At 38.7% G+C, this 476626-nt stretch overlaps 5 protein-coding genes and 1 long non-coding RNA gene across 26 annotated transcripts; 4 read left to right on the top strand and 2 right to left on the bottom strand.

The window, feature by feature from the left end:
- Nucleotides 1-18362: 18362 nt before the first annotated feature.
- On the top strand, nucleotides 18363-175282 carry JAKMIP1 (janus kinase and microtubule interacting protein 1). 6 transcript variants are annotated; one of them, XM_032685014.1, is made up of 24 exons: nucleotides 18363-18465; nucleotides 73710-73898; nucleotides 86418-86558; nucleotides 89897-90171; nucleotides 101898-102392; nucleotides 114597-114806; nucleotides 115503-115622; nucleotides 117860-118006; nucleotides 118600-118740; nucleotides 121867-121926; nucleotides 129651-129779; nucleotides 131012-131140; nucleotides 134807-134890; nucleotides 138620-138682; nucleotides 139815-139913; nucleotides 142928-143029; nucleotides 145965-146018; nucleotides 147025-147090; nucleotides 149535-149603; nucleotides 152928-153005; nucleotides 154581-154784; nucleotides 170148-170213; nucleotides 172774-172818; nucleotides 175250-175282. In XM_032685014.1, exons 4-24 carry the CDS (start codon nucleotides 90043-90045, stop codon nucleotides 175280-175282), a joined length of 2523 nt encoding a protein of 840 aa, XP_032540905.1. In that variant the 5' UTR covers nucleotides 18363-18465; nucleotides 73710-73898; nucleotides 86418-86558; nucleotides 89897-90042. The 6 variants fall into 6 exon arrangements, with proteins under 6 accessions (XP_032540905.1, XP_032540903.1, XP_032540904.1 ...); XM_032685013.1 differs by lacking the exon at nucleotides 86418-86558 and adding an exon at nucleotides 19171-19315 and having other exon boundaries at nucleotides 18369-18465; XM_032685012.1 differs by lacking the exon at nucleotides 86418-86558.
- On the bottom strand, nucleotides 145295-167664 carry LOC116785463. 5 transcript variants are annotated; one of them, XR_004356551.1, is made up of 5 exons: nucleotides 167226-167664; nucleotides 159532-159640; nucleotides 153763-154003; nucleotides 148086-148248; nucleotides 145295-147477 (listed from the first exon to the last, which is right to left on the bottom strand). It is a non-coding gene; the product is annotated as an uncharacterized LOC116785463 (long non-coding RNA). The 5 variants fall into 5 exon arrangements; XR_004356549.1 differs by having other exon boundaries at nucleotides 159498-159640; nucleotides 167226-167661; XR_004356550.1 differs by having other exon boundaries at nucleotides 153861-154003; nucleotides 159498-159640; nucleotides 167226-167659.
- A 17-nt stretch (nucleotides 175283-175299) lies between the features above and the next one.
- Nucleotides 175300-262984, top strand: C4H4orf50 (chromosome 4 C4orf50 homolog). 4 transcript variants are annotated; one of them, XM_032685011.1, is made up of 18 exons: nucleotides 175300-177369; nucleotides 178928-179071; nucleotides 180264-180415; nucleotides 183020-183158; nucleotides 184413-185120; nucleotides 189128-189242; nucleotides 189899-190023; nucleotides 190342-192546; nucleotides 193312-193413; nucleotides 195223-195369; nucleotides 198855-199031; nucleotides 201242-201298; nucleotides 201704-201886; nucleotides 210531-210785; nucleotides 211885-212296; nucleotides 228260-228364; nucleotides 229092-229216; nucleotides 259661-262984. In XM_032685011.1, exons 4-15 carry the CDS (start codon nucleotides 183021-183023, stop codon nucleotides 212044-212046), a joined length of 4374 nt encoding a protein of 1457 aa, XP_032540902.1. In that variant the 5' UTR covers nucleotides 175300-177369; nucleotides 178928-179071; nucleotides 180264-180415; nucleotide 183020; the 3' UTR covers nucleotides 212047-212296; nucleotides 228260-228364; nucleotides 229092-229216; nucleotides 259661-262984. The 4 variants fall into 4 exon arrangements, with proteins under 4 accessions (XP_032540902.1, XP_032540901.1, XP_032540899.1 ...); XM_032685010.1 differs by lacking the exon at nucleotides 178928-179071; XM_032685008.1 differs by lacking the exons at nucleotides 175300-177369; nucleotides 178928-179071 and adding an exon at nucleotides 177917-178023.
- Nucleotides 262985-267634: 4650 nt separating this feature from the next.
- Nucleotides 267635-317842, top strand: CRMP1 (collapsin response mediator protein 1). Of its 3 annotated transcripts, XM_032685096.1 has the most exons (15): nucleotides 270883-271237; nucleotides 271949-272026; nucleotides 284765-284853; nucleotides 290159-290343; nucleotides 291481-291645; nucleotides 296593-296654; nucleotides 298298-298378; nucleotides 301355-301423; nucleotides 303508-303628; nucleotides 304686-304842; nucleotides 309136-309277; nucleotides 310878-311048; nucleotides 312286-312465; nucleotides 314936-315101; nucleotides 316823-317842. In XM_032685096.1, the coding sequence occupies exons 1-15, from the start codon at nucleotides 271199-271201 to the stop codon at nucleotides 316912-316914; spliced, it is 1797 nt and encodes a 598-aa protein (XP_032540987.1). In that variant the 5' UTR covers nucleotides 270883-271198; the 3' UTR covers nucleotides 316915-317842. The 3 variants fall into 3 exon arrangements, with proteins under 3 accessions (XP_032540986.1, XP_032540988.1, XP_032540987.1); XM_032685095.1 differs by lacking the exons at nucleotides 270883-271237; nucleotides 271949-272026 and adding an exon at nucleotides 267635-268446; XM_032685097.1 differs by lacking the exon at nucleotides 271949-272026 and having other exon boundaries at nucleotides 270840-271237.
- Nucleotides 317843-322351: 4509 nt separating this feature from the next.
- EVC (EvC ciliary complex subunit 1) lies at nucleotides 322352-372799 on the bottom strand. The gene is made up of 21 exons (XM_032685431.1): nucleotides 372611-372799; nucleotides 369528-369638; nucleotides 366986-367069; nucleotides 366239-366471; nucleotides 365199-365283; nucleotides 362882-362980; nucleotides 361549-361686; nucleotides 359440-359598; nucleotides 358643-358859; nucleotides 354827-354975; nucleotides 351965-352063; nucleotides 342395-342607; nucleotides 335911-336020; nucleotides 335095-335305; nucleotides 332377-332583; nucleotides 331449-331593; nucleotides 328023-328131; nucleotides 325997-326123; nucleotides 325648-325741; nucleotides 324349-324460; nucleotides 322352-323335 (listed from the first exon to the last, which is right to left on the bottom strand). The coding sequence occupies exons 1-21, from the start codon at nucleotides 372779-372781 to the stop codon at nucleotides 323092-323094; spliced, it is 3117 nt and encodes a 1038-aa protein (XP_032541322.1). The 5' UTR covers nucleotides 372782-372799; the 3' UTR covers nucleotides 322352-323091.
- A 26-nt stretch (nucleotides 372800-372825) lies between these two features.
- EVC2 (EvC ciliary complex subunit 2) lies at nucleotides 372826-446589 on the top strand. 7 transcript variants are annotated; one of them, XM_032685426.1, is made up of 22 exons: nucleotides 372826-373092; nucleotides 376296-376350; nucleotides 383447-383604; nucleotides 384136-384201; nucleotides 388956-389142; nucleotides 391164-391273; nucleotides 392014-392076; nucleotides 395573-395707; nucleotides 397191-397342; nucleotides 407137-407461; nucleotides 409692-409931; nucleotides 411485-411660; nucleotides 418090-418249; nucleotides 419516-419976; nucleotides 422879-423083; nucleotides 424603-424722; nucleotides 432713-432940; nucleotides 435102-435310; nucleotides 436712-436799; nucleotides 443329-443522; nucleotides 444271-444372; nucleotides 444858-446589. In XM_032685426.1, the coding sequence occupies exons 1-22, from the start codon at nucleotides 372895-372897 to the stop codon at nucleotides 445129-445131; spliced, it is 3906 nt and encodes a 1301-aa protein (XP_032541317.1). In that variant the 5' UTR covers nucleotides 372826-372894; the 3' UTR covers nucleotides 445132-446589. The 7 variants fall into 7 exon arrangements, with proteins under 7 accessions (XP_032541317.1, XP_032541318.1, XP_032541315.1 ...); XM_032685424.1 differs by having other exon boundaries at nucleotides 372830-373092; nucleotides 424600-424722; XM_032685425.1 differs by having other exon boundaries at nucleotides 372830-373092; nucleotides 419519-419976; nucleotides 424600-424722; nucleotides 444858-446588.
- The last annotated feature ends 30037 nt before the right edge of the window (nucleotides 446590-476626 follow it).

The raw sequence follows: 476626 nt of genomic DNA on the forward strand, positions 1-476626 counted from the left end.
CAGTTGATGGCGCCCTAAAAGCTCCTCCTCTTCTCCCAGCGAGCACAGAGACTCTCCGATGGAAATGCAGCAGGTCCGGGCTGGAGACAAAAGACAGCTCGCAGGCAAGTTGAGGCCAGCAGTCAGGGCTGACCAGGATGGGAAGCCAGAAAGACAGGCTTCCAGGCCTTCTCTCCAAATGCACCGAACACAGACCCTGTCTCCATCCCCGAAAAAGAACCCAGCCCGTCTGCCTCTCTCCCCTCTGAGCAGAGCCAGCCACCCCCTCCCAAAGCTCGTCCCCTCTCCCCCCAGCCCCTGATGGGCCATCAGCGAGGAATGCGGCCTGGGTAGCTAGTTCTTTTGTAAGGCTAATTAACTCCCTTCCCCCTTTCCATTCAAACTTTCCTACAGTGGGGGGGGCAGGGGAAAGAAAAATTCTCCTGAATTTCTAACCTATAACACTTTCCTAAAATGGAAGATAGAAAGACAACAGGTAAGAAAGGTATCTGTGCTTCATTGTTTCAGAACACAGTTTCTAGCCATTTTTTGGTTAAAAATTTCCTTTATGATTAGGACAATATTCGCTAACTGCTTGCCAATTTAATTACCCCAGAAGAACGCAAGCTGTTGAGTTGGTGAGGCAATTCATAGCCGATTCACTACAGACTACACCTTGGGTCCAGTTATGAAAGCACGAAAAAAGAAGTCACCTTGATGGACATATGCTATTTGAGCTCATAGTTCTGAAGAACAGGACTTTAAAACAGCAATCAGCCTGAGAAAAGATTTCTGATACTTTATACAGACATGTTTGACATATGAAATCTTTTAAATGATCCCAAGATTATTTTCTCCTTGTTCTGAACAGCCCAGCTTGAACTCACAGGAAGGCTCTTAGAAGACTTAAAAGTTATTAAAAGCTTTTGTAATCTTAAACATGATTATTAATAATAAAAGAGAAGATTTATCACAGAAAAATTACTTAGTTTCATTCAGTACAAATAAAACGGAAAGATCACAAGAAAAATGTCTGAATTTTCAGACTCTCTAAAAGAATTTCTAAGGAACTCGAGAGCCACAACTTTTGTTTCCAACTCAAAATGTTGATTTCTAAAACTGAATAAAAGTGCAAAGTTCTTAGCTTGAGAAGCTAGATGACAGTACAGGAAAATGATTAATATTTTTATTGTTGACTCCTAATTAAAATTCCTTTACAGTAGTACAAATTTAAATAGTTGGTAAATGCAAAAACCGCAGTATTAGTTCTTTGTTTCTATTAAAAGTGTTACATCAGTAATAAGGTAACACCTTCAGAGCATCAGCAAATTCTGGATAATGGTAGCAGATTTAGAGGAAAAGGGACTTCAGTTTTTCATCCATTAATGACTTAAATGTATAAACACAGAATCATCAAAATCAACATGAAAACAGAAGCTGTAAGACTAGCAATAGCAAAAATCTGAGGATCAGAACAGCAGAAACTGATCTGTCAGTTAAATAAATCAATACAGCCTTACTTTTGCCATTAAATTTATCTGTGACTGTCTATGCCAAAGCTGAGGTTGACATAACTGCAGGATGTTCTGCAACATGAAATGAAAACAGCATTGCACACCCATGGTTTGCCAGCTAGCCATTGGTAAGACATCCATACAGCCCTGTTTGTGCAGCATTCATCTATGAGGACTGAGGAAGAAACATTCCTTGCATTTTCATGTGAAGCACAGCATCAGCAGAATAATTCTGCATCCACAGGGTGTTCTCTATACCTGCTGCTGTGGGACAGAGGAATTACTTTACTGTAATTCCTAGGAAATTAATGTATTTAATTGTTCTTGAAAAATGTCTTCCCTGGAATAATATTTACTAGAGGATGTCCCTCAGTCCTCTGAAAGCTCTTTCTAAAATTGCCTCAGAGGCTAAACACAAATTTTTTTTTTTTTTTTGTGGTTTTATATTCTCAAGGCCAGGCATTCATGCATGAATGTTCCTGTTCTGGCACAGGATTTCAGAGTTTCAAATTGCCACTGAAGATATAGAAAGAACTATTGCCTTTTGAATTAGTGTGCTTCACTGGGTCTGTACTACTGATCTCTTTAATCCACACCCCTTAATGTTATTATCCATCTTCTAATCCTTTCCTTTTTGTTTTTTTCTGCTCAAAATGAAGTGCTATGTTCAGTCAACCTATTTCCAACATACTGAGATAAAGCACCAAATACATCTTCACACTTAGAAATTCCTCTCTATAGTGAAAAAGATGCATAATTATACATTCTGTTTTGTAAGCGTTAATTTGCCTTTTACATAGTTTTTATATGTACATCCAAAAGCATTCTAATCATACTTTCCAGATAGATTCAGCATTGGAATAGGAAGTTATGCAGCAGGTTTGATAGCCCACATTCCAAAGCTGTAAAAAACACCTGCAAAAACACTTATCCACTTAGGAAGCCTGGAATCTAGAAATGACATGCATTACCATTTTAATTCTCTTTTTTTTAAGGATGACAATTTTTAAAATCCTTCCTTTAATTATTTCTTTTTAAAATTTCTGCTCACACAGTTACAATTTTCTGGCTTTGAAGAGATAAAGACCAGCACTGAAGATGTGATGTGTCCAGCAGTGATGGAGAAGAGTTGGTATTGTAATGCCAGGGGTTCTTTTAACACTGAAAAGAAATACATCTGTATGTTTTAAAGGAATCATGTCAGTTTACCTAGACATATTTGTAAAAACACCAGCATTAAAAAAAATTATGGTAATAATAAGCAAAGCTTAAAACCAGAAGTGTTACAAAAAAGTAAAATCTTGCACTTGGGGAGGAATAACCTCACTAATCAGTACAGGCTGGGGGGCAGCTGGCTGAAAAGCAGCTTTGCAGCATAAAGCCTGGGGACTGTGGTGGGCAACAAGACTGTAAATGGCCACACAGATGGGACCAGAGAATCTCTCAAATGAGGAGAGGCTGAGAGAGCTAGAGCTATTTAGTCTGGAGAAGAGAAGGGGATCTTACCAGTGCTTATAAATATCTAATGAAAAGATGTAAAGAACCCAGACTCTTCACAGTGGTGTTCAAGAGGCAATGGGCACAAACTGAAACACCAGAGGATTGTCCTGGAAGCCTCTCAACTATTTTAAGTTACTGAATTTAGCGAGTGCTAAATTGATTCTTCTGAAAGGAATGGGGTCTAAATGTTAGCACCTTGATGTACGTGGGTAGATGTGATATACAGGATAGATATCACGTATGTGATTGCATGAAATATACTGCCAAGTTAGATTTCTTAACCTACATAAGGTAGAAAAAAATCACTTAAATGTTATCAGAGAAGTTCAGTAAGGTGCTGCTTTCTTAAAAGTGCTCTTTTGTTATGAAGACATCTTAAAAAAAAACAAACACAAACTCAAAACCTACATGACCATTTATGTGTCCAGCAAATAGGTCATTGTTTCATTCCCCTGCTTAGATGAAGACAATAGAGAATGATGAAGGCTGGAAGTATTTAGTAAATCTGGAAGCTAATATCCACTAAATAACAAGTAATTCAGACCCATTATCTACTGAGAGGGGAAAATTGCCACCAAGGGTTACAGAGAAACTACTTTTAAAACTTTAGGCCAATCCTGATTCCACAGATAAGAGGGATTTTTTATGTGATGGGGTTCTGTAAATGCATTTAATACAGGTGCATATGCTCAGTAAGTCCATTTCACAGATGTGCATACGCAGAACCCCTTTGTCATCTTACTTTCCAGCCTCCAATATGCTCACAGGATGAAAGAAGACAAGCTGTGTTTAACTTCAAGCCCACATAGCTCTGTTATAAAGGAACTTTGATTCTAGAGATAGACCATTCATCCCTTGTTTTCTCTTTGGAGTTCCTCATGTCAATATTTAAAGGAAGTTACCTGAGAATTTCAGTCTGAGCAGCTTTTTTCTGTAGTAATGTCTCTTTCTTCATAATGAGAGGCCCAGGGTTGTCTTCTTATCTACCAAGATTTGGATGTAACACCTCTAAACTGAAAACAAACATGCTCTAAGGTTGGAATCAGCTAAGAATAGGAAATGGGTCATCAGAAGACAAAGATCTTGACTGAAATTCTTCCTCATGGGTGCAGGAAACCTTGACAGTTACCTGAATGTGTGGTGCAGGTTTAGAGCTGAGGCACAGGAACAGAGAAAAATGTGAGTGAAAAATGAATTTACCACAATAAAGGAGAGCAGCCAGGAAATCCATATTCCCTTAAGGTGGGACAGAGGACTGAGTTCAGTAAGCCACAACTGCATCTCATCCTTTAAAAGGCTCGGGGTTTTGTGAGAGAGACTGATATCAGAACAGAATTGATGCCTTGACTCAGGCTTTGTATTTACCATTTTCTATAGCTGTTTCTCTATCTGCAAGAGCTACTTAACTGCCCTTCTGAAGGATCTTAAGAATTGTTAAATAAGGCAAAGATTTAGAGAAAGTTACTATCGCTTATTAGGCAAAGTGATATATTCGGAGAAAAGGCCATCCAAGCTTGTGGACACACAAACACTCCAGGTACTATGAAACATTACAAAATTTGTGAGACATTAAACACTAGCAAAAACCCATCTTAAAAATTCATCTAATGTTCTTCGTGAAGCACTTACTTGTACTTACATCTGTCCCCATTTAAATTGTTCATACTCAGAATATAGAATTTAACATTAAAGGCTACTTTTTGTACCTCTTTCCCCCCTCCAAAAAAAAAAGCCACCAAAACCCCCCAAACCAAACAGCTATATAGAACAGTGATTCCTTCACAAAAAATTAATAAGACAAAAACTCCAAAGACAAAAGAAATTAGGATGCAAGTAAAAGCAAAACTACAGCATATATAACCTAAAAGGTCAGGAGGAGGTTTAAAAGCATGATTGTGGTCTCTCCTAATATCAGTCCTCTTACCTTTATATTCCTAATTTCTTCTGTCTTAGGTCTATGCACATTTAAACAAATGCTCACAGAACCTCATCAAGGTACTATCAGCTATCTGGCTTTTAACATGAGCCATCTGTTCCTCTCCACTGATAAATGCAGTTACAATGCACTTGCATCAGTCTCAAGTACAGCAAGAGATACACCTCTGACATACACTTCCTAGAAATACTGCTCCTGAAGAACAAACAAATCGTATAATTCTGGCTTCCATAGGAAGGAACACTCACACATTTTCAGCATGTGACAGACTCTGCTGTTCCCTGTTTGCATTTCCCTGGGTTCCCCAATATATTAATCAGAAGATACCATTATATTCTGTATTGAATTCAGATGTACTTTTTATTGAAGGAGATTACCTTGTTTTCTGAATGGAAATAGAATTTATCAACACATTTTAAAGAAAATATAACGTTTCACACAGCTCACTACTGAGGATTGCCTTCAGTCAGTCTCCTGCTCACTTTGTAAACTGCAAAGGAAACTATTGAAAAGAATCAGTATATGATTACAAAAACACAGGACTGGAAGAGATTCAAACTCATTTCTCTAATGCTTCTCTTCCTATACTAATGCAGGATCCATTTCTTTGCTGGAATTGATCCAGGAAAGATTAAATAAAATGACTCCTCACATTCAAAGACAATCTGCTACAATGATTCATTCGACTGGATTGCAAAAAAAATATCCCGAACAATAAAACCCCAAGCAACCCAAGACAGAATGTAATACAGTATGTTACATTTTATGCAGCCAATCTGTGATCTAGGATAGGTCAAAAACAGGATGGATCAAGAAGCCAAAGAAGGATGAAGAATAACTGGCCATGTAGCAGTACATTGAGGATTACTGTAGATTAAAAAATGATAAATCAAGAATGTCATTCTATTTCAGATAAAGGCAAGTGCCATCATGGCATGTAAAGCATACAGGAGGTAATCCCTTTCACTACTCAGGATTGTAAGGCCACAGCTGCCACACTTCAAAACCCAGGTCCATACTTTGGAAAGAGGAAAATCACATGGATAAAGTCTGGCGGAGACCAGTGAGTGCTCAAAAACCTAGCTGGAATTTAGGAAAAAGGTGGGAAAAGTAGTCTTTCAGCCTTGGCAAAGAAGATACTTCAAAATACGCAAAATCTTGTGCAAAGACAATGCTTTTAGTGCTCAAGGGGGATAGAACAGGTAGTAATAACTTGCAGCGTGAGAGATTTAAAGTGGATCCTAAAATTTTACAAAACCACTGTAGCAGGCCATCTGTGCAACCCTCATCAGAGGATTATTTTTAAGAGGAGGCAATACAAACTTCTATAAGGAATGTCCAACTATTAGGAATAGTGCTCCAGAGAACAAGATAGTTCAGAGAATCTATCAACATTTCACACAGCTTTGAGATTTTTGTCAACATTCATTTATTCTTCAGATGTAACTAGTTTCTCAGCTTACCACACTTTGTGAACCACTCTTCTTCCAAAGAAGGTTTTAGAAGCCTCAGAACATTTATATGTGTTCAATGTTGCAATACATCACTTTTTAAATATATGATATTTATTTTTGAATGTATGATATGATTCAAATATATGATATTTAAGAACATTCCCTTATTACTTCCTACCTCTGTTAATCTCACTAAATTGACGTAAAAAGGTCAAAGTTAGCAAATTAGAAGCCACTAATACATTTGTCTTTTTTTTTTTTGCTTTTGTTGACATGCATATGTGAATCATTGTATTAATTAAGCTTCATGCAATAGAGATCTGCTCTTTACACGTGATCAAGGTGTCATCTGGTTTTTAAGATAAAACTTTCAATAGCAGAGTAGGAAGAAGAAACAAATCTTCAAGAAAACCTTGGGGTACAGGTTAAAAAAAAAAGGACCAATTTAATTCTTAAGTTAGACTCCCTTTAGTTATCTCATCCTGAACTTCGTTAGTGGAGTGAGAGGGGGCAGGGAAGAGTGTAGCTTTTTTTTTTCTTTTTTCATGTTTTGTGTTGTGGTTTAAGCCCAGCTGGCAACCAAGCCCCACTCCTGCTCACTCACTGCCCCACCAGCAGGACTGGGAAGAGAATCAGAATGGTAAAAGCTGGAAAACTCGTGGGTTGAGATAAAGACAGTTTAATAGAAAAATCAAAAGCCACACACACAAGCAAAGCAAAACAAGGAATTAATTCACTGCTTCCCGTGGGCAGGCAGGTGTTCAGCCATCCCCAGGACAGCAGGGCCCCATCACACATAACAGTGACTTGGGAAGACAAACACCATCACTCCCAATGGCCCTCCTTCTTCCCCCCACTTCATCTACTGAGTATGATGTCATATGGTCTGGAATATCCCTTTGGTCTGTTGGGGTCAGCTGTCCTGGCTGTGTCTCCTCCCAACTTCCCATGCACCCCCAACTTCCTTGCCAGAGTGGCAGTATGGAAAACAGAAAAGGTCTTGGCTCTCTGTAAGCTCTGCTCAGCAATAACAGAAACATCTCTGTATTATCAACACTGTGTTCAGCACAAATCCAAAACATAGGCCCATACCAGCCACTGTGACGGAAATTAGCTCCACCCCAGCCAAAACCAGCACATCTGTCAAGCCAAAGAAGATAATTTCATTAAAACGCAATTTGAGATTCACAAAATTTTTTTGGCCATAAATTTTTAACTCATCTAATCTTTCCTTTGGGCCATTCTCAAAGTCTTTAGAATATGATAAGATTTTTTGTGGTTAGGGCCCAAGCCACTTGAAACGATTCATAAAAGAACACAGTCTAATAGGGAAAGTTACCTAAATAATTCAATACTGTTATACCCTTTGATAGGTACACGAGGACCAGAAAATTCCTTTGGAGGTTTAGTTTCATTTTCACTTTAGGCAAGAGAACATTTCTCTTCTGAAGCAGAGAAATACTTTGCATTACACTGCCTCAAGTCTGGCACCATAAAGCGTTTTACACACATTGTACCTGACACATTCCATTTGAGTGGGTCTTCTGTAGGGGGTAGGCAGGCTAAATTGCAAATACAGTTGTACTGATTGTACTGACACCTTAAATAAATAAAAAAATAAGCTAGGAAAATAATACAGAAATTCTGAGCACCTTCAGGGTGCTTTACCAGGTTAAATGAATTTCATACTTTGAGCTGTGGGGTATCAACAAACAGTGTTCTATTTGCTTCTTTGTTCTCTGCAACCTCCTTAGATGAGCTTTGGGAAATTGAGAAGACTGCACAGAGAGAGAATGATTTGCACACAGTATCTGCAGCATAAATTTCAGCAGCCCCCTGTTTTTGAAGTAAAGCATGAAATGTGACCAAAGGAAGAGCTACAGAGCAAGAAGTCCATGTTACAAAATACCGTGGTTAGAGCCAGCCCTCGAGAGCATGCATGGAGACTGATTCTCCTGAAGCAGCACAGCCATTAGCCCACTGGGCTGTGAATTAACCAGCTCATACACAGTGAGAGTTTAGGAACCTCAGCAGTTTGGTCACCAACATTGCTGACTACTCTTTCCTCCATGTTCTTTGTATTATCTCATAGCCTAATTTACTGAAACCTTCCACTTGATCTGCTTGACTCTACTTCTTCATTACTATGGCTAAATAACAACAGACTGAGCCTTTTTCAAATTTTTGTATGTATAATAACATCTTATAAGAGTACTCACAACAAAATTTTCACAGTGTTGCTCTTTATCTGGACTTGTAATTACACAGTTTAATTAAATTTTGTTTGACATGCATCCATGTTTTTTTTCTTAGTCTTTATTTGCAACCTATAGTAATGACAGTGGCAATCTCCACCAGCATATATTGCAGTTCGATGAGAGGATTGGTGTAGGTCCCTTCCAACTGAACTGTTCTATTCTCAAAGATAATTTTCTGAAGTCATCTAAAGAAAAATTGGGGGGGAATGACTTACAAAGCTCACTAAAACTTGTCTGAGGCCTTAAGAAAATACAAAAGCACTCTATGTTATTGGGACAGAAGTCTATGTTTACACAACCTTCATTACTCAAGTTGTTACTGAACTCTGAGCAGTGTACTTTAAGACAATAATGGCTTTTATACCTTTCCTAAGGACAAACATTGTAAAGACAGAGATAATGCCATTAACCCTGACTAAACTTTCTGCTTCTTGTAGCCTTTTTATTGAGTGTAGTTGAAATTGCCTTTAAAGTGGTATAAGGAGACCAAAACTATACGGACAATTAATAATTTTTTTGTTCTTACCATTAGATTAATTACACCTGATACAATTAATTTTTAAACTTGAGAAATGTTTTTATTTTCCTATATTGTATATTTACCTGTCACTTAACAGAGATTAAATATACTTTTATTAAGTACGAAAGCATCTAAATTCTGCACCACCAGAAGTCTACAGACAGCTAGGTAAAACTTCAGTTATTTTACTTCTGAGTATTTAAAAGAATATACAGGAATATAGGAGGAATGTCAGTATATTTGCTGACTAAGCTAGTGCATCACAGGGTTGAATAATGAAAGGGCCCATTTCACCTTCCACAAGGTATACTCACTGATTCCAATATCTTCTCCTTTAGTTAGCAACTGGTCCTAACCAGTTTCTACCTCTCAAGAAAAGACCACATTCAGGATTCGAAGTCCTACGCTGTCTTTGAAGAGAGCTGCTTCCAAGTGAGAAATAGCAGACCTTACTGATCTCCTATGCTCAGTCATACTCTAGTTTCCAAAGATAAACAAATACTTGGATCCTCTTCTCTTTCAATAGGGAAAACGGGAAGGAATTTATCAGATTATCTGTTCGTTCCCTATCACCCTTTCTTTCTTCACAAAGATGAACTTCACGAGAAAACAACTTTTTTTCACTCAACAAGAAAGACACAGCCAGGGGAATTCCTCAGTATTCCCCCCAAACAAAGACCTTGCAGTTATCTGCGTAACAGCAGTAAAATATTTCTTGATTTTGTATGCTGGTTGAAGATTTACATCACTGTGCATAACAGAAGCTGTGACATTTCTTAAAGAGCATTTCCAACTAACTGCTATCCTTTGAAACGATGCATAACCTTGTATTATGTCCTGAAGCTTCAGTTTTGAACACACAGATACAAGAAAAGTCATCATCATCATCATCATCATGGCTGGGCTTTGCAAACGAAGATTTGGGAAGGGCTCTACCCACGTTTGTTACAAGCGCGCTGGTGGCTAAAGAGGCCAGTACGAGATAGGCACGTCCAGTTGCAAAAGGCACAGCAGAAAGACTCCTTAGGTGGTATATTCTGCAAGGCACGATTCTTTCTGTGTTGTCTTTTCTCCTCAAGAGTGATTCTGCGTGCGTTCTCAAAAGCATCCACAGCGTTATAGATGGTGTGTCTCCAGGCCTCCTGATTGGAGGCCAGAGTAGACCAGTTATGGTGGTCAATACGGCCAAGGCTGAGATGTTGCTTCAGGGAGTACTTGTATCTTCTCTTCGGGGCTCCTCTCTTGCGGCAGCTGGTGGCAAGTTCACCATAAAGCAAGATCTTAAGGAGGTGGTGATCTTTCATCCTTGAGACGTGCCCTGCCCAACGCAACTGTGTTCTCATCAACATGGCCTCAATACTTGTGATTGCTGCTCGTTCTAGTACAGATGTATGGTCACATAATCTGACCAGTGGATGTTTAGGATTGTACGGAGACAGTGTTGATGGAAGCGTTCTAGGAGACGCAGGTGGTGGCAGTAGATGACCCATGATTCAGATCCATATAAGAGAGTAGACAATACAAGGGCTTTGTAAACACTGATCTTTGTACTTTTCTTCAAGTGTTTATTATGCCAAACTCTTTTATAAAGCCTTCCGAAGGCACTATATGCCTTTGCTAACCTGTTGTCTATCTCTCCGTCAATCTTACCATCCGAGGAGATGAGGCTACCTAGGTAATTAAACTGCTGGACTGATTTGAGCTCTGATTCACCAGTGGTGATATGGGGATGATGGAAGACTTCCTGAGTTGCAGGTTGATAGAGAACTTCTGTCTTCTTCAAGCTGACTTCCAGCCCAAAGAGCTCAGCAGCGTCTGCAAAGCAGGATGTTAAACACTGCAGAGCTGCTTCTGTGTGAGTGACAAGGGCGGCATCATCAGCATAAAGCAGCTCCCAGACAAGATGATTTAAGGTCTTAGTGTGGGCCTTCAGTCGCCTTAGGTTGAATAGGCTTCCATCAGTACGGTATCGAATGTAGATACCGTCCTGATCATCGAGGTCTGTTGTGGCCCTTTGGAGCTTCATGCTGAAAAAGATTGTGAATAGAGTTGGTGCAAGAACACAACCTTGTTTCACACCATTGGATATTAGAAAGGGCTCAGAAAGTGCATTGCCATATCTGACTTGGCCGTGCTGATTCTCATGGAGTGAGATGATCATTTTAAGGAACTTGAGGGGACAACCTAAATGTTCCAAAATCTGCCATAGACCTTTTCTGCTCACAGTATCAAAAGCCTTGGTGAGGTCAACAAAGGTTACATAGAGACCTTTGTTCTGTTCCCTGCATTTCTCTTGCAGTTGTCTGAGAACAAATGCCATGTCTGTAGTGCTCCTTTTGGCTCTGAAACCACATTGGCTCTCAGGTAGAATTCCTTCTGCTATAGTGGGTATTAGTCTGTTCAAGAATATTCTTGCCAGGATTTTGCCAGCAATGGAGAGCAGAGTAATACCATGGTAATTTAAACAATCTGATTTAATTCCTTTCTTCTTATTCAAAGTGATGATGACTACATCACGAAGATCTGATGGTAGTTCGCCTAGTTCCCAACAGGGCACCACAAACTCGTGAAATTTAGCATTGAGTGCATGGTCCCCATGTTTCCAGACTTTGGGTGGAATTCCATCAACCCCAGCTGCCTTGCCAATTTTCACCTGCCGTATGGCCTTAAGGGTTTCTCCTAAAGTGGGGGCAATATCCAATTCATTCTTCACTAGTTGTTGTGAGATGGACTGAATAGATGGAATAGAAATACAAGAAAAGTACATCTATTTCTAAATACATAAAAAAATAACTACATATTACGTACTTATCTATTTTGGTGGGATCTGTGCACTAAATATGTGTAACTACTAATAGAATTCTTGGGGAACTACATATTAACTACCAACATAATTGTTGGAGAACTGCCTAATTACTACTTCTATACTTGTCGGGGCAAACGTGCTAGCTACATCTTAGCTACATCTAAATGAACTACTGTTAATATAGGGACTGTCTGTCATGCCACAGGTTGAAGCTATGTCAGGGCCTCAGTGAAGGTTGTCAGGCCCTAAGTAAAGGTTGTCAGGCCCTAAGTGAAGGTTGTCAGGCCCTAGGTGAAGGTTGTCAGGGCCTCGGTGAAGGTTGTCAGGGCCTCAGTGAAGGTTTTCAGGGTGTTTCTTCTCCAGGCAGCAGCTCATGTGCTCCAAGGGTTCCAGCAGCCGCTGCAGGAAGTCCCTCCTGGTCCACCCTGACAGGCCCTCCTCTCAAGACCATGCTCTTCTTCCTCTTCCTTGTTTGCATCGCCCTTGTCACCTTCTTCTTCATTTCCTTCACATATGCCCAGATTTCCTTCACCTCTTTGTATCTCTTCCGTGCCCACCTCGGCTCAGCCACTGCCAGTGGGCAAACAGAGCCCTGACAGCTGCCAAGTGCAGCCCCAGTGGCAGGGAATGGGCCCCCGTGTGCAGCAATAAAGAACGACTTTGCTTCAGAAGGGGCCTCCTGTGACAATGACCCGCGCGGTTTTTCCTTTCTGAGCAATTTTGACGCAGATTGTGGCCGACTTCCCCTGGGCGACACCTCCATGCGAGGAGACCCACTGCCCTCATTCTGGTTGGGTCCCCCTTGCAGAACGCCCCCCGCCCCCCATTCTGTCAGGGCCCCTGGGGAGATGGGAGAGTCCCAGAGGAGATGTGTCAGCTGTGTGGCCGTGCCCCCTGTCCCTTCAGTCTCTGTGTTCCGGCAGGTGCACATAAACTGTATGTAACTATTCATTCTGAATTCATTGTTTCCCTTTCCAACAATGGCCTTTGGCAGATACTGAGAGAAGTGTCCAGAAAAGAGGCCAACATGGTTGTTCTTTCAGGAATCCTACCCCAACCTTTAGCCACACACAAGCTCCAAACCAGTTATCCATGCCTTTGTATGGAGCAATCCTGCAAGTGTGTAGCAGAGCCCAGGTGGCCAGTGAGGTGGCACCAGATCCCTGGGGAGCGTAGAGAATGTCTAATGTAATGTAACTGTATGTAATCTTCAGTCTGATTAAATTCTGATATTAATTGAAAGCTCAGTAAAGTATATTTTTATTTCTTTTTTCCTTTGCACATAAAGTTTCTGTAACAGGAATGATACGACTCAGAGTTGACATACTTAGATAATATTATCAATATATACAATATACAATATTGTAAGAGGTTGTCTTTGGAAAGTTAAGGTGATAATTAAACAACTCATCCTTAAATAGAAAGAATCATGAAGACAAGAAAAGTTTCACCACAATTTCATGGTTTTAACAACCTTGTTTAGCAGCTTTGTTCCAACAAAGCTCTGAATAGCTCAGTGCAGCATATACTAAAGCAAGTGTGAGTGAGCCACAGGCACACATCCTCAGAGAATTCCTTCTAAGAAGTATAATGGCTGTTATTTTTACCCTTTTAATCCCTAGCCTCTCCTTATTACAGCTAATCATCTCAACATGTGCATTAAAGAGGGCTATGCAGGTAGCATGAGAAATCAATTGCCATCCAAAGCCCTGGTGCTTACTTCTATAGCAGCATCTTTGACCAAACATGGGTTAATATATTGCGAATCTTCAGTTTTCCCCTTCGTTTCAGCATGAGTCAAATTGTTTATTCCCTTATTCCACAGCATAGTCATTAAATTCATCTATTTATATTGTCATTTTTAATTTGATATGTGACTGCACAGCAAGGCAGCTTTTAACCAAGTCAGCTGTACATAAAGCCTATAACAAATCCTAATTTCAGGGTGTATATTCCCAGAAGACTCTTCACCCTCTATTAAGGAATAAGTGACTTCTCTAAAATAGGTGCAAGAAAACATGAAAAGTGCATACATATCTGCTCAGACACATGCTCACACACAAAAGAAAGGAATATTGTACAGTCTACCCAATGCAATACAGAAATGTAATTTAGGATTTTTAAAACTACATATTTCAACTCTTAATTGCAGTCTGATTCCTTTGCTGCTATTGATATCCCTGCATGGTAATTATTCCCTATTAGAAGCATATGTTTGTAACACATGCTATTTCTGGATATTCTACCAACACGCACCTAAGGCAGAACTCATCGATAGGGTGAGAGAGGGGGGGAGAACATCTCTGAGGACATACACTACAACTTGTCTTATTGTTATTTCTACCATCTGGATAAGTTTTGATTGTGACAAAATATGTGTTGTAGAAAGAATCTGTAGGATGCACACAGGGCTGTCAGCAGGTGTAGGCAGGTTTTGCCCTTGGCCAAACTGAACAGTATTCCCCACCAGTTACAGTCCCACCTTATGAGCTGTGGACACCAGCACCAGTTCCCCTTTTGGTTCAGCAGATGCACATTGTGAGTTTTGAAATTCAGAAGTGTGGTAGGTGATTTTTTTTGTGTGCGTTGATGCCACTGTCAATTTTGTACCTGACTGCACAGCAAGACAGATTCTCCTGTGGTATGTAAGAGGCACCTCTGCTCCAGGGCCAAGGTAGCCTTGCCAGAGATTCAACCACGGCACAGAGAGGGAGCTCAGGCATTCCATATACAGGCACTTAGCAGCCGGCTCTCTGAATAAAACACATCTCAACTACAGAAATTTGTTTCAGCTCTTTCCAACAATCTTTAATCTGAATAAATAGTGTTTCCTTTAAAATTTATATGACTATGAAAACATTACTGTTCTAAATGAAAATCCACTGCAAGTTTCACAATGCTGCAATAACTTAGAAGAATAAGCCTCATTCCATTTCAATGACTGAATCTCCCAGGCTTTCTGAAAGAGATGTCTTGAATCCAACTTTTCCAGAAAAATTATTCCCGTAAAAGATCAAACCCAAATCCTTTAAAGTGCATAATTACAGCCAGTCCACTTAAAGTTGCCCCTAAAAGTAATTTTTCCTTGCTTGCCATGACCAGTGTTAACATTAATAATAACCAGTGCTGAGCAGTAAGAAGTTTTAAATATTGCCATATATTGTACATAATTGTACTGTTGTTATGCACTGTTATATAGCTGCCTGCAGATGGCTGCATTTCAATGAGAAGAAACCATAGTGTGCAAAAGAAAATAAATCTGTTCTTCCATGTGTATTTCTGATTTCTAAACAATAATATTAATAATAACAACAACAAAAATAATAAAGAATAATCAATGCACTGCTTTTACATTTACAGCAGCAGATAGTCTGGTCCCCTGTGTGTAAATCAGTTTCAAAAGTGCTCTAGGTTTTTTTTTTCATAATATAATGTAAAAGCTTAAAGCATTGCAATTATTCAGAGCTGAAGCTTTAAAAACTTTTCACACTTTGAATTTTAGCTGAGCAAGACCACCTCTCTTTACAAGAGATTTTTATTATGATTAAAAGGCAAATGTAGAGCAAGGATTTCAATATTCTTCTGCTATTCTGCAGGCTTAAATCTCTGTACAATGAGCATATCAATATTAAAAATGAATTAACTTTTCAATTATGGCCTGTCCTTGAAATTTTATTTTGCTTCCTACTTAATATAGTTACTGCAGTATGAGTACAATAAAGTCAAAGTGCCTCTGATTCTAAATTGCATAGTCATGAAGTTACCAAAAGGTTTTAAATGCATTTTTTAAGTGTTACTTCAAAGACTCAGTTTTATTCCTCCTAACTAAATGAAGAATTTGCACTGATTTTAGGGAATTCAAAACAGAGCTGAATATTTTCTTGTTGATATCTCACATAGCACTTTTCAGATTCAATATTTCAATCTTCTTTGCTGATCCCTAAAAGCAGAGTTAGAAAGCTGGTAACACACTAGCCAAACAACCAGTAATAATAAATCAGCCAACAGCTGGGCAAAATACTTCTCCTCCTTTACCGACATCTTCTGTATTTCACAACTGCGCACTCCATGTGTGTTGTTCAGAAGCTTCCTACATCAGCAGGGACACCACAGTTACCAGGATATATCAGGATTAATTTCTGGCTGACCCACAGAATTCCTGTGTGAACTTGGGCAGGACCCAGTAATTTTCTTCCAGTAATGTAAAACACTGCTGGAAATAAACAAGAAAACCAAAACCAGGCTGGATTATAAATCTTTTCTTTCACTTAATACTTGAGTCTCTTGGATATTCCATGTCCCCTAAGGGCATTTAGTTCTATCCACTGCATCTGTGCAGTGCAGACAGTGCAATGGGTCCCTCAGTTTCTAGACATTAGTGGATATCAAATCCCACACTCTCAAAAGGATGCTCTAGGGTTCTTGAAGTGATGGTTGCTCTCCAGCTGAAGGGAATAGTGGCTATAGAACCATGTCTGACAAGAAGCTAATAATTTTTGACTGTGCAGATAAGAGGATCAGCTAACCTGACTTTTAAATGATGCCAAATTTATGTTAACTCAAAAAAAAAAGCTCAAACACTTCTATTAATGAAAAATACTGAGAAACAAAGTACTAGCTAAGTTATGAAATTCACCTTCTTATTTATTTTCCAGTACTTTCAAGTAAAAATTATTTAATAAGAAAATAATTTTCGTGTAGCAACCCTATGAACCAGCTCCTTATAAGTGAATTCTATACAGAACATCCTACCTTTCTTCAGAACACAACACTGCATCCTTGCACAAGACATAACACTAATACAAATCCATGCATGTATTATTTAAGAGCTCCAATTTCCTCTCTCCCTGACCAGGCCAGAACTTAGACCCCAAATTCCTATTCCCAGTCCTATAAAGAACTGTTAGATAGCAGCTAAAGCATAACAAGCTGCTCATTATGGTTTCATTAATCCAGACTTGGAACACAGCCACCAATAAATGTGTTGGCATTTTTAAAGAGCATAAATTTCAAACATTTATACCTGAAATTGTGTTGGAAAATGGAACAAATTAACTATATGAAGTAATTAATACCAACTGGAATATTCAATTCTTATTGATTTTAAAATCAAAAGCAGCATTTTCTCTAGACAGGAGGAGCTTTTAGGGCTTTTCTGGCTACAAGAATTCCTTTAGTTTCTTTAGTTTCTGTTTGAAATGCCTCCCTTTGGAAAGACATTTGTTTAAATGTTGCTCTACACGGTCCAGCAATGCATGTTCCCTTTTAGTCTCAAAAGGTGTTTCTAACTGTTTAATTCCCTTTACTGTTAAAATGTCTGTTCCACTCAGATTTGGATTTAAAGCATTCAGTGTGGACATCAATAGTGTTAGTTTTATCTGCATGACTCAAGTGTTCCCTTTTAAAATTTCTATCCCTGTAAGGCTGCCCAGAGCTGTCTCTCTGATGAACCCCATAAACCCATTTCTTCTGGCATGTTTTGAGACTGATCCTTGGTTCTTGTGTTTGTGGTTCCTCTTTCAAATTTATTTTTCTGTAGCCATCTTGTCTTACTAAACTAAGTACAAACCTAACTCCCCAGCAACAATAACAACAAAACTAAAAACCAAATAGAATGGTAAACCTGGTTATTTTCTCCTTGATTCTGGGCCTATTTACTCAAATACTGCATAAGCTATCAACATAACACTGAGACAATTATCAAGACTGTTCCCACTCCCTGAGGTCTTGCTATTTGGTTAACAGAAATACACTTCTGCTGCATTCACTGGGTCAGTCACTGAATCTGGATCAACTGAAATATGGTCATGAACAGCGTTTTAGTAAAGGTGCTTTCACAGTCGATGTATGTCGGTGCAGAGGAGTCAGTCTAGTTTAAAGCCCACAGCAAAGTCTGGGCCCGGGAGCCTCAAGCTGCTATTCTGTTCCATCCTGACAAAACAACGAGGTTTTAGATGGCATTAGGGTTTACAGGCGTCTGGCACGGATAGTGAGTGCGAACGAGTTAACCTGGCAATTCCGTGTCTGATTCTTCTGTGCGACGGTTGGGCGCAATACAAAAAATTAAACGGGTACATCCTCCTCATCGCTCCATGCCGGACGTGCCCCGCCACCTGCGGAAGTGAGGAGGCGAGTGAGGGGACACCTGAGGTAGCCCCGCGCACACCGCCTGGTTTGCGGGGCAAGGTTCCCGGAGCAGGAGCCCCCGGGGAAGCCGCCGGTGCCGCGTTCCCGAGCATCCCGGGCGGCCGGCGCTCCCCGGCGCGGCGGCGGCGGCGGCGGGGCGGGGCTGCGGGAGGGCCCGGTCGCCACCGCCCCGAGGGCGGGCCGCCGGTGACAGCTGGGGAGGGACCCGGCGCCGGCAGCGAGGTGCGGCTGCCGGGCGGTGCTTCGCCGCCGCTCCGCTGCTCCGTCCGCATCGCCACAGCGGGTCCCTCCCGGGGAAGGAGCGGGCGAGGGCTTGACCGGGCCCTGTCGCCCTCGTCGGCCGCGGCGTGGGTGAGTGGCGGCGGCGGGAGGCACGAGTGGGGGATGCGGAGGCGACGCGGGGAAGGGCTGGGGGGGATGAAGGAAGGACGGACGGACGGACGGATGGACGGATGGACGGATGGATAGATGGATGGATAGATAGATGGATGGAGGATGCTGTCGCGCTCGGAGACTTTGGTCGTGCGAGGTGCCTGAGGGGAAAAAAAGTGCATCCTGGGGCGGGGCGAGCCCGTGTCTCTCTCCGCTCGCCCGTCCGTGCAGGTGACTCGACGGGCGAGGAAGCCCTGGGAATGACGGCCGGTCCTTGGCGGGGCTGGGCGCTGCCTGTGCCCAGGCGAGGCGAGGCGGCTCCTGCCCCGCCGGCCCCCGCCCTCCCGCAGCTCCCCCGCAGCCATCAGCGGGCCGGGGCGCGGCCGCGGAGGAGCTGCCTGTGCTCCCCCATCCCCGCCGGGCCCCGCGGACGGTCCCGCAGCTGCCGGTACCTGCGGCAGGTCGGGATGGCTGTGCGGAGCATCCCGGCCCCGCCGCGGCTCTGCCGCCCGCCCCCGTCCCGGGCTGTACCGGCGGTGCCGGGGGGTCCCCCGGGCAGGCTCCGGAGCGTTACACATGCTCCTGCAAGCCGAGCCCTGCGGGCAGGGGTCTTCTAGGAGCAGACCCGAGGCCTGCCCTGGAGAACTGGCAGGATGAGGCCTTTATTTTTTTTTTTTTTTGCAGGGTGCTGGCTGGCTGATATTTATATAATATCTCTGCTTAAATGTGACCTCGTCCCTAATTGGAGGCTTCCTTTCCGTTTTCTATGGCAACACTAGGGAACAGATCACTCTGGGGAGGCTGGGTGAGAGGAGTATCTGCAGACACTGTAATTTTTCTCACTTGGTTCCCCATCAAGACTGGTTTGTTCTAGTGAATGGGTGAGATTTTGAGAAAAGTTCTTTCCCTCAGCCCTTAAAGCAGTTGCTAGGCCTGCAAATCAGTGAAGATTTGCAGGAACACTAAATTAGAGAGGATGAAGTGGACACGGGTTTAACTAACAAGCAAGAATTATTTTTGTTAGGTATTTACAGATTATCAGTCCTTATTTACTGGTCTGACTGATGACTTCCATGCACCACACTGCCTAATCAAACAATCCCAAGAAATTATGCTAATTTTAACTGATGGTATTTATTTATTTTAAAATGGGTACGATTATTAGAAGGAAGTCTAGAAAATTTTGTAGAGTGGAAGAAAATGAGTCCCACTTCATTCCAAGATTTGTTTTGCTCCATGAGATGCTTGCCCTCTGCTTAGGACCCATCATGTGTATGCAGTGATGTCTCTTCTTACATGGTTGGTCTCACTGACAGTAAGCTTGATGTGCATATGTATTTATGCAGAAATTGGATTCTGTAATGCTTATTAGGGTCTACTGTGTTTCATCTCTGTGAGATGCCAGCTTCTGTTTCAGGTTTTCTATGGCAAGGGGGGGAATATGCTTTGTGTTGGTTTTCCAAAGCCTGATGAAAATAAATGTTTTGTGATTACAAGACACTAATTTGTGATGCATTTAGGCAGGAAGATTTTTATAAAGACTTTTAAATTCTGCTTATTATCTTTTGAGATGCCGTTTTTGTTCTGCACTGAAAATACACATGCCTTACTGCTAATAATACTAAAATGAGTTATTATGATACAGTAGCTGTGATACTCTGTACAGCTTAGAACATTTGTTTTCAATTTCTGCTCTGTTTGTATTTCTTGGTGCATTGGGATGACTTTGTTTCTTGCTCCTACGGTAGTGTGGGGTCTTTTGAGGTTTGGGATTTTGTTTCTGGATGGGTGCAGGTGGTTAAGTTGTCAATACAAAGTGAATAGATACTTTGAAGGTTTAAGTGGAAGGGCCAAGAATCCTGGATCTTCTAGAAGAGGTGATTCTTCTTATGGGTGGAGAGGCCACTGTTTGGAGAGGTGCTCTGCAAGTTCAAGGAGGCCAGCCCTAGAACTCCTTCAATGAGACACTGGGGCCTAAGTCTGCTACAGGCTGAGATAAAAGTACTGTAAGAGGCCATTGGTGTAGAGATTTCCCTAACATATTTAAGCTCTCCTGCATTCATATAAAAGTTTTTTATTTCCATTTGCTTTTTGGAAATGCTCTGGGCAATGCTTGCTCTCCACTTAAATGTACGTTCCTTTAGTGTCTTAGATTGTTGTTATGGGAATGCAAGAATTGGAAATATCCTCAAAAGAGGCCATGTGTTGAACCCGAGATATAAATGAGGCTTGACTTGGGAAGAGATGCACTCTGGTAAAATGTTAATCTCAGTACACAGTGATGGAATAGAGGTTCCTTGGGATTTTTCTCTTACACATCCATCTCATTCAAGCTCACTTTTTGTTTTCCACAGTTAGTACATTTGTGTCCCCAGCACCATCTTTGTTACAGTTTATCCCTGTCAATTGCTGCTTTTAAATATTATTTGTTAGTATGTAAATGTTTATAGTTATCTTCATGTATATTTTTTTTTCTTGTGGAATATTTCAGTTAAATTATGATAGAAAATAGATGCAGGAGTAGCAAGTATATGAAGGAAAGAATTGGGCCTGGGCCATATTTCTGGACAGTGTAAGGCCAGATGGCACTGGCATAAATACATGTAAGGGAACAGAAAATACTGAAGAATGTGAGGTTGGATTGCCCCTTTGCATAGAAGCAAAGTTTGTTGTATGCTGCCTCCATCTAAGAGGAGATGTGGACAGTTACCACTGATTACTGCATCTCTATTTATCTAGTAATTTATTAATTTTGAACCAAAGTTTCTTTACCATCAAGCAAAGAAAACGTCAAACCCTTCCTCATGTCCTTGTCTGAAATTCTGATACTTTTTTTCCTCTCAACTTTCATTAACTCTGTTCTACTTCATTTTGAAGGGACAATATTCAATCTTAATTGCAGCTTTGTGTACTGTTATGCACAAACGCATTCCATCTCTTTTGTTTTTCATTAAAAAAATTCCCTATTTAAAACAGTTGCTGTTTTATGGTACTTATTGCAATGTTACTCAGCATTAGAAAGGAAAATTGGTTTCATGGCTATTGTTTCATAGTTTATTCACAGGTCACAATAAAATGTCATGAGTTCATGATCTAAAAAAGTGGGAGTTTTCCATCTTGAGAAGTCTTCCTCCTGTATACAAATTTTGTAACTTACTTCTGTTTAAGTTTTGCTAAGATTTTTTAAAATATGAAACATCAGCCCTAACTTCAGTAATAGGGAAAATGTCTACAGTAGTTCAATAAAAATGGTATAGATTTATTGTCAATGGGACCAAATGGAAACACAGTAGTAGTTTAATTTTTTATTCAGTCTTTCTCAGTGATACTTCCATCCTTTGTACACTATTATAAATCATAGAACTTTTTTTTTAGCACAGGGAATGCTTTTGTAGGTGTTTCTTAGAGATTGATAAAACTTGGTTGGTTACTTCCTTACTTGCCATATTTCATCTCTTTGTTCATCTAATAAGAACGGGAGCTGAAGAGAAACTTCTACTGTGTGCTGTGTGACGTCTTCCTCTTTTTCTTTCAACAAAACACCAGCCTCATAGATGTGGAATTTAATTCCACAGCTACCTTTGGATTTGATGCATTCTTTCTTTACCATATAGAGTCTGAAACACATGCATAAATGCAAAGGAAGAGCCAAATGTATTTGGGAAGCTCGCACCTGCAGCTGTTAAGGGGTGGTTATGGTGCTTGATATAGTGAGAAATACAATGTGAATTTTGTTGTTTTATTTTTGTTGTTTTGTTAGGCACAGAAACTTGTAGCCACTGTGTATTGTTTTCACAATGGGAAAGTATATGTCAATGAAGACAAAGATATAGAGCGGTAATTTCTAATTTATCTCTCTGCATTTTCTTGGTTTTAAGAGAGAGGTGCCTAATACACATTGTATAAAAACATACTGTCTTATTAACATGGTGAATAACTTGATAAACTGAAACCAGTTTCTAGAGGCGAAAGTCTGAAAGTGAAGCAAAAATCACTTAAATGGTGAAATGTTTAGAAATAGTGAATGGACTTTTTTATACTGGTTATATCATCCTCAAAAAAGCACAGTCAGCATTGTTTTGCTTTGCTTTTGCTTTACTTTGTTTTTAGTGAAAGATGCCTGAAAGGCCCTTTGTTTTGTTCTGATAAGAGAATTTTGATGTAAACATTAGTTAATTTGTTTCCTGCAGATGTTTTTAAAAACCTATATATTTAGTCTGCGAGCTGGCATTCTGTAATCAGTGTAAAATTAAGAGAGGTACTATTTACGTTACCAGCCCAATACGTATTTGTTCATGTGTTGCTTACTTGTTCCCTACTAAATGCTGAATGTAACCACAACTTTAGAGGATCAAGGTGTCTCTCATAACTCTTTGAGGTTTCTGCTCTTTTTTCTTCTCACTTTTAGTACATCTTAACAACATGTTGCCCTCTTTTTAGCACCCTACCTTGACAGGAAGGAAAATCAGAAAGCATGTTTTTCATATTTCTTACTGCCATTTCAACTTAACTTTTGTCTTCTTGGATAACTGACAGTTGCCCTCCATTTCAGTTGTCCTTGACGAGACATTAGTATTGAATGCTTTTAGTTGCTCTTATGAGAGCTGGTACCTTTCCATTCAGTACGGAAGTGTCGGTAGAGCCACCCGACCGTATTTCGCAGTTTCACTTTTGATTTGGCACTGACGCTCAGCATGTGCTGCAGATGAAATGCATGGCTTCCTGGGTGGAACCTCAATGAACGGTGTCCCTTTGGCTGAAGTCAACGTGGTTGCCAGCCTTCATTATGGGCACTGTCTGCATATCTGATTGCTTTGACCTTGCTGTGCAGGTGAGGAAGTGATTTTTTTATTTTCCCCCGTGAGTATAATGGTCTCAAGTTTAATCCTAACATTATCCATTTATTTTAAGGTGAAGTGGGCCAAGTGGTATGTTGGTGTAATTGAAACTGAGATGCTATTATTGTGGTTATTACTATTTATATGGTGAGAAAAAGAGTGAGCCACTGCGGAGCAATCTTCCATGGGTTCTTTCAAAATTACCTTAATTCTCTTCTTCAACAATCAGAGCAAGGAGTATCTTATCTATCTAAAATAGACCATTTTAATAAGACTTTTCAAAACGTCATTGATTATGAGCCTGAGATTTTATCTTCTTTTTCTGTTTTCTATCTACATCAGTATCCAGCTATTTATTTACTGCACTGTAATGCTTCTGTTTATGCAAAAAAGTGTCCAATATTTTGCATTTCTTCTCACTAGCTTGCAATTGAACTGCCACCCAAAGGTATAAGCCTTATGCTCTTGTGAACTACTGAGTCTCTGAACAAGCTTGTTCAGAGCCACGTTTGTACTTGTGGCAATGGAATGCACGTGTATCCTGAGTCTAATCAGGACACGTTTCTAGGGTGGAGGTTTTACTTTGTGAGACAGTGGTTCTCATTCTGTCTGAGTCCCTAAGCCATAAATACTTCTATAATTTTGAAGTAACTCCTTCATGTAGTTCTTTCTGCACTATCTGGCTGTAAACACTCTGTTGTCCCTACCAGGATGGAGGCAGTGTGTTGTGTTCCTTATCTAAATTGCTTAGAAAGCAAAGATGAAACCCTAAGAACCTTTTTTCCCTATCGAGGTGTAAAGCACCACTTTCACAATGTTTTCACAATGTTTTGACCTTATGTTGATCTACTTGAGTCACATCTTGGCATTTCCTGTAGAACAGATCGTGTCTCAATCATTCATTGCTAAGCTTGTTAGGTATAGACTGTATTATAATTATACTCTGCTAATTTAGTGTAGCAGACCTTCGTTTCTTAAAAAAGAATGTGGTAATTTTTCCTCTTATATAATTTTCTGGACTCCCTATTTTTTAAGCCAAAAAGAAAGATCTGCAAGCACATTTTATGCCACTTTCTTATATTGACGTTCTTCGAGATTCACTTATTTTAAGAAAGAGCAAGGTGATGCTCTATCTGCACTATGGTAAAAGAAAATAATTCGGCAGACCAGTGGGGATGATGGACTTAATTCTCACAAAGGCAGACTTCAGCTTCTCCGTGCAGCATAATCCTTCTCAAGATAATCATCCTATTAGTTTTTCCATGAGGCTTTGGCCACTACCACGTAGAACGGGGAGGGAGGATGAGATGCTGTGCCCTAACACTTAGTGTCTGTTCTGGTAATTCTGAGTATTTTAGTAAAGTGGCAAACTCTTACTAAAAACTTTAATTACATTTGCCTGGCTTCCTACGGAAATGAGACAAATGCTTCTGCTGTCTCTCAGTCTCCTATGACTAATTTTTGCATTTGATGGCCAATTTCAAACTGCATTTGTAAGAAGGGTTGAAGTCTCAAAGATAAATCTGCTGCTCCAGAACTCAAGATGTATATACTTGACTGGGAAGGTTAGAAGAGCATTTTTGTATTTTTAATCAAGTTTCACTGATAAATGGCATGAATTTGAATTTTTTGCTATGAGTTACCTTGAAAAATGAGTATTTTTGGACCATTTTTTTTTGTTCCTGACATCTCATTATGTCCCCTTATTAATGTTTTCTACTTTGATTTGGTGGTGGGGTTTTTTTGTTTGCTTTATTGGTTTGATTGTTGGTGTGTCTTTGTTTATTTTTAATGGATTGCCATCATATGTTAAAATTTCTTAGGACTTTTTAGATTCTACATTCTGCCAGCTGGGAGGTCAGTGTTATTACTGCCTCTTTCAGTAAAACCCCAAAGCTTCCCTGCATTCAGCTAATTGTACCAACCCTGCCTTTGTGTTAGTAATATATACTCTGTGTATATATTATTTTTTGCAGATTTTTTTTGACCACTATGTAAGGAAGCCCGAAATATTTTGAGTTTTCTTTTCTACTTTTTTCTCCATCTTTTCACTGTAGCCTTTCCTAGATGACTTGTAGTCTAGAAAGTAGATGCCTATTTCTGCATCACAGAGGGGAACCATGATCACAGCCACGCTTAGATATATCTGAGCTAGATTTAGTCTATCTATTTAACAAGCTATTAGGAATCTAGGTATTGAGTAACAAAGCTGTGGCTTTTAAGAATAAAAACTAAATGCGGAGAATTTTGTGTCCATTCACAACTGTGCAGTCAGAAAACACTCCAAGGATTACCATACAGTTAAATGTGTGTGCAGACTGTGGATCTGACGCACCGGGTGAAATAGAAGATTCCTGCATGCTGGCACTATAACATAATTGCATAATGATGACAGACTATGCTTTGCAAGGGGATGTATTGGAGATGTGTCTGATTTAAACAGCGTTTAAGCTCTAATCAGAGTACTTAGTGTACTTAATGTATATATTGTCCAGGAATTGACAGAGGCTAATCCTTGAAGCAGCACAAAAGCAACACAGGATTTTAATTATTTGCTGTTTTCTCACACAAAGCAGAGGAATATCTAAAACCTTTAGAGGGATGTGTTCTCATATCACTTGAGGTAATAAACACTGTGCATTTCTTACAGATTTAGATCTGTAAATCTAAAATCCTGTTGGATATCAGTGAAGCAGAACCTTAAATATCATGATCGTCAAGAATGATAATTCTCATTTGCAGAAAAAATGCCCAAAGTTTACTGCACATTTGCTCTCTCATATCCAGTTTTTCTAGATTTTGTGCATCTGATGCAAAAATGCATTGCTGTTTCAGCTGCCACAATCAGCTGTAACTGGCATGTGGAGTAAGGGAGCTGGAAAAAATCCATGGTCCTGCACTGGAATGCAGTAATTGCCAGCTCCTCACTGGGAGGTGGGACCAAATGTGTGAATCTGTCACAGCATGAAGATCTGTGGAATAACTCTCCAATTCTAGTTATTTCAGATACTCTGAAATAATTTTTATTGGTTTACCATATATTGGGAGAGGGAAGAATTAAAATGGATGTAGTATTCTGAATTGTCTGTAAGAGAATAACTATTATGGTTGGTTTTCATGTGAAAATAAGTCTGAAGAAGCTGTTTGGAAAGTAGGTAAGTCAAGAATTCTGAGAAAGATGCAGAAGGAGATGAGCGAGTTAAAAAGAGTGTGCTGCAGAGAAAATAAGAAAGAGTGGGCGTCTATGTAGGCAGCTTTGTTGATGTCAAAATGCTACATGTTCTTATTTTGTTGTGCTTTTTCATGATGGAGGAGTGGATGTTCTGCACATGTCATTCTGTTTTCTGATTTTTTTTTTAATGTGGAAGGAATCATTAAGTATGAGATACATTCTTTAGCAATGAAACTGCACAATGTGAAACTCTGATTTTAGTGGGGTTTGAATTAAACAAATTATTTTTTCTTTTTCCTGTTTTATGTTGCCTGAGATACACCCCACCCCATAGGCGATAAAACTGTTTTCATGGCTTCTCTCTTGCAAAGGCTTTAGCTTTTTTAAGCAGAAAAGTAAGAACCCTCTTGGTAATGACTGGTTTGATTCTAATCTCAGTTACAGTCTGTATAACATGTATCCATCATCCATACATCCATCAACTTTATTGCATGTGTTCTGAATTTACACTGGATGTAAATAACAACTGGTCAAGGCAGAGGGGTTCACGGTAGTAGTTGCACTCATTGTGACCGTGACCTCTGTGCATGGGAAGGGTTGCTACAGTTTTGGTGCTTTAATTACATATATATCACTCTTTAATCTGCAGTAACGTTTAAACATTGGATTTTTTCCCCAGCTTTTAGCATGGCCCATGCTGCAAGTGTTTCTGACTGATAAAACCTGCCCTGAAAAATGGGACTGTAAGTTGGTACTTGTATATATTTTAAGGATTTTAGTAGATAAATGTGATTTTGGGGCCACAGACCAAAATTTTAGTAATTGATGAAGTGCTCAGACCTTTTTCTATAGTATTCTATATATATGTTACTATAAAACTAACACAGTACTTTTATGAATTAAAATATGAATAAATTCAATCAAGTTGTCATGTAGTTCTGAGACTCATTAAACCTACCTGTGAATATCTGTGTCACAAAGCTTTATATCATCCATACTGTGTTGTTAGGACTTCGTTGGTTGTGCTTAGTTTGGCTGTCAGTTCAAGACCTAAGCCCTTCACATTTGAACTGCCCTAGAACTTCTCCCTTAGCATTTTTCAGTAAGCTTCAGTGTTTCTGGGGAGCATTAGTCTTCATTCACTGATATGTTTGGCTTTAACTACGTGTGCTCTCTGAGTCTTTTCTATTTGGTGGCAGATGTCAGGCCTGGATGAAGTTTTCCAGAGGGTGGACTGACCATGTAGAAGGCACTAGAGATGCACAAGCAATTCTCTGTTTGTTTCTGAACCTTGGAGTTGTCGACTGGTGTGATTTTGCCAGTATTGATAATTGTGGTAGATTCTTGATAGACTGACCCTTTGGGTGCAGGACAGGTGGTATAGACTTATTACATCCCAGTCCCAAGCAGATTTTGGATGACAAGGAACAATTGTGCCTTTGAAGCAGGGGAATTCTTAGAGTGTGTGCATGCAATATTTCCCTCTCAGATGTTGTGCATTGGGTGCTGAGGTCTTATCTGTTTTTGGCAAATAGGATTTAACTTTCTCTAAGTAACAGATTGTCTTTCTTAATGTTTTGAGAACCTTCTTGTTAATTTTTGCTCTAGCTTGTGAAACTGTGCTTAGCTTCAAGGTCTTTGGTGAAACACTGCATGCCACATGCATTTAGTGGGCTGAAGACATTGTATACAAACACCATTGGAACGTGATCATGGACATTACTGTCCTCATTTTAACTTACTATGTAAATGCCACGTATGCTGCTCCAGAGGAAAAAAACACCTCACTTTTTATCTTTGTAAAAGCCACTGTTATGGAGATGATAAACATTTAATCTTAAAGTAAATTTGAGGAGGTGAGACTCAGCCTGATTGTGTCCTGAATCTGGTGAAGCAAACTGCAGGCCTGTTCTCCATATGAGCTTTAGCAAGATCTCAACTTAGAGACCTGTGATACACTGGAGTTACCTTGTCTTGTGACTCTTCCCAGGTAACACATAAAATTGATTGACTGATCAATCAAAAGATCAAGAGCAGAGAGGTGGCTTGTGACATGTGCTGAAATTCCTGAACAAGGCTTCTGTGACTATTAATAATTCCAGCTCTATGAAAACTGTCCAGTCATTCCAGATTTGTTTCCTCTCTTTTTAAGGTAATGTTTTCAGTATGCTCAACTGAGATGTTATAGCTCATTGACAGCAAAACTGGTTTCCCTTTGCAACCTGGTCGTGCACACCCACTCACAATCCTCTGGCTGCAGATCACCTGGTTTGTTCCTGCTTTCCTCTCCTTGCCCACTTCTGTCCCTTTGAATTACAGCCAGTACACAAGACCACATGCTCTCTAGCTTGACATCTCTTTACAGAGACTTCATCCAGTCCATTAAGGACTATTTATTTCTTCAGATATTTTTAAAGCCTTTCCCAGCACCATCTTCTCTGCTGTATTGAAGCTTATAGATCACATTGGAGCAGCAGGTTTTGTGATGCACTGGTTAGCCAATATTCTGCAATGTATTATCTAGAGTTGTTTGACTTAGGTGAGGAGGATGTCAGAGAAATGGTGCCAGCCGTGTGGCTGAAGACTTAAAGGCTGTTTAAATACACATAAACAAATAAATAGCTGAGTCCAAGAGGAATGTGGGAAATGAGTTGCCGGAAATCCTGGCTTGTAGAGCTGTAGAGTGGCACTGAACACTGTCAGCCCTTGGTTCTGTCATCTGGGCTTCAAACTCTACTGGGCAATACCTATGCAAATGTGAAAATGAAGCTTTATCCTATAATCATGGCAAGCAGAGGTTCAAACCCAGCTCTGGATCCCAGGTATCTTTTCTGCATGTTTGTTAGTTCTGCTTATAAACAGCTTTGAATAAGCTTACAATATTGGTCTCAATGGGACTGTCAGGTTAAAATAATGTTTTGTTTTTAGCAATTTACGGTTTTGAGTAAATCAGTTAAATATCAAAGCTTCATTACTTAAGCAATTCAATTAAATTTTGCATTTCTTTCTCTGGTTCTGTAATATTGGAGTAGACTGCTGTGGTGTTTGTGCTGAAAATCACGTAAACAATTTTTTTTTTAATACAAGGAAGAAAAAAGAGCATTTCTGATAACATTGGGGGGCACAGGGGCCTTAACCTGCAGAATATGGCCAGACTTGTATATTTGTGTGGTATGCCTTGGGTATACCTGTAGTGATGCTGCACAATGCAGTTCAGAATTGATGTCTACAGCACTGCAACTAGCAAAGAGACAATCCACCAACTGGATCAGAATTTGACTCTACTTCCATTCCTGAGTATTTGTGTGGGGAATAATAGTCTCTGTGCAGAGATTTATTTCTTCTTTTAATGCCAGGGGAATTTGATTTGCTGCTTCTGTGTTTGGAGTACTGCTATGGAAGTATGTCAAGGAGACAAAACTATCATCCTGTTCCTGATAAGGTAGAAAGCAGTGTGCTCAAACTGGTGGTTGTTTAGCTATCCTTCTGCTTATCCACATGGCAGGAAAGGAATAAATTCTTTGTCGTCCTTCTACATGAGATACTGAGCCAGCAGGAAAATGGCATGTTCATAGTGTTGATCTGTAAGTGGGGAGCTCAGCTTTGCATTTCTAACATGGCTAAAACTCATTCTATTTCTGATAAGTAGAATTTATATTCTGATATTCATGTCTCCGTACAATAATCTCCATATTATTGTATACTTAGTTGATACACCTCCTCTCTTTTCTTCATAGCATGATTTCTCACTTACTGAAGTTTTCTTCCTTCTTTAGTCATGAAGCACATTAGTCTCCTGTGTAACTGAATTTAATCTTTTTCTGATGTCTGTTTCATTCTATGTTTCCTTTTACATAATTGCTTCTTTTCTTCCATTGAGATTATCTACCTTTGTAGGAGAGACTATACATTTCAGTCTGCACAGATCATCTGTATGTACATTTGTGTAATGCACTTTTAATGAATATTCATAATGTCTTTATATTATGCATTTTTAATAATACATGTTAGTAATTAGATTCAAATTTACCCTTATAATGCCAAAGAAACATATTTTATAATGACATTACTGGTGCTAAGCATGGAATTTCTGAACTCAAAATCAGCTTTTGCTTGAAGATCATGTCATGTTGGATTACTTTAAATTTACAGAGCATTTACAGTGTTTCGTTTAGTGACTTTTTCCTGAATTGCCCTTGCACTAAGAAAAGTGACCTTTTTCTTTCTTTAAATAGCAAGTTACTTTTTTCTAATTTCTGATTTTTGCTTTTAGTCAGCTTACTACTAGCTTACTACTTTCTTTTTCCTCTTGAGTGAGTGGTAACCACCCTTCTAAATTTTAAATATGTTTTAAATTTTTATTCAGAGTTTGAGGCTCAGTCAACATGCTGAGTCATTGTTAATGCCAGGTTTTCCAATAATTGTATTGGTTGCTTCTTGGACATATAGATTAGCTTTCTTGAGCTTGAGATAGAATACTAAAGTCAGTCTTTATCAAAGCCGCATTACAGAAATTGTCTTTTAGACTTTCCTTCTCAATCTTTCATCCTTTGTGCAGTATCTGATCTACACAAGCCTTAAGTGAAACGTGCTTGTGAGATGGGTTCAGTGCCTGGCCCCTTTTGTGCAGTTCATCCGAATGACCAGGTCATTGGAGGAGGATTCATGGCTCCCTCTCTCCCAGACTGAGCTGCAGTAAAATTAATGTGTTTCATGTGAACAACAGCCAATACGAAATTTTCTGATAGAACAGAGTACATTATTTGTTGTTGGTTTTTTTCCTGTAATCAAATTTTGATAAAATATTTAAGTAAACTGTTTATTTCTGAGGCCCTCATTGTTTCCTTTGTGAAGAGCCAAATTAGTAAAAGAACTTTCCACTGGACTTTAGCTTTAGCTTTGGCAGGGAAATAATTAGCATTTGAAGCCAAAATACTGTGTTTATGGTCTATATTGGCCTTGTTTGGTTTTGGGAATGCCATGTCTACGTGCCTGGTATAGTTGCTGTCCTCTGAATCTTGAAATCTGTGGACCAGATATAATAACAGAGAAAGACATCCTAGTGCCCAGAGAAAGACATCCTAGTGCCCCAGAGAAAATGTGATGATCAGAAACTACATCTCTTTGAAATACATTTTTAATGCTTTCCTGTATATACAGTAATCAATAGACATCATGTGGAGAAAGCAACTATTGACATTGAAATTCAAACTATCTTAATACATATATCATTTTTGCATTATATCATTTGTTGACATGAACTTCAAGCTAACAACCTTCTAAACACAACCAAATCTAGAAACAGCAGGTACTGAAACGTGATGCAGTGACAAATTTTAATGATTATTTCTTAATTATTTCTTCTGTTTGTAGTTGGGCCTTCTTGTTTCCTACATTGCTGTTTTGCATTTCATGCTGTGCTTGATTTCAAACAGTACTATGATTGTATTTGCAAGGTGTTTACAGTAGATGAATTGGGTCAAAAACCATGTTCTGAACAGCTTCATCCTTTTCCCTGCTCCTTTGCCATCTAATGTGTTGCTTTTTGCACACACCTTTTGTCACTAACAGCTGGTCCTTTCAGCACGAAGGAGTGAACTAAACTGCTCTTAGCATTTCATTAATGCCACTTTGGATCAGTGGGCAGATGTTGCCGAGTGACTGGCACTCGCCCCGGCCCCCGCTGATCCCCACGTTCCATATGTGCCTGCGAGGCAGGTGGCTGGATGCAGGACTCTCAGCTGGGGAAGCTGGACTCACAGCTGGGGAAACCTGACTCTCAGTGGATGCTCTCTAAAAAAGATGAAGATGTTTCTAAGATGGATGAGCATTCTTGTCGGAAGGTTTTCAAGGCAAAAAGAGGCCACTGTGGTAATAACTCACTTAACATATGATTTGAGTCCTGAAGCATCTTTCAGTAATTTCTGCCTGTGTTCATTGACTTGTAAATGTAGGCATCTGCTCTCTCTGTGAATGCTCTAGTGTCAAAAAATTTAACAATTTCTTTACTTATCTAATTCCATTGACTAGTTATTCCCCTGCCTCAGGAATCTCTTCTTAGTAACACTGACTATGGATGTGTAGCAAATACAATGCAAATAAAGATAAAGCTTCTGTGTTATAAATATGAGCTAAATTAGGCAGAAGTTTATTTTTAGGTTACTGATTATATTGGTGATCACCGTGTTTAACAAGAGTGTTCTTTGTGCTGTGCAGCAATTTTTACAATGAAATTGTACTCTCATCATTGAGTTGACGTGAAAGAGCAGGGAACTTGCTGGCAGGCATATCTGGGTTAGGCTGCAGTAACTCATTAGAAGCTCCTAAAGTAGGATTACATAAATGGGACCCTATCTTCTCAGGTTAAATATAGTTCTGTAGTTTAATCTAATATGTGACTGCCATAAAGACGAGGTTGACTGGCAGTAGTAGCCTGATTTATCCACCTTTTCAGTGCTATGCTTAAAAACAAGACAATAAAAACATAAATAAAATTCACAGGTGAGTCTTTAATGGACTTCACTGTGAATTTATTGCTGTTATTTAGGTTGTCTTGTTTTAAATAAAACATTAATTAGCTAGTCAGGTTGGAATAAACTTGAAATACATACATCACACTTTTCAGTAATCTATTTTTTCTTTAATCAAGTTACAAAAAGAATTTCTTACTTTTACTGGTTTAGGCTATAGTCTTGAAGGGTACTTCAGCAAAAGTACAGATTGAGTTAGTTATAAAAATCTACAAAATGAAATGTATAATTTTGTATTATATCACAATTCCAAAGAAGTAAAGGAAATGTATTCGATATATAGGCCTCTTTTTTTGAACTGCTAGATCTACATTAAAATTATGAACTGAGCCATTAACTCCTAGAAGCAGTGTTCCTTAGTAGGGTGTTGAGTATTATTGTATTTTAAATTATTGCTCTATACTTGTATAATTATTTATAAGCACCATTTTCTAGAGACATTATTCATCACTCCCACTTTCCAATCAAGAGGTTGAAAAAACCCCCAGGCAAAACAAAACAAAATCCAAAATGCTCTTTTCCTAACATGAGAGTTCAAGTAAGTTTTAAATATCTTTATTCTCTTGACCTGCAGTCAAAAAATGAATTTTTTTTCATATAGTTGGCAGGATGCATATTTGTGTGTGTTTATTTATATGGGCCTGTATATATTACTGGTTATACATTGTAGTCACATGGATTGAAAAGATTCTTGCTAGTGCTTTGATTTAACCTTTTGGTCTTAAAAAGCCTGTTGTTGGCACTGTGATGTTCGTTCTGACAGCATAAGTGTGAATTAGCTGCTGGGTGAGCTGTTGGGGCTCTGAGCAACCTGGTCTAGTGGAAGGTGTCCCTGCCTGTGGCAGGGGGGTTGGAACTGGATGACCTTTAAGGTCCCTTCCAATCCAAACCAGTCTGTGATTCTGAGCAGCACCACATTTCATGGTGCTGAACTCTTCAACTTCTGCCTGTTACACCATGAGCTGCATTTCTTAGTGTAGCATTGCATTTTATCTGTGAACATGTGGGGGCACGCCAGAGGTAAGGTTATGTTCTGTTCCAAATAGGAAGCCACTGCCATGTCTGCGGGAGGTGCACCTGCACATCTAGAACTGAGCACGGTCTGGCATGAGTGAAAGCCTTAGCTGAAGACGTGAAGAGCATAATTCATATTCATAATGGCTGTTGAATTTTTTTTTTCGCAGATAAACTTGTACAAATGTGATAAGGTCATGCCATGTCCACCAAGTGCAGTCTAGTTACAAGTTCAAGTTATAGTAGTAAACTTATTTTTTGAAAAAACAAATCTGTGAATAGCTGGGAATCTCAGTCTTACTTTTAATTCACTGCTGCAGCAAATTTCCTGGATTTACTATGTTGTTGCATTCTAAACAGAGGCTTTACATTAGCAAGTTAATGAGGACAGCAAACAGTTGTTTTCACACTCTTCATTTTAATAATGAAAAAGAAATTATTTATTGGTCTTAAGTTTTAATTTTAAAGACTAGGAGCTGTAGAAGTTGTACTTGGTATGTGTGGAATAAACCAAATTCTCACAGGAGGATTTCCTTTAGAAATACCTCACTGTTGTTACGACAGTCTTCTAAAGACAGAAATAAATTTACTTCATGCATTATAAATGTAAAAAGCAAGGGCTTTTGTAAGTAATGCAGTTACAAACCAGTGGTAAGACTGCTTCTTGTTAGCTTACACATTGCTTGTAAGTTTGTCAATATTGCAGTTTATTACTCTCTTCACCACATCATATGAGACAAATTTTTGACTGATAAATGTTTTTGGGGTACCTCTGGGTTTTTCCGGTGAAGGGAGCTGATATATCTTAGAACAATAGTAAGAAAAAATGAGAATTTAGTACTTGAGATCAAGAGCACCTTGATATAAGGTATTTTCAGTAGAGCTTTTCTAAATATAGGATCCAATATCAGTGCTGGGGAAAATGTGGGGTATTTTAAAACTTGTAGGGGAAAAATATACTTGGTTATTGCAACAAATTCTGTTTCCATTGACTCTAAACTTCTTTCAGCTGTAAGGCAAAAAACCCCCCACAAAAGCAACAGCAAAAAAAACCCAAACAAAAAAACCTCCCCGTAACCCCCCAAAAACACAAACAACAACAAAAAAAAAACCCTGAAAAATTGAAAGGTTTTATTATAAAATATTTTTTTACAAACACTTTTTAATTAAAATTGATTTCCTTATTTTTCCTCTTTTTTTTTTTTTTATTATTTTGCCAGGCACAGAGCAGCATTTGGGAAGGACTTCTAGTTAACCAGTAAATTTTAAACAATCTTGGCTTTTTGTTTGCTTCCCAGAAAAAAACTTCTTAGATTGCATCTGAAAATACAGCTAATACTTCCTTAGCTTCCTCTCGCATTTTAGTTCTTTGGAATAAGGACTACCCTGTACTATTAATTCTATCTTTGTTGTCAAGGCAATAAATGTGATAATGCATCCAGTATGTTCTAGCATGTGTTAAAAGTATTGTGGACAGGCGACATATGCTTTAACAAGATGTGACTTTGCTGGTTTGAGTCTGTCTCTCCTTGAGCTTTTTATCTGCACCAGCTTAAGTTGCGTTTTTTCATCTGGACGAGACTCTTACAGTATTTTAACAGCTGTGTTTTTGATCCCTAGATGAAGACAGCAACTTTGTGTGACAAGCAGTCCCGTTTTCTGCTAGGTTCTCCTTGCGTTTCTGGAATTTCAAGCAATAATGATTGTTAATGTTATAAATAAATTACTTTGTCCAGATTAACTTTGAAATTGATTGTTTTTCAACTCGCACAGTAACTAATCTCTCCTTAGAGGGTCTATGTTTAGTACTTTGATAGATGCTCTAGAAATAAGTACTGTAATAACAAAATTATTGTCAGACAAATTTTAATTTTGGAGTATGCAAATGAACACAAATTGCCCTCTACTGTCTGTAAGGAATTCAGCATCTTTCTTACTATCAAGATGTTTTGCAGGTGTTACTATAAAAATAGCTTCTATCAGAAGTCAGTTTACTTAATCTACATTTTAAATTACTTGGAGTACAATATTTGCCTGAAATGTGACCCATGCCTTATAATTAGGATTGTACGTTCACAAGTTTCATATTTAAGTTAGAAAATGTGGAGAGAAGCTGTAAGAGAGTGGTTTGTAAGGTCAGCAGTGACAGGGCAGCTGTAATTCTGTCTGGAATTTCCCAAGCAGAAGAATGTGCAGATGCGCTGCGTTAAATTGCCATTGCCTGCCCTAGGTGGTTACTAAATGCATCAGATTTACTGTTTTCATGGGCAGTAACTTCTATTTCTTAGAAGTCTTGGCTTGCTCACTATGCTTCACATATGTATAGAGCTTTGGTCCAGATTTTTTTTATATTATTGGCAAATACGCAAATTCTTTCTAAGCAGGAAAACTAAAAATGTTCAGGTAAAATCCAGGTCACTACTGCCTTGCATCGTGTTTTATGCCTCTAGTTTTAAATGGTCCTTGCTGTGAGAAAGACCTCCTCTAATGCTTTGTGGTGACTGTTTCATATCTGTGTCTTGCTCTTGCTGGTGATACCACAACTAGAATTTCACTGAATTGGAGCACTTATGAACAGCATTTTATTAGTGTGAAGCAAATTTTATTTATCTATTTAGTTATGAATCCCTCTCTCAAGATCATTCAATAACACCTGTATATATCTAATTTTTTTGCTAAGAAGACTGCTCATGGTGTTGCTCCATATTATTTTCTGATGTCAGATTATGTGATAGTTGTAAATATAGTGGGTCAGTGGGCACGCACGGATTCTGGCTTTGTGGATTTGTTTTCCCCTCACCTAAAACCAAGCAGGATACTCTTTGTTAAAATTCCTAGATCACAGTGATTTTATTGAGCCAGAGAGAAAGAAAAGAAAAGCAATATTATAGTATGGACATAATCCTATGGTTTATCTAAAAGCATGAGTGACAAAAAGAGCAGCAACTGAAATGTATAATGGGCTTAGCATTGTCCATGTTACCTTTGTAGCATGCTGTCATTGCTCTGCAGCTTCCAACACATTTTTACAGAACTACCCCATGGTGTTTGCACCAATGCAGTGTGTTTCTCCATTGTCATCCTGAATTCCTTCTTCCCTCTGCTACCGTTCTTTTTTTAATGATACTTTTCAAAAAAGCAACCATCCTTTCTCTTCTGTATTACTTTTACGTTTTGAATTTCCACACCTCTGAGCCAGAAGTTAGGAGACGTGCTGTTATTTATGCATGCTCTGTTCTCAGCTGACTCTGGGTTGGCACCTGTGCTGGCATTGGAGGCAGGACACTGTGCTGGATGGGGCTGAACCCATCCAAACCAGCGTGGTGGTTCTTAGCAGCACAAGATTCTTTGGTCTTCGTGTAGTGCTTAGGAGGGGCCATCTACAAGTCTTGGATATAGTACACACATTGATGGCTGATTTTAGTGGACTCATACGAATATGTGGAGTCACAGGAATAAATGAGATAAATTAAGGTGCAATTATAAGGTGGAAAGGGAGACCACAGGCCATGCTATAAAAATAACAATAATAATAAACTTAAAAAAAAATTGAGTGGGGAAGGACCTATGTCTTGGAAAAGCACAAAGAAAAGGCAGTTTTAAAACTCTTCTGTAACTCTTCATAACCAAACAATTTCTTCTTCCTCTGGAGTAATAAAACTTTGCTCATAACCTATGCTCAGTATCTCACAGGCTCAACTGCTGGCTTCCATTCTCTGCCCTGTGCTATCAAGTTGCAGCTTCCCATTTGCTTCCTGTTCCCAGAGAAGGAAACCATCTCATAGTAATGTCTTGATTAGGATCTTTTTTAGTTTATCTTTTCAGAAGGGTATCAAATAAAACGAGTTTAATTTTTTAAAGATCTCTTCTGAGACACAACTTGTCTTTTTCTGATCATTTTTACTTAGCACTAGCATCTGCCCATTTCTGTCCTTATTATATCATATCAAGTCATATCATTGCTTTTTCAAATGTGTTTTCAGTTTTCTTTTATTATATTCTATAAAGGACTTGCAGGTATTGGAAAATCCAACAGTACGTGCAGAATATTTTTCAGTGCCCAAATAAATTAGATTGTTCCTCTCTCCTTAATCCCTCCTCTCTTTAAAAACTCTGTAGTGTTTCTAATAAAGCGTTCAAAGTCTGATAACAGTGGAAATTCTTGGAACTCTCTGTACCACTTTAGATTTAAAAATCCTTTTTCCAAATGCATCCATTTGCTGCAAATATAAAGGGATGAGGATACAGATGTTAGCAATGTTTTGGAACAGGGAGTAAATTAAATAGTCTTAATTTCTTTCTCCAAACAAAAATGATTATTAGAAAATGCTGCCTTTTAGGCAGGAACTCTATGTAAAATCAAAATAACATCAATGTCAGTCCTTGGGTCTGTTTGCAACAAGCTGTAAAGTACAATTCATTGCATTTCTCATAATTTTTTACAGCTATGTCTAATTTTATACTTTCAGCTAGATCACTATGAGTGTTTACAAATAGCTGGAAAAAATGATCCATGTGTTTTTAAATTTAAAAAAACTCTTGTGGACTCTAGGATATAAAATCTAGTTAGATGTTTAGTAGGCAGAAGTGAATGAAAAAGCTGGAAGTGGGCTACTGATACAGTTTAGGTCTTAATTTCATAAGTTTTGGAAGTCAACACTGCAATTGAATGAGGTTTTCCAACTCTCTTGCCATACCCAACTTCTTTTTATTTTGCCAATCTCTCCTTTGTGCTGGCTCCAGCATTTTTTAGATTATGAGATGAATTGGCTCAGAGAGAACGATAAATGTTAAAGATATGGAGAATGGAAAATGCCTCACTTTTAGCTTGAATTGGTTCTCTCTTTTGGCTTACCACAGCTGTGCTGGCTCAAGTTAGGGATAAAAGTATTTCTCCTTAAGGTTTACATTGGCTTAAAGTGTCCATGAAACTATGGCCTTAATTGCAGCATGTAGCATGAGGAGTGTCCGTGTGCATCCTTCTAGGGATTGCCTCTGATAGTGCTAACCAGAAACTTCTCCCAGGATGATATTTTCTTCAGATACATGCCTAAGCACTCCTCTTTTGTATCCTTTTTTGTGCTGTTCCTAATGACAGGTATGTCCAAGAGCAATAGGGACACGAGTGACCTAATCACTGGTGCTCCACATCTGCCCTTGCTAAGTTTAATCGTTTTCACTGCATCTGTGCTGAATTCTGTGACAACTGTTTGCTTCTGTAAAGTCAAGATCAGTGGTAGGGTGCTGGGCCTGACTGTCTGTGTGCAGCAACAACACCAGGCCATTCTTACACAACCTGGAAGGAGGTTGGAGCCAGGTGGGGTTGGTCTCTTCTCCCAGGCAGCTCTCAGTAAGACAAGAGGGCATGGTCTTAAGCTCTACCAGGGAGATTTAGGTTAGATATTAGGAAGAAATTCTTTACAGAGAGGGTAATCAGGTATGGGCTGCCCAGGGAAGTGGTGGATTCTCCGTCCCTGGAGGTTTTTAAGGTGAGACTGGATGTGGCACTTAGTGCCATGGTCTAGTAACTATGGTGGTAGTGGATCAAAGATTGGACTTGATGATCTCAAAGGTCCTTTCCAACCCGGCTGATTCTATGATTCTGTGATTCTATGAACCACCAGTAGGTGCTGGTCTAGTGAGGAGGTAGGGAAAGCATGCAACAAAGACATTGAGTTATGCAGATGTAAAGGTGAAATTCTTGACGTGTCCGCATAGTAACTTTCACTTCCGAAGAGTCTGAGTTTGTGTGTCCGTAGCTCGGGTGTTAGATTTTTCCAAGTCATAATAGAGACTTTATTGCTAAACCAATCACTGTTCACCAGCCTTAAAATTAATCTGTGTTCCCAAATGGGACCAAGTCAGTAGGTGCTTCTTGCTGAAGTAAGATGGCAAATTGGTTGCCTTAAGAAATGCAATTACTGGATTTTTTCTCATAAATACCATCAGAGGAAGAGGTAATAGAGTCCTTTTCTGTCTCTGTAGGAGTCTTTTGTTCAAATCAGAACTAAACCTCATAAAAAATATTACCGGATGCCAGTTTTCTATTGAAACTAGGTCACTTTGTATAAAATAATTAAAGATTTATTGGTCCTTAGGGAAGGACCTAGATCTCTAGACTAATGTTTGAGGCCCTCAGTGGAGAAAAATGAATCGGTGATTTGCTGGGCAAGCATCGCAATCATTACAATTGTGTGAAGGGTAGTTACAACATGGTCTTTCAATTGCATATAAAGATAAAAAAATTGATACCTGCTTTATTTTTCAAGAAAAGGCCATGGAGAATTGAACTACAAAAGAGGATTTAGAGCTGTATTAAGTGGAGATACCTGCCTTAGGAAATCTTAGTCACAGAAATACAGCTTATTGCCTGTTTTCTGCTGAGGATTGTATAGGGAGGAAAAAGTGAACTTTCCCATTTATTCTCCAGGCAGAGGAATGACCAGAGGCTGCATATTCTGTATGTTTTCTGGTGCTGCAATTGCCAAAACCCTCTGCGGATCTACCCTGAAATCATTAATTTCAAATTATACAAGACAATCACCATTATCACATGGTGCACCTTCCAGCAGTTCAGTGTGCTACCACCTCAAATATTAACAATAACCTTGAAATTAGAAGCCATGTCTATTTTTCTTCCTTCTCAGTAGCAACTCTGGACAGTGTTGGAAACCTTTACTATTTATCTCTGAAATTTGCTTAAATGACAGTAAATTGAATGCTGGGAGTACTGATGACCTAAGATGTTTGTTCACTTTTGGCTGATCTGAATTCTCTGGGCAATTGGTGTTGTCCAGAAAAATTGAATTTGTTACCTGGTGTGCAACAAGCCATTAATCACACACTTGAGAGAGACATTGATTATTTATTTCATAGTTGCACAAGCCTGGGTGCTCGGAGGTATTCCACAAATCAAGCACCCCAACTATCAAAAGTTTTTACTGTTTATACATTTTAGAAAGGCATTAATGTTCACTGGCTACAGGATACATAGTTCTGCTATTAGTTAGTATTCTGTCTTCTACTGGTTAACAATTCTCTTGAGTCTCATGCTAATTAGTCCACATGTTCAGTCTTTCTCTTCTTTTGGGTTGGTGGGTTTCTTGAATCAGTGGTCCATGAGTCAGTGGGCCTCCAACTCCCCCTGTCAGAATTACCTTTTACCTAGTTGGAGCCAATTCAGCACTGTTGCTGAGTTGTCTTTATTAGTTTCTTCCTTATCTTGTGAGTTCTGCCAAATGTCCTTGTGGCCTGTAAATTCTGCATTCTTTATGTCCACTATCAGTGGTACATCTTTCTTCCCAGGCTTTGTTAACCTCCCCCTAGGTCTGAGAGCATTGAAACATGTTGAGCCCTAAACCTTAACAATGCAATTCTACCGACAAGTAATTTTTCTTTCTAACACCTGGAGATCGCTTACAGCTTGCTGGTTGGCTGCTCTCTGTTTCATGGATTAAATCTCCTTTCTTGTTGTTCAGGCTTGAAACTATACAAAATGTATGAAGTATACAAAGATCAAACATCAAAGAAGATGCTTTCTTAAGAAAATTTTTACGTATTCCACATTTTGCAACATTGGAATAGCAGAGCCACAATTAAAACAAAACATCATGAGTCATATCAAGGAATGGTAAAAAGTTTAATGGCAGATTCTTTATCAAGTGCTCCTCATTCATTCATTAATTTATTTGAAGTGTTTCATGATAACCATATTTAAAAAGGCAGTCTGCTAAGTGACAGCAGTTGTTGGTGGTTCTCAACTACAGCAGAACCCCAGCAAGTAAAACAAAGCAGTGTGACACTGACTATTAAAAAGAGAGGACTTATGCTATCACAGATTGTAAAGTTTTCTTATTGCTCTGAACAGTGAACCAATTAATGGGGTTTTTTGGTACCTATGTACATCAGTATCAAATATTTTCTCTGTGCGCATGAAATAATTTATTTTAGGATTGTTTTGGAAGGCTTTATTTTCCCCTCTAGTTGGGAACATCTCACTTTTTTACCCACAAAGCTCGTTGCCCCAGTTGAGTAAATAATTTGAATTAGCTTCCTGAAATGCAGAAAAACAGTAAATGAAATGCCTTCCAGGTGACAGTAAAATACATTCTCTGAGCATATAAATGTAGCATTTTCTGGTATTCTAACACTCCTTTCCTTTGCAGACCTATACTCTCTTCAGTTTTATCTTGCTGTATCATTTAATGACTGTTAGAATAATACTTCTCCTTTCTCCTCCTTAATATGTCTTTCTGTAGGCAGATAGTGTGCAGAGCAGTGGTAGGCAGAAGCAATGCTGTGATGCAGTTCTCTCTTAGTCTGGTGCAGGCAACCAAGTATCTCTGGAGTCCATAAGAAAGCAGGGCAGGACTTGCAAGTTAATGCATGTAGCTGGGAATGCCATACAGTCAGGACATCTCGACGAAACTAGCACATCTATTTATGCAAGGCTTTCCTGATACTTTGTGTTGTCAGGAAGGCAAAAACTGTTCTGTTGATGTCAATGTACCAAGCAAAGCAGACTTTCTGCAGAATGATAAATGACAGGTTTTTAGTATTTATTGACACAGCTGCATTAATGCTGTTGCTGAAGGAATGAAAATAATTATTTTTAATTTTTTAAAATGAAATCACATTATCAAGTAGCAGGACTTCATTTAAACAGGAAAGATTATATCATGTTACTTCTTATACTACTTATTCATTCATTTGGCACATTGTTATTTTGATTTTAAACATTTGCCGAAGGGTAAGTTCTTGGTTGTTAGTCATGAGTATATACACGTCTTTGTCCCGTACTGATACATTTTACTCTTGATCTACACCTATGCGGGAGAGAGTATCTTCTGATCTGATGACATTCTGACAGAGTAGTAAGGTCTCAGGCTTTACAAACAGATACATAGATTAGCATGTTTTAAAAACTGCTAAAGAGCTCTGTCCTCTGGTACACTCATGAATACTATACGTTGGTGAACATTGATGAATACTATAATTTACAAGGAAGAAACAAATGAGGATGTTTTTTGTTCTGTACTTGAGTTTGAAGGACAGTTTGTGCAAGTATACAAATTCTGTGGCAATGAAACATTTTAGCTTAGTAGTGTAGCCCTTCTATTTCATAACATAAAAATTTCATAGTGATTTTAGAAGTTGGTTTTATAAGGCAAATAAAATATTTTCTTCATTATTTTTTCAAGATAATAAATAAATATACATTTGGATTTGTTAAGCCATTTTATATAAGAGGTATTGCTTTTAAATTGAAAGAGGGTAAATTCAGACTAGATATAATTAAGTATTTTTTTTACAATGAGGGTGGAAACACTGGTACTGGATGCCAAGAGAGGCAGTAGATGCCCCATCCCTGGAAACATTCAAGGCTGAATTGGATGGGGCTTTGAGCCACTTGGTCTAGTTGAAGATGGCCCTGCTCATTGCTGGAGGATTGGACTAAATTATGTTTAAAGATCTCTTCCAACCCAAACTGTTTTCTGTGATGCACAGTGTTCCTCCCTCGTGTATACTCCATTCCGTACCCAACAGCAGCTGGCAAAAACCAAAATGAAAGAAGGAAAACAGTATTTTGTTCATCTGACTGCATTATCTCCTCCTAATGTTTTTAAGTTTCCTAATTATCTGCCCAATGCCTTTACATCTGTTACATATTTTCACATCTCTTCAGTTTGTGAAGAAATAAACTACCTCCTGAGATAAAACTTGAGTCAGATATTCCATTTAATTCTTAAATGGACTGTGTTGTAGATGCCCTTGCATAATGCCCTTGGGTCTAGTAGTAGCTGCTCGTTTCTCTGGAGTTGTATAACAGGAAAGTTTGTCCCAGATAGCAAATGATTCCAGGCATATTTACTTCTACCAGGGTTGCACTGGATTTGTTTTCTTCAAAACACTATTTTTTTAAAAATAACTTTGATATTCTTGAAAAGCATAGTGCAGCTTTACAGCGTGGTTCTGGTGTGCCTCAGACTGAGTCAAAAAGTTTCAATCCAAAGTGGTTCCGTGTTCATGTCAGTCACTGAGTGCTCTGAGATGCAGCAGGGTTTCAGTTTCAGTTCATGGTGCTTACCAAGAATGAAACACGGGCTGTTCCATAAATGAATGAAATGCAATTCGCTCTTCTGCCAGAAAGTGCTCCTTTCTTGTTTTAAAGATAATTCAAAGGAAAGCACTATTTCCAAATATTTTTTCCTCCAAATATATGTGTATCCTAATAGTTCAGATAACTTCACAGTCTGATCATCTGACTGTAATCACAGTTTTGCTGACAGATTTCTAAGCTTCTTAGTCACCTTGCAGATGAACAACGAGATCTAAAATTTATATTTTCTAGAAATGCGGAAGGGTTGATCTCTCTTAAATAGTGCTTCAGATGAAATGAGGTTTGACTATGTTTAAAAACAGCAAAATCCATCTACTCTGAATTTCCTCTGCAAATTTTTAGAGTTCCACAATTACACTTATTTTGTTCTTTACAGGGCAACAAACTATGGTAGAAGTCAATAGCAAAGTTCTTAACGTTCTTGATGGAGCCAGGAAGTTAATAAAATTATTGGAGTCATGATCTGTATACTGTCCAAAGGCAGCAGCATAGCCAGAATAGAAAATAGTGTCTTCAATAGTCTCTTCCTTTTATCTGGATTATATGTATCTGTAAGAAAATTTCAAATTAAAAAGAGAAGCATTGTGAATCAAGTGTTTGGTTTCTAAATATCCTTTACTATAGGAATTCAGTTACTTATTGTAATTACCAATACGATTTTCTGTGGTAAAGGACTGTTTTTACTTCCCAATAGGAATTATTTTTCTTTTTAAAAGATGCATTTGATAAGAAGAAAATCACTTTACATAAATGCTGTATTGTAATTCTGCTTTTATAACCTATTACCATTTAAGTGTTTCATTTTTTACAGTCAGGGAGTACTTACTTTTTTACTTCTCCTGCACTTTAAAAACATTAGCATGGATTATGTTCTACTGGAATGCTAATGAAGGCTTTTTTGGGGAGGAGGGTTGTGGGGTGTGGCAGTAGTCCATTCTGCATCTCAACTGCATACTGCTGTTCAAGAACAAATTGCTATAAAAGTGTGTGGTGTTTTTGTAGTACTAAGGTATTGGCAGGATTTTACACTTGTCATCTCAGTCGACTTTTGAGAGGGTTAGGAAAGGTTGGAGGGACATGACGTTGGTAATGCCAAGGTCGGTAAAGTGCATCTTTTATCCTGACACACTGGCAGTACCAGACTAGAGAACTGCTCATGACTCGCCTTCTCTGAGAGAATTGCTCTTTCCAGTACATGTAATAGTCTTAATTTGTTTGGACAGAGGGTGTCTGATGATAACCCAGGGTGCTTCTCAGGATTTCATCAGATTAATTCACAGTTACGGGAAGCTCAAAGAGCCTTCCCGCTTGTCCTGTCATACGCGAACTGTTCGACTACGCGGGCAAATTGAAAGAAAACTTGGCAAGAGCGAAGATGGGACAACACCGCTGACAATAATTAACTCTGCCGTAAATAATCATCAATAATGTAAAAGTTCTGACCAACTGTATGATTTACTTGCTGTTGTAAGGAAAGCCCACTGATCTACGAGCCTTTGTAAACTTTCATTTTTTTCTTTAGGTGCTCTTGGTTTTTTTTAACCTCCGTTAGCTTATAACTTAAGTGTGCAGTACCAGGACAGGTTTGTAGCCCTTCAGGGTTTTTTTCAGAGCTGAGAATTCTCTCCAGATCTTCACAGATTTTAAAGAAGATTTAGAAAAGCCTTTGTACTCATTAACATTTAGATATATTTTCTGGAGTTTTCCCAGCAAGACCTAATATAATGAGAAATAGTATCTTTATAAGTTCGGAAAAGAACAAATAAGAAGATGGTATACTGAGTCAAGCAGAATAAAGTTGCCAGAAGTAACTAGAAACCCAGTAACTTATTTAGGGGGACAGGATTTTTTTATTTATCTGTGATTACCAACATAGGTGATTTACATGTAGAAAACAATAATAAAATAAATTCTCATTAACAGTAGCCTTGACTCTATGTACTGCCTTAACTCTTAGACAAAATATTCTATATATTTGATAGAATCCCCTTTTGTATCTTGCTTTAAGCCAAAATGGGTAATGTTGCAAACACAAGTGTATTATATGCCATCAGGATCAGTAATGCAAAAACTCAATTGAAAATTTGCTTTTTGTGCATAGTGGAGCTTCTGAAGAATTGTGATACAAATGCATGTAGTATGTACACTGCAGGAGATGGTCTGAAAATTGTTGCTTGATTTTTATGGTGCTACTATAAAATAAAAAAACCCAGCATGTCAGGGGGCAGCCTGCCAGTGGAAAAGCAGTCTGAAAATTATCTCGTTAACCAAATTCATCAGCACCTGTTCTGGCACTTTTTGAGCAATTCTGAAAGCAAAGAATTAACCTGATTGGTTGGTTATTGTGGTTTCTTTGCCTCCAGGCTACCCATCTTCCCAGTTAGGAAAATCCTTATGTTCACCACAGCTGTCTGTCTTCCCACCCCCCCCAGCAAATCAACAAAAAATGCCCTCCCCCCTTTGTTTGTTTCTAACAGAAGTCCTGTTAGAAATCCAAGAAACCAGGTACATCTTGAATTGCAGAAATGCTGGTTGCTCAGTTGGTAAGATCTTTGGCAATAATAATCAATAAATAATTTCTCAAGGTGTGGGTGAATCTCCTGAAGAGTTTTGCCAGTTTAAAACATTGATGCATTGTTTTTTGTTATTTCTGTAGAAGAAGTCCATTCTATATAATGTTTTCTACATCGAGGGAATTTTTTTATTTTTATATGTGCACACAGTAATGCTCATTTTTTTACAAAGAGAATAGTTGGTGTTTTGGTGAGGTTTTTTGCTTCTGTTCTCTCTTTTCAGGGCTGGCAGCTGGTTGGGAGAGCAGGAGGTAAAATGTGTCCTGTATAATGGGATATAGATCAAATAGATTTGAGGAAAAAGGTTTCAGGTTTTGTTACTAGCCTCTAATGAAAAGAAATGTTATAATGTATTCTTAAATGCTGCAACTTTAAAATTCCTATAGGTACTTAATATTTGGGGTTGGAATACACATATGTGTTTCAGTGTAATTCACAGATTTATGGGCTTTTGATGTGAAAGGATAGGATTATGATTTATATCTGCACTGTATGAAGGGCAAGTGATCAAAGTATCAGCTATGTTGTTCTCTAGAGTACTTGTGACCTGATTATCCTTCAGTCATGCAATTCCAGTGCTCTAAATTGAACATCCTACATGAGGAAAACACCTGCACAGGAACTGCAGATAGCAATTTGAACTCTTGAAAATGGGGCAGTGTGTGTATTCCTCTTTTTTAGGGGATGATTTATCTGACTGAAACTCCTTTGAAGATGGAAGATTTTGATGCCTTGCCTTGCTACTTAGAAATGTTACGACTATTTTATATCCTATCTATAGCCTTGTAGGGAATATTGCAGGCTCCTCACTCTTTCTGCAGCCAGCTGAATTGTTTGCAACTAAAGCACAGAGATTGGCCATACTTTTAAATTTTGCTGGATGAAAGCTTCATATACTGCTGCGGATCTGTATGAAACCAATAACTTAAATATATTGTGGGGTATGTATGCTGGTGCATTAAGTTTCCTGGATACCACCAGTAGCTGCAAATACTATCTATGAGTTTGTTGGCTCTCACAGGATTACCTAGGGGGACCTTCTCCTTTCTCTCCTTTCTAAAACGTAGATACCTTCACTCCCTTACCCTCTCTCTCTTTTGTGCTTTCCTCCTTGTTTTTAGCTGTTTCACCAGCCCCATATTTTCTTCCAAGCACCACTGCACATTCAGGAGTGGTTTACATAGTGAAAGGTACAAGTCCTGTAAATCAATGTATCCAAAACTTAAATGGCAACTTAGTGGAGACGCTGCATTTCTATTGTGCTTTCTGGTCTATTTAATGTTAATGCAAGTTGTCCATGAATAACAACAGATTGGGACTTTTATTTTAAAAAAGTGCAATACTGCAAGCACAAGTATTACCAAGGATGCTATTGAAGATGCAGCTAGACTGTTTTATGAAAGAATAATATGATCTAATGAAATGCCAGCAGGTGTGGAGTTGAAAATACAAGTAATTGTTTTTTCATTGGTATCCTATAATCCTGCTCTGTAAAGAAAATGAAATCTTTATCATTAATTGTTAAAAATTAGAGAGGATGGAATGAGATGTGCTCTCAGTTTAGGATTGTTTTTCTATGAAAATGGTTTGAGAGCTAAAAGTATTGTGTATTTTTGAGAGGGAGTTATACTACTTCATCCCAATGTATTCCTTAGGATTTTCCTTTGATCCCAAAGATAGAATGTATAGTCATTGAGTGAGTTTATTCATAGCGTTAAAAAACAGAAATAAAGTATGTTGATACCTTTAGACAAAGAAACCTCAGCATACAATGTCTGAGAAAGATTCTAAGTAGGTTTACACTCTTCCATTGTGTTTGCTGTAAAGTCCTAATGGGATATTAAGAGAAGAAAGTTGAGGCAACTAAGAAATTCATGCCTTACCTCAAGGAAAAGTAAGGCTTTTATAACAAGATTAGTAACAGTTGTTGATGATGAGATTTAAGGGGATTGTCCCAGTTTGTTCTTTCACAGACTGTGTAATCTCAGGCAGGTTTTAAATTCTTTTTTCCTCAGATCCCAACTCAGAGGATTCCTTAGAGAAAATATAACCAATTTCTTCTTCTTCTTCCTCTTTTGTTTGGTTAATTTGGTTGGTTTTGTTGTTTTGTTTTGTTTGTTTTCATTTGTTCAACCTTTCATGTTATATGCACATACATACCTATATATTTAAAAACCAAACACTAAACTTCTCTTCAGAGCTTTTCTTTCTAAATTTCTCTTCTAGGGGACAGCTTAAGCTGTTAGGGCTCAGGATTTCAATAGAAACAGAGAGACAGAAGCTATGAGACAGTAATTTTCTTCAGGATTCCTTTTATTTCATTTTAAAGAGAAAAATCCCAACCAAGTTACTGTTAACCAAGCTTCCTAAATGCTTAAGTTTATTCCTTCCTGTTGTAAAGTGTATGTACACACACAATTGCATGTTGAGGTGTTAGATATATGAAGCTATGGCTATTATACAAAGTAAATACGTATAAAGTAGGACATGTAGACCTATAGAATTATAGAATAGAATTGTCAAGGTTGGAAAAAACCTTTGAGATCAAGTGCAACGATTTCTGCTAGTAGTTACTGCTTTAAAGGAGTTGTATGGTATAATTTTACAGTTGGAATTGAGCTATTCAGTAGACAATGGAGGTCTGTAGAACTCTGAATATCTTTCATGAAGCATTGCTGATATGCATAGAGCTTTACTGAAATAATGGAATGGATGTGTCATTCATATAATTTCCACATCTAGTTTGTTGTTTCCTCTTTAAAACAAACATTTATAGATTTTTTTTCAGCCCTGTGTCACTGTAATATTAGTATTAAGAATATAATAGTAATATCATATCTAATATGAATATCAGCTATTTGGTGCTGTAATAGTGTTGTGTGTGCTGTGTCTTGTGACTTTGAGTGTGTGTGTGGGTATGTGATGAATATTTGTTTCGTGTACTTGCTACTGCAACCAAATGAAAGAATAAAATCTTCACCAATCAGTCGTTCTTCCAGACTGAAGTGTGTTGGTTGCCAGTGGAAATGGGGAAGAAAGTGTAAATTTCAGTGATTTGTAAAGCAGAATTGCTAGTAATAGTTTAACAAGTATAAGTAAACACATTTTTATGTGTCCTTTTGAGGATGATGCTTGCTGTAAGGTAGCATAAAAATGATCTATTTGGATTTTTGGATGAAAGGTGATGCGATTGATGGTAATTTTGCTGATTATAATTATTGAGGTATTGGATTCTTACTCATCCGTTTTCATTTTTCCCCCATCTGCTCTGAGTTTTAAACCTTTCTGAATTTTTCAAAAAATTGAATAGCCATGATAAATGTCATGGAGTAAGAAAAATCATGCCATGCCTTAGCTAAGAATTTTCTTAAGCCTTCACTAAAAAGTAGATCCAGTGATGTTGAGGAAAAGCCCTCAAGGTATAAATCAAAAAACACAGTGTATCAAACAGGACTTGTTATTCTTACAGCTTTAAGAAACCTGCTGTATAAATTACTGTCAGATTGCTTTTTCTTTTCTCTTTCGTGTTTTTTTTTCTGTGCATTTCAACACGACAACTTGACATGATAATATAGAGTAAAGATTGTAACCAGTCTTTAGGTAGTCATTTCATCCCTCCTCTTCCCAGAGGGTGCTTTAATGTTCCATTATTAGTTTAAGCTAGAGATCGGCTCATTCTCTATTCTTATCCAATGAAAAAACTGTATAAAGAGTTTGCAAAGAAACAGAAAGAAACTAACAGCATAGCCTTTTTAAGCAGTACTCACTTCTAAAAGGAAATCATTAAAACTTGATAGAACTCGTATTTGGATGAGGTGTTCTAAAATAAGACTCATAATATGGTCCTGTGCTAATCTCTATCATTCAATAGCATTTAAATCTAATTAATCAGATTTATGGAAAATAAGACAGAAATTAAGGTTATGTTGTTGGGTTTTTGTTTTGTTTTATTTTTCCTTTAGTAAGACACTGAATGTTTGCAGCTGAAACACTGGATTACTGGAAGCCTGCTCTTACAGGACTGGCTGCAATGCACAGACCCTTAGTCTAATATTTGATCTCAAATAATGACCAGAACCACGTTTCAGAGAAAGAATAAGAAACCTGAAGTACAGTTCTCATTGTAATCTTGAGCTGACCCATTTTTATATGTTTTTGTAACAGTTAAAGAGAAGTTATACTCCATTTCATCTAACACAACATGTAGGGTCCTGAGTATGAGTAAGCTGAGTCTGGGGTAAGAGTAAAGGCAGGACAAGAACCTGAGATATTCCCACTTACTCTTCCATCCTCCAGCTGTTGCAGCTTAGTGATTTTCTGTGTTGCATGTGATTTCTTTGTATTAGCAAACTGACTGGATTGTTTTTCCTCAGAAATTCATCCATTCTCTCTCTTGACCTATATACATTTCTAGAGCAGCAGATCCTTTCAATATTTTCATTGCTTTTGCTGCCTGTTCCTTGAAAAGCCACCTTCCTTGTTTGTTTTTTCCCTAAGTCTGCACCCTACTATATTTTTATTTTAGAAGAGAATGGCCAGTTGATTCTTAACCATATTATATGAATATCCTCTTCCAAACTGTTTCTCTTCTAAACTGAAGAACTCTACACAAATTTTCCTTCCATGGGAGCTCTTCCATACTTTTTGTCTCGTTTTCCCTCATTTGCTTTGTTCTTATGTTTATCCCAAGACATCTGCTGTTGGATTTGTACCCAGTTAGTGTCAGAAAAAGCATGCTAAACTAGATGATCTCGGTCTGAGCCAGTATAGTTACTCTTAAGTTCTTCATCAGCAAGTGCTGTTGTTTACTATTGCATATTGCACAAACTATACAGATGATGAATCTGTGAGTAATTTAGAAAAATACATTCAGAAGAAAAAGAAGTCTGGTCCTCCCACCTACAGTAAAGTGTACCAAGATTAAATCTAACAAGAGTACTTCACATGTTCACTAAATGCTCAGTTTGGGCCAGCAGTTGATCAGACTGGTACGCAGATATAAGAACAGATTTTGCTCCATTTTTTTTTTCAGATATAATATCCTGACTTGAATTCATTTGACTCATCTGTTATGATGGAGAAGTTCTAGGGGGGGTCTTACTTGTGTGATGACCCTCTGTGAATGTTGGTAATTTCTTTCTAACCTTTCTGTTTACCTGTAAATGAAAGTAATGCAGTAAGATTTCTGGCAGGTATGTACAGACAACAAAGATTTACATGCTGGTTATATCTGAAAAAAACTATGGAAGACTACCTTTGTATTCTAGTTTTTATTCCTGTTGCATACCTTTCCAGCTTATGACTTCGTAGTGAAGATGTAATGTTTTGTGTCGCCAGGGCTGGTAGATGGAAGGGAATCGCTTAAACTCTCTGTACTTTGTGTCCTGAAGCACTTTAAAACCTTCTTTTTTTGTTATTTGGTATGTTGTTTTTTGGGGGGGGTTGTTTTTTGATAGGTGTTGAAGGTCTATAATGCCTTTTTTTTTCATTTATTAATATTACTGTGGAAGTTGTGAGAAAATTTCTTTAAGTTCACAGCCTTTAGGCTTTAATGTGTGACCTATGATTTTTAGGATATCTTAATGGACATTTCTTTCTTCCAATTAATTTTCATCTTATAGTTTGAAAACTGTAATTTAACTTACAGCTTCAGGTGAGAAAGCTGCCTGAAGAGAGATTATAGTTATGAAAAAACAGTGCTGTGCACCATTCATTAAAATCCATTGCGTATTTAAAAAAACAATTCTATATAATCTAAATATTTAGTATGAAAATTCAGCTGCGTGATTTGACTGTCATACTTACTGTTTTGACAGCACTATTCTTTATATGCTTGTGATTTGTTGACAACTGAATAACAGCATGCATGTGATAGATCTTACTTCTTTGAGGCATTTCTAGTCATTACCTATGTTTCAAATGATATGTCTGGAATTTCATTCAACATTCCAGATTATTTAGGAGTCTGAAACTCTGTTCTTCCTTGTTTTAGAAGTGTAGTGGCAAGAGGGAGAAAATAAAGGAATTGACAGGTTGTTGGATGCCTTGTACCACAGTTGCTAACAATGTGTGACTATCTTGCAGATTGAGGAATATGATGCAGATTCCAACTGTGAGCATTTTATTTTTTTATGTATATATTCTATTAACCTTTTCTGTCAGGGCAAAATGGTTTTGATTGCTGTAGTCTTTGGTAGGCTTCTACCATTCCCTCCACATAAGAAAGAAGTAGAGCTTGATTGCTTTTCTATTTATTTTTGTCTCTGCAGTTTAGAGATTAATGAAGACCAAAATGCTGCCGACATAGGATTTGTCCAACTACTCCATATCTAAGTTATTGTAATATCCAAATGCAGACACTTTATTGACCAAAATCTTAGCTCTGAGCAGTGAGGAAGGATTAATGTCAGTAGTAAGTACTCAAATTTCTTTTGCATGTGATAGATTCTTGTTGAACAGAAGATCAGGAGCTTAACTTGTATAATGTTTCTTGTAAATGGGGAGATAGCTTTAAAGACGAATTAATTACCTGGTTCTTTTCAGTTGGGTGTCTATTCCCAAGTGGTCTCAAATCCCCCTCTCTCCCTCATGTATATTAATAGAGAAACATGTTCTTTGATTAACAGTTGTACGATATGGGCTTCCTTAACCAAGATCAATTTATCCATGCAGAATTGGAGTGTGGTCATAACACAGAGCAGTACAAATAAAAGATGATAAAGAAATCATGTGGTGACCTGACTGATACATCATAGTCAAACTGTGTCATTAAAGTGTGCAAAAGCTGTTTGGAGTTCAGTATTCTGTATTTTCTTCTAATATCAGTAAAAATACTGATATATAGGAAGCGAAGAAAGTGCAAAGCTGATGTTATTCATGTACAAAGCAGATAAGGTACAAAATCAGATCTTAAATAGCATCTGTATTTAGTTTGCGGTTTTTATCATGATAAAATACATGATCTATGAACAGTTACCAACCATCAAGTCCTTAATACACTTTTCAAAATGCATTTTATAAAGGCAGATCTGTCAAACAAATGTGCTGTATCTCAACGTGTCGTGTCAGTCCTGGGCGCTGAAGGATGTGGTTTTGGAAAGTCTTAGTATTGTCAACTCTTTCGTAGTGAACAGGAGTTTGTATTCTGTGTTTTTCTGTATCAAAGCTGCTGTAATCACACTGTAGAAGTTTGCAGTTAGTTGAACAAACACAATATTTATGTATTCTGTTCAACCAATGGATGTTTGCCATTTCCGGAGCAATGCCAGTTAAATTAAAACTCTCAGTGTGTGTCTCTTTTTTCGTTTTTTTCTTTTCAGAAGTTATGGTGCTGAGAAGCTTGAATAATTATAGAGGAGTCAGTAGAATACTGATCAATTATTTATTTTACTAATGAACTGGTGCTTAAGGAGGAGATTGTCTGTATTGTCCTTGAGCACATAGAGAAAAATCACTGCTGGTGCCTGTGCAAATAGGCCCCCCATTGTTTAAGATTTGAGGTGATAAGGCAGATGCTTTTTGAGTTAAAATGCATATTGAGGTGGAATAAATTTGTAACAGTTGATTCAGTTGGGTGTTTATCTTGTCCTCATTGCACTGTGTCCATGTGTTAGTATGCTCAAATATTAAATGTTCGTGAGCTGTATTGTATATGCTAATCTGCAAGGGTTTAGAGCAACATCTATCAGGGTGCTACACTGGAACAGAGGAACATGTTTTTCTTTTTCTTATTCATTTGTATTTGATTTTTCCTGCTCAGATGGAGGATGTGGCAACTAATCCTGCCCCATCTGGCCAAAGACCTTTGACAAAGTGGTGTTCTTTCAGCATAAAGCTGTAGAAAATTTATAACATTTGATTTTGTTAAAATGTTTATGTGTGTTTTAGAAGCATGTGAAAACAGTGATAGTTGTATGTTTATACACACACTACTAGTTGTTTTCTCATCTCCCCTATCCTTCTTTGACTAAATTAGTGAATTAAAATGGAAATATATATAATGATGAAAAAAAGTATATGAAAAGTATCATGATGAAAAAAAGTCAGTGAAATGATTTTTGTTTGGTCTGTGCATGTTAGTTTGGGCTAAGTTGTAGTAACTGCAGGTCCAGTGTCTAGCAGTTAATAAGGAAAACAGGAAGGGAAAATATAGTCTGTGTTAATTGTCTTGGAGGATACATTGTAGAAGGTCAGGGATAGCAGATTGTTAAAGGAAAGAGTGGATTCTGCAAGTTTCAAGAAAAATAATGCTTAGTGGAAGAAACTTTTCTCAGAACAGCCTCAGTTGTCAACATGGGTCATTTTCAGTGCACCATGAGCAACACAGAATATGTTGTGCAGAATGTTCTATACTAGTGAGAAATGAGTTGGAATAGCTGTCAGGGGAGGAGGGGCAGTTGCAGGATGCATCCTTGAAGGTTTCAAGGCAGACTGAATAAAGCCCTGAGCAATCTCGTCAGACCTCAGAGCTGCCTACTGAGCAGGAGGTTGAAATAGAGAACCCGTGAGGTCCTGACAAATCATGCTATCCTGTCACCTGGAAAACCATGAATTCTCTCCAACAATACTGCACACTGTTAACTATCACTGCTATTCAAGCATGGGAACATTGGTAATACAAAAAAAAACCAAACCAAACTTTTGATTTTAACCATTAAGCTGGTTCTGTAATAGCAAACTTGAGACTCTTTCTTCCTACCCAGACTCTCATACTGAAGTAATCAGTTGACTAAGACCTGGATCTTCAGATGGAGACTACAGGGGAATATATGAATCCATTATTTATCCCAGGAGCGTTCTTCTTGATCTGCTCACTGCAGCTGTTTTGGCCTGGCAGGACTGGTGGCATCCAAACCAAAATACTAAAATGAATTAACAGCTCTGACATAATGTTTCCTGCATTGTTAAATTCAGTGGAAAACCTGTATTTTTTGTGCACATTTCTGTGAAGAGCAATGGCTTAAAAAAAAAAAAATGTGTTTGTTACAAAGTCAGTGTTTGTCAACATGTTGGCTTCATTTAGTAGCTTCCTGCTACAGATATTCAACACCAATCTCTTGACACCAGCTATGAGCTTGGACTCGATTACCTGTCACATTGGGAGGCTCGGTCTTGCCAGAGCCTTCCTGGAAAACAAAAATGCTTGCAATAGTCCTTGCACCTGTTGGTGTCTGTATAAGAGCAAGGTGTGTACTGCCAGGAAAAACTAGAATTAAACATCTAAAGGGGAAAAAAAAGGTAAACATCCCCACCTACCCAACTGGTTCCTTAAAAATGTGCCAGAATATGTGAGCACATCTATTGTTGTGTGTTTTGTATGTCATGTACAGCTGTTTTCAGAAGGTATTAAGTTAACAAATCTTGGCATTCTTAGAATCATAGAATCGACCGGGTTGGAAAGATGTTGGAGTCATCAAGTCCAACCCTTGATCCAACACTACTGTGGTTACTAGACTGTGGCACTAGTGCCACATCCAGTCTCATTGTAAAAACCTCCAGGGATGGTGAATCCACCACTTCCCTGGGCAGCCCATTCAAATGTCTGATTGCTCCTCTCTGTAAAAATTTTTTCCTAATATCCACCTAAACCTCCCCTGGCAGAGCTTAAGACCATGCCCTCTTGTGCTACTGCTGGTACCTGGGAGAAGAGGACCAATGCCCACCTGGCTACAACCTCTTTTCAGGTCATTATAGGGACTGAGGAGGTCTCCCCCTGAGGCCTCCTCTTCTCCAGCTACACAACCCCAGCTCCCTCAGCCTCTCCTCACAGGACTTGTGCTCAAGTCCCTTCATCAGCCTCCTGCTCTTCTCTTGTTTTGGCCCATGCTGTTGCATCCTGATTGGCAGCTCATCAAAATACAAATAAGTAGTTCTCAATTGTTCTGGAGTCCTGTCATTTATATGTTAATAAAATTTTAAAAAGCATATGCAAGGATAGGAAAACATTGTAGATTTTCTGCCTCATTTGACAATCACTTCAGGGGGGTAAATTTAAATTCTGACTTAAAATTTAGTTCTGTATATCTGAGATACATAATGACATTTTCTTTGTAGTTCTTGATGAATATAGAGTTTTAATTAGAAACTATTAAAGCAGTTAATGGAAAATTAAGGATTTTTACTTGCTTGGGCTGTTTTGTTTTTGAGACATCTTAACACTTTGAATTCAATGAATACTTTTTAGGTTGATTGTTTTAGAGAACCAAGATTTTATTTCATGTGTAGACTTTCAAGCTTAGGTGATTAAAGACATTCAGTTATGAACTAAATGAATGGAGACAATGTGTGGTTAGATTGCAATTTGGTACCCTGGCAAATTTCTGCCCCTAAAAAGAGAGAAGCCCCCGCTCTACAGTGCTGTGTTTAAAGCATGTACAAAAAATACTGCAAGTATGGTGATAAAGCAAGTGCAGTGAACATTAGATGATGGCCCTTTCAAGATGCCTTGAGAGTCCTCTAAACTATCAAATTATCTTAGCCTGGCATTTAAGTGACCCTTAAATTAGTGCAAGACATTTGAGAAGTACTCTTACAGAACTGACATGCCATGCAGAAAGAAATTTATATATCCATACTCCTTACCCCCCCCCCCCCAAAAAAAATCTGTAAAGGAATTAAAAAGATTTGGAAATACTTGGTTCATTGTTCTTAACAGTAGGATGGATAGATAAAGCATCACGATATATTTGTTCAACCTATTCTTAACTGCCTGCCTGAAGGAGATGTCTCCTCAGAAAGATTTGATATGTCTTTCTAGTTTGTCTCTCTCTCTCAATAGCCAGTTTTATTGGTTCCCTTCTCTCCCTTGCAGTATCTATCCTAAGTCTTAAGTCCTTTATCATCTGCTTCCCAGTTAAGCCAGTGAGGATTTTATTCTTTTTTCTGTTAGTAACAACCTTTCACAGACACAAAGATTTTACCACTTCTCTGTCTTCTTTTATTCAAGGTTAACAATCCCAATTATTTTCAGCCATTCCTTTTAGGATATTTCTTGTGGCTTTTATCTAGATGTCTTAAATAGCCTATTTCTGCACAAAATTGGATGCAATACTTTAGAATGAAGGTGATGATGGGAATCATCTCACATGGGAGGCTTATTCTTGAATATACGAGCTGTGCTTTTCCTGTTTGCAGATGTGGTATGCTTTAGACACTAGTTTGTCTGCTTTTTGAGACCCATGTATGTTATTAATTTCCTAAAAGCATTTATGGGTATGTGCTTGTATTGGGTTTCTGTGGCCAAGTCTTGGTAGCAGCGGGGATACAAGGGTGGCTTTTGTGAGAAGCTGCCAAATGCTTCCCCCATGTCTGACAGAGCCAATGCCAACTGGCTCCTGGATAGACCACTGCTGGCCAAGGCTGAGCCAGACAGAAATTATAGTAACGCCTCTGTGATAACATATTTAAGAAGGAAAAAAGTTATTGCACAGATGTAATTGCAGCCAGGGAAGAGTGGAGTGAGAATATGTAAGAGGAACAACCCTGCAGACACCAAGGTCAGTGCAGAAGGAGGGGCAGGAGGTGCTCCAGGTGCTGGGGCTGAGGTTCCCCTGCAGGCTGTGGTGCAGAACACAGTGGAGCAGGCTGTCCCCCTGCAGCCCAGGGATGCAGAGATCTACTTGCAGCCCGTGGAGGAGCCCATGCCGGAGCAGGTTTTTCCCGGGTAGGACTTGTGACCCTCTGGGGGACTCATGCTGGAGGAGCTTGTGCCTGAAGGACTGCACCCCATGGAATAGTGACTCATGTTGGAGCAGTTTGTGGAAAACTGTTGCCAGTGGGAGAGACTTCATGCTGGAGCAGGGGAAGGATTCCTCTCCCTGAACAGCGGCAGAAACGTGTGATGAACTGACCGTAATCCCCATTCTCTGTCTCCCTGCACTGCTGAGTGGGAGGAGGTAGAGCCCCGGAAGGAGGGAGGGGTGGAGGGAAGGTGTTTTTAAGATTTATTTTACTTTCATTATCCTGCTCTGATTTTGCTAGTAATACATTCAGTTAATATTTCCAAGCCGAGTTTGTTTTGCTCGTGACAGTATTCAGTGAGTGATCTCTCACAGTCCTTAACTCATGAACATTTCATTATATTTTTTCTCCCCTGTACACTTGTAGAGAGGAGTGATAGAGTGGCTTTCATGGGCATCTGGCATCCAGCCAGGGTCAATCCATTACAGTGTTACTTGGGACCCTCTAGATCGTCTGGGAAAGATGTGATAACATAAAAATGCCTTCTTGGATTTCCTGTCTTAAACTTTTCTAGGCATAATTCTAGACTAGTTTTTCAAGCTCATCCTTTTTTATATTGAAAATTTTTTCAGATAAAAAGTGTTTATTACCCATGGAACATAATATATAGATATGATCATAGAATCATTTCAGTTGAAAAAGACCTTGAAGGTCATTGAGTCCAACTGTTAACCCAGCACTGCTGTTAAACCCTGTCCCTAAGCACTACCTGTGCACATCTTTTAGATACCTCCAGGGATAATGACTCCACCACTTCTCTGGGCAGCGTTTTCCAATGCTTTACAATCCCTTCCATGAAGAAATTTTTCCTCATGTCTAATCTAAACCTCCCCTGGTGAAACTTGAGACCATTTCCTTTTGCCCTGTCACTTGTTACCTGGGAGAAGAGACCGACCCCCACCTGTCTACAACCTCCTTTTGAGGAGTTGTAGAGAGTGATAAGGTCTCCCCTGAGCCTCCTTTTCTCCAGGCTGAACAGCTCCAGCTCCTGCAGCTGCTTCACAGACTTGTCCTCCAGACCCTTCTCCAGTTCCATTGTCTTTCTCTGAACATGCTCCAACACCTCAGTGTTCTTCCTGAATTGAGGGCCCCAGAACTGGCCAGAGCACTTGAGGTGTGGCCTCACCAGTGCTGAATACAGGGGGACAATCACTGCCCTGGTCCAGCTGGCCACACTATTTCTGATAGAAGCCTGGATGCCACTGGCCTTTCTGGCCACCTGGGCACATACTGACTCATGTTCAGCCACTGTTGACCAGCACTCCCAGGTCCTTTTTTGCCACACTTCCCCCAGCCTGTAGCACTGTAGGCAGGACCCAGCACTTGGCCTTGTTGAACTTCAAAAAATTGGCCTCAGCCGATAATCCAGCCTGTCCAGATCCCTCTGCAGAGCCTTCCTGCCCTCCTGCAGATCAACACTCCCACTCAACTTGGTGTCATCTGCGAACTGACTGAGGGTGCACCTTGTCCAGGTCATCACTAAATATATTTAACAGGACTGGCCCCAGTACTGAGCCCTGGGGAACACCGCTGGTGACCCGCTGCTAGCTGGAGCACTGGGCCCAAATATCCATTCCAGTGCACCCATCCAAGACATGAGCAGCCAGTGTCTCCAGGAGAGTGCTGTGGGAGGCAGTGTCAAAGGCTTTACTAAAGTCTAGAGTAACTGATGCATGGTTGTATTTCAACTTTCTTTAAAGGGAATTCCAATTTGGTATCTTATGCCCTACTGTCTGTTAGCTAAGAAACGTGAAAGCTGATGTTAAGACTAATGAAAAACCCGTCTAAGTGCCTTTACTGGATGCATTTGTTGGTTTACAGCTATCTGAATGCTCTGAGAAATGCTACTGTTCTCTATGGTGCTGTGAGTAATGGTGGTGATTTCTGAGTTAGTGGAAGGGCACTGGGGGGTGCTCACAGAGCTGGGTGGCTGCCTTGGGCACAGGGCTGAGGCTCAGAGGGATATTTGCCCAGGAGATTGTGCCCTGCAGTTGACGTTCACCGAGAGGCGCTAATGATCCAACAAAGCCAGCAAGCTGCTGTGCTTAATACAGTTATCATCTGTGCTGTAGATTGAACTTTAATTAAATTTCTTAATTAGGCCAAAATCCAATAAATCTACAAATAGTAATTAGCAGGAGCCAGCTGTTTATAACTTGTTATCTTGCTTTTGTGGTTTAGACAAGATCTGACTTGAATAAAAGTTATTCTATCTTCTCATGTTTGTTGTAAAAAAAAAATTACTTGCCCATATTGTTTTAATTCTGGCCTCATTTTGGAGACCACCAATTATTAAAAAAATATTTTAAAAAGACTATAAATACAGTATGTTATGTAAATATATTTTTGTGCTATATTAGAATATTATGTATCAACTTTTAACCTGGATTTCTATTGATCAATGCGTTCATATTATGGATTCATTAAGTGTCATTTTCTATCTTAGAAATCTATGATGCTGCTTGTGAATGATAACCTCAGTTCTAAATGGTCAATCATCAATTTTCTCAACGTTAATAGTTTTTATTGGGATTATGTAAATAGTACTTAGAATTTTTTTATGTAAATCTTTTCCTTAACAAGAATAACTGTGGAGATATTCTTCAGGTAGTAACACATTCCCAAAGAGTGGTTTAAGGGGTTTTCCTTTTATTCCATACCTCCAGCCTATGGAATTAGAGCAGATTGCACTAAAATTTCCACAATTACTAAGTTTCTTGGAGCTTAGAATAACAAGCAGTGTATGCATAGGAGAATAGTAAATCATTTTCCTCCCTCTGCAAACATGCTGATGAATTGCTTGTGTCTGTACTAAGTCATATTTTAAAAACATTGAAACCAAAAGGGAACAGATAATTTATCCTATTGCAGTACAGCAGCCAGAGGATAAAGTGATGATTTCCTTTCTGTAACCCTCTGTGTGAAATAGTAATCAAAAATATCAACTATCTTATAGGTAAATTTTATTTTTTCCCCAAATGTTACTACTTGGCTTGGTATTTAAAGATTGATAATAATTACATGACTAAGTCCCACATATTGTGTCCAATTAACCTTATATAAATTATTTTAAAAATTTTTAAAAACAATTTCTCCTTTTTGTTAAGTATTCAGTGGTATTAATTAGCTTTGAACACATCAAATTTGAAATACAATGACATTTCATCCTTAGCCATATTTCGGTATAAAGTTTAATTGAATTTTGTTTGTTTTACAGCAGCTGCTATGCTTTCAGCAAACAAATTGTCTTTGTTGAAGAGCACTGTGAGGAATCCCATAAGGATTTAAAAGAGCTTCTAGGGTGAATGCTGGCTGTATGATAGAATAAATTTACTGCAGGTTTACTTAAAGTGATACATGTGGAAATGAAGAATTGTGATGTCTGTTAGATTTTAAATTATGATGGATACATGCAACCTAGTGAACAGCTTCTTTAAAAGCCTTTGTGCTGTACTGAACAAAAAACAGCAAACCCAACACCCTGGTTGGCGCAGAGAGTGGTAATTAGGACACTACCACATAAATGGTAATGTCCAGAGCATTAGTCCTGTATAGGCCTACCTTTTAACAGAGGAAATCAGTCCAAGAAATGCAAGTTCAAAGTATACATCTATTCATTTTGACTCCTTAAAGACTTCTAAATGACATGTTATTAAAATGATACGTTTTCCTGTTTAAGAGAGAAAATGCATGAGAATTGTCATGTTGGTAAAAAACCCCATTTTGGATGTGTATATGTATATTTTATATATATATATATATAAATATATAAATTATTGCTGTGTAGATAAGGACTAAGTATAAGCCAGCTTTTATATGCCTTCAATATATTTTATCAGCAACATGTGCGCTTCTGCTGATGGTTGCACTTTCCTTGACTTTACTGTTCCATTATGCCTAATAAATATGGATACTTTGATATAGTAGCATGCATATGTTAGTTCTCTTTTTCTAGCATATCTTTGCTGACTCAAGCAGCAGTCTATTTCATCTGAAACTTTATTTACTGGGAGGTGTTTATATAAATACACAGTAAAAAAGGGGTGGTATAAAACCAAGTGATTTATCAGATCTGGGAAAAACAAAGGGAAAAATCCCCAACAAACAAATCTGAAACCAGGCAAAGAATTTTTCAGAATGTTTCTGTTCAGCATTCAAGTTATAGACAGTAATGCTGCATAAAGTTTTTTGGGCAGCTTGGTCTAGCTGAAGGTCTCTGCCCATGCAGGGGGGGTTAGACCTACATCATCTTTCAGGTCCCTTCCAACCAAAGTGTTCTATGGCAGTTTTATGTTTTTCATGAAAGATGGTGTAATAAAGAAAGTGAAAAATAAATTAATTCTTTTAACTCTGTCAAGAAAACAGATCTGGTCATAGATAGTATTGCAGATAATTTTATTTGAGGTAAACCATCTTAACTGATTTCCAAATAAAAAATATTTGGTCCAATGTTTTTGGTATTGCAAAGAATTTGACTTGATATTTCTGAACATAATGTTAGAATATTAATTTCAAAATTAGCTTGTTATAGAGCAAACAAGTTTAAAGCAAATTTACACTTCTCTCAGAACTGGGCTTGCTCTTTCCCCCCCCCCCCCCAAATTTTTAGGGCAACAGAACACTTTAAAAAAAATCAAAAAAAGGTGTGCATATGAGAGAATGAACCAGCAAAAGAAAGGGGATTGTTCACTCTGCACAGACATGGAAATGACAGAACAACATTGAGCTGCAGTTAAGGATGCTGAGCTTGAACTTTGTGAGCTGGGAAAGTAAAATAAGATGAGCTGTTAGTATAGAGAGGCCAACAAGGATTTTAAGCTCAACACGTCATGATAATGAGAACTGCAAGGAACTCCTTTGTGGAAGTGTTAGAAGCAGATTTGTGTCTGTACCTGGTCCCCATACTTGTGTTCTTGAAAGGTGGATGTTTTGCACATTTGTATGAACAGATCTCTGAAATGCTGAAGAGACTGTAACAGACACAGAAAACCCACCCTACCAGGGTATGTCTCATGCACAGTGCCCTTCAGGCTGGCTCCTCCCCATGTCACTGCTATGGAATGGGATTTTGCACATTCCAGCTCAAGTTCCTCCTGACTTTAGTGAACACCAGTTTAACGCTTTGGTGGGGTCATTGCTTCTGATGCTGAGACCAGAGTATTAGGTCCAAGAAATGAACTTTCTCTCCAAAATCTGCAAGCATTTCTGGCTACATCATTTAATTACAGCATTCTGCTTTGGTGTATAGCATATGTGTTATTGTGTGTATGTAAATTTATATATATATAGGATAAAAACGTTTTAGGAGAGGAAGAAAAAAGGATTTCAGACTCAGGCTTTTGTAAGTGTTTCTACTTTTAATTTACTTAGTGGAACAAGATTAGTTTGTCTCTAATGTATCTTGAGAAGACTATGGCAGCCATATTTTTAGGACACACAGATTTTCACAACTGGTATTTTCATCTCCTGCTAGGGAGGCTAGAAGCAAAACTTCATGATATAATAGTGAAGGCAAAGCTCTGTTAAATATAACTCAGTGGATTCCTACATTTCTGTTCATTACTGACTAAAATCCTTCCAACACAATATTTTTTCAATATTGATTGTAGATGTTTGCTCCTCAGGAAAGGTCAGTGACTCTTTGTACTGGCAAGGCAATGTCTGGAGGCAGTGACACTTGCCTAGCTTTTGTTAAATCCAGCTGATGTCAGTGGAAGAGTTAGACAGGGTCTTGGGCGTGCAGCCTTTAATCGGGTCTAAAACACAAGAAACCAGCTTATACTGAGCTAAGAAGACCTATTCTGACTTTAATAGGTGTAAATCAGCCAGAACATCTCTAGAAGAAAAGATATGTAGTACTCATGGCATATAGAGAATATTAATGTGATAAGGATGATAGAAAGAAATGATAAGGTGTTTGTCTCCAATGGGAAAAGAGAGACAGTTCCTTCTCTTTAGAATGTGAAGATGGGAGGAGATGGGGCAGAGTGAGAATGTAATATTGTATATTAAAAGAAACATATATTGAGTTGGCAGTTTTATGCTTTCCTTTATACATGTGAGGTGTGGCTTTGGTGCTGCTATTGAATTGAAGAACTAAATATACTGAAGAACCAAAAATGTCAAAGGCCTTTGCTCTTTCTGTGCATAGGAGTAACTGAAAGACGGCTTGCAGCGTTCAGTCTTAGGGACTGAAAAATCTATAGTAGATAAGTTGCACTTCTCAACATATATTGATTGCCTATTTTAAGAAATACCACTGTTTCTTTGCTTCTCTGGTTACTCAAATACCTTTTAACTGGTAGTTACATTTTCCCTAATAGTTTAAAATTATATATGTTGTGAAGTGTGCCATTATCAGACTCATGGTAAAGATATCTGAAGAATTCAGTTTGGTAAATAACTGGACTGGAATTAACAGAGAACTGGAATTCAGCAGCCATCATTCTTACACATTACTGCATCTCTACAGCACTCCCTTATAATGCTCTTGGTGAAGTGGTTGGAGAGGGATGTAATTTTATCACTGGGTAATTGTTCCATAACAGCAAGTACCTGAAGAGCATTTGTGTTGATTTTTTTTCTCCCATAACCCATTACTATGATTTTAATTGGAAGCAGGTCTTTGTTCATGTAAAACTAGCGTGAAGTCCTTTACTGAAAGATAGTGGTGTCTTTGTATCAAACAGTGCCTGTTTCAAGCTGTTACGCTTGTCATTGTTTAATTGAACTTCCTTACATTTCTAGGAGAAGGAAACTTTTACCGTCTCCTCCTGTGAATCCCTTTAACATGCTGTCTCTGAACCAAAAAATATCCCTTTTATGAGTAGGTGGAATAATAGGCTAGCTGGATTCTGATACTTATTAAATGTTAAGTCTGTGTCAAAATCTGCAACAGAGCACTGAGAAGCACAGAATTTACAGACGTACAAGCTTGTGTCATTTTTATTATCATAATGAAGTCTTCATTGTGCACACGGCAACTCCGTGCTTCGTAACTGCCATGTAACTCTGAAAAAATGCAGATATTTGTAACTTTGCTGTTAGAACTGAAGCATTTACTAAGAACAGGCTACCAACCTAACATCAGTGAGGGTGCTCCGTTTGTACCTTCACAGAGCTAACTGATGCCTTTGGGTATGGAAGCGTGGTTTTCTGCTGAGGCAGGGTTAACAACTGAGCTGCAGTTACACCAAGCACATACGACTCGGCTGCCCCAAGTCCCTTTCACAATTTGCTGCTGAGTCATTGGGTGACCTTGTGTAAACCTCTTCCCTTGGCATGCTCTGACTGCAAAGGAGCGCTAGCAATGACCTGCGTAGTTATTCTTGGATGAGGAGTTCTGTGAAACTGCAGGTTGGAAGTAAATTGTTTTGTGTCATGCTTTATTTACCTTATGGTAGGCATTGTGTGTCAGTAATAAAAAGGAGAATAGGGGTATATGTAAGGGACAGAGAGGAGAGATCTGTGACAGAAGATTGATAACTGGTCTGTAGACAGGGTGTGGAATGACATTATCTTTGGCTTTCTTGACTTTAGGGTATATGCTGGTTAACCCTCCAACACTGATTCAAAATTAAGAGGACTGTATTTTAGAAGGCCAAAAGAGTATTAAGAAAAGCCAGTGATGAAATTTAAAAATCAAATAAAATAACTTAATATTACTTTTAATTTTACTAGATATGACTTTTTGTCTGCATACATGTCTGTGCTTGGGAATGCACATCTTATAGAGACAGAGATAGCAGCATTATGGTGGACTGTCTCTGTAACTGGTCTTTGACATCTTCTCTACCCCCTCTTTATGGATCCTGTTCAGAGAGAATATATTTTAGCTTCACAGATATTTTATCTATTTCAGGATCTGTCTTATAAAGGGAAGGACTGCTATAGAGCTTCAAGAAAAGTTTTGTGGCAAGTTTGTCAAAACCTCTGAAAAATAAAACACATACCAGGAACTATTAGTGTTGTGATGTAGAGTAAATTTCTTACAAGTACATTAGGGAATTAAAAGCAAACACTATTACTTGTAGCAATGGTCACATTTGGCAATTTTCAAACTCATACCAAATGCTGATGTGAAACTTTGTTGCTTTTTAATTAATCATGTAAAAGTTAAGTTAAATAAATACATTCTAGCCTTTGCGTAAAGGATTTTCAGAGTTAAGATATAAGAAACAGACGAGGTTGTTTAGACTTTAGGAATCCAGTTGTTTCTTTAGAGGGCCACTGTATGTAGTTGCTTTTGCTCATATAAATGTAAAATGAATGTCATACATATTTATATACTACATGAATTACTGAAGCAAAACAACAAATAAGCAAGCCATATGTGAGAGAAGCTAAAACGCCTGAATAGGCCAATAAATCTCGCACTAGGCTCTGTGGAGGACCATTGAAAAAGTAGGAGTTCTTTGGGAAGCTGAAACCTTTACTTTTCCATTGTGTAAAGGACTTTAGGCATACAAATGCCTGTAATTGCCTTATCAGTGACAGAAGTATGAAGAATCCTTGTTCAGACTTCAAAACTGAAATATCTCTAATATCTAAAATAGTGAGGAAGAGAGTCTGTGAGTAAGTTTGTATTCCTTTCGAGGGCCACTCCAATTGGTGATCTTACATCAGCAATCTCAGTCACTTTGATAAGGCAGCCCTGCACACTGTGTGTGGGAGTAGGGAAGAAAAATGGTCTTGTAAACCTTCGTTGCTCCAGCCTGTATCTATGAGTAAGCTGTATAAGAGAGGGACAAAATAACTTTGACTGCTGGGTAAGTCCAGGGCACAAAAAGTAGTACTCAGCAACTTGAAACTGGTCTGGAAGCCAAGCCCTGCCAATATAGAGCAGTGGCCTTCCCTTCGTTCTTGTCCCATTCAAATGGGGACCCTGCAGAGTCTGTGTGAGCTGAACTCCCTACTGGTGTAGCACCAGGAAGACAGAACAAGGGGCATCAAACCAAGGAATGAGAGTTGTGTAGGACTGTTTTTGAAGCCTGTGCATGGCTGGAAATTCTCCCAACATCTGTTCATCAGACAGAAGAGACTGTAGAGAGGGTGTTGAAGAGCATTAATTTGTTCTTACAGGTTCTTAAAACTCTCGTGTTTAAGACTGTATAAAGAGAAGAATATTCCAGCAAGTTTCTTAATGCATTCAACACTGGTCCTACTGAAGCACTAGACCCCCCAGTTTTATACCTTGCTGAGATGATGTAGTATGGATGATTCTAGAAACTTTGATGCTCCCATTTCTCTTAGATTTATGTAAGTCCTGTTACTGTTATACACAGTCCATTACTGTTATACACATAAAAGGATAGTCTATTTTTGTAAGGTCTGAGCAGCCTAAGACCTCTTACCTGCATGGAACCTATTTAGGAGTTTATTTGGTGTGAGAGAAGGGATCTCAGACAGAAAAGCCTCCGGGAAGTAAGTTGGCTTCTTTGATAGACTTGGGAACAAAAAGAAGCCGCAAACTTTGTCGCCAGTGGTGTCACCAGTCTCAACCTTCAGCAAGGGAATCTGTGTTGGGGAAAATATATTTATGTTGAGTGATCTGTTTTTTGTTTTTTAAATGTATAAGAAGACTGGTTCTTAGTGTGAGTGAGGCTGTGTGGTCTCTGGCCATGCTCACTGAAAACTCGTCGCATCTGTTTTTTAAAAACTTTAATGTACTTGATATTTAATGAATACAGAATGTAATTCATAACTTTATTAGTTAATTATAGTAGTCTTAAAGGACATAATTTCACATGGATAGCTCTCCCTCACCCAATTACTGCTTCATCCCAGTCATCTTAATTATTGAGAAAGTTTTTGTATAACTTTATTACACATAAGCACTATGTAACACGGAGTATTTAGATTTGCCTAGTTTTGCACACAAACTCCTCCACTTTGCAAACCACAGTTGTCATGTAAAATATATTAAATACTGTGATTAAATTATTTTCCAAATGTGTTTTATGGTGTTAAGTCCACTGTACAAGTAAGTAACACTCAAAGTCTTCTGAAACACACACTCAAGAATTCCTATTGCTTCCTACTTCAGAAAAAAAGAGAAAGAGTAGGAAGATTTGTCTTTGCATTGACAATCCAATTAAAACAGCAAGGTGGCAGGAATGATATCAATTCCTATGAAAGCACTGTTTCATGATGCACTGCCTGCCAGTCATTTGTAGCCCTCCATCTGGGAATTGTGGCATAATAATCTACAGTAAGGCAAAAAGAACAGCTGAGAAACAAATTTGAATTGTTGACCTATTTTTGGTAATCCACCATTGCTGACAGAAGTTTAAATGATCCCAAAGGGTGACTTGTTATGGGGATGCCAAAACAGAAAGCTGTAATATAGAGGAGGAAAGGGAATGATTACTTTTATATCTGTCATTGTTTCCAGTATCCAAATACTAATTCTGTGTTTTGTCCACCAAAGAGTTATTTTGCAATAAAAAGAAGAGATCAGGAAAGTTTCTGTCTGGATTCCTGGTAGTCATCAAAAGAATATTTGTAGGCAAGAACTTGCTGCTTATCCTGTCTTTGATTTCTGCTACATCAGCTTCAAAGTTGATACTGAAAATAAGAAGTGAGAAAAAGTTTCTGAAGTCAATTTGCCCTCTCTAAGTTTGTTCACTATGTAAAGGATGGAGATGGTGATTATGCATTTTGCAAGGTGTATGTTGCTGAGAATATGTAGAGTGGTCTGTAAAGGTCACACCACAGTATTTGCCTTTTTGACACAAGTCTTTGTGTTGAAAGGAGTTGACTCTGTAGCATGATCTGTGCGATTTCTACCTCGGGCCATGATATATTCACACTGAAGCCTCCATTTAGATTTTCTTTGCTTTCAGGGGATCCCTTTAGGTTTGTCAGGTTTTTTTCTCCCCAGTCTGCTTTTGGTGCAACCACTGCACAAGACAGCACTTTCTGGTTGTAATACTGTGTGTTAGGCAGAGATCAAATGGGTAAAGGAAAGAGCAAGTCGTGTATGTTGGGCACAAGTGTTTGTTGCTGACATGTTAAATCTCATTCATAAAGGGCTGTATCTGTGCTACAGTTATTTATGTGTCAATAAATTCTTTGCTCTACTGGGAATCCCAGGGAATCTGGTACTGAAGCAAAAATCACAGTCTTCATTCAAAATCAAAGACTGGAGGGAGCAATGGGAAGTCGGAGCCTTCTTGCATGTAATTTGTATGCTTGAAAAATAGATCTCTTACTGCGAAGTTATAAATCAAATTAATATTATGGATATAAAGCTTTGGAGTGGAAAACAAGGGACCATAGTAAAATGTAATGGTTTTTTTTGAAAGAAGTATGCTTTTTTAATCCTTGAACATTTGGTAGTAAGAAGGAACCCCTTCCCTCCCTTCTCTGTTGATTAGAATAACTTCTGATAAAAAGACAGTGGTAATGCACACAGTCCTGTTACAAAACATTTGCCAAGTGAAATTCCTCGCAACTACTGCAGAGAATTCAGAGATATGTTCAGCACTGTTTTCCCAAAGAAATTGCCTTTTATTTGGGTCAGTTTATCACTGTCTACCTTGTTTTATGCTTAGTCATTTTAAAACCAAAAAGCCTTGTTTCCAAAAGGTCTCCAAAATGTGGATCAGCTGTGCAAGGATATAGGGAGGACTTCCAAAATATTCAGGGAAACTGCTTTGCTATTACTACATGCTAAGGATGGGTTTGCTGTTTATCTTATTTTTCCTGCTCTGAAGATTATGGTTAAACCCAGCCTCTTCCTATTTGTGGCGTGGAGGACAGGAAGAAGGGTTAGCACCTCTCTTCTGCAGAAAAAGGTGTTGTTTTGAGATCTCCACCCCTTATAGTCCATAGAAGATTCTGCATATGTGGACTGTATGCAACATTACCCCAATTGTCAGAGTAATTGTCCTCAGCTGTTCTACTATCCAAGAAGAAATCTTGGATAATCTAAAATATCTGTCCACCTTAGTAGTTATTTTTTAAACCTTCTGCAAGTAATACACTCAGTGTTTAAGAGTTAAAATGGTCTAAGATGTCCCATGTGAACAGATATGACTAAAATCTCTGAGCATCTGAGTGCTTTGCCTGTTCTGGGAATCCCAAGGAAGGGCTGGAGGCTGGCATCAGTGTTTACTCTCTTACCTTTAAACTTATGTTGCTCTCAAGATACGATGCTACCTGACACGATGGAGTAACGTGTGAGAAACAGAATTTTCACCAAAGAATCTGTGTATTACAGTTTGTGATTAAAGAACCTGAACAAACAACCTTAAATCCTTTCCAGTCTTTCCTAACTATTTGGGAAGTGTTGACAAATGTTGCGAGCCATGGCCATGTAAACAGAAAAAACCCTTTCATTTTTATAACCCTGAACTTTTGTCTAGAGAACTATTATATAATAAAGAACATAAGTGGATCAACTTTCTTTACTTAGCATGCACTGCCATAAGTACAGGATACGAACATGTTGGTGACTTTATTGCGTTGAGTAAAATTAGTAATCTATCAAATATAGCTCATCTCTCAAATTATTTCTATAATAGTATTAGTTTTTTGAGGAGCTTTTGGTGTGCATGGTGTATTTTGAGTTTGAATGAATTTCAGCAGCTATAGTTTATGCTCTGTTTGTTTGTAGATTAACAGATCCATGTCCACAGTAACAGCTTCCCCTCTTTATCCTTTTCCTCCACTGTTAGAAATAGGTTTAGCTTAGCACTTGCTAGAAGTGAGAAACTAAGTATCCAATTATTTTAAGTTATTTTTGTATTAAGATATTTTTTAAGAAGCTATAGGAAGATTACTGAAAGATTATTGGGTTGTAAATTTCCAGTGGTTGCAGGTAATTCGTTGTGAATAGCACTCTAACAACTTGTAGTGACTGGCATAATTAAATGTTTCAAATTTGCTGTAGTTTTTGCAAGACTTATTGCCAATTAGTCTTTTTTAATCTCACTGGTATGCTATGCTATTGAAACATCCACTTTCAAAACTAAGTACTGTCACATCAATATATTTTTTAATATGCTATTATTACTGTAACTTATGCAGATTCTAGATCTGTGTTTCATGCTTCCCTCAAAACTTTTGTAAACACTGTTCTTTTTATATAGTGAGGCCAATAATATTATTAAGATGTTTTTTATTTCCAAATTTACTAAAGAATTTAAATGCAACTATTAATCTTAACAATGAGCTTTCTAGAATCTAATAAGTTCCCCTTTAGAAGAATTGATATTGCAGAATGAATACATCTGCTAAAAGATAAGTGCATTTTTCAAGGTCGACAAATTGTCTGGATAACTTTGGAATTTGGAGTTGTGGTTTTCTATCTTTTTTTTCTTTTGAGACTTGTGGGTATGGGTCTGTTTTGTTGTCATCTTATTGGCCTGACTGCTGTCTTTACTTGTCTTTGACAAGAAAATTCTTGCTTTCTCTTAGGAGTTTCTACATTACATGTTAATGTGGGAAAACCTTCTCTTTCCCTTTTGTTCAAATGTATTCAGATTGCTAACTGAAAGCCAGAAGAAAGCAAAAAAATGTTATTTTATGTGGAAAAACAATATTGGAATATTAAAGAACAGGGCAACTCAAAAAGAATGATGAAGATAGGATGAAGTGAGACATATCTGACGTAATTAAAAAATAGAGGTTCTTGGCCTCCGTCTCTGCCTGAGGAGGTTTGTTACTATATAAATAAATTGAATTCCTCTTTCCAATGTTCTGTGCTACTTAAATATGCTGACTAAGCTGTTTCAGCACTTTGATCTTCTGCCATGATCTGGCCCCAGCTGTACTTTCATCCTCTTCAAAAGTATTCTCTCACAGCTATGAATTTGGCCCTAAGGAAATGAGTATGTAGATTTCCTTTCTTTCTCCATTAAATATTATCTAGATAGCTGTCTTTGTTGAACAAATAAGCTGGTAAATAATTCCCCAAGGATTTATTTTTTAATCCACTAACAACAGAATCTACTTGGTAACCTTAAACAAAGCTCTAGAGATAAGTGCAATATTTCCCAGCAAAGGAAATTGTTTAGAAGTTATGTTTTTGGGACTGATGTCATTGGACGGAATCCTGAGGTATTTTATGTGAAGTGCAGCTATTTGTGAAGACTTGAAAAGTGAACATGGTAGTGGACACATCCATCATGTTTCATTGCAGTTCAGACAGGGTATTCTGTGTGGCTTCCAGCTCTCTTGCCCAAAAGGCAGGGAGTTTGACCTGTGCTGTATCCTATCTGCCAGCCCTCTGCTTTGGAGACCCTGTATGGCTATGCCTGCTTAAGAAATTGCTGAAATCTGTTTGCCTTGTTCAGATAACATAACTCATTCACCTGTCCTCAATCTTTAACATAAAGGGTATACCATGAGAAGATTTGTTACTGAGGAGACTTTACTTTCTTTTGTGAACTCCACAGCTTAAATAAAAATGCTATTAAAGGTGTTTAGAGACTCTAGGAAAACTGAAGTAGATGATACTCATTAAGGAACTTGACTTTCTTTAAGCTTTTAGCATGCTATTTTCCATAAAGATATCTCCATAATGATAATTTTATTTCTGTAAATAGATTTTTCTGTGCATAGGAAATATGAATCCAAACTAACATGTAGTTAACATCAGCAAAAAATTGAATGCTTCTGTTGTTTCCTCCTGTGATAAAAATATGTTGAAATATTATAAAGAAATGCGAGGTAAGACAATATTAAGGCTTTGTACCTCTCTTTCAATTGTTTGTTTTCAGAGAGGAAATTGTGATCGTTGTCTTTGCTGTACAGGAGAATAGAATTCAGGTTTTTGGAAATTCAGTCTTTACCTCTTTTCAAAGGACACATGATAACTTCCTTATGTTGATATATTTTTAGTACAAGATTTATGGCAATGGCCAGTTTGTATGTGACAATTTATAGATGGCCACCATGGTAGTTTAGGCCTGTAGTCCAAAACCCAGTAGCTTGTGTTGAAACGGAATACAAACTTAGTGTTAGCTAGCCTGAGTTAACAGTCTGGATTGACCTGGTCTAATTGCCAAGTAGTTTATCAGCTTCCATTATGCTTTCATTGAGAACCATCTAGCAAAGGCCACCATTGCACATGTGTTTTAAAGGAAATAAGATGTCACACTTGTAATTTCTGCAATATCTTATTCTGCTTCATTTTGTTATCCTGTGTAAATATTTTTCCGTTGTATTGCTACCGTCAAAGCTGTCAATCAAATCTGATTTGTATTAAATCTCTTCTTTTTGGTTTAACAGATGATGTCACCAATATTGCTCAGGAATCCCTCCTTGCTGATGAAGAGGAGAATGTGCCAACAGGAGTAGGAGTTGCAGTTTGGAAAGAACAAACATATCTAGTGACTCAGCTACTGGTGCTGCTCAGTCTTCACCTCTTTATGTTAAAATTGAACACAATTGCCTCAGAAGCCTGTGGAAAAGAGAAAGGTACTGTGCATTGCCGGCATATTGGGCAGGTAGGAAGAGAACAAATCTGCAATACAGATAAAATGTTATCAATTTATTAGAGACAATATAATTCGAAGTTTCGAGTTTGAAGTTCTTGTTTGTACTGAGAAAGACTTTAAACCCAACCAGATTTTGTAGGCAGTAAAATAAACTGAATCTATATGAAGCTTTTGTCTTTGCTTGAGGTGCTTTTGTTCTCTTTGCATAGAGGCTTCTTGGATTCACTGAATAGATTTCTTGATATTATGAACATTTCCTTATTTGTGATTTTTTTTAAATAAATTTTGTAAGTAATTTCCTCACCAGCACCACTACCCATGGCATCTAAAGGGTGCAGTACAGAAGGGTGCTTGGTGCAGTACAGAAGGGTGCTTAGTGTCTTGTGTTTGTTATATGCTTGCTAACTTGGCCACTGTTTTACTTCAACTATCTCTGTCACCATTATAGAGAAAAAAGGCTTTAATTACTTTGGTCTCAGTCAGATGCTAAGCTCCTTTGAAAGACTTTCCCAACTTCCTGTTGACTTATGTGTGTTTATAATATGCATATGTCTGGGTATTCAGCAGGCAGCTATATATGCCATGCATAAAACCCATCACAATATTTTGTTTGCTTCGAGGATCATCTACTATATGGGGAAAATGATCCAATTCCTCCTATTAGAGAAGTATGGTAAGGACGACAGCTTTAATGCAGTGACTAACTTGGGGGGTTTTCATCTTATGGTTGTCCTGCAGTGGAACTGCAGTGATGATAGAGTTATTAGAATTAGAAATATTAGGAAATAAGCAACCCATACTCTCTGTAACTGTTATTTCTGCAGCAAAATGCTGCAGTGAGTCCCTAGAAATGATATTTTTATCTAGAAAGGTATTGAGAATATAGCTGAAGTTTGCCAGAAAATTGTAATGCAAAAAGAATGAGAAACTTCAGTCATAGATGTATCTAAAAAATGATCTCCATATCTAAGTAATAATATCAGAAAGTAGATGATGCTGGTTTTGAAAAGAATTAAAATGCTGAGCTCTAAACCCAGCTGATGAATATTATAACTTGCCTTTCTGCGAAGGTGAATGCATTTTGATTTTTAAATTTCAAAGGAATACCATTTAAAAGTTATTTTCCTCCTGTTGGACTTTAGACTGTTTATTCCTATACACCCAAACAGTTGAACATAAATTAAAAAAAATGATTTAGACATATTTTATTTAGCTGACTCTGCTTGATGAAAATGAAAAATTCCAAACATAGAGAATCTTCGACAGGTAATGTATTTTGTAAAATGATTTTTTCTTGTGCAAATTACCTATAAGGAGGCTTCCTAGTACTTGGAACTAGCTTATGTGGGTTTTCATTCTCTGGATTGCTTATGCATATTTGCCTAATGCTACAGAAAAAAACCCCTACATATCTGGCTCCTGTTTGTCTTATTTGATTAGTCATATTTCTTGCATGTCAATGTCTTTTTATTTGGTTAGACTATTTCTGATCTCTCCAACCTGTCTCCTCAGAATGGTGGTGTTCTCCCAAGCATTCTTGCAGGAATGGTGCTGCTACATCATGCAGCTGTGTGCTGGCACTTTGCTTTAGAGAATGACTGGCTGCTTCTGTGAAAATTTAGCATTGCTGTAGCATGCCTGGTCCTTAAATAGGGCCAGGCACATTTTTTTAAATGGCCCTTTCTTTCTTTTGCTGACTGATCACGAAATCTACCAAAAATTGGTATTTTTCCCCTTTCTTTGAATTGATAGACATTAAAATGAGATAAACTTTAGTATTATTCTCATGTTTCCATTTTTTTCTTAACATCCTTTGAACAATCCATCTCTGCTGACTAATCCTCTGTACAAATATTACTTATATTCACTGCCACATTATTACAGATCCATTATTCTCCAAACACAGAAAACAAGTACTATAATATGTTTGTGTCTGAAAAGTTTTTCTCACTTGCAAATATAAGAAGGTAATACATTTGGGTAGCTGATAGCTGTACAGCTGCTGGCAGAATTCCCACACAGGTTTTGCCGTTAGATAAGCCTGTGGCTGGTAATGGTCGTGTTGAGATAAGATAGGTATCATTTCACTTAGTCATCTAAAACTAATCCTCTATGTGTTGAGTGTTTCCAAGAGGTCTTAAAAAGAAAAGTAAGCAAACTTTTCTGACAACTTGGTATGGTCTCTCAAATATATAAAACTTGCATCCAGTATTAAGCATAACGGATCTTCAGTCTTTTATGAAGCTCCTTGTATATTCATAAATGAGTATGAATGGAAAAAGAAGGTATGAACCATGAGAAACCTACAGCCTCTGTGGTGTGCATTCAGTAAATAGTAGTGAGAGGCCACAAAGTTGACAGTTCTGACAATTCCTTAGGATATACCATTTTTGGTATATTTTTCTCGATAAATAGGCTCTCTCACGGTTATGGTGATCTTTCTAGCTTTTTTATTTGCTCTGCAGTTAATTTTTAACATCAATAGTTTTGAATGTGTTATGAATATTAAATACCTTTGATAATGTGATTTGGTTACAGCAATGTATGTGTGTGTGTGGGGAAAGGTCTGTTTTATGCATAGCATTGTGTAAATGTTGATTTCCAGGAGAATAATTTTGTAGGATACTAAATTACCTGCAACTTACCCTTTCTGAAGGAAACCCATCATGTGCACATATGCTCATACTGTATTTATACTTACATATGTTCAGTATGAGGATCTTTGTATTACAAGTAGTCTTATGCAAAACTGTATTTTAAAATGTGCCATTATGTGTTGCCATATCATAATGAGCTTGGACAATAATAATCAATTTCATGTTCAGTAACTCAGTGCTGCAGTTCTGCAATCAAGTAGTCTAGGGTGGCATAATGTGTTATTTTGAGGAAACTTCTTTCTATCAGACTTTTGTTTAATCTTTCTTTACCTTGTGTGATCTTTTTGCATACCTTATATTTTACTTAAAATCTGGAGTCAGTGTACCTGAAAAATATTACATGCTAAAACAGCTCCATTTCCCAACTGAGTTCACTTTTTATTTAGTATGGACTATGATATGTGTTTGTGTCAGAAAATAAACTTTAACACAAACCTGAAAGTCTACCTAAAGTTTGTTTGAAAAGTAGTAGAATCACATTTATTAATATTTGCTTTTGAAAAATGTATTAGTAGCTTTTGTGTGTGTTGGTTATAGCAGGATACAGAAATGAGGTCAGCAAAATATGGAGAAGAATGAATGTCTCAAAGGACCATACGTGTGAGTTTAGAAACTGAGTTGAATGAAACAGAGCATCAGCTTAGCAATGCTAGTCAGCAAATACAACCCACCACAAGGAAGATAAAAACCTGTTCCAGTGAATACACTCTTTTGGGTCTGAATGGGGTGGAGTAGCATGAATATACTTCATGACTGTAGAATTGACCAACTGAGTTCTGATTTGTGCTGATAAATTGCTTGCTCATCAGGGATATTAAAGTGAAGATACAGTATTAGTGTAGGATACTAGATGGTAGCATTTTTCAGATATTCTCCTAGGTTCTGTCTTACTTTCTGAGAGTATTTTGGTATTGAAAAATAAGTTTTGTCAGCTGCAAAGTCTGAAACCTATTTCACTGATTGAATCTTTTTAATCCTCTTTACCTGAATTATTTTTAGACGTTGAGACTCTGGTTAGAGATTGTATCCAAATGAAAGAAAGATACATTAAGCATTTAATAGAAAAAACACCACACTATTAAAACTAGAAGTTTTACTGGATATTGAAATTTATCACATGTTTATCATTAGGACAACCAAGGGACCAAGCCCAGCCAGTACGGGTTCATGAAAGGCAGGTCCTGCTTGACCAACCTGATCTCTTAAGACAGGGTGACCACTTAATGGATGAGAGTAAGGCTGTGGATGTCTCTACCTGGACTTCAGTAAAGTATTGGACACCGTTTCCCACAGCATTCTCCTGGAGAAACTGTCTGCTCATGGTTTGGACAGGTGCACTATTTGCTGGGCAAAAAACTGTCAAATGTCCAGGCCCAGAGAGTGGTGGTGAATGGCCAGCTGGTGTCCCACAGGGCTCAGTACTGAGGGGTTGATATCCTGTTTAGTATCTGTATCAATGACCTGGATGTGGAGACCCTCTGTCAGTTCACAGATGTGTGGGAGTGTTGATCTACTGGAGGGCAGGAATGCTCTGCATAGGGATCTGGACAGGCTGGATTGATGGGCCAAGAGCAAGTTTTTGAGGTTCAACAAGGCAAAGTACTGGGACCTGCCCTTTGGTCACAACATCTCTGTGCAGCATTACAAGCCTAGGGGTGAGAGGCTGGAAAGAGACCCAGTGGAAAAGGACCTGGGAGTGCTGGTCAACAGTGGCTTAACATGAACCAGCAGAGTGCCCACGTGGCCAAGAAGGCCAGTGGCATCCTGGCTTGTATCAGAAGTAGTGTGGTCAGGAGGACCAGGGCAGTGATTGTCCCCCTGTACTCAGCACTGAGGAGGCTGCACCTTGAGTACTGCATTCAGCTTTGAACCCCTCACTGCAAGAAAGGCATTGAGGTGCTGGAGCGAGTCCAGGGAAGGCCAACAAAGCTTCAGAAGGGTCTGGAGCACAAGTTTTATGTGGAGTGGCTGAGGGAGCTGGGGGCGTTTCGATTGGAGATCAGAGTGAGGAACTCTCCACAACTACCTGAAAGCAGATTGTAGTGAGGTGGGAGTTTGTCTCTTCTTCCAGATAACAAGTGACAGGACCAGAGAAAATGGCCTCAAGTTGCACTAGGGGAGTTATAAATTGGATATTAGGAAATATTTCTTCGTTGAAAGGGTTCAGGCATTGAAACAGGCTGCTCAGGGAAGTGGTGGAATCACCATTCCTGGGAATGTTCAAGAAAAATGTGGATGTGGCACTTGGGGACATGGCTTAGTGGTGATCATGGCAATGTTGGGTTAATGGTTGGACTTAAAAGTCCTGTTTGACTTTAGCAATTTATTATATGATTACAGTGCCCTGCCTTGGGACCAGTAGTGGTTTATGCTCCAGGATGAATCCTCTCTATTTACATCTTAGAAAAGGGGGATAAGAGGAGCTGACAACTAAGGTTTGTTAAAGAGTGTGGCAGACTAGTGAGTCTGAGAGGGATTCCTATGTAGACACAATGATGGGGTTTGGTCCTTCCTCTGAAGTCAGGACCATCAGGGATGTAAATATGTGTATAGTCCTGAAGATGACCAAGATGGAAAGTGTTGAGGAGTGGAGGGGATAAGAGATGATTAAATTATTTGCATAGTAAAAAAGTTTAGATTTGTTTAGTTGGCAACTCCTGAACAGAGTGCTGTGCAGGCTTGATAAGCACCTTTGCACAACAAGCCTGTGCACTACTTGCTCTGAAAAACCAGAGTCAAAGTTTGGGGGGGGGGGGAATCTGGTTGCCTTATGTGAAATTTAACTTTATATTAAGTAATGCAAAGGGGAACCAGGTGAGGGAATATACGATGATGTAAATGACAAGTCTCTGATCTGTGGCAAAGGCATTTCTATTGCTTCATTGAGGAGCTTGCATTTCTGTATTGAGGAAATACTGTATTGCCTTCTGGTTGTTTCGGACAAGAGGTGGAAAGAGATGCAAAAGGATTAAAGTACTTTAGTATGCTTCAGAGAGTTAACCTGGTATTGTTTTGCCTTTGGGATCAGTTGCGCTTTATTCCATCTGTTCAACTGCAGTGGTTTAATATTTCTGTGCTTTTCGGGAAACTGTGGGAAGCTGACTTCCCATCTTTCTCAGGTAAAACAACTTGTGTTAAACTGCTTGCAATAATGCAGTTGTAACAATTTCCTGCACAAGCATAATTTTATATTTCCCCTGCCTTACATTTAATGATGTAAGAAGATTATGAATGTTTGGGGTTTTTTTCAAGTTAATAAAATCAATGGGAGGGTGGAGCAGGGAAAAGGATTGTGGAAAGTATTTTCCAAGTATGCTGGATGTTATTACAACCCAAGAAAAAAAAAAAGAGATTTTGTAGTAGGAGAGGGAGAGTACTTGGGCATTTCAATTAACTTGCAGCAACCAATGCAAGATTTAAAAGTGCACAGTGAAAGGAAACACATAACCTAGCTATTTACTAGTAAAGACCTGCATATCTCAAAGGAAACATATAGTAGTTTCTTATCCTTAATTCCTTGCAAAATTTGGAAGTGTTAGTGAAGATTTTTGTAACTTGATGTTTCTAGATTTCTACTGCTAAAAAAATAATAAGTAGTATATGTTTGTAGAATAACCATTTGAATTGATATTCTTGGGGAGGGAAATGAACATGTTTACACTTAAGAGCTCTGAGTTTTCACATTGTTCTTTGAAACAGGCATAATTTCAATATTTCCCCTTTCTGGTACAAGGGCAGAGTATGCGGGTAACAACTAAGTCTTGATTTACATGTAACTTTAAACTTTCATCTCACCCTTACATTTTTCTTCTTCCTTTTCTGTTATACACTCCTTTTTCTTTCCTTTCTTCTATATTTGAGAACTGGTGGTTGTGGGGAAAGAGCAGACAAAGAGAGGATTGGACTCTCACTTAAGTTAGTGATAAAAAGTGGGCTGTGTCACTGACAAGATTAGTTCTCTTTCTTCCTGTATTAGAGCCTTCTTAAGCAGACTCCATTCTGGTAGTCATTCCCCAGTGTATATGCCATCCACCACCCACCCCACCTCTTCTTTTTTTTTTTCCCCTGCTTTGGAAACAAATAGTTAAAATTTTGGTAGTATAGCTTTGTTATGTAAGAGGAGAAAAACTGTGGTGTTAGTGCCATACCTTAAAGCAGAATCTTATTCACAGTTTCATCTAAAGTTTAGGGAGATGGTGTGTGATGTAGAAAGAATAGTTCTTTTGGCAATACCTATTTCCATATTTTTCCACTGAGTCTTCATTCAGACTAAGTGTGCCTGTAAAATCACTGCCAGCACCCTAACTTTTGCCTCTTCCCTCTGCCACCTCTTTTAGGGGATGAAGTGGGAAGAGGAACAGAACTAAACACTAAGCTCAATTCATAGCAGAAATTACACGAATATGAGCATATTTTTACACAATTGGGTGCAAAGTTAGGATTGCTACTGTGTCCAATTTACATGATAATGCAACTTGAATAAAGATTTTTTTCCATGGTCAGAGATGATTTACAGAACCATTTAGACCTTGCAGAGAACAGCCACCTTTGCAGCCACCATGGGAAGAAGGAGGTTGTGTTCATAAGCAACGAAGCATAAACATCTTTCATTTGAGCACTGGGACTTCTGTAAGCTTTAGGTGACATGTCTTGGCCTCACCTTGTGTAAAACACTGTACCATCTTTATGGTCTGCCCTCTGAAGCAGTATAATGAAATGAAATCTTGATTTCTTAATGAAGGAAAAGATATTATATAGGTGAAGAGAGATAAGTATGTTTTCTTGAGGCTGAACAATAAGTTACCTTTTAATTCCCCTAAATGTCCAAAACAACCTGACTATGACAGCATTCAGCAATTTAGGATACACTGCTAGCAGTACTGTGCCCTCATAAATTGCATAATCCCCTTAAGTTGCATGAGCAACTTGCATTCTAGAGAGCTCCAAGTTGCATGTGCAAGTTACTTCTGTTCTGTCCAACACTCTTTCAAATTCAGGAAGCTTTATTTCTGTATATATATGCAGGTATATATATATATATATATTTGTGTGTGGATTAATTTAATTTCTTTACTTCAGAATACTTTTGGACAGTCTAATCTGGCAGCAGGCAGTCTCACAGTCTATAGTGGTGTGTCACAGAGTAATTCTAGGGGTTTATATTTATATCTAGTTGCCTGTTTCTCTCTTTTTAAGCTGAACTATAACTGAAGGTGTCATTGTTTTTTAACATTCTGAGGGACGCTATCCCTAAAATTATGATGTGATACATGTATCTGGATAAATGTATTTTCTGCAAGTCTTCATGTCCACCACATTCAACTCTAAGCATCTTCAGAAAGCACATTCCTACTTCTAGTGGCCAGTTTGCCAACACTTTTGCCAACAAGTCTGGAATGGTTTGAATCAAATTTGCTGGCAGTTATCAGAAGGGTATTTTATTGGTAGTCTTCTCACGGTGGTGAAGCATTTTCTGTTTGTGAACATGGGAAGATTGTTACACAAAGGAAGCCTTTAGATCACAGTTTCTCTTCTGTGCTTTTCTTATGCTTTGTCATGCTTGTCTCTGTCCTGTTTAACCAGGGAGAGAAACGAAAGTTTGTCTCCAGGCTCTTGCTGTGTTAATATCTAGCTGTGCTTTTTACTGCCTGTTGTTTTAAGCTGCTGCACTCCTCCCTTTCAGAATTTAGAGTTGAGAGAGCAAAGAGGCTACTGTCTGGCTGAAATACGGAGTTTAAATATTTTATTCCAGGTGATGCAGTTCTATCAGCCAGAATGAATTAAACTCTTCACTGCAATGAACATTCGCTCAAATTACAGCCCTCAAAATACCAGTGTTAGCTGGCTGATTATCAGAGCACTGTTGTGAGAAAGTTAACAGATCTGAGGGATTTGCAGCTTTGTGGAACACTAAATTTGGTGATTCCTGGCAAAAGCAGTTGCAAACTCTTTCTAGTTCTCATAAGCTTAATTTCTCATAACCAAAATCCGTCAAGCCTTAGCCCATGTGTTGCCCATAAACTAGTGATAATTATTGTTATCATCCAGCTAGATTTGAAACTAGATTTAAATGTGGGGTGTCTTACTTTAAGAACATTGAAGTTGAGCAGAAGTCCTTGATACAGTAATCAAACATAAGGTTGAGGTCCTAAATTCCTGAACACAGGTAGATACTTTTTGGGGATTCTGTGACTCTTCAAAATTTAAGCAACAGTTCAGGAATTAAGGAACTTGGCTTTAAAAGTGGAGCACAATGGGAACTTTGGAAAAAATAAAGCATGTTGTTTTACCAGTCTTCCTGTATTACTGGAATAGGCTGGTATCTTCATTTTGGCTAAGAGTTCTGATTTTAATGAGATGTGTCGAAGTTGAGCCGCCCCTTGGTAGGTGAAGAAGTTTTGTCATTAACCTGCTCAGCATTATAACTTCCTTTATGGTGCTGACTGATGTGTTCATGCTGCTCTGCACACAGCTGTGTGATTCTTCTGCGCTGGAGCAATAAGGTGGGAATGTGAGCTGTCTGGCAGAGTGTGAGGTAGCTTGCGGGTTTAATGAAGGTAGAGAATAGCACATAATAATTATTGAAGTCAGAGATAGTGCAATGAAATCATGCCACCTCTATTTGCCTTATCGCTCAGCTGGTAACTAATACATCCAGATACACCTTTTCTCATCCTTTCGCCTACCTGACCTCTTAAGTCTATCCTATTGATTTACAAAATAATAAATATTCAAGATGGAATAAAGTGTTAGACAACCCCAGGTTTTCTGTCATTGAATTTCACCTCTCTCTTATCAAATTGGGAATCTGAACCTCTCCCCACAAGCCTGTCAGTTGTCTTGCACATTTTCTACACAGCTGTCCTCCCTGAATTTTTCATTTTTCTAGTTTTAGGTTTCAACTATTCTCGCCCTTTACAATAAAAATAATAATAATGATAATAATGGGTTTAAAAAAACATCCAAAGAAAGCTTCCTGCAAAAATCAGGTGAATAGCTAAACAAAAGTGGTCCAGTATAATTCAAAATCCTAAATCTGGCATAATGGTTAATCTGTGGGTTGTCAGTGACAGTCAATAAAGATATTAGAATCTGTCTCTCTAGTTGCCGTTTATCTAGGTCTAACTTAGAAATGCTAAAACTCCACATTTTTGTTCTTGAATATTATGCTTTAAATGGAGTGCTGCTCCTCAGTGAAAGCCCAGGGATCTCCCTGCATCACATCCAGGGCACAATCAGAAGAGCTGGAGGCTGGGCACACATTGTGCTGGACAGCAGGCGTCTTGTCAGGTGTCCTGCCTGTACTCGAAAGAAAAGAATTGGCACAGAGATCAGAGAAACAGCTCTGCCCACAGCTGCCTCTCTGCAGTTGCAGTGAACCCAGCACCCTAAAGCTCTCTTGCCACGTAACAGAGCTGAGTTTTGAAGGTTGTGGAGGGAAGGCATTGTTTTATCATTTTTATTTACATTTGAACTTCACCTTTTTGTGCTAGTGTCTTTTTAATTTTATATATGTCACAGGACTGCTGTTCATAGCATTTTGTCTTTTAATATGGTTAGTGGAGCGATTTTAATGATTTAATGAATCCTCAAAACAGTTCTGTAAGTGAAATTGGGTAAATATTAATAAAGAATATATATTCATTGAAGATAATGAATACTTTTATTTACTTTAAAGTCAGGGCATCAAGCTCATAAATTTCTGAGAAGTGATCCAGGTTAAGTTTTCAGTAACTACTAGTGTATTGAAGTGTTGTGTAGTGCAGAATGGAGGTGCAGGATTCCTTGCCTTCCTCCTGCCTTGTCCTCTTCAGCTTAGACATTCCCTTTTACTTGTGAAAATTCCTTGTAAATGAAGAACTAGATTTGTTTGGTTTTTTTTTTTTGTAGGATGCTTATGTCTTCCACTAGAATGAAGCCATTAATGTACTGGATGCTATCCAGTGTTATGCAGTAGTACCAATCAAAAACAATAATTCAGTGTTATGTGGTTGTTAGTAGTAGGTACAAATATAGTTGAGTGTGTGCATAGGGTCTAAATGAGTTTGATATCAGCAGGATTGCATTACTGTGAGCTCTTTTGGGAAAAAAACAATGCAAAAATGCTTAGAGTTTCTTAGTGATTGCTTTCCATAGAGTATGGCCCTATAGGTGTATTGTTATTGATGCAAAAATGACTCAGGACTGTAGGCTGTGAATCTGCAAAAAGGAATGGGGAGCTGTCAGATAACAATAAAGATGTTTTTGGTTTTATCTGCCAAAAAATCACAAGTGATACTTACAGAAGTGTTTCACAGTAAGGAAACTCTGTATTTCCCTAAGTGGGATAGGATTTAAAATAACCTTCAAAGGTTCTACTGTTACAGAAATAGATCTATCTCTGTAGGTAGCTAACAAATGGGTATTTAAAATGTGACTAATCTACAATATACTTAGAAAATTATTCTTATAATTTGTATTCACATTTTTTTGGTTGGGAAGAGTATTATTTTACAATCCTGTAGAGGTGCTTTTGCTTTTATCAATTCAGTCATGTTTTATTACATAGAACTGAGAATTGAAGCAGTAAATGTAGGTCATCTGAACCTTGTGAGAAATGTGCCTTGGGCATCAGCAGCTCTGAACGTTGTCTTTCCTATACAGTCACTGCTTGATTATCACTGTTTTTTGAAACTATAGTATCAGTGAAACTGGCAGTTACTTCTGAAGTTAACATTGTACCTGTGTCCACTGCATTTACTATTGTCGGGTTCTAGGATTATAAAATCTGTTTTAAATTTCTTGAATATTCAGAGTTGTGCTATACTAAGAATGTACTTAAATGTCATATTCACAAAGTAAGAGTTATAGGTAGCCTATAGTATGCTCTGCAGTATTATAAGAGAAAGGTTGAAGTAAAATGGAAAACCCACTATTTATGAGGAAGTGAAATGTCTAGATGAAGAAGCTTTTTATTTCTCTCCAGTACCTGAGTTATGGCTTGGTGTTTCAGCTGAGATGACTCATTCACAACTTCACCTTCCAAAAATTATGTTGCAGCTGAATAATGTTGTTCAGATCTGAATTAAGACTGGAATGCTGAATTTTGGTTGACATAATATAGTAAATTTTTCTTCTTATCATATTATCTTATCCCTATTTATTACTTGATTTTATAGGTGTACTTTTCCTGTTGATTACTGTTTGTTACTGAAAAACTCACTCTCTACAGATATAACCCTTCCTTTATTTTTGTGTATTCAGTACAGAATCATGCTTAAAGACTTGCATTTCTTTAAATGGAATTATGTTTCACTAGAAAATATTAGGCTCTCTCTTTTCTTCTCTGATTTTTCATGCTACACTTCCACATTTCTGCAGTAATTAATTTTTCTTTTTTTTTTTTTGCTATTAGGTTTTATTGATATTTGACATCTAGAAGGACCATAGCACTTCATTACTTAGTTTGAGGGTTTTTTTGATAAAACCAGGGAAGAGATTGAAGTAATGATAAAAAAATCCTTTAAATCTCTTAAGCAAATAGAAGAGAAATTGGAAGTTAGGAATGGAACATTGTTCAGATGATTAGTTTTCTAGGTACATTAAGAATTTGGATTTCCCCAAACATCCAGCAAAAATCATGTTAAATATTTTGATCTTTTAGACACCAATCCCCCAAACTATTGAACAGTTGATTCGAATCCATTCGAGTTTATTTCTTTTGTTGTTAATGTTTTTCTTTAATTACCAATGCTCCTATACCTATCAAGTAAAATGAGAAACTTGATACATTCCAGAGACCACTGTCAATATGACTTGTGATTGAGAATCCATTACTCTTCCTATCCTTTTTTTTTAGTCAGATATAAAATACATTCAAATGATCCTAAGGTTTGCAAGAAGTGTGTAGAACTCACAGTGCAGGAAGTGGCTATTTTTGTTCACAAGTGATTGTGGGACTGGATCATAGTGGCGTCATGAGTCTGCCTCTCAATTGACATATGGTGAGTTAATAAATAGGTTGTTGGTTGCAGCTTCTACGTCAGTAAAATAAAATTTTGTCAGAGTAGAATATTTTTCCTTCTATTTTTCTCCCTGTGTTTACAAGCTGCCTGGTAGGGTTTTTTTTATCCTAACCTTTATCCAAACATTAAGTGTGGGCACTCAACTAGCAGGGAATGTATGCACTCAGTGGTTCTAACCCTTTCATTTGGGAATGGAGATCCACCCTCTTCTGCTGTAGCCCTGGTGTGTCTGGGGTATGTGCCTCTCTGTGTATATAGAGAGGCTTCGCGTTGCCGTAGTTCCTACTTTTGAAATAGGTAGGGCTGGAAGATGTATCTAGGGAAGATTAAAAAGGGAGAAACTTTTCTATGCCCACCAATGCAACTTGATGGTGATGGTGGTGGGAGTTTCTTGTTTGTTTTTTTTTTATTATTTGGGGGTTTTTGTTTGTTTATTTTGTTGGTGTTTTGTTTTTCGTGGGTGTTTTTTGTTCCTTCTTTTTGTTTTGTTTTGTAGTTTTGGGGGCTTGTTATGCTTAGTTAGGTTTGGAGGTGAAGGGTTTGATCTCCTCCCGCCCTTTCATGCCATAAGAGAAGCGGGTGATTTTCTTCAGGTTCTGTGTCTATGTTTTTATTTTACTTGAAAGATACAATTTTCAACTGTTGTGAGTTATAGGAAAAACACTGAGAACAATGCTTTGAGAATTTTTTAAATTCTAAAGAGTACTTCAAAGTGTAGTGCTGAAATGTTTATTTTTAAGGCTAATTTAAATGTTAAATGTAATTTGAACTGCTTTAAATAATGCGTATTATATTTAGACCTGCACATTTTCAAAAGCAGACAACGGTATGATCCTGGTACCTGATTGTAAGACATTATTTATTAAGGGCTCTGAGTGATGATGACTCTGATAGAATATAAACTCTGCAGACATTGAGAGTTATGCCTGACCAGGACTTCAGTGACAGGCCATCTTCTCCTGTACATAATTATAAGTTTAAATGTTCATATTGAATTACTTAGTATATTCATAATATGCTTGAGAACATGGTATGGTCAGGAGAGGTTGTTATTACTGAGCAAAATATATATATGTGGCAATTTCAAAATGCTCCACATTTGAAATCTCTTTTTCTGTTCTCTGGATGTTGTGTATATCCACACAGAGCAGTTACTTCACTTTCCTCATTTTACTGATGGAGAAGCAAACACTTAAATGTATTTTCCAAACTGTAATTGGAAAGGGGATTGGGGGGATCTGATGAGGTTAAAAATCATGCAACCAGGTCAGTGAGGTATGGTTTTGGTTTCCTTAACTAAATTAATAATCTACTGAATTAAATAATATATAATTTGACTACATCAGGAATTTTGTGTAAAGATTTCAGGATTAATTCCTTAACAGAATCTGAATACCCCAGATAGCCTTTGAGATAAGGAACAAGTCATTTCCCTTTGCACCATTGTAAATACTGTGGAATTATTATAGGTTGGATTTGCATATCTATGTTATTTTAGATTTTCTTTACAAATAGTCCAGGGAAATAACACAAACAACTGATTTTTAATCTAATTTTTTCATACAGTTAAGGATTTTGGATGAAATATGCTGGTTTAATAGTACTTAGCTTTAGCCTTTACCATCATAGAAACTCCATAGATTAGTAGCATGAAATTTCTTTATTAAGAACAACATTTCCTCACATTTCTTCTACTCACTGAAGAGTTCCTTGTTTTAAGTTAGTGTAAGAATATTGCTGATTTATTTTTCTTGAATAAACTATTATGTGTAAAATCACAATAGCACCGGTGTTTATTTGTTTAGTAAGGTAGGTCTGATACATAAATAAAGTTAAAATGCATTTCTGTTTCCTGTTTTTTCATAAATTATTAAAAATGCTAAATATAAAGAATATAAGGAACAGATTAAATTTTATTGAATAGGACAAACTGATAGATTATTATATTTCAAAGGAAATACATCTGATATTACAGAGCACAACTACTTCACTCAAATTACTTTAGCAAATAATTGGTAAAATTGGTCTTTTTTCAGTAGCTTTCTAGGAAGGAAAGAACTTGACGGGAATATTGTAAAACAGATTGAGACTTTTTGTCCTGAGTTCTATTCACTTTTCATATGATTTGACTTGTCATTTTGGGCAAGATATTTAACTCACCACCTGTTTGCCAGTCCTTGAATAGGAGAATAAAACTTAATGTGTTTTTTTTGTCTGTACACAACCCTTTAGAAAGCATGTGCTAAGGAATGCATGGGATTTTCATTCTAATACAATTTCTGAAATAACTTCCAGGCAGAAGTAGATTGGAAAGAGCAACTTATTATTTGAAGGCAATTTGATAACAATTTTTTTTGAAATATAATACTCCAGGAATGTCGTTCAGTATTAAAGTAGGAAGCCTTCTGCTTTGTCGACAATTTAATGATGAAATTATGTGGATATTTAGAATGAGCAGAGGACGTGGGTTTGGAAACTAATTCAGCATTGATAGCATTTATTCCTCAGTTTGTTCTTGTAGAGCACCAGGTTATTCTTAGATGAGAGCAGAGAGGAAAAAAAGTCACAGATTAAGCTTCTATAACTACTTATGAAGCAAACTAATCATGGGATTTCCTAATTATTGGAATTAGGGTTCTTTGTCTGCTATTGATATTCTCCTTGAATATTACATAAAGCTGATTTAAATAATTGAATACTTTTTAAGCTTAGAGCATGCTGGGAAATTAAAATGAAGTTAAATACTTTTGGATCTTGATTATAGCTTTTCAAACAGTATCAGCCCTGAACATAAGCAGTTTACATATATGATATTTTAAGAAATATTTCTAAAATTATTTTCCCAATTTGTGATACCTTTTTCATAGATGCTGATGCTGTGAGACTTGCATAATACAGTTATGCATTATAACTGATACAAAAGGGTGAGAAATGCTCTCTTCTTACTACTGGAAACAAACTATTCCCACTGAAACACTAACCTCAGTTAACTTATGGGTTTTTATGTGCCTCTTGGGAGTCCTGAGCGTGGTTCTAGTCAGACGTTGAATAAGATATGATTTTTGTTTATATACTGTATTTATCATAAATGTAAAGAATTTTATTTCTGTGGACATTAGAATACAGTGAATTGGGTTTAGAGACAGTGAAAGATTGTGTAACTTCTTATCTGTTTCTTTCAAACTCTAGTGCACTATGCGGTATAGTATATAATACAAGGAAGTTCAGCGTGCTTTAAAACCTGAATATTAAGTCTGATGTTTAATTCTGCTCAGTGCTGTAGCCTAATTCTGTTCCCACTACTTTATTTCTTCCAGGACATGAGAGACTGCTCCCGTGATGGCAGAGGTTTGTGGGAAAGATTTTGTTGAACACTACACGACTCTTAAATGCTAAAAGCAGAAGGCACTAGCTGGTAGCTCAGTGTGGAGCAAAAATTTTATTTTAAACTTCAAAAATAATTATGTCAAAGAAAAGTCGTGCCAAGGGAGAGAAGCCCGAGATGGAGATTGAAGCCCTGCAAGCTGCTAATGAGGAGCTACGAACTAAATTAACCAACATCCAGATAGAATTTCAACAAGAAAAAAGCAAGGTATTTGTCTATCTATATTTTCTGATCATTCTTCTTAACAGTAGCACTGTTAGAAACCAGCAGAGTTTCATACTAAATAAAATGCATTAACCTTGAAAGAAAAACTTGACAAAGTAGTGAAATCAGAAGAATCACTGATAAACTGAAATTGGTGCCAACTCTTCTAAATGGCATGCAAAAGGAAGTAAATATCCCCAAACATCCAGTCACTGAAATTTGCAGTCACAATATAAATGGCACTAGCTTACTATGACTTAAAGGTAAGGGAGTTTTGTCATTTATCTTAGCACTGAAAAACTGTATGTTGTAAAAAGAAAAATCTTTTGTCTTCAAAATCAAACATCAGCACCTTATTCAAAATGCATCACTATGGAAATTATTTGTGTAGGAGTCCTGATTTGCTTTGCTGAGGTTATGATGCATCTGATTGCTAATGAAACAGATCCATCAATATTTATCTGTCCAGCACATGTTCAACAGGTATTTTGGTAATCAAGAGAACACCTAGAAGAAATTATTAATTCATGAAGTACATATATATTTATAAAGATTAGTATTTACTTTTATATATCTCTGTAGACAGTTGAAAATATGGACAAGGCAGTAAGCTTATTTCTATTCTATTAGTTTTTTAGTCTCAATGAGTGCATTTGACTTTGCACAAGACAGTTCTGGAGATTAATCCATGTGCAAATGGATTTATCTGTGTTTGTTTGGTGATACTGTAGTTGCAAGTGTCCAAAGACTTACCAGTGGAAAAAGTATGCACTGAAAATGTGTCCACTTCATATAACATAGCTTTGTTCTAGCCTTGCTTTTTTTATATGTGTAAAATGTGAAACATTTGAATAACAATATTTCTGTATGTTCCAGTTTCTTTAATAGCCTTATGTGTTACTCAATTTTGAATGGTCTTATTTTTCATATTTTAATTTACAAAGCAAACCAAAAAATGTCTGAAAATGCAATCTTCAGAATTTATTTCTTTCAGAGGAAAAAGAAATAATAAAGCTTTAATTTTTGTTTGATGCAATAGTATATATCAGCCAACTAAATCTGTGTTGCCTTGGAAATTTTTCTTCTTTCCAGGCTAAAGCAAAAAGTTATATCTCTTATGCATCAGGAGTACTGATGAGTGAACAGAAATGACAGGGGTTTTTCTATTGGCTTCCTCATCCGACTTGTCCTGCTCTTTTTTGATATAATGAGAATAAATTTTAAAATAAGTGGCACAAACTACTTGTGCTTCTTAAAATCACGCACCATGGAATTTACTAGTGGCTGTTACCCTCTATAGTTTTCTGGGTGACAAATCGTGTTATTTCACTGTCATTTTTAGCATCTCATTGTTACTATTTGGAGACTTGTTAGCTGATGGTAGATTACATTCACATTAGTAAATTCTTCTTTTTAGTTCTTTTTTCTTATTTCCTATTTTGTTCTGTATGACTTTTGATATACAGATGTGAATTTTATTATAATTTTTTAAATTGTATTAAAAAGAGCACATGATTATAAAGTTATCTTATACCTTGAACAGAAGAATGAATTAATTTTGAGTCCTTAAAGTACTTGGATTCTAAAAAAATCCACAAAAATATTACATGAATGCTAGGAAGAGTTTAGCCCTGATACACTTCCAGATTTGATGCTTTACCTGTAACAGCATCACGTTTAACTTTGATTCAACTAAGAATGAGGTGTAATTACAAAACCATAACAGCTGCAGGAATGTTTTCTATAACTAGTCTGTTTACTTACCTGTATTCAATGCAGTAAGATTTGCTTCAGTTTGGTTACTTGTTCATCTTTCTGCAGCTTGAGAATGTCATATTTTCTAGTATATTGAGGTTGTTATCAGAGATACATCTGTGTATTGTGCACACACATCTGCAGAGAAATGAGAGAGCTCACATATGTAATCTGTAGGTGGATATGAAAGAGGAAATTACAACTAGTAATTGCATTGCAGTCTGCAGTAGATTCCGTGATATGTTGGAGTGCATTTCTGGGAGGATGCAAGCGAGGATGGAGATCTTCAACCTCTTTCCCACATCTTTGCTGTGGTGCTTGCTCTAAATCATTTAAGTAGATTTGAACCATGCAGTTTATTTCCCAACCTACTCTCAGTCTGTGCAGCATTTATACAGGATGCCATGACTGACAAGATGAGTAAATCAAAGCCATTAGGGATTTTTCTGGTTTAGACTGTAGTTTAAAAATGAGGAACAAAACCAACAGAAATTATGTCTTGGTATCAGAAAAGTAAAAACACTGTACTTAGAGAATTCTAAATAAATTAGATAGCTTTACTGGCACAGGAGTAAGAGAGAAGTATTGAAGCTGCTAAACAGGCAGCACTGAGGCCCATGGGACATAAACTGTGTCAGGAAAGGTAACAAACTCTTTTGGGGCAAATTAATTTAATTTATTTTTCCTAAACTATTTTGTCCCTCATGCATATGCCTATATTAATGTTTTATCTGAGAAGGAACATTCTAATTGATGAGAGATGTCACAAATGGAAATTAGTCTTACCATACTTCTGCCTGCAAAATACTGCTTTCTCTGAAATAAAATTTTACACCAGAGACATCCAAAACTTCGTGCATATTTTCCAAATTCATTTTGTTTCACTGTTTGTTGATCCATTTATAAAAATTTCTTCTCTAAAGTTGTTTTCCTGCATGCTTATGCAATACCTGATCCAAAACTGATAGGTTTGCAGGTCTTTGAAAGCGCATCATCGTAGGTCTTGCTTGGTGATGTTTTGGGCATCAGACATATGAGTAGCTGGGTTCATTTATGAATGGGTGAAGAAAAAGCTGTGGCCCTGCTTTAGTTCCTATGTACTTCCTCTTGTTTTGGGAACACTTGTTTGATAGCTTTGGGCAGCCTGTTGACAGATAGCATGTCCTCCTGGACTGTAGGTTTGCTGCCATCTATGGAGACGCTGGAGAAGGAAATGCATGAACTGAACAGGGGTTCACATACTGCCCTTGCTTGGCTACTGAAAAAACTTGGTTGAAAGACAACCAAAATTTGGGTATTGAGTAACCAAGAGAGTTGACCAAAGCACAAAAATTATGCTTATTTCAACATAAGTGGAGGCAGGACTTGCTCTGACTGAATCTTAAAGTCTGGTACAGTGAGCACAAGGAGCTGCAGTGAGTGAGCATGGTCTTGGCAGTCAGCTCAGTGGTTTTTTTAAATGCTTGTACCAAGATACATGAATATTTGGGAAAAAGTATTACAAAGTACCTATTCCTACCGAGATAGTTAGCATAAATTAGAAGGTAGTTTTCTGATACTCCAAGTAATACTCTGTTCTTGACAGCAAGGTGTTGTAGTGTTTGCTGTCACTATTACTCCATCTTCACTCAGTTTAGTTATTGTTTTTAAATATCCATTTGCTGCTTGTGACTGTACCTTTATACTTGAGATCACAACATCTGGAAATTAGGATAAATGAGATATTTCAACTCAGTTGCCACTATATCACCTCACAATTGCCTAGATTGTTTTCATAAACCTCATGCTTTTCCCAGATTTCTTTGGGGGTTTTGAGCTTTGATGTTGGATGTTGAATCTGTTGTAGGTAGAAAAAAAATCTGTTTTCAATGTGGGAAATTTAAAAAAAAAAAGAGAGCATGCCATACAATCAAGACAGTTTTATTTACTGGGGATTACAAAAGTAATATGGAAAAGAGTTACGGGCAGTAAGGATGGAAAAACTCTAAATACAGCTGTTGATTTGAGTATCCAGACATTCTGAACATATGTATGTATAAATTGTTATTTCCATAAGCTATGTATGGATTAAGAAAGGAGCCAGTTAACTTGCTGAACTATAAGCACTGTACTGAATAGCAAGGAGAAACTATGGTATTATGTTTGGGAGTGAAATATGGCAACCTTCTTGGAGCAGGGAAATGGGTGAAGTGTTGGTGAATCAAGTCACTACTGAGTGGGATTCAGAGGAGGTGCATCCCTTTGGGTAGGTTGTTTCCTGACAGCGGTTGAAGGGCATTTGAATTCAGCTGTTCTCTACACTTGATATATAAATGTAAATTCTGAATACTTTAAAAAAAATCACTAAAACAGGAGAATTTTGGACATCTGAAAAACATTGGACAGTAAGTAACAAAGTTATTAGGAATAGATGTAGCAGCATTACTTCAACCAGAATTTGAAATAATTAAATGAGTGAATATGCTAGCCATGATAGTGCAATTTCTAACCCAGGTAAAACAGATAGTCAAGAGAAGTCAGACATTACTAAACAGATGTTAAGCAATGATTATCACTAGTTCAGCTGGAATTTTGTTAGAAGAAGTTGACAGAAAACACAGTGGAAGAGATCCTAAAAGATTTTGATGGTGCAATTCTACTCACAACTGTAGTAGAACCTTTAAAATTAATGTATCTTATCAGATTATGAGTGTTCTGGTTTTAGTTGAGATAGATTTAATTTTCTTCATGGTAGCTTGTATGGAGCTATGTTTTGGATTTGTGCTGAACAGTGCTGATGACACAGTAATGTTTTAGTTATTGCTGAGCAGAGCTTACACAGAGGGCTTTTCTGCTTCTCACCCCTCTCCACCAGAGAGGAAGCTGGGGATGGTGTTTTCATTTGCATCACTGGTCTTTTTTGGGCTTTATTTTCCTCTCTATTTTTTTCTCTTACAATGTTTTTATTATATTTTGTATCTAGTATTAGTTTTTTCTCTCTAATTCTTTAACTGTTCTTACCTCAAACCACTTTCGTCCTTCCAAATCTCCCTCACCCCACCAGAGTGGGGCAGAGCAAGAGAGCAGCTGTGTGCTGCTCAGTTGCTGTTGGGGTTAAACCACATAACTGAACGGTGAGTACAAATTCATTAAAACAATGTCTGATATGGTGGAGTCGTGTCTGACTGGGCATTGCCTAGACCATCTTGCTCTGGTTGACCCTGCTTTGACCAGGGCTGTACTAGATGACCTCTGGAGATTCTCTGCAACCTCAGCTGTTCTATGACTCTATATTCCTAAATCCAGGCACAAGCTATCTAAGTACAGTTCAATTAATTTTTAAAAAGCTAGTTTAGATGCATGAATATTTTTAAATGGAAGACCAGTAAACATGTACCTTTTTTTCCTTTCCCTTGAAGCTTGCAAGTATTTGAAAGGTAAATCTCTTTAGTGTAATTTAAATAGCAGAGGGTCCTAAGACATCATGGATGATTTTTCCTCCTAGCATGTCATTTTCATTGTGCTGGATAATCTGTGTATTTCTTCTTGAAATCCATGAGGAACAAACCAGTGGGATTGAAGATAGGTAGGCAAATAGAGAACTTTGTCAGGAAACACAAACAAACCCAAACTCAACCAATCAGAAAACTTCAAGATTTTGTTCTCAGTTGTTGAAGAAGCTAAGAATCTAGGCTGAACTCTGCAAATCATGACAAATGTCTTGTATCTTGGGTTGTTATTACAAATATGTTGCTGTCCCCCCTCAATATTTGTCTGTTGTGTTGATAAAAATGGGACTGGTGTTATATCTACCTTTTTCATAGTTAAATCTTTTGTTACTCACATCACAGAAGTCTTACCTAAGTGACTAATTTTAATGGCATGATCCAGTGCAGGCTTAAATTGTAATAAAAAGGCTGTTAGCTGAACACTAGATTACACTAGAAGTGTGCTTGAACAGGAGTTTACACGTTTTAGAAAAGGCAGAGCATGCAGGCTTTTGTTCTTTTTGAAAGAAAGTTGCTCTTGCATATGTTTTTTTAAAATAAACAGTAGCATCTTTGCGTGTCGGCCTCACCCCTAATAACTTGCCTTTGTGACGGTTGGCAATAAATTGCCTACCATAATGTGAGTTCACAGAATCACAGAACTGTCAGTGTTAAAAGAAACTTCTGGAGATCATCCAGTCCATCCTCCTGCCAAAGCAGGGTCACCTAGAGCAGGTTACACAGGAACATGTCCAGGTGGGTTTTGAATGTCTTCAGAGAGGGAGACTCCACAGCCTCCCTTGGGAACCTGTTTCAGAGCTCTGCCACCCTCAATGTAAATAAAGAAGTTCTTCCTCATATTGAGGCAGTACATCTTGTGTTTTAGTTTATGGCCACTCATCCTAGTTTATGTTCCTCATCCTATCACTGAATATCACTGAAAAGAGTCTGTCACCATCCTCTTAACAGCCGTCTTTGACATATTTGTATGTATTGATGAGATCCCCTCTCTTCTCTAGACTAAACAGGCCCAGCTCCCATGGTCTCTCCTCATAAAAGAGATGCTCCAGTCCTTCAGCCATCTTTGTGGCTCCTTGCTGGGCCCTCTCCAGTCACTCCTTGTTTTTCTTGAACTGTGGAGGCCAGAACTGAGCACAATACTCAGATGTGGCCTCATGACAGCCACCTCCCTCGATCTGCTGGCCACACTCGTCCTTATGCACTCTGGGATACCATTGATCCTCCAGGCCACTAGGGTGCACTGCCAGCTCATAGTCACCTTGTCATCCACCCAGACTCCCAAGTCCTTCTTTCAGAGCTGCTCTCCAGTGAGTCAGACCCCAACCTGTAGCAGTACTTGGGGTTATTCCTCCTCAGGTGCAGGACCCTACACTCGCCCTTGTTGAACCTCATTAGATTTCTCTCCACCGAACTCTCCAACCTGTCAAGGTCCATCTGAATGGCAGCACAGCCTTCAGGTGTATCAACCGCCCCCCACAGTTTTGTATCATCAGCAAACTTACTGAGGGTACATTCTATCACTTTGTCCAGGTCATTGACAAGTAAGTTCAATAAGATTCAACCCATCCTCCTTATCCCTGGAGAATGAACTGACTACAGGCCTCCAATTGGATTCTAATCTGCTGATTATGACCCTCTGAGCTCTGCAATTCAGTGAGTTCTTGGTCCACCTCACTGTCCTTTCATCTAACCCACATTTCCTGAGCTTACCCAGAAGGATGTTATGAAAGACAGTGTCACAAGCCTTGCTGAAGTCAAGGTAGACAACATTCACTACTCTCCCCTGGTCGACCCACCCTGCCAGACCATCACAGAGGGCTATCACATTGGTCAAGCATGATCTTCCCTTGGTGAATCCATGCTACCACTACTTCCAATGACCTTCTTTTCTTTTACACACAAGTTTGCAGTTCCTGCCAAAAAGCGGTGTGGAGAGTGTTCCTCATGTGATTGACTATTGTGCCACAAATAAAAAAAAATTGCATTTAAATCCATGAGAAAAAAAATGAGGTAATCTTATCCATTTTTATTGAGGAAATGGTTCAGTAGCACTCAGAAACACATATGATTTAATAGAGTATTGCCTTTTAGAAATGCATAATTTTAAAATTATGCCATTGACTCCAGTCTTATAGCTGAACTGTTATTTTTCTGTCTCAAGTTCACAAAGCACCTTGTCATAGAAAACAATACCACATGCAAATATCCTATGAAAATATAATCATATTGTTTTAAAGAAAATCCTGCTTTCAGGCACTTTTCAGACATAAGAAAGAAGAAGCAATGATGTTTAACACTATTTTTTGAAGAAGTTAGCTACTGCTATGGCAACAGCATTGTATCAATGTGCACTAATTATTAAAGACTTAATTTAGAAAGGTAGAAAATAGCTGGTTTATTGGTGCCATGATATCCTACCTAACTTTGTTTCCTTACTGACTTAATTTCTTGGGTAGAATACTTTTCTTCATTAAAAAAAAAAATGCCGGAAATTAAAAAAAAGAGAAATTGCTTTAAAGTTTAAGTTCATTTTGAAACTGAAACTTAGGCATATGGGAAAATGCCACACTACTATTTTCATTCAGTCAGCTGCTCTAGAAGCCAGACGTACAGAACTGCATAGTGTGCAGGAGAGAGGGATGGAGGAAAACGGTAAGGACAGCTTATGGCTTTCAGGGAGGATTTAACAGACAGATTTAACTTTCCATCTTCTCTGATAAGAAGCAGTAACAAGAAAAGACTTTTTAAAGACCTTCAGAATAAGGATGCATCTTTTTTTTCTGGGTCGTGAGGTGTGATAAGCATTTAAGATGCTGAGTAAAAATCTAAGATTTTTAGAAGGATTCCAATTCTTGTTTAAATTGCTCTTGCTGAAACTTTTAGGTAAAATTAGTAGTGATATATGATAATACTCTCTTACTCTGAATGGTTTATTATGTGTTCTCACAGACAGCAATAATGCATATAGATATTGCCTTCATTCAGTGAATGACAAGAAAAATGGAGCAAATATGTCATTTTGTGTAACTCAGTGCTCCTCCAAATTTTCAAAATACATTTCTCATATATTAAAAATGCTTTTAAGAAGTTACACCCATGAATGTGTTGTATTGAAAACTGCCTTTCAGTTGCATGCTTTATGTACAGTATGACTAATTTAAAGTTACTGTAGTTCTGGAGGTATATTAAACATGTTTATATATGCCATTTCCCCATGTTGTCATTAGTAGGTTTCATGGCTGTTTCATTTCAATTTTCTTTGCTCATCAGTAAGGCAATATGTAAATAATGAGTGTTGTTTCATTTGCAAATTTATTTATAAGCTCATCCACTTCTGATGGTAAATAGGTGAGTAAGTGACTTAGCTTTGTTATAGCATCATGGAATAGTTTGGCTTGGAAGGGACCTTTAAAGATCATCTATTCTAACCTCCTTGCCAGGGATTCTCCTATGGAACTGGGTACCCTAATGCAAGCACTGAAAATCAGTGCTATCCACTGTAGGCTTGGAACCAGAAGAAATAACACATGGATACATTGTGTAGATAATTTCCAATAGCCAGATGCCAGACTTACCATTTTGGGACACCACCCCCCCCACACCTCTATCTCTCTTAATAAAGATATGTTATCAGAATCATCTTGTTACATAGAGTAACAATATCTGTACAATAAAATCTGCTCTGACAATATCTGTTTCAGAGCTGTTACCTTTTCCACAGATGTAATTATAGTGTTCTTCCAGCTCGTGTTTAGTCCACGCTGCATCTAGGCTACTTTCATAAAAATGTAGATACCTTTCCTTCTGCTCCTGCTCCAGTCTATTTCCTTTTTTTGGTTTATATATAAATATATGTATGTGTATGTGTGTATTTATGTATATTTTTTTTTAATCAAGGGTAAGTTTGAGTTGGTTAATTCTCAAAGTTACTGTTCAAAATAACACCTTCTGCACAGGGAAAGTCTGCTGTCTCTGCTGTCTGAAGACTTCAGGTCAAGTTGTGGTGGGTTGATCCTGGCTGGGCACCAGACACCTACCAAAGCTGCTCTATGCCTGCTCTCCTCATCTGGGCAGGGGAGAGAAAATAGAATGAAAGGCTCATGGGTTGAGATAAGGACAGTGAGAGATTACTAACTAGGCAAAAGAAACTTGACTTGGAGAAGATTAATTTCATTTATTTCCAAAAAATAACAGAGTAAGGTAGTGAGAGCTGAAACTAAATATAAATCTAAATCATCTTCCCCCCACCCCTTCCTTCTTTCTGGGCTCAGCTTTAGTCACAAACTCTTTACCTTCTCCCAGCCAGTAGTGCAGGGGGACAAGGAATGGAGGCTGTGGTCATTTGTCGCACAATGTCTGCCACTCCTTCCTCCTCAGGTGAGGACTGCTCGCACTCTTTCCCTGCTCCAGCATGGAGTCCCTCTCATGGGAGACAGTCCTCCATGAACTTCTCCTAGGTGAGTCCTTCCCAGGGGCTGTAGTTCTTCACGAACTGTTCCAGCATGGTCCCTCCCATAGGGAGGGGAGTGATCTCATGGGACACAAGTCCTGCCAACAAACCTGCTCTAGTGTGGGCTCCTCTCTCCGTGGGTCCCCAGGTCCTGCCAGGAGCCTGCTCCAGCATGGGCTTTCCATGAGGTCTCAGCCTGCTCCCTATCCTCCAGGGGATTGCAGGTTGATCTCTGTGGGCATCCACAGGCTTCAGGGACACAGCTGACTCACCATGATCTGCACCGTGGGCTACTGGGGAATCTTGGCTCCGATGCCTGGAGCACCTCCTCCCCCTCCTTTGGCCTGACCTCTGTGTCTGCAGAGCTGTGCCTCTCACATATTCTCTCTTCTCTCTCCAGCTGCAGTTACACAGGTTTTTTTTCCTCTTAACTGTGTTATTCTAGAGGTCCTGCCACTGTTGCTGATTGGCTTGGCCTTGGCCAGCAGGTCCATCTTGGAGCCAGATGGTGTTGGCTCTCTCAAAATGGGAGAAAGGTCTGGCAACTCCTCACAGAGGCCACCTCTGCAGCCCTGTAGCCTACCAAAACCTTACCACATAAATCCAATACGTTAGTTCAGACTCTGGAAATTCTGCAGTCGGTGTTGTGCGTTTGAAGAGTAACATGTTGAACTCATTTTATGGTCACTCTTACTCTAAGTAGTAATCTTGGATTCACTGAATATGTTTTATCTGAGATTTTTGAGTTAAAATGTCCCATTTTTCCTAAAGCAAGCCCACAAAAGTACCTGTTTAGCTCTCTATAGAAAACGCAGGTTTCTGGCCGTTTGGTTTTTAATAAACCCTTTGCTTTTGTTTTAGCTGTGTAATCCAGAACCATGCAAAATATTATTTGTTTTAATTAAACTTTCACAGTAAATGATCATCTGAATATTAATAGAAATCTGCCATGCTTTCTGCAATATCTGAGGAAAGTTGCAATTTTCCTTAGTTTAATGTAAATTAAATGAATGACATGACTACAGATCCCACCTTTGTGTAGCATAGGTACAAGCAGATGTGACATTGACTGACATCCTGCTGCTCAGTAGCTTCTTTTTCCCTGAATCACTATTTGGTATGTATGTTTGTATTGCTACTCAAGGTTAAAACACAAGTCTTTGAAACCTCTACCTCTGACTTTGCTTTTGAGAAATACACCTATGGAACCCACGTTTCGGCAGTCACTGTGACAGGGATGGTACTATGCCTGATGAAATACATTATAGCCTTTCTGGTATACTGCAATAGACCAGCGAGCTTCTTTTATTTAGTTTTTTTTCTTCTAATTTAATATCCCACTTGGAAGGAGTATTGCTTTCCAGGCAGCCTTCTGAGCATCATTTTATAATGAGGTTTCATCACAGTGGGTATTATTATATGAGGCTTTAAGATTTTTCTCCTACTCCCTCCCCAGCCCTTAGAGTCACTGGCCTATATTTTTTGAAATATCTGGGGACATGAGTAGTCTCAGTTTTGGAGTGAGGTTTGAGGTCCATTGAATAGACTTGATTTTTCAGAAGACCAATTCTTTTTGCTTATCTAATAATTGACTTTCCCATTAAAAAAGCTAAGAAATTAAGAAATACAAAATAAAAGTATTTCCAGCATAAACACAAACTCTTTTCTCCGTGTTTCATCCATTTTCCATTTACTTACAGAGTGCAATAGAGGGGTTATGGGTGAGAGTAGTCTGAGGTGGTTGATGCAGGAAATAAGAAGATAACTAGATTGTATGTTGCTCAGTTTTGTTTTATTCCTAAAACTGTGAGAACTCATTGCCAATTGCACATACCCCTAGCATATTCCTGAACATGCACATGGCCTTTTCCCAGTCCTGGTTCTCTAGCTATTTATGGGATAGAGAGGTGTAAGATGTGCAGTCTTTGTTTTTGAATATTGAGGATAGGTTTTTAATAACCTTTCAGAAAAAGCTTCCTTGGTGACTTTTAAAAGAGTGGTAGTGCTAGTTAATAAGTATTTTTTTGTTGTTCCAGGTGGGAAAACTGAGAGAAAAAATCCAAGAGGTTAAACAAGAAAGGGAGCAGGAGCAGCACAAGCACACTGCTTATGTTTCTGAGCTGAAAGCCAAGCTCCACGAGGAGAAAATGAAAGAACTTCAGAGTGTCAGAGAGCTACTGATCCGGCAGCACGAGCAGGAGGTGGCAAGAATGGTGAAAATCAAAGATGGTGAAATTCAGCGTTTGCAGTCAACAGTCAATGTCCTGCGGGACGGGGCGGCTGACAAAGTGAAGACGGCGCTGCTGAGCGAAGCAAAGGAGGAGGCTCGCAAGGCGTTCGACGGTGAACGAATGAAGTTGCAACAAGAGATCTTGGAGCTGAAATCTGGCAAAAAGCAGCTTGAAGAAGCTTTGAACAACATTATGCAGGCGGATAAAATGAAGGCTGCGGACCTGCGCACGGCTTATCAGTCCCACCAGGATGAGATCCATAGAATAAAGCGGGAATGTGAGAGAGAGATCCGCAGGCTGGTAAGTTCATGAAGGAATGCTGTTTATTTCAGTTTATAGCAGGTATATTGCTGTATGTGCCCATAAATACCAAAGCAGTCTTTGGCAGTAACATCTTTTATCAGTGCTGATTGCTACAATGGACCACCATTTCCACTTCTTTTTCCTCCTTACAGCAGAGATGAACCTTGGCTCTGTGGCTTACCCAACCCAGTCCAAAGCTTTATGTCCCACCAAATGGAAATGAGCCAACCAATTCTTTCCAGGATGAATTTTCTCAACAGATTAAAGAGATAGACTTTCCCTTTCCTACTTGCTCAACTGTACTCCCAGTGACCCTAACAAGTCAGGCATTGCTCATTTGACAATGCAAGAACACCTCTGTGAGATGGCAAAACTAACTCCTCATAGAGCTTTTATATTTAAATTGGAGGAACTAATTGCGCCAAAACAAGGCAGTGTCTTTACTTCTTCTGCATCTTTATCCAGGTCATTCAATTTTAATAATTGTTGCCCTTTTTTAAGTTTCAAATTTTCTGTGTTTTTTCTGTAGCAGCAGAAAAGTTAGGCCTAGGACAGCAGGCTTTTTTTCGCGCTTCATAAACCCTAGGACTTCAGCACAGATGGCAGACTATGCTGTTTGTATAACATGGAAAACCAGGCAACATTTCCTGACAGTGGGTGCCCCAAATATTTCAAATTATTCAGCTTTGTACAATGTAAAGAATCTAAGATGTGCTGTACACAGTAGTGCATTTAGGGATGTCCTAATCAAATGATACTTCTGTTTGGTACCGTGATATTTTCCATATGTATGTGTATATCTAATCATTAATCTGCACAAACTAGCAGTACAATAGCTATGCAAATAAAATCTAAAATTATAATAAGCATAATATTTATCTTATGTCAAGAAATACAGATTTTAAATAGAATGAAACATAAGTTTCCCTAAGAAAATGTCTTGTCTGTTTGCATTTGCACAGATATGACCTCTTATTTCTTGTATTCCTTAGGAAAAATTATGGTGAGGGCAAGATACAAACATGTAATATCAGTTTAATGGTGGTGATTTTCTGTCTGAGACAATGAAAGCTTTTAATGCAATTAATATTTATGCTTTAAATGAAGTAGATGTTGATCAAGTCTCAGGGGTATTATTTCCTTCATTAATTAAAGACCACTGCAAAGACTGACAATGTGCAGTTTCTGCAAACATAGTTTCTTTCATATTTTCTTCTGTATTATAATGTAGAATTTTAAAATCATGACTATGGAGTACAGGCAATTTTAAAAAGTGTTAATGAGGAGAGAAAGTTGGTACATTCTGGTATGTGTTTTTCTGAAGAAAATTTTCTAAATGAATTTAACCTTCTCAAAGAGGGCACATAGGGGTGCACCCCAAATTCTATCATGCCAAGTTGCCCCAGTAAACACACCTTTGCCATGCCTTTGAGTGCTATTTTAAAGGAAACACCTAATTCTTCTTCTTCAAGAGTAGAAGCTTTCAGACTTTGCAGTGTAAGGGTGATGAAGAAGGGCACTCTGTTTTCTGTGTGGAATGAAAAAATCCTGTCAAGTCATTCAGAATTTTAATTGGAGCCTTGCAGGGCCTCTGTTTTTCAGTACATCTAAAAAGGTGAATATGTTGGAGTAGTGTGTAGAATACTGTGGTTTCCTATTCCCAGCACCAGAGGAAGCCTGACATTGGTCCCATGGGCTTTCATGGGAAATATTCGTATTTTCCTTCAGGAGTCTGGTGCTGCCTTGCAGCGCCTCAACTCCTTTCATATAATGAATTTCAATTTTTGCATTAAATTGTATGATTTTTTTTTTTTTTTGAGGAGTGTTTCTTCTAGGAATTCATAGCAATTTAGGCAGTTGTTATTGCATAGGGCAGTCTTTAAATCTAGGGCGAGGTAAAAAAACTGCAGGATTCCTGGATGCTACTCAGTTCCTTTGAGAGAGCAAGTGGGATTATAGAATCTGATCATCAGGATATTTCCCTCTCTGCTTTCCCTTCCATTTTAATTAGTTCGAGGGATGCTTGCCTTCAATTTCAATTTAACCCTGTCAGGTCTGGATTTGGGTTTCTCAGTTGGTTCCTACCCTAGCGGGATGAAATGGCAAGGATGTGACAGTCAGTGTTATTAATATTAGCACAGTTCTGTAACTGAGCTTCAATTAATGTGCTCTTTGGTATGTCTGTAGTGTTTTATGGCACTATTAAGAAACCAGCATCTTTGGGATTAACAGCCTAAATGGGCTGGTCATACTGTAATTCAAATTCAAATAGAGTAATTCAGGATGCAATCTGATTGTCTTGTCAGACTTGGCTGCTTTATTTTGCATTTCAGATCACAAGTTACTCTTGCAAATATATTTCTTATAGATAAAGCAGCTGGAAAAAAAAAAATCAGTGTTTTTGCCATTAATTGTAATACCCATAACTAATTTGAATAAAATCTTGCAATTCTTGGCTGTTATCAAAAAATAAGTATTGATAAAGGAAAATAACAAAATCCATTGTCTGTGTATGTATGGATACAATTGTATTGAGCACATGAACGGGTATACTGTTATTGTACAAATGTCAGTATTTTAAAAATATGATTAATCAATTATGAGATTGTCTTCATAGTTTTGAATTGAGCAATGAAAAATACCCAATAAACCTCAATAGACACAAGACTGAACGGGGAATAATAGGGGAAAGGAAAATAGCTATTTATCAAAAAATAATAACCACTTTTTCTCTGTGCAGTATGAAACTATATTGGAATTTGTCAGTTCCTGCAGCTGGCAATATAGCAGTGATATAAATGGTTTCATTAATTTAAGAAATTCTAATTGATGTGGATTTTATTCCCCCACCCCTCAAGAAAATATATTCTCATTGTATATATGCATAAACACAATGTGTTGTCAGCTAAGAAGCCAGAAATATAAATAGCTAGCAACAAACTGGAGAAACAAATGAAATAGATGTCTTAAAAATAAAGAGAGATCTTGGGAAGTCAGATAAGAAAGCAAGAACAGATATTACTTTATTTTTTCAGCCCATATTTTGAGTTTGAACAGTTGTATTTTTCTATAGAATGAAAACTATGTTGATACAGATTCAGATACTTATAAATAGAATTAACATTAAAAAACAGCAAATGAAAGTAAAGGAAAAAAATCAGAAATAGCAAACCGAAAAATAATCTGCATGAAGGAAAAATGTTAAAGCCTGTTTTTATGGATCAGGTTTTTTTTAAAAAAAAGGTATACAAAATCATAGTTGAATTTTTTGTTCATGTAGTTTCAATATCAACAGACTCAAAGTATACATCCCGCTGAGGGCTACATATGCAAGCATGTACATACCTAAATAACACTATGTCAACAGCCTTCTGTTTTAATGACATCCTTGTAACAGGTATGTCTGCTTTCCTTCTGAGGTCTGGACTAAGGTAAGTTTAATATAGACCTGATTAATGTCACAAGAAGTTGAGTTTATTGAGTTGTGTTTATAAAGTAGGTTTAAGAGCAGAGCTGTACTACAAAGACATTTAATGTTTTAATTTAAATTTAGAAAAGTATGCAAAATAACAGTTTATTTCAGCCAGTTTTTCCTAGGCCTTGATTAAGCTTGTCATTTAACTGACTTACTTGGTTTTGAAGTCAGGAGTAAAGTTAGTTTTCAGGGGTAAGTAAAGTCTCTTTCTTTTGCCTGACATCGTTGAAATAGCATGTTCACATTGTTGGAAACGGACCAACCTTACTCTGTTATCAGCACAGCTGGGAAGGAAGGCGTGGCTATGAACTGTATCATATTAGTTAGAGGTTACATTTATTCTGGGGCTACTGGCACACTATTTTTAAGAAGGCCCTTACTTTTCAAGGCATGTTTTCCTAGGTACTGGTTTTGCAGAGATAAGAATAATGGACACTTTACAGTGCTTGCCTTGGAAAATACATGCAAAAGCCCAGTCACTGAATTATGGTATCACTGACCTACTTATTTATAGTATTTCCTGAATAAGAAAGAAACTGAATGTTTATTTTGTGAACACTGCTAATATAAACATAATATTTAAACTTTGGAATAGTTAGATGACACTTGCATCCTGCATTTTGTGGTGTATGGTTTTAATAAATATTATTTCTTCTATTAGAAATGTCTTTAACATCAAGCTATTCAACAGCTCAATACCACTGTGCACTGTTAAAATCTTTGCACATACAGTCTTCCTAAATATTCTTAAACATCTTGTGTTGAAATTAATTGAAAGACTTACTTCAATGTAAAATAGTCCCAGTTTTCTTAACCACAAAATCATTATAAAAGATTCCACTGATCTTATTACATGCACAATAAGGTCCTTGTTTAAGAGAGCACACAGTACACCAGATGAATTAAATTTACATATTTCAATTGTATTTTCAAATAGCCTCATAAAACTTGTCTGAAGGGTAATGTGACAGTACTGCAAATTCATAGTTGCAAGGCAAAAAATCCTTTTGCTGCTCATAGAATCAAAGTAAAAGAAATTGTTTTCACTAGTGATTTTCAGAAGTTCCTGCTCAGCCATGATTTATGGAGACAGATGCACTATTTAAGCATCCTTAGTCTCCTTAGTCCAAATTATCTTGCTGCATAAATTAAAAACTCCTTCCAATGTGAAATCCTTCTTCTGTTTGGTGTTTGCCAAATAGATATATATAATGCAGTACATGGAAAAATATAATTCAAACTAATAGATTAAGCAGTTTTTAAAGATAGAAATCAATGCAGTTTGACCGACAATTCAAGGGAAAAACCCCCTTATGGAATAAGCTTATGTACTATTTATATTGATATTTTAAAATATTATAATTTCAGTTTTGTGTATGTATAACCCTTGATCTCATGATTTAAATGAAAGCTTCTGAAAGACTGAGGGTAACATCTTTTCAGAATTAAGGATTAGGCTATTCCCATTCAGGACAAAACAAAATTTCAAGTCATGTCTTTCACAAATCCTATTTTCTAACCTTGCACAGCTCTTAATGTGTTTGTTTGTAAGCCTCTAGTATATTATGTAGCATTGACATTCCATATGTGAACTGTAGCATCATACAATCATGGAAAAATTTAGCTGGTGAGCGTCCTCTCAAGGTCAGCTGGTCCAATGTTCTGCTCAAAGCAGTGCTGCCTTGAAAGTTGGATCAGGTTTATCTGGGCCTCCTCCAGTTCAATTTGAAAATCTCCCAAGATGGAATTAGACAGTCTCTGTGACAGCCTGCCCCAATGCCCAGTCACTGTGAAATTTCTTTCTTCCTCTTTCTGTAACTTTGATTGTCGCTCCAATCCTTTCGCTGTGCATCTTGGAGAAATGTCTGCTTTGTTCATCCCTGTGTCCCCCTTGAGAGAGCTGAAGGGGTATCTTCTATTGTAATGCATCCTGCCTTCTTCCCTTGGCTGGCTGAGCAAGCCTGGCACCTTCACCCATTCCTTGAATGCTGTGTGCTGCAGCCCCATAATGGTCTTACTGGCCTTCCTCCAGTTATATGGCACTTATGCCAGCTTGTCAATACATTTTTTTGTGCTGGTGAGCCCAAAAGTGGTGTGGTTTCACAAGTGCTTAATAAAAGGCTAAATTGCTTCTCTGTTCTTCTGGCTACACTCCTCCTGGTTTGGCACAGTATAAAGTTAACTTCAATCATTGCAAGCTCTCACCACTGACCCATATCCAACTTGCCCTACAGGACACCAAAGTCTCTCCTTTTTTCTTTCTTCTTCTTTATTCCCATTGCAGAGCTGGCAACTTCAATTGGCATCCAACCTTTTCTGTTGCAGGCAGTTGAACTCTCCCAGAGACAGGACATTGTATCTGTCTTAGGTTTTTTGGATCATTTCTCTGACGTGTCTAAGTCCCTCTAATGTTATTCCTGTCTTCTAGTGTAGTAACAGCTCTCCCAAATTTGGTATCATCCACAAATTTGAGGAAGATGCATTCCACTTCTTCATCTGGGCAATTGCTGAAGCTGTTGAAATGTGTTATTCCCTTTGGTTTTCAAAGGATAAAATTTAGAATAATAAAAAAAAAAAAAAAAAACAAAAACTTCTACGTTGTAAGAGATGCAGCAACTCTTTTTCAGTAAAACCTGAAAAATAGTAGAAGCAGAAGTTTAACACTCTACCAAAAATCAAAATTATATACTTTGCAGTGGTGGCAACAATTTTCTAACAACATTCACATTCTCCCACATTCCCATTACTAGGATTTTGCCATTTTAAGGCAGTGAAATTTGTATCTTTATGTTACATACAGCTCTGGGGGCAATGCAGAGACCTTTTGTCTCCAAAAATTCTGGAGCAGAAGGACAGTTGGCTGTTGTCAGGGCACTGCCTGACCCTTCGCTGGCCTGAGGAGAAGGGTGGAGCCTGGCTTTACTCACTTCACTTGTGCAGTGGCACGTACATAGGAGTTCTGATTCCTAACCAAAGCCTCAAATTTGGGAAGCTGAGCTTTGAATCATCCAGTGCAGTTGTGCCTGGTTGGGTAGAGCCTGCTGTAGCCTCCTGCTTCTTCTCAGCCACTTAAACCCGCATGTATTTCACACACAGCTGCTGATACCAAATAGTAGCTGCTTCCCTGGATTTTGCCATCTGTTTGAGATGCATGTTTCAGCTGCATTCCAAGGCTGAGCTAATCTCCTTCAAGGACCCTTCCATCACCTTCAGCACTGTAGGACTGCAAATAATACTTGGCTTTCTGTCCTCTGAAGATTTATGCTTGTCCTCTCAGGAGCTAACAGGACAGCATTCCAGCCAGACCTTGTTTTAGCCTGAACCAAGCAGATATAATGAAACCTTTTTTTACAGTGCAGGCTCAGCATTTTATGTTTGTTCTTAGTATTTTCTAAAAAGTCTATTATGGTAAGTAGGTCACAAATTTGACTTTTATATCTCTGTGAAAAACATGGAACAGTATTAAAAATCCACAAAAGTTGCCTATGGTGTGGCACCTGGACAAAAATATTCTAAAGTTTGTATTACTTAGTTCTGCTACATTTTTCATGTTTTCGACTACTTGTTCATTATAGCTCTGTTAATGAACACTTGGGATAGGTTACAGGAGAAATCCAGTTATAGAGGTTGTAACTGGATACAGTAATGACTTTTGAGAAAGATGTGAGAAACCTGCTATCAGTAAGTTCTGGAATTTTCTGCCCATGTGGCATATCTTGTATAAATTATCAAAACTTTTAATATATGCCTTGCCTATAAAATGTAAACACTTTAAAAAAAGATTATGGAAAAAGCTAGGGGAAGAAAATATTGACTGTTGGTTTAGAAAAATTACACATTAAATTAAGTCATATGTACCTGTGTGTATGAGCCTCAATACTCCACTGAATGGCTGTCATGTTTTGTCCCTTTTCCCCCTAAGATTCCTAAATAAGCAGCAAACATTTATTTAACTAGCTGACCCTGTCTGGTGTAGAGAATGTTATGCATAACACTGGAATATTACAATTCCTCCCTCCAGGTGGACTTTCAGCTTGGGATATTTTTGTTAGATCTTAGTGTCCCTTTATAAATGTAAAAGGTTTGAATTCCATTTAGTTTAATCTTTACCTGCTTTTTTGAGTAGCATGTCCTTTTTGTTCTTCCTAGTAACCAACAATTTCTCTAGTAACCAGCAATACCTCTTCTGTCAAAATAGCCGTATTTTCAGTGTCAGGCATTTAGTATGAAGATTAATTAGACTTCTGGAGAAGAGCACTGTAGAATTTTTTTCTGCAGTTGGCCAGGAGATAAATTCGACAAGGATGGTTAAAGAGGAAAGTCTTACACTTGGCAATGCAGCAGCTGGCTTTTTCCACTTTGGAAACTGAGTATGTCACTGCCTTGATAGATGTGGCTTTTAATTCCCTGGGAATTTCTCTTTCAACTTTGCGCAAGGCTAAAGTTCCCCCAAAGGTCTCTGACTTTCATTCACTGTAGGTATTGAAGTGTGGAATAATTGGCAGAGGATACTTTTTCCAACAATTGGCTTGGTTTTCTTTCATGTTTGATAAATATTATTAAAAGACTCATTTCTGCTCATTTCTCTCAGCTGTTAGGAGGCAGTTAGATACCTGTTCTTAGGAACCGGGGTAATTTTGACACAGGCTATAAATGCTAGCTCTTCTTGGCATAATGTGTGTAGTGTCTGTGTTCAGCACCTAACATATGATAGCACAAAACCCTTTAAGAATTGATGCTTTAGAAAGCTCTGATTTTAACCAAGAGCTCCAGAGTTACTTATGCTACTCAAGGTGATTTCTCAGTAATTTCCCTCTGCGTGTGGTTGTGAATGATCTTATTTTCTTTAAAATAGTCTTTCAGAGGATATTTCTGCTACTTTTCTTCTCAAGGCATGTAATTGAAAACATGTTCTAACCTCATGTTGCTCCACTGTCTTCCTGTCACAGACTTTTTGTATTGAATTGTACCGTGCATAAAAAAAAAAATCACAATTCTAAAGTCGTTTAAAATCTATACAAAACAGAATGTAAAAGAGTTCATGTGACCTTGTTGTACTTTGTAGCTGCAAACAGTGGGCAAATTTATTTTAAACTGAGAACAAATTTGAAAACAAAGAAGGCAGTTGGAAGGAATTTCTGGAATAATATATTTGATTTAACACAATACCTGTGAGTCCAGTGCATGGATTGGGATCTCATTGTGCTAAATATGTTGGAAGAAAAGATGGTATCTTAGTGAGAGGTCTCAAACAAGTTGTAGTACAAGCAGGATCACACAAAAGCAGTGGTAGGAGATTAGTGCAGTCAAGTTCCAGTTGCCACATGTCGTTCCTTCAAGTAGGAACAGTGCCATAGAGGGAAACATGAAAATGCTTCCTAGTTTGATCAACTGAAGTGTTTCTGTGCCTGAAAGCTTTCTTTCCAACTCTGTCACTTAGTCTAATAAAAAATATTACTTCTATTTTAGACCATGTAGATTCTTAGACAATCTTGACTATGATAGTGTTGCTTCCATAACATGTGCTTGATCAAAATAGCAAGCAGTAGGAAACCTTTACTAATACATTTGGATTTTCATTTGCCTGATGGAAGATACTCTTCTCCCCACTAAAACAGAGGCATGTAATACGTGGTATAATATACATACCTAATGCATACCTAATTATATTAGGCTGTTTTCCTTTATATTGCCACCTTTTTTTTTTTCTTTCATGTAACAAAATACGGCTCCGGTGGTTCTCTAGTGGGACAGAACTGACACGGAGACTTTGAGCTTTTACAACTATTAGAATATATAAGACTAGGCTAAACTAAAGTCTTTTAAAGTGGTTGACCTTTCTTCTATGGCAGCTTTTGTTCAGTTTAAACCTAAACCATCTTTTTCCTAGACATATACCTCCTCTTTCATTACCTTCTGGGCCCTTGACCTGCTATCTCTCCGACGTGGAACTGAGGGATGTTGCATTGCTGTAAAATATTTCTCTTCCTTTTTTCTGCACTCTGGAGCAATTTGTATTCTCTGTTGAGAAAGCAGGCAGGGAGGATGAACAGGTTTGCTCTGTACTGTGCAAGTCTGTAAAAGTAGTAAGTTCTTTTGGTCAGGAATTGGGGTAAATTTAAGAAAATCGAGACATTAACTAGGTTGATGTAGTTACACCGGATAAATAAAGGATGTACCCGTTCCCTTGAAGACAGGAGAATTGTATTGATCCCAAGGCTTCTGAAACAGAACTTAGAGGTGTTCTTGATGCAGTTCTATTCGTCTTTATCATTCGCGGTAAGTTGAGTTGCTTAGAAATTCTTTGTTCTGGTAGTTTGTGCTTATAAAAAAGTGCTGTTGCAATGTTCTGTGTATTTGTGTGTGTGTGCACATACAAATGTTTACAGGAGTAAGAGGTTCTCTAGTGGTTACCTGCAACTTAAAATAGAATAGATTTGTAGTCATTAGAATTATATTGCAATTTTTAATTATTTTCAGTGTCTCAAAGATTTTTCTATTTGATTGGAACATGGGGTGTTTGAGTTTTTTTTTCTGAAAGTTTCCCCACTTGTGGATTTTATGGTGGGAGAAAGACTAGTAAGAAGAGCAGAGGAGAATTCTCTCTTCCCTAACCTCCACCCAGAGCCATGCTCTTTCCTGGCATTTCTCTCTTTATCTGTGTGAGCTTGTGTGACCAATGGAAGTGTGCAAGGAGGGTGACACGGGCGTGACTGCACTGGTCACACCTGTTTCAAACGATCAGTTCAGCAAGTAGCAGACACATTGAGATTGTGCTTTCTTTTTTCTTCCAACTTAAACCATATGTCATTGCATTTACCATTTCAGTTGCGGAATTTTGTAGAGTATGAAATATGCTGCTAATTGGGTAACTGAAATTACAGCTGCATATGTAAACTTGGGTCTTCTTATGAAATGTGTGCCTTGCATGGACAAATTCCTGTGTCAGTTATATGGATGTTCAGTGCAAACACCTGTGTAACTGAAAGCGAAACTCTCCACAGTATTTAGTTACATGACATTTTTCCTCCCAATGGCTCCCTGATAGATCAGTGTGCATGACAGATAGCATTCAGTAAATGAAGCAGCTGCTTAATTTTTGTCATTGTTCACTGCACAGTCCCTCTGAAGCCCTACATGTTGCAAATTCTTCCATCAATAAAAACTGCATTCTTTTCCTGCAAGTCCTTTTTGACAGTCTGGTGAGACTTGAAAGTCTCACAAATGTGAATTCGCATACTGGGAAGTATTGTTTTTATTTGCTGTGTGAGGAGCTGGGACCCAGCAACTTTTCCACATCAGGAAAGAAATCTCCATCAGAACCAATCTTCATCAGTTCCCGTTAGAACTTAAAAGTAGTCTAGACCAGATTACTCACTTCAAATCCGACCTTTTTATCTTTGATCATGGTTCAACCAGGCCATCTCCTGCCACTCAGATTCCTTACACAAATGCATTTCACGTGCTTTGTAGACTGTGAAAGGATTAAGGAAAGAATCCTGAAGAAGCAAATTGCATCCAATCATGTAATCTCATTGTGTTAATCCTGTGCATCACTTAGACTGAACTATAAATTACTTCCAACACTTCCTTTTTTTTTTTTATCTTCTTTTTTCTTTTGAGATAACTTGAAATAAAGGACTACTATGGATGTAGGACTATAATAAACAAGTGTATGATTTAACAAGTTCATGATTTCATTTTATTTTTTCAAATAAGGTTATAATAGTCTTATTTTCAAAATTCTATGGGTTTCTGTTGGCCAAGAAAACAGTTTTGTAAACTGAAGGTGATACAACACAGTTCCAACAAATATATTGTAAATGGTTAACATTCTTTTTAAGAAATCTGTTTCTATAGTAACTGCTGCAGATTGTCACTTCCTCTAGGATTTGGAATAGTACCAAAGTGAATTTAACACTGATGCTGTGAGGGACAAATCCTATGAGAGCTGCAGTAGATCACTGCGAGCAGTGTGCTTTATTTGGTATGGAGATGTATGAACACACAGTTCAGTAACCATAGAGGGTGTTTAAGAACTATTTCTTCCTACCCTTTATTCCAATGCTCTGTGTGCTTTTACTTTTTCCCTTCTGCACAAAGACTAGTCCTCGTTTGATCTTATAACAAGGGCACATAAAATACATAGGTATGCTTAAGATTTTCAGTTTTAATATTGTGTGTGTATACACTACTAATTTTTAATACCTGTGAAGGGATTTACCACATGTGATTTTCACTAATAAAGAGAGAGTCAATATGGGGCAAATGTTTATGGCTCAAGCTTTGAAACACAGCCCGGGTAAGTTTTAAAAGGTGTGTTCGTGTGTTATCTTGTACTAACCCTTTTCCTTCTGAAACATAGTGAAGGAAGATTTTTCTTCTTACAGAAGTATGTATCTTCTTACAGAAGTATGTATCCTCAGATGAAGTGGATGTTTTCAGTGCTTATGTATTCTGTTTCACTGTATCTTTGCATCTGATTTTGTTTCTCTTGAGTTGAAACCTTACCAAGCAAACTCATGATCAAATGAAAGCTGAAACTTGTTTAAGGAGAGAGGAAAAGGCTTTAGAAGAGATATATTTTCTTTTTTTGGCAACCACAGTTTGGGTGCTGATACAATTCTCACAGAAACAGAACTTTGTTTTTGCGAGTTTGTGGGTATGCAATTGGTGAGCAGTTGGGGATGTTACAGAAACTTCCTTCTTGCATTATTTCTTTCCAGATGGATGAGATAAAAGGCAAAGACAGGGTGATTCTAGCTCTGGAGAAAGACCTTGGTGTCCAGGCAGGCCATACACAGAAACTACTCCTTCAGAAAGAAGCTTTGGATGAACAACTTGTCCAAGTGAAGGAGGCAGAACGATACCATAGTAGCCCTAAGAGAGAACTTCCTGCAGGAGTAGGGGATATCACTGAACTCATGGGAAGTCCGGTAAGAAAATTGTTTTTTCTTCAAATGTTTGACACAGGATAATTGCTGCCTGGGTGTTCACGTTGGGTTTGTGGTTACTTTTAAAATACTGCAAGGACCAAGTAATGGTAAATGGCCCTACACTGCACTGTGCTGTTTCACTGATAATTTAGAAACTCCTTGGACCTCTTAAATTGCAAAAAATGTTGAAAAATATGTGGATATAAAACTTTTAGAATTTACATTGTGATCTCCAGCTGTGAACCCCAGTATTTCCTTACCTTTTCATTACTTTAGGAATATTTTAACCATTGGCAAATGGGTACTCCTCAAAACTTGACCCATGTGATTTTAATCTGTGTCCTATACACTAGAATTGTTTTAGCTGAGAGTAAGGAATCTGGTGAGAAGTAACCTGTTATACATGAAATATTATTTATCTACTGTTTGGTTTTGGTGGTTTTTTTGTTTGTTTTGTTTTTTTTTTTAGTTGTTAGACCTTTACATACATTTCACAAGCAGACAGTGTTCGTGTAGGTTTTTCACAGGATGTTATTGTTTAGTGTTTCAGTTAATTAAAGTAGGTTTTCCAGATATTGATGTACGAGTGTATTTTAAATTTACACAATCTACTTGCTAAACCATGATATTAAATTAAGGATAGTAAAATATTTTTTTAAAGATAATTTTATATGTCTCTATGTTTTTGATGTAAAGGAGCAGCATTTGGATGAACGAGATGTGCGGAGATTTCAGTTAAAAATCGCTGAACTGAATGCTGTAATAAGGAAGCTGGAAGACAGAAATACTCTCTTAGCAGATGAAAGAAATGAACTGGTAAATTAATTAGTAATAACACAGATGGTGACTGGGAGGGCATCTGTATAGCAAAAGATTTAATGTTGGAAAGTCAGTATTATAAATTATTTACAAATTAGTCCTGTTGGTTTCAATCAGTTATATCTAAATATAAGAGATTTCTACAGAAATTCATCTTGTGATCATAGAAGACATGGATGGAATCTTTCTTGTTCCTCAAAAATAAAAATGTACAAATTTATTTTAAGGTCATTGTAATCAAATTGACTGGTATCTTACCTGTGGCACTGCGTAAGGATGTTGTAAAACATGCATAATCTATGCACTTAAATTACTATATTAATATTTTTGAAATTTGACATTGTTTTTATGACAAGCTTATATGAACTAGGAGTTAAAAAAGCTTTCTTGTGTTAGTGATGAAATATCTGCCATTACTCAAGGGAAATCTCTTAAGTAGGTGAAATTATCCTAGGAGAGGGATAGTAACTTACAAAAGAAAGGATATGACATGAATTTTAAGAATGAATTTTATTAGCTTGCTACTTAATTGCTTGTACTGAGGTTAATTGTAAAACTCCCATTGACTGCAATGGGAGGTGAGTTTCAAAACAGGAATTTTTACGCATGTCCTATAATGCCCTAATTCTAGTGGTGGTAGAAAAGATTTTTCATTCTAAACAGATGGAGCCTATGTATCTGATTGTAAAATAATTCTATTATGTATGGTGAGGGCTGAAGTGGTGCCATATGTCAGTCCTATAGATGAGTGAAACATTGACATCTTCCTCCTTGCTTTGTCAGACTTAGCTCTTCATGTTGAGATGAGAAGGCTTTGCTTTACAATAAAGGGACTTGATTTAGTTATGACATCTCAATGATTATCAGAAAATCTAATTCTTGAAATTTTCTTGTCCAACATCTTACCTGAATCTATATTAATAAAGGTTGAACAATTGAACAATGCTAGGCTATATTTGAATGAATTTAGAACCTAATTGTCTTTTTCATTAAACTTTTCATCTTTAAATAGTTTTATAGTCTAAACAGCCCATTCACAGGCCAAACATTGATTCCTGCTTAACGATTTAAGTTTCTTGGCATAAGAAGAACATGTATTTTAGCCTGGGTATACTTTACTGTTTTTCCTACTTAGCCTTGGTGTTTGTTGTTTTGGGTTTTTTCCCCTCAGTTTTCCTGAGGGGAAACATCCATGCTTTTCTCTGCTCTGTACTCTCAAGAACATCTTGCCTTTTTTTCAAGATAATTCAATCTCCTAATCCTTTCTGTGAACATAAGTAATTCAAAACATCCCTGAAGAAATATGAACCCTTCAGATAGTGTCCCTCCAGATAGACGGCATGTATGACTCAGTCAAGTGCTCTTCTTGATTCTTGATTTAGAGATGTAAGAAATATATTTTGGAAGAGATATGGAGTAGGTTTTACCATATTGTGAGACAATATTACTTAAAATAATATCCGTAGTATCAGTAAGGCCATGTGATTAAGCACTGTGAAAAATAATTGTCTTTTGAGAATGAAATAGACAAGCAAGTACTCAGTGAAATTATCTCAGGAAAAAGACTATCTTTTTCTCATTTCCAGTTAAAACTCAGTAAATTCAAAAATCTTTTGATTGGGAAAAAATAGATTTTTTTTTTCCAAACAAAGCAGCTCATTAAATAGAGTGAAATATTGAATACTCACAAATACAAGAAAGAGCAGCAATTTGCTTTGTGTAATTGTCTAACATCGTAAAACCACAGGAACAAAATTGAGCAGCTTGAAAATGTCAGCAGAATGCTGAGATTGAATCTGTGCCCTCTGGCTGACTTTCTCATTGCTCTAATTACACATTAGGTGAAGGGTTTTTTAAAGCAGAGGAGGAAGAGTATCCTTCTACTGAGGGACAGTTGGTGAGAACAACTTGCTTAGAGACCTAGTTGGTCACAAGAAGCTTATATACATTGAGATTAGTTTGTAAAGAAATCACTGTTACGGATCATCATGAGTGTCTGCCAAGAGAAAAATTCAGTGACCAGATCTAGTGTTTTGGTAGACTGTAAAAAAAGGCCATGCCTTATTAGTTTGGACTCCTGTAGTTCCTAGTTCAGCAGTAGTCCGTATCAGATGCCACTTAGCAAAAGAGCTAAACTTTCTGAATGAAGAAAGGCAAGTGAAAACACAGCTATTTCTTCTTTCCTGCAATGGTAAACTAAAGCTCAGCTAACTTTGTTCCTTTGCCATGTGCAGCTGAAACGTTCTCGGGAGACAGAAAGTCAGCTGAAGCCTTTGGTAGAAAAAAATAAGAGGATGAGCAAAAAAAATGATGATATGTTGCAAAGTATCCAGAGAATGGAAGAAAAAATAAAAAATCTATCAAGGGAAAATGTAGAACTGGTAAGTGATTGTCTCTGATGTCATGTTATAAGAACACATTGCACACATCTCCTTTGAGGTGGAAGTGCCTGTGAGGTTTTTATTCCAACTCAAACAGATCAGTCTCCATAGTGGGATAGTGCAACTGTCAAATACAGACAATGCAGCTGAATATTCATATTCTAAATTCAGAGTGGCATGTGCTTTGTGTTGTATAAATTCACAGTGATTAAGGAAAAGGGTCACAGATAGATAAAATATTTTGCAGACTATAAAAAGTTATGACTAAAAAACAGCTTTAATAAATACTACTTTTATGATTAGAAGTCAGAACTGAATTTGAGTGCATGTACTATGCTAGATCATTGAGTTCACTTCTCTGCTAATTTTTCTGTGTACTTTGATTCTGTTTTAAAATATCTTATGTGAGAGATTAACACTAAGGCATACAGAATGTGTATTTTTTTTGGTTGAAAGAGGCCTTGTGTTGTAATGGAGTATGCACTGATTAATCCAAAGAATTCTTGATTGCTACATCACACCTGAGAATTTTTCTCTAGTTACAGCAAGACACTTTAAAATATTCTTTTATTTGTTTGGGTTTTTTTTTGTAGAAAGAGAAGTTATCTGCACAACCAGCACTGAAGAGGCACACATCTTTGAATGATCTCAGCAGCACACGAGAGGAACAAGAAATTGAATTCCTTAGACTGCAAGTCAAAGAACAACAGCATGTTATTGATGATCTCACAGTGGTAATGTTCATGACTGGTATACACATGTGCATGCACACACATCTATAGGCAAGCTAAAGATGTGAGAGGAATGTCTTAAGTCCAGTTGTAGTAGTAATACAGAAATAGTTTTTTGGTGTCAAAGGGTTCTTGTTATTTCTCAGGTAGTGAATGAATTTCTTTGGAATGTGTATGAATTTTTGTATTATAAAGTATTTACCTATTATGACCTGCTCATGAAGAAAGTGCATCATCATTTCATTATTTACTTGCCAAATTGGGTGCCAACAACTGAAAAACTTGAGGAAAGGACACTTTCCAAAACTTAATGACTAAAATGTCTTGGATGTAAATCCTGATGCAAACCCAAGCACTAGAACTTCTCCTAAAAGAAAGGAGCATGAATGATGGCAATAATTTCCCCTGGCTAAGCATCTCTAACTGAGCTGGCCACACTGGCTGTCCTTATAACAAATGGGGAGAAATATGCACTGTTCATCAAACCAAAGGTAGCAGCACAATCTAGCATTAGAGTTGCACAGCTGCTACCTTCTGACTCTGAAGGTTTCTTAAGGTGATGCTCATAGATGTTTGCACTATTTAATCAGGAATGTTTCAAGTTGTGTTAGAGGTGTCTAGTGCTATTAAGTGCAATTTATGATATCCCTTTCTGGTGCTGGCAGAAATTCTATATCATCTCTGAGAGACCTTTGCCCTTCTGGAGCAGCATCTGGAACTCAGGCAGACTCAGACATCTCAAATGGCACTACTAACAGTTACAAAATGATAAAGAGAATTTAAGAGCATTCTATCTAAATAGAAAATGAAACAATTGGATGCAGCTTTGAAGATAAAAATAGAGAATCCAAAAAGATAAAAGAACAAGATGTGTTATTGCTGTATCTGGAACATTGTCTCTATTCCTGGCAGTTCCCTGAGATTTTGACCCAGGATTTTTCTCTGAAATCAGTGCCGAAGGTTGGTGTCTGAGTTCATTCTGCAGTGGCACAGTGTTCCAAGCAGTAGGATGTTACTCAGACGCTCTGATGTAGGGTCTAGTTCACAAATCAATGCTGCTTTACCTTCCAAATACAACTGTACAGGCAGGGACTGTGATATGATATTAAATGTGCAGTATATGGCAGATATAACCTCTCTTATATTTCAGTGTAAAGTGGGTATGAAAGGACTCTCTTTTTACTGTCTCAGATAGTGATGTGAGGAAATATAATGTATCCTGACTGGTCAAATAGTATTAACTTGTGTTTAGTGTAAAAGTAAAATAAATAAATATTTTAAACTATGGTTTCATTTTTGCTGTTTTTCCTATTCCAGTTGCAGAAATAAGTAAAATTATTAACTAAGGTACTGCTTTCGTTGGCAGTACGAGCTAATTGAGGTTTTACCTTCTGTGTGAATGCAGTGGAATTCTGCATTTCATTATGCTTCTGAGCTATCATTTCTGGCCCAAACTACACCTCTACAGAATACAGATGTATCATAGTTATCAAGAATGACTCAAATGTCCCATACCTGATTAATATAAAAATCATCAGCTTAACTCCAGCTGAGACCAATATGATACAGAGAAATAAGAACATTAGTCTTAGGCAATAGGGTTGTCTGAACTGATTAACAGTGTCCTCTGTTGGATACTTTTGATGCTGTTGAAACCATGCCAACTTGAGTTCTCCCACAATAGTGGTGTTCTGGTTAATTCTTAAAAGGAAAACTATCAAGGGAAACTTAGATGACTGCAAAATATGCCGGTGGCTTTTAATTGGCATTATTATTGTTCTGGTAGCTTGATGTATTATTGAGATAGTAAATGAATCAGTCTTCTTACAAACAAGATTAGAAACAGGAAGGACTGGAGTTTTGGAAGTGTTTGTTCATTCTGCACTGAAGTGAGATGCGAGGAAAATCCATCTGTTTGGACACCTACTTGGGAGGCAGGAGACCCTAGTTAACGTGCCTTAACTAGGTACCTGAGGAGACAGGATTTTTGTTCAACAGTATAAAATTCAGCTGTCTGATTTTGACTTTAGCTTAAATTATTATATTATTCTACAGCATGAAATATCTGCACCAGTCTACCTTAGTAGTCATTATTTTTCCTATTTTTCAAACCACATGTATTCAAGATGCTATATAAGTTGCTGTGCTTTTCTCAATTATTATTTTTTTTCCAAAACTTAATTCCTGGAACAATGTGCTGATAATTAATTGTATTGCGTTTTCCACTGGGAGCTTCCTATTTGTCCAGTTTCTGAACTGAATGTGAAGCAAATAACTGAATAGAAAAATACCATGTAGGGAACAATAACTGCTAGCGAAGCACTTGGAACTGCAATCAGTCTTTTAAAAAGAGAGGTGTTGCAAACAAAGATGCAGAGCTAAGGAAAGAATCAGGAAAAAACCAAGAAGACAGAGCACCTGCCTCCTGTGTTGTTGGGGTTTTTTTCTTACTCCTTTGCATTTTTTTTTACCTTCTCTTCTTCCTCTTCTCCTTTGGAATTCAAGGCAGTATTCTTGGATTTAGATATGTCTTGCATTTCCAGTCACAACCTCCTCGTGTTATGGTATAGTTAACTGTGAACTTGCACCGAAGTCTCACCAGAAAAAAGACACTGACTAAGTTGACAGACTGAGAATGTCTTTGGATTTGAGACTTTTGCCCTACAAGGATAACTCACATATAACACTGCTTATGTATGCTCGTACATCAGAGTATGCCTGATACAATGACTTGTAATTTCTAAGACTGGACTAATTTTTGGCTACAGACCTACTTCTTCAGGATGATTGAACACTGGAGTGAGACTGTGAATTCTGTTTCCATAGTGAGCTTCTTGGTAAAAGAGTCAAAGGAACTTACAGAAATCTGTGCCCAGTATTTAATAAAGCCTTTTCTTGCCAACTTCCCATCAAATGCTTGAAGGATATGGCTGAAGGTTTGTTTGCTACAGGGATAAAGCTGCAGTACAGGGTGGTGTTCTATCAACACAGAGTTATTCAAAAGGATAAAGACATTGTGTTAGCTTTACCATAGGCTTTAAGAAAATGTTAATGACATTTCTTTGTGTTAGACATATCTAAGTATAGTTTTAAAACGAACCCATACCAAAATGTTCTCTTTCCTTCTAGGAAAGAGAACGGTTATTGCGGTCTAAAAAACAGAGGAGGAAAAGTCTGAAGCCTCCAAAGGTGAGCAAACCTTCGGTTATTAATGCATTTCTGTTGTTGTGAACAACACCTGTTTCAAATACTGCCTGAATTTAAAGCTCTACTTAATGGGAAAAAACCCATATAATTCTTCTGTTTTCTATGGTGAGTGCTTAATTTTTTTAGGATAATTCAGGAGCTGCAAGTTTTGTACTGCACACAAGTGATGTTGTTTTGGGGTTTGTTTTAAACAAACAGTAAAATTACCCTTTTAGCCACCGACCTGAATATTCAAGTGGCTTAAGGCCTAAATGACCCAATGACTTGAAACAACAAACATTTCAAAGGACAAATGCTCAGTCCTTTTACAAGAGCATACACCCTTTAAACTACCAACATAGTGCTTAATCACAGTTGAAAACTTTGACTCATGCTAGAGATGTTAATGAACTCCTATTTTTGTGTGTGATATATAAATAGTAAGAGGATTCCAACGACTCTACTCTAGAATACAAAGTACAAGAGAAAAATTTAGATTGTAGAAACAAGAAAGTTTTGCTTTGGAATGTACCTTCAATGTTTATTGTAACACGTGCTTAAAGTAATTAATTTGCTGAATAATTTTTTTGTGAAGTTGAACATTAGCAACCTGGAGCATGTGATGGGAGGGAAATGGGGTAAGAGGGAAAAAATGGAAGTGAAGAGTGGAGATATCATTATCATTTATATTGTAGCTTAAGATACATTTCATAAATGGGTGCCTGTTGTCAGTGTGTTCTGCATAGTCTATTCCTGGTGACCTCCAGGTGGTGCTTTTTTATTGCTCTGCGTTCTCTTAATGCCTGTACTCTGAAAAATGCATTCTTTGGGATTCTCTGTTTCACTGGTAGTGTCTTGAAATTTTTCTTCTAATAATGGTGTGTCTTTCAGATGGTAAAAAAGAAAAATTCAAAAGTAACCACAGATCTTACCAAATATATTTGCAGCAACCATAAACCATTCTTTCTTGGTGTAGTATAACTGGAAGTTTGTGTCTTGAGATCAATTTTTTAAAAAGTATGTTAAATCATATATATATGTATGTAACTTATACTGTACTTTTTATAGTCCTCTCCAATAATTAGCTTTTATCTGACTTCAAGTTAAATGTGTAGGATATTTTGCTAAATTGTGAAGTTCCTAATTAAATGAACTAGTTAATTTAATTTTTAGGCATTGATAACTGGTGGTGCTTATTTCTATAGGCTGAAAACTTCAATAAATATGCATTTATATCTTAAAAATCTATGTTAATAGAACTTCAACTGGTGTAGACTCTGTACCCTTTCCTTTTACTTTTTTTGTCTTGAGCAACCTGATGCTTTTGTTGTGTCTTCTTTTCCTTATTGAACAAAACAAGAGTTGAACAACATGAGGATTGGAGAGAATGTGCATGATACCATTAAAAAAATTGTAGCAGTGCTGTTCTTTGTGTGCTAAGAGTACTATAACTGGAAGAATTCTGCAGAGTTTACTGCAGAATGAGCAGCAAAGTTAGTAGGGGTGTGCTTCTTATTTAGGATATGATAGATACTTCAGAAAGAATGAATTAATCAGTACCACAGTCTTCCTACAGTTTTTTCTTTAAGCGATCTCTGTAGAATGAGCTCATCTCTTACTCAGATGAGCTGTTGAGATTGTACCATCATCTTGTCCATTATTGTAGCCTCTTTCAAGAATCCAGATGAAAATGGTAGAATTCATTTAACCAAGCATTGCAAATGTTTGTTATATGTCATTAACGGACATGAGATACAGACATCTCACTCTGGGCAAAATGTTAGCATTAAATGGTTGGAATGTAGATATGTAAACAGGCCGTGTGAGTTTTGTCCTAAAATTGCCTGTTTCTCTCCATGGATTATAAAAGCAGTCTAAGATGAGTTGGTCTATATATAGACAAGTGTATTTCTCTCTATGGTCTGTGTAATATCTTTATACCATAAGATAATATAACCTGTATAGAATAGTAGTGAAATTATGGATGTATCTGTCCCAGCCAAACACTCGGAATAAGAAATTACTGATCTAAATCTTTGGCTTTGCTTTTCTAAGGATTGTTAAATGCAAAATTAGCATTAACACAGTGAATTACCAAGTTGGGCTGTGGAGTTGTATCTATTTCCAGACATGTCCTACTTCCCTTGGCAAATTGAAAGATGAAATAACTCATGAGAATAAGATTTCATGAAAGTGGTCAGATAAGTTCAAACTGGAAGGTATAGAAAGATTCATTTTTTGTTCTAATAACCAGGAACTTGGCACACAGGGTGAAGATTTGCACTCATCTACTGTTGCAGCTTCTCCTAAACAGATACTTCTACACTCCAGCTTCTTTCATTTCTGAGGGACTCTGACTGCACAGTGCCTGTGGTTGTTCCTAATATGAGTATTTTCCTGACAGTGATTCCTGTTATCTGGAACAGGATCCATGGCATGTCTTTCTCCATTCTTGAGACAGCTTGCGTTGAATGATCTACCAGGCCAGTCCAGTAGCCTTTACAGCCCTGAACATCAGTTCAGCTGAAAAGTTTTTGAAAATTTTAATTTTATGCTTTTGTTTTGTTTTTTGCTCTTGTAATTAGATGTTTGTGTTATTTCTGGAGCTTTGTAGGTGCACTAGGTTACTGTTGCTAGTGTAGCTTTGACTGAGCACTCTTTTAATTCCCAATGGGGCATAGGAGCCCATGCAACAATGCTGGCAACTGGCTCTGGTTCCCTGAGGAAAGGAGCAGCCAGGTGGGATGGGCTTTATAACCTCTGTGCTTGCAAGGTGTTTAGAGGACTAATGTAGCAACTCTGTATAGTCAGATACTGAAGGACAGTTTTTTCTGAGGTGAAGCAGTCTAAACTGGTGGAGTTTATTTGGATTTTTTTATATTAATGGACCATTGGGCTTGCTAGGAAAAAAATTGTGATTCACCAGGTGAATCTTTTGCTGTTTAAAGCACGATTTTTTTCAAGGAGCTTCTTTTTTCCCCTTTTTTTGTGCTGAAATAACTAAGAAACTTCAGAAACAGTATTTTTTTATGTTTTGTTTATTTTTGACATGTAGAATGGAGTTACAGTGATTTCATGACTGATGGAGTCATGCGTTTAAAATAAGACGTATTTACCCAGCTTGTTTGGAAAGTGCAGGACTCTATGGATTTATGTCTTTGTTTAAACTTTAATAAATAAACTGTATTCGTGGTAGTGGAAAGCCTGCACACTGGTGTAATGGGGTTCATATTTCTTGTTTTATATTTTTCTTTTTTTCTCTGCCTCTGTGCTTTGGTGTGCCTGTATTTTTCTGGCTGCCAAGAAATGACATATAAGCATGAAGGTAAGAAGTTACTGAGTAACAAATCTGATTGCATTACAAGGAAATATATCTCAGATAATTTTTACCATGTTCAGTTAAGTACTTGAAAATGAGATATTTAAATGTAAAATGAAACTACTTTAGCAACAGAGAAATCAGATTATATTGAAATTTGCATATAATGCAGTCTATGTGTCACTGTTGATTTATAGCATTGTAAACTTTGATGTTTACTGAGCACCATACTACAGTAGAAGCATTAATACTTGAGTTATAAAAACCTAATGCATAATTTTACTTTAAAATTATGTGAAAACATTGATATAAATCTACATGAAAAATACTTGCTATTAAATGCATGGCAGTAGTCAGTGGAAATTAGAATTCAAATCAGAATTTTTCAGTAATTTACGTGACTATTTTCTCAGTTAAGAACTTATGATTTAGAAATAACAAATGTATAGAACAAATCAATATAAAAGAATCTCTAAGTCGTTGAGAAACTTTTAAGAAAAGTTTGAATGAAACCTGAATTTACTTAGTTTATAGTTACAAAAATCCAAGTATAGTGCGTTTCTATATACTTTTCAAAGATTATTGTGATTAAGCTTTTGAGCCATGTGTGAAATTTCCCTTGGAGTTGGTGTATTTATTGATGCCTTAATATTTATTACAGTGTTTATCAACAACTGTATGACTCAGACGTCTTTTTTTCCCATTTTTTCTCTCTCTGCAGCTGTTCCCTTGCCAGTTAATTTGGCAAGGTTTTGCTTAATTTCTGGTTTTGCTGTAAATCAGTTCTTGTAACAAGTTACTTCAGATACTAGATGATCAACAATAAACACTGCTCTTTTGTAATTATGTTAAGAAGCAATTCATACATGTGCAAGAAATACTCAATGGCTAAATACCTTATCTCTAATGCCATGGAAAGTGTCTGCTCCACAAAGTGATAAATGTATAGAATCTCTAAAAAGGAAGGAGTCATTAAAAATAAATAAAGTGATTTACTTGTAACTCCAAATATTATAGGCAGTCTGTATAGCATTTAACACGTTTTGACTTTTAACTCTCCTTTGAGTGTTGGGGTTTTTTAGTGTGATGGGAAATACTAATTTTCTTTCATAATTCCCTCACATCTAATAATGAAGTGATTTATTTATTTATATATGCAAACTATTTCCCCCTCCTTTTGCTACTAGTGAAATGTTTAAAACCAGGTAAGTTTCTGTTGTCACAGCAATGTCATTGCTTTCAGCATCTTCTCAAACCTGTATACCTTTATATAAAATCAAAGCCACTGCTGTTTTGCTATTTTATTTTCACTCCTTGGAACAGCATGTGTAGGTGTGTGCCTGCAGGATGAAAGGAAGACATATACTTAACCTGAGTTACCTAAGTGACTATAGCAGAGGTATAGCAAAAAAACCCCACAGGTATGGTAGGTCTAATTGTCAGTTTTAACTAAGCTGCTCCTGACCATCATGGTACTGGGTTCTCTGTGCCATATATATGACAATAAATTGGAGTTTTGCCATTTTTGAGGCTAAACACCCTTGAAGCAGAAGGCATGAGCAGGGTCAGCTGTTCTGTTGTCCAAGTTGTTTGTCCTTGGCTGGGCTCCTCCAAAGCACATGATGGTTCTGAGCTCCATCCACAGGCAAGCAGATGTAGGCGGAAGAGCAGGATATAGAAGAATCAGCGTAACAGTCTGTATGAAGCTTTGTTCTGGGTTTGCTTTCAGTATCTTTGAGTAAAGCGTATCTACATTGCAAAGTGAGGATGTGGTTTTCATTGAAGTCTCTGGGGTTTTGTTTACCTTCCGCCATCTTCTTTACCTTCATAAAATCTAGCTTCATCTTTATGGAACTGTATGTGCGGATCAGTTTGGAGTCAAAAAAGTGAGTTGAGCTTGCAACTTGTATTGTAAATTTGTCTTCCTTACAACTTGAAGATAGCACCATTTCTTTAGCCCTATTTTCAACTTTCAATATTTATTTGTAGTGTTACTCTTAGATGGTTGAGGGCTGCAACCAGTGCTCAGTGCAGGAGAAATTCTGGATGGGCCATCTCCCAGGGACTAATTGCACCTCTGTTTTTGTGGTAAACCTTTGTACTTAGGAAAGAGGAGTCTGAAATGTTTGTAATTCAAGTGTGAGAGAACACATTAACTTTCTGGATAAGTCTTTATATTTTTAGAATACAGCTTAAACCTATTCCCTGTGTCCTTTGTTTTGTTAAGTAGGACAGAAAGGTAAACTGATGAATGCTGGAGGAAAGGATTGAATTATCCCAGGGAACTGTTTGTCTTAAGCATCTTAGACATAGCCTGTTGAAAGGATCACAGTGCTTCCTAAACAACTGAGAAAAGGATAATGTGTCTTTGCAACACTGTAGCACTATAACTACAATCCTTTTCTTTTCTTCTGAATACACAAAGTAGTGGTCTAGTAGCTCGCAAAAGGAAAGCTGTTTCTAAAGGTTGTTCGGAAGCTCTTTGCCTTTTGTGCCGCATCATTTTTATATGCGTGCATACGGATAAGCATAGTCTGTTTAGAAAAGATGTGGCTTTTGGGGTTTTTGTGCGGTTTTTTTGAGTGCATAACGTCTTTTCAAGAGGAGATTTTATTAGAACTGGTTCATTTAAGTGCGTGGTCTGAACGAAATTTTTAAACACTGATAGAAGGGCTCATCTTAAGTGAAGCAATTAAGTGATTCAGGACAGGGGGTTGGAGCTGTCCGTGGCAGTTGGAGTGGAATAAGCTGTACTGTGAAACTATTATGGGGTTGTTCAGCTAATGAGGCTGTGACCTGGTGGACCATGGTGACCAGGGCTGCAGACTGTAAATAGAGCACATGGTGTCATGCATGCAGGCACAAAGTCACACCTATAAGCTTGATTTTATGGTACTACTTATCAGTATAGAGTATTTTGGCTGTTGATGAGATCTGTGCTGAGCTAAAAGAATACAGCAAGCATTACAGGGCTTTGTGAAGACGGTATTTATGTAGACATACTGGAAAAGTCTCTAAAGTTAGGTAAGTCTAGAAGATGGCAGGCAAGAGTAAATATTTGGAATTTATCATGACATGCAGCATTATAGATAAAAACTTTCAGAACCTTGAATTAAATTTATAGCTCAGAATTCCACTCAGTGAATTTGGCTTTGCTGAAGTGTAGGATTCATGATGTTTGGAAAAACAACTGATAACATTTTTTCACCCTTTAGGCATTTTTAATGAACAAAGTATTATCTTTTTACATACAACTCGTATGTTTTTTAAAAAAACAAATAACAAACTGGAACATCAAGAGCATCAAGAGCATCTGACTCAGCATCAAGCAGTGGCAAAAAATATAGAGATGGATAGACAGATCTTTCTTCATCTTCTTACAGCCACCTCTCTCCACTAGCCTCCTGTCTAGGATGCTTCATAACCTGGCTCCGTTTTTCCAGCAACACTCTTTTAAAAAATTTTCTTAATTTTCTTGCTTCTCTGAAATTTTGTTAGATCATTAGAATTCTTGTGTGGTGTAAAAAGTTGTACTTTCTAATAACATTTAATGTTTCCTATTTTGGAAGGAAAAATACTTGAAAAACTGTTTTTTTCTAGTTAAATGTATAAGTAAATTTTTTTTTGACCAGTGGCATTTCCATGGAACTTTTCTGCTTTCTGAACATATGTTAGGAAATTGACAGAAAGGGAAACTCCTAAAATAGTGACGTTTGATATAAAATATCACATTTTCACAATTAATATTGTACTATTCACTTCCACTGGCTACCCATTTTCTCTAATTTTCTGTAAGCATGCATGTAATTGATAACAATGTGTAAAATTCGTAAAATCTCCAGTGAAATGCTGTTTTTCCCCAGGCATGTCTTTTTGATTAGTTTTAATACTGGAGCAAACTCTCTGAAAGAATTGAGAATGATGGTATTGAAAAAATAAATGGTAAGCAGTAGTTTATACTTTTAAGTAGGGGTTTGCAAAACAGATACTATAAATTAATCTATCTTCTCTTTTTACCATTAGTATGAACAATTAAATTTGTTCCACATTGGTCTGGTCCCCAGAATATTTTTTTCCTTTTGGTTACGTCTTATATGTTACATCGTACTGGCTTACTTTCTTCTGAATAGATATTGCATTCCTCTACTGTGAATCTTGTAAGACCTGTTTTGATAACTAGCTTTTATGGCTTTCCTAAAGCATTATTCTGTTGGCAATTACCCAGTACTACGTGCAGTTCAGTTCTTGGAGGTTCTTACAAAAATTATGTTGAAAAAGTAGCTTGTTCAGTCGGAGAACGAGAGTTTACAATGGAGTTTTTTTCCTCCTAAATACTAAAAAAGAAGACCTTGAGTCATTGGGATTTTCCAGCTGTTTTGCTAGTAACTGAAAAAAACTAATTTTTCAGAGGCATGTTGTGGAGACATTTTTTGGATTTGATGAAGAATCTGTTGATTCGGAAACATCGTCTGTAACTTCATACAACACAGATAAAACAGACAGGACACCAGCAACACCAGAAGAAGATTTGGAAGATGTAAGTAGTACTAATTTGTTCTTAAGTTCTATAAAAACTCGACACTGAACTATAAATGTAAACTTTTTTACAGTTGTTCCACAGGAACTGTGAAAGATTTGGCAGAGAAATCCTTTGGTTTTTTTCAAGTCCAGTAACATATACACTTCGCAATAGAATTAATAAGATAATATTCTGCCTGACAGATTTGGCAGATATTGTGCTGAGAAATAAAATTGTTTTTCTCAAACTCTTTGTTATTAGTCAAAAGAAAATGAATAGGCAAACTGCTTTGCCAAAAGTCAGTAGTTCTTAGACAATAGTTTGCTTTTCAACCTTATAATTTATTTGACTGTTTTGATACAACCAGGAGTTTCTTTCTTTGCTCATAATACTCAGAGAGGCTTTTGCAATTCATGAAGACTTAAATGATCATAGGTAGTAAATACCCACTGTCATGTTTTATCTCAGCTCTGTGATATACAGTGCTGCTGGCCTACTTTAGAAGATTGTGGGCATGAGGACAAAGCATGAATTAGATACTCTTTTTCATCTTTCTTTCTTGTTCACTAACTTATAAACCTAACTCATGTGCCTAATGCTCCTCAGTCAAAAGAAGCTTCCTTTTTTTCTAGGTTTAATATTTAATAATATTGTCATCTCTTTTCCTTGGAACTCAAGTTTCTGGAGCAAAAATTAATTAAAGGGAAGGACATTTCTTGTCCTCAGCATTATAGGAAAGGCCTTGTAAGTGTTCAAGTCAGTCGCTCAAAATTCAAAGGAGATCAAGATTTTAAAAACACTTCACATTAAAAAAATAAATTTAAGGAAACGTGGCTTTTGAAATGTAACTTCTCTGTTAGTGTGCTTTACCCTGGCATTGTAGAGAAAAAGTGTAAGGAGGGAGGGATGGACTGCATGAGTTCCTTCTGAAGCTCCCGTGGCTCTGGAGTTGCTGAAGAGAGTGGTGAATAAAAGTGTTTTCTCTCATCTTTCCCCAGACAGTTTTTTCCCATTTTTATACATTGCTGCCTTATATGTAACATACAGTGTCCTGAAATTGTGTGTAAAGACAGTTACTCATCATCCTTCCTTCTTTTCCTTTCCGCGTTTTTCAGGATTTCAAACCTTTATTAAACTGAGACTCAGTATGAGTTATGTTGCTTGTTATGTTTGTGAGTCTATCTGTCTGTACAGACAAAACCATTATATATATTTATACAAAGCCACTTTTTTTCCCCCTGTTCATTAAGAGCACACCTAAAGAAGAAGCTGAACTAAGGTTCTGCCAGCTAACAAGAGAGTATCAGGCTTTGCAACGAGCATATGCATTGCTTCAAGAGCAAGTCGGTGGAACCCTGGATGCAGAGAGAGAAGCAAGGGTAATTTTTTAACTGAATTTCCTTTAACTCTGAAATAATCGAAAAAGCTGAAACAACTTGTAACAACAGGAGGTATTTTTTCAGATCACTGAAATGCAAAGCACAATGTTTTTGAGGACTAGAGGCAAGGCAAAAATTTAGATTAATCTGGTGTAATCAGAATAAAGATGTCTTATTTTATTCTTGCATGGATAATCTATTACAGATTTTGGTAGTAAGACAGTATTATTGAGAGTGATATCCTGGTTGAACCCGCACTTTGGATAGTGACATGATGGATTTTAAATGAATTGCAGGATAGGTTGTTATAAGTACTTAGGTGCTTTCATCAAATATTAAAAATATGACCAAAATCTGAAAAAAATAGTTTTTATTAAATTGGTTTTTTGAATATATGAAATCATAATTTGTTTTTTAAAATCTTAGATTGAGAGTATTCTTTCACCAGAAAGTACCTAGCTAACTATGCCTACTATTGGATCAGCACGTGTGTGTGTTTACTCTCTCTGAAATAAATGTTTTTACTTTCACACTAATCTCTGTACTATAGGCATTATAGGTGTGAGAGAGTATTTGCCCTTCTGCCACCACTGTGTTTTACCATTTAGTGGTGCAGAGATGAGGTCAGCAGAAGTCATGCTAGCATTTTCCATTCTTTTTTTTCCAAACTGGAGATGAGCAAAATAACTTCATAATGAGCTGGTGAGCTTTAACTCAGTCCCCAGATCTATTCAGTGAACAGAAGTGGCATCAAACAAAGAACTGAGTTAACTAGCAGCAAAACTTCTACTTTATTTCAACTCCTTGCAGATAGCAGCATGTCTAGAATTGTGACATGTTTACAAGTCACCCTCTGCTTGAATAACTATTGTGATCAATGACCAAAGAACATATAAAATCCAAATGGGCAATAAATAGCTATAGAGCTGGAAACTTCAGCATCTTCACCTGATGTCCTTCATTCTGCATGAAGTACAGCATTAAATTGTAGATTAGTGACTACTGAGAGAGTTGACTGATGTCATTGCAAGACCACTCTTACAGAGTGATGCTCAGTTATCTTTGAAGGGTCATGGCAATTGTGTGAGGTTCTCGAGGACTGTAAGAAAGCAAATGTCACTCTTGTCTTCAAGAAAGGCAACAGGCGACAAGTGGACAGTGAGGTGGACTGAATATTGGCTGAAATAGCTTAGAGGGTTGTGGTCAGTGGCAGAAAGTTCATCTGGAGGTGTTTCACCTCCAAGTTTGCAGATGATACAAAATTGAAAGGAGATGGTTGTGCTGCCATTCAGAGGAACCATTTAACTGGCTGAAGAAATGTGTGAAGAGGAATCCCATTAAATTCAACCAAGGGAAGGAAAACTGTGGGGAAGAATAACTCCATGTGCCAGCACAGACTTGGGGCTGGCTTGCTGGGAAACAGTTTTGCACAAAATGAAGTGGGGGCTTCTGGTGCACACCAAGTTGAACATGAGCTGTCAGTGTGCCCTTGCAGCAGTGAGAGCCAGCAACCTCCTGGGCTGTGTGAGGAAGAAAGTCCCCAGCAGACCAATGGAGGTGACCCTTCCTCTCTACTCATGATTGAGTGATGTCTGGAGTGCTGGATCACAAAGATGATTAAGGTCTTGGAGAACCTGATACACAAGACTGAAAGGGCTGGGACTATTCAGTCTGGGTAAAAGAAAGCTCAGGAGTAAATGCCTGAGGGAGGGAGTAAAGAAGATGGAACCAATATCCTCTCTCAGCTTTGAGCACAGAGATTGACCAGGTGATTGAACCTCAGTGAGAGTGTAATTCTAAAAAATGTTTAAGCATTAAAAACCACTAACCTCCTTCCCCCTACAACTTCCTCGAACCCCCAAAATGAGAAATGTATTAAATACTATGAATTATTACATGTTACTGCCTTGCCACATGTGGCCTACACTGTACTGTGCCACTGCAACATGTTGCTAATAATGCAGAAAGGCATTTTAATGTGGTTTAAAAGTTACTGGTGGGAAAGAACTCAATTTAATGCTAGGAGCTGCCACTAGCTTAATTGTTCCACTCCTTAAAACAATTAATAAAATATTCACAAAATTCTGTATTAATAGTTATTAGGCATACATATGCACTGTATGATCCACATCCTTTTCTCTTGCAAACATATTAAAATCCACTTAGTGAATATTTTCATGTGTAGAAACAATATGCTTGTGGGAACAGAATTTCTATATGTTAATAAGCAAAGCTTTCAAGGTAAAATTACAGAAGAATGTAGACTACTTGACATTATCTGGAGTCGTTTACAGCTAAAAATGTTAGCCTATTACCCTCAGAGCCTGAATTTAGAAGATTCAGGGTTTACCTTAAAATGTGTCAGCTTTTTTGTGTTTGTTTTTTTTTTTTCAAGGTTCTTTGTAGTGGCTCTAAAGTTCTTTCCTTTTTTTATTTCCCCTGTGAAATATAGTTTTTATAATAGTAGAATTATAGCTTTATTTGTTACAGTTCTCAGCATCTTACAAATGCCTAGTCACTTATGACACTGTCTTTTTAAGTAGGGCTCTTAGCCAAGGAAAGCAATAAGGACTTTGGAGATCACTTCTCAAGATAAAATAGGGATGGAGGGCGTAATTCCATTTACTATTAAAGTACAGTTTCAGGGGCAGTCATGTATTTGACACTTAGGAGAGGCCATTATGTATTTCCTTTGCCTTCATGGGGTTTTTTTAAATTTTATTTTGTAGGCATTTGCAAATTGTCCCTTTTGTAGACTTGGAAATTATTGTTATTTCTTTTTATTGGTGTTTTGGTCTTTTTTGTCATGTCCTTGCAAATCCGTCTTTTGACAAAGATGAGTGAGTCAGAAAGAGCTTTTTGTGTGATTTACTTTGTAGGGCCCAATGTTCTGGTGGGATGAACGTTTCCTATTATTTTTAGATGAGGCTTAAGGTGAACAACAAGGACCCAAAGATGCAAAGACACAGAAGGAAATCCCTGTGGGAATTTTTTAACTGTTTGGGTGAAAAACTACCTGAAATAGGGTGGGAAAAGTACTTACAGTAGCTCAAAGAGCCTCAGTGACTGAGAGTCTCTGGAAACAGGTTGTTTTATATCTGTTTTGTTTAGTACCTTTTATGATTCAGTTCCTTATAAGGCGTCACTGGACTCAGCGAGTAATACCTACTGTAGTGTAATAGTTAATGTAATAATTAAGTAGAACAAGGAGAACTGACCAGTGTATGCTATGTATGGGATATATAAATTATTTGGCATCAATATATTTTATTTACCTAAAGGCGTTTTTCAGTTCTTAATACAGATCTCTTACTCCCTTGTCCCTTTTTTCCCCAATGCCTTGAATTACTAAAGCTTATGAATAGCTTCTTAGAGCTTTTTCATTTCCCAAGTTTTTGTTTCCCCCCTGGGAAGAGCTTTGTCACTGAATGTGTGATGATATCTTTCTAATCTAGGAAGGAAAAATCCTGTTAATCTGACAGTTTTAAATATTTTGTAACATAAACACAAAAGCAATTATTTTAATGAAAAGCATTAAAAGCTGACTGGACAGCCCTTAAAGCAGTATAAAGTATCTTTACTTTGATTCTGTGTGTAATTAAATCTGCCTGTCTGCCTGCATGTGCCTGGACACACACGCATTTTTTGATTTTTTTCCCTCCCCAGACTCGCGAACAACTGCAAGCTGATCTTCTCAGGTGTCAGGCAAAAATTGAGGACCTGGAGAAAGCTCTAATCGAGAAAGGACAGGTAAAAGGCTCTCTTAATGTCCTCTACCACATCATTTTCTCTGCTGCCTGCAGTGGTGCCCTTGCCATCTTCATTGCTTACTGGTGTGTTAGTGTGAATGATGCGGCTTAATTGCGACTGCAGCAATAGATTGCTTAAGTAAAGGGAAGTATTTTACAGCCTAAGCAAACGTCATTATGGATTAATTTTCTAACACATAATGCACTAAAGCGCAGTATCAAAAAAAACATGTCTACATGGATTGTAAATTCTGTTCCCATTGTCATTTGACGGAGGCCTTTCTCCTGTTTTCCGTTTTGTTAATATTTGTTATAAAATCCAATAAAATAAATGCTCTATATTTGTACTGGAGAATATTTTTGATGAGTAGCATGGAAAAATTAAAAAAACCCAAACTTGTAGACATGCTAGAGAAATGTACCACTGAGTGTCTCAGGTTACTGGAAGCCACTCATGGTGTTACTCTCCTGGGTTTAAATTAGTGGAGAACCCAATTGCTTTCAAATTCCCTAACTATCAACAAAGTAAAAGCAAGCCTTATGCTTCAGTATATATAATGTAGGTAAATACTTGACAAAGATGTGACTACTGATGCATATTTAATAATGTCTAGGGTCTTCAGAAAGTCTGATTAAGAGTTATGAGCATGCATTTGCGAATCGTTCAGTTGCATAACTGCTTAGAGTTCACTGAAGAAGTTGGGGAGATTTATTTTATGCTTTGTTGTTTGAAATAAGAATTTAAAAATTGCAGGTTGCTAACGATAACAAGATATAGCTATCTATAGATACATTTGTTCAATCCTGTAGTATTGAACAAAAACAATCTACAAATAATGCTAAGTGAATAATGTCACTATTTTTATGGTTTATTCTTTGTAAGAAAAATTTTCTGTAAGATTCTGTATAAATGCAAAGGTTTGGGGACCATATTCAAATTAAGGGCAAAAGTAATTTATGCTAGCTTCCACACCAATTGCAATTTTCTTAGTGTATTCCATGTAAATACAATATTACTACAAGTAGGGAATATGTTGTCAATCTAAAACCAATGGCTCACTGAGCTTCTGGAAGAATAAATGAGACGGAAAACTTCTTGAGGATCTGCTGCTGACATTTTGGTGTGTTGACAAGAAAGGTGTTGTGGGCCAATTGCTGTGTAGTCAAAAATGTTAACAAAATAGTTGATTATTCCAGTGTATAATGTAAGTACTGTGTATGTAAGTAAGATAAATGAACTCGGATACACGTGTAAGAAATTACTTCTGTGATTTTTTTCTTCAAGAGTGTTATGTCAGAAAGGTATACCTGGAAATTAGAATTTAATTACTTATCACTTTAAGATTCAGAACCACATTTTCAACCCTGTATCTCTCAGTAATCCTGAGAAGGTGAACAGGGATGTGACAGGGAGCAGCATGGTGGTGTCTTTAGTGGTTTGTACGCTGAGCATTAGCTTTACACAGAGGGGTTCACAGTGTCTTCCTGGGAGCTCTAGCACCTGCTTGGTTCTCCTGACCTGTTAGTATTTACATTCAACAAAATAAATGGTTGTGATGATAAACTGAATTCCTTGTGCACTATGTGATTTTTTTAAATTTATTTTGTTATTACCTTGTCATTTAGATGGTCATGGTAGGGATGATGATTTAATAATAATTGTGAAGTGTTCATTTGGGAAGCCAATCCCTAAAGTGCTTTTGTAAAGGAAACAATGAATCAGAAGTTCCAAATGTATTATCCCAGAAAATTTTAGTCTTACTTTACCCCTTTAGGAAACAGAAGCAGAAAAGACCTTCACAATTTTCCTGAAGTAAAATTTGGAGCAGGAGATTAGAATCTTATTGTTAAAAAATTATATGAAGCTTGGTTTATAAAACAATTTATGTGTAATTTCAAAGTAGCTGTCAAAAGCCCTTGTTAATTCCTCTTCTGCTCGATCTGTCAGTATTCCCTCTGAAGTAAAACAAAACTAATAATCCATTTCTGCACAATACATTGATGTGCATGCATAAGAAAATTTATATTAAGTGAAAAACATTCTTATGAAATATTAATAGTGGTAAATAATAAATCTAAAACGATTGGAGTATGTAATGTGCCAGATGGATGAATGCTCAACTCTCTGTGATCTGGTGTGTAAATAGAATTCCTCCAGAGTTTAGGTTTTTTCAGAAAGTCGAGTTGGACTTCATCAAGAAAGAAACAAAAGTTAATTTTCAATAGGCCAAATTAATCTGTTTTTTCTACTTGTGCGAACTGGTGTTGAACCTGCAGGTCTGGTGCAACTGTTGAACCTGCCTTTTACCATATCCATGCTTTGAGATATCCACCCTAAGCCTGTGCGTGCAACTCTTTGTTCAACATTTGACCTTAGTAAAATGCCAGTTAAATGTTAAAGTAGACATTGGATTTTATTCTCAACAGTTTTTTTTTATTGGCTTCAAAAATTCTTGACAAATGTAATATCTTTTTGGTTCCCATTTTAGCATGTTATTCTTATAGCACCACAACCCTGAAGAGCTTGTTTATCCCATGAAAATTAAAAAGCACTTATGCATTCTTGCTTATGAGTGGAAAAAGGAGAAAAAATGGTAGAATATGAAACTGTAGCAGACAATAAGTAGAAAAACTAACTTTAAACTTTTTAAAAAAAAACTAATTGGAGTAAATATCATATCATAATGTTTCAGATTTTTTAGTTGACATTTCAAGGCTATTTCATGGGCTGGGATATCCAGATTTCATTGATTTCTTGTGCAACATCAATGTGCAAATACCTTGCTGACAAAGAAGGTATCATCCTTAATATTTAAGTAAATGCATTTAGATTTTAAATAAATTGTCCCTTGAACCTGGAAGATAATTCAATCTAGAGTTACTATGGCATTTTAAGTGTTGGATATTGTTTTATTAAACATCTTAGAGCAGCATGAGAAAGGTTATGTAAATAGTTTTCTCTACAGGCAAAAAAAAGCTAGTTTGGCTGTTATAATCCATTAAATCTGAATGTCCAGATGTGGATGGCAGTGAGGTTTTGTAGCTTGAGTTTTTAAAGGGATATTTGATGAGGCCTTTTAAAGCCACCGGAAAACCTAAAAGGAAAGATCAGCTTTGGAACAATGGATCAATTCGAAACATAGTTTTTTAAATGGAGTACAGAATATCTTATATCACTTCCCTTCCTCCACAGCTTTGAATTCCTTGTCACAAACACTATGTATTAGCCAGATTCTCACATATTTGGCAGAGGGTAATTATCTGTATATTGCTGAAACTTATTTTCAGTCATTTGGGGTAATTAATGTTTTTCTTCCCTTTCTCCCTTAGTATTTGCATTTTACCACTCAAAATGGGATGATTTTGCAAGAAAGTTCCCAAACCTTTGCAATGGAAATAGTTTAGAGTTCAGCTGAGTAAATAAATGTTTTTAAAATGACATAAAATATTATATAACTGTGGTCTTCCACAATTGCTACATGTAAAGATTGTAATTATATGTTTATTAGGAAAAAACAGACTCTGCAACAGCAAACAGAAGGAACTTTTATTTTCACTGTAGTATAAAATGCTATATATCCTTGAAATATTTACGATAGCTTTATTTTTCAGTGTGTGACCATTTTACTGGAATCTACAATGATGTCTGAAGTCTTGTAATTGTTGTGGTCATTAATTTGTCTTGTTTAACAAAATATACATATATATTTAATCCTCTTCTTCCTCATAGGATTCAAAATGGGTAGAAGAAAAGCAGCTGTTAATTAGAACAAATCAGGAGTTGCTAGAGAAGGTATGTGGGAATATTTTCACCATTTCTGCCCTTTATCATAAAAGACATTGAATGCACTGAGTACTGGAACATCAACATGAAAATGCTTACTTTATTTCTAGGCAGAAACAGAAATTTAAATGAAAGTCTTTGATTAAAGTACGAATATACCTTTGTACTCTTCAGGAATTGAAGTTGCTCTTTATGGTGGCCAGCAGTAGATCCCAAGCTGGCTGATGTTTCTTATGTCCAGCAAAACACACAGTTACACAAAGATTATTATTGTCCTGATCATTAACAAAATTGCCTGTTCCCTTCAACCTTCCACTTTTTACAGGTTTTCTACACATTAAGTAATACTGATTGGTTTAAGACACTGTATTTACAGTCTGAGGTACTCAGAGCTGAGCATCTACATTGTTCTTCATTGATAATAGTGGGAAAGTTAGCTACTACTCAGGAAATCAAAGATTAATTTTATTAGTTAGTAACTTAATATTAATGCAAAAATAACTAAAGGAAAAATCATGTCTAAAAGTAGCTAGAGCCAAGCCAGATTTAATTTATTCAGACACTTACATGGGCATTATAAATGTTGCAGTGCATTATTGCAGATGTTACACTTCTGTTTAGTTTCATACAAAGAAAGGATCGCCCAGTTAAACTAGACAGTAGACCAAAGCTCTTAGTCAACATAATTAATATTCAGTTTTGAAGTTCTGTTTTGTCATTGTTAGTGCCCCAAAGCACAATGCTGGAAAATTAAAAAGTGGACATTAAACCCCCTCCGTTATTGTCTTTCATGTACTATAAATAATAGATGTCTAGTTGGGCAAATACAATGAGAACAGTCTACCCAAATGTTAATGTAATTCAGATTCATTTGCTTGATTTTAAAAGAAAACTTGTATTGCTTAACTTATTCAGATATAGTATTCATATCAATTTTCATGCTACTTCCAGATTACTATTCTAAGAGAACATTGACCATTTGCTGCTGGCAGTTCTCAAAAGTACTTTCTGAAGTGGTGTTCCTTCTTTAGCTGCAAGACATGGCCCAATGTGTAATGAGAAACTGAAATAATTAGGTTTTGTCTAAACTTAGTGCAGTATCTTTTCTACAGGGTGTTACCGTGTTGTGTTTGTCTCACAGATTTACAGAATGGAACAAGAAGAGCATCAGCTGAAGAATGAAATGCAAGATGCAAAAGACCAGAATGAGCTGTTAGAATTCAGAGTGCTAGAGCTTGAAGTAAGAGATTCTCTCTGTTGCAAACTCTCAAATGGAGCAGAAATTATGTTTGAACCCAAGCTGAAATTCCTGTAAAGATTACTGGTGTCTGGTGCATGTTTAAGGGAAGTCACTTAGGTATCTATTTTTTAAATATTGTATCTTGGGATAATGAGATTTGATGCCACTGCCTTAATGTGTTTTGGAGAGAATGCTCACTAATGTTTATAAAGATGTAATATAGCTAATATAAATTGCATATAGTTTGGTTTTCATCTAATAAAATATTTTGTTTTGCAATATTTTGCCTTTTTTATTTGTTTCATTTCCATAACTGCTCCTTTCCTGCATGTAAAATCACTTGGTATGTATACTATAGCCTTGTTTGGCATTGATTACATTAACACACCTTCTCACATCTTGCATGCAGTGATCTGACTAAAGATCTGACACATTCATCACATCAATGTATAATTGCTTTAAATTACACTGATTTGATTGACCGCATTCATACAAAATAAATTTATTTTAAAAATAATACATTTTGATAGATGCTTTGAAAGAATTTCTCTTACCTGAAATCCATTTTCTGATGGTTTAAACTGGTCATGGACTGGAAATAATTGGCCAATGAAAAATGAAAACAAAAAACCCTCTGACAAAGTCAAAGTAAAGTAGTGAAGCACAAGTGTATGTCAGACTAATATGTTGCCCATAGCAAATAAATTCTATACTTTGCATAAATGAAATAAAAATTACAAAATTATTTGTTAATAACAATTTGAACATGTAGGCTGTGATTACAATAGAAAACAATGGTTCTCATCACCTGATAAATTGGGCTCATGTTGAATTTAGTAACACTAAACTAGTGTGTGTGATGCACAGTTGTCACGCAGTTGTGTTGCCTGATGACACATCGTTCAAAGATCATCAGCATTCTTAACACCACTTAGAATAAACTCTCCAAGAAACCTGTCATTGTCACTCCTCCATAATTTTTATCACCCAGCACGTTTCACCAAAAATCTCGGCATGTGTAGCTTCTCTGATAAAGATGGAAATGTCTTCCTGTTATGCGGACGCTCTTTTTGCCTTTGACATTTCTTAATCTTTTTCTCATCCTTTTTCAACCGTATGTTTTGATGTCGTAGCCCATTATATTCAAAGTTATGAATTTAGGTTATTAGAATTTCAGTAGGTGTTCAGAAAAATAAATATGCTTTCTAATACATATCTTTATATTTTATTAAAAGAACTGTAAAGTAAAATACAGAACAATTTAGTATTTGAATTGGCAGTTACGTTAGAAACTGCTTCCTAAAATGTCAGTGTTCTTAGAAGTAAAACCGCTGGAAAAAATTCTTAGGAAAAGAACAAATGTTCTTCAGTACATCCTTCATTAGTGTATTTTTCACATGGAAGAATCACATCAGAAAAAGCTCAGTGTGTCATGTTGAATTTTGTCATGTGCCAAAGCTTTAAAAACTTGTTTTACAGAATAACAATGGAGGTATTTTTGTATGATTACAAGAAAAGATGTTTTTCCTTAGTAGTCAAGCATGTAGACACAAATGTGACTGACAATGCAATACTTTAGGAAAACCATCAATGCTTCTGATAATCAGGACAATATTTTTTAGAGCAGGACAATATTTTTTAAATTATTTCAGATGAAAATTAGAAAACACAGTCATTTGTTTAAAATTTAATGCAAACAAATTTAGGTGAGTTTAATGCAGTTGCAACTGATTAATTTTTAACAACATAGAAAATGATAACAATTTGGACAAGAATTAAGCTTTTGGTTTTGGGTTATGACAGTTAAGTCATTTAAGCCCATTTCAGAATTAGGCTGTTAATGTAAATATTATTTAAAATAAAGCCTGTGAGGGGGAAAAATGTATAGACTATGGAAATTTTCCTCTCTACATTGTAGTTTCAAATTAGGTTTAATCTAGTTCATGAACAAGATTTACCATGCTTTGTAACTCGCTTAAGTGAATGGATGCAGCTCGCCTGCCGTATCAATTAAAGTACCTCATTTTGTAGTTTAGAGAATGGAGCAACACATAGTCATAAAAACTAAAATATTTGCAGTAGTGCTCTCTTTCAGGAAATGAAACTGTTGATGCCAAAGCCTCCTCTTGTAACATGGAGATAAAATCTGGTGTTCCTTGCTTATGTTCCCATGGCCAGAGAGAATTTCAGAGTAAGACTCAGTGCCTTGGTTGCCCAGAGCCTTCAATCCAGTCATTTTCACAAGCACATTAAAATTTAATTTAAGTAAAATTGCTTGTTTATTGCTTTACTCTATTTCTGCCTTTGAAGAAATAATAGGCTGATATTTTGAAGAAATGCATAAAACTCAAGTAGATGGACTGGATAAGTTTTAGAAATACTATAGTTTTAGATAAATGAGAATTTATGATTTTTGGTTTGGGCACAAAGAACATCGTAACTGTAGAACAGTGCTGCCTTTCAACGTTTTCTAACATCCTGGGTTGTACAATAAATATGAATTGAGATTTTAAACGCTCTAATAGGAAGGCTGACTGTAGAATAAACAGGGAGCTGCTGATACACAGTTTTAGTTTTAGTGAGAAAATCTTCGGTGATAATGCTATTCCATGATGGAATTTAAATTTTTTTTCTGCAGTTTCTTCTTTCAAATTGTTTTTTTGTTCCACAAAAGAAAGCGATAGTTAAATAAGATTATAATAATCATAAAAACCTGCAGAGTATTTTAGAGCTTCTGTCAATTAGGGCCACTGTTGCAAGGGTTCCTGCAGCTGAGGAGTGTCTGGTAACTTTGCAGAAACTAAGTGTGCATGGAGTCAGTTGGCAGCTAACACCATTTTTGTGTTTAGCTAAAGCCAAAATTGTTCAAATATGGTAAAAATATGAGGAAATATCATATATTTGGAATGTGAACAGGAATCTGCCTTTTTAATGTGCAAGTATGTTTTGTAAAGGTGGGGAATAAATGTTTACAGATAATCACACATGTTGTTTTTAAATAAATCTTTCCTCAGGAGAGAGAGCGAAGGTCGCCAGCATTTAATCTTCATATAACCACCTTCCCTGAAAACAATGGAAGTGCACTTCAACTGTTCTGTCATCAGGAAGGAATAAAGGTATATGCAGAGCATTAGAAACAGTTGGATGGCTAGGAACTTTTTTGGAATGACCAACCTAATATCCAAACAAATTGTTTGGCATTTGCCAGAGAAGAAAACATGAAAAAATAAATTTAGTAAGAAAAGATATTGTTAACGCGGGAAAGGATTTCATAAGAATCTGTTCGGGTAGTCAATCAGGAGTTCCTCAGTGCAAATGAAGGCTGATCCATCAAAATAATTTACATTCTAGGGAAGAACGTGGAAGTTGATGTGATTCATTGTCAGACTTGCTACATTACATTGTTCTTGATATTTAACGTTTTCATCTAAGTTCAGAAATACAACATTCAGCTATTATTTTATACCCAATTTAGTGAAGCATTTTGTTTGTTGAATGAATATGCTTAAGTTATTTGCCTAGGCCAGGACCTTGAAGCATGAGCTGCCTGATTCAAACTCAGATAGGTGGAACTCTATCATTTTAGATCAAGCACAACACAAACATCAGGCTCTCCCTTAGATTTTGCTAAGAGGAAGCAAGAATTACTTATTTCACTTCTGTTCCCCCATGAACAGGCTAGCTGTGACACTTGATTTGCATGCTGCTTCAGCTAAGATTGAATTCAGACTTATGCCGTCAGTAATGTTGCACAACAGGCCAGGGTAACTTTTCTACAGGTAACTAAAGCATAATCTTAGTGCCATAGTGATTTATGCAAATATTTTTAATTGTGTTTACAAGTCCTCTTATAAGAGGCTTACTCCTATTCAGTGCCTTAATGAGCACAGTACGATCTCTAGAGGAAATGAACTGAAACTGTAGGCTGCGTATTTTTAGGAAGCTCAGTAGTCTAAAAGAAAAAAGTTAAAACCTCATTCTTACCTACAGGTTTGGTTGGATACTCATCTCCCTAACCACATCAAGAGTCATCAGTTAGTGTATTACCTTTCAAATAGAACCTCCATGGGATGCCAGACCTGCTTTTAGCTTATCCATCATTCTAACTCACATGTTGGCTGTAAACGGGAACAGTGTACCAGGATCTAGAATTCCTATTTTACCCCATTGTCTACTGTGACAGTCATTAACAGCAATGTTCTTTTCAGGCTGACCTTCAGTTTACTTACCTGTAAGGAGAGGTAGTCACCTAACATGAGCATACTGACACTACTGACCTTTTATCTGCTTTTAGTGGTTTTCAAAGTTGTCAGCCATGAGTAGCACGGTAGATTCCAAAATGATGCAAAATCTGATTTGGTTTCTAATTCATCCTTTATGCTTCATATGGAAATAAATTAATTAGAATGATTATTTCTGGCTCAATAGATGCAAAACTTCATATGTCTTAGTGAATTCAATTTCTCACTAGCATTAGTATTTGGCTAAAGAAGTTTCCATTCAACATTGTCATCGCTGATCATAATCAATACTTTGTTTTTAACATCGTTCCAAACACAAGTGTATTAAGATGTGCACCACTCTAGAGTTAGTGATGTGCAGTGTTAAATAACTAGGATAACATTTGAGAACACCAGTGAAGTGTTTGAGAAGAGATGAAAGAGAGGGAGAGAACTTCTCAGGATCGAACAACTTGAACACAACGCTTTACTGGACTAATTTGTATGTTCTTTCCCACATCTGTGTCTGGTCTTCAGGAAATCTTTCATTTCTTTTTGAGCCTTCCTCACTGGAGTCTGTTGATTATAGAATCATGAGCTAATATATTCTGATGTAGCTATGTAATTTGCAAGCACAGCTGGTTTAGCTTTAAAAAGTGTTAAAGATTGATTATCCTGACTACCAACATAATGCAGTTGCCCAAAGCATAAATGCAAAGCAGCATGTTATGTACTGGAAGCAATGAAATAAGTGAGCCAAGATCCTTGTGAAATACTGGCCTCTTCTAAGCAGTGCTAAATATGAGTAGAAGTTGAGGGTTTAACTAGGCTGATTTGCTTTATGTATGTGTATGAAGCATTTTGGGCTCACACGAACTGATGTTTTCCCATGTTGTCAAACCCTCCTACTTTTTAATAACATAGCTGCATACAACCTGTCAACGGAAATGATCCCTGGTTCACGTGAACTTGTGGCCCATACTTGGAATAGTGCAGGAGAATGTGATTAGGGCAGGTTAGACAGTTCCGTGACCCTTTCCAACAATTTTTTAAAGTAGAAAATAGAGTTTTGGGATCTCGGAATGGACCCTGGCACAGTGCAAAATAAAAACATCATGTGAATTTATTCCTTTCTCTCTCTTTTTTTTTTTTTTTGATCAGAGCAGTGTTTCTCTTTATTTCAGTGGCTGGGCCTTAATAAGGAGTGGTTGTTCAGTTCTTTTTGTGGATCTGAGAGCTGACTGGCAGAGAAACATAGCTTTCTACTCACAAAGGTTATGACCTGATGGTGTTTGGAGGAGCATGTTCAGCTCTCTGCACACATTCCCTTCTGGCACTGTAAGGCTGATTTGAAACTACATACTTTTTTTAACAAAGCAAGCAGCAAATCACCCAGTGAACCTTCTTAGCGATTGTTTTGTTCATGCTCTCTGTCCTTTTAACTTCTGTAGGTTGATGTGGTTGATGCTCCACTCCAAACAAACAAAAAAAATATGTTTTTTAAACCTTTTGTCTTTAAACACTCTTCTAAGCCTGTTTATCAGTTTTGATCATTCCTCTACATACATTAGCAGGATGATAAATGTGAGTGGTGCAGGAACATTCTGCCCTCATGCACAGACATTCAGGTTGCTTGCTGTAATCAAAAGTGACATTTTGTTTTGTCTTTGAAAGTATCAATAACACTTTTGTAATTGTGATACAAAACTAATGTTTCGCTTATTTGTAGTCTTTTTGCATGCAGAAGTGAATAAACAGTGCATAAAGTGTAACATATAAAATCTATTTCTCACCTACTTTAAAAAAAATAAGTGTTGAACATCTTTTTCAGGATGTGAACATATCTGAACTTATGAAGAAATTAGATATTCTTGGAGATAATGGGGTAACAAATTTTTAATTTTAAATATACCTTCAGTTTTATGGTTAATCTAATGCATTTTTTTCTCCATAGCAGATAATAACATCCAAGAAAATACAGAGGGTGATTTTCATATGCCTATATGTATTTGTATGAAGAATATGAATGGTTGAGTACTGCTTTTACAAACTTGAAATCTTTCAGTTAAACTGAAACCAGTGAAAAGTGTATTTTTTTTAAGCTAGGATTTGGTCTTGACTGAATGATGTAGAAAAAGGCACTGAAGTAGGCAGAGGGAAAAGATAATACCCAGACTAGATATAAAAGGAAATAAAAACAAATTTAAAACAGAAATGAAAGCCAGACCAAGTTGTTTGTGATTTTTTTTCTTTTGAGTAGTAATAGTAGCACCTACTACTGTGAAGGCTGTTTTCTACCAGGAGTGGATTTTCTGGGAGAAAGGCAAGGCAAGGATAACTGTCTCCCTTCCTTCTTCTACAGTGCCAAATATAGAATAAAATCTTGGTCATGCAGTTATGGCACAAACATCCAGCAAGCTGGGTCCAGTTTATAGCTAGCTTTAACAGATTGAGGTCTTTACAATGCTAGTTTTAAGTTCTAGATTTACATATTATGTTGAAAATTCTATGGAGGTTTCTATGGTACTTGATCTTTGCATTGTTTTCGTTAATGGGAAGTCTAGCTCTGAAAGTGCACAAAGGGGAGATTCACTTGCTGTAGGGCCATAGTCCAATTAACAAGCCTAAGGGAAAAAAAATTCAAAATCGCTCACAGAAACCACTTAATTTTCATCAAATAATAAATTGTTGCAAAAGTGTTGGGGAGGTGATGTACTGAAATTGAGTGGAAACTAAGCTCTCCTGGTTTAACTTTTAATACTTTCAATAGTGGGATACTTTTTTGGTCATGTCTAAATGTTATAAATTATTTGGTTTTTGAAGTATAGTTATTTCTTGTGTTAAAGGATGAATTTTTGACCCAATTTTAAATGCATCTTTTTGTATTTTAGAATTTGAGAAATGAAGAGCAGGTTGCAATAATCCAAGCTGGGACTGTGCTTTCCCTCTGTGAAAAGGTAGAATTCTGTAAATGTTTTTCTCTGCTGTAAATTGAACATGCCTTCTACGATATCACATGCCAGGGAAGCATGATTTTTCTGTTTGGGTCATCTGGATTTGTGCATGTATTCATCCTTACGTGAATGTTGGGACTGTGATGTCTTGAGGTAAAATCAATCTTACAGAAAACCCCCAGTTTAAAAATAAAGCCCTGTTTTAGAGATATTCCCCATGAAGTACTAAAAAACCACTTAACACAAGAGGTTTCATTCTCAGAAGTGCTGATGTCCTCAGTGCTCTGGGAACAGGTTGCTGTGACATCCTTGGTGAGGCGCCCGTGGTCCATCTCAGGCTCATTTCTGTGGATGACTGAAAAAGCTCAGAGTAGTCAGTGGTCCTTTCCTCTGTAAAGTAGTGGACATAGAGAAAAAGCAGTTTGTGCAAGGTAAGTGTTCAGTCAGGTCACTCATTTCTGCATGACTAATTCTTTTCTTCTCAGTTACAGAGGGAATATAATCTGTTTATGAATAGGGGTGATATTTAGAACTAAGCAAGACTTGCATATTTCTCTAAAGAAACCTCTGTCCATCCTTTTCATGTGTTTCTGTTAAATCTTTCCTAGATACATTCTTGAAATTCAGAATCAGAGCTTTGAAATTAAAATTCGAGCATTTTGCAATAATTACTTTATTTGGTATAATTTTGATAATCTACTTATCTAAATATCTTGAAGTAGATTATATACATTAGGTAATTTAAAAATCATTAGTTTGATTGAGTGATTGCTATAAGCAAAGTAAAAATGAGGAAAAGTGCTAAAATCCATATATTTTTCATTGTGGTATTAAAAGGAAAGGGGATGATTTTAGCCCTTTAAATCCAAAAATGAAATGGGAAGAACCTCAGTGTAACAGGTTAAGATAGAGACTCCTAAATGTCTCCCTTGGTTCCAGAAAGGCTTACAGACGTAGGAAGGTCAGAACCAACATTTAGTTTTGCATATCATTCATACCTTCAAAAAAATGAGACCTCTAATTTTTGCAAATAGCCCTTCACTTGATTGAGGGTTGCTGTGAGAGATGCCCATTTCTATTAATTTCAAGGGTTCAGAATGCTCACAGTCTTGCTGAATATCAGAGGTGAGGCTTCCCTTAGGAATATCTTCAGCTTGTCACCTTCAAAATGAAGAAAACAAAGATGGTGAAAATAGAATCTCTGGGGAATATAAGGTTCCTGTTAATTTTTTTTTTCCTGTAGAAAGTTAAGTAGGTAAAACAAATTTCCCTTTTTCATTCACCGGTTTCTTAAAAAGTGGAAGATCCAAAATGATGAAATCCAAATTGACTTTACATTTTGTGTATTTGTAAACTTATGTTTGAAATTTTGTATCTAAATCTTTGGGGGAAAAACCTGGTGTGTCATTAATTCCTTTGAGTCTGAGCCCTGATGAATTCACCAAAACTCTAAATTAAAAAAGGTGATGTGCAATGCTTACTAAAAGAATTAAAGCAAATATGAGTAGTCCAATGTTAGTAAGCAAGGCATTTGAGGAAAGTGATAATTATCAATGGCAAAGTTACATCTGGTTTTAATGGGAGCTGGTGCTACAAAAGGAAGCATTAGTCTAAACTGTGTTCTCTGTAAGCTAGTCATTGATCCTTATTGTAGACCAGTAGGGAAATGAAATAAAACAATTAATTCAGAACTGGGCTTGCCCATCCATTCCAATAAACTTAAATGTGAAATATTAATATAATCCCAATGATGGTTAGTGATTAAGCAAGAAACTTGTATCCATGCATTTAGCTATTACAATATGTGATTTTTTTCTTTAGAAAGCAAAGAATGGCATTCTTCTTCATTCTTATTGTTTTTTTGGTCATCAGAATGGTGAGGGATTCACTGTAGCAATTACAAGAACTTCCATCTGTCTGTCTGTCTGCTTGTTTTGCTTTTCCCTCTACATTACTGATATTTTAGAAGTGAGCCTCTTCCCATGAATAGTGCAGCAAACTGTGCAAAATCAAGGATTGACTTTTCCACCTTGTCTTTTGTTTAAATTGCCCTCTGAAAAAATGAAGGAGTGGATGCCTGAAGTCAAATGATGGTTTTGCAAATCAGACCAACAAGCATTGTACTTGTTGGTATATCACGTAAGAAATGGATTGATTTTGCATTTTGACTCAAGTCTGTTTTGTATCTTGAACTTTACAGGGGAAAAAAAAAATTGATTTACCGTAGGAAAGCAACCTCCACTTGCTAGTCCTTAGTACGTCCTTGCAGTCTTCCATTCTGCCTATGTTCTCACAACCTGTTTATTCATGTGGAACTTTGAAGTGAATAGATAGCATGTGCCTGAAAGTGTTGGCAACAAGCTTGAAAACTGGTACCAACTTTTGCAAAAACTCTATTTTTGTTTCATTTTCTGTTTTTTCCCCTTCACACTGCTATGTTCTTGTAGTGGTTGAAACAGATAGAGGGGACAGAAGCTGCACTGACACAGAAGATGTTAGACCTGGAGAATGAAAAGGTAAGGAACAGTAGCTAAAAGTATAATTCATTTAGGTAAAACTCATTTCGAGGGAATGTGTATAAACTTCATCCCAGATTGATTTGATGCCTTTCTCTGCTTAACAGAGATTGCTTCATGGTAAAATAGGCAAGAGGTTTCTAGAACAATCTATTGCTTGTATTCTTTGGGGTGAGAGGGAAATGTCAAATCTATATAGAACAAAAATAGCATATTATGTACAAATTAGGGCACAAATGCATAATAACAGAGCATATTGACCAAACAGTACGAAATTGTCTGTGCTTTCTCTGTGTATTAATTTGCCTGGCAACAGCATTGTCTTTTGAATCTTGAGGTCATGTTGCTAGAATTGTCAAGGGTATTTCTTTGCTCTCTGGTACTCAGCTTCTGGACAAGTTGTCAAGACCTCTTACTCCAGATGACCTTTCTTGTCCCATGGTCTTCATGCCTAGAGACAGAATGTTTTCTCAAAAGCAATTCTGTCTTGCAGAACAAACTGACCTTATTTTTCCATATGTTGAACAAAGAATTTTAGAAGGTGTTAATTTTTATTGGTTTACCATGCATGCTGTGCTTCGCATCTTCAAATGGTTTTCCAAACACTGATTAATCCTCACCACACCTTTTACTGGTAGATAAATAATTAGCATTACATTCATCCTAAAGAATGGGACAATGAGACAGGGAGATTAAGTGATTTGCCCATGGCCACTGAAGAAGTGTGTCTTTGAGCCACAAACAAAAAGGAAGTGCTCTGTTGAGTGTAGCCTTTCATGTTGATTGTAGTGTAATGTAGATATGATCCTTCCCAAGTTTAGTATTTCTTTATTTTGTAACTCTTGTTATGGAAAAATGCAAAAGTTTTGGGAAGGGAAAGTGCCCTCAAATACTAAGCTCTTTTGTAAAAAGAATTGGGAAAACCATAATTTCTATATAACTTGGTTTATTATCTTCCCACTTACTACCTGTGATGTTTTCAACTCTTACTTTGGGTAACCCTTGCATCTATTTGTTTAGCACAGCAATCTGAGAATCTGCATCACTAATGATTGCCTCAATCATGAAATGAATTGAGAAATAACATTCTAACATGATGCTTTCAGAAGGACTGAGCACTTGTTTAGTCATCTTTGGAACCCATGTTAAGGATTTGAGGTCCTATTCTTGTTTCCTTCCCTCTTACTTTTTGTGGGCAGCTTTTACCATACCTTTTTGAGGAGTAACATGATCAGGGCAGCTGCGTTGCTTTTCTGGGATCTGGTGGTGAGCTCAACTGAGCTGATCTGACCCTCTCTATAGTCTCAGGCAAGTCAGTCTAGTTCTGGTGTCAGACACCTGTAAGCATGTCAGGACCAAGCCTGTCCTTTACTATGCAGTTCATGGTGGTGTTGTGTCTTGTACAACAGCCACCAGCTGTTGCTGTAATCCATCCCCATCAGATAATGATACCACTTGGGTAGTCAAGGTGGGATTCAGTTGTGTAAGCATGGCGTCTAATGCCACATTATATTCTTCAGAGTTCTGGAGATGTCCACAAGGGGCTGACAAATATGTCCTATGGGACTTGGTGGAGATCCCTGCCCTTCTGGACCAGTAGCTGAAGCAACATATTCTAAAATGGGTATCATAGCTATAGATGCCCATCTGTGTGTAATCAAATTCCAGCCCCAACATCAAGGCCTGACTTAGACTTTGGCTTTTTCTTCAGTATTTATTAATAGGTAATTAAAAGAACTACAAGTTTACAAAACAAATTAAGAATAAATATTATGCTTCTTTTACAGGGAACAAATAGCACCTTATTCCTCTGAGTCCTTTAATATTGGTCTTATATGTTTCTACTGTCACCAATTCTGGGTTGCTCTTAACATGTGGGAGGTCATCTGTAGTCACTTTATGCTCTGAGCCCCTCCAAAGCATTAATTTGGTGATTAGAATGGATTTATTTTAAAGTAGATGTTTGGACTGAGGATTCATCATCATGGTTCATGCTTAGGCAAACTCTGTGTCAGTGCTATGCTGGCAGCTGACAGCAAAGTTATCAGAAGTCCACATATATGTCTAAAGGCAAAATTTGGCCAAATAAGTGACTTTGGGGCTATCCCATATCCAATAAAACTAACTGGACCAGCAATGTTTGATTTTTTTGATACTTTTAGTAAAGGCTGCAGTTAATCATCTGAAGAACCCTATGTATTTAATTTGGCATTTATTCTATATGTTGAGGAAATTAAAAAAAATTGTTGAATAGAAAAAAGAATGATGGAAAATATTGAATTCAGTCAAAGGGCTTCTCTGCTTTCTGGTCTACTGCTAATTTTTTTGAGCGTGAAAACCTACCTCAAAAGAAACGCTAATAAAATTGAATAACTGTTTTATGTTCTACTTACTATCACCCAACCTGGTCTAGGGGAAGGTGTCCCTGCCCATGGTGCGAGGGCTGGAACGAGAGGGTCTTTGAGGTCCCTTCCAACCCAAACCATCCTATGGTTCCATGATCCAAAACACTCTAAAGGCTTGACTATTCAGACAACCATTTGAATGTCCACACCTTGCTTGCAACATCATGCTTTTGGATACTGAGTTCCACTGAAATCCCAGTCTTTGGAATTTATATTTTTATATATATGAAATAACTATGGAAGTTGAGTAGCTTGATTTTTAAAAACAAAAGTAAAAAATTCCTGTAAATCCTAGGCATCTTGAAAACTTCTCAGCTCTTCAGCTAGTCACTCAACCTCTCTGGGCATCACTTTACCCATTTCAAATTGGCTTAAAGACCGAGTTGTTACTTCTGCTTCAGTAGCACAGCACAGAATGGTGCTGCAGAACCCAGCTGCAGACTTGCATGTTCATGTTTCCTCCCTAGAAAAACAGGCTAGACAACAGAAATTAGGGTTTACCCCATGATTTCCTTAAGGATATGCATGGGACATTTTCAGAAAAGCCATGAAGTGCCCTCACTTGTGTTTCTCTTTTCTCTCCCTTGTCCTGCCCTGTGCAAGTTATGGCTATTGACCACATGCATGCACATCCCCATTCACCTCTTGCTGCTCTGTGCACTTCTGTCAGGTCCAGGCAGGTTTGTACGCTGGTGTAGAGGTCAATAATTTCTAGGTACAACTTGTTAATATAATACACGTATTTGAAGTGCTAATATTGTTAATTTGATATTCCAGTTATCCTTAGGATGAATGTGGTCATTTACTGTAGGTTTTCATTTGCTTTCAAATGGAAAGCTTGTGTAAAAATGATGGCATTTATGATTCTTCATGAATTAGGATAAAGAACAAACACTCCCTTGTTTTTATTATTGCTCAGGACCTGTTCAGTAAACAGAAGGGTTATTTAGAGGAAGAACTCGACTACAGGAAGCAAGCTCTGGACCAGGCTTACATGGTAGGAAAAGAACAGTCATTAAATTTTTCTGTTTGAACAGATTTGCTAAAATGCAGGGGTTTTGTTTTTGTTTCTTTTAATTATAAATAGGGTTCTTTTTTTCTTTATATCTCTTTTTCTACCAGACTAGAAATCACCTATTACTTAAATGAAAACTTAGGAAACGGGTTATAGTACTTACAAGTGTAATGTTTTTGCATTGCATTTTTTATTCTATGATATATAAACATCTTGTTAGTACATCTCAAATGAGAAGAGCTTGTTTATGTATGCAAAAAACTGTGACTAGTAGAATACACCAGAAATTACTTTTCTAATATTTCTTTTCCTGAAGCATTTGTAAGTATTACTGCTGCTAACCGATCCTAAATCAAGAATGCCTGTTCTTCCTATGGGATTCCTTTCTGCGTGGTCCCATCCAACCTTACCCTTCCTAGTTTTCAAAAGGGAAGCTGCAACCTTGCCTTTTCTCAGGCTGAGCAACAATTAGGAATTATCTAGGAACTGATAAAACTGCATACCCAACTTTGTCAATAGTGAGACTTCAGCAAATCAAAATACAATGTTCTGAAGCATTATTTATACATTGTAAATGTTTCTTATGGGGAAAATCTTTTCAGAAAAGAAGCAAGGTCTCAGAGCAGATAACAGAGATAAAAGCAAGCAGGCTCTATTTCTAGCACTGTGACCTTGGGCAAGCCATTTAACCTCTCTGTGCAGCTGTTTATGCATCACTAATATGGATGGAATTACCTACCTCACAAAGGTGTCATGAGGGCTAAAGGGATGTGGTCAGATGCTCTTGATCCAAATATTCTCAGTCTGAATGCTGGTTTTTAATACGATCATACTAACTCCAGTAATCAGGGAAACACTGCCATGATTCCCTTCTTTCCTCTTGGGAATACAGTTCTCCATGTGAATGTGAAGTTTTCCTGTATTTTCTGCTTTGCAAAGTACTGCAGTTTTGGCCAGTGCATGAGAATCATGTTAGGAATCTGGCAAACAGCAAGAGATGGATGAGGGATTATTATATACAAGTATACGAGTGTTCCTCTCTCCGTTGCTTATGGCAGCTTGAAACTAAGCCACTGACGTAGACCTGGGGCCATAAATGTCAGGATAGTAGGGCCAGAGAGAAAGAGAGAGAGTAAGATTTCTATTCACAGTTTTTCATGTGGTCTTTTTATTTTGTAGGATGGCTTAACAATTCAGTTGCAGTTGAAGGAAATCTGTTAGTTTGCATTGAATTTGTTATGTTCAGCATCAGGATTTGGAGTTTTATCAGGTGTTGAGTGCAGATCTATCATCTCAATCTTTCTTAAACAGAAGAATCAATTGTTTACTAGAATGGAAACCATCGCTTGGGTGTAAATCAGTGCCAGGAGGCTGCGTGCACTCTGTGTGGAATGCTCCTCACTGCTCACGACTGCCGCTTTCTGTCCACCTGTCTGTGTCTGTCCTTCCCTATTGCCTAAAGCTTTGCTTGCTGGCCTTCTCCTCTAGTTGTTGGTGGGTCGTTTGCTTGCTGGATTCAAATGTCAGCCTGTCTGTGTGTGATTTGGGTTGCATTAGAAAATCCAGGAGCTGGAAGCCACGCTGTATAATGCCCTGCAGCAGGATCCAGGAAGGCGGGCGAGCGAGTCTCTGACAGAAGCCCAGAGGGAGGATTTGCGAGCTGCAGTGGAGAAGGTGCGGCGGCAGATCCTGAGGCAGAGCCGTGAGTTTGACAGCCAGATCTTGCACGAGCGAATGGAGATGCTGCAGCAGGCACAGCAGGTAATCCCGGTTCTCTCTCCCCCCTGTCGTTGGTGTTATCTCTCTGGTTGCCGCCACTGCCCATAAACAGCATCGCTTCACCCTCACCTCGTGGAGTTCTGTTTAGTCTATTCTCTGTACAGCTCCCGTGCCAAGGAGCGATGTGGTGTTAGGACCTGGTTGCGCTGGGCATGGTGCACACACAAAACAAGTCACTGTCTCACCACGAGGTCCTGTTGCACAGCCTGTTTCATGTGTGTACAACCACACAGTCTTCCACAGGGCTCTGAGGGGAGCGTGTTGCAAGTTTAAGGCCCAAATTAGAAAAAGCCAGAATGGAGGGTTGCAAGGGTATAACGCTATGAAAAAAGGAAAGGCAGAAGCAGCAGTTACAGCAATCCAAGTTTTTTTTTCCCCTTGTCAATTATTTTAGCTATTTGTGAAATTTTTTAAATAAATAAAAAAGAGAAAGTCATAGGAAGCCTTTTAAGAGGTCATTTACAAGTTTTTGCACCTTTATATTAGTTTAGAAAAGCCTTGTCTGCCCAAACTACTTCATTAAGGATAAGTATTGACAACTTCAATTTGGCAAGGTCCTGGCCTATGGAAGTGTGGTAATTACTTACTGTTGGTAGAATTGGTAGTTTTTCTGTACAAATATTCTCAGGCAGAAGAGATCTGCGTGTCTCAGGTGTTAATTACTACAGCAGAAATAATTGTTCACGAGGATTTTTGTTCCTCACTATAGTAACCTCTGGAAGTTGCATGTGGATGTCTTAAATTTTGAGGACTGCTCTCCAGTTGCGCTGCTACTTTTTGTGCAAATCTGGAATCATATATTGTAAATGCTAAAATGTGCTATGCAGATGTGTCCAGAACATCATTGCTATTTCAGGTGCTGGGGTAAGAACTGCTTTTAGTTTAGTTCAAGCCCCTCTCTGTTCAGGTTGGCTTTGTAGATGAATATAGATGAAAGTGATGTAACGTGATCCAGCACTGTTGTGATCATCTCCTGTCATCCTGTAATGATGAGAAGTGCTTATGGTGTCAGTGTTAGATCTGAGCTCTAACTTCCTAGAAGTTTCCTTTCTCTTACTCCTTGATGAATGTGTAACACTGAGACCAAGAGATGAACTTATTTAATAGGTAAATTAAACTGTTTTCAGTTATCAGTGATGGTGTACAGAAAGCTGGAGAAGGTAGGTACCAGGTGGCACTAGAAGTGTCAGAGAGTAAACATGTTGAATTTGGTAAATGAGAATGGAGCCAGAAGTTATTAGTTTAATGTTATTAGTGTAGCTGAAAATTAGTGAGACTAGAGGGTTTTGGCAGTCTCTTAGGCAGTCTAATTTCCTAGCCAGACTGCTGGTGTTTTATTCAGAACAATAATGCAGTGCTTTCCGGTTGGGTAAACATTATTTGCAAATGACATTTAATGGGTATGAATGACATTGTGTCTTGAGTATGCCTCCACATCTAAATAATATACAGTTTCAGATTTTAACATCAGACTGGATACAGTTTGGTCTTTGCTTTCACTAGGCATGTAGTTTGACACTGTTTGAAGGACTACTATTGGCTGGGGCCTTTTTGTGGCCCGCTGCTGGATGTACTTTTGGGGAACCTGGGCAGAGCTTCCAAGTTGAGCTCATATAATATTGGCAAATAGAAAGGAAAAAGTAGGATTAAATTTGTAGAGTGAAACAGTTGTTCCTGAGAACTCAAAATCCATGCTATGTGCATATCTGGGGTGTAACTTGGACTCAGTTCCAATTTGTTCCATGGCCTGCTCACTGTCAATCAGAGCATTTAGTATGCACATCTGGAGCACATCTTCTGTTTGAGTCCAGTTCATGTATTCATAGATGGCTTCACAACATAAAGGTAAGTATCATGAGCATAGAAGAAAACAAAAATGCTGGCATAAGCATGGATGTTTATGTACCTGCCTTCAGATCTATTTTATAGTGTGCCATTGGAGTTTCATGTTGTGCCCATCTCATTAGAAGTGCTAATGTTACAGCCCTGCAAGGCACATTGAACTGAATTCTGCTACTTACTAAGGAGCTAAGTATTTCAGTAATCTATTTTTAACACACACACATACCCATGGCCACACACACATCCCCTATTAAACAGGAAAAAGAAAGGCAGAGGTGCTAGTTAATTTACCTGGATTATGGGAGGGCTAATTCTCACAGCATTACTTTCATCTACACTAGCAAATGACAGAAGCTGCATGTATTTCACAAATGAAACCATACTTGTGCTGGCAGAATCCTCATGAATGGATGAAACTACATTGCTGATGCTTTGTTAAATGAATCCACTCCTTTCCTCATGTATTTATGGCCATGAGAAGTTTTCCTGACATTGTGACATCAGCAAACACCCATCACACTTTATACTTCAAAACTATAACCTAGATCTGGTCGTGTTTTACACTCTGCAGTGGCTTTACATACCATACATCTTGCTCTGCAGAAGATGAGGCTACAGAGAATGATAGGACAGCATGAGGGACTGCTAAGCTTAATACAGAATCTTCTTGTTGTAAATACTCTCAAACTTTCCCTGAAACAGAAATCATGTATTAAAGACTCCAAATTCTCTGAAACTTTGGAAGTTCGATCACTTCCAGAAGGCCTTTTTCTTTGCTTCCATTACCTTCTGGTCTGTCTGATAGAAGGGCTCCAAAGGAACAACTGTTTATCCTGGTAGGCTGACAAAAACCTTCTCTGAGTCAGAGTTTCTGTGTCAGACATGGAGTGGGGGTTCAAGAAATTCTGATGATGGAGAAGGAGGAATTTCCACCTTCTGCTTGTAAATGATCCTTGACTGTACTTGCAGGGTGCAGAAATGGTAAGGCACGTGCTGAATGCTGCAGGTTGGTCTGCAGGGTTTATTAATAATTAATTGCTTCATGCAGGGACTTTGAGGATTTAGCGTGTGAGATGCTGGTTTTACAGAGCTGGTAAATGTACTTCCTGGGGAATGTACTATCTGAAAGGGGCAGGGAAGTGCATAAGAAAGTGGGTGAACAGTTGCCCAAGTACGAGCCTGTGCTGCTTTATAGGAGCTTCTTTGTCCACATGGAAAGCCTGAGTTCTTACCCACTTGGTATTGACTTTGTTCCAGTGAAATAAATATATTTTAGGATATAAGGCTCTGTATTGCATTGGTAGGTCTGTTTACCTTGGGTGTGTGTATGGCCCCACATTATTATCGTTCATTAGTATATAAATGGAACCATTTATTATTTATTTTCCTGGATTAAGGAAACCAGGCCTCTGTGGAGCCAAATTAGACAGACTGTGTGATTAGATCTGCTTGCTAAGGCACAAAACGCTTTTATTAAACCCAGAGTGCAGCTTGCAGGTCTGAGGGACAGATCCTCAGCTGAAGCATATTGGCAGTACTCCCTAAGTCAGAGAAGGTGTTTTGTTTTACACCATCCTCTCTATTTGGAGGAGGTAATATATGTTAATTAAAAATCTGTCGTGAGCAGCTTGTGATATTTGCTTCTAGCAATAGGGTATGTGCAGTTCAACCACTATTCCTGTGTATATTGCCATCTAAAATGTCTCACTGTTCTACATTGTTATAAGCTTTTATAAATCAATGTCTGGTTTATTTTTAGCAGGACTTCATTTAAAAGCAACACTTGGAAAATATGAAGGTCATTATTAGCAGGTTCTGCTAAGAAGGGTAATTTTTTATGTATATATACGATGCTAAGTAATTTCTAGAGGGAGAGAAAAAATCCATCTCTGAGAGAAGATATTTCAAAGGGAGCAATACAACATGTTTCTGAAGCAGTGATATCAACTTCCTAATGAAGCAAACTCAAATATAAAAAACAAACAAACAAACAAACAAACAAACAAACTACCCCAAAAAACCCAGCACAAAAAATCCACACAACGTAATGGTTAGTACACCTTAAAATTATATTGCAATTATCTTATCTGCTGAAACTAGTAAATATTTAAAGGTCAAATTATGCTTTACGTAAACCAAATAAAGTAAAAACCTAAATATATTCCTGTTAGTTTTACTGTAGCTGCTTCTGGAGTATGAAACTGTCAAAAGTCATCAGAATCAGGCTTTAAATTAGGATAGATTAATTCAAATTGCACTGTTGGCAGTACTCAAACATGAAGAAAATTTATAAGAGAAATATAATTTATTCTGATTTCATCTGAAGTTATCTTAAACCCAGAGAGAAGCTAGAAAATCCTTGAAGAACAGCAGACTGACACACACTCAGTTCCAAAAATGGTTGCTGCCAGTCAGAAAGGATATGAGAGATAGATTTTATTAATATAATCCAGTAATTTCCCACAGTAGTCTTATCTTTGTATAAAATTGTAAGAAAAAAAAGAGAAAAGATATATTAGTTCATTGTGTCATCAGAAAGTGTGAAACTTTTTCTCTCTGAGTTGCACTGTAGTACTGTACTAAGATGAGGGTGTTTTATTCTAACTTGAGTTAGGATGTTCTTGGGTGAAACTCACTTTTACAAACTAAAAGAAACAATTGCTTCAGTTCCAGACAGATTTTGGACTGATGAAGTCAACCAAATTCCAACTTTAAATGTGTGGAATATAGCTGTAAATATTTTAGCTATGTTTTCTTTAAACTACATCATTTACTCCCATGACCAGATTATTCATCAGTAGTAAAAGCAGAAACTACCACTTTATTTGCATGTTTTACTAGAAGAAGGCATACCTTTAGGAGATAGCAGGTTTAAATCAGAACTGACCTCTCTGTGTCACTGCCATAGAGAAGGATTCACTGCTGATGTGATGCCTCGGGCACTGCTTTTCATGGACACCAAGGAAAAGTCAGAAGTAGCAGTGTCTTTTTTCATCCTGAAATGTCAAAATATAGCTTGAAATTGAGAAACAACAAACTAATTTTCTTCATTAAGTTTCTTAGTTAATTTTTTTCTGACCTGAAGAGTGAAGTTCTGACTGCTTAAAAATCAAACAAAACTGTAGCCCATGGCATTTCTCCATGAATTCTTCTGTTGTCTCATACGTAGGACAACTTTTTCAAACTGAGAGAGTAGTTTGTTTATATATCCATAGGGTTGGATGTCACCATATCTATAAAATCATATTGGCTCAGCCATTTAGAATACATATTTGGTGTTGTTTGTTTGTTTGTTTGTTTTTTAAATCTTCATTTAAAAAAGAATTATTAATAAGGTAATTGCCAGAGATAAGTAGGAACCTGAGATTTGCCACTTGATATACTACAGATATTCAGGCAAAGCTTGGATAAATCCAGCAGTTGTTCTGCTCCCCTTTGCTGTGTAATTTGTTATGGTTGATAGACCATCTATTTTTTACCCAAGGAGAGTTATTAAGGTTTAATGTTTGACTGGGAAGGCACTTGAGGGAGGCAGAAAGCGAGGGAGGATGCTCTGCTCAGTGTACCTCATTAATAGGCATGAGGAGGAGTTGTCTTAAATTTGTCCTGTTTGGCACAATGCTTTGTGACAGAGAGAACAAATTAAAGACAACCACTTCTCTGGCAGGTTGCCTTGATCAAAAACCCACAGCTGTGTCACACAGTTTAGAAAGCAGGTATGTAAGCTTACTTACATAATAATAATTGGGGAGTCTCAGATAATTTTACCTCCAAATCTACATAGATTCAATGGTTTAATGTTTTTATTTTAAATCTGAAGTGTTAAAGTTCTAGAAGTTAATTCCCAGCTATTTGTGTGCAACCATATGTGAAGAGGACCACGTAGGGCAACCACTGATTTTTATTTCTTTTTTTTTTGCAGTTACTAGTGCTTGCTTAGTATTAATGGTCTGTGCTTTGTTGTTCAAAATTTAGTAGATTAGTGTTGATAATGCATTTTTTATATTCATGAATTGCTCTTAAAGGCATCTGATATCACAGCTGTATAACTGTCATCAATATTCATCGAGCCCATCATGACTGGGCTAATCATAGTCGACCTGTGGTATTGATTTGTCATGCAGGAGTGAACACTGAGTCTTTCAGGGCATCATTGCTGCTATAATGACAATGTCACAATGAACTGTAATTTCTCACAGATCTGCATGGCAGATGAGAGTGAACTTTAATAGTTTCTCTATGTGTATCTTACAGTGTTACCTTGTGCATGTTTTCTGTATATCTTCAACCGTATCTGCTTTGCTAACTGCCTTAGTGATGCTACTTGTCTGAATAAATGATGATAGCAGAACTGGTGTGGTACCTACAAAATATATCTGAAAGGTCTGCTCCCTTTGTCCTAAACAAAGTGTGATTGAGGGTTTTTTGTTTTTTTTTCCTGTCTGATAATCTGCCTAGGCTGTCAAGGAATCAGTTTTAAGATGTTGAATGTGTTTTGTCTTCTGAGTTCACATAGACTTAGCATAGCTATTCTGTGTAGATATAAGCCTAGTATGGCTTAAATTATTGTTTTTCCCCAATGAAAACAATAGGACTGCTGATATTCCTCTTTTAGATATCAATGTATGTTGTAACATAAATTAAAAGACTCTCAGTGTTAAAAAAAAGAACTGAGTTTACTAGTAAATGTTACATACATAGAGTCATTTTGGTATCAGATTAGGTCTAAATGTATTTATAAAATTCAGTAATTTACTATCAAGATCAATGTGACTGAATACATATGCTGAGAAATGCAGTGCATGGGTGCAGCTGCTAAAAGGTTCATTCTCCTCAGGAAGGCAAATAAAGAAGCTACAAATGCATAATAAAGATTAACAAGAACAATTCTTCTACGTCAGTAACTATTAATTGGATTATTATGGTTGAGACTACGGAACATAGAAAAGAATAAAATTTTTACCTGCTGTGTAAAGGAAATCTTGGTGAGGATCAGAGAGGTACAGTACATCCAAAATGATCTCTTATTATTGTATTCAACTGGCTAAAATTTACTATTAGGTTTTCATTCATAAAGTAAAGCAAGATGGCAACAAACATAACTTAAGATAATTCTGTTGCAGTGGGCTTTTTTGTTTCCTTATGACCACTATGCAAAATCACATTTTAGGTATATAGAACTAAAGGGAACATTTGGATTCCCGAATCCAAACCCATTACAGTAGCAGATTCAACAACTTAAGTAAACTCATGTGACAATTTCCTATGCAAATTGAATTGTTAAAATGGTACAGGCTTTTAAACATCTGTTAAAATACATTAGATTTAAAAATGACCAAGAAATATTTTCATTAAGGAGTTTTATCCATCACTTTAGTGATTTGAATAATAGCTAAAGGCGAGTCAGTTTATATCCATCTTTGTTTAAATTCATACATGTAACATAGTTATGCTGTTCACATTATTAAAGATCTTACATACCTGTGTCTTAATAGTGATGAGAACCTGCTTAAAATAATGATATAATGAAAAATTACTGATTCTTCCCCTTGTCAAATTGATAAAATATTTCCCATGCTAAATTTTGCCGCAGAATGAGATATCTTCTTGATCATAAGATGGCTTCAGAGAGTCAAAACCTGGTTTGTGTCAGATACAGTCCACCAATGGTGCCTATGCTGTGAACGTACATTAACCTGAACCTTTGCAACATTTCAGAGCCGAGTCTCTAAGCAGCTTAGCAAATCCTTCTTGGTCTGCTTTGTGCTAAAATTATCAAATTGTTTTCTTGGATTTGCTGGTGAATGTAAATCCAATAAGAGCGTGTCACAGGAACTGCTAAGGCAATTTCTAACCCCCCTGTTTAGTACATTCCTGTGTTTTCACAAGTACAGTAGCACGGCAAAGAGCATATTTTGCAGGTAGGTAAATTGATCTTGATGTTGCTGTCTGTAAAACATTTGTACAGATGGGCTCTTTACTTACACACTTATCTGGGAAACAAGAACATCAGTTCTGCAGTTTGACACCTATGTGAAGGATCATGTGGTCATTGCTGTCACACAAATTTCTTTCCTGATAGATTTTTCCCCATTTGACAAAGCTCCTTGAGGATTTGAAGCCATCCAAGATGTTGGTTCAGGACTGTGAATGGCTGGCTAGTGCTGTGGATGATCTGGAGAGGACAAAAGGCTTGGGTGAAGAAGTCCACTTCATCTAGCCTGCATCACTGTCCAGTAAATGGAAAACAGAAATTCCTAGAGTCTGTATTTGCTACTAAAAAAATGATCTGAGCTGGCAGATCAGATAAAAAAAAATCCAGAATGTGCACAAGGCACCATATAATTGTAGAGTGACACAGTCCCTTTCTCATCCGAATTTGTGGTAGCATGAAAGACAAGCTTAACCAAATGAGGAAATGTGCACATTTTGGTTGCCTGGTGGAGGAAATCTGGACCTAGCATTTTTAAGTAGTGAGGCACTTCAGTACACCTCAGATTAATTTTCTTCCTTCGTAATGCTGAAGTTCCTCCCATGTCCGACTCTCAAAATGATGACAAGTCATTGCTGGGCTGATATATTGCCTCCAGCATAAAAATGATAGCCCTGAGACTGCAACCCAGGACTCACTGAGCTCAGCAGAAGGAATTCCATTAATTCCAGTGCACTATATTAATGGCAATGGTACTTAATGTAGATGGATTGCTATTATAACATAAGCTGGGCACACATACTTCATGTATTTTATGTGGGAATGCCATTAACCTTTTTTTTTTCAATAGAGTAATATTTTCATTTTGGCTAAACAGCAAGCTGAGTGTTCTAAGCCTGCGTTATTGGAATATCTCTGTTAGTGAAAGTAGATTAATATTTCCAAGCACACATCCACCATCATGCTGCTTACATTTCACCTAAACTTTGATTCCTCAGATCTCCCAGACATGTGGCTTGCAACCTTGAGGTTGCAGTATAGCCACAGGAGGCAAACCATGCAAAAATGATTGAAATTTCCCTTTTGAAATCAGTACTTGTCTGATTCTCCACTGGCAATATATTAATATGATTTCATTGAACTCTTTGCCTTCAATTCAGTTTTAAATACTGAATTTTTCCTTTTTATTTGCACCTTGTACAAGGGAGTAATGAAAATAATGAATCTGCATCTAAGGTTATCTAGCCTTTTGCTGAGTTTGGATGCATTTGGAAAACAAAAATTTATAGGGTAATTTTCCAGCTATGGGGAAAATGGACCTGTAGGTGAAGAGACACCTGAATTGGTCCCACCAAGGCCAGTTCAGGTACCATACTTCATGCAAACTTAAAGATTCACACTCTTTAGGAAGGTCAGAACAGCTGGGAGTAGGAATTTTTAGTCCCATCTTGGTGTGTCAGCCCTCTGCTACTTGAGAAAAGAAGAGCTGACTTGTCTTAATTTCCCTGACGGTACTGGAAGGCACCTGCCATCCAAGTTTACCAAAGAGAATTGCTTAAGTGAATAATTGCACTTCAAGAAGTGTATCCTGTTTCCCAGAAAGATGAACTTTCCATCATGAGCTGAAAGGAAATGGAGGGTTATGAGCATTTAGGAGGAATCTTCTGCACATTAGGAATCTTTTGCTGAGAAAAATGTCTAATTTCTCGTTTTTGGGGCAGTTTGACTGCCCTTTGTGTTTGGGTTCTCTCCAAGAATTAGAGATTGGAGAGAACTGCAGTCAGAGAATGTATAATTTATACAGCTGTGGCTGACTGATGGTAAACTTCCCTTTTATGACTCTGTTCAGTAATGTCATTTGTAGTGCCACATTAGGGGCAGTCTTTGCCTGCCTTTGCCTTACAGACTTCCAAAGGAAAAGTGTGCTTTAGCTGCCTGAATTTTCTGGATGTGCTCTCTCTCTTACCTAACTATTACCATTTTTAGGCTGTCCTTCAGGGTTATAGCTCTGCCACCTGCCTTTGTATAGGTGCATATGTAACTACTACTGAGAAAAATTTTATAACGGAACTTAAAAGTCTGTTCAAATTGCAATTAAGTAATAAGTAAGGCATCTTTAGCATCTTTGTTCTGTGGCTGTCTGGCAATGCAAGTGGATCTCTGAGCTGAGCCCCTCTCCTGGCAGAGCTGGAGCTGCTGCTGTTCAGCATAGCCTGGCCAGCAGAGCCATCTGCTGATAGCTCTGCACAGGGAACGGCCCTCAGCCACTGCTGTGCTCTGGCTGCTTGTGAGCACTTGCTCGGAAGTGCCAGCAAACTTCATTACCAGTAGAAGAATGATTTATTTATCTAGTAGGTGCTTGCCATACTGAAATGGATGCTTGTCCCACCCTCTTTTGAAACTCGGGGAAGCTCCATGTGAGTGAGGGTAGTTAAAGGGAGTATTTGCAAATGTAACATCCATCATCCAGAAGTTTTGTGATGAGATTTCATTTGCCATTGTAATAAAATCAATGACAAATTAGTGTTCATTATTTTGGCAGGTTGGTTCTGAATGCGGGTGAGGTGGGCAGTGTTAAGAAACTGTCCCTTTTGTTTGCACTCCTCTCTCTTCCATGGTTGCATTCCCATTACTCTGCTTTTGCCTGACTGTGGCTCTTTGTCTACCTACAGTAATTCCATTGTATGGCCCCATGATTTGACAAAACAGGGTTATTCTCATAAATCCTCTCAGTCCCAAAAAGGTGCACTTGTGTGACCGAGAGGCAGCTATTAACTGTAGGAACATGGGAATTGCTAGAACCCAGCAAAGCACCAGTCCATCAGACCTAATCCTTGCCTTGTCTGTGGCCACTATTCATATCTTCTATTCCTTTCTTTTTAAAAAAGAAAATAAACAGAAGAGCAACCTGTGGCTTTTTTTTTCAACTGAGACTTATCAAAGTTTTGAGAGCAAGATAGAGTCAATTTTGTTGCTTCCTAATATTTTCTTTGTGCTGTTGAAAAGGTACTGGATTTACACTGCAAGGTTCCTGCGAGCCTAGAGCTGAATGCATTTTTAGTATCGCAATTGTTATAACTCTATATGACACAGAAGGAAAAGCTCGACTTACTGATCATTAATTTATACCCTGAAGCATGAAAGCAGTTAGAATTTCTTGATAACAATGAAATACTTATACGTGATTTGTTGTCACAGCCATGCTTTTGCAAACATAAACAAATCAGAATTCTCTGAAAGCATCTAATCAAGTGTTGAAAATCTGAGAGTCCACAGCTTCTTGATTTGAAATTCTTGCAAATAAAAGGAACAGTAGATAAAGATGTAAAGACTGTTTATTGGACAGAGCCTCAAGCAGTTTTACCTTTGGTCTTAATTAGTATCTGTAACTTTTGTGTAATTTCCTTCTTGGTAGTTTAATATAACCTTTGACTGACAAACATCTCTTGCTACCTCTAGAAGATACTTCTTTTTTTACAGCTCTGATTGCTGCATATATTTTAAATGTACTTTTTAAAGTCATGTTTTGGAAATCATTATCTTCGTGATCAAGATAATGCTGTAAATGTAGAAAGATACAATAAGGGGAAATTGTTATTTTTGTGTGTTAAATACTCTGCAGGTGTAAATATGTTTTTTTTTTTTCCGGCCAATAAATTGCATAAACTTTCATATATTTTTAAGGCCATCTCTGCAGTTAAATGGAAATAAATGAGTTAAATCAGACTTTTCAGGATATATAAATAGCTGAACCAGGCTGGTTATCTTCCAGTGCTGTTCCTGAGCGATCAGAGGATACTGATGGGAATAGCTATGCCCACTTCATCCTCCTGGATAATCCTCCAGGGGGAAGCAAGTAAATAACTAGGAGCAAACAACTCCAAGCTTTGATACTCAATGAAAAATTCCAGCCCAAGGTTGTGTTTTAGAACCTGTCTAGGTTTGAATTTTTAATTTCTGTAGTAAAGAAGTTAGTTACGAAATCTTACTCATTTGCAGTGTAAATATTCTGTCATTGTGATTTCCACTCATAGAAGAGGAATACAAGCTGTTTAAGCAGCAGCCACCTGCCTTCAGCATATTATCCTTGTGCAGCAAGTCCGGAACAGTTCTACAGATACACATGTATACCTGTAAATAGTCTGCTCTACTGACTATATCCACTGTGTCCACTACAGCAGCACAGAAACAGCAGTGATGCCCTGGCCACCTGCCAGGCCATGCCCACAGCCATGGCTGTTATCAGAACGTTCCCAGGCCAAATTCAGTAAGGTGATAAGCAGTACAGCACTACAGCAGGCAGAGAAAGCAAAAAGCGGCCACCAACGAGCAGTAGGCTCTAATGCACAGTCAGTAAAGCAAACCTCATAGCAAACACAGGAGCCTGCTGATTACTAGGTAAACATCACTAACAGCAATAAATTCAATCTAGTGCATTCCAGTCAAACCCACTGTTACCTCGAACTCCTCAAGCCCAGTGTTGAGCACCAAAAAGGACTGTGGTGGTTTAACCCCAGCCAGCAACCAAGCCCCGCTCCCGCTCACTCACTCCCCCACCAGTGGATTGGGGAGAGAATTGGAAGGGTAAAAGCTGGAAAACTCGTGGTTGAGATAAAGACAGTCAAATAGGAAAAGCAAAAGCCACTCACACAAGCAAAACAAAACAAGGAATTAATTCACCACTTCCTACGGACTGGCAGGTGTTCAGCCATCTCCAGGAGAGCAAGGCCCCGTCACACATAACAGTGACTTGAGAAGACAAACACCATCACTCGAAACATCCCTCCTTTCCTCCTTCTTCCCCCCAGTTTATATACTGAGCATGATGTCATACGGTCTGGAATATCCCTTTGGTCAGTTTGGGTCACCTGTCCCAGCTGTGTCTCCTCCCAGCTTCCCAGGCACCCTCAACTTCCTTGCCAGCGTGGCAGTACGGAAAGCAGAAAAGGCCTTGGCTCTGTGTAAGCCATGCTCAGCAATAACAAAAACATCTCTATTAATGTAATCAATGCTGTGTTCAGCACAGATCCAAAACATAGGCACATACTAGTAACTATGAAGAAAATTAACTCTACCGCAGCCAAAACCAGCACAATCTGCCTTACTGATATCAATCCAGTTGGTTTGAGGGTATTTTGTAGATTTTTCACTGCTAAGAAATTCAACTCTTTGAGTTTTACCTTTCAATTGGTAGGTTGTCTTTGTATTTAAACTGATTTTTAGGAAAGCGTATATTTCTTCATCTTAAAACTATTCTCTATCTTTCATCTCCCAAAATTTAACTATTTTTATGGGTTATGGGTGGGAATTGGAGAACAGAAGCCTCAGACCTTTTTTAGAACTGTTCTGAATAGTTGTAGAGAACAGCTGAATAGCTGTAATCTTTTGAAAAAATTAAAAATTCATAAGGGAATAATAACATCTCAATTTTTACTTAATTAACAGAATTCCTAAATCTTAAAAATGTCATCTTATCCTAATTAACTTGTTCTTTTATAAAGGAACCCTTGCTGTAAACCCTGAGGTGAGAAAGCCACCAGATGTTTGATGGCTTTTTTTTTTCCTTTTTTTCTGAAGGCAAACTCTCAGCAGTTATTGAAAGAATATCTCACATGATAAATCTTGAAGATGAAAATGATATTTAAAAATGTTACTTCTAGCCACTTATCTCACTACAGTCAAATTTTACCACAGAGCATAGCACAACCCCCAGAGAATTGAAGTCTGTCACTCAGCTCTGGGATGTGGTTGTAAGAAGGAATCAGCATAACTGAAATGACGATGAGAGAAACAAGAGTCTAACCCAATAAACTAGAGATCTCAGAGGTCATTAAATCTGTCTGCTTCTCATCCCATGTTTTTTTACAGTGATTGTAACATTCCTGGTACACACCATCTATAAAAATGATCACTTGAGAGATAGGCTTGCCTTGAGCAGGGAGTAGATGAAGTATAAATCAATTCAAATGTAATAGAGGAAAAGTGAAATTAATACAGCTGTGCTCGGGGCATTTGTTACTGTCAGGAAAGCTGCATGCATTATGTCACACAAGGGTAATCTGATTTGTGTTGGTTTGTATATTTACTGAGGAAATCTTTGACCATTGCAGTATGATATAGTGGAGATTTTGATTCACGTACTCTGACTGTATAATATCCAAATCAGTCATTTAAGCAAAATCTTTCATTTTGAAATAGCAGCAACAATAACAAAACTTTTTTGCTCATGGCCTCTCTTCAATATTTGTGTGGAGGAGTATATCCTAGGAAAAGTGAACTCCAGGGTTGTGTGTACCTCATTTTTGGAGTAGTTCCAGGTTAGCTTTGAAATTTTCAAGCCGAGCTCTGAGGTTCTCCAAACCAGTTTGGTCATTGGATCAGCTGCTACCTTGCTGCAGCTATCCTGGGCTACCTCGAGTGTGGGGCACTTACCACTATTTGAGGTCTTTGAGCTGAATGCAGGTAAGCAACTACCAACATCAGCTGATATGCACAGGTTTATAAGTGATGGCTGGATATTGTTTTGAAAGAGATACTAATTGTTCAAATCAATTTGGGAGTTATAAAATAACTTGTGTGTGGTGCAGCAGCAGCTACATAAATTTTTTTGACCTATGCCATTCACATTAGAGGAGGTGATAATTTGTCTTCCCAAGTTCAGGAACTGTTAACAACCTTAGCTGTTGTAGGCTGGGCTGAGATTGGACAGTTGATCCAGAGTAAAGCTGACTCTATAAAGTTGCTCCTTGATATCCAGTGACTGTTAGTAGGAGAGTCCTACTTTAATAAATAATAAACCTACTGCAACAAGTAAATGGTACTAAAAGTGTGATAAAATGCATCTGAATTGTAGAAGCCACCAAAAATTAAAGGAAAAATAAAAAATACTCGTAACTTATATAAAGCAAACAAGGGGATATGTGATATGGAAAGGAACTAAGATATGTGCACCCAACAAGAGTCATACTTTAGAAGAATCTCTGTGAAACTGAACAAGAAAAATCCTTAAAAATGTGGGAAGCTACACTGAAGAAAACATTCCCTCTGGCTCTGGTGGGAGGTAACTGGTAATAGAACACAGCTGAATCTTTGGATGGTGCCCTAGTGATGAACCGAAAATCTGAGTGTTCTGTTTTTCCTGGTATAGCATGATTATACCAGAAGCATGTTATATTTTATAGGAAAAAAAATAGGGAGTTAAAAGGATATATATAGTGTAATCTGCTGACTGTCTAGGTAAGTTGAAAAAGTTCTGACAGTTGCAGAGAAAGTAATGTTGTACTTCTAATAATTTTGGTGCTAATTGGAATTGTGTGTATATGTTAAAATTATGATTAATGAGTGGTAATGAGTAAACATGATGTTCTGAACACGCAACTTGCTTGAAATGCCATGGTTTCATGGAAACATGGAGCAATCCTGCCAGGGACATGCCTAATATAACTGTATAGATAGTGTTACATTAATAATGGGCACTTGTTCTCTTTATTTTTAAACTATTTCTTATATTTTTGATTCATATACTTTTCAAATTAGATATAATAATGGCTATTTTGCTTTTTCTGTTCCAGCGAATTCGAGATCTAGAAGATAAAATAGAGCTTCAAAAGAGGCAACTCAAAGAAATTGAGGAAAAGGTAAATAAATGTCTGGGCAGCACCAATGGATTTCTTCTCTACAAATTTATTTTTCTCCGTTGCATTGATGTTAGTACTCCTTAACCTAGTATCCTGAAATCTCTTTTTAAAGCAAGATAAAATTGGAGTTCAAGCCATTGCTATGTGAAATGATGCTCTTTCTCTAATCTGCTCAAAACCATTTCCTATCCAGGTTTTCTGTCAATTACAGGAAGGCATCAAGGGGTCTGGAGAGACACTAGACTATTAGGGGGAGGATTTGCTGATGTTTAGATCAAGAAAGAACACAAAGATTTGTCTCTAACAGATTTGGTTAGCTCAGTCCTGTTCTTTGGGTATCATTGCTCTGCCAAACTTTCAAGTACTGAAAATTCAAACAAAATTAATAAGATGCCTATGACATAATCTACAATCAAGAATATTTCTTATTTTAAGATAGAAACAAATTAATATCCTGGGTCCAAATTTTCTTGTCTTTTGAAAAAGCTCTGATCAAAGCTCGAGACAGCAAATGTATTTGTGTCACTGTTGTTCTCAAGCAAGGGATGACCCAAGGTTAATGGACTATGAGCTCAGGAGTTTCCCAGGTCTGTAGAGTTTAGCCTGCTCTGCAGGGCATATGATGACAATGGGTCTTTTTCTAGGCCCCAGGAAAGTGTTTTAGCTTGTTACTTTTGCTGAATCAGTGCCTAGATCCCAACATGAGTTACATCATCTCAGGTTGATTTTCTCCAGCATTTATGGATATCTAATTCTACATAAACAGACTGGTAGGCTGAATGAAGAAGTTAGTGGAGTTTTCAATAATTTTTTTTCTTTGGGGATGAGAATGGGGTGAAAAATGAGAGTTGAAAGAGGTCAGTGGGTCTTGCAGAACTGAGAGAGTCTTTGGGGACCAGCTCACTGGATGTTGAAAGGTTTCTTCCTCACCCTTCAGTCCCAGTGTCCCATCATCTGTCCTCCCAGTGTCACCCTCTGGTGTTATTGCACTTCTAGCAACTACTCCAATTCCCTCAACACCTTCCTTGGTCCCTTATGCTCCCACATTAGTTGATTCCCCTCTGCTGTACCTCGTCCTGCACTTTTCAAACCGTGATATCCAGCTGGGTTTGTGGAAGAGCCATGAGAAACTGTGCTGGGTGCTGCCGTTTTCACTAGCAGAGAAGCACAGGAATCATCCACTGCTAGAAGGGCTCTTTTGCTGCTTTTGCCCTTTTCTGCCCCAAACCACTTCTATAGCTGAAGCTGTTCCTGCCTAGCAGCCAGTGATGTCTCATATCAAAGCAGAGAAATGCTGAGGGATAGATGATACTTCCACATGTTAATTACTTCAAATATTAGTGTTTATCCACCTACTTTAAAACATCAACATCTCTAGATGTTGCTATTGCCCAAATATAAGCCTTTAAGGCATTACCATTACAGTTTACAAATTAGGTATTGGATTAGACAGACTGATAATTTTGAAAATGGAAGATAGCATTATCTCTACTGGTTCACCAGCTGGATGGATGGAAAAAGCATTAGAAAAGAAACAGCTTAATCACAAGCTTAGCAGAAAGCTGGTAATGAGTTAAAATGATTAACGTCCTCTTTGCCTTAATGTTGCATTAGCAAGAGACCTGAGAAAAGCTTCATCTTTTTCTATTAACCTTCAACTTCTGAATGGGTAGAGCGCTTCTTTTTATCTGTATTACATTTGAATTATTTTTTCCTTGGGATTAAATCCCATTCTGAATTTGATTGACCAAAGGAAAATTATGTTGCCAGGGAATCAGTGAATTATATACTTTTACTTTATTGCTCTTCTTAAGGTTTAATGTGTCAAAGGGCACAGACTGACACCTACATGCTACTGATACTGAGCACAACAATTTCTTGTGGAGACAAGTCTTAGTCTTTTCAAGAAATAGCAGTATTTATAGCTGAGCCTCATCACTGGGAGTAGCTAAGGGCAATGCACCATTTATGGTGTCATGAGTATGACTTTTTATTTTCCTTTAGGAATTACTTCAATTTTTAAGTTTTATGTCAAATCAGAACACAAGGATGGCAGTATTTCTACCCTATAGATTCTTCAGCAAACTGTCCTGTTTCTAAACGATATGCAGAAGAATAATGTAAAATCTGAATTTTAGTCTATGAGTTGAAATATGAGGAACAAGTGGTGTTTAAACACATCATGCTTTTCTCATAAGCTGCACTTAGTTTGTGTCCTGGGCTTGGTAAGTCTTGGTTTAGGACAACTTTCATGTGTGTAATTATAGGTACTTCCCTAAGTGATGCACAAAGCCAAGCCTTGTATTTTTCAAGTTAAATAGTCCACAGATATTACCATTGTAGAACTGCCCTCAAATGCTGAATTTTGTGCCCCTTTTAGAGTAAGATCGGTATACTTTATCTTTCTTTCGGATCAACTTAATTAATGATATAAGACTAACTGATGTAATGTCATTGGATTTCATATTACATATCTTACATCTTCTTTCTTTTCTTTTTTCCTCATTTTCTTTTGATCTTATGTTATAGTTTTTGTTCCTTTTTTTGTTTTTTTCACTAGCATTCATTCTGTGGCCTTGATGACACAACCGAGCCAAGATGTGTGGTTGGTATTCTTTATATTTCTTCATAGTCAATTTTTAGCTCTTAGATTTTACCATATTTTGAGAATTGTTTGTAAGACTCTGAAACCACAGGGAAGGGCTTACTGGTTTTGGTTGCACAGAGAGGAAGAGTCCCCTATAAAATCCAACTTGGATGCTTTCCGTCCTAGACTTCTGCAGAAAGTCATTGGGTTTTCAATGAGAAATGATTTTGCATTCTAAGATGCTGACTGCTGTAACTGCAGTGGGTGCTTTTCATTTCTGCAACACAGGTACATTTTGTCTCAAAATTCAAGTATTGCTGTAGGATCCTGCCTTCTGTCATGCTGGATGGAGAAGCGGCATTGGTTTTCAATTTTTTTTCCTAAAAAGTCCTGTGAGCATCACCACCCATGCAAAAAAAAAGGAGTTCATTTTACTTCCTCAAGATCTTTGAGGCCATGAAATCACTTAGGAAATAATGACCTATTTTCCCTTCTGTGAGTCGATGTGAAGGTTACAATGTGACTGCCCCCTGTGTGCCAGCGCAACATGGAAGGGGTGAGGGTAAAAAACCTCTGTGCCTCTCCTTTGCGACACTACCATCATTCTTGCTGTCCTTTCCACAGCATCCTGCTCCTTTCAGCTCAGTACAAAGGACAGAGTGAATTTCTTCAGCTATAGCAGGAACCATAGTGGGAGTGCTCACCTTTCACAGAGAACAAGAGGGAAACACAGTTTAGAAAATAAGTCCCAGTCCTCTTCCCTGGAGCAATGCAAGTTGCACACTGCCTTTCAGTGAGGATGGTAACTCAACAATCTGTCAGAGAATTAAGCTGTGGTTTAAAACTATTGAATATTATACAGTGTTTGTGTTGTTACTGTTGTTGAGGTTTTTTTGTTTTGGTTTTAATTGATAATACACAATGCTTTTACCTTTACAATTTTTCCAAGTTTTTTCTTCTTTTAAATCTGTTGTGAATTATGCTCATGGAATCTCCTTAGAGTAGGACATGCGTTCAATCAACACCTTTGAAACTGCTATCAACTACTGTATGATGAAGAAGCATGATGACAATAGTTACTCCAAAAAACTATTATATTTACCTTACATTAAGCTTGAAACAGTATTTCGTTCTGCTCAAATCAAAAGTACTTTTGCGGAATTAGACCTGTATTATCATGGGCTCTTTTGAGGGTTTATTCAGGTCCCAGTACATTCCGTTATCATCTTCCTGTTGATGCTCTTTGGAACTGGCTCTGGACTTTCATTATGAGCATTGCTGCATATGTTTTTTATTTTTCAATAAAATGGTGATAGAAAGAGATGGGTAGAATGTAATTCAAGGGTGTTATTGCTTTGTAACAAAAAAAGCAGTAGCTTTCTTTTGATTGTTAGATGGGTGTTGAAATGTGGTGGAAATTGAGCAACATTTCTCAGCATTTTCAGCATTCCTTCGGAAATTTCCTTCGATTTGTCAAAAATTGAGCATGTGCATATAGAGAGGTGTTTGAAGAAAGGTGAAACCTTTTGGTAGACTATTCACCTTTCCACAGTTTGATATGAATTTTTTGTTCTGAGGAGATCAGATAGGACAGATACTGTTTTGGTTCATATAAGCTTGAAAGAGTAATGTTAAAGGAATCACCAAACTGTTATCTTTGAAGTTTCATCCAGCTTTTTTATACCGGTCCTGGTCAGAGGTGCTAACATCTGGATGAATATATTTGCTTTTAAATATTGTGAAAAGTATACTGGCCAAGTCTAGAGAAACTTTATAAACATTCCATAAACTTAGTGAAATTACCAGCATTTTTAAAATTCCATTTGAAATATTTTGAAATACTATGCATTTGAGGGATCCACAGGCTTCCATGCTGATATAACTGATAGTATTATGGGTCCCCCCTTGGATAAAAGAGAAAAAAAACCTGAAAAAAAATTCACAAGTATTATTAATCTCCAGAAAATGCATTGTGCTGCTATAACCTGCTATTCTTCCTGTCAAAAGTATTTCAGTAGTTGAATTCAAGCTTGGTGACAAGCATTTTGAGGGAATAACACAGGAATAATGACCTCGTAGCCACATAGCTACTCTGCTCTTGACATCTCTAGGAGTGCACATCACGTTGTGGTGCTAATGTGAAGGGCAACCTCCTTTAATTCATTTTGCTAGAGGTGAATCTGCCTCTGATTAATGTAACACAGAAAAGCCAATTTTAAGATACTTAGCTATAGTCGGATTCTTGAACATTGATAACTATTTCAAGGCAAACCATTTGATTTACTGATTGTAATTTTGGTTCTAGTTATTTTGAAGGTAATATAAAATGAATTTAAGGTTGGATGCCAACACTTATTTCTAAAGTAATGTTATTTATCTAAAGCTCAGCAGACTTTTTCTTTTCTTTGTTGTTTTTTGTTTTCTATTTTGGTTTTTGTTGTATTTACAGGCTATTAAAAGAGCGTATGGAGTGAACAGCTGAGTCCACTTGCAAAAATACAGAAAATATTTAAGCAGCTTTAAATTGGTGCATTTTTTCATAAAGCAGTTTGCATAGTACTTGAAGCTGCAAAAATTTTGAATTTAAAATTAGAGGTTTTCTTAAAGATGTAGCTTCAAGCTGGAATGATTTCATAATCAAATAAGGACCAGCACATCATAAACACAGAAAAAAATCTAAATAGAATTTACACTCTCACACCAACCAAACAGCAGAAAACAATACAAGTGCAATTACTGGCTGCTATGTGAACTGTTATCTACCAAATGGTTTTCTTACAGTACTGAGATTTTTGTCTCCATACTGCATGCTTTCAACAAATGTGGTTTGCATTTCACCCAGGAAACACAGGATCTCCTTTTAATATCTATATAAAAAAAGCTAAGTGTTTGACATTAAGTTGTCTATAGTAAATAGCTGACAGGAAGCAAACTGTTCAAAGTTGGAAACAAATAAAGATTTACAACCCTGCAGTGGTAAAATTCATATTAAATTCTTAAGCTGGAAATCCACGAGGGAGAAAGGAAGTGTTTTGGTGAAAGGCAAGGTGATGGATTGAACTAAGAGAACTTTAAAGTGGGCAAGAACTGTGTGGGAGATATGATTTTTTGAATGTTTCTTGTAAAGTAGGGCAAACTTGTAAAATCAGCACTGGGAAAATGGAAGATTCCAAGGTGGCCTGAGAGGTCAGGAAAAGAGAATGAGTGATGTGCTGTGCTCAGTTATCTCTTCAAGAAAGAAGAGGGGCTTGAACAAATGGACGCGGTGATGAATACAATAAGCAGAGACATAGTTGGATATAAATATTTAGAAATCATGGCATCCTCTCAGATGAAATAAAAAAATGTGGACATTAGCTACCAGGAAGCAAAAATGGCACAGCCTCAACCAGCAGAGGCAGATAAACACTCATGGACATTGACCATCTGAACTGCAAGAAAACTTTGGGGTGAAGCACAGGCTGAAATAATGAAAGTTGAAAAGAGCTTTTTAAGAGAGAGAATGGTTACAAAATTAATAAAGATTATTCTTTCAAAGAGGGAAAAGCAAATGGAAGTTTCAGAACTGGAAAGGCAATACGAAGAAAGAGATAATTTTAATTATTTCTGAAATGTTGAGGCAAGCTGAAAATATTAAGAGCACAATATTAGAAGATAACTTTCTCCTTCCTCACATCTTTTTGGAAATCATATTTGTGTAAAAAGCCACAGAGAAACAAGTCTACTCCCATGGACACACTGAACTCCAACATGAATAGAGTGGAACTAGATGGTTACAATAACACAACACATGAAGTAGAAATTATGTTTGACAAAAATAACATAAGGCAATGAACAATTAAGGAAGGAAAAAGAAGGCTGAGGGAAAATTTTGTCACAACAACTGATTTTCTCACTGCTAAAGGTGCATGAATCAGCCTCAGGAGCAGCCAGTTTTCTCAGATAATTATCGGTCTTTGAAGATCAGAGGTGTACCCTCCACAAAGAATCACCAGGCAACAGCATTTACCTGCAGAAGGTGCTGAGACACTGAAGATTAATTTAGTCAAATGCAGCAAACTGTGGCTGATGTGAGGGTCTGAATAACCCTGTTTCCTGGTAAAAAGCACAGTTTACCTTGGAAACAAGGACCACGCAGAAGTCTGGAATCTTATTCTCCAGAAGAATGTGTTGCTCACAATGTGTTGTTCAAAAGGAACAAGTTTTTAGAGAATGTGTTTTCAAATAGAGATTTTTCCTGTTTTAGTTAAGGCTGTTAGCAGTGTGATGACAGAGTGGAAAAATGAGGTTTTCACTGCAAAAGGCAGAATTCTGGCATCACTCTGAAGAAAAGGACCACAACAGGAGATAAACAGAGCTTGAGATAATCAAACCCAGTGATGATGAAGGAACAGAAATTGGAAAGTGTGATTCACTTGGCAAAGAAACCCTCTTCTCATAGGCACAGTTTTGCTCATCACTACTTTGGATATGAAACTATAAGCACAAACAGGGGATGGTCACAGCACGTGGCTGCCACGGTAAGCACACTGCACAGACAGGAGAGGATCTTCTCACGAAGCAGAAAAGGTATGAACAATTTAATTTTCTTATTTTGTGATGTGTTTTGTTACATTGTAATTGATATGTGACAGTTTTGTTTGTGTCAGTTAAAGAATCTGGCTGATCAGGGTGATATTTTCCATTGCATTCATGATGGCTTTTTTCTGCACTGAGCTAGCAGGATTCATATTTTGGAAAACAGAGTATATCATTACAGTCTTACTATCCACTGTATGCTGGTATTTATTATAGAGCTGGGAACAGGTACAGTGTGTTGACAGGGTGGCCAAGCATTGGAATAGGCTGTCCAGGGAAGTGATGGGATCACCATCCCTGGAAGTGTTAAAAAGCATGTGAATGTGGCACTTGGGGACATGGTTTAGTACTGGACTTGGCCATGCTGGGTTAGTGGTTGGTCTTGATGCTTTTAGAGGTCTTTTCCAACCTTAATGTTTCTATAATTCTATGATTCAATCCATACAATATGGTGGGCCTGATTTTCACTTTCTGTGACACAGCTTTTAAATCATCAGTCCCAGCTGTGTAAGTGAAGAAAGAAACTGTAAGTTTCTCATTGTTGTTGTCAGTTCTAACAGCTTTCCTGGTTTTATGCTGCAGTACTCAATAGTTTTCAGGCTGAAGCAGTAGAAGCATAGAGCCTGATGGATCATGAGGTGTGAGGTCAGCTTTAGAAATTGTTGTATTAACTTTCATTTTAGGAATGAATAAAAGAGCACCTTTAAACAAGAACATGTACTAGAAATAGGAGAGTAGAAATCAGTGTTGTAATGATTTTGCCAGTTTTTTTCCTGCCTGCATCCTCACTGCTTTTATATGCTGGTTAATTTCTGCAAAATATACTGCTAAGAATTTTTCTTTGTACATCTTATGAGTTAGATATTGGGCTGGGGCACAGTTGAAAATGACATTAATTTACCTTCCACTGTAAATTGTTAATGAGCAGAGTAACAATTTCCACTATTATTATACCTACCTTTTGCAGTTCTGTTCAGGGATGTGCATTATCAAATAATAAGTACAGACAAAATACTAATGTCTCAAGGAACTCTAAACTGAAGATACTGTTCTACTTGGGAAATTATACAGGCCAGGGGAGAGCCATGATTATGTTAGCACGTCTCTGAGAAGAGACTGGGCTTCGTAGGTCTAGAGATCACAAAGTGGCTTGAACTTTGTTGTCGACATGGATTTATTCTTTGTCTTTCCACACTTGAAGCTTTTAAGCATTGTGACTTCTCATGGGACCAAGGAGCAGCTGAATCATTTCAGCTCAAGGTCCTTTTGTAGATAAGGCCAGTGAGTTGATAAAATTGACCAAAATAGTAAAACGTAGTGTCACTGACCGTACGTGTGAATAGCACATAACAAAACATGGGGTGATAAGAGAAGAACTGTTTGTTTGGTCTTTTGCACTGATTTTGTGCCATTTTCTGCTCCTCAGCATCAAAAATGTTGCTTTATCTTCTTCCTGTATATTCTGCATTTGTCTACCAGAAAAAAAAAAAGTAATTGCATTATTTCCTGGAGAGTAGATCCAAACTCCGCGGTTGAATTCCAATTACAGGTCCAATTCCAAATCAACACAAATGTAGCAAAATCAAAGGCAATTCACAGATGCCACTGGTTGTAGTTTAACCCAGCTGACAACTAAGCATCATGCACCCTCTCACTCACTCCTGTCAGTGGGGAGGAGAAACAGAAAGAAAAGGTAAACCTCCTGATTTGAGATATAAACAGTTTCATAATTGTAACAAAATATTACTATATTAGTATACTAATGTTAATATAAATATGCTAAAATATGAGTAGCAGTAGTAATAATAATAAAAATAATAATAGTAATTATAAGGAGATGGAGAGAAAGTAACAGGACCCAAGAGAAACAAGTGCACTGCACTGTACAGTTTCTAAGGTGTGGAATATCCCTTTGGACAGTTTGGATCAGCTGTCACAGCCACGATCTCTCACAGCTTCTTGTGCAGCTCCTCACTGGCAGAGCATGAGACACTGAAAAGTCCTTGATGCAGGGTAAACACTACTCAGCAACAGCCAAAACATCACTTTGTTATCAACATTATTCTCATATTAAATCCAAAATACAGCACTGTACCAGCTACTAAGAAGAAAATTAACCCTATCCCAACTGAAACCACGAAACAATTATAAGACTATACTTACTGAAGCGAGTTTCTGTAAATAAAGGTGAACTCAGGCTGAAGAATTTTTAGATCTACAGCTAAAAGAAGTGAAAGAAAAGAACCAAACTTAGCTTGCCTTCTCAGGCCCAAATTTGAACATTCCTTTTAGGCATGGTTTCATAACTTCTCAGAGGTGAAGTAGATATAAGTAAAAAATTGCATGGAGAATTCCAGAATGCAAGTTAAATATACTGAATGTTTTCTCTGAAGTAGTCATAGAATGCCTTTTGAATCGGAAATATCCTTTTTTAATCTTCTGTCTTGAAACAATAATAATACATTTATCCAAAATAAGCATACTCAGTTTTATGAACTTCCAAATAGTAAAAAATTATTCTCTTTTCAAAACTTTGATGCCTAATTCCTTTATTAATTAGTCTAACTGAATCTTTTATGGGGATCTCATGAACAGCAACTCCTTTCATACATGCTAATGGGGTAATGAAATGAGACTTTCTCATAAATAATAAATGTGTTCAGAATCAAGAAGGACTGTTCATTTGATCATCAGAGGCTTAGACTGTGTTATTGCATGCTTAGAGTGCAGTATGTTCAGAACCTAATAATTTGGGGGTTTTTTTCATCATGGATCCTTCATCTGGAAAAGAGCAAGAATTTTGTTACTCTGTTAAAATGCCCAGCAATGAAGGATTTGATATTCTGAATTTCAATGTTAAAATTGCTACTTCCTGGATTTTCCAGGAATTAGAAGATGCAAGCACACCTGATGGAAAAGTAAACAGTGCTGGAGAAGAGAACTTAAATCTCAGAATAAAAGAGCTGGAAAAGTCAGAGCAAAACCTGAAAGGTGTTCTAGAGGACTACGTGGAGTCAGATTCTGTCCTAAGACATAGGTAAATAAAAGGGGATTTTGCATTAAAATTCATTGTGATGTAACAAATGTACTCTTCCCTTTACCCCATGTACATGATAATTACATTATATGATTATCATTACACGATAATACAAAAGCAACAGAAACATCAACTTTATGTGTTTTTAGAGTGCCTGAGAAGATGCATGTATAAGTGCTTTGTGTAGCTGTCAGAACAGAAATGCAGTATTCATTTATTTAAGAATTATTATTTAAATAAGGGTTTCAGCATGGTCTACAATGTTGTTACAAATAACCAGACACCTTTCTCAGGATACCGCATTCTTAAATATTCATAAGGTGTAAATTCTGTTTGTAAAGTTTATCCCTTTCCTTTTAAAGTAAGAGTTAATTAGGAATTTTGTGTTGTAAAAACAGTTTATTGCTTCAGAAAGCTTCATTCAGTTTAGTATGTTAATGCTAATCACTAAAGTAGATAAAGGTGTCATTGTCCATTAATTATACATTTGTCTAGAATAATTAGTTTTTGATAATCAGCAAAGGCACTGTTTTAAAGAAAGTCAAAGATTTCAAAAGTAGGAAAATGGAAATGGCATTAAAATAATTATATGTATAATTTTTAAATTACTTTGATTTATCAAAGATTTGTCCAGAAATGTTTTAATAATGGGCTTTTTTTTTTCAAAATAATAATGAATCTTTTTTTAAAAACTTTCATAGGAATAAACCTATTGTAACAAGCATGTTGGGGAGGAGAAGACATGGAGAACTTTATTTCAAACCAAAACAAAGACAGTGTGAGGGAACAATTCGAGGAGAGCAAATGAACAGCTGAAACTTGACTGAAAGCCCATTTTCAGGGACCTTGGGTAGCCAGTAAAAAGCAAAGGAATCCTGTGCCTGGAGTTCTTGTGGCTGAAGCATAGAGAGATGAGATGAGGAATGATGTGTAAGGCAGAACTACCGGGAAAAACAGAGAAGCAGAACTCAGCCAAGGCAGAGCTCTGGGCTGATGTGGCCCTATTTCCTTTGATACCAGTGTCAGATGATGCAGTGCCTGCAGAGGGGAGGACCTCGTCAGGTTTACTTTGATACGTGTACGAGCACTTATTTAGTTATGTGTTTTCTATCTTGATCCTGTTTCTTCAGAAATGCTTTTTTTATGTGAGATTTTTGAGTATAGGTAATGTTGTGGGGATGTAGGTAGCAGGAAATTTTGGCAGGGGGGAAGTAAGTCAAAGCTATAAGTTAGAAATGAGCAGGGGAACTCACTGAAGGACTGTTAAAAGTTGAATGAAGAAATTTAACGAAGAACTAGCAGGGTCCTGAGAGGCAGTGGGGGTAAAGTGTGCCTCTCTGAGATGAGAAAAGAGGTGGCTCTAGTACCTGCCTCATGAGATGAAAGACTTCTAAACTTTCTCCTTAACAAGTAAGGGTTATTTTGGACTTCACAGCTGTTTCAAGCATTGAGAAAATTTTGATGTGTAGGCTGAAAAGGGAAGGAAAGTCTTAAGGAAAAAAAATGAAGATTGCTCTCGTAAGATTATTTTAGATTATTCCTCCTGTGTAGAGGAACCCCAACATATCATATCTTGAGCACAAGTCCTATGAAGAGAGGCTGAGGGAGCTGGGGTTGTTCAGCCTGGAGAAGAGGAGGCTCAGGGGAAACCTCCTCACTCTCTACAGCTCCCTGAAAGGAGGTTGGAGCCGGATGGGGGTTGGTCTCTTCTCCCAGGCAGCTATCAGCAAGACAAGAGAGCATGGTCTTCAGCTGTGCCAAGGGAGGTTTAGGTTAGATATTAGGAAGAAATTCCTTACAGAGAGGGTAATCAGGCATTGGAATGGGCTGCCCAGGGAGGTGGTGGATTCTCTGTCCCTGGAGGTTTTTAAGATGAGACTGGATGTGGTACTTAGTGCCATGGTCTAGTAACCATGGCAGTGTTGGATCAAGGGTTGGACTTGATGATCTCAGAGGTCCCATCCAACCCGGCTGATTCTATGATTCTGTGATCACACTATGTCATCTTACACTACCATTTTAATCGAAACAGGCAAAGCAAAACCTGTATTTTGTCAAAATCCAGCCTTGTGGACAAAGTCAATACATTATAGGTTTCAGTACCCACTGAAGGTATGTTACAAGTAAGATGTTATCATTTCAGTCCCTAAAACACAGGTACTTCTAGGTTACCTGTAACATTAATTTTGATGGGAAGCATTTACTACCATCATAAAATTTGAACCTGTTAACTGTGAGCCTAGCAAAATCCTATGATCAGAAACATGCAGAGACTGAAGTGTTGTGGTTGCCTTTGTGCTAAGTTGTTTCTTCACTGAACAAAAATCTTGTAAATGTGTTTGCTTATGGTTTTCATATTAAGCCAGTAGAGAGGGACTGAACATAGGTGTTGTCTTTAACAGTTTTGAGACTTTCCAGTGTAATGTCCAGATCTCAGACTTGCTAATGAAGTGTTACTAGTGATCCACAAACTGTTACTATTTTATTTTTGGGAGACAAATGGAATAAATAAAGATAAATTTATGCATTGCTGATGACTGCTTATCTATCTGGAAGTATACTGTGGAATCTACTAAGCAAAAATCTTCATTCTCACCATCACAGGATGAAAGAGCTGGAGCTGTCACACAAAAAACTTCTTGTGATGATTGATCAGCTCAATGCGAAGTTGCAGAAGGTTGAAAATGCCAATGTACGTGTTAAAGGGAAATTGCGAGACATTCAGGAGGATCTGATCAACTTGGTGAGGAGGATATTGTTTCAAATTACCTAGTTTATTTTCTCTTTGTGGGAGTAATTTATAAGTCAGTCTCATTTCCAGTGACCTCTCTGTTTTTAAGCAATAAATCATCTCAGCCTTTATCTTTTTCTGCAAACATAGGAATCAGAAGAACTTTTGGATTTTTTTTTTTCCCCTTTCTCTTTCTCTGTTGTTTTTGACAGCACTGCCATTATTTCTTTCATTCAGGCCCTTGAACTTTGAAATATATGCTCACATTTCCTACTTCCTCCCCAGAAGCCACTCAGTGTACTTCTCCTTAGATCAGACTTTGTCTTTTTAGGCCCATACGAAAGGCATTTTTACCTAGTCTACACAGCTCATTGGATGGATCCATGAAAATGGAGGAAGAATGAAAGTTTTTTCAGGGACAGTCTTCAGTGAAACAATGTGTTTTGATTCTGTTTATCGTAAGATATACTTTCATTTTCTCAGCATTTTAGGTCAAAGTTGAATACTCTCACGGTACAATAGTACTATGTGGCAAGACTCTCAAGTCTTGCTTCAAAGTTGCTGCAGTGTCCCTGTGATACTGGTGGCTCTTAGTCTGCTGAAAGCGAGGGCAGCATGGGAATCATGAAATCCTCTCTGCCCTTCATCTTTCACCTCTGTATGTTGCTGTGTTCAAACACACTATAGTGCAAATGAAAATACCAAAGCCTATTTTCAAGTTGTTTCAAAAGACATCTATTTTTTTCTCCTTTTTCGGGAGGTTCATAAGATGAGCTGACAGATGACAGGTATAGTGAGGGGCAAAGGACAAAAGCTTGGTCTCTGGAAAGTGTGTGTCCTGTTTTCTAAAACAGAACCACAGCTTCCCTGACTATAGCACCTCAGTGCTACAGTACTGTCAGCATTAAGGGTTTGTTATAGATCAGAGCTGAATGTATGAATTCCAGTTCTAAGGTTTATTTTGATTTAATACGTACTGTAGAACATGCAAAAAAATGTGTTTTAAAACTTTTTTTACTTTTTGTAGTAGTAGATGGGGGTGAGCTTGTGTTTTGTTTCCTACTGAGGTTTTCTGTGATGGCTGAAATGACAAAACAGGTTAGTTTTACTCTAAAGGCAGGATTTTACTAGCTTTAGAAAAAATTCTTTTTACGTCATTCCTGAGTTTTGAGAAAATAAGGGCAGAATTATTGCTAAATTAAAATAAATAAGGGAAGAAGAGATTTAGTATTAATATGTTAACCATAGGACTCAATGAAATTTTAGGTTGAAAACCAGAAAAAGTCAGAGAAGAAGCAAAAGGAAAAATTGTGTTGGCTTCAGGAGCAGCTGAAGACAAAAGAAGAAGAAATAAAAAGCCAATCAGAATATTTTGAGCACTACAAACAAAGGCAGAGACAACAGACAGCAGTACTGAGAAAGAGGGAATGTTACCTTCGGGGTGAGGTATCTAGGCTGGAAAAGAAAGTCCTAGATCTTAGTTCCCATGTTGCTCTTTTGACATCTGAGATAGAAGAGGGAATGTTGCAGCATCTCCAGCAGGTGCTGGAATCAACATTCAGTGGGACTCGGGGTTATAAACACCCTGACATGGAAGTAGTGAAATGGAAAACTTGTATTGAAAATGTGGAGCATAATATGAAAAGCCACGTTCAGGCATTTCAGCAAAATCTGAAGTTCTTAAGGGAAAAAGAGGAGGACAACAGAAGAGAACAGGGAGACCTGTTGACTGAACTGCAGTGCTCTCAGAACAATGAAGACTTCCTCAGAACGAAATTGGAAGAATCTTCCTGTCATGTCTATAGTTTGAAATTATCTGAAATCAAACTACAGGAAAAAATGGAAGAGCTTTTGGATGAAAACAGAGCTTTAAAAGATCAAAGTACAGTGATGTTGAAAAAGAAGAAAGAAAAAGACTCACAACTTGCAAGATTGGAGAATGGAGACAACAGTGTTGACCTGGTATGTCAACTGGTAAGTAAAAATAAGACAAAATATAATTGGTTCTTGTCTTTATATCACCTTGAATTACACTTGTCATTAGATGTGCAATCAAGATGAAAGTGCGAGGCTTTATCTTTTCTGAATTTTTTTTGTTTATTTCTGTTTATGCATTCGTACTTCAAACTGTCTCATTCACACCCACTGGAATCAGTAGTTGGAGCTTCATTGCATCAGTGCTTTTATGAGGTGCACATTGAGGTCACTTAACAAACCCTTTTTCCTTAAGTTTTTAAGTGATGTGCCCCTGGCAAAAGGTCTCAGTTGGCAACAGAAGTAGAACCCAGAAGAACTTCTGAGAGCTCTGTCTTGTGGATACCATTCAATGGAGGAGTACACATATGGTTGGATGAGTTTTTGCATTTTATTCATGCCCAAATGCTGAAGCAAAAAGCACAGTTGACAATAAATCTTCTCTATGAGATTTTCTGGATAATGGTAAACAAGGGAAGGTGGATACAGTGTTCATGACCGGGAGCGAGCTGAGATATTCAATGGTTTGCAGCTTTGTAACATTGTGATATGCCCTGAATACACTGAATAGACTTGTTTGCTTCAAGCACTTCACCCCAGCACTGCATGGGAAAGCTCTGGAAATGCTGTAATATGGCATTGAGCTTCTGCCAATTCATTTTGCTGACAAGGAACAATTCTTTTCACAGAGTGGACTAGAACAAAGTTTTATTCTTTATCCACTGAGGTGGAGAGTATTTTTATTCTGAGAATTTGTTAAATTGAATCAGCTAAGCCTCACACTCAGCTTACTTCATTCAGATTGTGACCTGATATCCCAAGAACTCTCCTGATTTTAACTACATTTAACCAAGAGGTAATGGGCATGAACAAATCCCTTTCGTATAGGAGGACAATAGGATAATAGGACTGTACTTGAGTACTTCCAGAACTGGGAGAAGCTAGAGAGGATCTTTCGTCTGTAAAAGCTAGAGGAAATAAAGACAATTTTTTTAACCTGGTAATTGAATGCACTTTTGCAGGCATGGTGATTTAGTGGTTCTACAGCCCCAAAGCAGTGAGCTCCAGGAAGTTCCCTTTGGGTGAGAGAGAAAGGGTGGTAAGATCATCCTGCAGTGACCAGCAGCACATGGGTGACTTTTGTGGAGAACTCAGAAGCTGCACCTCACTGCACCTGTCTCTGTAGCTGCCTCAAGGTGGCAAAAAGACCAACCACTTACCCTGAACCATTGCTGTAGTTCCTTTAACTAGTGTATTCACTTTTTCTTGGGAAGGAAGAATACCATTTAAAAATATTTTAAGATACTTCTAGAGGGACTTGCGCCAAGTTGTAAATAGGTGCAACAAGCAAATGCACTATGAGGGGACTGCACAGCTAAAATCAAGAGGAGTGAGGCCTTTCAGAGCCTGAAAAGTAGTGAAGAATTACTATTGGGTTGATAGAATTGAGAAAAGGAGAAAATAAGTGTGGAGATATTTGAAGGTGTGAAAGCAAGATATATCAACTGACTGTCTGAGACTAATCTAAAAAGTCTTCAAGACAAGGGATCAAATCTCTTTCTTTCTGTGCTGTGCTCTAATAAAAGGTTATTTTTTTCCTGTACACAAAGTTTTCTAACCGTTTCTTTTCTTTTTACATCTGTGTTGCCATAGGAGGTTACAGTGTCTCAGTTACCCAGTCTTTGGTATAAATGAATATGCCATAATTTGTGTTTACTCTGGTTTGTTGTAGAATAGATAGTGTTCATTGAATGCTGTGTGTAGCAGCAGCAGCAAATCTTGTGCCTTCTGCATTTCTATTTGTCTTTTCCTCCTCTTCTAGTGCTACTAATACACTTGGATTTTTCTAGCAGAAAATGACTTGAGATAGCAGGGAAAAAAATTCAATATCTATGATAAAAGGAGGAGGGAGACATCTGGTGTTTTTCTGTAAAACTGAAGAGGGCTTTTCCCCATTATCTGTAATTTTACTAGCACCTAATAAAATAGAATTTCTTAATCTCATCACCTTGATCTTTTAGCATTTAAGTCAAAATAGTTACAAGAAAACTCTTATTTGAGCTCATCATACTCCATCAACAGCTATAAAAATGAGAAATATTATCCAACACAAGAAAGATTTTCATGGTGTTACTTTCCTAGAAAACTGCTTGTATGACACTGTTCAGTGAATGAGTGAATGGGATCATTTGCCTATTTCACAGTCAGGAAAAAAGTAGTTTGTGAAGACAGACTTATGAGACTTCTGTGAAATACAAATGGTGTGAGATTTCTCAATAAATACCACGTCATTCAATGCTAGTCACATCAGTTATTCTTGAAGACTAGCCTTAGTTATTACTGGATCTTCATTCAATAATACAATATTCAATTAGATTGAGCACCAAGAGGTGAACTACATCTCATGGAGGGGTGTAGGCACATAAATCTTGTCAAAAATTTGAATTTCCAAGCTTAGTATCAGATTCCTGTCTGCAGTATTCCAGCTGCAGCCTATGCCTGCACAAAAAATGCACCAAAAAAAAAAAAAAAAAAGAAAAAAGAGGCAGCTGGTTCCACGTGGCTGTGTCTTGACTTATCAGACAGTTTCTAGATGTGAGCATTAGGGGTCAGTCTGTTGAAATGAAGGATAAGTATGAAACACCAAGCAGTGCATCTTCCTACTGCTTTCACATAACTGCTGAGGTCTTGATTTCACAGTGTGATGTTTGGCCATCCAAGTATTGTATCTTTTACATCATTATGTGTAATTTTCTTTTGACAGTTCCCACATAGTAATAATGAATTGATATCTGTGAAGAAATAAAAGGAAACTTCCAGGAAAGGAACCAGTGTGTTTCAGTTAGTTGGCATTAGTTTCAAATGGGTTTCCCAGAGAAGTTGTGGATGCCCTACCCCTGGGAGTGTTCAAGGCTAGGTTGGATGGGGACTGTGCAACCTGGTCTAGATGAAGGTGTCCCTACCCGTGACTGAGGGGTTGGAACTAGATGATCTTTACGGTACCTTTCAACCTAAACCATTTATGATTCAATGTTACTGAGAAAATAAAGGAATAAATCTTGGAAGTGTTGTGGTTTCAAGTCATGCCTCCCAGTCAAGATCTCGTAACAGAGCGCAATAATGAAGTAGCTGACTTGGGTTGAAGTAAAAATTATTCTCACTGGTGATCCTCTGGAAAATCAGTGGCCTTTTCTGACTCACTACAAAGACTTGGAAGTCATTGCCTTTCCCATCCACATGTTAAAGCTGCAGCTCAGTCAAAAGGGACCAGACTTGTTTTCTGCTGGCATTTGATGCAGAGCAGTGCAGGAGGACAAAAGTGCCTTGTTGGCTTGATTTCTGTGCTGTTACTGTTTTGGTTACCATCTTGATTAAGTATTTTGTTGAGACAATCAAAACTGAGTCTTCTGTTCACTGAAAATGAGCACAGCACCTGTGAAATGTGGTTTGTGTATCAAGAAGTAGGAGTATCTGCTTTTCATCAGGAAGTGTCGCAATTTCCAAATTCAATCAGGGAGTCAAGATAAATGTCAAGAACAGAATATGAAATTTACAATTAAATTATCAATGGGAAAAAATCTGTTAAGAATGATTATTCAACTTGGAATTCTTCCAGCCTAGAAACATTTGTCTTTGTAGCTGGGCACTGAACTATTAGTGTCATTCCCTACTTGACTGGACCTTCTTTTCTCTTTGTTCATGAGGATATAAATTAGTCACAGTGTTCCACCTGTTATCTGACATATTACATGCTTATGACTCAGGTTTTCTTCCTTAACTCTTTTTAAAGTATGGAGGAAACACTAGGGGAATGTTTACATCCATGACATTTACTAGAAAATGTTGGAATGAGAACACTGTCTGAAACAATAGCAATTATAATGAAACAATGGGTCTTTTGAATGTAAAATAGCAAAGGAAGCTTATGTGCCTGTTTTTCATATCCCAAACACCATATGTGTATAATCCGTGTGATTTTTTCTTGTCCTCCTCATTTTCCCATTAAGAATGGGAATCTAATTCAGGATGAAGTTCAAAATCTTAAATGGAGACCAGTCTTGGATTCACTCAGAAGCAGAGCTACTCAAACTCCAGTTGTGCTGCTACATGCTGAAGAGTCTGGTATGCAAACAAAATGGAGTTTTTGCTTTCATTTATGTGTAATTAAAGTGAAGATGATTTCATTCATGAGGTGTCCATGACTTAGAAGGTGTAAAACCTTCAAAAAACCTCCTAATTTGTAACCTGTGTCTTGGGAAGGTGAAACAATAACTGGGGTGCTTTGCATGTCCTGGATGAAGTATAGTGTTCAGGAATGATGTGCAGCAGATTTGCTTTTCAGATTAAACAGTGTGAAAGCTCTGATCTTGATAAATTGTATCAGGTAAATTCTTCCAACATAAATTAATGGGAATTTTATAGCAAATTTCAGTATATGCAAATGCAGACCTGCACTGAATAATTTCAGCCTCTAGGTTTAACCCAATAAGTTTTCACCTGCCCACCATAATGAGATGTATTTTCCATCTCAACCCCCAAATAGACTTTATTTTAGAGCTCATTATTTGTGTTTTCTTTTGAAGTTTGTTTTTTTATTAAATGTTGGGCTTTTGTCTGTATCATTGGTGGTGTATGCTGCTGGTAAAGAAGGTAATTTTGAGCATGCTCTCACTAAAATATTTCTCTGTTCAAAACATCTCCTCAGATGTTTTCAAGTTTGGTTTTTATGCAACTATCTGGGAGTGACATTACATTTTTCCAGTGCTTTACCATAACAGAAACACCAGGATGTAGTCATGATGGACTAAAGCAGATGGAGGAGCTAACAGAAGAATCTGTACCAGTCCGGGAAGGCACTTCAGGTGTCTTTGTGAAAGTTGTTGGTCTAGCTGAGGCTGAGCAGGTGAGAAAAAAGGTAATTTGAGATAGAGTGAAGAGCTGGTGCATTTAAAGGTGAAGTAGCTTTACCCCATAGCTGCTACGGATGCTATACAGTATGAATACAGGTGTGCAGTAAGAAAATGAATGACTTAAACTTTATTTGTATCATTACTCTCATTACAAATCTTTAAACAATTTGAAACTCTTTGTATGGAAATATTTTTTTCTCATCTGTGTCTAATCAAGTATTTTATGGATGAAATAAAGAATAAATTATGATTAGCAACATACTTTAGCCTGTATATTTCAGCTTGAAACATTTCTCATTTGCTATCAGCAGGTCACCCTTGGAACAGAGAGGGCAGGTACTCTAGAAGATAGTTTCACTTTGTTTGGATGTCCCCCAGTTTATCATACAGCAGGACTGCTTTCCCCTTACTCTGAGAAGTTATCTGATGATGAGACAAGTAAGAAAACCAAAGGTGAAGAAACCATTCTTCTCTTGAAGGAACAAGCTATAACTCTACCAGCAAAGACATTCCCTGCTTCTGTGGTTGAAGCCTTGATGAGGAAGAAGCTCCAACTTACTTGGTTCAAACCTGAAAGCTGCCACTCATCAGCTGTCACCACTGTGGAGAAAGTGAGGAGTGTGAGTTTCTGTGAGGCAAATACTAATCTTTGGTTTGCTGGCCTCTGCATTGTTACAGAAAGGGGATTTTGTGACAAAGTTCCTGCACTTCTTCATGGAAAGTTGCCTTCCACTGTGACTGAAATTTTCACAGCATGTCTAGAAAAATACAACATGGAAAAACATTGGGAAAACAAGCAAGTTCTGCCAAAAAGCCTAATTGAAAATAGATGTCTGGATAAAATTGTTGATGATGAAAAGTATCACCAAAAAATCTCTAGAGAGAGAGCTAAAGGACAAGAAATACAGACTGAGAAATCCCAGCCACAACTGGTGACCTGCGTTCTTGAAGGAAGTTCTAAATTTTTACATAAAATTGAATTTATCAGGCCTGAGAAGCAAGGAATGGAAGCCAAAGAGAGACTAGGTAGCATACAGGATGTCCAAAGTTTGTCTCTTGATTTTAAAGACTTAAAGAAGTGTTTTGAAGGGAGTCTTGAACTAATGGAGAAAGAAGAAAACATCTCAGAGAACTGCATTTCTGGTGTGAATAGCAGATATAATGGAGAAGATATAATTGAAATGGAAGAGAAAGGAGTGCAGGCTCAGAAACCAACTCACCAAACGAACCCTTCCAGTAATATTGGTGTGAAAGAAAAGAAAGGCCAGATCTTGGGACTATGTGAACCAAATGAGAAGAATTTCTCATGTGAAAAAATAGCTGCTGAAAACATGCAATTTTGGTCAGATGAAGAGAGGTATCCACTAAAATTACTGTTTCCTATGCAGGAGAGTGTTGTGTGCCTAGGCAAACTATTCCTGCCAGGGAGCAGTTTTTATGAGTGTTTCTGTCATCTGTCACTACTTGAAGCCTGTAATGAATGTAATGTGAAAATATCTTTACTGGAAAAAGCAGTGGCTGTGTGTTCTCACAGGATATTTCTACTCATGCAAGAGAATGAAAACTATTCCAAAAAAGTCTGTATATTAAAACAGGAGAATGAGAGATATGCTCAGATGACGTGTGCCCTGGAAGAGGAGATGGATGCATATTTTCAGTACATTTTAGCAGCAGATGAAGCTAACGTTGTTTCGTTCCAAAACTTACTTAATGAGAAAGAGGTTTCTAGTGGATGTTACAGTAACTTATCAGGAGAAAACACCATGACCCCAGGAACGTTTTTGGTTAAAACTTTCTCTAAGAACCTCCCAGGTATTGAAGAGAAAAATAGGAATTCTGAAAAAGACTCATCGACAATTGCATCAAATAAACTTTCCAGGAGTGTTCTATCCCTGAAGGGAAGGAAAATGAGGTATTTCCAGCTGCTTTCTGACCTAAAAGAAGAAAGAAGCAGATGCTTCAAAGAAATAGCTAAATTATTACAAGACAAGGAGAACTGTGTAGCAAAATACAATGAATTAATACAGGAGAGAGAGGAAAATTTACAAAGAATAGCTCTTTCAGAGGGTGAAAAAGAAACCTTGTTGGGACATTTAACAGAGATAAAGTGTGAGCAAGACAAATACAAGACCTTGGTTTCAGAACTCCAAGACTGCAAAACCAGCTGTTATCAAAAAATTTCTGATTTACAGGAGGAAAAATATGTACTGAAAAGAGAGATAGACAGAATCAAGAAAGAAACTTCAGAGCAACTAGATGAATTTCAGAAAGCAAATACCAACTTTATTTTAGAAAATAAAAAATTGAAAGAATTAGTGTCTTCTTTGGGTTTCACCTATGAAGAGCTGAGCAAAGAGAAAAGTTTGGGAACAAAGAAAAAGATAGTAAAACTAAAAGAAGAAAGTCAGCAACATGGTCTTAAGCCAAAGAAATTTGAAACAGTGTGTAGTGTAACGCAAACTGAAGAAGAAGGAGTTCTGGTTATAAATCCTTCAAACTATTTCCCTGGGAAGGAGGTAAATAATAACAGGAAGGAGTGTTATGAAGTAGTATCTTCTAAAGAAAGGGGGAGATATAAAAGTCATTTGGAGGACAAAGCTGAATTAATTTTTTAATGCAGAAAATGTCCTAGCCTCCTACATGCTGGAGAGGTGCTAAAAGTTAACTCTGAAATAGAAGGCAAAATGCCAGAGAATTTTTTTTCTGGATATTGTGTTAGAGAATTTTAAAGTGATATAGCAAACTAGAAATTTAAAAATAATACTCATAAGAACACATTGTTATGGCATTTTTAAAATTATTTATCTTATTGTAAAAGTAAAAGCTTTTATGAGAAGCTTTTACTTCTAACTAGAAGTTCTCCTACCAGAAGAAGAAAACTGCTGTTATAGTGGTGAAAACATCATGTCTTAATGAAAAGTGCACATATGTTCATTTACTAACTTGTATTCTAATAGGGTCTAATTTTTTTATTGTTTTGATACATATGAAACATATACCTAAAGATAGCATTTTTATTCATGGATTTCTCATCCACGTTTTTCCTATGTAGTCATGTATCTTACACCACAGTGAATTTCTGTGGAGATTACTAGGTTCTTGCAAATGCAGAATTATTACTTCGGTTGAGAATTAACAACAGGGAAATATTTATGTCTAATACTTTGATTTTATGCAAATATTTTTTAGTAATTTAGGAGGAAACCATCTATTGCTCTATACACATCTATGTGCCATTTTGTATGGGGGAGAGAAGTCATGTCTTTCTGTTGTCTTTCCAGGGCAGCATGTTTGAAAGCTACAGTACAATGAAAGAGCAAGTCGAAAAGGCAAAAGAAGAATTAAAAATACAGCAAAAGGAATTAGAAAAATCAAAAAAAGAGGTAACATTCTACTATATTGTACTTCTGAGGAGCAAATTTGTTTTCCCTCATGTTTTCTTTCATGGCTGTTCTTCTTTCTTTTACGAAACAGTGCAGCAGTCTCTGATCTGCAGAACCAAAATGTACTTCTTTGATCTTTAAGTGATGAACTGCACAGCCACTCTTGATTGGCCAGAACATTCAAGTGAAGCATTCCTGCAGCACACTTTGACAGAAGCTGAGTGCTTAATAAAGGCACACAGAACAAACTACCTGCTGTTCCCTTGTCTGGGCAGCCCACCCCATCACTGGGAATATGGAGGAGCAGAAGCCAGTAGAAGCAGTGAGAATTACTGCAAACCTAAATTCAAAGTAGTTTTTTTGAATGAGAAGCTAAATCATGTAAAATCTGACATGTCAAGGGGTTTTGCTACTTCCATTGGTGTTTCAGGGCATTTCCTGAAATGCTCCTTCTGTTGACAGCTGTGTAGTAAACACTGAGTCCAACACCACCTACATGGAGACTTGTTTGGGTGGTTAGTCCTCTGCTTGGGTGAAGTAAATCTGCAGTTTGAACACCAACCGAGGAAACTTTCAGTGTTGTGCCTTTTCGAATGCACTGGCTTTCACATTCATATTTTTTATTAATCAATCTCCACTCTATACATATCTAAGAAGAATGTATTGCTTTTATGGCAAGTGTATATTTGTGGGACTGTTTCATGCAATAACAGTCATTGCTCATACTCCCTGTGGACAAACCACTGGCAGCCAGAGGTGTGTTGAGTATGCTAAAGAGCAGTAGGGTTACCATAGTGGGTGTACAAAATGATTGTCCTTTGATAGCTACTTTATAAGACTTCCCAGCATTCAGGTAAGGCAACTAAAATGAAGGGGAAGATTTGGATGAGTGATGGATGGTTAAGGAAAGGACTTCTGACCTTGCAATTTGAACATGAATGGATAATTTTATTTTTATTTATTTTGTAATTAGCTTGGGTCCTTCTAATCCTTTCGTGCATTTCTTACTATAAGGAAATTGTGTATTGCAGTACTTTCCTCAGTTTAGTTAAAATAATGTGAAGTCTTCACTTTCGGGAGAAGAAATGATTTCTCATATGAGGGAAAGAGCTTGCTGTCAGGAATCCAGCTGAGCTACTGAGGTGTTTGTTTGTGGTTTTTGGTTTTGTTTCTTTGTGTTTGGTTTTTTTTTTCCAAAACTACAGTTAATGTGTATTGGTTGAATGAAAGTACCCTAGAGAAAATTAAAAGGTGAAGATAAGGGCTTTTTCTTTCCTTCTTTGCATTTTTCATTTTTGACATTTTTGTCTCCATTCTCATGCTGAAACAAAAACTCAACACTGTGCCATCTCCTAAGGGGAAAATTAACTTTTTCCCAACTGAAACCAGGACATATTTCTCGGGAAGACTTTTTCCCCCTCAGCTGATAAAATCTTTATTTTCATTTTTCTCTGAGGGCTTTGAAAGATGTAATCTCTGAAATCATGTATGCATACAGTACTGATTCTTTTAGCTTTTTTTCAGAATACTCACAGTACCTTCAAGTTCAGAAATAAATTTAATTAGTATTTTCTGCATAGCTCTAGTGAGATATGATTCCATAGGACTTATTTCTAGAATCATATTAATTTCTTATAAGATTGTAGTGTATTATATAATTCCATTTATTTTAATCAATTTATGCCAATTCAAACACTGTGATGGGGAGATCAGCCTCAAATCCATGGCTGTAAGCTGGTATTGAAAAATGATATTGCTGCTGGACTAATTATACTCAATAATTTTTTACTTTTTTGTTCTTCCTGTTAGGCTCAGAAGTGGTACAGAGAACTTGGTTTTGCTGAAACAAGGTACGAAGAAATCAAGACTCGTTTGATGCAGGTTCTCACAGAATTAGACCACCTTAAACAAGAAGCTGGGGACAAAATGCTGGGAAAGCAGCACTGCAAATTAATGGTACGTATGCAAATGGAATGGAGGAAAGCATATTCCTTGGGAGAACCACTCATTATTGTTATTGGGAATAGACTGGAAGCAAATGTAGAGCCATTGGAGCTATAAATATGAAAGTGAGCAGATATTATACAGGGTAGACCATCTGTCTACAGGGTAGTCCAGGATCTGGGCTCTGCATGAGCATTGTAAACACCTCACTTTTTTTATTGCACTCTTGATATGCTGTCTTTAGCCAAAGTCATTTTCAGGTGACCTTAATGAGAGGTGGTGGAGGAGTCTCCAGTGTTTCCAGTGTTTGGACTTTCTGCCCTGATTTCAGACCTTCTAGCCCTGATTGTTAGATGTGGACAGGCAAAATGAATCTGTGATGCCAGGCACTTTGTTGAATAACTTCCACTGCCAGTGAACAGATGGTGTGGATTAATGGGGAGTCAAAGTCTTTAATAGATGCATGTGGCCCAAGTATGTATCCCCAAAATCCAGGAAATCTTTCTGTCACATGGAGGAAAGTCTCACTGGAATGTGCTTATATCACAGAAATTCTGGTTTTCTGTAAATGAAAGCTGTTTTAATTTTCAGGTGGTTCTCTGTCCTGATATGGGTTTATGGTTTCCACTAGAATAAAGTGTTTTATGGAAAGATTTTTAATCACTGAGTAATCTTCTGGAAGCAGCTTTCATAAAGACTTTTCAGCTAACCCTGAAGTTAATTCTGCCCTCCTTAACTGGAAAGCTGTGAAAAAGAAATATGCAACTTCTACCAGCTGGAAAAGCACATTCCTAGCAACCTACAATATTTGCAAATTCTATTTGAATAGGTTAGATAGATTTGCTTTGGAAGCAAATAAAAACAAATTCTGGAAAATGTAAGGATTCTGGGATTGGTTCAGCTGCCTAAAGGTTGCTGTTTATCCCATTTAAAGACCTCAAGGCATCCTGGCTGAGGATGTAGTTGTCCTCCTGGAAGTCCTGTGCAGTTATTTCATGTTAACTTGTACACCTTACGTGGCACTATTGGCTGATGTTTAAACAGCTGAATTTTGGCTGTTAATTGAAAAGGAAGCACAAATTTTTCATATAATTGTGATGTATTGGCATGTAGACTCTTGAAACAATAGAATCTATTTCAAGCAAGAAGAAACTCCCAAATTGTTTGAAAATAAAAAGAAATATATCATGATGTTCTGTTTAAACTAGCAATTAAGATTTTGGGGGCATTTTTGACCAATGGAGCTTTAATAATTTTGTTTGGTGAGAGTTTGGGGAAATTATCATTTATTCTACTGGTCAATGAAGTAAGCTGTTAATTATTTCTATTACTCACATGGGAATAAAATTCATTAACCTTGATAGATTGTTTTTACACTGGAAAAAATGCAGGACAGCCTTTCTCTGAAAAGAACGGCTACTTCTAAATGCCTTGAATAAAGTTTTCAAGTTAGTATTTATTGGTCAGTAGTATATATTTATGCAATATTGTGATGTTGTTTGATTTGGATTTGACTTCTTCATAGGACTAACGTCAAGTTGTTGAATACATGTGTCTCATTCCAGGGTCAAAGATGCAGTACATGTACATCACAGAACTGGGTTTATCCCTCAGTCACACTATTTGATGGCAGAACTAGTTATCTGCATGACTCAGATCCATTATGTCTTAAAAGGATATTGATTTTATTGGCTCAATTTAGCAAATAGTATGATAGAAAATAGAGTAGATATATTTTAGCAAAGGTTGTGACTTTATTTCAGTAATTCTTTTCTAAAATAAATTTTTTAATGTACACCAAGGTGTTGATTGGGGATTTGTGTGAAGTTGTTAAAATATGACCTAAATTTTTTTAGATTAAAAAAAAGATGACCAAGACTTTTTGGCCCAAAAAAAGGGTCATGATCTACTTTTCTAGCATAATTTTATTTCCTGGGGACAGTTTTATGGACTAGTAATCCTGGTTTTGTTTTCTATTACTTGCGTCTTTTTTCCCCATAAGTCATCTTCAATTAAGGAATGTTTCCATTTTGTATTTAACATACTTTTGGTGTGGGAAAGAAGATGAGGTAAATACCATGTCACGGACTCATCTTCAGGCTTTTGTCGCTGCAGCCCTGGTCTAATCCATCTCGATGTGACCAGCAGTTGTTATTGTTCTCTTGACGCAAGAGGGAGCCAAAAAGTTTGGTACAAAGCCTGCTCGACGTGCTCGAATGCCGTGCATAGAGAACTTGCTTCATTAGGAAAGACAGTGTGAAAATGCCATGTTTCTGTTTCTATCTGTGTTTACAGTGATATGTTGCAGGCAGAGGGATGTGATCTATCACTTCAGTTTGCTGTTCCCTGTGAAACTGTGCCTTCAGCGTGTTTTAGTCACCAAGGGTGTCAAAACTGGAAAGACTGTCAGGAAGCAAGGGAAAATTTAACTGTGGTGCTGTGCATCAGGGCTGAGTATTAGCCCCTCTCTCGGTTGTATCAATGTCTGTAACCATTAAAATCAAACCATCTTCCTGCAGGTTTGGTCAGAAAGTTATATACCACAGCATATCATGGGCCTGACTGGAATTTTTAGCTTAATCTTTTAGACTTGCTTATATACTGTGTTATCAGAAATCTTGACCAGTTATGTGTATCAACTCAGTATTTTCTTTAATGTAATGTGACCTTTTCTTTAATGTAAGGTCATAGTAGCATAAATGTTTGTCAGGAGACTTTCTTCACCCTCTAATTTTCCTCATTCTAAATACATATGTTTAGTCTGGCAGTGTCACTTCTAGAAGCTGACCTTATGATGCTGACCATCAATCTAAAGCTCTCAGTAATCCTTTCAATCTAACTGCATGAAATTGGGCAGAAAAAGAATTGGAGGGTGGGGGAGGAGGAGTTAAATTCAGAAGCTTCTCTTTCCACATGTCGTGTACCACTGTTATTATATTTTAATATAACAAATATTTTATTTTAAAATATTTTGGAAATTTGTACTTAAAATCTGAAAAGTTTTACTAATCATCTTCCAGAACAAAAATATAGTTGTAAGAATGGAATTTGCTGAGATAAATATATGTAGAAAAACAAAGAGTGTATTATGTAGCTTCTTGCTGGAGCAGGAGACTGGTAACTTTTGAGTTCTCTTCTTACTCATTGTGGGACAATAGATTGGTCACTTAATCTGTCTGGGCCCCAGTTTCCCCATATATTATATTATTATAATACAATACTTACCTTGAAGGAATGTTGTGACATCCCAGTCCAACATCTACCCTCACAGGGGCCAAGTACTCATTGCTTATAAAGAGTTTTAAGATTAGTGCAAGATATTAGGGCTCATACGTTTATGAAGGTTTGAAATCAGACATTTTTTATCAGCTTTCTTGTTTTTGAGGTGCAAGGTATGTACATATATTAATTGAGAAATTTCGTACTCTAAAACATGATTGAGAATATTTTCTTTATTTTATACATCTAATTTGAAAATCTATGTATTTTTTCTCTAGCCTGAATACAGCATGAAAGATGTCCAGGAAAAAGAGGTGAATAAAATAGCCAGTATGAGATTACAGCAGCAAGTGCTGACCTTGAAAGCTCAGCTCAGGGACCAGGCTGCATTAGAAAATCAGTTTTACATCCTGCAGAATGAAGTGGAACTCCTTCAGGCTCAGCTATGTGAAAAGGTATCAGAAGTTGTTTTCTGTGTGCTTAAACGTGAGTTTAGACTTCAGATTCTACCTCTTTCTTTTCAAAAGCGAGAACCAAAATAGTCTTCTGTCCTGGGAATGAGTCTGATGATAATTAATTGGTTTCCAGGCATATGAAAGTACCCCTGACTTCAGAGAAATAAGGAAAAGATGTAAACTGCCTGGGTGGTCGATATTATGGAAAGATGATAGACTATCATAAAAATTCAGTCTCTGCTCTAATCTCCATAGTGTAATGCAAGCAGTGATGCTGAAATTATTTTACAGAGCCACTTCCTTGGCTTAAATTGTCATGACTTTTAACATTCTCAAGTCTCTTCTTGCATTATATCAGATTATAAGCAGTGAGCTAGTAATAGAATTTTGATATAGAGTTTTCCCTAACTTTTCTTGTTCCAGCTGCTAGGGTTACATATTAAGAGTTTCATTAACATTTTCAGTTAGGTGTATAAGTTGGATTTTTGGTAATTGATATAGTTATTCTGATGAGCAACCCCATGTATACACAATTATACTTACCCAAGCAGTTTTTACACTTTTACATTATATTTCACCTGGCAAACTAGGGAAGGTACATTAATATTTGTAAAGCAACTGCCTTACTATGTGAAACTAAAGCTACTGCTGTAAGTCTAACTACAGCTACTGAACTCTTGGGTGGAAACAAATTCCTGCTAGGACTTTTTTTCCCCTAGATTTTTTCCTATTTTCTTGGAAACTATATTTTGAAAAGGGATGAGAGTTGCCTTGTGAGCCAAAGCGGAATTGTCCATCGTAGTCTGAAACAGCTCATAAATGGCATTTTCTCAATAGCATTCTTTGTTCTTCATATCCTGATGCTTCTCCTCTGTATGTACTCTGAAATACAAGAGATTATTGTCTTCTCCCTACTGGGAACAAGTTTCATCCTACTTTCTCCACATTAATCCAACTATTCTACAATTTTGTGTTTTGTTTTGTTCTTTTTTTTTTTGTCTTCCGGTGCTTTGTTTGTTTTGTTTCGGTTTTTTTGTTTTTCCTAGCCTGGTCATGTGCTGTGATTTACTTTAAACCAGCCCTGTGCAGAGGGTTAGTGGCTTCCCTCAGGCATTGATTAGGATGCCTCTTAGAAGAGCAAGGGTGGTAAAATGAAATTGTTTTGTTGTGTCCGATGTCTGTAGTGATGGATGGTGCATGTCAGATAGTACGTGAGTAGAAGGTAACATGTACTATCCATATAAATGGACAAGTCTTAATTGTTTTATTGCATCAACAAAATGTGTGGTTCCCTGCCTTATCAAGAATTGAATGTCTCCAGTGCAGGAACCTACTACCAGTTCTTTTATTCCCCCAGTGCTAGTGCAATGTAGACTTGTCTCTCCTGTTCTGCCTACGCTGATTCTCCCAACCACAATTTATTAGCTGAGAACCATATGATCTCTTTCAGCATAAATGAGTTCTCATAAAAGAGTTTTTTATGATGCACATAATGTATTTAATGTAGACTTCATAGAAATACAAATTGTCAGGCAAAATGAATGCAGAGGAATCTGTATTTTATTGTCAAATAGTACTGTATTGATTCATAATGGAAGTGGATTTTGGCAAGATATTACTGCAGAATCAGAAAGCAGGTTTACCATGAATAATAAACATTTTAAGTGCAAGGTAAGACAAGGTCATCTGGCTCAGCCTGGTTCACCTCCTAAGAAAGGACCTGCATCAGCTGTGTTAGAGTAGAAAGTTGTTGCTGTTCACTTTTCGGAGTGGAATACACATGTGAAAAATCCCTCCTCACTTCTCTAATTTTATGTCATAGTATTGATAAGAAAAGTGAAAATTTTCCCCAAAGAGTGTTTTGAAAGATTCACAGAGTAAATAGGAACACGAGTGCATAATGAAGTCTTTAATGTGATGCTGCTTTGATGAAATAACCTCACTGAAATAAGGCTCCAACCAAGAACATCCAAAAGCTTTTTTAATTCATAAGACCTATGTTAATATGAGGAGGGCAGTGTTTGTGTGCCAGGGTCTATCTATGTACCACCAACTCCTTACACTGCTTCATCTTGTTTGTGACACAGGGTCACACAAATGCACAAAGTGTAGACCTCAAAGTCAGGTCTAAAAGAAATATCAAAAATCTGCCAGAGTGTCTTAAAGTGATTCTTGAATAAATTAATGCGGGATACATTTCAACCTTTCAGGAAAAAGAACTTGAGAAGAGAAAGTCTGACGTGAAGTTGACATTAGCTCCTCTGAAGGTACTGTGTTTTCCTGAACACCAGTGCAGGACCTACACAAAGGTTTGCTCACAAGCTTCTGTGCCTGTGCCTCCTTCTGCAGTTGCCCCTGACTTAGCTGTGTGCTACTGGGCTTCAGGTTTAGGCAAGGGCTTGCTGGCATTATTGTGATGGGTATTCTTCAGCCTGTCAAAAGGGAAACCTTGCACATGGAAAGGGAACATCTCTTTTCAGTTTGTCAGTGCACACATTTTGCTCTGGCAAGGTTCAGAGGCACCTAATGGCGTAGAAACATAGGAATGCAGTCTGTAGCTTTCACTTAAAATGTGAAATTACAGAGCAGACACAAAATATAATCTTGTAGTCTCAACAGGGAGTGAAATCATAGAATCATAAAATGTATATATATGTGTTCATGCCACACAGGCTAAGCTGGCTTGCCTCACCCGAAAGTGCCAAGAAAGGAACAGTTTCATTATGAGGATGCACAGCGAATTTCACAGGCATGGAATTATTAACTCTACATTTGATGAAGAGGTGAAAAACCTGGTGAATGACATAACCCTGACAGAGTACACAGCTGCTTTTACACCAATGTGTGATCAAGAGGTAAGTGCTTGTACTTCCTTGTAGGATCCTCATGTTTCCAGTATTGAATTAAGATAGTGATTTTTAAAGTGTTTGCTGAGATTCAGAGTGTAGTTATAAAATAAGTTTCATCACATAATATAAATATTTCTTCAAGCAAATCGGTGGAGTTGGACACTTTATTGTTGTTTTGGTCAGGGTTTAAATTTCGGGAGTTTATAGCAAAATGCATCAGTGCTCCATAAAAAAAACACTTCCCTGATATTTTGACAAAGTATCTGAGTGTGTAATGCAGCACATATTATTCAATTTCACTATAAATATGAATTTTTCTTTTTTTCCTGCGCAATGTATTGTCTCAGATTTCTGAAGAAATCAGGGAAAAAAGGTCTACAGTGAATCATTTTAAGATTTAATCAGTGAACATTTGTATTTGAAAGGGAGTTAGTCACTTGTGTTGTGGTGGCAAGAGTAAAGTGGGATGTACCGTTTCACACCTGATTCTGTTCAACATTGTCATTAATAGCTTGGATGTTGGGAATATACTTCCTGATCTTGGAGTAGCAGCTACTTGAAGACATTGTTAAGGACAGGAATCTGAATCTGGAAACCTGAAGAAACAGGAATTCCCTTGCAATATTTCAGTAACTATCACCAAATTCTTTTTTTCCCTTATGATTTTCTGTCTCTTATTATTTAAAACAAAACCTGTAATAGTACCCAAACAATATTTTGTAATGTTTGTGTCAAGCATACTTAAATAGAATCTTGCTGGTTAAAAGTGGGGGAATACTGTATGTTACGCATTTGTATAATATTAGATGCCTACCACAGCAGAACAGAATACAGGTTCATACTATATTTTGTACTTCAGCTAACACAGGGCACTGCAAAATAAGCACATAAAAATAATTTATCTTAATGACACTGACTTTTTCATCCGCAGAAGTAAGGATGCTTAAGATGGGCATATAGTATAGTAAATTTTTCTGATTATTTTTCTGATTATTTTACATTTTTACACACTGAGTGGTATTCTGTATCATGCTACCAATGCTTATTCTTACAGTGTTATAAAGTGTTGCAAGCTATCACTCAGTCGTATGTGTTCCTGCGGCAAGAAGTAATTTAACTGTATGTTAAGGGAAAAGGTAGATTGGTTCCTGATTGCAGCATGGGACAGCATTCTGTGTCTGTGTCTCCTTTGTGTACCTCCAGTTTGGGTCCACTACTGTCTCACTTAAGCTCACACTGCACAGGAGTGTTTTTGGTGACAGTAGTTAGTAACTCATCTGTCAGAAGGGAATCAGTACTGCACTGCCTTCAGACATGGTCTCAGACCATGTTCTCAGATATTGCTGTGATAGATGAGCATTAGTAAAGCTTCCCAATACAGTAAATATCAAAATATTTTGCACACACACTATCTCCCTGAATGTCTAATTGTCACAAAACTTAGCAGGCCCAACAGGAGAGAATTAGATTGAATCTGTATTCTAACAGCCAGTGAGCTCATTTGCAATATAGGGCCCTACATTAAATTCATTGCTTCAGTAGATATTTAGCTATTCATACTAAGTGGTGCACAGACTCCTTCCCACAGTATCCAGCACCATAGTGGTCAGAGGGATTCAAGCCTGGGTTTTTGATGAGGCAGGGAACAGACTGGCTTTTGCTGGACACCTTGACGCTGAGCTTCAGACTGTTCTGATCTGTGATAAGTAATTCCACATGTAACAGGGGAAATCTTTCCTGCGAAGGAAGAGCTGTATGGTCCTATGAAAACTGTATGTTTCTATGGATCAGGTTTCCAATGGAAAATACTTCAATGAGAAAATGTCCAAGTTTCACGAATACTAATTTAATAATGGTTACAATGAAAAAAAATAGAAAAGAGAGACTGTTTCTATTCATGTGATACATTCCTTTGGTTTAAAAAATCTGGTACTGAATTCTGTAGACATATGTTAAAATGAACTGACTTTTCATCTTTGAGGCTTCATTTCTTGCTTTCAAGTCTTATTCTCACTGGAATTTACATCTAAGATTCCAGAGCTATGCCTAACTTCCACTTACATAAAATTCCTTTGAAAGCTTATTTCCTTCCTTCCCCTCAGTTTTTCTCTTCTACATAATTCCTAACATTTGAATATTGCTATACAAAACCTGATGGGTTGTTGCTTGGGATTTTTTTTTTGGCTTTTTTTTTCTTCTTACATTTAAGATTTGCAAGTGGCTTTACTCATTTCTGGACCCACTGACAAATGGAAGCCTGTCACACATTGGCAGCAGACTTCTGTGCTTTGACTTACTGATGAATTTCAACTGAAAATTTGCAGTGATGCATGAAGGGCTGATCCAGAGCCCTTTGAAGGGAAAGGGGACTCTGTATTCAATTCAATGCCTGGCCTGTACTGTAGTTCAGTAAAAAACTTTGAGTCTTGTTCTCAGAAAAAAAAATATATTAAAGTTTTATTAAAACCCCTGTTTTTTCTTTTTTGTTTGTACATGGTATTACATGTCGAGTGGATAGGTCTCCCCTAACTGTGTGCTCGGACACTCCAGCTTCAGTGGAAGATTTATGGGCATAACAAACTTGCTTGTACTCAAACACAAAAGTGAACTTGAGTTCTTTGCTTATTCAGGACATGATGGATGGTTGGCCATTTCCTTCTGTTTGCCAGAAGTATTTTCTTCCTAATGTTCATCCCAATTAAAATACTAAACCATGAAGACATTGTTATGCAAAACTGATCATTTTTGGAGCTTCTTTTCAGACTTCACTTTGAGCGTTTGAGGCTCTGTCCTCAGAAATGATAAATCCCTCTTGTCCCAATGGCCTTATTTTGCTGACTAAATCAAGACTTCTAATCAGTTCAGTTTAGCAGAGCATCATGCATTTTGAGGTTTGTCGTTCTTGATTATTTTCACAGCCCAGCGTTACATTCAAATGTTTGTGACCAAGAAATAAAATTTGCTTGAATTCATGTAGTATCTCATGATTTTGTTCAAGTGGTGTGCTCTTCACTGTGGAAGCCAGTTTTCCTTATCTTGATATTCTTTTCAAGTCCCTGTAAAGAGGACTAGATTTTGAATTACTTTTCCTAACCATAAAACTGTACACCATGAAGCTCTTTATTTGTAATTTAGTTTAATTGGGCAATTTAGTATAATTTAATTTGATTTTAGTGGTTTTTTATTGTAATAAACATGTATGATTGCACAGAAGGGGCTTTATTTAACTTCTTTTTCATCCACCACCTACGTCACTGTAGTGAAAGCAAAAATTCTGTGCAGGATGGTGAACCAATGCTGCCTCTCAGTTTTGAAAAAAATAGCCTTTTGGGGGGCCATGGGAATGACAATGTATGTCTAATATGGACTTGAAATTTTTGGAAGCATGAAGAAGTTAATTTCTAAGCCTCTATGATGTGTTTTTCTTTAAAAAGGCTTAAATTGAGAAACTGTTAGAGCCCCATGGAGTAGAGCAATAACAAATTTGGGCAAAGGAAATACTTTAAAACCTTCTCTTATTTTGTGTTTGGAAAATGGAAAGCATGTGGCTGAAGAGGATACATTCCCAGGAAAAGGGCTGCCTCCAACGGGTGCACGTGGAACTGGGCACAGTGCCATAGCTGGGATTCACATACCCAATGTTAGACACAGAATGTGTCCATTTTTGGCCGTTTGTCATGTCCCATTTTAATCATCTCCTTTTAAATGCTGATTTATTTATTTTTTTTAATTGGAAAGACCTTGACCTCATCTTTCTTTTCTTGCTTTTGTAGAATTAATTCATGGACATTATCAACAGTTATTGTTTTTCTGCCTTTCCCAGTGAAAAGAACACAGGATAGCATTCATCAACTGGTCTTAGACATTGATGTTCACGGAACACGTAACAAAAAGGACTGGGATTTGGTTTACAACAGCTACTTAGGCTGGTAACAGTAGGATGCAAGAGAAGATGTTCCAGATAACAGGAACTGTAAAAGAGGAGGCTTTATTTCCTCTTGAGTTTAGGTGTCTACCTGACTGGCTTGAACATGAGGCAGTGTCCATGCTGCTTTTGAGTTACTAGAGAACTATACAGAGAATCAAGTGAGCTTGGCTTGCCCTTCACATGGATACAGCCCAGCCAGTACTTTGGGCAGTGCCCAGCCAGTACTGTAGTATTTTGGGGCCTTTTCTCTCTCTTTTAGAGTATGTGTGGAGAAATAGGAGTATTCTTAATTCTTTCCCTCAAATGATTGAGCCAACAACCTCTATCCAGATGGCTGTAATGGAAAATGCTGCTGTACTCACCCACTTCAATTTCTCTTGTGCTGGAAGGCTTTGGCTTGATGATATATTTTATATATTCTTTCCATAGTGGATCTGAAACCATTGTGGCTCTTTGCCCTCATTTCTTGAGGCTGAGAGGCAATTTGTGTAAGGAGTATAGGGATAAATGATAGTGCTTTTTAATGCTTTCCATACAGTCATCTTAAACCTTATGGATGGAAAGCTCCAGGCAAAGAATGTGTCCAGTGCAGTGAATTATTTGTTTTATAGAATAGGGAATAAATGTGCTGAACAGCATAGCTTAATTCTTCTTTCTGTCAAGGGATTTCTTCTGAGATACATTTTGGTAGAACAATGCTTTTTGTTTGTTTATTCGTTTTTATTTCCACTCATTACATTCCAAGAAATCACTTACTGCTTTCCGGAGAATCATATTTGACATAAAATTTTCTGATGCTCTCCTTAAAATGGTCTGTGTGTGGCTGGTGAGGTCAGAGGCTTTTCCGGTGCTAAGAGTGAGATACATTTCATGTTAGATATCTGTACTTTGAACAATTACATCCGTGGTAGTTTATCTATTTATTTTCATAGTTAATGCGGAAAAAGAGGTACTTCCAAGGAAGTATCCAGACCATTTTACCTACCTACTTTTGATAAGCACGAATGACCGTGCACTGGAAGAGATTACCCAGAGAGGTCGTGGTGTCTCCCGCTTTGGAGATATTCAAGAACTGTCCAGACACGGTCCTGTGTAATGAGCTCTAGGGAGGTTGGACCAGATGACCCACCTGCAGTCCTATCCAACCTCACCCATACTGTGGTTTTGTAATAAGGTGGGAAGAGTAGTAGATGTTGGATTCCATTGGTTGAGAAGAAGGAGATATGCTTTGGTCAGGTGAGTCCCACCCTCAAAGAATTTAACTTAAGGCTTTCAATCTCTTGGGGACAATGATGACCAAGAACAAGGAATCTTTCAAGATGAAGTTTTTTTTGCAGGAAGAGGCTTTTTTTTTTTTTTTCCTGACATTACAGAAAATGTGACTTCAATCATTAGAATTCCAAGTGGGTTAAAGAGCAGGTGTTATTTAGTAGTTTTTTTAAAGAAGGGTAAAATCCACTGCTGAGACATGTTTTTTTACCTTTTAAAATTATTAAAAATACTAAGGGGCATGAAATAGAGATTAAAGCCAGTTAATGGCAGTCTGGCCTTTCCAGTGAAATAACTGATAAAGCTGTTCAATAGTCATGTAAATGGCTGTTTGCACAGAGGATATCTCAAGAATTTGTGGTGGCTGAGGAGGTGGTCCATGCTCAAGATTAGTGCCATTTTAAAGTAAAATTGGGTTTACTTGACAAAGATTTAGATCTGTTTCCTGGCTGCATACATAATACAGTAGGTATTTTTTATTGCAGATATTTTAGCAGTGGTTTTTACATGGTAATTCATGGGCAACAGCATGCATTTGTCTAGTAAATGCCAGTAGAGTAATAGCCATGATTAAAAAAGAAAAGCTTTAAAAAACTAACTTCCCTTTATTTTTTGACAAATGCTAGAATTTAGATTAAGATAAAATTTAAAATGAAAAATATCCAGATGAATTAAAACATTTTATTCTTACCTCTGACATCACTGTCTTTTTTTTTTTTTTTTTAATGTTAGGGGACAGTGATGTTTTTTGGTTTTAATGGCAATCCTTTCTAGAACTTCACATTATGCAAATTTACACTCTTTTGAATTTGGTGGAATATCACAATATTTTCATTTCTTTCTAGGTAGGTTAGTTTCTGGAAAACTGAGAGGAAATCAAAAACCATCAATATTGTAATCAATATTGTAAAAATAATTAAAAATAGCAAAAGAAAACGAACGTAAAAAAAGACAAAGAACTTAATGTCTGGGCATTGAGACAAAATACAGAATTTTTGCTTAGCTGCATCCATAATGCTATAGAAAATATGATCTTTAGTGTTTCACAGAGTCTTACGGAACACCAAAGGTGAGCCTTTTTGAGAGAATCATACCAAATTGAAAATATAGCACAGACCATATTGTGAAACCATCAGTGTAGTAGCATCTTCACTCATCAGGGTTTGCATTAACCCACCTTTCTGCTGAGTTTCACTACTTTAGCTGCAGAAGAATTTGTTAATTCCAAGAGGCAAAAGAGTTTGTGGGTAAAACAGCTGAAGGAAAGGAATGATCCTGCAAGGAGATTATTTTTCTAGAAATTACATGTTCCAGTGTCACAGCTTTGATTTGGTGCTGTGTTATTTTCTGGTAGCTTTACCAGCTCTCCTGTCTATGGGGAGGACATTTGCCTTTGCATGGGTCACTGAGCTAGAACTTGTTCTGCTCCTGCTGGCTCTCATCTATCACCATGGATGCCTCTAACTGTGCTTCCTGTAGTGAGGAAATTCTCATCAAATAATTTTAGATCCAATCTCTTCATGCCTCAAAACATTTCAGGGCTGCCCTTTATGACCCCTGCATCGCTTTCAGCCAGCCAGCACTTTTTGTTAGTGCTGGGGAGAAATGCTGCACTCGTAACCTTGGGTAGAAACCAAGGACTTCTGGAGCTGCCTTGGGCTTCTGTGTTTATAGGGGAACATGTAAATGTATAGCTTTCACTTTCCACCTGATCTATGCTTGTGATGCTAGGATATGTTTGGGTATTCATACCACATTACCTAAATAAATGCAGTATCCATAGAGTGTCACAGACTCCCTCTGTAATCAGCACAGAAAATAAGTCTTTTATGGAAGAGCAGCAATCTAAACTGCATGCCCAAAGTTGGCCAATGTAAATGGTCTTTCAATTCCTGGATGTCCCTGTCTTGTTCCCTGGCCTCTTGTTCAGCTTGAAGTAAATGATCCAGGTGGCAGCTGCTCCTGGGCAGTGTCTCAGCTGGCCAAACGTGCTTGTGGTGGTTACACTAAGGAGACCAATAACCACAGTTTACCAGCATTTGTTCCCTCCTCTCATTGTGGGAAGCCGAGAACAGGAGGTGAAATGGGATCAAAGGCAGTGTTAGTGTTCATTGCTTGTGTTTACCACTCACCTTTCCTTATGTGGTGTATCCTGGGGACACTCCACAGTGATCACCCCTGAAAGACAGTGAGACTTCTTCTCTGAGCAGTGGCAACAATTTACACACTGTGCATTCTTCTTCATGTCGTAACAGAACTATATTTAGATGCAGGAGCTTGTCAGTAAATGCTCATTTACTGTAAATGCTTTGAGGGGTCATTTAAGAGCAATCTTACACCTCTGTGGCATTTCAGAGTTCCTTGATTTATGTTTTTTTAATGGACACAGTGATGTAACCATAGCTCATTAAAGATGCACAGAGGAAAACCAATATTATTTTAAGTAAAATGTATTTTATATTAAGTAACTCTTCCTGACCTGCAATATTTATAGTATTTGCATTTCTGGAACTTTTTCAAGAGGCAATGAGGTAATAATGCATAACTAGGTATACTAATTTTAGAAATAAATAAATAAGTCTTCAAAAACCCAAATGCTGAACCTGTTGTTAACAATCTGAAATTTGTTTTTGTGTGTAATTACAAGGAAAAAAACCTGTAACTGTGATCCTGTAACTATCATAAATTTGTATTTGGATGATAAAATGCTACTGTCCTGTGGTAGTCATTTCTATTCAGGGACATTTTCTATTCCTGCTTGCAGCTGTTATGAAAAGGTGCATAATTAAACTGCCATTTCTCTCTAAATTTGACTTCAGATCAGTGAAGATATTTGAAAAGGATAGTTTGCTGTGGTGCTAAAATTGATGTGGAGGTGAAATAAGATCAAGTATGTTAATACTATGTTTATGCAGACTAGGAGGGTCTGCATAAGAGTTCATGCAGTTGAACTAACACACTTTTGAAGTCCATTCAGGTTAACTTTCTTGGGTGTTCATAGGTAGACAAACCTGAATAACTTGTGTAGTGTGGACTGAGAGAATACGTGTGTAAAAGAATCATGTTAGAAATTTTGAGATTCTTCAAGAGGAGACCTAACATGAGACAATTTTTAAAATTAGTAATTTTTGTCTAATTTTATCTAGGTTTTTTTTTTTAATATCCCAAGGCAAATTTTTTGGCTGCAGTTAAAACTTCAAGATGTTTTTGTTTGTTTTGTTTGTTTTGAGGATGAGTGGACAAATGCAGGATTCTTTTTTAAACAATGCAGGAATGCTTCAAATTTAAACTAATTGGTATATTATCTTTTTTTCTTATTTTGCTAAATGTAATTTATTTACAGCTAATTTCTGTGAATATTTCTTTTAATGAATTCATCCAAACGGCTTGCACTAAATCCAAGGTAAACAGCATCGGAAAACTTCATCTAGCTTGAATTTCTTAAAATTGTAGTTTCTCTTGCAGATACTGCCTTCTTCCACAGACATTTCACAGGCTAATGGACAGCCAGAGGATCGCGAGACAGCTGCCAAAGTGAATGGGATGACTGGGTCAATACCTGCAAACTCTCAGCAAGAGGCAGATAGCACCCACAGTTCTCACATCACTTCAAATGTGTGTGCTGGTTCTCCTATCAAATTAACAAGCCCAGAGAGGATCATAGCCCTGCATCGAGAACTGAGACAAAACCACTGCAAAACTTACCGGGTCAGTAAAAATTTTCTCACTGTTTTTAGTTTAGTGAAATCTGTTATTTTTGGCAGAAGATACAGATATGTGAATGATTCCTTTGATTGTTGCACATTTGATTGTTAGTTTAAACAATCTGACAATAATACATGTTTTAAGTTTTTTGTTATGTATTTTCTTCCCCATTGTTTACATGTGGCTTGGGGCTTGTAAAAATAATGAAAAGGTTTTGCTTTCATCATGGTAAAATGATCTTCAAAAATTGTTGGATGTTTTAAAAAAAAAAGTTGTTATGTTGATCTTGTCCTACCTTTTTTCCCTGCAAAGTTTTTTTGGTGTTTTTTTTTTTTTTTTTTTAGTGATCCAATTATTCCTATGCCCTGAAGCTCTTTATAGTAATTTCCATTAACCGCAGGAATCCTGTTAAGAACAGAGCTGATCAATTGCAATTGCATTTGTGACAGTCTGCTGCTAAACTAAACACGCAAGAGATTTCACCCTCTCTGAGACAACATAACCTCTCCATATTTGTATGGAAAAAAACCCCCAAATATGCAATTACTGGAGACAGTTAGGTAGAGTAGTTACAAATATTACTCTACTGAATTTTATTTATAATCTTGGATTAAAATAAGTGTGATAAAACAAACTCATTGTTTCTGCTTTTGGCGTTAATGAAAAAAACATGGAAGATACTGAAATTTCCTTTTAGTTAAGAAATTTATTATACAATGAGATGATGACTCAGAATTCTGATAATATGTTACTTAGTCCAGTAACAATTCAAATTGAGTTTCCTGCTCCTTTTCTCTCTCACGGTCACACATAAAAAGGACCAATTAAAATATTGCCATAAAAGAAAACTATTATGGAGGGGAGAATGCAAGTAGCTCTTTGATTGATCTGACCTTTGTGAGCTCAAAGATTACTTTTTTATATAAATCGCATGAGCTGTAATTAAATCCCAATGAAAGCAGGACATGGGCCTTACGTAGAATTACGTGGGAAGCTATGGCTGAAATCACCTGCAGTGCACAGGGTGGTCTGTTTCCCCATAACATACAGAAACACACTGTGACATCCAAGGTTACGGTTTCTCTTCTTCTTTCCTCCTCAGATACCCACAGTTGTCTCCTCCAACTCAAATCCACAGGCCGATCGCAGCTTGCCCATGATCCATAAGGAAGCCCCTTGGCCTCTGCTGTCAAGGATGAAGGATGCACTGGTGCCTCTGGAGCATAGTGTCTTCTGGGCCACGAAGGGGAGGGATCAGTTGTAGAAACGTGGTGATGTGTTTTGGGGTCAAATAGGAAATCACCATGCAGGTGCTACTCCCCGGGGAACGAAACAGAAAAATGCCATTATGAATAAGGCATGGCTCTCTAGAGAAAAAACAGATGGCTCAACCTCAGCTACCACAGCAAAAAGCTATTTGTCAGACGTGTTGTCAGCAAGTAATAAAGGTCGAAATCCTGTGGGTAGGAATCAGCTGGCACAGGAAAGAATAAAACCTGCAGAAATAAAACAAGGTAAACCATCTAAGCAAAGTGATTTTTCCCATTGCTAGAAAAGTACTAATAATTTTTTAAAACAAAGATACTTTACTACTTAGCATGGCCTAGCAACTAGTTAGAGATGACTGAAAAATTTACATGAAAAAGAGCTGTAATACTTTTATGATCAAAATGTTTTTAGAACATTTGAGATCATTGAAACCTATGGATTTTTTAATTAGCTGGGCCGCCTCCCCATTTTCTTTTGCTTTTCTTTTAACAGAGGCTGTGAAGCAACCTGTTAAATCACTTTCAGTTAAATGTATGACCCATTTCTTCAGTGTGCAGTGACAGGTTCTGAGAGAGCATCTGCCTTGTGTGACTGTTTCTTCTGGAACTTCAGGAAATGTAGCATCATGGACTTCCTAGAAACTAATTTTACAGAAATTGGAGGGTCATTTTGTTGTGCTTCTTTAGTCTTGGGATACTTTTTAAAATTAAATCTTTTTTTTTTTTTTTTAATCGACTGAACTACAGCAGGATACCCAATGTATTACTCTAGGTGGTAGTATCTGTAAAATAGTATCCTTCAACTGTTACTTTTAAGTAACAAATTGAAGCTTAATTTGCTGGACAAGTCCACAACCACTTTCTTTAGGGGACAGAGTGGGCATCATGGGTACTGTAACATCTGAGTTCAAGGGCTGGAAGATTTAGACTGCACCCTGTGTTGCCAGACCCCTACACCCACCACAGGGAGTAGTGGATGGGGTGCCAGGCCACCTGCACTGGCACAGCCAGGACAGCACTTCCTCGTAGCCTGGCTCAGAAACACTTGTGGCATGGGATGTGTGAACCTTTGATGGATCCTGGCTAGGGAAAGGAGGAGGGAATAGTGTGTCTGTGCAGGTGGATGTGTGCACTAATGCTGGTTGACTCCAGGAAGTTTAACTCAGCATGGTTGTAAATTCCTCAAAATAGTTATTTATATTGTGATCCCACCAGATTTAATTCTTTTGGAAAACCTCCATTATTCATATCTCCCAGTTTTCTTTGTTTTTCGTCACTTATATTAGAAAAGGGCATTAACACACAGTAATACATGGCACAGTTCCTGTGCTTTTCCTCTGCATCCATTGATTACCCCAGTTGGTTCACATTATGTTACTACATTTGTTTGATGCTGCTTTTCGGAAGCCAGAAATAAAATGACTGGTTTTGATGAAATATTAATGTACACACTCACACTTTATTGTGGAAACCCGCCTTCAATTGCTCAGTTAGGTAGTGGTGCAGTTGCTTACAGCACTAACTGAATTGCTCTTCATCCAACATATCTTTAGAAAACACACACCAGATGCCAAGGGAAATAGTCTCTGGAAGGAATGTTTTTGAGTGTTATCTAAGCGGAGAAGACACCAGTGAGATTCCAAAATATGGGCTTTTGCTTTCATGTACCTTTCTTTTCTTCCTAATGCCAGGCCAGAACTTCCTTCTAAAGAGAGATATAGCTGCTATCCAGCCATCAGCTGCTTGGTCAAATGCAAAGACATTCTGATGTGGAAAAGCACCTGTAAACACTGAATGTGTGACTTTTATGTTGACAAAATGGTGCTTTAAGAATTAGCCCTTGTGAGAGCTTTTTGGAGCTTTATCTTGCTGTCAGTAAATACAGGGCCTGGTAGTTCAGTCTGAGGTCATAATGCATGAAGTGTGCTAATAATAAGGACATTAATAATAATATCCTATGATAATAGGCCTTTGTTATCCTTGTGTAGCTATCTATTTTGTGTTTGGGACTATAGTAACTATCCATGAAATTAAGCCTTTTTCAATCTAGTCCCTTTCTATCAAAGATGTGTGATTTATTTTAAATTGTAAGGCTTCGTTTTAAGCTAATTAGGTTATTTGGCCCCATTCTTCCTCCTGCTGGAATTAATAATTTCCTGAACAAGGGCCACAGACACACAGAGGCATAGATGGAGGAACAGACATTTGCAAGAATATTACCTGCACTGAAGCACTATAATGCAAAACAGACTCAGGCAATTCATCCAGCAAATGGATTCTGTGCTGGCACTTCATAGCTTTGCTTCACAAGTCACAGATTTCCTGTAGCCCCTTGTGTTTTTAATTTTTTAAGACATCTTACTTCATTTCTTCCTAGTACAAAGCATTGTTTAAAGATGTGCAGATACCATGATTATCATTTGGCCAGCTGTTTCAGCTGCTTTTCATTTTTCTTAAGTAAAAATGTGATAGTTTAGACACTACAGTGGAGGAATGTTAATAAATTAGCAGCAATCAGTTTGGAGCTCTGCATGCAACACCATTGGAAAAGGTGGGTCAGCTAAAGGTTTTCTCTTTTGAACTTCTGTCCTACTCCATTTTTCCCACTACTGAATGGGCAAATGAGAAGTGATAGTCAGATTATGCCAAATAATTATGCACTAATTGATCTACAAGAAGATTAGATGATGCATTGCACCATCAAACAAGGCACTTCAAATTCTTTAAACATGGTCATTTATAGAAATATGACCCAAAATGTACAGTGGTGGACCAGATGGTTCCTATATTGTTGTCCTGCCAGGCTGAGGTCCTTTGGGAGTCTTAGTTTGCTGACTGACACATTAGAATAATTAATTTTACCCTTTATTCTGTAAATTATTAGGTTTGGGTTTTTTTTGAAATTAAGGGTTATCAGTAGCAATGTGCTTACAGAGCACACCTGAACAGTTGACTTGTCTTGAATCACCTGTGGCCTGCTGTTTGTCATCCATGGACCTGCACGAGTCAAATGGCATTATCTGTACTTGACCAGATGATGAGGATACTTGGAAGGAAGCTGGATGACAGCATGTTCCCTACTGACAGATGCTCACTGAACCTGCTTCTCATTCAGACAAACTCTTCTACTTCCAAAGAAATTGTTTGAAAAGGCACAGAAAACTATTTTCTAGGATCAATAGTTAGCGGCAAATGTGTTAACATATTCAGACAATATTTGCCCAACTCTTTTTTTCTACACTTGAACTCCCTAATACTGAAGTCAAAATATCTCTTTTTAGCAGGAAGGCTATCTCTTTTCTCTCTAGTTTTAACAGAAGTATTACTTAAAAATAGAATCATATGGAGGCATTAACCTGAAATGGTGCCTAGTGCTTTCTAAAGGCTGTGTGAAAGATAAAAAGGGAACTCGTGGTGTACCTGTGACTACAAATGCACTGTGTATCAGCTATGAGGAAGAAATTGGAATCTGAGAGTCAAAAACCACTGGACAGAATAGCCATTCTTTTATGACAGGTGAAAAAAAATACATCACTTTCTTCCAACACTGAATAAGCAGATTTCTGTAATCAAAGAAAACTAATAATTCTCCTGCAGTTGTACCTTATCTGTTTTGCTCTTTATTGGTAGGAGAGGTCACAAACGGGGAATGTAATGCAGTTTTTAAGTTCATATGCAAAGAAACAGAACACCTACGATGACAGATCATGCATATTTTAAAAGAGTTCTCTTTAGTCAATGCCATTCTTGTATCAGACTACTCCTTCTACTCCTCTTGTTTTTCAGGAAAATAGCATTCATAATATTTGAAAAAAATAGTAAGTTGTCTTGTTTTTGTCCACACTCACCTGTGCATGCAGTCTCACTTAACTAGAAAGAATTCACTATGCAAGGCCAAAAGGTGAAGTCAGTTGCCAGTTACATTTTAGGAATGTCTAGAACAGACATGCTTTGATGAGAATCAGTGGAAAGAACAAGGTCAGCATCCCCCTTAAGAACTGATATTCTGGAGAAGGCCTGGAAGGCACTGGAAAGATGACAAAACTCATTCTCTTTCAAATAAATGATGCCAGTGTCAACTCTAGGTTCTGCTGGATATTAAACATTTGTAGAAGATGCAGAAGGGTTGCTCCTGAAGCCCTCCACTCTCTATCTGTTGCTTGTCTTGTGCTATGAAAAGCTTTTATGCACGTAGGAAATTTGGGGATTATGCTCAGTCTGTGGTCATTCAGCTGCATGCTCAGGGCTGGTATTGGTATGAGTCAGAACAAAACCAAGTTGCCCATGATTAAATTTTCTCTACTCCCTAATAATCCCTGTTTATATTTTTTTGAGTAGTAATTCTGATTTGTAAAAGTACTATCTAATACCTTCTTAGTAACAGCCTTTTCATTGAGCCCTTAAGGTGATGGATATTAAAGCCCCTAATTAAAACCAGATAATGTGTGAAAGATTTCTATAGTGCAGGCCTTTCTCTCAGAGCTCGATTAAACCAAGAAACTCATATATCTGTTTACACAACTGTATTCTCATCAGGGCAGGGACCTTGCAGCATTGACTTAGGTCCATCCTTCTCACAGTAGCTTTTTCTTGGAAATAAAGAGAACAAGAAAGGCTAGGAGAGAAAATGGAGTATTTCAGAAACACTGGCCTATTACATTTAGCTAGGAATGCAATCTTTCCCTATTCTATGGCTCTGATGCTATCAGTCAGGATAATGGTGAACCACAGAATAATATGTTCATTTACATATAAATCTGTATAAAATACTTCTGTGCATATATAATCTCTCTATATATGTTTAGTTGCATGCAGTTTTGCATGAATAAATATAGTATAAAATAACAGGGATAAGTGATTTTCTGCAGATCTTTATTTTTTTCCTTTTTTCCTGTCTCTCTTGGAATTTGCAAATAGAAGTAGGAATATGAGAAGAGACTGATTTTTTTAAAATTTAAACCTTAAATTAAGAGGAACCTAAGACTATATAGTGAAAATTGTGGTTTTACCTTGATTCCACTGCAGGTTAAAATCCATGTTTGTATGAATCTGTCTTCCCTTTCCCAAATACTCTGGATTCCACTGGTGTATTTGCATGCCCCACTTGTCAGTCCAAGTGTAGATGGCAGTGAGACCAGGCCACTGGGAGATCCTTGCTCTATAGCAGTGTATAGCTCTATAGCTCCCTGTTGTTTCTTGCTGCTGAAAGATGGGAAGAAAATGATCAGTGGTTGTATAAAATATTGTTAGTACAACTTTGTCTTGTTTTTATATGCATAAAACATTGAACCTTCACTGGGTGGGAATTAGACACCACTAGAGAAAGTGTCAAGCTCCCACAGTGGAAGCCAGACTGACTTGCACCCTTGTTAAAGATCTCTTGAACTGTAGCCACTGTCATATTTCATGTAATGTAAACTGTCTGCTTTTGGAAATCTTAATGTAGTGTGGCAAGTTCTTGAGAGAAAAAGCTATGACTTGTGAAGTAAGCAGCTTTTAAAAAGAAGAGAGAAAAAAGAAATAGTAAAAAAAGAGCTAGAGGATCCTGTTACAGATGGTGGGTTAGGTTCAGCAGGGTGCAACAGCAGCTCAGTTTCAGCCTGGTGATCCAGAGCAGCTGTGAGCCTGGCTTCCCAGGCACTGAGACTGTCTTTATGTTCAAGCCATTAGTGAAACAGGTCAAATATCTAAGTATGGGGGAGAGAGTTTTTTTGGTTTTTTTTTTTTTTGGTAGGTTACTGCTGGGAATATTTATTCAATGATTACTCAGAAAATTAAGATGTTACCCGTTCTGCCTAGTCACTGCATTTTTGATTATGGTGTGAGAACATGGAACAAAGGAGAATTTCAGTAAAGGATTCCTGGAAGTTCATTGGGGTTATACTTGTATTATTTGGACAATTTGGAAGCTGTGAATTGCCATGGCTTCTCAGCATATGACTGGCTGGTAAAGCCTCCTTTGAGTGGGAAGCACCTGGAGCACAATGCTGATTTTTGTAGTGCAGCTCCGAGGCTGAAAATCATGAGCAATTCTTTCTCATCCTTAGTAAAAGCTGCAGCTAGAAGGGAGGATGTGGCTGTCCCTTGCCCCCACCATCTGCTTAGTGCTGCCTCTCTGCTTTCCCATCTGTGGGCTGGGGACTCTGTCTCTCAGCAGCCACATCTCCATTCCCAGCTGGCTGCAGACAGTCCCTTCTGGTAAATGGGCTTTAAAATCTGGGGGTAAGGCTGCCTAGCTGGAGGGTACTGATAGTTTGCCACTGTTTGCACAGAGAGCTTTGCTTGGGGACAAAAGGCTGTTCTTGTCACTCAAAGGAGCTGATTTGTAGGAGAAACCGCACCCCAAAATGTAGCTTCTCTATTGATAGAGAGGGATTGTACTCTGCTCATCCCTGCCACCCTTACAATTTTATGTGCCTTTTCTGTGCTGGATATGATCACCAATATGAGGTGGCTTCTGAACTAACAGTTAATTAGAGACCTTTTGTGGGTAGTGGACTTTTTGCAAATGACTGTTTGTAGATGAGCAGACAGGCGGTCTGAGATACAAAAGCTTGGCAGAAAGAAATAACAAATGTACAAATGTTTTTAATATGATCTGGATACCACATCATTTTGTAAGGCAGATGTATACTGTCTGTATCTTACAGCTGGTGAGTATAAGTCTAGAGAAACTAAGGTCCAACCAAAGAGCTTTGATTAAGAGCACACAGCATTATCAACCCTAAATTAATCCATGGTTTCATGGAGGACAATTCCTAAGTCTGAGCTGGGAGGTAGAGATCTTGATCATTTATTTTTTTATGATAGCTGCAGAGGCTTTTATCCCCTAATTTACCTCTCATGGCTCATATGCCTCCATTGCCTCCTATTCATGAACAGAAATTGCTGTCTCCTCAAACCTGTCAGTGTGGCTGCTCGAGTGATAAATTCCGGAAACCATTTCTGTCAAAATGAGCCTACTAAAGAGTAAATGACCACAGAAGGAGCTCTGCACTAATTCTGGGGAATTAGTGGTGGGTGGCAGGTGGCTGGCCCTGAGTGAGTGTTGGAGAGGGTGTTGGAGGCAATGATCTCTTCAGCCTTTTGAAACCTAAGAAATGAAGCTGCAACTGATATGGGCAAGAATGCTGGTGTGTTACATGGACTGAATTGGGTTCAGAACAGAAAGTACCTTGTGTGATGATACTCAGAAGAGCCAGAAAAAAACCCCTGCTTGTTAACAAATAATGTGGATATCATCATGGGAGTCCACTGTAGACTGCCTAGCCAGGACAATGATGCCGATGAATTATTCTTTGAATAAATGCTGAATCAACAGCCCTTGTCCTTACAGGGAACTTCAACTTGCCAGAAATTAACTGGGAGCATCACACAGCTGGCACTAACAGGTCCAGGAAATTTCTAAAACACCTGGATGACAACTTCATGGTACAGGTACTAAGAGCGATGACTAGGAAAGATGCCCTCCTTGATTTTCTTCTTGTTAACAAAGAGGGTTTCATGAATGAAGTAGAGATTGGTATCTCTCTTGCCCACAGTAGCCATGAAGTAATTGAGTTTAAAATCTTTGTTGACAGGAGGAAAAGTGCCACTAAAACTTCAACCCTGGACATGAGGAGACCAGACTTTGGGCTGCTCAGGGCTCTAGTGAGTAGGGTCCCCTGGGAAAATGCTTTTGAAGGTGCTTGGGTCAATCAGTTCTGGTCATTTTTTAAGCACCACCTCCTAAGGGCATAGGGGCAGGCAATTTCAAAATGGTGGAAGTCAAGTAGATGAGGAAGAAGGCCAGCTTGGCTGAAGAGGAATCTTCCTTTGGAGATATGGCAAAAAAAGAAGGTGTATGCCCAGTGAAAGCAAGATCAGGTGATGTCCAATGTGCCGTTTTGGGTACGACAACATAAGAAAGATACAAAGCTACTAGCACTGAAAGGAGGGCTACAAGGATGGTGAGGGGCCTTGAAGGGAAGCCATATGAGGAGTGGCTGAGGTCACTTGGTCTGTTCAGCCTGGAGAAGAGGAGACTGAGGGGAGACCTCATTGTAGTCCATAACTTCCTCATGAGGGGAAGAGGAGGGGCAGGCACTGATCTCTTGATGATCTCTTGATGACCAATGACAGGACACAAGGGAATGGCCTGAGGCTTTGTCAGAGGAGGTTTAGGTTCTTCACCCATAGAGTGGTTGGGCACTGGAACAGGATCCCCAGGGAAATGGTCACAGCACCAAGCCTGACAGAGTTCAAGAAGCATTTGGACAATGCTCTCAGGCACATGGTGTGATTCTTGTAGCTGTCCTGTGCAGGGCCAGGAGTTGGACTTTTATGATGCTAGTGAGTCCTTTCCAAATCAGAGTATTGTGATTCTGTGATTCTGTTATATCTGACACCTGCATCTTTCCCAGAACAGCATATTCCTGTTGTCCCCCTTGTAGATGACTCTCTGAGACTGTGATTTGCACTGACTTTCCCATGTGGACATACAGTTGACTCAACATTTCCTGGTTCTTCTCTGGTGACATGACATGACAGGATTCACCTCATCATAATGTAGGTTTAAAATAGGCAAAGTGCCTTTTCAATTCACTGACTATAAGTGGAGTGGAACTACCTCAGATGTCAAGTCTACACTGCAGGAAAAAGGGAAGATGATTCCCACCCAAGGAACTTTAGTAGTAAAGTGACTAAGGTCATGTGGGACTTGGTTGTGGTGACCTGGTACTGCCTAGCAGGCAAAAGGCTTGAAATTTTCCTCCTGTGTCCTAGGTGACTGTTCTGAACACCAGACTATTCTTCCTAAAAGAAAAAATGGACATTAACACTTGGAAACCTCTCTTTTGTGTTGTTCTAACTCTTTTTTGACTCTTCTCCCTGAGGACTTTTCCCTTGTACTTATACCTTGGATTAACTATTTAGTTTTGTCTTAATTTATGGTCACAAACTCCGGATTCACTGTAAGATGTTTAGATACCAGTTTATAAATATATTAAACAGGAAATTAAACATGCGTGTAGATCTGAAGCCTTATTGACCTGACAGGTTCTCCCAGGGCCCCAGGAGATGAGAGGCAGCATTCATCGAGTGAGGCATTGAGCATATGCCAGGTGTAGTGCTAATACTCTTATGCTTTTGCATAAAAATAAGCCAGATTCACTGTTCTTTATTTGTGAACTATGCACTCCTCTTTACTTGTCCATCCTTCCTCTTGAGTAATGTAAAAAAGAGGACAATGCAGAAGAGAGGGAAACAGCTTAAAATTAGTGTATTCAAACACATGAATTCAGCCTGAGCTGTGGAGAGTTCTCTTCAGTGGATTAGTAGCTGCAGCACTGCCATTCTCCTGGGAAATCATCTAAGCACATGTGTTTCCTTTAGAAGGCTTCTGACCTCTTTTGTGTTCTTCTTCTTCATTTCTGTGTCCTAAGTAAGGTGATATTAAAACAATTCCTTGTTGGTATGCTTCCCTGGGAGCTTTACAGAGTGTAAAGGAGGGAAGTGGTTTCTGCTGCTCCTAAATTAAAAGCAATTGCTCAGACTCTGAATGTCTAGAAGATGTCTGCTAAGAATGAGTGCTGCTCTTTGCATTGGCAAACTGGATGCTGGGGAAAGAATAATGTGATTGTCAAGACACGTCTTTCAGTTCAATAAACTATTTTGAGAAGAAGGCTCTGCCTCAGTTTAATAGGAGTCCTTGGGAAAAAAAATTCTAAATTCTAGAATGAAAACGAAAACTTCTTTTCTATTTTGAAATAAACATACTCTCTTCTTCAGTACAAGGGTACATTGTAAATTAGGCTTTTTGTAGATATATAGGGTATGAATAAGACAATTGCCTTGGCAGTATTGTTAGAACTAATAACTTCTGTGTGGATAAATCTGACCCTTTTGGAATGTAAAAACATTCATATTTTATTTTCTAGCCTAGCTTTTCCCTCAGAAGAGGTTGTCTTTTCTGTAAGGCTTATTTGAAATGTCATGATATACAGCCTATTATGAATTACTACTTTAGAGCTCTCCGTTGAACAGAGGTTGTAGCAATATATTATTTTGCATCTCTCAACTGCATACTCTGGAAGCTTAATATCAGGGGCCTCCTTCCTGCCCCACAATGATTGTTTTGGGACTAATTACCAAGTCACAGTGTTGTACAAAATGTCTGAATCAGCTTGTCAAAGTCCTCCTTGATTATCAGCGGAAGGAACTGCTTTTCCATCTGCGTGCTTTATATAGGGACCCCTTTGCATGGGGGTTTCCCCTCCCTTCTGTCCCTTGGCAGAGAGTTTGCACTGCTCCCACAGTCAGTGCACCCGGTGTGTTTTCCCTTGGCAGCAAAATCATGACATCCTCAACCATCACAGGGCTGACACCCATCCATTGACACTCAAAGAAAATAAAACATCAGTCACACGGACTTCAGGCCCTGGGAGCTGCACTGCTGCCTTCAGCTCATGGAGCCATGGGATCCTTGGTATTTTTGAGTTGCTGTAGCTGAACCCAGTGTTATCTGTAAGTGACCACACCATTAAAAAATCAACTTCTAATTTATTACCTCATTTATAGGCCCACTTGATAGACCTCTGACATAGCTGAACTTGCATTCAATGATTAATGTGAAATAAAAGGTAGTGTTACATGGCCCAGTTAGATTAGATGCTTATGATCTAATCCTGTCAGTCAGCCACAGCTGTTAACCACTTTATATCCTCATAAAAGACTGTACCTGTGCTGCTGTAGGTTTTCAGGCTAAAAAAAGATCATATTATAATAAGAGTAATAGCCAGAGCTTATATAAGAGAATAGGATAATTATACATAATCAGAAGTTTATAGGAGGATATGCTTAAACAAATAAAATTTTTACCACATAAAATGTTATGGTGATTTTTCAAAGTCACGAGAAGGTTTTAGGAATCCAGATTTCACTGCCTTTCTTTTAGGTGGTAATTAACTTCTCTTATGTCTTTGAAAATGTCCCCTATATTATTGAATTTGATTATACATACCATATATAATCACTTAGGGCCAAAGTTGAGGAATTCTTTGTGATTTTTAAAATCTTGGTTTTATTCGGTGCAAATTTTCAACTGAAGTATTTACCCATTGGACAGTATAAATAAAAGTAGTTGAAGAACCTCAGGGTCCTGGTAACACTGAAGAACCCTGGGACCTGGTAACATTCACCTTTGTAAAACCTGGCAAGCGACAGGACTGTTGAAGAAGCATTTCATCTCCCTGGGCTTCAGGAAGTGGCTGCAGATCTGACTGCTGCGCTTCAAGGACAGTCACGTGTGGGCTTAATGGGAATTAACAGATTCCAGAGATCGTAAATGAATGTTCCCCTTAGGAAGGATGCCTTTCTTCTCACCCTTTTTGTGTGTTGAGATCAATATCTCATCAGGGGAAACCTTCAACACAGAATGTTTTGAACGAGTGTACGATAAGTAATGTTCTCTTTACTGCATGTGCGCTATAGGAAAAAAAGTTTTCCTGGTATAATGAGTAATAAGTAGAACAAAGATCATTTGGGAATAAAATGTATCTGTTTGATCCATTTGATAATTTCCATCTGGATAGCATTTGCTTCCCTCAGTAAAGGGAACGGGAGCTGCCTATTTCTAGGCAATCTGTTGAGTTTCTTTCATAGAAAAGGGCAGTTTAGCTTTTCCTTCCATATGGGCATACGTTATTACATTTACAAACATGTTGTTCATCTTTTTTTTTTTTCAGATCCTATAAGAAATCTTAATTTCTAGGTGAGTTGGGATGTGGGTTGGATATTCTTTTCTTGTTTTTTCCATAAATCCTTAAGAGAGAAGAAAGACCCTCGCTTTTCTGTATAGATAGGTACTAGTTAATTTACTAAACCAAAAGAAACCTTGCTTTTCAGAGCAGAAAGTAAGTTAGCTGTAATAAGACCAGAATAATCATTGTTCCTCTGGGCCTGACCATGCTGGAGGAATACAGGTCTGCATGTGTGGCTCCCTGGTATCATGGAATCCAAGTCATGAAACCTCTGTCATAAATTAAGCAAGTTCTACCTCAAGATTCCCCCTCTAGAACAGTGGAGTATTCTAAACATTAAAAAAATCATTATACCACAGAGAAACTGTTTTCTTAGTACAATGAGGTGACACTGGTTAATGCTGTGGGTTTGCCCAGGGACTACTGGATCTTGTGCATTTGTAACATTTTTAATGAGCTTTTGAGAAAACTTGGGTATCAATGGGAGAACATCAGAGCTGCTTCACTCTGGCACCCTGGGTGGGCAGGGGGGTCTACACTCTGCTTCTCTCGCTGAGCAGAGTTGTTCCAGCAGGAATTCCTCTTGCCCAAAATATCAGGAGTTACCCAAGTGCAACAAGCACACAGGCATCGGTGCTTTGTCCTGCAATACTTCTATTTGGAAACTGATTCTGTTCTCTTCATAACTTTTTTTTTGGAAGTGCTTCTGTCTAAAACCTTTGGAAAAGTACAAAACCCTCTTTCTAATATTCCTGCAAAAAATAGGATAACCCAATTTTCTTTATGAAAAGGCAAGCTTGGAATTTCTTTTCCTTTGGCAAACCCATGTGCTGTAGTCTTGTACAATTGGAACATTGTATGACTGCCTGGAGCCAAGGAAAGGGGCAAAAATTAGGAAACGAATATGACTCTGTGCCTGGTGTTTTAGGGCCACAGCTCCTTCATTTTCTTACTAGTAGGCCATAGACACTGCTTATTCTCTCTTTCTTGGTTTACTTTGGTAGGTGTGCCCAGACAGCTCAATTGGAAATTCATCCACGGAACAGTTCAGAATTAAAACAGCCTTTTGTTGCTGCCACTGATAATCATTTGCACTACCAGCAGTTGTCACCCCTAATCAGAACCATAAAAGCATGGATGGCTTCCAAATGCACTAATTCATCACCAGAGTTATGATTTTAGCAGCAATTGCTCCTTAGCATTTTGCACCTGGAATTGTTATTAATTTTCATATTTATCAAATAGCCGTAAATTGAGACCTCTAGGTTGCAAGTACTTGTAAGCTAAAGAGGTTTGTGAAGGATATTACACTCCAATTTCAACAGAGGCTTACCCTGATTCTGTAAAAGTTCAGTTAGGGTCTGGTCCTCAGAGGTTTTTCAGTGCCTTGGCAATCACATATTTCATCAGTGAGTTATGACTTTTGGATTTCAATGCTTTTTTGTTTTTTCCATTGCCCTGTCTACTTTTTGGTAGTGCTCAGACTGGACACAAGTAATCTGAGAGAGAGCAAGCTCTGACTCTGTTACACGGTGGGTTTGAACTGGGTCCAGGCCATAAATCTCATGTTTGGGATGTGCAATCCAAAAGACAAGCACAGTTCCTAACTTCCAGAAAATAGTGGGCTTTTTTCCGTGTTCTGACCTTTAACAATCTGCACCAGTGAACAGAGCCATGTCACAGACAGCTGGTAGGAAGGCACTTGCCTCTTTTGCAGCCTGCATCTGTTGTTCCTCCAACATGGGAAGAGGGGTCCCACCAGACCTCACATGCCAGTGTCTCAAACGCAAGATTTTCCCAGTATGATGAAACGGATCTCTTTTCTGAGAAGCTCTGAGATTTCTTTTTGTTGGAAACAAGATTTAGCTGGAAAAAGAGGATTCCACATTAGCTTGGTTATCTGTCTTCTTCAGGAGGGCTCCTAACTGTCATGGTGACAGGAGGTGATGAAAAGGAGAGTTGATGGGGTTTCTGGTGGCAGGGGATCTCATTATTCACAAAGTCCACAAGCCACAGGGAAATTATGAAGGATTTAAGGCTAGCAGGCTGAGTTGGCTAAAGGTGTTTTTTTCCTACTCACTTTAAAGAAGGAGAGGAGGAAGAGAAAAAAGATTTAAGAGAAGAAATGATGGAAACAACAATCTGTCCAGAAGCAGAAACAGAGGCTGGTGGAAAAAGTGATGAAGTTGTGTTGAGACAGAAGGACTAAAGGAAAACAGGCAAACGTGTGTCAGGCAGGACAACAATTTGAACTTGAATCCTTGTTTCTCAGTTCTGATGATTATGTTTTATAGGACATATATATACTTAATTTTTAGCACACATTTCATTCTTCAGTAGAGCATGGTTAAAACCAGAAACATTACAATTCGTGGTGAAGATATAAACAGCTTCCTTCAGTGATGGAAGGTTTTTTGTACTGCTAAATGGTCTATATTAGAAACAAATAATATAACTACTGTAATTGCTTGTCTTTCTCCAAACTGGTGTTTGCATGGAACATTTTCAGCAAGGTACCTGAAATAATATTCAGGATGAACTCTAATTCTGGATTGCCTTATGTGTATGTTGCTCATGTAGTAATTATAAAGGGAGAAAACAGTTTTTATTAGATTTCTTATAGATGCATTTTAAGAAGCAAATGTCATATGATGCATTAGGCTATTCTTCAGAATGGGAAAAAAAGGAGGAAGTGTCCTTCTGTTCCCCAGAGCTTTAAGAATTCATGGCTAAGACAGTTAATGCAAACATTTTTCACATGAAATTCAGTCTCACTGTGGAGGTCTTTGTCCCTCCACAGCACACAGCCAGAATTAGAAGTCTTCTGTTGGGTTGACTCAGATGGGAAAGCTCCTGTGCCCAGCTGCATAGAGCCCAGGTACTGAAGGCTCCATTATCAGGGAGCGGAGAGGGAATGGGTCAAAATGAAGAAACAGATGCTGTCTAGGCAGCAATTCCCACTCATTTTGTTTAGTCACCTGGCTGTTAAGGAAAGCCCATGACAACATGTTTTCAGCTCACAGTCTTTTTGTAAGATTAGCTGTGACAAATACAACACTTTGTTTTCCATGGAGAGAGGTGATGTTTGTTACTACTGAGTCACTTAAGTTGCAGTAGTGGATTTTCTTTTTTCTTCTTCTGAAAGTATCTTTAGATGAGATAGAAGTAGTATCTGGTTAGCAAACACAAATTAAACAGCCAGCTGAAGCTTTCTTCCTTTGCCAGAGCCCTTACAGCTCTCTTTGTGCTCTCTAAGATTTTACCCAGGCAGATCATGGCTTTTTCAATCCTGATGATGTGTGACAGTTGGATCTGGCTAATATCTATGCCCTTAATGAGTTAATAAAGTGGGCAACAGCATTAAGAATTTATTTTGTACCTTTTTCAGATCTCTTAATTATGAAACAGCAGTGGTACTGCTGCTAAAAAGGGTTTTGCTGCTGCTGAGTCATGGCAGGACAGGGCTTGTGCAAGTTGTGCCTGTGTGGTACCCGCACACACGCTGACGCTGTGGCCTGGACGTCCTTTGAGCAATTAAGTTACAGCATTCAAATTGCTGAATGTCATTTAAGGCATAATTTTCTAAAAATTGACTTTATTCTTACTTGCAAGGTTACCTTCTCGTGTATTTTGCAGGCATATACTAGAACACAACTAGCGAAGTCAAATAGTCCAATTGTTCTGTTGTTTCTAATGCTTAGAGAATGGAAACTTGTTTGTGGCTAGTATAGAAATATGCCTGTTGACAGAAAGGGAGATTAATAAAAAAATGAGCCAGCAGCTGGAGGTAGACACCTGGGGAAAGAGAAGAGGGCAAACTGATCTTCCTCAGGGCTTTCGTCACTTGCTGCTCAAAGACTTTTCATGTAGCAGAGTTGGTTTCTATTCATTCAGTGAACCTTGATGGACTTTCCTTCTATTAAGTTGCCAAGTCTCTCTCGAACCCATATAAACTTTCTCTCTTTGCAATATATCATGGAAAGGAGTCCCAACACTTAATTGCACATTAAGAACCAGTTTTTAACAAACCTGTTATGAATCAATGCACCCTGGCTCTTGTCATTCCTGGTTTCCCTCTCTATTAGGTGTACTCTTACCCAAGAATCAGTCTTCACTGTAGAAAGTAAAGTTTGCACAACAATCTGCCTCACAAACAGCATCTTTGTTCATTCTTCGCTTTTGGACTCAAATTTCCAAAGCCATTTCATGTCATATATAAACATTTTTGAAAAGTTCTAAAACCTCTCTCCTCCAAAATTGCAGACTTTGTTGTAAATTGTCACTTACTACTTTTTTCTCACTTTTAAATTAAGAGAAAGTGCTCACTGGGTCAATTCCAGAGCATAGACAACACTTTTGGAGATATAACTAAGTTAGGAAATAAACACCTTTTTTTTTTTTTTAACTATTCCATGTAAGTACTTCCATTTGATATACTTGACATTTCTTATGTTTTGTCTCCTCTGTACAGCACCCTGGAAATCCTCAGTTTCACAAATTATTGTCTCAGGTTACTACAGGCCAGGGCAAAGGAAGTAAGAATGAGAGTCTCCTCTTGTCAACCCTTTAACACTGTGTACGTATCTCCAGGCTTCCTCTTCCTTTTTCAGTTGCTACCTGTTCTGATAAGACTTTTAAAGCCAAAGCCTTTATGTCTTTAGGTCACATTTCTACCCCAAATGCCTGCTCATTCCTCTGTTGAATATTAAGAAAGACAGTCACCCTTTTCTGGTTGAAGTGTTGTGTTTCTCAAACTCCTACTTTGTGAATTTAGCAGCTATTTGTTTCAGCTATTTTCTTTTTCATTCCATCCTATTCTATTACACCTACTTATTTTCATTCACTATTTTGTCTGTTAAATGACAGATTACTTTATTAATATAATTTTACTACCACATGTGATTCAATATTTTAATGAAAGTTTATTAGAGTGCCTAGCTAATGCTGAAGATTATTCATTACATGAGTAATGTTTTAATAATCTCCAAAACATAGAATTAGTAGGGAAAATCACAGTGTTGATAAGGAAGGGCTGATACTGGAAAGCTGTGTCCCTGTTGAACCAAAGCATTTAAAGCATGTGCTGAAATTGCATTGTAACTTGAATGCTGTATTGGCCAGAGGGTAACAATTGACTTAATAGTACAAAGTCAGATAAAATGTTGTGCTGAACTGGGGACACTAAAATTGACTTTCCTCACTAAAAAGATGAAACCTCCAGTGCCTAATTTTATGCTATGTCAGTGATTAAAAACGCAAATGAAAATAGTATTCTTGTCGTATGATTTTTGTTTTCTCTTCAGGGATGACTTTGCCAGTTGGATCAGTCTACATTATTTAACAGTGGGAAGAGGCAGCCTGATGTTTGATTCAGAGAGATGATGATGAATTAAGATGTTGCAATATGACTTTCATTGCAGAATACAAGGTAAGTTCAATAAAAAGGAACATTTAATGTTTTATCTCAAAAGTCATTAACTTCAATTTAATTTTTATGCTTTTATTTTTGTATAGTTTCATTTAGATAGATAAAACCATCTATGCTAATTTTTAGGAGTGTTAAATTTCAAATACAGCTCATTGATCTTGAAAGACTCAATAAAATCAATAGAACCATTGCTGGTGACAAACCCACATCTGCCATTTTTTCCACAATGGTCACTGACATATAATCTCTTTTGTTGCCTTACCAAAAAACAAAACAATAAAAAAAAAAATTAAGCAGCAAACTAAATAGAAACTTATGTCATCAGAATAGTTTTAAAATCAGCTTTTAAAAATTTGGCTTAATGTAATTATTATATTTTTAGCTGAAATACCATATTTATTTATATTTCCTATTCCCCTTGGAGGCTAGATTTCTTGCTCTCATTGATTCTGGTCAATTACTTGGGTTTGGCCAGGACTCAGGTTGTGCACTGTTGCTGAGTCATCCAATATGTATCAACTATTTATCTGCCTCTGTGAGCTGTGTAATGTTTGCTTTGATCATATTTGAGATCCACACAGTCTTAAGTCTAGTTCCCTTCACCATGCCTTTAAAATACAGCAGCTTTATCTTTTACTGAGGTACAGAGAGATTTAAGTCCAAGGTCATGCACAGTCTGTAGCAAATCAAAATATCGAAGTCTGGTCTAAATCCAAAGGCAGTGCACTAAGCACTAGATCCTCTTATGTCAAGAAGGAAGAATTGACAAATTTTTACCGAATACAAATAAATGTATTAAAAACTGACATGTAATTTTAATGGGAGATTGATTTATTTGCATTAACTAGTCTGGAGAAAAGAAGATCAAGGGAGAGAGACCTTATCACACTCCGCAACTACGTGAAAGGAGGTTGTAGAGAGGTGGGAGTTGGTCTCTCCTCCCAGGAGAGTGACAGGGCAAGAGGAAATGGCCTCAAAGTTGCACCAGGGGAGGCTTAGTTTGGATTTTAGGAAAAACTTTTTCACTGAAGGAGTTGTCAGGTGCTCGGACAGCCTGTGCAGAGAAGTGGTGGAGTATGAAGGTATTTAAAAGATGCGTAGATGTGGCACTCAGAAATATCGTTTACTGGTGGACTTGGCAGTGCTGTGTTAATGGTTGAACTCAATGATCTTAAAGGTCTTTTCAACCTAAACAATTCTATGTTTCTAAATAGTTTTAATGCTTGCTTAAGGTGAGAGACTGATTACCTGGGAGATGCAGGAATCCTATATTCATTAACAGACACAATAATTTACATTGATATAGCTATTGAAAGCTTGTGTAGGCTTGAAGGTTATACTTCTCTACAAAAATGAGAGTTCATAGTCTGTACTTTGATCCTTTGGTTGCCCGAATGCTTGCATTACTATGAATAGAGGAAACATGCTATTGGATTCTTTATGAGAGTCTGGTCCATCTTCCCCTATCACAAATCAGAGGGTTTTCTCACTTTCACAGTAAGTCCAGTGTTTCCTCTGTCTGTGCCATTAGACCCCTTCACATCCTCCAAAGGCCTGCAATGCTGTTAACTATTTCTCATAGCTCCTGACAACTGGCTGGGCTGGAGACAGTTCTTGCTGCAGCTCACTTGGTTCTAGGTATGTGCTCATGTTAACCAGCACATGTGTGCTGACTGAGTCAGGTTCACTTGCCTCTTTTTTTCTTATGAAAACTGAAATAACTTGCCAATTAACTATTGAAAATGCATTCTATTATCAATATATAGATTTAGGACACTATCTTCTTTATGCTACTTTGGTATAGACGCACTATACATAGGGTGCTCTACTACTATTACCTGTAGTTTAAAATTATTTACTCTTTGCAATTCTTCAGCATCTTCCTATGCATAATTAATTTTAAATATATGTCTTTACTGCCCTTCCCAGTTCTCTAAACATAGTCCCCATGAGTATAACATCGCTTCTAGTCATCCTGTCATTTGGATTTATGCATATGTTATCTGAAATGACTTATGAATTTTCAGAGGAATGTTGTTTCCATCTTCTTATCAAGGCCTTGGTCCTGCCTTGTTAAAGACAATAGTAATACCATTTTCTTTACTAAGAACAATTTCTAAAATACAATAACTTCTGTAATGTGTGGTTTAAGATGTCTGTATAGACATGCACATTTGGGAACAGCTCTTTAGGCTGTTTAAATTGTGTTTCATCATACTAAGATAGTAGTTGAAGAATTATTATTGCTTATAATTGCTGTATGTTTGTGTCTGGTTCTTTTGGTCAGCATTTATACTGTAGGTGGTACTCAGGAGAATTTTTTGCAAGCAAAAACTGCAGTTTCATGACTGTTGCCCTTGCTCAGCATCAACTAAGCGCTGATTCTTTGAGCAATCCTCTTGAAATCCATTGCTTCCTGAGGATTAAGTTGTGCTTTGCCATGAAAAGCTGAAATTGAGTCCAAATAATCCAAATTAACTGAATAGACTGAAGATGTAGACACTGACTTAAAAAATAATTTGGGTATCTGCACAGCCCCAGTCAGAGGGGAGCTGGCATGAATATGGGCCACTTCATTTATGCAATGAACACTGGGTCAAGTCAGAGGAATTCCTATGGCTTTCTGTAGCACAGGCCCAGCCAGACCAAGCTATTAGCTTCCTGTGAAAGCCTGGAAATGTATCTTTTGTTTGAAAATAGCCTGAGAGTTGCTGGAATTCTAAGGATGTTTAATTATTTAAAGATGCTTAAGCAAGTCAGTTATCTAAATATGCATGTGGGGAGGAGGGGAAGAAGAGTAATGACTGCAGGTTTTGACCTAATATACTTAGCCTGGGCTTTCAATTTTTACATATATATTGCTGTCTTTTGTTGCCTTTCTGCAGTAATTGGTGATTGTGAACCAGAGGATAAACTTGAAGCCATATATTAGAAAGCTTTAATAGGACAATTTCTAGTCACCCATTTGAATATCATTTGAATACTGGCTGTGCCAGGACCTGAGAGGCTTTTATGTTGCTTGTCTCCAAGTCTGACAGAAGATTTACTTGCCCTTGAGTCCATCTAATCAAATCATACTTTATCACTGATAAAGTAGATGCTATGAAACATACTTTACTCTTTAATAACCACATTAGACTTCATGACCACCAAAGGCAATTATCTGTCCTGTATTAAATAATATAAACATGTGCTTTTCATATCAACTTATTACCTACTTTTGTTTTCTGCCGTGGTTATACCCAGATGAGGAATTGTGTAAGTCGGCCATGAGTTCAGCAAGTGCTAACGTAACCCAAGTCTTTGTTGAAAGACATTATTTATTCTATCAATATTTAATGTGGACCAACCACTGACCTGCATAATTTGATAGAGATGGGTGAGCTGCTCCCTGAACACCTCTAATGCTCTCATGCTTTCTTCACTTTTTAGAAGTGATGTAAGAAAATATTCATCAAGCTCTGTGTTTGGGAAAAAAATGTGAAACAAGCTATTAGTACTTGGTATCGCACATATATTTTCCTGTCCTTTTTCCTGAAATTCTTTTTCAGCTCATCAGCTTCTCTTAGCTGATTGGATGTCCAAGGGCTCTACTGGCACACCAAGGCTGGTTACCAGCACACAATATGTGACGTACTTTCTCAGACACACATTAGCTTCTGCTGGGATTTGTGGTTCTTCCCCCAGTGAGCCCCTAGCAGACATCAAGTTATTCGTGATAAGCGTTGGGATGAGACTAGGTCAGGTTGCTCTTGGTAGCATTACTCCTGCTTAGCCTTATCCATGCTTTGTTGGCTCTAAATGCTGAGGCAGCTTCTGAGTCTGTTATGGCAGCTCTTTAAGAGCATCATTTGCAGTTATTACTCTAAGTACACCGAGATTATGTTTATTTCTCTGAACTGGAGTTAACCCTAATATTATTCAAAACAAATTCCACGAAGTCATCATTCATGCTGCTTTGCCTATATGTCCTTTTTCGCAGGTATGTTAATCATCTTGCATTATATGATTCAGTTTGTGATCTAAAAATGCTATTTGACCCTTTCTTTCTCATGTCAATGCCCTACATCTGTCCTTGGAAATTCAGTAGCATAATTTCCACTGCAGATACTTGTTCCTTTCTCTGTTGACTGTATGTGTGGGTGATAGGAGTATGAGAAAAAAATATTTAAATGCCATAAACAATATAGCCATGTGACAGATTATTTTATCTTGTCCCTTTGCTGTCCTCTCCATTTGGTCTCTTCTTTGGGGGTGTCTCCACAACACTGTGATAGGAGCTGCCATTAAAAATTACAACAGGCAAGATCGTTTCTTTTCTATGCCATGTGAAATTCTCGCAGATACTAAATGCTGCTTTGCAGGTCCTGTGAAGGGGGTAGGATTCTCTCAAGGGCTGTCAAATACAAGCATTTTTATGTCAAGGGTAATTGTTAAAGTCCAGGATATTATAGTATTCTCTCCCACAGGAAAGAGAGAACCTTTTTTTCAATGCGGTTAACACTTTCAGTTCCCTGAAATATTGAGATCACACCTGAAGACATAATAATTTTTAGCATGGAAGAACTGATTTAATTTATAAACAACTTAATGACTTTTAGTAAGCTTTTTATAGCAGGAGTCTAGATGCCAAAATCTAGTGCAGTAAAGCCATGAAGTAATTTACCAAAAATATGTTTTAGGAATTTCTGAAGGAGATACTAAAGTCTTTAAATGGTAAGGATTTAAGAAGAACTGTATTATGCACAAGTGGTCTGACACTCCTGTGTAACCTAAGTGTTATAGATAAAAAGAAAACTCAATTATATTTCTCCTCTTTATCTCATTTCATATAACCTATATTACAGAATCACAGAATCACACAGAATCACGGAATATGCTGAGTTCGAAGGGACCCTCAAGGATCATCAAGTCCAGCACTGGATCACCCCCAAGAGTCACACTGTGTGCCCAAGAGTATCATCCAAATATTTCTTGAACTCTGCCAGACTTGGTGCTGTGACCTTGGGGAGCCTGTTCCTGTGCCCAGCGTCCCTCTTTCTGATATCCAACCTAAACCTCCCCTGACACAACTTCAGACCATTCCCTTGGGTCCTATCACTGGTCACCAGAGAGAAGAACACATCAGTGCCTGCCCCACCTCTTCCCCTCACAAGGAAGTTGTAACTGCAGTGAGGTCTCCCCTCAGTTTTCTCTTCTCCAGGCTGAACAGACCAAGTGACCTCAGCTGCCCCTCATATGGCTTCCCCTCAAGGGCCTTCACCATCTTTATAGCTCTCCTTTGCACACTCTATAGTGGCTTCATATCTTTCTTATAGTGTGGCACCCAAAGCTGCCACAATATTCAAGGTGAGGCCGCATCAGTGCAGAGCAGAGCGGGACAATCCCCTCCCTCGACTGGCTGGTGATGCTTTGCCTGATGCCCCCCAGGACATGGTTGGCCCTCCTGGCTGCCAGGGCACTGCTAACTTATGTTCAACATGCCATTGACCAGTTCCTTTCTTGTCACTGCTTTCCAGCATCTTATTCCCAAGTCTGTATGTACATCCAGGGTCGTCCCATCCCAGGTGCAGAATCCAAGAATTTCCCTTGTTGAACATCCTATGGTTGGTGATTGCCCAGTTTTCTACTCTGTCGAAGTCTCTCTGCAGGGGACCCCTACCTTCGAGGGAGTCAACAGCTCCTCCCAGTTTTGTGTTGTCTGCAAACTTGCTTAGTATCCCTTCCAGTCCTACATCCAAGTTGTTTATGAAGATGTTGAAGAGCACAGGACCTAAGATGGAAAGAAATTACATATACATACTGCATAGCATACAAAGTACTGCAATCTTTGCTGCTGCAATCAAATAAAACTCCTTTCAGGGCAAAGAATCCAGTACTCATTTATTAGCTTGGTGTAGTACTGTATCAGAAAATGTTGCGTAGTGAGTAGTATTGCTGAAAGGACTACTCACTTATTTTGCCTTTAATATTTCATCTCTTTCCAAACTCTCTTAGAAAATTCAATATCTCTCTGTGTCAGTTTCAAATCAGTGTTCAGCCTGCTGGTGTTCCTGGCTTGCTTTCTGAGAAGACAAGTGTCCAGTGCAGTTCCAGGAGGGAAGCCACGCAATTTGAAGCTCAATCTTGCTCTAAAAAGCACTGGCCTGTTGCCACCTCTTGAAAGGTAGCACTTGTGTTCTTCATGGGAAAGTTAATACCAATGTTTATCCCCAGAACATCTCTCTCCAAGTCCATGTTATTGTCTTTTTTGCAAAAGCATGTTTAATTTAAATACAGATATATTCTAATAAGGAGACACTTTTACGCCAAAGGACCTCTCAAGGGTCAGTAGTATATTAAGGTTATTCAGCAGAAATAGCACAAAGTACTTTAGTGCTACTTTTTTTTTTTTAACTCAAGCATCTGTTAGTGATTCCTGACCAGATATCATGTGTCTGAGTGAACACAGTTTCAGTGCCTCATTAAAGGCAAGTTCCAAGCAACAGCAGATGGGGTTGGAGTTGGTTTTCTTAAGGAAAGTGAGAGCCAACGGAGTTTGATTTCAGTTTTAAGAATTGAACCTCCTGCCCTGGTTAACACTGAGATATTTGGATTTCATACAGATTGATAAGGAGATTACTGTAATGGGAAGATAAAGAGCGACCTCAGATCACCTGATTAGGACCTGATTTTATTCACTGTAACATGAAAAAATTGTTAGTAAGGGCAAAGTGGAAGAGCACTCAGATATGGCAAATTTTGCTTTGAGAATTCAATAAAACTGGTATGTAAAGACTTATGGGTTAGAAATACATGGAGTTCAAAGTTTGGAAGCTTGGTTAAGAAAGTTATGATTTCTCTTTCTGAAGAAAGTAAGAGGTGAGAAAAATGCTGGCCTGTGAATAAGGGTCTCTGGTAAAGAGATTTTAGTCAGGCCTTTCTATGCTAATTCAAATGTCTTTAAAAGTCAGGTTCCTGTAGTGAATGAAGAAAAAGAGTGAGAAGACCAATTTCCTTACCAAGAATGCTTGATGTGACATCTGAGTTTGACTTTGGGTTTGTCTGGAAGAACCATTACACAGCACTGGCTATGCAGAGATTTCCCCCTAACCTGGGCAGTTTTGTGTTAGACACATCCTAGAACACAAATGGAAATAATAAATGGCTGCTGTTACGTGTACCTGTATGCACAGGCTGACATCAGTAAGTAATGATAGTTGTTTAAATGTTTTTACTGGTTCAGTTTTTGAAATGCTTTGTAGTGCTTTTGACATGCCAACAAGCCAAACCTTCATCAGGGAGCTGTGGCAGGTCCCTGCATCTTAAAATAATATATATGATATTGTAACATAGGTACTTAGATCTGAAGGTGGATTTGTTACCTAGATCAGAATGACAAATGTTCAGGCATGAACGTGCTTGGTAATGTTCCCTTTTTGCTATTGCTCTGTCTCCAGAAAGGAGATCCTCTGATTTATTACTCCAGGACATGCCTCCCACATGAAGTGTCCCTGCCCAGTATGTGTCATGGGAAGGGCACAGGCTGTGCTGTATATTGCCACAAAAATACAGTCAGTCAGCCTGCTGGATTACAAACACAGCACAAATTTACTCATTTGAAACAGAATCTTGTTTAATTTTTGATTTTTTTGTTTTTACCTTTGAAAACCAAAGGGGAAACCATTGATTTCATGCAATTTCAGGAGGCATTAGTCTTGATGACAAATGTGAAAAAATAAAAGAAAATAATCTTGATTCAGACTAATAAGAAAGGGATGTCTTCCTTGTTTATGCTGTGTGCTAGTCAAGGCAAAATAATTTTACTTATCTAAATGACAAAGCAGGGATTCTTGTGTGTTTATTGCCATACAGCAGATTCTGCATGTTTGCTGGTTTATTTTTAAATAACACTTGTAAAGCTTAAATTGAAATTTTTCACACAAAATCTTTAGTCTTTGATTATATTTGATTATATTCAACAGATGAAGATTTAATATTTTTTAAAAAATCTTTAATATAGTTTAAGGCCGCTTTTTAACGTAGATATCATTTGAACTATGTCAGATAAAATGGAAAACTGTCTTGGCAAATATCATACAAGACTTTAGTGAATAGAATAGAAAGCTAATGATGAAGGAAACTAGTCATCTTGGGTAAAGTCAAAAATTCCTTGAGTGCTGGTAGACAATACTTTTTTATTTCATGGTTTTTATAAGAAGTGTTTGACTCACATTATAACGGGGATAAATTGATCCAGTATTAAGAAGTGTTGTGGAGGGATTTTCCAGAGGTGAAGAACTAGGGTTCTGTGTGCTGTGTTCCCAGATGGACACTCAAAGTCATGCTTTTGATCCTCTTTTCCCCTTTTGTTTAGAGCTCATCTAGGGTAAGTTGCAATAAGAGAAGGACATAAGTAATGAAGTAACGCTTCTCTTGAGCTTTACACTCAGCAAGAGATGGAAAAAATTTTATTCAAGCTTTAGCTAATAAATATATATTTACATTAACTGTACAAGGTAGCTTTTGCTTTAAACCATAGTAGATGTGATATTTTTAGATGGAAATGTAACTTTCTTTGGTGAATTTTTCTCCTTAAGTTGTATATTAATTTATGTAGCACCATTTATAGAGGGCACAATATGCTAGTGATTCCCTTCTTCCCAGATTAGGCCTCACTGATTTCCTGAAGGAGTAACATGAGAAGTAATGTCTGCAGTGCTAAATTTACAACTTTACAGAGACAGTTGTCTAATTGGTGTAAATCCCTAAATTGCACTCTGATTGAATTTGTTGGCCTGAGTGTTTAGTTTGCACTTTTGAAATTCATCTCCTGTTCATTCTCTCTTTGTTGCACTATAGACAAAATAGTGCAGTAGGCAAAATTAATTTGTTCCAAGTGAATCTAAACTGAAAAATGCTCTCCAGCTGGTGATGGCTTTCAGTCCATCAGATCAGAATTTTACATTTTAACTATGTTTTAGCTGTTTTTGTAAATCACTAAAGATAACTTCTAACACTTCAGGACATGAGGCTCTATGACAACAAAGGTGTATTCAGTGCTCTCTACCAAAAGATTTTAAAATTGTCTAAAAAACGTATATTTCCTTGCTCCTAAATATGTTTCACCAAAATAGGATATGACTTTAAAAGCAGATATTTGCTAAAAAAACAAAACCAAAAAAATTTTGTAATCAGATACTTTTCAGACAGTTGCAAACATATGGTCTTTGTTCTCATGATCATGCAATCTTGAAAAAGCTGTTGTAACTTGGCACCAAAAAGTTAACTTGCTGTTAATGGTATATTAAATACTTACTTGTCTGCTTTTAGTAGCAATAAAATAGCTCCTGTTAAAGTCAATAGTAAAATACATTTCAGTAAGGCAGGATCAAAGCTCGAATGAATACACAATTTCCTTGTGATGCTCTTCATAAAACATTCAAGTTTTGTCCTTTGTACATAAGTAGTGACTCCTGAGAGAGAGCTTTGTTTCAGCATCAGGAGCACACTACACTGTCTCTGGTAGCAAAATCACTTTAATCTGGAGGTGACAAACAGGAGAGATTAATGGCTTCAATTTGGACACACACAGACAAGTACCACATGGATTCTTTAACAAAGGCAGAACATGATTGCCTGAGATTTAAGAAAGAAAATACTGATTTAGTTCATGAGCTTAAAATATGCATTATTATATAGCTTCAAGTACTTTTAGTATCACCATAGAGATGGGAATACACAGAAAAACTGCTTAAGTGTATGTTTAAGTATAAAATGAAATTTCATGAACTTCAATATCAAAAGACACTTCACTAACATTAAACTGAGGGGTTAGGCAGGCATTTAAACATTGGAGTATTTGTTACATCATTGTTTTTACAAGGAGACGGAGAGGCCAAGTGACTTCCCCAATATTTCCCAAGAAGCCTGGGGAGGAGAAAGGAGCTGAACCCAATTTTCTTGTGCTTTAGACCCCAGGTTAGACTCAAGAGTGACCTACAAAGTCACTCTTGTGACCTACAAAGTAAAATGCAGATGGTGTCAGCATTGCTAATTGTAGATGCAAATCCTGGTAGAATGGAAAAAAAAAATCCAGTCTTTGCACTACTAGGGGCTTTTACTAGACATCTTTTTAGACAGATATTTTAGATAAGATATTTTAGTCTAGGTTTGTCAACAAAAGTCAGTGAAACTTTCAACACAAAAATAAATTACAGAAATTTTAGACATCCCTTTAATACATCTATGTATATTTTTCCTTGTCTTTGCCTTGTTTTCAGAGATTATTTGACCCTTTTCTGAAAGATGGGAGAGAGGGGCTAGGATTTGAAGGAAGGTTACAGAAATGATGTTGATAGATTTTAATTGCTAGCTAGTGTGCTGTCTTTTTCTTAAGTCAATTAAAATAAAAGGCTTAGAACACAGGAGGGTGCAAAGAGGTGAGAAGAACTGATGTATGATCATATTAGCTGGAGAGGTGTAATGTTCATTTTCAAAGGCACAAGGGAGTGCAATGATGATGGACCAAAAAAACCTCTTCTCATCTTTCTGTTATGCTGGGAGCATAGGAAGATTTTTCTTGGTGGTTGATATGAGTGTCACAAGAAATGCAGTCTAAGACTTTCTGAAGATTAACTTGTGATGTGTGAGACTGCAACCAAGAAACACTAAGTACCATTCAGGCCTCTGTGATGGTGTGACATACTCAGCACTTTTAAAAAAGCAGGCCATTTAATTATAGCTGGGAGGCTAGGGAAGGTGAGTTTTAAAAATCTTAGCGAAAAGCCTTAAAATATCAAAGGGAAATAAGTCTAAAAGTTAAAAATGTGAAGTTAAACATATGGTGCAATAATTTGTGGGTTGCTGTCAATTATGCAAGTTGATTGGAATTAAGTAGAACTCTATCAATACTAGCAAAGCAGGTGGATGGACCCAATTTAATCAGCTTCTTCCCTCCACACTCTCAACTGGGTATCTTTGACGTAAGTGTTTTTGTTGGAAAATGGCTGTGGACTAATATAATAACATTTTTCACTGGACTTGTGGGGCCTATCCTTCCTATACTGTCCACAGATTGCAGTAGGAACAATGAGAAAGAAAAGGCCAAACGCAGAAGATACAAAAGCTGTTTTTTAGCTAAATCACAAACACTAAGAAATCAAAGATAAAAAAACAACAGAACAACAACAAAACAAAACAAAAAGTAACAACCCCAACTGACCATCTGATAGTGCTGTTCAGTCCAAGAATCCCTTAAGCTGTCTGCTTTACGAGACTCCAAGGGCAAAACAGCCTCTGCATTTTGTGTCAAGACTGCAGTGATAGAATACTCTTACAGTGGATTTAGTTCATCCCCAACAGTTCTTCCACTGATACTATTGGGGTTTTTATACAGTGTTTGGCTTTGAGGCACTCTATTTTGAAGCTCAATTCCCCTCCTTCCTGAAAATAGAAAAGTAATCCTGCTGCCTTTGGGAGAAGAAGTTGGCTCCAAGAAGAATTATATTAGCATGACATATATAAAAATAAAGAAGGAACTTGCCTGAGAGAGAACAATGAACATTTATTTACTGTCTCATGGCAGCAATATTTTGTGTCGGTGTGGAAGGTCACCAAATGACTTATATGCTACCTAAATCTCACTTGAAGGCCCACTGTTTTGTCTCTTTTCCTTGATTACTTAGAATGAGAATTTCTTCCCTGTCCTGGACCTGAACCAGTTAAAAGCTGGATAGAACTACCCATGCCTTTCTGATATATGATCATGTGTGCACACTCAGGCACTTCGTGCAGTAGTAGAGGAGGAAGCACAGACTAAAACTGTGCTTGCTGCCTGACGTTGTTGCAGTGGATGAGCCTGTATTTCAATAACCATCCAACAAAAGAAAAAAAATTACCTCAGTTCCCCAGTACCTCCCTCCACATCCAACTCCTTCGTGTCGCCATCCTGGTTGTGCGAGCAACTTTCATCCAGCCTTGGATTCAGGAGCGATACCTTCTCTTGTCAGTTGGAGGAAACATTTCCATTTATGTTGATCTGTTATGAACTTGTGGTAGACTGTTGGCAAGCAAGTCTCTAGTTGAATGGTAGTTAGTGACTCTTAAGAAGAACCTGTTAAGCACAAGAAAATAAAAAGCAAATTGAAGAGGTCTCTGTGCTTAATATTGCATAAGCTGGCTAACTTGTTCTGAACTTGTTTATTTTAAATATTGTGGAAATCTAAATAATCTGCAAATCTGGTTAAGAACTTTAGCTTCGACAGGATGCTAATAAATTGGTCAACCATAGTGTAAAATGCACATTAGTTTTTGGACTTTACGTAGTAGTTTAATTGTGTGCTAAACTGAAAACAGAAATAAACACCAAGTTTAAATAGTGTTATCTTAATATATTGTAACACATACTCTAGTTTAGCATTTAGAGATAAATGTATTTGAAAACGGAGAGGAAGTGGGATAAATATAACAACATGAGTAAAGTACATATGAATTTCATAGAGTATTAATCTTTAATCTTTAAAGTTTCGTGTTCAAGGCTCTAAATACATTAATCCAGCTGTCATCTCTTCTCTGCTGTCTTGATCATGCAGGTCACAGATGTTGCTATAGTAACCTTGCATTACCAATGCAAAGACAATGAAGGATCTGGCTATCTAGATAAATAAAATAATTGAGGGGTGCTTGCAACCAGCACCCCTAATGTAATGCCTAGATTCATTGAATGAACACTCGGTCCTGTGTGGATTAGGCCCTTGAATTGGGGTGTATGAGAAAGGCTGGCACTCAAAGCCGATTTCCTGTGGAACAGATAAGTAATTAGAGACATGCAGTTCACTGGGAAAACCCATGCATTGTGGCACATATGATGTTCATTTGTTGCAGTCTTCCATCACACTCTGGTATGGGTCCTGTGTGCAAACCTGCTCTCTGGGATGCATACATTATTTGGATATTTTGAAAACCAAGAAAAGGTGGTTTCTGTGAAGCTGGGGTAAGTCCATGTTGTTGAATGCACTTGTTGAAGCACACAGCCCAGTGCTAGTGGGGATAGGCACTTTGTCTTACGGTAGAAATGATCAGATTACAGAGTGGTACCAGGCATAATTGAATGTTAATGCTGGTCTATCATGGGGATCTGTCTTGATGATAAAGGAATGAGAAGCTGCAAGTGAGAAGAAGCAAAAAAGTTCTGAATCAGATTTGCCTGTAAGTTGAATATTTCTGATAGTTATTCCAGGGATTGGAGGCCCAGCTGAAGATTTGCAGTATTTTGGTGTGTAGAGGACCCACATGAACTCTACAAGGGGAAAAATCCTAACTTGGGTCAGGTTTTTTATAGAGAGGAAGCTTGCTGTGGGAGTTGTTTCCTTTTATCAGGCCTCTGAGTTTTTAGAAAGCACTGCCTTCTTGTAGGAAATTCTTTTAGGAAGTTTGAGGCTTTTCCTCTAAGTTGGTTTTAGTTAAATATGGCCACTGTGTTCAAAAGTAATGAAGGAATGCAGGTAAAAGACAGGCAGTAGCGAGTGCAGGCATCATGGAGTAACAATGAAAACTCCATTTCCATTGGAAGCCAAACCTCAAAATACTTCTGTAGCCACAGCTCATCTGTGCTACCAGTTGAAGTTGCTGGCCAAGCCTGTGAAATACCACTTGAGTCTAAATCAGTGAAATAAATAGTTAAAGTTGTAGTCTCCTGTGAGCCTTCATTCAGCCTTCAGTCCTACAAAGGAAACCTCTTATTGCTTTAGAAGGGTCCCAAATCTTTTCCTTTTTGTCTGGCCCTGAAAAGCCAGATCAGTTTTGCGACTTGCTTTGTCGAGACTGTCAGCCTGCTCCCGCCAAGGGGTTGCTGCTGTCCTGGCAGCTTTCTGCAGGGGGAACAAGGGAAAGAAAGATTTTGCATCAGCAATTCCACTCATATTGCTTTCCTTGCCTCCTTCCCAGCACAAAGGTGGTTTTGTTTGTGCTCAAGAACCAACTAAAAAGTTTGGCTGTGAAATGAGTTCTCCTCTGGAGAAAGGGGAAGGGGGTAGAAGATGTAGCGTGCAACTTCAGACACAAACTTGTATCCACTCCCTCCTCCAGCACACAGACTAGAGATGGCTATTGCTTTAGCTGGTTGTTGTGTTGTTTCACACAGCTGCAGGACAGCTCATGAGATAGCAGTTGGTGGTTTGAATCCTTGACAGAAGCAATTTAGCAAACTGGAATATTCTGTTCTAATTTTGTGATGTAATTAGATAGGAGAGAACTTGAAAGAAAAGGTGTTCCTCCCTTGTTGGTGGGACACAGGGAATGGTTGGGTATTTGTAATTTGCTCACATTATTATTTGTTTCAATTCAGAATCTTCAGTGTTGTCAAAGGTGGGAGAGAGGAAGAGCACTTCCCAAGATGTTCATTACTTCAGCAGACTAAATAACATTAGACTCATTGAAATAAAAATTCTCCCAGTGGTTCCCACTGGCATACACACCAGTGTACACTCATACAGTGTATAGTGCGTCAATCTCTGTTGATAAAATAGATTCTGCTCCTGAAAAGCTCTTATCCATGTTGCTTGTTGCTTGTGTAACCAAGGATTTGCAGGATCAGACAAGTATCCTCATTGTTCTTCTTCCTGCCAGAGATGAGGGAGGTTTTTGTGTTTATTAGTCTTATGAAAATGTAGCCAGGAACAAAGCATTGCTGAGCACATTTTAAGGTCTGGGCTTCAAGGATAAATGGATAGGAATGGCCCATATTCCCAAGACAGCTGGGCACAAAAAACTGAATGTCCAACTCTGTGCTTATATCCTTTGGGCAATGATGGAGGAAGCTTCCACAAAAGACAGTGGTTTACATATTTTGAAGTGAAGACAGAATGTGTAATGCCTCCATGAGGAATGTTAGTGAAGTGAGTTGCCTGGCGTCATTCCTTATGGGCTTGGTGCCCTTTCTCAGGCTCAAGCCTATGGAATTTGCAGGACAATCAGCCACATTGTCCCAACAGCTTGGTATGTTCAAGCAAAGGTATGGGATACCAAATGTCTGCATACAGGGCTGTGACAATCTCCTTCTAGCTTTTTGGCTAAAAGTGGCTTAGACCTTTGAACCTGATGTCTGATCCTGCAAGTTAAGTGCTGGCTTGGGGGTTGAGTGGAGAGAAAGCCCAGTCATTCTCTTCCTTTTCACTACCTGTGCACAGATGTGAGACATGGAAGAAGCTGTGGTCTGTGGAGCTGCTTTCCATCAGAGGAGCACACCAGTTGGACTGGTTCATCCCAGGGCTGCTGCTGAATCTTCAAAAGGCATCACATAAAATTCTATTTGTAATGGAGTGAGGAAGGGTGGAAAGGAATAAAGGGTGAAGGAACCATTTTATTTAAAAATTCGTTCATACCATTAGTGAAGGTCTAGTTTGGCCTGTGAGCTTGCCAGCATCCCCTAATGCACATCACTTAGAATAAAATGACTTCTGGGTGTAAGGAAGATTTGAATTGTCTTTTCTGTATCGCTAAATAATGATTACCTGGGGAGATACGAAATGCAAATTGAAAATGAATGCTGTATAGCTGGTAATATGTTAGATGCATTATCTCCAACATGAGGCCTTCAGTCAAAAGATAAGGTCATCTGTAACGGTTAAAGAGCACTGCAGCAGCTATTTATATTTTAATTTTTCCTCTTTTTTCGTTTGAATTTTCTCCTCATAAGCAGTGAAACACTTTTCTGAGGACATGCGTCATGACTTCTTCCTAGATAACCTAAATGATATTGTTTTGTACAGTTTATTAGATAGAGGTTGCAGGGGATCTGTACTTTGCTGAATGACTGATCTTCACTAGTTTTCTGGAAATGTGTGATTTTTCCCTTTGCATTCTTTTCTGAAAAATCTCACTTTGTACAATTGCCGTGTGAACAATTCAGAGCATGAAAATATTAAGCCTCACTTCTATGTTCCTGAAGTGGATTTGAATTTTTTTTCTAGATACGTCATTACAACTTACCTTACATTACACTGAGTCAGACAGCAGTGTAGAAGAGGTACTAATTAGTCCCACGAAATATCCCTTGTACTTTGCTGAATGGCAGAGGGCATGTTTCTTAAACTTAAGCACTCATTTTTCACATTTAGAAAATGGGGCTGAAATTACTGATGCTAAAAGTGTATAATGTAGTGAATCCTAGTCAGCTGGGGCAAGATTTTGCTGGACAAATGTGCTGGAGGGAGAGGAGTATGGCCTGCCTCAAATTACTCTCCGAATATTCCCAGTGAGAACAAGGAAACTTAAAGCAGGTGGAGACTTTTCTGTTCTGTTTGCTGAAGTGGGAATGGTTGTAGTGGGTCGTCTTGCAAACCTCCTGGTTTTTCTTCCCATGCAGCAAGAGGAAACCTTTGAAGCTTTGTGTCTTCTGGGGCTAGAGCAGTTCTGCACTGCTGAAGTTAGTGGCATGAACCATCCACCAATGAAGTGCATAAGCAACAATGGAATTGCTATTTAGTTGAACTCTGCTTTTCCAGTAGTTAATTATACTTCTTGTATGTTTTTTCATGTTTAAGTTGTATCGTTACACCTAACAGAATGTTTGTTGCTACCTGCTGTGATTTTGAATAATTCATGACATTAGTATGCAATGTGGGACCATCATAACCCTGGAGCAAACCAAAGGTTGATTCACTGTTTTTGTGTCTTTGAAGGCAAATGGAAGGCAGGTTCTGGCTTCTATGGTCCTCTATCAGAAAATCAATTTAAAATCAGCCAGTCAAGTTAAAGTAGACATAATAAGGATATGGTATCACAGTATATTTGAAATATTTTTATGAAATCACTTGCTAAGATAGAAATAACCTGAGTAAATCGGCCCTGGACCTCTGTAAACAGCAGTGTCTTGTTCTTTCCATTAATTGTTTCCACAGATGTAGTCAATGACAACATTGTGTTTATTCTATGGCGGTGTTACTGCAGCTCTCAATTTCATTTGATTTCATTTCCTTTTCTTAATGGATGGATTTACCAAATCTAAAAATAATTTTTTTTTTTTTTTAAATCATGACAGGGATTTTCTTACATTCGTTTTGTGAGTTGCCCTGGAAACAAGAAAACACTGAAGTTAGGTCAGAAAAATGGTGTCATGCCAACCACTGTTGTTTCTGTTTCTTTGGTTCCAGCTTAATACTAGATAAATTATATGGCTCAGGAGGCCAGCTGATAGCTGATGCTGGCAAGTAGCTTCTGAACAAAGATAGGTGTGGCATGTTTGTTTTGATTAGAAGAAAGTCAGTGGAAATACTCCACAATGAAAAGTCTCCCTCAGCCTGCCATGTGCGCTGGAGTTGCTTCTCTCTGCCACTGTCTGTGCTTCGTTGCATTGACTCCATCTTTATACGGGCTATATCAGCCAAGATCTTTCAGAGAGCAAGGATGAAATCTTCTTTCTGGCAATCTTCACAGGTTTGAGATATTTTCTGATTTTTCCAAATGATGAAAATGCTGGTACTCTGAACATGAAGCAGACCTGTTTAATGTTAAAACAAAGGTCATTCCTAAAGGTTAACTGCCTTATAAATAGCCAGATTGTTCCCTCCACTCACTACAAGTTTGCAATCTGCTTAATATATGCACAGTCAGGGAGAAGCTGTAAATATAATGCTAAAAGCAGACACTTGGAACTATTGCTCTTGCTTCTCTTCAGCTTATGCAACTGTTTGCAGTAGCTTGCTGCCAACACAACTGTTGTGTCCTCGTACTTTGGGCTTCATCTTATAAGTCTTCTAAATAGAGTGTTCGCATTCCAACACTCTTGAACAGATCTGTGTGAGGAGGTTTTGCAAGACCAAGTCATTAATTGAAACCCACAAATATATCACCACTTGCTTAAGTCATTAGTCTAGAACTGAGCTAGCTCATGAAGTTATGCCAGCTGGAGTCCTCACTAAAAACCAAAACCCTAGTAACCAAACATTTTGACCATCAGAAGCTTGGACTTCAAATCTTATCCAGACAGATCATTTCACCTGCTTCTCCCCTTGCAAATGATTTGAAGTTCCTTCTTCCAGAGGTTTTCCTATGAGTCTTGTTGATCTTTCAACTGCAGCTTTATGTCACAGAATCACAAAATATGCTGAGTTGGAAGGGACCCACAAGGATCACAGAGTCCAGTTTCTGGCCCTGCACAGGACAATCCCCAAGAGTCACAGCATGTGCCCAAGAGTATCATCCAAACGCTTCTTGAACTCTGTCAGGCTTGGTGCTGTGACCACTTCCCTGGGGATCCTGTTCCAGTGCCCAACCACCCTCTGGCTGAAGAACCTCTTCCTAATATCCAACCTAAATCTCCCCTGACACAACTTCAGGCCATTCCCTTGAGTCCTGTCACTGGTCACCAGAAAGAAAAGATCAGTGTCTGCCCCTCCTCTTCCCCTCACAAGGAAGCTGTAACTGCAATGAGGTCTCCCTTCCATCTCCTCTTCTCCAGGCTGAACAGACCAAGTGCCCTCAGCTGCTCCTCACACAGCTTTCCCTCAAGGCTCCTCACCATCTTCGTTGCCTCCTTTGGACACTGTCTAACAGCTTAATATCTTTCTTATATTGCAGTGCCCAGAACTGCACACAATATTCAAAGTGAGGCCACACCAATGCAGAGTACATGCCCACTGATAGCTGTTCTCTTCTTGTCCGTCTGTTCTATCTGTATCCATAGCCATCTTTCTGCAGACAGGCACAGAAGATCTCTGACAGTAGATAGCATTCTTGCTCCATATGCATGTAAGTCGATTGAAGGTGATGAGGTGATCCAGGAAATTGCTGCCCTCAAAAATTCCTGGGACTGCGCTGGAGGCATGGGGTAATCTCTCATACCTCTCTATCACTGTTGATCTCCAAGAAATCCTGATAAAATTATTGTCTAATGCTTTAGCAAAGTGTATGAGGGAAGAATGCATTTTATGTAAATTTAGTCAGAAAGTCTTTGAAACTAATTGCTTAAAGTGAGTGGGGAAAGCTGATGGAGTGTGATAGACATACAGAGGGTTTTTTTCCTGCTTTCAGAATAGATAGTCTTGATTAACTGGGCTTAGTATAGCACTGCATATATTAACTGAGCATCAAATTGCTCAGGGGATGAACCTGCTCTGTGCATGAACTTTACAGGCCATGCTCTGAATGTTATTACAGATGTGAGTTTAGGAAGTTTTGGAGTTACTCTTCTGTGAATAAAACCACTGGTTTTTGTGAACTTGGTATTGAGTTATTGTCCTGGCCTAGTGTCAGTATTTTTTTTAGTAGTAAAAATGGAATTAAATGCACAAAAAAAATATGTAAAGCCATACCTACAGTCTACCTACAGTACAGCCTACCTACTTTTCTTCTGAAAAGTCTCAGACTTGGGAGTAATGCTAGGGAAATCCTCCTTCACATATGCTACTCAGCATTGGTACCCTGAGAGGTGTCAAAGGTTTGTCTGTCAATCAGTCTGCTACTTCACCTGCCAGGTCCTGTTTAGTCTTTCTGTTTTGTGCTTGTTGGACACACTGACTTGTCTGCTAGAAGAGCCTCTGACCTTTCTTTGCTGCTGTTCTAGACATGGTCTACCATTCTGCAGGTGTGAGCTGCACACCTTGTTCCTGGTACATCACCTTGCATTTAACCATATTTGCATACTTATAGAAAGTCAGTGATTTCATTTCCACACTAGCTGGAGGCTAGAGTTACAAGTTAGAGCTATGTGCTTGATCTAGAACTGGGTTTTGCATAGGTGTCTACATGTATTTGACACCTGAATAAAACACATCATTGCGCCTGCTGTAGTAGGTCAAATCTGGTGTTCTTAAGTATGTATAAGTGCATGCCATGGACCTATGCATACTTCATTTCAGTGTGAGAGCTGGGCACCTGCTGTCGATTTGTGTACCATTCCCTTCAAAATACCTTGACCTAGTTTTAATAGAGAAAAGATTTTTACAACATCCAAGACTGGATAGTCTTCTCCGTGCTGTGCCCTGTGGACACATATGATCCCTGCCTATGGCCTTGAGCATTTCACTGTGGTGACTGCTGGATGTGTGACAAAATGGACAAGGTCTAAGGAAAAGGCAGAGCAAGAAGTAGCTGCAAGAAAATGTACTGGAGGGAACAACTCAGTTAACAACTGAGCTTAAAACATTTTCGTAAAATACAACTAACATGAATTAACTCAAAATATTTTCTTTCAAAAAAAAAAAAGAAAGAAAAAAACCCCCTAACTTGAATGAATGGGCACTAGTGAATTAATAAAAAGCTTAATGAAAAGGATCTATAGTGTCTGACCGTAAGGACCAGGCGGAGAACAATTACAGGTCTTTGGAAAAGTGAAGACTGAGATTTCAGTGGGTCTCCTTTAACAGGAAAAAAAAGATGGATATGAGCCTTTGATGAGCAGCGCACAAGGTTATATAGGAGTCACAGCATATTCTGTCTTATTTGGGACAGAAAGCCAGATGCATCACTGTTACATAAGCCTGCTGACCTGCATATGGAGCTTTGTGGTAACAGCAGTTTCAGAAAAATAAATCCTGTTCAATTTAGCTTCCATGAAGATACAAAATCCCACAAAACACATTCTTCCCTAGAGGGCTTGGTTTTGAAATTTAAATTGGGAGAGCATGAATACCTGGGAAAAAGACGATGGGTAAAAAGACAATGTGATGCAAGCTCAGTCTGCTGACTAATGGTACAATCTGTATATTAGGGAATGGGACCACACCAGCCGTAACAGCTCATTATTCAAGTCATGCAGCATGAAAAAAGATCATACCAATTTGCAGAGGATTTTTATAGGTTTGTTTAACTTTATATTATTCTGATTTGAAATGAAAATGAATAAAATAGAATATTTTCAGTTGGAAGGGGCCTACAGTGATCATCTAGTCCAAAGTTAATGACATCTAGAACTAGAGATATCAGAAGCTCTGGGGTTCCCAGCTTGAGGAATCCTGTCAGGATCCTCTGGCTGCTTAGGGTGCCAAGGAATTGCACATTTCCAGAGCTTCCAGACTCTTGCTTCTTTTCTTTCTGCCTGGTGGGCTAACAGAGAGTTGGCAGCCTTGGAGTTTATGAGCAGGGATACTCTGCTCTGAGTTTACTGGCATCCTGCCTAATGAGATCTGTAGAGGAGCCAGCAGCTTAGGAGCTCTGCAATCTCTGAGACAATCCTGGAGCAGTAACTTCTTTTTAACTCCCACTCTCTGTCAGCCTGTCAGGAGTACAGCTGAAGAACAGGGAAGAGGACCTGGCAGGAAATCAGTCGTGATTTCTGCAGTGTCATCAAAGTCAAATGTGCCATTAAAAATGTTTCTGCCCACTTTCAGTAACGCCACAGAGAAACCGTAAAAGGTCAGCACCTGATCCTGGAGGTCCTGCATCTCTTTGCTTTAGATATCATGGGTGCAAAGCTCAATGAGGTAGAGGAGAGGACACAGAAATATTTACACCATCCCAGTATCTTTGTAGTTGGGATGTGGGTCACCTGCAGCTCTTCACACAGCGCTAGTCTGCCTGGAGTCAGGTGGCCTACAAATCCCAGTTGTCCTAAAGGTATTGGAGGACACGGTTATTCCAGGACGGCTCTTGACTGACATAGTGGCTAATATGATAATACTGGAAAAGCAGATGAAATACATGTTGGTTCCCTGTGCTTTTTCCCATGCTTGCTTTATGATTGACCCTGAGGTCTGCATCTGAGTAGAGATATTGGTCCGAACAGAGTGGACAGGAGAGTTGTCCAGGCATATGTGTGTCCCAAGCATGTACTAAAATTCAATACAGATATTACCAATCTAAGTTATAGCAGCCTAAAGGTTGCTGTAATTTGTATTTATAATCTGCAGCTACAGAGTGACGTTTTAGCAGCTGTGGATCCCTAGAAGGTGAACATCCTCTTGCTTTCCCTATGCAGAGTTGGAGGATGATAATACAATGGGCCTTGCGGCTCACTGTCATGACTGTGGCCCCTGCAGGGTGAACTAGGACTAATGATGCAATGCAAAATTGCCCAAATGACAGAGAGAATCTGGGCCACTGCGTTCATCTTGTCTGATTTCCAAATTTTTCAGTGCTCAGGGGGACAGGATTATAACAAAGTTTGACTTCCTGCTATGTAGGTCATATGCTTTATGCTGAATCCTCCATCACAGGGGTAAAGCTGGAGCAGGGAAACTTGCTTTACTTCTGTAAATGTCAATGGGAATAACAAATTTTTTCTTTTGTTAAATAATTTTCAGGTAGTTTGATTTGTGGTAAAACCATTTAGATTTTAACTGTTGGTGGTTCATTAAAATATGTTGCAGTAACAATGTGTTGCAGTTATTAAACTCTACAGGCTTTAGGTTGCTGTGGCTGAGCAAGATTCACTGTTGGTCTGGAGGATTTACAGGTGACAAGCTGTCTGCCTGGCTCCACCATGGGGTGTTCAGAGGTACCATCACCCTGGTGCTCCTGTGACCACAGCTGTCCATTCGCTGTCTCTGCATACAGGGCTGTGCAGGCTGATACACAAATCTGCAGTGGGTTGATCTGGGAACAGAAAGCCTATGATTTGCTCATAGACTTGTAAAGATACTGCTTTGATTACTACTTTAAAAAAAATAAAACCTGACCTACTCTAGCAGGCAGGTATTCTGGCATTTAACAGAACTTTGTAAAGATCAGGCAAGGAAAACAAAGCAAAACAGAAATGCTCAAATATTTGTGTCCTCCTGCCTTCCTCAGCTTTTGCTATGGGATGCAGAGCATCTCGAAATCCTCTTTGTCAGATGCTGTTTTATCTGCATTGGATGTCCATGCATCATTTTTTCCTGCAAGGTTGGAGAGGTAGTGAGATAAAAAATGCTTTGCTGAAATGTGAATTCGCTTGCCCAGTTTTCTGAGGCTGACAGCAGCAAGGCAAACCTGCTGATCAGTTACTTGTATGACTGTGCATTTTAGAGGAAGATTTTTCTTTGTTACTGCTGCAGCTCTGTTGTAGCAATTAAAAAAAAATGTGTCTAAGGAGGAGGCAATAACTCTGAAAGTGTCTTTGATGACTAAACATTAAACTCTAAATATGCAGCGTTGCTACTGATTTTTCCAGTCTCCTGTGAGTCATAAAATTTTGTCTCATATCGAGTGAGCCAGCCTTAAGGACCGTGATTTAAAAAAAAAAAAAGCCTGTGACTCTCCCCCAGTCAAATAATTTAAATTAATGGTTTTCTGTAGGACATTTGTAATGCTTTTCAGATCATTAAAATCCCTGAAGGACAGTGGGCAGGTCTTCATTTGCAGGCATCACTGCTGTCCCCAGGACAAAGCCCCTCTGGCCCAAAGGTTGCCGTGCCCTAGATGAGTACAACCCTCAGTCTTCTGGGCTGCTGTTATCCATGCAGATGTGAATAGGACTGCCTGGGAAGGCCATCTAGTAAAGAGACAGCATGCTCCAGAAACTGAAGGGCTCAAACAGCCTCTACTTCCAGGGGCCTTGTTTTGTCCTGCTCACAAGTTGTGCTCTTCAATCCCAGCAGATCTTTTGGATTTTCATGGTTGAACTTACCGCCTGGGCATGAAGCATGTTTTTACAAGATTCATGGCTGTTACCGATTGCAAATGTGTCTGTTCCAGTGGTACCCTAAAACTGCTCTGTGAAAAAGATATTACACAGTACCAGTAGAATCTAATCATGAAGATTTCTATGTTAAGGGTGCTTCTCTGAGAAACTGTAAGGGAAAGGATTTGGAAATAACAAAGTTGAGTGTGCTTCTATTGCTTGGGGGTTTTTTTTGGGGAGGAGGGGAGCTGTGGGACTCTTGTGGTTCAACCTGTCTGTTGCATATTTAGCACTGGAAGAAACACTGTATGTCCCAGTTGTAACTGGATGCACTATGGTGCTAAAGCACTAAGTGAATGACACTAGATATGAAGTATTTGTTGTGGGTCCTTTTTACCATCTCTTACTGTTGGTAATTTTTTGATAATGGCAATTTCTTTAACTCACCTCAGCGAAACACACACATGATGGGGATTGTCTCCATTTTTGACTTGACCAGATAATCCTTCTGGAATTTTCTTTTTCATTGAGCTGCATTGCATTATTGTTTTGAGATGTTTCTCAAAACCAATGTGCCTGGTATATAGAAAGTATCACTCTGCCATTGTATTTGGACATGTCATGCTGTTACTGCCTCTACAGTATGACATTAACTCATTTGCATTAGCCTTTAAATCCATTATGATTGTCTTAATGGGAGAAATGTAAATAATACTAAGTTCATGTGCATAATTTACTACAAAAAAAAAAAAAAAGGCCTGTATTTAATAAGTGCTGTTAGATTTTCAAGGCTAATAAAAGCTCTGGGGTATATAAAAGAGGAAGTGCCATTACGTGAAAATCGAATCGGCAAAGTAAATGGAGTCTTGTGGAAGATCCTTTGAATACAAGGGTGTTTTAATTGTTTCTTATTTTAAATTGGAATAGGGCCACTCTTTAATTAGGACTAGCACTGGCTGAACTCTATCGTAAAAAAAAAAAAAGTCCAGCTGGTTTTTCCTTTTTGTGTGTGTGTGTTCCAACAATCTGTGATCAGTCTTCAAGGTTTCCTAGTTTGTCGTTTTAAATTCTTGAACTGCCTCATATTAGCATCTAAGCCTCTTGGCAAGCTGGCTAGCTTTGGCTGCTTGTTCAAGATTTTGGGTTAGGAATTGATCTCATAAGTGTGTATGTTACTGCTGCCTGTCTGCAAAGTTGTGGGATATTTGATGAGCAGGAGGTTAGACATCGGGATTCTTCTGTAAGCATTTGCATCTCAAAGCTGCAAAGGATTGCAAGGGTATTGTTCTAAAAGGCATTTTTGAAAACAAATATATTGTATATATATTGATAGGCCATTACCAGAAAAAATTAACTTCCAGAATGATATTCAGCATGGCAGTGAGTTCAACTGTCCATGCACATTTATAAGAGTCACATTTCAACTCTCTTCACTGTGGTTACCCAATCCTAATTAAGACTCCTAAGTCGTTCTTTTCTACGCAGTGTGAAAAAGAGTGTCTCTGTTAGTGTCTGCCATTTTTCTGAAGAGCTTTGTAACATTAAATAGTAGCACTGCTTGTATGTTGTACATTGACCGTATTCTACTGTTACTGAAAATAATGTATTTTGTACAGAATTTGAGTAAGACAAGCCTCATTTCTCATTCGTGAATTAATTTTTCCGGAGTTACACCATTATTTACACCATTAGTTTCATAAGAAAGAATCTGGCACAAAGCCAGTTAAAATGATGTTGAAACAGATCTATAAATGTAACACAGTTTAGTATTGAATACCTGTATGAAAGACAAAAATGTAAAAATACATACTTTCATTTTCTAACATTCTAAGAGAATATAATTTATTTGTGGCTTTCAGCGCTTGCGGTTGGTTAGTTGGTTGTTGGGGTTTTTTTCCCTTGGATGCAATTCTTTTCCTCTGAGTTATAAGCAAGCTCTGTTGGCCTTTGGTTACAAATGGGATCGATAGGTCTTTATTCAGAGTTTAATGAGATTCACACCTCTTGAGCTGTAATGTGAATCCATCAAATAGAAATGAATTTTAGAAGCAGCAATTTGTGAATGAGAAGACTACATTGAATACTATTTGATTTTCTTTTTTTTTCCTAAATACAGGAATCAAATGTTTTTGCAAAGATCAGTATGGTCTCAGTTATATAGCATTTCTTTACCAAACAGCAGAGGGATCCCATATATATTGTGGCACAATTCAGCTTTGCAACATTTCCTTTCTTGTAATCACTTGCTTTTTTTGCCAGTTTTTCTATTCCCAGGTAATAAAAAGTTTTCTAAATTAAGATGTTTATATTTTAAAATAAGGCACTTTAAAGCACACATTAAACAATTTATGGTAGATAATTTTCTATTAAAGTGTGTGTGTGCCACAGACACATTGATTTTTTGTAATTAATAGAAATGATAAAATGACTGGATGCTCATGATTATGTAGGTTAGACCAAGTAAAATACCTGTAATATCATTGTAAAATATGAAAGAACAGCACAAGCCCTCATGCCTGGCATTTTCACTCATTTGTGCTACTGTAGCTCTAGAATAGTGACAGAAACCAGTGGTGCTTCAGTGGTACTAAAAAAATTATAATCTGTTACCCTTGATAAGGGCAGAGACACAGCAGAGTACTTCCTTTGTATTTTACAGCAACAGCTGGTGTTCTATAGTATCTTCTTCAAATATTTGTTCACAATAGCAAAAATATGTATTTCTTTGCTGGATATAAAGAAATTTTATTCATCCCTGAAATTTTTCAATTTCTTTATTTTAAATACCTCTAGTGATAGAAACCAATGGAACTATGGTGTTTCTAGCCCTGCACATTAGAGCTGAGATGCTGAGCAGCCACTGTGTACTGGTGACTTCAGATTTTTAATGCTGTGTTACATACTGAGGAAATGTTTCCAGTAGGCATTGACTGATATTATTCTGCTGTCAGACTGGATCAGTTGGTAGCACATGATGGTCCACCACCTAAACTCATCCCAGATTTCAGACATTATTTAAATATGTTTTTACAGTGGTATTACCATATTTCATATCTTCTTTCAAATGATCCTGTGTGTGCGTTCATTCCAGTTGGACTCAATGACTTGAAAAGTCTTTTCCAATCTAAATGATTCTAAAAATGAGCACAGGCACTCTCTGAAGATGCCATAGAAGTTCTGGGAATGTGTGTACCATCCCGCAGCTCTTAGTTTTTGTCCTTCCAGCCCCAGTATTGTTTGTCTTAAAAGTCTCTATATTGGATCATTCCTTTCCAACTTTGGTGTACGCTCTGAAAATTTTTGAAATGCTTTTACTGCTGTTCTTAAGGGAAGGAAGATGGCTTCCATCCACCCTATGCTTTGCAAGGGATGAAGACCATGGATCCTAGCAGTAGGCACAGACTCCTGCTCTCCAGGGAATTAACTGGAGTTGAGGACTCAAACAGGACAGCTGTCTTTAGGAGGAGGTGTGCGGTCAGCACTAGTTCTGTTCCACCAGAATGAGCTGAGGTGGGTGAGCTTATGCAGAGCAGTCAGTACGATTTTTAACTTTGTATTCCTTGTATCATCTATCTCTGAACAAGCTGAGCTTCGTTAAAAGTGATAGTTTAGATACTTGAGGGAGTAGAGCTCTTGCCCTGTGAGGAGAGGCCAAGGCATCTATGCTGGTTCACCCTGGAGAAGAGTCAGCTTTGGGGGGACCTCGCAGCAGCCTTTCTGAATCTGTGAGGAGGCAACTGAGAATCATAGAATAACAGAGAAGATGGAGCCAGGCTCCTCACAGTGGGGCACAGTGAGAGGGTGAGACACAGTGGGCATAAGATGAAACAAGAGAAGTTCAGACTGGATATAGGAAAAGTATTTACCTCATGAGAACAGCCAAGCAGTGGGAGGCTGCCCAGTGAGGCTGTGCATTCTCCAAGAAGGTTTTCAAGATTTGGCTAAGTAAATTCTGAGCAAACTGGTCTAACATTGAAACTGACTCTGCTCTGAGTAGGCTGATCTGAGATTCTTTCCTCTGATCTTACAGTTTCCTGATACTTAGCACAGGATGAACAAGTACAGAGGTGAAGGACTGGGAGCAGCTAGAAAAGATAAATGCTGGTGGCTCAGAGGGGTGGTAAAAGATTGGAGAACATCAAGTGAGTGCATGAATATGGATCACTGATCTTTGTTATGCTGGAAATGATTCGGTCCTGGCTTAGAGAGCAGTGCATAGTCATCACTTTTATGTACAAGGTTTCCTTTAAGGTTCCAATGTCACAGACAAATCAGTTTTATTTAATGACCTTCTACATTAGCAGTTCTTTGTACTGGTGACTGAAATTGATTTTGCTTGTGATGTGAAGGAGCACAAGGCCAGCCTCTGCATCATTGCTCAACCATGTGCTTTAGCCCTTCCAAAGAATAGGACAACAAATTTCTGAGCATCAGAAATACCCATGTTGAAATTTTTAGGTCCATTATTGATAAAGACTCAGCTGGTTTTTAACCACTGAGTTGCATGGTTGGAAACTGCAGCTTTTGTGTTTAAGCCCTGGAAATGTTTTGTTGATATTTTTCTTTTGTAAAGTGACATCACGAAGACCTTTCTTATTTTTTTCAAGCATTTCACAACACAGTCTTCCTCTCTGACCAGAGTAATTACAAAACAATTCATTAGTGGTTTATGTTTATGTTACCACACTGCTTAGATAGATAAGTGTTATGAAGAAAAAGAATAAGAAAAGGGTGGAGGATAAATATGTCAGGGAAATAAGACTGCAAGGAGCACGAGGTTTCATAAAGACTTCAGGTGGAGAATAAAAGGAGGGATGAATAATATCTCACAGGAAGGAGCAAGGACAGACAAAGAGGATGAAAAAAATGTGAAAGTGAAGAGTCTGATGAAACAAGAAAGGAAATATAATTGGCAGCTAACATTTCAAGAAAAAAATAATGAAAATTGAAGGAAATATTATGCAAATTTTGACTTTTACATTTGTAAATGTTTCTTAGTCTAGCAGTGCATGTTTGGCACATATTCTTTATCCTAAATTTTGGAAAATTAGAGAACTTAGTTTAAATTTAAATTGGTGATTAATAAAAGACGTGATCACTAAAGTGCACAAAAAAACCATAAGAACATCGAATTAATGCAATTTGAATCAGATTTCCATTATTCTGGCCACACTAGTTTTTGCACCTGATACTTTAGGGACATTCTGGCATTTGAACAAGTCAGTAAACAGACAACTGACAACAACGAGTGCAAGCAATTGAAGAACTAAAATTGCAACCTCTCTGTCTTCCAAAATAAGGCTACATTTTAGGAGGACATAGAGACTCACCCTTCTGATCTTCTCCAGTGCCTATGTACAGTGATGGGATCACAGACAATAGACTTCATGTATGACTAGGAGGAAAGACAGGAATGTATTTTAGACTATCCCAAAATACAAAACCAGCTCTGCTGTTACATATTTCTTTTTGTAATATTAATTACGAATGGAGAAGTACCTGATGTCCTGAAAAAGGACACCTTGGAAGGTGTGGATAGCAAAGGTTGAAAATGTGTTCTGTTGGTTGTTGTTTTGATTGCACTTGGACTACAAAGACATTAATTAAAAAGAAGATAATCTATGGAGGCTCTAGTAGTGTTCCCTTTCTCTACCTGTTCGCAGTACATCCTGGAGCTTTATTAGAAAATGCAAAGAGAAGAAATTGCAAAACCAGTTTTGTTTGGATCCACCTACAGCAGAGGCAGAAATAATGTATAATGTCTTATGAAGGTTGCAGAAAGCTTCTGGTGTTGTTCAGAAGCAAGTCTGAATATTTTCCACCTTCTGATCCAAGACAGAGATTTGAACTCGGAGATATGTAAGGGCTCTAAATGCCTCTCATCACTAGGACTCCTTGATGTGCTCCTGCCCATCTGGCACTCTCCTTGCTCAGTGACTGACTTTTGCATATCTCACTGGTTTTGTGTCCTACAATAGCCCATCTAGCTGCTTCTCCAAAAATAAGGACCTCCCCTTTATTACTTTGCCCCACTCTGCAGGACTTCTTTTCATTTCTTTTCTTCATGCTTGGAAAAACCTTTCCATCCTAAAGTACAAGCCATAAAGTTTCTCTTCTTTTGCAGTTTTTAATTTTTCTGGTTTTAATTTTTCTGTTTTGAGGGGCATGTTGGTGAATGGGACATGTTTTAGTAATGACAGTTAATTACTACCTCCAGTTGGTTATTATAATAATAATAATTACAATATAATTTTTCTAAATTCTGTATGTTATTACCATTTCCCACACTCCTCATGTACTAAGAGGTATGTTTCTCCAGTAGACATCAAGTTTCAGCCAAAGTATGCATGAAGTGCATCACTGGTGATATTTAACAGTAATAATGACAGCCTGACATAATATTTTGCAGGCCTTGAAACCTAATATCTGAGGAAGGATTCAAATGATATATATTTCTCTGAGAAAAGTCATAGAAATAGGACTTACTTGGAAGGTTGGATTTATGATGGCTTTCATTCCTGAATTGATTTTTATCCAAGAGACTACTTTTGTAGATCCCTGCCAAGGGAGTTATGGAATAGTGTTGGGAAGATGGCAGGAAGTGTTTATTTCCATATTGACAAATGGATGTTTGTCTTGTGTACAAGAAGGAGTAGCAAAAGGGAAAAGTATGGAATGTACTTCTCATCTTAGTAAATCATGGGAGAATGTCTCAATAGGTTTTGAACAGTTCAGTTTCTAAAATGTGCTGCCAACATGCTATGTCTGTATGGAAGCACCTAGGCACAGTGCTTCCCAAATGCTTCATTTTGACCTTGAATGAATAACAAACAAATCCTTAAATTGTGAAAATCCAGATACTTATCTTATGCTTTTGTCTTTTTTTCCCTTAATTTTTTTCTTTTTCCCTCCTTCCTCTTGTCCAGGAAAGAATGTATCAGTCACACAGAAGAAGCAGTAGAGCTCCCAAGGACTGATGAAATGTGCTTTGCCCTGGTGGTGACTGCAGCTGCTACATTATGTGAAAAAATGAGAAGTTGCCCTAAATTACCATCTGCGACGTTTTAGCCACCTCCTGTAGTGGAAGCTGGTCATGTGGGCCAACCCAATGTGTGGTTTGAGACTGAGTGTCGTTTTGCTTTCTTGGGATCTCAGCATTTGCATTTTAAAGCAATTACCAAGTTAAGCACAATCTCTGTGTTCATGGTCTGCCTGCATGGGCATGTAGTATCTTCAGCCTCGTATGGCTTTGAGAATTTCTGAAAGAGCCTTTGATCTGGGTTGGGATGTTTAGTATTTCTGAGGACACATACTTGAGGGTACAAACTGTTTAGCAAATGAGACAGAGTGGCATTTTTACAAGGGTAAGTAGGAATTGGGAACGTACTTCACATGCGCTGAGAGGCACTTGGAACATCAAAGTGCTGTGTCCTAATACTCTGAGTATTTCAACCGCATGAATAGGCCACACCAAATTTAACTTTCAGAAAAGGCATTTGCAGGCATACATGCTTTTCCTGAAATAGGTGTGTTTGTGCACACTGGCTGGTAATAGCACACATGGTGCAAACACATTTTGCAGTCATGCTGCACACTACAGATTATTCACCCATAACCCCTTACTATTCATCTCCGAGTATCATTTTTGAAGGCAGGGAGATGCGGATACAGGCGCAAGACTTGTGGATCAGGGGTTGTATGTGTACATCCATCCATTCTGTAACTAAAGGCACACAGCACTGTTAAGTCAGCGGCAATACTCATGCTGACCTGAGCGGCAGCAGCCATGGGTACTGCTCTCAAACTGCCTCTTATGTTGTGATGCATTTCAGTTTTGATAACTGTTTTATGACTTGTATTTTCATTTTTTTTTTTTAATGTTGAGCTAACTGCTAGGATGTGCTGTCTTCGCAATGCTTAGTTGCCCAGCAATTACAGATATACTTCAAAAGGAAGCAGGAGAATAATAAACCGTGGAATCCCAAATCAGATTAATGTAATGTGCATTTCTAGATTACGATTAGTAACAAGATAACACGGTGTCATGGTAACACTTGAAGCTTAACTACAAGTTCCTAAAATAAAGCAATGACATATGTGTAGGTTTCTATCCATTTGCATACTATCCACCTGAAAACATACATCAATTTTACAACACTCAAGCAATTAAACCCTACTTTTTCCTTCTGGATTAAGTGTTGAACTAAAATATCATGCCTCTTTCCTAGTATTTATGCATAATCTCCCACCATAAATTATAAATGTTGGTGAAGAAGCTGTCTATTTTGTAACATCTTAGGGTTTCTGCCTTTTGGTTTCATTTTAGAACAATTAGCATAAGGAATGTAGAACACACTTTATTCTTTGCGGTTTGTACCACGTTCATGTCCTTGAAATTCTACCACCTCCTAATATGAAAACTGTCTCACTGATATTGGAAAAGTCTGTTTATTAATTAAATTGATAGACTAGTGGGTGCAATTCATGTGGCTGAGGGCTGGGAATTAAAATCCCAACTTTACCTCAAATCACTGTAAGAGAGGAGTAAACTTTCAATGTGAGATTGCTAGCTAAGATGGAGAGCCTAGCTATTATTTTCTAGTTGCCTTACAGTGAAAAGTGTTGTCTACTTGTTATAGAGTCTGACTTTCTTTCACTAAGAAGAAGTTAATTTGTTTAATATGCTATCTATGGTAAAGGTGCCAGGATATGCTTTACATGTATTGTCATTTTGTGTTAAACTTTCACAGAATGCAAAATTGGGCACTTTGTTCTGATTGCTTTATATGCACAATACTGCTTTGACCAAATTCTTTAGTCAAAATTAAGATGCTGCAAAGTTCTTTGTAAGTAAATATGATCTTCTTCTATCACCTTAAATAGACAAAATGGGCAGTGTTACATGGAAAATATTATTTCTTTGGTAGTTCACTTATTTATGTATACTGTACTGTATAGACCATTGGAGGATATTGAAAATATAGCTTACAGGTTGCTCCTTACACAGCCTTTAAATCCCAAATTCTGTTCTTCACACCTCTGTGGATGGCAAATGCTGAAAGTAAAATGATTGCCTCCGGCATGATAATCATGTTACATTCAGAATAATACAGTTGCTGGGAAATATTTCATATACACAGCAGAGTTCCTAGGATAAACCTCCTGCTAAGGCATGGCTGATGTTTGTCCTTGTGGCCTTTTGAATAGTGGAAAGTCTGATTTGTGTTTAATAAATCTGCCTGTATTTCTCACATGCAGATGAAGGTTTTTAGTATTTGAATTTACTGTTGTTGTGGGGTGGAGGGAGGGACATGTGCATGCTGGGTTTGCCACTAATCCTTTGGAAATCCTTTAGTGCCTTAAGGAGGCAGAGGGGGAACAGACCTTAGGATTACAGAAACTTGTTCAAACCTCTTTCCTGCTTTAGCAGAATTGCTTCAAAATATATTGTGCCTTTGGCTCCAAATATAGTTGCATTAGAAATCAGTAGCCATGGGATTATGGACAGGACTTTTTGCCCCTGTACAAATGTTAGGAAAGAGAGCATACTGTTTCTTATATAGGATGTGAATTAAAAATGTAGCTAACTTAAATTCTACTGTTGAGATCCATGAATACTAGGAAAGTTGCAAGTTGCAGTTAAAGCCAGAAAAAAAAAAAAAAGAAAAAAAAAGGAGAAAGTTTAAATATACTAGATGAAATGCTTGTACCACTGAAGTGACTGGCAAATTTCCACTTGCTTCCCTGGGACCAATATTTCATGCTTCCTTCTACTTGTCTTAATAAATTCTCACAAGTGATAGATACATGGGCATCATGCTCTCTTTAACATTGTTTATGCACATAAGGGAAGAAAAGAGAGATTAGTAGTTGTGGAGACCTGCCTTGATTTGGAGTTGTTTGGATCTATGGTATAAATCTCTGTTCACTGTTGTTTCTCTGTGTAACATAGACTGTTTGCTATGGGCATATGAATTCCAGTGTGAGAGGTTACTGTGCAGTGCGCACTAACCAGTGCCAAACAACTACATTTCTCTACTCTCTGAACCTTGGTCTTTTTGAAAAAGAGGGAAAATGTAGCTAACAGATGAAAACCACTCCTGTGCCAAAAAAGCTTGCGTGAGGCAATTCATGTACTCTCTGATGGTCCTAAGCAGCTCTTAGGAAAAATTGAATAAGCTTTTAGCTCATGAGTGAATTTTATCTTCTAGGAATTAAGAGCAATTTGCTAAAAAAAAAAAAAAAAAGAAGAACTAAAAAAAAATTAAGGCCCGAAAATCAGACTGGTGGTGGTCTTCTGCTTTGCTCCCTGTGATGACAAGCAAGTATTAAAGAATATGTAAATAGTTTAAAGAAAATCATTACATGGCTCGCAGTGTGTGAGACAAGGCCCAGCATGGAACAGATTTTTATAGCTTATTTATAAATTACACTTCTGCCTTTTGTTTGGAACTTGGAAAAGGAAACGGTGTAAATCAAGAAGTGAAGACTTACTGCACGTATTTGTTGACTGAAACAAAAATATTTCCCCACCTCCTGAGGTATTAAGGAGTAATTTGGGATGAATAATGTATGGAGTTCTTGGCTTTTGAGCTCTAGTGCTGTACAACTATTTAACTCTGCAAAGCCAACAGAGGGATGGTAATCAGAAGTCATGAAGATCAGTTTTTAGGGCCACAAATTCATATAACGAGATACCAAAGAATGCACAAAAAGGCTGGGGTTTATGGTGTCATACTTATTAAGCAGGTGTACCAGCTAGACTGGGGAGGGAGGGATATTTGTAAATAAATGCAAAAAGATTTAAACTCTGACCCATGACCACTCTGTAACTGGGTGTCAAATTAATTTCAGCTAAGTGAGAAGCTTCAGTAGTATGAGAGAGGCCACTCATATTTTAACTGTTCCATTAAAACCTTCTGGGTAACTTTTCAGCAAAGTTTTCCACTCTAAGACATTTGTCATTAATATCAACTGTACATATGTATTCATTTTCATTGTAAGTAGGTACAATACAGAATTGTAATGAAGTCACAAAGTCTACTTGATGATTATCACAGATTTGTAACTCTCACTTAAATTATGTAAGATACGTTGACATTTTATCTTGTTAACAAGATGTATTTTTCTATGTTAGTCAAATGTACAATTTGTACAATTTTGTATATTAAATGTATGCATATTTTAAATTAAAAACTTCATCATTTTATTATTTTATTATTTTAAAATGGTGACAAGAACTTCTGAGAGACATCTGTAAATATAACTGTATCCATGGATAGCAACCCATGAATTCTCAGTTTTGAGAAAGGGGTCAGCTGGTCTTCTAATAGAGTAAGAAAACTGCTACACCTGGGTCTTGCTCCACTTGGTGGATGAGCTGCCATTCAACTTCAGCTGATTTAATGGAATGAACATGAATTAGCAGAATACTATAAACTGGATCACTGCTCAGAAAGTGGGTAACCAGAGCCTTCCCCAGCTTGTAGTGTTTTGTATCCACAGTTCCTACAAGCCAGGAGACAGTCCAAATCACCAATCCATGGGACAGGGTTTTGTGGGGGAGGGCAACACTGCTGGCAGAGATACACCAGTCACGCAGAGGAGAGAGGGAGACTGACTCAGTGACTTGGCTGCTCAAGTCACTCTTCTGGGAGAAAGAAAACTTTTGTCTCTGTCACACTCACTCCCTTTGAACTGTTCATGGCTTTTTTGTCTGCTGATTGTTGCAAAATGCAGAATAGCAAAAACAGATGCAAAATGTACATTGCATATTCTCTGAGCCCCCGCACCGGGCAAGTCCTGTTCTAGCTCGTGATGTTCACACTGTTGCAAGAAGAGCTCCAGATACAACTAAAGCCAAGCCAGTATGTGAGATCTTTTGTTGTGTGAAGCAAGTATATCTCTAGCTTTTTTGCTCTCTCTCATCTAGGCTATTTGGAATAAAGGTCCTTTAGGAAGAGGGTGCACTTTCAATCAGGTTCCATTCTCTTTTCATCAAGCAAGGTCAAGACAGGATGGGATGCACTGTCTGCAGGATAATATACCAAAGCAATGTATTCCTCCAAAGTTGCATACTTTTTTTTAGGCAAACTCACAGGGTGACAGGGTATCAGGTTGTAACTGGGTCTGCTTCCATAGTACCTAAAACTGCAATTTTACTCAACTTAAGGACAGTATGTATCTGGTGTCTTAGAACACTTAGTTTTTAATAAATTAAGGGCTAAAGTATGAAAAAAAAAACAAACCACCAAACAAAACAAAACAACACAACCTTTTAAAAGTAAAGACACTGGTATGATTTTATGCTTCCTTGTAACTAGAAAGTTTAATGCTGTTTTCTTAAGCATTGATTTGACATGCTCTCTGAGTCTTGTGGTCTCCTTATGTATCAGCATTAAGATGAATGTCCTAACTTAATACTGCAAAAATAGCATTATTCTTTTTTATTCAGAAAAACTTGAGCAGCTTTAGAAACCTGAACAATGTTATCTAAATAGATCCCAAGTGTAAACAGAGTCCATCTTTCTTAGTTTTATGGATGTTAAATAACAGATGCTCTTTATTTAGCAGACACATGTATTATGTGCAACATACGGGACCTACTATGGGACCATCAGAAGTTTTTATTCTGGAGGTTCAAAGTAATCTCTTGATTGCAAAGAAGTAACTCATAAAATAAATAATTTTTCCAATATTTGTGAAGACAGGCAGGTCACACATCACACTCCATGTGCCATCTACATATTTCACTGTCAGGGTTTGGTGTACTGTGGAGGAACAAATTGACTTTCTTTTTTTTCCAAAATGATCGATAAATCTCAATGTTACCATCAGGAACAAAAAAAAAATCAATATTTGCCCACATACAAGAGAAGACTTTAAGGAAGTAACAATGCAATATCCTACAAGCTATACTTATTTTTTCACACACCAGTGAAACCTCCATATGATATTAATGTGTTAATGTGGAAGTATGGTTTATTAAGTGAGCTGTGGAATCTTGGGCAATATATTCTCAGAAATGTCAGTCATGATTAAAATCAGTGTGTTAATAACCAATAATAAGTGAAATTTTTACTGATTTCCTAACTCCCCTCATGTGAACAACACCCACAGTGTTAAATGCACACACAGAGCATTCAAGACAGCATGTACCTCTGCATTATAACAAATGCAGAAAAGAAAGATGTTTTCCTTTGATGCATTTTTTCAATGCTCAGCTATCTCACATTACTGCTTTTTCACATGGTCTAGGTCCATGGGTACTTGTTAATGAGAAAGATGGTTATGTGGACTCATTTCTGATGAAATCCCAGGGACCTCTGTCTTTAACCTCCCACTTTTCCTGATTTGTAGCTTGCAATTTTTATTGTGCAAGGACCACCAGGTACACAGACAACAGTCCTGTGTGGCTGGGCTTGTATTCAAACAGCATAAACCTGTTGTACATGAGCAGTAAATAGGCCTTGTGATTGATCCACTAAGCTTCAAATTTGCTTTGTCGCGTAATTAATCTCAGAGCAGTTTCTTCCAATATATTATTTCAGAGCAACAGAAAATGTCCCTTATGTAACTCCTGGGGTAGTCTAAGGCTGTGACAATTGCCTGAGATTGGCTGCATGTGCAGGAGAGGAGTGTCCAAGGACTTGTGATTTCGGTCGATGATCTCCTTGGGCACTGTTAGACAGGTAGGTGTGTAAATACAGACTTTCTGAAGTGGGCTGTGCAGAGACCTGAGGGTTACACACTCTCCACCCCTCCTGCTTTAAAAAAAACCCCTCCTAGTTTTTGGGAACTTGCATCCCTCACAGCGAAACGAAAGCCCGCCCCCGGCCTGCCTCTCTTTGCCGAGGCTAAAGCCAGGCAGGAGCCGGCGAGGGCTGCCGGCCCGGGGAGCCTCCCCGGGTGCTGAAGGGACAGCTCCGGGGGCGCGCCAGGCTCCCGCCGCGCCGAGGGGGGGTCGTGGAGCCACGGCCGCCTCACCGCCCTCCGCGGGGCTCGGCGGACACCTCCTGCCCCACATGACGCCCCCTGCCCCACAGGACACCCGCTGCCCCTCGGGGCTCGGCAGGACGGCGCGCCGGCTGCTCTGGGTCCGCGGGCCGCACACTCAGGCCCGCGGAGCCACCGCCCCCCGGCGCCCCCTGCCCGATGGCGGGGCTGGCGGCTCAGGCAGCGCTCGGCGCGATCACTTCCGTGTCAGGGCAGGCACCCGCCGCCCTGCCCGCTGCCTGCACCTTCCACCCTGCTGCCTGCACCTTCCACCCTGCTGCCCGCACCCTGCACCCTGCTGCCCGCACCCAGCTCCCTCCGCCCTGCTGCCCGCTGCCTGCGCGCCCAACCCACGCCGCCGCAGCGGGGGAGCGGCAGCCGGGGGCGGCGGGGCGGAGCAGAGCCGCCACCACCCCTGCGGGCAGCAGCTGCTGCGGCAGGGACAGCGCCAGCCCTACTGCCCGGGGGCCTGGGGCTGGTGGTGCTTCCTCCCCGACCCCAGTCACCCCTCTCTCCTCTCCCCGCCGCTCCCCCTTCGGCCGCCGACCGAAGCAGGCCCGCCCCCCGGCCACACCGGGGGCTGCCGCGGCCGCGCCCCCCCGCCCCGCCCGGGCAGCGCCGCAGCCTCTCCCGCGGAGGGGGGCGGGGGCAGTGTCAGTGTGCAAAGTGGGAGAAACTCCCTCCGGCTCGCTCGGGGGGACTGGGGAAGATTTGTAGCTTTTGTAGCTTTTCTCTTTTTTTTGTCTTTTTTTTTTTTTTTTTTCTTCTCTCGCCCGAAGCCACGCCATCAGCAGGTGACCGGCGCCCGCCCGCCCGCAGGACGGGACCCCATTGGCACCGACTGTGTGTGCATGCGGCGGGCGCCCTCCCTGCCTCCTCCCCCTGCCTCCCGCCCCCCGGATCATTCTATACCGGGGGAGCTGTGCACTGCGGTCCCTGGTCGGGGAATCGCTGCTGCTCTTCCCATTCGTCAGGGGCTTTCCAATCACCTGCCTCTGCCACCCTCTCCGCTCCGCTCTTTGTACTTTATTTTCACGTGCTCTTTACTAACACGGCTATTTTTAAATTCCGCTCGGATTTATTTCTCTCTCTTTCCTTCTCTCTAATTTTTCTTTTTTTTTTTTTTTCCCCTTTTTTTTTCCAGGGGGTGGGAGGGGGGAGGGAGGTTAACGTTTGCATCTCCCTAAGGGAAAGAGCCCACCAGCCAACCCAGCTTCGCCACTGCTGCATCCATCCATTCATTTTTATGGTCACTAACAGCCTATCCCGGTAGTGGAAGGTGCAGAGAAGTGGGAGGCAGGGAGAGAGAGAGAGAGGGAGAGAGAGAGAGATCCGGACAGCGAGAATGGCCGAGAGAAAGAGGAACTGGAATAAAGAAGATGACCTGCCTGTGTATCTAGCTAGGCCGGGCACGACAGCCCAGACACCGCGGCAGAAATACGGGGGGATGTTCGCCTCCGTGGAAGGGGCCTACGAGAACAAAACCATCGACTTCGACGCCTACAGCGTGGGGAAGAAGGGGTCCCGGACCCCGCGGAGCGGCAGCCGGCACGACATGCTGGACGGAGGGGACAACTACAGCGAAACCGCCAGCGACATCAGCGAGATCTCCGGCTCCGTCATCAGCTCCCCGGGAGACCGGGACGACAAGACCCCGGGCGTGGAGATCAAATACCCCATGGGGAAGGAGCTGCTGCAGGGGCAGGACAATGGACAGGTGAGCGGGGCCCGGGCAGGGGGGGAGGGAGCCGCCGCCTCCGCTCGCCGGGTGAGCCGAGCAGAACCCAACCGAGCTTGCTGTGCTCTACCGAGCCAAGGCGAGCTGAGCCGAGCTGAGCTTGCTGTGGCAGCTAAACCGGGACGAGCCGAGCTGAGCCGAGCTTGCTGTGCTAAGCCGAGCTTGCTGTGCTAAGCCGGGACGAGCCGAGCTGAGCCGAGCTTGCTGTGCTATGCTGGGACGAGCCGAGCTGAGCCGAGCCGTGCCGCAGAGCCCCGCTCGCCGGCGCAGGGGGACAGGGGCCACCCTCGCGGGGGAGTTTCGGCACGGCAGGTCGGGGAGGCGCGGCCCTCTCCTCCCCGGCACGCTGATGCTCCGGGAAGAGCCCGGCTGGCCCCTGAACTACCTCACTTGGCTGAGCTTAGCGGTAGCGGGAGGGAGCCGAGAAATCGTTTTCCTTTGTAAGTGATGGCGATGAGTTTTCTCCGTTTCCCTTCCTACCCGTGCCGGGGGGCTGGAGGGCAGCTCGGGTCCCTCGGCACCTCCCCTCCGCCCCCCGGAACAAAGCCGAGCCCGCTGCACTCCCAAGCTCGCCGGGGAAACTCCGCGGAGCCCTGTCCCAGGCACAGCCCCAGGATCTGCCCCGGTCCCTCCCCTCCCCCGACTCTGCCCCTGCTCCCCCCGGCTCCCCGTGCGCCTGCATTGTCTCCCCGGTAGGGAGCGCGGAAGGCCGGAGGATCGGCCGAAACCTCTGCCCTGGCTTCCGCACCTCTGGAGCTGCAACCTGGACTCATATTGTAGACTCAAGGGAAAAGTGAGCCGGTGGGGCTGGCCAGCCCCTGACAGCTGTGCTTCTCCATCTTAGTTCTGTCAGTGGCACGCCGGCTGGAGGCAGACCCCGGAGGCTGGCTCTCCTGGGAACTGGGATTGTCATTGATTTCCCCTTAGAAAGAAATGAGGCCTTGCAGTGATGTCTCTGCATGGATGCACCCTTTCCCTTAGTACCCAGCCTGGAGCCTCTATGGCTTGTCCACGCTCTGCTCTTTCCACAGGCTAAACTGAGAGTTTTCCACTCTTTTCTCCCCTCTTCAATTTGAGCATGAATGGTGTGCTGGTTTGCTCTGCTCTGGGGCTTGGGTGCAGGTGGCACATGGCCTGCCGTGCAGCCCAGTGAGTGCCAGCTGCAGTGGGACACCGGAGCGGGCCTGGGATGCTGCTGCTTTCTCTGCAGTGACCTCAGGGTTGCCTTCGGAGGCTGCCAGCTGCAGTGCAGTCTTCTCTTTTCCTGCTCACCTGAACTCCCATTTTTTCCATCAGGACCCTGGGGCAGTGGGAGGGCACAGCACACCCCATCTTAGCACATCCCTGGTGCTGCCTCCCCATCTTTCCTGCTTCCTAGTTCGTTCTGGGACTCAGGGTAGTGAGCACAAATGCATACTAACTCTCTGGATCCCACTATGCTGGCAAAGTTGACCAAAGTGGAGTGAGGAGGAGGTGAGGGGTAAAGCAGGCAAGATTTGGCCACTGGCTTCAGAAGGTGCACTGTAAGCAGCAGACGTGTGACCCCTGTGCCATGGTGTCCAGAGCTTTTTACAAGCTTCAAGTGGTGATATTGGGGAAGATGTGTCAGGGATGTGGCCTGGGTGGTAAATGCCTTGTATGTGTATGTCACAGGGGTGGCTGTGCTAAGAGTCCCAGAGTGCGTCGGCGGAGGGATTAACTTCGGTGCAACTTTGCAGTGCCTTTTACCCTTCCTGCAGTTGTTCATGGAGCCTTAATCAAGCACCATGGGTGGAGGGAGGCACCTTGTGAGACAAAAAGGGAGGCACCCTGTGAGACAAAAAGACAGAAGGGATTCAACTAGACACTTAACCTTTCCTGCAGCTGCTGACGTAGCATCCACCTGGCCCGGCCTGGTTGTGCCATCACCCATGGCCTCCCTGGGCACAGAACAGAGCAGGGTGTGTGACACTGGGCCAGTGACAAGGAGGGCAGAGCAGGACAGCGCTCTTGGAGTCAGAGCCATTGGTGAGGACAGAACAGGCAGTGCCATCAGGGACAGAGCAGGCAGGGCTATCAGAGGCAGTGCCAGGGGACAGAACAAGGCTGTGCCATCAGCGTCAGTGCCATGGGAACAGCGCAGGGCAGCGCCATCAGGCTCAGTGCTGTGGGGACAGCGCGGGCAGTGCCACTGGCATGTGCTGCGCAGCAGGACCCACCGCCGGGGGTTCCCCCCCGCTGTCCCCACCCTGCGGCAGCCCACGCGTGGGACCCGCCGGTGACCTCAGCGTGCGAGTGGGGCGGTGGCGGGGCGGCGTTTCCCAGCGCCGGTGCGGGAGGGAGGGAGGCTGGATTGATGGGCTGTGAAGGGGGGCCAGGCGGAGGGGTGGGGGGACAGGAGGGAAGGAAACGCTTCCTGGGTTGCGCTGAGCGAATCCTGCTCCGACCTGCAGGCGGGAGGGCGCTGCTGCCGCCGGCAGAGGCAGCGCTCGCCGACCCCCCCGGGAGCCTCGTCCCTGTTTGATTGCAGCCGGAAAAAAAAAGGTGCCGGGTTTGCCGGGCTCCCCTTCCTCTGGGCGACGGAACTTCGCCCCCATTCCACCGCTCTGCCGGGTCGCCCCTGCCCCGCCCCATCACCCGACTGGGCTCCGCATTATTATTCCTCTCAGCACCGCCGGTGTTGTTCGGTTGGGCTCGGCTCGCTCCTCGGGTTCGTTGCGTGCGCCCGGCGCTAGCGAGAGCCGACACCGACATGTCGTACCAGGGCAAGAAGAGCATCCCGCACATCACGGTAAGCGGCCCCGGCGCTCCTTTGTTAGCGGGGCGGGGAAGGACGTGCGGCGGGAGCGCCGCGGCCGCGCAGTGCCCGGGGCGGCGGGCAGACCCCGGGCTGCGGGGCCGGGGCTGCCCCGGGCGGGGGATGCGGGCGCCGGCGCCCTTCCTCCTGCTGCTGGAGCTCTGGGTGCGGAGTGATTTTATTTTATTTTAAATTTTTTATTATATTTTTATTATATTTTTTAATTGTATTGTCCCTCCCCTCCGTTGCCCAACCGCCCAGCCGGGGCTCAGCGCTGTGTGCTCTCTGCAGCCCGGGGCGGGGAGGGCAGGGCCGGCGGGGGGCTCGTCCCTGCGTTGCTGGGGCCGGGGGTGCCGCCCTCCCGAGGAGCCGGGCCCGGGGAGGCTCGGCCGCCGGGCGAGGCAGAACAAAAGAGGGAGGGGACCACCGCAGCACAACGTGCCCCTGCCACCGCCCCCCGCAGCGGGCAGGGGCAGCGCAGCCCCCCGGCGGGGCAGGGGGCGGCGGGCCGGGAGGAGGCTGGGGGTGCGCAGAAATGGGAGGTGGGGGAGCGTGGGGGTGGGGGGAAGCGTGGAAAATCAAAGAGCGCCATGATGCCAGCACCGACACCTCTGCGCGCTATTAATACATCAGGCACGGTGGGGATCAGGAGTCAGAGAGTTAATCATAACCATTCTTTTTCTGTCGGTGCCTGTCTCCCGCTAGATGCTTTTAGACCCAAGCAGAGCTACGATAGAGTGTGCTTTCCATGCCAGAAAGAAAGGACCCGGGTTCTTTGATACAGTATGTGATTTCCCTATGTACGCAGGATCTGGGGATATACGAACTAGGATAAAGAGCAGGCAGAGCTGGCGAGGAGAGATGTTTTGAGGGAAGTCACACCCGTAGCTTGCTAATACGGCAGAGGTTTTCCCCAGCACCTGTGTTGGTCTTTAGGTTGCTGTCTGTATTCCTGTTGGGTGGCTGGATCAGTGGATGATGGGGTCACGATTGCTGTGGCACCTGGGGCAGAGATGAGTGAGGAAGTGGGGTGAGCTCAAAGATTGCTTGGGTTCGTGGAGCTTTCCCTAGAAAGCTGGCACAGTGCGGCACGGGGCAAGTTTCAGTGGATGAAGAGCGCCTGCCTGGTGGGTGTGGCACCTTCCTGAGCAAACCTGGTGGTTAACGGCGTTACTGGAGGCAGCGTTACAAGGCTTGTAAGCACCTCAAGGTCTTCTCCATATTCAAAAAACATCCTTCAGCCAAAATATTTGGTCTGGAGGGGAACAGCCTCCTTCTAAAAGCAGAGCTTTATGATACCGAAGTACTGCATTTATACATGTCTCCGCTATCAACAGGCAGCAGTGCCTGGTGGCCAAGGCTGAGCCTGGGTGTTGCAGTGGCTTTCTGGGTGATGGCTCCTCTTGTCTTGGTCCTCAGCGTGTTGTGTGACTTGCAGTTACTCAGGGCATGTCTGGGCTGGGGGAGACCCTGGTTATCCTCTGGATGTCAAGTGCTTTGTACATGACTCGACCTTTGCTGACAGCTGGAGTGTAATAGATTCCCACCCATAGCTAGTTCTTTGCTCTCTAATTTGGAATAAAATAAGAAACTGGAAGAATTATGAGTCTTTGCCTTGGAATCAACAGTTTGTTTTAATTTCATCACTTCTCACAAATTTCCTTCTCCGGGGAGAGGACTGCTGGGAAAAAAAAACAACAAACCTCATCCTGTTCTCTTTGAAATGGGATGTGTTGAAGCTTCTATAAATGAATATTCATTAATGTTAGTACTGAGTTCTGTGGCCAAATCAAAGGCATAAATTAATATTAGTGAAGTTGGCAGGCATCAGGGCTGGACTGCCTTTTTTTTTTTTTTCCTTTTTATGTTTTACGCTTTTGGCCCTTCTCCTTCAGCAAAAGCAAATCAGGCACTCTGTGTTATACCTTGTGCACACTGCTCATCCCACAAGTGCCCACAGGATCTGTCTGAATCCCCATTCCAGTGTGGTAAATTTGATGTTTCATCCTGCCACTAAGGAAATACACTGTAGGTTCGAGCCTTCTGGGCTCTAAGGAAATGCTTTGTAAAAGTATGCAACAACAGTGATGATGAAATCATATAAAAATGTCATTTGTTACTGTTCTTAACATTTCCCCCCACTCACACTCCTGCTTTTTGGAGCTACACCAGTGCCTGGTAGTAGTGAGAAACTAATTTTTGACAGTGTCCTGTGTTCTGATGCTTTGCTGTGGATTTTCCCACACCAGGTTGTGCCCCTTGCATGGGACCAGGAGCTGTCCTGAGCACACAAGAACAGCACCTAGCACCGTGCCACAGCATCCAACCACAGGCACTGCCAGTAATCAGTAGCTGGCCAAAACTTCTCTCTGGGATCAGGTCTGCAGTATCGGGAACTTTGTGTAGGAAGAGGCAGAGACTGGTTTGCCCTCTGACCAGTGTGGGAGCAGATAACCACTCTTGGGAAGGCAACCCTGTGGTATCCTTTCTGGGTTACTCCCCTTGGTGCATGTGGGCATAACTGACTCATTGTGCTTTGTGTGACCATGCCTTGCCTCCTGACTCCTTTCAGACAGAAGGGCCTGACTGATACCCCTTTGACCCCTTTTCCCTGAAGCAGCTTTATTCCTGCCTTCCCTTCTCCCTTGTGGTAGAAACACCGTGTTGCAGATAGCCCCCTTTGGCACTGAGCATCTCCCTACTCTCATTTACCAATCTGCACCTGTTTTATTTAATTTAATTTCATTTCATGTCATCTGCCCCATTTTTTCTTTTCCATTTCAGTTTCTGAAAGTTCATGCTTCTTGCAGTTTGTCCCATTTGTGACTCTCATGCTGCCCTTTATGCATCCCACACAGCATCCAGGCTTGCTGTTGTTAGTGGAACACAAGCACTGCTCCAGTGTAAGGTGCAATTCAGATGTGAGTCACAGTGGAGAAACTGGGTCCCTTTCGCTGTAAATACGGTGGGAGGGGAAGGACCTCTGTATTTGAAACACTTCAGTCATGTCCTCTGCACTGTGTTGAAGTCCTTGGAAGGGGGGGTCTCAAACCACTAATTCATGAGTGTTAGCTGGGGATGGAGCAGGGCATGCATAATGGAAGGGTGGCCAAGAGTGCATCTACAGGAGTACATTTCTCAGCCTGTGTAGTATGGACAGCCACCATTGATGAGGTGTTTTTCTGCATGAGATGGCAATCTTTTGTGCTTCAGTTATGCAGGTCGTTCTCATGCAGACCAGATTTTCCAGGATATACCCCCCTGCTCATTGCTTTTAACATTGCTATTATACTCCTCTTGTGCAGCACATTACAGGGAATCGACAGAGATGATGACACTGAAATATCTGTTACAACTTATTTTGGCTTCTGTGTTTTGGTAGTGCTTGGCACTTTTCAAGCAAGGCCTGAGCCTAGATGAACTCAAAATTGCAGCATATACAAAGCACTGTTTAAAAAAGGCATGTGGCATGTAAAATGCATGTTGCAGGACATTTGTTGCAGCAGCAACTGCACCCACTAAAACATAATCTGTTTGAGCTCAGTGAAGAGGAGGTGTGAATACAATTCTACTGAGCAAAGGCAGAGTAGCTAGTCACCAAAGCAAATGTAAGGAGGCTTTTGGGAGAGGAAAATGGTGCCTAAATCTCTTAGAAAATGGGAATAATCTTCCTGGGAATGGTCCAAGAATTGGCATATGAATGGGGAATGGCACTGCTGGTCCTGAGCTGACAGACTGTAAGGCATGGGGAGACAGCTCAAAAATGTGGTGTTACAGAGGAAGGCTCTCACTATTGAGCATAGCAAGAAAAGAGAAGAGCTAGCACAATGTGAAAAAAGAAGCAGATGCAGAAAAATGGAGAGGCTGAAGAAATTCAGAGGAGTGGGCACAGAGAATAATTTTAGTTGTTACTTTTTGAATTGATATGAAGAGACATGAGAAATAAGTAGACTTCAGCTGAAGACAGCAGAACACTTTGAGAGAGAAAAAATGAATTTGTCTAGATTTCTACTGTGTTAGACACTAGTTCAGGACAGAAACTATCTGGCCTGAACAAAATGCTGGGGTAATGTGAGGTGTTCTGGTGTGAAACATTGAGAGAGCTGCCAGCTAATTCACTTTGGACACGAGGGGAGACGTCCTACAGATGCAAGACATGGTGAGTACCTGGAATGGTGAACCAAAGTCCTTGTGTAGATTTGGATCTATTCGGGGTTTCAATCTATTCTGCATCTCCCCTGGCCATGCTTTTTTACCACCCACCTTTGTTTAACAGTATGAAGCTACACTCAGATTGGTGTGTGACTTGCCAAAAGTGTTTGAAAAGCCTACTGAGTGCTGGGCATGGGAACACTGTCTCATGTTATTATTCTGCTATTGATGCCAGATTTGGGTTGATTTAGACAGCACATTTTGTCCTGCTTTAAAACACCAAGGCCTGGGACTTCTGGATCTCTTCTTACTCTTTGTAAGAGTAATCTGTTATTTTGTTATTTTTCGTAATTTTGTTATTTGCCTAATCTTCAAGATTACACTTTCCCATCTGTATCTGTTTAATAGACTTGTCCTCTCTCAGTTTACTTGTCCATCGATGTACATTTGTGAATTCACATTGCGTAGTGGACTGGACTTAAGCCTGGCAGCTGTTGAGATGCTTTAGTTGCTTCAGTATAAGTTTTTGGACTTCCAGCCACCATTTCCATCATTCTGTGACATGTCCTTTTTCTATAGGGGAAGTGGCCACAGTGTTCAAGCCAATTCCATATGGTTACGTAAATTACATTCAGAGTAGGTCCTTCTGGGGACATATCTGTGGAGACTGAAACCTTTGGCAGAGGGACAGAAAGAAGGGTTTGGGGCAGTGATTCCTTTAGCTGCCACTGCAAGTTCATCAGTCAGTGCCCTCAGAAGGACATTAGTGTTTTCAGCATTGTAGCTGGTGGCACCACAGGGAGCTGAGCTGTGCTTTGCTGGGAGCTGGGTAGGTTTGGGAAGGGGACAGTGGCTGTCAGAGAAGACAGTGGGTGCAATGAGGTGGTTGTCTGAATCTTCTTACAAATACTGAGAGCGACCACTGCCAATGAACTGCTTTCCTGACAAGGGGGCAGAGTCTGTTGTCTGCTTCACTCCCATTTCTTTCATAATCAAGAATTATATAAATGGTAAAAGGGGGAAACTTCCATTTTCCTTTATGGGAGCCCGGAGAGCCCACTGGCTTATGAAGCGCTTGAGCATTAGTTGAGATAAACTTGCTTTTTGTACGTATGGGAGAGAGAAATGGTTTTGTATGCTTATGTTACTACTGAATAATAAATGTCCCTGCTGACTTCAGTGAAGTCTACACTCCATGTATAATCTTCTGTGTGTAATAGTGAGGACCCAAGTAAAGCTGATCACCCTTGCCCACCTTGCACATGGCTGGCTAAAGGAGTAGGCAGTGCTCGAATGAAGAGGCTGTGGAAGGGTTTTTTGTGAACCAGCGCTGATACCATGTGAGAGGAGGCAGCAAGCATCACAACTTGCATCACAACAAGCATCACAACTGGCAGAAACAGTATGTGAGGCAATATAGGCGGAAAGTGTCTGAGTGCAAACAATGTGCATCCAGTGCATTTAATCAATCATGAATTATCATTGCTAAAATCATAGTAAAGGCATTTTCTACTATTCTGTTTGCCTTGCATCCACGACCTCTGTCAGAGAAGGGATTCTTTATGGTCTTAGCTGGATTTTGACTGTGACTGGTGCCAAGGCAGATATGTCCCAGTAACCTGATGAAGGTCTCTGACTAGAACTTAGGTAAAACACATCTTCAGTTCAGTGGCAGCCAGCAGCCAACCATGCTGTAAATGTCTGTTATTTTTTCCCAAGCTTAAGCTTTCCTGTGAATGGCTTCCTGGGATTTTGAGATTGCCTCTAATTGATGTAACCTGTGTGTAACCCAAGGGATGCGTATAGCAACATACAGTGCAATGGATTCAGCCCTCCAGCCCATACTTAGGTGAAACCCCTGCTGATGCCAATGAATATTGTCATGAATAAGATGTTTGTTGTGCTTCCTTTCTAAAAGCAAAGCAAAGATGACATTTACAGTGAAGAAATCCCTGTGGAGTTGGTAGCTGTAGGAGTAGCCCTTTCAGACTGTGTGATTAAGCAATAAAACTGCCAGTTGAATAAAAAGTCAGGTCTTGAAAGGGGAAACAAAAGAACATCAGATCTTTTAAATGAATAAAGATGAATGAATACATTGGCTATAGACCAAGATACAGTATTACTACAATCAACATAATCCTTCCTAAATTAATTGCCATATACCAATATTTATTAAAAAGAACCTTAAAAGCAGGGTTCTCCATTAGTGACCTATCGGAAATGATGCCTCAAGGATAGAGTGTTTTACAAGGAATTTCTGGAGTTGATTCAGGGTTCACTCTAGCTAAAAATTACTTCCTATGGAGGGTAGCCTAGACGTGAAATTCAAAAGGAGGGATAGCACTGATTAAAAGCAGATCTTCTATAAGCAGACAGTACTTCATGAAATCCCATTTACAGCTCTTTGATCCTTATGAAAGGATTTTAAGCAAACATTCCTCTTGGGAAGGGTGTCTTTCTTCTTTTGCCATTAAGTTCAAAAATGTTCCTTATTTGTAAGTACTTTGCTAAAAGCAAAGTAAAAGGTAATTTAACTGTATTGTATTACAGCTGGGTCTGAATCTGGCCAGTTCTGACAAAAGGCAGCCAAATACATCCACCAAAAAAAAAAAAAGTAAGTGTCTTGTATATGATGGGAAATAAGTCTGCAAGAAGGAATGCATGGAACCACAGAGGAGTTTTGAGTGTCTCCCTCCACTGATTGCCAGTGGGACTTTAGCCTTTGAGAAAGGGCTCCCTTGCAAATAATCTTCTTGTGGAGATTTGGGTAATCAAAGACAATAAAAATATCAATCTGTATTTTTTGTACCTTCACTCTAATCTGGGGATGTTGTGTCTTCTGTAACTGTCAGTGGCCTTTTTAGAGCCTTAATAATAAAGAATTCTGCCTCTCAAATGCTAAAAGACTGAAGATGAGTGTCTTTGCTGCAAGTGTGATAACGTAGCTAAATGCTGTTTTATGTCTATTGCATTTGATCTGATGTCTTTTAAACCACATGCACTTATAGACAGAGAACTGGAAATACAGGTGGATTTGGAATTTAAACTATTTTCAAATGGCTGTTTAGCATAAAATCCTTAGTCATCTTCAGGGCTCTTGACTAATCTGGGTTGTAGAGAATGCAGCTATTGTTGCTCTGGAGATGTAAGGACAATGTTATATTCTAGTAAGTCCTTAGAATTATGCAGAGGATGAAATCACTGCTAAGTGTTTTCTCCTCCTCTAGACCTGAAAGATCTGCATTTGAGTGTTGCAGAGACTTTTTTGGTTGTCAAAAGCTGCAATGCAGCAATTGTAAAGGTCCAAACCAAGAATGAAGCAGCGCTTAGAGCTGTATGCTGAGTATGTTTTATTAAGTTAATTGTAGATAAATTGTAAAGCAAACTATAAATAGTCAATACTTTACTTGATTTAGAAGTGAAGGTATAATAGATAGACATTCCATTTGTGGAAGAAAAGCAAGGATGTAATAGCCTGTATAGGAATTGCAGTCTGGACAGATGCTGCTATTTGATAAGACCACTTTTGAAATCTCTTGGAATCTTTTCATATGGCTAGAATACATAATGGCAAATTAATTCTTCCTTTTTTTTTTTTTAAACTTCATCTTGTATCATAGAGGTGTGGTTTTCTCTGACAGGTGCCTGCAGGTGCAGTACATGGGTATCGATAGTGTAGAAAAGTGAGTGGCTTGCTGTAACTTGTACTACATTGTATTTTGACATGCTGCACCAATTTGAAATAGTGTTTAGTAAATCTTGTGGCAGTTTTATTTCTTCTATGTTTTTTAGTAGTCCCAAGAAGCAGATTGAGAACTGCATGTGTAAAAACTATTTGAATTTTTGTCGTGTGTAATATTTTTAGATGCCTCTAGTTCTGAGGGGAGTGGGTGAATGAAAAAAGGCTAATTTTAAATTTTTTTGCAACTGCTCCTGGTCTAACATTTGGATCATATTTTCAAATAACCCAGAGCAGAGCGATTTGCTGCCCAAGGGAATTTGACCTCATTTGGACTTGCCCAGGCCCCAGTGCAGGATTGAGGACCGTGACAGGCCTTGGGCTTGGGGTCTCGTGGGTTGGTCAGGTGCTGCTTCTCTCTGCTGGCCTTTGCCATTGAGGCACATGAAAGCGTGGACATGCTTCACAAGAGCTGAGCTGAGCTGAGTGAAAAATACCAGCAAAACAGGGCATTTGTACAAACTGCGTCAGTCACCAGCTTACAGATGTTTCGGGTTGCTCTCTCTGTAGTGGAAACAATAGTTGTGAGGGAGCGACAGCCGCCACCTCGAGTCTGAGCAAGCAGCCCCTCCTCCTGCAGCAAGCGAGCCGAGTTTGTGGCATCTCCTTCTGCTGCCATGACAATTGCTGTCATGTCACAGACTGAGCTCTGCAGCTTTGCTGCCAGGTTAAGCAGGAGAAGCTAGACTGTGATTAGGAAAAGATGATCAGGAAAGCAGTGCGGGGGGTTTGAAGGTGAAGGGCTATGAGTTTCATGCTCAGCAGTGAGGTGAGCTGGGAGGTGCCAGAGCGCTTGTAAAATGGAGCTGCAGGGGAGACAGCAGATAAGCATCGTGGCTGTGCTGATGCTGTGTCATACATAGCCAGGCATAGAACTCAGAAGCAAACAGCAACAATGTGGTCACATCATTGTGGTAGTGACTAGTGGAGGAGAAACACCTTGACTCTAACACACCCCACAGTGGCTGCGGAGCATGGATTTACAGTGGTGCTTTCTGCATCTCCCATGCCAATGAGAGCAGGGTTTTTTCCCCTTGAATCTTGGCACCTCATGAATTGCTCAGTATAATACTCCCTCTCTGTTTTGCCATGTTCCCACTGTCTGTCCTTAGCAGGCTGGAGGGAGGAGAGGGTCTCGTCAGCTTCCCTTGGCTTGCGCTGGAAAGAGGTGGGCTGACAGCTTCTTGTGCCAGGCCATGCACTGAAGGCTTGGTATGGAGCCCTTAGGGCTTGGCAGGCAGGGTACCAGTGCCTGCTACATCTGTCATACATCTGAATAGAAAGGTGGCAGCCACCCTAGAAAGGTAGGCACTACTGTCACCTCCTGACCTGAGTGATGAGCCCATTGCTGTTTGCATTGTGAGAACATCCAAAGATCAGTGAGTGGCTGAGGGTACCTCTGAGAGCTGGGCAAAGACAGTGTTCTGCCTAGAGGGGATTACAGCTGGGAAGGAGAAATATGGGCCAGCGCTGCCTTGATTAGTTCAGGAACTTCAGCTCACTCCTCCCTCCCCCTGCTGCTTTCCCCAGGGGACTGCAGAGTGTGTCTCTTCTCCAACCTGGAAAAGGGAGAAGAGGACCCTGGTCTCTGGTTTTTCTGGGCATTTGTCATTTGATAAGAAAACTGCAAGCAGCCTGCCTGACATCTTGCCCCTGGTAAATAATAAATGGCCCCTGACCACGCGCAGCCGGCTGCATGCCTGAGGAGGCCGACCTACTTCACAGAGCCTGTGCGTGCCCAGATTTCTGTCCAGAATTTCACTGCGGCAAGTAGCAGGGACCTAAAGCAGTGCAGGGTCGCCCAGGCACCAGTGGCAGGGTGGCAGTGATGAGGGGTAGCAGCGTCCCTTTGCCTCCAGGCCAGGACTGTGTCGGTCCCTGAAGCCTGTGCTTAGGCTGTGGCAGGGAACGAATACTCCATGTGGACCAAGGATTTGTATGAAAGTTTATTACATGAAAAATACAGCATATTCCTTGTCAATGTTAATCAATGCCTCCTTTCTAGTAATTTATTTTTGTGTCATTTTTTCCAGCCTGTTCATGAAAATACATTTATGTGGTAGGTGCACACAGGCATTGGATGCTGGTGCTCTGGCTTAAGGACAAGCCACCCCTGGTCCTGAGCAGGGTGTTTGAGGCAACTTGGGCACAGTGTGCTGCTGAGGTGTCCACATGGCACCAAAACCTCACCTGGGTTGCTTGTGCCCATCAGCATCATCTGTGTCAAGGTACTCTGCTTTACAACAATCTGTAATGTGTCCTACAGGCACACTTGGCAGCTCAAGCTGCTTGGGAGAGGTTCCAACAAAATTATTTTTCTTCTGAATCGGCTGATTTGCTGTAATGGAAACATGTTAGAGCTATTTCCACAACTCTCAGGTCCTGATGAAAGCTGGGCGAGGCTCCACGACACCGTCCCCAGCGGCTTGGCAGTCTACCTGGGGAGTATCAAGATGTGTGTTTTTTTGGCAGCCTAGTCTCCCATGGCTTCCTATTCTCAACTGGGGGAATCTTAGCCACAGGCTAGCTCAGGTGCAGGACCTGCTTCCTTTTGCAACAATTCTGAATTGTTTATATTTTCTTCTGACGTGTCAAGAATTAAAATTTTGAAAGTCTCCATAAAGTGCAAGTTTGTTTCTTCACCAGAATTTCTTACGCCCTCCAAGAGGGCGAGACTTTGTAGTTTAATGTTCAGTAATTCTTTATAGACTGTAAGTAAGGCTTAATTTAGTGGCTGACTCCATAATTGAGTACTGTCTTGAAACTGCATTTGTATCCTTTTTAGGTTAGATTATTCTAATGCCTAGTTTTGTTACTTGTGTATGTAAAAGCGTATACAATCCTTATGTCTACAATTATTTTTTCTGGAGTTGTGCTTCAGCTTTATTTTAGTCCGTCTTATTTTCCTCACCTGTTACATTTGTTTCTATTCATTATGCATCTTCTCCTAGTTTAAAAACAGTAAACTGTAGAACTTCTTGATGAGCTTGCAGATCTTTTGACTCATTAGCAGTGACAGATGCGGTGCGCTGGTAGCGTTGCCTGCCTTTATCAGTAAGCTCTTGACTCTTGTAACTGGAGAGTATTAATGTTTAGAAAGGCAATTGAATGAGCTTAAAAAGAGCTCACAAGATGGTGGTCTCTCCAGGTCAGCAGGCAGTGTAGTAAATCATCATGGTGAGGAGATGCAACTGCCAGGACATGGCAAAATAACTTATTATCATTCCAGCTGCTGATTCACAAGTCCTGCAATTACAAGTGACAGTAGGGAGGCTGGGGAGAAAACAGGGAGCCTGCTCTGGCAAATTCCAGATGGAGGACTTGCATTCGTCTCCATCCTCTAATGAGAGGGTGACAACATCTGAGGCGGGTCCTGGGGACACATGTCATCACACTTCTGTGCCTCGGTTCCCCCCCAAGGTTGTCTCGCTGCTGCAGCACGTGGAGAAAAAGCCTCAGACCTTCTGTGTACCTACTCTTTTGTTGTTCACTGTATTTCAAATGTCTTTCCTCCCCCCTTTCTTCCTCCCCTTGAGAATGTCTGTTTCTTCCCTTTTGCTTTTCTAGAATGATGCAGGCTGTAGAGGCTTTAAACCTGCAAAATTGTTCAAGTACAAGCTGAAAAGTCAATATGCAGCATGTAACTGAGAAGTTACATTGTCACACCCCTAGCTCTGCCTTAGCAGGGGTTTTTAATGAATAAATTTTAAGAAATTTATTGTTTATTGTTGTTCTGGTTTTATAGGTTAAGATATATATCAACTTGTTTGTTTTCTAAACTGGGAACTCGGGGCATTCATAGTTTATATGCCTGAGTCATCTTGTAATTAAACCAGGAATTGAATCTGGAGTGAAGAGTATAAAGCATGGACAAAATGGAGATTCTGAGTTATTGTCTGGTGAACCAAGGAAATAATTTATAATAAATGGCGCTTTTTTATGTATGAATGGGAAAAGAAGATTCTGACTGCTTTAGAGTTTTACAGCATTAACAGTCACTTGGCAAAGGTCTTTCCAAAAGCATTGTGTACTTGTCACGGTTTAACCCCAGCTGGCAACTCAGCCCCACACAACCACTCCCTCAGTTCTCCCCCACCCCACAGTGGGATGGGAGAGAGACTTGGAAGGGTAGAAGTGAAAAAACTCTTGGGTTGAGATGAAAGCAATTTGATAATGGAAATAGAATAATCATAATAGTAGTAATAACAATAATGGAAAGTAAAGTAAAGAAGAGAGATATAAAATCCAAGAAGTACAAGTGATGCACAACATAATTGCTCACCACCAACCAATCGATTCCCAGTGAGTCCCCAAGCAGTGCTCCTGTCCCTCAACCTCACCCTCAGTTTTATTGCTGAGCATGATGCCATATGGTATGAAATATCCCTTGGGGCAATTGGGGTCAGCTGTCCCAGATATCCCCCCTCCCAATTCCATGTGCACCCCCAGCATCCTCACTGGTAATAAGCAGAAAAGGCATTCACTCTCTGTGAGCCCTGCTCAGCAATAACTGAACCATCCCTTTGTTTTCAGCACTGTTTTCAGCACAAATCCAATACACAACCCCATACTGGTGAGGAAAATTAACTGCCCCAGCCAAAACCAGTTGGCACTGAAGTTACAGACTTTCCCTGTGTTTGGGTAGGTAGCAGGGTGCTGGCATTTCCAGTATGACTTCTTCAGTGAGAGAGTTTAAATACTGGTTCTCAGGAATATGCACGGGTAAAATTTGCTTTCTATAAAATGTATTTTTTAAGAACAGAATGTAACCATTTGAACAGTACCCCTGCAGACTCGATATTTTGAACAGTTCTTCATGGGAAAAAATGTTTGCTTTCTGGCACTTTAGAAAATACAAAGAACTGGTATCTGCTGTTGCTACGATATTTCAGGTGAACCAAACTTTGAAGGCTGCCTCCTGTCCTCATTCGTGGAGTGAGTGAGTGAGATACAACACAGAGTACCCCCAGTTCATCAACATCCTTTGATCTGCAGGAGTCACAAATTGACAACAATTCCTTCTTCACACCCATGAGCTGTTGGTCCGTAACTCAGAACAGGAGGCACAAGCTGTGGGCCACATCCCTTGGCTGCTGCAGTGGAGTGGGGCAGTTGACCCTGCTAATGTTGTTAAAGGAGCTTCCCTGGGTAGGAATTTCTACGTGGCAGGGCTAAGCAGCCTCTCCTGACCTTGTCCCTTCCCGTTCCAAGCTGTGTTACTCTTCCAGAGGTGCCGAGAGTCCCAGGTGAGCTCAGCTTGACCATTGCAGAGTTGAGCGGTTTCTTCTGGAGGCTTCTCTTCCCTTTTTGGCTTCTGTGAGATAGGGTGGTGGTGAAAGGGGGATGTAGTGGCATTTAATGTTTCCATCTGCAGTGATTTCTGCCTTGAGGAAAAAGAACTGTGATGACCATGGGGTGTCATGTTCCAAAAGTGACAAATAAACAGTGATATTATGGTTTTCTTCTCCAGTACCCATATGTACCGATATGAATCCATAGTGTAAGCCTTTATGTAGGGTGTTTGATATTAATGGCTTTCAATATAATATGAGCATATTTAGTGTCACCAGTATGTTATCATGTTTATTTATTTCAACAAACCCACATTTGTTCCTTTTTTTTCCCTCCAGAGTGACCGACTACTCATTAAAGGTGGAAGAATTATCAATGATGACCACTCCTTCTATGCAGACATATACCTAGAAGATGGACTTATAAAGTTGGTTTTACAAAATATTGAACTTTTTTTGCATGTCTGTTAGCATAGACTACTGTCATTTCTTGATGGTGCTGACCAGAAATCTTGTGTACAGAATCTCAGTTACCTCTAGATGTGTAGCCGTGTAGAGGAGTGTGAAATTATTAAATTGTACCATTTTATCTCTACTAAGATTAGATAAATAGGAAATTTCTTTAGTGTAAATTGAAAGTATTTGCTTTTTGAAGGGAATCCTAATTTCTTCTGTAATGGTCAAGGCAAGTAGGCTCTCTCAACACAGCTTTTTTCCCCACACCTAACCTGTGCAAATGCAGCCATGCCCTAAAGGATTGTACAGCACAGAAATCTGAAATATGCCCCATATTGCAGGGTGTAAATGGGGACCTGCTACTTTTCAGTTGCCCTTTTGGTTAATGCTGAAGCATAGAACGTTCTGTTCCTACAACATTGAGCCTGAGATTAGGTCAGTTGATTATAACATGGTGCTAAGAAGACCAAGCTTGTGGGTTTGATCCCCGTAAGGGCTATTCACTTTTGACTTGATGATCTTTGTGGGTCCCTTACAACTCAGTATATTCTGTGATTGTTATTCATTGTTCCTGTGTCCCTTTTCATGCCTATAGATGGTATATGATCTTAAAGCATCATACAATTAGAAAGAAAATCCTACTCATTTATCCAACTATAAAATACAGGAATTGGGAAAGTATTTGCTAGTGACAAACTTGAAATACCTGTTATTGAGAGCCTGAGAAGCTGTAACAGAGGAGTCCATGCACTCTGCTGATCGTACCTTGGCTTAGTGCAGATGAGGGTCTCTAGCTTTGCAAAGTTATATTGTATATATGAGTACTCTGATGGGCACAAGGATCAAAGCCCTTTTCTTGATTGCTAAACATTTTTACTAGTGACCTAAGAAGCTTGGTCTCCAGAGGCCATAACTTAATGCACAAAAACATAATTATGGTTATCTGGTAAATAATTAATGACCTACTTGTTTTCAGAGCTCCTTTTCTTAAGAATATATCATCAGATTAAAAGTCCATTTCTTTATATGTCTGTGGCTGTTTACATTATGATGATTCAGGTTATTATAACATAAAAAAATCTGAATACTTTTATCCATGCTTTTTTTTTTAATGCTTCACTCTGCCTTTCCAGTTGTAGTGTTACTTACATTTCAGAAGTGACAAAGGAGCATATTGTTTTAAATGGAGAAGACACAAAATTCTGAACATGTGGGTTTTTTATTTTTTTAATAACATCAATCAATCAAGCTGTACTCTCTTTGATAGGTATTTTAGTTAAGTTTTTCTGTGCTTTTGTTAGTTCATATGCAAATCTCCTAGTAACACTTACAAGCACCATAACTGTTTTAACAACTAAGAGTGTGAGATGTTGAGGGCCTGAAAGAAATTGGTGTGAATTTTTTGATTCCAGAAATAAAATGGTGCTTGGTAGGCAGGTTAGCAGTGCCGAGCTTTGACCTGCCCTTGTTGAGTGCATGGACTCCCTCTAAAATCCATGTGTGGATCCCTACCTCCAGAAGGCATCTTGGCTGCCCAAGATAGCTAGGATTAATAATGAATAGACAGGCAAAATCTTAGTTTTTAAAAGGGCTTTATCTTTGCCCAAGGAGGCTGTTCAGCACCCTGAGTCATGCCTGGTTTCCTGGATTGAGGTGGCCCAAGACTTTTCTTTGTAAACTGTGCAAGAAGTCCTGCTCTGAAAAAAACAGCTAATTTGTGAGGGCTGCCTGCTGTGAGATGGGCTTGGGTCCTTACTGTGTTCAGATGATAAATTTTGCAGCCTGAGGAAGCACTGGGTTTGGTCTCTTCTCCAGCTGGAACTGCTCATTATGTCTGAATATTTAACATCATTGTTAAATGTGGCTCAAGATCCTTTGGAGCAGGACCTTGAACCTCAGTCATCCACATTTTAGTTGATGCTCTAACTCTCCAGCTGCAGATCCTGCTGATAATACAGAATTCTTGCCACAGAATGGAGCAGACACCAAACCACTCAGCCCAGAAAAGGCAATAGTGTCCTCATTTTGCTGGGATATAAATGATCTAGATTAATTTTCTTACTCTGCAGTGGAAAGTGATTGGAAAATAGAGGGTTGGATTTCTCTTGCAGACTAATGAAATGAATAGGGTCTTTTAACACGTCCCTGCAGATTGCTTTGCAGAGAGGAAAGCAGATGTAACTTTGAGTGTGTTTGAAGGTTAGCTACAGTTTGGAGAATGGTAGATTCTTTTTCCTACCTATCAATGCTCAAACTGCCTCCCCAGATACAAGGGAGCAATGGTGGATTTTTCCTACATGAAACTTAAGCCCTTCACACTCAGATAGCAGCAGTAGTTTAAATATTTGGTAATTTAAATTGCCATTGGCATATAAATAATATATTTTGTGTACCTCTCTCCTGCCTCTGCTGTCACATGGGGAAATGAGCCCTGGTCTCAGTGCCAAGTGGCAGGTCATGGTCTGGGGCTCGCTGTCCACTGCTCCATCCCTGCCAAGGGGAAGGGTTGGGTCCCTCTGGGCTTGGAGAACTAACAAGTATGCAGGGTGGGTGCCTGGCGATGTGGTCTCCAGAGCTCCACGTGACTGACCAAGTTAGGGAGAGCCTCAGATGCCTAAAGGAGTCCTGGGCTTGATGACCATAGAAGTAACTCCACGGAGTTCTGGGGGAGCTTTTCAGCTTTCTTGGGTGAAGCTTGTGAAGAGCTGAAGCCTACTGTTTCTGTTGTGCTTTAATCAGCTCATGTACAACAGAATTTACCAGCTTGTTCAACTGAAAATGGTAGACAGCATCAACTTTCCGTGGGTCTGAGTTTTCTAGTAGCTGATGTAGCAGAAAACCAGCTCAGACTTTTGTACAGAGTCTAAAATACAGTTATCTGCTCTATTATATTTTTTCACCCACGAGTAACTGAGCGCCATTCTTATTCACATACACTTTGAATTAATGAATGAGCAATTCAGGAATCCTGAATCCAGTCACATTATCTCCTACTTTCTGTTCTAGTCAGTCAGAATAAAAATAAGCTTGAGTGTCAGTGAAGATGAGCCTTCTCCCAGCCTTAATCTTGATGCCAGGGCGAGAAATGAGACGGAGTTCTGACAGGTAGTAATGCAGCAGCATCCACAAAGACCACTTGGTCCCATGTCACTTGAACATGGATGACTTCAGCTGAATAAGCTGTTACTCAGCCATACACTGAAAATAAGGACCACTGAGTAATCAGAAAACTTCAGTACATAGTTAACACCCTTTAACTTTGTTAGAGTATGTGTCTTCTTGAATAGGTAACTGGTAGATACTGATTGCAGAAGCAAAGAAAAATTAATTGCTTTCATATTTTTGTGTAGGTTTTCTTTAATATTTTTCTCTAAAGGCATGCTAGTTCTTGGAGTGCAGTGAACACTTTGAACATATTCAAAGAAGATTGATCATAGTGAATTGGTTTTTTCCGGTCCAGTTTTTTAGCCACACGAATGCTGCACAGAAGTGGAGGGTTGCTCTGGTTAAAATCTTGGGAGTGGATTCAACTAACAAAAGTTAGTGCAACACCGTTATTATAAGCGGGTCTGCCTAACTTCCTGCAAGCACTGAATCTGCTCCTCGGTGGAGTGCCTTATGGTATGCCTTTGTGAATCAGATTTTAAGAGCAGAGGAGCTTCTTGCAGCTTTTGTTTGCACAATTGGATGTGCTGGGCAGCTGCTGGCTTTTGCATACACATCAGTTCCCTGTTTGTCAGGGTGTTGTTAACACTCTGTGCAGCTGTAAACAGGTTGTGACAAGCTCCCAGTGCTCTACATGTTGGTGACTATTAGATACCAGATGTGGACTTGTATGGCTTCACGCCATGATATTATCAGCTCTCCTGAGAAAGCCCTTTAGGATTTGTTCAGTGCTGGGTGGCTGAGACTCCACCTTGGGATGCTGGCAGGGGGTTTGCTCCGATGGCGGTGCTTCCCTCCAACCAAAGCCTGGAACACTGGGGGAGCCAAGCTAACGGAGGTGACATTTTTGCATAGCATATGAAACAAATTCTTGACCTCTTGGGGCTATTTATTAACTCTAGTGGTTTGGCCAAATTCCAATGTGAATAATTATCTCTGGTTTTTTTTTTTTTCCCTGGTTTTAATTAACTGTTATATTCACTTTTGGTTCTAGCTTGTCTCAGTTGGCTGTTAATCAGTTGCTGTATTTTGATCTGTAGGTGGGAGTTGCATTTTAATATGGGAGAAACAGATTCAGCAGCTCAGATGTCTGGGGTATTTGTTTAGATGCAGATAAATGTTATTTTATCCCAGAAAAAAGGAAATTAAGACAGGGACTGTGTCTGTATTATGAGATAAACTAAGTGAACTTAAACTACCTTACAGTTATCACTAAGCCCAAATATGTTACGGTGTAATAGTGCAGAGACATGGCTTCCACACAGACCTATCTCTTTCCCTGTTTGGCACCCTGGAAAGCAGACAATAAAAATGCAGTGGGAGTTTAAAAGTTAAAGGTTAATTTATTAGTGGTTGTGTCCCTGAACACTAAAAGTATTTTGTGAGTATCTGGAGTTTTCTTGATATCAGCATGGAGAAGAGATTAATATTTTTAATAGTGAAAAAAAAAATCCCACTTTGAAGACCTGAAGGGAAAAAGATGGCAACAGTTAATTTTCATTTTTTCACACAGTTGTATAGATTGTTTCACTAAGTTTTAACTTGAAGAGGAGGATGGAGAATATGTCACATGGTAGATTAAAGGTGTATGTATTTCTGTATCTTAGGTTATTTAGATTTATTTTGCATAAATTTGCATTGCTTGATGACAAAGTCATTATAACACTTTCTAATGTGCCTTGTGCCTCTGCCATATATTTACAATTCCAGCTTGCTGTCATATTTGTTATGTTTTTGGTTTTCATTTAAGAACTTAATGTACAAAACTGGAGCCCCCAAGAGAGCATTAAGCGTACATAATTCCGATTGTTTAAAGATAGGAATCATATAAAAAAAAATCAATTTTTAATGCTGGTGCATTACAGCTCCTTTATTGGCCACTAGAGTAATGCAAAGTGAGCCAAGCACATGGCTCAGCAAGGCAGCTCTCCTGGACTTTGTTCTGCCAGTGCTGTGCAGGATGGCTGGAGTGGGTGCTTGAGCTTCACCTTTCCTTTGGGGACCTTTCCTCCTTCTGTGTGGCCCCTGGGTTCCTCTCCCCTACATGCCTTGGGTAGCTTCTGTGCTCTGTGCTCATTTGTTCAAGTAATACTGGCTTTCCTTGCTGTCCAGGCAAATAGGAGAGAATCTGATTGTTCCTGGAGGAGTCAAGACCATAGAGGCAAATGGGCGCATGGTTATTCCTGGGGGAATAGACGTCAACACTTACCTACAAAAACCCTGCCATGGGATGACTGCAGTTGATGACTTCTATCAAGGCACAAAGGCAGCACTAGCAGGGGGCACCACCATGATCAGTGAGTACTAGCAATGCTCTCTCTTCCCACAACAGGCTGAAGCCTGTGTAGCATGTGTGGGGATATGAAGCCTGTGTAGCATGTGTGGGGATAGCTACTGGAGGCTCCATACTGATTTTATGAGATCTTGAGATCTTCTGCAATGAATCTTCAAATTTCTGGGCACTGTGTTTGAGATCCATTCATCATTTTCGATCAGGGTTGGCCTGAAAATGAACCAACCCTCAGAAAGAAATAGCAGCATCCCACTGAATTGGGATGTGGCTTTTTTTGCTGAGTGGTGTAATCTGTTACCTGTGTTCAGCAGCAGGTATTAGCTGAAAGAATCTCTGGCAATAAGCACAAATTGCATTGCTGTTCATTCCTTTTGTTAATAGTTTTTTCAGTCTATGTTCTTCAATTGAGGCTTCCTGTGCAGTGTTAGGCTTGCAAATGCCACTGGTAAGCCCATCTTGCTTTGTTTCCCTACTAATTTTTGGCCTAGCGATGCAAAGAGAAGTACATACGCATAAGTAGTTGTGCCTTTATGTCAGCAGGCGTTGTGGCATCCTTAGATGCAGAAAGTCTTGAGGCAGTGAAGATGCATGGTTGCCCGGCATTCAGTCTCCTATATAGTGTGGCTGAGTGTTTGTGCTCAACGTCATCCCTGTTCAGACCTTTGGCTGTATTCCCAGTTTTGGCTGCTGAGAAAACATTGAACATCTGCACTGATGTATTGGTAGGGCAGAGTGAGCCAATTCAGTGACTACAAGGCACTGGTTAATAATTGTGCTTACTGCGAAATACATCAGACAAGAAGTACAGCAAAGTCCAGAACCTGTGCTCTCTTACAAAACAGTAAAGGGAAAGGCAAATGTTTCCTAAACTGCGAGGTGTTTGCTCGCCCTTTGTGTATCTGTTGATGCTGCACCAAGCATTTTGCCAGACTTACCTTTAATACAAACTGTTCACAGAGTCTGCTGCACCTGAGACAGCAAGACCTGACCAACACCCCGAAGGTACAGTCTGCACACAAACTGCCTTTGAGGCTGCTGTTTCCAAGGCTGAGATGCTGGAGGACTGCTTACTCACAGGCACTGAGGAAATCTGAACAGTCTGCATGCTGTCCAGTTAACAGACACTCAATCTCTTTTTCAGTTGACCATGTGCTTCCAGAGCCCGGTTCGAGTTTACTGACCTCCTTTGAGAAGTGGCATGAGGCAGCTGATACCAAATCCTGTTGTGATTACTCTCTGCATGTGGACATCACCAGCTGGTATGATGGGATTCGAGAAGAGCTGGAAGTACTGGTGCAAGACAAAGGTTAGTTAGTGAAATATAGTAATATTTTTTGGTTTTATTGAAATATCATATGGAGGTGAAGTTTCGAATTATTTTAGTGAATGCCCAGGCACTGGTTATGCTGCTTTGCACTACCTTGAACTTGTATTTTCACTTACTGCTGTGTAAAATGGACATAAAGCTTTGTGCTTGTATATAACTTTGTCCAATATAGGCATGGAATATTAAAATGTGTTGGTTGTCATATACAAATGCATCATTTTGTGCTTGCTTATTCATATGAAAATAGGCTCACACATTGCATAGGTGTGTTTTATTTAAAGGTAAAACTCGGAGATCAGCATTTAGGATAATCAGCCCAGTTGCCTTAGATGCTCTGTTTAAAGAATGGAGAAAATTAAACATTTCAAGGTAGTGGTTCAGATTTTAACTGGACTGGAATCTGTGATTCAGCTGCCTCAAAATTAAGTCCAAATATGAAGAGCACATGTGTCTGTTAAACTGTCACTACAGGCTAGATCTCATTTCTTAGCAATGACTTAGGATAATTTACTTTAATGCCTGTATTTTTAAAACAGGTTCAAGTTGCTAGAAAAAAGGGATGCTAAAGTTAGGTACCTAATATTGAAAAAATGTCCTGATTTTCGGAAGTGCTTCGTCTCCAGTGGCTTTCCCTGAAGTAACTACAGGATGTTTTCTTTCAAAACTTGCCAAAAAAAGGAATCTAAGACACTTATGGGTTTGACTCAGTTCAATTAAGAGGTGTGATAAGTGATGTTATAGGTTACCCTGCCTAGGCTCCAGCTACCGCTCCAGAATAGCACAAGTGAAACCTCTCATGAATGCATGTCCATGCATGTCAACTCAGCGTGGCAGTCTCATACATCAAGGGCATCTTGATGGCATCAGGTACCCATATGTGGGCAATTGGATCTAGCCTTCAGAAAATACCTAGCTTAGCTCTTATTCCTTAAAATTTTACCTGTCAGCATGGATTTTTCTTTCCAGAAATATGTATTTTCAGATATTTTTTGCTTGATACTTTCCTTGCAAATGTATGCATATTAATATGCAAAAATATTTTCTGAAGTGGTATTCAGTTCCATGGGCAAATAAGAATGACCCTTTTATTGGGAAACTTAAGTGATACGTATATTCAGCATCCTTTGTAATGTGTAGTGCTAGTGATGACTTTGATAGTACATTTCTTCATAAAGAGAATCTTTCACATCCAAGTAGAAAAACAAAGCAAAATGCTATTTTTGAGTGAACAATTTTTTGCTGAGTTGCCATGGAGGTGCAGTCACCTAGGGGAGTTTATCCCATATCACTGGATGCTGGCAGTTCCTGTGCTGTATAACCAGATTTTAGGCACTTCAGTCAGCAAGACTGCACATAATTTAGAGAAACTGCAGCTGGTCTTACAAAGCTCTATAATATAGGTGATTTTTACAGGGTGATGACATCTGTCAACACTGGTTGTGTCAAACCTGTGCTATTTCCCTGCTATCAGCATTAACATGAATCTGCTGCTGTGCATTAGCTGAATGTACTCTGAGACAAGTATAGTGTGCCTCATTTCAAAGGTTGGATACTGTTTTCCAGAGCTCCTGGATCACAGGTGGCTCAGCACTCCCAAATTTGCCTGAGGGCTTACATTAAAAGCCCGATGCAGATAGTTAGTTTAATAGTTTTCTCCAAGTATTGAAATGTGAGTTTTCAATATAAATCTGACCTGCCTTTTAGTTGTCAGGGGAAGCAGGAATCTGTTCATTGGTTCTGAACTGGGAGGCATAATGGGGCCTTGGTGGCTTCTTTAGTGTCAAGAGCATTAGGAGGTCACCTTTGTTCTCACAGCTGCAGCAGTATGTCTCAGGCAGTCAGTGTGAATTACTCTCATGTTTTAGGAGACACGAGGTAAAGATGAGTATAAAAGCGCAAGCACAATATGAAATATTTCAGTGTGGCAAGGGCTTTCAAATTAACGGGTAATATTTCCTGATAATTGGAAACATTTGAGCCAGCTGGTGCAAATAGACTTGATGTCAGTGGAGTGACCCTGGTTTTCATCAGCTGGAAATCTGGACTGAATTTGTTCTCGGCTGATTGTGGGTGAGGTAGCTGAGTGACAGGGATCAGCTCATTGCGTTTCAGTGCTGCACGTGCCTAATGCAATCAGCGTGACTAACAGGGGAGCTCACAGAGTGGCTGTTGAGGTGCCTTGTCATGAGGTATAATTGAACAATTAATCAGTTTTAACTCAATACAAAGCTAATTTAAGGAGACACAGGCTTTGGAAGGGCCTGGAGATTTTGTAGCCCCAAATGCTGATTATAAAGACTCAGGCTTGTAGCATTTCAGCAGCTATTTTGGGATTGGGCTTCTGCAATATATGCAAAGGAACAACTGCCTGAAATAGCTGACAGTTCAGGGCCTCACTGGTTGCTTTGACTTTGTCACTGTTCAAAAAAGCTTGTAGTTCTGCCTAAAAGTTGAAGAGGATTCTGTTGAGTACTCCTGGTGTGAGGGAAGTAGGACATAAACAAGAATGTAGCATGTAACAGATGTTAAGCATTAAGGTCAATAGTCCATGGACAAGGGCTTTTGAAAAGCTGCATAATTCCAATGAGTAGGTCAAGACACCAGACCAAGGCAAAGAGTCTAATCTTGGATACCTGTATATGTAACTTTGTGCTGTCTATCTTGGTATCTGGTATAGGTACTCTCTTTGCAAGGCAGGATGGTTTGCACCATCTCTCCTGTTAGCTGTAAGAGCAGCCCACGAGATGTTTTTCCACTGTGTGTGTGTGTCTGAGGTGGCAGCTGAGGGCCTGGTTGTGTGTTTGCTCGGGAGAACTCTGCTTCTGCAGTGTGGTAAGGAGCAGGCTCAAGATCCTATGGTGGGATTCCAGCTGGGGTCCTTTCTATTCTTACTGATTTCACGGAGGATGTTAAACAGAGTGGGAGCAAAACTCTTGTCATTTTACCAAGGTCAGAAGAGGGCCTAAGAAGATACAAAGGCAATAAAAGAAAAGATGATGAAAATATGTATTGGGTCAGTGTGTGTCTTCCAACCACAGTACTCGGAGAAAGCTGTCTTATCTCCTGCGGGACTGTGATTAAATGAATTACCTTTGTCTAGATCCTACTGGATAAGGGAGAGCAATAGATAACCCAACTCTTTGCTTACAGTGAGATGTGTATGAGAGGATTCACTCCTATGCCATCACTGAGACTAGTCAGCATGGCTTGGGCCAGCCCTAACACACCTCTCATTGCTTTGTGTGTGCAAGGTGGCTCCAGGGTGCAGCTGACATCTGAGATGTGGAGTGGGCTTGGGGAGAGAAAATGGAGCTTTCCTCCAAGCAGGTAGGACTGATGTTCTGGGAGCTGCTATGTTCAGTTAGAGGGAGACAGGACTGAAGGCATGAGGCTGCAAGCACTGGCTTCAGGGAATGTGTAGTCAAGCTTAGGTTTTAAAATAGGAACATACTGAGTACTTCGCAACTGTAAGGATGAATAGATGGAAGGATTACAGTTAGTAAAGGCCATATGTGTTTTCTGAGAACTTGATAAATGGGAAAACAGGAAGAAAGGATGGGTTTATAGGCTGACAAGGCTCCATGTTTCAGGCTGGATTTGCTCAGAGTGGAAGTCAGCAAGGAGTGGCCAGCTCCTGCTTTATATTTCTCTCTGAGCTACCTGGACTTAGCAGGAGGACATAATACCAGGGATCATTTCAGCATTTTATCCTGCATGTATCCTGGGGTATTTTAGTCCTCTAATTGCAAATAAATTCTATGTGTGTGTGTGTGAGCAGCCATACCCTCTGCCTGAGGATGTATTTGTTCATTCTGGACTCGTGGAGTTATATCTTCATCAGAGAGCCTTATTCATTTTGTGTAGGTAACATAAATAACATGAACAGATCTCTTTCTTTCTGTTCTTGCCCCAGGAAGCAAAGTTTTCATCACAGCCATTTTGAAATGCAGCACACACAGCTTAGACAGTTGAGAATTTACTTTTCTTTTAAGTCAGAAAACTTCTGAGATTAATCCAAACTGGGGTTCTTGTCAGTAGACTAAAGAGGAAGGCAAATTTATATAGTAATATGAATTCATAGGTATGGAAATTATATTTTTGTAGAAGAGGTTTGTAATTCTTGTTCCATTAGAATACAAAGCTGTATAAATGACTGAATCTTTTAAATAAATAGCAAAACTTTTAGGGATTTGAATACAGTTGGTTCTTGGCAGCCGACACTCAATACTAGGATTTCTAAAATGTGAAGCTGTCATCTTTCATGGTTTGGTGTGACTACCAACATAAATCCTTCTGTCTTTGGAAGGTGGAAGGAGAGGTGTGGCGAGCTGCTTGTAAAGCTGGTTTCAGACTTTGTTTCTACTCCTTCCCAGTGTCTACCATCAGCTAAACTGGGTGCTTTGGGCAGTAAGGTAAAGAAAAAGGAAGTCTGTAAGCACATTCAGATACACAGTTCCTACATATTCTCAGCACTTTGGGGGAACTTAACTAGAAGTTTTATCCATCAAAAAAAACAGTTTAGGTCAAGCTGAAATGTTTTCCTGATTAGCTGAGGAAACCTAAAAAGAAAACCAGTAATTTTGTGGTTTTCAGAAACACAACTTTACGCAAGGTCTTTCAAACTTCACAAACTTTACCTGCTTGCTTTAGCCATCATCACTTGTCTGTGATTTGGCTGCAAGCAGTCCTGTTTGCAGTGGTTGCTCCAGGGCTGAAGACAGGCGATCCACAGAATCCAGCAAATTCCCCCAGGAAAGATGGCACCTAGTCCTAGCAACTGTAATTCCATTGCTTTGTTTTTGGCAATCACTGGTGAAAAGCCTAGTCCAGACATAATCTATGACTTATTTTTCCTGAAGGTTTTGTTTGCATACAGTTTAAGAATCCACTTACATGGCAACACCTTTAAATTTTGTCTTGGAACAGGTGTGAACTCTTTTCAAGTCTACATGGCGTACAAAGATCTCTATCAAATGTCCGACAGCCAGGTATTGCTCTCAATGCTTTTCATTGCTGTGATCTGCCCTCTCTTTCTCATCTCCCAACATGTGAAGAGTTGCTGAGGTGGAATCCCAGAGAAACATTCCCACTGACCTGAGTGGGACTGGGGGAAATGTGCAGTGAGGGACTTCTCTCTGGAGTGTTGGTGCTGAGCTGTGGAGAACACCTGCATGTGTTTCTTCAAGTGTATGATATTCACCTTCTCAAGCAATTTTCTGGTGTCTTCCAACATTGCAGCCACTCAGACCTGCTCAGGATTTCACTCATTTTATTTTGCAGTAATCTTTCAAGAACTCTAGGTCAGAGTGGGAGAAAAAGATGAAGCACTTGAGGCTTTTTGAGGTTTTTGAGGCAGTTTTGAGGTTTCAAGAGCTTCTTGGTTGCTGCAAGCAGTTAAATGGAGTTGCTCTTTGGGGGAGGTGGCCTTTTCTCATTAGGGCTGGAGATAACAATGAGCTTGTTTGTCCAGAGCTCATTACAGATTCCAGACTCTTCAGCTTTCCCATTCATATGTATCAGGCCACTGTAAATGAACAATGGCATCTGTTAGTAATAATAATGTTTGCTTATTCAGTTGAGAAAATGTTTCTTTCTTACTTATTCCCAGAGCTACAGCTCTTGGTCTCTTAAAATAACTGTTACACCTCCAGTACATGTGCTTTTAATTGGAATTTTAGACATAATAATATATAAATATTTTCTGAGAGGCAGTGCCTGTTAAATTCAACTCCCTGTTGGAATTATCAGGAGAAATACATTAAAATGTTTAATGTGTGGCTGGACTAATGGCTGTTACCTTGCTTAAATGCTCATGTTGCAAGCTGTGTATTGCAACCCGTTCAATGCTGCCTGAAATGCCCTAGTGCAAAAGTGGACACTGAAGAGACTGTGTCTTCAGTATTTGATCTGTGCTTGAAAACTGGCCTCCCGTGTTACTGAAGTCTGGTTTAAACAAGGAACACATTAGCTGAATACCTTTTGGAAAGGAAACTGTATTTCAGTAGATCTGTGCTCAGAAATTACTAGTAAAAACAACAGGATCAACTATTACTCTTCTTTATGGATGGGTTTTGACTCTTAGAAAGCAATTTTTAAAAAAAAGAATGCTCTAGAGAAAATACTGCAACTTCTAATTGCAGAATGAAAGATGTTGGTGAAAGTTCAATAGTGTCTGCTCTAGGAAGATGGTGCAAAATGCCTGCCCTTCAGAAAAGAGGTGTTCTAGGTGTACTAAAAGTGTCTCTAGTGCATGGGGGTAATTCTATTTTACGTTTGCTAGAAGTGCAGAAAGTAGACTCACTAAACTTCTGCCTGTGTGGGAGGACATTACGAGGCAGCTCTGCAATGCAGGGCCTGGGGCAGACTCTGTGTCCCAGGGAAACCCAGCCTTGCTTGGGGCTGTTCACCCTGTCTTGGTGCAGAAGGGCAGAAGTTTGTCCTCTGGGCAAGCTGATGTGTACAGGGGTGAGTAAGTCAACACCAAACAGTGAAGCTCAAGCTCTGAAAAGAGATAATGTGCTGAGGTAATTACCAGCATAGAAGGTATGAAACTAGGTGAACAGAGAGGTCTGAATGTTAAATAATGTGTTTTCCTTATTCAGCAGTGTTTCCTTCTTTATACTACCTGCAGCTTTATGAAGCCTTCACTTTTCTAAAGAGCCTTGGGGCTGTTATCCTGGTCCATGCTGAAAACGGAGACTTGATAGCTCAGGTGAGTGAACTGTCATTTTTATTTCACTTTGTGGGATGATTCCTTCTGAATCTAGCAGATACAAGTGAAGCAGAACAATGTAAAGCGTTTTTCAGAGGTTTTGGGGGCAAAAAGTGGAGCTGAAAAGCTTTATGCTAAAGTCTTGCTGCAGCTATCAGCGTAAGTAGCACAGTGAATTTGCAGTGAGTATTAAAGCTCACAGACCTATTTATTTTGGAGAATATTCTTATAAATCTTTGAAATATGTGAATAAGAAGTACTGTGTTCTTCTAAACATTTCCGAAATGTGTGTTTATGTGTAATCCATGCTCTTTGAAGATGCATCTCAGAACAAGGAAACTGGGCTCCAATGCAGTATGTTCCATAAAACGTCCTGGATCCCCAGTGCAGACTTTGCAGGTCAGGTCCCTTGGGGTCGCTGCTGTCCTCACACTGAAGTGTGCTCTGATCTGTGCCACGGCACATCAAAAGAGGTAACTCAAGGACAGCTGTCGATAGCAAACCTCCCACTAGGGAGGTTTTCAGAGGCAGGATTCCCCTCTAAAACAGGGTGGGTGGGTTTGGGTGGGTGTTGTTGTGACTCTATAAATTTATGACGGATGAACCTCTTGAGGCTGTTGCAGAGATGTCTCACTCCTCTGATCCCTTGTACGTGCATCGAGCCCCTCTTAGGTCTGTGAGGCTCTGAGTGAGCCATGTGATTTATCTGCTGAGCTGCTTATCTGCTGGCTTATCCACTAAGGATGAGGCTGCAGGACTGACAAGGAAATTACAATAGGTAAAGCTGTCTTTGAGATCTGGACAAGGGAACTCACCTTGTCTCATGGCTAAGGGAGAGCCTCAAGGGAATGTTTGAGGGGTTGGGCAGTGTGTAAAGACTCTTGCCTTGGGTGTGTTTTATTTTTCCCTCCATGGGGTTCTGTCCTCTGTCTGCCTGGTTAGAATTTACCGCCTGTCAGAGCTGCCTTTCAGTTTTGTGTTTGGCCAAAATAACCACTGGGATCAAAAGTTACTAGTAAGGAGTCAACAGGCACATACAGTGCAGTCATGTCTTTCCCCCACTGAAACGAGGTGAAAACCCTCATTTGGATTCAAGAGAGGAAAAAAAGCTGATTTCTCATGAAGTTTAGAGTGATTTAAAACTACTAAATACATAATATATAGTTTTAATACAACATAAAATATCAAGTAGAATGAAAATTAATAATAAGAAAAACGATTAAGTCAATATTACTGTAGGAATGGCAAAATAATACAAATCAAATGGCACCTGTTATGTTTTGATACATTCCCCATTAAAATCAAGGCGCACTCGTGGAATTGCATTTCTGATAGAAATCTATTTCAGTTACATTTTTCTCTGATCAACCCTAAGAAACTGCCATGGGATATGAACATGCAGAATGGAAAAATTATTAGGAAAAGAAGAAGTAGTAAATAAATGTAAATTATGTTATATATTAACATATTTCTTCACCGTTGCCGTGTCTCACACAATCAGTTTTTCCTTATGCTTTTATTTAGAAGGATTATTTGGATACTAAAAAGAAAGCTGCCTGCAGGTAGTTTTTTCAGGACTGCCCTGCATGAAAATACAAATTTGATCTTATCAAACAAATATTCTCTTTTATTAGCACTATCCAATCCTCTTACAGTGGGTGATTTTATCATATAATCTGATTTTATGACTTTCTTCAAGATGCAAATCTATCCTATTTTGTGTAGCTATTCTGTACCAACTTGCTATTTTTTTATATGGCTCTAATTTCATCATTTGCTGCATTTTAATTATCTGAAGTCTGTAACTGGCACTGTTTAGAGCCATTGCATTAGTGATGCAGAACAGCTGTTTTAAAATTACCTATGAAACCTTATGTTTTTCTGACCACAATATTCTTACACGTTCAGATTAATACATTCCTGTTAATGCCTCTTCAGCCTTGATTGATTGCAGTGAAGGCTAAAGTATATGTAAATGTTAACTTCCTCAGGTTTTACTGGAGTCTGTTGGTAGTGTGTGAGTTTTTCCCCCTCAGGGACCTGGGATCAAATATTTATTAGATGACACATTCAAGTATGTTTGGTAACTTCATCCTGGTCTCTAGGGGACATTTGTCTGTGTCACAGAGTCATTACATTGTAGAACTGGGCTCATTAGAGCCCTGCAGGCAAGACAGGGCAGGGCAGGGCAGGAGGTACATCAGCAGCTCTGGTCCCGCTTCTGCTCTGCTGTCAAGCCTGGACCAACCTCAGATCAGAAGAAGTTGATCACTGTTTTCTGCAATAAGGCAGATTTGTTCCAATACCACTGCTTGGCCTTAAATTAAGTGAAGCTTTTTGTCTATTTAAAAAAAAAAAATCTCACTCCTGTGAAACTGGATAGCCCAGAATTTTTTTTTGACAAATCCCCGTTGGTCCTAAGATGGGCTTTTTGGTGTGGACACAGTGCCCTTGCAACTGGAGGACACTGTTTTGCTTTTGTGAAAGCATAATTTTAGTGATTCACTGTGTAGGAATAAAGTGTTACGGAGAGCTGAAAGTGTCAGCAATGCTGAAAGTTTAAGAAAGGTAACTGCTTTGTGGATTGCAGCCAGAGAGGAACTTGGGCAAGTAAAGAAGGAATCGCAGGGTAGAAGTACCTGTAGTTACTGTTTACTGTATTGGTTGAAGCCCGTTCCCTGAGCTGGTGTCAAGCAAGACTTTCTGGAGGGCAGAGGGGATTTATGGTGGTGGAGCCCAATGGCTCGAGGCACAAATATTTTCTGTCACACAGCAGAGACCTGTGTTGGCTGTGCTGGGTGGCATGGGACCAGTTTAGAGCCAGTGTTTTCAGTGTTCAGAGGGCTTATGCAGCTGCATTTACACAGACTTTAAAAAGGGCAGTCAGACAATATGGCTGTTATTAATCTCCCTGAGGATGCTGGGTGCAAGGGTCTCATCCTGGAGCTGTGTCAGCATTTATCTCTTGCATTCCAGGAACAAAAACGTATTCTGGAGATGGGAATCACTGGACCTGAGGGACATGCCCTGAGCAGACCTGAAGAGGTAAGAGACTTCACTTATTTTGTCGTTTGTGGAAATATTTTGTTGAACACATAGTATCAGAGCTTGGTTTCTGTATGTGCCAGATGATAGATGGATGAACTGGGGAAGGCAGCAGTCTGCTTCTCCCACCTCCTCTTCCAGTATTCAAAGCCTGAAAAGTCCAGGTCCTTTCAGCTTGTTTGTTTGCCTGAAAAACCCTTTTAATGCTGCAGCAGGTGGGTTCCCTCAGTCCAGGGATGACCGTGTCCTTGTACACTCAGGAGTTGCAGCTCCTGCTGCCCTGGGAATGGGTGTGCATGTATTTTTTAAGTGTGACCTTTGTGTTTTGATTTGTGATGACAAAAAAATTGGGCTTATCGGGGTAAAAATCAGCAGTGCAGCTTGAGGATTAGGCTTTGGAGTAACTGCATTTATTGAAATGCTTTGACTGAAAACCTCCTATAGGATGCATATGTACATATATGCCATGCATATACCCACATATAAATCTACTTCCCTGCTGGCAGATACCTTGGTGGCAAAAATGCAGGTGTAGAAATGCAAATGCGTGAGAATGGAAAGATGCTGTGAGGCAGCTCATTTTATGCAACTCCTTTGTAATAAAATCCAGGCTCTGGTTTGGATCATCTCAGGCATCTGGAAAGGGTTTATTTAATGAGAAGGAAGATGTGAAGACATGAGAGTGTCCCTTAATGTATATGCAGTTCAGGACGTTAATGGGGTGGTGGAGAGTGGTAGTGGGAAGTGACTGCTTTCCTTGAAGACTAAAGTGATGAGGTCCTGGGGATTTGAGGCTAAACTCGAAGAGATTGTTGTGGTTTGCAGATCTTTATATAACCTCTCCCCAAGGCAAAAGGAATCAGCTTAATTGCTTGCATTCTTCTATTGAACTGTTTATGTACTTTTCCATTTTGCTGTTTAACTTCCACCTAAATTATTTTGAAAGAATTGAGTTTTTTCCTTTTGATGAGAACAAGAGCCTTAGGGAAATCTTCATTTGCAGTTTCCTAGAAAGGAATTTTGCATCTTTCTGACCATGCATCTAGTCTGCCTCAGCCCCAGTGCTGAGGTACAAAGGCCCTACCTCCTTCCCTGCTCTTCTGAAAGTGCATTTGGGGCTTCCAGAGGAAATGTTGTGAGAAAAGTCCTCGGACAACCTAAAGTGACAGTCTAAATTTAGGGAAAAAAACTGTGAAGGATTAAGCTGTGTGGTTTTGGAAGGCCTAAGTTGCTCAACTTTTCTAGCACAACTCTTGGAGAGAAATTTCTGTACCATTGGGTCAGTATTTTCAGTCACAACAGGGTCTTAGGTATTAAAATGCCAATACTGTGGGTTCATCTGGGAAGGATCTGGTATAAAACTGATGGCTGGGGAAAGGAGTCTCCAGAACTGCTGGGGAACACTGCTTCTCCATCTGAAGATGCTTGCTTTGTGTGCCTACGTCCCAGATGGCTCCCTGGGAGGAGATTGCCTTTACGCTTGCTGACAGAGGGGACTTACTGGGCAATGCTTCAAAGGTTTTTTTGGATTATGGGCTAAATTCAGTCCATAGTGCTGAAGTTGCTGTTTGAGAATACATTCACTATCATCATTATGTAAAGATTAGGGTAAGCTGCCAGGGAGAGCTCAGAGGTTGTCTTTGAGCTGGGGCAAAGTTTCTTGCTTCGTTCTCGTTCCAACTGCAGAGTAGGAGTCTGAAGCAGAAAGATGGGAGGGAGGTAAGGAAGAGCTGCTTCAGCTGCTTGGACGTGACCTTTCCTGGGGTGCAGGGAGCCAGGGAGCTGTGTTTGTGCTGGGGCAGCTGTATGCTGCTAGTGAGTACAACCTGGCTGTGGTTACTGCTAGTGAGTACAACCTGGCTGTGGTTGCTGCTAGTGAGTACAGCCTGGCTGTGGTTACTGCTAGCATGAAGTGTTTGAGGCTGGGTTAGCTTCCTGTTTCCCAACACTGTGTCTCTCTCTATGGAAGAAGCAGAACGAACCCCTGAAGAATTGTTGCTAAACAGAGATATGGCTCAGTCTTCCAGTTCGTTTTTTCTTCAGACTGCTTTTTCAGTTAACTTTTTCCTCCTTGTTTTCCTCAGCTTGAAGCAGAAGCAGTTTTCCGTGCCATCACCATTGCCAGTCGAATAAACTGCCCAGTGTACATCACCAAGGTGATGAGCAAGAGTGCAGCTGATATCATTGCGCTGGCCAGAAAGAAAGGTAAGTGTCTTCTTTTTCTTCCCCAAACTTGTATTTTTTTGTTCAATAGAAGCTTAGTGAAAAAACCCGTACATCTTGACCCCAATGACAGGCAATAGGGAGACGTTATCAAAGAATGGTAGCGCCATCACACTCTAAATATTTATGACTGGGAAAGATAAGGGGAAATCCTTTTAGATTTTTCAGTTGAGAAACTCTCCCCACAAACTCTCCCCTTGAGGATCGCATTGTAAGTCTTCTGGAACCTTTTTTCCCTTTTACTTTTTCCTTAGACTGCTGTATTTGTGAGAGGGGGATACTTTATTTCTAACAGGGTCTAGCACGCCGGTATTTCAGGTTGTTACCCTCTGAGGGTTGGGCAGTGACCCTGCTCTCAGAGAAGCCTGGGGCTCTCTCCTAGCCTTGCTGCTGGAGGTTGACTCCCCCAGATGTGCACTGTGGGCCAACCCTGCTTGCTGGGCCCGTGGTGGAATCCAGGTTACAAAGCAGCCAAGAAGGACTTGCAAGCCTGAAGGCAGCTGCTTTTGAAGCTGCATTTGCAAGTCAGGACTGTTCTGCTGGTTGGTACTACAGAGCTCATGAGCAATACAGAGAAGCCAAAGAGCAAATTATTGTCTTGATGTTTGTATTCTTGGAGGCTTGGAGTGTGGTGCTGGGGACCATCTGCTGCTATCTGGTGGTGCTGTGCCCAACCTGGGAGTAGTAAAAAGGCATCTGTCTGCTGAAGGATCCACCACGCAATGCACTCCAAATTGGAGCAACAGAGAGAACGTGGCTGTGATTAAAACAGTACAAATTAAAACCAGGTCTGAACTGTCTCCTTCTGGATTAGAAAGAGAGATTTGTAAATAGGCTGATCAAAAGCATGTGTAGCTCAGAGAGACTCCTTATTAATTTTTTATCATCTAGACAACACCAGGGCTGCCTAATTTTCTGGGAGCTACGCGGGCTGTGTAGCAGTGTGTGAATTATACATGGCGCGTGCAGCAAGCAGTGTAATGTGCTAAAGAAGAGAGTGGGTTGTAATTAGTTCCTAAATATCCTTGCTTTCTCCAAGGTCCCCTTGTTTTTGGAGAGCCGATCACTGCCAGCTTGGGCACAGATGGGACACATTACTGGAGCAAAAACTGGGCCAAGGCTGCAGCTTTTGTGACCTCACCACCTCTGAGCCCTGATCCTACCACTCCAGATCACTTAAATTCACTCTTAGCATGGTAAGACTCTCATATTTTTTTACAGGTTGATGGTGAGGCAAGTCCAAAAACCATGTGGGATGAAGCATCTAGGGATCAGTTTTCTTTAGACCAGTCTTGTACATGAAGCAGTGGAGAAGGAGCATAGAAAACCAGGGATAGTTACATCCTTATGCTTAGGCTGTCAGTCAGGCGAGCAGTCATGGACACTCCATGGTTAGCTTGATAGAGAGGCAACTGCTGGCTATGCGGGAATTAATTCTTCTCTTTCTGCTTTTCATGTGATTCCTAGTTGTACAACTAGATAGTCAGGACTTTGAACTGGCTTTCTCCCGAGCTCTCTGCTTTCTTTAGCTGAATTGTTAATCTATGGCATCCTTACTGTCCAGCATAAGCACCAGTATGGTGGATAGACCCCCATCTATGAGAAAAGACTCAGTGCTAAACCCCAGTCATATGTGGCAAGCAGAGCCCCTGAAATGAGGGTTGTCCCTGAATGCAGAGATACCTAGAACTGAGAAAACTTTCCTGGGCCAATTTTTGTCAAAGCTGGTGTGGGGCTCTTCTGAAAACTGGCTTGTCCTAAACTAAGTCTTGTATTTGTAGTAGAATTCTGTGGTTTTTCCTCCTGCATATTGAAAACTTCTGACTTGGTGGTTTGTCTTCATCTGGGATAGACCAAAATCATAGAAGTTTACTTGTGTTTAGTTCTTGCAACCTTGTTTTTACCTGTAGCTTCCCTCCTGTCTTTTTAGGCTCAGGGGTCCTCAAGCTAGAAGACAGCAAAGATGAGGGGTACATGTAGAGCAGGTTTGTCAGGAGAAAGAGGCCAGAGTGGATTACAAGGAGACTGTCAGGGACTTGGTTGGAGACACACTGGAGACTGAAGGCCATCACTTGACAGGATGGGAATGTGGGCTGACTGCCTTGAGGTTGGCAGGGAAAGTTTAATCATTAGAGAGGTAAAAGGAATGAGGACAGCAGAGGGAGGAGTGTCTTTCTCGTATAGAAGACATCACTAGTGCCTTGCCAAAAACCCAGACTGTAAACCCATCTCTGTAAGTATTTTATGGCTGTAGCCAACTGTGGGTCTCCTTTAGCTTAAGCAAAAGAGCATCTGCTCTGAAATGATATAGAAATTCACAGCTGAAGTCCCACCAGGATACATTGCTAGGGCTGGAGTGACGAACTCAGCTTACCATTCAAAACCTTATTTAACTCCTTACCTCTTGTCTCCCCTTTCTGGGGTTTCCAATGCAGTAGACAGTGCAGTAGAATTTGAACCTTAAATGTTACCCGTTGATCTTCAGAAAACTTTTCCTCCATGTGACTAACAGGCATGTAATGTGGCTGACAGTGCCAGTGTGGCTGGTAATGTAAAGCATGTGAAATTCTGATGCCCTGGAGCTGGATGGGGACATACGTGTGATGGGAAGCTGCTGTCAGTCAGTGCCGGTGCTGTGGTGCGCGCACATCTCTGCTTGCACTCGGTGGGTCAGGCTGTGCAGTCCACCAGAGTCCACCCAGGCTTTAACTCAGCTGCTCTAATGATGCTGCATTAATGAATGCACAATTGAGCTCTGAGTTATGTGTGGCTCTGTTGAGACAGTCTGACGGCAGAAATGGTTTTCCATAATTGAACTTTTTGTTCCCTAAAATAAGGATAATTTAAAAAATCACTTTCCTGGTGTGATCCATCATCACTTGCAAAGAGTGAAGCTCATTGTGTGAGAGTAAGGCTCTTAGCCACGACATGTGAATGTGTATCAAAATGTTTGGCTCTTTACTCTGTCAGACATGGCTATATGTTTTCTAGAAGAGAGTCCCAAAATAATAGTATGTGGGTCAAAGCAGATTAGCTAAAATAGCAAGAGAATTTTTAGAATTGGAATCCAAATAATGACTTTTTTAAATGAACATCAGAAAGACAAACTGAGGAGTTACAAAGTTTTCATTATCCTTCAGGCATGCAAAAATGGCTTTTTTTTTCTGGTGGATTAAAGTCCTAGATCTTAAATGACAGCAGCTTAGCCTGCTTTCAGTTTTAATACTTCGAATCTATACTGTGCAACTGAAGGAAGAACTGTATATTTTATCCATCTACCCTGCATTTGTGGGGAATTTTATGCAAGGATGATGGTAAAGACATCATTTCACATTTCTATTGCACTGTACATTCGGATACCAGTATTTTACATTCATTAAAAAATCCTTACAACATCCTTCCTCTGCAAGCATGCGGCATACTGCTTGTGCTCCTTTCCACAGAAAGCATTGATTTTTCACTGAAAAGCTGAACGTCTAAAAAACCCAGCGTGTCTCATGGGGTTTGCAGATTGGATTTACCTCATGGGATTTGGTCCTTGTTTCATCTGTGGGCCATGAACCTGAGTTACCTTTCATCTTCCATGGTGGGCTGCTGCATTGTTGCAGCTGTGATATGGCATCCCATGTGAACCAGAGATGTGAGATCTTGGTGCCTCATGGAAGATGTAACTCGCCATGATAGCTTTGTTTATGGGGAAGAATAAGATGACAAAGGGACTGGTCTGGCATTTATTTCGTGGTGATCCCTTCTTGTCTCTCAGTGTTTTAGTTGATGTGATGCTTCTCCCCTGTTGGACAGTAGAGCGCATCCAGACAGCATGAGTGCCCGTGTGGTTAACCAGGAGGTGTTGGGCAGCTCTCAAGCAACATGCTTCAGCTTCAGAAATCTTCTGTTGATTTGACTGGACAGTGCAGTTCATGTCATTAATTGTCATTAAATGTCAGAGGAGAGGGAAAATGGAGTTCAGAGGAAGCAAGTGCTTTTCATCTTTCAGGGGCAGGAATTAGTAGCACAGTGTAAGAGTCACAGGACAGCCTCAGGGAAATGAGCAGTGTTACAGGGCCTGGCTGTGATATTCAGGTTTTCATGGTTGTATCCATCAGAGTGCAGAAAAGAGGGGATAAGCCACAGGAAGCTTTGCTGACAGAGGATCATCAAAAAGGAAGAAATGGCATTTCGATCTTGTGACTTTATTGTTGTGTTAGAATAAATGAACATGTAACTGATGGATTTGTTTTAATCCTATGGAGTAACACCAGGCAGTCTTTAATAATCAAGAAAAGCTAAAACATTAAATTCTTGGGTTTGGCTTTTTCTAAAATGTGGATGAATGGGTGTGAGCATGGCGAAGAACCAGAAATGAGGCTAAAGGTTCTTCTCTGCCAGCAATCATTAAGGCTGGCAGCCCAGAAAATTGCAGTAGAATTACTGATGTGTGACCCTTTTTTCTTCAGCACTTCGCTATTCGTTAGCTTTTTGGATCTAAATTTGTGGACCAGAATCATTCAGATGTTTCAGAGCTGGAACTTACATAATCAGTTAGAGAAAAGGATGACAGGCTCTTGGGGACATCACCCTTGTGGAGTGATGGAAGAGAAATCATAGTTTTAATGTACTTGCCTCCTGTAAGTTTAATCAAGAGCTAAAAATATCACCTATTTCCTGTGGATATTGGAGAACGTATCTTCTTTTTTGTCATTCTATTTTTGCAAGACTCTGCATATTGATTATGTTCTTCTTCCTTATTCCTGAGAGCAGCTGTGATCCAGTTCTGCTCTCTGAAAACAAAATTTTCTATAGGCTGAAAAAACCTGACTTCTTAAATAAAAACATTATTAGATGGTAGCTCTTTTTGTGTTTTATTCCATGCCTTTTTCTGTGTAAGACCTTTAAATTAGATAAATCCAGAGCATGTGTTTGACTTGCACTATGCCTTTTGATGTTTAATGAGAAGACTACCTGAAAAAAAATTTCCTTTTCTGTTTTTGTGGTTCTGTTTTGGAAGGTCAGATATAAGTATTCATGTAAGGTTTGCAAGAAAAATGTATGTGCAAGAGAGAAATACAGAGAAATAAGCTTGATGCTCATGACTTTGCACTATAAAATTTGCCATTACTTTTTAATGTGGTTGTGAATTAATGTATCTCGAGAGTGGCAGACATTTCATACAAGCTTCCGATCATTTCCTTAATCCTGGATTAATCCTTTGTCCTGGTTAGTGGGGTTTTGCCTGATCTCTGTTGATAAGCAGCCTAAAACCAGAGGGGGCTGTAATCCAGGAGGTCAGTGTGCTCCTGGGGGAAAGTGGAGATGTCCAGTGCCATTGTTGCTCTTCAGTGATCTGTAGCCAACATGTAAAGGCTGCTGGCATGATTTACAGCCTATGCCTCTGGTGTGTAGGCTTGAAAGGTCCATCTTCTGCCAGTCTGAGACCAAGGTCACCTTGGTGACGCCTGATCTAAACCTTCTGTGTGTTAACTCCACAGTGGGGACCTGCAGGTGACGGGAAGTGGACATTGCCCATATAGCACTGCCCAGAAAGCTGTTGGAAAGGACAACTTCACTATGATTCCTGAAGGGGTCAATGGAATTGAGGAAAGGATGACTGTTGTCTGGGACAAGGCTGTAGTAAGTAATTACTTACTTTTATGGACTAAAAAAAAAATGGAGTGTAGGCTGAAAAATGAAGGCCAGGAGACTCTTGGCCAGTACTTTAATGACTTTTTAATATATTTCTGAAAATTCCCTGAGAGAATGCTACTGCGAGGTGAATTGCTTGTTTCAAAAACCTCTTCCAGTTGTTTAAACTCAGGGCTGTGTTTCAGTTCTGACACTGCACCACAATTGCATTTTATTAGATCTGAGGCTTCCCAGACTCCACCACTCTATTTTCCAGTTGTGTCAGAGCGGATGCTTTTGAGAGTTGTAGTACCTGGAGCAGTCTAATGGTTCTGAAGTGGACCTCATATAAACGTGATGAATGGATTGTTTGAATTTGGGAAGTGTCTCGTCGTTTTTGAGAAATTACAAATGGATGGCAGCCGAGCCTGAGGCTAAATGCCAAAATGCTTTGAAGGAGAATATTGCACATAATTCATACTGGCATGTTTTGCAGTGGACTGCCAGTATAAGTCAGCAATTTTTTGATGATTCCATGGATTCTAATGTATAGTGATATTCTCCCTCTATTGTCTGTCTCCACATACACACCCATGCACACTCACACACACACACTCATTACCTTACATTGCATTGTGCTCAAATGCATATTGCAAACTGGGAAGTGGTAGCATTTACAGTACTCCAATGAGCACTTCTCCCAGACTGTGTTTCATGACCACTTTCTTCAGGGACTGCGATTGAGATTCCAAGCAGAGAAGCAGCTTCAGGTACCTGCCATGTAGGAACAAAGCAGGGAAGCAAGCAAAGCGCAGCCAGCCAGTGATACTTCTCTTTTGTTACTCCCTCAGTGGGAAGGACCTGCAGCAAGGGCTGCAACATGGGATTTATGGGTGGTAACATTCAGTCCTGCGCCACTGAGTAGCTTATATTTTGCAAATCTCATGTTTTACCAGGCAGGAAATAAGTGTTTATTTAATACTAAAAAGTTTGGCGTTGTTTTTCCTTAGAACATTGTTCTTGCTCATTGCCAGGGAAGACCCCAAAATACTCTACTGAGAAATCAAAATGCTGTTGTGTTCAATTGCGACTACCATGCAAAGTGACATTTCTCCAGGCAAGGATTTTATAATTGGGGTTGTATTACTCAGATGTATAGGTTTGGTAATACTAATAATAGAATGGACCTAATTTGCAAGAAATGTTCCCAGAAGTGTTGGACTCTTGATCTTTTGTTTCATTTCCTAATACTCATACGTTTCTCTGTTTTAAAATTGGTTAAACATTTAAATGGAAATTACTGGGACTAGCAATAGAACACACTTAGGCATCAGTGTGTAGTAGAGAAAGGGACCTTAGATGACTGAGGGCCTTGGTGGTATCACCTGCATTAAGGTTTCATTGGCTGTTCTTTGCAATGCCTGGAGTAACACATTCATTTATTTGAAACTCCCAAGTAATGTGCTTTATATAAAGTCCTGTGGGATAAAATCTGTTTCATGCAACATCACTGTATCTATAAAATACGTACTTTCCTGTACTGTTCAGTACTCTGAATAGTAAATCCCCATTTCATAAGCATGTTTTGCTCACATCACATTGTTTTTAGGCCACGGGCAAGATGGACGAGAGCCAGTTCGTAGCTGTCACCAGCACCAATGCTGCCAAAATCTTTAATCTCTACCCAAGAAAAGGCCGGATTGCTGTAGGATCGGATGCTGATGTTGTTATTTGGGACCCTGATAAGGTGAAGACTATAACAGCCAAAAGCCATAAATCGGTAAGGACAAAAGGAAAACCAGAAAGAAAAAAGAAATGTCACTGTTACTTTTCAGCTGTTGATCCTAAATCATGTGAACACCAAATGCGGGGGATACAGAGGAGTGGAGTAACTGCCTGCTCCTATTCTGAAATGGGTAAATGTTTCAGGACATGAAAGTATTGAAATCCTACATTGGAAGCATTTGGATCAGGACGGATTTCTTTTCTCTTTGCATATACCCTTGCACTATGTATTTCTTTCATGCTTTAGGCAGATCTGTAAATAGGTGTGAAACAGCAGCTCTGCAGCTGAGGTTAATAAGTCTGTGAGGATAAATTTAAAACCAGCTCATTTTTTTTTTGTTCACCTGAAAAGTACCTAATATTATAAACTGCATGATTAAATCAGCAGTATTCTAAACTATGAGAGATGATGAAGTATTTTGATAATACAGCTTTAATCAGCTTCATGAATCAGATTTTCTGTTTAATTCCAGAGCTTTGCCACATACTTCTCTGCTCTTAGTGCAGAGTACTAGAGACTGCTAGTCTCTTTGATTTTGACTGTGACAGGTTTTACCTTATATGTTGTCTGTCTTAAAGTTGTTATCTTATTGCTCAGTGCTTTGATCTTTTGGATTGGGGAATTCTTCCAAAAGTTTTACTGGAAATCCAGTAAAGCATTTTGTATTAAAAAGGCAAAACCACTTAGAAACCTTTAAAAAGTAGATTTAGGTGATTCAGTTTCTATTTCTCTCTTGGGTTATTTCTGTATTTTCAAGAAAGTAGTAATCACATCTGCCCTATCATTCCCATTAAGATTCAGGCTTTCCTGGTCCTTTCTGGGCTTTTTCAGACAGAAGTATGTGTGCTGGCTCCTTTGAAATTCACTTACTTAAAAGTCACAGCAGATGCATGGTTGCACCAGATCCTCTGGGTATCCAGCAGCTGAGTCACAATTTTCCTTCATATTAAGGGTACCATAATTCTAGAGGTTCTGGAAAAATATGGCAGGTCTTCAAAAACAAGTGAGAGAAAGCCTTGATGGAAAATGACAAATGGAAGAAAAAGTCTGATCCAGGAAAGTCTGATCAGAAAAATCCTTTAAAGTGATTTCATAATGCATTACTTTTCCTTCATACAAACCAATTTTATACATTTATTAATGGCTGTTATCTAAAATTATGACTACAAATACAGATTATAAATTACTAATTAAAAGAGATCTGGCAGTGAATATGTTGGTTCATCCTCAGGCCATTGAATACAACATCTTTGAAGGAATGGAGTGCCATGGTGCCCCACTTGTGGTCATAAGCCAAGGGAAGATTGTGTATGAAGATGGAAATCTGCATGTAAATAAGGGAATGGGCCGCTTCATCCCTCGCAAACCTTTCCCTGAATATCTTTACCAGCGCATCAAAATCAGGAATAAGGTAATGTCAAATACTATTTAATCTTCTTTGTAGCCACAAACCCTCTTGAAACCACAGCAGCGTAGATTTTTAATGTTACTGTGCTAATATGAGTCCGTTTCAGATGGATTGTATATGACTTGTTCAAAAAAAGACCACAAAACTAGTTCCTCTGCAATTGTGAACTGATGTAACACCATGAGTGCTTCAGTGTGTAGAGCACATAATTGTCAGTTGGGCATAATTGCCTTCTGTCCAGCTGTGCAGGCTTTTGAAGGGAGGTAGAATAGTGATAGAATTTACTTTCAGTTAAAATTCAGGAAAAGATAAAGCTTCTTGTGGAGGAGGGTTAAGCAGAACAAAACCAGAATTTTAAATTGCATACTGAACTGCCACACTGCAGAGAAGAAAAGCATGTAAGCCAGAGATACTCATTATATTGGGCATCTCTGAACTCTTGTTAGTGCATTTGCTGAACTGGGTATTAGCAGCATTCATAACTCAGAAAACTTTTCTCTTTTGATAAATAAAAGGCTTGGGAAATGAGCAAAATTAAGACTGGGTCACTTCTGGTTTTGAGTTGTTATATATTAATTTGAGGTTATTTGGAAATTGCTTCTTGCCACTGAGCAAGAAAGTCACTGTGAGAGTATAGATAATGAAAAAAATTTACTAAAACTCGTATTTTCTTCAACCAAGCATGTATAATAGACTGTGAAACTGGCAGCTGAAATTAAGTCTATGAGCAGGTTGATAGTTTCTATCTTTCGTCATTTATGATACAAATTCTGTATCATAAATTGAAGCTGCAGAAAAAAGGTTTGCACTTCTTAGGAGAAAATGCCCAGTAAAAAGGAAATGCACCTGCCAAAGTTTTGCAGAATACCAATCAGTGTTGCTTTTTTTTTTTAACATAATCCCTGTAGATGACATGGGCCTCCTCTTCACACTCGCCTCTCAAGGCACTCTTGGGAGTGCTATATAAATTAGTGATGATGTCATTAGAATACTGAAACCAGCACGTTAAAAACAAGTATCAGAGAATAGTGTCTTATAGCAGGAGTTTGCACAAAAGTAACTGGGCTAAGTAACCTGTGTCTTGCAAGTGGGCCTGGATTTTGGGAGACTTTTGATACTTGGGCCAGGTGTGAAGAGGGACAAAGAAAGGGACTGCTGTTTTTGCTCCTACAGCTCCCTCTGCTGCCTGCCCAGAGGAAGGGAGAGCAGATCCATGACTACATTTTTTTTCCCACTGACAAATTTTATCCATTGGAAATACTTAGAAAAACCCAATCATGGTCGTATCAGCTGCACGACAGTGCACGACAGAGGAATATAGAAAACACATGTCAAGCAAGGGACTGCAAAGCAAGGAACTGGCACAGGTTAGCAGTATAAATTTATCCCTGGAGCAGGGATAGGAGTATAAATTTGTGCCTTTTTGGGTCCCTGGAAGATGCATTCATTGCTGTGGTTGGCATCTGCTTTCTTTCTGAGCATTAGTTTTGGCTCAGCTTGCAAGACGGTGGCTCTTCTGAGCCTGATGGCCCCGTCACCAAAAGCAAGGAAAATGCATTGATTTTTGTGAGAGCTGGATTAAATCCCTGTGAAGAGTGTCTTTCTGTACAGTGTTTTAATTTCATTTTTAACCTGTTGGGGAAATGGCTCTGAAACCGTAATCTTGTAGTCCCAGACTACATCTTTTTGATGAGCTCTGGATTCTGCAATTCAATGGCTTCAGGCTCTTTCTGAAAATTGGAACTGTTCTTATTAAAATATTATTTCCTAGATTGCTATGATTTTAAGACCAGTGAAGTTGTTTTGATTGTCTTTTCTCATATTCCTCGTAAGAACTGTACAGGGAAAAAATGTGGAGACCTTGAAGTGAAATCAGAACTCAAGTGACAGATACTTTATTGACAAATATTATAAGATGGGTCCCATGCCACAGTGTGGTGTACAATTGCTTTTCTAGTTGATGACAAGAAGTTGAAACTTTTGAAACTTTTGAAATTTAATTTAAAAATTGCCACCACTTTTCAATCAAGAGAATTGAGATCTTTTGAAGGGGAGGAGCAGAGGGAATACAGGTAGGAGAGAAATTGCTGCAGTTGGTATAGTGGGTATCAGTCTGTTACAACCCAAGTGTAATTTGGCAGTGGAATGGAGAGAGAAAATATGATTGTGATTGATCTTACGTAAAATAAACATCTTAGGTCAACCTTTGTTCTTTTGAATCCCATTTCACCCCACTGATTGTGAAGAAAGCCTGATAAGGATCTCTCTCATAATTTTTATATATATATATATATATATAGAAATTGAGGGAGGAATTTGTAATTTCCTGTATATATAAAGCAAACTGCAGCTTTGCTTTATATATAGCAGAATATAGCTCTGTGCTCAGTGCTCTCTACACACAGACAGGAGTATCTTTTGGCAGCATTATCGGAGCATTCACTGTCTGGATTTTACTCTCCTCTTGATCTAGGTGGGAGGACTGCAAGGAGTCTCCAGAGGAATGTATGATGGGCCTGTGTATGAAATCCCAGCTACGCCAAAATATGCAACTCCTGCACCCTCAACTAAATCCTCCCCTGCCAAAAACCAGCCCCCACCAATCAGAAACCTCCATCAATCCAATTTCAGCTTATCAGGTAAGTCAGTCTGACTAATGAGAAACATTTTAAAGCCATGAGTTTGGATTATTGGTGATAAATTTCAACCATAATTCTTTAATAAAATGTCAAAGAATTGTATATACTCATATACTTACACACTCACACACACACTCACACACACATATACACACACGTATGTATACACATTTTTATGCATTTTTCCCTAGAATATTTTACACATTGCCAAATATTCAAAATGCTTGCAATTTGAACTTTTTCTGTGTCAGTGTTCCATTACTGTTTACCTGGCCCACTGCAATTAGCTGAGGTCTCTGGTTGATGTGACTGAGGCCCCTTGGTGGTGTGTACAGCTGGTGGGACTTGGGTCTGATGCAACCCTTCTGTCTCAGACAGCTCAGATGCTACATCACCAGAAGCTGCTAGACATGGAAACCTCCACTGTCCTTGTCCTTGGTTGTAAACCATGTGCAGAAGTTGTTCATATGCAGATTGGAGTATTTCTTACCCTCTTTGCTCTTGGTGTCCAAAACATTTTCCATGGTACATAAGAAACAGACTGGAAAATCATCCTTTGGGGTTGCTGGAAATAATTCTTGTCCTCTGAAGACAATTACAAGTGTTTCAAATCCTTGTCCTTCAAAAGTCTATAGCCTCAGTGGTGAATAATGCCTCCATATGGTGTTACAAAAGTCATTGGATTTTCTCCCTTGTGGGAGCTAATGGTGGAGTTTTCCTCCCTGACAGATCCTGTCTTAGAAACTAAACAAAACTTCTGGAAGAAAATCCAAGGAAAGCAAATATATTAAAAACCTTTCTAGTGAGTTGAAGTATATTTTTTCCAATACACCTGGGGCCATGGTGACATATACAGATCTATATGAATCTATATAAAGCAGAAAAAGTGCTTAGAAATTTGACATCTTAGTAATAAATAGTAAGTGGGATTTTCATAAGCATCTGAAGCTGTGGTTTCACAGTCCACTGCTGGATCTGTGTACTACCAAGGCATCTAGTGGTACAAATTTGATCCAATGATGCAATCACACATTACTGTGGTCTTTGGAAATTAAGCAGAACCAGAGACTATGATAACATTTTAAATTACTCCACATATTTATGGTAGTCTTACATTACCTTTAAGAAACTGAGTGTGATCAGGCAATATTTAGCCTGTCAGAAAGCTTGCTGTCCCCTTAAGCTTAACCTTTCAACATTTTAAAATGCAGTTTGAAGTGAGTGTGAGTTTACATCAGCTCAGTGCTCCTTTCCTCATGGATTTATGATTGCTAACATCAGATTTACTGTACTGTTGACCCATGGGCTCAGTAGGGACAGATACTCTAAAACAGTGACACAGTTTTGAAAAATCCATTCTGCATGTACAGGTTTTGGGCTTTTTTTTGTAGTTAGTAATACTTTCTGTCAGGGTCTGATCTCACAAAAGGAATCCAGTCCATAGCCTGTCATGGGCTCTTCTTCAAGTCAGTGGAATACAATTCCCCATGTAGGGTGAGCATCAGTCTGATCCTAAACATTTCATCCTACACCTCCCATTCAAGACAACTGGAGTTAAGGTACAGAAATGTGCCTTGAAGATCAGTTTAGCATTTCAGTCAGAGGTTGGCTCAAGAGAAACCAGCACATGGTCATGTGAGAGAAGCATAGCCAGGTAAAATCTCACTGCTGATGGTTTATTCCTTTTCATAGCTTTGTTTCCTCATTCTCTGCTGTTGCAGGAGCTCAGATCGATGACAACAACCCACGTCGTACTGGCCACCGCATCGTGGCACCTCCTGGTGGTCGCTCTAATATTACCAGCCTTGGCTGAAAACTGATGATGGACAGAAACACGAGGATGAAGGATTTTGGGAATAATGTCCATTCCCTTCAATATCTGTGTTATTGGGCCCACAGTTTTATTTGGTACTAATGGAAATAAAAACAAAAATGTCTTTTTTTTTTTTTTTTTTTTTGTATAGAAGAGGTGATAATAGTGTGGTGTGTTTGCTTGGAACTACTTGCCTCACAATTGTGCTTTCATGCCATAGTCACCTTAAAGCATGGTGCTTCCATTGCCCCTTTAGTGACTACAGGTTTTAGCTTTGTCTTGTAACTGAATGATGGTTCCTTTGCACCCTTTCGCTGTATTAGAGTAGTTAGTGCATGTTACTGAGTTATTTATGCAAGTTGCATTCTGTGAGTGAGTCCCTTTAGAACACGTTGCCAACAATTGACTAGACACAATGCCAAGATTAATGTCTGTATTTGAGAAACGCCACCAAAAACACTTATGAAGGAAGAAAATGGCCATCTTGAAAGTAAGCAGTAGAGTAGTATAAGCAGCTTCTGTTTAATCTTTAATTTATTATAAACCCAAGAAGCACTTCTCTCAGACACAGAAGATCATTGGGACACGTAACGACAATTGGTCTCCGTAGCACCTGTCTGTTCCCACTCGGTACATTCCAAGTCTGTGTCCTTCTTGTTTCCATTTTAGACAGAGCCATAATTTTTACATACCAATGCCATTGCCACCCCTGCAGGGATTTCTCCACCTGGGCAGTAGTGCTCTCCTTCTGCATGAGATTTTTGGTACTTACAGATAATCCAAGTTGCCGTCGGATTTTTAAAGTTTTTTGTACAAACTTTTTCCTTTGTAATCACATGCATTTTTACTTACTCTACCGTATCAAGATCTACTAGTTGTGGTTCAATTTCTGAATTCAAAGCTTGTGAAATAAAAGAAATTAATTGATGGGTAAGCGTCCTCCTCTGCTTTCCAGTGCTGTGACTCAGTGATTGAAATGGAGAAACTCAAGAGAAATGGATAGAATGGAGAAACTCAAGAGAAGTTGTCTCTTAGGTTGACACCGTGCCATAGAAGGAAACTCCTTAGATCACAACTGTTGTTAAAGACATCATTACAGATGTCTGCATACTATATGTCTTAAGTAAATGGAGCTCACAGTGAATGTACGTACTAAAAATTGTACTTACTAATGGTTGGTCTCAGTCTTAGAGGTCTTTTCCAGCCTTAATGATTCTGCAATTCTGTGACATTGCAGCTGCCTCAGTTAACTTTCTCCCAAGACCTTCAGGTCTACATTTTATTTGCCTGAAGTGGTAACTCATTGCCATTAACCTTGTCTGTAGTACAGAACCAGTATGCAGTGCTCCAGTTTGACCTAAGCTGTATTTGACTTCATACTGGTTTTCTCTGCTGACGATCCATGCAAGTGTCCTGGCGTGGCATAAACAAGACATGCTCCAGGTAAGGTGAGGAAAGTGGACTTTAATTCTGTCTCTCAGAATGAATGAAGTTTTTTCTCCTTGTCTTTCTGACTCTCTCATAAACTATGTAAAGAAACCTTATTTCCTGTCACTTTTTACTTGTCTGATTGTGTTGCAGATGCTGTGGGAGGTGTGGGCTACAGTGGAGGTGGGGTGCTAAGAGATTAAGGAGGTCAACAGAACACCTTCCCCTGTGCCACTTTGCCTTTGTCTACACTGCAAAGCTGCACCAGGAAAAGTCTTGCAGCAGAGTGGTACCACTGTAATGGTTTTATCTAACTGCACCCGTCCATCCCATCCACACAGCAGTAACTTGGGTTGGCACAGACAACTTGGTGATAGCCAGGTGCATGTGGGACATAAATGTTTTGGGAAGTAGCCTACCTGAAGCCTGTCATTCTGAAGCCAGTATGCCATCACCTCTGGCTTCCCTGGGAAAGGAACCACTACCCTGGAAAACTCCATTTGGGTCAGCTTGGTCAGAAACCTGGCAGCAAAGCTGGTCTGAACAGCCAGCTTTTCTTTTTCCTTTGGCTCTGGGCTGAACCAGTGGAGAAACACTGCAGTTCAGTCTGCAGTGAACTGAATTGATTGCTCCCAAAAAGAGGAAAATAATGCTTTTCATGAACAATCCCTTCTGCTAAGAATTCAAATTCACGTTTCCTATTGCCTGGAGAGTACTCTCATCCCCAGGTCTGCTTGGTGGTTCAGATATTTTATGACATGAATTAAAATAAATTGCTCACTTGGTGGTTCGGGTTTTTTATAGGAAGTAAAATAACACTAGCAGAGAAGCCTGAGGACAACCTGCCCTGGAATAACCTACAGCCTAGCAGGTAAGGCAGTCCTGAAATGTCACATCTCCATCTGCACTGTCCTATTCCAACCCATTTGCTGTGAATGGTTGGTTACATTTGGTGATGTAACCCTGACAACAGAAATACAGCTGGTTTGTGAAGCAGTGCAGCAAATTTGACAGTGTGAAAATTTCGAAACTGCTGATTACAATTTCCATAGTGCTTTCCTTGCATGCTTTGGTGCAAGTAGGAATGGTTGCTCATCTTCAAATACAACTCCTACTCAGTGTATGGGGCTTGTCATGCTTGAGGTGGTAGAAATGATCATTCTGTGACCAGTGTTGAGATTCCACTTTTCCTACATGCTTAACAGCATCGTTAGCCTACAAGCTACTTGAAGATCCACTGTTAACATGCATTTATTTTTTCACAGTGAAGTGTGATTAAATACACATGTGGGTGTTTGAGAGGCATTTCATGGTTCAGTGCTTCTGGTGTGAACAAGACTGTGCTTGTCGGGTCAATGTGACTATCCTACGATTTCTCCGAGGAGAAATACCCCAGTGTACCCATGAGGTTCATAAGCCCCTGCAGCCTGGCCACTGCTGCCATGGGGCTGCTGAGGGGCAGCCTGTAGGAAACCTGTGGATCCTGTGCTGTGCCAGAGTCTCTGCCCTGAACATGCAATGCTGCCTGGATGTGATTCAAGCAGCAATTGTTTGGAGCACAGGCACCCTACGTGGATGTTACTGTGATAACCATCAGAGCAATGGCATCTGCCATTGCTCATGGAGGGTTAAATAAAGCAAGGTTAGTGGTGCTTCCCTTACCAGCGGGAGGCCTATTTCATAGCAATGCCTTTGCCCCTACATCACTAACCTGTCCTGAAGAAAATACAACTAACAGTAAAGAAAATGTGGATTAGCTGGTGATCCGAGCGCATCCTGCAGAATAGGAAACTCTACTTGAGTTTGCTTCCTTGTAGGAGCACCAAGCTAGGAGATGTTCAGTTTGTGAACTTGGGGGTGGGGAGCTGCTGCTACCTTACTAAAGTTGGTAGCAGTGCAGAGCTTTCATGCTTTCTGAATCATCAAGCTTCTAAAAATTTGCAGCAGGTTATGACCTTTATATACCGGATGTAGCCCTAATGGTGTAGAACACGCTCTTCCGTGTTGCCATTTGCAGACCACTTAAGTCCCTATGACCAGCCTGAGGATTATCTGTCAATCAAGTGATGTGGAAGAGAAGGCTGGATCCACAGATCACCAAGGAGGTGGCAAGAAGAATTTGCTGTATTGTTTTCCAGGATTTCCATCTTCTTGACAGAAACACTTGTCCAAGAAAAAGTCTTCAGTGTACAAAATATCTACTCAGATATCTATCAGTTCATGTAAATATACCCTGACATTAATACCAGGTGTTACATTAAAAAAAATAATAATTAAAAATTAAAAATATTGCAAATCTGCATGATAATAGACAACTTCATAATTAGAATATCAGTCTGGAATAGCAATGATTTAATTCAAGTTTTACCTTAATCCTGTGTAATTGCCAAGGAGCTCTGGGTATAAAAAAAATGTATTTTCATTCCAGGTTCAACAGAACACCGGATTTTGCATTTTTTTTTTTTTTTTTTTTTTTTTTTCACTTCAGGAAGTGTCCATGAATTACTGCTTGCATCTGAATTTTCACCACCCTTAAAAATTCAGGGATGTCTGAATGCACCATGCTCTGTTCCTTATTTCCTTCCCTCTGCACTTAGTACTAATCTGTTAGTCATTGTTCATCTAGTCTTGGTAAAAAAATTAAATCTCAGTCATCTAAACGAACTGATTTTAGGATAGCTTTTCATCATGGTTGTGATGAACTTTGCATGAACTTTCCAGATAAATTTCAGTAATGGCAGTGAGGGGTATTGGGAGAGGGGTGTATGGGATTGGAATAGTGTTACCCTCGATGTTTAAAAACAGGAGAAAAGAGGCATGACATTTCCCCCTAAATTTCTGCAGAAGTGTTTTTGATATATGCCTGTAAAGTATGATCAAAGCTCCATGTTACCCTTTCCAGAACAAAATAAAGAAAGGGTGCTTTATAGATTTACACTGTAAAGCAAGTGTTTTGAGCTGTGACTGGACTTAATCTTCAGGGTCTTTTCCAACCTAAATGATTGTATGATTCTGTAACATAACACAGAAGTTCAACAGTGCTTAAACTGCAGAGCAACTGTTGTGAGTTTTGTTTGGCATTTGCTACACTTGTTTTTTGGCTCAATTAAACTGTCTTGTTCAGTATCTGCATCACTGACAGGGAGTGATGGCAAGTGCACGGAATCTGCTCATGACATTAAACAGGAACTCGGTGTATCCATGCAGAAACTCAAAGGAGACTGAGAAGTCAGTAACAGGGGCAAGAGAAGCAGGTGATTTGTTGGGAAATTGCTAATGTGACTGTGGGAGAAGAGAATAAAGGTCTGTAAAAACTCCATCATAGGAAAGTCGGGCAGATGGAAGGCTGGGAGGTGCTCTCACCCACGCCTGGGGAGACTCGCGGGGGTCCTGCCGAGCACTGGGACCCTCCCTGGCTCCTTCCCGGGATTCCCTGCCCGCCACCTCCACCCGCGAGGGGATGGAAACCTCGCAAGATGCCCAGCAGAGGGCACTGCTGCCCTGCTTTTGGAATAACCCGAACCTTTCCTCTTTTCTAATGGAGAGAAAACAACATTTCAGCCCTGCCTAGCCACAGGAGAGCAGCCCGGAGACCCCACTCGGGTGATGAGAGTCCCGGCTTGGGTAATTAGAGACCCGCTGGGGTGATTGTGCTGCACCCAAACTGTGATGGGAGCCGCTGCTGTGCCGGGTGGTTTAAAGGATCATCAGCTCTAATGGTAAAAGCTTCCTTATTGCCATCTCTACAGAGTGGGGGGAAAAAAAAAAAAAGCAGAATGTGCAGCAACAAAAATGTCCAGATCAGGCAGAGAGATCACAGAGCTCAGATTCCGAAATACCAGAATCAAATGCTTGAAGTGGTACAATTTAGAATTTTTTTTTTTTACTATGCTTGGGGTGAAAATTAACTCGCTTTGGTAAACTTGTTTGTGTGGCAGCACTTCTGTCTGAGGCAAACTGCATAACTGATGTAGCATTGTCCATCCTGCACCAAAGGACATCCCTTTCATTAGCAAAATATCATGTTTATTTTTAAAAAGGCAGAAAACTTCCACTTCATGAAAACTGTAAGTTTGCTTAAGTGGGGGAATTTATTACACAATACAGGTGCTCTGTACAGCCAGTAAGAACTCCCTGCTTTGCACAATAAGAATTCCCATAGGAGAAGTAATGAGCATAACAAAGTATATTGGAAACAAAAGGGTGCACTTCAGGAAGAAGACTAGAAACTGAAGTATAAAAAAATGAAAGACTAAACTGGTTTTGTCTCAATTTTCTGAAAGTAATAATATGAAATCTGAGACTAAGGAAGAGAAATACATATATAAAAATCTTTGTACAAATATTAAAAAGCATACATAGCCCTGGAAGCACTAGAATGTAACAAAAGAGTGACCAAATGTCATATTTTGATGTACCAATACCATCTGAAGTCTGTTTACATATTCTTTACATTTTTATCTGGTTTTGTTAGGCCAAAGCAGAAATTACAAAACATTAAGACCCGATCTACCACATTTAGGGCTCAAAAGCAAATGATATATTGCTATTGAGATGAAACCTTACTGAGATACACCAACCTGGGCAATCAGCCTAGTGTGGATCAGTTCTACAAGTGCACTTTCCTCAAGTATATTCCAAATCCAAAACAATCTCCCCTCCACACTCCCAAAGCAATCTCAAAAAGCTTATAATAAAGACTTCCTTGTTCCCCCTTACCAAAATGAAGAGGGAGTGTTGTATTAACAGCTAAAGGAGGTCAAGATTGACTGTAGCTAAAAAAGATTTATCAGTTATTGATTTTCTTCGTTGTTCCTCAGCAAAGCAGCTCAGTAAGTATCTATAGCTGCTGAGATTCCCCAGAAGAATGCTTTGGTACACTGTGTTCAGACAGCTCATATAAAGGCTTTTACTACTTGCTGCCTTTTTTTTTAACATATTTGAGTTTTTCCTTGGTTCAGTCTCCCCTTCATGTGGACTCTGTAACATCTCTCTGAAAGACATAAACAAGAAAAATAAAACAAAATCGTGGACAGTTTTTAAAATGCTGTAATTCTTTCTTAAACTAAATTAATTTTCATAAAAGAAAGGCACTTGCCATATAACTTCTGCACTCACTGGCTTCAGCTGCCTCTGTTGAGGTGCCAAAGCAAAACTGCAGAAAGATAAACGTTCCTTTGTTGGGTCCCTGTTCCCTACACACGTATCCCTTGTTGGCTGTGGGAAAGGAGTGTGTGAAAAGGGTTGATGCCATCGGGGAAAGGAGCCATCTCCTGAAGTCAGTCTCAGGCTGAGGTCACTCAGGGGATAAATACTTTTCCCCAAAGGCCTGTGGCTCCTGAGAACCAACTGTTTGCTTTGCCTGTCAGCAGGATTTTCCCTGCTCAATATATCAAGCCCCAGCGACCAGCTGGCTGGTTTGATCTGCCCGTAGTAATCAGCTGGCATCTTTCAGGTTTGCAGCCATTTCTTCTCCTCTGGTTAGCACCCCAGCATAAGCCAACTGAAACATCTATCAAGAAAATCATTGTTAGAGCTGCTACCCTCATCAGCCAAAGACTGACGCTTGCCTTTGTTCCTGAAATAAAGGTGGAAGTTGAAAGCCGAAATACCACAGACCATATTTTGGTTGCTACATGTCAGCCTAGTTCCATTGAATTCACTTGTCTCTGCTGATTTATGCTGTCTGAGACTCAGGTTTAAAAAGAACTAATTAAAGGAAGCAGTATTTCTCATTTCTCTACCTATACTCAAAGTTATTTATAAAATACATAACAGCACCTACAAGCAAACACAGATGAATTTCCTAACTTTAAAAAAAAACATGGGGAAAAACAGGTCAAGTACATGTGAGAAAGAACTGTTATGGAAGAAGCTTAGCTAATGCAGGCATTATATTTTGGGTTTGACTGACATACTTGCTTATGAAGTAGATTTTGTAGCTTTTTATTTAAAAAAGTAGTTTTTTATAAATTGGTTTTCACATATTTTTAGCCTCTACTATACCTGCATGAGTCAGAAGTCAGTCCATGGGGCTCTTGAATATTTTCATGAGAATCATCTTTTTCTGCTGATTGAGGTGAGTGGAAGGTCTGTCTTCTGGACTTTATTTTTTCCCCTGAATTGCCAAACGCATGTGGATTAAAGAAAAAACAATCACATATAGTAGAGTTTGTTTGGTTTTGATTAACCTAAAGCAAAAAAATACTCTCTAACAGTTCAGACATAATGTTAGTATTCCAAGGAAATCACTCCACTTTACATCAGACTAGCACACTGCTTTTTTACCATTGGTTAGTTCTCAGACAGCAGAGTTTGAACTTTCACACTTGCTGAACACTGAAGTAAGTTTTCATGTAGTACAAGAGTTGAAAGCTCTATCATATATTATCTTAGCAAGTAACTGAAAAAGACTTTTTATTACCTGTAACCAGAAGAAAAGGCAGTTCATGATTTTGAGTGATATGAATCAGAAAAATCAGATGTTAAAAATTCACTGCTTTTAGGGCCCTGAACTAAGCTTCCACTTGTGTCCCCGGAGTCATGTGCCTACCATGGTTCTGCACACTTGAGAAACAACCAACTGGGGGGAAACACTTCAAAACTGTGCAGGTGAGTGAGCTGCTTTTCCCTTTCAGGCACCCATCTCACCATTCTGTGTCTTTCAAATGTAATGCCAAGTGCTTAATTCTGCTAATGACACAAAGATTGCATGGCTCAAAGGATGACACTTTGTATACTCCACCCAAAACCTGGATGAGGAAACGCAGCTGCTATTCTGACAATTTGTCCCCAAGTATCTCTTGAAGAATGAATTAGCCTAATTTGTTAAAACTACAGTAAATTCACATAAATATTTCAAGTTTCCAGATTCAGTAAGATTTTACTTTTGAGCATGTGTGTGGAAAGGCAATTCTTCTATTCTACCAGGAGAATGAAAGCTGGCTGACTCAGCTCTGCTGTTCTCCCTAAGACTTACTAATTGAGGTGAACAGAGCAGTTTCTAAAGGACATGATAACAACATTAAAAATAATTTTGGTTCGCGCAGGGCAAAGCCTCACCTCAGTGGATACAATGTGATTGACTGGCTAAAGGCTGCTCTGGAGTGATGAAAGGGGACACTTTTTTGTGGCTGTGCTGCTGGTGAACTGGGTAACCCTGACAGACTGGCTTTTCTATATCCCAGTTAGGGAAATGGCACTGATGAACACTCTCTCCTGCAACTCTGATGTGCATATTGCAAGAATCTGCACTGATATGTGGAACTATGCAGGGGTTTTTAAACAATTCAGGATTGTATCAACCTGCTGGCTTGCTCCTTTTGGAAGGCTTCTTCTTCACAGTCACTGGAACTCTGGTCAGCACAGCCAACTCGCTCACAAAGTCCTGCTCTGCTTCCTGCACTCAAGGATAAACCAGGAGTCAGTTAACACAACACAGTTCAATTCTGGGTTACATTATGCTACATGTGGCATGACTAAACAGGTGTATGTCACTGGAGAAACACACTAAACAATATGTCCAGTGTCAGTTCCTACAAGACAGTGGTGAATCTTAGCCCTGACTTTAACTAGGATATCAGAGACCTCATAACCTGTCCCATGTTTTGCCATTGACTGCTTCAGATCCATGAACCATTTTACCCTGATTTACCCTTAGCTGATTCTCCAACTCGGTTTCCAGGTGATGCAATGCCAGCAGCTTCTGTTTCAGAGACTCCAGACGAATTTGCTGCTGCAGTTCAAACTGAGACAAAACCTTCTTTTGCTGCAGCATTATCCTGGTCAAGAGAAATGCAAAAGTAAAGACTTTGTTCAGTTCAAGGGAGGAATACAATCCTGGCAAAGTCTATTTAGAAGATTTTGTACAAAAAAAGGCCCCTTAACAATATTGGTCCAGTCAGCTTCTGCTGGGACAGAAATTTTTGTGGTAAGTTTTTAGATAGATTTACTTATTTTAATCACCTGCCTTGGCTGTCCATAGGATACAAGCTCCTTTAGGAGGTAGGAATAAGAGCAGGAGTTTGGGTTGTCCATGCCTGGACTTTGGGAGCTGGAGTTCAACTCTAAAGCTGAAGTCTGCTTTCAAAACCGCTGCATGTTTTTGAAGTCAGCTTTACTGTCTGCTTGCCAACAGGACAAGCTGTTAGAAGATCAGGTGTGAGGATAAGGGATTAAGAATTAGACACTTCATCCAGGGCTCTTCAGTACCAGACTGAGACTCATCCAGAAACACAGTAATTCAAAACCTGGCAATTGAGAGCATTGACAACTGTTTTCTTCCCTTGTTTTACTTTTCTGGTTAAGGATTATTATTAATACAGTACAACCTGAATGGCTGAAACTTTGCTGCATCTATATTTCTTCTCTTTCCTTGCCTGATCTACCTTAAAGCAATGCTGTCAATCATCCATCACTATCCTCAGGGAAGGAGGTAACACAAATTGTTTCTGACATCTACATATAATGAAGCTGCTGTTGTAATGGTCACTGCCTACAGAGGTTAGCTTTCAAAATTTGCTTTTTTTGATAATGTTGCACTATGGGCAAAAAGAAATAAAAAAATAAAACAATGTAGGGTTTAATGTGAGTTAGATAAATTTATGGAAATTTTGTCAATTATTTACAATGGACTGGGATTTGACCATAAAAGAAATCATAATGAAAATAGGAAAATGGGTTTGATTACTGATGGTTATGAGACCAGCTTAGATGATGAACATCCTTCAACAACATATTTCTGCTTGCATAAAGGTCAGTTTCATTGTATTCTGTTTTAAGACACTAGAAGAGATTATGGGAGAAAAAATCTGAGACAACAGCTAGAAGCAAATTTATGTGTCAGAAAAAATGATAAATTCCATAATGGATAACTAACAGATCTTTTATGAAGCCCTTTATATAAATCCATTTCTACACTAATTCAAACAAGGATGAAAAAAGGCGGGCAATCAGTTCTTTCAATTTAGAAGTAACAATATCTAAAGAAAGAATTAACCCCTTTAAAAATTGCAGATGCTATGTTGTTCTGGATAGTAAACTGACAGTAAAGACATAAAATGATTACAAAAATGTATCACGTGCATGCCAAGCCATACAGCTTTTTATGACAACTTATTCCTTTGTAATTGAAGTGCTTTTTGTCTGGACTTTAAGTTTTATAAAATCAGTACTTAATTAAATATGATTTTTATTTAATTAACATTTGAAGGATTATACTCTAAATTTAGTGCAAGTAATCTTGATTGTCCAAGGCATCCACCGAAATCTTGCCATTTTGATTTTTTTTGTGCTTCAAACATTTTCTCTTCATTATGGTATATGTTTCCTCCACAGCAAACTAACAAACACTTTTGATGTTCAAAGTAAAAAGGATGGAATGTAATGAATTAGACAGCACTGGTTCCCATCCTACATTTATGTTAAATTTCTTTTAAAATTTGGCATATGTTTTGGCATAGTTTTTTATTCTCTCTTTTTAAACTAAGTACAGTTCTTCAATCTGTAACTAATGACTATCAGAAAGTTTATTTTATAAGAAAGTAAATCAGATATTTCTTTTCCATCAAAGACAAATATAAAATTCAAATTCAAGACATATATTCAGCTAGACATTTATGTAAATCTGCAATGACTCACAACACTAAAATACAGTCAGTACTGCTGCTGCCTGCTCTTACCTTTGATGGACCGCAGATGACATGTTCAGGAAGCCTTTGGTGTGTTTTTCTTTCAATGCCAGTTCATTCTCTTGTTTCTTCTTAAGTCTGATCTTTTCATTTCTTTCTGCTGAAATAATATTTTTGAAAATCTCCTGCTCAAAATTACAAACTGAATTGTGGCAACCTCCAGCACAAATTAATCCCGGTTCTAGGTAGTCTTTCCAAAGTTACTGTTCCTTAGGGGATATCAAGTACTTCTTACACAATCTTGCTCTGCCACTGTGATCTGTTGCACAGACAATAGTTTGTGCACTATTTAGCAGAGATGGTAATGTCACTAATCTCCTATTCTACCTACTTTTTCCACTAGGCTAACTGATTATCATGGAATTCAAAGCAGAAATTTTATAAAACCCCCTTGATTTCTTAAGCAGAACTGTAATACCTAAACAAAACATGCAATATAAAGAAAGCCCCCACTAAGAGGCCATTGAATCCTGGGAATGCTTAACTTCACAAGATGTCCCCTCAACTGACATCAAACTATTCTGCATACTTGTGCATATGCTCACACTATGTGACTAAGTTAGTCCTTATCTGCTGACCAGGCTCCTGACTCTTGCCTCTGAAGTCCTGACTGGCAGCAAGGCTTGGAGCATGTCTGACAGACAGGACCTTGCACTACTGTTTTTAAATAAAACAGAGGGAGGGAGATGGATGGGTATGTAACAGATCAGGGGACATAACCTTCATCTGGGGAGCATCCAACCTTTTCTGAGTGCTCAGAAAAGCTGACAGGCACCTTTCCTACCAAGGTGCAGTTACTTTAGGCTGGGCTGGACTGGCTGTGCAAGGGGAGGTACTCTCCACCTTTTTTCCTGTGGCTGTGCCAGACAGACTAAATTCAGATTTACTAGGCCAAAGGATTTCAGAAGAAGCAAACTCCTCTAGCCTGACATTATGCATAGTCACTGGGAGAGAGATGCCTGGCATTATGGTCCTTACTCCCATTTAACTGTCACTGAATGAAGTACATAAGAAATTTCCTTTGTGGCAATCCTAACCCCACAGATAATACACAGTAGGTGGTTCTATTGCCAATGCTGTTTTTTCCATCTTGTGTTTTAGAACGAGAAGTTATGAGAGGACTTGGTGAGGAGGATCACACTCTTAGTATGGCGATCATGCTTGGAGATCATCTCAGAGATCAGTCCCTTCTGCAAAGGAAGCAACATAGATGTTCTGACTCCTGGATGAGCTTGGATGGAAGGCAGTTGGCTGGCTGGCAGGTCTTAGAGTGTCCTGCTGTGCCCCCAAGCAGAACTCCAGGACGTGAAGAATCACAGCGAGAAACTTAAGTGCATCTGGGGCCAATACAGCAGTAGAAATGAGAAAGAAGTGGGGCTACGCATTACAGATCTGGAGTCTGGTTAAAGAAGGACTTAGGTGTACTAAAGTGTCCAAGTCCTTAGCTGGTAGTGCCAAGCTACAGCACGCACACATAGGTTTCCAGTATTTTTTCACTGTAGCAGTTCATTTGATTGGTGGATTTCAGCTGGATTTCTTTCTGGCCACCCAAATCTAGAACATTCCTGCTTTATTACCAGCATAAATACTCTCATCCTCCCTCCTGTCTGAAGGCTTACATTGCAGTAGAACTATTTCCTTTTCCTTCTGTTGAAAACAAAATGTGCTCCATCGCATGTAATTTTCTTCCTTGTAGTTCATGGCACACCAACACACTCAAACAATAACATATCCACACAACCTCTAGGAGAAAAAAATAATCTAAATGAGCAATCATCAGAAGGTTGACTGTGCTTCTTGTGACTGATATTCTATGTCTCACAACCTGACTGGGAGTTGAGAGCAGTTGAGAGCAATATCAAAACACTGATGAAGCAGAACGTTCAAGTGTGTAATGACATCCATCTCAGCTCAGTTCAGAGAAGCATTCTGGAACAAGGTTCAGTTTTAATTCTGGCTTGAAGAAACTCAAATCAAAGAGATTTTGGACACTATAGTTGGTTCAATCAGGGCCAAAGAGGTCTTTAGAGCTTTCTGAGAACTTCAGTAACTAACTGCTTAGCTGGCTGCCAGTGTCTTAAATACAGATTGTCCAAAATCCCTGCACAGATCTTGTCTTACTCGTAGCACTTCAGCTTCCAGTATTAAAGTCTTCAAGATTCACAACAGATCAGTGCAGAACAGACTGGTTCTCTCTTATAACCAGTGAATATGCCTAAGTAATACTGGGTCTCACAAGTCCCTCCTACCAACTCACCTCTGGATCTCAGCCTTGAGTGGATATGCCTATTCCTCTTCAAAAAATCTCTTCTGTGGTTAAAGAATATTTTCTATTTTAAAAATTGCTAACTCTCCTTTAGAAAAAAAAAATTATCCATTCCATGTCTCTCAAATACCTCTGATGCTACTTGCATTTTGCTAACTTGTTAACTTCATTTAATGCCTACTGCCTTCATCGGGGAGGGGAAGGTGTTTACAAAAGAAATCAATAATCACAGCTTGCTTTTGTTCTCTTCTCTTGAAGGAAATCAACAATTAAAAATAATTCCAGGAGAACCTGCCTGTATTTATGTGAGATCCAGCAGTTCATAAACCTCTTCAGCAGCTTCAGAACTTGTGAGATGATCATGGTTGACAGCTAAGAAACAGTGCAGTAGCTCACAGAGTGTTATAGGATGGGCATGCTTGGCTTTTTGGTGTCTCCTCTAACACATTTCCTCAATTTCAGAGACAACAACGTTTCTCTGAGCCAAAAAAGGAATTAATTTAAAAGTCTACTCCCCAAAGCTGAGGGCAGTAACCCAGAGAACACAGACTTATCTGCTAGTAATGTTTATTTTCTAACACTGGAGCAGGAATTGCAAACTCAGATCTCCTCCCTTCTAGGGAAAAGATTCAGCTTGCAGGGGCCTGTCATATACCCCCTCTCTCTCCCTATGAATATCTGATTAATTGATTCACTTTATTTGCGTTCATTAATATGCAAAGTTGAACAGTGGTAGATATTAACTCTACAACCTAATACTTGTACAGCTCCTTACTTCTGAAATTTTGCTTGCCCTGTGTTGAGGTTTAAAGCACTAGAAAATCAACTGCAGGCAGTTGTAACTATGGTGGTATCTCTGATCCTAGCTTGGTGAAGCAGAGTTTGTGGTTAAACTATAATTTCCATCACTGGGTCATCGTTCTGTGTGTGTTTGTACCAAATGTCGAGTAACAGGGTCCTGCATCTATGACTGTAATGCAAGTAGTTAATAAAAACAGTTCTACCATTTCTCCTTCAAAGATGTCTACAGACCTACTCATTCATTTTGCTTTGATGCTTAAATAACAGATTTCTGTTACGTATAAAAGCAATATTTACAGTGATAATTAATTTAGACAGGATTGTCTTACAGTTGCCAATATCATACATACCTTGTAAGGATTTCAACTGTTGAAGCTTTTTCCCTTCATAGCCCTCTGTGATTTTTCCTAATTGCTGGTAGTAGTTCTGCACCAGTCTATTGATATTATTGCTGGTCCCATACACACTTTCAACAGCAGCTTCCACCAGTCTTTCCTGTATCAGACAGTACAAGCCACAATTAAAAATCTGATGTGTTTTGATCTGTCTAAAACTGAACACCCCATCTGATTACGTATGTGCACAGAAAATTGTGAATTTAAATGTGGCTTTAAAAATATGGTAGAGTGAGATGCTGAAAACCAGGTATCTCCATTCATCCATGGAACATTTCAGCATGGTAACCTGTAGTAAAATCTTTCTAATTTGCCTCATCTTCATCTGGGAAGAGGTCATTCCCCTACCTGTTCAATCTCTGTAGTCCATTTTACCCATCAACCCAACTGCCAGCAAAGTAAATCAAAATATGTGTAGCTTTACTATGACTTTCCATTACACAGAAAATCCAAATATTTACTTTGGAAAAACGTTATTCATCTTGGAAGCAAGTTTTAGTTTTATTTAATTATTTATCTATAAAGTAATATTAAGGTGCTAATATACAGACACTATTGATTAATCAGAAAACCTTCTCAATAGGTAACCATCTCCCTTTCTTCCTCCTTTTTGTTATTCTCTTCTGTGAAGAACTTTCACAATTTTTTTATGTTCCAGGGTTTGGCTTAATAAAACCTGTTTTGGCTAATATAGCAAATACTCTACTGCTACATAAGTGTTAGTTTGTAAATACTTTACAAGGTATGTTCAGTTTTAACACAGGTTGCAATGATCTCATGCTAATACTTCTAGGCATAGGGTAATGCATTAATGAAACTGCCTTCCATTTTAGTAAAATAGCCCTCATTTTTTTCGGAAAACCACTACTGAACATTTCCATACCTTGAAGTCTTGCCCATCATCTGAACTCTTTTTCCCAGCTTCCTGCTGGGCATGCTGCAGCAGTGTCTGCCCAATCACCTGCTCCATGTGCTGCTGCAGAAACTGAAGAGCTTCTTGGATTTCTGTGACTAGCTGCTGGTGAAATTCTAAATTGGTTTCCTGTGTTTCTTCCTCAAGTTTCTCCTCCTCTTCCCGAATGTGGGACTCCTGGTAAACAGACAACAAGATAGCACTGCCATTTAAATATGTTAACAAACTCAGTCAGCTTCACTTTGAAAATGTTACCATTTTAACAATGAGAATAATCTAATTTTCAGTGGAAACGTGTACAGTCATTTAATACATTTGTCTGCAACAAAACTATAGCCTCTGTCATGACACATACAGTATCAGCTGCATCCTGTCCCATTAGTCATTTCCAAGTGATGTATTCACATCACAGCCAAATACCCTGAGCCTTGTTCCTGTGCAGGCAAGTATGCAGTATACAGTTATGGAAATACTTGTACAGTTTGTGTGGCCTACCTGAGGGAAACTTGGTATATTGGTACTTAAGGCCCTTGGGAGAGGTCATGAATGTGTGTAACAGCACTTGAAAACCATTTGCACAGCATCCTGTGGTGAGGAGTTCTAAAGCTTACCAGCACATCTCTTAATTTTGAACCTGCCATCTAACATCTTTGCTCGGTGCTCTCTTCTTTCATTAAAAACACATGAAAAATTGTTTCCTATTCACATATTTTATACCAGTTTTAAAACCTATGCTATTCCATATGACACCATTTTTTAGGCTAAAGAGTTCTTTGAGGTCTTTGGACCATCCTTGCCACCATTTTCTACGCTTCTTTTTAAATCCACTTTCCACCTAAATCCTCTTTAGCACACAATAGCATAGACCTGTTCTGTCTTCCTTACATATATTAGTCTTCCATAGATGGCCTCCTATTGTGTTGCTGATGTCCTTATTATTCTCATTTAAGGTTAAATAGCATTAAATTATTCTGGGGGACTTGACAGTACTTATTTGATGCCTTCATGGAAATAAGAAATGCAAGTAGAAAAAGAATCTGCTCTGCCCACATTCATCTGTGGAAAATAATGATGTCCGTATTAATGCTGGGTTGTTCTGACATGTCTTTATTTATAGCTCAGACATTTGTATTTGAAAGTTTTTTTAGACAGTTGGAATGTGATTGTTTTTCCTTTTTTTTAGAGACCCAATGCCATGATCATGCCCCGGTTAGGATCCTTTAGTGTTGTGTTACATTCTACACGAATTCAACAGATAGATACGACAATGTCCACCAGTCTAAAATTGGCTCAAGCAAAAATTAAGTTTAGTTAAAACAACACAGTATGTTTAAAAATCTGGTTGAGTGTCTGTAAATTAACCTTTTCCTTAATTCCTTATACACTGTTTTAGGGCTTGTTTGCAACATGTTTTTTCTCTCTTGACTTTTCACAATTCCATACCTATGGCCTACTTCTTTGGCAGCAAAGATCTTATGTATGTATTTTTAGGCACTTCCTTGTGAGATGGGTTTTAGCTGGACTTGGAAAAGGCTTTAATGGAGAGAAGCCAAAGGAACACTAATACCTGGGGACATTTCATTTTTGTTAGGGAACACAGTGATTGTGTCAATTAACATCTCTGTGGGAGCTAAGTGAGAGGGAGTAGTGGAAAGCAAGAGGAATGCAGTGATATGCATTTGTATTTTATTATTTTATATTTTATTTCTTCTGATTAATGAGTTAAGATTTTCACAAGAGAAAATACTTCAATTGATGTTTCAAACATGAAAATGGTAGCAGACAGATTTTCCTTACTTCTCTTCCAAGTGCAGATTGAGCGTTTGCATTATACAAATCAAAATTAGAGGGATACAAAATATTATCTCTCAGCTAATTACACAGTGACAGCATGGAGCACAGAGCTGCAAAGTGTTGGAGGGGTTCAACCCAACGTGCATTGGGCTGGGCAGGGGCTATCACTGACACCTGCTAGGAGGGTTGTCTGAGGTTGAAATATGAAATTTGGTGTTGTTCTAGGTAAATCTCCAGTGCAGGTAAGTAAATAAACAACAACACTTAAGGGACCAACCCTAAAAACCACAGTCACAAACAGATTTGAAAGTGACCTGTGGGAATATCAAGTCTAAAAATCCTTTCAACTTTCCCTTACCTCCCTGACCTACAGGAAACTGATAATTTGGAAGGATGTCATGGGAGTAGATGCTGAGCTTCTTATGGACAGAGGAGAGAGAAAAAAGAATGAAAAATTTGGACAGTATAGAAGAACTTAATAGGTCTAGTAGGATGAAGAATTTCTTCTAATGCTTCTCAAGTGCATATTATGATCCCTAGCAGAATTAGGAGTTTATCTTATCCTGAAGCAGCAACTTTGCAGAAGTCCTTTATATATGTTGACATGCCTTCTCTCATTAGTGTTTTCATATAAAATAAGCTTGCTATGATCACACATATCACAGATAGCTAGACAGCAGATAAAGCATCAGGGTATTTAAAATGTCTGCCCAAACTACAACAGGCACACTCAGGGACCTCCTATGCCAGTGGTGGGCATATTTTTGCCAGAGAACATTTTTCTTTCTACTTGGGACTTTTTTTTTTTTTTATTAGATCTTCTATGACTATTTCTAATGCCAAATATCATACCATGAGACCTCTGGAGACAATCCACCTGGACACTGTACTTACCACTGCCTTCTGTAACTGCCACTGGTCCTCATCTTGGCACGGGGAGGATCCCTTCTGCAGGGTATGTTGCTCACTCAGTTCCTGAAGCAAGCTCTTCTTTCTGGACACCCTCATGCAGGCCAGGGCTGCCATTCCAGCTCTTCGGAGAGTTAACCTTCTGAGTACTGAACACAGCAGAAGTCGGTGTTTTTGCAATATATAGTTAACAGACCTGTAAAAAGGACCATTAAAAGTCCATCAGCAAAGCTGCTTCCTCATTTGGCACAGCTACGTTCAGCAAAGTCATTGCTTAAAGGTGACAAGAGTTATTCTTCACTCTGTGTAATGTCTTTTTGTATGAAGCATGCCTGGGAAAGCTAATCAGGTGTAAAGAATGGGTATTGCTGCAACAGACTTTTAGTTCTGTCATACAGGAGTTAAATTAACATAAAACCAGGAATACAATAGTTAGATAACCATCAATATGCTGCTGGACTGAACATTTTATCTTGAGGAATATGCAACTCCAATGTGACATATGGAGTGCAGAGAAGCTGGTTCAAGATTAGAAATCACTCACATAGTATACAGACAGAAAGCACACCACTGAGAAATCACACAGGACTTTTTTTTCTACCTACCAGGAGTCACGGTATGTTTATTTTTTTTATTTTGCTTTTGATACTCAGACAAAAAACTCAGGCAATTGCCTCCCTCTCTCTGAGAATGCTCATAATCCCTCAACACTGCTTTCCACTATGCAATGTTCATAAATTTTTATCTGTGCATGCAAGAGCGAAGATTCACCCCACTGCTTACTGAGGAAACCATGCTTACTCATCACTGAGGCATCCCAGTCTGCTTACGACACCTTGAATTATCTTCTCTTGTTTCTCAGACAGGTGCTTTTGCATCACAGCAGACAGAGCATATTCCATTGTCCATAGCTAAAAGCAGGGGGAAAAAAATTACAAATGTAAAATACTTTGATTTCAGTCATTCTAGTCACCACATTAAGAAATGGGGGCCTATTTGGTGCCATTTTGCTAAAAGCAATCATCCTTCAATTTCAAGAAACTAGCCCATGATGAATTAAAATTATTCTACTTAGGAATATTTTTTCAATGGTCAACATCCTAAAGAAAGCTACTGAAAAAAAAGGAAGGTTTTGCACTGGTTTGGATGAGTCCTGAGCTGCATCTCCTACAGACTTTTTGGTTTCAGCAGCAGCAGCAGCAGAAGAGAAAAATAACAATATGGCATAAAATATGGCATTGACTCTTATCAGCAAGTTGCAGTGGGGTTTTTGTTTGGCTTTTTTTCCACTAGCAGAGAATGTAGTTTTTATTCTCACTGAACAAAATAAAGATATGATCATCCATCACACTTTTGTGTATACAGTACATAGTGCTAACAGTTGGAAATGGAGATTGCACGATTAGGTAAGTATATGGACTGCAAGTTTACAGCTCCTTCAGGGTGATATTTAGATCAAAGAATTTAATCTTTAAGAGAGTTTTGATGGATTTGCCACTAGACTGTAAATTTTTGGAGATATGGACTTAAGATTTCATTTAGCACATCGCCAGAATTTAAGGAATAATTCATAAGCTGAAATGGCTGTAAGGTCCAAACTCTGTTACTATGAGATGAAGAGAGTATTTCAGGCTACACTGGCAGCTGAATAAATGCAGGTTACCTGCTGATGTATCCAGAGCCCTAAATTAAATATAATACTCACGGTCTCTGACAGCTTCACTTTATGTTCCAGCCTCATTCACAACATGAGGGACTAAATTTTCTATTATTGCAGCCAGCAAGGTTCAATGGATCAATATGTCTAGCAAAGAATTAGATGTGTAATTGCACAATTGTTAGTGTTAGGAGTGGTATTGGGCCCTCCTGCTGGATTCGATAGTCTTTTCCTTGAGAAGCAGTGATCTGTGCAGGAGAGAGGCTACATCTGTGAGCACAGAATGAACTCTTCTGGGAAGTGCAGACCATCAGAAACCTCATCATCTTTGGCTTTAAAATAAAAGTGTCTTTTTTTTGTGACTAGTATCTTCTCCGTAGTATACACAGCAACACATCTAATTGATCTCTCTCCATGCAGAAAACCTTACCAAAACACATGTTCCTGAGCAGGATGCCTGAGAGGGATGGGTGGGCAGTCAACAACAAGTGACAGATGGGAAGAGTGCAGCTGAGCATGAGAAGCACAGCCCCAAAGTCTGTAAGGCACCAGAGACACACCAGGCTGCTCTCAGCAAGCACCACAGACGTCCCTGTGTTAGCCAGACCTCAACTGATTTGAGTCTGGGTGAGCCTTATAATCACAGAGCATGGGCCAAGCACAGTGCCTTCTCTGATTGCATGCTGCAAGCGTCAAATTAAGGTCTATCAGGTCTCCAGGTATCATCATGACAGATGGCAAAGTCTTGCTGGAAGTAATAACTGTATCAGTATTTCCCTTTAGCAGCTCTGTGGATATGGCTTCCTGGTGTTTCACACCTCTCTGTATATGCCTTGTAGATCCATCACATTGTGTATTTTAATGTCTCTTTCAGCAGTTAGAAGAAGGGCTGAAAATGACCTTTTACTTCCTGGAAGTACTTTCATTTCCAGTGAGAGATTGGCTGTGGCTCAGATGAGGTTTCCCATCATTTTTGGAGACCTCTTTATTCACTCAGGAGTTGCTCTTGAAGGGCCTGTGTGCACACTTGCTGTTAAAACAGCATGAGGGTGTATATCACCAAGGCACAGAAGACAGGAAATGATTTCTGAATTACAATGTTAAATGATATAATATTGAAGAAAAGAACCCAAAATTTAGCACCTCACCTGCTACCAGTGTATCCTATCCAAAAAGGCACTCAGAGTGATAACAAAGATAGGGATATAGTCATTCTTTACTTCTGTTTATGAAGAAACAGCCTAGTTCTGTAGTGCAGAAAGTGTTTTTTAAAGGAAAAGAATGAGTCACCTTTTCCATTAAGAGTGCATTTGAGGTAATCTGTATGCAGAACTTATAAAACATCTCTTCACCTCCCTGAGACCAATGGAAAGCTGACAATGCAGCAGAAATTCCCCCAGTGCACAGTTATTAAACTGAACAGTAGAAGTACATTAGTCATGTAAGTAGTAAGAGAATGAAAGGAAAGGAGTGGGATTATTACACATTTAAGACTGGATGAGAAATAAGGAAGATTGAGACCAAATACTACACCAGTGTTTTATCTCAAAAAGGCCATTAGGAAGATGATCAAGATGGGAAAGGTCAGCTGGGAATAAACAGAATATTATATGTTTTATTGGAGGCAACACTGCAGCAGCTCACTGGGATGGGCTGGCAAGGCTGGGTAATTTCTATCTCCAAAATACATGAAGAACTCACACACACACAGGCAGAAATGCAACAGCAGTTCTCTGGGAATGTTAATTTGAGGCTGCTGGCATATGACTGAAAACGAGCAAACCAGAGACAACTACTTCATTGAGCCAGGTGGCAAGGTCAGGCTTTGGGCTTGCACCGATCTTCCAGTGCTGGGTCAAGTCACCAGGCACCTCCCCAAGCTTTCCTCTTCTTTGGAATGAACTTACTTTGCTCAGAGACGGGTCTCATATAGAGGGGAGAAACTCAGGCTGCTGTACAGACTTAGTGACTGGAACAGAGCTCAGGCCCTCTGATTCTGCATTTAACCAGTAAAAGCAGTGACAAAAGTATGGTAAATAGGGCAGTAAAACTCCAAGGAATGTCTGGCTCCTTGACGTGTTGTTCCAATTGCTATGAAAAAATGAGCATAAACCAAAAACAAAGTGATAAAATGCACACCATGTTAAAACTGGTAAGCAGATGCTGGTTCAGTTTTCTGAGTGTCAGTGATGTGGGAATGGACAGAAATCACATTCTGTTTTTATTCTGTAAGCTTCCAAGCCTTTTGCTTCCTGGTCACAAGTCCATTACAAGAATTTCTGAAGCACTGCTAACGTTAAATATTACTCTCTGGAAATAAAGGCAAGGAATATGCCTCTCATTTCTGCTTTGACATCTTTAGCATCGATTATTCATGAAATAGAAGGGAAGGGATTTCTCCCTACCAGCCTCTAGGTGGGGTGCGATGCACACTGACTGCCAAGCCAGTCCCTCAGCCTGGCGCAGCAGCTGCACCCCGAAACCACTGCACAGGCAGGAGAGCTTGCCTACAGAAACCATGAATTAAGGACTATGTGGGAAAATGCTCAAAATTTATTTTCATTAGTCATTTGTTCCCAATAGCCTCGCTCACATCCTCGAGCACATAAGGCAAAGTTATATATGAAACTGATTTTCTCTTTTCAATTGTAAAAGAGATTCTGCTCCCTGCAAGGACATCATATGTATAAATGTTAGGAAAGCTAATCTAAAAACAAACAAACAAAAAAAGGTGGTTCAGGTAAAAGGCAAAATCTCTTTTTGAGCCACCTTGAAAAGCATGTATAAATACCCTGGTGAAAAGTCTTCTGGTATTGACTTCCCAAGCCCGTAAAGCAGGTGGCTGTGTAACTCTTAGCATAGTGCATTTATCACAAGGCGAATGAAAGACATATCTTCAGATGGAAAATGACTAATAAACTAAAAGGCCTGTCAATGTGACTCTTGATTTATGGATCTTCTGTCATGGTGAGCACTGTAGCATCTATGGGATCTCTTAAATTACATGATCACCTGTCACAATGTCTCTCTTCTCCTTAATGTGGAAACCAAGTGTTCTTTTTCGTAGGACACAAGTGTCAGCTTATTGCTTAAATGTTCATGCTGCATTGTTTATACTAGGAAAGGGCCAAGAAATGCACTTTGCATTTGAGCATAACAGAATGGGTTGTGTGATGTTTTTCAGACTCATTTATACAGGAAAATTTGCCAGCCTAGGTTTGGTGGAATAGTTATCTCCCTGCATGCTCTCTTTGAAGATACAGCAGATTTTTTTCCAGTTTAGTTCAAATCCTTTCCAAATAGCCACAAACATTAAGTTAAAAAAGCAACTTAAGCTCCAGCACAGAATATTGTCTTGAGGAATCACACAGTTTCCCACTAGGACACTCTTATCTCTTCTTGGAATTTATCCCACAGGATCGCTTGTCCTTAGGACAGCTCTGTCTGCTGCTCAGGAAATTTTTATATTGAATAAAGCCCAATTGCAGCGCTTGTGAGTCAGAGTATGAGAGCTCTGTCATTGCTAAGTTAATTCCTCTATAGCTCTATAGTAATTACTGTTAATGATGTCAGCAAACCCTTTCTTCTTCTTTTTTCTTCCAGCTAGGAAGTCATCTGCTTTATATTATGAATACTATGGTACATTGAAAGTGATGGAAAGTCAACTTTCTAATTTAAATAATCTATGCTTGGGCATGACCAGAACATCTGAATTCACATACAATGAATCCATCCTACACTGCTGCCCAAAGAGCTATTATCTAGCAGCTGAGTGCTGGAGGTGAACTAATCCCGTTAATCCTTTGTGAAAAATTCCCAGTACGTGGTTTCTCCACTCAACAATGTGCCCAATGATAGCAACAGAGGAATGTACAAACAGCATTTTTGGCACAAAATGTCAGACTTGAGATCCTCCCCTCTGTGGTGAGTGTCTTATTTGTTGAACGCATCCTCTCTGGCCCTGAACAACGGCTGAGGTTCAGTGGAAGGACCACAGCAGAGGTGCCCTAACACGTACCCTGACTTATGAAACTATTCACAAGTTGCCCACCAGAACCTCCTACTTCTCTTGTGTTTTTTAATGACAGCAAATACCACTACAGTGCTTTGGGTTCTGTGCATTATGAGATGTGCTTATAGTTCACCTACTAGTCCAGGCTGCTCAGGTCATGCATGTACAAGGACAGGCAATTTGTGAACCCCTGATGAATGTGAAAATCAACAGCAACCTAGAAGTTTAAACTTGAGAAGTCAGGTATTCAATCTAATCCTTGATAAAAAGGGGTAAAACAAAAAAAAAAAGTTCAAGTCAGACGTTGTTTCATTATTCACTGAAGGTACAGGTGTGCCAAATTCAAACAATAAATGCCAGCCAGCAGTCCTAGAAAACACAAATTCCCACTCTTAATTAAGCATGTGAGCAGACTCACTGGCATCAGTGGTTCGTCCCAAGCATCTTTTAGTTTAGTTTGCTAGATAGCCCTGTGACACTGAAACAAGAAAACAAAATTGTTTTTCAAAACAGGTGAGTTACAATAAGGTAAATATAAAAAGATCAGGGAGGTGCATGTTGCATAACTCCAGATTAAGGAAAATACAGAAGAAAAAAAGGAGATGTCGAAGAATTTCCAATGAATAATTTTACTTTTGTATTTCCAAGGGTGTTCTAAAACCACTGGTCAGCAAACAACTCTACCAGATTTAGTAGGAAGCCCACAGTTTCCCGAATCACAGTGTTTTATGGCAGAACCCTAAATACAAGTAGGTGAAGAAGTTAAACACCTTATAGCATTCTGTAATAATTAGGGGCTCTCTGAGTACCTCATTAATCATGTACTGGATTGTCCAGGCACTTTGGAGAATGAAGGTAAGGGAAAATACAATTTTGCCAGTATTAAAGAAACCTGCCAACCTTTTAGTTAAGAAGCTCCAATTACTGTAAACATTGCAGCACACACTTAACATTTAGGAAGAGACAGACCTTTGAATAGAGAAGGTCTTTGACCAAGTTGTGTTAGAAGCAGTGTTGACAGAGACATAACATCGAATGAATAAACTGAAAGTATAACTGAATTCCAGACTAAAGCTGAAGATACCTCCCTCTGCATTTACTCTTGCTGCTTTTCTCCTCTGGTGTCAATGCCCCCTATGCTGGGCAGAAACAGAACAAGAAAGCTGGATGTCTGTTTCTTCACCTTCTTAGAATAAAGAATAAGTTTTATATAAAGTGTGTATCAGATGTTTCCATTTATCATACTACTAATACATAGACATTAGTAAGAAACATTTATCATTGCAAGGCCTCCTTCCCTGTAAACTATATTCATATGTATCTTCTCTAAACAGACCTGATGAAGGTTGTTTTGAGCTATTTCTGTAGATGCTCAAGAGTTGAGGGCATCAGACAGCAGCCTTGCCAAAAAATGTTTATGTGCTGACAAAGCCGTCAAACACTGTGGACAGATGTTCAGTAATTACTCTCTGACTCCTCTGTGCAAGTCTACATGCACAGCATACATATTCAGCCCATGTTGCAGGTCAAACTGCATTTTGATAAGCATCTTGATAATTTTTTTCCATATCCCATGTTTTAGACTCTGAGGTCCCAAAACATAACATGGATCTTACTTCTTTTTCTTGCGATAGCTGTTCCTGGAAAAGCTTCCAGCGTTTCTGGCGGTGGGTCTCCCATTTCTCCAGCTGGGGGACCAAATTCTCCTGCCACTCCTCTTTCAGAAGCTCACATTCTCTTACAGAGAGGCCGGTCACCACTGGCAGGGTCTGAAGAAACAGCTCTGTCACCAACTCTTCTAAAGCATGGGAAGCTTTAGAGTACAGCTCCTAAGGGAGAGACAAAGACGGACAGAGAGACAGAGGTGACAAAGTGAACCCTGAGACCTTTGGAGCTGTTTCAGTATGTCTCCATGATGCCAGTGAGGGAACCATGTGAATACACTGAGCCAGTGACTGACCCCCGGAGCTAAAATCCAATGCCACTAAGCCTTGAGTCAAAAAAACAGGCTTTGTAGATGAAACAACTTAAAATGTTTTGGTTCAAGGCACACAAGGCATTTAAAATGCAACCGCGGCATGAGCACATGAAACCCTGAATCCTGACTGTTGCTCACATGCAACTGCAGTATAAAGAATATCTTGTTTTACTGGCTACAATGATGTGTTATAAAAATGATTATTTTGAAAGCTGCTGTGGAAACAACCCAGTGTAGCACAGTACCTCACAGACACATTTTCACAGGTGCTGACAGGAAATGAAGAAAGAAGGAAGAGCAAAAAGGGACAGTATGGCTTTCAGTTAGGCAAGACTGACATATGCCCTGGCAATAGTTAGGACTTCAAAATATGACATTCTTCAGTGCCTGAAGAATAGAATTATTCAAATTCATCCTGATGCAGAACAGTTTCAAGCCTAGGAAAACAAACATCTTCTGGTGGTTTTAATAAAACTAGTCCCATATGAGCAATTTTCAGTGGCTGAGGCTGTTTCACTTACAAGAAGTGTTTGGGAGATTTAGTCAGATCCAAGCTAAAATCTCTGTTCTAATTTCACTGTCAAATACACAGTGGTGATAGGAGCTGTGTTGGCAAACTTGCTAGAATTTAATTCCTGGGGAGAAGGAGTAGGGGCAGGTAGCTTTCCCCAGCTGAAAAGAGAAAATAAAAACACATTGGAAAGGTCACGTGCACACTGCAGTACTTCAGCAGTATGAAGAGCTATTTTTGTGTGAGATCCACATGATCTTACCAGTCCAAAAATCTTTATTGCCTAACTGGGCTTGTTTTCATTATAATCAGCGTTAACTCTCCTGAAAACACTTAGATTTCTTTCTTTTCTTTAAAACACAGATAATATTTTGAAAACTCCTTTAGGCATCTCTGTTATAAGTCATCTTCTAGCTGTTCCCTTCCTTTAAATACAGGTTTAATTACAATTTATTAGGTGACCAAAATCTAGAACCTCTCAGTAGAAACAGAGATATTTATCTAGATGTCAAATACGTTTGTCTGCAGCTCATAGACATGAAAAGTCTAGTGGACTTGTTTTTTTGGGGGGGGTATAAACTGCTATAATGTACTATTATGTAAGAGCCCACTCCAACTGCTAGATGTTGAATCATAAAACAGAAAATAATATTAAAAAGAAATAAAAAAAAACCTACAAAAAAACCCAAACAGGATGTGAAATTGTGAAGTCAAGAATGCAGAAATAAAGAAAGATCAGAACTTAGGTTGCATGTGAAATATAATTCTGTGCCCCTATGATGATAAATTTGGGGCTTGTGTACTGTTTCTACAGTACAGATACTACAGTACAGCAGATACTGTTTATCTGCTCCATGTTTAGGTTTAAGAGTGCCCTTTGAACAGATTGATTTCATAAAAATACTTAGTATTTCTCATTTATTATAAAATATACAAGCTGTGCACTGAATACTAAATTATTATTTTTCTCCTATGATCCCTCTAGGATGCTAATCATCATATTAATTAGCTGTTTCACAAACAATAAATAGCTTAACAGCTCCCTGCTGTAACCTCTTCTTATGGATAAAATTGAGGCACGATACTATAAAACGTGTTCACCACACCTTTGAGATGAGTTGTCTTGATCCTTTCCACTCTCTCACCTGTTTAAAGCAGGCAGGAATTTCATAATCCAGCTTCCACTGACTTTCTTTAACCTTAAAGTGCTCTGAATTCTTGCAAAATGGGCCATGGCTTTCTGAAACTGGGCATTGGGTGTAAGTATGAGAATTAACAGTCAAAGACTCAACAATTGGATACCTCATTTCTGATAACTCTTCTCCCACTTCTAGTGATTGCTCACAATCTGGACATGACAGTATCACTGGCATAGCATTTGCTAAACAGGTGCATCCTATGCTGAAGGACTGATTTCCCCTACTCCTCAATTTTTATAGTCCCCGTTACAACTAAAGGTAGGATTTATAGCATCCTAATCATCTATGTAGTTGTGGGCCTAGTTTAGCTTGGCAAAAGCAATGCAAAATGGTTTGCCTGAATTTTCTCCTCCACTGCTATTTATTTTAGAATTCAAGTTTCCAAGTTCTCAGATTTAACATAAATTCAAAGATCCTATGTTTCTAATCTTTGTATCCCATACAACATTTAAAGAAAAATTGCTCTATCTCAGTAAACCATCTCTTCTCTGAGCTTTACCAGCCTTTCAGGACAAGTTAATTCTCCTGCCTTTACTGGGTGTTCAGTGATATAAGGATTTATATTGAGTCTGAAATAGTTCATAAGCAGTCTAGAGGAGTCTGTGGCATTTCTATTGCAATCTCAAAAGATCTCAGGCAGGGTGTTAAGGAAGTCTATTCTTAAACAATGACAGCTAAATCCCTTTGGAACACATTTAGCTGTAGAACTGATAGCATTTCCCTGGCATGCTCACAGCTCTGTATTATTATTTACTAGGAAATATTTTGCACAGAACATAAAGATGGTATTTTGTTACTTGTTGTTGTGCTATTTTGTTCAAAGATCCAGTGAACAGAGTTCTGTGTGTATTCTCTGCAGCTTCAAATTATACTGTAAATTATACTTGCCTTTGGCACTACCACAGTGGGTACACAGTTACTCAGGAAAAACGTGACTAGGTCCTGTTCCCACAAAATTACTTACCTATATCACCTCATTAACATGATGGGCCAAATTCTATGGACATCAGACCCCAGGCAGTCCTTGCATGCCAGACCCTAACAGGACAGAATGCTGTACCCACAGGCCATACCACAGGGAGGATACAATGGCCACGCTGTTTAACGCAGCACTCGAAAAAGCACAGTGGAACGGCCTTTCAAAATTTGGTAGGGGAAGTACAAGTCTACATTTAGGAAGGATTACAGATGTGATTGAATTCTACCCAAGCAACTCAAGCTAACAAAATAGTTCAAAACTATTTGTACTCTAAGGAATGTACTTGATCTCAAAAAGCAATAGTCTGTCCGTGAGCAGGGATGGCACACTACATATTATAAAAGTTATTTTGCACAGGAAAAAAAGGAAAACCATTACAAAATCCTATACTGCTTCCAGGATCTTATTTTTGGACAAGAACCCCTACAAAATATTTCTTAAGCTTCCTGATATGCCATCTCTTGTTTTTAGAGCTTTGACTTAATGAAATTTATTCAAATTGATTCCATTAATAGAATAGCTGATTGCAGTGAATGAATGAACCTGTTTGTAGTACCTGGCAGTCAACTTCAAAGCTTTTAAAAAAATCCCCAGAGAAATTCATCAAGCACAAAGAAATACCACAGGGTATGCGCAGAAATAAAATGGGCTCAGATTAAAATGCTGAGTGCATCTGAATTACAAACAAGGCAATAAATATATAATTTTGTCAAAAACCAGGGGAAATACACAGCTTATCAGATTTCACTCAAACACAAAAAACAATATTAATGCCCCCCGTTCAAACCTAAATGATAAAAAGGTTCCTACATGTAGATGAGAATAAAGCGAATAGTGAAATTGTGAAGCAGGAAAATGCATTTAGAAAGGCTGTAGTTTATTTTACATGCCAGCCAATAAGTAGTATGTATTATCTCAAAGAGGCAACTGCAGAGTTATGTGTTAACTTGTCACACAAAATCATTTCATCAAAGGACTTAAAATATCTGATCAAAGCTGTAGAACACTCTTGCATGTGCCTCCAGAAGCTCAGAGGCTAGCACACTTGTTTAGGAGGTAAGAGACTCATCTCTCAACCCATATCGTATCTTCCTAAGGACAGAGATTCGATACTCAGATCATGCATCCCTAAATACACCAAAAATTTTTGGACATTGGACACACATACCACTGGCCACTAGAAGATCCATCACATACATTCAGAAGATACACTCATGCTAAATGGGGAAAAGCTGATTGCGTGTACTTCTTTATTCCACATGAAGAATTCTGGAATGCCAACTGGAGAATGAAAACACTACTCTGCTTTTAAGCCCCCTAACATTAATAAAACACAATGACACCGAAGCTGTCCTTAGCACAAGGTAATAAAAAAGCCCCACTGCTTGATTTGCATGCATTTAAAATGGAGATTTATTGAAATTTCAGTCATTGTAATTTTGCCCCCTTACTGGTCCTTGATTTACTCAGGAGGCAATTTCAATCTTCTCTTTCTGTTCTCCCTTTTTACAAATATGCCTTTGTAGACAAGGTTATGTCCTTTACTAGATCTAACTATTAACAAATTGTGCATCCATACAGAGGTAAAATAAATTTTCTTATGTAGTAAGGCAAGAAGAAAACTTCAGAATGAAGGCTCTCGCTATCAGACACCGTGTATATCAGCTTTGATTGAAATGACCAGACAAAATTCAGTAGTGCCCAAACCCAGGACTAGAATGAGCTCGCATGGTAAGTGTTCACAGATTTAATCTATCAGATGATGTTGTCTTTCAGCCTTTTTGGGTTAGTCATGGGGCTTAAAAACTTCAAAAGTGAGGCAGAGGTGTCTTGACAAGGATTTCCACCTGTAACAAACTCTAGGTGATTCACCTTGAAAAGATGCTAGCTCTTGGTACCCAAAAATGCAGTCCACTGTATGAAAAACATCCCTAACCATCTCATGTTAATGAAATTAAATAAGGAAAGTAATGAAAGAGTGAGTCTCTGAAAACCTGTACTTTTTGTCAAAAATATTTTTTTACCCTTTTATTAACAAAGGAAAAAATCATATACTTTCTTCAACCTCACATTCACGTGTACCCATTCATAGAATATTTATTGCCTTCCCCACTGATAATTTAATAGCTTTTAATCTAAATTCCTGTGCCTTTCATTCCTGTGTCAAGTCAAATGAAACAACATTCTGGTGAACTGCTATCAGCAAAGGGGAATTACAAATGACAATAAATTGTGGTTTTATGGGTTTGAAGCTAAGACTGAGGAAAAAGAACTATCTTACCATGCACTATGTAATTCCTAGCCGTTAATTGATTTCCTTTGTGCAATCTGCATGTCTGTTTTCTTAATAATGAGCTGTTAACCACCACCCTCTTTTTATTTCTCCTTTCCTTACTGAAATATGTGGATAGTTCACCCAAAAAAAAAAAATGAAGAGGGAAAAGATTAAAGGTTGGTGAATATCTGGTGTGCTAAACTTGAGACAGACTTGCAAGGAGATAGCCATTATTCTTTTCGAGAGATCGTGAGAAACAGAACAGGATACAATGGGGCAGGGGTGGGTGCTGTGTTCTGTTTCATGTAAGAGAAAGTTCTGGTAAAAACTTTGCAATCGAAAAGTTACCCAAGCCGGTATAAAACTGTCACTGCAGCACAACATCCCTTGCATGTGGGATAACTCTGCAGACTGCGTTCATGAAAATATTAGGCTGAGCCATTCGATTAGCTCTGCACAATTCTTCCTTCAGTTCTGACATACTGTGATAATCAAAATCATTCCTCGACATGCACTTCAAAAATTGGTTATGGAGCCTGTATCGAGACACAGACTATTCACCTACTGCACGTTATTCCAATCCACTAATGTGGCTGAAAAGTCCTACACTATCCTCCAAATATAACTCATTCATTCACTTCAGGCATCAGCAGATTCCATTGACCTTGGTTAAATCATTTTAATTGATTTATTCATGTGTACACAAAACAAACCTACTCAATTATTCTGTGCAAACACAGTCATCTTCCAGATCATTGAATTTTTACATATTTATTCACCAATTTGGATAATTCTTTGATGCACTGTAGCACTACAGTCTTTCACAGTGCTAGAGGGTTATATAAATCTATCTTGATGAACTCACAATCTGTTCAAAAGGGAAAAAAATATAAAAATTAAAAAGGCATAGAAATTTGAGAAGGGCTTATAAGAACATCGTGAGAATAAGGTTAGGATCTTCCTTCACAAAGGAGTGCCCCTTAAAGGTAAGTGACATCTTCTGTCCTCAGGATATTCATTGGTTTCCTATTCAGTCACATCGTGACCTTTTCCGTATATTTTAACATCACCTCTTGCATTGAGATCATCTTTCAATTTACTCATGAAACTAAGTGTGTTAGGCTAGTTGCCCTGCTTGCTTATACCAGGACAAACCAAGGTAGCTGTGGAAATGTCAAGTTGTTCTAGTGCACAACTGACAGACGAACTCTTTATCACATAGAAGCCTTTATTACATAGAGGACCTTGCCAGGTCCTTTTTCCTTTAAGAAAACCCCAGTGCAATGGCCTTCAAATATAGCAGCCAAGGACCCTGAACTAAGGGTGATGGCAGGGCACTTGGGCTTCTGTGCTCGGCTGAGTGAGTTTGTAAGGAGTGCAACCCTTGAGAATTTTGTACTGGTTGTCTTCCTAGAGGATTTATTCTGCTCTGTCTACAGTGCAAGCTTTGATACAGTACTTAAATGTGGGTGGATGGCCTTGAATGCTGATATAGAATGGAGGCACCTGTATGCTCCAAGACAGTTGCTTTGAAAGCTGCTCTTAGCAGAAGGCGTGCCTGAGAATGGGACCTCGTTCTGTAAGACCTAACTTCAGCTCACTGGATATTACACATCTCTCTAACACTGTGCTGTTACAGTATATGAACTTACTGGATATTACTCAAAATGGTCATCTGTCTGATTCAACATGGCTGTTTTTTACTTGGATATTGGTGTTTATCTTATAAATTGCAATACTGATGCACAAAATTCTTGGCCATGGAAAAAAACACCACCACGCTGAATTCCCCTTTCGGTTTGGGTTCTGCTGCCATTAATCTGAAAAGTGTGTTGTGATCTACTCCAGTTCTGGGGGTTTCCAACCAGCGTCAAGATGGCAATGGGTACAGAAGCAGGAACTTGTCAGGAACCAAAAATCCTGTGAGTACTGGACAATACTAGATTGTTCAGCCCAGAAGAAATATATTATTTCTTTAATCCTTGGCCAATAGAGAGTATGAGCTACTTGGAAGAGGGGGCATATAAGATGCTATTGCTAAATCTTGATTATGGAGAAATTGGGATTGAGCTAACACTTTGCTTCCTCTTGAATTTAGGTAATTAGCTCCTACTAAGACATCTCAGTTTTATTTCTCTTAAATGTAACAGCTATTTGACCTCTGTGTGTGAAAGAATAAGTATGTTGTGCAGTTTTCCAAGGCTAATTTTCATTTGCAACAAAATAAAAAATGGACTGAACTCTTAAATCTTTAATTACTTCTAGTTCTTTCCACTCTTACTGTGTTTACAAATGTATGAATGCATCTTTTTAAAATTTCTTAAGTCTATCTTTGGATGTCTTATGGACCACAAGCTGAGGAATATTCATCCAAGTATCTGTGGAGTATGCCAGGGTGACTTCAGAGAGTTTCATTCAGTGTTTTCAGTAATATTGCTAAGCTTCCATTTCTACTGGAATAATAAAAAAGCAATAGAATAGACCACTACTACTACTGGTGAATTTGTTTTCTTGCTTTTTAACTTATTTAGTAACACACACTTGCATTCAGGAAATACAGAGATTAAGTGAACAACAGAATGTTTAACCAAATCTTTAATTTAACCTTTTCCTTGCTTGTGGTAGAACAGAAACAGCAGAGTCCAAGCCTTCCAAATGTGAGCAAGCCAAATGACTATCACTTAAGCTTCAGGGAGTGCAGCCTCCTCTCTTAAAATAGTCTGTAGTATTGTGTATTTAGTGCTAAGGGGAGAAATTGCAGTTGTTCATTATGTTCAATGTCACAGTAAAAATATTTTATTACAGGAAGAAAGGTGGAAATTAAGATTTGTGGACCCTCATTCAACAGATGCCAGCTGGATCACAGTACTTGCAGTTTTTCATGTCTGGCAATATTTGTTTGGGTCTAGTCATAAGAGAGTAGTTTTAATATGGAATGTAATGGTTCAGACCTGGGTGAATTGGCAGAGTTCAAGTTTGTGCAGTTCTCCTGGCAACTTGGCAATTCTAGAAAAACATAATTTACCCCAACCAATTTTTCTTTAACAGGAAAAGTGGGAAAGTAAACAGCTAACAGTGATGAAAGGAATAGGATTTTCAATCTGATCTTTCTGCCACTAAAACAGAATACACAATAAAGGAAACCAATATAATTTCACAAATGAGGTGGAACTGCACAGAGTAAAAAAAAATTTGGTCTCCAGATTTCATGTGAATAGAGGAAGGGAGTGGAGAAGTTAGTAACTGGACAATGAACTGTGTGCAGTAATATCAGCACATGTGTTGACTTTTCTTATATTAAATAACTTTGTACAATTAATCTACTCTGATTCACTGGCATATCATTCCAAGAATACTTTTCTCTAAAGCAGTAGTTTTTTTCAAATATTCTGTTTTTTGCACTATTACATAAAACAGTGGCCAAACTATTTGTTCTAAATACAGTGCCTTTTTTTTTTAATCAATTGAGTTTGAAAAAGTGCATGTGGACAAGTGCTAATTAACATTGCATGGGTATATTATCATTAGGTGATAAGGACCACAAATTTCCACAACATCCTGATCTGGTCATAATTAATCGTGACAAGGATCCTGTTGAGCTGAAAGTGATTAGCTCCAGCCTAATTAAAGGTCACTGCTGACTGCAGTTTTGGGCTTCATCAGATAGATCATGCTATCTTATTTTTTCATTACAGACAGAAAATAATTAAAGATGACGCAAAAGCATAAAGCATCATATTCTCCACATCCGTAGCAAAAAGAAGTGTAACACTATTACTTACACTAAAGATCTGGACCTATTTCAGAGAATTAACTAGAGTAAAAAAAATTCTCTGAGAGGAAAAGAGATGAAAAGGCTATTTTTGGAGATGTAGTGAAGTTTACTAAGAATAGTATCATCTTACCATGATGTAGGAGAGATAATTACGCTACACAAATGAAGTCTCCCTCCTGGTAGTAATACCAGATGTTGTATGCCCCCAACATTATTGTAGCCTTGTCAGCCACCCAGGCAGCACGTTTTGGCAGACCATGCAGGCATTTTCTGACTAATATGAGGTTAAGAAACATGCTACTGTGGAAGATTGTCTATCTTCTGGTTTGCCAACCTAGACTCCTGGAGGAGTCTAGGTTTGATCTTTCCTGCAATTCCCCAATCATCCCCAAGGCCTGACACTGTCTAGGGGGGTTAGAGGGTGTTCAAAATTAATTTAACAAATGACATTTATCACCAGAAGTGGCACCTTGTAGAGACTGGCAACAGCCTCTGTGCTCTCGTAGTCATCCTTCTCCTCCAGTTCCCACTGTGCTCGCTGATGTTTTTCTATCAGCTCATGGTAAGCCTAAAAGAAACATAATAGGTATATTTAAATCTCTGAAAAGGTTTGGATAGCTTCTTGTGATCCTTCCCTTTCCTTCCTTGACACCCTTCCTATATCCTGCAACACTAATTGTTTATCTGGAACAGTGACTCAGAGGGAAATGAAACTTGCCTTACCACCTTAATTTGAGCATATCTAGTCTTGAGTATAAAACTCCTCAGCCTCAGCAATTTGGGGTTAAATAATATGGACCTATTACTGCAAAACATGTAAAATTATCTGATTGGAAACCTGCTTTACGGCGTACGAGAATCACATCATAGCTGGTACTACGAGGTACAGAACAGCCATCAGATGTCACCATCAGACACCTGAGTTACAGCTGTATCACTGTACAGGACTTTTGCACTGGGGTTGGTCACCATGCCCCAGGGTGGTTACTGAAAGGATGATCTATGACTTGGTCCTGACTTGGTCCTTGAGGGGAGTAATTTTTTTCTTCAAGTGAGGAGTGTGACTGTGGCTGTGTTGGCAGGCCCATGGAAGACTGAATTTCACAGACACAGACTACCTCAATTTGTAGACTAATGAGTAGTCATGTACATAAATATTTCATATTTTGATTTAAACTGCCAAGTGTTCTCTTACACTCCCATGGTAAATATGGCTTTCTTCATTAGGTGTATCAGTAGGGTTCTTCTAAAGAGCACCAAAGTGCTCACAAACTCTTCATGCACAGATCATTCATGTAGAGGTAGACTTGAAAATTCACACTTCTCATGGAATTGCAGTTTACGACAGAATTTGACAAGTTAACGGCAATAACGTGGGTAGTCTGGCTCAGCTCTGGGTAGGCTGAGCCAGACTGGGTTACTGTAACTGGCACTTTATAGTTTGTGTGCTTCACCTCATCATATCTGTATTCTCTGCCAGTAAAAGACAAAATTAAAATGCTCCTTTTCCAGTGGAAACATAGATGAAGCAGACAGGGACTCTAACCTTTACTGTATTATAAAAAAATCACAGCTGCAGCAATTAAATCAATACCATCCAACTTGTGTTCAGAAGAAACGGATGTGAAGAAAGTTCATTGCAAAATCCATCTTCATAATTGCCAACCACTTAAAATTCAGCAGAAAGGTCAGTTACTGCCAAGGCTGCTACCATGGTGGCGTGAGCCCCTTGATGAGGTGGGGGGGAAAGGCAGAGAAGAAAAGTATTTTTGATGGTTAAAACTCTGAGTTTATGGTCAGGCTTTGGGATCAACTCCTTCACTGCTGAGTTGGCTGTGAAATCATGAAACATGTTTAAAATAGCTCTTCAATGCTGAGGGGATAGTTCTCACAAAATAATTAATGGACTATTTAAGTCAAACCATGGGATCTGCATGTATATACAAATTTTTCTTATTCTTCAGAGGACTCTGCACTCAAGATCCCATCTGTTCTAGGACAAAAGACTCTCCCACCATGACAGCAGAAAGGATTACATTTTTGACTTTTATAATTTGCACACAGACATTTCATAATACTAAGATTCAACTGTGTTCTGTCCTGCACCATGAAGTGCAAATTGCCCCAACTTGCTCAGCTTGTCATAAGCAGATTGTTAGTCTACAGTTTAACTAATTGTACTCGTTAGCTTTCTAAGGTGTACAGAACACAGCATGTCATTGTAGGGAAGAGGTCTTAATACAAAATTTCTAAGCTTTGTTGAATGAATGTGTCTGAGACCTGTGACGTGTACAAGGAAAATACACTCACAAGTGCTCAGTGGCTACAAAAAACGTGTGCTAGAATTATTTCTCTCAAGTTATAAAAAGCCAAAGATATAAAAAGTGCTCTACTGTTTTAAAGTGCCTGAAACATTTTGTTTTGAAGTGAGGTGTTGCCAGGCAGGTGTGCACACAAAACCAGTAACTGCATTATCCGATTCATACAATATAATTAAAGAACGTAGCCCTGCAGTACAAAATTGCAGTGCTAAGATCAATAAATTTTGAGTTTGCTACAGCTGGAATCTGGGTCTTCTCATACAGTAATTTTATCTAAGTTATTAAATTTCACCAATATTTTAGTGCTTCTGGATGTAACCACTTTCACCTTAAATTATTTCTTTCCATGAAAATTGAGGATTGATTTTTTTTCTTTAATTCTTAATAGCTTGGGTATGCAGTTCTCAGTAGTTATAGAAGTTTTGCACTCTCAGCATTTATAGCTAAGAACTCTGATTTTGTACATTCATTCTGAACAATAACAATAGATCTCTATAGAAAATAAAACCAAGAAAAGATTACACTAGCCATTGTACACCATATTAGATTATCAATTGCAAAACTTCTCTAAGGCATCTTGCAGAGATCATAATGAGTTTTTCCTCTGCTTCTGTGAAATTTGATAGTCTTTTGAGGCTTGGTAACCTCACTCATAGAAAAGCAATTAGATCAACGCAAACTATTTTCTTCTGTAATGCAGGCTAGATACTTTCCTGCAGAGGTTTTCTGTACTGAAGCAAACATATAGTACCTAAGTAAAAGATGTCTTCTACAAAACATGCAATCTTGCATTAACCCCCTTGGCATTCTCTTCCAGTGCAACAAGACCAACACTGGAGGAAAAGTCTCTAGGCAAGCAAGCCTAGGCAACCGGGGTTCTGACCCTGTCCACCTGTGCTACCGCACACGACTTTCATGAAGACTCAAAATTCCCAGTTTTATGGAACTGGGAGAAGTTGGCAGCATATTTGGCCTTAAAGAACAGTGAAAACAAGCTTTTACTTGCTTACCTTGAGAAAATTATGAACATCTTCATTAAGAAAAGTTTTACTAAGGAGACTCTCTTGTTCAGCTTCCTGTCTGTGTTTAAACTCTTCCTTCTTCTTTGCACGGCACTCCAGTCGTTTCAAGATCAGGTCTTTACTTTGCTGCATACATTCTGGAACATAAACCATGAACAATTATGTACCACAACTCCACAGGGAGAAAGCAGCATCTGCTGCTGTCACACAACATAAGCTCATGGAAATCTGTTAGTGAGTGAAATAGACAAGTAATTACCATGCAGGGTTTGAAATTTGCTTCTTATCCTGATGGTCTTTTCAGATGTGAACTTTTAAGTCATTACATGGCACTTAAATCTATCAGGTTTTTGGATTGCTACCATCCTGCACCCTCCCTTTCACTGGTGCTGCCGCTTATGCTAAGGCAGTGTGTTAGTTCAAAGAAACACATTCCCTCCTGCAGCATCCCAAACCTCCCTCCACTGCTTCAGGAAGGTCCAGAAGTGACTCATTACTTATTTGCAGATATGCAAATGCTGCTGCAAGGACAGGGGCAGTAACATATGGCGGGGAGAAAAGGTCTAAAGCAGTGCTAGTTTAAACTAGCCTGCACTGGCATGCAGCCATACTAGGCTTCCAAAGTGACTTATTCAAGAACCTGCAGCAAAAGTTGTCAAGGTCCCTGTATGAAATACTGAAATACTGAAGTACTGTGAAATATTTGGGACTAAATTCCTTCACCTTTCATCCCTCCTGTAGCTCTAAGTGATTTATATATTCATGAGACTATCTGGACCCTGGGCTGCTGAGTGGAATTTGTGCTTTTGATGTTCTACCAGTACTTCATGTCTCATTGCCTGTCCATCCAAGAAGAATTTTATTCATTTTCCCCACTTGCCCTGCCCCAGAGCAGTACTTCATTCCTGATACATGCAGCTAAAGGGGAATGTAAAAGAATAGTTACCTGTGTCTGCTGTTCTACCACCACATCAAGCTACTCTGAGAAATTATTTTGTGAGGAAATAAAGGAGCACAGTACTGCAGCACCAAGCATGTTACTTATTCTCCATGCTAAGTTATTGTGCTTATCCACAGACTGAGGATGCACTGACAAAACACTTGAAAGTGCACTGAAAGTACAGGAAAGCCTGTGATAAAAATATCACCTGAATAAGAGTAGCAATGTTTTATTTTTAAACACTACTTGATTCTTTACTACTTCCTGGTTCGTTTCATAGGAGTACAGTCTTGCTGTCTTTGTGCTCTGCTTGAGAATTATAGGTACAATATTTATGAGCTCATAAGAAAAGTCAACAGAAGACTCTATTGGGAAAAATGCTGCACTTCAGATCATTTTTTTTCAAGTACATTTCATTTCTATCTAAAACAAAGAGGTTGATAATGCCCTTCTGCAGAGGATGTACTAACTACAATATGTAGCTATATGTAACTATAAGCACCTACTTTGCATAAAACCAAGGCCCTGACAGAAGTATTTTTGCTTTGGAACAAGAGAAAATTGATAAAAAGGAGCAGAAAGCACCCACGGATTTCTCTTTATGCTTATAGAATGTTAGTGGCTGAACCTATGCCAAGACTATGAAGTAGGCATAACGAGTTTTAGAAGCAAACATCCATGAAATAAAATATATCACGATATACGTGAATTTGTGAGTATCAGCAAACTGTTCACATGGGTAATTGATGTTTTCATAGTGGAGCAGGTTTGTAGCATGGGAATTCCAATCACTTTGTATGACGAAATGACTGGCTCAGTACATGAAGGGAGAGCAGTGGATATTGGCCACCTTGACTTCAGCAAGGTTTTTGATGCAGTCTTTCATCAGATCCTCATGCAGAAGAGGATGGGCAAGCAGACAATGAGATGGACTGAGAAGTCCACCCGAAAGCCAGTGGTGCCAGTACTGGGTCCAATCATGCTCAATATCTTCATTTGTGACCTGGATGAAGGAGTGCACCTTCAGCAAGCCTGCAGAGGTCAGAAAAGACAGGAGTAGTGGCTGATACACCACACATGGTTGTGCTTCCATCCACAGGGCCCTTGACAAACTGGAGAAATGGGCTGATGCAAATCTCACAGAGTTCAATGTGAAGTGCAAATCCTGCACCTGGGGAGGAACGACCTCAGGCACCAGCACATGCTGAGGACCACCCATCTGGAAAGCAGCTTGGTAAGAAAGGACCGGGGGGTTCTGGTGGACACCAGGCTGAACATAAGCCAGCAATGTGACCTTCCTGCAAAGAAGGGTCATGGTATCGTGGGCTGTATTATGCAAAACATTACCAGCAGGTGAAGGGAAGTGATCCTTCCTCTCCACTCAGCTCTGGCTAGGCCACATCTGGAGTGCTCTGTCCAGTTCTGGCCTTCCCAGTAAAAGAGAGACACAGAGATACTGGAGAGAGTTCAACAAAGGGATACTAACATGATGAAGGGGCTGGAGCATTTCTCCTGTGAGAGAAAGTTGAGAGAGCTAGGGCTATCCAGCCTGGATAAGAGAAGGCTCAGGGGGGGATCTTAGCATGTATATAAATATTCGGAGAGAGGATGCGAAGAAGACAGAGCCAGGCTCTTTTCTGTTATTATCAAAGAAAGGACCAGAGGCCGTTGCCAGAAACTGAAACACAGGAGGTTCCCTCTGAACATCAAGAAACACTCTTTAATGATGAGGGTGACTGAGCACTGGAACAGGTAGGTTGTGGACTCTCCATCCTTGGAAATGGAAGCTGTCTGGATGCAGTCCTAGGCAACCAACTGTAGCTCACCCTGCTTGAGTAGATGGGGTGAACCACATGACCTCCAGATGTTCCTTCTAACCTCAATCACTCTGTGATGCTGTCAATTGCTGACTGTGAGATATGGCATAATTTGTTGACATGAAGTCCAAAGTGAGCACTGCACCAAGAACATACTTCAACAAGACTGTTCTCATTCTGACAATTCAGTTCACTGAACTATAACCCTAATGCCATTTAGCCACAACAATTTTCTTTAAATATGCCACAAGTAGAAGAAACGGTTCTAGAAATTGTGTGAGAGTAAATTACTTCTCACTATTTTCCATTTTGCTGAACATTTACTATCATTTTCCATGAGTGACGATGGGAGGCAATTAGCCCTGATACAGCACCTATCAGAAAAGCTGGGGGTATGTTTCTCAACATGTTGGGCATTAGGTAACATGCAAAGTGATACAGGGAGAACCTTAAATCAGTGGATCAGTCATCTTAGACTTTAAAATTATATTTTCAGATAGGCAATGTGAAGGGGTGTAAAAGGAAGAGGAAAAGACTTCATTTTTAAAGTATTTTACTCTAACATAATAAAAGAGAGATTTCTGTGAAGAACATAAGCCTTAAAATTATCTTTTTACAAGAGTGATAGCAAATGTGCTTTGTGTATCTTTTGGCTTCACATGTTAGCAGGAGATCATAGGGCAGTGTCTTGTGTTACCCACCATCACCACCAATATCATGTGCATAAACAGTAAATGCAGAAATATCACAAATACTTGTTACAAATGTGACTCTTCTTCAATATTCAAATTAATGAAATAAGGTACAGATTATGTGAACTGTAGATAAATTCATACTAGTACCTAGAACAAGACATAAAAGGCTTAAAGCCAAAGTTTCCATTCCAAGCATACACCCCTCAGAATAAAACTGTTCTCAGTCAATTCATCAATACCTTTTTAAAACAGGGGTATAGGGATAAAGCCATAATTTTAAAAAAATTTTAATACAATAATGAGAACTCATACCCATATTTATTAAGTCATGAGCTCCAGTCTAAGTACTCACCATTACTGAAATGTGCCAGCTGTTCCCAGAAGGCCTTGTGCAGATCTGTTAGAAGTTCTTCCTTTTGTCGGACTGAAAGATTATTCTTTACAGTTAAATGGTCCAGAATATTTGATACAATAATTAATCTACCCTTGCACTCTTCTGGTATATAGGACTTAAGGGAATCGATCATTTTCACCATAAGCTCCCAGTTGAATAACCTTTCCTGAATGTCCTAAAACAAACATAAAGTCCTGTTTAGAAACCAAGAATCTGTCTTTGGTTGTGCTTTCCTTTCACTGAATTATTCATTCCCAAATCACGCAGTAAAGGGCAGAGGCTTCTCAAGACCACGTGAATAACAATCTTCATGTACATAAATATTTCTGAATATCTTGATCAGTACAAGATAGCAGTGGGTCTATTGCATGTTCACTTGCAAGAGCTAATCTAAAACTGTTGGTGTTTTTCATTATTTGTAGCTGTCAAGAAGACATTTAGTCAGCAAAAGACAACAAGTTTGCACAACAAATTTAAATACTCAAGGAGAAAACATGGACAGAAGGGCAACATGGAAGTCCTGGACCTCTTTTCAAGGTACTATATGGCACAACAGTACAGGCCTTCATTTTGAAATGAGAGTGAGTCTTCATAATCTGCAATAGAAATTGAGCTTTTTGCAATAAAGCTCACAGACAACTGTAGTAAGCACTCTATATCCTGAAGCAGGAATGACAGGCTCTGTACACTTACATCATTCTTTCTGTTCAGATTGACTAAATCTCTCTCAACTTTTATTTCTTTTTCTACTTTACCATTGCCCGCAAATCTTGAGATTCACTTAACAAACTTTCTACTGCAATCATCTTCTCGGTCAGATCCATCATTATCTTTGTTGTTTTGGCACTTGAGCATTTTGATTGGTCCAAAAAAGCCTGCTGGGCTTTGTCAGTCTGCTTCCAGAAAGCTTCCATCTGTGGAATATGAATCAAAAAACAACCCATGTTTCCTCATTAATCATCAGGTATTTCATTACAGCAAGAGACATAAGAGTCTATGGAGATACAAGTCACTGAGACAACAGACAGCTTTCAGTATTACTTACAGTGAACAATTTGCAAAGCAAAGAGCTTGTTTACTATATGATAATACACTTGGTGGTGAAATAAAGCCAGTAGGTCAATCCTGACATTTTAAAATAACCTTTTAACTTGCTAAGAATTTGTTGTTAGTTCTCCACATATTGCATCTACAAAAACCTGTTGTTTTTAGTATTAAAGAGAAAAACATAAAAGATAAACTGCAGTTTTTTTTTCTGGGAAGTTTATTTAGCTGTAGGAGCAGGCATTCCAGTCAAAGAACATTTTTTACAAAAAAGGAAAACTGAAAATTGTTACTGTTTTTCACCATCAAAGCCTTTCATAGCCAGATGCTACATAAGTACTTTATTGACTGCACTGGAATTAAGTACTTTATGCAGTATCAGCAAAGTGTATCTACTCATTTTGATAGATTATTGTATGGGTAGTCTCTAGTTTTAGGCTCTGGTCCCACAAACACTTATGACTGTGGACAATTGTGAATACTCTGTGGTGTTCAACGCAATTACTAGTATATATAAAGATAAGAAAATACATCCATAGCCAAAATTTTTATTAAGTATCCATGAGTTTTGGAAAAAAATTTGCCTATGGCATTTGTGAGTATGGCAAAAAAACCCCTTTATATTTTCAAGAGAAGACTGGATTAGTTCAAGGTCCCGATCTATACAAATCTGTGCAGAAAGAAATAACTTTCAGTATGGATGAAAAGCATCTGCAGGCACAAGAGTGACAGAGCCACTGAGGGATGATTGCTGCTGGTGAATAAATGCCATGTTGCTCAGCAAGGTTGCCAGTGATTTTTTTATGTGATTAACTCTGGAGAACTCCGAACAATCAATTTTTCACAGAGTGAAGTTAAATTGCAAAAGAAACTTGATACAGATGTACCAACATTACCAGGACTTCCACTATAAAGTGAAAGGCTGAGAGAATCAAAAGAAAGCTGAGAAAATTCACAGTGAAGCACTTAAACACCAGACATTAAAAAATGTTAAATCCCGTCTGAAAAAGGCCCAAGGCTGAGATGATGGGCTGTTTCGTCCAGGGCTGAAGTGCCAGAGACAATCAGAGCAGGCAGCTCACAGAGCCCTCACTCTGAGTAGTCAGCCTCTCATTTTCATCAGCAGTCAATTTGCTCAAACCCCAAAAACAGGAGAGAATATCTTACAGATTACTCAGTTTACTGGAAAATAATACATAGAATATTCTTAACCTTCAGTTTTGTAGGCTGAAACCTATTCCTACATAGCGAATCTACTTTAGAGAAAAAAAAACTTTACTTTGAAGATCAAATGCCTGCTATCGAATGATATTTGTGCACAAAAAACATGTAAATGTATTCTAATGTGCTAAGAAAAATGTTTTGCTAAAGTAAATGCATAAAATGTACTAAAACACTGCCCTGTAATTATTTTCTTAGTACTTCTTTCAACTAAAAAAATTTTATTATCTCTTATTACACTCTTAGTTTTGGGGATTGATGAAAACGAGGTGCTAGCATAAGATTCGTAAAAGTCAAGCTACACATACTCTTGAAATCAATCGTACCATCAGACAAGCAATAGACATTTCTCAGCTATAAACCCAGTGTGATAAAACAGTAGTTTTACAAAAACATGAAAATGTTTTTTGTATAAAAACCATTTTTGTATGAAAAAATATATTGGGACCCAGAGGGCATAGGAGATACTTTGCTGTTTTCAGTCCTCGTACACATATAAAATACTAACTGTGGACTAGTCAACAAAACCATTGCACTAAAGCAGTCCCCACCAAAAGAATAACATTAAAATAAAATTTTAGAAAAAAATAGAAAGTTACATTATCTATTACGTGCTCAGAATATTCCCTTTCCTTCCTTTCTAAGTCTTCTAGAGTTTGGTACTCTGAATTATGGGCTCCTGACATCTCAGTATTCTGGAGTCTAGAGTCAAGTTGTTTCTGTAATTCTTCAAAATCCTGGAGAAAATAAGCAAGTGATTTGTTAAACAGAAAAACAGACATAATTTCTAAATTTGGGAGGGAATTTGATGAACAAGAGCATTCAGGAAGTTCTGTCTTTGGGTAATGTGCCTTCTGTAGCAAGTAGGAAAATCTCCAGATGTATGGCAGCTCTGAACTACACTTATTACACATACATGTATTTCCACTAGTACAATCAAGACTACTGTTCATTTCCACTGAATGCAAGTTTTTGCACACTAATCGCACTGGATTTAAGGCAGCACAGTACTTTAAAGCAAAATGCATTCTGATATAAATTATGAGGTACAACTACAGAGATTCCTTATAGTTATTCACAGATTGTGAGACTGTACAAAGTCAGTCAACAACTAGAGCTGATGAGCTGACAGACTCATGCCTAAATGTAAAATTACATCTGTATGTAAGAAAAAAAAATCAACACTGTAATTAGGCTGCTCTCAGCACAAACATTCAAGACTTGGATTGGCAGGGCATTGGATAACCTTACTTAAGGCCAAGCTTCCTACAGAAGGTTGGACCAGACAATCTCCAGATGTGCTTCTCAATTCAGATTTTTCTATGACTCTAAACTGTAAAATGGAAAGTGGAACCAGTAGCTCTCCTATTTTATGTGGTTTTGTAACACTTTTTTTCCTTCTAATAACCTTAGAAATAGTACCATGACTCCCTGAAATGCAAATTGACTGGAAGTGTATGTCTCCTAGTTCACAAGTGGCATATGGACTTTGATACAAGTATATGAAAGAAAAAAGGATATATTGTCCCTTGATGGAAGCTTTGAGCTTCATTCTGGTACTTTATTTACTGCTATTTTGTTATCAGTAATGATACATAGGAACAAACAAAGTCCTGATAATTAGAAATTATTAAATCTGAGTGAATAAGGTTTTCAATGTTCTGTTTGCCTAAATGGATTAAACTACAAAATACTTTTATCCTTAACAGATTACACACATCACTGTCCTGAACACTTCACACAACAACAAAGAGGAAATGCATGTAAGGTAATGGAGAAAACCAACTAACAAGGGAGTTCCTCTGCATTTCTTCAGAAATAGATTACAAATGACATTGCTGTTTAGAAGGAGTGGGTGAGATAGCCTGCTGTGGTAATAAGATTAACTCTTATTTTCTGTGGTCTTAAATATTATCAAACAAACCCACTTACATTTCGCTGAATTAAAAGGATCTTCTTGAACAAATCATCAGTAATCTTCTTCTCACGAGAAAAGTCTGTGAGGTATATTTTGAGAACCTGAATAAACATCTATTTAAAAGGAAGTAAACAAAATCCAAGTTAAGTGCCTGTTCAACATTGGAAAGGACATCTCTGGGATAAAATTTGTTGATTTAAATTGATCAGAGAGATTATAGTGAATCATAAGTGAAATAACAGATACATCACCAGCAACTCTCCAGTATTTCCATTGTGAAAAATTCTTTGGTTTTGGCTTCAGTAAGATACTGGAAGATGGTGTTACATTCTAACAAAGACAAGGACATAATCTCCTACATCCTTGTAACCAAACTGACACATTTGAAATTGTTCTTGACTGAAGAAAATGCAGATCACTTAAAAATGCAAAGTCCATTTTTCTAAAATTTAATGAAAAACTAAACTGAAAGATACTAACTATTCTAAAGATAATAAAGATTTGTTACAATGATTTTAACTGTAGTCAGCCACATGAAACATCCATCATTTTTATATACAACCCAAAAGTAAACATCTGAAGTTCTATCTGGCTTCTTTTACAAGAAATATATTTACAAGAAATATAATTATAAGACTGTAATACTAGTGTATTCAAAAAGTTGGTTTTGAATTTTTATTTAACACTGGGAACATTTTTGCTTAACCTTTTCCCCTCTTGTCTTAATCAGAGTTTCAGTGTACAGACAATTCACTTCATTACTAACTCCTGCAGCATTTTCCAATGTGAAAACCAAAATATGTAAAATTTAACAGCCACCTGCCTGCTACTCATATATTTGAAAACAGATGATGCAGAACTTGCCCATTTTAAACAGATAAAAACATAAATAAAAACATATTTACATATAAAAACATTTATTGAAGCCAACGTGTCGGCTGAGCAAAATCTGGAAAATATGTTATTACTAGAGCTCAGCAGAAGAGAAAACCATAAAACAGCCACGTTTTGGATCTCACTTGTAAATGTTTTGGATAGGAGCTTGGCAAGTTTTGAACACACCACCAAGATACTACATATTGTAAAAAGAAAAAAAAAAAAAGAATTCAGGAAAAGACTGAAAGGATATGTCTCCTTAGACCTGAGGCTAAGAAAGACTGACTGAAATCAGAGAAAGTAGAGTGGAAAAAGAAAAAACTCTTCTCTAGACTGATTTATTTTTTCCCCTTTTCCCGCTACCGAAAATATAAAGCTATTTAAATAATTCAGCTAAAGGTCAGAGTCATTTGTGGTGGTGATTTCTAATGGGCCACAAAGTGTATTAAATGCTCATTTTATCAGTGTTTCTGTGATTACATTACTGTCTTGCTACCTTACCTTCATTTACAAATTGATGATTAACTTTGAAATCAAGTTCAACCTTCACTAGTCAAGCTAAACTTCCTTCTGGAATCTGATTGGAAGTTCTCTTTCTCATCTACTGAGATGGGAATAATGCATCAGAAGAGAAACTGCTTTCCAGGTTTACTTTTATGCTTACTCCTTTGGATTGTGTAGAAATTTGTTCAGAAAATCCCACACTTTCAAATATTCTCAGTGCCTTTAGTAAAATATATCAGAAATGACCAATATATTCAAATAGAAGTCAAGAAAAAAAGGGAGGAGAAAGCTACAGACTTAACGTCCAGACTTATATTAACTGAGCTAAAACTCAGTAGGAGTAATGATTCTATAATTGATCATAACTAGTCACCAAAAACAATTGTCCTGAGTATCCTATGGCTTCAATTGTACATCTTTCTTTTTTTTTCTCCTTTTTTCTTTTCAGCTTTGGATAATGTGACTTGTGTAGGTAGTTATCTGTGGTTTAAATAGTACCTTAATGCCTCAGTCCTACAAAATCACAACTATTGTACTTATCACAGTGGCACTGATTCAGTTGAACTGAGTTTTAAATTTTATTCAAAAAGCTTGAAGTCTCTGGAGTTGCAACACACAAGCATTGTCCTTACGATAAACTGATCTTTAAATAATTTACTGCCTCTCTTTATGAACCTCAAGCGCTGTATGTTATTCTCTGGAGTAAAGTTTAAAACCAATTTTTTATATTTGCTCTATTGGTATTTCACAGACCAATATATTTCACTATACTTTACTCCTTTATGAAGCTCATATATATGCAGAACAGGAGAAAAAAATAAAGACAATAATGTAGAAATGCAACTCTGCTACACTACATCCCAGCTAGCCAGTTGTTTATGTTATTTCCTAAACTGATATTCACCTAAGATATTCAAAACAAAGAGCTATAAATCAGTTATCAGTACCTACCACATGTTTTGCTTTTCTGAGTTCAGTATCAAGATGCATGAGATCTTTTAAAATTAGACTGCAAAGGCAGAGTTTAACATCAAAACTAAAACAAAGATTAAAAAAGTGTTAATCCAAATGATGGTTACACAAAAGGGCAACACTATACAATAGTTTCATTTAACCACTAAATTCTCCTGAAACCACCATCCCAAAAAAGCAGTTAAGTCACTTTATTTCTACATTGTCTTCTCTTTCAGATAAAATTTCTGTATGTAAAAGTAAGCAAAACAAAGTAGCGCTTTTAACAAAGCTGGAGTTGAAGTTTCCTTTAGAAAAAGGCAAGGTAAACATAGGCACGAGTGGCTACAACAAAGGGAGTACGTGGCTTTAAATTAAAACAGCTATAATAAGAGTGAACATTTTGAAAATGTACTTCATCACCAGTACCTTCCCCAGTCCCTGTGACACAAATATCCTTATCCTTACTAATGAGGATACAGATAGACATGTGTTCATCCAGGGGTGCAGCTGAAAGAAAATCAGAGCTGACAGTCCATTTCAATTAGCTCTACCTGCTCAACAGTGGCACATCTGAGAAAGGAGCTGATCTCCCACAGTAAGACATGAGTGATTCCCATTAAAAGGGAGAGAACAGACCACCTGGTGCCACTCAAGGCACCTGCTGTGTGACTGGACACTGTACAGCACAGAGGACTCCATGCCCAGTTCAGCACACCACCACACATGTGAATCCAGCATAGGAACCGTAACAAAGTATCTCCTTATCCTAACAGGGATATACCTTTTACAAGACAGCTTTTGCTAAAGTTCTGATTCCCAAAATTTGATAAAGAACAAGCTGAATTTCAACATACAGCACAACGTATTACCTTAAACTCCCCAACCACTTTTATAAGGTTATAAGCAGACAACCCTGTCTTGATGTGGTGACTGTATGTATTCAAGCCAAGCCTAAGGTTTACACCAAACTTTTAGTGACTGCCCTGAAAACCACTGAGGTATGCTAGGAAATGACCAAACACAAATTTACTGTTTACCTCTCACATGTCAGCACTTCAGGGAAGCTGGTCACCTTAAGGAAGGCTCGAGCCTGAAATCTGTCATCGCTTGTTGTGGAATGTATTGTTGTGGAGGAACTACAGTCCTCTTTGTCTCCCTGGCTCAGGGATCCCAGGCTGCCTGATGTAGATGTCTCCACTACCTGATTAGGCAGAACCGCCTGCTTTGGATTCTCATGCAAAGATGGATTGGATGAGCCATCTGCCAAAGGCTAAAAGTCAAAGAAAATTCACAAGGTCAATTAATACAACGCAATAAGGAGATAAACATCTCATCAATTTGCAGTGTTTGCTTTCAAGAGAAAAATTAAACAGTATACACAGCAAAAGTGTTTCCATATAAATTAAGATTCATCATACTGACAGGTTTTTGCATTGCCCAGAAAAGCAATCTTCTGTGGTTGTATGCTTGCTTCCTTTCAGATCCTTATGGAGGGTTTTTAAAAGCTCCTTGGACAGATCCAACTTCCACTAATGTTAATGGGTAGAAAAGTCTCTTAGCTACAGTGAAAATTGACTGGACACCATGTAAAGCATTGCAGGTTTCAGGGGGAGCTGAAAGCAGTTGATGCCTTACAGAATAAATCCTGAGTCAATGGACTATAAACAAAGAAAGATCCCTATTAAGGAAATTGGCAATAAATGTTATTCTTTACTTGACTCTGCAATTTACTGTGATACAGAATGATTGTCATCAACTTTTACAAGTAGAATCTAAAACCTTACCCTAAATTTCTGATTGATGGGATAGATCACTTTTGCCTTTAATGCAAATGCCGTGATGTTACTGTCCAGAGGAGACTCACTTTCCTGTATGGAAAAGAACAGAAAACCATTTGGGAACAGCAGTAGATCTGGTATCTGCAAGTATTGCATGCCCCTTTTTGTTACAAAACGTGGAAGTCCTTATTGATAACTACTTATTGATTGTTTTTTCTTTGGCAGGAGAAGTCTTCTCTTAAGACTCATTCAGAGTATGAAAACTCGATAAGGGAACACTTGTCATTACCACTGCTACAAAAATGCTTTTAATCCTGAAAGCAAGAATAAGCAATAGCTGGTATTAACATGATATTTTCATTTTGTGTCATGTCTGTGTACCCCCCCCTTAGCAAAAACTAAAGATTTTACATGAGACTGAAATTAGCTTAATAATAGGATAAGCTGCACAGATATCATGGCTGTAAATTCTGTCTTTCAATTTAAATGAAGAAACAATAGATTTAGCAAACCTAGTCATCATATTTTTCCAGGAAGAACATTTATAGTACAACCCTTAGCTAAAATCTAGAGAAAATACCAATGGTTTTTCAAAAAAATTTTTTTTGGATAATAGTCTTTTTATACAATCTGCTATACCACATAGTCTGACTTTCTGTGACTCCCTTTTTCTAGCTACTGGAACAATGGGATCATCAGTTTTGTATTGAGAGGTTATGCATGGCTTAATAAAAGTCTGTCTATAAGAAACAGATAGATGAATCCAAGCACTAGGAGATTTCCTATTCTATTTTTTTTTTATTTTTTTCAAATAAAATGAAAGAATCTGATTTGTCAAAACATAATTTTCTCTATATGGCTTTTTCTAGGAAATATCAAAGCACTAATAGAGTATAAAAATAGAAATGGGAAGAGAGAAAACAAACTATATAATTCATTAGATTTATAATTCATTGCACCTTTTCATCTCCATTTCACTTATTTCTAGAAATTTTTGGATTTACTGATACATTCAAAAGCATGAGGGCAGCATGTAAAAGACTTGTTCACACTGAGCAGTCTCAGTGTTGCAGAACATACTCAGGGACAGGAGCTGACAGAGCTATTGCTCTGCGGTGGTTGAAGGCAGAGCAGCCAGACCAAAGCTGGAAAAGCCATATTGTAGAGTGCTAGAACTAATACATCCTGCTTCTCAGCAGGCATAAATAACACACAGTTATTATAATACAGTAATTATAATATTATTGCAACGCGGAAGGTCTCTGAATGAAAATATCTGTTTTTCTGAAGTACTCTAACTTAATTAAAAGCATTTTCCATCTATGCTTCTTAATGAAGTGTCAATTTGATGCTAGTAACAGCAAAAGCCTCTGAAAATTAGAACAAATGAATAGACAAAAAAAATATGTAACTTCAGTAGTTAAGACAAATAGGTGGGAGAAAGTCCCGCAAATAACAAGGTTATTTCTTAATGTGTTATAAATGAGTTAACATGTTTGGGAAATGGATGTAGTTGTGAATGATCATCTTTAAAAGACTGTGATCCCATTTCAAAAGCACTGATAATATGCATAAAGATGTATCATTGGTAAGTTCTCCCACGGGATTTACACTCCAAAAGAGAATTTGCTCACTTTTTATGCTGTACTTTAACTCAAGCAAAATGACCAACCATGGTTTGTTATCATTCCTGATCACAAAACTGCAATGAAGATTAATTACCTGTCAGGATTTAAACCAACAGTAAAATGTTAACAATAACATCTATCTCCTCTTTGTTCTGAAATCAGTTTTTGTTACAAGCTAAGCAGCAGACTTGCTGGCTTTAACTGACATTTTCTGCATGTATTTAATGTATGTATAATAGACTGAGTTAGCTGAACTGCACATTTTTAAAAAACCCACAACCTTTAACTTTGCCAAGAGCAGTCGAATCATCTCTGGGTCAAAGGTAGTGATCTAACAACTACATGGTAGGACTGGTTCTCCAGTTATTTTGAGATTATTAAAAAAAAAAGTTATCTTATTTTTTCATTGAGGGTGGGTAAAGTTTATACCTTCTACTACTTTTCTTCACAAATTGTTTCTCCAATTGTCCATGAATTCCAGCTCACCACAGTGGTCTTTCAGTACTTAGATTACTTTGTTACTGCAAAAGTTTCTGTAATAGAGCTCTTCATCCAGGAAAGAATCCACTCTTAACTATGGATTCCAGTACTTAAGAACTTTTTCTTATGTCAATAGTGGCAATTTATTCCATCAGCTTTTTGAAACTAAGGATGACACATAGATAAAACCAAAGAAGCCTCTGTGCAAAAAGAACTCAGGATCTTGATTAAAATATCCAAAGAGTCCCCCAGGTGAAATGGAATTCATAAAGGTGAATGAGTGCTTTAAATGGTTGCATTCATAAGCAGTGATCAACTCCCGGTCTCCATCTTATGCTTTTTTCGGAACACTTTTTAAAGTCTCAACTCCAAATCCACTAAAACTGCATTTTGCCACATGCAGCAAAATGGACATCCACCAACCAAGAGCAAAGCTTTACCTCCAGGACCATTTCCTCTTTTGATGCATAGGGTTCTGCTCTATGTTTTGCAAATGTGTGTTCTTTTTCATCAGAGTTGAAGCTTTCCAGAAGTCTCTGGGAATCATCTTTCTGAAATTCCAAGAGAAAATACATAAAATGTAACACTGAGATCATGCAGATCCATTGGAAACATCTTTGACAGCAGCCTGGATACATTAATATCTCCACTGTGAAAATTATTTCAGTATTAGTTGAAAATTTTTGAAAAATACAATATAAAAATAAAAATTTTACATATTCAGGAAGGAATAATTAAAATTAATGAACTTCGTAATTTTTCATTCCAGAAGTAGAACTTTAATATGAAAAGTTTTCAGAGGCTGTAAACATGTCAAATCAATCCATCTGCTCTCAAAATGTCTTACTACAGACTGTGGAGTCAACCTCACAGTCTGAGCTCAAATATCTAAATTAAAGCAAGTTAACTAAGATTGTCTATAATTGTCAGCAACGAAGACAACAACAAGTATTTTTGCTCCCCTGCTATGAGAAAAACTTCCTAAATGAAGTTTTATGTGTGAGAAAGTTCCTGTCAGGAAGAAATAATCATCAGAAAACATTCATCATCTTCCTTCCCAAAAACGCAGCCTGTATCACTGCTCTCACTTCCCAAACAAACACAGAAAGCCACTGGTAGGGATAGAGACTGTCTGGGAGTGAAACCTCCTGCTACACAAGATCCTCCCTATGCACTATATAAATCAAAAAATAATACTAATGTTGGTCAATGCATCCAAACACAGCATTGGAACGACTATTTTTAGTGAAGGAAAAGATGGCAGCCATGCTACCTTGATTACTTTTTAAATAATTTTCCAGATTTTCAACCCACTGACTGCTTTTTGATGTAGTCTAATGATACAGCTGCAGCTACTATGCATGTCACTGTCTTACAGAAAGATTCTCCTTGAATTATTTGGCCACTTGGTATGTAAAGTAGGTAATTTTGTCAGAATACAGAGAAAAGCCCAGCCTTTGAATACATTTAATTCCTTATGACTTGCCTCTATCACCTCTCTGGAACTTAGACTGTGCAATAATTCAGATTATATTCTTGGGTTAACCTCTAAGATGTGGTGAACTGCAGATGCTGGTTCCTAAAAATCTCCTTATGACAAAAGAACAGCTACAGTCTCCCTCAGCAACCTTTTAAGTTATTTGTTACCATGGTAAGGTTTCTTCTTAAAAGTATCCCAGTGCATCCTGTGTGCAGATCAACAAACCTATAAGGCACTTAACTGCATGCATCTAAATCCCACAGATTAAGGCTGAGATCTATAAAATAGTGATTAACTGGGGCTGAGTGACAAATGTTGGTAGCTTATTGTGGTGCTTAAAGCTGCTCTGGACTCCAGGTACTTGCCCTGCTCCCACTCTAAGGATAATTCAGCTGCTTGGGATGGAACATGGCATAGGCAAGCTATCCCTGCTTCTACTTTGGATACAGAAGGCTGCAATATGGGCATTTCAGTACCTGCTATACAGCATCGGTGGGGCAGACAGTGTGAAGAAGGAACTCCTAAGGTAACCCTGTTCAATTTGGGCAATCACACCCACTGGATACAACCTGCCCACCCTGAAATGTGCTCTGCACCAGCAGGCAGTTTATTTTTCTTTCAAAATAAATAACACTCTTACAGCAGAAGCATTGATTTTAATGGCATTTAAACATCTAAATGCATCTGAAGATCCAGGCCAGAGAAAACTGACAGCTTCTATTCCCTATTGACATATATGACATAAAGGATAAAATCGTACAGGGCTGCATTTGAGTTGGTAGTGGCAGTACAATAAAGATACATCTATTAAGGCAGGGAAAATGAGCAATTGAATCAGAGAGGCTTGCACTCACACAGGATGCATTGATCCAGCATCTGAAGTGCCTCCATTAGTAGCTAAAGTATGGCTTCAAACAGAGTTTCAAACCTCCAACTTAAAAGCAGTTGGGAGCAAGAGAATTTGTCTCCTACGTCATGTTTAATGATGATCAACACTAGCAAATATACACGCAGCAGAGTGGCCATAGCTCAAAAAAGGTGTGGTGAAAAACCAAGCCAGTCCAGACCACCCACTGCTGAACCCTCTGCAGGGCTCAGAATTTCCCAGCTGACAGAACCCTCTGCAAGGCTCAGAATTTCCCAGCTATGTCAGCGCCAACCATTGCTACATCCAGTCAATCCACCATGAGTTGGGACTAAATCCGATGGGAGAAAGAAGCATAAATCAATAACAACTCTCAGAAAATATATCTGCCCAGTAGTGGTTCTGTGGGTGTGGGCTGCCGCTGCAATCTTCGGGTCCAAACAAACGTTTTATGTAATAAAGCAACATGAACCACCCACCACATTACTTAAAACTTTAGAAAAGCAAGTATGTTATTAACAAAATCACATGCTTCAGAAAACTCTGTTTATCTGGCATCAAACAAACCATCAGCTATGCTAGGGCTCCCTTACTTCTTAGGTATCCATGGTGTACCCTCAGTGCAAAGTTACTGCTGTGGGTTAGTACTAATACTCCGTGCTATGTGTAAAAGGAACCTTGGAAAAGTCAGTAAAATGCTTTCGAAATAAGATTACTGGTTTAGGGTGGGAATTAGTGTTTGTTTTCAATTATCTCACAAAGCTTCTGCAAGCCGGGTACATCTTCCATTATTCCCAAAAGCAACACAGCCTGGTGCACGAAGCGATGGCTGCGAGAGGCAACTTGTGGGTCACCTATGACGGAATACAGGCCAGCGGGGCAACACTCAGAACGCGTCAACACTTACACAGGCCTCCTTTTTGAGTCAGCCCGTTTGTTTCACAACGAATAGTAAAACTCTTTCCAGCGGAGGTGTGTCAAGAATTACAGAGCTCCCCATCCACGGAGGCACTCTCCGGAGCACCGGGCGCAGACCGGGCAGCCCCGCCCGTCCCATGCAGCAGGCAGAGACGGCCGGCGGCGCCTCCCGCCCTTCAAACCTTCACAAACCACTCCTGATCCTCCCAAGGCGTTCGCTCCGACTCCGGCCCGCGCCCCCTCCCACGGGCCCCGCGTACCTGTGCCCGCCGGCGCGGCCCGAGCGCGCAGCGGCAGAGCAGGGCGGCGGCGGCGGCGCCCAGCAGCAGCCCCAGCAGCACGGCGGGGGTCAGCAGGGCGGGCAGAGCCGGCAGCGAGCCCGCCCAGAACTGCAGCCCCACGGCCCGCAGGCAGCCCCCGGCCGCCGCCATAGCACCGCGCCCGGCCCGGCCCGCAGCGGGGCGAGGGGAGGTCCCGCCGCTCGGGGTCCTCCACCGCCCGCCCCTCGCCTTCGCCGCGGTGGGAGGAGACCGATGGCGGGTGGATGCGGCGGCTGAGGCCCGGCCTGGCTCGGGGGCAGCGCCTGGGAAGTGTCCGCGGCGAGAGTCCGCCCGCTGCCATGCGGTGGCCGCTGGCCGGGCTGCTGCTGGCGCTGCTCCCCGGCGGCCCCTCAGCGCCCGCTCAGCCCCTGGCAGTGGCCGCCGGGCGGGGCCCGCGCCGGGAGCCCCGCGGTCGGACAGCGGTAAGCGCTGTGCCCGCGCTGTGCCCGCGGGCGGCGGAGCGGCCCCTTGGCGGGGAGGGAACGCGGGCCCCGGGAAGGGGAGGCCCCGCATGAGGGCACGCCGAGGGTGCGCTCGGGGAACGTGTCCCGGCGGAGCAGCGGCCGCTTCCCAAACGCTTGAGCTGAGGACAGCGGCCCGAAAAGCTGCCTGGAGTCGGCCTGGTGGGGCAGCCGACAGGGTCTGGACTCCTCCCTACGAGAAGGACAAGTAGCTGCTGGAGAAGGTCCAGCGGAGGGCCACAAACATGAGTAGGGGGCTGGAGCATCTCTTTTACTAAGAGAAACTGCGGGAGCTGGGCCTGCAGAGAAGAGAAGACTGAAAGGGAGTTTCATTATTGCATGTCAGTACCTCAAAGGCGGGTGCCAAGAGGACGATGCCAGACTCTTTTTGGAGGTGCCCAGCGATAGGACGAGGAGCAATGGCCACAAACTAAAACAGAAGTTTCACCTCGACATGAGGAAGAACTTCTTTACATTGAGGGTGGCAGAGCCCTGGAACAGACTGTCCAGGGAGGTCTTGGAGTCTCCCTCGCTGGAGACATTCCAAACCCACCTGGTGTAACCTGCTCTAGGTGACTCTGTCTTGGCAGGGAGGTTGGACTGGATGATCTCCAGAGGTCCATTCCAACCCTGAGAGTTCTGTCATTCTATGCTGTGCTTTGCTGTAATTCCGAGCAGAGGCCCTTGGTGTTTATCTAGTCACAGCACCCCTGCCCACTAGTATCATCTCCCTGTGAGGAGGGCCACTGGCTTTTAGGATGCAGCTTCTGTGTGTCATTCTTTCTCCTTACCTGGTTAGTTTTTGTCAAACCATCTCAAAACATGTCAATGTAGTTTTCTTTTGCCCATGTGGAGAATACCTGAGCCTGTGCACAGTGGGGGGGTAGAGAGAGTCACAAATGATAGTCTGTGGTGAGATTACAGAAAGACTAATCAACAGGAAGTAGTATTGCAGGAAAATGAAAACAAAGAATATGCAAACTTATTCTACCAGAAGAATAAATTAATGTAGAACTTGAGAATATGTCTGCTCACAGTATTACTGCATTAAATGAATTACTTTTGAAGCGTTATCTGGCCCATGGAATTGGCACTGTTTGCTGATGTGGAGCCCCTCGTGGTGCCCTCTGGTTTTATGGACACACTCTGCAACAGAGTGGAAGACTTCTGCTGAATATCCAGGCTATATTTTCCAGTGCAGACTACTGAGAACTGAATGTCAGATATGGCAGAATGGAAAACAAGGAGTGCTCTTATGGGATTTGTAGTTGATGCACATGGACATACAAACACCATAGATTTTTGTGCTTCAGCTGTTGTAAAACCAAACAGGAATGAATGCCTGGAGCCTGTGGAACTTGGGAGCCATTTGTGCACTGATTTCCTAGGAAGTAGGAAATAAAGCTTGTCAGCTAGAAAGCCACATTTTCTGTGTGTCTTTATGCATGCTTAGACAACTGCTTTTGTTACAGGCTCATTTATGATGTAACTGTTGATACTTAACACTTACATTCATATACTGACATAATGCATAAGAATAATATTTGGTATTTATATTTAGAAACAAGATTTCATTTAATGTAAAAGACCATTGTATTGGTGTTTTATATTTTCATCAGTGTTTTAAACTGATGTCATTACATCACTTCAGTGTACTGATACACATTTTCTTAATTCAGATAGAGCTCTAGACTTCTCTAGAAATACCTGGCAAAGGTTGATTGCCTTTTAATGTGATTTCTGTTCTGCATATCTGTAGGCATATATGGAAATGCATATGTATAGATATGTATCTATCCACCACACAATTTTTTGTTTAAGCTTGCCACTGGAGTTTCCTGCTCTTTCTGTGTTCTTGAGATGCTTGGCTGCTAAAATTCATGGGCATGCAGACTGTTTAACCAATGAAAAGAAATCAATAATGGCATTGGAGAACTTTACCATAACTCCACTTGTGTACAAGAATTCTGGAGTGCACAGAGAACAGTATAAGGTATTTGGAAATAGCCTCTAGTGAAAAGTGCCTGGAATCTCCCAGAACTGAGTCCCGGGACTGCTCAGAGTGTCCTGCACGTACCTCCTTGAGTTTGTTTCCGTGTCTCTTTCTCCTCTGCAAGAGTTGCCTCTGATCCGGGACATGTTTTCCAGAGCAGCGTCCACTTAAAACTCAGGGATCCTAGTACATCCAAATTTGTGAGATACCTTGCATTTTCTGTTATGTTGAGAGCAAGTGCCCTTTGTGAAGTGAGAAATGTCTTCGTACCAGGTTAACTAAAGTTACAGCTTTAGCAATAAGCAAAGTGATGGCTTCCCTGAGCAGCCAAAAAAGACAATTGCCCCTAACTTGCTGTACTGTAACAGTGGTGTTGACACAAGTCAGTAGGTAACATTACTCTCACGAAGTGCTTGGTAGCAAACAGAAACAGCAAGTGCAGATCACGTCACTCGGCAGAGTTGGGTCTTTGCTAATCAGCCGACATTCCAAACTCTGTATTATCTCCTGCAAGGAAGCATTTTTGTTAAATGAAAACTTTCTTGTATGACTACTACATCTTGATCAAAACACTGGGCAGTAAGAATCCTTATAAGCCCCAGTTTCTTTTACTGACGTTTTAGAGCTGTGATTTCTGTGGCCGTCTCTGCGGTCCAGGCACAGGCAGGAGGCTGGCACAGGTTGCCTCACGAGCTGCGGTTTTTAGCGTGTGGTCCCTTTGAAAGGCTTCGTCTAGTGCTCCAGAGGAAAAATGAGTGTAATGTCAGTAGACTTGATCATCTAACATGGACACATTCCTGCTGACTCCTAGTGATCCCATTTCCTCAAATATGCCTTTGAAAATGGCAAAGAAAGATTATTTAATAAGAGCAAGCTAATAGCAAACCCTTGGGCTCCACTGTAGTGCAGAGGCTGGGCCTGATAATGTGACGTGTAAGTACAATTTGAGCCCCAAGTGGGCATAACCACACTGGGCAGCAGAGCCTTGTACTGCTTTACAAGCTGTGGGAGACCTCTCCAGCCGAATTGTGTCTTTTCTGGTAGTTAATTTCATGAAACACGAGGGTTTGTGAGGTGGGGTTCTGTGTAACTGTGAAGCATAAATTCAGCATAAAAGTTTAATAATAAACATTTATGAAAAGAGTTATTTTTTATAATTGCTCTCTTCTAGGTTGTTAAAGATAATCTGTGGCTTCAGAAAGAAATGGGATGCCTAGGAATGGCAGGTATGTAACTGTTTCATCTCTCTTTTCAGCATTGTGGGAGTCCCAGGACTCACAGGGCATGGGTGTGAAAGTGAGCAGGGGACTGGAACTGTGCCCTGGTGGCCTGCTGTCATCAGTGGGACTCTTGATCTTGAGCCACAGAGGAGTGTTTGCTCAGAAGGTAGGAAGAAAGGTGTTCTAGGTTCCCTATACAGCTGGTCTAGGATAAAGCCCCTGTGAGAAAACCTTAGTTCGTATCCTGCTCTGAATAATTTTGGGGAGGAGCCATTTTTCCTCTTGGAATGTAATGATGTAGGAGAGCACCCTCTGATGTCCAGCATTCCCTGGGTTGTGAAAAACCCATATTACTTAAAGCTGATTGAGACCTTGTTCCTTTTCAGAAGCAAACTTAACTTTTGTGCATTTACTAACACTGTTGCAATACCTACTTTTGAAGCTGTTTTCAAAGACCTCTATAATTGCAATAACTAATACACTTTGTCCTGGATCAAGTTGTTAAAGTCTTATTGACATAGTGAGGCTAGAAGTATTGCTGGGATGCTAATACTCTTTACAATGGATATCAAGTATTTTAGTTAGTGATCTCAGTACATTGAGCATCTCCAGTGGTGGTTGCCTAATGTGATTGAAATAGGGTGCTCTAATACTTAGAGAAGTCCCTTACAGCTTGGAGTAGCTTCATCTGAGGGCTGACTGCCACAGGCTCTTTGTGTAAATTTGAACAAATCAGTTGGTTTCTCTGAGTCTCTTGTCTTTCTTTTCTTCATATGTGTATTATACATAAAGTTCTGCCTCACTCAGGTGTGGTAGAGATGAGCACCCTGAAAGGTTGCAACATCCTCATATAGCACATTAAGAGAGCAACACAGTGTCTGAAATAAAGCTCCTCATCACCACAGTTCCCCAAGAGATGATTTCATGACATGTACTTGCCAAGAAATTACACAAGAATTTGAAGCAGTCATCTAGTGAGATACCTCTAATTTCTTTGCCCTGTGCCATGGCTAATTCACAAATGAGTTTATTAATTTAAATATGAAAGCAGATAATTCAGATTTGTTGAGGTTTCTTGTTTTGTTTTTTTTTTCTCCAGTATTTATTCAATGTCATCTTTGCTGTGCACATCTTGCTTTCTGATGGGTTGCAAACCATTCATGTACCATCCACTGAGAGAGGCAATGTGTGCAGTTTTAAATGTCTGAAGAACCTTTTGACACTAAAGAAAAAGTTGAGGATTTTGACATGCAGTACCTTTTTGTTAGTGGTTAAAATAATGTGGCCAGCAGGACTAGGAAGCAGTGTCCCTTTGAACTGGGCACCGGTGGGGCTACACCTCGAATCCTGTCTTCAGTTTTGGGCCCCTCACAACAAGAAAGACATTGAGGTGCTGGAGCATGTGCAGAGAAAGGCAACGAAGCTGGTGAAGAGTCTAGAGAGTGAGTCTTATGAGGAATGACTGAGGGATCTGAGGGTGTTCAGCCTGGAGAAAAGGAGCCTGAGGGGGGACCTTATTGCTCCCTACAAATGCCTGAAAGGAAGTTGTCAAGCATTGGAAAAGGCTGCCCAGGGAAGTGGTTGAGTTGCCCATGCCATCCCCTGAGGTATTTAAAAGATGTGCAGATGTGGCACTTAGGGAAGTGGTTTAGTGGTGGACTTGACAGTCCTAGGTTTATGATTTTCCATGTAAGTGTCTTCCAACCTAAACGATTCTATGATTTTGTGGAACTAGCATTTTGTTAGTAGGTAAATATATATGTTAAATGAGGAGTTGCTGTAAACACTGAATTATATGCTTGATTTTATAATGGAGAATTTTCCCATTCATAAACATTGATTTTTTAATATATTTAAAGCTAAGCTTGTAGTGACTTACCTAGTCAGAGTTCTAGACTCTTTACTTTTTACTGAAGAAGTTCTCGATGAAAGCAAAGAGATGGGAACTTCTGCATAAAACCTTTGTCACTGAAATTGGCAGTGTGCTGAAGTGTAAAATGGTTTGTGACAGCACACTGATCTCAGTGTTACTGTTGGAAGCTTTTTCAAGTTGTTTCTGGATAAGATGAGAAAAACAATCCCAGAATATTCCCGTGATGGGGGAACACAATGGATTTTTGAGTCTGCTCTGACTTATTCAAAACAAGCCTGGAAAGTAGATTTGTTTTATCTTGTTGATGCCCATAGTTCCTTTGACATTGTAACAAGAAAAGCTAATGGCAACATTCAAAACTGAAATCCAGTGAATTGCTACCTTTGCTTGTTCATTGTTGTGTGTAATTGAAAGGACTTCAAATTGAATCTTATATCCTGGATGGTTTTCAAGACAGGAGTAATTTAGAACAACAACAACAAAAATACAGTAAGCAAGTATATTTAACTCCTTTCTTCTCCACTGAAATAAAGCAAGGTTGTTCAGAGTTTTACTGATAATTTGTGGTGTTGGAAAGCAAATGAGACTGTGGAATCTGAATTGAAATATTCAGCCCTTGAGAACTATGACTTAGAATTAATGTCTTAGTCATATTGCTTTTTTTCCTTTCAGTGTCAGGTAATTTTTAATTCTGAATCTGACATTTCACAAACTGTCAGAATCTTCACTGTTTTACTATAATTTGGCAGATTAGGATGGGCTGTATAGGTACCAGGAGTCTTAAGGACATACTGGAGTCTTTGCTGCAAACCTATTGTAAGACTATTTTAATTTTCCATGGTATCATCCTATTTAATTGCCATAGCCAAGAACAACCTTCACCTTAACTTCTGCCTTTCTAATGACAGGCTGTCTGTGCTGCAGACATGTTAAGGACTCAGCCTGTTTAGTTCAGCGTTAAAGGCTTGTGTTGTGACAAGTCCGTGTCCTTACACAGAACTAATTTCATAGTGAAGGACAGTATAGTGACCACAAACAGTTTCTTTTCTTAGACACCCATCCTTCTACCCTCGATCTGTGTGAACACAGACACACTGTTGCTGCATTGTCCATGCAGTGGGTGTGTTCTGTACCAGGTCTGATCCTCAGTATTTGCACTCCCTGAGCACCAAGCAAGTGCAGTGAGAGCTGGCACTGGGGAGCTCTCCTTCCCAGGCCTATTGCCTGTGCCTTGAGTGTGGCGGCTGGATGCCAAAAATAGCAAGAGGTCACCACCCAAAGCAATAGTGCACAAAGCTGGAGTAGCAAATAACTACTTAGGGAGAACAGCAAAGAAAATTGAACATTAAATAGCAGAGACTGCTGTGATCAACTGTGCATTTGTCATTTCACATGGTGGTGGCACTGCACATATGTGGGACTGAATGAATGCTACAGTAACATGAGTGGTAAAATGTTACACCAACCTTCCAGCTGTTTCATCTATATTAATATTTATTTTCATGTTTTCATTTTGTAATTCAATACAAAGTTGACTCAGCAGTACTAGTAATTAGCTAGGAATATGCAGTTTAAGACAGGGTTCTGGCATATCTGTTTATATTGGGTTTATGTAGGATTAAATCATAGGAAAACATTTTACTAATGTGCTAATTAGAAGAAAGATAAAATATTTAACAGCTTGATAGTACATTGTAAAAATGTGGAATTTTCAATTAAGAAAAACAAAACAAAGAAAATTTCTTCTCAAAGGTGGTAATATTGTCTCACATCTCAAAAGAAAGTGAAACCAATGCCTTTCTTTGATGAACTTTTTCACTTGGCATCTTTAGAGATGTTTTCAGGAAAGTCTCAGGTTGAGCCTCATGCTCTGCTAGTTTGCTTGCTGGGAAATGTTTTGGCCTGAGGCACTGTAGTCTGGGAATGCCTGGTGGGAGCTTGGCAAGCCCAGCTGAAAGGGGGCTGTTTGGGCTGTGTGTAAAGCTGAAACTGTTCCCCTGCTTTGCAGTTTTTCTTTCTAAAAGGAATAGGAATAGTTTCCATTTAGAAACTAATGAAAGTGAAGACCATGCAGCTCTGGTAATGGCTTTTCTGAAAACAGCCAGGAAAATGGCAAAGATTGAAGCTGTAAGAAGAGTGGAAGGAACAAGGAGACCTCAGAGTCACTGTCAGAATTGGGATGCACTTCTGAAGGGGCGCTGACGATGGCACCATGGAAACTATTTGCACTTCTGAGCAGCGTGATATCCAAAAAACAGCTCATTGCTTCTTAGTCAAGTGTTAGTATTTTCCAAGCTCAGATGCATTGTTTGTTAAAAAAACAAAAAAATCCAGAACAAAAATCTAGAGTATATGTGAAAACCACAGAATGTGTTTTGCCTGTACTGTCCTTTCTCAAATATTCAGTGCCAGTTTTTCAAGAGTCATCAGCCATTTATAATCCATCTAGGAACTTACCTGAAAAGATGCAGCAGGCGAATTGATAAATACCATTATATTTTCTTGATATTAAGAGTATGCAGCAAGTTATGTGAAAAAGCGGTTATGTTCTTATAGGTCAGCTGTTCTAGTGACACTTAAAATATGGGGGCATCAGGAAAAAGTTATTTTATTTAACTGACAGGGAAACCAGGGTATTACAGACCATATTGTTAAAAATTAATAGGAAGGATGAGAAAAATTCTGGAGAAAGGCAGGGGCACATGTTGCTGTATGGACATGTATCATACTGGTTAAATCTGTTTAAGCGAAACCTTCCACTGAGTGCTGGGAAGATACAAGTGGATTTGCAGAAACATCCTTGTCATCATCATCAGTTGAGGCTGCTTAAGATAATGTTAAAACCCCAGAGAATTCCCAATCTCCAGTTACTGATGATGGAGCAGCCAAATAACATGCCTGGAGACTTCTGCTGGGAGTTGGGTACATTATCTTGGAATTGTAAATGATGACAAAGCACAACTTGAAAACAAACTCATCTGTGTAATTAGTAATCCAGAGATTTATTCAGAGTCAAGGAACAGGATCAGTTAATTAAATTGATTACTGTGGACTTGATACCCTCCAGAGGGGGAGTATCAGGATTTGCTGTCACATGAGAAGTGCAGTTGAGTGTGCTGATGGAGATGGGCACAAGAACAAAAGATATTTTATGAAGCAATTACCCACTTCCTGTTGGCTGACTGTCCTCATCCAAAATTCAGAAGGAAATGATCTGCTGAACAAGAAGCACTTTAAAGGTAGTAGTTGCTCAACCCAGTTCATACATTTTGCCATTTTGACTTCTAATTCTTTCAAAGCCCTACAAAGAATCTCCATGTCATCCAGGTTTTCTGTTTACTGTAAAGGAAAGTGCATTTTCTGTAGTCTGGCAAGAACATAAAAATTGTTGCTCTACCTTCATAGGAATGGGGTGGCAATTGCAATAATATATGACACAGCATATAAGAAATTATTCTTTTTCAGTGTTTGGAAATATCTGTACAAACCTGCAAAGGGGCTTGATTCAGTAGTCAGAAACAGGTCTAGAGCCATTGGAGGTAGGATATAGTATGATACTTGGATCTGCTGGAGAGTGCCATGGCCAGGTGGGCTCAAATTGGTAGCTAGCAGGTCTGTACTGCACTTATAATTCAGCCCTGGTGTCATCCGGAGTGATTTGGGCTTTTGCTTAGTCTTGAAATAGAAGTATGCCATGCATGACTATGCTGACCAATCCCAAGTATATGCAGGCATTTGGTATTGTAATTAGACATAGTCCTGTTCTCACTGAGTTTGCCACGTTATTTTTACAGTCCCTAAATTATACCAAGTCTGTTGCATTGTTTAACAGTGGTTTAAATAAAACTTAGAGAAGTGAATTAAAACTGATCATAAAATATAAACACTAGCTTTTCATAGCCCATATATCCACAATTTTGTCCAATATAAACTACTCCCTCCCAAATAAAAACCAAACTATTCTAGCATGGGAAGACAGGGAGGCTCCCCAAGGTGCACTGTTTACCAGGGCTCTGTGAGCAACAGGATTGCATCTCATTCGTTGTGTTAACAGAACTATTTTCAGTGATTCATGGGCATCAGTGCCTTAAAAGCTCCTTTTAAGGGTCCAATTCTGAATGCTCTGTGAATGCCTTTTCTATTTCCAACTAATAGTATTTCTCTATATTGTTCTTCCAACAAAGCAGGGACTTATCAAAAAAATGCTGCTTCTCATATTAATGAGATTTTAATGTCTTCAGCTTTTCATGTTTCATTACTATATAGTAGTTTTTTTATAGAAAAAAGTAATTTGACAAAAATATTTGCTTTTCAATGAGAGGTTTTTTTCATATTAATGTATATTGCTGATGATTAAAATATGAGATTAAAAATAAGTAATAAATGAAAATGATTATGTAAACAGTAAAAAAGTGTCTTCTGTAAACACAGACAGATAGCTATAATCTTGACATCTTCATGACGTTTTTATCTTAATTCAGCAGCTTTGCCTTTTGACAATTTATCATATTAAATTATCAATTTTTAGTATAAGCTCCTTTTATTGATGTCATGGGTGCTTTTACTTTAGTAGATCAAAGTGATATGATTTCAAAACTATGCCAGTTATTTTGTGTGATATCATTGACTAATTTTTCATAAAAATTTAAGAGTATAAGGTAGCATTTAGATTGCTGATTACTAAATTGAGGAGCATTTGATTTGATGGCACTTCAACTGAAATGTACTTCTCAACAGAGAAGTATTTCAATGCTGAATATGTATTGGCATAGTCAATGCTTAATTGGCAGACTGTATCTTTGAAGCAGAACACCTTTAGCACTGAGGCCTCTCACGTTGTAGAGTGTTTCAATTATTTATGCTTTGCTGAAAATTTCTTTGTATTGAAAATATTGAGAGTTGATTTAAGTCTGAAACCTTTTGATTCGTGCATTAGACACTTTACATTTAAAAGGCAAGGAGTTTTCTGTGGGGTATATGGGTGTTCCCATGGCAGGAAAGAGTTTTGTTTTAACTTCTGCTGGATTTCGTGGGGCAAATCCCATCTGTTTCCTGTCTGGCCTCAGTCTCTGTTGTCTCTAATGATTTTGAGTGCTTTAAGTGCTGGTCACTGCATGCACAGAGTCAGGTACCATGAGCCCCATCCCTGGCTGGAATCTGTACCAAAGTGGCTGCTGCACAGGAGCCAGCTTTAGCTCTAATGCTGAGTGTTGCCTTGGTTTTCATCAGGGCCCTTCCCTCTGGCCATGTGGGCAGACAAAGCCCCTCACCAGCCCTTGACTTCTGCAGCCTCGGACAACCAGTGGATGCATTCGCTGTTTGCCTTGGTACCCTCGTGGCCAAAGAAGATTTTGTTCAAACGGGAGTCAGATCTTAACCACCAGCTGGTCAGTAAAAGATGGTTTACCACTTTTAATGTTTGTAAAGACTGTAGCAATCCTATAAAAAGTGAATGTTGTTGCCAATTTACTATCCAATTAGTGTATTTCTGATTCTGTCTCAGGTGATTACATTCATTTGAGATGACACCAGCAACACCAACTAGCTGTGAGACTGTGACAGACACAGCTATGTGATTGCTGCATAAATTCTGATAGACACTTGGTAAATTAAAAGGGTCTGTATAATCTGATGAAAAGTTTGTGCATAGTGTATTTTGTTAGGGAATTTTTTGAATTCGATAGCCAAAAGATGAATATATCAAATAATATTCTAGTAGTTACTTGTGGGAATAAGTAGTTCTTAAAAATGTGGACTAGGAAAAAAGAGAACTGTTGCAATAAAAAACCTCTTAAATTTGAAGGCGATTGTTACCTTTAAATTTTTTAAAAATAATTTCATTATTTACATAATTTAACTTGTGCTGCAGAATTATAGTATTTTCATACACCGTTTAGACTTTTCCCCTCTCTCCATAGCCTGAAGATGTTTCCAATATGTCAGTGTCTTCTGAATTTGGAATAACCCTTCAGAAATGTGGTGTGGTAAGTTTTCTTACATTTATCTTGTTAATTTTGTAAGAAGGTTGTACCCAAATGTCCTTTAAAAAGTGTAAACTGAATTGTGCCCATGCTGAGTATTTGGGAGTGTGTGCATTTTGATGGTTAAGAAGGTCACACCCACTGTAAGAGGCACAGTTTTGCAATGCTGATTCAAAATAGAAGTCAGTGAAATCTCTCAGGCTTTAAGGGATTTTAGATTGTGGTCGAAGTAAAAACCTCACTGTCAATTTATAAAAGTGTAAATGGACAAATCCCAATGAACTCTACAATAACCAGCCACAAGGCTGGGTAGATATAGAGACAAATTTTACAGAATGAGATAAACCTTCTGAGATACTCTCCTGGCCCAACCCTGGGTGCCCTACCTGTGTCGAGTGTGGACTTCTTTTGAAGGATGAGGCACTGAGCCCTGTGATGCCCATTGTGTCTTTGAGCATCCACCACACAGCCATAGAAAAGCCATTGTGTCATAGTCTGCATATTCAGTGGGACTCACCTATAGCACAGTATTTAATGAAAAAAAGGTTTCATTTGACTTGTGTAAATGCTTAAGAAGAACAAAGACCTCCCTGATATAAGAAACTTTTTAACCTTCCATTTTATTTTTACTTTATGTGGCATAAGTTGAAAGATGTACCTAGACTGTTACTTTTCCTTTCTTTTTTTTTCCCTTTCTTTTTACACTGAATGAAGCAAGTCTGAATTTTTGTAATTACAGACAGTTCATCTTATCTATCCCTTGGAGAGAGAAAGTGCCTCCAACTTTGAGATCAATCTGAATTCAGCCACTGAGGTGCTGCATATGAGGGTAGAGGATTCAGTAACCAGTACAGAAGAGGTGACATTATAACCTGCATCAGATCATTTGCATAGAGAAGAATGAATATGCATCACATCTGGTGGCACTAATTACCTATAATGTTATTATTGAAATGGCAGCATAACATAATTAATGAGGCTGAATAATGAGCAGTAACACAGAATATTCTGCTTTTCTGGCTGTAGATTCCCAATTTTTATAGCAGAGCCTCTCAGAAAAACAGTTTGAGACAGTTGCATGTTGTTTCTTTCTGCTGTTCACAGCACAGCCTTACACAGGCTCATGAAAAATTACAAAATCCTGCTGTACAAAATCAAAGGTCATCTGTTGTAGATGTTGAGATTAGCAGAAAATATTTTTGCAGCGCTATTAGTTGTAAATTACTGAAAATTATATAATTATATGTGATTGTCTTCCACCTCCAACTGCAGTTTATTTTATTTTCCTTGGCTTATCTTGTCATATACTTCAATCCTAATTCATCTGAACAGATGCTTTCATGCTAAGAGACAGACTGGCTTATGCTGGTGTTTAGCTGTTTTAGATGGAAAAAAGTGAATTTTGCACATTTTCCTCCTTCTGCCATTTGTGCATTGGAGATTATCAATGACTCTATAATCCTTTTTTTCCCCTCCTTTTCTGTTTCTAGTTCGTTCATCTGACTTATTCCTAACAAAGATCTGTCATTCCTTTCAACTTCCATGGGAATTCCTTCCTCCTTTCTTTCTCCTGTCATGTCCATGCTCTTTCACTCCACTCTCCCAAGTACCTGAGTGACATCTCTTGCAGTGGGTGATGACACACATGATGCACATCAGCAGCAGAGAGGAAAGCAGAGAGTAGGTGCTTATGCATTGTGAGTGACTGCCATTGGGTTTGGTCCTCTACATGGTTGATAGCCTAACCATCTGCTCCAAAAGCAGGAAGAAACCATCTTCAGGCAAATTAGAAGAGCAACTTAAAGAAGATAGCCAGTGTTTGCTGATGCCAATGGAAGTGGTGTATGGAGGAGTTCTTCCTAGGAGCAGTCACACCTGAGAGCTTACCTGTTGCTTGAATCTCATCTGCTGCTTTTCAGGGAAAAAAAATATGTAAATTCTTTCAACCCCTTTGCAATTTAGCTTAAGTCTGACAGCCAGTCAAAAATAAAGAATGACAACCATGTGTTTAATATTAATCAGAAATGCAACAAATGTGGTCTTTTGGCCACCTGAGGAAGATTGTGGTAGAAGATAGGCAGTATGATTGAGACTTCTCTGAAGGGTGGCTTTGTTTATCCCTAAATTAAGAATTTTATTAAATGAAAAAATGAAGAGAAAATGCAAGATTGGTTGGAGAAAAAGAATGGAGAGTGTGTGGGAGTGTGCATTAAACCTCCTGCTGGGAACGAGAGGACTCATGCTGCCACATACCCCCACCTGCCTGTGAATATACACGTTTTTGTTTCTCTGTCTGTTTTACCATAGGGGTTTATCTAAATTACTATTCACATCTCCTTTCCCCAAATGTAAAGGAATACATTTGTACCTGATTAGAAGCACAGGAAGAGACCTGGAAATCCTTACTTTTTGTCTTCAGCTCACAGAATAGCAAGGGAAAGGTATCAGAAAATGAAGGGAGGAAAAAGTTTTCCTATTTCCCCATTTCTCCAGCTTCCACTTTTGCTGGTGTGTATGTTTGTCTGCAGAAGCCCATCCATGCTTACTGTGGAGCATAATACAGTATTAAGAACTTGTGGAGTTTGAACCTTGAATCTTAAAGGTATATTTTTCTGGTTTTGTGGTTGGGTTAGGGTCTCTGCTTTATGTATTTGGATCTTCTTTATGTGTCTTATGAGACTTTTTTTCTTGTTTCATTTTGTTTGTGCTTTTTAAAGCAAATTTCTAGCCTTTGTGATTGCAGATGAAAGGCTGAAATGTTGACTGTATCATGCCAGTTCAGAAACTAGGAGAGAGAGAAAATCTGCCCAAAAGATATCACATTTTTAATATTTGATGATTTTAAGTTTCATAAATTTTGGGGTATAATTCATGATATATATACATATGATATTGGTAATAGTTTCTTCACAAATATAAATAAGCTTATTTTTATACATGCATGAATATATACATTTTTATACGTTGTTTGCAGCATCTAGTACAATAAATAGTTGGGAGTTTTGCCACTTAAATAGCAAAATGCAACCTAAGCAATAATAATTTCATTAAACTGTTTCTTCTCATTGATTCATAAATCATTCTAAAACTGTAATCTGGTTCCGTGCTGAATTAGTATGAAATGCAGAGATAAGGGATGCACAGTGAAACTACATACGTCGAACCCTGTGGCTGCCATGAACTCTGGTGTGATTTCTGAACTCTATCACAATTCATATTTTGAGAACTCATTTCTGTGGGGACTGCTTTATTATTTTATATTTGCTGGTGTCGTTATACAGTGTAGGTATTTCCTAAAAAGGAATATCTAAAATGAGAAAGGTTTGGCCTGAATCATAATTTCATCAGTTAAAGAAGTATTAATTTAGTGTTATTATTAGAAGCCTCATAAATCATCATGGCTATACTATAGGTCACCATATTATGATAAGCCTCATAAAGATTTAGACAATTCTGGTTTAATAAGAACTATGGGGTATCGTGGTTTAACCTCAGGTGGAGATGAAAATACCACACAGTTGCTCACTCACTGCCCCACCAGCAGAATTGAAGAGAGAATCGGAAGAGTAATAGCTGGAAAACTCATGGGTTGAGATAAAGACAGTTTAGTAGGGAAAGCAAAACAAACTGCTTCCCAAGGGCAGGTGGGTGTTCAACCATCCCCAGGAAAGCAGGGCCCCATCACACATAACAGTGACTTGGGAAGACAAACACCATCACTCCAAACATCCCTCATTGTTCCTTCTTCCCCCTACTTCATATACTGAGCATGATGTTGTGTGGTCTGGAATATCCCTTTGGTCAGCTGGGGTCAGCTGTCCTGGCTGTGTCCCTTCCCAACTTCCGATGCACCCCCAACTTCCTTGCCAGTGTGGCAGTGTGGAAAGCAGAAAAGGCCTTAGCTCTTTGTAAGCCCTGCTCAGCAATAATGAAGACATCCCTATATTATCAACCCTGCGTGCGTTCAGCACAAGTCCAAAATGTAGCCCCGTACCAGCCACTGTGAAGAAAATTAACTGTGCCTCAGCTAAAACCAGCACAGAGAAGGCGGCAATTTAGAAGGTGAGAGGTCAGTAAGCAACTCTGTGCTCAAAGTAATTTCATTTAGAGGGTATAATTGCTCAGTAAGAGTTAAGGGCGTAATGAAATAAATAAATAAAATGACATGACTGCATGTTGCTAGAGATTGGTGATCAGCCTATGACCTTCACCACTGGCTGGAAGCAGAGACATAAACTCCCAAGTCCACTGGTGGCTCCATCTGCCCTCACATGGGAAGGGCGAGTCAAGACAGGGCGTCTTTCAGAGAGTGTGGTTGCTGTGAAAAAAAGGAAAATAGAGACCAACACTTCAGGGAGAGAACGAATTTGCAGTGAGGGCAGCTTGGAAAAGAAATATCCTCATGGTACAAAAGTTCAAAGTTAAGAATTTTTCAGACTGTAGTTATAAAGATATGATCCAGTTTTGTTGTATGAGGTATCATGGGGATACTTAGAATCTTGATTACCCTTCTGGTTCTGCATGAGCTGGGTTTCCAACTTCTGGCTTTCTGCCACTTTGTCTCCAAGCAACAGCTTGACATACCAAAGATTAAAATCTCTGTGGGAGTTTGAGATCAAACTGAGTGTAGTTTCATTTGCAGGTCACTCAGAATGCCTTAAGAAAATAAGTTTCCACGTATAATGAAGTTTTATTTGTAATCAAGACTACAAATTTTGCTGTTTTGCACCATTAATACTAATATTTCCTGTTTTCAGGTGGATGTTGAGCATGACCCTCAAACTGCATACATTACACTTGTGATTAATAACACCAACACATTGCTCTCAACAAACATTACAGATCTTATCCTCCTGGACAACATCACTGGTCTACGCATTCAAAAAACCAGTGGGAATAAGACCACAGATGGCGTACAGATTTATAGGAAAAGATTCTTGCAAGGTAAGGAAATCTGCAGGGAAGTATCCCTGACTAAACATGTGGAAGAGCATCTGTTCAAATCACAATATTTATTTATTTGTGGTGGCTTAAATTCTTTGATTATCAGTTAATAGAGGTGAAAAACTGGGAAACGTTTCGAGCTGCAGTTTCCAATTCTGTTAACTCACATTTTGACTCCCACATTTGAACTACTTCCAATCTAACAGGCACAGAAGTGGGCCCCTGTACTCTGTAAAAATTGCTGCCATCAAAATGAAAGAGTTTTTTATGACTGTGTTTGTTCATTTTGGATATTTTTAAAAGCTTCTGCACAAGCCATTTTAATCATATTTTGAGCCTTCTTTAGCCAAGTGTGGCAGGTCGGCTTGGTGAGATATTGAGGTGCATTGGAATTGCAAAGGGCCATGCAAGCAGGGAAGATGATACATTAGAAATTAGGCAGCTCTTCTCAGTATCTGTTCTTTCCAAACTGAGCAAGTAATACAGAGATAAACTTGTTCCAGTCTTGATGTCAGTCTGTTCCTGTGGTAGCAGTTGAATCAGTGCACATGCATAAAATTTTACCTTTCTTAATTTGTTCATCTCCTTCTTCTTAAGCACAAGAACATCAAAAATTAGCAGCTTGCTTTTGATGGTAATGATATTTCTCTTGGAGCTTCAGAAGAGTTTGCTGGCACCTATTTATGATTGAAGAATCTATGGTTATGCTAGTTTTATGGCAAAAGATTTCCAAATAGATAAGGGAAATGAGAAGACTTGGGGCTGCTGTCTGATTGCAAATGGATAGCCAGGCTCCATTTTTAATAACAACAGTGTGAGTAGTGGTACTTATTACAGGGCTGGTCATTTTGAAAATGTCACAAAATTGCTGGCTCTCAACAGAGATTCCCAAGAAACAATGGCCCCTGAGAAAGAATAAAAAAATGGCTTGCAGAGCCCAACTAGTAAGCTAAGTTGGCGCCATTATTTAATTTATTTATAATTACTGAATCTGGAACTGAAGCTAGCTTTTCCAGCCCATATACATTGTACAAATCAGCATCAAAAATAGTGCAGTGGAAGAAACTCCAGCAGAACAGATTTCTGCATAGTTTGAGGTTTGGTCATTACTGTGTTAATTCTGAAGTCAGCCCATACCTTGCCACTAGGGCTGGATAGAAGGGCTATGCCTACACTGGCCTATGTATTGTTGTGCTGAATGTTAGCCATAATAATTTTTCAGTACTCCAGTGCACCATGCATCAAAATTCAGCTGAAATCTGTCTGATTTCTCTTTGGTTTCAACAGGAGGAGAACCAGCCAGTTAGTGGGTATAATGTAGGCTCTGCGTTTTATTACAAAAAATAATTGTAAATACGTCATGTTGAGTTTTAGTATCAAAAAATGATGCTTTTCAGCAGATTGCGGAATCATTTAATGCAATTTCCAGATCCTGGGCCAAATTTGCTTGGGTTCTTCGAGGCAGCAGTTATTAAGGATGTTGCTGGGCTCAGCTGGCCAGGAACTGTCTGCTCTGGGTGTGGGACGTCTGCTGTGTCAGAAGGGAAAAGCTCCAAGCCTTCCCCAGGGATCTTAGAGAAGTTTTCCTCAGACAGCAAATCTATCCATATGCCTCCTCTCTGGACTATACTGTGGGCTCTGGCTGCCTCCTCTGCTGAATTCCCTTGCAGTCAGTGTTCCAAGTTTATTGCAGCTTGGTTCCTAGGAGAGCACTTTTGCTGGCAAGGAAGCACAGTCTAAAAAGCTCCTCAAATGTTTTATTTATATTGAACTTTCTTTTCAGATTTGGCAAGCATCTCTAACTGCAGCTGAGCTCAGCTGGGTACTCAGCTCTTCTGAGATTTACCCCATCTTCTTGCGTGAAAGAAGACATGCAACTGTACTGGGTTGTTTTCAAATCAGTTAGCTCCTGCTCTGTGTAAGAAAATGCAGACACAATTAGTTAGAGGCCACTACTGCATTGGCAGATGTACCTCACCTGCTTTATCTGTACGATTGGCTTTTTTTCTCTGGTTTAACAGGTGGAGAACACTTTGTAATCAACTACTCTGCACTTCTTGATGCAAAAGAAATGTGGGATGGCAGGATCTTGACCCTGCCTGCAAAGCTAACTTTCAGCAGTTCATCACAGGTATTCCCTTCACAATTTTATTTTGCTCTTCACAGTTTTCATGTAAAAAAGGTGGTTCTTGTCTGCCTAACGAAATGAAGTTCTTAGGAGAAGTTCAGATTGTTTACCATGAATTTATAAATATTTTGTGATATTCATAAATATAAAAATTTATAAACATGAGTTTTTCTTCACAACTTAGGAGGTCATAAGTTCTTAAGTAAATTTGGTTTGTCTGTTCTGTAGCTTTTTTTCTACTTTTTATATTTCTTTCCAGTTTGTCTATGTATCCTGGAAATAGGTGTCCTCCACATATATCTATTCCTGTAGTCTATGAGAGACTGAAAGTTTTGGAGGAAAAAAGTCTCCAATGTGCATGAGAGTGGTACTAGAGTAGCAGAAAGGAAGACTTCAAACAGGGAACATAAGAGTAAAAACATGTGCACTGACTATGGCTCCTGTTCTGGGCATTTTCAATCAACCCAGATGTTATAGGCACAGAAAAGTGTAATACTGTGCACACTGGGATATGCATCTGTGTGATGAGAATGGGAGTGTATCCCACAGAGCAGCTGCTTCCATGTCTGTTAATGTTACCCCTAAGTACACTGCATTTTCCTATCAGATTTATCTTAGCTTTATGCTTAATGAGAAGTATAGCTTATCTTCTAAGGAGAGGCTTTTCTAGAGACTCCAGGCTATTTGCCAGTGGATTCTGCTCTTCTTTTTCTTAATACAGGTAATTTTTTTATATCTCTCAGAATAAAACACATCTGGTATCGTTGACAGCATCGTTCACCATAACTGAAGAAAAAAAGACCAAGGTAAATCCTGTGATTTAGTATTATGTTGACTCTCCTGCTTATACTTCTGGACAATCTAAACTAAATCCTAGGAGCTAAGGAGGTACTGATGTACTTATGTCTCATCACTCGGCTATTAATCATACACAGGTTCGATCTTCTCAGATTTTTAAGAGGAAGAAAACAGGACTCAATATAAGGGGTCTTTTTTTGTCTTAAAACAGCAGTATTTAATACAGAAAATCTAAAAATACCATTATAGTCCTTGCCATGTTTTTTCATTTGAAGAATTGTACAGGCACAGAAAACTACGGTGAGGAATATGCTCACCTGCTGCTGTGCATAGCCACCGTGAGAAAGCTTTTTATCTTTACAAAAGGGTGAGGTTGTCCTCCACCTCTTGAGAAGAGGTTTCTGTATGATGCTGACGCACAAGCCTGAGAAATAAAACTGCAGTAAGAGTGGCAAACTTAATGTTTGCCTTTCATTTTTTTGGAATAAGTAGTGTATTTGGAGATTGTGCACAGGGGCTTCTTGTTCCAATATTCTCTTCTGCTGGGGATCTGTGCCTTCTCAGCTTCTATTATTGTAATAGATGAATTTCCAGACTTGGCTTTCTCATAATTGAAGATCAAGTGCCCATTCTGTTAAAATGAAAACCATAATTAAATATGATATGAAGTAAAATTATACATAAGCTAGAGAATTCATTCTTGGATAAAGATCTAGCAATATTTAAAAGGATTGGACATTTTTATAGCTAAGAATTACCCACTGAATTGCCATAAATGTATCTTTTGGAAACTCTTATTCTTAAAGGTGTAAGCCATGCAGTAGCTGACTGGCTTATAAAAATAGCTTCATGAATGGTTTTCTGTAAAGTTCAGTGTGAATTGATCTGCAGCAGTTGGTGATGTCTAAGCTAGGACTGTAAGGTACATTGGTCTCAGCCCACCGTGGAAATTCCTGCAATCTGTTCCGATACGTAAAACCTTTTTAGTGTGTTTGGCTTTTTTCCCAACTTGAACTTGATAGTTAGACCTCTAAAAGTTCCTAGGGACTATTCCATCAGTGGGTAAAGTTAGCTCAGCTGCATTTGAACTTAGTAAATGAACAGATTTTGTAATTAAAATGTGTGGTAAAGGTGTATGGAAAACACTGTAAATTTTTGAAAAATAAAGCTCAGAAATTATGGAACGTACCATGTTTCACATGCATAGTATTTGGCAAGCATAGCATATGCTTGGCTGTGGCCAAGCATAAGGTGTTTCAGAATGAAATCAGTTTGTGCAAGGAAATTAGGATTAACTGAAAAAGGTGTGACATTGTATTTCATTCATCTCTTCATCTGTCAAAAATGCTCTCCATCTCAGATTTGTTTATTAAAAATCACTATTTAGGCCTGTTCATGGCTATGTTGAAGCCAACACACATATGTGACTAAGCGGATACAAATTGTTGACTTTGGGGATGGAAAATAGAAGAATTAATTAGGTCGTCAAGGGAGTGCCATGTTAGGTTAGTCCCATCAGCTTTCACATGGTTTGCTTGCACACTTGGCTACTCTGTTGTTCTTTAAAGTTTTACAAACCCTGTGGATTTCTCTTCTGTGCTGCTGGAAGAAAGTAATTGGTTGCCTGTGACAAGATAATTTTGTGGGTTATGAAAAAAATATGGGTGTTGCTCATCTGAGTGTCTGTGCCAGATGTCTTCCTCAAGTGCTTCAGGGGCTGTGAGTACCGTGTACCTCTGCCCTTGGCTGGGTGGGTTTGATGCTGAATGGGAAGCTGTAGAGAAAAGGGCAAAGAGAAGTTCTCCCATCTGAGCGTGTTGCATAGGATAGATGACAATTACTTTGATCTGATTTTTGTGAGGCTTACTTCCCTCAGAATCATGCAAAGCAGTCAGAGCACAACAGTTTTTGAAAGAAACTTGGGCCTGTAATGCCTCTTCCCACTGTTAGGATGGCTTTAGAAGTTAGCTTAGGGAATAGCTTTTGAGGCTTACTAGTGTGTCAGTGGTCTGAAGGTTGACCTGCGGGGCCAACACTGGTCCTGCCTTGAGCAGGGACTCTGGCACCTGCCCTGCAGCTTCCTCTGAGGTGCTTTCAGATGGCATTAAGCACCAGCTATGTTCTCCTCCTGGGCTTTTCAGCCCCCACAATGACATGGACTATCCTTCCAGAACCCACATTCTTTAAGTATAAAAAACCAAACCATATAAAGAAACTTAAGCATGCTTCTGTCACTTAGAGCAGTTTTTGATTCTGAGTGTACAATACTGTGAAGTAAACTGTGAATCTTCTTGGAGCTGTGAAATAGTAGGCTGTATTAATGTTTGATGATCTTGATACTAACATCATTGCCTAATTCAACTAAAAACATGCTGAAATCAATGAGTGCTGAGCAACTGTACCAGCTTTGAGAAGCTGAACCTGTGAAACAAAGTCTGACATGAAGCAGTTCCTGTCAGTTAGAGATAAGACAGATTATCAGTGTACAAAAACATCAGAGAAAGAAAAAATAGGCAGTAAAGGATAAAATTTGCTATTAAATTGGAATAAACCTTTCTTAAATTGTGGACCGTATTTGATTATTGTTTCCTATGCAGAATTACCATTGACTCCATGGAATACTGTCAGATTTCTGCTCCAAGAGATGACCCACCCATCTTACAAGCAACCTGTAAATTATTTACAGTTCCTAGCCCCAGCAGAGTAATTAGGCTTTGGTGAAACATTATACTAATAGCTGTGCTATGTTTTTCATCCAGAGATCTCATAGAACTAAACAAACACTAAATTAACTTTTGCTACATGGAGCATGAAGTAAAAATTAATTTTTAATGCAGTTCAATTTAAAGATTAAGTTAAGAGGTAAAGTAAAGGCCTACGAAGTTGTTATCTGACTCACTGTTCCAGTGCTCCTGCTACTCTTTTCTGACTCAGGCTAATGCAGAAACTGCAAGGGTGCATATAGATTGGGTGGGTTTGTGAACTGCCAGTTACATGTTTATCTTGAACTCATATTGGTACTTTTTCCCTGTGGTCAGTTTTATTGAATCAAGAAATGGAATCAAGAAATGGCCATTAATTAAAGGTAACCAGCATCTGACTGACTTTCAGAGCCTCTGAGCAACATCAAATGACATTAATTTCAAAAAGAAGAGTTTGGTGACTTTGGAAACAGGCTATTAAGTATTGGACACCCGAAAATCACAGCACATAAAATTTGATCTATGGGAGTTTTGTTGCTTAAAGTTACACAGGAATTTGGAATGTAACAAACCATGCTGACTTTGAAACCTATGGAAAATACATTTTTGTTTGAAAATATTCACTCAAATGTAGTGATTAGATAACATAATGCTGAGAAACGGTGAAGTTGTGTGAAGACATTTAAAAATAATTTACTATGTTTCTTACAGTTATAATCTTGGAATTAGTTATGATCTGATCTTTATATGTATTTAAAAGGTACTTTTAATGTAGTTTTTATGATATGTCTTTTAATTTCAGATTATGTACAGCCATGCCATCACTGCTTCAGGGTTCTTCATCGCTTTTTTCATTTCCCTTGTATTGACATGTGCTGTTTTTCTCATCATTTACCGAACCCAAATATTAAAATGGAGTTTCTGTAGTAAAAACCAGGTGAGTCATACTGTCTATGAGGGTTTATTTAATTTTTTTCATCAATCATATCTGATGATATAACTTGCTAGCTAAAATAGATTGTCTGAAGAGTTTTTTAAGATAAATAAAGAGCCACCGAGTGGTGGATTTGCTTCACAGGTAATGTAGTCTCTACAACCTGTATTCTTTAGCACAATCAGATTTAGAGGTGAGTGTAAGAATGATAACCTGATCAAAACAACTGCTGTCAGTACTTGGGTGTTAGTTCTAGATTGCAGGGAGATTACCCTTTGGCTATTAACTTCCTTTCATTTCCTTTCCTTCTCTCCATCCCTCAAAATTAGAGGCACCATGTCTTTGGGTTCTAAACAGTTGCCAAGGGGTAAACAACTTGCCTTGAGCATAGCAGAATTGGGTACAAATTTTTTTCTATTTTTATTATCAGGAATAGAGATTTGAATTTTGGTTTCTTAGTTCATTGGATGTGCTTTAATCTCTTGAGTGATTAAGCAAAACAGACGGGTTTGGAGATGGAGCATTTTCAGTGTTCTTTATCCAAGCTCTGCCGGTTTGGAGAAAGTATTTCAGTACATACTGGAACAGAGAGCGAAAATACAGAATCTGATAAATATTAATCAAGTTGGCCCAAATCCAGCCCTTGCTTCTATTAATTATTTTTGTATTTATGTAAAGTAGAGCAACTTCAATGGGAAGGAGCTAGAGACCTCAGACAGAATATTACCATGATGGGAGCAGTCCTCTAAGACAGGTGTGCTGAGAGGTTTGAACCCCTCATCTGCCCAGACAGTGGTGGATCTCTCATCCCTCTGGACTGGCCAGAGTAGCTCACAAATCACTTGAAGCCTTATTTTCTGTGGTTGAAAGTTACACCGTCAATGTTTTATTTATGATATGTCTGAAAAGTTAATGTCTTAAAATGAAAAGGATGTGACTTCCTTCATTTTACAGAAGAAACTGTGATAATGCAGTAGTAAAAAAGGTCCAGCTCGGTCCTATTAGCAGATATTTATAGTGGGGTTTTTGTATAGTAATTTTATTAACCCTCAGTCTGAAGGGCATCTCTGCGAACTGTCACTTCCGTTATGCACAGGATTAGTTTTTCATGCTGTTCACTCATAACGCTGTAATCTTACCATATATAATTTGTGTATCACAGCAATTTTTAAAAAAATTAACCTAGGAAGTTCATAGTGGAAGGTAACTTCCTAGACAACTTTCACAAGTGTTCTGTGTTCTCCATTCGTTTCTTCACTTGTTTTCCAGATCAGTTATATACTAAAAAAGATCAGCTTGAAACAAAAAAGTGGTATATTTGATTTCAGATACATATCTGAGTTGCACAACCTCTTTACACCCTCTCCAGCTCTTCAGTTTGATGATAAGTAGTAACCCTCTCACCCATAGATAAACTGCAACAAAATTAGATAAATTACTCATTAAGATTTTTTTCCTACTTTCTCTTTTTTTGTTGTTTTTTTAGGAGATACAGCATGAACTCAGCCAAAATCACAAACTGGAGCATTCTCAGTTCAATTCAGGTGATCTCTTCAGTGAAGATATAATTATGAATGACCAAATCATCGATATTCTGTCCTTTGAAGAACCTGGCAATATGCTTCAGGCTTTAGAAGAGTAAGAATTCACTGCTGTTACATCATATTTATTACCTTTATCATCAGTCAAATCTTTGATTTGATTACCTACTCTTTATTTTTTTTTATAGTATCTGTTTACACATATGATAAGGTTTGAAGCTGGCTCCCTGCCAAGTCTCCAAACCTTACCACCAGAAGTGTCGTCCCTCCCCCCCCCCCCAACCTCAGGGAGAAGAGGGAGAAAAAACAACCAACTAAGAAAACCCGAAACGAGAGAGAGAGCTAAAGTGATATATATAAATATATTTACACTTATGTTACAATTGAAATATATATACAATTTAAAAATATATAGAATTTCACAAGGGAAGGGGAAGGGGGAAGGGAAAGGGAACAAAACCAAAATAAAATATATATATATATCCCAATCAGTAGCCCGAGATCTAGTAACTAAGAGTTAGCAAAGAAAATATCCCACCACTCTCCTTGGGACAACCGAGAGTCGCTCCGGTACGATCGCCGGCAACCTCCGCCTCCCCAGGTCGACAAGGCCCTACCAGGCCTCGCTCCCCAACACGGCAGACTCAACAGCAGGGAACCTGCACCTCCAAGCCGCTGGAAGGAAAGAGAGCGAAGGCCTCTCCTCCTTTCTTCTTATAATCTGGTTTACGTAAAAATCGTAGGGAATACTGGGTAAATCTGGACCCTTCCTTGGTTACAAACTGGTCACCAAGGAAGGCCTAGCCCAAACCACCACAACATATTGCTGCAGTACCTTAGGCTTTTGAACTGTTTTAAACAACCATCTGTGGGAACTGAAAATTATTGTATTCATATTGCTTAACCTGTAGAAGTCACAACTCCATCTAGGCCTTAGACATGCAAGACTTCCAATCCAAATGAACATCTAGTTTTGTCTCTGTGGTTCACTAAGTAAAGGGAAACCTTTCTGTGTACAAAGAAATGTTGGAAGGTTGTGTTCTACTCTTGCTGAGCACATTCTGCTTTAAAACGGATGGCTCTTGCCCTAGAAAGGAGAGCCCCTGCTGGGTGCCTGCATTACTGTTCAGCAGCGTATTTGGGAAGTACCTGGAGTCTAAGATGTGACAGTTTGTAATGCTGCCAGAAAGATACCATGTGCCTGTAATCAGTGGGACCACTTGGTAGAGCAGAGAAACTCTCTTGATATTGCTGAAAGGGCAGTCAGGGCTGTTTGACTTTAGCTGCTGTTAAAGATCATCTGTTCTTCAGCTGAATTTGATAAAAAGGTCTAATGTGAGGACAAGTGGATGTTGTTTATTCAGTATTACCATTAGCTCTCGGTAAGTGTGTGAAAGGCAGTATTATGCAACTATAAAATCTGTAGAAGCTGAAAAGTTACAGGGCTATGGATGTAATTTTGTTTCTTAAAGGGTAACTAACAGCATTATTATTTCCTGTCTTTTCTTGATAATTGGGTACTTATCTCTGTAAATTGCACATTTTTCCTTGCTTTTATAACTGTATAGCAACTCAGGCTTTGAGAAGACTTATCCTGAAAATCATTATGTGAATATTAAGAAGAATAGGATCAAATACTTTTTAAAATCACTTTAGTATTAATTTATTTCAGGGATAGTTAGGATCTATCTAGGTTGAAAAAAAAAGCTGGACTATATTCAGATACATTATGGATTAGAAATATTCTCACAAACCTTTGGATAGGTTTATTTTTATAACAGAATTATTTCTATACCTATAAAACAGGATTCATATCTTAGGTATGTCCAGGGGCTGAAGTTTTTTAATATTCTTATGAAGCTTGTGCGTATGTATCTCTCTTCCTTTTCTTTCCTCACAGTTGCTGTTTTCTTTACCCCTGAGTATGTAGAACATTGCAGTGCATAAAGTAGTTACCCATTAGCAAACACTCACTAACCTTCTTCACCTTCTGAGCTATCTTCTCCTTCCAGGATGAGGATAGTAGATAGACCACAAAGGTATTCAGAGTTACAATGATTCCTGCTGTGAAAGATGATTGAAATGGTGATAGACATTGTCGTGAATGGCTCAGATCAGCCTCTACCGGTCAGTAGTGGGTGCTTTCTAATTCTGTTTAGATTATCTCATTTCATGTAGTTTTAAACCGGACCTTCTGTTTCACTCACTGTTACACAGATGCACTTACTGCATTTTTATCTATTCTTTCCCCCTTTTTATTGGCACTCATTCAATTATGTGTGTTTAATTACTCCAAACCCATTCCGCTCCTCTCTTACTGGTGGTGCAGTTTATCTGACTGAGAGAGGATCTCTGTAATGTGAATGCCTACACTAGGTTGCCCTGAATTCCCTGTTTTACTCAGGAGTGTAAAAGAATACTTGTAGGGTTTGATTATTCTCACCCCTAAGCAGACTTCCAGAAATTAGTTGTATGGCTGTTGCATCCACTGACCCAAATGCCTGGAGCCTGGGCTGATTAGCTCAGCTATAGGGGTCTGGAGGTGGGTGAGACGAATCCCAGTCCTGCAGGCTGGTTGGCCAAAAAGGCTGGAGCAGTACTTTGGTGCCTATGTTAGAGACATGCAAATATTTTTTTGCTTTCTTCAGTAGCTTATAATACACTCCTTGTTTTATCTCTCATTAACACTTTGATATTTAGCTTTGGATGTTTCCTCATCTAATAGTGCTGGTTCCTTATTCATTCTGCAAGTTGGGGCAAAACAGTCCATTAATTTCTGATCTGTATTACTTAAAAATTTCATTTTAGTGTTGTACTTCTAAACTGTCATACATTATCGAAGTTTTTAGCTGATTCCAAAGACAAATGTAAAATATTGTACTGTTGCCTTAGGAGCTCCTATGACAGTGATGTAGGCTAAAACCAGAACGAAGTAATTCTTCTTATTACTGAATTGCCTGCTTTAAGGATAGTAATTTTTAAAACATAATGGGAAAAAGAAAAATGGTGCATTTTTAAGTAATCAATGGATAATTGCAGTGAATTTGAATGAATTCTGTGCTTGAGTGAAATGCTGTCATTTTACTAATTATGGTCACAATCAGTTTATCAACAATGTTGCATTTTGTTTAATTACATTAGTGACATCCAATAAAATATTTGAGTTTTCAGTAAGGAACAAGGAAAGAGGTTTGTTTTGTCTCATAGGAATGGCAGTATACTGAGAATAAAAACTGAGCCTGTATTTTGAGCATATTTTTTTAAAGTCATATATATGCCAATATTTTAGCATCGTAATACTTTTTTTTAATTATTATTTTGGGAAGCAAGAGTATAGGGGCTTTTATTAGAGAGATTTTGATTAGGTATTTTCAGCCAACCAACATCATCTTGCTTGTATGCTAGCTTGGTAATTCCTTCTGCATGTTTTGGTGCAGGTATGTTTCATTTTTTTCTACATAACACACATATATGCTTGCTGACATAATTGATATATTCTTTTGAAATTGCACTGTCATTGTAAACATGGTTGGAATCATACTGGTACAAATGAGATAAAAACTCAGAAAAGTAAGAGCCACAGGATGTTCTTGTGTTCTTTGCAACACAAAGCTGTGTTATCTTTTAAGAAGTGACAGTGCCAAATCATTTAGCAGATACTCAGGAGCATGTGTTCAATATTTATGGACAGGGACAGCTTTGGAGTGTAGACAGTTTGTGGTGTCAGGAGGATTGGCTAGAGAACAAAACATACTTTTCGTGTTTCATAAGGAAGCTTCTTGGTTACTGATTTTGTGAGTTTTGTCTTAACAAGGCATGTTCTGGATGAACATTATGCAGCAAAATAACTTGGCTTTTATTCTCAGTAGGTTCCTTGCTGTGTATATTACTGAATATTGGCCCATGGGCAATGAATGCTAATGAGGGGAAGCTATATGATTTGAATATTTGACGTGCACACTAGAAGATCATGTTCCAAAATGCTGTGTGTCTCTTTTTCTGTATGTCTAGAACAAAATGTGAAGAGAGTTGAGCAATTGGGGTTTGTGTCTGATGTGATGAGGTTTGACCATGTTCATAGTCTCACAAGATATAGATATGTTAAAGGCAACTTAATTTCTTTAAATGGCTTTCCACTGCTACGACTTTTTAATCTTCATTTTGTACAGCTGTGCTTCCTTTAGTTTGTCAGAGCTCTAGCTGAACTTGAACCCCTCTTTGCTGATATACAATATGTACTGCCAATTATATTGGGAAATGAGTAAGTAATATGTGTACATTGCAGCTGATTTTTTCTTGTGGTAGAGGACATTGAGGCCAGCGTACGGGAGAACAGGACCGTATTGTCTCCAGGGAGCCTTGACAGAAAAATAAAAACAATTTACTACTATATTAGAAGCTCACTTTTACTTTCAAAATGTAGTTTCTTGCTGTACATGTCAATTTGATTTTCTATGGAGCAAATGTGATTTTTTTTTAACCCTGGATTCAAAGGGAAAGTAGGAATCATAGAATGTTAAGAAGTTGGAAGGGACCTTAAAGATCATCTAGTCCCAGTCCCCTGCCATAGGCATCATCACCTGCCACTAGACCAGGTTGCTCAAGGCCTTATCCAACCTGAAGTTGAACCCTGTCAGGGTTGGGGTATAAATGATCATATTCTCATAGCAGCTAGACTTGAATATTCCTACACAGAAAATGGTAAGAAACCATACACTATTAGTAAAAAAAACTTGAGGTGCTAAATTTCTGCTTTTTGTTACTTTGAAAAAGTGTAATTAAAATTTTTGGAATTTTAGAAGGGAGAGCATATTTAGTAATCTGTTTTTGTGAAATGTGTACAATGCGGGAATACACCTATACATAATAATCACATTGATATAACAATAAGATGGAGTGAATGCACATGATATAAACTCCAAATCCTGCATTTGTACTTCTGTGTTATGAATGCTGTTATAAACTTGAAAAGTATGTAAACTATACTTTTTTTTTCCATCGGAGAAGCTCAAATGCTTAATATGTGATAAGAGCCTATAGGACAGGGGAACTGAAGAAAGCAAGTAATTTGAAATTAATGAATACATATCTTTTTTCATCCTAAAAAATAATTTTTTGTGGATGTTGGCCTACTCTGAAGTGTTCAGAATTACATGGGTCATTTCTGCTGTCCACCCAAAACAATTAGTTTTATCCAGAAAAGAGTCTCCTTTTGAGAATTGTGCTGTGAGTGATGCTTTATTCCATATCATTTTGAAAGAATACTCACCCTGTCTGAGTACATCAGAAGAATCTGAGTAGATCACAGCAAAGTTGGAAGCTCCTCAGGCATTAATGCATAATGCATATAGCCATATTTATTTATGCTTTTGTTAGTATCCAGGCTGAAGTCGGTGCTTTTGACATCAGTGGTAAAATGCATGATGACTTCACTGGAAGCAGGACTGGAGTGTTTCTTACACTCTCTTGATGTAGTCGTTTTTCAGTGGATGCCACTGAGCTGGGGGCACTTGTCTGTCTGTCTGTCCGTCCTTCCCTGTTTGCATTCCTCTCTCCATCAGGAGTTGGTGCAGCTGCTGCACCTTGGGGCTCTGGGTCACTGCTGCAGTGGGAACAGTGGAGACAAACCATTCACAAATGGCCCTAAATTACATGCTTTTTGATAACATGTGTGTTACGAAGCAATGCTTTTGCAGAAACTGCTACCTTGGAGCTCGAGTCTCCTCTGGATACTGTTGTAATACATATGCTACTAACTGGTAGATGAGAGATGAGCTTTCCTAAAATGACAGGTTTTTGTTTTGGTGACAAAATGTTTCTCTCCCTTTTAGATTTCAGAAAGTTGTGTCACAGTAGTTTCTTATCTTTGTGAAGTCAGAATTAGTTTTAAAAACGTGTTTGAAAGCCATTAGTTATTTTTAGGACTGTTAAATTTGGCAGCTATTAATTCTCCTGTTTAAAAATTCCCTCTGTGGGCCTGTAATTTGAATAATAAGACTTAAAGACACAATTACTTGGTCGTTAATGAGAGGTTTCCTTTTTTTGTAGTGTGTTGTGTTTTGGGTTTTTTATAAATTAACTATATTTGCTTTTCTGACCCTAGCTGCTTTCCTGTATTCTTTTATTAGGTCTATGAAGGACATCTGTTGCATGGGCACTCTCTCTGCTTCTCTGTGTTTGGTAACTGGGATTCTCCCCTTCCGGGTCTTCTCTGACAGATCTATATATCCTCTTCCTCTTCACGTGAGTGAAAAATCTTTACACTTGCTGTTTGCAGTTTCATTTTCTATGTGTCTGTTCACCTTCCCTCGCCCCACCTTTCCTCCCTTTTGTGCCATCTACCTTCTATACTGTCCTCATCCTTTTTCTGCATGCTTTGTCCAACAGGAGCTTTGATCTTTTTCATCAATAGGTTGCCATCGGTTATGAGTGCTTCATTAGCTTTCATGTTTCTGTGATGCTGAATATGCTCAGGAAATGAGGTGAGACCTTTTAAACATCAGTTGCTTTAACATGCACAGTGCAGAGTATTTAAAGCAACTTATTAAATGTACCTTGGCTTGAGGAGACACAAAGTGTCAAGCTAGAATTTTTTTTCTACATGTCACGAAACATTGCACATTTAATCTGGATGATTGTAAATGTTATTCTTCTGGTGGACTTGAATTAAACCAAATTAGAGCATTTGGTTTAATATATGTACTTGATTCCTGTGTTGTAGTGACTGCTGATGTCTAAGGCACCAAGACTTCCTGATGCAGCATGTTAGGCCTGCCCTCAGCCTCTCTATTCTGAGTAAGAGCTTGAGGCAAGGTTTTTGGTGCATGTGATGAGCTTGTCTCACTCCTGCTGTGTGGGGATCACAAACCAGAAGCAAAGCACATCACATGGAAGGTAGATTTCAAGCGTTTTAAGGAGACACAACTTTTCTTCAACTGCCACTGAAAAAGGTCTGGCTGCTGTCTTCCAGGATGTGACCTGGGAGAGCTGTGATTTCTAATTACTTTTCTCCATGCTGTTACCCTCAGATTGGTGGAACAGTTCATGTGCTTCTTCTCTTTCATTGCCTTCTTCGCAGATGTGCTGTCAGGAAAATGAACAGTGAGAGTTGCAGGTTATATTGACATGAGCTTCATTACTCTCTTGCTGACACACCAGCATCAGGTGAACTATTGCTCCTCCTGCACTTTGCATCATATGGAGTAACTTGGGTACTGTAGTTTTTGTGGGTGAGAGAGAGCATAGGAATCTTGCTCAAAATGAAATCAGATTGAGTCTATAATGACTTGCAGTAAATAGGAAGAAATGCTGTGGGAAGACTGAGGGAAAGATAATAGGAAATGTTGTGATTTTGGCTTTTATTATTGGGATTACTGCTGAAGAAGACTCGAAAAGTAACAATTAAGGAGGTGGCTGAAGAATGGCTTAATCTTTTTTAAAGCATGCTTTAAAAAAACCCTGTATTTGTGAAAGGGAATAAATGATATGTCATGAACTGTATATCAGTGTGGTAGAGCTGTGAAGTGTTGCTTTATAGGGAGAGAGAAAGAGAATTCAGTCTTTCACATCTCAGTAAGAAAGGGTTAGTAAGTACTGGGACCACCAGCTGTCAGTGCGTGCATGAAGAACAGAAAAACAATGACTAAGGAACTTGTTATTCCACCAAACAAAAAGAGTTGGAGGTTGAAACTAATCAAATTCAAGCTAAGGACGAGGTTACCATTTTCAGGTCTTAGAGAATTTATCTAGTGGAACAATTAATTAAAGTGTTGTTTAGTTCTCTGTTAGGGGATGGTTGAAAACCAGGATGAGATATTTCTCACAGAAAACAGATACGCTTCAATTAAATCAGAGCTGCTGAACTTAAAGCAGGAAAATAAATCTGATGGCTTAGATTTTACAGGCTAGTCATGAATTGGTGAATCTGTGAAGCAAAGCCTTCTATCACTGCCTGACAGTCATTAGGGAAATGTTATAGCATAAAGCTCCCATTTTCTGAATCCTTGTTTTTATTTAAATGCATTTGCACAACACTGAAACACTTATTTTTTTCAAGTTGTCGTAAACAAATAGCTTGGTAGTAGCTGGCTGTGTCAGCAAAAGTCCTAGGACTATAAACAAAATGACTTAAGAGAAAATACACATTTGCACCGCCCATTTAAAGTACTTGCTGTGATGCTTCATCATCCTGTCACCTTGATCCTGTCACCTGTCCTCTGTGGCTGCCCTGCTGTCCTGGAGTGAGAAGGACTCTCCCTTAGCAGAGGGAGCAGATCAGCACCCTGGGACACTTGACCATGAATGTAGGTGAATGCCACCCAAGAAGGCTGTGTACCTTCAGGTGGTGTCCTGCAATATCCATCTGACAGCACAAAGAAACTGGATGGTTGTGTTGTCTTGGGGACATTAGAGCAAATATTAGCTCTTACAGGATCTTCAGATAACTATGAAGAAAGTTTCAGATGCACAAAGTTTCAATTGCAGGGATTCCTGCTCCTGTATGGAAGGAAGAGGGGATAAAATGGAGGAGGTTTTGTAGCTGCAACCAACCAGCCCTGCAGCAGATCACCAAGACAAGTATGGCTATCACTAATGTGTTTCTGTGCTTTTGAAAGACTGCAGCAGGAAAATCTCTTTGTGATAGATTATCACAACTTAAGCTAATGTCTCCTAAATACTTCAAGTGTTTGAGTCATTGTAAGGAAACAATTCCATCCCATTGATTTCTAGATGGGGAAAATACATCTGTTGTGTAAACAGAGGGGAAATAATAGTAATATTTCACTGATTTGGTTAAACTTTATTTGCTTAGATAAGGAAAGGAAAGTTTGAAAAAAAAGGTGAAGTCTTTCTAGCTTTTCATGCTTTGATGTATATCATTCTGAATGTGGTATCATTCTACCCTCTTGCAAATCTTGCCAAGATATTAACTATGGATTTGAAATTTATTCTAAGATTTGTTTGTGGAAAAATTAGACGAATAATTTAGCTTAGGTGAAAAAGTGAATGGACTTAAGATCTTAAAAGTGTATTTTGTAGGTCACAAACAAATTCATGTGTATGTAATCCACACACAGAAGCATACAGTGCTGTGTGGTCATGTAATTTGACATATACGGGCAAAACCCACCTAATTTTCCAATGTTAAATTGATTTCAGAATAGGCAAATATATAGAATTTAGAGTAGTTACATAGTATATGAAATTAGAATAATTATAATTCCAATTTAATTCTAAAATAAATGAGAATGTATTCATGTGCAATATGACATTTATTGCATTTTGTAAACGCCCTTGTATTTCCGTCTGGTTTTAATCTCTTTTCTAGAACTCTGTTAATGTTCATGAGACAGATATCAGCTATTTTAATTTATTTGTATCAGCATAGAATCAAAACTTTCCCCTCTTCCCCACAGAGAAGGGAATACACCAGCACAGAATGTGAAACAGTGATGTATCAATGTAGATGGGTCAGTGAGTTTAGAGGTGTTTTACAGCCAGTGAAATTTGTAGTCTATTCAGACACCTACTTCTGCTTCCCAACAAAGATGGTGGGGTTTGGTTTGGTTTGGTTTTTTGGAGAGGGGACATTTCTGTTGGCTTTTATCAGAGTGAATGTTTTGAGTTCTATTGAAGACAAGCTTTTTCTGTCTGAAATGGAAATGCAAGGATGAACATATTTCATTAAAGTTGCTGTGGTAGAAGTTGACTCACCCTGCTTTTTGATGAATGATTACTATCAAGATTAGTAAACTCATATGCTGTGATATTCCTGCACTTTTCTGGCTGCCATTTCATTACTCAGTATCAAATGATTCTGGATATCCTTGTTTTCTGATAGAAATTTCCTGTAATCTGAGATTTCTTATGGTCCTGATTACCTTTCTACAGCTTGGAGGTTGCCAGCCTGATACGGGCAGATGCTGATCTGGAGGCACAACGAACACAGATATGTAAAGAAGTGATTGGTATGATGTTGAAGAACATGGTCTTAAGTCACAACCTCTTTCCTCATGTGGAGAAGAAGATAAGTTCTATTTTCAAAAAGCGGTTTCTTGCAATGGAGAAAGAGATTCAAGAGGAGTATGAAAGGAAGATGGTGGCTTTAACAGCTGAGTGTAATCTGGAAACCAAGAAGAAAATGGAAGCTCAATGCCAGAAAGCAAGAGCTGCAAATGAAGAGGCTGAGGAATTAATGAAGAAAATTAATGAAAAGGTAAATCTGGTATAAAATCAAGATAGTTGGCATGATATGTAGTTTTCTGTAGATGGTTTATCTTTTAGACTAGAATGGCTGAGTTATCCTCTTAGAAGAGTAAAGACGAAGATCTACAATTTAAATATGTTCAAAAATTCAGATGTCATAATTAGGGTAGTCGTTATTAAGAAATTGTAATTTACTTCACTAGAAAATTAATTTATCTCAGGAGAATCTGTGACACCTGAAAACAAAGAGTTGACATTGTTTTTTTTATAGTCACTTAAACAGTTGCAAAGTGGTATATTTTTATTTACTGCATTTTACTGCAGCAGCTCCTGAGATCCCCAGTCAGACACTGTGTAAAGTATTTTGCACATTCAGAACAAAACAAACTCCCTACATCATAAACCTTACAATCTAGGTAAAAAGCTTCCAATATTTATGTTCTTATTTTGAAGAAAATGAGAATATGAGCACAACCAAAGGCTGATTTCCGTCCAAACTGAGTGAAGACAAACAGAACAATCTGTGTTTTAGGCAGAGCAGGGAGTGGACTTCTCTTGGAAATACCCTCTGGATAATAGATAAGTAATTTAAGTGGGATATCACATACCCATAATTGGTAAAAACTTTTATGATAATTCATTATGGCAGTTTTGACAAAAGAAGTTTTTTTGTTGAGTGTGACCTATTAAAGGTATTCCAGTATGTTGAGGCTCTCAGGAAGAACTGTGTTTTATCAGGATGTTGTATGGAGAAAATTGACGACACAAAGCTAATGAGCCAGTTGAATTTCTTTGACATTTCAAGCTGAATTTTAAATTGTGACTGTAGGGAGCTTTCAATACCTGTAAGATATGCATAGCCTGAACTAGAGCTTCTAGAAACTCAAAAGAAATGGCAAGGAAGAAATACTCGTGGACATCTTAAGGATGAGGTGAATTGTATTGTGCAGAAGACCTTTTCCTTCTGTTGGTTATAGAAGGAGTCTAGGCTAGATGTCTAGTGCTTAGATTGACCTCACTGAGCTAAATCCTCCTTTACAGAGAGAGGGGCCTGACTGAAACTCAGTATGTGAACTCATACTAAATGTGCTTTCAGCAACATGGCTTTTCTTTGTATGAAATGAATTGGTGTTGGGTCGTTCTGGTTTGTACTGGAAATCCTGAATGGTGGGAATCAAGCAAACAATTAAGGCCAATCCAGTCCTGGTGCTGATCCATTTACCATATACTAACATCTTGCTGTTCACTTTTCTGTCTGTGAAAGGACTTGGTTTTGTACTTGCCATGGCACATGGTCCAACACGACATTCTGGAGCACCAGGGTTGGCTCACACCTGTGCTCCTGGGCAGCAGGTGTATCCTGACATCCAAGACATGGCAGTGAAAAACAGCTGGAGCAATAACCTCCTCCCCTTCTCAGCCAAAACACAGAATTTATATTCTTTGCCTTTTTGATTAATTATTTGCTGCCTGCAGTGTGTCTCTCAATGAGAGTGAGATGCAAAAGGAAGTTCTCAAGATAATTGGTATGAAATTTAGAGCAAGACTAACATAGCAAATGTTATGTAGCTCTGCTGGTGTAAGAAGCATTCTATGCTCTGGGGTACATATATGTTTTGATTCTGTAATGACTTTATGCCGTCTGAGATTAAAACTATGAATAAGTCTTACTGGAGAACTATGAGAAAATATTTCTGCCAAGGAAGCTTTTAAATTAATTGCCATTCTGTTCCATTGTTGTAACTCTAAAATGATGCTCTTGGATTAATTTGTAGAAAGCTATAGTTAAAGTAGGTCACCAATAATAAGAACTTTTAGATATTTGTAGTAGAATAGTTTTTTCCTAATTTATATTATTTTTAAAATTACACATTGTTATTTCATTGTTTTGCCTTATATGAGTCTATTCAATTTTAATAGGATTTCCAAATTGATGAAACCTAAGAAATTAATTTCATATATATAGTCTTTGTGCTGAATTTAGTGCCATTTTATATAATTTATCTTAAATAAGGCTTCTGAATTCTAAAAAGACTTCATTATGCCTTGGATAGTCTCTGGATTATTGACTGACAGCTGTACAACCCTGTCATTCCCAACAGGTGTACACTGATTTAATATTAGCCTTCATTTAAACCTGAATTCATAAAAGATATATGAGGTAGTAGCACTGATATATTTTAAAATATGTTGAATTCTGAAAATCACTTCAGATATATTTATTTTTCTCTTCTCTGCAGCCTGCTGTAGAATACAGAAATCTTCTGGATAGACTTCACAGACTGGACCAGGACCACCTGAAGAGGTTCCTTCTGGTAAAACAGGAGGAATATTTTGCGAAGGCTTATAGACAGCTGGCTGTTACCCAGAGAGAGGAGCTCCATACTATCTTCTTTGCACAGATAACAAATGCAACTTTAAAGGGAGAACTGAAGTTGGAAGCAGCTAAAACATTAGTGGAAGGTTACTCTAAAGTACAGGTAATAGGATGGTAATTCCATTCCCAACCTAATGACAGAATACAAACGTACAGTAAGTTTTGAGAAATTTTTCACGATAGATGTTGTCACTTTTATAGCTAGCTTTTTAGAAAGTATTTTAAAAATTATAATGCCTTCATTATGCACATCTAGACATCTACACAACTGTATGTTGAGGCATATGCACATTTTCAAAGCCCCCTAGGCATCAAGTGCTGTTATATTCTTCAGAAGATGTACTGAGCTCCCCAGTTCAAATATGTATATTATTGAAACTGTGGTATGTCTGAAGTACTATACTTTTGTCCTTAGAAGGATTGAGTATCTCTAGTTTACTTGGTCTAGGGATGCCAATGAAGAGTATGTTCAGGACTTTAGTTTTGCTGTCAGTTACATTTTAAGCCTCTTGCAACAAAATAGCTGGAATTCTTTCCTCAAGGGTTTTGTTTGTTGGGTTTTTTTACTCCATTTGTGTTTAAAGTTAGTGCTCTAGATGACAAAAATTCTGGAAATTTTTCTTCTGGCTGCTTCTCAAGGAAGAGTGTGATTGTTGTGGTCCTAGAGGTTGAGGATGGAGGTTAAAAAGAAACATTTGAAAAGTAGATGTCAAAACATGTAAGACCCACTCCTAAAACCTGATGCACAGTCTCAGTAGACAGAAGCTACATATGGGCCATTGTCAGGAGTAGTTGCAGGATGCAAAAGATAGTTGAGCAGCCAGCTCAGAGAGGTAGAGCAAGTGAAAAAGTTTTGACCGTGTTTTGGCTGCTCAGATGTGGGTCACGTAACTATCAGACTTAAATCTTGGACGTTTGATGCTAGCAGAATGTCTGCTATAGAGCACTGTGTGCCTAACTATTGTCTCTGCTAGACCCATTTGTAGGTGTCTTAGTCTAAACCTCTCCTTGTTCCCCTCTGTTGGAAGGAGGAACTTGTAAGAAGAAGTTCCTGTGTGCAGCAGGCTTGGCTTTCCCCATGCTGTACTGGACACGTGTGGGAGAATTATCATTGGCTTTGAAGTCAAGTCAGGCACCTTTGTAAATGTTACCCTTTATTTATATAATCATTTGGTACATTGTAAAGAAAAAAGAGAGCAAAAAAAGAAAGGACACATGCCACTTACTGGTGTTACTGATCAATTGCTGTGTTCAGGTCCCAATTCAAGAAGACCTTTCAGCCTGTGATAGCCGTAAGCAGGAACAGTGCTACTAACAGTGGTAGGGCTGCATGTGTATTTAATTGTGGATAGCTGATCAAATGACCTGTTAACAAAGGGCACTCGAGAGGTGCACTAACTATTCAGGAGAGTACACACAGTATTGAAATAATCAGGCCAAAAGCTCAGCACATTATTTATTTTGCTTTGTTAAAATAACTGTAATCATTTGACATGATCATTAAAGTTAAGTTGATATAAGCTTATTGGTTTTCACTCATAAGAATTTTTTAACTTTGCCCTTGTTAATGAACAAATCTGGTCTGATACTCACAGGTGGTAGCTGAAATTAGCATTACGTCTATTTAAATATATTTTTTCACATTTTTTCCTGTAGGGAGACGTTGAAGAGCTAATGGATTTTTTGCAAGCTAGCAGGAAATACCATCTAAATAGAAGATTTTCTTACAGAGAGTATCTTATAAGTAAGATACAATTAAGGGATTCTCATGTCTCTGCTCTTATAAATGCAGCAGCAACCCAGATATCAAGCCTCCTTAATAAGATGGAAAGGTAAATAATTGTTTTCTTGTCAGCCATCTGACTACGTTATCTCACAGAGAATAGAATACTCTTCAAAAGTCTTTTTTCTGTGTTACCTAGCAGGGAAGTTACATAAAAATGTTACCTTTGTAACTGATGACTTAGTTAATATTCCATCAGTCACTAAGGTGAGATTTTGTTGTTTGTATCCATTTTGTACAGCACAGAGATGAATTGTTGGATACATGTGTAGTGCTTGTTTGTGATACTGAGTTCAGTTGGAACCAGACTCACGTAAGGTTCTCAATGTCTTTATACATCCATTATTCGTGTAAATAGTCAACAGCATGTGAAAAGTCGTACCAGGATCCATTGCAACATGTACCAGACCTTTTGTCTGGGTTCTTTATGCATGAATATATGGATTAATAGAAAAGAACAGTTTTGAGTCACTTGTCATTGAATGTGTTTGAGGAGCTGGATGTACAGTCTCAAGCTGAAAAGTGTGAATATTTCCTGAAGAAAGTTGACTAAGTTTATAAATAATGTAACAGGAGGATTTTGACTAGCAGAGTACACCTGTTGCAGGGAATTAAGAAGTAAAGGTCAGGTAAGTAAAAAGTAGACCTGGAAATGGACTCAATTTATGTGAGATATCATACCAGATCCAGGCTGATTGAGTACTCTGTGAGAGGATACTTATAGCCAAGGTGGAGAGATAGAAGTGGTGACTTACCAGACACACAGACACTTAGTTTTTTAAAATTATGTGGGAATGTGGAGCACTGAGACAGACGTCATGCTGCTACCCAGAGAACTGTGGCATATGTTAGTTTGGCATACAGAGAGATTACTGAGGAGCATGCAAGGGAAGTAAAATATGTTAGTATACAGGAAAACAACGTAACACTGCTGCTGTTGATCCTGTGCATGCAGCTTTATTTATATATTTTAGATGTCTATATTGATGTCAGTCACTGACAATATGTGAAATGTGCAATAAGAGAACAAGGTAAACATCGGTCTTTTTACAGTGTGTTTTTTCTTTCATAATGTTAATTAAGTTCAAAAGTAATTTAATATTAGGAGGCAGGAAGTCTCTTAAAGATTACAAAGATTACATCTGTTGATGTGACGAAGTAATTCATCTGGGTTTTTTATAACTTTTCCTTGCTTTTTTTTTGACTGTCCTGTATGCTGCCTCTTTGGAATCATACACTAAGTTTAGCCTGAATCACCCTGACTTTAGCCTCAAGATTCATTGATTGGAGAGAGGTTTTTTGATATGCTTGCACTGCTTTGCCTGTTTTGCCAAGATCTGCAAAGTTTAGCCTGAATCACCCTGACTTTAGCCTCAAGATTCATTGATTGGCGGGAGGTTTTTTGATATGCTTGCGCTGCTTTGCCTGTTTTGCCAAGATCTGCAGCTGTGTGGCTCAAAGACAAAAATAAATGTCTCAGCATAGGATATATAATTCAGATACATCTTTCACAGAGAGTTTCCTTCCATCAGTTCATGCCTGTCTTTGGAATTGTATTACGAGAAATGGTCTGAGATGTTGTCACAGATGTTTTGGTTATGTGGAAAGCTTTTGTGAGAAAGTCACCTGTGTGGCCATTGCAATGAACAACTGGGACTTCTCAAGCTGGAAAAAGAGGTTTCACCCATTGTTATTGCACCTGACAGTCACAGACCAGATCAACTATAAAACAGAGAGGAAAGGCATAGAATTAGTAATCCAAGACCTTGTGGATCTCATCCCCAAAAATGTACCAAAAAACCCTCCAAAACCCCCCAGACTACTGAGAAACTTCCAAAAGCAGCAAGAATCATTACCAAGATGAAAAAAATTAATTTTTCTAGCACTCTCCTGTTAAACCCTCAAAGTATGCAATGGTTGTCGTACTCTGTGGACAAAGGAAACATGTCCATAGCTGGAGATAGCATTTGTAGAGAAGCAGTCCCATTTGACTTTCTGAGGCTAGAAACAGTTATTTTCCTGTAACTTCCCGTACCTCCTGCAGCAGTAATTCCTTTCAGACAAATGTTGGCCAAACTCTTATAATTCATTCTTTAGATGTTGAGATTATAAATCTCTGAATTTAGTATTTCAATTTATGTGCTAGTCTTTTATTTTCTACAGGCAAACTGAAATATCCTAGTATGAACCTTATTTATAAATATGTTACATAGGCTTATATTTCTGTGTATAATTATAATGTGATTTGGGGAATGTTTGCAAATTGGAGCATTAAAATTTGAGCAGCAAGAGAAGTCTGGACTGAATGACTGATACTTTAAATTTGTATCCATAATATCCTCTTATGTTTCAGTTTATCATTGAACCTGCTTGTCTATAGATACAGGTCTATCTTAATCTATTTTGTCCAGCTTTAACAGAGTGGCTTAAACTTACCGTTATAAATGGAATTTTAAAATGCAGAACTTTATATGGAGAAGAGGAACTAAGAAAATATTTAGATATAGATATAATTAGATATACCACAGATAGATCCAGTGATAAACCAGCAGATAAATATTGAGGGGAGAATTTTTTTTTTTAAATGGTGCTTAATCGTGTGTTTAAAATTTATCAGATAGCAAGGCAATTTCAAATTACCATGGAAAGGATTCTGTGTGGCCAGAATTGAATGTTATAAAAAACTAAATAAACCCAAAACAATTCTAGGGAGGGCTGTGAACCATTTAAATGAAATAGAGCAGCCAGAGTTTTCAAGCTGGGCTTTCTAAATACAGTATTTGAATAAAATATCCCATTTTTCAGGATTAGGTGTTGAGTACTCAATGTCTTTTGAAAATCAAGTCTGGACTGCAGTGACAAAAGGCAGAAAAGGACGTTTTAAAATATAATCCATGATTGTAGATTTGAGGATGTCTAACTAGGCTCTTTATGGTTTTTTCTTAAAGAATAATGGGCAAAAGGGCAATACTTGAGGCAGTGTTTATCCTGGGTTGTTTCTGCTGTCAACAGAGATGCAAGATTCTTGATGTTTTTAAACTACAGCATCTGTAACGTGTTGTATCACTCCTGTGCCAATATCTGCTCGTTCACAAGAAAATTTATTTCTTCTTCAGTCTCTTAAAAGTTCAGTCTGGTTCTTGTGACTTGCTAGGCACAAACAATTGCAAGCTCCTTTTAAGTTTCTCCCAAAAATTAAATTTTTATAAGACCTCAAGAATTTCTTGTGTATTGTGTTTCTGAAGTGGTCAATAGACTCTTAAAAGGTTGAAGCAAAGCATCTTGCACTGGTCTTGTTCTTCTGAATAATCTCCATTTATATGGACCTTGTCCATATAAAGTAGTTACCCAACAGTGTCCTACTGGAGCTTTCTGGAAGTCGGTGTTGGAAAGTGAATGCCTCGAGGAATAATGCATTAATATGAAGTTTTATAATAATGTCTTAAAACCTTTTCACCTTGTAGCACTTCGTAATGTAGGGCATTTATTGCCCTGCATTATTTGCATAAATGCTGATCCAGGCACTGGCAAGATGCCTGTTCAGCAGGTGAAATTCTGAAGTAGCTGCAGTAGCATGGGCACAGTCTTGCAAGTTCTCTCTGTGTAGTTTCTGTATAGTGTTGTGATTCTGCATCCAGGTACATTCAGGCTGGTACAACTTTTCTGCTTCATAACTATCTCCTTTTTGCTTTAGTGATGCTCCCGTGACTTCTCTAGCTTTCATAAAACAGTCTTCCTTTGCTGGGGTCCAGTGTCCCTTAGATAGTTCTCTGTAGCATCAAGAACAAATTCCTGCTTTAGTGCCCTCACTCCATATTGTCTCCGTAATTCACTTGGTTTTGTTCAATATGGAGAAGTCAAAGTCTGCCTCTGATTGACCTATGATACTGCTGCTGTTGGCTACACACTTCATCTCTGTCCCTTCCTTGGTGCTCACTGAATTTGGGAGGATGTCCCTGTAAACATCCTTGTCATTACAGCAGTATTCTCCTTCATTAAAATTCTCCTTGTTCAAAGACATTAGACTGCACATTTCTTCAGTGGTTAAATGTCTGGTATGCTGAGACCAAGCTCTTTATCATACCATGTATACTATCTCATTATCTTTCTCCTCTCTTTTTCTTTTGCATTTCTTTTCAGAGTCCCTTGAGAACAGGACATCTTTTATTCCTAATACTGTAATTGTTTTTATATTGTATTTATATGAAATCAGTAATGAAGGTCTCTTGTCAGGATCGAGCCTTCTAGGAATTATTGTAATACTGATTAATATAAGTTGGCACATAAACTGACATAGATTTTGATGGTGGGATACTGCATTACCTACAGTTTGAGCTGTGGACATACTGGATCTCTGCATAAATCAGCAACCTGAACCCGAAGACTGGCTTTTTTAACTCATCCTAAAAATAGGTAGCTATATATCATCTTCCTATCATTCTGTGTTGCATGACTTGTCCTAAACTTTCATTTGCTGGGTGGCTCCAGCACATCCATCTTTTTCTATTGCAGACTCTTTTCACTGCTCTGGACAAGGACTTTAATTGGATGCAGCAAACATGGGTTTATTTCCTCAGTACAAGAAAGGATGAAGGTGTTAAAAATAATATCTTGGTTATTATCTTTCCTCACCATAATTAATCTACTTTTTATTCACATATCTTTTGCCTTGGGCTTGATCAAAAAGAACAGACAAGACTTAGAGTTTCCAAATATGCACTAGAAACTTGGTGCAGCTGGTTTGGAGTTTTTTGTCATAATGCTGAATTGGACCCTCAGATGAGCTCAGTTGGGTAGAGCATGGTGCTAAAATGCCAGGGTCACAAGTTTGATCCCTGTACAGGCTGTCCACTTAGGAGCTGGACTCGATAATCCTTGTGGGTCCCTTCCAACTCAGAATATTCTGATTCTGTAATTTTAACATTGATTAGTTTCAAGACAAAAATTACTTGGCCAAGAATGATGCACGGTGGATTCCTCTCGAGGTACTGAGAGGTATTTTAATCCTCTTTGGTGAAGATTAAAGAAATGCAGTAGATAGACTTTAGAAAAGCTTTGCAAAAGGAGGCTCTCTCTGGTTGACATAACTGTGTGATAAAGTTTATCTGAGTTTCTATCCACTGCATACATTATATAGGGGATGATGTTTTGTGGCTTTCTGAAATAGTTGTAGATGCTTGAGCAGTAGACGGAGAGGTGTGAATTGTGGAATCTGGCCACCATGGTTACAGTGCAGTGGCTGCAAAAAAGCCAATACATTAATCTTCTGCGCTTTATTTTAGCTTTTATTTTGAGGATTTTAGGTGGAATTTAGTTGTCACAGTATTAATAAATCCTAATAAACCAAAATGAGACTGTCCTTTCTGGAGAGGGGCTCGCTTACTGTACACATTTAGGTGCTGCTTTAACTTATGCATTGGTTCAGGTATCACACTGGAATGGAACCTTGAAAGCTCTGAATCCTAGCTCTGTGTGTAATGTTCATGTCTTTGGAAAAATGGGGATTGGATAAGTAAACTAGAAGGTATTTGGGTAACATCCAACTTCGGGTCAGGAATTGGTGCTTTCAACTCAAACTTCCATGTTTACCCTTTCAATACCACATTTTGGAAGCCCAGTATAGAAATTATAACTTACAAATGTCCAACAGCCTGGTCTGAATTAAGATGTTCTTTTATTTTTTCTGTTGAATAAGAAAGATTTGAGGAATTCCTAGTGTAAAAATAATAGCAGATAAGTTCTGAAATTCAGTTTGAGTTTGTGGAGAGGGAGATTTTTCTAACTGTTGGAGGCATCATTGGGATCATGTTTTCTCTTTAAGTACTGTAGGAACTGGAGGTAGACCATAGCCTTGAACTTCCATTTGAAACCACTGCAGGCCTAATATTGACAATTTGCTCTTTCAGATTATTATATTTTGCTATTATTTTGGAATTTTTATAATTTTTCTGATATAAATATATTAGGACATATGAAAGTAATATTTTTGTGGATACTTTTACAATTTATTTTTTTTACTTGATGACTTACGTTAAAGAGAAAATTGTTTTTAATGAGCAGAAGGAGTTATAGAAGGCATCTAAAGTTGCATTAAATGAATGCATTAAATGCATTCAGGCATTAAATGAACAATTTACGTATGAATAATATATAAAGTTTAAAATATCTCATTTGAATATCATATTGCTAATTGATATGTAATTGATTTTGCACTTGCCTTCCCTTCCTTCCTTCTTCCTGTTTCTTCTTCATACACCTTTCATTCTGTCTTCACAAACTGCCTCAGTTCTACACTCATCTCTGAGATTGTCCTTCTGTTATCCACTTGCTTGTTTGAACGTCACAGGTGTCACTGCTAAAGAAACAAAGATCATTCTCTGTGTCTCCTTTGTTGAGCTTTATTATGGTACTAATTGCCTCAGATATCCTTTTGCTCTTAAGAATTTGGGATAACAGGCTTCAAACACTGTTATTACAGAGCAGGTCATCTACCTGAAAGTCATTTGGGAATGCTGCTGGACCGAGTTGAGACTGAAATTAATTTTGTTAAACAGAAATTTGATCACGATTTAAAACAAGAAAAGCAAAAGCTTCGGCAGAAACTCATTACCAAGCGAAGGCGGGAAATGCTGCAAAAGGTAATTGTTTTCAGTGTATTTTTTTTCATAGGGCTTATCATGAATTAAAAATTGAATTAATTTAAAAATAAAATGTAGTTCTTAAGGGTCAGCACTGCCAGAAACATGATTAAAAATAAGTGTCCATTTGTTGTAGCTGTGTACCACCATGTACTGTATTAATTATGCAGTAACGACTAGCTGTTCTTTTAGAAAAACCTGCAGGAAAGTAACTTATCTTCAGCTTATCTGGAGAAACTTCTGAAGCCCCTCTGCCTAGTGTAATCTGTCTGTAATGTGCAGAGAGCCAAAAGCCAGCTGAGGTTCTGGAGTTGGTTAGGGAGATGACTCACATGACAGTCACTATTTTCTGTGTGTTTCCTGGCTATGTGTGACCTGAATGACTTCTACAGGACAGTTAAAATTCAGCTACAAAACACAGCTATTTTAAAAGATGCTCTGCCTGTGGTTGCCTGTCGTAGGACTCATGTCACGTCACCTCAGCCATCTAAAAATCTTAATGTAAATTCATAATGTAAGATGACTTGAAGCTGTTGAAAAAGGGAGTTGTTGTCCAAAAGTATATTTCAAAGTTATCCAGAGTTATCTTTCTCTGCTTAAAAGATATAGAAAAACTAAGTTGGATTAAGTGATAATTTTTTTAGATGATCAAAATAAGGTGAGATTGATTTTACCTTTTGTAGGATATGTGTTTCAGTGTTTTATGTTCTTTAACAGAAATCAGTGTGAGCCGAGACAGGAGGTATGATGATAGAGATGTCATTTGTTGTATTTGTTCTCAGAGTAGATTGCTTTGGCTTAGCTTTCCAGTGAAATTGTTACATGTTGCAAATGGAGAAAATAAAAAAAACCAAACTTTTTTTTCCTCTTTTTTTTTTTTGAAGTTCTTTTCCTTCCTTGCTATTTGATCCAGATTGACTTCTGGAATGCTGCCATATAACTGAAGTTTGTCTAGCTGAGATTATATCAAGCCACACGATCATGCATTTGTATAGTCGTTAGCCCTTCTATCTAGCAACAGTCCATATTATCACAGGCCTGTGTTGGCCCTGGTATCTAACAATGATCTGAATTATCACACGCCTGCTAGATGCACACAAAGCTATCATGTTGAAGGCTGAGTAAGTCTCTGGACAGTGAAAAGGAGTTTCGAGAACAAGGAAAAGCAAAAGTGTGAAATTTTGTGTTGCTGTGAAATTCATAATTAAATTAGAATTTGAGACGTACCTTCTGTTCTCTTGTTTCCCCCTTTGGTAAATCAATCAGCAGAAAGAGCATCAGAAAGAGCAGCTGTCATTTGGAGACCCCTTCAAAACTACTAATGACATCACTCACTACCTGAGACACTGGAAAGATCTTCTGAGCGGTCACACCATTGAATTTGAAGAACTTATTGAAAAACTTGACAATGAGGCCAGTGAAGAGCTGAAAGAGCTTCTATTTAGCCTAACAGAAAAAGCCATTGAAGAGTTTAAACGTGTTCAGTGTGGAGTGTTTGTGCAAGAATTGGTCAAACTCAATGTGCCGAAGTTGTTCCTGCTAGAAGCTGTTGAGGAGCATAAAAAAGAGATGGCTGTTAAACATGAACAGCTTGAAAGGGAAGAACATGACAAGAGCATGGCTGCTGAAGAGCTGCTTCAGTTCACCAGGCAGAAGCTAAGCCAAGAATTGGAAACAGGCATTTTGGAACAAAAAAAATTAAGGAGCTGGGAACAATCAGTATTCATGCAAGTATCTCTCTACACTCTTTTCTTAGTTGCTATTGCGAATAGAAGAGAACCAGGAGTTTTCACATCTGTCGAGTGATCATTCCTAATGATCAGTTCTCTGTCAGGCGCTTGGGAATTGATTATATTTTTTTCCAGGCACTCAGCCCTTGCAGGCCCAGTGGGTAAGCACTGTAGTGGAAATCCCAGAAAACAGCAGTTTTGAAACTAAAAACGGGGAGTGAAAGTTTTATACTTCTGTTCATTCCTTGTGAGGTTTCAGTTGCACATCTTTCGTTATTATCCTCAGTCTGTTCTCAGAGGTCCCATACTTTGGAAATGTCAATATATTCCTTCTAGCCACAAGTCAGGCCTTACTCATTGGCCTCATTTTAAGCTTCGCCATACTATTTCCACATATTCCCTAAGTACACAGTGCAGCAGCCTACCTCCCCAGCCCATGGGCTCCACGCATTGATCCGGGCTGCTCTGGCCTGCTGGCTGAGCGTCCCTGGCACCAAGCCCTGAGCCAGAGAGGCACGGGCAGTGTTGCAGAGTGGTTTTCTGGCCCCAGGAAGTGTTATGAGCTATTGCTACCTGCTACAATGTGACCCTGGGGAGGTGGGAAGGCCTTGCCACCGTTGGAAGACCTCGCGCAGGGAGAGACAGTGGCTATGGCTTGAGAGGGGTCATGCCTCTCAAACTGGGCAGTGAGGTGCCTGAGAGACTGGTGCTGCTTGTCAACATTTATTCTTAGCTTTCAAGTACATTTATGACTAGTTGTTATATTGCCTGTGTATTTACAGTACTGCATTTCCTATACAGTGTCTATTTAATAACAGACATTGACAGAGACACGGGAACATGAAAAAATAAAATTGCAGCTTTAGGGGAAGCAAATGGAACAGGAAAACGTATAATAGGCTGTGTGCCCCTGAAGAAAACATACCAGGCATAAGATTGAACAGGGAAGGGGAAAAAAAAAGGAAAAAGAAAGGAACTAGTAAAGATTTCTCCTTCATACCTCTTGTTTAAAACAAAATAGATTTTTCTGGCCAATTTTGCCCAGACACCATCTTTATAAGTTTTCCTGCCACACAACGAAAATCATATCACAAGTATGTAAGAAGAAACTTTGCCATTTACATTTGCTTTGTTAAAGAAAAAAAATCCCTTTTTGTCTTGTTTTGGTTCTAATTTCAAGGGCTTTGTATTTCTTTCTGCATTTTAAATACTTCCCTATAAGTCATTTATATGTATTTTTTATCTTGTCTTAATATCTCTTGTCCATATTGCTGAGAGCAGGCCTGCAGGAGTAGGGAAGTAGATTGTATAACCCAGAAAGACTTTCCTATTTCTAACATAGAATTCCATGGTAATTGTGTTCCAACCTGCAGTGGGCCTGTTGTATTTTTTAGCTTCTATCTTTATTTGAAGCAACAGTAAGCTGTTTGGGTTTTTTCAGTAAAATACTAGAAAATATATACAAAAATTGCATCAACAACTGTCCTATCAAAAGCTCCTTAAATCTGTCACTGTCTTTGTTCAATCTGTTGTCTGTCAATGATGGGTTTTTGATGCCAGCACTCATGTTTATGTTCTCATCTGCTATCTAGTTTTCACAAAGAATTGTTTTGATGATAGCTTTTCATTTTTGTTGCTTATGAAAGAGACAATGAGTTAGTCCAAAAATATTTATGAAGATCATTAATGCTTCAAGTCCTTTTTAAATATAGACATGAAAAAATGTATTTGCTGTATTTTATTTTATATCTCTGTCTATGTATCTGTGTATATGAATTTATAGCATAGATTTTCTTCCATGAGTCTAAGACAGCATGAGAAATTATTAAGTACACTGTAGATAGTTGTTTGGAGTAATCTTGTCTTAAAGTAAGTAATTTTTTGAAGGGAAAAGCTTCACGCAGTAAGGATTTAACTGTACTCTGCTAAATCAGTAGACAGAAATAAGGATTCCTAAACTCAGATATTTTAGTGAAATGATGAGGTAGTACAAGCCTGTGATATATTGAATAAAAGGATCAGTACTAATGAAACATACAGTATATTTTTCATTGAAAACTACTTCCTAAAAAACATGCTGTTCATGCTTTAAATACAAACAATTATTTTTTTTGAAATAGAGAAAGTTTCCAAACAAAAAAAAATGCTATTTTTTATGAAATATTCTTAAGGAAATATTTTCTCACAAGGTAAGAAGATGAATGTAGTCTAAGATTAGTCACAACTAAGCATGCCTTATTTTTAAGTCAACTTCAGCTTGACCTGATGATGAGTTCCCCAGAGTTCCTTGTTGAGAAACCTTCCTTCTACAAAATGGAAACTTTGAGTCAATCAAGTTGCTGCTAAAATATCTTCTGTGTTGTTCAGACTGCAAAGAGCCTTTTTACAAGTAACAGCTAGAACCCTTGTGACTTGGTGATGGGAGGGATGACATATGTGTTTATGATAGAGACTTTTTTATTTTATTTTTTTTCCCTCCTCTTGTAGCTGTGACTGCTAAGTGCTGGGAAACAGCACAGGGAGACTTTATGGGAAGCTTTTGTCTTTATTTCAGCCAAAGTTCTGGGATTATATTGTCTGAAGTGGTGGAAGGATTCTGTGCATAAGAAATGTGCTAAAAATACTAACTTATTGTTTAAATATTCAAAAACTGTTTTCCCTTGAAAATGAAGTTTTACAGTCAAGGAAGTTCTGTATGCAGAATTTAAAGTATCCCCAAGGATAGTTTGAACATGCTGAGCAGCTCAGTGCTATGCGTGGAATCACTAACCGATATGTGAAATAGACAAAAAAAGGATGATCTCTGCCATGTAAAGTATTTGTGTGCGTGTCTCTTACGTTTTTTGCAATATTGCCTGTATCACTGAACAGCAGATGGCTCTTGTTTTTTTTTTAACAGGCAGCTCCTAAGTTTACCCCTCTCACTATCGGAGGAGGAATTGCTTAGAATGAGGCAAGAGTTGCACTGCTGCTTCTCTCAGGTGGACAGCAGCTTGGCTTGGCCCAAGATAAGAGCAAGAACCTTGCTTCAGACTTTTGAGATGGAACAGAGGGACACAGAAATGCTGAAAGTCGATCAGAATTTAGCAATGACCAATAAACAGGTGGGAATGATGTGGGATCATTGTGGGGATGTGCAAGGGGTTCATGGGTGTACCTGTGGGTTATCGGCATTGGCTGTAGATATGGGTCCATAACTTCATAGGTGTGACAGCAGTGCACAATTTCCCTGTCTGCGTGGATCAGTGGAACTCCAAGAGAACTGTTTGGGCAGGAGTTGGATAAATACAGGTTTTTTCACATACATCTGTGTATTTCTGTTGCTTTTGTGTCCTTCAGCTTTCTCAAGAAGAAGGCATAGTTACAAAGAGGCAGTTGGGTGGCCAGAAGGGACAGTGTCTCTGAGGAGAGTGCACTGAAATGCCAAAGATTTGAGTGGTGCTAAGCCTGACTTTGCGTATTAGAGACAACTGGGTTCTTGACAGCCCAGACTGATATTTCAGTGGCATCCTCTACACCTTACTAAATTTGGCACGAAATCAAGGAAAGATTTTAGGAGTTTCTGAAAGGCAGTGTTCTACGTTGTCTTGCCTGTTTAGGAAGGTAATGTTCCTGAATTAGCTTGTCTTTCTTGGCAGGAATTTAGGCATGATTTCTGTTTCTTCTTTCCAAAAGAGTTGAGCGTATACAGTGGGTTTGGTTTTTTCCACATCTAGATGTGTAAAAGATGAGGCATACTCACTCAAAATTAGAGAAACATTCCCAACAAGGAGTCTGTCTGCCTATCAAATCTAGCACTTTTTAAAAGAATTCTCTGAGGGATGTTTAGTTCCTTTAGTAAAATGTAAAAGCTGTGGAATCATAAGTGATTTTCAGTTCTTATAAAGTAGGGGTAAAGAAAATGTTTCCTGTATGAATTGTATCAGATATCATCTTAAAAAGGAAGACTTGCCCTTGCTTTCTTTTGATTCAGTTATGTTTTCTAAACATGTAAACTACTTTGTGTTAATTATACTAGGAATTAGCCTAGTTCAAAACCTTAATGATTTCTGAAGTGCTAAAGAAGGGAAATGACTTTGCAAAGCCTTATAGTTGAACAGATGTTATCGTTTCCCCAAGAGTACATATACTTAGTTGGTATTCTTGTAAAGAAACATAAAGGTCAAGAATAATTTGATTACATGGAACAGTGCCTCTTAATATTATCACGGTTCATTTGTGATTCATAGACTGTGTTGAAAACAATGTAGTTCTTAAATTAATATTCTTTGTTCATTTTTAACTGTGCTGGGAAGACAACATATCTGTCAAAATCTTCTCTTATTATCACTGCTAAAGCTTTTTTAAAATCAAATTCATATGCTACCAGTTTTCATGGAAAGGATGAATATATAATTCTACTTGAAAGAAATTTTAAAAAAATCACGACGTTGTCTGAATGTCCAAAAGGAGTCTTCTGAATGAATAGGCAGCACCTTCTTTCAGAAATACTTTGAAAGTCATCTTTGTCAAGTGTTGCATTAATTGGTGGATGTGCCAATAATAGCAAGTCATAATCTTAATGTTAGCATCCTCATATATCTCTTACAAATAAAGCATTTTGTGCTTATCTTCTTACAGCAGCATTCTAAAATGGGAAAAGCAGGATCCAGGAATAGAAATAAGTTAGATATTCTGAAGAAATCCTTACAGGCCAAAATTTTAATTTTTGAAGACTTGGTGAAAGATGAAAATTTGAATAAGGTAAGTACAAAACTTTTCTGGACTGAAGTCAAAACGTAGATCTTTAGTAATTAAAGAATGAAAGTTTTCTATCAGTGTGAATAAGAACTAGATAAAAAAAGGCATAAGGTCTAGTGGCATGATGCATCTCCCTACTTTTGCCTACATTTATCAAGATGTATTTCAAGTTTAATAGTTTTTGCTTTGTTTTAATTTTTACATCTTAGTTACAGAACTGATGTCGTGTCTCACCCCATTTTCTCACAATGGTTCTGGGGCTTGGTGTATGCAGGATTCCAAGACTCCCCTGGATCCCATGGTTTTCTTAGTAAGGCTTTCAAAACATGGGCAGTACTTCACTGCATACTTTAGCTGCACAACACTGAGTTCTTGGACGTCTGCTAATGCTACTGAAAACCCAGAACTGGATTCTTAGATCCAAAAACTTTTTGGGTAGGGGCTGAATTTATTTGTACAGAGCTAATTGGAAGGAAGTCTTGAATCCAGTGGGTACCTTATAAAGACTCACAGCCCCAGTCTGAAATTAATCCTTAAAAAATGAGTGGGGCTGATGCTGAAATGGGATTTTTGGAGGCTTTTTCCTTCTCTGACAGCAGATGTTCCATGGGGTTTTATTTGTGTTATTTAACCTTTCTCTCCTTCTCTTTCCCACGTCTAAAGTGTGGGTAATACTAGTTTTGTATATCAGAGGGACATTGCAATGATAACTGTGTTAGACATAGGTGGTGCACAGCTGTGAGGACAAGAGATGTCATTAGTAGTTAAAATTGGTATATAAAAAATAGCTTCACAAGTGATTGCAATATTGATTTGACTAACAATTTGAACAAAAATCTGTTTATATACATCTTTCCTATGCTTTTCATACCTATATCCTGAGAAGTGAAAAATACTGGGTCAACATGTTAATTCAGAAATAATTTCACTTTTATTTGAGAGCAACACATTGTTAGTACTGGTTGCAAAGGATAAAAGCAAATATTTAGCTAGTCCAGCACCCAGTCTTTCAAAGTGAAAGCAGGTATTTGAGCAAGATTGCAACAAGTGGGCAAGTGTGTTCTAGCATTCTTTGGTAGTTTAATAACTGTGGTCCAAGAATGTCCTAATTCTTTAGTGGAGGCATTTAAACTTTTTTTTTACTTCAATACCTAATACCCTGATCTCCAAAATTTAGGGGTTTTTAGGTACCGTTACTTGAAAGTGCAACAGATAATGGGCTAAACTCTTATGTTAAAAAAAGTACTAAATACTTCTTTGGTGTGAATGTTATGTTGCATTTTTATTAGAACCTTGTTTTAAAATTGGAAAGTTAGCTTCTCTAAGCCTCGTTGTTTCAGTTTTATATGCACCATCTGGCACGTGTTATTGTTCTAATTGTGTTGCTGCACGTTAGTTATGAAAAGCCAAATCCTCTGTGCTTTTACCAATAAGGAAGCTAAACTATCATTAAAGAAAACCATTAGTTCACCCATTATCATTAGAGCACACAAGTATTTCAGTAAACCTTAGGTTGATCACAGAAGTAGAGTTTCTTTCTTTTGTCTGTTGCAATCTGTTACCTTATTCCTCATTTAGAGTCTTACACTTCTACATTTTACTTTAATATGAACACTTTTATTATCTCACTCAAAACTGCCCACCTGAAGTTGCACGGCCAGTTCAAGGCGGGGAAGAAGGATGATGGACCAATACAGCTCTGCTGTGTTTCTTCACCGTCACTGCTGCAGACTTCACACAGTGTAATGGATTCTGTCTCTCTGCAGGATGGCTCTGAAATGGTTCCCAGCTAATGCTTATGAAAACAGCAGCAGAATGTGTCTTGTAATATGGTAAAATAGGATGACAGAGAAGAACAATATAGACAGGAGACAGTGAGCTGGGAGGCCATGGCAAGAAGTTTGAAGCCCAATCTTGGATTATCATTGACCTCACTGTGAAAATCTTCAAAAGCAGACTGCCTGCTTCTTCTGTATTTCATAGATGTTTTGAGCTGTCTTGTGGTTGAGGAAGTAGCTGTTCCTTTCTGAAACAGCAGTTACCTATCTCAGAAGAAACACAGGGGCCAAAATGCTGACATTCTTTAGCCTATTTTCGCTGCTGAGCTGAAAAAAACCCCCAATTGATAATACTTGTGTGAGAAATGTCTTTGGGGTTGCAGGTAATCAAGTAGATATTCAGATTTTTTTTTTTTTTATTTGTAATATTTAGGACTGAGGCAACACTAGTTAGTAATTAGGCTGAGCTAAATAAGGAATTTAGAGGTCAGTGCTTTCAAACAGTGGACTAATCATAGTGTATTTACAGCATTGCCAATTTGGAATCAGGAGCAAATATTCAGACCTACAGGAGAGGATTTGTCATAACCAAGGTAGTTTGACACTAATAATATATCAACTAGTAAAGAGTCAAACAGTATTTTACAGTCTTGTGTTTGGTATAATACAAAGCTTCAAATCTGGCCAGTGACTATTAGTTTCTAATTTAGTTTGTAATCAATATTTGATCCAGTTTCTACTGAAATTACCTTCTGTGTCACACTGAATTCAGGTCTACTTGCAACCTTTGGATTTCACAAATGTGTTTCTGTTTTCAGAGCTGTGATTTAAGAGCTGACAAGAGACAGAAAGAAACTTCTGTGGCTGAGGGGTAGATAGTACTACCAGTTGAGTAATGCAGCATTTTGTTTGTTTAAGAGCAGTTAATTTACTATATAATGTTGAATAGATGCTAAATGATAATGCTGAACATCATTCCTATAGAATCATAGAATAATTTGAGTTGGAAGGGACTTTCAAAGGCTATCTAGTCCAGCCCCCCTGCAATTACCAGAGACATCTTCCACTAGACCAGCTTGCTCAGAGCCCTGTCCAGCCTGACCTTGAACGTTTCCAGGGATGGGGCATCTACTATCTCCCTGGACAAACATGTGCCAGTGTTTTGTCACCTTCATTGTAAAATATTGTAAAATATTTCTTTCTTTCGTTGTAAAATATTTAATATTAATTTAATTAATATTAATTTACTATACCTATTAATACATACGTAAACTCTTGTAGAATGTTTCTAACTATTGTAAAATATTTCTTCCTTATCTTTAGTCTAAGTCTACCCTCTTTCGGTGTAAAACAATTACTATTGCAATAGATCCCACTAAAAATTTTATCCCCATCTTTCCCCCTGAAGTATTGAAAGGTTGCAGTAAGGTGTCCTCGGAGCCTTCTCTTCTCTAGGCTGAACAACCTCAACTCTCTCAGCCTGTCTTCATAGGAGAGGTGTTCCATCCCTTGTATTTTGGACATACTTGATGTAAGGCTTCATACTTAGTAATATGCAAATACTATCTATTTTTGCAGTTTGGACTATAAATCTTAGGATTCGTGGAATATACTGAACATACCCTATACACTCTCTGTTATTTGGTAAAAGTGTAAGTGTTTCTGTCATCAGTGGCATCGCTTCTGCCTTTGAATTCAGCTGCAATTAAAATATACATTCTTGTGTCTCCTCCTAAGTGAACTTGAGTTGTCAAACTGCATTTCCATCATTATTCATTTTAATGAGTTCAAACTTACACTAAAGGTGATAACTCATTTATTCATTCATGTATTCGTTACTCATTCATCTATCTCCAGATTTCATATACGTATAAATCATTTAAAATCCTTGTGTCTGAAACTGAGCCTCCTGTGAAGAAAGGAGCAAACTAAATTCAGTTGTGTGCACACACCTGCCAAAACATTACTGTGTCATTTTTTTACTCTATATTTTTAAATGTTTATAGCACATCCAGTTTCTAAACCACAAAGGCAGCCTTCAGATATTACTTAATAATTTTGTGGTGTATAAAACAAGTCATACCTCAAGCATTTGTTTTCTCTTTTCTTGAGATATTGTAAAATTGTGTGTACGCTGGCAGGCAGTACCTTAGACGTAAATAAAAGCTGTAAGAAAAGGTTGATTCCTCAGTGTATGCATGTTGTCATGACTCAGTCATGCTAGTAGTGTTGTAATAATTTCTGTTAGTTAAGAAGTTGTTCTAGTGCATTGAATAGGGAACATAACATATACTCTAAAACATTAGTCCTTTCGAAAATGGACCTACTTATTCCTAATCAGGAAAGCCTGTTTGATTATTTTCTTCCCATTTCTTGTATAGATGCTATTGAAATGCAAATCATAATATAAATTATTAGTCTCTTGCAGCAAAAATTTTAATTATTTTCATCCATCATTTTCCAGCTTTTAAATAAACTCAAAACTCAGTGTCGTCCAAGTTTTGAAAGGTGACTTGTGGCATTAGTTGTCCAGCCTTGTTCATTTCAAATGTATATTGCTCCTTAAAGTGATTCCTGCTGTAGCAATGCATCTTCCTCAACACTTTACTTGACAACAGCTGTTGGTAGTGAAGTATTAAGTGGCTGGCTGAGTTGAATATAAATTCCTTGCCTGGTATTTGTTACATGTCTGTTTAACTGTTAAGGACCCGCTTCCATTCCATCCTCTCTTTAAGAATCACCTAATAGTGCAACATTTTTCACCACTGAAATGAGGAGTGAGGGCAAGTCAGTGGAAATTTCATACTGAGACTTTAAAATTGGACAGTTGGACAATATAGCTCTGAAAATTGCTAATTGTTTTAGTAACATTATCTTGTGTCACAGTGATCAGTAGTATAAGTTATTTCAGCATACCTTTCAGAACAATAGTTTGAGTCTTACTTGAGAAATTAGTCTTGTGCACAGGCTTTTGAAGAAAGGTATTTTTTTCAATTATTATTATTTTTCTTTTAAAGATGTGCCTTGGCACTGAGGTGTGGAATAGCTGTGCTTCTAGGTCTTAGTCTTATGTCACGGGCTCATCAGAATATCTTGAAGTAACACTTTGAATTTTAAAAATAAATTTGCTTTGACAAGATAAACCAAAACAAACCAACAAATGAACTCACTAAAAACCTGAGTTAGGGTGGCATTTGCTGTCTTGTGCAATCTGTTTCAAAGTTGTGACTTGTAGGATGTTCTGTGGAACTTTTTTGTTTTTGATTTCCAATTGGTGCTGCTGTAGTACAGTGTACCCCTTTGAATACCTGTGAACTACTGGGCTGTGAGCTTAAATGGGAGATGCTAAAGTTACTTGCTTTTCAGTACAAAGTACTCTACAGAAAACAAAAAACTTCAAGTTCACTTTAATAGGTTTCTCGCAAAGGATGTAGAGATACATGTATAAAACTATTATTATTATTATTGATCCTTTTCTTAGTAAAAATGAAAACATGAAAATAGGCAATAGGTATTTCTGGATCCATCCTAAGGTAAATGTCATCTGCTTTTTTTAACATATACTGGAAGGCAGCTCAGGTGGTTTTTTTTTTGTAAACTCCCAATTTTGACCATCTCTTTTGCTTTTCAGTGTAAATATCTGCCTCCTGTGTTCCAAAATAACAGCTTAGGTTTTAGCATCTTGGTTACCTTAATGCCAGTATGATTTCTTGAGTTCACTTCTCCCTCTAACTCAAATATCCCGTATGTTTATTTGTAACCCATATGCTTACTTATTATTTAGTGTCACACACCTGCATTATTCCAGATTGATTTGTTAGGTTAACAGTAGCGTTGAGAGACACACACACAGACAGACAGAAAAATGGAGATTTGTTAAAAGTATCAAGAAAATGAATCTTGCCTGTAGTTTGTATCTGTAGGATGATTGCTTACTCTTGATTTGTAATTGACCTAATTCAAATTAGTAGGAAATATTTCCTGAAGGTACCCTCTATCTCTTGCATTCAAGGATGTTCCAGATGATGCAGTCTAGACGTCAGAGAATATCATATGAGCAGGAGAATATCACAAGCCTATTTGGTTCCAAATCACGTCTTAAATTTACCTTTATCTACTGGATAATAGAATTTGTACGATACACAGTCACTCTTAGCAGGTCTCTTATCAATAAAATTTCCAGAGAAAATTCATAGGCATCATGTTACATATTTATCAACTTTGGTATCTAAAAACTTGATGGAATTATCCTTAAAGTCTCCTTTAAAGCTAATCATCTAGTAACTACAGTGGTAGGGGATCAAGGGTTGGACTTGATGATCTCAGAGGTCCTTTCCAACCTGGCTGATTCTATGATTCTGTAAATAGAGTCAATAATATATAATTGTGATTAACATGAATAGGAAGCCAGTAAGGTTTTTAATGTCTTTAGTACTTATAATTTCTATTTGTGCAAGGATGTTCTGAGGGGCAAAATCAGGTCTTGTGCCAATGGGAAGTAATACAGTGTCTAAAGACTACTACTGTTGACCTTTCTGTGTTATAGTTCACACCTGCAAGGCATTTACTGTTGGTCTTTATTTTGTAGACTGGTAAAAAGGGAAGGATTAAGACTGCATGTACAAAGCTGTACCATGGGATGCCTACCATGCTAAGGTGCTAACCATGTAGGTATCTCAGTTAAACAGCAATGTTCATCTCTGCCTGTTCTTTAAAGAGAGAGGGCAAACTTGATGGGATAAATGCTTTTCCATAGAGTGCTAATGTGAGTATCAGCTCTCAGGGTCCACAGCGATAGTAAACTTGACCAAAACTTCAAAAGGTTTTGACATACCTCCTTTCATGGCTTGGTTCTTAATTCTGTAATAGGCAGTAGGCACTTGAATGTTGCTGTTAAAATATATAATACTGGAAACTTCTGAAAATGCTGATTTCTTAGAATGGTTGTGGTTGGTTTTGGTTTTTTTTGTATGCTGTGAAACCTATTGGATTAGATTTGTCAGGACCAAGAGAGAATTTAGAAGTGGAGTGATGACAAACCGTGGGCTCTGATATCCAGCAGTGTGCAGATGGGCTCTTTCTGTGCTTTGCTTTCTTGTAGATCCAGCGTGTAGAGCAGCAGTTAGTATCAATCCAAGCAGTAGAGTTGGAGCTCTAATGGCTGCATGTGTTTTCTCTTTTTGTGTTTTCTCTCTCTTACAATCCAGCTTTTGGACCCATGTGAGTAATACAGAGAGAGGGAATAAAACCAAACTGGTAATTGTTTACTGTCTGATACCTAAGTGTTAGATATGCAATGTAGCCATCAGTGTCTAACCTAAACATCCACCTGACACATCAGTGGAAACCTGTGTTTTATTTTTACAATACAAAACCTACTGAGAAGTACCTTTTCTTTTTCTTTGACTGTGAAGAGAGCTTAGAGTGGCAAGCTCAGATGGAAGCTGGCTCCTATCCGCATTGTCCCACTGAAATATGTCAGTGCAGTATCCTTGGCTGTCAGTGTCAGTGGTATAGTGTGGAGAGTTGATTGATCACACTGCATTTGGTTGTCTGCTTGCATGTGCTGGGCTTAAGTAGTTTCTGTGGATGTCCCATTAGATATGTGGCAGCAACATAGGTACTGACTTAAATCACTTTAATCCTGTTTGTTGTTGAATCAATCCAGTTTTAATCTGTTTTGAAATACATTACCAGTACTCTTTTGATTTACGGTTTAACTTTGTTTTATATAAGGGCATTTTTGGTTATTTGCTCAAAGAGTAGTTAAGTCGGATATCACTGGTCAGTGTTAACTGACATATGCCAATTTGGAACTAAATAGAGTCTTTCTAGAAGTTCATAGGAAGGATTTTTTCCTCCTATTAAATCAATAGCATAGGTAAGCATAGGTTTATTTGTATTTTTAGTTTTGCCTTTTATTATAATAAAAATTATATAGACCCACTGTTTTGGTTTAGTATTTAATATTAAAATTTTTACTATCCAAAAACAAAGCCTGATCTCTTTACAGTATTTGACCTTTACTGTATTTTTTTTTAGTTGATCACAATAATAGCTTGGAATTGAATGTTAAAAGCACCTCTTCAAACATTATAACATTGATTTCTTTGCTACTTTAATTCTGTTTGTTAATTACAGAGTAGTAAAATCATAAGTGTGCATGTAAGATTTTCTGTTAATCTTTCTATCTTTTTGTTTTGGTATTTTTTTAGATTAAGAATGAGTTGCAGCTTGAAAAAGAGCATCACCTGTGCGATCTGGAAAATAAACTTGGAGAGTATATTGCTTCTTTAGCCTTTCAAAAGACTGTTAAAAAATCCAAAATGCTGGAGCTTTATACTGCTATCATAAATGTGCAAGCTATGCTCTTTGAACAACTGAGCACATCAAAAACCCTGTCAAAATTGGAATGTATTCAGATTTTAGAAGCTCATAATCCTGTAAGTAATGTAGTTGTTAAAAGAAAAAAGATCCCATTAGGAAAAAACAACTATTACAGTATCTTATTTTGATTTTGATTTAACTGCTGGTTTGCACTTTTAGTGGCCCAGTCTTTAATTTCTGTGATGATGTGCATTTTCATCTGTTCAGTAAAAGACATAAAGAGAAGGAAAGTCTTAGAGCCAGGGAAGATTGTGGATTATTATTATTTATTTTTATTATAATTGCGTACAGTCAGAAGGAGTAGTATTTTGATGTCTAATTAATGTTTTATTGATTGCAAGGAAGACAGTTGAGAAGTGATGGTGAGTCGTGACTGGTACAGTAGATTGTTGTGACTGCATTACAAAATTGTTCATGTTAAAGTGCTGTCCATACATAAAACCCATAACCACATTATATGCTTCAATCATCAAGTTTTTAGAGATTATATATACAGCTTTCTACCTGTCTATCTCCATCCAAGCACACTCATGCAGTTTAAATAGTGGAAACTTTGGAAGGACTTCTTTCCTTCACCATATTTATTACATGCTTGATATGTGCCAATTTTCTAATCCTTTTTTAATACTTCAGTGCTCTGTATTCATAAGGACTTTTTTTTCTACATCTGCTATTTGAAACCATCCAAGTGAGGCTTGGGAGAGCATTGGAGTAGAACAAACAAAATGGGTTTTGAGAAGAAAAACCTCTTTGCTAGAGGGCATCATTAGACAGCTATTGCTGTGAAAATTCCTGGTTAAATTTTAATGTGGACATCTCCACGGAGTATGCCATAGAGTGGCAGTCAGAATGCTTATATGCCTCCAGTTTTGCTTAAATTTGTATTAAATCTGTAGGAAGCACTGAAAGTTGTACGTAGATGGAGTATTTTTGCCTTTTATGCGGTAAGTGTGAGGGGACTGTTCAGAGATGTTGCTTTTAGCTTCTCTGTCCTTGAACAGGGGAAGAAAAAGGATTGAAGGAGGGTCAGAAGAGAGACCTAGAGTAGCTAATGCTGGATTCTTTATCCAATGGACAAGAACTGAGCTAAGCCCTATTTTTTTTTTTCAGGGGTGTGGAGGGAATGATGGTATTTTAGGCAATTGTTTACAGTCCTTGTTAGGCTTGGTTTAGAGGGACTGTTTCCTGGTGATGAAACCTCTCTCTCTTGCTGTGTTATTGCCCAGCTCCTTGGTCGCACTAACTGGCAAATTTAATCACCTGTTGCTTTAGAACAAATATATCAGTTTACACAGGATTCCTGAATGGTGATGACATCAGTGATAGTTTTTGCCAATCAGTGCAACAAACATACCTGACTATATGTGAATTGGCTTCATCCCCTTATAGAAAACTCAGGATTGGTGTTAGGAGAGTGGGTTTAAGCACCAGTGTCAAATCCTGGGAGCAGACACTTAATTAGAGATGGGGTGCTCCAATGAATCTGTAGTGTGAATACAGCTGATGAAGCAGAGGAACAGATTCAGCAATTTTCTCCAAGGTACAGGTTAGGAAGTGGGGCACTGAGATAGTAAGTGACGTAAAGCTTGAGACAACAGTGACATTGGAAAACAGGGATATGAATCCTTCCTTTGAATGTCTGGTTTGACTCTTCGACCAGAGAGAGATCCTTAGCAGGAGGGATCCAGTCCAGTCTATTTTAACCCTTTCATTTTCAGAGCACTGTATTTTAATCCTCACCTTAGCACACTAAATGTGAATTACTGTCTTTTAACTTCAAATGTCTTTGATATTAGCTGTTAGTTCGGTATAACTAAAACTAGTCAGTCTGAATTTTTCAAGCTGTTTCAGTGGTTTTGTGCAGTTTACATATTCTAATGGTGCCATTCCCTAGTTTGGATCTCAGCCATGATGGTACTGTACTTTCTAGATGTCCTCTACAGCAGAAGGTTTCAGAGAACATTGACTTTTAACACCATGAAAAATGAGTCGTATTTTTCATCATTGTTCTGATATTCATAATGTGCCAGTCATGTTTACTGAAGCTCTTCAGTGAATTGGAAAGTGTAATGACTGCAACTGGCTGGGTAGAATGAGAAATGAATAAAGTAATATCAGAAAGTCTGATACCATCATCTTTTTTTCTTCACTTCAAATGAAATTTGTTCTTTTAAGTTAAATTATAACTTCTTATCATCATGCCTTTTCAACCTCTAGGAGATTGAAGAACTCGACAGGAAGCTGGAGTATGAGATGTTACATAAGGACTCAGCACAACAGCATCTAATCAGTAGGCAGAGGTGGATTCTGGATGGTTTGGGACTTTCAAGTGAAGCTGTGGAAACAAATGCGGAAAGACACGTGACAGTTTTGCTAAGACAGGCCATGAATAAGTGTAGGCAATTTATAAATCTGTACCAGCAAAGGTAAGTTCTTTGGTCTCAGGTTTTACTGTGTTGCTGCAGTCCTTATAGACCATAACATATTATAAAGAAACAACAGGCTAAATGTTCTGCTAGGGAGAACTGGGGAGAGCCTGTATATCTATGTTTGAACACTGCTGCCTTGTGCTGTGGCTCAGAGCATAACTGAGGAGTCTTGGGAATATTGAAATAAGAAACATGAATTAATAATAACTTAGTAACATATAGATTGTGCTGTGTTGCATGGCAATCACCATTTCTTTACAGGCATAGTGGAAAAATAATGATACTCCTTAGCAGCAAGGAGGTAAAGAATTTTAATCCAGTTGCTTTGTCTCCCAAGGAGATAGATAGGGACTTCTGAGAAACCTGATCTGCTGGGGTCAGAGGGGGTAGCTGAGACAATTTAAATTGAATTTCTGTCTCCATTGTCACACTGTAGACTGAATTCCTTGTCACACAATTATTTTTGATGGGATATATAAACTCCTCTTCAGCAACATGCTCAATTTCACTTTTCCCTGTCCAGTTTTTAAGTAAAGATATCAGTGACAAATAAAATGGAGATATATAGAAATATCTGTCTTGTTGGGAAAGTTGCCTAACAAGAATGGATGATAATGTGCAAAACTGCAGCCTATTGTATTACATTCGTTAGGGTTACAGGAGGTAGAAATGACATTTCCATGTGTATTGTACAGTATTAAAAGCCTATCACGTTTCAAGCTTCACGTAAGATCCTCAAAGGGCTCCTTACATTAGAAAAGAGTGTTTTCCATGAAACAATTGATATAGTAAAAATGGCTATGATAGTACTAAGTCTGTTTTAATTCTGAAAAGGCTGAAGCTCTGCTCAGTGTACATTAAGAATTTTCCTGTTGCAGAAGTAAAGAGTCACTAGAAGAGCAGATAAATCTCTGCGGTACTACCCACAAGCCAGTAACCTATCAGTGAAACATTCCAAGAAACTGCAATTAGTTTTTACCTGAAAACTTATGGGAAGAAACAAGTTACTTTTGTAGATGTACAGGTTTGTATATGGTGGCATCATGATTTGGTCTAGAAACAAAAAAATCAGTAGTGAGGAAGTTAACTGTTTAATATTATATTTCAGCAACAAAAGTTCCACAACTTGCCATAAAGTGTGGTGATGAAACTTAAAGAGGAGCAATTCCAGATTTGAATTGTGTACCAGAGCATAGCCTTAGATTCTGCTCTGATGTTTGCTTGGTGGTTCGCGGAAGAAGAGGGTAGAAGTTGGCATATTTTATGAGTTATGCTGCTCACACAGCTTGGCTGACAGAGAGATACGCTTCCCGAATGGATGGCTTTCAGATATTGTTTCCTATAATACAGTCATTGCGCCTGGGGAGATTTCAATGTTAATTCTGTCTTTCACTTCAGCTTGAGAGATGAGCAATGGAATTGCGTGGTGCTTGAAAATCTCCTGGAAAATATAGAAATGGATGCATTTTTGGCAATTTATAGTCAGGTAAGCGTGAAATTGAACAAAGCTTCAAAGTTTAAATTACAGCTGTATCTGGAGATCAGCTTTTCTTCTTTGTTGGGAACTATTACAGGTGTATTTGGAGTTACTATCTGCTAGTAGTTGTTGCCAGTTTGCAGCCTGTATTGTCAGTCACTTCAGTTAATTCTGACCTACTTTCAGCCTTTTGAATTTTACTGATTTGTACTCCCATTTGTTCATTTAGAAATCCTTTCGGGGGGTTGTCCTGTTGCATTGCATTCTGCAGAGAACTGAAGTGCCTGATTTTCTGGTTAACAGACAGATTTACTGTCTGATTTTCATGTAATTATACCAGGGTTTTGTTTAGGTTTTAATGAGTGTTAGGAGTGATTTGCATTGATTATGTTTCAAAATTAAATGATAAAAGGACTGCTAGTTAAATTTTTTAGTATCATTACTTGTACTTGTTTTCAAAAAGAGCATCTCATCTTCAGGTAATTTACTGTCTGTTGGCTGCTTGTCAGTCCTACAAAAGGCCTTAACAATGAATCACGTGATTGACCCCAATCAGGCCTTGGTTGAGATATGTTTTCATCAGAAAAGAGGCTCGGTGGTACAGCTTTTTGTATCCAAGTATCTTGCCTCCCAGGGACGAATGTGGTCACAGTCCCCTGTATCAAAAATTGGGAGCTTCAGAGAGCAGCATGTCAAGGAAGGACCATCTTACTCTAAGGATCTCTCAGCTTTTCCTGTATGTTTGTTTCTGCTCAGTTTTCTGAATTCTTTATTCTGTCCTGAGTTTGATGTCTATTTGAGGTCGGGTAGTCTCATGAAGAACTGGAGTGAGACTACTGTATATTATATCTGTGTTAGGAGATTTACCTGGAAGGTAGCACGTTTTCAGATCCTTACTCTGATTTGGGTAAAGAATTTGCATCAAGATGATCTAACACTCCCAGGAGCATGATAATAATTTCACTCTCTACCTCTCTTGGGGACACTTGGATTCCACTCAGAGCAGAGTCCTTCTGTGAGCCTTGCTGGAAGAGGCTTAACTCTGCATACCTGTCAGTCTGATGGCTAAGATGCTGTGCTGGAAAGGAAGATCTTACTTTCTGCTAACTAATTAAATCAGGCAGAGTGGAAATTCGTACCTCATCTTAACACTTTTCCATCCAAAACCTCTTTTAGTGGGTCTAGTAGAGTGTAACATTTAAAGGTGTTTGCTGAGGAGGTCATGACCAGTATTGCCCCCCTCCCAGTTTTAAATCCAAGCCATGTGTACCCTAAGAGTGTATGGGTGGTTTTTTGCTATTATTTTCCTCTTTGATTTCCTGCTGAGCCTCCTGTTGCAACTGTTTTTTTCAAATCAGTTTGCTACCCTGTTGGCCTTGACACTTGGTATATTGTAAGCAGATGTGGCTGTCAGGAGCTGCTGAATTCTGTCCCAGCCTTCAGTTCCTTCTCACTGTTTTCTGCCATGACCTGCTGCACATAGAGATGTTTTATTGGGACTTCACAGAAATAGCATCCTGCTGACACTGCTAAAAATTTCTGCTGCAGGCTTTTGTGGGGTTCTTTTGATGTAAATATTCACATTATGGTGAGTTTTAATCTGATTATTTCATTATAACATTTAACTTTGTATGTATTCATTCAGTTGTGGAATCATGGTGTGGGCAGTGACAGTTTTTCAGAGATGGTATTAAATGAGGCTTTATTTGCCCATTTGTACTTGCTCAAGATTTCAGGTTTTGTTCTTTGGTTGGTTGGTTTTGGTTGCTTGGTTTTGTTTTTGTTTTTGTTTTTGTTTTTTAATAAAACAGGTAAGGAGTTAACAGGTTTTGTAAGGTCATTTGGACTTTGCTGATTTTTCACTGCACTACTGTGATTTAAGTAGTCAGTCTTGGTGGGCCAAGTCTTGTATATTCTTTTTATACTCATGGAGGCTTTCAGGTTTCCTTTCAGGTAGTTGTAGAGAGCAATAAGGTCCCCCCAGAACCTTCTTTTATTCCATCTAAACAACCCCAGCTCCCTCAGCTGCTCCTCATAAGGCTTGTGTTCCATTCCCTTCACCAGCTCCACTGACCTTCTTTGGACTCTCTCCAGCACTTCAGTGTCTTTCTTCTCCTGAGGGGGACAAAAAACATTCAAGGTCCTTTTCCTCTGGGCATCTTTCCAGACCCTTCCTCCAGCCTGGAGCACTGCCTGGGGTTGTTGTCACTCAAGGGCAGGACGTGGCTCTTGGCCTTGTTGAACCTCATATAATTGGCCTCGGCCCATCAATCCAGCCTGTCCAGATCCCTCTGCAAAGCCTTCCTGCCCTCCAGTAGATCAACACTCCTACCCACCTTGGTGTCATCTGCAAACTGACAGAGGATGCACTCTGTCCACATCATTGATAAAGATATTAAACAGGACTGGCCCCAGTACTGAGCCCTGGGGGACACCACTGGTGACCAGCCACCAGCTGGATTTCACTCCATTCACCACCACTCTCTGGGCCTGGACATCTGACCTATTTTACCCAGTGAAGAGTCCACCTGTCCAAGCCATGAGCAGCCAGTTTCTCCAGGAGAATGCTGTGGGAAGTGGTGTCAAAGGCTTTAGTAAGGTCCATATAGACACACCCACAGCCTTTCCCTCATCCGCTAAGTGGGTCCCCTGCTCATAGAAAAAGATCAAGTTGATCAAGCAGGACCCACCTTTCATGAATCCATGTCGGCTGGGCCTGATCCCCTGGTTGTCCTGCAGGTGCTGTGTGATGTCACTCAAGATGATCTGTTCCATGACCTGCCCCAGCACTGAGGTCAGGTTGACAGGGCTGTAGTTCTCCAGATCCTCCCTCCAGCCCTTCTGGGCTGATGGATGTCATGTTTGGTGACCTCCAGTCAACTGGGACCCCTCCAGTTATCCAGGACTGCTGGTAGATGATGGAATATGCCTCAGTGAGCGCTTGCGTCAGTTTACTCGGTCCCCTTGGGTGGATCTCATCTGGCCCCATAGGTTTGGGGGTGTCTTAAGCGGCACAGCAGGTCATTGACCATTTCCCCTTGGATTATAATTTGTCTTCCCATCACGCTTGATGCAGGTATATTGTGAAAGAGCTTCTCAACAACGTGGCATGTATTCTGCAAATTGAGAGTTTAAAATCATTGTTTTGCAGATTACATATGCATGCAAACAGAATATGTCATAATTTTCACAGTACCCAGTCATCTTCACACATAGTAGGTGAACAATGACTCTTAATAATTATAGATCTTGACAGGTTGAAGACAGAGATTTAAAAGCATTGCTGTCACTTCACCACACTTGAAAAACTGGATGCACTGCTCAGTGTATGCTTGGGATACTGTGCTTTATGTTTTGTTCATAAGATTCCTTGAAGAAATAATTTATTTGTGAAAATATGCATTAAATATACCATTGGGGGGTTGTGTTTATATTTATTAATATTAAGTGTAGCCCAGAGATATCCTGTGTCATACTTTATTGGAATTCCATAAAACCTATACATGTTTATCCTGCAGATACATAAAACAAAAATTCTGTTCTCAGCAAGTATAATAATATAATAACTCCAACTGTAATTCCAAACCTGACTGCTCTTAATTCAACTGTAAAGAAATACATCCTTAGTAGAATATTAATTTATTAATGCTCACAGTGTAACACATTCCTACTTTTGGATATGCCTATCCTGTGAGCTGATATTGGAAATTGATTTTTAAATCTTTTTTCCCCCTGTTTTCTTGCAATTTAAAGAACACGTTACATTGGCAATTATTAGGAAACTCTCTTTCTTTAAAGAGGATTTTCTACTTCAGACTACTGGAAAAGAGACAGAGCTGTGAACAGAGCCCTCTCTGAAAAAAACCAGGGAAGTTTTACTTTCCTACACTTCATGTTTTAGCTTTCATCCATATTAAGGCAGATCTAGGTCAATAAGATATTTGCTTGAATGCAAGTGAGTTCAGGATCATAAGCCTCTGGCTGGCTGAGATGTTACTTTTGAATAAACTCATAGCTGTAGCCCCAGGTACACTGGTTGCATTTTAGATACAACAGATGATGCAGGCAGACTGTCATGTGGAAACAGCACAAGAAGCTTGAAACACAGCATGGTTCAAGTTCATTGATTCTTGCATTAGTTGTTTAATTACACATTGCTCAGTCCAAATACTGAAAAGCAATTCTGCTGTTTGTAAACTACAATTCATTCCTGGGTTTATTTTGTCTGAATTCAGAGAATACAGATGAGTCTGTTGGTGGCACAAGTAGCACTTGTATCCATTTGATATTACAAAAAGTGAGTTCCTGGTCTCTGTGGTATTTTACGTGAAGAATCAAACTCATCCCACGCTGGAGGGCTTTTGGTCTGACTGGTGTGACCATTCTTGTGTTTGGATGCACATTCACTTCTTGCCATTTCTGCAAGCTGGTCTGGGTAACTGTGAGTGTCTGAAAGTGCTGCTCAGTGCTGGTGCACATTCAGACACCAGCTCTCCCTTTGCTGTATGGTGGACACCTGTACCACTTTTGGGATTGTTGACAGCATTGTGCCACCTTGCAGAATTGCTTAATTTTTAATTTTGCTGTGTTAGAAAAGTATTAAGGGTTGCTCATCAGTCCAAACCATACTTGGTGCAGAAAGGTAAGGGTCAGAGAAAAGAGGAAACTGGTAAGAGGAAAGCAGTACTAAAGTCACGATGTTTCAATCATCCATGTATAAATTACTGAGTTAAAGATCCTGAGACCATTTAGCCAAAATGGGCAGAATAGGTCACAGAGGTCTGTCATGTTTATTTGCACTTAATGTTGTTTTTTGTAAGTTTCTAGAAGAACAGTTTTTAAAGTCCAAAAGTACAACACACTCTGTATACAGCTACAGAAATTAGGTGTCAGTAGGTGATCTTATTTACATTCCTCTCCAGAGAAGAATCAAATAATTTCTTCCCCTGATTAGCCTGAGCAGACATGTCTTCAGTGTCCAGCTTTGGTTCATGTTTAGGCTGGACATTTTAACAACTGCACCAATTTACTTATCTCTCATCAGTCTTAGGATTTTGTCTTGTTCATTCTGTGTGATCTCAGTGGTTTCCGTGGAAAACCTGTAACAGCACTGAAGAGCCCAAGAAATTTTGCAAAATGGCTAGTTTTCCTACCTTTTGGAGAGGAGTTCTCTGCTTGGAGAATGATTATGGGAAAAGGAGGTTTATTGATTTCTTTATTTTGTGTGGCCATCTAAATGCCATCTAAATGGTTAAGACTGCCTAGCTGGTGATGCTTTATTCCTTTCAAAGAATAAGATTCACTTAATATAGGGATCTCCTGGGTGCATTCACTCCTCTGAAAACTTGCCATGCAAAAAAGATGCAGGATTTAAACATTTGCTGTGACATTTTGAATCCACTGTGGACAAAGAAAGGGGCTGTCTTCCTGTATGTGGGACCTTGTGGGTTTTCTGTGTGACATTTGTAGTCATCTCCTCCATCAATGCTTATAGGAGGGTCTGCAGAGCGGTGATGACTCAGCTGTTGTGAGTCATCTTGAGTGTTTGGCACGTCTTACCCAACTTCAGCTACCTGAGATATGTATATGGTTTGAATAGACAACAGCAGCTTTTTTTTCTGTCATTCTTTGAGACATTTAACTTGCTTTAATTTGCTCTACTCTTTTCTTTCCATGTAGTTCTCAATATATTGTAGACTTTTCATGTTTGATACACGTGAGAGATCTGCAGAAACAGCCCAGGGGAGACACATTATTTTTGACAACAGAGCAGAAAATAGCAATGGGATTTTGGTGTTTGGAGGGGGGCAGGAAATGGGGCTGGCTGAGTGTCTAGGGAACAACTAAATTTGAACTCGGTCTATTTGAACATTATATGAATGAATATGCATTACTACTGACCTTTGGGCCAAAAAAAGAGAGGACATTTGGAAATAAAAAAACACCACCAAAACAAAAACAGATGTTTCCTTTACCTCTTAACAAATGTTACAAACTGTTCTCTGAGCTTATCACAGAATCTGGTGTTGAGAGAAGCTGAACAATGAAGTGATCAACCATAACAACATGTATATGTTATCATTAGGTTTTATAGACTATTTTTACCCTCTTAATTTTACAGACCAAGGAATGCCAATATTGCTTCCTCGCTATCTTGAAAGGATTTCTTTATGACAGTAGAATCCATAAATTAACTAAGCCTTAGATGTTAAAATATGGTTGCATTGTGACTTTTCAGAGTGAAGAGCATTGAGTACCTGCCCTAAGCAGATATGGCAAAATCAACTGGTTATTTCATATTTACATTGCCTATATCCCAAATGAAATGGAAAACCATGATATACATGGATCAGATACATGTGGGTTGAAACAGTGAACATGGTACTGTGATCAGTTAACACCAAAACTGTCACTACTAAAATGATTTTCAATAATATTTTTTGTTTCTATAATCAATAGTTATTTAATGATAGTAATTAAAATTGGATAACATTTATTTTCAATGCTAAATTTCTCTGTCTTCTTATTAATCCTCCAGGAGCTCCGTCTGGCAGGTTATTTAGCTAAACTGACGAGGGTGCCAATGGGGATGTTGCACAGGGTCCTGAATTGGTTGCTGCCCTCCAGCTCACAAAGTGAGGTTCTTTCTGTCCTCGATTCCATCAATAAATATTCAGATGGTGTTGTTGATAGTGACAGTAATGCAGATGAGTCTGGCAGCTGTAAAAAAAGGTAAGTGTGATGCTTTCTGGTAGACCATTGCAAGACAAGATTACTGCTTTATGTGTACTTGTATTTGCTGGACAAGGAGATTGACAGCAATAGAGAAAATCACAGGTGCCTAAGTTTCCTTTTGAAGTATTTTGTGGGGTAAAAGTACTTTGAAATTACTACCTTATTTTGTGAAATATTTTAACTTTCGAAATTGATTCATTGATAAGAAGTTAATAAATTTTACAAGTTCATTAATTAAACAGTTTTAGATAGATTTATAGACCTTGCTCTGATAATTTTCTTTCTGTTGACTGAATTGGAGTTTGTTAAAATATTTTCCACCCGCTTTTTGTATTTATAATATTCATAGCACACCAATTTTTATGTGTCTGTAGCTCCTAAAGATATAAAGGAGGTCCTGCTTTCTACCAGTGGAAGTTTCAACCTTGTGGATGCCTGTCCCTTTGTAGTTCATTACTGAAGTCCCAAGTGGTCACTTTTTTCCCTTTATTCAGAGAGACTGAGTCCTCTAGTTGGCAGATGTGGGTTGTCAAGGAGCAGATAAGGGTCCTTGGGACCATGCCCTGAGGTGTGATCTTAGCTGATTTAAATGATGTGTCAGGGCAGCAAAAATACTTGAGTGCTCTTACTGGCTGTATCTGTGGTATTGCTGTCATGGGTTTGGAAGCTAAAGTCAGAAAGGGGAGAAAAATGTGTATATTTTGGGATTTGCTGCTGGGAATTTTTTTCTTTCCTTCTGCTTCAGGAAGAACCAAGAGTTGTGGCAAGCACGGGAGAAAAAAGTAAGGCAAGACCTGATAAACAGAAGTTTAGAAAAGATCCCTTCTCTAAAAAACAGGAAAGACAGGTAAGGAGAAAACTGGAAGAAACCTATATGGGCTTTTTGGTTTACAGTTTATTTTATTTCCAGAGATTCTTCTTACAACTGTTAGAAATCAGAAAGTGAGTTCATAAATATGGATTTTCTAACACTGTTCTGCTGTTTGGTGCTTGTGTTTCCTACAATATGTTTGCACGTAATACGCAAGTGTAGTAAATACCTAAAAAGATTTTTCTGTACATATCCACAAAATTCTCACATTTTTCATATACACTTCTCATCTTCCCTATGTTTATTTATTATTAGGTTACCTTTCCTTTTGCAATTTTTTATCTCATAAAATGATACATAAATTATTGGGGATTGGAATGAAAATTACAGTTCTTTGTGTTGAAATATGATTTTCTTTAGCTTCCAGAGTCACCACTTCTATGTCAGGATATGATGTGGGCATTTATGCTTTTTTTGCCCCAGTTCTCATTTTTCAATTCAATTTTCTTTCATTAATGTAGCTGGATAAAGAAGAAGCAATGTGGTCTCTTGGAAAAAGCAGCATTTGTTCATCTTGGATGTTCACCTACACATCCTCCTATGGAACAGTCTGATCCACCTGTTTCTGTGAACACTGCAACTAAGGAAGCCATCGAGTTGTTAGATACAGGGGAGAAGATATTTTTGTTCCGTGAGCCAAGTGATCCAATACTTGCTTTGCATAATTCTCCAAGGAAAAAGAAAAAGAACTTTCTTAATTCTAAAAAGGCTGCTCGTGTAAACATGGACTTATGAGGGCAAATTTCATTTTGAGTATCAATTAGGAAAGAGGCAGTTATTTAAAATTCAGTAAAATAATGAGAAAGAATGAAGTGTGTGGTTCAAATAACATGTGTTGTTTTAATCTGATTGGTCTGGCATTGGAAATAGCTGTAATTTTAGAGTGGCACAGTTAGTAATGTGCATTGTGCATTTTTTAATTCTTGTCAGCATTTGATGCACTAGATGAAATATGGGTGTTTTATGATGCACATTCTGGCAGGCAGGACTCAGTGATCCTTCAGTATGTTTTGGTCATTTTTGCACTGATTTTACTGTAGCTGTATTTTCATAATTTATATAGACAGGTTATTTATTATATAACAGGTACTGATTTACTATTCTTGTATTTATATACTTTTGTAATAAGCTGCAGTGTAGCAGATGACATGAAGAGATTAAGTGGATGAACTACAAGGCCTCTGTTCTCTGATTTTATGTTATTCTAGCTAATTTGCTGTTTAATATTGTGTTCTTAATAGGCTTTGAATGTTACTTTTGCAGTCTCTGTTCTACAGTGATAGCTGGTAGTCCAGATTTTCAGCATTTACTTATGTACTTAGCCTTATATCCTGGAGTAACTTCAGCTTTTCACTGTTGTTTCTAAACTTAACTTCAGTTGAACTGTGAATGTGGCTACAGCTCAAAACTGTGTTAAATATTTACAACCTGTTGCAGTCTTTTTCTTGGTGCACCAGTATCACCACATTTCCTTAGCAGAAAAGAGGAAAATGTAAATGGGCGTATAATGCCTTCAAAAGTTTTTATGATTGCAATGCTGCCCATTGTCACAATTTGGGTGGGTATTTTTGAAGTTCTTATTCCTGAATTTCCCTAAATTGATGAGAATATCTTTTTACATTTCAAAATGAGTTAATTTTTAAATCTTTCTGGTTGAATGAAAGAAGCCTGTAAGTATAAACCCTAAAAAGAAGAACAGGAAAATTCTAATTAAAAGAACCACGTATATTTGTTAATATTTCATGATATTCAAGCTTGTTTTGATTTTTTTTAAAACCGTATTTGAGTGCTATTCTCTGAGGGTACTGTGATCATATATTCTGTAATTTTTCATGTACAGATCTTCTATGTCTTTGTATTAATAGGATACCATGTCATTTTAAAAATTAAAATGTTATAAAGTTTGTGTGTCTGCAGTTGACATCTATTCCAAGTGGAATAAACCAGTTTTTTCCCCCACTTCTGTGTCAAGTTTAAATATGCATCCCACAGTAAACAACAATTAGTGTTTCCTATCAGTATTAGCATTAGAAAATGAATGCAGTAATTAAACTGATAATTCTAATTATTTTTTGATTGCCTTCTTCAGTTTTTCCATAGAAGTCTTTACTCCTCCTTTACAGAAGGAAGAGTCTGTCAAGGTTGTGGGATTTCAGTTGCTGTGTTTTAATGTGTCCAGTATATCATCCCCAAGGCATGGATAGGTAAAGAGTAGGGTCTGTGCTGCCTTGGAGGCAGGTCAGAGCTGTATAGGAGTAGCCTCAGGTGTTTCAGAAAGAGGTTTGGTCCTATGCAAGAAAAGAACATTAGGATAACCTGGGCTGTGCTCATGGCTGCAAGGAGCACTCGAAAGCTTAAGAACCTTCTCTTGAATATGAGTCTCTTCCAAGAGTTCTTTGCAAGCCCAAACTCTACATTGTTCTAATATAAAAGGGAAATGGCAGTACTCGTCACAGATGAGACATTGTGGCCAATAGCTTTAATCAGTTACAATAACACAATGCACATCTGAATATTGATTGCAGTATCAATTTATTATCCTTAATATATAATCTGTATGTGTAATGCTAGAAAGCTGATTTGTAACTCTCTCACGCCTCATCACAAATTTGAAGCAGCTCAGTGATTGTAACTGTTCTAGCAGGCAGAGTCATGCCGTGCTATGAGTCACTTCCATATCGTGCAGTACATATTCAAAGAAATGTCCAGCTGTTAACATCTCTTGTGCCTTGTGAAAGAAGTACTAGCTAGGAAATAACCACTTCAGTGAATAGTTTACTTCGTTCAGCTTTGAGTTATTGAGAGGCATAGGAGGGCCAGCTGTTTTGTGTGCAGTTCTTTTGTGTGTGCCATAGGTAGTAGCATCCTTATTTCACAGCTGAAGTCTTCCAAGGAATATGTGTGCTGAACAAGCCATTCAAAGTAAGCCCATTTGGCTTCACTGTCATCAATAAAATAAGTAACGTAAGGCCAGATTCTTCAGAATTTGAAACATTATCCACATGGTCCAAGTCATTCTTCATTCTCACTGAATTAATATAACAAAGGGAGACTTTGTAGTCTTGCTGAACTTCCTATTTTAAACACATGTAGCTAAATTGAAAGAAATATCTGGTAAGGGGGCTAGTATCATGCTTATTGCATTTCAAGGAAATGCATCGCTTGTTTAGCAACACTTTCTGTTGGCTTCTGCCTGGCTAGATAATGCATTTGACTGAAGTTTAAAGTACTGGAAGTGAAGAACTCTCAGATAATTGTGTTCCCCTGGAAGTTCATCGCTTCTCATCTTGTCCCTGGCAATTGATGATATACTCCCATCTCCACTGCACTGTTGTGTCCCCTCAACCTGAAGCCATTGGCCAAGGAGCCAAAACATGCAAAGAGCAAGCAAAAATAACTGTCTTTGGGCAATGATGCTTTAATCCACACAGTAAAAACTGACTTACTGGCTATAGTGTATTTTATTGAAGCAATTATTCTCCATACTGGACTAATAAACTGTAGCTTTGTGTTATCATTGTTTCAACGTGTGATTTAATAATGTTAGCCTGCAGCCTGTACCCACTGGACAGCACATCCCTTGTGCCCACGGTTTAGGATTTTCAGGAGGCTTAGTTGTGCACAAGCTCCTTGGCATTATTATTAACCCACCTTTCTGCCCGTGGTGAGATCCCTCGTGAAGGACCACGCGGTGCTTGTCAAAGTAGAGGTGTGCATTTGTAGGGGGCAAAATGCTAGTGCCATATAAAGACTCAGACATTTTAAGATACTTTGGTCCTTTTAAGATTAAATGGGAATTTAATGGAATGTTTAAAACTGTTGAGGTCCTTGGTGCCCAGAGATTAAAAGAGTCAGTATCCATATGCGTCTGGACTTCTGCAACTGTGTGCAGTGGGGTAAGAAATTATTCACCAGATTTTCTGCGGTGTCATATTATGATCCTGTTGTTCATGTTGTATGCTGTAGTTTCCTCATGAATGCATTCACTGAAGTCTAATTAATTTGAGTAATGAAGTTCTTTGCTACATTTCTTAATAGAGGTTGAAACAAAAATCAGTGTCATAGGTAATATCATGAAGCCTGCATAGTTCCCTTTAGAAAGAATAAGGTTTTAAAAGACATTTTATTCTCCTTACTGTATTTCAAGCTTGGGATATCAAAAATACAGATACTGGATTAGCATGCAAGACATGTTCCTCATTCTGTCAAGCTTTTATTTAAAAGATTTCATTTTAAAGTTTTGGAGGCTTTTTTAATAAAAAAGGTCCCATGTGGTGAAAAACATCTTGGAGAAGATGTACGCAAAACATTGTTCTACTGTGATTGAGCTGGAAGTGCTTCTATGAAGTGAGTTGAGATTTCCTACCCTAAGTTTATGTTTCATTTCTCTGATCTCAGTATTATTATTAATTTGCTATAAAGTAGAATATACATGCTAAGCCTAATGAAGAATAATTAATACCAAGAGTGAATGACTTGATGTTCTGGTACAGACTATCAATAGTGTGTCAAAGTCAATCTCTTGTAAACAGAAGTGAAAATACATATATGGACCTGGCATTCTACTACAGAAAAACATAAAGATGGAAGTAAAAGAGTTGACACTTTTTTGAAATTAATTGCTATGTTTAATAGGTAATTTTTATCTTCACTGATTGCTATAATTGTTTTGGGTTTAGATTAATTTTTAAAGTGACAATGTCTCTTTGATAAGGTTAATTCTGCAAAATGCTTGTCTGCCTGATTTGAACTTAGGGAACTCATGCTGCTTTCTTTCATTATCTTATATCTACCCAGCTGTTATTTTAACACCTTCATTTCTTATGGGGAATGTTAAGTTTCTATGTTGTAACCTTTGTACAACCCAGTGCCAATAATTGCACTGCTTTTTGTCAACAGCTCTGGCTTCCCAAGAGATTGACAGTGGGATTTTCAAAGCACCATGTGCCAAGTTTGCTCACTCAGTGGACTTGTTGGCCCCGTTCCCTCTCTGCCAACATGTTTCACTGCTGCGCTGATGTACCTGGTGCAGCCATAGGTGTATCAACATATAAAGCTTATTTTCCATACTGAATTATAAAAGCTATATTGTCACAGGCTGTTGAGAGCTGTGTGAGAGTTAATATGAACACTGGTACCAGCTGAGCAGTATCGTGCAAGTGAGGAATATTATCCTCCTGTCTGAGTGCTACAAAGAGGAATCAGCCTTTTCCACCTTCTGTTTCTCCACTCTAGTTCTCTCATGCAAAATGGCACACAAAGGCTGACAGCTCAGGTCTTCAGTGCTGTCTTTCCACTTGTTTCCTTGTTAGTCACAGGGAGCAAGGCAGGGAAAGGCAGACTCCACACTTGTGAAAGAGTGTGCTCACCATTTGCCTTTGTGTTGCAGACAAGCTGTGATAGAAATTTAATTTTAATCTCTTTCATATATTTAATGAAAACTGGTAATGCCCACTTCTGTATTTGAGCAGTCTGTGCTTGTTGGTATATAAACACACTCGTTATTTTTCCCACCTCAGCTGTGTCAAGAAGCTTGAGTCACATTGACTGAAAGCAATTTATTCTCTCCAAAATTCAGAGATTCCTCTGGAAAGCAGGAGACAGACATTTGGTTATACATGGAGGGAAGTAAATTATATTTCGAAAAAGTCAACTTCTTTGGAGCATCTTCTTCAACTGTGCCAGAGAAGCTACCTCAGAAAAGAGGCTGTGTATTTTCAACCACTTTTGTTCGAAAGAAGATAGCTGAATAAGAAAATAAATTAAAACCTATAAGTGGCAGGTATCATTCCAAAACAAAATAGCACTCAGAATCTGAGGGCAGAAATTGGTAAATTTGAGCATTGGTGTTAGAATTTAGTCCTTGATATCGTGTAGTTGAGAATGACATCTGTTTGCAATATGTGGATGGTTTCATAGTTATTCAACTGAGCAAAAATATCCCTTTGCAGTGTTTCAGAAGGAGTAAAATGTTACTTTCAGGAATATGAATTGAAAGGCCATTATGAAATATCTTGAGTGGATAGATGTACAATGTCTGTATTAATTGGGATAAATGTATAATTGTTTGTCATATTTTTCCAGTATATTTTTGTTCTGCTTTTGGCTTCACCATCACTAGTAATTAAACCTGGTCATGTCTGCCAGCAGATTTTTATTCATTTGCTGTTGACTGCTGGTAATTCATCACTCTAAAATTACCATCTTAGTCTTTGCTTTGTCCTGTCCTAAACCTCCCTTTTTTCCAGGAGAATTAATGTGTTAGAGATTGTGATGTTCCCTGACTGGTTCAAAGCCTGCACACAATTTTCAAGAAAATATGTAGCATGCCATGTTTTAAAAAATTCAAATGAAACCCAAACAAGCCAGGATTACTAGAGAATTTATCAGTATAACTTATGTGGCCTTATAAAGAGATGCAAGCCTTCAAACAAGTCCTAGGATAATGCAACTCTTTCTTTTCATAGGAGAGAAGAGGAGAAGCCACATCTCACAAATTCAATTGATATAAATGTTTGATTCACAATTCTGTTTACTAACTTTTTACCTTATTTATATATAAGAAGCCAGCATGCTCTTACCATGACTGTCTTTTTGAAAGGATATAGTAGTTTTTATAGAATATGTTCTTGGTTGCATAGTTACTGGAACAAATGAAGTCCTGGATTCCATAGAGGACCAGCTCAGAGCTGAAACTGTGGGGTTCTCCTAGTGTGAGCAGAATGGCTCTGTGCAGTATCTAGTGAAGGCTGTATTGTCCTAGAAACTCTGTGTTCCCAGTTGTAGAAAATAATCTTGGAGGGGGAGAGTTACTTTTTTATTTTTAATGATGTCTTTTAGACATATTAAATATATAAATATAGGCTTACTTTTCAGTCTCATTCTAACTTCTGAACACAGTCCCAGTTACATCAGTGCTAAGAAGCTGCTTATAGCCTTGGGTCTTTATCTTCACTGCCTGCAAACCCAAATAGTCATTCTGTATCCATTGAGGACATGAATTGTCTGATACAACACCCTCAGGAAGAACCTGGGATGAATTGATTCCCTGCAGGTCAGCTCCTACCATACCCTCAAGAGTCTCTGCCTTGTTGAGAGCCAAAAACCTAAAGAAAGCTCTAGGCTTTTTTTGTCAGCTCCTTTTAGCCAGGTTTACTTTTCTGTCATGAGTGAGTTAAAACAGAAGCCCACATGAATCCCAGTGGTGGGTGAGTGAAGATCTGGGAACTGAGGCCCCAGTGCACTTTATTTCACTTGTGAATAGAAGAGCAAGTGAAAAATCATACTAGCAGTGGAATAAGGCAGTTCACAGTCAGCTGTTGAATATGCAACATGCTCCTTCATGGGAATTGACTCCTGAATAGCACTACAGTGGGGGAAAGGGGATTTGTGAACCCTCTCCTCCAAAGCAGGCACAGAAAAGCTGCAGGGTCAGCAGATTTCCTGTGGGCTTTTGATGCAAAGCAGGAAGCTGTAACACTAATGGTGCCTGTGCTGAAAAATTTCTTTAAATACATTTTGTATGTTGCTGTCAAGAGTGAAGTTAATTTCTTATACCAGCCCAGACTGTGAAAGGAATACAATGAGGTTATGAAATTACTTTATTCTGAGTGTAGCTGCATTGCTGCCTTTGTGTCTATGTTTGAGAGGTTTTCTTCCTAATTGAAGTGTATGAAGAGAGCACTTCTAGTGGCATTTGGAAATAATATTTGCCAAGGACATGTGATAAGAAAATTATGATATGAAAAACTCTTTAAACTTTGGGGAGAAAAAAAGCGCTACAGAAGTGACTGGGCATCTTCCTGGCTCCTCCAATTTTCGTGCATATGAATAGTTCCTTAAATGCAATGATACTATTTACATGAATAAAGATGTCAGGGTTTGGTTAATACAACCCCTGTACACGGTGATTCAGTGTCATATCACCCTAGAGAGTAATTCAGTGTGGCACAAAATCCTGCCAGCATGTTCTGGCTGTCAAAGCGCGCTCTGTGCACAAGGTACGTGCTGCAATTTGTTTTGCTTTATTTTGGCCATCTAAATGTCATGGTGTCTAACTGAAGCTAAATGTCATGGCTTTCCCTATAACTGAGAGATAGGTCCAGGCACTACCCTAGAATTGTTTCTCCTCTTGGACTTTTTTGCTGTGTGTGACTTCTGCAAAGCAGAGGTACATTTTCATTGCGCATCTCAGAACCTCTTTGCAGAAAAGATACAGAGTTCTAGACGTCATGCTTAGGAGGGTGAACAACTGCATTTTATTAGAATAACAGTGTATTTGGGCAAAGCAGAGGAGCTTTACAGCTATTAAGTCTTTTTTCAAACAAAACCAGAACTTTTCAGCTCTTGGCTGCATTTGCTGTGGGAACAACTTCAAACAAATATGTGATTTGAGCTGGTCAATGTTTATAATGAAGGAAGGGCTTTCATTTCAAAACCAAACTCGTTTAACACATATTAAACAAAAATGAAAATAAAAGTATTTAGGCTGTTTTTTTTACCATTTCCATTTTCCTCTTTTCTCAATTCTTTTAAATAACTGAAAATCTTTTCCCCTTTCCCTTGAATTTATTTAAATAGGCCTTTTTTACTAGAGGCAAAATATATTACAAAATATTTGGATAAAAGAGTTGTTCATTTTAAACCAGTTCTTAAAGGCTAAATCCACACTCTTGTGACCTTATATTAGTGCTAATAATAGGGTATGTATTTAAGGATCCATCATCCAAAATGTTATCTTCAATGAATTCTTCTCTGCTACATTTTAACTCTTAAAGGCACCTACATTTCAAAAGCCTTGAACTTTTATTTTCCACGGTTACCTAAATTTTAATTAGCAATTATGTGCCAGTAGTCCTAAAGTAGTCCAGTCTAAATGGGACCACATAACTTGATGTCTGATTGATCCTAAAACATGTTCATGATCTAGAAATTAGATAGGAGTGGCTCAGTGGAGGCTCTGCAGCTGTGTGCTGCTCCCAGACTAGGATATCATGTGTGATCACTTTTGGGACTGGGCTCACAGGGGGTTAGCTGGCTGACACAGATCACGCTTGCTAGAGGAATCAGGATGTACAGGTACTCTTTTAATTAAGAGTTGGAGTTTTTTTCTTTCTAATGCCTTCCTAATGAGTGATCAGGGCTTACAAGATAAGATTGGTTTTTTAAACAAGATATTTTAATGTCATCCTCCATAAACAGTCAAATGTGTATAAAACAGTCCTAGAAATCATATGAAGATTCAAATTGATAGTCCTTTTCTGTGTGTCTGAATGGAGGTACTGTAAGCTTGGAAGCAGAGGTATTCCCTCACAGCAGGCTGAGTTATGATACTGTTATTGCCAGAGACGAAGCCTTTACACTGTCTAAATTCTCCAAAACCTTAAATATAGTTGTCTGAAGTCTGAAGATCCAATAATTCAAATGTCTTCATTTCAGTGGCTGGAGAAATGTGAGGCAATGCAGTCATCTGGGCTCAGCATTTGACTTGTTTGGGACCTTTGGAGCAGACAGTCTGAAGGGAAGATGAGTAACTCCTTTGCTCTTTACCTGCTGATATTAAGCAATGATTAAGACTATCATTTTATAACCATCATTACAAGATTTTTGAAGAAATGAAAGATTTCTGGCGAACAGTTAAATTTCGGCACTGTCACTCTGAGAAATACGTCTTTGCTGAAAGTAATTCACTTATTGTTACCAGTTTTCATGCCCAACAGCTCTTACTCCTTCTCCAGTTTCTGTGAGTGAGGACTGGGGCTGAGCCCAGGGGGAAGTTAGGTACAGACACATTAGGAGACTGAAGGATATTATGATGCCAATACACTCAGGATGTTGCCGTGCTCAGTTGTAGCTCCCTGTGCTGTGGAGAGTCTCGGTTTTATTGCTTATAGATTACGTTAATCAAAATGAACACCAGCAAATCTTTAGACTCCTTTCATGACAGTTAATATCTGCAGAGCCCACAAGGCTATCTTGGAGATAGATTTGCCTGGGAGTGCACAGCTCTGTTGCTGACTTAAGAAATCTGCTCCTTCTGCTTGAGGATGATGCCACTGTGCACAGAAACTGCTGCTGCAGTGGGCTGAAATGCAGGTAGTTTACTCATGTGCCATGCAATTGCATTACAAAAAATTAAAAGTGTTAATTATATCAGTACCAAGAGGAAATGTTATGGTTTGGGGTTTTTTCTTAGTTCTTCCTGATGCTTGATTAAATAACCAGTAAGCTGAAAATTTCACTTGGGGCCAGATCTTGAGCACAGACCCATTGATGTTAACATGCGTATCCTAATTGATACCCCTTGAAGCTCTGTTGATGATTCATATGTTTCTGCTACGTTGTTGGGGTTTTTTTAAACTTCTCTTTTCCTTTAACATAAACATATAAACACTTACTGTAAATAAATACATACTTACTGTATTTTAACTGGAAACAATTCCTTAGACCTGAAATCCATCTCTGCTCTATTCATCCTTGTATACCCTCCCACTGACTAGGGAATTTTCATTCCATTTGATTCTCACCACTGCTAAAACGAATAACTCTAACTACTCCTTTGCATTCAGACTGTCTGGTAACACTGAGCATCCTTGCATAGTGTAGAGAATTGCAGGTGGAATGACAACTACCAGTCTGATGCCACACACTGTGGGCATGTTCATCAAAGCCTAATTTACATCTCTTCCTTTTACTTACTTTGAGTGATTTTTATTCTTTTAAGAAACAATTCTCTGTGTTTCAGCATGTTTTGCTTAAACATTGAAAAGAAGTGTCGCTACTATCATTTAAAAGAGGGGGAAATGAAGCACAGAATGAATAGATTTAAGGAAAAGGGAGAGTGGTTCTTTCCAGCAGGTGCTACCATGTGGCATTCATCCCATGAACATCGATTGTGGGTAGATAATGCCATCCCTTCCCAATGAGGGGTGAAGAATAGCTGATGCTATTTCACAAGTGCCCTAAACATGAAGGCCTATGAGAGCAATTGAGGAAAAAGGCAGCAATAAGTACTTCTTGAGCATGCAACAATTTGAATGAGGGACTGACAGTCTTTCACTCCAGATAACAGAGAGTTGTCATTAAAAAGAACATCTTTATTACTGACAGAAATAATTTCAGTTATTTCTTGAGAATACTGTGCATTTTAAAAGTGCTTTAGTTTCAATGCCATTGTGGAGGTAATCTCTTTAAAAAAATATGATTGCAAAGTAGTTAGTGTGGAATTAAGGGCTATCCAGCCAATTCTACCACTACTGTTTCAGTGAAATGTGTATGGAGAGAGGGGGATGGGATGCCAATTTCTTTTCAGTGAATAGAAATCTGTTCATGTTGTCATGAGCTTAAATGAATATAGTGTCGGATCTAAAATTCAGGAGCATGGATAGACTCATCAGGAAGGGTTGCAATCCCCATGTAGAGAGTATAAAAGCTTTAAAAATATGTGTGTGGATACAGCCCACCTGAATCTCTGTTTCAGGTGGCAGTTCCTGGATACCAATGAATGTCCTGACCTAGCAGAGTAAGCACTGAGGCAGGAGTAAGCACTGGGTTTGGAGTTACTGCTTATATTGTCTTGGATTAGTCAGTTCATGTTTTATCTGAAGTGCTGATGTTATTAATAGCATGAAATAATGATATTTAAATCACTACAGTCATAACTGTTGATTGTAGTTGATAGGAAAATAGCTATTCTGGTTGGTATTTGTCTTGAATAAAATTTTGATTTGTTTCCACAAAGATTCAAAAAACTAGCATTTTGCTCAAACTTCAAGTGTTTTGATTAGAAAGAGGTCTGCTTGCATCCCTGGGACTGCCACTCAGGGCTGTGTTCCTTGTCCTCTGTCGTGTGCAGGGCTCACTAACTTGGCAATGGGGGAAGGCACTTGCTTTAGCATTTGCATTGCATTTCAGACCCTGACTGCTGGGCTATGTATATCACCAAAGGGAGGTATAAGGGGTTACTGAGAAGAATTATAAAGGCTTAAAACCCAAGCTGGCCAAAGTCTGAGTCCTTATTCTATAAATGATTTTGTAAGCAGTATACAGTTCTGAACTTCTCAGAAAAAAAAAAAAAAGCCTACTGCTACTACCAAGATCAAAAGTTACCTGGAAGACAACATGGAAAAGAAATCAAGCTTTGATTTAGGCTTAACAAATAGACAAATTGAGAAAACCAATTTTTCCCTGTCTCAGTTTCTTCCCTTGGTCTGTAATCTATCAGGTCATGTGAAGAAGACAGGTGGACTGACAGGAGTGAGCCAATCTCTGGAAGCCCTTTGTTGATCCCCACTGTATTACATCCCCACATCAACGTTTTGTAGTGATGATTGAAACAGGGAGAGTGTATCTGAGTCTATGCCTGCCATGACCTGTACACTGGCCCAACCTCTAGGACTCTGCTTACCTGTATTGTCCCTCTTCCATGTCCTGTCCCTTCCCTGCTCTGGTCCCTGGGTGCAGGGAGGGAGGGAGGGAGGGAGGGAGGAAAAGAAAGAGAAGAACTAAAAGAGAAAAAGCCCAGGTATCTTTAGCAACAGCACAACCAGAGAGGCAGAAAATGGAGTTCTCTATGTAGTGCTCCCCTAGTCTGAGGTTTACCAGGTCTAGACAAGAACTGAGCATATCTGTTAATTTTTTGTCTGCTCCCATTTTGTCTTTTGGGAAGCAAAAGCAGCCTCAAAGAGCAGCAACAATTCCAGTTCCTCTCTTTTCCCCAAAGAGACAGCTAAATTCTTTAATGTCCTTAAAAAGATTGACAAATAAATGCATTTTTCATTTAACAAAATTCCTCTCTACAGGCAAAGAGGTAAACAACATTGTTAAATTTAATTTAACTTTGGCTTTTGCTTTTCAAATGCTTTAACAGTTTTCCTCTCCTCCTTTATATCTTTAAGAGAGGGTTAAAAAGATTTACTGGAGGCTGTTGCTATGGTGCTCCTATCAAGGTGTCTGAATTCGTTCCTCTGAACCTTGCTTAGTACTTGTACATGTTTACAGCTTTGTATGTCTGGATCTGTTTGCTCTATCAAAATTAACACGGTGCACCCCAGCTGGTAGAGAATGTGTGCTTGTTTTCGCCTTGAGAAGATGCAGAATAAATGCAATGTGAAAGAAAGGTCTGCAGGCCTTTCTATAATAATTCTCAAGTGTTTTTGTAAACTCAGAATATGCATGTGTGGAGAGACATGAGATGCTGTATTTAGCAATGTTTGCAAATCAGGGGACACATTATTTAGGTTATTTTAATAGCTTTTCAAAATATTACAACTGAATGGGCAGTCGTTGCCAGCTGACACTAAGAAGAGATATTCCTGGATGATGTCATCATTGGAACTTTTTAGTAGTGGAAAAAAAAAAGAAAAAAACCCCTCCACAGTGTGAATTATCTGTACCATAGTTCCCTGCTGCTAACATCTTTTTTTTAATGCTGATTTAAGTTTTTGTGATGCTGACATGACACAGGCTTTTTGCTCTAAAGGATCAGATGGTCTCTAGTCCTTCCTCTGGACACAGGGCAGAGGAGAACTCTTAAAAATTCACAGCCCTTTGCACAGCTTGTACCTAAGCCCTGACCAGAGGCAAGAGGCTGAGCTCCAAGCCCAGCCTTTGTCCTGAGGAGCTGGCCATGCTGCTGAGCTCCACTGGGAACAGGACTGTCCCTTCCCTCTGGAGACATTGCGCTCTCCAAAATCTCTCCTGTCCTTGTGCACACCAGGGCCTGCACACACACCATGGCACTTGTGTCCTCCTGAAGACATAGCATAAGATAGGTAGCTTTTCCAAACACACCATTGGGTCAGGGCTCCAATTAGCATTACTGAACTCCAGAGGAATTTAAACAGAGAAGTCCATTATGAAATATTGTGCAATTAAACTGCAGTCTGTATCATTTAACTGTAGCAGATACCTTCTATTAAACTGTTCATGTTGGAGTGGAAGCATATTTCAATCCAAAGGTGCTAATTATTCTGATTGAAAGGTACTACTTTTTCTATAGGATGTGCTGAACTGCACTAATACATGAGTGAACACAAAATGAACTACAGGAGCTTGTGTTTCTGGTGGCTATACTGCTTTTTCTTTGTAGTGTCATTTGTTTAGTTAGTACCATCAGTGGGTTTAGGTTGTATATTTCTTATCCTCCCTCCTGAGGTAAACCTGATACCTGGAGAAGTACAACTCAACGAGGATTGTGTGAGATGTTGTTCTGATGTAACATGACAGCACTTTTGTCTGTAACATGGAAATTTTCATCACTGGATAATCACGCTTGTTCTAAAATACAGGCTGTCTCCTTTGATTAATTAAAAAAAAAAAAAAAGTCCTTATTTCAAAGACGAGGATAAGTAGGAGTTGACATAGGACACATAAGTGTGCCAAGTTGCTTCAAAGTGACTTTTTCTGCAGTCTGTCCATCTTTGAATGAACTCCTGTTCTGGCCAGAGCTGCCCTCTTGGGGCCACATTTCTCAGCACACATGGTCATCGAAGGAAGAGGACTGAATATGAACCTTAGCACTGCATGACATCACTTAGAGTTTACACATTTACACTTACCTGTCTTATTTCTAAACTGTCTGTGTTTACATGCTTACTGTACAATAGTTGTGCAGTTGAAAAGAGAAGTAAAAATTTCCCATTTTTATAGCAAATAATACGAAAATGTCACTTTGAAAAATACCTCCTCGCATATTGGTGACTGACGGTACAAGCTTTATCTTGCTGTAGTTTGTTTTTGTACGGTGCTTATCACTACGCTGTCTAAACCTCTCATAATGCATCATCACAACTGCTTTCTAGGGAAGGATCATTTTTCTTGTATGGAGGAAGAACTGAGGCATTCGAGGTCTGGTTTAGCACCTGGGAAAGCTGATGACAAACCTGTTTGCGAAAGGTCAAACCAGGAGTCTGTGGTAGAGCTGAGAACAGAGTAACAGTTCAGTACTTTAACTCCCAGACCATTTTTCTCCTTCTTTTTCAATATCTCTCCAGGTTTTTTTGAGTGTTTTCACTTGTCAAAATTCACTCATTCATCCACATCTTTAGGATGATGTATTATTAAAATATTTTGGCATTGATATGTATGTTTGGCTTAGTATTTGCAATCAGTTAGTGCATTTTAGATCAGTGGGTGAAGGAGCAGTGATTCATTTTCTGTGGGGATATAATGCATTGGTAATATCAGACTGTTATTTTCTTTTCTTGAAGTAGAGCTAGTACAGTAAGCTGCTGTATTTTGCTACTGCTTATATATGCTAAGTTCGTTACAGGTTTTCTCTATTGATAAGTAATCCCCTAATAATCTGTTTTTCTGTGACAACATGAAATTACATTGAAACTCGGTGTAAAATGTGACCAAGAAATGTCATATAGTAGTTGTCCTCTCATTCTTATTTTAACTCTTATTTTGGATGGAGCTTTGAGCAACCTCCTGATCTAGTTGAAGATGTTGCAGGGGGCTTGGGTTAGATGAAATTTAAAGGTCCCTTCTAACCCAAATTATTCCAGGATTCTATGATTTTGGTTTTGAAAACAATAGAGAAAGGCATATTCTCAAGACGCTTATTTTGGCTTATTTTCTTTGCAGAGCAATCAACTTATTTTGTCTAGGATACTGAATGAGATGTCATTTTTAAAATGTCATGATATTCCCCCCAAATAGCCTGCAAGACTACTGTGAATTTCTTCCTTTCTTTCTTTTTTTTCCTGATTCATTTGAATAATCCATTACTGTATTTATATTTAGTGATAAAAATTTTAGTAGCATAGACATATTTCTGAATTCCTTTTAAAAACTGGATACAGTTTCAGAGGAGTGCAAATGATGCGGGATATGAGCCAGGATGATGGATTCCTGGAAGAACATTGCTAAAACAGTCATGAGAAATATTCAGAACTAGGAACAATAGCAATCCTGGACAGAGAGATAATAACTCTCAGCAGAACAGTTCTTGCTTTTAAATGGGACTGTGGATTTAGATGATATTACCCATGTACTTTCAAATGAGTGTAAGAGTAGGACAGAACTAATTTAACCCAAACTACATTTATGGCAATTTTTTGTGCTAATATCCAGGCAGAGTGAATCCTGAACCAAAATTGTTCTAATGAAAAAAATCAGTGTTTACCAAGAATTACTGCCTTCTGAAATGTGATAGATCACAGACATTGCCTGAAATGTAACAGTGAAACAAAGACCCTGATTCCAGATTTCCTAATGACATTGAGAGGTTTTTCATTCAATTCAGAGAATTTGGGGTCTGGTCAACAATAATCTTTTCTAAACACATTTTGTCAACCAGCCTGGCACAGATGGGTCTCTTAACTGCTACCACTGTTCTTGGAGAGATGCTGGCCCCTGTGTTTATATAACTCAGCCACAGCAAGTGCCAACAACTGAACCACAATGGTTTTTTGTATTTTCCAATCTCGTAGTAAATTAGCACTGAATTCTTTTGCCATTAAATCATGCAAGCCACTACAGATATTTACTATTAAACTGCAAAAGTGTTCACTAATCAATCAATTGCATAAAAGCCTCAAGCAGAGCAAATAAATTGTTCAGCTGAAGCTATTAGAAAATCTATTACAGTGGGAAATTAATTTCAGTACTTCAATTAATTTAATTAGGTGAGTAATTCATGGAGTTTAGGCTTATTTTAAAACACTGATCTGAGGATTGAATCTCCAGGTCCATATATTTTATTTCCATCATTCCGTACTTTTTCCAGGTCCTCAAATTCCAAATTTATTTTCATGGTAAGTCTCATTTAGCTTTGAGACGGACTACAAAGTGTAAGTCTTGCATAAATTATTTTTCTGTTTATCCCATATAGGCTTAAGTTCTTGGGCTGAACAATCAAGATTTTTCTGATTTGTTCTATAACTAAAAGTTAATTTTTCACTTCTTTTGTTCTAAGGTCCCCATAAAAAAGTCATGGCTGAAACAGAGTGTCATTTAACAGCAAGCCATTCTTGGAGGATCAAATAGGAACAGTGACAAACTTCCAGATGAACACGCCCCCAGATAGAATGGTTGGCATCTTAAATTTTCTCCTCTTAGCATTTAACATGTTGATAACAGGAACTATGTTCTCTGTCAGGTCAGCTTGGGCTGAGGCTGCATTCATCTAAGTAATATGGCAGATTTGAGTGGCCTCTCTAGCAGACACTTTACAGAATAAAAAACACAGTAAAATACCAGCTTTTGGTGCATAAATAACCAATAGGGCTTTGGGAAATGAGATATTTCTAACCTTCTTTTTATTACATTCTAGGGCTGTTTTCTGCAGTTGAAAAAAAATGTGCATCTTAAATACTTGAAATACTGCTGAGCTACTCCCATACCCACTCTGAATAAAGGGTTTAGCTGATTACTCAGTCTAATACTAGACCTTTTCCCCATGTTTTTTGTAGGGTTTTGTGTAACACAGCTCCTGAAACTGTATTGCAACACAAGCTATTACAGTCATCACTTAGTTGAGAAGGAGCTTGAAGGAGTGAAATGCAGAAAATGAGCCTATTTTTTCAGAAGTGTAGGTGCTTGTGGGACCTGTGGACCACTGCTAACATGGCTAAACAATAAACCAAGCAGTTGAACCTCAGCACACTAAATGCATAAAAAAATTTTAAGCAAGTTGGAGTTTTGTAACTATTGAGAAACAAGTTAGAAATATCTCTAACCATAGTTTGCATTCTATGGGATATTCTTTTATTTCAATTACATTTTGTTTTAATTGTGAAATGATCTGCAGAAAAGTATTTAACATTGCCTCAGTTTGATTTTTCTCATTCCCAAAAGAGAAAAGACAAAGTTTCTCTTTGTCAAAAAGAATTAAGAATTATGAAAATTATTTTTTAAAAAAGTATAAATTAGCTTATTTTCTGAGAAATTTTGATTTCTAGGCCTGCCATTATTCTTCTATATTTTCTGAGCAATAGTATACTTAGAATTTCCACTGAAATGCCAAGATTTAATTCAAAGCCATAGGCTGCTGCACATTTCTGTAGCTGGTTTTCACTCCCACTTTTTCATCTCTATATACAGTAAAAAAAAGATTGTGAATTTTATTTCTAGGAAATAAAATATTAATACAGAATTAATACCAGCAAAGTCTGTGTAAGGATGAATATTATTAGAATATGACACATTTACTTAAATTTCCAGAACAATTGGGATAGCTAGACACCTCCTATTCCAAGAAGTTTTTGTAGAAGATGCAATAAAAAATATAATGACCTTCTCTGAGGGACTCCACCCCCAGAACAAACTAGTCCAGTGCTGACACTGACTCTTGGTTCTTCTTGAGGGTGAAATCCTGGTTCAATGGAAATCAGAGGTAAAACTTTCATGGACTGCAAAAGTATTACAATTTCCTCTACAACTTTATATTACTTCTTTTGATGTAAACACCAAAAGATCTTCAATGACAGCTGAATTTTAATTCTGCATAAAGATAGCCCTACCAGTAGAATGTATTAAATTCCTGTTGACCCTAATAAGCTAGGAGAAAAAGTCAACAGCATCACAATAATTGTTTGGAAGGAGTCAGGGAGGAAAAATGTGGAGACACATAACAAAACTGATAACATTAAAATGGTAAGATTTTAAAAGGGAGAATCAAAAATGGTAAACACAATGACTTGACATTAACAGTACAGGAGAATAAAATATTATTCGTCATTGCTTTCAGCTTCCATTCAAGCACCTTAGATGAAAGCCAAAGACTACAAATACTGCCTAATCTAGGCAAGCCCAAAAGACTTAAGAGTATGTGGAAGAACTTGAGAGTTGTGTCCATGTGCACTATAAACCTACATATCTGAGAGTTCAATACACCATCGGTTTTGTTTGTTGAGCTTAGCAGGAACGTGTGATTGAGACAAAACATGCTATGCTATCTTAAATTATGACTCCAATCAAATATTAAAAATAGAAAACTACTTCTCAATAATTAACCTTTTCCAAAGAGCTTAAAAGTTCCTTCGTAGCTCAATTTCCAAGTGACACTTACTGTAACTGAACACAGGACAAGAATGAATGCATGGAAACTGAGGAAATTAGAACAATTCATTATCAGGCACACAGGTAAGAAAGTGTTATTATCTTGGCTTACAGTGACAGTGTAATGTCAGAATAAAACATTAGTGAACAGATCCAAGATGCCTGGTTTTGCAGAGACATTCCCCCTGATTCCCTGGGCAGAAGTGGGGCAGAATAGACTGGGGAAGGACACTTCCCATACCAGGCAGCATGTGTGCTTGTTGGGGCCAGCATCAGCCCACAGACCAGAGGAGGAACTCCTGGGTCTCATCTAGGCTTTGATTCTTTTAACCTCCTGGACTGCAGTCCCTACATTGGTTTTTTTTTGGTTTGTTTTGTTTGTTTGTTTGTTTTTTATGAAGGGTCAGCTCATTTTTTCATTTCAAGCCAGAGCCTGAAGAATCACAGAATATGCTGAGCTGGAAGGGACCCACACCGAGTCCAGCTCTTAGCCCTGCACAGGATCATTCCCAAGAATCATACCATGTGCCTGAGAGTATTGTCCAAGTGCTCCTTGAACTCTGTCAGGCTTGGTGCTGTGACCACTTCCCTGGGGAGCCTGTTCCAGTGCTCAACCACCCTCTGGCTGAAGAACCTTTTCCTGATATCCAACCTAAACCTCCCCTGGCACAACTTCAGACCATTCCCTTGGGTCCTGTCACTGGTCACCACAGAGAAGAGATCATTGCCTGCTCCTCTTCTTCCCCCCATGAGGAAGTTGCAGTGAGGTCTCCCCTCAGTCTCCCCTTCTCCAGGCTGAAGAGACCAAGTGACCTCAGCTGCTCCTCATACGGCTTCCCCTCACCCGACACACACCTGCTCACCAAGTACACACCAGACATCTCAAACAGGTAAAATGGGAGTACACTCCACATCTCATTCCATAATCCTGTTGTGTGTAAAAGGAATAGATGATTTCTGAAGCTATAGGTGAAGGGTTTGGTTTTATTCCTACCCTCAGCTTTTCCTTATCATTTGCCTCAAAGCATTTATGTGCAAAATCTGCTGCATACTACTAGACATGTGTTTGGGTGCTTGTTGGTGGGGCTCCTGTTACAAGCAACCACGTTGTGTTCAGAAACAAGGATCTTTAGTTCTTGCTCCTGAAGTGCAAGTCAGAATCCCAAATGAGATATTAAAATTATCTGGTCATGCACTCGAACCTTCAATCTTCACTGGGGCTTTGGCAGCGCCCAGGAGTCTTTCCTCTGTTGTGGATTACTTTCCATGTGAATGTCTCACCTTTGATAAAGATGTACAATAAAACATGGTGAAAAGGTGCAATAGCTCTTCGGAAAAGGAATCAAAATTAGAGGGAGACAAGTGCTGAATGCTTGCATAAAATACAAGTCTGTAAGAAGGTAATCTTAACATAGATGTACTTAAAAGACTATCAGTACTTATCCATTAAACCTCATGAAATCACCATAATGGAAGATTAGAAAAGTGGGGTTTCTTTCACTTCTCTTCCTGCTGAATCCAGACATTGATTGAGACCAAAAATCCTGCACTCCTGCTTTACTTAGGGCCTGATGGCATCAGCCAGCATAGTGCTCATTTCCTGGTAGATCAAAGCTGGGTGCCTGATTCCTTCTCTGAGCTGCCTGTGCATCCAGTTCTCCCTGAGCAGGAGGCGCAGCAACAGCCTATCCCTGTGGTTAAGTGGGTGCTGATTACTCAGAGGAAAATTGCTCCAAATCACTGTCTATCAACTGCTCATTTTCACAAGACACAGGACTGTCTGTGGGATTTTGCAAGTGTAGTTTTGTTGTTACATCTTCCGCCTTGTGAGGGACCCAGGGCTCCACTCGTGCCTGCAGTTTCCCTTTCCCATCACTATATTTTAAAGAGGTGGAATGTTGTTCTGTTGCAGAGCACCAAAGTCCCATGGCATTTAGAGCCTGGGAATTGCTAGCTTTTATAAATGGTTTCTGTTGGTTTTTTTGAGACCAGACACTGACTATTGAAATAATACATGATCCTGAACAAATAAAAGAAAAACTAGGAACGTTCAGTCTTGACAGCAAATGGAATCAAAGATGAGCAAGCCCAATTTCTTTTCTACTTTTTTTATATTAAAAACTAATGTGTATTCATGACATTTCTTAAGTAGTCCATCCACACTGTGTAACCTGATCAATGAATACCTTCAACAGGATTCTTGCAGGCTCTGGTTGCCTCAGGATCCTGTGCATAGGTGTTTCTCATTCAGGGTCTGTAGCACTGGGCTGCAAGTAGGCAAGAGCTTGTGCTTCTACCACGCAGGTGAGACCTTTCCTTTTAAAACCTTTCTTCCAAGGTGAAGATGGTTCTTCCCTTTCAACAACTCAGTGACCAGGAATCTCACATAAAGTGAGGAGAAATCCTTGTTCAGTGCCCTCCTCTGCCTGAGGACTGTCCAATCCAATATTAAAGGAAAGGCCATTAAGCATAGCCAGAGGAAAGTTTTCTCTGTGGATGCACTTGACAGGACTCTTGTTGAAGCCCCACCACTGATAAACAAATGAGAAGAGAGGATGTTGACATTGGAAAGGGACTTTACCACATCCTGCTTCCATCTGAATCCTACTGAGGTTCCAAAAATCTTCATAGCTATAAATCTGGGATGCTGCTTTTCTCATTACTTGGGTAATAGAAACACTGGCCATTATTGCTGGCCATTAAACAATTCCCTGTAGAAGAGACAAAACCTTTCTGAAAAATACTGCTGGTCTTTAAAGAAAAGAAAATCAGGAGTTTTCCACTGAGTCTGCTAAATTGCCTTTGGACTTTGAACCTGTTTTTGTGGGCTCTTGTGCTGATCCTCCTTTTCCTGGCACTCTAACTTTCCTCTAGTTTTCCGTAACCATATCTTAATAATGGTTTTGTGTGTAAATAACTAGATCTGTCAAGAACCTAGAAAACCAGTATTCTCCTTTTGCTTTGAGCTGGTAGAATTTTTTCAAGAGAGCTTTTTCTGTCAGATAACGACGATTTGCAGAAATCCAGTTTCCAAGGGAGGAGCCTTTCCTACCAGCCTGTGCCCCACCTTCCTAAGTCCTGGCAGTTCATACGTGTCAGCTTTCCTGCCCTCCAATTTTGGAGCCACTGAAAGCCCCTGCTGTGAGAGTTGTTTCGAAGTGAACAAATGCACCTTCTTCTCCTGAAATTATGCTTTTGGAAAAATATTTTCATGGGAGCTGGTGAGCTCTAATCATCCAGTACCTCATTTGCACTCGTTTCCTCTGCAAGCCTGAAAGAACTGGCTCTGTTGCAGAGACTGTTGTTCCCAGTAGTTGTATTTTCCCTATTTCCCTTTATTTCTCCATGGGCAACTACAGAGGGGTGAGGTGTGCTTTGCTGGAAGATTTACAGCATTTTCTAACACCAGGGAACAGTGGAAAATCGAGGCTCTGAAAGGAAATATGACACATTGGGCACTAACTCTTCAATCCATTCCTCAAGAATCTGCTTTGTCCTGGTCTTTCAGATCCACTTGCACCTCAGGTCCCCGTGCCCTTGCTCGTTGTGCTTTTCCTCTCCTTACTTACGCACCCTCCTGGCCAAGCTGTGACAGTCCTAGGCTCCATATCTCTTGGCTGTCTGAACTTTAATCTCCAGCCCAATCTCCTTGCTCAGACTGTAGCCTCTTTCCTTGTTTTTCTCTTACTCTTTTCCCAGACTCAGCTTTTCAGCCCAGGCATTTTCATTTCTGCTTTACCACCAGCACCACCACCTTTGCTCCTTCTCCTCCACAGATACTGCTCCAGCTCCCTCAGTTCACAAACACATCACAATAGCACTGACTGAACGGTCTACCAAAGAGGGTTTTGATATCTTTTATAATTTTGGGTTTAGGTTTCTTAGCGTTTTAATAAATTTGGTGCAAAATGCTAATGGGTCTTGTTATCATAGAGAGGATCCAAGCACTCTGTGACCTGTGTCCTTCTCCCCAGTCTGCTTGGTTTTAATTGCGTACAAAACCTATCACAGGGATGGGATAAACTGGGGTCCTGAGAGCAGCTTGTGGATGAGGCTGTAAAGCACTTGACCTTGATTTCACCCGAATCTTTAAAAAGTGTGAACTGAGGGTTGTGCTCAGGGGCCATGTGTGTTGGATTGTGCCTTTGCAAAGAAGCCCAAACTGTGTGCTGTGATGATTTCTTTGCATCAGATTGCAGAGTTGGGGACAGCAGGTGAGAAAGCTGTTAGAGATGTAGGCAGATTATTTAAAGGTAAGTATAGCAAAATACAGTTCTCTATCTTCCTTCTCAGTAAGGAGTGAATGGACAAAGCTATATCTCTTGAAAATAAATCAGCTCGAGCCATATACTAGACTTGGATAGAATATCAATTGTTTAAAATATGAAGTGGTAGGCAAGGGACCAAAACTACTTCCAGTATAAATGATGGTTTTCTATATATCTGTTCATATTTACTTTGTTTATGCATTTGTTCATGTTTAGTGGAAAGTAAAAGGCTTGAATTTTTCACTGCTGGCCATCTTTCCTTTAGATGTACTTTGGGGAGGGACTCTTCCTTTTCGAGCGGACACTGATGGCTATTTAACAGGGTTAATATCAGTCAGGAAAATTACCATCAGCATATCAGAAGAAAACATTTTCATAGATTTCCGTTCAGTGGCTTTTACCTTTTACCTTGAAGGTAGAAGAAAGTATTTCAGCTGACACTTGCTTTTATGTTGCTACTTTGATCTTCCAATGGAAATGGATCTATAATAGCACTAGTAGCTTCCATTGCATCCTTTACATTGAAGAGACCTTTTCAGATAATGTGATTTCTTGATAAAAGAAAAAGGATGTAGTGCTCCTTATTTTGTGCTCACTGCACATTCCTCTCTTTCCTCTACATTTTGTTGATGGACTGCCTTACAGGCTGGCTGAATGCACTTTTTTAGCCTTATGAGCCCCATGTTGCCCTGTGATACACATCTCTGTTCTTTTGGAAAAAAAAAAATTCTGCATTAGTGTTAATGGACACTCTTGCCAATTGCATTTTGTATTAAACATTTTTTTTCTAGCTCGCTCCACCCACTATGCCGTATTTTTCATGCAACATAAGGGATCGTTAAATGTAGTTGTGTTTTGAATAACATAAATTCAAAACCAGACCTCATTTCTAGTATGTCTTATAATCAGGATATAGTTGTTTTTGAATGTGCTTTCATAAAATGGTTGGACTTAACTAAAAAAAACATTTGCCATCTAAGAAAATGTTTGTCATCTAGTGAAAGACAAACCCAAAAACATACAGGCATTAAGGTTTGCTGAAGCAAATAATTTTCTTCTAACTGATGTGGAAAAAATTGCCTGAAATACATCAAAGCTAACACTGAAATAGAAATAGAATTCATTCTCATTTTAAAAAGATGGAACCGAGAAGCGTTCCAGTCTCTCAGGATTCTGAGTTACAATTTGAACACTTACATATGAATACTGATTAGAGAACAGTAACTTTTTGTCCTGTAGCTGATCTTGAGAGCAAGCAATATATATGTGGTACTTGAACAGCATGTATTTAGAACTTTTTTCCTTAATTTTATGTCAAGTGTACTGTGTGCATTGTGCTCTTCTTAACAGTCCACTGTATAAGGAAATCTTGTTTTCTTTCATAGCATTGCACACACCCCCCTCCCCAGATTGAAGGTTTGTAAAATGGTCATGTTAATCTGGAATTCTTCAGAGAACTGGGGGCGGGGGGGAAGACACTCTGTGTGGCCACTCTCCTGGAAGGATCTATTTTAAGCTCCCTGAACTTTGGAAAGTTTAACACACAAGTTTTCCATTTTCTGGAATAATTTTCTCAGTGTTAAGCTGTCGTAGTAAGTGCTGGTCTAGGAGTATACTATCTCTAGGACAGCTGTAGGTCTAGCTAGATGGAGGTCTTATTGCCGCAAGAAAAGTAGGACTTTTAGACACACCCTGGTGCTTAGGACCTTTTACTGGTGACCTCTGTATGTCTGACACAGCTGCTCAGGTCCCTGAGATGCCTGTGAGGTCTTCCTGTGGGGTGCTCTGAGGTCTCCCTGTGAAGTAAAAGGAAAGAGGAGACTCTAAGTACATGGTTCTGGGTTTCCTTGGACTCTGTGGCTCAGGCACCTAGATTTCCAGCACTTGAATATTTTAGCCACTCAAGTCCCTTATTAGAGCTACCTCAAAATTCTAAATTCAGAAGATCCAGCTAAGGCTGGTCTAGGAAGGATAGCCAAAGATGTGATTTCGTATCTCCACAGCAGAAATAGGATCCAGTGTGGTTAAAGAAGACCTTTCTTTGAATTACAAAGAATTACTGTCACTAAATCTAATAAAAAGTTGATTTTATTTGAAGAAAAGACTTGGTGGGAAGCAGAGGTGCTCAGTTAAGTGAAAATTCTTGAGAGAGGAAGAGGGTCTTTAATACTTGGGCATTGAAAGTGGGCAAAACCAAAGAGGTGCAGAAGAGAAGTTTAAAAAACTTCAGAAAATTTTGATGGAAACAGAGAAATTTATCTGATAGCATGAGAGAAATCTTGTTGCAAAAATACTTTCCCTATTAATATGATACATACAGGTAACAATAAGCTATGGCTGGAGCAACACAGATATGTTTAAATGCTTGTTTTATGCTTAATCTTACCTTCTTATGTTAAGGAAAACACCCTTATTTGGGAAAACATGATTTAACAACATGAAATTATCAGATTCCAAATCTTAGGACAGAGTGGGTTTATTTTGTCTCCTAGAAACACTCCCTTCTCTCCAACCTACTTAACATCCATTTCTATCTTTTCTGTCAGGAAGCCTGCAGATCTCAAATCCCTAGAGGCAAAGGAAGAAAGATTTTCATTTTTAACACACTTGCAGATGTGACTGCATTATATCTCATTATATTTAAGCACATTATTTAGCTTGGAAGATTGAGCCTTCTGCCATCCATTGATGGGAAAAATCTATTTTCTATGTTACAAATGTTTTCCTGTGTATGTTTTCCTATCTGTATTTTGACTTGTCATTTGTAAAGTGATATACATACCAAAGCTACTGGTGAACATGAGGCTGATGAACTAAGAAGTATCTCTCACAGCCAACACTTTTAATTATAGATTAATATGTATATGCCATATAATGAGCATATCACAATGTAAAAGATTACAGGGATGGCTGCATTATTTTAATGGAAAGAGTTTTAGAGTAAATGTCTTCAAGAAAAATACAAGCATATTTTCGTCAGGTAATACCTTTTAAATCTCATAATGTTCATTTGTGAACTGACTGACACAGTTGATAGGAAGTGAGAAAAGCTTTTATTTGAATTGTGCTAAATGGAAAAGGTTTAACTTGTTATTCTCAGCTAGTACAAGTAAAGTAATGCTCCTTTTTCTTCAAGGAGAAAAATACAGTCAAATAATCTGTTCATACATATGTATACTCTTCAAGAAAAGCGGGGCTATGTCCCTGTTAGAGATACTGGCTCAGTAGACCAATAATCTTGGTCCTACCAAGAAGAGTGTCAGCACAACAGAGTGGAAGGTGAAAATCAGCATTAACACAGTCAAGGTTGGAAGGAGCAAGCTCAGGGAGCTAAATGCATCGCTGTAGTACAAATATGCTAAACCCATGCAATAAAATAGCCCATAGCTTTGCTGTGCACATAGTTGCTCAATGTGTACTGATATTCAAAAAAAACCCCAAAAACTTTCACTTCTTTTTCCCAAGACCCTGCAGTACTATGAAACATGATAGTATGAAGTGCTAGCAAGTTCCTGTATCTTAAATATGATAATGCAACCTCATATCAATAACTCACAGTCCTGATAGGGCAATTGTAAACAGTCAGCACTATTCACAGAGAAGATTTTCCCAGAGACAGGCAGCACTTCATCTTAGAGACACAGAGAGCTTAATTTGTGTGGGAGGACTGAAAACCCCATGAGGGGAAAACAGAGAAATGTGTTTGTGGTGTGTGTTGCCAGGGGAATATTTGTGTATTTAAAGAGGAGACAAATTCCAGTGAGGGTAATATGAACTAATGAAGGACTGAGAAAAGGCTATCTGTGTGGACCTATTAGTCTTCAAAATAAAAAAAAAGTGGAATAAAATTCAAGACTGTTAATATGAGATTTTTAAATATAGTTCACACAATTTGACCGGTAGAATTTAATATCTCTGCTACAAGTTTTAGCAGATACTTTACCTTGAAGAAAATAATGAGAATAAGGTAATGAAAGTTCCTGCCATAATGTGATAGCACACTGTCAGCTATATACTTTTAGGGCAATTTGTCTGCTCATACTGTGTGGTTATGCCTCTCATTTGCACAAAAAACTATGATACTTACTCAAATAGCTGTGCCTATAAGATGGGGAAAACATATTTCAGAAGTCTCTTTAAAATATGTGTTAAAATACAGGACAATCAGTCTTACTCTCTTTAGTGTTCTTTTTTATTTGCTGTTCAGTATTAATATGTGCCTCTGAAAAATATAATATTAAGCTTAATACTGAAGTAAGACAAATGCTAGCTGCAGGAAACCTTCTGAAACACTCAGACTGGTGGACTTGGTGGGGTTTCAGCAAGTTCTAAGCAATTCCAAGACCTTGAATTCCTGGAGTTTGTGACTCAACAGGAACAGAGTAGGTGGAAAACTGTGTCTTTTTTGTGACAGGTGATCAGTGAGGTTGGGATGTGCCTGGGGGTGGTGCTTGGCTGGACCTTGGGAGGGCAGTAATTGTTCTGTGTCAGTCAAAATGGTCTTCAGCTGGGATGGATTTTTGTGCTGCAGTGTTCACATGTGGATGTTTGCGCTCCACAGCCCGGTGGAGTGAGTACCCTGCCAGACTAGGGGGAAGGCAGGATTTATAGGGAACCATGCAGATTCTCACTAAGGGGGTGCAGAAGCAGCAAATCAGCTCTGATGGCAGCTCTCATCCTCTTGACATCTTCATTTCAGCTCTCCACATGTGCCTTTGGTTTGATTCTGCAGATGCAGTGATCTTTTACTCAGTGTGCTCTCACTGGCCTGAGCTGGACAGAGGATGAGGCACTGATTACAGCTCCTGGTGTCACTGCAGCAGGCTCTGCCACTGCTCCAGCCATTTCTGTACTCTCTAAAATTATTTAGCCTGAGCTTTCACATATACACGGGAAATTTATGACCTGAAAGGAGATGTTGCATATAATTGAATGCAGAAAAAAAAATCCATAAATCTACATTATATGGGTGCTCATTACATTTGTTAAGCTGATTTCACTGTTGCCTACTGCCCTGAATACTTTTTCCAGTTTATCCCTGGCTTCAAGATATATCTTAGAAAGCTAGTTCAAACTGTGAATTCCTTGCAGTATTGCCTGACTTACCTTAATGTATGGATATCATATTTATTATGACTCAATTCTTGGAGCATCGTCTCATTTCTAGTTAACCACAATAAAATTGCCTCAGTACCTTTACATATAAACTGAAGAATGTTATACTTGCTACAATATTGTATAGAAAAGTACTAATTAAATTGTACAGTACTCTTCCAAGAGGGACTTTTCAAGTACAAAATAATCACTGTGGGAAAATTTTAGGGCTGTAATATAGCACACATCAAAACAGTGGAAGGTAAGGTGCAAAAAATTATCTAGAACACTAGTTCCAATGTGGTTGTACCCACGAAAGTGTCTATGACTAAATTTAATTCCATTTAAAGGGGACTGATTTTACATAACTCTGTGTTCATGGGCATACATTTTAAAAGGACTTGCATTTTAGGATTGTTGTCAGTTGTATGTCTCTTAATGGATATTGAAAGCTACAGAAGTTTTTATACGCTTACTTTGTTGTTTATAATGGACTTAAAGAAAGCCCCAAACACTGAACAGCAAAGCTTTCTGCTCTGTGTTATAATTTTGAGTCTCTGGGAGGACTCATGAGGACAGTTGGGTAATTTTGTAAAAAATGGTTTAATTGATTAGATGCATTCCTCCTTTCCAATTAAAAAGGACAAAAAGAGGGACTTTGTGACTCTGAGCCAATTTCATTGATGTATAGAGCATAGCTAATATCAGTCATTACTGAGGTCCCGATTGAACCGTGTGTTTTCTCACAAACATGATTATAGCAACCTCATTTGCATTGCTAAATGCATGCTAAAAATACCAAAACATTTTTCCCTGCTGGCCAGAGCATAGCTGATCCAATCATTAAAATATAGATAAACAGATGTAACTACTCTGATGGAAGCTGAGATGAGTAAGCACAATATGCATAAGGAATCAGTAGTTAAGCCACTAGCGTGCTCTCCAGAAGATGAACTAGTATGCTTTCCAGGAGCACAAAGCTCCTGTTTAAAAATCACAACAATCTATCATGAAAGTTTTTGTGTGGCAGCAGAAGGATCTCTAAAAGCTTTACATCATCCCTCATTCAAAGTTTACCACATGTGCTAAGGGACTGAACTGTAACTGATACGTAGGAAAAGTAATTCCTGCTTTTCCTAGTAGGACTGATGACTTTGGCTGCAGCAGGTGCTGTAAGTTGTTTTCCCTTGTGCTGCACTAAAAGGCAGAGTCTGAGCAGCCCAGCACTGCTGACAGGTGGGGTCTTGCCATTCCTTGCTTCTTAATCAGTCTGCATAGAGGAACTCGCTCTGCCATGAATGAAATCTGGGTCAAATATAGAAATAATGGAGATTATTTGCAGGATTTCTGGTTTGTTCCAGGTCTCTTTTGGGGGCAGGAACTAGAGCAGTGAGGCTACCAGATGATATCTGTGGGTTTTTTAATTAATACACTTTGAATATCGCCTTGCTTTCCAGCTCCCACCAAAACTGCAGACCTGTCCAAAACCTCTAAGCTTTTTCTGTGTTGGCAGTCAATTTCTTCATAGCAGAAGTGTTAGCATACCTAACCACCTGGAAAACTAAAAAATGCTTCACGTCTGATTCAGCCAACTGCAGGTTCTCAGTACATCCCATTACACCAATATATAGGTTTAGTTTAAACAGTCAGAAATTAAGTTTGAAGTAATGATCACGTGCCTCTGCAAGCAGAAAACATCTAAATGAATGGAATGGATGGATTGGTGCCTAGTCTTTCCTCTATTATATACTTTGCTATCATTCTGAATAGTGTGCCAAGATCCATAACCAACCCTCTGATTCCCCCAAATCTACAGGAAAATCTTCTGGAAATATTATATTAATCATTTTTTTCAAGACTACAGATGAAAGTAGCCATGTGTACTTTATGACAGTTGGTAATTAAACATTTACAGTACTGTGCCAATATTTAATACACAATGTAGAAGGAGCAAACTGAACAGAAGGTAAATCTGGCAGAGTTTATTGCCGAGTGATGCTGTGGGAACTCGCATGTGTGATCAGGACTGCAGCACCACAGAGGAAGAGGCACTGTAATACGCTATGGTAGAACCAAACTGCTTTTCCAGCTGTGTTAGACTTCTTTCCCTCCTCCTTGGAACAGAAATGAGAAAAAATATTTTTATCCTTGAAATGACTTGGAGAAACCATATGAGACTTTGGGAGTTAAGATCACTGGCTGCTTTTGCAAGACAATAAAGCTGTATGGAATAAATGAGTCCCGAGGAGTTTCTTTTGATTTTATTACTGCCCCTCTTTCTTTTTCTCCTCCATATAACTGAGTATTTTGTAAAAACCTTCTATGTCTTATTTAGGTTCCCTTCTCTGTTTCCATTTCTGCTAGAAAGCAAGGCAAGAGTATGTTTACGTAATTTCTTGTTTATATAATACCACTTTTGCATGTAGGGATGAAAATTTTAAATCTCTCTTACTCGCATTGAAATGATCAGAAATGTTCCCATTTTTTCATAAGGATTAGACTGCATGTCCACAAGTTTTCTGTGCCATCACAAACACGATTCATCTGACTAAATGTCAGTGCACAATGTGAATGCCCACATCTGAGCTGTGCACACTGATGTTGTACTCCATGGAGGCAGAGCTACAGAGAGAACCATCTGCTAAAACAGACAGTCAAGACAGGGCCAGTGCACCAAGTCTTAAAAGCTTTCTTTTTCCTTTTTCATTTTTATTTTTGAGCCTGGATCTGGCTAACTCATTTTTCTTATGTCTAAAGTTAAGGGAGACAAGTCCCACCAAACATTTCTCAGGTGTATTCCCAGGCTGTGTGACTTTTCTTGTAGTATGTGTTCTGTCCTCACAAATCACATACTATTCAGAATGACCTCTATTTGTCCTCTTCTGAACAATTTTCAGGGCTTCCCATGACATTCTAGATCCTTACGGCTATGTTGGTCAAAAGAAGAAATGAAATAAGAGTGTAGGTGTCCCAGAGAGGTGGTGGATGCCCCATCCCTGGAAATATTCAACGCCAGATTGGATGGGGCTCTGAGCTACCTGATCTAGCTGAAGATGTCCCTGCTCATTGCCGGGGATTTGGACTGAATGACCTTTAAAGATCCCTTCCAACCCAAACCATGCTGTGATTCTTTGATTCAGTATTGCTTGTCCGTGGTATAGCTGAGGGTATTCACTCATCTGTGTAATAAGTTGACACAGATAATTATATGCAGCAAAAGGTACAGTTTTGCAGTCAGTGGAAGTGCCATGAACTGTGGATAAGGCTGATTGGTGCCGTGATTTCACTTTTTTGCAATCAGTATAGTTGTTTGAGAAATGACTGTGTGACAACAAGCATGAAATTAAAGTGTCTGAGTGAGCTTGCATTCACGCACAATACTCTGTGCAAATATATTTAAGTAGATGCAATCTACTGAATAACCAGACTGCTCTCAAAAACAGCTTAGTAAAACATTGGCAAAGACACCCAGCAACAGCCAGATCAGACTGCAAATATTTGGTAGAATCCTGCTGCTAATTAAATTCTATCTGCTGGAAACTCCTCCAATTTCTAATGCAGTCACCAATGAACTTCTTACACTCTAAAGGCTGTGGATCTTTCATTCTATAAACTTTTCATTCTATAAACCCAGGCTTCCTGGGGGCTATGTGTTCATTAGCTGGCAGTGCAGCAGGACAGAAGTGGCTCTGCAGAGCAGAGCAGTCGGCAATGCCGACCTCACATCCACATGAGCCACATTTGGGGAAGTTCCATTTCAGATCTTTTCTCACCTATTTCTGTGGTCTGTAAGCCCAAGGCTTATAGATGGCCTTAGTGCTCTCTTGGAACACATCTTCTAGTTTTGTATCATCCAAAAAGCA

Source organism: Chiroxiphia lanceolata, chromosome 4 (assembly GCF_009829145.1).
Source record: "Chiroxiphia lanceolata isolate bChiLan1 chromosome 4, bChiLan1.pri, whole genome shotgun sequence".
Taxonomy (NCBI): Eukaryota; Metazoa; Chordata; class Aves; order Passeriformes; family Pipridae; genus Chiroxiphia; species Chiroxiphia lanceolata.

Bases quoted from the DNA above. Each gene is read 5' to 3' on its own strand.
- CRMP1 (XM_032685095.1), top strand. From the start codon at position 268,075: ATGGCCGAGAGAAAGAGGAACTGGAATAAAGAAGATGACCTGCCTGTG. The intron at 284,854-290,158 runs GTTGGTTTTACA...CTTGCTGTCCAG, and splicing joins CTAGAAGATGGACTTATAAA to GCAAATAGGAGAGAATCTGA. The intron at 296,655-298,297 runs GTATTGCTCTCA...TACTACCTGCAG, and splicing joins ATCAAATGTCCGACAGCCAG to CTTTATGAAGCCTTCACTTT.
- C4H4orf50 (XM_032685008.1), top strand. The intron at 192,547-193,311 runs GTAAATAATAAC...TTGTCTTTCCAG, and splicing joins ACTATTTCCCTGGGAAGGAG to GGCAGCATGTTTGAAAGCTA. The intron at 210,786-211,884 runs GTCAGTAAAAAT...TTTCCTCCTCAG, and splicing joins ACCACTGCAAAACTTACCGG to ATACCCACAGTTGTCTCCTC.
- EVC2 (XM_032685424.1), top strand. From the start codon at position 372,895: ATGCGGCGGCTGAGGCCCGGCCTGGCTCGGGGGCAGCGCCTGGGAAGT. The intron at 407,462-409,691 runs GTAAATCTGGTA...TCTTCTCTGCAG, and splicing joins TGAAGAAAATTAATGAAAAG to CCTGCTGTAGAATACAGAAA. The intron at 418,250-419,515 runs GTAATTGTTTTC...TAAATCAATCAG, and splicing joins GGCGGGAAATGCTGCAAAAG to CAGAAAGAGCATCAGAAAGA.
- JAKMIP1 (XM_032685014.1), top strand. From the start codon at position 90,043: ATGTCAAAGAAAAGTCGTGCCAAGGGAGAGAAGCCCGAGATGGAGATT. The intron at 114,807-115,502 runs GTAAGAAAATTG...TTTGATGTAAAG, and splicing joins CTGAACTCATGGGAAGTCCG to GAGCAGCATTTGGATGAACG. The intron at 154,785-170,147 runs GTAATCCCGGTT...TTTCTGTTCCAG, and splicing joins TGCTGCAGCAGGCACAGCAG to CGAATTCGAGATCTAGAAGA.
- EVC (XM_032685431.1), bottom strand. From the start codon at position 372,781: ATGGCGGCGGCCGGGGGCTGCCTGCGGGCCGTGGGGCTGCAGTTCTGG. The intron at 366,472-366,985 runs GTAAGGTTTTAG...TTTGACTTTTAG, and splicing joins CCATCAATCAGAAATTTAGG to CCTTTGGCAGATGGCTCATC. The intron at 323,336-324,348 runs GTATAGTAGAGG...TATGTCTTTCAG, and splicing joins CTGACTTCTGACTCATGCAG to AGAGATGTTACAGAGTCCAC.